General features: G+C 51.6%; 7 protein-coding genes and 1 long non-coding RNA gene across 16 annotated transcripts; 3 read left to right on the forward strand and 5 right to left on the reverse strand.

The window, feature by feature from the left end:
- Positions 1 to 39,165: 39,165 nt before the first annotated feature.
- TRABD2B (TraB domain containing 2B) lies at positions 39,166 to 111,218 on the reverse strand. The gene is given in 8 exon segments (XM_038760149.1): positions 39,166 to 39,689; positions 42,311 to 42,583; positions 44,725 to 44,815; positions 62,715 to 62,889; positions 67,683 to 67,829; positions 104,802 to 105,320; positions 105,322 to 105,363; positions 111,099 to 111,218. Coding segments are annotated over 8 exon segments (1,575 nt in total). The 3' UTR covers positions 39,166 to 39,481.
- LOC119940333 lies at positions 60,379 to 61,591 on the forward strand. Its single transcript, XR_005454909.1, has 2 exons — positions 60,379 to 60,417; positions 61,084 to 61,591. It is a non-coding gene; the product is annotated as an uncharacterized LOC119940333 (long non-coding RNA).
- A 40,226-nt stretch (positions 111,219 to 151,444) lies between the features above and the next one.
- SLC5A9 (solute carrier family 5 member 9) lies at positions 151,445 to 166,800 on the forward strand. 2 transcript variants are annotated; one of them, XM_038760635.1, is made up of 14 exons: positions 151,445 to 151,609; positions 152,417 to 152,488; positions 153,849 to 153,953; positions 154,331 to 154,495; positions 154,785 to 154,890; positions 155,595 to 155,675; positions 157,690 to 157,895; positions 159,009 to 159,144; positions 160,451 to 160,558; positions 160,708 to 160,861; positions 163,570 to 163,738; positions 164,442 to 164,657; positions 165,034 to 165,172; positions 165,360 to 166,800. In XM_038760635.1, the coding sequence occupies exons 1-14, from the start codon at positions 151,478 to 151,480 to the stop codon at positions 165,566 to 165,568; spliced, it is 1,998 nt and encodes a 665-aa protein (XP_038616563.1). In that variant the 5' UTR covers positions 151,445 to 151,477; the 3' UTR covers positions 165,569 to 166,800. The 2 variants fall into 2 exon arrangements, with proteins under 2 accessions (XP_038616563.1, XP_038616564.1); XM_038760636.1 differs by lacking the exon at positions 160,451 to 160,558.
- A 1,696-nt stretch (positions 166,801 to 168,496) lies between these two features.
- Positions 168,497 to 188,908, reverse strand: SPATA6 (spermatogenesis associated 6). The gene is made up of 13 exons (XM_038760438.1): positions 188,818 to 188,908; positions 186,825 to 186,962; positions 184,845 to 184,893; positions 183,323 to 183,364; positions 182,845 to 182,957; positions 180,883 to 180,963; positions 179,992 to 180,261; positions 178,632 to 178,728; positions 175,341 to 175,381; positions 173,726 to 173,904; positions 171,858 to 171,960; positions 169,967 to 170,055; positions 168,497 to 168,711 (listed from the first exon to the last, which is right to left on the reverse strand). The coding sequence occupies exons 1-13, from the start codon at positions 188,866 to 188,868 to the stop codon at positions 168,528 to 168,530; spliced, it is 1,437 nt and encodes a 478-aa protein (XP_038616366.1). The 5' UTR covers positions 188,869 to 188,908; the 3' UTR covers positions 168,497 to 168,527.
- A 5,731-nt stretch (positions 188,909 to 194,639) lies between these two features.
- LOC119940102 (cytosolic carboxypeptidase-like protein 5) lies at positions 194,640 to 223,651 on the reverse strand. Its single transcript, XM_038760150.1, has 9 exons — positions 223,639 to 223,651; positions 221,337 to 221,426; positions 221,186 to 221,246; positions 220,436 to 220,723; positions 218,447 to 218,545; positions 216,621 to 216,732; positions 208,032 to 208,184; positions 197,933 to 198,352; positions 194,640 to 194,813 (listed from the first exon to the last, which is right to left on the reverse strand). The coding sequence occupies exons 1-9, from the start codon at positions 223,649 to 223,651 to the stop codon at positions 194,640 to 194,642; spliced, it is 1,410 nt and encodes a 469-aa protein (XP_038616078.1).
- A 6,603-nt stretch (positions 223,652 to 230,254) lies between these two features.
- On the reverse strand, positions 230,255 to 389,026 carry BEND5 (BEN domain containing 5). 3 transcript variants are annotated; one of them, XM_038760624.1, is made up of 11 exons: positions 388,953 to 389,026; positions 374,253 to 374,375; positions 353,959 to 354,083; positions 318,637 to 318,731; positions 297,822 to 298,038; positions 272,766 to 272,805; positions 240,747 to 240,880; positions 238,699 to 239,092; positions 233,866 to 234,008; positions 231,062 to 231,275; positions 230,255 to 230,425 (listed from the first exon to the last, which is right to left on the reverse strand). In XM_038760624.1, the coding sequence occupies exons 1-11, from the start codon at positions 388,963 to 388,965 to the stop codon at positions 230,268 to 230,270; spliced, it is 1,656 nt and encodes a 551-aa protein (XP_038616552.1). In that variant the 5' UTR covers positions 388,966 to 389,026; the 3' UTR covers positions 230,255 to 230,267. The 3 variants fall into 3 exon arrangements, with proteins under 3 accessions (XP_038616552.1, XP_038616549.1, XP_038616551.1); XM_038760621.1 differs by lacking the exons at positions 272,766 to 272,805; positions 297,822 to 298,038; positions 318,637 to 318,731; ... (1 more) ...; positions 374,253 to 374,375; positions 388,953 to 389,026 and adding an exon at positions 254,898 to 255,234; XM_038760623.1 differs by lacking the exons at positions 272,766 to 272,805; positions 297,822 to 298,038; positions 318,637 to 318,731; ... (1 more) ...; positions 374,253 to 374,375; positions 388,953 to 389,026 and adding an exon at positions 241,007 to 241,600.
- Positions 389,027 to 408,459: 19,433 nt separating this feature from the next.
- Positions 408,460 to 486,808, forward strand: ELAVL4 (ELAV like RNA binding protein 4). Of its 6 annotated transcripts, XM_038760411.1 has the most exons (8): positions 423,739 to 423,875; positions 424,094 to 424,148; positions 457,471 to 457,711; positions 477,908 to 478,011; positions 480,769 to 480,922; positions 481,281 to 481,506; positions 482,053 to 482,091; positions 484,624 to 486,808. In XM_038760411.1, the coding sequence occupies exons 1-8, from the start codon at positions 423,754 to 423,756 to the stop codon at positions 484,949 to 484,951; spliced, it is 1,269 nt and encodes a 422-aa protein (XP_038616339.1). In that variant the 5' UTR covers positions 423,739 to 423,753; the 3' UTR covers positions 484,952 to 486,808. The 6 variants fall into 6 exon arrangements, with proteins under 6 accessions (XP_038616337.1, XP_038616339.1, XP_038616338.1 ...); XM_038760409.1 differs by lacking the exons at positions 423,739 to 423,875; positions 424,094 to 424,148 and adding an exon at positions 408,460 to 408,530; XM_038760410.1 differs by having other exon boundaries at positions 423,854 to 424,148.
- Positions 486,809 to 553,723: 66,915 nt separating this feature from the next.
- Positions 553,724 to 556,285, reverse strand: DMRTA2 (DMRT like family A2). The gene is made up of 4 exons (XM_038760696.1): positions 555,763 to 556,285; positions 555,411 to 555,439; positions 554,508 to 554,812; positions 553,724 to 554,444 (listed from the first exon to the last, which is right to left on the reverse strand). Exons 1-4 carry the CDS (start codon positions 556,283 to 556,285, stop codon positions 553,724 to 553,726), a joined length of 1,578 nt encoding a protein of 525 aa, XP_038616624.1.
- Positions 556,286 to 569,401: the final 13,116 nt, after the last annotated feature.

Raw genomic sequence — 569,401 nt, forward strand, 5'->3', positions numbered from 1 at the left:
GAAAAGACCAACCACACCCACTAAGTATGAACTCCGGAGTCTCCTCTCTCCTTCTTCCTGAGTTTCCCGCACCACCACGTGCCAAGAGCGCCCTCTTCTGCTTAGGCTCATTACTGAACAACAGCAAGGGGGTAGGGTGATGATGATGATGATGGGATTTGTTAATAATAATAATAATAATAATAATGGTATTTGTTAAGTTCCTACTATGTGCAAAGCACTGTTCTAAGCACTGGGGGGATACAAGGTGATCAAGCTGTCCCTCGTGGAGCTCACAATCTTAGTCCCCATTTTACAGATGAGGTAACTGAGGCACAGAGAAGTTAAGTGACTTGCCCAAATTCACACAGCCGATAAGTGGCAGAGCCGGGATTAGAACCCATGGCCTCTGACTCACAAGCCCGTGCTCTTTCCACTGAGCCATGCTGTTTACTATGTGCCGAGCACTCCGCCACTTGTCAGCTGTGTGACTTTGGGTATGTCACTTCCCTTCTCTGTGCCTCAGTTACCTCATCTTTAAAATGGGGATTAAGACTGTGAGCTCCAAGTGGGACAACCTGTTAACCTTCTATCTACCCCAGCGCTTAGAACAGTGTTTGGCACATTCCTCTCTCCCGGTCAAGGGCCAGCCAGAGATCCAGGTGGGAGCTGTCCTTCAACTGGTGCTTCTTTGATGGTACCATGGGATAATAATAATGATGATGATGACATTTATTAAGAGTCTACTATGTGCAAAGCACTGTTCTAAGCGCTGGGGAGGGTACAAGGAGATCAGGGCGCCTCACGTGGGGCTCACAGCCTTAATCCCCATTTTACAGATGAGGTAAATGAGGCGCAGAGAAGTTAAGTGACTTGCCCAAAGCCACACAGCTAAGTGGCTCAACTGCTACTACCTGTCCCACCAAGGATAGAGGTAGACGGAGGGAAAAAAACCGTCGCAAATCCAAATCTGGGGGCTAGCAATCCATCCGGTTGGAAATCGGGGTCTCCTCTTCGCCCCTCGCCTCCTCCCAGGCCGGTGGGGACCTCGAAGATGTGTGCAGAGGGAAGCGGGGAGGAGGGAAATTGGGTTTCGAGCCCGAGGGCTGAGTGACCACGGGGAACGTCACCTCCTCCCGCTGGACACGGCCGCGGCCCTCGTTCGTCCCCGGGGAAATCAACTGGGCGCTAAAATAGCCACCACTGGTTTTCTGTCGGCCTGGAAATCCAACGAAGTGTCTGAAAAGTCTTTCTGAAATTGGACTCGGAGGGGTTTGACTCTCCCCTGTCTCCCTCCCCTCTCTTCCTCTCCCGCTTCCTCCCCACGCCCCGGTTGGCTTTCCCGTCGCCGAGGCGGCCGGGGTCGGGCTACTGGGTGGACCACCCACTGACAATCGAAAAGAGCCTAAGAAGCGCCAGTTGACGAACAGCTCACACCAGGATCTCTGGCGGGCCCTTGACCGGGAGGGAGGAATCTAGGAGCCGCTGGAGATAGTTGTGGTATTTGTTAAGCGCTTACTACTTGCCAAGCACTGTACTAAGCGCTGGGGTAGATACGAGATAATCAAGTCCCACATAGGGCTCACAGACTAATTAGAAAGGAGTACAGGTATTGAATCCCCATTTTGCAGATGAGGGAACTGTGGCCCAGAGAAGCGAATTGACTTGCCCAAGATCACATAGCAGACAAGTGGTGGAGGCTGGATTAGAACCCAGGACCTCCGACTCCCAGGTTCGTGCGCTATCCACTAGGCCACGCCTCTTCGGGACAATTAGGGGTGTGATAAGCACTTAAAGAATACCATAATAATAATAATAATAATAATAATAATAAGCCCTCATTGAGTGGCAGGGGGAAACACGATCCAAGGCAGTGCACCATGAAAGGATGCATATGGCCTAGTTTGGAAGCCTGATGGCCTAGTGAATAGGGCACAGACCTGGGGGTCAGATGTACCTGGGTTCTAATCCTGGCTTCACCACATGTCTGCTGTATGACCTTGGGCAAGTCACTTCACTTCTCTGAGCCTCAATTACTTCATCTATAAAATGGGGATTGAGACTGTGAGCCCGCTACGGGACGTGGACTGTTTCCAACCTGGTTAGCTTGTATCTGCCCCAGTTTTTCGGGCAGTGCCTGGAACATAGTAAGCCTTTAACAAATACCATTACATATTATGGTATAATATATTTATATTTTAAATATATATATTTTAAAAACGCGTGCCACACGTTGTAGCAGAACCCGGCGACGCCCCCTGCCGGACCCAGACTTTCTAGACTGTGAGCCCGCTGTTGGGTAGGGACCGTCTCTATATGTTGCCAACTTGGACTTCCCAAGCGCTTAGTACAGTGCTCTGCACACAGTAAGCGCTCAATAAATACGATTGAATGAATGAATGGGGAGTGACCTTGGACAGTTCGATTTGGGGAACTGGGATCACAAACGAAAAGCTTCTCGCCTCTTTGCTTCGGGCTTTGGTGGGTCCCTCCGGGCGGGGCCTTGGAGCCTGACTTTTCTGGGGAGGAGGTGGGCGAGTTTGGGGGAGGGGTCACCACTGCCTGGAAGTGGGGTCTTCGAGGGTGGGGCCGAATCGACAGTAGTAACAATAATAATTGTATTATTGTGGTACAATCAGATCGGACACGGTCCCTGACCCACACGGAGAGAAGAGTAATGGTACTAATAGTAAGTAGTAGTACTAGTAAGTAGGAGGAGGAGCACTTAGTACAGTACTCTGCACACAGTATGCGCTCAATAAATATTGAATGAATGAATGAATGAGGAGGAGGAGGAGTAATATTAATCAATTTTATTTGTTGGGAGCTTACTGTGTGCAGAGCACTGAATTAAGCCCTTGGGAGAGTATAATATAACAGATTTAGCAGTCATGCTCCCTGCCCACAAGGAGTTGACAGTCTAGAGGGGGAATTTGCTAAGCGCGTTCCGCGTGCAGAGCCCTATTCTAAACGCTGGGGCAGAATACGCGATAGTGGAGGTGGGGTGGGGGGAGTAAACACCGTCCCTGTTCAGGGGGCGTGGGTTCTAATCCCGACTCACTGTTGGGCCTTGGACAAGTCACTTAACTTCTCTGTTCCTGTTACCTCATCTGTAAAATGGGGATTAAAAAGTGTGAGCCCCACGTGGGACAACCTGATTGCTCTATATCTACCCCAGTGCTTAGAACAGTGCTTAGCACATAGTAAGCGCTTAGCAAATACCATAGTTATTATTATTATTATTCCCCTCCCGCGCTGTTCCTCCTGAGAGCTAGTGGGCTTTCTGACGAACATCCCCTGCGTTGACTGTGTCACCTTGGGCAATTCACTTCACTTCTCTGGGCTTCAGTCACCTCATCTGTAAAATGGGGTTTGAGACTCTGACCCTCACGTGGGACAAGGATCTGTATCCAACTCGATTTGCTTGCATCCACCCCAGCGCTTAGAACAGTGCCTGGCACATAGTAAGGGCTTAATAAACACCATAATTATTATTATTGACTACGGGTGCCCCCGCAAGCAAGGTAGGAGTGGGCAGGTAAGGTGTTTTCAACTCGGGCTCCTCTGCAAACATCCAGCACTCTGGAAATCCTGGAATATTTCCTTTCCTCGGGCCCGAATCACTTGCCGAGCGAATTTAGGCGCACGAGCACATAAAACTTAGATGTTCGAATATATAACACTTTGGAAGTACGAAAGCAGACGCCCTCGTATTGACTCAGCTCTCGGCCCCCTGTATTTCAAAACATTTTTTTCCTCCGAAAATGTTGTCCGTCGCCAAAGATGATGAACTAGAATGTCGACCGACTTCCTGTTTTCCATATCCCAACACCTATTCAAAGGTGATATTCCCCTTTCTCCTCTTTCGCTTTCCCTAGCCCCGAACCGTTATTCCAGATGAAATGTTATTTCTAAATCGCGGTCCGGCTTCGTGGCCTACTTTCCAAGTCCCCTTTCAAAACAAAATGTTATTTTAAAGGACTTTTCCAGAGGCCCCTGTAAGTGTGAAAGCCTTGGACTTCAGACTGCTGCTGCTGCTTAAACCCCGAGAGTCATAAATAAATAAAATAATTTTTTTAAAAATCCCTCGATGGCCACCGTTCTGTCTAAACAAACACCAGGCCCTGAAGCAGGCGTCAGCCCCTCCCTCGTGGGGAAAGTTATTAACACGTTTTTGTTTAAGGTGCCGATAGGTCCGAGGCTAGGAAAGAACCGAAAAGAGAGTGGGGGGAGGGGGGGAATAAGGGTCTGCTCTTTCCAATTACAAACAGGAAAATTTGGGCTGGTGGAAACCAAGCGCTCTTTAGCAGCTGGTCTACTAGTTTCTGTAGCCGCCGTTTAACTGGATATTGCGAAAGCAAAGACACCGCGAAGGTTTTAGTCGGCTTTGGGCCAGAGGAGGGGGGGCTGAGGGGTGGGAGGGAGGCCCAGAGACAAAGACTGATTATGTGATTACATTAGAGTCAACATTCAGACACTCCCAGATACCATTTTGCCACTTTATTAATAGCAAATATCACCATATGAACCAAGCCGAAAAAGAAAACATTTATCCTGACTTGTCAAGAGCCTTCATTTCTCTTTTAGTGACGTGAGCCGTCCCGGCTCCCCAGAACTCGGGAAGACTTCAAGGGTCACTTTTCACCTAGCGGAATCAAGACCGAATATAATAGGGCTTGGGATGAATTGTAAGAAAAGGAGGGACAAAGAGGAATTTCCTACCGTGTGGGGCGGCGGAAGAGAGAGGAAGGAGAAAGAAGAGGGATTGTAGAAAGAAGTGGAAAACACAAGAAACACGTATCCACCGGTCATTTAGGCGCATTTTTTTAATTTTAAAGACTTATGCCCTGCCTCGACGTCCATTCAGGAAGGACGCATTAAATTGTCCTCGTTGACTCGGCCATCACATGAATCCGCTTCTGCCACCCTAGCAGAAGAGTTTTCCCTCCTACTTAAAATTGTGAGCCCCACGTGGGAGAGGGACTGGGAACCGCAGGACCCCAGAAGGTTTTTTATTTTAAAAAAAATCTGACTCCAGGCATGCGTGTTATTTATGTACACGGCGGTGCATGTCATCTGTGCGAAATTACGGTAATTAAGTTACACGGCTCTCCCCGGGAAGATCCTCGATGGCCACTGGGAGTGAAAGGGGTTTTAAGAGGAGTGGGGAGAGGGTACTCGTCGAAAGGGGGTCCAGGAGAGAGGGATGAAGGTGGTGCCCCCCCCCAAAACCACCTCTAAGGACTTCTGTATCTATAAATGAACGAGAGGAATCAATCAATCAATCAATGGTATTTATTGAGCGCTTACTACGTGCAGAGCACTGTTCCGAGCACTTGGGAGAATTCAAGAGAAATTAGCAGAGAAGGCTACCTTCCTCTTTCCTAAGTGGAACGTGCCTCGTCTTCCCAGTTCACTCCTGTCCAATACCAGATGTAGATTTGCCCTAAATCCCCCCTGAAAAACCGAAAAAAAAATCCTCAAACAATTGCCAAACGCTTTCCTGCCTCTCTCCGTCAGTCGCGCCAAAAAGCCCAGGTATTTGCTAGGGCGAGAGTCGAAATGATTCGTCTAGCGGCCAGGGATGCGGGGCTCAGACTTCGGCGGAGCGTCTATTTGGGGGGGTTCACCGAGAGGAGAGGCGGGGGGCTCCGGAGGAAGCGGCGGCCCCTTTTCGGGCTTCTCTTCCTATACGCACCCATAAAGCGCTTCTTAACGTCCTTCTCCCCCCGCTCAGAACGAAAACCATGCAGACGTCAGAGCGTTCAGTCCTAAAACCCCGGTTTTAGCGCCCCAGAAGAGCAGGGAAAGGGGGAGGGGAGATGCGGGGGCGCTACAGCATCAACGGTTGCGTGTACTAGCGGTGCCGGGCTGCGTGAACCGGGGGACACGGAAGGCCAGAGCCGTCGGTCAAAGGCCCCGCGCCTTTTACCGGGGGGACGCGATTTCTCTCCGGGTTGGCAAACGTGGTAAAACCGAGCTTCGTTCTCTGCTAGACTGTGAGCTCCAGGCGGGACAGAGAGTCGGGAGATTATCTTGTCCAGCACCAGTGCTAAGCACATTGTTTGGCATCTAATAAGCGCTTAGCAAATAGCACTATTAATAATAATGATGACAGTATTTGTTTAGCGCTTACTATGCGCCAAGCACTGTTGTTACTATTATTATTCACAGAGCTCCTCTCCCCTACCTCCATCCGCACTCCGGACCTGGGCCTCGAGGAGCAGAGCCCAAGGACGTTTCGATCCAGGGAACACCAATTTTCAACATCCCCCAAGGGGAATCTCCGTTTGAAACTCGCCCTCCCGGGCTCAGCAAGGCCCAGAGACATCCAAGCGCTTAGTACGGTGCTCTGCACACAGTAAGAGCTCAATAAATGCGATTGAATGAATGAATCCCCTCCACGCCGACCCCCTCCCCTCCTTCTCACTCCACTGAAGACCCCAGCGCACCTCCACGGCCTTAGAGAGCGCCGCAGAGCGTGTTGCAGAGGAATAAGACGCGCAGTGCTGAGAAGCAGCGTGGCTCAATGGAAAGAGCCCGGGCTTGGGAGTCAGAGGTCATAGGTTCAAATCCCGGCTTCGCCAATTGTCCGCTGTGTGACTTTGGGCAAATCACTTCATTCATTCAATCGTATTTATTGAGCGCTTATGTGTGCAGAGCACTGTACTAAACGCTTAACTTCTCTCTGCCTCAGTTACCTCATCTGTAAAATGGGAATTAAGACTGTGAGCCTCACGTGGGACAACCTGATCACCTTGTATCCTCCCCTAGCATAGTAAGTGCTTAACAAATGTCATTATTATTATTATTATTATTGTTATTATCCCCCCCAAGGATCCCAGCCTACAAGAGTCAGGCTCCTGGCTTCAAATATCTTCGGGCCCGTCCCTTGGGGAAGACAGGGGGGAATCTGTGTATTTGTGCGATGGAGGTGTGCGCGAAAATGTGTGCGTGTGGAGCTCGTTATAAGAGAGCTTGGAGTCGCTCAAAGAGGCTCAACTTTGATCTCTTTTCATTGGGCGCGTTCGGAGAGACCAGGTATACCCAGCTCGGCTCGGGTTTAAAGCATAAATATCCCTTTTATGCTCGTCTCTACTCCGGGTGGGTCCTCTTCGTCGCTCACAAAACCTTTTTCTCTTCCTCCCCCTCGGCTTCTCCTCCGCTTGCTTGTGTGTGGTCTCAAGGGACCGGAGCAGACGAGGCGGGCGGGGGTAGGGGGAGTGGTAGGGGGAGGGGGCCTCCTTAGAAGCGAGATGATTTGGGGCTGCTATAGGCTGGCGGAGGGTGAGCAGAGGAAGGGAGGGCGTTGTGAACCGCGTAATTATATTGTCCTCTCCCAAGCGCTTAGTACAGTGCTCCTCACACAGTAAGCGCTCAATAAATATGATGGATGGATGGGTGGATGGATGGGTGGATGGATGGATGGATGGATGGATGGATGGATGGATGGATGGATTAGCCGAGGCCGAGCGCGGACTTCATACAGGGGGACGAGAGCTGTTTTGGACGGAAACGCCCCCACATAAACTCAAAAGCCACCCCCCCCCCCCGAATAACCCAACCAGAAGCAGTGTGATCTAGTGGAAAGAGCACGGGCCTGGGACTCAGAGGACCTGAGTTCTAATCCCGGCTCCGCCACTTGTGTGTTGTGTGACCTTGGGCAAGTCACTTTACTTCTCTGGCTCTCAGTTACCTCATCTGTAAAATGGGGATTTAGAGTGTGAGCCCCATGTGAGACATGGATTGTGCCCAATTGATTAGCTTGTATCTTCCCCAGCGCTTAGTGCAATGTCTGGCACACAGTAAGCGTTTAGCGAACACCACACGCACACACACACAAAAAACCAACCCTAGAGTAGGGGAGCCTACCGTTGCCAGAAGGGATCCGGCTAGACCCCAGGTATACCTAAACTCAAGTGGGGGAGTTTTCTCCGAGAAGAACGATGGATCTGGAGAAGCCCCTCGCCCCAATTCCACAACATGTGTTGGGATAGCTGGGTCGACGGGGGTGGGGCATTTGGAAACTATTTTGAGACACATGGATCGTTTTTAAATTAATCTTTTCAAATTCACTGTGTTTCCTGGTTGTCGTTTTTTATTGAAGGGGCTGATTTCGGGTGTGTTTCCCCCCTGGGTGGGGCGAGGGAAGGGTAGAAATGAGGCGTGGTCGGAAGGACAGGAGATTCATATTTTGGGGAGGGGGAACCCGGGAAAAACAGGGTTGCGTTTCCCAGTTTGGGGGGTGGGTGTGGGGAAACCTCTCTCCGCCCTCCAGGCTTTACTCCCCCTCCCCCAAAATGGCTCAGTTTGGGTGTGGGTTTGGAGGCGGGGGTCTGGATCCGACCGAATCCCCAGTCCCTCTCGGAACGCTCCCTCCCCACAAATGCAAACGCTTAGTACAGTGCTCTGCACACAGTAAGCGCTCAATCAATCCGATTGAATGAAATACAAGTCTCCTCTCCCAAACCGGAGCCTCTAATTCTTGACCTTGACGCTTCCTGATAAAGTTTTTGTAACGCCTCGGGGCGGGGTGGGGAGAGAGAAAAAATAATAATTCGGGTTTTTGGGCACCTGAGATCCCCCCACCCCTAGACTCGGCAACCCTTCCGAGAATCCGGGTCACGGCACTCGGGGTTTGGCGGGGAAATTTCCCCACCCCCAACCCACCCACGACGCGGCTGAGATGAAACGAATCCAGGCTGACACCCCCTCCCCTGGGCGGACCAGGTGACGTCATTTCGGAGGGGTGGGGGGCCGTGGGCTGGGACCGCGGAAGACATTAAATCATCAGAAGTTTAAACCGTCCCTCAAACCGAGCACGACTGTGTAAATACAAATAAAAGGAGATTTTCTGCAACATTTCACGCCTCTCTTTCTCTCCCCACACCCCAAATCCCCGGGGGCGCGTTTCTGTAAGCCCCCCGTCCACCCCCCGCCGTAAGAAAACGTTAATGTTTTATTTATGAGCGGTGGGAAAGTCGGGGTTAGTTTTCGCTCTCTCTCTCTTTTTTATAATCTCTTACTTTTCCACTTCCTTTCCAGCTGAAAACCATTTCGACTCCGCGCTATTAGACATTCTCCTTCGTGGTTTTACTTTCCGTCTCTCTTCCCCTCCTCACTGCCCCCATCGCCTCTCCATCTGCACCTTGTTTGAACAAACGTTCCCGGATCTTTAGAAACCGTCATCTTCAAAAAAACAAAACAAAAGCAAAAAAAGAAAAAAAGCTTGCCAACACATATTGTGCTTTAACATTTGTGGTGATTTCACCGCCCCCCCCCCCCCCCACACACACACCCTTTCTCAATATGCAAGGGACAGAGCGGGGAGGGGAAGGAGGGGTTACTTTCTAAAAAAACCAAACCAGGATTGATTTAAAAAAAAAAACAGCCCGCAGGGGTGGGGGCGGGGGGAGGCTTCTTAAGAAAAGTGTTATTCACCCCTCTGTGCTCCTCTTTAAGATTCCTTTTCAGAGCTCTAAAGTTGGACAAACTGAAAAGAAAAACAATAATTAGAGATAATTGCTTGTGTCCAAACAGGCATCAAAGCTTTGGGCTTCCATTGGTGATAGGTCTTGGGGAGTGTGATCTTCCGCCCCCGCTCCCTCCTTCTCCTCCCCCCTCCAAAAAAGAAGAAAAAAAAATGACCCTTATTTTTTTTCTTCTTATTGCGAGGAAAGTGGCAGATGGAAGAAGCGAGGCTGGACGAGTGAATGCGGACAGACACAGAACCGGGCATAAAGGCAGGGTCAGGAGAGGTTGGTAATTACTGCGTGTTGGAGGGGAAGGGGGCTGGCGAGGCGGGGGGGGGGCACTGGAGGTTCCAATCTTGGGGAGAAGAAGCTGAATTTAACCTTTGGGGATGGTAGGGGGTGGAAATAGACAGGGGCGGGTTCTTGAGGCTCCCAGTCACCCCAAGATGGAGCGTTGGAGAAAGAGATTTGAGGAGTGGGGAAACCCCTGCCTCATCTCCTTCCCCATCCCCCCGCCCCCTGAGGGTCCAGCCCACCCGGATTTTTAATATCAACTCGGCTCACCCGAGCGCTGTCGTGTTCACTCTCGCAACGCGGCCAATCCGGGTTCCCGGACATTTTTGTTCAAAACATACCACTTCAGCCCGGATCAAAAGCACCGAGCCGCGGAGACAGAGACAGAGACAGGGATGGGGACAGAGACAGAGACAGAGAAGCAGCCGTCAGAGAGAGCAGTAAGAGAAACAGACTGGCAGAGACTGGAAAAGGCCGAATAAGGGAAACAAGCTCCTTCCATCTGCCACTTTCCTCAGAAGAAAAAATAAGCGTCTTTTTCTTCTTCTTCTTTTTTTTTTTTTTTGAGAGAGGGGAGTTGAAGGAGGGGTCGGGAGATATACTCCCCAAGACCCAAGAAGACTAAGAGACAGAAGGAGAGATTGAGGGAGATTGAGGGAAAGAGGCAGGGAGTGAGGATGGGGGCGGGAGCCAGGAAGATGGACAGACAGAAGGAGAGATTGCAGGAAAGAGGAGCCGGAGGGTCCGTCTGGCCCAAGATTAGTTAAAGGGGGTGGGGTCCAATTCGGGAGTTGTGGGGTAGGCTATTGGGTCGTCTCCCCCACGCGCCGTTAGTCCGGGACAAGGTGTCGGCTGGCTGACTGTGGACCCCTGGCTCCCCGCGACGGCGGCCAAAAGCCAACTTGGGTCTCCTGCCCCGACCCTCTCACGGGGGAGACAAAAGCGGGCATTCCGACCAGCCAATCAATTGATCGATCAATCGATCATTCTCTGATTTTGCCCTGTTTGCCAAGGGCAGGGAAGTGGGAGGCGGGGGCTCCTTCGGGAGAGGGATCGCTTTTCCGGAGTTGTCAGAGAGGGAACGGTCGGGGGTCGAGGTGGGGAGGCCGCGGAAGGACCCTAGGTCCCTGAAATGGAAGAGGAGAAGGGGCGCGGGGGATAATCATCTTTGTTCAACTTCGGGGAGGAGGGGAGGGTCAAAGCCGCAAAGGTCACAGAAGACACTGTGTCTGCCCCTTCACACACACACACATACACACGCCCCTCATCTGTAAAATGGGGATGAAGACTGTGAGCCCCACGTGGGACAACCTGATCACCACCAGCGCTTAGAACAGTGCTTTGCACATAGTAAGCGCTTAACCAACGCCATTATTATTATACTCACGTGGGCACACACAGCCCACCCAGACATTCACACCTCGGGCACGGTCGCGTGAACTGCGACTCGCATGAGAAGCAGCGTGGCTTAGTGGAAAGAGCCCGGGCTTGGGAGTCAGAAGGTCGTGGGTTCTAATCCCGACTCCGCCACTCGTCTGCTGTGTGACCTTGGGCGAGTCGCTTCAGTTCTCTGGGCCTCAGCTCCCTCCTCTGTAAAATGGGGATGAAGGCTGTGAGCCCCATGTGGCAAGTCACTTAACTTCTCTGGGCCTCAGTTACCTCATCTGTAAAATGGGGATTAAGACTGTGCGCCCCCCGTGGGACAACCTGATCACCTTGTGCCTACCCCAGCGCTTAGAACAGTGCTTGGCACAGAGTAAGCGTTTAACAAATACCAACATTATTATTATTATTAACCCTCACGGACACACACAGACAGACAGACACACCCTAAAAGGAGAGGAGAGGCCGGACTGCGTCTTACCCCTGTTCCTCCAGAGAAGCGATTTCGACCCGAGGCTCGCAGTGGCAGGGGAGGGGTGGCGCCCCCTATGGACGGTCCTGGAAACCCGCACCAGGCCCTGCCCAGCCAGCGGTGCCCATCCCGCTGTGCCCGACCCCGCGGGGCTGTAACCGACGCCTCTTTGGCGGCTGAGGTTGGCAGACTCACCCCACCTCCGCTCCTCGGATCCGCGTCCCGCCCGCTGCCTGGGGAAACCCGCAACTGCCGGGAAATGAGCCGAAACGGGGGGAAGAATCGCTTCCAGCCGCTGCCAGCCGGCTTTGTTCTGGAACTGGCTGCGCCCCTCACAAGTGCCTTCTCCCTGCCTTGAGCCCCTGCCATCCCTCTCCCCTCCCCACCCCGGCTCCCACCCGCGAAGCTCGCAGGCCTCAATCAATCAATTAATTAATCGATCAATCGTATTGAGCGCTTACTGTGTGCAGAGCACTGTACTAAGCGCTTGGGAAGTACAAGTTGGCAACATATAGAGACAGTCCCTACCCAACAGTGAGCTCACAGTCTAAAAGGGGGAGACGGGGGGGAGCCTTTGTTCTGTCTCCCCCTTTTAGACTGTGAGCCCACTGCTGGGTTGGGACTGTCTCTATATGTTACCAAATTGTACTTCCCAAGCGCTTAGTACAGTGCTCTGCACACAGTAAGCGCTCAATAAATACGATTGATGATGATGATGATGATGCATCCCTCCCCGCAAAACCCCGCAACTCCCCCGCAACCTGAGACGCCCGGGCTCAGCGTTCCTGGAGGTTTGGGAGTTTCCAAACCGGATTCGTTTGTTCTTTTTCTGCCGGCCCGGGCTGAACCGAGGTTTATTCACACCCCGCACACACCCACGCACCACACACACACACACACATCTGGGATCTATAATACAGGATATAATAATAATAATAATGGCATTTATTAAGCGCTTACCATGTGCAAAGCACTGTTCTAAGCGCTGGGGAGGTTACAAGGTGATCAGGTTGTCCCACGGGGGGCTCACAGTCTTCATCCCCATTTTACAGATGAGGTAACTGAGGCCCAGAGAAGTTAAGTGACTTGCCCAAAGTCACACAGCTGACAATTGGCGGAGCCGGGGTTTAAACCCATGACCTCTGACTCCAAAGACCGGGATCCTTCCACTGAGCCAAGCTGCTTCTCTATATACCCCGATTAAAACAACGGAGCATTTATATACATGTATATGTGCATGTATTTATGTAGCTAATAATAATAATAATAATGGTATTTGTTAAGCGCTTACTATGCACCATGAACTATTCTAAGCGCTGGGGTAGATCCCAGGTAATCAGGTTGTCCCACCTGGGGCTCACAGTCTTAATCCCCATTTTACAGATGAGGTAACTGAGGCCCAGAGAAGCGAAGTGACTTGCCCAAGGTCACACGGCAGCAAGTGGCAGAGCCGGGATTAGAATCCATGACCTTCTGACTCCCAGTTTCGTGCTCTATCCACTACACCATGCTTGGTTTTCTATAGCGCTTTTATTCCCAAAGCGCTGCCACAATCATTAGTTCATTTCGGACCTCACAACAACCCCGTGAGGTACGTAGAGAAGGCAGGTATTATAATCACCATTTTTCAGATGAAGAAACTGAAATACAGAGAAGTTAAGTGACTTGTCCATGGTCACACGGCAGGTGAGCGGCACTGCTGGAACTTGAACTCAGGTCCTCCGGCTCTTAGACCGGCGCGCTAACTTCACCAAGCCCCTTCCCTAACCTCCGCTGCACCTGCTATTTAAATAATAATGGAAATAATAAAACCCTCGAAACAATCCTATTTATTGAGCGCTTACTATGTGCAGAGCGCTGTACTGAGCGCTTAAAAGAGAACGGATTGACAAAAATAATGACGGGAGAAATATTTTCGATTCCACTCCACCTGGGTCCTTCGCTACTGGGGGAGTGTATTTGGGAGTTGGGGGCGGCGGGGAAACGACGAAGACGACCGCTTTTCACCCATCCTGGCCAGAAAAGACTCCGATCAATTTGCAAAGCGTTTTAGAGAAGAAAACCCCTAATCCTTTCATAACGCACCCGCTCCGGCTGAAAACCGGACATTCTCTCTGTGGTTTGTTACACAGAGGAGAATCAGTGGGGAAACTGAGGCTGATCCCCTAAACCTCCCCCCTCCCACACACAATCCCTTTACCCACGTCGCGATGTATCGACAGGTTTACCTCTGTCACGTCTTCCAAGTGGACTCGAACGTGGGGATGGGGAAAGACGGAGGGGAGCGTTTTTAATTGGGGGTGGGCGTGGACGAAGCAGCGTGCCTCAGTGGAAAGAGCACAGGCTTTGGAGTCAGAGGTCATGGGTTCAAATCTCGGCTCCGCCACGTGTCAGCTGTGTCACTTCACTACTCTGTGCCTCAGTTACCTTATCTCCCCATCCCCTCCTCCCCCTTCCCATCCCCCTCCTCCCCTTCCCCATCCCCCTGCCCTACCTCCTTCCCCTCCCCGCAGCACCTGTGTATATGTCTGTACAGATTTATTACTCTATTTTACTTGTACACATTTACTATTCTATTTATTTTATTTTGTTAATATGTGTTGTTTTGTTGTCTTGTCTCCCCCTTCTAGACTGTGAGCCCGCTATTGGGTAGGGACCGTCTCTATATGTTACCAACTTGTACTTCCCAAGGTCTTAGTACAGTGCTCTACACACAGTAAGCGCTCAATAAATGCGATTGAATGAATGAATGAAGACTGTGAGCCCCCCGTGGGACAACCTGATCACCTTGTAACCTCCCCAGTGCTTAGAACAGTGCTTTGCACACAGTAAGCGCTTGATAAATACCATTATTATTATTATTATTCATTCAATCGTATTTATTGAGCACTTATTGTGTACAGAGCACTGTACTAAGCGCTTGGAAAGTACAATTCAGCAAGAAATAGAGACAATCCTTACCCCAAAACGGGCTCACAATCTAGAAGGGGTGAGACAGACATCAGACAGACAGACAGTTCTTTTCCAGCCCTCAGAGCCCAGAGAATAATCGCCGTTGGCCGTGTGGGGAGGGGGCGAGAGGAGAGCCGGGGGGGCCCAAGCAGCCCCCCTCAGGGGGTCCCAGGGGTGCTTTCCCTCGCTCCCCCTAAACGCAAGCCCATTTTCGTTGTAAATGCCATTTCGGAGAGAGTCACCCTTATTCCCCTCACAGACGCCCCCCAACCAAGAATTCCAAGAGCTTAGTACAGTGCTCTGCACACAGTAAGCGCTCAATAAATACGATTGAACGACTCCATGAAGCGGACCCCAGCCTCCCACCCCGCCCCCTCCCCCCGTCCAAGCGGAGCCTACGCCTGGACAGGTCAACTCCACCTGACCTTTTCTAGAACCCTGGCGACCTATTCTGTTTGCAAACTTTCTTCCCTGCCTACCCCCGAGGAGAGCAGGAGTGTGATCAACTTGAAACCTCACCCTGTTCTCAACTTCTCCATTTTCCCCCGGTTCAGGAGAGTCAGAAAGACACTAAAGACTGCACCTTTCTGCGCTTGGCGATCCCTTTCTAAATCATTCTCGATCGGACCAGCGGTCTTTGGATACTGTTGGGGTTTTTTGAGGGGGAACCGGGGGTCGTTAATAGTAATGATGGTATTTGTTAGGCGCTTACTATGTGCCAAGCACTGTTCTAAGAGCTGAAGCACTGTGTCTAGGCCGCCGCCTCCCTTTCGGTCTCCCCTCTTTTTCCCCGCCCCCCGACCCCTACTCCCAGCTCCATCAATTTCAAACCAACTTCCTAGTAGTCAGGAATCTCCAAAGGGATGGATCTTTCACTCGTGCCACTAACCGGGCTTGGGGCAGTACTTTTGGCCCCATTTTAATACCCCGTTGAGGTGGGAAGAAGTGGGGACGGGGTGGGAATGGGATGGGGAGGCGAGTGGAGCCCGGCAGCCGGACCTGGGGCCAATAATAATAATAACTAATACCAATAACGGTATTCGTTAAGCGCTTACTATGTGCCAGGCACTGTACTAAGCCCAGGGGTTGATACAAGCAAGTCAGGTTGGACACAGTCCCTGTCCCACGTGGGGCTCACAGTTTCAAACCTCATTTTACAGATGAGGTAACAGGCCCAGAGAAGTGAAGTGGCTTACCCTAGTTCACACAGCAGACAAGCAGCAAAATGGGATTAGAACCCATGACCTGCTGACTCCCAGGAGTGGGCTCTATCCAGTAAATCATGCAGTGCAGTCTAATCCCGACTCCGCCACTTCTCTGCTGTGTGGCCTTGGGCAAGACACTTAACTTCCCTGTGCCTCAGTTACCTCATCTGCAAAATAAGAATTAAGACTGTAAACCCCATGTGGTATATGGATTGTGTCCAACTGACTTGCTTGTAACCACTCCAGCGTTTAGTGCTGGCATATAGGACAGTGGCTGGCATATAGTAAGTGCTGAACAAATACCATTATTATTAATTTTAATATATAACATAATATATAGCATATAATAATAATTATAAGCGCTTAGTACAGTGCTCTGCACACAGTAAGCAGCGTGGCTCAGTGGTAAGAGCCCGGGCTTTGGGGTCAGAGGTCATGGGTTCAAATCCCGGCTCTGCCAATTGTCAGCTGTGTGACTTTGGGCAAGTCACTTCACTCCTCTGGGCCTCAGTTCCCTCATCTGTAAAATGGGGATTAAGACTGTGAGCCCCCCGTGGGACAACCTGATCACCTTGTAACCTCCCCAGCGCTTAGAACAGTGCTTTGCACATAGTAAGCGCTGAATAAATGCCATTATTATTATTAATAAATACGATTGAATGAATGAATGATTATGTTTATTATTATTATAATTACTATTAATATAATAATGAAGTCTCGGTCTGAGCCGTGAGGGTCTTTCCAGCACTTAGAATAGTGCTTGGCACTTAGTAAGCGCTTAACAATTATTATTATTGTTATTTTTTCTATCCCCCGGGAGTCCGCAGAGGCGACAGCAGCGTCCTCCTATGGTGGCGGGCTGAATCAATCAATCGTATTTATTGAGCGCTTACTGTGTGCAGAGCACTGTACTAAGCGCCTGGGAAGTGCAAGATGGCAACATATAGAGACAGTCCCTACCCAACAGTGGGCTAGGAACATCGCCCCCGGGAAGGAGGGGGCTGCGGGGGGATGGAAGGGGGAGACAGAGGGGGTGTGCGCATGGGGCTACTGCTTCAAGCCCAGTCCGGGCCCCCTGGGCCTCAGGTGTGCTCGTCCTCCCAGCAGGACTGCGGCCACCCCAAGTTCTGTACCCTCCAATTTCGGGGGGGAAGGATGGGTTATGGTATTTGTTAAATGCTTACTATATAATAATACTAATTGTGGTATTTATTAAGCGCTTACTATGTACCAGGCACTACTGAACTAAGCGCTGGAGTGGATATTCATTCATTTCATTCATTCAATCGTATTTATTGAGCGCTTACTGTGTGCAGAGCACTGTACTAAGCACTTGGGAAGTCCAAGTTGGCAACATATAGAGACGGCCCCTACCCAACAGTGGGTTCACAGTCTAGAAGGGGGAGACAGAGAACAACACATATTAACAAAATAAAATAAATAGAATAAATATGTACAAATTAAATAAATAAAGAGTAATAAATACATGCAAACATATATACATATACACAGGTGCTGTAGGGAGGGGAGGGGAAGGATACAAGCAACTCCTGTTGGACACAGTCCCTGTCCCATGTGGGGCTCACCCTCTCAATCCCATTTTGCAGATGAGGTAACTGAGGTCCAGAGAAGTGAAGTGACTTGCCCAAGGTCCCACAGAAAACATGTGGCAGAGGTAGGATTAGAACCCATGACCTTCTGACTCCCAGGCCCCCCCTCTCTCCATAATAATAATAATAATAATAATGGCATTTGTTAAGTGCTTACTATGTGCAAAGCACTGTTCTAAGCACTGGGGGGAATACAAGGTGATCAGGTTGTCCCACGTGGGGTTCACAGTCGTAATCCCCATTTTACAGATGAGGTAACTGAGGCTCAGAGAAGTTAAGTGACTTGCCCAAGTTCGCACAGCAGACGTTTGGCGGACCCGGGATTCAAACCCATGACCTCTGACTCCAAAGCCCGTGCTCTTTCCACTGAGCCACACTGCTTACTATGTGCAAAGCACTGTTCCAAGCACTGGCACTGTTCTTCAGGTTGGACATAGCCCACATCGCACACAGGGCTCGCAGTCTTAATCTCCATCTTGCGTATGCGGGAAATGAGGCCCAGAGAAGTCAAGTGACTTGCCCAGTGTCAAACAGCAGTCAAGTGGTGGAGCTGGGATTAGAACCCGTGACCTTCTGACTCTCAGGCCCAAGCTCTATCTACTATGCCATGCTGCTTCTCATCATCATGAGGCCCTGCTTATTTATGGGGTCGATAAAGTTCTGACTTCGGGCTAAATTCTGGGGTGGACACACAACAATTCATTCATTCATTCAGTCATATTTATTGAGCACTTACTTTGGGCAGAGCACTGTATTAAGCTCTTGGAGGAGTACAATACAACAATAAACAGACACATTCTCTGCCCACAGGGAGTTCAGATTGGACCCAGGCCCTGCCCAAACAGGGCTCACAGTCTAAGAGGCAAAGAGAGAGAGGATCTTACCTCCATTTTACAGGCAAGAAAAAGAAGGCTTAGAAAGGTTTAGGCGACACTCCCGATGTCACACAGCAGGCTGGGGGCAGGACTGGGTCTCGAACTCGGGTCTCCTTAGTCCCAGCCTGTGTGCTTTCCTTTAGGCCATCCTGCCTGCCGAGGGGAGAGGCCCAGGCAGAGCGCTGGTGAAGCCAGGGGGTGGGTTGGGGTCTCTGCTCGATTATCGATGCCACCCAGAGGGGCTCAGTGGGGGGTCCCCACAGGTCAGCAGGGCCGTCACCTGTCAAGACCTCCAACAGACCCCACACAGGCCTGCGCAGACCCGTCTCTGGCTTTGGGGTCTCCAGCTGCTCATGTCCGGTCCCTTGACCTCTCTGGCTTATGGGGCATTTTGGACACATAATATATGCAAATTGCCTTGACCCCTCCAGAGACCCGAGGGTTTCCATAAACAGAGCATTCAGGAGAATGGCCGTGATCCAACCGCCAATTCCGTCCCCATGGACCCCCCTCCCCCAATTCCCGCTTCCTGTGTTGGGGGTGGAGGGTGAGGGGGAGACTGGCAGGGCTGGACACAGAGGGACGAATTTGGACTGTCGTATCCTGATTGGCCGTTCCCGTCCTCTCTCCTTGCCCTTAAAAGACATCCTTACCCACGGTGAGTTGGTCAGTCTCAGTCACTGACAGGTTCAGAGAAGTATGGATAGGTCCATGGATGAGCATCCATGCTGGGTCACTGGGAGATAGGGATGGAGAGGGGAGAGTCAGGGGTGTGGGATGGTCCATTGTTGTCTGTCTCCCCCTTCTAGACTGTGAGCCCATTGTTGGGTAGGGATCATCTCTATATGTTGCCGATTTGTACTTCCCAAGCGCTTAGTCCAGTGCTCTGCAACAGCAAGCGCTCAATAAATGACTGACTGAATGAATGAACTAGGGGGAGACAGATGGAGAGGGGAGAGTTGCGGGGTTGGGTGGTTCATGCTGGGTGACTATAGGAGAGTCAGGGATGGAGAGGGGAGAGTCAGGGGTGTGGGATGGTCCATGCTGGGTCACTAGGGGAGAGTCAGGGATGGAGAGGGGAGAGTTGGGGTTGTGTTTGTCACCAAGCCTGCTGCAGCCTAGCAGAGCACCTACTAGTGCAAGGTGACAGAAACCAGGAGTGGAGTATTTACATGCTAGGGAGACGTTTGCAGCACGCAGGATGGGGGATCTACACAAACCCCAGAAAATAACCCACGGGCCCAGCCGGCACTGAACCAGCACTCAGTAAATACGACTGAATGATCCACAGACACCTACAAGTGTCCAAACCAAGCAGAGCCCCGGACTAAATGGAGGAAATTAGAAATCTCTCCTTTCCTCACCGGCTTTAGAAACAGAGGCTCTAATTCCAGCTCTGCCCTGTGCCTCCTGTGTGACCCCAGGCAAGTTGCTTAACTTCTCTGGGCCTTGGTTTCCTCACCTCTAAAATGGGGGATTTAATCCTTGTTCTCCCCCACAGTTTATACTGTGAGCCCCTGGTGGGCTCACAGGTGCGGTCAGACTACATCTGTTTTGATGGTTCTGGATTTACCCCAGTGCTTAATACAGTGCTTGGCACAGACTAAACCCTTAACAAATACCATTATTATTACTGTTGTTATTACAGGGCTCCATCAGTCAACAACTGTGACTCATTCTAGACTGTGAGCCTGCTGTGGGCAGGGACTGTCTCTATTTGCTGCCAAATTGTACCTCCCAAGTGCTTAGTACAGTGCTCTGCACACAGTAAGTGCTCAATATATACAATTGAATGAATGAATGAACCCTCTCCCACTCCCTCACAGCACCCCTCTCTCTCGTCGCAGTTGGGTTTAGTTTGTCACTGGCCTTCGTGTGGTGTCTGGTAGCTCAGGGAGCCTTTCTGACAGTTCAAAGATGATTTTGGAAATACAAGGTTAAAGATCAGCAGAGAAGTCGGTTTTGCTCAGCGTCCCGCAGACCAAGAGAAATCTGATGCTCCAGAAAAGCTCTGTCTTTCTTCTCTTTCTCAATTGGCCCCATTTCCTTTAGACCAAGAGCTTCGTCTATTCTGCTGAGGTTTTCTCTTATTGTGATCAGAGTGCGGTATTAAGTACCTCCTTTTTAAAAAATAGTATTCGTTAAGCACTTACTATATGACAGGCACTGTACTAAACGCTGAGGTACATACAAACTAATCCGTTGGGACACAGTCCGGTCAGTTGGCCCCATTTCCTTTAGACCAAGAGCTTTGTCTATTCTGCTGAGGTTTTCTCTTATTGTGATCAGAGTGTGGTATTAAGTACCTCCTTTTTTAAAAATAGTATTCGTTAAGCACTTACTATATGACAGGCACTGTACTAAACGCTGAGGTGCATACAAACTTATCCGTTGGGACACAGTCCAAGGTCCCGCATGGGGCTTACAGTTTTAATCCCATTTTAATATCCCGTTTTTAATCCCACAGTTTTTATCCCCATTTAACAGATTATAGGTAACTCTGCCTCGGTGGATGAAGTTTTAACTTTTCCAGGGCAGCAGAGCCCCATGCCTCATTCCCTCTAGACTTAAACAAGTTGTGGGCAGGGAATGTGTCTGTTTATTGTTATGTTGTACTCTCCCAAGCGCCTAATACAGTGCTGTGCACACAGTTAAGTGCTCAATAAATATGTTTGAATGAAATCCGTTCTCCCAGCGACATAACTGCCTGCATTCCCAGTCTCATAACCCAACCTGCGGGGGTCCAGCCAATGCCCTCTTCTTTTATCTTATCTGGGAGCAGCCCCCCGCCTGCCCAACTAAGGGGGTCCCCAGGAGGAGAAGGAGGAGGAGGAGGAGATACAGGGCATGGTTCATATGCCACTCCAAGCCCATCAGCCTTCTGCCCAGGCAGCTCAACTGGCTGAATCCCGTGGGTGCCTGGAATTCAGCAGTACAATTTTCTGGGTGTCTACGGTGCTGTATTGGGTGCCTGATGTGTGCAGGGCTCTGTACTGGGCAACTACTGTGTGCAGATCTCTGTACTGGGTGCCTACTGTGTGCAGAGCTCTGTAATGTTGATGATGTCGATGATATTTGTTACTGGGCACTTATTGTACGCAGAGTGCAGTATTGGGCACCTACTCTGTGCAGAGACCTGAACAAGGTGCCTACTGTGTGTAAAGCCCTGCCCTTGGTGTGAGTATGGGTCAGAGGTGGGAGAGAGGAGAGTACATTGCCACTGCGAGGGGCACGTAACCAGGGGGAAGTATGAGACGGATGGGCATTTTCTGTCTCCTGTCAATCAAGGTCCCACAACAAACTTTGGGGGTCCCGGGCCTGGGACCTTGAGCCCAATTATCCAGGATCTCTGCCCCTGGCATGAGGGATTCCAGGCGTCTTAGCTCCCCTTCCCCACCAGGACTCCCTCATGTCCCCTCGCCATGAACCCCTCAGGTGGCTTTCTCAGAGACGCAGATCACTGCCCAGGAGGACCTGTATTCTAATCCCGGCTCTATCACTTTTCTATGGTATTTGTTGAGTGCTTACTATGTGTCAGGCACTGTATTAAGCACTGGGGGTAGATACAAGCTAAACAGGTTGGACACAGTTCCACTCGCGGCTTATAGTATTAATCCCCATTTTACAGATCAGGTAACAGAGGTAACTGACAAGTTAAGTGACTCACAAACAGAGGAGTGGCAGATCGGGGATTTGAACGCAAGTCCTCGAACTCCCAGGCCCGGGCTCTTTCCACTAGACTTCACTACTTCTTTGAACACAAAGACTGTCATGTAACTCTAGGGGTGTGCGTGTGTGTGTACACTGTGCCTGAAGCATCCCACGCCAACACTAACAACGTACAAACAACGTATGCATCTCTGACCACCCCCAGTCTCTCTCCAGCAGATATGTGCGTGCATGTGTGTTTGTGTGGGTACACTGTACCTGCAGCATCCCACCCCCACACAAACAACATAGGGTGGAGTTCACATGTCCCTGCCCACTGCTCGTCTCTTTCCAACAGATATTGTCCCCCAGGCTCCCTTTATGAACGTAGAGACTAAAACCCGGATGGACCCTAGCTTCTCTCCAAACAAGGTACCCTGTTCCCTTCCCGAATCTCGAGCCCTCCGCCCGCCCTCACCCCATTCCTTCCTCCACCCCCCAACCCCAGACCTTCCCCCACCCCACAAATGGAGCCACCTGCTTCCCTAACCTGGACTCAGACCCCCCACCCCCCACCCCTCATTTAACCTTGAAGCCGCTGAATCAACAGTGCTGTGTCCGGGGAGAGGCCTGTTCTGGACCACCATCTTATGCTCTGCCATGATTGGCAAATCCCAAGCAGTTGAGTAAACTTAACCTTCATTTATGAAACTTGTGAGGCAAAGGGCAGGAGAGAAGCTTGTTAAATCACGGCGGAGGCCGGGGAGGGTTTGGGGGGCGCCGGGCGGGGGCTGCCGGGAGCCTTAAAGACGCAGAGCATGGCTAATGAGTTGACAGAGAATTGATCCCGTTTGTAATGTTCCCATTTCTATGCGGGGCCTGTCTTCAGGGCTCAGGATCGGTCAGCGCCCCCTCTTCCCCTCCTCGCCCTGTGCTGAATCATCCTGGGACCCCCAAGTGCGGCTGTTGCGGGGGGAGAGGGAGGTCCCCAAGCCCTGGCCTGATGATAGCCTGGCAAGGTAAATATTGTCCTGAGGGCTGGGGGAAGGGGGTGGGGGGCCGGGTGTAGGGTCCTGAGCCTGCTTCCTTGGAAGGGACACCCCTGCCCCATCTCCATGTGAACGATGGGAATTCCAAGGCCGGGGATAGGTGCACTGTTGGCAGTCTGATCGCTGGCTCCCGGGAGAGCCGGGAGAGGATAGATGGAAGGATGGACCTACTGTAGCTGGAGAGATCTCAGGCCGCTCACCCTCGGAGGCTACGGGGGCCACGACTTTGATGATGGCGATGATGAGAATAATGATAATGGTGGCATTTTGTTAGGTACTGTGCTAGACACTGTTCTAAGCGCTGGGGTGGATACAAGCAAGTTGGGTTGGACACGGTTCCTGTCCCATATGGGGCTCGCAGGCTTAATCCCCATTTTACAGGTGAGGTAACTGAGGCACAGAGAAGTGAAGTGACCTGCCCAAGGCCACACAGCAGACAAGTGGCTGAGGCAGGATTGGAATCTAGGTCCTTCTGACTCCCAGGCTGGTGCTCTAGCCACTCCGCCATGCTCCTTCCCAGCACAGACAGGCCTTGGAGTCAAAAGACCTGAGTTCTAATCCCAGGTCTGCCACTTGTCTGCTGTGTGACTATGGGCAAGTCATTCACTTCCCTGTGCCTCAGTTTTCTCATCTGTAAAATGAGGATTAAATCCCACTCCCTCCTACTTAGACTGCGAGCCCCATGCGGGACAGGAACTGCGTCCAACCGATAACCTTGTATCTACCCCAGGGTTTAGAACAGTGCTGGGCATAGTAAGCGCTCTACAAGTACTATTATTACTGCTTTTATTATTGTTATTATCATTGTCTTAAAAAAGCAAAAGAGGCAGGCAAAGGAGAGATGAGATGGAGAACTCCCCACCCTGCAGCAAGACTAGATCTCATTTCACGCATTAACTGGGCCTTTTAAATTGTCGGATCTTGGATTATGGAAGGCTCTGATCCATTCGAACAGAAACCTTTCCTTTGGGGTCGAACTACACCCACGCACCTTGGATGGGTTAGGGCAAATGAGAAGCAGCGTGGCTCAGGCTTGGGAGTCAGAGGTCATGGGTTCTAATCCCTGTTCCGTCACCTGTCAGCTGTGTGACTTTGAGCAAGTCACTTAACTTCTCTGGGCCTCAGTTACCTCATCTGTAAAATGGGGATTAAGACTGTGAGCCCCCCATGGGACAACCTGATCACCTTGTACCCCCCCCCCCCCCAGCACTTAGAACAGTGCTTGGTACATAGTAAGCACTTAATAAATGCCAGCATCATTATTATTATAAGTGTTGACATGGCATGAGATTGAAGCCAGCTTCGAAACAGTCCTGCAGAATCTCCTGCCCCAGATTCCCTTTAATTCAATCAATCAATCAATCGTATTTATTGAGCGCTTACTGTGTGCAGAGCACTGTACTAAGCGCTTGGGAAGTACAAGTTGTCAACATATAGAGACAGTCCCTACCCAACCATTTTCAGTTGATTTGATAGTCCCCTTCTAGGCTGTGAGCCCCCTTCTAGACTGTGAGCCCGTTGTTGGGTAGAGACCGTCACCATATGTTGCCAACTTGTAATAATAATAATAATAATGACATTTATTAAGCGCTTACTGTGTGCAAAGCACCGTTATAAGCGCTGGGGAGGTTACAAGGTGATCAGGTTGTCCCATGGGGGCTCACAGTTTTCATTCCCATTTTACTGATGAGGTAACTGAGGCCCAGAGAATAATAATAATAATAATAATAATAATAATAATAATAATGGCATTTGTTAAGCGCTTACTATGTGCACAGCACTGTTCTAAGCACTGGGGGGAATACAAGGTGATCAAGTTGTCCCACGGGGGGGCTCAACCCATTTTACAGATGAGGTAACAGGCTCAGAGAAGTTAAGTGACTTGCCCAAGGTCACACAGCAGACGTGGCGGAGTCGGGATGTGAAGTGACTTGCCCAAAGTCACACAGCTGACAATGGGCAGAGCCGGGATTTGAACCCATGCCCTCTGACTCCAAGGTTCGTGCTCTTTCCACTGAGCCATGCTGCTTCTCTTGTACCTGTATTTCCCAAGCGCTTAGTACAGTGCTCTGCACACAGTAAGCGCTCAATAAATAAATACGATTGAATGAATGAATGAATGCAGCGGGAAACGCCGTTCCTGCCTCCCGGCCCGGCGCACGTAATTCCTAGAAGGATCTGGGATGTGAATTCTGATCTGGGAGAAGCGGGAAATGGGACGAAGCTGGTGGTCGGCTGGAGCGAGCTCGCCACCTCGTGGCCCAAGACGGGACGGCAAGTGAGGCTGATCGAGGCCTGGTCACATGGGGTGGGGGTTAAGGGTAATAATAGTAATAATGCTAATAATAATAATAATAAGGGCTTACTATATGCCAGGCACTGTTCTAAGAGCTGGGCTGGACACGACCTAATCAGGTTGGACACAGTCCCTGTCCCCCATGGGGCTTCCAGCCTTAATCCCCATTTAGCCAGTGAGGAAACTGAGGCACGGAGAAGGTGATCAGGTTGTCCCACGTGGGGCTCACAGCCTCAATCCCCATTTTACAGATGAGGCAACGGAGGTTCAGAGAAGTTAAGTGACTTGCCCAAGGTCGCACAGCAGACATTCATTCATTCATTCAGTCGTATTTATTGAGCGCTTACTGTGTTCAGAGCACTGTACTAAGCTCTTGGGAAGTACAAGTTGACAAGCAGCAGTTCGGTGGCCCCTTCTGCTGCTCCCTAGACAGGGCCTGGACTTATCGCTTCTGCACTTTAGATTGCTTGATTTAGAGCAGCAGCATAGCTCAGTTGAAAAAGCACGGGATTGGGAGTCAAGAGGTCCACCACATGTCTGCTGTGTGACCTTAGGGAAGTCACTTAACTTCTCTGAGCCTCCGTAACCTCATCTGTAAAATGGGGATTGAGACTGTGAGCCCCACGTGAGACAACCTGATCACCTTGTATCCCCCCCAGCACTTAAAACAGTGCTTCGCACATAGTAAGCTCTTAACAAATGCCATCATTATCATTATTGTTATTATTATTATTGTCAGCTAGGTCTACTGTCCTCTCCCAAGCGTTCAGAACAGTGCAGAGCACTGTGACTGGATGCTCTTTGAGGGCAGGTGTCGTGTCCACTAACATCATTCGTTCCATCGTATTTATTGAACGCTTAGTACAGAGGACTGTAGTAAGCACTTGGGAGGCGACAATATAACAATAAACAAACACATTCCCTGCCCACAACTAGCTCTATTGTCCTCTCCCAAGCTCTCAGTACAGTGCTCTGCAGTACAGTGTTGGCTGTAAGATCCTGGAGGGCAGGGGTCGTGACAATAACTCTATTGGCCTATCTCAAGCTCTCAGTACAGTGCTCTGCACACAGTAGACTGGAAGCTCCTTGAGGACAGAGGTCTGGTCTTCTAGCTCTATTATCTTCTTCCGAGTGATCTGTACAGTGTTGACTGTAGGGTCCTTGAGAACAAAGACTGGGTCCCTCAAGTCTAGTATATTCTCCCAAGTGCTGACACAGAGCTCTGTTTCCAGAAAGTGCTCAATAAATACCATTAATTGTTTGGGTCATAATCGTCGGGAAGCCTCTGTCCTAAGACAAAGTACGTGATGTAGATAAGTGCCTATGTGCTCATTATGTGTATTTCCTAGATGAATGTTAACAACTACAGTTGAGGAGAAGCAGCATGGTGTAGTGGATAAAGCGTGGCCCTGGGAGTCGGAAGGTCATGGGTTCTAATCCTGACTCCACCACATGTCCGCTGTATGATTTTGGGCAAGTCACTTAACTTCTGTGTGCCTCAGTTACCTTATCTGTAAAATGGGGATTAAGGCTGTGAGCCCCACTTGGGACAACCTGATTACTTTGGGGACTGTATCATTTATTCATTCATTCATTCAATCGTATTTATTGAGCGCTTACTGTGTGCAGAACACTGTACTAAGCGCTTGGTAACAGGATAGTATATAGTATATTACACTATAGTATAGTACAGTATAGCAGAGCAGTGTGGTTCAGTGGCAAGAGCCTGGGCTTTCGAGTCAGACATCAGGGGTTCGAATCCCGCTCCACCGCTTGTCACCTGTGTGACCTTGGGCAAGTCACTTCACTTCTCTGGGCCTCAGTTACCTCCTCTGTAAAATGGGGATTAAGACCGTGAGCCCCACGTGGGACAATCTGATCACCTTGTAAATTCCCCAGCACTTAGTACAGTGCTTTGCACGTAGTAAGTGCTTAATAAATGCCATTATTATTATTATTATTATCTTGTATCCCTCCAGTGCTTAGAACAGTGCTTGGCACATGGTAAGCGCTTAACAAATACCATTATTATTATTATTATTATTATTATTACCCCAACACTTAGAACAGTGCTTGGCACATAGTAAAATGCTTAGCAAGTACCATAATTATTACTATATGCATGAGAAGCAGCGTGGCTTAGTGGATAGAACCCGGGGCTAGAAGTCAGAAAGATATAGGTTCTAGTCTCTTTTCCACCACATGCCTCCTGTGTGACCTTGGGCAAGTCACTTAACTTCTCTGGGCCTCAGTTATCTCATCTGTAAAATGGGGACTTAGACTGTGAGCCCCACATGGGACATGGACTGTGTCCAACCGATTACTTTGTATCTTCCTTGGTGCTTAGAACAGTGCCGGGAACATAGTAAGTGCTTCACAAATACCATAATAATAATAATGATAGTATTTGCTAAGTGCTTACTATGTGCCAAGCACTGTTCTAAGCACTGGGAGAGATGCAAGGTAATCAGGTTGTCCCACGTGGGGCTCACAGTCTTAATCCCCATTTTACAGATAACTGAGGCACAGAGAAGTGAAGTGACCTGCCCAAAGCCACACAGCAGAAAAGTGGCAGAGCTGGGATTAGAACCCACAACCCCTGGCTCCCAAGCCCGTGCTCTTTCCACTGAGCCATGCTGCTTCTCACAGAAGGCACTCATAACAGTGCTCTAATTTCAAGAGACTCAATCGTATTTATTGAGTGCTTACTGTGTGCAAAGCACTGTATTAAGCATTTGGGAAAGTACACTATAACAACAGACACATTTCCAGTACAGCACTCTGTACACAATAGGTGATCAGTACAGTTCTCTGTATATAGTAAGCGTCTAGGACAGCACTCTGTACACAATAGGTGATTGTGAAGTAGCGTGGCTCAGTGGAAAAGAGCCCGGGCTTTGGAGTCAGAGGTCGTGGGTTCAAATCCCGGCTCCACCACTTGTCAGCTGTGTGACTCTGGGCAAGTCACTTCACTTCTCTGGGCCTCAGTTCCCTCATCTGTAAAATGGGGATTAAGACTGTGAGCCCCCCTTGGGACAACCTGATCAACTTGTAACCTCCCCAGCGCTTAGAACAGTGCTTTGCACGTAGTAAGCGCTTAATAATAAATGCTATCAATAATAGGTGATCAGTACGGTTCTCTGTACATAGTAAGCATCCTGTACAGGGCTCTGCACCCAATAGCGCTGGTTCCCCCTTCTAGACTGTGAGCCCACTGTTGGGTAGGGACCGTCTCTATAGGTTGCCAACTTGTACTTCCCAAGCGCTTAGTACAGTGCTCTGCACACAGTAAGCGCTCAATAAATACGATTGATTGATTAGAGTTGGTGTTTAGTACGCTGCTCCGTGTTCAGTAGGCGTTCAATAAATACCATTAAGTCCTTCCACTTCTTCCGGAGTCCCGTGGCTCTTCCTTATAATAATCACCCAGGGAGGTGGGAAAACCTGGGGTTTCGGGGGGAGGTTTGAACCCAGAACTGAGGCCAGGAGGTGTGTGTTGGGCGGGGGGGGGGGGGACGGGGGCGTCTCTTTGATTCCTCTAAGGCGTCTCGTTCTTTTCCTCTAGATGGCAGGCCAGCAGCAAAAATCTGCAGATTAAGGCCGACTGACCCACTGGCAGGTCAGGGGCCACTGTGGCCCTCAAATCCGACAGACAGTGGACTCCCCCTCCCCGGCTTCAAAGCCTTATTGAAGGCCCAACTCCTCCAAGAGGCCTTCCCAGCCTTTTCCTCATCTCCCACTCCCTTCACCCTGACTTGCTCCCTTTGCTCTTAATTAATGATGGCATTTATTCAGCGCTTACTAGGTGCAAAGCACTGTTCTAAGCACTGGGGAGGTTACAAGGTGATCAGGTTGCCCCACGGGGAGGCTCACCGTCTTTATCCCCGTTTTACAGAAGAGGTCACTGAGGCACAGAGAAGTGAAGTGACTTGCCCGAAGTCACACAGCTGACAATTGGCAGAGCTGGGATTTGAACCCATGACCTCTGACTCCAAAGCCAGAGGTCATGGGTTGCTCTTCCCCCCAACCCATCAGCCCCATAGCTCTTGCACGTGTGTCTGTAATTTTATTTATTTGTATTGATGTCTGTCTCCCCCTTCCTCTAGACTGTGAGCTCCTTGTGGGCAGGGAACATCACTGTTTATTGTATTGTAGTTTCTGAACGCTTAGTACAGTGCTCTGTACGCAGTAAGTGCTTAATTGTCAGCTGTGTGACTTTGGGCAAGTCACTTAACTTCTCTGGGCCTCAGTTACCTCATCTGTAAAATGGGGATTAAGACTGTGAGCCCCCCGTGGGACAACCTGATCACCTTGTAACCTCCCTAGCACTTAGAATAGTGCTTTGCACATAGTAAGCACTTAATAAATGCCATAATAATAATAATAATAATAAATACGACTGAATGAATGAAGCTGGTAGACACGACTCCTGCACCCCTCTTCAGGGACATGGGGGGAACCAGGCACTGCAATTCCTTTTCTCCACAGGTAAACAAACCCTGTCCCTCATCAACCACCAAAACCAAGGTGACAACAACCCTGGCTAATAAGAGATCGATCAGTAAATCAATCAATCAATCGTACCTATTGATACGTACCTCGTACCTCACCATACCTCGTTCTCGCCTGTCCTGCCATCGACCCCCGGCCCACGTCATTCCCCGGGCCTGGAATGCCCTTCCTCTGCCCATCCGCCAAGCTAGCTCTCTTCCTCCCTTCAAGGCCCTACTGAGAGCTCACCTCCTCCAGGAGGCCTTCCCAGACTGAGCCCCTTCCTTCCTCTCCCCCTCGTCCCCCTCTCCACCCCCACCATCTTACCTCCTTCCCTTCCCCAGACCACCTGTATATATGTATATATGTTTGTACATATTTATTACTCTATCTATTTATTTTACTTGTACATATCTATTCTATTTATTTTATTTTGTTTGTATGTTTGGTTTTGTTCTCTGTCTCCCCCTTTTAGACTGTGAGCCCACTGTTGGGTAGGGACTGTCTCTATATGTTGACAAATTGTACTTCCTAAGCGCTTGGTACAGTGCTCTGCACACAGTAAGCGCTCAATAAATACGATTGATGATGATGATGATGATCTATTGAGCCCTGACTGTGCGCAGAACACTGTACTAAGCGCTTGAGAGAGTACAACACAGAGAGCTGCACCATGCAATCATTCACGAACCAGACTGTACTCTCCCGAGATCTTAGTATAGTGCTCTGCACACGGTAATTACTCAATAAATATGATAGAATGCATGGAGGAAGAAAGTTAACAGGAACCCCAGTGAATGGCAATAATAATAATAATAATAATAATAATAATAATAATAATAATAATGGTATTTGTTAAGCATTTACTATGTGCCAGACACTTTACTTAGAGCTGGGGTGGGTACAAGCAAATTGAGTTGGACACAGTCCCTGTCCCATGTGGGGCTCACAGTCTCAATCCCCATTGTTACAGGTGAGGGAACTGAGGTCCAGAGAAGTGCAGTGACTTTCCCAAGGTCACACCGCAAACAAGTGGTGGAGTCAGGATTAGAACTCATGATCTTCTGACTCCCAGGCCCATAGTATGTGGACTAGTTATGAACAGATCTTTACATTATAAATTATAAATCATTTATATAAATATATTTATTATAGACTGTAGCTCGTTGTGGGCAGGGATTGTGTCTATTAATTCTGTTGTATTATACTCTCCCAAGCGCTTAGTATGGTGCTCTGCACACAGTGAGCGCTCAATAAATGCCACTGATTTATTGATTAATGTCTGTCTCCCCCTGCTAGCTGTGGGCAGTGACTTTATCTGCTAATTCTGATGCGTTGTGCTCTCCCAAGCCACACAGTACAGAACTCAGCACAAAGTAAGGGCTCAATAAATACCACTGATTAATTGATTGATTAATATCTGTCTCCCCCTCTGGAAGGTAAGCTTGTTGTGGGCAGGGAACATGCCTCTCAACTCTGTTGGACTGTACTCTTCTAAGCATTCAGTACAATGTTCTGCACCTAGTAAGCACTCAATAAATACTGTTGATTGATTGATTGACCGGTTAGCCATGAGGCCAAGTAACTAACGAAGGTGTTGAAAGACAAAAATGTCAAAAAAATGAATTATTCATAGAACGCTGAATAATTTATAATAAAGCAGAATAATTCATCCCCAGTAATGCTGAATGATTCATGATGAAAAAGAGCCGCTGATGTTCTGGCTAAAATCACAGTGTTTCTCTTACCTCTGGCAAATATTGTATTCAGTTTTAATGTCTGTCTCCCTCTGTAGACTGTCAGCTCCTGTGGACTGGGTTAATGTCTTCAAATTGTATCATATTATAGTATAGTGCTTAGTACAATGCTCTCCACACAGTAAGCACTCAGTGAATACCAATGACTGATTGATTTCCTGAGACGGATTGGAACTCTATTGTGTTTGGAAATTGAAAAGAGAAGCAGCATGACTTAGAGGATAGAGCACGGGTCCAGGAGCCAGAAAGACCTGAGTTCTAATGCTGACTCCACCACTTGTCTGCTGTGTGACCTTGGGCAAGTCACTTCACTTTTCTGGGCCTCAGTTACCTCACCTGTAAAACAGGGATTAAATTGTGCCTTCCATGTGGGACATGGACTGTTTCCAACCTGATTATCTTACATCTTGCCCAGCGCTAAATACAGTACCTGGCACAGAGCAAGCACTTCACAAATATCATTTTAAAAAAAGATTCTGACAGAGCTGGCATTACTGTTTATTGCTACATGTACTCCCTCAAATGTTTAGCACAATGCTTTGCACACAGTTAAGTGCTCAGTAAATACGATTGAATGAATGTGAATTTCTCCCATGCTCTTACTCTTCCCCAAAGCACTTTCACCTTGGTGATTCCATTTTACCCTGGGGGGTCAGGGAGAAGTTGGGGTGAGGGGGAGCCTGATTCCCATTTTACGGGTGAGGAAACGGGCCCAGGCAGGGTAAGTGACTCGTCCAAGGTCACCCAGCAGGGCCACGTGCAAACGATTTCTTGGGTACTTTCACCGTTTGCTGTGGGCCTGCGGGCCTCCACGAGCTCTCGTGGAGCTCCTGCCCTGGAGGAACGCAGCAAGAGGGAGGGGGAGGTGGCCTTTCATCCAGGGGTGTCAGGCCTGAGGCTGGTCCGACAGTCCAGATGGGAAACTGTATCCAGACTGACAACTGTAGCATTTTTAAGTGCTTACTGTGCGTCAGGCGTTCTGGCGGTAAGGCTTGACACATGACTTCAGCTGTTGCAAAAGAGGGTGTTTATTGTATCAAGATTCTTAGTATAATGCGTGGCACATAGTAAGCGCTTCCATAAAAAAAATGATTCCCACCCAGTTGAGATAGAAATGCCACCATGATGCTTTTCTCCAGGCCAGATTAGCCCTCCCTTGGCTCCCTCTGGGATGACCCTCCCCATTCCCCCAAGACCCCCCGCCGCCAGAGTAAAGACCCGCCTAAAGAGCTCGCCCCACCTTGGACACTCCACTTCACGCCTCCAACATTTTTCAAAACATTTGCATTGGGCCCCCCAAGCTTGCACTTCTCCAGACCCACCTCGTTTCTAATTATAAAAAGCCACATCCATTTTCAGGGAGATTTCAGCCAGATGTTTCTCATTCGTTATCATGCAGTTCCTCCTCCCCGCCAACTCCCCCATCCCCATCACGGCGGGAAGAGCGGTGGGAAGCTCTGGGAAGAGAAGCAGAGTGGCATAGTGAAAGAGCACGGGCCTGGGAAGCAGAGGACTTAGGTTCTAATCCTGACTCTGCCGCTTGTCTGCTGGGTGTCCTTGGCAAGTCACGTACCTTCTCTGTGACTCAGTTACCACATCTGTAAATGGAGATTGAAATTGTGAGCCCCATGTGGGACAAGGACTGTGTCCAACCCGATTTGCTTGTATCTACCCCAGCACTTAGTACAGTGCCTGGCATTCATTCATTCATTCAATCGTATTTATTGAGCACTTGGCACATAGTAAGTTCTTAACAAATACCATTATTATTATTACTATACTACTACTATTACTACTAATAATAATGATTGTGGTATTAAGCACTTACTACGTGCCAGGCACTATACTAAGCACTAGGATAGGTACAAGATATCAGGTTGGACACAGTCCCTGTCCCGCATGGGGCTCACTATCTTAATTTGTACTTTACAGATGGGGTAACAGGCACAGAGAAGTGAAGCGACTTGCCCAAGATCACACAGCAGACAAGTGGCGGAGTGGGGATTTGAACAAAGTTCCTTCTGATTCCCAGGCCTGGGCTCTTTCCACTAGGCCACACTGCTACCATTATAGCAGCGTGGTTCAGTGAGAAGCAGTGTGGCTCAGTGGAAAACAGCATGGGCTTTGGAGTCAGAGGTCATGGGTTCAAATCCTGGCTCCGCCACTTGTCAGCTGTGTGACTCTGGGCAAGTCACTTACCTTCTCTGGACCTCAGTTACCTCATCTGTAAAATGGGGATTAAGACTGTGAGCCCCCCGTGGGACAACCTGATCACCTTGTAACCTCCCCAGCGCTTAGAACAGTGCTTTGCACATAGTAAGCGCTTAATAAATGCCATCATTATCATTATTATTATTATTACTATTGATTGGATGGTAAGAGAGGCCTGAGGTCAAAGCTGGCGATGTGCTCAGTGCTTTGGAATTCGCTGGATCAATGACTGCGTCAGTCAGGGGGTCTCCATCCTTATCTCCCCCATCCCTGCCCCCCCCCCCAACTCTCTCCGCTCCTGCCGCAAGGCACCGAGGGAGAATCCTGAGGCCATCGTGGTAGCCCCCACCAGCCAACCCCTCCCTCCCAGCATGGCCCGGTTCAGATGGAAATATTATCGCATCTCGATGGGGCGGTTTCCACGGCTGTTGTCTTTGGCCCGTCTTAACAGCCTAAACGGTTGTTTCCAAAAATAAATGGTGGCCCCAGGAAACAGTTCCGGAATGGAAGCATTCTGTCCGCTCTATTCATTGTGCCTCAACCGCGATTTTGTTTCTGCAGTCTCAGTGTGAACCGGGCTGGGTTTCCAACTCATTCATGCCTGCTGGAAAATTCTTCCCGGCAGAAGCATTTCCACGAAACATTTGGGAGGTTGGTGGTGGGGACGCGAATGTTTTTAAAACATTTTCCCGACCGAAATATTCCTGCAGGGACATGGCCACTGTTTTGCTGCTGCCAATATGCCTTTCGCTTCACGCTGACTTTCTGCCAAACTCTCTTCCAAGAGCAGTGTTGACAGAACGCTTTCGTAATCTGAACAGGCTGGAGACAGCTTTCACGAGTCGCTTCTCCCGCTATCCCTATTTCAATTTCTCAGATGAGGAAACAGGCCCAGAGAAGTCCGGTGACTCGGCCAATGTCACGCAGCAAGTTGGTAGGAAATGAATCTGTCAGCAGGGCTCAGGACCCTGGCATAGGAGACTCATCTGTCTTCCCCCTAAAACCCTCTCCTGCTCCCAACCTTTTTTTTTTTATGGTACTTGTTAAGCACTTACTATGTCAGGCACCATACTAAGCACTGGGATAGATAGAAACTAAACCAGTTCCAGATGGGACTCAAGGTCTTAATCTCCATTTTACCGATGAGGTAACTGAGGAACAGAGAAGTAACAAGGCTTGCCCAAGATCACCCAGCAGACAAGTGGCAGAGCCAGGATTAGGACCCAGGTCGTCCGGCTCCTGGGCCCGTGTTCTTTTCACTAGGCCACGCTGCTTCTTTGACTTCACTAAACTTCTCTGGGCCTTCAACAGTGTTTGACACATAATAAGTGCTTAACAAACACCATAATTATTATTATATCCTCATATAAAAATGGGAATAAGATCTTCCTCTTGGACCATGAATCCCGCGTCAGATGGGGACTGAGTTCCATCTTATCAGAGAAGCAGCATGGCTTAGTAGAAGGAGCCCGGACTTTGGAGTCAGAGGTCATGGGTTCAAATCCCGGCTCCGCCACTTGTCAGCTGTGTGACTCTGGGCAAGTCACTTAACTTCTCTGGGCCTCAGTTACCTCATCTGTAAAATGGGCCCCCCGTGGGACAACCTGATCACCTTGTAACCTCCCCAGCGCTTAGAACACTGCTTTGCACATAGTAAGTGCTTAATAAATGCTATTATTATTATTATTATTATCCTCTTGAACATACCCCCAAGTACAGGACTCTGCACACACAGGCTCCCCATCTCCCCCGCCAAATTCCCCAAACTCACCTCGGCCGGGGAGACGGATGAGGTGTTTCTGAGCCTCTTCCTGGGGCAGATGTTCTGTGCGTAGGAGAGAGAGACGGAGGGACAGAGAGGGAAGAGAGAGAGACAGATCAAGAGACACTATTCAGGTAAACCAGCTGTACAGTTTCAGCAAACACTAAATTCCTCTCCCTGGTCTCCTTTGCTTCCAAGTCCCCTCTCCTCCCTTTCCCATTCCCTCTTCTCCTCTCCCCTCTCAGAGCCCTCTGGTCCTCATCAAAGCCGATTCGGTCCTCTGGTTTCCTGGTCAAGAGGCCGGCCAGGACAGAGATGGGTGGCAGGAAATTGGGTCCAGCAGGAAAAGCCCGGGATGGAGGGTCGGGTGACCTGGGTCCTCCTCCCGACTCCTCGGATTGAGGCCCAGTGGAAAAAGCAGGGGCCTGGGAGTAGGAGGACGTGGGTTCTAAACCCAGCTCTGCCACGAGAGCTTGGGCAAATCACTTCACTTCTCTGGGCCTCAGTTCCCTCATCTGTAAAATGGGGATTAAGACTGTGAACCCAAGGGAAACAGGGACTGTGTCCAACCTGATTAGGTTGTATCTACCCCAGTGCTTAGAATAGTGCTTGGCACATAATAAGCACTTAATGAGTACCACAGTTATTATAATTATTGTACCTGTTCTCCCTCTCTCCTAGAACACGAATTCTGTTTGAGGCAGGGACTATATCAGGTCTGGTTATCTTTTATCTCCCCTGGTGCTTAGCACAGGCTTGGTGCACAGGAAGCATTTAAACAAATGTCAATTTTTTGAGCCCACTTCCATTTAACATGCTGCTTCTGTGGAACAAATAGAGAGTGCTTATTTGTCAGGATAGAAAAATAGAAAATGTAAGTCTGATTTCTTCATTTCCAGATGCCTCCCATCCATCCCAACAAAAGTCCATTTTTCAAAGGCTGCAAAGAATTGCTTTGGTCCAGTCAATGAGATGGCAGGTCAGTGGGACTTTCTAGAGCGCAGGCTTTGGAGTCAGTGGTCATGGGTTCAAATCCCGGCTCTGCCAATCGTCAGCTGTGTGACTTTGGGCAAGACACTTAACTTATCTGTGCCTCAGTTACCTCATCTGTAAAATGGGGATTGACTGTGAGCCCCCCGTGGGACAACCTGAACCTGATAACCTTGTAACCTCCCCAGCGCTTAGAACAGTGCTTTGCACATAGCGCTTAATAAATGCTATTATTATTATTAGTATTATTATTATTATTAGAGGCAGGAAGATGACGCCAGTAACTGCAGTATTGGTTAAGCACTTACTATATGCCAGGCACTGTATTAAGAGCTGGGGAGATGCAAAGTGATTGGGTTGAACACAGTTCCTGTCCCACAGTCTTAGTCTTAGTCCTCCTTTTACAGATGAGGTAACAGGCCCAGAGAAGTGAAATGACTTTCCAAGGTCACACAGCACACAAGTGGGATTAGAACCAGGTACTTCTAACTCCCAGGCCAATGCTCTACCCACGAGGCCGTGGTGCTTCCCCCTCAGTTATTGTGCCTCAGTTCCTCAACTGTAAAATGGGGATTAAATCCTATTCCCTCCTACTTAAGACTGCAAGGCTCATGTGAGAGATTGTGTCCAACCTGATCGGCTTGTATCTACCCCAGAACTTAGTACAGTGCTGGACACACAGTAAGAGCTTGAATATAATACATTTCTAATAACATTTTTAATTTCTAATAACCCCTCAAACCTCTGAGATTCAGACAAATCAAAATGCATCTCTTTTATGGTATTTGTTAAGTGCTTAATATATGCCAGGAACTGTCCTAAGCAGTGGGGTAGATACAACCTAATCAGGTTGGACACAGTCCATGTCCCACATGGGGTTCACAGTCTTAATCCCCATTTTACAGATGAGGGAAGTGAGGCCCAGACATGTTAAATGACTTGCCTGAAGTCACATAGCTGGCCCAAACATTCCCCCAAGACAATGTGCTTTCTCAAGGAACAGTTAGCCTGCGTGTTTTTGATTCCTTTACACTTATCTCATCAAAGTATTGTTTTGTGAGAAGTGATTGATCTATTCAGCCAGCATTCTAAAATAATTATGGCACTTGTTAAGTGCTTACTATGTGCCAAGCACTGTACTAACTGATAGGGAATTGCGAGGTGATCAGGTTGGACACAGTCCCTGTCCCACATGAGGCTCACATTCTTAATCTCCATTTTACAGATTAGGTAACTGAGACCCAGAGAAGTGAATTGATTTGCCCAAGGTCACACAGCAGACACATAGCGGAGTCAGGATTAGAACTAAGGTCATTCTGACTTTGAGGCCCGAGCTCTATCAACTAGGCCACACTGCTTTCCTTAAGCCCCTTGAAAGCCCCATTCTCCTAGAAATAGGAAGTACTGTTCTGTCAAGGGCCAATTACAGATTGGGGGTTGGAGCCCGGTTGAGGGTGTGGAGTTGGGGCAGGATCAGCCCTCTCCCCTTGGGTCCCTCAGGCTCGAGGTGGCATGATGTAGTTGGCCTCTCCTGGACCTTGGGAGCTCAGCCAATCAATCAATCAATCAATCATATTTATTGAGCGCTTACTGTGTGCACAGCACTATACTAAGCGCTTGGGAAGTACAAGTTGGCAACATATAGAGACGGTCCCTACCCAACAGTGGGCTCACAGTCTAGAAGAGTGGGCGGTTGCCCGATGCTCAGTTGATGGGCAAGATGGCCCAGGACAGCCTTGAGGCCACCTTGGCATTTGACTGGTGGTCTTGGAGCCCCCTCAACCGCCTCCAGCTTCCTAGAGTTTCCCCCCACCCCGAATCCAAACCAGCTAGGTTTGCCCTGCGACGGGTCTCCAAGGGCAACTGGTCTCCGAGGGCAACTGTCTCCCTGGGTGATTGGTCTCCATGGGTGTCTGGTTTCTAAGGGCAACTGGTCTCCATGGGCAACTGGTTTTTAAGGGGGACTGGCCTCCGTGGGCAACCGGTCTCATGGAGAGCTGGTCTCCAAGAGCAACGGGTCTCCATGGATGACTGATCTCCATGGGCAATTGGTCTTCACGGGTGGCTGGTCTCTCTCGGCATCAGGTCCCCAGGGGCAAGTTTTCCCCCTTAAGCTCTGTGCTAAGGATCACTGTGCCCCTGGTCTGTTCTGCCACCCTCGGGTGGGCAGAAGCAAAAAAGGTGCTGGGCCCGAATGGCCTGAGGTGTCAGCATCCCGGAGCCAGGATCGTCCTCGTCCTCTTCCTACTAGCAGAGCAGGTTCGCACCACCTTGCCCCCCTCCCTATCAGCCTCCAACCCCCAGGACCCCAAGGACCCACAGCCACTTCACTGACCTCTCCCTCCCCAGTCAGCCGAGCCACCGGTCAGGGCAATGGCCTATAGTCAGAGCAGGCCTGAGGCCACATGATTTCCCCGGGGGTCCCCAAGGAGCCAATCGCAATCTGGTGGACACTGTATGCTGACAACACTCATCATCCTGCATTCCCTACCCCAGCGGGGCTGCAAGGAATGGTCAGGGATTGGGATGTGGGGCGACTGGGTTCCGTGGGCTCCCCGCCCTGCCCCTCTGGCTGAGACCCAACAGGCAAGTGCCCAGAGGGACAAGAAGGACAGTCCACCCCTCTCTCTGGGGCACAGCCCCCTCCGAGCCTCCTCTCGGCCAGAGGGGGCTTGAGGGCAAAGGTCAGCACAAAAACTGAACGCAGAACTGACACAATCGGTCGTCGCTCCTGTTTAATACGGGGGCTATGAACATATACATCGTAAAAATAAGTTCATCGGCGGAATAAATACACTTTCTGAATATGAACACATATCTTACAGAGCCCCATAGCACTATGGGAAATAAAGACCCTTCTACAAAAAGAAGATGAAGTCAGTGTTACGATAAAGCTTTAGAGATTCGGAAACGGGGCCGGGTGGAGAGGCCGACGGTGGCGGCCTCTCCCCGTTCCGCGGAGAGGAGTCCTGGAAAACCAGGATTCTTAAGGTGTCTCGGTCCAGTGGGGGGAATTGGGAGGGGGAGGGGGCGGTCAGGACGGTCGGAGGAGGTGCAGGAGGCAGGCGGCCACGGCAGCGGTGGCCAAGAGGGGCCATGGGGAGCCCCGGGGAGCCGAGCTCGTCAAGGGGCCAGGCGGGGCGGGATGGGGCCGCTGTTCCAGTTCATTGGTGAACCTCACGGGGGGCCTGACCGTCTCGTAGCCGGGGGTGTTTCTGGCCGGGGGCGCTGACGTCGTGGTGCTGGAAGGAAAAGGTGTACAACGTGAAATCGAACCGGCATAACAATAACTGTGGTATTTGTTAAGCACTTACTATGTGCCAGGCACTGTACTCAGTGCTAGGCTGGATACAAGCAAATTGGGTTGGACACAGTCCCTGTCCCACTTGGGACTCCCAGTCTTAATCCCTGTTTTAAAGATAACTGAGGCCCATAGAATAAAGTGACTTGCCCAAAGCCACACAGCAGACAAGTCGCAGAGGCAGGATTAGAACCCAGGTCCTTTTGACCCCCAGGCCCGTGCTCTGTAATGATGGTATTTGTTAAGCGCTTACTATGGGCGAAGCACTGTTCTAAGCACTGAATAATAATGGGATTTGTTAAGCACTTACTATGGACCAAGCACTGTTCTAAGCACTGAATAATAATGGGATTTGTTAAGCGCTTACTATGTACCAAGCACTGTTCTAAGCGCTGGGGTAGATACAAGGTTATCATGTTGTCCCACTAGGGGCTCGCAGTCTTAATCCCCATTTCACAGATGAGGTAACTGAGGCCCAGAGATGTTAAGTGACTTGCCCAAAGTCACACAGCTGACAAGTGGCAGTGCCGGGATTATAACCCACAACCTCTGACTCCCAAACCCAGGCTTTTTCCAGGCTGCGCGCCAGTCTGTATCTCCTGGGGTGCTGGGAGGGGAGCAGGCCCCCCACCTCCACCGCAGGCCCCGGTCAGTGGGCAAGTAGAGCAGGGAGAGAAATCTGGGCAAGAGGGGAACGGGGCATCCATTCAATCAATGTAATGTTCTGGGTACCCACTGAATTCAAGGCTCTGAACTGAGTGCCTGGGACAGTGACACTCATTCCCTGCCCCCAAGGGCCGTCTAATCTAATGGGGTTGATTGATCGACAGGCAGTCACTCTCAATTAAGAGCCTTCCCTCCCCCTCCCCCAATTCATCAATGGTATGTACTGACAGTTTAGGAGAGTACACGAAAAGCAAGACTTCTGCACCCTGCCCTCCATGAGTTTACAGTCTGATGAGGGATGGTCTGTGCTCGGTCACTGGGGGAAAGTCGGGGGGGGAGAGAGCAGAGTCAAGGGGCATCAGATGATCTGTGTCAGGTCACTGGAGAGTCAAGGATGGAGAGAGGAGAGTCAGGATGTTGGATGGTCTGTACTGGGTCACTAGGGAGAGTCAGGAATGGAGAGGGAAGAGACAGGGGTGTGGGATGGTCTGTGCTGGGTCACTGGAGAAGAGTCAGGGATGGAGAAGCATCCATCGTGAGAAGCAGCGTGGTTCAGTGGAAAGAGCCCGGCCTTGGGAGTCAGAGGTCATGGGTTCAAATCCCGGCTCCGCCAATTGTCAGCTGTGTGACTTTGGGCAAGTCACTTCACTTCTCTGGGCCTCAGTGACCTCATCTGTAAAATGGGGATGAAGACTGTGAGCCCCCTGTGGGACAACCTGGTCACCCTGTAACCACCCCCCAGAGCTTAGAACAGTGCTTTGCACATAGTAAGCGCTTAATAAATGCCATTATTATTATTATGGAGAGGGGAGAGTCAGGGGTGTGGGATGGCCCATGCTGGGTCACGGGAGGAGAGTCAGGGATGGAGAGAGGGGAGTCAGGAGTGTTGGACTGTCCATCCCTGACCACGAGGGTGAGTGTCAAGGAGGGCAACAAGTTCTTGGTTCTTCCCAGGATCGTGGGACCCCTGTCGGAGAGGGCCCCTGGATCGGAATGAGCCGTGGCTGACCCAGCAAAGGCATTTTTACAGTCTCAGCTAACACAAATTTGAAGTGACTTTTCCACACTGAATTTCATCATCCAATTGGGAGGTCCTGGGTGAAGCCCCTTTGATGACTTCACGCTGCAAAAATCTTTCCCCATTCGTTTTCTGCCTTCGCCTCTGGCACAGTTTCCAAAAGGAAACAAAGTCGGGCCCTCGCCCTGCTCCCGGCTCTCGGGCCAAATGCTCGTTTGATCCCACTCAGATTCTGGGGAGGAGGTTCCCCATCGGACCCTTTATTTCTTCGTCGACAGATATTTTCCGTGTGAATGTGCTTTTTTCCGACATCACAGGGACTGCGGCCCCGCCCGCATGGTGGGAGCTCAACTGGGGCTGGGCAAGTCACGGATGGGCAAGAGAGAAAGAGAGAGACAGATCGAGACAGAGAGAGGGAGAGTGAGACAGAGACAGAGAGAAGATCCCAGCCAACCCAACCTCCTCTCCAGTCCCCAACACCCCAGTCCCCCTCCATCCAATCGATCAATTGATAGTATTTACTGAACGCTTACAGTGTGCAGAGCACTGTACTGAGCAGCTTAAGAGAGTACAATATACTCTCACGTTCCCTGTCCCTGTCCCTGTCGTCTCTAGACTGTAAGTTCACTGTGGGCAAGGAACGCATCTGTTTATTGTTGAACAGTACTCTCCCAAGCGCTTAGTACTCTGCACACAGTAAAGCACTCAGTAAATACGACTGAATGAATGGACGAATGAACGAATGAGTGTGCGGTCTAGAGTAAGCTCCAGCCCCTCACCTCCCCATCTCCATCTTCTCCAGCCCCCTCCTCCCTCACCCCTCCTTTCCAACCCCCCGCCTGCAGTAGACGCCCAGTCTGGGCTGTGCGGGTACAGACCTGTCATCGATGCGCACCCACAGGTCATTGAAGTGGCGCGGGCGGGGGTGGTTGGGTGGCTTTGGGGGCCACTTCTTCTGCCGGCCGAACTCCTGCAGCTGGCTGATGCTGTCGGGGAGCAGGAGGGGCGGCGGCAAGGTGGGGTCCCTGTCGGTCGTGAGGGGTGTGGGCGAGGGGGGCGGGGCGGGGCCTGCGGCCTGGAGCGCGGGGGTCACCGTCATGGAGGCTTCGGCGGGTGGCAGAGGCGGGGGGTCCGTGTCCGGGGCTGCTGAGCTGGAAGACCAGATGGGAACCATCAGCTGTTGGGGTGTGTGTGGGGGGGACGGGAGAGAGATTTTGAAGTGGGGGGACCCAGCCTCACTTCCTCCGCTACCTCTCGCGGAAACCATCATAGCTGGAGGGGGCAGCCCGTCCCTCTCTATGGCTCAGAGATCCCTGTGAAACCCCTGCACTTGCTGGGTGCAGTGCACAGTACTAGATGCCTACTGTGTGTACAGCATTATACTAGGCACTTCCTCTGTGCAGACTGCTGTACTGGGCGCCTACTATGTCCAGAATGCTATGTGCAAAGCACTCTAGTAGGCACTTCCTACGTGTAGAGTTCTGGTTCATGTCACCTACTCAGTGCAGAGCGCTATACTGGGTACCTCCTGGGTGTAGAGCCCTTTACTAAGCACCTCCTGGATGCCGAGCACTGTACTGGGAGCCTACCATGCGCTGACTGCAACATAACTAGGCCGAAGAGCTTGGCTCGATTTCCTACCCTCGATTTCCTGTGTTTGGAAATGGGAGATCAATGGATGTGGGAGCCAAGCAGGGGGCTCCGGTGGTGGGGGAGGGTGGAGTGCTGGGGAGGGAGGGTCTAGAGGGTCGCTCCGGCAGCCCCCCCCCACCCCCCTAAGGCTGGACGTCCGGGCTGTAAAGGTCCGGATGACTTAACAAGAGAGACCGGCACTCCTTGTGAGTGATCCCGGGCCCCTGCCGCCACTGGAGACTCGGCTACCGAGGCCACAGACACTCCAATCTGCTTCCCATTTCCTGAGGATTGGGTTTCCAACTCCGACAGAGGTTTGATTCCCTCCGACAGAGGGAAGACGTTCCAGCTCCAGATCCTTTCCTCGTCCGCTCTGCCAGGGCCGTGGATGGACCCACCCATCTTTGCCCTGCCCTGAAAGCCGATGTCCGGTTCCTCCCAACTCGAGAGGGGCACGTGCCAAGGTGGGGCAGTGAGGGAAAGCCACTGGGATGAGAAATTAGCTGTTAAATGAGTTCTACTTGTGGGCAGGAGGAACAGCTGCAGGGGAAAAGGCTGGGGACACTACCATGCTGGCACATAGTTGGGACCCAGGACAGTACTCTGCACACAGTAGGTGCGTGGTCTACCCTCTGCACATGGTAGGCTGCCAGTACAGTGTTCTGCACCAAGTTGGTGCCCAACACGGCACTCTGCAAATAGCAGACATCCAGTACAGTGTTACACATACAGTAGGTGCCCAGTACAGCACTCTACACACAGCAAGTTCCCAGTACATCTCACTTTGGGTCTGCGTGTCTCTTTCTCTGTCTCCGTGTGCTCTGTCTGTCTCTCTGTGTCCTCTGTCTCTCCCTCTCTCTCTCTCTCTCTCTCTCTCTCTCTCTCTCTCTCTCTCTCTCTCTCTCCCTCTCCATGCTTCGTCTCTCCCTGCCTCCGATTCTTTCCTCCACCTGGACCCCGCAGACCCTACCCCCATGGTTTCCTCAGGCCAGGTGAGGTCTGCTCCAGCAGCTGCCGGGAGCATAATTCAAACCAGACGGAGGAAAGGGATGGCCCAGGAAGCACCTGTGTCCAGCCAGGCCTTCCTATTGTTCGGGAATTCTCAGAATCTCCTCTGCCTGCGCCCGCCCCACCGCCTCCCTGTGGTCCTCGCCATTGGTCAATGGGTCAGTAACCGGGGCCACCACTCCACACCAGCCTCCTGGGACTCTCTATCAAGAGCCCTGGACGGCAAAAGCATTGAGGGGGAGGGGGGCAAGTGCAGTCCAGAGCCCGACCCATGCCCATTCTTGGAAGGGCACACTTCCCCTCCCCCCATCTCCTGCCAGCCGGGCACAGGTGCGGCTGACGAGAACTGTGTTTGATCTTCAAGGTCCACGATGCTCGAGCCTCGGGAGATGTTGGGGGGGTTGGGGGCCACGGGGTTGAATGCCTCTCCAGGGATCATCCGCCCCTGCCATTCGGCACGAGACTCATTTCAACAGCACCAACGAGAAGGGCTGGGAGGGGGCAGTCAAAGGGATGGGAAATAGACTGGGGAAAATGGGCCGGGGGGTCTAGGTCAGAGGATGGAGAAGGAGCCTCTCACGGGAGAAGGGAAAACTCGGCCCCCCGCCCATCCTCGCCCAGCCAGGGTCCCCACCCGTGGGCACCAACTTACTGGGGAACCGGGCTCCCCGCGGGGGTGTGTTCCACCTCGAACCCCGCCTGCCGGAGCACGTCAATAACCGTGTGATTGCCCAGGAAGTGCCCTGTGAGGCAGAGAGAACAATAATGATGATGGTATTTGTTAAGTGCTAACTCTGTGACAAGCACTGTTCTAAGCGCTGGGGTAGATTCAAGGTAATCAGGTTGACACAGTCCCTGGCCCAAGTTGGGCTCACAGTCTTAATCCCCATTTTACAGAAGAGAAACTGTGCATCAATCACCCCGGCCCTTGCCCCATCTCACCTCCGACCTCCCACGACCCGCCCTCACCAGACCACTGGCCCCTTTATGCCCACCGCCTCCTAGGACCTGCCACCCCATGCACCCTCCCCCCCCAACACCGAGACCCTCCCATCTTTTGGGTGGCCACCGGGATGGACGACCAAGCCCCAGCCCCTGGACTCATCTCCTGCTTCAGACCAGGGCCAGGGCAGAAAAGGAGCAGGGAGAGAGAGGGGGAGAGGGCAATCGTCTCTCCATGATCCTAATTGATTGTGACAGTTGCTGAAAGTAGAGGCTGGGGGGTCACGGGCTCTCTCGCCGAGGAGCTGTCTGAGAAACGCAGAGAGGGGAGCGGCTGCAGGGGTGGGGGTGGGGGGTGGGCCCGTCAGATCTACCAGGAGCCTCCGACTGGAATTCTATCCACAGCCCGGCCTCTCGGACGCTCCTCGCTGTCATCTGCCCCTCAGAAAGAAAAATCAGCCTCCAGCAGGCCAGGGGAAGAGCAGGAGCAGCTGGATAATTGTCCAGTGCATCCTCGGGGCCCAGCACCATGCTAAGCACTTTGGTTACCAGATCGGACACTGTCCCTGCCCTGCATGGGGTTCATGGCTGGAGGAGGCAGGAGAGCATGGATCATTCCCCAATTTCACAGGTAATTGGAGGCCCAGAAATGTTCAGTGACTGGCTCACAATCGCATGGCAGATGGGATCAGAATTCAGGTCTCTGGACTCCCTGGGCCTTGCCCTCTCCCTGGCCAATGCCACTTCTCCAACTCCATCCGAAGAGCTGAGGGAGTGGTGCTCAGACCGGGGGGCCTGGAAGTGGAAGCTCCCCGATTCTCACTCTCTTAAGTAGGTAGTGGCCCAGGGATCCACTGTACTGTGTGAGGCCGGAGAGGGTGGGGGCGAGGATGGGTGAGACCGGAGGGGGCTGTGGGGCGGGGCCAGAGGCCGGGCAATGTAGCATCATCACACCTTGACTACTGCCTCTCTTCAACTTGGCCCATTTCCTCTGGTGCTGCGGGCATGGGGAGGCTCTGTCTGAATCCCCCCGACCCCAGTGACCCTCTTCAAACGGGCCCAGGTGGGTCTCCATGGGCAGGCACAGGGGTATCTGGGTCTGGTGGTGGGCTTTTCTTCCCTGCTCCCCCCAGCCCTAGGACAATCCCCAGAAGGTCCGGGGTCAGCTCGTTGGACTGGGAAAGCCAGAGTGGCTACCCCGGGGACCCCTTGGGCCTACTGAAGGCAGCCCGCCCCCCCACCCCCCGCTGGCCACTAGGTGTCACTCTTGGAGCATCATCAATCATCAATACTATTTATTGAGCGCTTACTATGTGCAGAGCACTGTACTAAGCGCTTGGAAAGTACAAATTGGCTACATATACATATACATATACACGGGCTGGGAGTCCACCTGGGCCAAGGACCTGGACTCTTTGCGACACTCTCAGGCCTGCCGAGCCTCCGGGCTACCTGGGAACCCGTTATGGCTCTGACTCGGGGTGGGAGAGGGCCCGGTGGTGGGGGCGAGAAATGCCCATGGCCCTCCAAGGGGCTGCAAAGCTCACAGAACAGGGTGGCCTAGTGGATAAAGCCTGGGCCTGGGAAGCGGAACGACTTGGGTTCTAATCCTTTTAGACTGTGAGCCCACTGTTGGGCAGGGACTGTCTCTATATGTTGCCAATTTGTACTTCCCAAGCGCTTAGTACAGTGCTCTGCACACAGTAAGCGCTCAATAAATATGATTGATGATGATGATGATGATCCCAGCTCCACCATTTGTCTGCTGTGTGACCTTGGGCAAGGCACTTCACTTCTCTGGGCCTCAGTTACCTCACCTGTAAAATGGGGATTAAGACTCTGAACCCCAAGTGGGGCAAGGACTGTGTCCAACCTGATTACTTTGTATCTACCCCACTGCTTAGAGTAAGTAAGAGCTTAACAAATACCATAAAAAAAAATATGGCAGCCTGCAGCCTTGTAACAAAAGCTCTAGCCTGTAAATTCTTTGTGGGCAGGGATTACATCTGTCAACCTCTGTCGTACTGGACTCTCCCAAGAGCTTAGCACAGTGCTCTTCCCACAGGAAGTGCTCCATAAACACCACAGTTTGCTCAACTGAAAGGCCAAAGGCAGCATCACTGGCAGCAGTCGGAGTCACACCCACACAGTGTGGCCTTTTCATAAGACTTCTTCCAACTTCCTTTTTGGCGGTGAAATGTAGTGGGAGTGGTGGGAGGGTGGGGTGAATAGCACCCCCGGTAGTCCAAAGGCACCACAACATCCTCCCCTGGAGAGTCTCACTCCATGCAGAACAGACACTTGGCTCTACTGGATCCTGCTCTGGAATTCTAGGCGGGGCAGGTCGATGGCACTTTGATTTGAGAGGCCGAAGGGTGACCGGTGGACTGAGAGTGAGTGGGCCCAGAGGAACGGGCTTCTAGTCCCGACTCTGCCCGGGCCCGCTGCGTGTCCGCAGGCAAGGTGCTGGACTTCTCTGGGCCTCAGTTTCCCCTTCTGTAAAATGGAGAGTGTGATCCTTGTCGTCCGGGGATGTCATGAAGAAGAGGTGGGAGCAGGAAAGGGGGTTTTATCTCTGATCGGAGGGGACTTGCCTACTCTGGCTACAGGAAGACACCCAGAGCCTCTGGGCTTGGTCAGAGCTATTGTGGGCTGCTCCATCAACCGATTAACTAATTAATCAATCAGTTGCATCATTTATTAAGCTCATATTGCTTGCAGAGCACTGTACTGAGATCTTGGAAGGGTTTGGCAGAGTTAATGGATACAAATCCAGCCTTCAAGAATCTTGCAATCTAATGGGAATTCAATGGTATTTACTGACTGCCTCTGGTAACAGTAGCAGCGAGAAGCAGCATAATGTTGGTATTTGTTAAGCGCTTACTATGTGCCAAGCACTGTTCTAAGCACTGGGAGGGGGGATACAAGGTTATCAAAGTTGTCCCACGTGGGGCTCACAGTCTTAATCCCCATTTTACAGATGAGGGAACTGAGGCACAGAGAAGTGGAGTGACTTTCCCAAAGTCACACAGCTGACAATTGGCAGAGCCGGAATTCGAACCCACGACCTCTGACTCCAGAGCCCGGGCTCTTTCCACTGAGCCATGCTGCTTTTAGGCCAGCATGGCCTAGTGGATGGAGCACGGACCTGGGAGTCGGATGGACCTGGGTTCTAATCCTGACTCTGCCACTTGTCTAACATGTGATCTTGGGCAAGTCACTTCACTTCTCTGTGCCTCAGTTACCTCATCTGTAAAATGGGGATTAAGACTGTGAGCCCTATGTGGGACAGGGACTGTGTCCAATCTGATTTGCTTGTATCCAACCCGATTTGCTTGTATCCAACCCAGCGCTTAGAACAGTGCCTGGCACATAGTAAGCACTTAACAAATACCACAGTTATTATTATTTAGTGCACTTATTGAGCACCTACTGGGGTCAAGGCCGCTGTACTTGGTATTTGGAAAGCCCAGAATAATGAAGGTGACACATTTACTACCCACACTGGAGTGTAACTTTAGACTCAAATTCTAAGTGCACAGAATACTGTACTGAGGACTTGGGAGACTATGATAGAATTAGTAGACATGGTCCCTACCCTCATGGAGCTGATAGTCTGCTGTGTGCAGAGCATTGTACTGAACCCTTGGCAGAGTACAATAGTTTTAATAGGTACAATCCCTGTTCTCAAGAAGCTTACAGTCTAATGGGGAGATGGACAGTCTAATAGAAGGGAATGTGGGCAGGGAATGTGTCTGTAAGCGCTTAGTACAGTGCCTAGCACCCAGTAAGCATTCAATAAATATGACTAAATGAATGAACCAGGGAGACGCCAGCCCAGATTGGGCCTGGGCAGCGATGTTCAACAAGCCAGGACCCAGGCCCAACATCACAACGGGCAAATAGTGCCTGAAACTAACTTCTTGTCAGGCATAGTTGACTTTAGGGATTGAATTTCCTTCACTTATAAGATTCTACTTTCTGCTAAATATGAACTATTCATTAAGGCCATAAATAACTCACCATTTAAGCATGTACCATAAAACCGTCACGGAACGGTCCGTCCCCTGCCCCCGCTCCCCCTGCCCGTTACCCCCCGCCGAACAATGGACACCGGCTACGGCGACTCAACAGTGCCGTCAAAAGTGAGGTTCTCTGTCCCTTCTCCCCTGGTCTCAGCAGGGGTGACAGCTCTAGCCAAGCGAGGGTCTTGGTCTGGAAAGGGGGCGCTGGGTTGGGGCTTCCCTTCATTCATTCAATCGTATTTACTGCTTACTTTGTGCAGATCACGTACTAAGCGCTTGGGAGAGTACAATACAACAATAAACAGACACATTCCCTGTCCATAACAAACTTACAGTTTAGAGGGGGAGACAGAACTCTGAGGTTCCCCAAAGCCCAAGAAGCAACGGCGGAGGTCGGGAGAGGGGGAAAGGAGCAGCCTTGGGGGTGGGGGGGGGGGGCGTTTTAGGATGCTGTGGATTCAGGGCTTGGTCTGTGTCGAGCACTGGAGCAAGGACAAGATAATCAGAACAGACACAGCCCCTTTCACCTGCAGGGCTACCAGTTGGAGAGGGAGAGACGCAGGGATCTCCTTATTTTGCAGAAGGGGAAACTGAGACCCAGAGAGGGTAAGTGACTGGGCTGAGTTTCATCAGCAGGCCAGGGGAATAGCTGGGATTAGAACTCGGGTCTTCTGATTCCAAGCCCATGCATGTTCCCTAGGCCTCCCTGCCCCTGCTTCAGTGTCTGATGTGCCTGGTGTTTCCTACATGGGGGGACAACTGGGTTTGCTCCAACCCCCCACCGCCTCGCTGGCCGGACCTCTAACCTGGCGGGTGGGCGATTCCCCTGCCTTGGGCCGCATGCAGGCCCTTCCTCTTCCCATGGTTATTTTCACTTGCAGTCCCTTCATCCTCGGCTCACCCCATTCCATCCCCAACTCGCCCACAGTGATGCAGCACAGACCATCCAAAACCTCTGACTCTCCCCTCTTCGGCCCTGACTCTCCCCCAGTGACCCAGCACTGACCGTCCAACACTCCCAACTCTCTCCTCTTCATCTTTGATTCTCCCAGTAACCCAGCACCGACCATCCAACCCCCCTGACTCTCCCCAGTGACTGAGCACGGACCACAGACATCCCTGACAGGCCCCTCATGCCTGCTTCCTCCTCAGTGACACAGCACGGACCATCCAATGCCCCTTACTTTTCCCTCTCCAACCCTGACTCTCCCTGCGTGACCCAGAACGGTTCATAATGTGATTTTCCTATAAAAAAAGACCTTCCTTTAGACTATAATCTCGTTATGGGCAGGGAACGTTTCTGCTAATTCTGTTGTATTGTACTTTCCCAAGTACGTAGTATAGTGCTCTGCACATAGCGCACAAAGAGAATAATTATAACAACGATGGTATTTGTTAAGTGCTTACTATGTGCAAAGCACTGTTCAAAGCGCTGGGGAGGTTACAAGGTGATCAGGTTGTCCCACGGGGGGGCTCACAGTTTTAATCCCCATTTTACAGATGAGGTAACTGAGGCACAGAGAAGTGAAGTGACTTGCCCAAAGTCACACAGCTGACAGTTGGCAGAGCCGGGATTTGAACCCATAACCTCTGACTCCAAAGCCTGTGCTCTTTCCACTGAGCCACACTGCTTCTCAGTGCTACGCTTCTAAGCAGCGTAGCCTAGTGGATAGAACACTGGCCTGGGAATCAGAAGGACCTGAGTTCTAATCCCAGCTCTGCCACTTGTCTGCTGTGTGACCTTGGGCAATTCACTATCTTCTCTATGCCTCAAATACCTCATCTGTAAAGTGGGGATTAAGCCTATGAGCCCCATGTCTAACCCGATTTGCTTGTATCCACCCCAGCACTTAGAACAGTGCCTGGCACATTATAAACACGTAACAAATACTACAATTATTATTATTACAAAGTAAGCACTCAATAAATACCAGCAATTGATTGACTGGTTTGAGAAATCAGCCCATGTGTTAAAGAAGGAGTCCTTGAACCTCCCTCTGGACTGTTAGCTCATTGTGGGCAGGAAATATGCCTGTTTATTGTTTTCTCCCAAGTGTTTAGTACAGTGCTTTGCACACAGTAAGCGTTCAATAAATACGATTGAAAGAATGAATGAACAGGTAAACAGACTCCACGATCAATCGGTAAACACCCAGAATGATAGATGAAAAAACAGGCACCCCACCGCAAACACACAGACAGACATACAGAGGCTGGAAGAACCATGCCCTCAGAGACAGGAACAGAGACCTGTCCAAGCACAGAGATGGGGGTGGGTGGGAAGAGAGACACCGAGAGACAGGACCCCCACCAAGAAAAGGAGAAGCCGGCTGCATGACTCCCGCCGTGCGGGGGGACAGGAAAGCCAGAAATTCCCGGCGTCTGCCCAAGCGAGACGGCTTTGAAGGCAGCGGTGTGCGCTCGGGGCCCCCTCCCAACCCCCCTGCCCCGACCGCCCGCCACCATCCGCTTCCTTCCGAGTGCAGAGGGGCTGTGGTTCCCTGCTCGGCCGCCCCCTCCAAACCAGAGCTGAAGGCCCAGAGAGGACCGGCTCAGCCCGTCCAGACCTCCCCTTCCGGATGGGAATGACGACGAGCGTGCCCGGGCCCCCGCGGCCCCCAGAACGCCCTGCGTCTGCTTCTAATTACTGCGGAATCCAGAGACCCCCGTTGGGGGCCCCCCACCCCCGCCCAACTCCCCGGCCGAGCCTTCGGCGGCTGCCCGGGGCCGGTCATCTCCACCTGCCAGCCGTGACCCTGCACCCGGTGCAGAGGGACGGCCGGACATCAGTCACACTCAGACCAGCCACGTCCTCCAGGCCTGACGCGTTGTGGCCGTCCACTGCTCCATCTCCAGATCCTCCGTTCCCATCCTAGAAACTTTTATTCATTCATTCAACTGTATTTACTGAGTGCTTACTGTAAGCGCTTGGGAGGGTCCACTATAACAATAAACAGACACATTCCCTGCCCACAACGACCTTACAGTCTAGAGACGAGCCTACAGTCTGAAGGTGTGAAAGGAGGGTGAGGAGCGGGGCCAGACCCCCGGTCCCCACCGTCGGACTCCCGTCAGCCCCTTCTTCTGCAGTTGGCCCGAGTGAGGAAATGGCTGTGGCTATTGAACCCTGGGACGGCCCGACCTGGGCAGCGAGAAGCCTGAAACTCTGCTGCTCTAGCCACAGTGCTCCTACTGCTCTAATTCCATTTATCTTTGCCTATGCTTTGATGTCGTTTCCCTGTTTCATCTTTTTGTTAATGGCATTTGTTAAGCACTCACTAAGCATCAAGCACTGTTCTAAGCACTAGGGTAGATACAAGTTGAACAGGTTGGACAGAGTCCATGTCCCGCATGGGGCTCACAGTCCAAGTAAGAGGGAGACTATGTATTGAATCCCCAGGTTACAGTTGAGGAAACTGAGGTGCAGAGAAATCGAGTGACCAGCCCAAGGACAAGAGCAATCAAGTGGTGAAGTCAGTATTAGAAATCAGGTCCTCTGACTTCTAGGCCTGTGTTTTTTCCACTAAGACACATGGTTTTTCTCTGGATCTGTCAATAATCAGTTGGGCAATTGCATTTACTGAGTGCTTACCATGTGCAGGGCACTGTACTGAGCACTTGGGAGAGTACGATAAAACAACAGACATAGTCCCTGCCCACAACAAGCTTATAGTCTAGAGGGGGCTTACAGTCTAGAGATTGGACCGTAGTCCAAGGTCTATAGATCAATAGTTCCCCAACCTGGCCTAGTGGATAGTCACTTCAATTCTCTGGGCCTCTGCTACCTCATCTGTAAAATGGGAATTAGGGTGTGAGCCTCATGGGAACATGGACTGTGTCCAACCCAATTACCTTGTATCTATGCTAAAGCTTAGTACTATCCCTGGCACACAATAAGTGCTAAACAAATACTACTGGGAAAAAAAATGGGAGATGCTGTAGGATTTTAGGATTTTGCCAGAGTATAAAAGTTCCAACAGGGAAATCCCTTGCTCCAGGTGTGAGCCTTCCAAAAATGGCAGAGAAGGGAGAGGGAATGGGTTTTGCAGAGGGCAGGATTGACGGCCTGAGTTCCAATCAGGAACCAGTCTGATATGGGACTCTCCCTTCCCTTCTCTGGCCTTCTACACAGCCCTCTAAAAGCCACCTCCTTCTGGAGGCCTTCCCTGACTGATCCCACTGCTCTGGCCCTGCAGGGGAAAGTCAGGGATAGAGATGGGAGTCGGGGTGTTGGCTAGTCTCTGCTGGGTCACAAGGGGAGAGTCAGGAGTGGAGGGGGGAGAGTCAGGTGTGTTGAAGGGGAGAGTCATAGGTGATGGATGATCTGTGCTGAATCACTGGGAGAGGGTTGGGTCGTTGGACGGTTCATCCTAAACGACTAGGGTGGGTGTCTAGAGGGCTGACTAGCATATGCCCTCTCCCACTCCTGCCCAGGGTCCTGGAAACCTGTGGGCGAAGACCCCCACGCCGGGCTGGTCGGGCAGTGGGCCACTCCAGCAAAGGCGGAGTGCACGCCTCGAGCTCCCTCCGTCTTGCTGAGATGGGAGAGGGCTCTGGTCCCATATTTACGTTCAGTCTGGAATTAATGCAGGGCCGGACGGCTTTCAAATGCTAATGGTCTCGGCCAGGGGGAGCTTGGCCGGTGGGGGGGCGTGGGGTGGGGGGTGGGAGGGAGTTCAGGACTTTGGGCTTGCTTCCTCTGGTCTGGGCAGGCGAAGCAGGTTGGGAGGGACCTTGTTTGAAGCAGGGAGACAAGGACGATGAGAAGCAGCACGGCGTAGTGGATAGAGCCTGGGCCTGGGAGTTAGATGGTCATGGGTTCTAATCCCAGCTCTGCCACTTGTCTGCCGTGCGACCTTGAAGTCACGTCACTTCTCTGGGCCTCAGCGACCTCATCTGTAAAATGGGGATTAAGGCTTGTGAGCCCCATGAGGGACATGGGCTGTATCCAACCAGACTAGTTTGTATAACAATTATGGTATTTGTGGGAGAGCAGTCAAAGTTCAGCCCCGAAAGAGATTCCATCTGGATCGTCGGTAAGAAAACACAACAAATCTTGTTTTCCTGGGTTGGAAGGAGCTCTGCTTTGCAAAGCACATCGCTCCCCTCCTCCTCTCTGATTGGACGCCTTGTCCTGCTCTGGCCCCGGGGACCCGTGAGTGGGATCGGATAAACTCCAGGGTGATGCAAGATGGGAATTGTCCCTCCTGGGGCATCAAACAGCTGTGTGACTTCAAGAGATATGGGACAGGACCACTTTCCGACGCACCCTGGGAGGGCAGCAAAACTATGGTACCTTTTCTGGTCACCGGGGGAGGTTTGGGGCATTAAAGCGGTCATTTAATCATATAATAATAATAATGGCATTTATTAAGCGCTTACTATGTGCAAAGCACTGTTCCAAGCGCTGGGAAGGTTACAAGGTGATCAGATTGTCCCACGGGGGGCTCACAGTCTTAATCCCCATTTTACAGATGAGGTAATTAAGGCCCAGAGAAGTGAAGTGACTTGCCCAGGGTCACACAGTGGACAAGTGGTGCATCCGGGATTCACCACACCCCCTTTTTAAGAAAAAAAATCATCATCATCAATGGTGTTTATTGAGTGCTTACTATGTGCAGAGCATTATACTATGTGCTTGGACGAGAAAAGCACAACAGAGATGGCAGACATATTCCCTACCCACAACGAGCTAACAGCTTAGAGAGTATCTGTTCAGTGCTTAGTATGTGCCAGGCACTGTACTAAGCGCTGGGATAGATTCAAAATAAATCAGGGTGGACACAGTGCCTGTCCCACATGGGGCGCACAGTCTAAGAGGAAGTAGGATTTTTTTTCCCCACTTTACAGATGAAGTAACCAAGGCATAGCGGAGTTAAGTGACTTGTCCAAGGTCACAAAGCAGACAAGTGGTGGATCTGGGATTAGAACTCTGGCTCCTAGGTCAGGCTGCTTCCCAACAGCATTGTTTGAATGCCTACTTGCGAGTACAGTGCAGAGTTTCTGTGTGCTGAGCTCCATACTGCATGCCTATTGCATGCAGAGCATCATACTGGGTGTCAATGTGGGCAGAGCACTGTACCGAGTGCCTACTGTGTGCAGAGCACTTCACTGGGATCCTACTTTGTGCAGAACACTGTACTAGACCCCTACTGGGTACAGAGTGCTGAGCTGGGCACTTACTGTGTGCAGAGTGCCATACTGAGTGCCTAATATGTTCAGAGCACTGTACTGGGCACCTACTGTGTGCCACTCTTTGTCCTGAGAGCCAACCGGGTTCTGATTGGCATTTGAACAATAGGATCCATTTGGGTGTTAGACAGAGCAGAGAGGGGAGAGGCTGGCGGGGGGTGGGGGTGGGGGGAATCTAGGAAGGCCAGGAGCCCAGTCACACCCCACAGACGCGATGTTTCCGAAAACAGCAGGACGGAACATTTGCGCCGGCGGGGCTTGTTTATGTTCTGCGTAAACAATTTATATTGCTCGGTTCAGCAGGATGCTGAGGACGCTGATAATCAAGCGGGCTGGGAGACCGACCGGGACAATGGACAAATCCATCCATCTCACTCCCGTAGCACCCAAATCCCCCACAACGGCAGGGGCGTCCAGAACGGGCGGCTAGCAAGCAGACTGGACGCCTGGCCTCTGCCTTTTGGAAATGGGGTTGGGGGAGAGAGGACGGACATCTTCCCACCAAGCACCCCCTACCCTCCTTCCTCCACGGTTGTCTGATTGCTCGCTCTCCACCTCGGCCAGTACCGGTCCGTACTATGCTCTGACTGGGGTGGGACCCTCACACGATGCCCCTCCCCTAAACTCCGGGGGCTTCGTGTGTCCCTTGGGGGGCGAGGGGCATCTGACACAACATCTCCGACAGTTGTAAGGCAGGCTGGCCCATCCGCTGCCGGTGTCACACAGCCGCCCGCCGCTGAACATCTGAACAGCACTGGGCCGGATGGATCTTCCCTGAGTCTGCCTGGCATCTGTTCTGCCCTCCTGGCTGGCAGGTGGACCTCTCAGTTTCCTCAAGGCAGATGCCAGGGTCTTGGCTGCCAGCCATTCTCCACACACATCTCCTCTGGAGGCTGCTCAGGTCTCATCTGCCAGGCATTCTCCTCACACATCTCCCCGGTAGCTGATCAGGTCTCGACTGCCAGCCGACCTCTACACATGCTCCCCGAGCGGCTGCTCAGGTCTCAGCTGTTGGGCACTCTCCGCACACGCTCCAGGGAAGGCCGCTCAGGTCTCAGCTGCCAGCCATTCTCCACACATGTCTCCCCTGGTGGCTGCTCAGGTCTAGGACTGTCGGGCATTCTCCACACGCTTCTCCCCGGTGCACGCTTGGTCTCGGCTGCCGTCTGTTCTCTGTTCACATCTCTTTGAAGTTGAGATGTAGGCCATCCTTTTTTCCAGCGAAGGGGCCTTAGGGTTGTCCTCCTTGTGCTCTTCCTTAGGCTCCTTAAATCCACCTCCCTCTGATTTAGACTTTGAGCTCCATTTGGGATGGGGACTGTGTCCAACTTGATTATCTAGTATCTACACCAGCACTTAGTAGAGTAAGCACTTAAGAAGTGCTTAGAGAAGCAGCGTGGCTCAGTGGAAAGAGCACGGGCTTTGGAGTCAGAGGTCATGGGTTTGAATCCCTGCTCCACCACAAGTCTGCTGTGTGACCTTGGGCAAGTCACCTAACTTCTCTGAGCCTGTTACCTCATCTGTAAAAGTGGGGATTAAGACTGTGAGCCCCACATGGGACAACTTGATCACGCTGTATCCCCCCCAGCGCTTAGAACAGTGCTTTGCACATAGTAAGCGCTTAACAAATGCCATTATTATTATTATTATTATCTCTTCTGGAAGCTTCCCGGGCCTCAGTTGCCATTCATTCTCCTCACGCAGCCTCACCAGGGGAGCTGTGCAGAGGGAACAGCCTCTGCGGTCCAAGGAGCCCACGGTGGCCTGGGATCTCTCGGCAGTGACCCATCCTGACGTTCGATGGTGAGCGGGATCCAGAGCCAGCACCGGTGACCTCATCCAGGGAGGTGGCGGGGACTTCTGGACAGAGCCCGGATCTCTCCACCAGACAGGGTGGATCCCACAGACTCAGAGACCTAACCCTCTCTGAAGTTGGAAGGACAGAACTCTCCATCTTAGTTGGTTTTCCCCCCCCAGTGGTATTTGTTAAACACTTACTATGTATCAAGCACTGTTCTAAGTGCTGGGGAAGATACAAATTAACTAGGTTGGACAGTCCCTGTCTTGCGGCTCACACTCTAAGTAGGAGGGAGAACTAAAGAACTGAGGCCCAGAGAAGTGAAGGGATTTGCCCAAGGTCACACCGTGGCTCAGTGGAAAGAGCACGGGCTTTGGAGTCAGAGGTCACGGGTTCAAATCCCAGCTCCACCAATTGTCAGCTGTGTGACTTTGGACAAGTCACTTCACTTCTCTGCGTCTCAGTTCCCTCATCTGTAAATTGGGGATTAAGACTGTGAGCTCCCAATGGGACAATCTGATCACCTTGTAACCTCCCCAGCGCTTAGAACAGTGCTTTGCACATAGTAAGCTCTTAATAAATGCCATAAAAAAATTGGCAGAGCCGGGATTAGAACCCAGGTCCTCTGATTCCCAGGCCTATGCTCTTTCCACTAGCCCACGCTCCCTCTAATTTGGTCACTGATGCTGGCTGCACCTTTGTGTTCTTACCGCCTCCCCTGCCTTGTGATTGTATCTGTGAAATGGGTACAGCCTCACTTTCTCAGCTCAGGGGTTTGGTTGGTTTTGCAGCTTTAGTGAATTTGCGAGTCAGAAACACTGTAATGGAACAAAATGGGGCTGGGTCTCTGCAGCTTGACTTCCCACTGAACGAGACAAAACAGCTCTAAACAGCCCGGCCTGAACCACCAACTGCTACTGAAATGAAACTGAAATACACATCAGCCTGCTTCGGGCTCACCCCGAGAGGCAGTGATGTCTAGTGGGAAGAGCACGGGCCTGGGTGTTGGAGGGCCTGGGTTCGAAACCCGGCTCTGCTGCATGACTTTGGACAAGTCACTTCACTTTTCTGGGCCTCAATTAACCCATCTGTAAAATGGGGATTAAGACTATGAGCCCCACACGGGACAGGGACTGTGTTCAACCTGCTTAACTTGTATCTCCTCCCAGCACTTAGAACAGTGCTTGGCAAATAGTAAGCACTTAACAAGTACCATAATTAAGGAGGGTTTGAACTGATTCGAATGAATTAAACCCTTGCCGGCCCTGGCCTTGGCCCCGGCCCCAGCAGGCCCCCTAGGAAGTGATCGGCTGAGTGAAAGACGCTATTTTTAGACTGGGCTTGGGCATCTCCTGTTCTCTGCATGTTTCTGATTACTCTCCGGCCAACGTATTTGCCATGATAGAGAGCAGATAGTCACGGTGGAGGCTGATGGGGGTGGGGCCCGATGTGTGTGATGTGTGTGTGTGTGTGCACATACACATGCACTTAGGGAAGCAACGGGGCCCGTGGAAACGAGGAATGACTGTGGTCTGGGTTGGTCCATACCAGAATCTTGAGGTTCTCACCCAAAGCGCTGTGGTGGTGGTGACCTCATTTCATCCTCAGGGCACACCGAGGCCGCAGCGATAGGCCGGGTTGAGACCTCCAGTCCACAGAGAGAAAAACAGAGACTAGAGAGGGTACGTACACGTCTGCTGTGTGACCCAGAACAAGTCACTTCGCTTCTCTGGGCCTCAATTCCCTCCGGTAAAATGGGGATTAAGAATGTGAGCCCCATGTGGGGCAAGGACTTTGTCCAATCTAATTAGCTTGTACCTACCCCAGGGCTTGGCACATAGTAAGCACTTAACAAATACCACCATTATTATTACTTACTGTTATTATTATTACTATTATGTAACTGGCCCGAAGTCAAAGAGCAGGTCAGGGGCAAAGCTGGGTCTAGAACTCAGGACTCCTGATTCCCAGGCCCATCTAGTACCGTGCTCTATCACGCGACACGGGGGAATGGAACCCTGCGGACTGAAACACCTTTGGCTCCCAACTCCACTCCCTGCCCTCTCCCCACATCAGGAACAGAGAACAGGAACAGGATGGACTGTGCTGGGTCACTGGAGGAGACACAAGGATGGAGAAGGGAAGGTCAGGGGTGTTGGAAGCTCTGTGCTGGGTCACTGGGGAGAGTCAGGGATAGAGAGGGGAGAGTCAGGGCTGTGGGATGGTCTGTGCCAGCTCACTGGAAAAGAGTTGAGGAAGGAGATGGGGGAGAACCTCCCACAAATATCCTGGCTCTCAGTCCCCAAATGTTCACCCCAGCCTGCTCAGCCAAAAGCCTGACGGACAGGTGAGTCTGCTGAAGGCCCTGGACAGGAGCTCAGTCCAGAAGAAAGCCCGCCAAGTCTTACACAGTCTGGTAGTGTTGCTCTCACAAATCGCTCTCCCAAGCATCTCAGGGCATTAAGTGATCCAATTTAGGGAATCAAACTGAGATGTGAGTGAATGAAAAGGAAGAAAGAGCTGTCAAGAGACAGTGGAGAGACAAAAGTGGACAGTTGGTGAGTCTGCAGTTTGGGAGAGCAGCGGGCAGGGTGCCGGAAGGGGCGGGGAAGCCATGATCCCTTGTCCCCAAAATCCCAATTTTGAGTCAGGGGACCGTGATGAGCAAGGAGAACTGGAGAGTGAAGAGCCACCTCGGGGGGAGCTGACCCAGAGGCGAGCTTAGCTGGGGGAGGAAAACGGGGTGGGCAGGTTACTTGGAGAGTTCAAAGGTCAAAGACAGAGAGCCGGAAGGGAACCTGGGTCCAACGCCCTGCCTCCGGAGGGCCCAACAATGACCAGGATCTCCGGCCGAGACCGAGTCATGTTTCCTTAACGGCCACAAGGGATGATGTCTTGGCAGCCAATCCACAGGCTGATCAAAACTGTCAATCGGGGGCCTGCACGGTCCCAGGCCCTTTCATTCATTCATTCATTCATTCAATCGTATTTATTGAGCGCTTACTGTGTGCAGAGCACTGTACTAAGCGCTTGGGAAGTACAAGTTGGCAACATATAGAGATGGTCCCTACCCAACAACGGGCTCACAGTCTAGAACGGGGAGAAGGCCCTTGGAAGAGCACAGTGTATCTTGCAGGGAAGACAGGGAGACACACGCTCTCTACAAATGGGAAGGAAAAGGCAGAGCCACAGCCAATTATGACAAGAGTGCAGAGTCCTAGATAGGTTAGGAGAGTTCCAGAAACAACAATAATTATGGTATTTTTTACTTAGCTTACTCCGTAAGTGCTTACTGTGTGCTAAGCGCTGGGGTAGACTCAAGGTTCTCCAGCTGGACGTGGGGCTCACCATCTCTCTTCTCCCCATTTTACAGATGAGGAAGCAGAAGGTAAGTGATTTTCGGGTTTGCTTTTGGTCTTTTGGGATGGAATGTCGGCTCCCACTGCCCCCTAGCTCGTGCTGTCCATTCTCCCCGCTCCCAAAAACCCTACCACGTGCTCTCCCCTCTTTCTACTCCCGCCACCACCCTCAGCCCACATTCTCCATTCTCCTCACTCCCACCTCCTTCCAGCAGCTCCCTGTCTGCTCCTCCCAAACCTACCTTCATACTGAGGCTAGGCGGGCTCAGAAATCCCAGCCTGGAGTTATTACCTGAGGGGACTCCTGGTCTCCAACTTTCCCAGTCGGCCCTGTCTCCAACTTTCCCAGTCGGCCCAGCCTGACAGCCCCCTTTATCATGGATTAGAGATTCCACTGTTTTCTTGAGAAGCAGCATGGCCTAGTGGATAGACCATAGGTCTGGGAGTCAGAAGGTCCTGGGTTCTAATCCTAACTCTGCCATGTGTCTGCTGTGTGACCGTGGGCAAGTCACTTCACTTCTCTGTGCCTCAGTTTCCTCATCTGTAAAATGGGGATTAAGACTGTAAGTCCCACGTACGACAGGGATTTGTGTCCAACCCAATCATCTTGTATCTACCACAGTGCTTAGTACAGTATCTGGCACATAGTAATTGTTTAACAAATACCACAATTATTATTATTATTGTTTCCACAGGGATGAAGAGCAGGAGGCCAGGGCACACCTCCTCCACACCCTGCTTCCTAACCAGTAGAGACACGGCCTTCCAGACCCACCGGACCCCAGTCACAGCATCCACACTCCACCCCGATACCTCCATGACCGACCGATCGGCAGCAGGTTGGGGGACGGACGGACGGAGTCCCAGGCCGCCGTTCTCCCCAGGCCACGAATGCGAGACCCACATGACCAAACCTAGCTACTCTAGGGGGGACAAAATGAGCACGGCAGAGCGAGACACCCCGAAGGAAAACATCCCCCGTGAACGGTACCCATAAATTCATCCACGTTATCATAAATGAGACTCCAAAATGATGCGATCGTAAAAATGAAATAAGCCAGGAGTGGATTTTTCCTACCATTGGTTTTATGTGTAGATTTTCAATGCCAACATGTTAACTCTCTTTAACAGCCTCTGCACTCTTGGCGAGGGGTGTGGGGGGGGGTCCCTCCTCTGGAACTATAAAAGCCTTTTGAATAACTCTCCCTGTGTATTTTACCTCGTGGAAACCCCGGGGTTGTAATAGAACTCCCATCCATCATCTCGGCGGCCTGCACGAAAGCCCCAGACAAAAGCCGGCCCTGCCTCGCCTGGTGACCCATGGCCCATGGCCCCGGGGGAGGGGATCTTGGAGGGCGGGGGTTGGGGGGACTCTCTTTTCTTTTATGGTATTTGTTAAACGCTTACTTTGTGCCAGGCACTGTTCTAAGCGCTGGGGTGGATACAAGCAAATCAGGTTGGACACAGTCCCCATCCCGCTCAGGGCTCACAGTTTTCATCCCCATTTTACAGACGAGGGAACTGAGGATGAGGGAGCTGGGCCCGGGTCAGGCTCTGAGGTCCCAGCCCTGGCTCGCATCCTCTGAGGCAGCAGGGATGAAAGCGGGGGAAGCAGCATGGGCTAATGGGTACAGCACGGGCCCAGGAGTCAGAAGGACCTGGGTTCTCCTCCTGGCTCTGCCACTTGTCTGCTGTTGTAAGCTTGGGCAAGTCGCTTCGCTTCTCTAGGCCTCAGTTAATTCATCTGTAAAATGGGGATTAAGGCTGGGAGCCCCATGTTGGGCAGGGACTGTGTCCAACCTGATTAATGTGTATCTCCCTAGTGCTTAAGACAGTGCTGGGCACATAGTAAGTGTTTAACAATTACAACAATTATTATTAATTATTATCGCCCCAGAGACTCTATTGTATGCTCCCAAGTTCTCAGTACAATGCACCATACAGAGAAAACTGTAAACTGCTGGAGGACAGGGCCAGTATCTACTAACTCTATTGCCCTCTCCCAATTGCTCAGTACGGTAATCTCAATCAATCGTATTTATTGAGCGCTTACTGTGTGCAGAGCACTGTACTAAGCATTTGGGAAGTACAAGTTGGCAACATATAGAGACGGTCCCTACCCAACAGTGGGCTCACAGTCTAGAAGGCGCTCAGTCCGTACCATTGGCTGCTTGATTCATTAATTCGTTAATTCATTCAATCGTATTTCTCGAGCGCTTACAATGTGACCTAAAAGGACGAAACCCTTCAATTTTATGTAGGTCCCCGAAGTAACTAAAGCCCGCCTGTTGCCTCCGATGCCCGGTGCCCCCCGCGCCCGGCGCACCTGCTCCGAAGGCGAAGAAGAAGCTCTTGTCCCCGTTCTCTCGCAGCAGAGCCATGACCCGGCGGCCCATCCGCTCGTTGCGCTTGTAGATCAGTTCCCGACGGAAGTAGCTGTCAATCTCCTGGGCCGTCACCTGCTCGTGAGGGGGCAGGGTGGTGTTGATGAAACTGGGGAGCTGCGGGGGTGAGATACAGCGACTAGTGAGGCGGAGCTGGGCGGGGGTCGTATCCCCACCCTACAGCTGAGGAGCGGAGGCCCAGAGAGGGCAAACGGACTGCCCCAGGTCACACAGCAGGCCGGAGGCGGAGACGGGACTTAAACCAAGTCTCCTGATTCCCCCTCCCCATCCACTGTGCAGAGCACTGTACTAAGCGCTTGGGAAGTCCAAGTTGGCAACATATAGAGACAGTCCCTACCCAACAGTGGGCTCACAGTCTAGAAGGACCGACACACTCGCCAGAGGTGAGCAACGTAGAATAATTATGGTATGTGTTAAGGTGCCAGGAACAATACTAAACAATGGGATATATACAAGCAAATCAGGTGGGTGGCCTGTCCACCAATGGAAGCCAGTTGACCAGGGGGACCCAGATGACCAGTAAGAGCCGGTTAAATGGAGGGAACAAGTTGACCAGTAAAAACCAGTTAACCAATAGGATCCCGTTGAGTGGGGGGAACCAGATAACAAGTAAGAACCAGTTGACCAGAAGGATCCAATGGACCGGAGGGAAGCAGCTGACCAATGGGAACTGCCCCAAAAGGATGTTGGGATCCTATGCTGCTGAGAAACCAGGGCTGTTCTACATTGGACATTCTAGATTGACTGATTAATAATAATAATGACATCTATTGAGCACTTACTATGTGCAAAGCACTGTTCTAAGCGCTGGGGAGGTTACAAGGTGAACACGTTATTCCGCAGGGGGCTCACAATCTTAATCCCCATTTTACAGATGAGGGAACTAAGGCACAGAGAAGTTAAGTGACTTATCCAAAGTCACACAGCTGACAATTGGCAGAGCCGGAATTTGAACCCATGACCTCTGACTCCAAAGCCTGTGCTCTTTCCACTGAGCCATGCTGCTTCTGATTGCTGAATTGCTGAACTCTCTGATTACTGATTGCTTTTGTTTTGGGGACTTTCCTGTAGGGCGTCCTCAGAGCCGGAGAGGAGATCCCACGGCAGGGAGCTGAGGTGGGCTGGTCGCTCTGCGGGGAGCTGGGTTCCCTCTCTGTTCCTTCAGCTCCAGCCTGTGGTTGGTTGGAAGCTGGATCTAGGCCTCCCCTACTTCTTCCTGCAGAACCACCAGCTCAGTGCGTGCAATGTGGGTGAGGTGGGGGCTTCATGCGTCAGCCCCAGGCGAGGGGGGACCCCGGGCACTGGCATTGGGAGAGGGGAGACCTCATTTGTCCATCCCAAGTGAAGGAGGGACTGGGTGCATAGGCCCTGGGTGAGGGGGGAACCCCATGCATTAGCCCCGGGCTTGAGGGGGAATCCCGCCGTTGACCCCAGATCGGGGGGAACCCCAGCCATTGGTCCTGGGTGAATGGGGAACCTCGTATATCAGTCCCAAGTTTGGGGGGGAACCCTGTGCATTGGCCCAGGGTTAGGAGAGACCCCATGCATCAGTACCACGCAAGGGAGGGATCCCAGCTCTGCCAATTGTCAGCTGTGTTACTTTGGGCAAGTCTCTTAACTTCTCTGTGCCTCAGTTACCTCATCTGTAAAATGGGGATTGGGATTGTGAGCCCTCCACAGGACAAATTGATCACCTTGTAACCTCCCCAGGGCTTAGAGCAGTGCTTTGCACATAGTAAGTGCCTAATGAATGCCATCATTATTATTATTATCATTATTGTCTGCCATGTGACCTTGAGCGAGTCACTTCACTTCTCCGTGCCTCAGTTACTTCATCTGTAAAATGGGGATTAAGACTGTGAGCCCCATGTGAGATAACCTGATTACCTTGTATCTACCCCAGTGCTTAGAACAGTGCTTGGCACATAGTAAGCGCTTAACAAATACCGTGATCATCATCACCCCATGCGTTGGTCTTGGGCAAGGGGAAATGCCGGGTGAGATCTTGGGTGAGGCAGGAGGGCCCCTGGAAGCCCCCACAGGGATTCTCCCACACTGCTCCTCTAAGTCTCAGGTGGAGCACAGGGCTCAGCAGGGATCCATCCGAGGAAGGCGAGACTCCGGCTCTCAGGCGACGCAGGAGGATGGCCTGTTGGCTGGCTGGCTGGCTCCGGGAATATTTATTTTTCCACAGCAGCTCGGCAGGCCCATCCCAGGACCTTGGCTAGTGAAAGCTGCAGCGTCAGACTCCCCGGTGACCCTGCCAAAGCCTGCCGCCGCCGCCACCGCTGCCGCCAAAGGACCACGCCAGCCCGCAAGGCGCTGCCTTCAGTGGGGCTTGGGCGAACACTTGAGCACTCCGAGCCCGGAGATGGGGCCGTGAGGCTGCCAAAGGAGCAGGAGGAGGAAGGGGATGAAGAGAACAAGGGGGCAGGGACGGAGGAAGGGGGAGAGGGAGGAGAAGGAGGAGGAGGAGGAAGGGGGGGAAGAGGAGTTATGAAAGGAGGTAGAGGAACAGGGGGAGGAGGAAGAGGCAGAGGAAGAAAAGAAAGGAGGAGGGGGAAGAGGGGGAAGAGGGGAGAAGCAGCGTGGCTCAGTGGAAAGAGCCCAGGCTTTGGAGTCAGAGGTCATAGGTTCAAATCCCAGCTCCGCCACTTGTCAGCTGTGTGACTTTGGGCAAGTCACTTCACTTCTCTGGGCCTCAGTTACCTCACCTGTAAAGTGGGGATGAAGACCGTGAGCCCCCTGTGGGACAACCTGATCACCTTGTAACCTCCCCAGCGCTTAGAACAGTGCTTTGCACATAGTAAGCATTTAAGAAATGCCATCATTGTTATTATTATTATTAAGAGGGGTTAAGGATGGAGGAGGTGGAGGAAGAGGAGGTTGAGAAGGAAGAGGAGCAGTGGGAAGAGGGGTTATGGGAGGAGAAAGGAGGAGGAGGAGGGGAAAGAAGGGGAGCAGGGGGAAGAGGGGTTATGGAAGGAGGAGGACGAGCTGCTTCAGTAACTGAAATGGGGCCAAGTGGCCTGCTCCCCAGGCTGACCAGGACTGAGGCTGAAGCCTGAGAGGAGGCTGGACACTCCAGAGGGACTCCATTGGCCAGCGTCATCAGCAATCTCAGCTTCCGGCACTCAGGAGGTGCCGGGTTCAGTGCTCCGCGCACAGTAGGTGCTCCATATAGCACTCTGACTGGATGCGTGGAAGGCCAGCAGGCTCTCCAGAAAAGGTCGCCCTTCCTTTCCCAGTGTCCACTCTCAGTGGCTAAGTGGGGCCACCCTAAGGTCCAGGACAGGCCAAGGGACAAAGAGATCTCAGGGGTGAGACCTCAGCAGGGAGGTCTTAGCCCGGCAAGCCCCAGGGGTCGTTCGGCAAGGTCCAGTCCCCCCCGCTCTGCCCTGGCTGGCTCCGTCCGACCTCTCTCCGCCAGCGGCCAATCCACCGCCTCCCTCCTCTGCCGTCCGCCGCAAACCGGACCTCCCCACCTCAAGCAGCGTCACTGACCCCTTCTGACCTGGCTAGGGGTTGCCGGGGCAACGGACCGTCCACTGAGCCCGGCCACAACCCACGAAGCTGAGCGGAGCGGCCCTTCCCCCCACCTCTCTCAGGCGGAGGGTCCAGCTCCCTGAAGCCAACCACAATGCTGTGGTAGTGTGGTCCAGTGGAAAGAGCAGGGCCCGGAGACAAGAGACCTGGGTCCGAATCCCGGCTCTGCCACTTACCTGCTCTGGGACCTGGGGCACTTCCCTGTGCCTCAGTTTCTTCATCTGTAAAATGGGGATTAAGCTCCTGTCCTCCTTCTCCCTTAGACTGTGAGCCTCGTATGGGACAGGGACAGGGACTGATTATCGGGTCTCTACTCCAGCACTCAGCACAGTGCTTGGCACACAGTACCTGCTAAAGAGCTGCCACAGTGATCATCATTACTGAGGTCAGGTGGACTGCAGTGGATCGTTCAGCCAGTGATCCCTCACTATGCGTCCCCCCGCCTAAGCGCTGCGGGGACACCTTGGCTCCGAGACCCATCTTGATTGCTTGTGGCTGGGGGCCACGCCTTCGAGAAACTCCAATGGTCCAAGGGAGGAGAGGGGACACAGTGTGGCCTAGTGGAAATAGCTCGGGCCGGGAGTCGGAGGACCAGGGTTCTAAATTCCAGCTCTGCCACATGTCTGCTGTGCAACCTTCGGCAAGTCACTTCACTTCTCTGGCCTCAATTCCCTCACCTGTAAAATGGGGGTGAAGCCCCATGTGGGAAAGGGACTGTGTCCAATCTGATTACCTTGTACCTAACCCAGTGCTTAGAACAGTATTTGGCACATAATAAGCACTTAACCAATACCATAATTATTATTATTATCATTATTGTTATGTGAAGGGGAGAAAGGGATGGGGAAGGGTCTGATGCCAGGTGGAGAGGGGTGGGATTGATGGGCAGAGGGCGGGGAGGCACTTGGCTCCTTAATGATAATATGATGGTATTTGTTAAGCACTTACTATGCACGAGGCATTTTACTAAGCGCAGCGGTGGATACAAGCCAATTGAGTTGGACACACTACCTGTCCCATGTGGGGCTCACAGTCTCAATCCTCATTTTACAGATGAGATCACTGAGGCAGAGAGAAGTGAAGCAACTTACCAAGGTTCTTCCAGAGTCCCAAAGGATCTGGCAGAGGCCGAGCCCCAGGTCGGATAGGCCTGGGCTGGCCCGGTAGCCCCTCTGCATCCTCTCCATCCCCGGCCCAAGTTCCACGGACACCACCTGGCTCCCGAGCGCTTGGGAGCACAGGATGGGCAGATGATGGGCAGGACTGGAAGCCTGTCCGTTGCCCCCTACCCCCTTCCTCCCAGCCCTCCGGTCCCCCGGGGAGGACCCCCGGGGAGGGCCCACCTGCGAGGTGTCGCGGTTGAAGATGACGGCGTTGAGGTCGCCACAGTTGTAGTGTTTGATGAGGTCCTCGGTGGTGTAGGGGATTTGCAGGCTGCCGGCCCGCAGGCTCTCATGCTGCAGCAAGGTCTGATTCAGAGCAAACAGCACCTGCAACAGCCCGGTGGGAAGCCCTCAGCCCGGACCCCCCGGAACCCCCAGATCCCATTCCAAACCGCCTCCTTTCCCTCCCTCGGGTCCTGCGGGAAGCCCGTCTCCTCCCAGCCAACCTCTGCCCACTCCCCAGATTTTATCTATGGCCTCCCTCCAGCTGGAAGCTTCCCCAGGCCCATATCTGTAATTTACTGTTTTCTATTAATGTCTGTTTCCTACTCTAGACCATAAACTGGTTGTGGGCAGGGAATGTGTCTGTTTATTGTTCTATTGTACTCAATACAACACAGTAAATGCTCAGTAAATACCACTGACTGACAGGCTGGGAACCCTTCTTTTCCTTCCCTGGCATGTCCTCTAAGCGCAGAGTACAATGCTCCACACGCAGTCGGCACGGGCTGAATGCTGCCATTTCCTCGTGATGATGAGGGATTATTAGGGTTCGAATCTTCCTCCCTCCCTTCCCACCAAGGGTTCCCCACATGTGACAGAAACAGCCCCTCCACTCCGCTGTGCTGGCTAGGGAAGGGACTGGGTGCCTGCTGTTTGCAAAGTGCTGTGCTATGGCAATGTAAGTAGAAGCCACAGTTCCCTGCCCTGGAGGAACTTACAATCAAAGAGCCCGTACACTTCACTCCCCTAATGCTAACTTTCTCACTGTACCTCGATCTGTCTCTCTCGCCACTGACCCCCTCACCCGCATCCTTCCTCTGGCCTAGAACGCCCTCCCTCCTCACATTCAACAACTACTCTCCCCTCCATCCCCACTTCAAAGTCACATCTCCTCCAAGAGGCCTTCCCTGACTACGCCCCTCTTTCCTCTTCTCCCACTCCCTTCTGCAATGCCCTGACTTGCTCCCTTTATTCATCCCCTCTCCCAGCCCCACAGCACTTATGTTCATATCAGTCATTAATTTATATACATTAAGGTCTGTCTATTTCTCTAGACTGTAAGTTCATTGAGGGCAGAGAATGTGTCTGTTCATTGGCATATTTTACTCTCCCAAGCACTTAGTATAGTGCCTCGCACACAGTAAGCGTTCAGTAAATACGATTTATTTGAATTGACTTGGGAGGTAGGTGTCCTGCACGCACTGTGACGATGGAATGAGAGGTGGCCCGGCCAGGCTCCGAGCACCCCCATCTCCATCTCCCTGCTGCGAGGCTCTGCAGGGGCCCAGCTCCTTCTCTCCATCTCCGGAATCTGGAGTCACCGGCCATTTGGAAAAACTTCTGTCTGTGCAGGCCCCCCAACGGAGCCTGCAACACAATGTTTATGTTCAGCGGTTGACAGGAATCACAGAGGAAACACAGCAAGAGCTCTGCCTTTGGGCACGGGCAAACTCCCTTCCCTCTCCCCACACCTCACTGCCCCATCCGCTCTCTCTCCTCCCCATCCACCGACCCCCGGCCCACCCTCTTAGCCCCTCCAGAGCCTCGCTCTCTCAACTCTCCTGCCTCCACTCCATTGCCACTCTCCCGGCCTGTAACTCCCTCCTTCTCCAAATCCACAAGCCTCTGGCTTTCCCCATCTTTCTCAGAGCTTCCTGGAATCCCACCACTTCCTCCAGCAAGACTTCCCGTATTAACACTAAACACCAGGACCATGAAGTGTCCTCTACAGGATGGGTCGGCCCAACCGTGCCCACCCACGAGCAGAGGGGTATCCAGAGCAGGGGCTGTTGAGACAGAGGGGACCTGAATTCTAGTCCTGACTCTGCCCCTGCCCTGCTGTGTGCCCTGGGGCCAGTCACCTACCTTCTCTGGGTCAGTTTCCTCAAGGTAACTGGAGATACTACTGCCTGTCCCTCTTAGGGATGTTGTGAGGACAAAATTGAGGCAATTAATGACAATAACGATGATGGTATTAATGGCTCCTATTCTACGCTATGAATCACGCTCAGCGCTGGGGTAGAAACAGATAGTCCCGCCAGGAGCTCACACTCTAAGAGGAAAAGTGGGGATCTTCTCCCCATTGTACAGATGGAAAATGGAGGCTCAGAGAGGTTCAGTGGCTTGCCCAAAGTCACACAGCAGGCCAGTGGCAGGGCCAGCACTAGAACCCAGGGCTTCAGATTCCCACACTCGGTCTGCTAGGTTCTGCGGCTAAGAAACCCCATTTCATGGGTGGAGAAATTGGGGCCCAGCTCTTACATCCCTCGCAGATGTGAAGGCGCCAGGGATGCCACATTCATTCATTCATTCATTCATTCATTCAGTCGTATTTATTGAGCGCTTACTGTGTGCAGAGCACTGTACTAAGCACTTGGGAAGTACAAGTTGGCAACATATAGAGACGGTCCCTACCCAACAGCGGGCTCACAGTCTAGAAGGGGGAGACAGACAACAAAACAAAACATATTAACAAAATAAAATAAATAGAATAAATATGTACAAATAAAATAAATAAATAGAGTAATAAATACGTACAAACATAGGGGAAGGAGGTAAGGCGGGGGGAGGGGGAGGAAGGGGAGAGGAAGGAGGGGGCTCGGTCTGGGAAGGCCTCCTGGAGGAGGTGAGCTCTCAGTAGGGCTTTGAAGGGAGGAAGAGAGCTAGCTTGGCGGATATGCAGAGGGAGGGCATTCCAGGCCAGGGAGAGGACTCAGGGGAGGACACAGGGCTCCCAGGGCAAATGGAGAGAGGAGCCAGCCATAGGAGCTGGCCACGGTGGCTTCCATAAGGGCCGGTGCAGCTGGATGGGCTCATGGTGGGAGACTGTGGAAGCCCAGTGTCCAGCCTGGTAGGCCCCAGCTCTGGTTGGGGGTGGGGGGGGGGGGAGGAGGAAGAGGCAGAGGAGGAGGAAGAGAGAAAAGGGAGGAAGAAGAGAGGCAGAGGGTAAAGAGGAGAAGGAAGAGGAGGAGGAGGAGGAAAAGGAGAAGAAGGAGAAGGAGGAGGAGGAGGAGGAGGAGGAGGAGACTTCAATAAGGCTGGGCTCTCTGGGGGAGTTACCTCAGCCTTCCTTTGGCTGGGAAAGGATTCTCCAGCCAGCTGGAATTCCACCTGTTCTGAGAACTCTCCATAAATCACCCTTTATGGCACCCCAAGTTCCCAGCACTGGGGCGGGGGCGCCCAGACTTCCGCAAGGGAGCGGTCTGCCTGCTCCCCCGGACGCCGGGGTTCCAGGTCCCCCCGCGTCCGCCCGTCCCCCTCCATCCGGGAGCAGCGGAAGCCGGGGGAGGGGTCACCCGTGGCCTACGGCCAAACAGGGCCCGCTGCCCCCGCCTCTTGGTCCATTTCAGCTCTTAATAAATGCCACGCTATCATCACCATTATTATTATGGTTGTTATCATTCTGGGGGGGAAGAGAGGGAGGAAGGGAGGAGTGGGGATCTTATCTCCACTTTAAGAAGGAGGACGCTGAGGCCCAGAGAGATTCACTCAATCACCTTGCCCCTTCCTACCTCACCTTGCTGCTCTCCTTCTCCAACCCAGCCCACATACCTCGCTCCTCCAATGCCAACCTTCTCACTATACCTCAATCTCGTCTATCTCGCCCACGTCCTGCCTCTGGCCTGGAATGCCCTCCCTCTTCATACCAGACAGACAATTGCTCTTCCCCCACTTCAGAGCCTTACCTAAGGCACATCTCCAAGAGGCCATACATTCATTCATTCACTGTATTTACCGAGCACTTACCGTATGCAGAGCAGTACAATATAACAATAAACAGACACATTCCCTGCCGACAATGAGCTTCCAGTCTAGAGGCCTCATTTTCTTGTCTCCCACTCCCTTCTGCGCCACCCTGATCTGCTCAGTTTATTCACCTCTCCCTCAGCCCCACAGCTCATGTCCACATCCATAATTTATTTCTTTATATCGATGTCTGTCTCCCCAGCTAGACTGGAAGCTCATTGTGGGCAGGAAATGTGTCCCTTACATTGTTATATTGTGCTCTCCCAACTGTCCTGCAGGCAGTAAGCGCTCAATAAATACAACTGATTGATTGGTTGAGGAACTTGGCTGAAGTCACACAAAAGGCTGCAGGCAGGGCTGGCACTAGGACCCCTCAGTCCAGGGACTCGCTTTCTCTCCAGCAGAAGGGCTCTCTGGGGGGAGCCCAATGGGCAGCCTTTGTTCAGAGAAGGGCTTGGGTCCGGCTGGCAGACCGGGCAACTTAAAACCCACCACCAGCCCTGACACGACACAAAGCCTCAGTCTGCACCTGGGTTACCTCGGTCCCTTTCTGGACAAGATGTAAATAAATAAGGCAGGCATTTTTCCAGGACAGGGGGAGAAGGAAAGGCCCCGGGGGGTGTACAGGGTTGGGGGGGGTGGGGGGTTGGAATCTGAGCCTCAGGCCGGGGGCACAGATCACAAAGGGATCAATCATGCCTTGGATATTATCAAAAGCCCCTATCAAAAGCTGAAAGGGCTCGAGGCGCCATCAATAAGCCTTGTTCAGGGGTGACTGGTCCAAGCTGTATGGATTTTCAGGGGCCCAGGAAACCCAGGAACTGAGGGCGGAGGGTTTGGAGGGGGCGGGAGGTAAGGCTGGGGCAGGGGCCTGGGACAGCACCAACGTTTAAAAGCAATCTCGTAATTGAAACGGTTTAAACTGGATCCTTTGAGTGAGCAGTGTCGTCTAGTGCCCAACGCATTGGCATGGGAGACAGAAGGACCTGGGTTCTAATCCCAGCTCTTCCTCAAGTCCACTGTGTGATCTTGAGCAAGTCGCTTCACTTCCCTGGGACTCGGTTCCCTCATCTGTAAAATGGGGATTTAAGAGGGCGAGGCCCATGTGGAACAGGGACTGTGCCCAAACTGATTAACTCGTATCTACTTCAGTGTTTAGAACAGTGCTTGGCACATATTAAGTGCTTAACAAGTACCATAAAAATTATTATTATTATTATGAACTCCCTCTTTCTGGTCCAGGAGTTCCGGACCGGTCGAGAAGGTTAGTGGGAGAAGGCTCCAGGCCCCTCTCCCCCACCCTGCCCCCACTGGTCCTGGGGCTGACTGGGGGTGAGGGGGGTGGGGGGTGTTGGGAGAGGTTCTCGGGGCATATTAGGGGACAGAGGGCGTAGACTATGACCCTCTCCCCCTCCAGCCAGTAATCATTAATCAGGGTGTTTGCCGATTCCTTGCTAATTGTTGATGGATTAATGGCCCTGACCATTAAAAGAATCAGATCCATTTATCCCAGGGTGCAAAGGTGCCCACACCATCAGGGAGCAGGGAAGGACAGTGGGCATGGGGGGGGTGTGAAGCCTTGGTTTTCCCACAAGGAGACAAGTGTGGCCTAGGGGAGAGAGCACCTCATTAGATGGTGGGCTACTGGAGTCCTGAAAACTTATTTTATTTCCATTATATGCTACCACGCCAACCACATGCAGAGCGCTGGACTGGGCACCTACTATGTGCAGAGTGCTGGAAGGAGCACCGACTTTGTGCAGAGCACTGGGTTGGGCATTGTAGAGCACCGTACTGAGCACCTAGTGACAGCAGAGCTTGTCCTCCGCCCTCGGGCAGGTGCGGTTGAAGCCCAGAGCTCTCAGTGTCATGTGGAGCTCTCAGTGTCACATGGAGGCACTATGGGCTGGGAGGAATTTCGTTCTTGCTGCCTTGGTTGAGCCCAAGTGCCAAAGCTCAGAGTCGCCAACACCGTGGGCAGGGGGATGAACAGACTGGGAAGGTGGTGGGGGGGGGAGTCAAAGCTGATATAGGTCGTAACAAATACCATGACTACTATCATTATCATCAAGATGGCCAAACAATGAGCTTTTAACCAAATCTCAGAATTAGGGAAGTATCATGGGCTAGTGGGTTCCAATCCTAGCTCCTTTTTTTTTTTTTAATGGTAGTTGTTATGCTCTTCCTATGTGCCAGGCACGGTATTAAGCACTGGGGTAGATACAAGCTAATCAGGTTGGACACAGTCCATGTCCCATGTGGGGCTCACAGTCTCGATCCCCATTTTACAGGTGAGGCAACTGAGGCACAGAGAAGTGAAGTGACTTCACCACGTCCTTGCTGTGTGACCTTGGACAAGTCACTCAACTCCTCCGTTTCTCCGATTCCTCATCTGGAAAATGGAGATTTGATACCTGTTCTCCCTCCCCCTTAGACTGTGAATCCTGTGTCGGGCGGGGACTGTGTCTGTTTATTGTTGTGTTGTACTCCCAAAAATACACACTGTAAGTGCTCAATAAATATGATCGAACAAATTAATGAATGCATGAATGATTCTCTTTACTGCAGCTCTCCGTACAGAAACCTAACAAATACCACAATTATTACTAGGGAATGACAGGGGATGGAGGGACAGGGGAAAGGCGGGTGGGGGGAAAGGAGGAATCTTTCCAGGGGACTCTCGGCAGGACTGTGATATTTTTAAAAGTTGGTGGGTGATGAAACCAAACTGTGTTCCCAGTGTTATAAAGCCTGGTCCGGCCCAGCTGCTTTGAGGCAACCCAAGCCCCAGGACTGCCTGGAGGAGGATAGATTTATTCATGAAAGGGAGGTTTACGTCCAGAAGGAGTGAGAGAGAAAGTGAGAGAGAGAGAGAGAGAGAATGTGTGTGTGTGTGTGGGGGGAAATGACAACATGGGGGAGAGGGTGCGAAGAGAAGAGGGAGGGGAGATCCATCAACACGAACTCATTTTTGTGTTTATGAAACAACCCTTCAGTGACCATGTGTGTGAATGTGTGTGTGTCTGTGTGAGTGCATGTGAGGGTGAGGGTGTGCGAGCATGTGTGTGTCAAGATAGAGTCGGGATTAGAACCCATGATCTTCTGAATCTCAGGCCCATGCTCTATCCACTATGCAATGCCTTGCCCCACATCATCATCATCGTCATCATCAATCGTATTTATTGAGCGCTTACTATGTGCAGAGCATGTACTAAGCGCTTGGGAAGTACAAATTGGCAACACATAGAGACAGTCCCTACCCAACAGTGGGCTCACACATCTCGGAACTTCCCCGCTTGAGCGCCCGGTTGCCCAGGCCAAATGTCCATGGACACCCCTGGACCGCTCCGTGGCCGGGTTCAGGAGGAGGCTCAGGCCTGGTGCTTGGCATAGTCTTCATGAGGCTCTTACTAGGTGCTCAGTAACAATACAATCAGATCAGACTCGTTACCTGTCCTACCAGGACCTTCAGTCTAAAAGTCCTCCTTTCAGACTGTGAGCCCACTATTGGGTAGGGACTGTCTCTATATGTTGCCAACTTGTACTTCCCAAGCGCTTAGCACAGTGCTCTGCACACAGTAAGCGCTCAATAAATACGATTGATGATGATGATGAGGGAGAACAGGTATTGAATCCCCGTTTTGCAGATGAGGAAACTGAGGTCATGAGAAGTAGACTTGCCCAAAGTCATCCAGCATGCAAGTGGTGGAGCCAGGATTAGAGCCCAGTTCCTGCAACTCCCAGGTCCGGGTTCTTTCCACTAGGCCGCATTGCTTGATACAATAAAGTAGAACAGTGCTTTGCAAATAGTAAGCACTCAACAAATACCAGAATTATTATTATTATTACTTTGTCCTCAGTAGGGACTCGGGACAGTGTTCTGCACACAGAAGATGCTCAAGACAGATGCTCTGCAAATGACAGAGTGCCCGGCTGCCTGTTCTGAGGAAATCCAGCCTGTGGCAGTCCGGCATCTACAGAATCCCGCTCCAGGCAGTGGCTGCCTCTTGTGGGCAAGGATGTACGCCTGCGCACAAACACACACACACACACACACACACACACACACACACACTCACACACATACAAAAACACGTGCTCCCACCGAACGACTCCTCCTCCCCACCTCCAGCCACAATCGTGGGGTGCTCAGTGTCTCTGGGAGGAACCGGGGGCACGGGACCTGCAGCCTCTCTGCCTCCCTCCAGCCGGGCAGGGAGACCCCGATTGAGGGACCATTCTGGAGCCCTTCCGGAGAAGGCGGAAGCCCTCCCAGTGTGGCTGTGTTGTTGGGGGAAACTGCATTGGACAGGAGGGTTTAGGGGCGCCACCCACGGGGTCCCCAGAGATTCTGCCCCAGCTAGACCTGGGGGCTCTGAGGGTTCTGATCCCACCCGCCTGGCCAACCGTACCCGTGATAGATTCATCCTGATTGTGGGGAAATCCCAGAAACAGCTGTACCAGCCGACCCTGGCCTGAGGGAGGAAGAGAGAGAGGAAGGGAGAGTGGGCTGAGGAGTGTGAAGGCAGGGGGGTGGGCCGGCTGCCTCTTCCCTCTCTCCCAGTCTCCGGCCTATCCCCACCTCTCTCTTCCCATCTCTCCCTCTTTCCCCATCTTGTCCTGTCTCCCCTGTTCTAGCTGCACCTCATCGCTCTTCCCGTCTCTCCCCATCTCTCCCTCTCCCCATGTCTTCCCACCTGTCTCCACCTCTCCCCTCTTCCCATCTCTCCCTGTCTCCCCCACATTTCTCCCCTCCTGTCTCCACCTCTACCCTCTTCCCATCTCTCCCTGCCTCCCCATTTCTCCACATCTCCCCCCACTTCCCCCATCTCTCCACATCTCTTCCCATCTCTCCCTGTCTCCCTGGCATCTCTCCCCACCTGTCTCCTTGTCCCCCCTTTTCCCATCTCCCCCTAACTTTTCGTCTCTCCCCATCTCTCCCCACCTGTCTCCACCTCTTGCTTCTTGCCATCTCTCCGTATCTCCTCATGTCCCCCACCTCTCCCCACCTCTCCCCTCTCTCCATCTCTCCCAACCTGTCCCCATCTCTCCTCCACCTCTCCCTGCCTCCACCCAACTCTTTCTACTTCTCCCCTCTTCCCATCTCTCCCTGTCTCCTCCCATCTCTCCCCCGCCTCCCCACGGCCCTGAGGGGTCGCCCTGCGCTTCCTCCAACCCTGGCTCAGAGGGGAGCTGAGTCCCGGCCCTGAAATCCCCTGCTCCCGGCACACCCGTCTTGGCACAGCCGGGACCACCTAGGCAGAAGTGAGAGCGAAGGGTCTGGAACCCAGCCACCATTCCCACCATGCCAGAAAGGGGTCGGGAGAGCACCACGGTGCAGGGGGATGAGCGTGGCTGGGTCTCTGAGGGCATGGGGTGAGTGCACACATGTACATACGTACCCTCCATGAACACACTTGTGTTTGTGTGTGTTTGTTTGCATTTGTGAAAGTATATGCCCATGTGTTAGCATCTGCGGCAGGCTCAGGGGTAGTCCCGGCTCCGCCCCTGGCCTGCTGTGTATAATGGGAATAATACCCCTGCTCTCCCTCCCTCTTATACTGGGAGCCTCGTGGAGGGCAGGGCTGATCTGATTCTCCTCTGTCTACCCCAGCACTCAGCACAGTGCTTGGCATGTAGAAAGCCCTGAATCTGTTCTGTTGGACTCTCCCAAGCACTCAGTCAGGAGCTCTGCACATAGGAGATATATAAGTAAAATAAAATAAATATAGCATTTGTTAAGAGCTTACTATGTAACAGGCACTGTACTACGTGCTGGGGTGGATACAAGCAAATCTGGTTGGACACAGTCTCTGTCCCACGTGGAGGTCACAGTCTCAATCTCCATTGTACAGATGAAGGAAATGAGGCCCAGAGAAATCAAGTGACTTGCCCAAGGTCATACAGCAGACAAGTGGTGGAGCCAAAATTAGAACCCATGACCTTCTGACTCTCAGGCCCAGGCTCTATCCACTACACCACGCTGCTTCTCATAAATGAGAGATCAGGTGCTTTTATGGTATTTTTAAAGTGCTTACTATGTCAAGCACTGTACTAAGTGCTAGAGTGGATACAAGCTAATCAGTTTGGACACAGTCCCTGCCCACATCAGGCTCACAATTTTTATCCCCATTTTACAGATGAGGTAACTGAGGTTGTGACCTCGGTTAAGTGACGTGTCCAAGGTCATCCAGCAGACAATTCTTATTATGGTGGCCTGGAGGCGAGTTAGTAAAAGGCAAAGAGGCGCACTTGCTGAAGAAATGGGGGAAATATGGAAGACTACCTTCAGGGCCCCTTCTCCAGGAAGGATTCCTTGCATAGCACCCTCTCCCCAACCAAATCCTGGGCAGATCAGGTCCTCAGCACCCCGACCCTCAGTGGACTTCTTGGGGTTTGGCTCTCCACTGACTTGGGGGTGTGGATTCCCTAACTCTCTTAACTAAAGAAATGGCTTCTGTAATTTATTTAATTGACATTAATGTCTGTCTCCCCCTCTAGGCTGTAAGCTTGTTGTGGGCAAGGAATGTGTCTGTTTACTGTTCTACTGTACTCTCTGAAATGCTTTGTACAGTGCTCTGCAAACAGTAAGCGCTCAATAAATACAACTGACTGACTGACCACCTGCTCATTTCCCAACTCAAATGTAAGAGCCTCGAGGGCAGGATTTGCTTTTTTTTAATGGTATCTGTTAAGCATTTATTCATTAATTCAATTGTATTTATTGGGTGCATACTGTGTGCAGAGCACTGTACTATGCGCTTGGGAAGTACAATAATAATAATAACAATAATGGCATTTATTTGGAACTAGTTTACTAGTGCCAGGCACTTGTACTAAGTGCTGAAGTAAATACAAGCTCATCAGGTTGGACACAGTCCATGTCCCACGTGCGATTCACAGCCTCTTTTCCAGATGAGATAACTGAGGCATGGAGAAATGAAATGACTTGTACGGGGACACGCTGCAGACCAGTGGCAGAGCCGGAATTAAAACCCAGGACCTCTGACTCTCAGGCCCTTGCTTTTTCTGCTAGATCACGCCACTTTGCCTCTCCTCCTCCTCCTCCTGGGGATTGTTCTCCCAGTGGAGGTGCTCCCAAAAGTGCTCAATGGCCTCCAAAGTGCTCACTTCCCAGTGGAGTGCTCTGACGGGAAGGGCCGCCATAAACCTTTGCACCCAGCAAAGGGTAACTATGGAAAAAACGCCTTTGACTTTCACCTGGAATTTCTTTGAAGCCAAGAAAAAACACCTTCTGGGAAGCAGTTAATTTCAGTGGGGCAAAGCGTGTTTGCTGCACAGTCAAATTACACACCAATAAATCATGTCATCGTCCTTTATAGATCTAGTGAAAGAATACTGTGCTGACCACATTTAAGTGTGACATAAGTTTCTGAGTAGAAGCTCGGGTTTTATAGACCGCATTTACAATAGAGCTATTTTACACCATGTCCACAAAAGTCATGTGGGGCTCACCCTGCCGGGGTGTGTGGGGGAAAAAGGGTCCACGCGGTCTCCCTCTAACGGGACGATCCTTGAAAACTGAGAAGCAGCATAACCTAATGGGTAGAGCATAGGCCTGGTAGTCCAAAGGCCCTGGGTTCTAATCCAGACTCCACCACCTGTCTGCCAGGTCACTTCGGGCAAGTCACTTCACGTCTCCGGGCCTCTGTGACCTCATCCGTAAAATGAGACTGTGAGCTTCGCATGGGGCAGGGATTGTGTCCAATCTGATTAGCTTGTATCCACCCCGGCACTTAGTATAGTGCTTGATACAGAGTAAGCGCTTAACTAGTATCATCATTATTATTACTATTATTATTATTATTCTCCGGGCCTCGGTTACCTCATCTATAAAATAGGGATTAAGACTGTGAGCCTCCCGTAGACAGGGACTACATCCAACCTGATTAGCTTGTATCTACCCCTTGCTTAGTGCAATGCTTGTCACATAGTGAGTGCTTTACAAATACCATTATTATTATTCTCCAAGCCTCAGTTACCTCATCTGTACAATGGGGATCAAAACTGGGAGCCTCACATTGAACAGGGACTGTATCCAACTTGATTAGCTTGTATCTACCCCAACGCTTAGAACAGGGCCTGGCACACAGTAAGCACTTCGCAAATATTTTTTTTTTAAAAAAAACAAGAAGCCCCTTTCTTTCTAGGGGGACGAGAGCCTTCAGCCATCTGACTCGGCTACCCACGCTGCCTGAAAGGCCTAGAGACAGGCTTCGCGTCCTCTCGGACGCAGCCTTCGGTCGCCAAGGTGATAGGCCGGCTCGGATGCTCGCCGGGCACCCCGACAACGCCGAGCTGAGCAAATATCTGGGGGGTTGGAGGGCTGTCCTTGGGAAGGCCCACTGCCGGGTACGGCTCTGGGGGGCCCCGGAGCTGTGCACACACAGCTGCCACCTGGGGCACGGCCTCGGAGTGGGTGGCCAGGTGGGTGGACCAGCCCTGGGGGAAACCTTGGCATTGTTCACCCCGGGTGAGATGGGCCCGAGTTTTGGGCCCTTGCCTGGTGCCGGGGATACGTGTTTTCAGAGAGAGCTGGGTTCACCCGGAGACTCTGGCCATCCCCACGCAGACCTCGTGCGGTCGTTATGATTCCGAGACGCCCGCCACCCTGCCCAGGGATGAAGCCCTGACTTACCCAGATGGCTGCAGGGAATTTCGGGCCGGCATCCTGCCACGGGCGGGCCTCCCAGGAAGGTTGTGAGCGAAGGGGTTCGGTTCAAAGAGTCCCACTCGTTGATGGAACCAGGGGTGGGCTTTTTTATAATGGTATTTGTTAAGCACTTATTATGTGCCAGACACTGCAGTAAGCCCTGGGGTAGATGCAAGATAATCAGGTTGGACATAGTCCATAACCCACATGGGGCTCACAGTTTTAATCCCCATTTTGCATATGAGGTAACTGGGGAAAAGAGAAGTGAAGTGACTTGCCCAAGATCGCAGAGCAGGCAAGAGGCAGAGCCAGGATTTGAACCCAGGTTCTCTGACTCTCCGGCCCGTGCTCTTTCCACTAAGCCAAGCTACTTCCACCGCGACTAGCGTTACCCCCAGAGAGCGATGGCCCAAGGGGTGGAGGTGGGGGAGGGGACTGCGCTAGGTCGGGGAAGCTGGGGCCCAGAGAGGTCAAGAGCCTCTCCCAAGGTCACACAGCAAGTGGGTTTTGAAGTACTCCGGGCGAAAGTCAGGGGCAAAGCACTTTTCTTCATCTCAAAGCCTCTCCGGGGAAGCAGATTCCACAGCCCGGCAACCAGGGTAACCATGGCAACCCCACAAACTCCCCCTCCCAGACCCGTATGAGCCGCCAGGCGGGACGGGTTTCTCTGGACTCTCCAGGTTCCTTCCCAGAAGTCCAGTTTGCCTCCGGTCGGCAACAGAGCGGCGTGAGAAGAAAGTGGGTTCTACTCCCGGCTCCACCACTTGTCTGCTCTGTGACCTTGGGCAATTCACTTAACCTCTCTGTGCCTCAGTTACCTCACCTGTAAAAATTAAGACTAGGAGCCCCATGTGAGACATGGACTGGGTTCAACCTGACTAGCCTGTACCTACCTTAGCGCTTAGTCAAGTGTCTGTCGCATAGCAAACGCTTAACAAATACCATTAAAAAATCAGATAAAAACATTCTCCCTGCAACAGGAACATCAGTCAGTGGTACTTATTGAGTGCTTACTGTGTGCAGAGCACTGTATTAAGCACTTGGGAATACAAGAGTCATCCCCCTTAAGGATTTTGGGGAGTTATGCAGGGAAAAGGAGCTCTTCCCTGGGATATTTTGTGTGGAACACTGTCCTGAGTGCTTGGGAGAATACAATCCCTGCCCTCAAGGAGCTCAGAGTATAACAATAATAATAATAATGGTATTCCTTAAGTGCTTACCATGCACTAAGCACTGTACTTTTCGACTGTGAGCCCACTGTTGGGTAGGGACTGTCTCTATATGTTGCCAACTTGTACTTCCCAAGCGCTTAGTACAGTGCTCTGCACACAGTGAGTGCTCAATAAATACGATTTATGATGATGATGATACTAAGTGCTGGGGTAGATCCAAGATAATCAGGCTCCACATAGGGCCTACATCCTAAGTAGGCGGGAGAATATTTATCGACTCCCCATTTTGCAGGTGAGGAAACTGAAGCCTAGGGAAGTGAAGTGACTTGCCCATGTCACACAACAGGCAAATGGTGGAGCCGCGATTAGAACCCAGGTCCTTCTGGCTCTCAGGACCGTGCTCTATTTACTAGGCCACACCACTGACAGAAGTGGCCAAGGTCTCCATTCTACTTTGCCAGGGTTTAGTAGGGGGCCTAGCACTCAGTATGTAGGAGTTCAAGCTGCTCTATACAAACCACTGATTGGTCAATTGTAATGATACTACTACTACTAATAATGCATTTGTTAAGTGCTTACTATGTGCCAGGCACTGTTCTAAGTGTAATATTATTACATAGCCTAGTGGAAAGACAGCAGGTCTGGGCTCTAATCCCAGCTCTGCCACTTGTCTGCTGTGTGACCCTGCCAAGTCACTAGAAGCAGCATGGCTCAGTGGAAAGAGCCCGGGCTTTGGAGTCAGATATCATGGGTTCAAATCCCAGCTCAGCCAATTGTCAGTTGTGTGACTTTGGGCCAGTCACTTAACTTCTCTGTGCCTCAGTTCCCTCATCTGTAAAATGGGGATTAAGACTGTGAGCCCCATGTGGGACAACCTGATCACCTTGCATCCCCCCAGCTCTTAGAACAGTGCTTTGCACATAGTAAGCACTTAACAAATATCATTATTAGTATTATTCCCCAGGCTTCAGTTTCCTCATTTGTGACCCTGTGAGCCCCCTGTGGGACAGGGATTGTGTCCAATCAGAGTATTTTGTACATGCCCCTGTGCTCAAGTGCTTAACAAATGCCATCAAATAATAATAATAAATAATAATGACCATCCCCACTGATTTGAGAGCCCACCTCCCTGTCCAAGGCCGCAGGATGGGATTTTCCTGTCCGGTCTGCTCTGGGGTGGCAGGGGGTGGCTGGCCGGGTTGGGCTTGGAAAACGAGGCTGTAGGCCCTTGGGGTGACTCCCTTGAGTTTATCTCCCATCGCCTCGGTTGCCTACCCTATGGGCAGTAGCCAGGGAGGAGGGGGTGTGGGCGCAGGCGGCCGGTGGGAGGATCTGCGAGGACCTGCTTAGGGGGTGGGTAGGAGGGAGCTGTGGTTTCCTGCATAGTTTTTCCCTAAATGTGGCTAATTCTCAGAGATTCTCCCTGCGAGGCAGAGAGGTTCCTTGGGGAAAACCCTTGAGAATTAGCTTTCAATTTAGAAGCAAACCACAGAAACTCATGATCTGTTTCTCCCTCCCGCCCTCCTCCAGGTTCCTCCCTGCCCCACTTCTGCACACCCCCAGCCCGGAGAGAAGGAGCGGGCAGCTCCCCTCCTCCGGGTGACAATTTGTCGGGGATCTTTCCGGATCCGGGGCCAGGTCTGGGCCTGCCCTGCTGCAACCTCTGGTCTCGGAGCCCAAGAGCCGTTGCAAGGTACCTTCATCCTCCTCCTCCTCCTCCTCCTCCTCCTCACCCCCCACCGACTGCGTCTCCCCAGAGCCCAATCACCGGAGCCCCCGGTTACGGCTGGATGGGTGATTATGTCCATGTTTTTTGCTGATAAATGACACTTTCATGCCCCATTAACAGACCCTGGTGGTAATATTTAATCAGATCCTCGTTTCACGCGTCGGTTGGCCCGAGAAATAATATTTATGGGTCAGAGGGGCCTGAAACCACTGGGCCTATCGCTGGAAAACTCCTGACTTTACAGCTTTCTGCTGCCCCAACACACACTCACACACACATTCACCCACACGAGATCTAGGACAGGAAGAGAGTATTGTACATATTTATTACTCTATTTATTTTTTATTTATTTATTTATTTTACTTGTACAAATCTATTCTATTTATTTTATTTTGTTAATATGTTTGGTTTTGTTCTCTGTCTCCCCCTTCTAGACTGTGAGCCCACTTCTGGGTAGGGACTGTCTCTATATGTTGCCAACTTGTACTTCCCAAGTGCTTAGTACAGTGCTCTGCACACAGTAAGTGCTCAATAAATATGATTGATTGATTGATTGATTGGTCCTCGGGCTAAAAGGACAGGGTAGCCCCACCACCTCCATTCATTCAGTCATATTTATTGAGTACTTACTGTGTGCAGAGCACTGGACTAAGCACTTGGGAGAGTACAATAGAACAAGAAACAGATATAAACAGAAAAGCAGCGTGGCTCAGTGGAAAGAGCACGGGCTTGGGAGTCAGAGGTCGTGGGTTCTAATCCCAGCTCCACCATATGTCTGCTGTGTGACTTTGGGCAAGTCACTTCACTTCTCTGAGCTTCAGTTATCTCATCTGTAAAATGGGAATTAAGACTTGTGAGTCCCACGTGGGACAACCTGATCACCTTGTATCCCCCCAGCACTTAGAACAGTGCTTTGCACATAGTAAGTGCTTAACAAATGCCATCATTATTATTATTATATATTTCCTGCCCAAAAGGAGCTTACAGCCTAGAGATAATTAGCTTAGAATCTAGCTGTACACTCTTGATCTACTGCGGAGAGTTCTCCCTGAGATGGTCAATGAAATCTGTCAGGGAAGGGCGGGGGGGGGCAGGGAGGGAGGGACCTGAGGCACCTCCCCCATGTTAAGAGGGAAATAATAATAATAATGACATTTATTAAGCGCTTACTATGTGCAAAGCACTGTTCTAAGCACTGGGGAGGTTGCAAGGTGATCAGGTTGTCCCACGAAGGGCTCACAGTCTTAATCCCCATTTTACAGATGAGGTAACTGAGGAACAGAGAAGTTAAGTGACTTGCCCAAAGTCACACAGCTGACAATTGGCAGAGCCGGAATTTGAACTCATGACCTCTGACTCCAAAGTCCATGCTCTTTTCCACTAAGCCACCCTGCTTCTCCAGTATCCACATGCTGGGGTGGATACAATCCAACTAGGCTGGACACAGTCCCTCTCCCGGCCCTGAATCCCCATTTTACAGGTGAAGAAATGGAGGTCCAGAGAAGTGACTCATCCAAGGTCATACATAGGGCAAATGGCGGCCCCAGGATTAGAACCTAGTCTCTTGGCTCTCAGACCCTGACTCTTTCCACTGGGTCTTGCCGTGCCATTGATATGGCTGCTTTTGGGGCCTTTGCAGTCCTTGCAGGATTGAGGAGGGGTGGCAGGAATCTTTGGACTCCTAAGGCCACTCATGAAATCTGTGAGGATGTGGTTGTGTCAGTGGGAATCGGGGGAAAACTGGGATGTTCTTAGACTAGACGAATCCAAAATGGTGGCCAATCCCACTCCAAGCATTCAGGAAGATGGAACTGGGAGATTCATGGTTTGCCACTAGACAGAGAGCAGGGAGAGTTGGGGGTGTTTAGGTAACCTCACCTTGACCCTGAGGGACATACATTTAGAACTTAAATAGGTAAATAAATGAATAAGAACTAATATCCTTACTCCAACACCGATTGAAATACCCCAAGGCTAAGGAAAGTAGTTTGGTTGATGTGGCTGGCTCTTGCATCCATCTGGGAAGGCTTCCAGGAGGAGGTGGGTCTTTCAGAGGGGCTTCTTGAAGGTAGGGATCAGGTCTACTAACTCTACTGTATCTTCCCACGGGTTTGACACAGTGCTCTACACACAGTAGAGTGTGAGCTCCTTGAAGGCAGGGATCATATCTCCTAACTCGGTTGAACTCTACCACCGGGCTCTCGCAGCTAGTAGACGATCAACCAATACGAATGATTGATAGGTGGATGGATTGAATGAGGGGGGCCTCCCCTCCAGGGTCTCTGGGAGTTCAAATCCAACAGGTTTGTCAAAGGAGTCGGGAGTCCTTTTTTCCTCTTTTTTATGGTATCTGTGAAGCGCTTACTATGCGCCAGGCACTGTACTAAGCACTAGGATAGATAAAGGTAATCGAGAAGCAGCGTGGCCTAGTGGATAGACCACAGGCCTGGGAGTCAGAAGAACCTGGATTCTAATCCCGGCTCTGCCATGTGTCTGCTGTGTGATCTTGGGCAAGTCACTTCACTGCTCCATGACTCAGTTCCCTCATCTGTAAAACGGAGATTAAGATTGTGAACCCCATGTGGGACAGGGACAGTGTCCAACCTGATTACTTCGTATGCATCCCCACAGTGCTTGGCACATAGTAAGCGCTTAACGAATACCATTAGATTGGATACGGTCCCTGATTAGGATGGCCACAGTCCTAAACCCCACTTTACAGACGAGGCCCAGAGAAGTGACTTCCCCGAGGTCACACGGCGGACAAGCTGGATTAGAACCCGGGTCCTCTGATTTCCCTGCCCAGGGTCTTCCCACTAGGCCGCGCCGCTTCTCCGCGTCCCCGGGAAGAAGCATTGGGGACCGCAGAGGTTATTGTGTGAGTGCCCCGGCTACCAGAAGAAGTCTAACGGTAGCCCCTGGGAGGGGCTGTCCTGCCCGCGATAATCTATTGCGGACAGATGTGGAGCCCTGGGGGAGGCCGGCTGGGCTGCGGACGGGCCAGAGGAGAGCGCTGATGAATGAGGTGGATGGAGGAGGGAGAGACACCGCTGGCCGGACCTTTTTTCAACTCTCCCCCTCAGCCCCCCCAAGCCTCCAGCCCCTTCCTGAGGTGATATATCTACTTATCTCTCCACCCCCAGCCCCCTGACCATCCAGGCCCTCCTCTCCTTGATAAAAACAGGCTTTGACAACGCTGGGGGATTTACAACGTGAACGTTTCGACTGCCGCCCCCCTTTACATCAGGGCTCGGCTTCAAAGCTCCCGGGCCAGCCCGCTCCATGCGGGATAACAGGGATGGAAGGGGGGAGGACGGACTTCCGACAGGGAGGGAGAGAATCCAGGCCCCGACGTCCATCTCCTCTAATACATCTGTTTATTATTGAGTGGCTCCGAGCGCACCGCGATGGGCCGGGGACCAACGTCTCCACCGGTAACCGCGGCCCCGGACGGCTCGGCCCCCCACCCCCACCCCTGACCCCTGGGGACCTACCGGGAGCATCTGTTTCTGATCTAGGGGAGTCTCGGCCCAGGACGGGAAGAGCCGGACGGGAATCGATCTATCGGCCGTGCTCACTGAGTGTCTACTTGGTGGAGAGCACCGGTCTAGCCCCTTTAGACTAGAAGCTCGTTGTGGGCGGGGAACACGTCAACAATCTCTGTTGGTTTGTTATATCGTATTCTCCCAAGCACATAGTACAGTCCTCTGCATGCCATAAGAGCTCAGTAAATACCACTTATTAACTGCTTGATTGATGGAGAGCACAAGAGAGCTGGTGGACATGACCCATGCCCTCCAGGAGCTTACACTCTACTCTGTACAAAGCGCTGTAATAATTCAAGCCATCGATCAATGATTTTCACTGAGCACTTACTGTGTGCAAAGCGCTGTACTAAGCACTTGGGAGAGTACAACATAACAACATAGACACATTCCCTGCTCACAATGCTCCTTGCTTACAGTCTAGAGGGTCCATCAGTCAGTCAGCATTTATAGAGCACTTACTGTGCGCTGATCACTTTACTAAGCGCTTGGGAGAGTACAATATAACAATTTAACAGACACAACATTCCCTGCCCATAATGAGCTTACAATCTAGAGGGTCCAACCAAGAAGTCACCTGATGCCCCTGTGGGGTGCTCCTGATCATGGGGTCTGTCCAGACCAGTGGATGCTTGACCCCCAGTTCCCCCGCCGGCCCCCGTAAGTCTGCCAGTGCCCCCGCCAGCCCCCCCGGTTCCCCCCAGCGGTCCCCCCGGCGGCCCCAGGCTGGGACAAACTGCATCTTTATGGACTGCAGCGATCCGGCTCCCTCGTGTGTGAACATAACACCTCCTCGGCTCGGCTGGGGCAGCTCGGCTGGGCCGGGCCGGCTCGGCGTGGGGCTGGCAGCCCGCTGGACGCCATAAAGGGGCCTTTGACGAGGAGGCCGTGGGGAGGGGACGGCGCCGGAGCAGTGGCGGGGGAGGAAGGGGGAGCAGAGCATGGGGGGGGGGGGCCTGGACTGCGGGCGGGGCGCCAATCCCCCCCCACACTCCTCCGGCTGCCCTCCCGACTCCGCCTCAGAGGCTGGGCCGCTGGGACTGGGGGCACATGCAGGAGGCAAGCGGCTGGAGTATTGGGGGACAGAAGGACCTATGGGTACTGGTTGGCCGGGGGTCTGGAAAGGCTAGGGATGCTGGACAGCTGGGGACCAGAGGGGCTAGGGGTGCCGGGCGGCTGAAGGATTGGAGGGGCACCCCATTCTAATGGATTAGAGAGTGGGGAAGCAATTAGGGAAGGCTTCCTAGAGGAGGGGACTGTGAGCCCACTGTTGGGTAGGGACTGTCTCTATATGTTGCCAATTTGTACTTCCCAAGCGCTTAGTACAGTGCTCTGCACATAGTAAGTGCTCAATAAATACGATTGATGATGATGAGGGGCCTCAGAAGAAGGCTTTGCAGGAGGGAGGGGATAATAATAATAATGATGGCATTTATTAAGTGCTTACTATGTGCAAAGCCCTGTTCTAAGTGCTGGGGAGGTTACAAGGTGATCAGGTTGTCCCACGAGAGGCTCTCAGTCTTAATCCCCGTTTTACAGATGAGGTAACTGAGGCACAGAGAAGTTAAGTGATTTGCCCAAAGTCACACAGCTGACAATTGGCCGAGTCAGGATTTGAACCCATGACCTCTGACTCCTAAACCTGTGCTCTTTCCACTGAGCCACGCTGCTTCTCTAAAGGGAAGCAGGGATGGTGGAAGATAAACTGTGGGGGAAGGGCCAGGAGCCCAGAGAAAGCCGAAAGCAAGAGGTGGGTAGAAGAGGGCCAAGGGGTAAGCTGACCGCTGAAGGGGGAAAGGGCCTGGGATGGGGAGTCCGGAGTCCCGGGTTGGAATCCCGGCTCCACCCCTGGCCTGCTGGGTGACCTTAGGAGAGCCACAGAACCTCTCTCTGGGCCTCCATTTCACCATCTGTAAAATGGGGATGAGACCACCCTCCATCGTTGCTTTCCAGCCAACCATTAAACCAGGAGCTCCATGGGGAGAGTGGAGGACGGACTGGATTGTCCCATCTTGACTTTGGTGTGCAGCACAGCGTTGGGCACAGAGTGAGCACAATACACCTAAAAAAAAGCAGTATGCCCTAGAGAGGTGGGGGGCAGGGGCAAGTTCCAAGTTCTGCCCAGTTAGGGTCAAAGGTCACAGCTCCGGCCAGCAGAGCAGAGCCCAACTACGGGACCAGACAGGGGCTGGGAAGGATGTGTGGAGGGGGGCATTCCTGGGTCCCACCTCCGCTCCTCCAATTTCCTGCACAAGAACCCCGCTTGGCTCAATCTCCAGCTCCACGCTGAACACTTTACACCTGATAAATATTTACTGATAGAATATAATTCTGATTAAAGCCCCCTCCAAACCCTGACACCCCTCACCCCACCCCAGCTACTAGATTCAAACCCCCAACTTCTGAATGGAGGGGTCCCAGGCAGGCTGAGTCAGATCAGCCCCCTGGGCCCCCGCCTTCCCAACCCGTGTTTGAAGACTTCAGGAAACCCACCCAGAGGGCCTTCCTGGATTGAATCCATCCACCTCCTGGTCCCAGGTGGCATCACCCGCCCGGGGCATGTATCCGTGTGGCTTGATTCTTCCACCGTTTATCATTTATGGGTTCGAGTTTCCATATCTTTGCTACTGCCGGTTGAATCTGCTGGATTTCTTCCTACCCCCTCCCCTCCACCGACCCCCATCTCCTTCCCTCTCCCTCCCCCTTTCCTTCCCCACCCCCTCCAGAGGCCAAGGCCGTGAACGGGAAGACGGAAACCTAACCCGATGCGGCCTGTCATTTCGGGGTTTTTTCTGAATCCCACTTTCACCCCAATCCTGATCCCTATCAGGCAGACGACTGTCCTCGGGCTGACATGGACTGGTGGGGCCCCAGCCGCTGCACGCAGCTATCATCCAGTCATTCTCACTCCTGAGCCTCCCATAGACGGCCTCTTGCTGCGGAGACACCAGCCAAGCGGGACATCCCAGCGGAGAACCCCATGGGGAAGGAAGGGTCTCCCCAGAGGTGTCCTCTAGGCTCCAAGGTTACCAGCCTCCTGGACATGTGGAACTTCCCCGGGGAGGTTCACTGGGGAAGTTCTTGGGGGCCCGGCAGCCCCCACAGCCTGCGGGCTGTGAGACAGCGTGGCTCAGTGGAAAGAGCCCGGGCTAAGGAGTCAGAGGTCATGGGTTCAAATCCCGGCTCTGCCACGTCAGCTGTGTGACTTTGGGCAAGTCACTTCACTTCTCTGGGCCTCAGTTCCCTCATCTGTAAAATGGGGATGAAGACTGTGAGCCCCCTGTGGGACAACCTGATCACCTTGTAACCTCCCCAGCGCTTAGAACAGTGCTTTGCACACAGTAAGCACTTAATAAATGCCATCATCATTATTATTATTACGGGGCTCACACCCCCAGCAAGGGCGATTTAACACAGCGAAGATGAAAAAGCAGCAGCAGAAACGGCGGTGACTATCATGCCCGGAGCATCCCCTGCGCTAAGTGCCCCTGAAGGAGGGGTTTGGGGGGTGCCGTACTGAATAACCACCTCGGGGGAGGGTAGTCCGGTGTACTGAGCGACCGGGAGACCACAGCAGAAGCCCAAGATTCATTCCTTCCCCACAAGGAGACAGACACTGGGGGAGACAGACATTGAGAAAACAGAGATATAACTGGTGGTTGCCAAAGTCAGCAAAAAGGGGAATAGAGAAGGGCAATAAACTTCCCAGGACACACCGAGGGCTGAGGCAGCCGATGGGATGAAGCTGGCCCGGGAGGTGGGATGTGGGCCGGGAAAACCTCCTGGAAGGGGCGGCAATGAGAAGGGAGGAGGTGGCAGGAAGCCGGGGAGACCCAAGAACACAATCCGGTCGCTCCCCCTGCCTCCCGGAAACCGGCTGAGGCCGGGCCTCCTCACTCACCATGGGAGCATGTGCACGTGTGTGCATGTGTGCGCTTGAGTGTGCATGTGTCTCTCTGATCGCCCGAGGGGGTGAGCGACCCTTGCTCCTCGTGGAGTGTCTCCGGCCAGAGTGGGTCGTGAACTTTGGAGTACGGCAGTTGAAGCGGGATTTGGAGCGCAGACTTCCGAGGGTTTCGCTTGGCTCGGGAAAGCCGTGCGTCAGCACAGGCTTAATCCGTTTCGGCGGCGGCGGGGTGGGGGCTGCCGGTCGGCCATCGGGGTTGGATGCTGACTCTGTGTGGAGCGCTGCGCCGAGTGCCGTCTCTGTCAAGCGCTTGGTACAGTGCTCTGCACACAGTAAGCACTCAATAAATACGATTGAATGAATGTACAGAACACTGCGCCGGGCACCGACTCTGTGCAAAGCACTTCGCCGGGCGCCGACTGTGTATAGACTGTGCTGGGCACCGACCCTGTAGAGAGCGCTGCACCTGGAGCCAGTTATATATAGGGCATTGTATAGGGCACTGACTGTGTACTGAGCGCCATCTGTGAGTAGTGTTGCATCAGGTGCTAAGTGCAGAATGCTGTGCTGGGCGCCGTCTATGTGCAGAATGCCACACCGGGCACCAACTCTGTGCAGAGCACTGCTCTGAGTGACGACTGTGTGTACAGCTCTGCGCTGCTCTCGGGCCCAAGTGTGGGGCTACTGAGAGGTCACCTCCTCCAGGAGGCCTTCCCAGACTGAGCCCCTTTTTCCTCTCCTCCTCCCCATCCCCCCCGCCCTACCTCCTTCCCCTCCCCACAGCACCTGTATATATGTTTGTACAGATTTATCACTCTATTTATTTTACTTGTACATACTTACTATTCTATTTATTTTGTTAATGATGTGCATTTAGCTTTAATTCTATTTGTTCTGACGACTTGACACCTGTCTACATGTTTTGTTTTGTTGTCTGTCTCCCCCTTCTAGACTGTGAGCCCGTTACTGGGTAGGGACAGCCTCTATATGTTGCCAACTTGTACCTCCCAAGCGCTTAGTACAGTGCTCTGCACACAGTAAGCGCTCAATAAATACAATTGAATGAATGAATGAATGAATGAATGGGGCTGCATGTCTGAGCGCATGTCACTCAATGTGCATGGGAGTGTGTGTACGTAAATTCCTTCATTCAAATGTATTTGAGTGCTTACTGTGTGCAGAGCACTGCACTTGAGAAGCAGCATAGCTCAGTGGAAAGAGCACGGGGTCATGGGGTCAGGGGTCATGGATTCGAATTCCATCTCTGCCAATTGACAGCTGTGTGATTTTGGGCAAGTCACTTAACTTCTCTGGGCCTCAGTTCCCTCATCTGTAAAATGGGGATTAAGACTATGAGCCCCCCGTGGGACAACCTGATCTCCTTGTAACCTCCCCAATGCTTAGAACAGTGCTTTTTGCACATAGTAAGCACTGAATAAATGCCATAAATAAATAAATACTAAGCATTTGGGAGAGTACAACAAAGTTGGTAGACACATCCCTGCCCACAAAATCTTACGGCCTAGAGATTATGGTCTAAAATGGGGATTAAGACTATCTGACCCATGCAGAACACGGACTGTGATTATTCTGATTATGTTAGATCTATCCCGGTGCTTAGTATAGTGCCTGACGCATAGTAAGCGCTTAACAAACACCATTTTAAAAAGGGGGGCGGGGAGGGGCTTTTGTGCTGCCTCTGGGGCAAGAGCATTCTGTCATTCCCATTTTACAGATGGTGAAACTGAGGCCCAGAGGAACTGGGGGTAGAACAGGCGGGAGCCAGTGGTAAAGTGGGGACCTTTTAGACTGTGAGCCCACTGTTGGGTAGGGACTGTCTCTATATGTTGCCAACTTGTACTTCCCAAGCGCTTAGTACAGTGCTCTGCACACAGTAAGCGCTCAATAAATACGATTGATGATGATGATGACCAAAGCCGCCCAGCCTCAACTTCCGATGCCAGGGCCCTCTCCGGCCAACAGCCCCGCCTCGCCGTGGGCCGACAGGACCGGGATCCGACCCGGAAAGACGCTCCGTTTCCCCCCGGCCCCACACGCCCGGCCCCAGCCCCGGCCAGCCCGAGGAAACGCTGCCAGTCTCTGCCTGCTTTCTTTCCTCCCTGCCACAAGATATAAACTAATCTATTTAGCTAGAAAAACATGGCTTATTGCAATCTAAGTAATTTGTATTGCTCTTTCTACCGCAAGACGTAAACCGAGCTGGGTCGCGGGGGCAGTCTGGTTTCGCCGGTTTCTGACATATTTCGCCCGGAAGGCCATCGGGCGGGCGGGGGAGGGACGGGACCGGGCACTGGACTTGACGTCTGAGTGCTTCTATGTCTCCCTGGCTTTCTCACTTTATTCATCCCCTCCGCTCCCAGCCCCACAGCACTCATGTCCATATCTGTAATTCATTTATTTCTATTAACGTCTGTCTCCCCCTTTAGCCTGTCAGCTCGTTGTGGGCAGGGAATGTGTCTGTTCTATTGTTGTATTATACTCTCCCAAGGGCTTAATACTGTGTTCTGCACACAATAAGGGCTCAATAAATACTGCTGACTGACCTACTCTTCTCCCACTCCCTTCTGCGTTGCCCTTTCTCCCTTTATTCATCCCCCCAACCCAGCCCCACACCACTTATGTCCATATCTGTAATTCATTTATTTCTATTAATGTCTGTCTCCCCCTGCAGACTGTCAGCTCCTTGTGGGCAGGGAATGCGTCTGTTGTATTGTTATATCATCCTCTCCCAAGCGCTTAGTACAGTGCTCTGCACTGTGAACGACTGACTGAATGACTGACAGCCTGGGGCTCTGCAGAAGCAATAGAAGGAGCAGGCCTACCTGCTGTCTACTTGTGAAGACCGGACAGACCAGACGGACAACGGCTGACGTGTGAAAGTTGACCGGGGACCGGTGGTGGGGGACACCCGATGGTAATCACGTGACCAGGAGGGTGGACCTCCTCGTCTGTGGTTTTGGAAGAAGTTGGGGGCGAGGGTTTTTTCTGTGTTGGACTGTGTCCAACCTGATTAGCTTGTATCGTACCCCAGTGCTTAGTACAGTGCCTGGAACATAGTAAGTGCTAATGAACACGATTACTAAAAAAAAGAAAACCAAACCAGTCTGTGCGAGAGTGGGTTAAGGCCCAGAGAGGGAGGGCGACTCAGTCACCACCACCCAGCAAGCCTGGGGCTGCATGTGAACGACCGAAGCACAGTGCTTTGCACATAGTAAGTACTGAAACAGAACAGGACTCATTATTATTTATGAGGGGGCTAGGACAATCAAACCACAGCGACTATGTGACATCAAAGGGAAAAAAATCTCCCAGTCTGTCTCTACCCTGCCTCCAGTCTGCCTCTTTCCTCCCCTGCCTCCAGTCTGTACTAAGCACTTAATACAATGCTCTGCACACTAAGTGCTCGATAAATATGATTGACTGACTGCCTGCCTCTCTCCGCCCCTGCCTGCGGTCTGCCTCTCTCTACCCCCTTTCCTCAGGTGTGTGCTAAGCACTTAATACAGTGCTCTGCACATAGTAAGCGCTCAATAAATACAGCCTTCTGACTGTCTCTCTCCACCCCTGCCTCCAGTCTGCCTCTCTCCACCCCTGCCTGTCTCAGAATAAACGCCATGTGGGTTATTGATCTAAAACTCCTCAGGGAACAGGGGAGGAAGGGAAGGGGGTGTCTAATCAGGCTTGTTTAGAAAGTTTCTACAAGCAGAACGCCCTGATTGCCGACTGTGTCTGCAGGCCCAGCCGGGCCCGGGCCGGAGCACGAAGCTTATGCCTTATCTGGAGCGCGGGGCCGCGGGATCTGGGATTCCACTGCATGGAGACACGTCCGGCTCTTAAAATTAATGGGGTGCCACGGCCCCGGGACGCGGAGGAGGGCTGGTTCCACCCTCGGCCTGTCTGAACCGGAGGGTCTGAAGCATCCGGAGGGTGGGGGTCCAATGTCGCCGGAATTATAGCCCAGAAGGGCCACGGAGGGCAGGAGGGTTGGGGGGGTAGGGAGGTGGCACATGCCTTTACCACTAACCTTGCTAGACACCCGGACAGGCCGGAGAGGCCCAGGTGGGCCCGGTCCCGTCGGTGATCGGAAAAGCAGCATGGCCTAGTAGATAGAGCACGGACATGAGAGTAAGGAGGTCATGGGTTCTAATCCTGGCTCTGCCGCTTGTCTGTTGTGTGACCGTGAGCAAGTCGTTTCACTTCTCTGGGCCTCAGTTCCCTCATTTATAAAATGGGGATTGAGACTGGGGGCCCCATGTGGGTCAGGGATTGTGTCCAACCTGATAAGCTTGTATCTACCCCTGCGTTTAGTACAGGGCATGGCATATAATGAGTGCTTAACAGAAGACCACTATTATTACCCCAGAATGCAGCCCTTTGTACAATGCCTGGCCCAGAGACCTCAAACCCCAGGCCTCTCCGGGACCCCAGACCCGAGAGCTCCTCCAATTCATTTAACGCTTACTGTATGCAGAGCACTGTACAAAGTGCTTGGGGGAGAACAATATAACAGTAGACACATTCCCTGCCCACAATGAGCTTACAGTCTAGAGGGGAGACAGACATTAATATAAATAAATTATAGAGCCCGAAAGAGGTCAATCCTCTACCGGCTGGGGACTTTCATGGGGGCAGTGGTTGTTAGTGGCCACCACTCTGCCTCAGAGAGCCCTAACCTGGACCTTTTTTATTTTTATAGTACTTTCTGAGCACTTACTATGTGCCAGGCCCTGAACCAAATGCTGAGGTAGATACAAGCTAATCAGTCAGTCAATAGTATTTGGTGAGCACTTACTGTGTGCAGGGCACTGTACCAAATGCTTGGAAGGGTACACTACAACAAAAAACAAACACATTCCCTGCCCACAACAAGCTTCCAAACTAGAGAGGGAGAGAGACACTAATAGCAATAGATAAATGACAGATATGGACATAAGTGCTGTGGGGCTGGAGAGCGGGGATGAATAAAGGGAGCAAGTCGGGGAGATGCAGAAGGGAGTGGGAGAAGAGGAAAGGAGGGTTTAGATAGGGAAGGCCTCTTGGAGGAGATGTACCTTCAATACAGAGTCCACATCAGGCTCACAGTCTCCCAATCCTACGCTTCCCCTGAGGGCTCTGTAGCAATCCCAGTGCTTAGCACAGCCCTGAAAAAGACCTTATTATGTGTCAAGCACTGTTCTAAGATCTGGGGTAAATACAAACTAATCATGTTGGACACAGTCCCTGTCCCACGTGGGGCTCACAGTTTAAGTAGGGGGGAGTAGGATTTAATCCCCATTTTACATCTGAGGAAACTGAGGCATAGAGAAGTGAAGTGCCTTGCCCAAGGTCACACAGCATGAAATCGGCAGAGCTGAGATTAGAACCCAGATCCCATGACTCCCAGTCCGTGCTCTTTCCACTAGGCCACACTGCTTCAGTGGTAAGTGTGGGTGAAGATGGCCTCTCGAAAGGGAGATGCCCCAAGACAAAGACAGGGACCAGAACGGAGAAGCAACAGGGCCTAGTGAAAAAAGCTTGGGCTTGGGAGTCAGAGGACCTGGGTTCGAATCCCAGCTCCTCCACTGGTCTGCTGTTTGACCTTGGACGACTCACTTCACTTCTCTGGGCCTCAGTTACTTCATCTGTAAAACGGGGATTAAGGCTGTGAGCCCAGTGTGGGACAGGGACTGTGTCCAACCCAATTATCTTGTAACTACCCCAGAGCTTAGTATGGTGTCTGACATACAGTAAAAAAATACCACAATTATTATTATTACCTTGTATGTACTCCAGGGTTTAAAATAGTGTTTGACACATAGTAAGTGCTTAACAAATACCATGAGAAAGCAGCCTATTGAGTACTTGTTCTTGCCTCTTAGCATTTGCAAAGCTTTTCAGGAAACCCCAGAAGGGCTGTGGGGAGGGGATGGAGAGGTGGGGACCCCCACCCCTGGCCTCTTGTAGCTTTGGGATTCTAGCCTGGGCCCATGAGGCCTCGGGCCAGGGAGAGAGGAAGGCCTGAGGAAGGGAATAATTGGAGTGTAGGGGGGAAGTCGGGAGGGGGGTGTTCCCTTTGAGGCTCTATTGGGAGCTCTGTAATGGCTTTTTCCTTCTTCCCTAGTAATAACAATTGCGCTTTTTGTTTGGTGCTCATTCTGTCCCAAGCACTGGGGTAGTTGCTAGTCCGGGCACAGAAAGGGAGAGAGAGGTATTGAATTCCCATTTTACAGATAAACGGGAGGCCCAGAGAAGTTCACTGACTTGCCCAAGGTCACAGAGCAGGGTTGCGGTGGAGTCACGATTAGAACCCAGATCGCCTGACTCCCAGTTCTGGATGTTTCCCGCTAGGCGGCGCTGCTGTCCTTCCTCAATCGTATTTATTGAGCACTTATTGGGTACAGAGCAGTGTACTAAACGCTTGGGAGAGAACAATATAACAGACACATTCCCTGACCACAACGAGATTACAGTCTAAACGGGGAGCCAGACAATCAATCAATCAATCAATCAATCAATCGTATTTATTGAGCGCTTACTGTGTGCAGAGCACTGTACTAAGCGCTTGGGAAGTACAAGTTGGCAACATATAGAGACAGTTCCTACCCAACAGTGGGCTCGCAGTCTAAAAGGGGGAGACAGAGAACAAAACAATCCTCTACCCTTCTTCTCTCAAGGGGATGACAATCACTTGACTTAGTAGGCTACTCCTTTGTGTCCGTCTCCTCATTAAAAAATGAAACCTCCTCAAGGGCCGGGTCATATCACTTTCTGTTTTAGCGCTTCCTGAGTGAGCATTCAGTACAGTGCCCCACACCGGATTTGAGGTCAGTGAATACTACTGCTCCCACTCCGGCTATGGTGGCATGAACAATAATAATAGTTGTGGCATTTATTAAGTGCTTACTCTGTGCCAGGCACTGTTCTAAGCACTGGGGTGGATACAAGCAAATCAGATGGGACACAGTCCCTATCCCACATGGGGGCTCACAGTCTTAATCCCCGTTTTATGGATGAAGTCCTGAGGCCCAGAGAATAATAATAATGGCATTTGTTAAGTGCTTACTATGTGCAAGGCACTGTTCTAAGCGCTGGAGAGGATACAAGGTGATCAGGTTGTCCCACGTGGGACTCACAGTCTTCAGCCCCATTTTACAGATGAGAGAACTGAGGCCCAGAGAAGTGAAGTGACTTGCCTAAGGTCACACAGCAGACACCGGGTGCAGCTGGGATTAGAACCTGGGGGCTGGTTTGTGGGAGATGTGCAAATTCAGAATTCAGCCCCAAATCAAAGCCATTTTCCTTTTAAACAGCCACAGGCACCAAACTGCTGCTATTTTTATGAGGAAAAATAAAGCAAAGTAGGCTTTACACCTAGGGCTTTCTTATTAAGAAATAAGAAAGACCAACAGTGTGGCCTACTGGAAAGAGGCTGGGCTTTGGAGTCAAGAGGACCTGGGTTCTAATCCTGAGGGGTCGGTGTCCGCGGGCAGGGAGGGCAAATGTGGCCCGGTTTGGGGGACCTCGCCAGCTGATGGGTCAGTGCCAGGAAGCGGAAAGGGCAAATGTGGTCTGATTCGGGGGACCCTGCCAGCTGAGAGGTCGGTGCCAGCAGGCACAGAGGGCAAACAAGGCTTTGACAAGCGGACCCTGCCAGCCGAGAAGTCGCGTGCCACGCGGGCAGGGAGGGCAAACGAGGACCGGCCTGGGAGACGCCACCGACTGCAGCTCCGGGCAGCCGGAGTGGGGCTGGGGTGAGACGGGGAAGGATGAACGGGATGCTCAAGGGGATGGAGAGTGTTTAGTACAGAACTCTGCACACAGTAAGTGCTCAATAAATATGACTGACTGAGTCCTCTGCTGGCGGAGATGCCGCCGGCCTGGCGGGAGGCAGGCTGGAGTCTAGAAGACCAGGAAGGGCCCAGCCCCAAGGGGACTCCTTGTTGGCGCTCCCCAAGCTGGTACTCCTGGTTGGAGGACAGAAATCCCTCGCTGGGCTCGGGAGTTCTGGGGGAAGGGGGACGTCTACCACCCTGGCCTGGGACACAGCAGGGAGAGTGTCGGAGAGACTGTCTCTGCAGAGACTCCGCTCTGAGAAGGCCTCCAGAGCCAAGGGAGCGGGGCAGGCGGGCGGAGGGGGAAGGCTCCTGGAATGTGTGGATTTCAGCGGCCAATTCCGTAATTAATGGAGATGAAAAGGGTTTTTTATTATTGTTCCATTACACTCTATAACAACCAGGGATGGGGGCGGAGGAGGGGGCGGGCTTTTTTGAAAAGTCAAGGAGCCTTCCTTAACCCTTTCCAGGCCTCCCGTCTAGGAAGGAGTCCACGTGGCTGCGAGCGGACCCCCCAACCCCCCTTTTTTTCTTCTGCTGTTCGTTAAGCGCTTACTATGTGCCAGGCACTGTACTAAGTGTGGAGTGGATATAAGCCAATCACGTTGGACGCAGTCCACATCCCACACGGGGCTCACAATCTTAACCCCCATTTTACAGATGAGGGAACTGAGGCCCAGAGAAGTGAAGTGACTTGTCCACGGTTGCACAGCGGACAAGTGGCGGAGCCAGGATCAGAACCCAGGTCCTTCTGACTCCCAAGCCTCTGCTCTATTCATTAGGCCACACTGTTCTTGTCCACCCTATACTCTGACACTTCCCCTGTCTGTAATTTATATTCAGGTCTGCCTCCCCTTCTCAACTGTAAGCTCCTTCAAGGCAGGGATCACGTCTAACAACTCTGTTGAATCAGACTCTCCCAAGTGCTCAGCGCAGTGCTCTGTGCCCAGTAAGTGTTGAATAAATACCATTGATGGATCGATTGATCAGATCTTGGCTCACCGGGCTTTCGGGTGGGGGCTATTGGTGATTGATCACTGAGTGACATTTGACCTCTGTGTGGTGTTGGATTAGATTAGACTGCGAGCCCGTTGCTGGGTAGGGATTGTCTTTATCAGGTGCCGAACTGTACTTTCCAAGCGCTTAGTACAGTGTTCTACACACAGTAAGTGCTCAATAAATACGATTGAATGAATGAATTAGGCAGGTCATTAAGACTGTGAGCCCCATGAGGGCCAGGGACCGTGTCCAAACTGATTATCTTGTATCCAGCCCAGCACTTAGAACAATGCTTGGCACATAGGAACCACTTAGCAAATACCATAATTATTATTATCTGCAGTGTCCAGCCCCGGGGCCCAAAGCCTGACTGATCATTGCCTCCCTCTTCCAGCCCAGCGCCTTTCTCTCTTCACCCCATTGCCGGGAACTCCCACCCCACTTGCCAGGGACCACCCCACCCCCAAAACTGGGAATCCCACCCCGTGGGGGACAAATCCCTGGCCAATAGGCCAGCAGTTTCGATGCCAATGCCGATCCCCACCGACAGAAGGACAGATGGACCTCTCACCCCCACCAGGTCCAGGGCCTGAGCCAGACAGACCCTGGCACAGTGCTAACAATGAGAAAAACAACTGTGGTACTTGCTAAGCTCTTACTGTGTGCCAAGCACTGCACATAGCACTCAATAACTCTGCCCACAGTAAGCTCTGAGAAGCAGTGTGGCCTAGTGGAAAAAGCCCGGGCCTGGCAGTCGAAGGATCTGGATTCCAATTTCAGCTCTGCCACTTGTCTGCTGGGTGGCCTTGGGCAAGTCGCTTCACTTCTCTGGGCCTCAGTTCCCTCGTCTGCAAAGTGGGGATTCAACACCTGTTCTTCCTCCTGCTTAGAATGTGAGCTCCGTGTGGGCTCTGAGGATCTTCCATCTTCCCCAGGGCTTAGTAGAGTGCTTGGCACATATGAGGGCTTAACAAAATAGCACAATCATTGTTAGCAGTAGTGATGTTATGCTTTTAATAATGATGATTATAATAATAAATACCATAGATTGATAGCCCATCTGATAGCATTTGTAACTGGAGCAATTTTCCCAGGGTTGCCAACTCGGGGCAAGCTGAGCCCCTCCATTTTTGTATCTCCCCACACACACTACCTCAGGTCTCCACTCCCAAGCCTTGCTGGTAAGTCATGAGAGCACCAAAGCCTAGCTCAGCATCACCACTCTCCAGCCCTTTTGTGGTGATCGTCACAATTGTGTGTTTCATTAAAATGACAAGGCCCTTCCAGGATTCGGGGCAGGTCCTGAGGGAGGGGATGGGGGAAGAGTCCCAGTTCTGGCTACAGCCCCCCATTCCCCCAAACCCAATCCCCAATCCACCCCACCAGCCACTACATCTGTTGGTGCTGGTTCTGGGTCTCTGTCCAAAGGGCAGCAACCCTGAGAAACAGCTGGCCAGCACGGGACAGTGCGGACCGCAGCCGCTACCCAGCTGTCCGCCCGCTGCGGCCTGGCCTTACAGCCTCTGGGCTGAGTCCCACCCGACCGCCTTTGCAATCTGCCCTCCCCTCTTCCCCTCCCCACAGCACTTGTACATATTTGTACATATTTATTACTCTATTTATTTTATTTGTACATATTTACTATAATTATTTTATTAATGATGTGTATGTAGCTATAACTCTATTTATTCTGACAGTATTGACACCTGTCTACTTGTTTTGTTGCCTGTCTCCCCCTTCAAGACTGTGAGCCTGTTGTTGGGTAGGGACCGTCTCTATAGGTTGCCGATTTGTACTTCCCAAGCACTTAGTACAGTGCTCTGCACACAGTAAGCACTCAATAAATACGATTGAATGAATGAATGAATTTGCGGCACCCCTGTCCACTCGCTCTTAGCGCTCAAGCCCAAGGGAGACACAGTTTGGCCTAGTGGAGAGAAGAGCAGAGTGGCCTAGTGGAGAAAGCGTAGGCTTGTGAGTCAGAATGATCAGGATTAGATTGTAATAATAATAATAACTGTGGTATTTGTTAAGCACTTACTATGTGCTTAACATAGAGAAGCAGAGAAGCAGCGTGGCTCAGTGGAAAGAGCCCGTGCTTTGGAGTCAGGGGTCATGGTTCAAATCCTGGCTCTTCCAATTGTCAGCTGTGTGACTTTGGGCAAGTCACTTAACTTCTCTGTGCCTCAGTTCCCTCATCTCTAAAATGAGGATTAAGACTGTGAGCCCCCCGTGGGACAACCTGATCTCCTTGTAAACTCCCCAGCGCTTAGAACAGTGCTTTGCACATAGTAAGTGCTTAATAAATGCCATCATTACTGTTATTATGATGTGTCAAGCACCGTACCAAACGCTGGAGTAGATACAAGCAAATTAGGTTGGACACAGTCCCTGTCCCACGTGGGGCTCACAGTTTCAATCCCCATTTTACAGATGAGGTAACTGAGGCCCAGAGAAGTGAAGTGACTTGCTCAAGGTCACACAGCGGACAAGTGGAGGAGCCGGAATTTGAACCCATGACCTTCTGACTCCCACGCCTGGGTTCCATCCACTACACCATGCTGCTTCTCTACTCCAGCGCTTAAGCACCTGGCAAACAGTAAACACTTAATAAATGCCATTAAAAAACGAGAGTAAGCGAGAACACAAGGGGTAGGGATGAGAGAACGTGAATGGTACTGAGCAATCCATGGACCATGCAGAACGGTGGCTCGCGGTGGGCAGGCCAGGTGGCCCTGGGGGACCAGCGGCTGGACAGGCCAGGGGTTGGGGTCCCACTGCCCATCCCCCTGCCTCTCCCCCGGCCCCTCCCTGTTGGCCCCGACTCCTCCGACCCCCCAACAGGAGCTGCGGGGTTTAGACGGGAGTGAAGTCGAAGTAAAGTGGGAAGGGCGCAGTTTTCCACACCGGGGCCCAAGGTCCCACGGCCTCCCCAGCCTCTACGTTGGCCGGCCTCCACAGACGAGCCGGGACCTTGGCCCTCGGAAGTGGCAGGACTGAAACCCAAGGGAATGTGGTCTCTGTGGTCTCCTGGAGTCTGGCCCATGGAGTCCGTCCCTCCCCAACCCTGGCCCCGGCCCCGGCCTCTGGCCCAAAGCCCCAGCCCCAGAATGCCCAGGCCTTCCCAAGAAAAAAGGCTCTATTTTAGGATCCCCTCCTCCCGTCCCCCCTCCAAAAATATTTTGCAACAACAGAAACGCTAAAACCAAGTAAAAGTCAAAAGATCTAATGCCCTTAGCAGATATTTTGGGACAATAATGTATCACAGATGTGCACATCAAACTGCACACACACACCCTCTCTCTCTCTCTCTCACACACACACACACACACTCACACCCTTTCACAGACCAGGCTGCCGAACCTGTGACTTTCATTTCTGGTCGGTTTCCTCCCCACACACACCATTAGCACAACAACAGCGGGGGAGGAGGGACTGCTTGTCCCTCATCATGGGGTGGGGCGGGGGGTGTCCCTCAGCGAGAGCTTGGTTGGGTGGGATCCCAGCCCCTCTGGGAGCCCCGGGAGAGGGTCTCCAAGCGGGATGGGAGGAAGGCGGCAGGAACCATCCACTGTAAGGAAATAGGCCCCTCCCTCTACCAGCCATGACCCTGCAATGTTAAAGCCTTGGGGGCTCGGTCCCAGAGGTCCTGGCTACAGCCCAGAGCTCAGGGGGCAACAGATTGGCAAACTGGGAAGGTCCACTAGCCCAGGGAGACCCACTCGTCTGCCCGGATGCACAAGCTTGGGGAGGTGGCAGAACGACAGCCCCGAGGGTCTGAATCTGCTTCGATGGCACCCGGGGTTGAGGGGGAGGCAAGGCCTGGCCTCAGAGCAGCAAACCCCCCCTCCCCACCCCCACCAACTAGGGACCAGAGGTCAAGCGAGGAAAAGGGGGTCACCCAGCCCTTGGCCGCAGCTCCCAGAGCCTTGGAAGGGAGTGGACACAGGTCCTGCCCACTGCCCTCTAGACCGACAGGATGAGGTGACCAGAGGACGACACATGTCATTTCCCGCCTCAGATGCCGCATCGGCCTCCTCACTGACCTCCCTGCCTTCAGCCTCTCCCCTCTCCAGTCCATATTTCACTCTGCCACTGGGATCATTTTCTATAAAAGGCGCTCAGTCCACATCTCCCCACTCCTCAAAAGCCTCGGTGGCTGCCCATCCACTTCCACGTCAAACAGAAACTCCTCACCGTCGGTTGTCTCCTCCTACCTTACCTTGACACTCTCCTGTACAGCCCAACCTACACACTTCACTCCTACACCAACCTACTCACTGTCCCTCCATCTCGTCTACCTCGCCGCCAACCCCTCTCCCACAGATTCCCTCTGGCCTGGAATTCCCTCCCCCTTCACCTGGCAGACCACTGCTCTCCCCACCTTCAAAGCCCACCTAAAAATCACATCTCCTCCGAGGCCTTCTCTGTTTCCTCTTCATCTCTTGCGTGCTTGGACTGTCCCCCCTGAGCACTTTGGGGCTCACCCACCCCCGGCACCACGGCATTTCTGTCCACCTCCTTACACTCTGCTCTTTCCCCTCTCTGAGACTGATTTTAATATCTGTCTTCCCCTCTAGCCTGTAAGCTCCTTGTGGGCAGGGATCGTGTCCACCGACTCTGTTGCACTGAACTCTCCCAAGTGCTCAGTACAGTGCTCTAAACACAGTAAGCATTCAATAAATAGCCCCGATGGATTAATTATCTCTTTGCTGTGGCTGGCATTTTGCTGTCTGCTCCAACAGGCCTTCGCTCCGTTGAGGGCCAAGGCAGCAGCAGGTCCGGGGGAGAACGGCAGCCCGGCCCTGACAGAAACCCCCTCCTCATTTCGCTTCTAGGTCTAGGGGGAGTGGTATCACTTCACTTCTCTGAGCCTCAGTTTCCTTATCTGTCACACGGGGATTGAATAACGGTCCTCCCTCTCCCTTAGTCAGTCAATCGTATTTACTGAGCGCTTACTGTAAATACGATCGACTGATGGCAGATGAGCCCTTACTGTGTGTGCAGAGCACTGTACTAAGCGCTTGGGGGAGTACAATATAATAGACACATTCCCTACCCACAACGAGTTTACAGTCTAGAGAGGACTGTCAATCCCGTGTGGGGCAGGGACTGTGTCCGACTTCATTATCTTGCCTCTATGCCAACGCTTCACGTAGTGCTCGGTATGTGGTATGTACTTAAATAGGACAGTGATGAGGATTATTATTGCATACCCCGAGCCCAGTTCGTTATCAGCAGATGCTCAGGGGAAACTCTCTGCCGTTCTTACCGCCCGCCCCAGCCCGGGCGAGGCCTAGGGACAATATCCCCCTGCTTAGGGGGTGTCTAATGCTGCCCTGAGGATGGCCATTAGCGGATCTAGGGGTAGCTTTCCCCAGCCTGGGGGGATTCTGCCCCTGTGAGCAGACTCAGTGGGCCTAGAGGCCCCGTCCCCCCCCCCCCCGGTCACCCCTCCGCGGCCGGCCCCACCTGGGAGATGTTGAGGCCGTTGAGCGGGAGGCACTGCTCTTCCACCCTCTCCACCGCCCCGGTCCGCTTCTTCAGGCGTTCGGCCTCCTGGGCCAGGAACAGGTCCAGTACGGGCACCCCCCGGGACCGCACGTCCGCCTCCGTCAGCGAGTTGACCATGAGCATGACCCACACGGGCCTCTTGCGCTCCCAGTTGCCGGCAATGGCGTTGAAGAGGTAGTCGGGGTAGAGGCCGCGGCCCCGCTGGTCCGGGGTGACCCAGGCGGGCATCATGAACCGGACGTAGTCCAGGTGGCGTTTGAGGCGGTGGTAGAGCTCGCGGGGCAGCAGGCCCTGCAGGTTCTCCCCGGGCGGCAGCAGCTGGCAGCTGGCCAGGGCCGAGATGGTGAACGGGTCCGTGAGGTCCAGCTCGAAGTAGACGCGGGCGCTGGCCGCGAAGGCCGCCTTGGAGTTGTCCGGGATGAAGTCCCAGACGCGGGTGTAGGGCACGTGGATGGTCCCAAACAGGTAAGCGGGGGGGGTCCCGGCGGACGGTCCAGAGGAAAGAGTTCAGGTCGTCCTGCTGTGGGGACAGGGAGGGGTGAAGGAGGGAGGGGAGCGGTGAGAGGCGAGAAATAGCGGAGGCGGAAGGGGGACTCGGGGGGAGAACCTGACCCAAGTTGTCTAACGTCTCTGGGCCTCCATTTCCCCATCTGGAGAGCGGGGTTCACATCCCCCAGACTCTTCTCCCCTACTGGGAATCCCGAGGGGAACGAGGTCTGTATCCCATCAGATCATCCCACATCCGCCCCGGCCCCAAGCACAGTGCTCAGCCCAGAGTGAGCGCTGAGCCGACACTGTCATTTTTACTGGCTCCTGGGAAATGGCTAGTCCCGGTGGAAAGAGCCCGGGGCTGGGAGCCAAGAGACCAGCAGCGTGAGAAGCATCGTGGCGTATTGGAAAGGAGCACAGGCTTAGGAGTCAGAGGACGTGGGTTCTAATCCCAGCTCTGCCACTTGTCTGCTGCGTGACCTTGGGCAAGCCATTTAACTCCTCTGTGCCTCAGTTACCACATCTGTAAAATAGGGGTGAAGCCCGTGAGCCCCACGTGGGACAACCCAATTACCTTATATCCATTCATTCATTCAATCACATTTACAGAGCCCTTACTGTGTGCAGAGCATTCATACGATCATTCAGTTGCATTTATTGAGCACTTACTGTGTGCAGAGCACTGTCCTAAGTGCTCAGAAAGTACACTAGAGCAACAAAAGTCAATACAGCATCTACCAGTGCTTAAAACAGTGCTTGGCACCTAGTAAGTGCTTAACAAATGCTATAATAATGATAATTATTATGATTCCCCCTCCCTGGGCATCACAGAATCCTCACCTACGCACATCTGGATGAGGACACGGATTGTCTCTCCTTATTGCTGTATTGTACCTTCCAAGCGTTTAATCCAGTGCTGTGCACACAGTGTAAGCGCTCTCTCTATATTGCTGAATGGTACTTTCCAAGCGCTTAGACCAGTGCTGCGCACACAGTAAGCGCTATTGCTGAATTGTACTTTCCAAGCGCTTAGTCTAGTGCTGTGCACACAGTAAGTGCTCTCTTGCTGAATGGTACTTTCCAAGCGTTTAGTCCAGTCCTGTGCACACAGTATAAGCACTCTCTCTTTATTGCTGAATGGTACTTTCCAAGCGCTTAGTCTGGTGCTGTGCACACAGCATAAGTGCTCTCTATTGCTGAACTGTACTTTCCAAGCGCTTAATCCAGTGCTGTGCACACAGTATAAGCACTCTCTATTGCTGTACTCTACCTTCCAAGCATTAAATCTAGTGCTCTGCAAACAGTATAAGCACTCTATTGCTGAATTGTACTTTCCAAGCGCTTAGTCCAGTGCTGCGCACACAGCAAGCGCTCTCTCTTTATTGCTGAATTGTACTTTCCAAGTGTTTAGTCCAGTGCTGCGCACACAGTAAGCACTGTATTGCTGAAAGGTACTTTCCAAGCATTTAGTACAGTGCTGAGCAGACAGTATAAGCACTCTCTATTACTGAATGGTACTTTCCAAGTATTTAGCCCAGTGCTGTGCACACCGTATAAGCGCTCTTACTGAATGGTACTTTCCAAGTATTTACCCAGTGCTGTGCACACAGTATAAGTGCTATTGCTGAATTGTACTTTCCAAGCGTTTAGTCCAGTGCTGCACACACAACATAAGCGCTCCCTATTACTGAGCGGTACTTTCCCAGCGTTTAGTCCAGTGCTGTGCACACAGCAGAAGCGCTCCCTATTGCTGAATGGTACTTTCCAAGCGTTTAGTCCAGTGCTGTGCACACAGCAGAAGCGCTCCCTATTGCTGAATGGTACTTTCCAAGCGTTTAGTCCAGTGCTGTGCACACAGTAGAAGCTCTCTATTGCTGAACTGTACTTTCCAAGTGTTTAGTCCAGTGCTGCACGCACAGTTTAAGAGCTCTCTATTACTGAACGGTACTTTCCAAGCGTTTAGTCCAGTGCTGCGTGCACAGCAGAAGCGCTCCCTATTGCCGAATGGTACTTTCCAAGCGTTTAGTCCAGTGCTGCGCACACAGTAGAAGCGCTCTCTATTACTGAACGGTACTTTCCAAGTGTTTAGTCCAGTGCTGCGCACACAGTAGAAGCTCTCTATTGCTGAATTGTACTTTCCAAGCGTTTAGTCCAGTGCTGTGCACACAGTAGAAGCTCTCTATTGCTGAACTGTACTTTCCAAGTGTTTAGTCCAGTGCTGCACGCACAGTTTAAGAGCTCTCTATTACTGAACGGTACTTTCCAAGCGTTTAGTCCAGTGCTGCGTGCACAGCAGAAGCGCTCCCTATTGCCGAATGGTACTTTCCAAGCGTTTAGTCCAGTGCTGCGCACACAGTAGAAGCGCTCTCTATTACTGAACGGTACTTTCCAAGTGTTTAGTCCAGTGCTGCGCACACAGTAGAAGCTCTCTATTGCTGAATTGTACTTTCCAAGCGTTTAGTCCAGTGCTGCGGGCACAGCAGAAGCGCTCCCTATTGCTGAACAGTACTTTCCAAGTGTTTAGTCCAGTGCTGCGCACACAGTAGAAGCGCTCTCTATTACTGAACGGTACTTTCCAAGTGTTTAGTCCAGTGCTGCGCACACAGTAGAAGCTCTCTATTGCTGAATTGCATTTTCCAAATGTTTAGTCCAGTGCTGCGTACACAGCATAAGCGCTCCCTATTGCTTAACGGTACTTTCCAAGCGTTTAGTCCAGTGCCGCGCACACAGTAGAAGCGCTCTCTATTACTGAATGGTACTTTCCAAGTGTTTAGTTCAGTGCTGCGCACACAGTAGAAGCTCTCTCTCTGTTGCTGAATTGTACTTTCCAAGTGCTTAGTCCAGTGCTGCGCACACAGTAGAAGCACTCTCTATTACTGAATGGTACTTTCCAAGTGTTTAGTCCAGTGCTGTGCACACAGTAGAAGCGCCATCACTGAACGGTACTTTCCAAGCGTTTAGTCCAGTGCCGCGCACACAGCAGAAGCGCTCTGTATCACTGAACGGTACTTTCCAAGCGCTTAGTCCAGTGCTGCGCACACAGTAGAAGCTCTCTCTCTGTTGCTGAACTGTATTTTCCAAGCGCTCTCTATCACCGAACGGTACTTTCCAAGCGTTTAGTCCAGTGCTGCGCACACATTAGAAGCGCTATTACTGAACGGTACTTTCCAAATGTTTAGTCCAGTGCCGCGCACACAGTAGAAGCGCTATCACTGAACGGTACTTTCCAAGCGTCTAGTCCAGTGCCGCGCACACAGTAGAAGCCCTCTCTCTGTTGCTGAACTGTACTTTCCAAGCGCTCTCTATCACCGAACAGCACTTTCCAAGCGTTTAGTCCAGTGTTGCGCGCACAGTAGAAGCGCTCCCTATCACTGAACGGTACTCTCCAAGCGTTTAGTCCAGTGCCGCGCACACAGTAGAAGCCCTCTCTCTGTTGCTGAACTGTACTTTCCAAGCGCTCTCTATCACCGAACTGCACTTTCCAAGCGTTTAGTCCAGTGTTGCGCGCACAGTAGAAGCGCTCCCTATCACTGAACGGTACTCTCCAAGCGTTTAGTCCAGTGCCGCGCACCCAGCTGAAGCTCTCTCTCTCTGTTGCTGAACTGCACTTTCCAAGCGTTTAGTCCAGTGCTGCGCACACAGTAAAAGCGCTATTACTGAACGGTACTTTCCAAATGTTTAGTCCAGTGCCGCGCACACAGTAGAAGCGCCATCACTGAACGGTACTTTCCAAGCGTTTAGTCCAGTGCCGCGCACACAGCATAAGCGCTCTCTATCACTGAACGGTACTTTCCAAGCGCTTAGTCCAGTGCCGCGCACACAGTAGAAGCCCTCTCTCTGTTGCTGAACTGTACTTTCCAAGCGCTCTCTATCACCGAACGGTACTTTCCAAGCGTTTAGTCCAGTGTTGCGCGCACAGTAGAAGCACTCCCTATCACTGAACGGTACTCTCCAAGCGTTTAGTCCAGTGCCGCGCACACAGTAGAAGCGCTATCACTGAACGGTACTTTCCAAGCGTCTAGTCCAGTGCCGCGCACACAGTAGAAGCCCTCTCTCTGTTGCTGAACTGTACTTTCCAAGGGCTCTCTATCACTGAACGGTACTTTCCAAGCGCTTAGTCCAGTGCTGCGCACACATTAGAAGCGCTATTACTGAACGGTACTTTCCAAATGTTTAGTCCAGTGCCGCGCACACAGTAGAAGCGCTATTACTGAACGGTACTTTCCAAGCGTCTAGTCCAGTGCCGCGCACACAGTAGAAGCGCTATTACTGAACGGTACTTTCCAAGCGTCTAGTCCAGTGCCGCGCACACAGCATAAGCGCTCTCTATCACTGAACGGTACTTTCCAAGCGCTTAGTCCAGTGCTGCGCACACAGTAGAAGCCCTCTCTCTGTTGCTGAACTGTACTTTCCAAGCGCTCTCTATCACGGAACGGTACTTTCCAAGCGTTTAGTCCAGTGTTGCGCGCATAGTAGAAGCGCTCCCTATTACTGAACGGTACTCTCCAAGTGTTTAGTCCAGTGCCGCGCACACCGTAGAAGCGCTATTACTGAACGGTACTTTCCAAGCGTTTAGTCCAGTGCTGCGCACACAGTAGAAGCGCTATTACTGAACGGTACTCTCCAAGCGTTTAGTCCAGTGCCGCGCACACAGTAGAAGCTCTCTCTCTGTTGCTGAACTGTACTTTCCAAGCGTTTAGTCCAGTGCCGCGCACACAGCATAAGCGCTCTCTATCACTGAACGGCACTTTCCAAGCATTTAGCCCAGTGCCGCGCACCCAGCAGAAGCCCTCTCTCTGTTGCTGAACTGTACTTTCCAAGCACTCTCTATCACTGAACGGTACTTTCCAAGCGTTTAGTCCAGTGCCGCGCACACAGCAGAAGCTCTCTCTCTGTTGCTGAACTGTACTTTCCGAGCGTTTAGTCCAGTGCCGCGCACACGGCAGAAGCGCTCTCTCTGTTGCTGAACTGTATTTCAATCAATCATATTTACTGAGCGCTTGCTGTGTGCAGGGCACTGGACTAAGCGCTTGGGAAGTCCAAGTGGGCAACATCTAGAGACGGTCCCTACCCAACAGTGGGCGTTTAGTCCAGCGCTGCGCACACAGTAGAAGCTCTCTCTCTGTTGCTGAACTGCACTTTCCAAGCGTTTAGTCCAGTGTTGCACGCACAGTAGAAGCGCTCCCTATTACTGAACGGTACTTTCCAAGTGTTTAGTCCAGTGCTGCGCACACAGTAGAAGCTCTCTCTCTGTTGCTGAACTGTACTTTCCAAGCGCTCTCTATCACTGAACGGTACTTTCCGAGCGTTTAGTCCAGTGTTGCGCGCACAGTAGAAGCGCTCCCTATTACTGAACGGTACTCTCCAAGCGTTTAGTCCAGTGCCGCGCACACAGTAGAAGCGCTATCACTGAACGGTACTTTCCAAGCGTTTTGTCCAGTGCCGCGCACACAGCAGAAGCTCTCTCTCTGTTGCTGAATTGTACTTTCTAAGCGTTTAGTCCAGTGCCGCGCACGCAGTAGAAGCCCTCTCTCTGTTGCTGAACTGTACTTTCCAAGCGCTCTCTATCACCGAACTGCACTTTCCAAGCGTTTAGTCCAGTGTTGCGCGCACAGTAGAAGCGCTCCCTATCACTGAACGGTACTCTCCAAGCGTTTAGTCCAGTGCCGCGCACACGGTATAACGCCCCGTGCATCCGAAGGAAGGGATGATGACTGGGATACCCCCCCCCCCCCCGGGGTCCCCCGGGGTCCCCCGAGGTCTCACCGATCCCGGCATCCGGCAGGGAGCCCCCGGCACGGGGGTGTCGGGGGTCCGGGCCAGGGCGCAGTGCAGGGCGACGGCTCCGAGCAGGGCGGCCCCCACCAGCCCCGACAAGGGCGGCATCCTCACCCTCCCGGGGGTCCCCCCCCCCCCGTTTAAAGGGGCGGGCGGGGAGGGCCGGCGCGGTCCAGCCGCCGCCCGGGATCCGCCATCTCCCGCCCAACGGGGCCGGGACGAGGAGGGAAGCGGGAGCAGGAGGAGGAGGACGGGAAGCCGGGATCCCCGCGGGGTTCAGCGGGAGAGAGGAGCCGGGAGGCGGTGCCCGATGAGATGCATGTCAGCGTGTCAGCGCGGCGCCGCGCCCCTTCCCTCCCTCCCTCCCTCCCTCCCACCCACGTGCGCGCGCACGGGGCGGGACGCGCTCCCCTCTCCAACTTGGAAAACTTTTCCCAACTTCCATCCCCGGGAGGAGCTGCTGCTTTTTTGGGGGGGGGGGGGGTCCCGCCGTCCCCGCTTCGACCGACAGGGGGCGCGGCGAGAGCCCGGGGCGCGGAGCCCGGAGTCCGGATCCCCGGGACGGGAGTCGGGAGGAGGGAGGAGGGAGGAGGAATCCGGGATCGGGGGACGGGAGGAGGGAGGGATCCGGGATCGGGAGCCAGGAGGGACGGAGCCCGGAATCCGGGATCGGGAGCCCCGAGCGCGGAGTCCGGATCCAGGGGACGGGAGTCAGGAGGGAGGGATCCGGAGCCCGGAATCCGGGATCGGGAGTCTCCAGCGCGGAGTCCGCATTCATTCATTCATTCATTCATTCATTCATTCATTCATTCATTCAATCGCATTGATTGAGCGCTTACTGTGTGCAAGCACTGGACTAAGCGCTTGGGAAGTCCAAGCTGGCAACATCTAGAGACGGTCCCTACCCAACAGTGGGCTCACAGTCGAAAAGGGGGAGACAGAGAACCAAACCAAACATACTAACAAAATAAAAGAAATAGAATAGATATGTACAAGTAAAATAAACAAATTGAGTAACGAATACGTTCAAACATATATATATATATGTGTGCGTATATATATATATATATATATATATATATATATATATATATATATATATATATATATACAGGTGCTGTGGGGAGGGGAAGGGGGGATGGGGGGCTCATTCTTTCATTCATTCAATCATATTCATTGAGCGCTTACTGTGTGCAAGCACTGGACTAAGCGCTTGGGAAGTCCAAGTTGGCAACATCTAGAGACGGTCCCTACCCAACAGTGGGCTCACAGTCGAAAAGGGGGAGACAGAGAACCAAACCAAACATACCAACAAAATAAAAGAAATAGAATAGATGTGTACAAGTAAAATAAACAAATTGAGTAACAAATACGTTCAAACATATGTATATATATATGTGTGTGTGTGTGTGTGTATATATATATATATATACATATATATATATATATACAGGTGCTGTGGGGAGGGGAAGGGGGGGATGGGGGCTCATTCTTTCATTCATTCAATCATATTTATTGAGCGCTTACTGTGTGCAGAGCACCGGACTAAGCGCTTGGGAAGTCCAAGTTGGCAACACATATAGAGACGGTCCCTACCCAACAGTGGGCTCACAGTCTAGAAGGGGGGGACAGAGAACCAAACCAAACATACTAACAAAATAAAAGAAATAGGATAGATATGTACAAGTAAAATAAATAAATTGAGTAACAAATACGTTCAAACATATATATATGTGTATATATATATATATATATATATATATACAGGTGCTGTGGGGAGGGGAAGGAGGTGAGGCGGGGGGGATGGGGGGCTCATTCATTCATTCATTCATTCAATCATATTTATTGAGCGCTTACTGTGTGCAGAGCACTGTACTAAGCGCTTGGGAAGTCGTTGGCAACACATATAGAGACGGTCCCTACCCAACAGCGGGCTCACAGTCTAGAAGGGGGAGACAGACGACAAAACCAAACCTATTAACAAAATAAAATAAATAGGACACGTAGAAATGAAATAAATAGTGTAACAAATACGTCCAAACATGTATCCAAGTGGTGTGGGGAGGGGGCTCAGTGTGGGAAGGCCTCCCGGAGGAGGGGAGCTCCCAGCAGGATGGAGGGAGGGAGGGAGGGGATCCAGGGGACGGGAGTCAGGAGGGAGGAGTCCGGAGTCTGGAATCCGGGATCGGGAGTCTGGAGCGCGGAGTCCGGATCCAGGGGACGGGAATCAGGAGGGAAGAGTCCGGAACCCGGAATCCGGGATCGGGAGTCCCGACCGCGGAGTCCGGATCCAGGGGACGGGAGTCAGGAGGGAGGATCCGGAGCCGGGAATCCGGGATCGGGAGCGCGGAGTCCGGATCAGGGGACGGGAGTCAGGAATCCGGGATCGGGACCGCGGAGCCCGGAGCGCGGAGTCCGGATCCTTTCATTCATTCAGTCGTATTTATTGAGCGCTTACTGGGTGCAGGGCACTGTACTAAGCGCTTGGGAAGTACAAGGATCCTGGAGCCAGGAATCCGGAGCGCGGAGTCAGGAATAGCGGAGTGCGGAACCCGGAGCGCGGATCCTTTCATTCATTCAATCGTATTTATTGAGCGCTTATTGGGTGCACAGCACTGTACTAAGCGCTTGGGAAGTACAAGGATCCTGGAGCCAGGAACCCGGAGCGCGGAGTCAGGAATAGCGGAGTCCGGATCCTGGAGCCAGGAACCCGGAGCGCGGAGTCAGGAATAGCGGAGTCCGGATCCCGGAGCGCGGAGTCAGGAATAGCGGAGCCCCGATCCCGGAGCTGGGAGCCCGGAGTCAGGATAGCGGAGCCCAGGACGAGGACCCGAGCAGATCCGGGCCCGGCCCTGAGGATATTCCAAAGAAAACCCAGCCGATGGAACGGCCGGTGGCGAAAAGGCCTGTCACAATCCCAAATCCCTGTGCGGAGCGCTGTGCTCAGCCCGGAGGCAATACGCTATAATCCGTTCCCTCCCAGTCCTACCTCCACCCTTATAGACTGTGAGCCCGATGTGGGCAGGGATTGTCTCTGTTGCTGAATTGTACTTTCCAAGCGCTTAGTACAGTGCTCTGCACACAGTAAGCGCTCAATAAATACTTTTGAATGAATGGATGAATGTCCCTCCAGGGGCTCACTGCCTAAGAGCGATGGATCGATTCTGATGCTCTCCCCATTTTACAGAAGAGAAAGATGGCAGGAGAAGGCCGGCAAGTCACTTCTCTGTGCCTCAGTTACCTCGCCTATAAAATGGGATAGAAGCAGCATGGCCTAATGGATAGAGCACGGGCTTGGGAGTCAGAGGACGTGGGTTCTAATCCCGCTCTGCCACTTGTCTGCTGTGTGACCTCAGGCAAGTCACTTCACTTCTCTGAGCCTCGCATCTGTAAAATGGGCATGAAAACTGTGAGACCCACATGGAGCGGGGACTGTGTCCAACCGGATTACCTTGTATCTGGCATGTGGAAAGTGTTTAATAAATACCACAGAGTTAAGTGACTTACCCAAGGTCGAGCCAGGGGCAGAGCCTGGAGGGGAAGCCTGGTCTCCTGGCTTCCAGCCCTGGGTTCTTTCCTCTAGGCCACACTGCCCCTATTTTGGCCACCCTGAGCTAAACTCTGTCACAGAATTTGTTACCAAGGCAGCACACAGTGATAAACAAGGAAGCAGAAAAACGAATCCAGAAGGCCGGCACATCCTTTAGGCGGGAGACAGTCGGACGGGGCCTGGTGGATGGGAGCCACGGCCCCTCCATCCTTCCTCTTCTACAGCTGAAACAACCAGACCCGCCCCTGGCTCCTCCAGCGGCTCCGCTGGCATCACGGCCCGGACGGAATTCCACGTGAGACGGCCGGGTGGGAACCCCAACAATATCACACTGGTCCAAAATCCCTGTCAATCAGCCAGTCGTATTTATTGAGCCCTTACTGTTTGCAGAGCACTGTACTAAACACTTGGGAGAGTACAATATAATAATAATTGTGGTATGTACCAATCAATAGTATTTATTGAGTGCTTACTATGTGCAGAGCACTGTACTAAACACTTGGGAGAGTACAATATAATAATAATTGTGGTATGTACCAATCAGTAGTATTTATTGAGTGCTTACTATGTGCAGAGCACTGAACTAAGCACTTGGGTGAGTGCAATACAACAGAATTAGCCCATAACAAGCTTAAAAGCCACTTACTATGTGCCAGGCACTGTACCCTCATTGTAAAATGGGGATTAAGACTGTGAGACTATTACTCTATTTTACTTGTACATATTTATTCTACTTATTTTATTTTGTTAATATGCTTTGTTCTGTTCTCTGTCTCCCCCCTCTAGACTGTGAGCCCACTGTTTGGTAGGGACCGTCTTTATATGTTGCCAACTTATACTTCCCAAGCGCTTAGTACAGTGCTCTGCACACAGTAAGCACTCAATACGATTGAATGAATGAATGAGCCCCATACAGGGACTGTGTCCAACCTGATTAGCTTGTATCTACTCCAGTGCTTAGTACAGTGCCCGGCTTATAGTAAGCACTTAAAAAATACCATTAAAAAACCCCCAAAACAGTAAATATCATTGACTGATTGTTTGATGGGCTTTTTAAAATTTCCCTCTTTACCTGTCACCAGCCCCTTCTTGCTCCCTTTCTTTCTAGATTAGGAACTCCCTTTGCGGGGGGGAGGATCGGGGTGACTTACCCAACGTCGCACAGCAGACGTGTGGCGGAGCCGGAATTAGAACCCAGGTCCTTCTGACTCCCAAGCCCGTGCTCTATCCATTAGACAATGCTGCTTCCCCTAGTACAGTGCTCTGCACATAGTAAGGACTCAATTAATATCATTGATGATGATGTAAACCCCGTGGGAGGGTCATTGCACCCTCCCAAGTGCTCAGTACACAGCAGACTAGAATCTCCTTGAGGGCAGGGACTGTGCCTGCTATTGTATTCTCCTAAAGTGCTCAGTACAGTGCTCTGCACACAGTAGGCACTCAGTACATACCATCGAAGGATTGGGTGCGTTTCCCTGTCAGAAGTATCAGCTTTGCACCAAAGCATCGTTCCACTAGTAGCACAAGTGAGGAAGCGGCTTCAAGAGGCTTCTTCTACTGGGGTGTGGGAGGAAGAAATCAACAGTATTTACTGGGGGTCAACTAGATACAGAGTACTGTACTGAGTGCTTGGGAAGAGCACAATAGGCCCTGCCCTGGAGGAGCCTTCCAATCTATTGTGCGCAGAGCGTCGCACCCAGCTCTGTTATATTGTACTTTCCTAAGCGCTTAGTACAGTGCTCTGCACACAGTAAATGCTCAGTTAAATACCACTGATTGATCGGTGTGGAAATGTTGAAGGAGCAGTGGGGGGACCGAGGTGGGGAAGTGAGACCCCAATCCGGGAAGGCCTCCTAGAGGGGCAGTTTCCAAGGAAATCACCACTCTTTCCTCTCTCCTTCTTTTTTTTTTTTAATGGTACTTTGTTAGTGGCTTACCATGTGCCAGGCACTGTTCTAAGCACTGGGGTAGATACAAACTAGTAAGATTGGACGGAGCCCACGTGGGGCTCACGGTCTTAATCCCCGTTTCCCAGAAGAGGGGACTGGGGCCCAGAGAAGTGAAGTGACTTGCCCCAATTCACACAGCAGACAAGTGGCAGATTCAGGATTAGAACCCAGGTCCTTCTGACACCCAGGCCCCCGCCCCTCCGTGCTGTAGCCGCTAAGCCACGATGCTTTCCCATGCTCTCCGCGACCCTGCCCCTTTAAGGTGGCTTGCCTCCCTTCCTCAAGGCGGGGGGCTGCGATCAATTACATTTATAATGGAAATTAAAGCCCCATTTCTTTTCCCCCTGGAAGCTGTTCGCAGCCGCACACTCACCGGAAACAGGCCTCTGCTTTAATTGGCAGCAGCAGGCTACAAAGGCCCGTCTATTTGCCCCGGTGGTTTCTAAGCCGGGGTCTTCCTCAAGTCTTTGGTAATAATGAGGTATTAACGAGGCAATTAGGGGCTTGTAAACAAGGTGTTGGCGAGGGGGTGAGGTCAGTAGCCCCTCTCCCGGCCGGCCCGGTGGCACTTCGGGTCCCCAACCGGGTTTGGAGTTCCTAAAGCCACCCACAAAAATGTTACAGGGACATTTAAAGACTCCTTCTCCCTTTCCTTTCCCTGCGGCCTGGGGAATAAACTTCGTGTGGGCAGGGCGGGTGGCGCTTGGTACTTTTACACTCACTAATCAGTCCAATTTATTGAGCGCTTACCTTGTGCTGAGCACCGTAATAAGCGCTTGGGATCCAGTCATTCACTCAACCGTTTTTATCGAGCGCTTACTGTGTGCAGAGCACTGTACTAAGTACTTGTCTCCACCTTTTGGACTGTGAGCCCACTGTTGGGTAGGGACTGTCTCTATATGTTGCCAACTTGTACTTCCCAAGCGCTTAGTACAGTGCTCTGCACACAGTAAGCGCTCAATAAATACGATTGATTGATTGGGAGAGTACGAGATAATATGAGACATTCCCTGTCCACAACGAGCTTACAGGCTAGAGGGTGAGGCAGACATTAATAAAAATAAATAGATAAGGACATTAGTGGTGTGGGGCTGGGAGGGGGCATGAATGAAAGGAGCAAGTCAGGGTGATGCAGAAGGGAGCGGGAGAAGAGGAAAGGAGGCTCAGTTAGGGAAATCCTCTTAACCAAGGCCGAGTGGGTACTCAATAAATGTGACTACTGATAATCAATTGCATTTATTGAGCACTTATGGTGTGCAGAGCACCGTAATAAGCGCTTGGGTTCCAGTCATTCACTCAATCGTTTTTATCGAGCGCTTACTGTGTGCAGAGCACTGTACTAAGCACTTGGGAGAGTACAGGATAATATGAGACACATTCCCTGTCCACAACGAGCTTACGGGCTAGAGGGTGAGACAGACATTAATAGAAATAAATAGATACGGACATAAGTGCCGTGGGGCTGGGAGGGGGCATGAATGAAAGGAGCAAGTCAGGGTGATGCAGAAGGGAGTGGGAGAAGAGGAAAGGAGGCTCAGTTAGGGAAATCCTCTTAACCAAGACCGAGTGGGTACTCAATAAATGTGACTACTGAGAATCAATTGCATTTATTGAGCACTGATGGTGTGCAGAGCACTGTACTGGGCACTTGGGAGAGCAATAATAAGAATAATGTTAGCTCATCCTGGGCAGAGAGCGTTTCTAATTCTTTTGTATCGTGCTCTCCCAAGTACTTAGTACAGTGTTTTGCACATAGTAAGTGCCCAGTAAGTACGACTGATTGATAATGATGGTATTTGTTAAGCACTGACCAAGGGTTCAGTTCACTGTTCTAAGAGCAGGAGTAGATACAGGCTAATTAGGTTGGATACAGTCCCAGTTCCACGTGGGTTCACAGTCTTAATCCCCACTTTACAAGATGAGGTAATTGAGGTACAGGAAAATGATTTGCCCAAGGTCACACAGCAGACAAGTGGCGGATCCAGGATTAGAACTCAAGTCCTCCTCACTCCTAGGCCTGTGCTCTATCCACTAGACCATGCTACTTCTCAATACAGTACAATATAATATAGTACAGCAAAATAGAGTTGATAGGCAGCTTGCTGTGGGCAGGGAATATTTCTGTTTATTGTTATATTAGACCCTCCCAAGCATTTAGTACAGTGCTTTGTACACAATAAGTTCTCAAATACAATTGAATTCATTTTCATTCAGTCGTATTTGAGCGCTATGTGCAGAGTGAATGAACATCCCCTGCCCACAATGATTTACAGCAAGGAAGCACTTTAAAAAAAAATTGTATTTGTCAAGCACTATGTACCTGGCACTGTACTAAGTCCTGGGGTACATACAAATCAGGTTGGACCCAATCCATGTCCCATGTGAGGCTCACAGTCTTTAATCCCCATTTTACAGATGAGGTAACTGAAGCACAGAGAAGTGAAGTGACTTTCCGATATCACACCAGCAGACAAGTGGGTAGGGACTGTCTCTACATGTTGCTGATTTATAATAATAATAATGGCATTTATTAAGCGCTTACTATGTGTAAAGCACTGTTCTAAACCCTGGGGAGATTACAAGGTGATCAGGTTGTCCCACAGCGGGGCTCACAGTCTTAATCCCCATTTTACAGATGAGGTAACTGAGGCCCAGAGGAGTTAAGTGACTTGCCCAAAGTCACACAGCTGGGATTTGAACCCATGACCTCTGACTCCAAAACCTGGGCTCTTTCCACTAAGCCACACTGCTTATCTGCTTTGTAATAATAATAATAATAATAGTAATGGTATTTATTAAGCGCTTACTATGTGCAAAGCACTGTTCTAAGCGCTGGGGGGATACAAGGTAATCAGGTTGTCCCACAGGGGACTCACAGTCTTAATCCCCATTTTACAGATGAGGTAACAGGCACAGAGAAGTTAAGTGACTTGCCCAAAGTCACACAGCTGACAATTGGCGGAGCTGGGATTTGAACCCCTGACCTCTGACTCCAAAGCCCGTGCTCTTTCCACTGAGCCATGCTGCTTCCCTTCCCAAACTCTTAGTACAGTGCTCTGCACATAGTAAGCACTCAATAAATACAATTGAATGAATGAAGTGGCAGAGCTGGATTAAGCACTCAATAAATAAAATTGAATGAATGAAGTGGCAGAGCTCAAATTAAAACCAGGGCCTTCTTACTCCTAAAGCCAAGCTCTTTCCACCAGGCCACACTGTTTCCCCTCAGAGAGAAACCAGGAGAGAGAAGCGGAAGGAAAGAGTCAGAAAGGAGGGGAGAGTGGTTCAGTGCAGGACACAATATATTAAATAGGGCCTATACCTGGGTCATGGGACACAGGGTGAGAGGCTTAAGGCTTTTCAAGGCCCCACGCCTTGATGTTGCGCAGTCCAGTGTCCAGCGAAAGCTTCTGACCGCAGCCAGGGGTAGGCTGGTGGTGGCTTGGCCCCTGCCAAAGGTGGCCAGTAAGTTCAGGCAAGTGGGCGAGGAAGCCTCAGGAATTAGCCAAACTTGCACCCTCAGTCAACTATCTGGGGCCATTCTCCAGCCTCTCTGGAATTTAAAAGCCCTGCCTGACTTTGATTGGCTGAATTCTGCCCAGATTCCTGTTGGTCAGTCCCACTTCTCTCAAAGGTTTGGATTTCTGGAGAATGGGAATGCCGCGGGATTCTGGGAAATGTAGTTCTCAGCTAGGAAAGGGTCAGAGGAAGAAGCCTCCTCTTCTTGCTCATAATAATGTTGGTATTTGTTAAGCGCTTACTATGTGCAAAGCACTGTTCTAAGCGCTGGGGAAGATACAAGGTAATCAGGTTGTCCCATGTAGCACTCACAGTCTTCATCCCCATTTTACAGATGAGGGAACTGAGGCCCAGAGAAGTGAAGTGACTCGCCCAGAGTCGCACAGCTGACAAATGGCAGAGCTGGGATTTGAACTCACGACCTCTGACTCCAAAGCCCGGGCTCTTTCCACTGAGCCACGCTGCTTCCCCAAGCTGCTTGCTTATATTACTCATTCATTCATTCAATCGTATTTATTGAGCGCTTACTGTGTGCAGAGCACTGTACTAAGCGCTTGGGAAGTCCAAGTTGGCAACATATAGCGACGGTCCCTACCCAACAGCGGGCTCACAGTCTAGAAGGGGGAGACGGGCAACAAAACAAAACATATTAACAAAATAAAATAAATAGAATAAACATGTACAAATAAAACGAATAAATAAATAATAAATAAGTAAATAGAGTAATAAATCCGTACAAACATATATACATATATCCAGGTGCTGTGGGGAGGGGAAGAAGGTAAGGCAGGGGGATGGGGAGGGGGAGGAGGGGAAGAGGAAGGAGGGGGCTCAGTCTGGGAAGGCCTCCTGGAGGAGGTGAGCTCTCAGTAGGGCTTTGCTATATTATGTAGGTTTGGTGTTTTATTAATAATAATAATGGCATTTATTAAGCGCTTCCTATGTGCAAAGCACTGTTCTAAGCGCAGGGGAGGTTACCAGGGATCAGGTTGTCCCAGTGGGGGCTCACAGTCTTATTCCCCATTTTACAGATTAGGTAGTTGTAACAAGTATTGTTTTACTTGTTCCTCAGAGTCCCCTCTCCAGCCCCCTCCCCACTTTATTCCTAGGTGGTCAACCCCTTGAGGGCCAGAGACTCTGTCTAATTCCCACTCGTGTATTCTCTCCCAGTGATTTGCACACAGTAAGTGCTTCAAATTTAATAATAATAACAATGTTGGTATTTGTTAAGCACTTACTATGTACCAAGCACTGTTCTAAGCACTGAGTAGGGATACAAGGTAATCAAGGTTGTCCCATGTGGTGCTCACAGTCTTAATCCCCTTTTTACAGATGAGGGAATTGAGGCACAGAGAAGTTAAATGACTTGCCCAAAGTCACACAGCTGACAAGAGGTGGAGTCAGGATTCGAACCCATGACCTCTGACTCCCAAGCCTGGGCTCTTTCCACTGAGCCAGGCTGCTTCTCTATTACTATTGCTATTGCTATTTAGGTCCTCTTTAGACAAAGTTCTTCCTCCCACGGGGTCTTGGATCTTTACAGGTCCTGACTCACTGTTCAGCCAACAGCACATGATTTATATTTACCAGCAACCTGACCTTGGGCAAATAATAATAACTGTCACATTTGTTAAGTGCTTTCTACATGCCAAGCACTTTACTAAGCGACAGAGTAGATAGATAATCAGGTCCCACATGGGACTCACAGTCTAAGGAGGAGCAATGCAGGTAATGAATCCCCATTTTGCAGATGAGGGAACTGAGGCACGGAGAAGTGAAGCGACTTGCCCAAGGTCACAGATGCAGGGAAGTGGCAGAGTGAGGATTAGAACCCAAGTCCTCTAGTTCCTGGGACTGTGGTTTTTCCAGTGGGCTACAGTATTGCCCTCCTTGAGGGCCGCAAACGTCTACCAACTCTGTGGTTTTGTACTCTCCCAAGCACCTAATACAGTGCTCTGCACGTGGTGAAGGCTCAAGAAATACCATTGATTAATTGCTTGCTGTACATCCAAGTTATTATTTCTGTAGCCCAGGGAAAGACGGTGGTGTACAGGTTATAGACAAGTCCTATGTGGTGCTCCACAAAGGAGGAGGCAGAAAAATGGTGTTCACGGTGGAGGACTGTGCAGTGGTCAGCCCCCAGAGGTGTCTGTTCATTCATTTATTCATTCAATCATATTTATTGAGCCCTTGCCATGTCCAGGGAGAGTACTTAGTGCTTGGGAGAGTACAATATTGCAATAAACAAACACATTCCCTGTCTACAGTGAGCTTACAATTTAGAGGGGGGAGTTCTGCGGCAGCAACAGGCTTCAAGGAGCCATTTTCCTGTGGGCCTCTGCCACGTTGCCGATGCCCGCAGACGCTGCCCAACCCCAGACCAGCCCCACGTCTGCTGCCGATGCCCACCCACCCTGGGCTGCCCCTGGGGTCTGACTCATGGGGGCAGAGGATGCTTCCTACAATGGCTGTGCTCCCCAGAGAAGCAGCGTGGCTCAGTGGAAAAGAGTCTGGGCTTTGGAGTCAGAGGTCATGGGTTCAAATCCCGGCTCCGCCAATTGTCGGCTGTGTGACTTTGGGCAAGTCAGTTCACTTCTCTGGGCCTCAGTTACCTCATCTGTAAAATGGGGATTAAGACTGTGAGCCCCCCGTGGGACAACCTAAGCACCTTGTAACCTCCCCAGAGCTTAGAACAGTGCTTTGCACATAGTAAGCACTTAATAAATGCCATTATTATCATTATCAGGCCAGTATCCTTGTTCCTCCAGGGCTCCGGGGGGTGGGGGAACCGGGACATGGGGGGCCGGTGATCCCCCTCACTGTTCCCCAGCAAACCTCGGCTGCCCAGACCGGCCCCCCAGAATCTCTGAGTTTTTGCCAGCTTATCTTCCCTCTCCCACAATCCATCACTGTCAGCCGGAGGCACAGCCTTATCTGGGACGTCCTGGGATAAAAATTTATTTCCCGGCTGATTGCCGTCGCTGGTCGTGGATCCCAGGGCCGAGCTGGGGGTGCCGGTGGACGGAAAGTGGAGGGGAGGCCCTGGGCTGGTGGACGAGGGTGGGGGTGGGAGTCCTTGAGGAGATGGGGGGGACTGGGATGGACTCCCAGAGGGAGGGGTGGTACTTACAGCTGGACCCATCCCAAGTAAGCAAATCTTGTCATACCAATGGTCTGATATTTCGTGTCAATGGTCTGCTCATTTCTGGAGGTTTGTGAATGTGCGTGCGTGTGTGTGTGTGTGAGTGCAGGTGTGTGTTCCTGTTTCCTCAGGAGTCCCTGGGATGTGACTTGACGGCGAGGAGTTGGCAGACTGGCAGAGTTGGTGTCCGCTGGAGTTTCTCCTCACAGACGGAAGGGGCAGTGAGCTGGCCGGCCCTGGAGTTTCTCTGCTCAGATTTGGTCTCTCCCAAGTGCTTAGCATAGTGCTCTGTCCAGAGTAAGTGCTCAATAAATGCAATAGATTGATTGATCCATCCGGCCGTAATCCTCCTATACCACAATGGGGAAGTAAGATTCATCATGTGCACGGCCATCTGTGCTGGGCCCCTACTGTGTGCCGAGTTCTGTACTGGATGCCAACTGGACACCTACTGGATGCACTCTATGTGCCGAGCTCTGTACTGCGTGCCTATTGTGTGCAGAATGCTGTATTGGATGTCTTCTGTGTGCAGAGCACTGTCCTGGGCGCTTCATTCATTCATTCAATTGTATTTGTTGAACTCTTACTGTGTGCAGAGCACTGTACTAAGCACTTGGGAGAGTACAATTCAGCGATAGAGACAGTCCCTGTCCACACCGGGTTTACAGTCTAGAAGGGGGAAGACAGGCATCCAAACAAGTAAACAGGCATCAATATAAATAAATAGGATTATAGATATACTGTGTGCAGAGCACATACACACACAGACACACACACATACTCTGCTAAAACGAGCAACGTTTCCCATTTTTGGCAGTCAATGATGGGAGGAGGGCTGCCCTTCACCCCCACACTCCCCCACCCCCACATTCTTCCCCCCACCACCCCGCCAGCCTTCTGACTCTCACATCCACAGCCTCTTCCTGCCTGTCCCCAAGGGGAACCTATTCTGGCCCTGGACACAGCTAATGGAACATTTCATTTTCTTCCTCCCCCTTTGCCCCCTGCCCCTTGGCCCTCCCCTATTCTAGCTCCATCCTTCCCCCTCCCAACTCCAGCCTTCCCCCAGTGGGGAGCTGGATGGGAGGGGTCTTCAGGGGGCTGGGGGTAGGCGAGGAGACAGCTTGGCATCCACGACTCCGGTCCCCTTCGCCACCATTTCGTCTCAGATGAAAGAGAGAAAGATCAAACAGCAAAACACCCTCTAAATCCCCACTTTCCAAACAGCTTCAAGAGGAGGGGGCCGCCCGGCCTGAGCGGTGACCGCTGCGGGCCTTCGGTTTGAACGCGATGAAAACAAGGTTAGGTCACACATTCTCCGAGAGAGATGAAAGATCGCTTCCTTCAAACTTTCCCCAGACTCTCCTCCCTAGGGGATCTTTGGTCTTCAGCCTCCTGGGGTGGGAGAGAGCAAGAAAATAATAGGGTTGATTCAATTAACACCACTCAAGCGTTGGTTTCTGAGGCGGAGAGTTGGGGGAAGAGGAATTATCCTTATTCGTTTCCTGCTCTGAGTTGGACTAAAACGGGGACCGGCAGTTTCTGGAGGAAGAATCACAGCCCTTTGGTGATGATCCGGGAACGGGTTATCCGCAGTGCGCGTTATCCGCTTTATCCGTGGGGTGATCTGTGAAAACTCTCTCCGACTGTGATCCTTCCGTCCCCCAAACGTGTCCCCACTGTCCTCCCCTGTGGGCCCCCAGATTACTCCCAGATACCACTTCCCGAGCCCCACTACCACTTGAGGGCTAGGGTATAACCCCTTTCGTTTTATCCGTTGTTTTGTATTGTCCGAGCTCCTACACACCATCTTTTTTTAATATTTGTTAAGCGCTTACTATGTGCGCTGTTCCAAATGCTGGGGTAGATACAAAGTAAGCAGATTGGACACAGTCCATGTCCCACGAGGGGCTCACAGTCTTCAGCCCCATTAGAAGGTCATGGATTTTAATCCCGGCTTGGCCACTTGTCTGCTGTGCAAGTCACTTCACTTCTCTGGTCATCAGTTCCCTCCTCTGTAAAATGGGGATTGAGACTGTGAGCCCTACGTGGGACAGGACCTGTGTCCAACCCGATTTGCTCGTATGTGCCCAGCGCTTAGTATAGTGCCTGACACATAGTAAGCATTTAACAAATACCACAATTATTATTATTATTTTACAGATGAGGTAACTGAGGCCCAGTCTTCTCTCAGTGAGGAAAATGATTGGTGTGCTTCCCCCTTGGAGACTGTGAGCTCCTTTCGACAGGGGCTGCATCTACCAACTCTGCTGTTTTGCATTCTCCCAAGTGCTTAGTACAGTGCTCTACACACAATAAGTGCTCTATAAATACAATTGATTGATTGATTGATTCTGTCTTTGGGCCTGGTTCTCCATTACGTGTCAGCCACCTGGTCTCCTGGACTCAGAGGATAGATGGAGCCTCTCTCCCTCTCTCTCCCTCCATCTCTATCTCTGTTTCTTGCTCTCTCTCTCTCTCTCTCTCTCTCTCTCTCTCTCTCGTTCTCTCCCCATCCCTCTCTCCTCCTGAGTTTCCCCCAGTCCGAAATGATGAGCCCCCAGCAGCTAGAATCCCCTAAAAGAGACAGACAGAAGCACAAATACAAAAAGAGAGAGATGAAGGCAGAGATACAGAAAGATACACCAACAAAGAGACACAGAGACCGAGAGACACAGGCAGAGGCAGATGGAGAGACATCCAAACAGAGCTAGAGTGACACAGTCAGAGGCTGAAAGACCCAGACAGAGACAGACACAGAGAAAGACCCAGAGTTGTAGAGACACGGTCAGACACCGAGAGACCCAAACAGAGAGAGAGACCCAAACAGAGCTAAAGAGCCACAGCTAGAGGCCAAGAGACCCAGACAGAGATAGAGAGAGAGACCCAGAGCTCAAGAGACACAGAGACCAAGTGATCCAGGCAGAGACAGACAGAGAGAGAGACCCAAACAGAGCTAAAGAGACACACACAGGCAGGGAGACCCAGAGAGAGACAGCCAAAGACCCAAAGAGAGTATCTCTGGGCCACCAGAGGCAGAGCATAAGGAAGATTGGTGCAGTTCCTGGCTACCAAAAGCCCCCAGGGTGTTTCCTCCTGGGGCCACCATTGGGCCAGCTCTAAACAGGACCCCACTGAGGCCAGCACCCAGAACCCTCACAGTCTCACGTCAGGATCCCTCAGCTTCCCCTCTCCATGGGGGAGAGAAATGAAACAGAGATCCCCTGCCTCAGTTCCCCTCCCCAACCTGACCCCCACCCCCCAACGCTATTTGTCCCGCTCCAATTTACGCGAGGCAGTGTTGGCTGATTTGGGGAGGGGGGGGTCTCACCTAAATCCCTCTTGCTGCTGCCAAGTAAGGGCATTTTCTCCCACTGTCCGGCAAGCTCCAGTGCCGAGGAGGTGTCCAGTCTGGCCTGGCCTGGGGCAATCACCACTTGGAAGTGGTGGGGGCTGGGGGGGGGGAGTGGGGGTAATTACCAGGCTAATTAGAGGGGGGAGGGAGGTGTGAGCTAATTCCTGGGGAGGGAGGGCAGGCAGTCACTGATGCCAGAAGAGCCCCAAGAATTTGACTTTAATTGTTTTTTTAATAACCCCAAACAGCAAAGAGTGCCCCCGTCTTCCGTGGTCTATAAAACGAATGCCAAGAGCCAAAAAAGCTCTTGGTTACCCCCCCCCCCCACCCCCCAAGGAAGCCAAGCCCCCAGCCTTGTAGGAGGGGTGGAGATGACTACAGGCCTCTGTGGGTGGCCCAGAGTCAGCAGGGCTGGGGCTAGGAGAGCACCCTCCCCCCGTCCCCCACCCTTCTCCACCCTCCGAGGCCTGTCTCTAGCTGTCTCTAGCTCTCTTCCTCCTTGCTTCTGTGCCTCACCACTTCTGTGTCTCCTTTTGCCTCTATGTCTCTCTCTGCCTCTATGTCTCCCTGCCTCCCTGTCTCTGATCTCTGTCTCCCCCCTAGACTGTTAGATGATTCTCTGACTTAATAATGCCTGTTTCCCCTTTAGATTGTAAGCTCGTTGTGAGCAGGGAACATGTCTACCAACTCTGTTGTACTGTTTCATGCACTTAGTATTCATTCAGTAGTATTTATTGAGCGCTTACTGTGTACAGAACACTGTCCGAAGCGCTTGGGAGAGTTCAATATAACAACAAACAGACACATTCCCTGCCCACAGTGAACTCTTATAGTCTAGAGGAGGACACAGACATTAATATAAATTGATAAATTCCCCATCCACTGCATACACCACCCAGAGTGGAGGAGAGAGTTGGTCTTACTCCCCTTCTTCCTGCTCCCCCTCCCCGCCAAATCCACTCTTCCCAGTGGAACATCCCCCCGCCTTCCCCCCAGAAGGCTTTCCCTGCCCAGGAAGCCATTAACCTGACAGGCATCTTGCGGTCTGAGAATTCGAAACAAAATTGCTCCGTTTCTCAAAGCTGTTGTCATTTCCATAATGACTTTTTCCTACTCTTAAATAAACCTGGTCGACTCCCAAGGAGTGCGGTTGCTAGCCTGAGGAAAGACGAGACGGAGGCTTGGGCAGGGAAGATTTGCATCCGTCATAGCAACTGGAGTTAACTGAAGAGCCAAGGCTGGGAGCTGAAATTAAGGGGATCTTGGATTTGCTGGGAAGAACTCGGAGCGGGAGTGGAATTTACCTGCTATGTGTCCTTGGGTGAGTCATTTGCTCAAGGTCAAACAGTGTGGCCTAAGGGATACAGTACGGGCCTGAGAGACAGAAGGACCTGGGCTCTAATTGTGACTCTGCCATTTGTCTGTTGTGTGACCTTGGGCCCGTCATTTTGCTTCTCTGGGCCTCAGTTAACTCATCTATAAAATGGGGATTGAGACTGGGAGCCCTCTGTGGGAGAGGGACTGTGTCCAACCCAATTATCATGTATCTACCCCAGAGATATTGGACCCCAGCCTCGCACATAGTAAGTACTAACAAATACCAAAGTTATTGTTATTACTGTTACTTAAATTCTCTGTGACTCAGTTTCTTCATCTGTAAAATGGGGATTAGGTCTCTGTTCTCCCTCCCGCTTAGACTGTGAGTCCCACATGGGACGGAGCCTAGTACAATGCTTGGCACATAGTAAGTGCTTAACGGCAAGCTCCTTTTCTTATGGTATTTGTTAAGTGCTTACTATGTGTCTAGCAGTATTCTAAGTAAGGGGGTAGATGAAAAGTTTTATTAGGCTGGACACAGTCCCTGTCCCACATTTCCCATAGTCTAAATAGAAGGGAGTAGGATTTAAACCCCACTTTACAGTTGAGGAAACTGAGGCACAGAGAAGTTAAGTGTCTTGCCCAGGGTCACACAGCAAGAAATTGGTAGAGCTGGGATTAGAACCCAGGTCCTCGTATTCATTCATTCATTCACTTGTAGTTATTAATAATAATAATAATAATAATAATAATAATAATAATGGTGATATTTGTTAAGCACTCACTATATGTAAAGCACTGTTCTAAGCGCTGGCGGGGGAGATACAAGGTGATCAGGTTGTCCCACTTGGGGCTCACAGTCTTAATCCCCATTTTACAGATCAGGGAACTGGGGCACAGAGAAGTTAAGTGGCTTGCTCAAGGTCACACAGCTGACAAGTGAGCACTTATTTTTTTTAATAGCATTTATTAAGCGCTTACTATGTGCAAAGCACTGTTCTAAGCACTGGGGAGGTTACAAGGTGATCAGGTTGTCCCACGGGGGGCTCACAGTCTTAATCCCCATTTTACAGATGAGGTAACTGAGGCACAGAGAAGTTAAGTGACTTGCCCAAAGTCACACAGCTGACAAATGGCAGGGCCGGGATTTGAACCCCTGACCTCTGACTCCAAAGCCCGGGCTCTTTCCACTGAGCCACGCTGCTTCTCTACTGTGCAGAGTACTGTTCTATGCACTTGGGAGAGTACAATACAATATTAAACGGACACATTCCCTGCCCGCCACCAGCTTAATCAATCAATCAATCGTATTTATTGAGCGCTTACTATGTGCAGAGCACTGTACTAAGCGCTTGGGAAGTACAAGTTGGCAACATATAGAGACGGTCCCTACCCAACAGTGGGCTCACAGTCTAGAAGGGGGAGACAGGAGCAGACAGATAGTCATGGATTTCCCCACTGCAACAGAAAATTTGTGACTTCAATCGATCCATTGCTCAATGATATTTATTGAGCTCTTACTGTGTGCAGAGCACTGAACTAAGCGCTTGGGAGAAGACAATACAACAGAGTTGGTAGACACATTCCCTGCTTAAGTGCTTCTAGCTTAAAGTCCCAGATTGAGTCCCTTCCTTCCTCTCCCCCTCGTCCCCCTCTCCATCCCCGCCATCTTACCTCCCTTCCCTTCCCCACAGCAACTGTATATACGTATATATGTTTGTACATATTTATTACTCTATTTATTTATTTTACTTGTACATATCTATTCTATTTATTTTATTTTGTTAGTATGTTTGGTTTTGTTCTCTGTCTCCCCCTTTTTAGACTGTGAGCCCACTGTTGGGTAGGGACTGTCTCTATATGTTGCCAATTTGTACTTCCCAAGAGCTTAGTACAGTGCTCTGCACATAGTAAGCGCTCAATAAATATGATTGATGATGATGATGATGATGATGATGAAAGTCTAGAGGGTCAGAGCAAACAGCAGGAAACATTTCTTCCCCCAGCAGCGCTGAACATGGGAAAGACTGAGGTGCCATCTCAAACCAGCTCAGCTCTCCTGGACCAGTGCCCAGCCAGGTCCTCGAGAGCCACAGCTGCGCCTGGCACCATGCCACCACCCCCCTCAACCGTCCAGCCTCATCCTCTCGGAGCCCCCGGGGCCCAGTGAAAATAATTCACCTCGGCTCCTCGTTCCTCCAACGTGTGTACCTTGGCCAGAGCACGGGCGGGGGGCTTCTCCCTCTACCGCCTCGTGTCACGGAGGCTTGTTTGATTTATTGATCTTGCGACCTTATCTTGGTGCCTTTGTTTGATTGCAAAATTGGGTACCGGGTCCCAGAATCACCCCTGGCCCCCGACAAGGGAACAAGATCAAATGCAAAGATTTCGAAGCCAACAACGATGGAGAGATGCCACGTTCGGCCGCCCGGCCTCGTGGAAAGCGGGGGGTTACGGGGGATGAAAGAGGAATTTTTCCGTCTACAAGGTCCCGGCGCTCCTGAGATCAGGGTCATAGTCCACCCTATCCACCTTACTATGTACTAGGCACTGTACTGAGTGCTGGGATGGATATAATGTGCATCTCTGATGTGCATTTAGCTTTAATTCTATTTGTTCTGACGACTTGACTCCTGTCCACATGTTTTGTTTTGTTATCTGTCTCCCCCTTCTAGACTGTGAGCCCATTGTTGGGTAGGGGTCGTCTCTACATGTTGCCAACTTGTACTTCCCAAGCGCTTAGTAGAGTGCTCTGCACATAGTAAGTGCTCAATAAATACGATTGAATGAATGAATATAAGCAAACCGGGTTGGACACAGTCCCTGTCCCAAATGGAGCTCGCAGTCTCCATCCCCATTTTTCAGATGAGGTGACGGAGGCCCGGAGAAGTCAAGTGATTTGCCCAAGGTCACACACATCAGACAAGTGACGGAGCTGGGATTAGAACCCAGGCTCATGCTCAATCCACTAGTCCATGATGGTGTTGATCGACTGATCGGCCCCGCCAGCCCACCTGCGGTATCCCCTTGGGACCCCATCCAAGCCCTCGCCCCAGGCCTGTGGCCTGCACTGGTCACCCACGGCCCCAGCGAGTCACCAACCCTCTCATCAGCGACAAACCCTAATCAGCGGTTTCCAGAGGCAACGTGTAATTTTGGACAATAAAGTCACCAGTCTTTCCGAGGACCCGCAGCTTCCGCACGCTAATGGATGGAAAATCGTCTGGATCCCAGGAGGAGGAGAACGAATCTTCCAGGATGGGTGGCGGGCTTCCCGGAGGAGAGGAAGGGGGTGCTGCAGACCCCTACTCCCGTCGGTCTTCCTGGGAGAGGGTGCAGAAGAGGAGGATGTTCATGTTAAGAGCAGGGGGCTGGTCTTTTATCCCTCCCCACATCAGTTATCCCTAACCAGAAGCGCATAGTCTAGCGGATTGAGCTCTGGTCTAGGAGTCAGAAGACCTGAGTTCTAATTCCGGCTTTGCCACTTGTCTGCTGTGTGAGCTTGGGAAAGTCACTTCACTTCTCTGAGCCTCAGTTACTTCACCTGTAAAATGGGATTAAGACTGTGAGGCCCGTGAGGAAAGGGGCTGTGTTCAATAAGATTAGCTTGGATCTACCACAGTGCTTAGTACAGTGCCTGGCGCCTAGTAAGCACTATATCAAATACCATAAAGGAAAAAAAATCCTAATAGCCTAATGATAATATGGAGCAGCCTGGTGCATTCCCAGGGGATTTGGTGGTGGCAGACGGGAAGCAGAAGACCAGGAGGGGAGCGGAGGAGGAGAAGGAGGAGGTGGTAGAAGAACAAGAAGGGTGGGAAGACGCAGTGTGGGGAGAAGATAAATTACAAGTTGTGGGTGCTGGGAATGATAAAAAAAAAACCCTGTTTTCCCCCAGTACAACCTGGAAAACCAAACTTGGAAAAATCCAACAGCCAGGCCTCTATTGGGGTTCAACTGGAGGCTGAACTGGAGGATGAGATGGAGGCTGGAGGCTGGGCTGGAGGCTGGACTGGAGACTGAGTGGAGGATGAGGTGGAGGCTGGACTGGAGGATAAGGTGGAGGCTGGGCTGGAGACTGATGTGGAGGCTGTTTGGAGACTGGTCTGGAGGCTGGGCTGGAAGCTGTACTACTGGAGGTGAAACTGGAGGCTGGACTGAAGCCCCTCCCCACCAGGATGTGGCTTTCAGGCTTTTTGGAAATGTATAGTGTGCAGGGCACTGTATTGGGTGTCTACAGAACAGTGCTTTGCACATAGCAAGTGCTTAATAAATGCCATTATTATTATTATTATTATTATTATTATTACTGTTTGCAGAGTACTGAACTGGACACCTACTGTGTGCAGAGTGCAGGGCATTTACTGCATATAGAGTGCTGTACTGAGCACCTCTGCTGTTCTGACAGTTGCTGTGTCTGCCGGCCCGCCTCCTGGCCCCGGTGCTGCAGGAAGCAGTTTCCACGGTGATTATCCATCTTGTCAGTCGGTGGCGAGCCGACAACAGCCAAGGTGCTTAATGACTCGCTGACAGTTCGCATGTGGGAGAAGCTGGAGGGATTTTTCTTCTCTTCCATCATGAAATTAAAATTCTTCCCAAATCTCAAAATGCCCTCTCCGGGCCCCCCAGCTGCTGGGGGCAGACCCCTCCCCAACAAGTTCAGCCTGGGGAAGCCCACCCAGGGGCAGCTTTCCCTGACTAAACCCTTCTTTCCTTTCCTAACACTCCACTCTACAGCTCCCTGACTTGCTCCTTTTACTCATTCCCCTCCCTGCCCCACAGCATTTATGTCCATATCCGTAATTCATTTATTTATATTAATGCCTGTCTCCCCCTCTAGACTGTAAGTTCATTGTGGGCAGGGAATGTGTCTGTTATACTGTCATAGTGTACTCTCCCCAGTGCTTAGTACAGTGTTCTGCACACAGTAAGCCCTCAATAAATATGATTGAATGACTGACTCTCCTGTCTCTGTGCCAGGATAGGGAAGCCAGGGCATCCGAGAACCGTGTAAACTCAATGTGGGCAGGGAATGTGTCTGTTTATTGTTGTATTATACTCTCCCAAGTGCATAGTACAGTGCTCTGCACACAGTAAGCGCTCAGTAAATACAACTGAATGAATGAACTGGCCCATCTCTCTGGAGCCAATCCCTCTCCCCTGACCCACCAGTGAGATGGGGAGAGGAGGGGGAGAGCGGGATTGGCAGCATGGAAGCAACGTGGCCCAGTGGATAGAACAGGGGACTGGGAGTAAGAAGAATCTGGGTTCTAATCCCGGCTCCATCGCTTGCCTGGTTTGTGACTTTGGGCAAGTCACTTCACTTTTCTGTGCCTCAGTTACCTCATCTGTAAAATGGGGATTAAGACTGGGAAGCCCCATGTGGGACAGGGACTATGTCCAATCTGATTAGCTCGTCCTACCGCAGTGCTCAGTAAGGTAGTAAGCAGATAACAAATACCATGAAAAAACAAATGTTTCTTGTCTGAAAGGAACTTAAAGCCTGGGTGAGGGGAAGGCCCCCAATACAGCACTAAGGACACACAAGGTACCCAGTACAGCACTCTGCATACAGATGGTGCTCAGTATAGCACCCTGCATATAGTAGGTACCCAATGTAGCACTCTGCACTCAGTAGTTCCCCACTACAGTACTCCGCACACAGTAGATGCCTAGTATAGCACTCTGGTTGATGCATCTGGTTAATGGATTGTGTTTCCCATGCTATGAAACAAAACATAATCACGTCACCTGCAGAGCACTTTCCAGGGTGTTTTCTGTGTGTAGAGTGTTGTGCTGGGAGCCTAGAGTGTGCAAAACACTGTACTAGTCACAGAGCACTGTCAGCCTCCTCAACCTTCAAATCCCTGCCCAAATCCTCCCCTCCAGCTATGGGGGCAGGTTCCTTGGTGGGATTCAAGCCCCAGAGTCCTTCCATTAGGGAAATGTCTGAGTACCCTCCAATCCCAGTCTAAAGGCTTCTTGGATTCCTGCTCCCTTCTGGCCTTCCATTTTCTCCCCGTTGTCCAAGCCAGGGGATTTGGCAAATTCCACCTCCTCAGCACGGGCTGGGATGCCTTTCTGTTCTCTGTCCTTCTGCCCTGGCCTCTGGGCTCAGGAATAGCCACCTCCAAGCCCCGGAGCAGGGTTGGCAGGGCACTGAGATCAGCGAGGGGCCGGCGGGGAGGTTGGAATTCCTCTTTCAAAAGTGCCGTAGGTGTGACTTTCCCCAGGCCGGCCCAGTGCCAGGGCTCGTGTTTGCACACCTGGCCAGAGCCCCCCAAGAAAGAGGGCTGTGGGCATAAATCTCCACCCATTCCCATTAGGGCAGTTCTGGAAATCGAAAGGACCTGGGTTCTAATCCCAGCTCTGCTACTTGGGCAAGTCTTCACGTCTCTGGACCTCAGTTACCTCATCAGTAAAATGGGGATTAAGGCTGTGAGCCCCATGTGGGGCAGGGACTGTGTCTGACCCGATTAAATTGTACCTACTCTAGTGTTTAGTACAGTGACTGGCACGTTAGGGGGCAAAGTTGGGGAGAATCTGGGTCCCAGACTTGCCTGGGGGCCACCTGCCTAATGATTTGGAAACAGCTCAGGCCTGGGAATCGGATGATCTGGATTCTAATCCCAGCTCTATCACTGCCTGCTGCTGTGACCTTGGCCAAGTCACTGAATTTCTCTTTGCTTCAGTTTCCACACCTGTAAAATGGGGATTTAATTCCTGTTCTCCCTCCTCCTGTGACTGTGGGCCCCAGGGACCATATCCAACCTGACTGTCTTGCATTGACAATAGAAGGTATCAACAAAAATCCTAAAGTCCTATCAAGACCATAGCCCCAGTTAGCAATCGATCCATCTATCAATCAGTAATATTTACTGAGCACCTTCTATACACAGAGAATTGCACTGAGCCCTTGGGAGAGTACAAACACAGTGAGCAGACATGATCTCTGCCCTCAAGGAGCTGACAATATAGTGGATGAAGAGGCAGACAACCTATTTTATTATTAATAATAATATTATTAATAACATTGATAATAACAATAATTATTTTGGTATTTGTTAAGCACTTGCTATGTGTGAAGCTCTATACCAACCTCTGGGATAGATTCATGATAATTAGGTTGGACACAGTCTCTTTCCCACATGAGGCCCATAGTCTAACTGGAAGGGACAACAGGTATTAAATCTCCTTTTTACAGATGAAGAAACTGTGGCACAGAGACACAGGTCACACAGCAGACATAGTGGTAGAGCCAGGATTGGAACCCAGGTGTCCCGACTCTTGGGCCTGGGAGTAATCAGAAAAAAACAACAAAATGGACGATTGAATATGCCCTGAATCTGTGCCCTGTGGAGGTTTTCTAAGTAGCAGAAACCCAATTCTCCCAGTTCTCCTAATTCTCCCAACGAGCATGGGCCTGGAACTCACAAAGATGTGGGTTCTAATCCCGGCTCTGCCACTTGTCTGCTGTGGGTCCTTGGACAAGTCACTTCACTTCTCTGTGCCTCTTTTACCTCATCTGTAAAATGGCGATTAAAATTCTGAGCACCACGCGGGACAGGGACTGTGTCCAATCTGATTAGCTTGTATCTACCTCAGAGTTTACAACAGTGCTTGACACATAGTAAGCATCTAACAAATACCATTATTCTCATATACTATGATTAATAATAACACTGTTATATTAATTAACAATAACAATGCATTATTAATATATCATTATTTATTATAATGTATAATAATACATTCAGTAGAATTTACTGAGCACACACTGTGCAAAGCACCATACTAAGTGCTTGAGAAAGTACAATTGTCAGTTGTGTGACTTTGGGCAAGTCACTTAACTTCTCTGTGCCTCAGTTACATCTTCTGTAAAAATGGAGATTAAGACTGTGAACCCCCCGTGGGACAACCTGATCACCTTGTAACCTGCCCAGCGCTTAGAACAGTGCTTTGCACATAGTAAGAGCTTAATAAATGTCATCATTACTATTATTATTATTAAAAGGACACGTTTCCTGCCCAGAAAGAGCTTATGGTCTAGAGGGGTGAGACAGACATTAATACAAATAAATAAATTCAGATATGTGTGTGCTTCGAGAAGCAGTGTGGCTCAGTGGAAACAGCCCGGGCTTTGGAATCAGAGGTCGTGGGTTCAAATTCAGGCTCTGCCAACTGTCAGCTGTGTGACTTTGGGCAAGTCACTTAACTTCCCTGTGCCTCAGTTACCTCATCTGTAGACTGAGCCCGTTGTTGGGTAGGGACTGTCTCTATATGTTGCCAACTTGTACTTCCCAAGCGCTTAGTATAGTGCGCTGCACAGTGAGTGCTCAATAAATACGATTGAATGAATGAATGAATGAATGAATGAATAAATAAATAAATAAATATAAATGAATGAATGAATGAATGAATGAATGAATAAATAAATAAATAAATAAAAAGGGGATTAAGACTGGGAGCCCCATGTGGGACAACCTGATCACCTTGTAAATTCCCCAGCACTTAGAACAGTGCTTTGCACATAGTAAGAGCTTAACAAATACCAAAATAATAATAATAATAATATAATAATAATAATAATTATTATTATTATTATTATGTCACTTAACTTCTCTGGGCCTCAGTTCCCTCAATTGGAAAACGGGGATGAAGACTGTGAGCCCCCAGTGGGACAACCTGATCACCTTGTAACCTCCCCAGCGCTTAGAACAGTGCTTTGCACATAGTAAGCGCTTAATAAATGCCATGATTATTATGATTATTATTATGATTATTATCTCCCAGGTCCTCAGTTCTCCCAATTCTCCCAGTTCACCCAGTGGTGGCAGAATTCCTGGTGAGGTCCTGCGGATGCGGGAGCAGGCCGGCTCTGGCCTCGGAGCCGCATTCCCCGTCTGATCTTCCCGAGCCCGGGCCTGAGAGCATCGGGGCGGGTTATTTATACATCCTGTCGCGCCATTAGGGTGTGCATTATCAACTCTTGATTTGTGTATCATAAACACGGCCCAAGATATCTGCTGGTAACATACACAGAGAAGGAGGCCCACGCTCTCTCTCCGGGACCCCAGGGCTCACTGCAATTAGCTAGTGATTAACTCCCCACTGGCCCAGGGCCCAGGGGTTGGGGTGGGGACACATTCCTTCTGTCTGCCTCAAAGATGGGGAGGGGGCCCAGGGGGTGCAGGAGTCTCCCATTCCTCCCCTGCAGAAGGTTCGGCCCCGGGAGGGGCCCCTGCAGAGGGGAGCAGCTTGGAGGCAGGGGGATGGCCTTGGTGACCCCCATCCTTCAGGGTAGAGTCAGGTAATCATAATAATAATGGTATGTGTTAAGTGCTTACCATGTGCCAACCACTCTTCTAAGCGCTGGACACTTGTCTCCCTTCGGTGTGTTGGCACCTGTGGTCAACAGTGATTCCCAAGCGCTTAGTACAGTGCTCTGCGCACAGTAAGTGCTCAATAAACATATTTATTGAATGAATAATAAACATTGAATAATAAACAATGAATAATAAAAAATTGAACAATAAACATATTTATTGAATGAATGAATGAATGAGGGAGGGAGCCTGGGCGGAACCAGGGAAGGGGCTGGCGGGTACTGGAGTCTCCAAGGGAAACTGGGGGGATGACCCAGAAAACGGGGGGCATAGCTGAACTCCGGTGTCCCACCCTGGAGACGCAGAGGAGGAGGTGTTAGATGGCTGTGACAATGGGAAATTCCCCAGCCTGAGGAGACCAGAATTCACTTGGGAACGGTTGCCGTCCACCGCGTTATCGATGGCATTTAGTAAACACTCACTATGTGCCCAACACTGTGCTGAGCACTGGGGTTCGAATGAGAGAATCAGATCGGACACAGTCCCTGCCCCACATGAGGTTCACAGTCAAAAGGTGAGGGGGAGCAGTTATTTCTTCCCCATTTTAAAGATGAGGAAACTGAGGCAGGGAAAAGCAAAGTGACTTGCCCAAGGCCACATAGCAGGAAAATAGTGGAGCTGGGATTAGAACACAGAATCAGCCACACGGCTTCAAAGCTGGTGATTTCTCCTCCAAAGGAGGGGACTGGGGCAGGACAGAGGAAGGCCCCAGTGTTTGCCCCGGGCTAGGAGTCAGAAGCCGGGGCCTCTTGCCCCCTTCTCCTCCCCTTGGTTCCCCCCTAGGCTCCCCGGGCAGTACAGAGATGGAGCTGGGGGGGATCAGGAGGGGCAGACCTGCTCTGAATGGCCCATCCAACCACCTCTCTCCCTCCCCTCCAGGCCAAGCCTAAAGCTCCCCCGGAAAGAAATGGGCTGGGCCTTGAAACAGAACAGACAGCCTGATTCTTCCGGTTCCCCCATTGGTACCCCGAGCTGAGCTGCCCCAGCAGCCTCTCACCCAGGTCCTACCTCTGACCTGGAGCATCCTCCCTCTTCAAATCTGACAGATGAACACCCTTCCCACCTTCAAAGCTTTACTGAAGGCACATCTCCTCTGAGAGGCCTTCCCTTACTAAGCCAGGGACTATTTAAATCAGTCATCTTTATTGAGGGCTTACTGTGTGCAGAGCACCTTACCAAGCACTTGGGACAGTAAAATATAACAATATAAGACACATTCCCTGCCTGCAATGAGCTAAAAGTCTAAAGGACTGTAGAGTCACGACTGTAGGGTGTAGGGTCAAACACGAAGACTGCTCTGGCCCTATCCCACCACACCCTCCCTTCTCCTGCCATCCTGGTGGAAACCAGGGATGTTGTTTTTGGCTTCCTGCTTTCCCCTGGTCACAGCTGGCCTGGCCTGTTGGGGAAAAAATGGCCCTCTCACATCCAAAAGGAGAAAAAAATTGCCCCCATAAAAATAATAATGCTGATCAGCACCTCTTGGCACAGTCTTGGTGGGGGTGTTTTAATATCTCTTTCCTACCCCTCACCTCCTACCCACCCCTCAGTCTCATCACCCCCACAACCCTCTGTCTCCCTCTGGCTCTTTCCCCATTTCTGTCTCTTTTTTTCCTGACCTTTTCTCTCTGCTTCTCTTCCTCTATCTCTTCCTGTCCCTCTGTCTGTATCTTTTTCCCTGACTTGTTCTCTCTGCCCCCTCATTCTTTCTCTCTCCCTTCCTGTTTGTCACTTTCTGTCCCTTTGCTAGTCTCTGCCTCTTTTCCCCTGACTTTTTCTCTCTGCCTCTCTCACACTCTCTCTCTGTTTGCCTCTCTTTCTTTTCTCCTGACTTTTTCTCTCTGCTTCTCTCTGTCTGACTCTTCTCATCGCTCTGCCTGTCACTCTCTGGCTTTTCCTCTCTCTTCCTCTCTCTCAGTCTCTCTCTCCTCATCACCGTCTCCATCTCTGCCCTCTGAGCTGGAATGATGCCTGGTGGAGAGGAGAGCAGGGGGCTGGAGGGGGTTAAGGACATCAAGCCCTAAATGATTCAGTCAATTGTATTTATTGAGCCCTTACTAGATCCTTCACTAAAATGGTCAAACCGTCAGAATTGCAGCCCCCCCAGCCTCCCACCCTCTCCACCTCCCCAGAAAATGTGCCAGTTTCTTAGAGAGGGAATGATGGAAACCACTTGCTCCCCCTGCCCAGGGGGGAATTCCGGTTCCTGTGTCCTGGGAGGGTCCCCGGGGGAGCTTGGGGTGGGCAGTGGGAGAGGCTTCAAAGAACCAGCATGGCCTAATCAACAGAGGTTGGGCCTGGGAGTCAGAAGGACCTGGATTCTAATCCTGACACCCGCCACTTGTCTGCTGTGTGACCTTGAGCAAGTCACTTCATCAATCAGTCAGTAGTATTTATTGAGCACTTACTGTGTGCAGAGCATTGTTCTAAGGTCTTGGGAGAGTACAATATGACAGAGAAGCAGAGTGCCCTAGTGGATAGAGCCTGGGCCTGATAGAAGGACCTGGGGTCTAATCCCAGCTCTGCCACTTGTGTGACCTTGGACAAGTCACTTAACTTCTCTTTGCCTCAGTTCCCTCATCTGTAAAATGGGGATTAAGACTGTGAGCCCCATGTGGAGCAGGGACTGTGCCCAACCTGATTGGTTTGTATCTATCCCAGAGCGTAGTACAGTGTCTGGCACATAGCACTTAATAAATGCCATTAAAATAATAATAATAATGATAGCATTTATTAAGCACTTACTATGTGCAAAGCACTGTTCTAAGCGCTGGGGAGGTCACAAGGTAATGAGGTTGCTCCACAGGGGGCTCACAGTCTTAACCCCGATTTTACAGATGAGGGAACTGAGGCCCAGAGAAGTTAAGTGACTTGCCCAAATTTGCACAGCTGACAAGTGGCAGAGCAGGGATTTGAACCCATGGCCTCTGACTCCAAAGCCCGTGCTCTTTCCACTGAGCCACGCTGTTGGGGATAGAGGGAGGCACAGAGTGTGGGAGCCATAGTGCTCTCCCAGGTGAACATAAACTGAAGCTGGAAGCTGTTGGGAGGGGTGTAGGGCATCTGCTTCGGGAAGCGGATATGGCGGCTCTGGTGGGAGGGTCTGGGTGGGAGCAGGGGCAGCCCTGCAGAGCCGCAGGAGGGAAAAAAAGGCCAGAAAAGAGGCCTGAGACAGGCAGGGCTTGAAATCTTCATCAATCAATCAATCAGAGAGCGGTGTGGTCTAGCAGATAGAGCCCAGGCCTATCCCAGAGACCCTGGGTTCTGCTCCCGGCTCTGCCACTTGCTTGCTGTGCGACCTTGGGCGAGTCGCTTAACTTTTCGGTGCCTCAGTTACCTCATCTGTAACATGGGGAGTAAGAGTGAGTCCCGTGTGAGGTAGGGACTATGTCCAACCCGATTAGCTTGTATCTAACCCAGCGCTTAATACAGTGCCTGGCACAATGCAAGCGCTTAACTACCATTACAAAAAATCAATGGTATTTATTGAGCACTTACTGTGGACAGAGCTTGGGAGAGTACAATACAACAGGGTCAGTAGACACGTTCCTGTCATCTCACAGGGAAACTGGGTATGAATCTGGAAAAAGCCCGGAGCTGGTGGCTTCCCAGGAAGGGATTTCTCTCCGGCTTTTAAACAAACAGTCTCCTCCAAGAAAACGATTTGTGTCTGAGACAGTAAATCCATGTTCTGCAAAGCAAACAGGGTTGTAATTAGCTCTATCCGGGAAGAAAATTAACTCTGTTTATCTTGGGCTAATTAATCATTGACCGGTAGAGTTTACAGCCCAGGGTTATAGGATATGCAATGATGAGACATTATGACACCCATAGATCTCTCCTCTCTGCTTAAGAGAGGGCCCAGGGTGAGTTATGGGAGATAATATCCCAGGCCAAAGAGTTAGGGGGCTGGGTCGGGCCTTCAACTTGGGGAAGCAATAAATAAAGCCTGAGAGCTTGTCCTAAATTTGCTTTGCGGAAGAGGCAGTGTGCCTCAGAGAGAGGCAAGAGACCCTGGTTCGAGTCTCAGCTATGCCCTCCAGGCTGCTGTGTGACCTTGGGTGAGTCACTTCACCTCTCTGGACCCCCATCTCCTCCTCTGTAGAATGGGGATGAAATACCTGTCCTCACGCTCCCTCGGACTGTGAGCCCATGGGGGACAGGGACTGGGTCCGTCCTGATTTATCTTGCGCCCACCCCTCAGACGAGCCCAGTGCTAGGCTCAGAGTGGGTGTTTCCTCAGTCCCCTTCCAAGTTCAGATTCACTGTACCCCCAAAGTCCAGATCCTTGTGGGCAGTCGGTGTCTAGCCCAGTTTCTAACTCAGCTCTCCGGGGGCAGTTAGAGTTTAACCGAGTGTCCAGCCCAGCACCCAGTCCAATTCCCCGTGAGCATTCGGTGTCTAGATCACTGTCAATCAATCAATCAATCGTATTTATTGAGCATCTACTGTGTGCAGAGCACTGTACTAAGAGCTTGGGAAGTACAAGTTGGCAACATATAGAGACTGTCCCTACCCAACAGTGGGCTCACAGTCTAGGACACTCTCCCATTCGGTTCCCATAGGCAGTCAGCATCTAGCACAGTGTCCAGCTGAGTGACCAGTCCATCTCCCCAGAGGCAGCAGGTTCCCAGCCTCAATGACCGCCCTCCAGACCTGAGAGTCAGCTCAACCCATAGAACCCACTGCCAGCAGGCCCTGAGGGGTCGGAGCGCCCAGGTCACCGAAGCCCAATCCGGGAGGCCTCCCCAGAGGAGGCTGCACCTCAGCAGAGCCGCGGAGGGCTGTGGGGTGGGAATTCTGCGGGCCCGGGGACGGGGGTGCAGACAGCCACCTGGAACGCCCCCGATGAGTTCTCAGAATGGGGGGCAGACCGCCCAGGAGGTCCAGTGGTGGTGGCGGAGCTCGGGCTGGTTTGTTGGGGACGTTGTGAAATCTTCCCTGGGGCCAGAAGAAAACTCGGCTGAAAAGAAATGCCAGAAATGGGAAAACTTCACACCAACCGACGGACATTGCCTGGACATGAGCCAACGAGAAGCAAACGCGTACAGGGAGGGAAACGGCCAGGCACGCACACAGGCGAGCCACACCACCTGGCAGGAGTCGGGGCGGTGGGTGGCCAGGAGGTCCGGAGACCAGGGCGACGGGCCAGAGCCTCGTGTGGGACTGGACAGACGAGCGGATGGATGGGAGCGTGTGGGTGGGGTGTGGATGTGGACTGTACACGTCCGTAATTTCTTTCTTTCTATTAATGTCTGTCTCCCCCTCTAGACTGTCAGCTCGTTGTGGGACGGGAATGTGTCTGCTATTATTGTACTCTCCCAAGCGTTTAGTACAGTGCTTTGCACACAGCAAGCGCTCAATAAATATGATTGAATGAATGAATGAATGAATGAACGACTGTCTCCATATCTAAACCCAAAGTCTGTGACGGAGACTGCAAAATGGTGGCCCAGAAGAAAGCACCTCCCTTCCCCACAGCACCTGTATATATGTATATATGTCTGTACATATTTATTACTCTATTTATTTATTTATTTTACTTGTACATATCTATTCTATTTATTTTATTTTGTTAGTATGTTTGGTTTTGTTCTCTGTCTCCCCCTTTTAGACTGTGAGCCCACTGTTGGGTAGGGATGGTCTCTATATGTTGCCAACTTGTACTTCCCAAGCGCTTAGTACAGTGCTCTGCACACAGTAAGTGCTCAATAATTACAATTGATTGATTGATTGAAAGAGCACACAGCTGAGAGTCAGGACATCAGGGTTCTAATCCTGGCTCCACCCCCTCACCCCGTCCTGTTCTGTGAACTTGGGCAAGTCAAGTACACTCTCTGACCCTCACTGTCGATCAGTCAATCAATGATATTTACTGAGTGCTTACTGTGTGCAGAGTACTGTGATCAGCACTTGGGAGAGTACAATTCAGCAGTCAGGAGATCATGGGTTCTAATCCCGACTCTGCCACTTGTCTGCTGTGTGACCTTGGGAAAATCACTTCACTTCTCTGTGCCTCAGTTACCTCTTCTGTAAAATGGGAATTGAGACTGTGAGCCCCATGTGGGACAGAGACTGTGTCTAACCTGATTTGCTGGTATCCACCCCAGCACTAAGTACAGTGCCTGGCACATAATAAGAGCTTAACAAATACCACAATTATTATTATTATTATTACTATTAGAGGGGGGCCTAGAGACCTATATAAAGGTCCCATACCTGCCCTCTAGTCCGTAAACTCCTTGAGGGCAGGAATCTTGTCTATTAACTCTATTGTACTCTCCCACCTGTTCAGTACAGTGCTCTGCACACAGACGGCAGAGACCACATCTACTAACTGTATTATACTCTCTCACAGTGCTCTGCAAAGGAAAAGCATTCGACGAATACCATTGACGATTGTGTGATTGATTCTCCCCAGAGAGAGGGCGAAGGGGGCCATGGAGGAAGGGGGCTGGGGGAGGAGTGAATCCCGTCGTCATCTTCTCCAACAGAACACGCCAACTCTTGAAGCCCAGCCTTGTTTTTCTGTTTTGAAGCCAGGTGACTCGGTTGGGTTTTCCTCTTACACTGGCTCCTTTATGAAGAGCCTGAATTAACGGCTGCTGCAAGGTCCCCACTGAGGAGAAGACGGGCTCGTTTTTCTGCCTCAGCTCCTTCCTTTTTTCCTTCCTTAGACTCCCCATCTTTTATGGTCTGGAAAAGGGGTTTTCCCTATCATTGGCTGCATTGTGAGCCTGGAGTCATCCCCCCACCCCGGCAACCCCTCTTCCCTCCCCCAGCCCTGCTGAGGTCACTCACAGAGACACTCATTCATTCATTTAATCGTATTTATTGAGCGCTTACTGTGTGCAGAGCACTGGACTAAGCACTTGGGAAGTACAAATCGGCAACAGATAGAGACAGTCCCTACCCAACAACGGGCTCACAGACTAGAAGGGGGAGACAGACAACAAAACAAAACAAGTAGACAGGTGTCAATACCATCAGAATAAATAGAACTATAGCTATATACACATCATTAATAAAATAGACTAAAAATATGTACAAGTATACACAAATGCTGTGGGGAGGGGAAGGGGGTAGGGCAGAGGAAGGGAGTGGGGGCAATGGGGAGGGCTCCCCTCTTGTCCAAATTTGCTGAAGGAACTCACCACCTCTGCCTGCGCCTTCCTGTTTTTGATTTAGGGGTCTCTCTGTTTGGCTGGTGCTTTTTCAATTAGTTCAGGGCTATTATTTACATCTGTTCTCTCACTCTGTGGTAGATCTGTCCATCTACGGCTCCTACCGATCTTATTAGGCCGTAAGTAGTTATAATAACAATAGCTGTGTTTCTTATGATAGTTGTTAAGTGCTTACTATATGCCAGGCACTGTACTAAGAGCAGGGGTAGATACAAGCTGAAGTTGGACGCAGCTCATGTCCCACATGGGGCTCATGGTATTAATCCCCATTTTACAGATGCGGTAACTGAGGCCCTGACTGTAAGCTTTCGTGGGCAGGGAATATGTCTGTTATATTGTACTCTCCCAAACACTTCCTACATTGCTCTGCACACAGTAAGCGCTCAGTAAATGTGATTCACTGATTGACTCTCCCCACCTCCCTCCTCATCACCCCCACATCCTTCCCAGAGCATCTCCTAGACCACCCCTCTCCCGACTCAGCTCCCCTCCAACCCTCCCCCGACCCCCGTCCCGGGCTTCCAGAAGCCACTGGGGGTGGCCCAGTAACAGCTGCACAAACACAACTTATTGCGGTGAATCTCCCCCGTTGGAATCAGGCGGCCAGTGGCCAAGGGAAAGCAAACACGGGCCCGGCTTGTGCGTGGCCTTTCACAAGGAACCAGCCAGACATGGGGGGGACAGCCAGAGAGGGGCCCCACCCTCTTGCTGCCCGCCAGACCCTCTGGGCCGCCTGCTAGTCTGCTCCTGCAAGGGAGGCAGGGCATCCCAGTGGGTGGGGTGAGCAGCTGGAAGTTGGGAGACGTGGGCTCCAGTCCCGGCTCTGCCCCCAGCCTGCTGGGAGACTTCAGAGAGGGAAACAGATCCCTACACCATGGGGGAAGTACACACACAGACACACATACACACACGAGCACACAAATACACACTGTGGATATGTCAATCACACCACAGGGTAGGCACATACACACAGGCGTGCACAGAGGCATGCACAGAGATACACACTGTGGATGTGTCAATTACACCACAGGGGTGACACACAAACACATGCAGACACACTGTTGGTGTGTCAATCACATCACAGGGAAGAACCACAAACACCTACTCCCACTCAGGCCAGCAAACACACAAGCGCACCCCCATGTACGCATGCACAGTGTCACTGTATCACCCATACCGTGGGACAGTATCACACACATTCATTCAATCGTATTTATTGAGTGTTTACTGTGTGCAGAGCACTGTACTAAGCGCTTGGGAAGTACAAGTATAGAGACAGAGACACACACTGACAATGAGTCACCCAGCACAAGGAAGGATCTCACATGTGCACATGAAGATTCACACATACAGACTCATGCGTGTGCACACATACACACACACAAGCAGACACACTCGGTGCTGAGCTGAGCAGGCCTGGCAGTCCCAAGATGGAGGAAGGGAAGGAGGGAGGGGGCATCATCATCATCATCAATCGTATTTATTGAGCGCTTACTATGTGCAGAGCACTGTACTAAATGCTTCGGAAGTACAAATTGGCAACATATAGAGACAGTCCCTACCCAACAGTGGGGGGCAGCTGGGCCCTCCCTCAGTCATCCCTGCTACTGACCCTCCGCCCCATCCTGTGCCCACTTCCACTCCATAATCACTAGTATCCATCCACCGCTGCCAATCTGCCCCATCCTGTGCTCACTTCCACCGCATCCTCACTGGCATCCCCCAGCTGCTGCCAGCTCATAATGGAAGCTCCCAAGGGACAGGCACCTGCCTGGCTCTTGGGCCAGCTCCCAATCCAATCCCTGGTTTATTTCCCAGTCTGGATTCCGGTCCACATCCACGTTCCACTCTGGCCTTCAGAACCATAGGGGAGATATTGCTTCCCCAACCCATACTCTGACTTGACCCCAATAACCCATCACAGACCATCCCACAACCCTAATGCTCACCTCTCCCTCCCTGACTCTCCCCTCATAACTCAATACAGACCATTCCACACCCCTGATTTTCCCCTTCCCATCTCTGTCTCTCCCCCAGTGACCCAACATGGACCATCCCTGATCTCCCCTCTCCATCCCTCTCCATCCCCTCTCCATCCTCTCCGATCTCCCATCCTCTTGTCTCTCCCCACTTCAATCCATACTTCACACCACTGCCCGGATTGTCTTTGTCAAGAAATGCTCTGGGCATGTTACTCCCCTCCTCAAAAATCTCCAGTGGCTACCAATCAACCTACGCATCAGGCAGAAACTCCTCACCCTCGCCTTCAAGGCTGTCCATCCCCTCGCCCCCTCCAACCTCACCTCCCTTCTCTCCTTCTACAGCCCAGCCCACACCCTCCGCTCCTCTGCCGCTAATCTCACCGTGCCTCGTTCTCGCCTGTCCCACCGTCGACCCCCGGCCCACATCATCCCCCTGGCCTGGAATGCCCTCCCTCCGCACATCTGCCAAGCTAGCTCTCTTCTCCCCTTCAAGGCCCTACTGAGAGCTCACCTCCTCCAGGAGGCCTTCCCAGACTGAGCTCCCTCCTTCCTCTCCCCCTCCTCCCCCTCTGCCTTACCTCCTTCCCTTCCCCACAGCACCTGTATATATGTATATATGTTTGTTCGCATTTATTACTCTATTTACTTATTCTACTTGTACATATCTATTCTATTTATTTTATTTTGTTAATATGCTTTGTTTGGTTCTCTGTCTCCCCCTTCTAGACTGTGAGCCCACTGTTGGGTAGGGATCGTCTCTATATGTTGCCAATTTGTACTTCCCAAGTGCTTAGTACAGTGCTCTGCACACAGTAAGCGCTCAATAAATACGATTGATTGATTGATTGATTGATCCCTGACTCTCTCCAGTGACCCAGCATGAACCATCCAGCACCCTGACTCTCCCCGAGAGACCCAGCACGGTTGCTCGCCCACAGATCTGTCCAAAGCCCCTTGACCTGCCGGTGTTTCTGGTTGCCTGGCTTTCTGTGTGAACAGTTTCCCTGTGCTCACCCTCACTGGAGAAAGACAGGTTTCCTCTTGTTGGTTCTGACCCTCCCCGGCTCTAGCTCTAGTGGTGACCCCCTAGCCTGGACAGGGAAGGATTTGGGAAACAGAAACTCTTCACTCACTCTGTCTGCCCCCTTCCTGGTTCTGTCCCCCTCAGCCTGTGTCTGTGCAGGCCTGAGTCCAGAGTCTTTCATCAGTCCGGAAGCTGTTCCAGCTCCTTGTAATAATAATAATAATAATTACGGCCCTTATTCAGCACTTACTATGTGCCAGGCACTCTTCTAAGCATTGGGGTAGATACAAGTTAATCAGGTTGGACTCACGTAGGATTCAGTCTTAATCCCCATTTTACAGATGATGTAACTGAGCCCCAGAGAAGTGAAGTGACTTGCCCAAGGTCACAGAAGAGTGGCAGAGCTGGGATTAGGGCACCCGTCCTTCTGACTCTCAGGCTCGTGCTCTATCCACTGGACCACACTGCTTCTCTGTGCCCTCTGCTAGTCCTGCTGGCCCCCCACTCGGCTCTGGCCCGTTCATCTCGAGCTGCGGTGGCCCTGCCTGGAGAGGCCGTGGTGACCCCAGCTAGGCAGACCTGCAGGTTCATTCATTCGTTCAATCGTGTGTCAGCGCTTGGGAAGTCCAAGTTGGCAACATATAGACACGGTCCCTACCCAACAGCGGGCTCACAGTCTAGAAGGGGGAGACAGACAACAAAACATAGAAACCAAATAAAATGAATAAATATCATCATCATCATCATCAATCGTATTTATTGAGCGCTTACTGTGTGCAGAGCACTGTACTAAGCGCTTGGGAAGTCCAAATTGGCAACATCTAGAGACAGTCCCTACCCAACAGTGGGCTCACAGTCTAAAAGGGGGAGACAGAGAACCAAATCAAACATACTAAATATGTACAAGTAAAATAAATAAATAGAGTAATAAATATGTACTAACATATATACATATATGCAGGTGGGCAAGGGACTTTGGGGTTGCAAGGAGACTCAACTGGGCCTGAGATATTGCGCTTTCCATCGGGTTGGATGGTCATTTCCTGCCCCCTGCTGTCCATTCCCCCCATCACTCCGGGCCGCCAGTCCTCCATCTAGGCCCTCCCCAGAGCCCCACTTCTTCTTGTGGTATTTGTTAAGAGCTTACTAACGGGCACTGTACTAAGCACTGGGCTGGATATCAGCAAGTCGGGCTGGACTCAGTCCCTGTCCCACGTGGGGCTCACAGTTTCAATTCTCATTTCCTTCTCCCACCTCCAATCTCCCATCCTCTTGTCTCTCCCCACTTCAATCCATACTTCACACCGCTGCCCGGATTGTCTTTGTCCAGAAGTGCTCTGGGCATGTTACTCCCCTCCTCAAAAATCTCCAGTGGCTACCAATCAACCTATGCATCAGGCAGAAACTCCTCACCCTCGGCTTCAAGGCTGTCCATCACCTCGCCCCCTCCTACCTCACCTCCCTTCTCTCCTTCTCCAGCCCACCCCACACCCTCCGCTCCTCTGCCGCTAATCCCCTCACCGTACCTTATTCTCGCCTGTCCCACCATCAACCCCCGGCCCACATCATCCCCCTGGCCTGGAATGCCCTCCCTCCGCACAACCGCCAAGCTAGCTCTCTTCCTCCCTTCAAGGCCCTACTGAGAGCTCACCTCCTCCAGGAGGCCTTCCCACACTGAGCCCCTTCCTTCCTCTCCCCCTCATCCCTCTCCCCATCCCCCCCACCTTACCTCCTTCCCCTCCCCACAGCACCTGTATATATATTTGTATGTATTTATTACTCTATTTTCTTTGTACATATTTATCCTATTTATTTTATTTTGTTAATATGTTTTGTTTTGTTCTCTGTCTCCCCTTCTAGACTGTGAGCCCACTGTTGGGTAGGGACCGTCTCTATATGTCGCCAACTTGTACTTCCCAAGCGCTTAGTACAGTGCTCTGCACACCGTAAGTGCTCAATAAATACGACTGAATGAATGAATTTTACAGATGAGGTAACTGGGGCACAGAGGAGTCAAGCAATTTACCCAAGGTCACACAGCACACAAGTGGCAGAGCTAGGATTAGAACCCAGGCCCGGGATTGCTGCACAATCACCTCCTTTTTGCAAGGAGGTGTGGGGAGGGTACTTAGGGAGGGCAGGTTTGAAGGGGGCGGCGGGGAGGTGGTCAGAGGGAGAGGTCACAGTGACTGCAGCACAGAAGGATCTAGTGGATGTTGGTAGCCACTGTGGTCTTCACTAGATGCATTGACCAGCCATTTCCCAGGATTTCCTCTGGGCCCGTCCACCGGCAGACCACCCCGGTAGCTTCTGGGCAAGGACCCAGGCCTCTCCCGGGTCCTCCACCATGGCACTGCCCCTGGGGGCACGTGGCAGGGAGAAGGGAGACCCGTGTTCCCTTCCTTGTTCAGATTTGGGTGGTGCCATCACATTAGCCCCACAACACTCAGCCCCCCAAAATCACCGTTCCTTTTTTTCCCCATCAAGCTCCTGCCTGCTTCTGACCCCAGCCTTCCCGCCAAGCTCTGCCAGGGAATATCCCAATCCCACCAGGCTCCCGGAAGGAGTTTCACTCCAGGCTGTTGCCCCTCCTCTTTTTGCTGGAGGGGAGGGGATGCTGATTCAATCATTCATTCAGTCGTATTTATTGAGCGCTTACTGTGTGCAGAGCACTGGACTAAGCGCTTGGGAAGTACAAGTTGGCTGATGGCAGAGTCGGGATCCCAGAGCCCAGGCGGAAGCCTGGGGTCACACAGTGTGTCAGCAGGACGTTGCCAGGCCCTGGGATAAGAGCTGGAAATGGCAAAGGCATTCCTGGGATCGTGCTTTCCCCAGCCCTGTCCTTGTCCTCCTCTTCCTCCTCTCACCCAGATACCGCCCCATGATTTCTAATCCCGGCTCTGTGACATGTCTGCTGTGTGACCTTGGGCAAGTCACTTCACCTCTCTGGGCCTCAGTTACCTCATCTGTAAAATGAGAATTGAGATTGTGAGCCCTGCATGTGTCCAACTCGATTTGCTTTTATCCACCCCAGCACTTAGTACAGTGGCTGGCACATAGTAAGCACTTAACAAATGCCACAATTATTATTATTATTACCCTTATTATTACTACTGGAGACTGTCAGACCGGTCACAAGCCAAACCCTCTGCTCGGTTCCTTCCAGTGGGTCTCTGAAGCCCCGGCTGCCTCTCCTCCAGGCTGGCCTCTTGGATTCCGGCCATCCTGTGCTGCCGTTCCAGGAAGTGTGGGCTGTTACCAAGTGCCCCGGGCTCATTCCTCGGCCTCTTTTATCTAATCTTTGCCATTTTAACACTCCTATCTCCCTGAGCAAAACCCCCACTCCTCCGGACACCATCTCCAGGGTGGGGAGGGTGGCAGAGGGACTTGGAGCCACAACCAGGTGGAAAGCCAATACGATTCCCAATCAGTCAGTCAGTTGTATTTATTGAGTGCTTGCTGTGTGCAGAGCACTGTACTAAGAGTTTGGGAGAGTAGAATATAACAATAGACACATTCCTTACCCACAGTGCCCAGTCTGATGGCCCATTCTGTCCTCATAGTAGCCCCATGGGGAAGCAAACATCTGCTCCTCGATGTACAGAGGAGGAAACAGAGGCCCAGAGAGGGTAAGTGGCCGGGCTGAGATTGCACCACAGGGCGGGGGCAGAGCAGAGACTCGAACCCGGTTCTCCGACTCTCAGCAGAGGACATTCGGGCGGCATGGATGAAGCCCACGTCCGCCTCCGCCCCACCGGCCTCCCAGCCCCTCCCTGCCCACCCGGACCTGTTCCAATTACCCAGCAGCGGTGGACCGGACTGGCAGGTTTAATAATTAAAGGAGCAGCAGGAAAAGGCGGAGAGCACCTCAAAGTCCAGTTTGACAGGCCGCCCACTGGAACCGCAAGCACCCAGCCCACCCAGCTCCTGCACCCCGGAGCCCAGAGCCCTGCACGATGAGCTGGGGACCAGCAGGCAGGGTGGTGGAGCCCCTGGGTGCTCAAGAGGGGCCCAAGGCCACCCTGGGCATCTACGACATCGTAGTGGTTGTCGTCTATTTCATCTTCGTCCTTGGCGTTGGCATCTGGGTGAGCCTGGGGCCTGGCGGGGTGGTGAGGAGGCAAGGGAGGGGAAGAGTGGGGACTGACACAGAGAGAATGGTAGGGGAGGGGAAGACAGGACACCAGCCTGGTTCACCACGTGTGCAGGCTTCCCCCTGCAATGGGAGGGATTTCAGGGAGACAGCCAACAGGGAGCCTGGGGCAAACAGGCTGGTGGAGGGGAAGGAGAGGAAGCGGGGAGGGCCATCGGGCCTTTGGGTTGGCTCAGCTGAGCACTGATATGTTTCTGCTTGGGATGGGATGTGGGGAAGGGTGAGAGGGGGAGGGACGGCCTGCCAAATCGGAGGAAGGGGGATGGACAGATCAGCTCTCCTGTCAATTCCCAAGGACTTCACAGCAGAATGAAGCACCAGAGAGAACAAGGCGGAGTGTGGGATCTCTGAGCCTACTGGGGTGGGGTGTGGGGGTCTCTGTGCCCACTGGGATGGGGGTCTGCTATCCTCATGGCAGGAACAGGGCCCTTGGGCTCCCTGTAGGGTGGACAGACAGGGGTCGTTCATCCCCTCAGGCCAGAGGAGGATTCAGCAGGAGCCCCCGGCCGCCCCTAACCCCATGTTCTGTGGCTCTGTGGCTCACAGTACCACTGGGATGGAGTTGGAGGCTGTGGGAGGAGGTGGGGGAGCCTCAGAAGGGTCTCAGAAGCCCCACACTGCTTCCCTGGGGCATCCACAAAAGCTCAGAGGGCTGGGGTCGGACCACGGATTTGGGGTCGGGGGTCAGAGGGTCAGGGGCCGGGGAGGAGCAAATGTCTCCTTGTGGTCACTTCCTTCCTAGTCGTCTATGCGGGCCAGCCGGGGGACCGTCGGGGGCTACTTTCTGGCTGGCAGATCCATGACCTGGTGGCCCGTAAGTTGTGGGGGGAGTTAAAATGGATTGGGGGGGGTTCCTCACTCTTGCTCCCCATTGGACAGAGCACATCCAGGGGTAGGCAGCCATCACCCTGGGTCCCCCAAACTCCTCCCCAGTGGGCCCTCAGTAAAACACTCTGCACATAATAGACATTCAGTACAGTGCTCTGCACATGGCAAGCACCCAGTTCAGTCAGTCTTATTTATTCAGCGCTTACTGTGTGTAAAGCACTGTACTAAGTGCTTGGGAGAATACAGAGAAGCAGCATAGCTCAGTGGAAAGAGCACGGGCTTGGGAGCCAGAGGTCATGGGTTCTAATTCTGAATACCACTTGTCAGTTGTGTGACTTTGGGTAAGTCACTTAACTTCTCTGGGCCTCAGTTACCTCATCTGGAAAATGAGGATTAAGACTGTGAGCCCCATGTGGGACAACCTGATCACCTTGTATCCCCCCCAGTGCTTAGAACAGTGCTTGGCACATAGTAAGCGCTTAACAAATGCCATTATTATTATTATTATTATTACAATAGCACTGTACACGTAGTAGGTGTCCAGCACAGTTCTTTAGACTGAAAACTCGTAGTGGGCAGGGAATGTGTCTACCAACTCTGTAATATTGTACTCTCTCAAATGCTGAGTACAGTGCACAAAGCAAAGTAGCATGGTATAGTGGTTAGAGCACAGCCCTGGAAGTCAGAAGGACTTTTTAATTCCGGCTCTGCCACTTGTCTGTTGTGTGACCTCGGGCAAGTCACTTCTCTGTGCCTTAGTTACTTCATCTATAATATGGGGATTAAGACTGTGAGCCCCACGTGGGACATGGACTGTGTCCAACCTAACTTGTAACTAACCCAGTACAATGCCTGGCACATAGTAAGCACTTAACAAATACCACTTTTTAAAAAAGGTAGCTCTCAATAAGTACAAGTGATTGATTGATTAAAGAGCTCTGCACACATTAGGTGCCCAATAAATACTACTTAGTAATTGAAGGGCTGTGCCTCTAGGATTTACCTATACCCAGGGCAGTAGGTCAGACACTTTGCACTTAGCACTAGAGAACCATTTAGCAGGTCTTCCAAATGTAGTAACCGTTTCCCTCTTCCCCTACTGGGGTCCAAGTCTGAGTCCCTACTGTAGGTACGCACAGAATTGGGATGTCCGAGAAAAACTATCCCAACTCTCAGCCCGAGCAGAGTTCAATGAGGAGGCAAGATCTCCTGATTCTTCCCCCACCCCAACACCTCCAGAGCCCAGCCCCTGTCTCCCACCCGCATCCTACCCCTATGCCCTGCCACTGTCCCTCCCTCGCAGTTTGACCGGTGCTGACCTGGTCCCTCCCTCCCCGGCCCTGCAGATCGGAGCATCTCTGATGTCCAGTAATGTGGGAAGCGGCTTGTTCATCGGCCTGGCGGGCACTGGGGCTGCGGGGGGCATCGCCGTCGGTGGCTTCGAGTGGAACGTGAGGACCCTCCCCCGACAGGCCACTCTTGTGGGCAGCGGGAAGGCGGGGTGGCCGCTGTTCCCCTGCTAGTGGGAGATTTGAACCCAGGACCCCGGCTCCCAGCTTCAGATCTCTTAGTTCCCTGGCCCCAGGCCTCACCCCAGCCCCAACTCCAAGCACCCAGATCCAGACCCCAGACCCCCAGGAGCCCAAGTTGAAGGGTGTGGGGTTAGGGGGCACTAGCCCATCCCGCTGCCAACCTGGAAATCGATGGTCCTGAGCTTTGGCTATTTCAGGCCTCCAGGTCCACTCCCAGGGCAGCTTTCTGTGGAGGTCTGGGCTGGGCCCGGTCTCCTGGGTCCACCCCTTCCACATTGCCTGGCTCCCGCCTCCAGGCCACGTGGTTGTTGTTGGCACTCGGCTGGATCTTCGTGCCAGTCTACATTGCCGCAGGCGTGGTCACAATGCCTGAGTACCTGAGAAAGCGGTTTGGGGGCCATAGGATCCAGATCTACATGTCCGTCCTGTCCCTGGCGCTCTACATCTTCACCAAAATCTCTGTGAGTAGCCGCCCCCTCCGGGGGGCACTTGAGGGTGGTCAAAGCAGTCTTATTTTGTTAACGATGTGCATTTAGCTTTAATTCTATTCGTTCTGATGACTTGACGCCTGTCCACGTTTTGTTTTGTTGTCTGTCTCCCCATTCTAGATTGTGAGCCCGTTGTTGGGTAGGGACCGTTTCTATATGTTGCCAACTTGTACTTCCCAAGCGCTTAGTACAGTGCTCTGCACACAGTAAGTGCTCAATAAATACGATTGAATGAATGAATAACAGGTGCATCTGTCTCCAGACGGACATTTTCTCTGGAGCCCTATTCATCCAGGTGTCTCTGGGCTGGGACCTGTACCTGTCCACAGCCATCCTACTGGTAGTGACCGCTGTCTACACTGTGGCCGGTGAGTGAGGGTCAGGCCAGGCTCTGGCCTCGGGGGAGCCGTCCTGGTCCATCTGTCCGTCTGTCCACTCGCTCCCCTCCCTTCTCAGAGCCTTAGTAGAAGATCTAGATGCTCAAGATCACTAGACACTCCAATAGACTGCAAACTCCTCAAGGACAGGAATTGCACTTAAACGTTTGTGTGTGTCACATATGGGTCCACCCCAACTTGGTGCCTAGCACGGTGTTCTGCACACAGTGGGCACCCAGCACAGAGCTCCGCACATAATAGGAACCCAGTATAGAGCTCTCCACACATTAGGGGCCAGATATAATGTTGAGCACATATTAGACACTCAGCAGAGCACTGCACACAGTAGGAGGTCAGCACAGTGCTGACTACACAGTAGGCGCTCAGTACAGTGTTCTGCACATAGCGGGCGCCCAGTGCAGTACTCTACCCCAGGAGGCACCCAGCACAGTACTCTGCCAAGGCAGTGCCAGGAACAATGATTTTTCCAGAGCCCACGCCATTTCCCCCAGGGAGCAGAGCACAACCCCTCACAGACCCTGCGGACACAGGCGGGAATGATCCGGGACTCGGTGGGGGACCAAAATTGGCTGCTTCCTCTGAAATCCGGAGAGGGTGGGGGAGCCCATGCCACATAAAGGGGGGTCCCCCCAGTAGCCCCGGCCTATTGTCCCAGCTGGTCATTGCTGTTGCAGGAGGCCTGACCGCAGTCATCTACACGGACGCCCTGCAGACGGTCATTATGGTGGGAGGAGCCCTCGTCCTCACCTTTTTGGGTAAGGAAGAACGCCTCCCACTCCCCACCCCTTTTCCTTGAATCAATCAATTGCATTCATTGAGCACCTACTATGTGCAGAGCACTATATTAAGCGCTTGGGAGAGGACAAGACAACGGAGTTGGTAGACACAGTCCCTGCCCACAATGAGCTCATGGTGTAGAGGAGGAGAGAAGTTGGGGCTGGAGAGGGAGATTGAGAAATCATCAATCATATTTATTAAGCGCTTACTGTGTGCAGAGCACTGTACTAAGCGCTTAGGAAGTACAAGTTGGCAACATATAGAGACAGTCCCTACCCAAAAGTGGGCTACCTGCATAGCTGGCGGTTGAAGCCGTGGGAGCGAATGAATTCTCCTGGGGAGGGACTGTAGACGGAGAATAGAAGGAGACCCAGAACTGAGCCTCTAGGGACACCCACAGTTATGGGGTGGGAGGCAGAGGAGAAGCTTTTAAAAGGAATGAGCAAAGAGATAGGAGGAGAACCAGGAGAGGACATTGTCAGGGAACCCAAGGTTGGATAATGTTTCCGGGAGAAGGGAGTGGTCCACAGAGTCAGAGGCAGCTGAGAGGTCGAGGAGGATTAGGATGCAGAAGAGGCCGTTGCATTTTTTTTCATGGTATTTGTTAAGTGCTTACTATGTATCAGCCCCTGTTCTAGGCACTGGGGTAGATACAAGCTAATCAGGTTGGACACAGTCCCTGTCCCACATAGGGTTCACAGTCTTAATCTCCATGTTACAGATGAGGTAACTGAGGCACAGGGAAGTGAAGTGACTTGCCCAAGGTCACTTAGCAGACAAGTGGCAGAGCCAGTATTGGAACCCAGGTCCTTCTGACTCTCAAATCCATGTTCTATGCACTAGCCCGTGCTGCTTTGGTAAGAAGGAGACCATTGGTGACCTTAGAGACGGTGTTTTCCGTGGAGTTAAAGATGAAGAAGCCAGATTGGAGAGGGTCAAGGAGAGAGTTGGAGAAGAGGAAGTGGAGGCATCATCAATCGTATTTATTGAGCGCTTACTATGTGCAGAGCACTGGGTGTAGATCAGACACTCAAGGAGTTTGGAGAGGAAACTCCAAAGTTTGGAGTTTGGAGTTTGGCGGGAGATAGGGTGATGACTGGAGGGAGCCTAGGGATCAAGGGAGGATTTTTTTTAGGAGAGCAGAGACATGAGAAGCAGTGCGGCCTAGTGAGCAGAGATCGAGCCTGGGAGTCAGAAGGACCTGGGTCCTAAACCCGGTTCTGCCACTTGTCTGCTCTGTGACCTTGGGCGAGTCACTTCACTTCTCTGGGCCTCAGTTACCTCATCTGTAAAATGGGGATTAAGACCGTGAGCCCCATGTGGGACTGGGACTCTGTCCAATTTGATTAACTCGTGTTTATCCTACCACTTAGTACGGTGCCTGGAACATAACAAGTGCTTAACAAACACACTAAAAAATCCCAAAACACTTAAGCATGCTTGAAAGTAGTGGGGAAGGAGTCATTGGAGAGTGAACAGTTGAACATGGGGGAAGCAGCTAATTTAGAGGGGGTTGGCACGGCATAGAGAAGCAGCGTGGCTCAGTGGAAAGAGCCCGGGCTTTGGAGTCAGAGGTCAGGGGTTCAAATCCCGGCTCCACCGACTGTCAGCTGTGTGACTTTGGGCAAGTCACTTAACTTCTCTGGGCCTCACTTACCTCATCTGTAAAATGGGGATTAAGACTGTGAGCCCCCCGTGGGACAACCTGATCACCTTGTAACCTCCCCAGCGCTTAGAACCGTGCTTTGCACATAGTAAGAACTTAATAAATGCCATCATCATCATCATCATCATGGGGTGGGGCAAGGAGGAATGGGGCTCTGTCAATCCCAGCCCAGCATTCCCAGAATTCCCTCTGCTGTTGGCCGGCCCTGGTGGGCTCTCACTTCTTTCATTCAATCATATTTATTGAGCGGTTATTGCGTGCAAAGCACTGTACTGAGCATTCTCTCTGTCTCTCCGTCTGCCTTTCGGTCTTCCCACCCGGGGCAGGATTCCGTGAGGTGGGCGGGTATCCTGGGCTCCAGGACAGGTACAGGATGGCGGTCCCCAACGTGACGGTCCCCAACACCTCCTGCCACGTGCCCCGCCCAGACGCCTTCCACATGCTGCGTGACCCTCTGCACGCTGACATCCCCTGGCCGGGCCTCATCTTCGGGCTCAGCGTACTGGCCACCTGGTGCTGGTGCACTGACCAGGTAACCGCCCGCGCCCTCGCCCCTCCGCTCCGCACACCACGGAGAGTAGACACCATCCCGGCCCTCATTCATTCCTTCATTCAATCGTATTTATTGAGCGCTTACTGTGTGCAGAGCACTGTACTAAGCGCTTGGGAAGTCCAAGTTGGCAACATATAGAGACGCTCCCTACCCAACAACGGGCTCACAGTCTAGAAGGGGGAGACAGATAACATATGTATATATGTTTGTACATATTTTTTACTCTATTTATTTATTTATTTATTTTATTTGTACATATCTATTCTATTTATTTTATTTTGTTAGTATGTTTGGTTTTGTTCTCTGTCTCCCCCTTTTAGACTGTGAGCCCACTGTTGGGTAGGGACTGCCTCTATATGTTGCCAATTTGTACTTCCCAAGCGCTTAGTACAGTGCTCTGCACATAGTAAGCACTCAATAAATACGATTGATGACGATGATAAAATAAAACGTGGTCAGGTGTCAAGTCATTAGAATAAACAGAAGTAAAGCTAGATGCACATCATTGACAAAATAAATAGAATAATAAATATGTACAAGTAAGATAAATAGAGTAATAAATCTGTACAAACATATATACGGGTGCTGTGGGGAGGGGAAGGAGGTAGCTCTGCCTCGCCCCCTCTAGACTCTAAGGTCGCCGTGGGCAGGGATTGTGTCTGTTTATTGTTGTACTCTCCCCAACGCTTAGTACAGTGCTCTGCACACGGTAAGCACTCAACAGCATGGCGCAGTTGATAGAGCACGGTCATGGGTTCTAATCCCGGCTCCACCTCTTGTCTGCTGTGTGATCTTGGGCAAATCACTTCAATTCTCTGTGCCTGTTAGCTCACCTGTAAAATGGGGATTGAGACGGGACACGGGACTGTGTGCAACCTGATTGGCTTGCATCCATCCCAGCGCTTAGTACAGTGCCTGACACATAGTAAGTACTTATCAAATACTATTATTAAATATGATTAACTAACAGAAGCTGCCAGTCTACTGTGTGCAGAGCACTGGACTGAGCCCCAGGGGGGTGAACAATGAAGCAAGCAGACACACCCGCCCGCTAAGCCTGCCTCGTGCGGCCCTTCCCTGCCCCTCTGCCAGGTCATCGTCCAGAGGTCACTGTCTGCCAAGAACCTCTCTCACGCCAAGGGCGGCTCGGTGCTGGGAGGCTATTTGAAGATCCTGCCCATGTTCTTTATCGTCATGCCAGGCATGATCAGCCGGGCCCTCTACCCAGGTCTGGACCGCCCTGGACACGCGGGACTGGGGCTTGGGGGTGGAGGTGGGGTTGGCGGGGGTGGACAGGGATGACCAGAAGCAGCAGGATCTACTGGACAAGGCAGAGGCCTTGGGAGTCAGAAGGACCTGGGTTCTAGTCCTTTCTCCGCCACTCGCCTGCTGTGTGGCCTTGGGCAAGTCACTTCACTGTGACCAGCTTGATCAGGTTGTATCTACCCCAGTGTTTAGAATAGTGCTTGACACATAACAACTACCATCATTAGCTCCCTCATCACTTCCCTCATCTGTAAAATGGGGATTAAGACTGGGAGCCCCACATGGGACAGAGACTGGATCCAACTGGATTAGTTTCTATATGTTGCCAACTTGTACTTCCCAAGCGCTTAGTACAGTGCTCTGCACACAGTAAGCGCTCAATAAATATGATTGATTGACTGATTGATATAGGGAAGCAGCATGGGTCAGTGGAGAGGGCACGGGCTTTGAAGTCAGAGGTCATGGGTTCAAATCCCCGCTCCGCCAATTGTCAGCTGGGTGACTTTGGGCAAGTCACTTAACTTCTCTGGGCCTCAGTTCCCTCTTCTGGAAAACGGGGATGAAGACTGTGAGCCGCCTGTGGGACAAACTGATCACCCTGTAACCTCCCCAGTGCTTAAAACACTGCTTTGCACATAGTAAGCGCTTAATAAATGCCATCATTATTATTATTATAACCCAGTGCTTATTAAAGTGCCTGACAGAGTAAAAGCTTAACAAATACCACCATATTGTTACTATTATTATTTTTGCCTCACTTGCAGAGCCCTTGGCCAGGCTGACGGAAATCAGCCAGCAATCCTCTGGGCTTGAGGGAAACTGGGGGCCGGGGAGGGGAGGGGAGTGAGGATGATTTAGTGCAGCCCATTCCCACCGTACCAGAAGTGCAAGATCCGTGGGCAGTGGCAGGAGCCGGGATTAGAATCCAGGTCCTTCTGACTCTCATGCTCTATCCACTAGGCCACGCTGCTTTTCTCAAGTCATTCCCCACCTCTGTCCTCACAAATCAATGAGAGACAGAGACCCGCCTGCCCATTGAGCAGATGAGGACTGGAGGCCCAGAGAGGCCAGGCAATTTGCCCGAAGCCACCCAGTGGGCCAGGGGCAGAGGAGGGACTCTAACCCCCATCTCCGAACTGGTGTCCCTGGGCCCTGCCCCTGGGACCCGCTACCCATGGAGGGAGGGGAAGATGGGGGACAGGGAGCCTCTGGGGAATGGGTGGGGAGGGGCCGCCCCTGACCTCCTCCATGCCCATATGTCCCCGCAGACGAGGTGGGCTGTGTGGACCCCGAGATCTGTGCCAAGGTCTGCGGCACCCGGGTCGGCTGCTCCAACGTGGCCTATCCAAAGTTGGTCATGGGACTCATGCCCACTGGTGAGACGCTTTCCCCGCTGCGTGGGCAGGGGCTGGAGGTCCTGGGGTAGGGACCCTTGTGAGGCCGTTTCCCAAGCCGGGGATGCCCGGGCGAGAGGGAGTGGGGGCCGGCCAACCCAGACGCCCCATCCTCCGGTCTTGGCCCACAGGTCTCCGCGGGCTGCTGGTGGCAGTGATCATGGCGGCGCTGATGAGCTCCCTCACCTCCATCTTCAACAGCAGCGCGACGCTCTTCGCCATCGACATCTGGCAGCACTGCCGCCGTCGCCGGGCCTCCGAGCAGGAGCTTATGATCGTGGGCAGGTGGGCCTGGCCTCGGGGGGTCGACTGTCCACCGGTCCCTACAGTCTGCTCGAACCCTCTTAGTGCAGAGTCGGCAGCAGGGGGGCTCAGGGAGGCTGGAGGCTAGCCTGGGTGGCAGGGGCAGACCACGTGGTCCAAGCCCTTTATTCGGCAGCAGGCACTGTGCCAAGCGCTGGGAGAGTAATAATAATAATAATAATAATAATAATGGCATTTATTAAGCACTTACTATGTGCAAAGCACCGTACTAAGTGCTGGGGAGATTACAAGGTCAGGTTGTCCCACGGGGGGCTCACAGTCTTAATCCCCATTTTCCAGATGAGGGAACTGAGGCCCAGAGAAGTTAAGTGACTTGCCCAAAGTCACACAGCTGACAATTGGCAGAGCCGGGATTCAAACCCATGACCCCTGACTCCAAAGCCCGGGCTCTTTCCACTGTGCCACGCTGCTTCTCTGAGTACAACCGAATCCAAGACACCCAAAGTCCCACTCTGGGAACCCCGATCCCAGCCTTCACACCGTAAACTGGCCCGTTCCCGCTGTTTAGACCAATCAATCAATCAATCATATTTATTGAGCACTTACTGTGTATAGATCACTGTACATTAGTGCTTCGGCGAATAATAATAATAACTGTGGCATTTGTTAAGCACTTAGTCTGTGCCAAGCACTGTTTTAAACGCTGGAGTAGATATAAGATAATCAGGAGGGACACAGTCCCTGTCCCACCTGGGGCTCACCGTCTTAATCCCCATTTTACAGATGAGGTAACTGAGGCCCAGATAAGTGAAGTGGCTTGTGCGAGGTCACACAGAAGACATGTGGCAGAGCCGGGATTAGAACCCACGTCCTGTGACTCTCAGGCCTGTGTTCTTTCCACAGGGCCAAGCTGCTAGGAGATAAAATATAACGAAGTTGGTAAACACATTCCCTGCCCACAAGAAGTTTACGGCTTAGAGGACTCCTACGGTCTACACTGGGCATCCCCCACGCGATTTCGACTGGTCAGTACCTTGGTGTAGACCAGAAGCCCCTGTGGTGAATACTGGACAGCCCCACGGTGTAGACCGAAAAGCCCACGTGGTGTAGACGGGGCAGTCCCCACGGTGTAGATCAAGAGGTGCCTGCGGTGTAGACCGGACAGTCCCCACGGTGTAGACAGTGATCAGAAATGGGTTCTCCTCTCGTTATTTTCTTCCTTGAACCCAGTGCCATCTATTTGTACTTGGCTAACTGGCCCTTGCTCCGTCCCCCAAAAATGCCGACAGACAGATGGATGGATGGATGGGTGGGTGGTGGGGGGAGGCAGGCAGACAGACCGACAGCAGTGGTTCGACCATATCCGGGCAGGATGAGGAAGCTCACTGCCCCCCAAACACTTTTCTTCCACCACATGAAGTCCCAGACCTGCAGATCCACTGGGCTTCAAGGCTGTTCATCACCTCGCCCCCTCCTACCTCACCTCCCTTCTCTCCTTCTCCAGCCCAGCCCGCACTCTCCGCTCCTCCGCCGCTAATCTCCTCACCGTACCTCGTTCTGGCCTGTCCCACCAACGACCCCCGGCCCACATCATCCCCCGGGCCTGGAATGCCCCCAATCCCTCTGCCCATCCGCCAAGCTAGCTCTCCTCCTCCCTTCAAGGCCCTACTGAGAGCTCACCTCCTCCAGGAGGCCTTCCCAGACTGAGCCCCTTCCTTCCTCTCTCCCTCGTCCCCCTCTCCATCCCCCATCTTACCTCCTTCCCTTCCCCACAGCACCTGTATATATGTATATATGTTTGTACATATTTATTACTCTATTTATTTATTTTACTTGTACATATCTATTCTATTTATTTTATTTTGTTAGTATGTTTGGTTTTGTTCTCTGTCTCCCCCTTTTAGACTGTGAGCCCACTGTTGGGTAGGGACTGTCTCTATATGTTGCCAATTTGTACTTCCCAAGCGCTTAGTACAGTGCTCTGCACATAGTAAGTGCTCAATAAATACGATTGATGATGATGAGGGACACTGGGAAATTCCACTGGACTCCGTGTCGGGCAGTGCCTCCAGGTCACTTTGAGGAGCTGTGTGCTGGCCGCCCTTCTGTCCACCCACCCTCAGGGTTAAGGGTGGACCATCCCATCCCCCTGGCCGTCCCCCTCCATCCCTGACTCCTCCAGTGATCCAGGACGGACTGACACCCACGACTCTCTGCTCTCCATCCCTCTCTCCCCGGGATCCAGCACAGCCTGAGTCAGTTGTACTTATTGAGCTCTCACTGTGTGCAGAGCACTGTACTAAGCACTTGGGCGAGTACAATTTAAGACACACTCCCCACCCACAATAAGCTTACAGTCTAGAAGGGGAGACAGACATTAATCAATCAATCAATCAATCAATCGTATTTATTGAGTGCTTACTGTGTGCAGAGCACTGTACTAAGCGCTTGGGAAGTACAAGTTGGCAACATATAGAGACAGTCCCTACCCAACAGTGGGCTTACAGTCTAGAAGACCAATCAACACCCCCTGAGTCTTCCTTCTCCATCCCTGACTCCCCCACTGATGCAGAACGGACCATCCCATGCCCCAACTCTCCTCTCTCCATCCCCATCACCTCCAGTGACCCAGCACGGCCCACCCCTCCGACTCGTCCCACCCCCCAAAGCGATCCAGCCTGGACCGCTCCTCGTCCCCCCGCAGCTGAGACCTGAATTTGCTCTCTCAGGGTGTTCATCCTGGTCCTGGTGGTGGTCAGTATCCTCTGGATTCCCATCATTCAAAGCGCCAACAGCGGACAGCTCTTCGACTACATCCAGTCCATCACCAGCTATCTGGCACCGCCCATCACGGCCCTCTTCCTCCTGGCCATCTTCTCCACCAGGGTCACTGAGCCGGTCAGTAAGGGGTTGGGAGGGTCACCGAGCCAATGAGAGGTGGATGGCGACCCCGGGGTGCTGTCAGTCCAACTCCCCCAGGCCGCTGACAGGACCCAAGTTTCCAACTGGGGCCGGAAAGAACCAAAATGGCAGCCCTCTGGCCCATTCCCTCACTTAAGCCTGCCCTCTCCCACTTCTGTGTGCTTCATTCCCCAGGACTTTCTTTTTCACCGCTACATTGATTTCACCCAGTCGCGTGGCTTAGTGGATAGAAGACAGGCCTGGGAGTCGGCAGGACCTGGGTTCTAATCCCAGCTCTGCCACATCCGCTCTGTGACCTCGAGCAAGCCACTCCACTTCTCTGGGCCTCAGTTACCTCATCTGTAAAATAGGGATTGAATGTGAGCCCCTTGCGGGACAGGGATTGTGTCCAACCTGATTATCCTATATTTATCCCAGCACTTAGAATAGTGCTTGGCACATAGGAAGCACTTAACGAGTGCCATAATTACTATTACTATTATTATTCCTCCTCACAACATCCAAGAGAGGCAGGGGGAATTCTCCCCATTTTGCAGACGCAGAAACTGAGGCCAGGGGAGATTCTGTGACTTACCCCAGATGCTAGGGATGGTCGGGGCGGGCAGGGGAGGTAGAGTAGACCCCACCAGAGGGGCAGCCGAAGAGAGGGTGGAGGGAGATGCCTTGATTTGCCCTGCAGGGAGCATTCTGGGGCCTCATGTCCGGGCTGGCGGCTGGCCTGATCCGCATGGTTCTGGAGTTCTCGTACCCGGTGCCCGCCTGCGGGGAGGAGGACGGCCGGCCGGCCGTGGTCAGGGACGTCCACTACCTGTACTTCGCCCTGCTTCTCTGCGGCCTCACGGCCATCGTGATCGTCGCCGTTAGCCTCTGCACCCCGCCCATCCCGGAGGAAAAGGTCAGGAGTCGCACGGTCCGGGCAGTGGGGGTCATTCATTCAATCGTATTTTTGGAGTGGTTCCTGCATGCAGAGCACTGTACTAAGTGCTTGGGAGAGTACGATATAACAATACACAGACATTCCCTGTTCGCAACAAGTTTACAGTCCTAGCCCACCCCAGCTCTGGAGGCAGCAGTTGAGGGAGGGGTCCCGGGGGTCGGGGGTTCCTGGGGCCCTTGGCAGGCCTCCCCTCAGGCCCGGCCTCTCATTCAATCCTATTTATTGAGCGCTTACTTTGTGCAAAGTACTGTAATAAGCGCTTGGGAGAGTACAACAACAGACACATTCCCTGCCCACAATGAGCTCACAGTCACCCCCCGGCCTTGGCATCCAGCTGGCCCGCCTGACGTGGTGGACGCGGCATGGCCCAGTTCCTGCCGCCGAGCCGGAGAGCTACGGATCCAGCAGACCCTCTACAGGTGACCCTAACACTGGGGCCGAGGGAGACGTCAGGGAAAAACCGGCACCGGCAGGTGAGGCCCTGGGGCAGGAAAAGGGACAGGAGCGGGCAAGGGAAGGGGCCGGACCGGGCAGAAGTGGGATCCGCTGTGTGGGCGTTCACGATTCTCTCCTTTCTCCCCTCCTCCACCCACTCTCCTTGGTGCTGCCCCGTCTCCCGCGTCTCTGGTCACGCCATGCCCACGGGCTGGTTCCCGGCAGCCGGCTCTCAGCGTTGCTGCAGGGCTCTCTGCTCGTGGCTCTGTGGGCTCCCAGGGCCGGCGGGCTCGCAGCCGGACCCGGCGGAGAAGGCGGAGCTGGCCAAGAGACTCACCAGCATCGAGGAGCGGCCGTTGTGGAGGGCGGTGTGCGACATCCAGGCGGTGATCCTGCTGGCCATCAACGTCTTCCTCTGGGGATACTTCGCCTGAAAGTGGGCTCCGGGCCACCCATCGGCTGGGGTCCCTCGGAACCGAGCTGGATCCGTGCCGGGAGAGAGGGAACCTCACCCGTAGCCTCCAGGACAAGACCAACCAATCAATCAACCATACTTATTGAGCGCCTACTGTATGCAGAACACCACACTGGGCACCTTCTGCATGAAGAACACTGTAATGGGTACCTACTGAGTGCAGAGTGGTGTACTGAGCTCCTGCCATGGAGAGCTGGACTGAGAGCTTGAAACCATGGCCTTGAGGAGTTCTCCATCCAGCAGGGGAGATGATCACACATCACTCAAAGAACATTGGAGGTTTTGGACCACTCGGCAGTCCTGAACAGTGGCCCGGGTCCCGGGGAATGGGCAGAGGGCCCCCAGAGCCAGGGGGGTCAAGTCACGGTCAGACCCCACCCCCTCGGTTGGGCTGCCAGCCGGAGACACCCTACACCCCCCAGCTCCTGGAGTCCCCATGGCCAGGATGGAGGGCAGTTCCCTGATGGGCATGGACAGGATCCTGCCTGGGGGCAGAGAGCATGGTGGAATCTTTTGGAAAAGAGACCGTCCTAGGCTGCCCGGCGAGGCCCCACACCTTTGGCCTGAGGCTAAGTGGCCAGTGGGGCAACGAGAGATCTGTGGAGGAAGCCCCCAGCCGATGTCTCTTCAAGCTCTCCACCGAGAGATTACCGCTAGCGTCTCTTCTCTTCCCGGGGCAGGCACTTGCAGGACATATCTATGTACACACATCTGACCCGGTGGAGCAGGGGGTCAGGGACAGACTGGCCAGAAAGCAAGCAATAGGCCAGAGGGTCCCTGGAGGGTGACCAAGCCCACTCACTCCACCGACAACCCCCACATTGGCATCAATTTTCCCATCACCTCTGACCCATCCTGTCCTGCTGCCCAGGCTCCATTCCCACCTCCCAGAGTCCAGTCGGTTATGACCACGGCAGGAGCCGCTCAGAAATCCAGTGGCGGCCAGTCAGGGATGTCCGGACCAGGCCGAGATGCCTGAGCTTCAGGAGGTATTTGCAGCGCAGGCAGAACACCCAGTTCCCAGAGACGACTGTCATTAAAACCCACGTCCACCTGCACATCCACTATGTGTCTCCCAGACGGGCTCCCCAGCGGGGCAATCCAAGCCAGGGAAAGAGGGGTGAGCCTCATGAGAATAGCCCAGACACCAGAGGCTGTGTCCATGGCAGAGGATTGTGGGTCAACACAGGGAGGGAGGGAGGGATGGAGGAAAGCCGGCCTTTTGTCAACCACTCCCTGCTCTGGCACCGAGTAAGACAGTTGGTTCAGTCATCACTGAGGGGTAATGCCCAGCCCCTGGTCTGGTCCAAATCCGATTCCCAAGCTGCCCAAGGGAATTGGTGCAGATCTGTAGGTGCCATCACTGGGGCTTGCCTGTGCCCAAGCCTCTCCAGACCCCACGCCATAAACCCCCTCCTCCCCCCAACTCAGCTCACCCCCTCCTACCTCACCTCATTACTCTCCTACTCCAACTCAGCCCATTTGCTTCACTCCCTTAAGGCCAGCCTTCTCAATACACCCATCTCCCTGCTGACCTCTTCCCACGAACTACCTCTGGTCTGGAACATCCTCCCTCTTCATATCCAGCAGACAATTACTTTCCCAACTTCAAAGCCTTACTGAAGGCACATCTTCTCTAAAAGCTCTTCCCCACATAAGCACTCCTTTCCTCTTCTCCCACTCCATCCTGCGTCGCCCTGCATTGCTCCCTTTATTCATCCCCTCTCCCAGCCCCACAGTATTTAGGTTCATATCTGTACTTTTATTTATTTCTATTAATGTCCATCTCCCCCTTTAGAATGTGAGCTCGTTGTGGGCAGGGAATGTGTCTGTTATATTGTTATATTGTATTCTCCCAAGCGCTTAGCACAGTGCTGTGCAGACAGTAAGCGCTCAATAAATACGATTGACTGACTTCCGCCCGTCACCCCATGGCTACAAAATCTCTTGCTCATTTTCCCGCCGGGCTCCTCACTTAACATTCCCATCCACCAATCAGAAGAACACCCTGAGTGCCTCTCTCATGTGCTCAAGACAGCGCTCTGAGCACAGTAGACAGTAAATTTCTTGAGGGCAGGGGGCATATCCGCTAAATTTATTGTACTCTCCCCAGGGTTGTGCACACAGCAGATGCTCAGTGAAGTGCTCTGCACTCAGGACATGTTACCGACTGATTGGCGGGCCAAGTCTGGCCCTGCAAGAAAGTGTCCGGGCAGAGGGGCAGAGGAGAGGGCCCCCAGGACACATATTGAGCTGGTCATCTGGGAGCTACCACCTCTGGTTGGATGGAGGAGGCAGGAACCTGTCTCCCCAAAAATGCAGGACCTCGGAAACTGGAAGGCAGTGAGAGTGGGATGACCAACTCTAGAGGGGCTGGACTGTCCAGCCCTCCCACTGACCGCTTAGTACAAGCGCTTAGTACAGTGCTCTGCACACAGTAAGCGCTCAATAAATACGATTGATGAATGATGATGATGATTGATGACCGCCCTGGGGCTGGGACCTCAGCTGCCGGCCAGAACCGGCGAACAAAGTATTATTTTTCCTCCATGAAGCAACAACGGAGCAGAAGAGGAAACGGATTCCAGGTGAGATGACAGCTTAGCGACCTGGCTGCAGGAGCTGGGGGCTGGGGGACGGGAGGGGAGCCAAGGGGGCTCCTGCCCTCTTTGGATAGGAAACCTGAGGCTTCCTGTCCTTTGTCTGCCCCAGTGCTTATTTCACAGTGAGTGCTAACATCCCTTCCGGCAGGGCAATTAGCGACAGACCTGTTATCTGCAGAGTCCCAGAGACCCCCTCGGCGTTCCTCTTCCTCTACATCCCCCCTGGCAGGGCTGGGAAGGCCCAAGGCAGGCCGCCGGCGGAAAGAAAGGAGAGCACACGGGTGGTCGACCACCGGATTCTTCATTGAGGGGCTCTTAGCAGGTGGCCTGCCTCATGGGACGCATAGCGGAGGCGTTTCTGAACATATGGTGGTAGATCTTCCCCATGTTGTCTGCAAACACGGCTCGGTGGGACTTCTTTTGGTGGGTGGCCTCCCGGCTGGTCTGCCACTCACTGCTGCTGTCCTGGGAGACGGCCGCCCACGGCCGCAGGGGAGAGCTGGGCGGGGAGACAAGAGAGAGACAGAGACGGAGCAGAGAGAGACAGACAGAGGGAAAGAGAGAGATGAGGGTGGGATTGAGGACGTTTGAAAGCCAAGACCCCAGCTGTGGGGTCTCCAGGCGAGAAAGGGTGGGCCGTGTTAGTAATAATGATAATTGTGTGATATTTGTTAGGCACTTTGTGCCAAGCGCTGTGCTAAGCATTGGGGTAGATAGTCTCTAAGACTGTAAGCCCCGTCTGGGAAAGGGACTGTGTCTGAGCTGATAACCTTGTATCTACCCCAGCATTTAATACGGTGCTTGGCTTAGAGGCATAGAGGCACAATTGTTGTTATTATTTTTATGATACAAGATAATCAGTTTGGATACAGTCCCCATGGGAGACTCAGCGTAGTGTTCCAGGGGAACCTGGAATCCATGTGAAACAGGCCAGAAGGTGGCTTGGTGGTGGGAAGAACATTGTTGCTGGCTTCCGGCTGCTTCCAGCCCGGCCCGGCTCACCCTGCCTGGGAGGACAGTGCAGAGTGGGCGGGGAATGTGTCTGGTATATTGTTATACTGTACTCTCTCAAGTCTCTTGAACGCACATGGGAAGCGTTCAATAAATACAACTGAATGAATGGAAGGTGACAAGGACCACCTCGGGGTAAACACGACAGACTCCGGGGAAAAGACCAAGTAATACTAATAATAATAATAATTTTGGTATTTGTTAAGCGCTTACTATGTGCCAAGCACTATTCTAAGCGCTGGGGGAGATGCAAGGTAATCAGGTTGTCCCACACGGGGCTCACAGTCTTAATCCCCATTTTCCAGATGAGGTAACTGAGGCCCAGAGTAGTTAAGTGACTTGCCCAAAGTCACACAGCTGATAAGTGGCGGAGCCGGGGTTAGAATCCGTGACCTCTGACTCCCAAGCCCGTGCTCTTTCCACTGAGCCACGCTGCTTCTCTTGTAGCCTGACTTTTGTCCGAGGAAGACCTGGCCCAGGTGTCCAGCGAGAGGCCTGCAAGCCGGCTAGTGGTTGAAAATGGGGGCAAGCCCCCACCACAGTGGCCGGGACTCGTTCGAGATGGGAGAGTTCAGCAGAGCCCCAGCAGAGAGGAAACGGTCCTGTCTTGAAAGCCGGAAAATGAATCATTTGGGCAGCCATCTGCTCCCACCCACCTCATCCCGACCCGCTGGTTGTCTCTGAACCGTTTGGGGGTGGGGGAGCACGGGGACCCCTCCCAGGGAGGGAGACGAGATCCGTACCTGGATTCCAAGTGCCCTGACCAGGAGGTAGCCTTCCGCCGAACACCACTTCTCAGGCCCAATTCCTCCTTCCCGGAGAGACTCTCATCCTGAAAGAATAATAATAATGATGGCATTTATTAAGCGCTTACTACGGGCAAAGCACTGTTCTAAGCGCTGGGGAGGTTACAAGGTGATCAGGTTGTCCCACCGGGGGTTCGCAGTCTTAATCCCCATTTTACAGATGAGGTCACTGAGGCCCAGAGAAGTGAAGTGACTTACCCAAAGTCACACAGCTGACAATTGATGGAGCTGGGATTTGAACCCATGACCTCTGACTCCAAAGCCCGTGCTCTTTCCACTGAGCCACGCTGCTTCTCTAAGAATATCAGACTCCACTAAACTACTTTCTCATCTTAAAAAAACCCCAAAATCCCAAACACAATAATCACACATTCATCTCTGCCCACCCCTCTCCGCATCGAACAGAAACTCATCATCATCATCATCAATCGTATTTATTGAGCGCTTACTATGTGCAGAGCACTGTACTAAGCGCTTGGGAAGTACAAATGGCCATCAGCTTTGAGGCCCTCAATCAGCTCGCCCCTCTTATCTCACCTCACTGCTCTCCTACTACAAACCGGCCTGCACACTTTAATCTTCTAATGCCAACTGACTCACTGTACCTCGATCTCATCTATCTTGCTGCCGACCTCTTGCCCACAGCCTGCCTCTAACCTAGAACGTCCTACCCAGAGAAGCAGCGTGGCTCTGTGGAAAGAGCCCGGGCTTTGGAGTCAGAGGTCACGAGTTCAAATCCCAGCTCAGCCACTTGTCAGCCGTGTGACTTTGGGCAAGTCACTTAACTTCTCTGGGCCTCAGTTACCTCATCTGGAAAATGGGGATTAAGACTGTGAGCCCCACGTGGGACAACCTGATCACCTTAGAACAGTGCTTTGCACATAGTAAGTGTTTAACAAATACCATCAAGATTATTATTATTACCCCTTCATATATGACAGACCACAGCTCTCCCCACCTTCAAAGCCTTATTAAGGCCCATTTCCTCCAAGAGGCTTTCCCTGACTAAATCCTCCTTTCCTCTTCTCCCACTCCCTTCTGCGTCACCATGACTTGCCCCCTTTATTCATCCCTCCTCCCAGCCCCATAGCACTTATCTACTTTATCTGTAATTTATTTATATTAATGTCTGTCTCCCCCTCCAGACTATAAGCTCGTTGCAGGCAGGGAATGTGTCTGTTTATTGTTTTACTGTACTCTCCCAAGTGCGTAGTATGGTACTCTCCACACAGTAAGCACTCAATAAATAATGAATGAATGAATGAAAATCCCATCTCCACTTAAGGGTTAGCTTGACTACTGGATTTTTCTGTAGTGAGACATTTTAGGATAAAACTTTCACTACAGTGCTCAGGGCTGTGCATTCAATAAGCACTCAATAAATCCTATTATTAGAAAAGCCTAGAGAAGAGTGAGATTGTCAATAGCTCTTCCTTGGAAAGACAGTCCAACCTTCATCCCATCCCCTGCTAGACTGTGAGCCCACTGTTGGGTAGGGACTATCTCTATATGTTACCAATTTGTACTTCCCAAGCGCTTAGTACAGTGCTCTGCACACAGTAAGCGCTCAATAAATACGATTGATTGATTGATTGATCTCCTCCAAGACGGCTTCCCCAACTAAGCCCTCATTTCCCCACCCCACTTCCATGTGGTCTAGGTGCTCAGACCTGCATCCCTTAATAATGATGGCATTTATTAAGCGCTTATTATGTGCACAGCACTGTTTAAGCACTGGAGCCCTTAGATACCCCATCCCCAGCCCCACAGTGCTTGTGTCCACCACCTAACACCCTGCCCCTGCCCCCAACTGACCGCGGACACTCACAAATGCCGCCGGCCTCTGCCATGCCCGGTGACGCCTCAGAACACATTTGATTCGCTGGTGGATCTCATCCGAGTTGGCAGGACCAGCTGAATGGGACAGGAACCTGCAGCCGGGAGACACGGGGTGGCTGGCGTTGGGGAGGAGAAGGCGAGCCCCCCGAATGGGCCCAAACCAGCCCAAACCCGCCGGGCACCACCACCTCTCCCCTGCCAGGGGTTCACCGGCTCTGATGCTGGACCAAGTCACTCGGTTTCCTCCTCTGAAAAATGGGAAGAGGATCCCTGCTGACTCCGCCTCAGACTGGGAGCCCCGGGTGAGCCGGGGGGCCGTTTCCGATCCGACTGGTTGGTCTCTGTCCTGGCATCTCACACAGTTCTTGGCACAGAGTGAGAGCTGACCGACCACCGCCGTTACTGTCATTTCCATTCCGGAGAGACAAGAGGGGAACCATGATACGGAGGCCCGTTCCCTCACCGTGAGCACCTGGCATGGTGGACTCAGACACCGCAATCCAACTTTTTTCTTTTTAAATGGCATTTGTTAAGCACTTACTATGTGCCAGGCACTGTTCTAAGCACTGGGGTAGACCCAGGATAATCAGGTTGGACCCAATCCCTGTCCCATTTGGGGCTCACAATCTTCATCCCCATTTTACAGATGAGGTAACTGAGGCACAGAGAAGTGAAGTTCAATCGTATTTAGTGAGCGCTTACTGTGTGCAGAGCACTGTACTAAGTGCTTGGGAAGTACAAGTTGGTGCAACATATAGAGATGGTCCCTACCCAACAGTGGGCTCACAGTCTAGAAGTGAAGTGACTTGCCCAAAGTCACACAGCTGACAAATGGCGGAGCCGGAATTTGAACCCATGACCTCTGACTCCAAAGTCTGGGCTCTTTTCCACTGAGCCACTCTGCTTTTCATAATAATAACGACGGCATTTATTAAGCGCTTATTATGTGCACAGCACCGTTCTAAGCGCTGGGAAGGTTACAAGGTGATCAGGTTGTCCCACAGCGGCTCACAGTCTTAATCCCCATTTAACAGATGAGGTAACTCAGGCCCAGAGAAGTTAAGTGACTTGCCCGAAGTCACCCAGCTGACAATTGGCAGAGCCGGGATGTGAACACACGACCTCTGACTCTAAAGCCCATGCTCTTTCCACTGGGCCACGCTGCTATCTACTAATTTTATTTCACTCCCCCAAACGCTCAATATGGTGCTCTGAACATCTAGACTGTAAGCTTCCTAAGAGCAGGGATCGTATCTACTAACGTGATTGTACTCCTTCAAGTGAGCAATATAGTGCTGTGCAGAAAACAGCCTGGAAGCTCCTTGAGGACAGATATCATGTCTGTTAACTCTGTTGTTCTCTTCCAAGCTCTCAGTACAGTGCCCTGCTCCATTAGACTACCGATGGAGTTTCTGATTGCCTCAGCGCAGGTGACTCATCGCCTGGTATGGTTGCCCTGCTTTTGGCTTCGAGGCGTTTCCCAAATTTCAAACGTTAAAACTGCAGTCATTGCTTGCCATGGGTGAAAAGCTGAACAGATCTCCCTCCGGTAACTGCCCTTCTCAGGGTTGACCCCCTCCTGCTGCCCCAAGTCCCATCTGCAGGGCCCCCTGCCCCTCTGCCAGCCTTCAGCTTGGACCCCTGGGTCACGGAGCCGAGAAGCGGGGAGACCCCAGTTACATGGCTTAGAACAGCACTTGGCACGTAGTAAGCGCTTAACAAATACCAGAATTATTATTAAATGGACCCTCATCCTGGCTCTGCCCGCCCCCCGCTGAGCCTACCCCGTGCCCTGTCATCCCCATTCCCGACTCCCACCCCTCCACCAGCCCCCGGAGCACGCAGACGGAGCGCTACCTTTCCCTGAGAGAAGACCGATGGAGCACAGGACTCTGAGAGGGCTCCTGGGCGGCTGACCGATGGCCCGCCCCGGCACGAGGAGAATGCCGGTCAGCTGGGCTCGAGGTCCACGGCTCTTCCCACCGGCTGTCGCAGGGGGCTGGACAAGACTCGCCACCCCACGATGACCGGCGTGTCTGCGAGGGAGACGGACACGTCAGAGATCAAGGCCAAAGGCAGCGCGGCCTAGTGTAAAGAGCCCAGGCATGGGAATCGGAGGACCAGGATTCCAATCCCAGCTCCACCACTTGTTTACCTCGTGCCCTCTCTAGACCGTATGCTCACTGTGGGCAGTGAAAGTTTCTGTTACATTGTTATATTGTACTTTCCCAAGCATTTAGTAAAAGTAAGAGCTCATAAGAGCTCGGTTCACTTTTCTGGGCCTCGGTTCCCTCATCTGTCCAATGGGGAGGAAGACTGTGAGCCCCATGGGGGACAACCTGATCGCCCTGTATCCCCCCTCAGCGCTTGGAACGGTGCTTGGAACATAGTAAGCGCTTAGCAAATACCATTATAATTACTAATAACAAATAACACAACTCCAGTAGAGTAAGCAGAGACGATTCAGAGTAGTAATATTTATTGACACCTCCTTCCTTGGGATCTAGACACTTAATTGAACCATGGGCAAAGTAGACTGTGAGCCCACTGTTGGGTAGGGACCGTCTCTATATGTTGCCAACTTGTACTTCCCAAGCGCTTAGTACAGTGCTCTGCACACAGTAAGCGCTCAATAAATACGATTGAATGAATGAATGAATGAATGAATGAATAAATACGACTGACTGACCGACTGACTTCACTTCTCTGTGCCTCCGTTTACTCTTCCGTAAAATGAGGACTCAATTCTTGTTCTCCCTCCCACTCAGACCGTGAGCCCTGCATGGGAAAGGGGCTGTGCCCAACCTGATTAACTCATATCTACCCCAGCGTTTAATGCAGTGCTGGGCACACAGTACACACGAGTAGCAGTAACAGAGTTCCCTGGCAGCTCTTGCCCCTGGCCCAGGTTGCTGATCCTCACTGGGAGGAGGGAGGAAGGGGAAGGGAATACAGGTGGGAAGAAACTTGGCATGGTCACGATCCTACTTGGAGAGGGCACTGCCAGCACTGCCCACAGAGATCGGCCAACCCTCCAAACATCCCCTGGTTGCCCCCCCAGATGCTGCTGGCTAGCCCCTAGTCACCCCCCGGCTTGGCCCACAGTCTATGATGGTACTATTTTTTATGATGGCACTTGTTAATCGCTTACTATGTGCCAAGCACTGTTCTGAGCACTGGGGGAGATACAAGTTAATCAGGCTGGACACAGTCCCTGTCCCACACGGGGCTCACACTCTAAATCCCAATTTTACAGGTGAGGAACTGAGGCCCAGACAATTAAGTGACTTGCCTAAGGTCACACAGCAGACACGTGGCTGAGCTGGGATTACAATCCCAGGTCCAGTCACCCTCCAGCCGGCCCCCAGTTGCTCCCCAGCTGGGCCCAGAGTCGCCCTCCAGCTGGGCATCCAGTCGCCCTCCAGCCCGGGCCTCCGGTCACCCTCAGGCCGAAACAGCTTCACTCACTCACCCTGGCCTGCTTCGGTCTATAGCTTCCCAGGAGGAAAGTGTCTGAAAAAGCAGATTAAAATGACTGTAATTAGGATGACTACTGATCGATCAATCCATGACATTTATTGAGTGCGTAATAATAATAATTATAATGATAATAATAATAATTATGGTATCTATTAAGCACTTACTATGTGCCAAGCACTGTTCTAAGCACTGGGACAGATACAAGATAATCAGGTTGTCCCTCCCTCACAGTCTTAATCCCCATTTTACAGATGAGGTAACTAAGGACTCCCAGACTGAGCCCCTTCCTTCCTCTCCCCCTCGTCCCCCTCTCCATCCCCCATCTTACCTCCTTCCCTTCCCCACAGCACCTGTATATATGGATATATGTTTGTACATATTTATTACTCTATTTATTTATTTATTTATTTTACTCTTACATATCTATTCTATTTATTTTATTTTGTTAGTATGTTTGGTTTTGTTCTCTGTCTCCCCCTTTTAGACTGTGAGTCCACTGTTGGGTAGGGACTGTCTCTATACGATGCCAATTTGTACTTCCCAAGCGCTTAGTACAGTGCTCTGCACATAGTAAGCGCTCAATAAATACGATTGATGATGATGATGATAAGGACTAGAGAAGTTACGTGCCTTGCCCAAGGTCACACAGCTGACACAGCCTTGAATGAGTTGTCTACACGCGCTGCCTAGAATTCCTCAACAACAACTCTCTCCTCGACCCCCTCCAGTCTGGCTTCCGTCCCCTTCATTCCACGGAAACTGCGCTCTCAAAGGTCACCAATGACCTCCTGCTTGCCAAATCCAATGGCTCATACTCTGTCCTAATCCTCCTCGACCTCTCAGCTGCCTTTGACACTGTGGACCACCCCCTTCTCCTCAACACGTTATCTGACCTTGGCTTCACAGACTCCGTCCTCTCCTGGTTCTCCTCTTATCTCTCCGGTCGTTCTTTCTCAGTCTCTTTTGCAGGCTCCTCCTCCCCCTCCCATCCTCTTACTGTGGGGGTTCCCCAAGGTTCAGTGCTTGGTCCCCTTCTGTTCTCAATCTACACTCACTCCCTTGGTGACCTCATTCGCTCCCACGGCTTCAACTATCATCTCTACGCTGATGACACCCAGATCTACATCTCTGCCCCTGCTCTCTCCCCCTCCCTCCAGGCTCGCATCTCCTCCTGCCTTCAGGACATCTCCATCTGGATGTCTGCCCGCCACCTAAAGCTCAACATGTCGAAGACTGAGCTCCTTGTCTTCCCTCCCAAACCTTGTCCTCTCCCTGACTTTCCCATCTCTGTTGACGGCACTACCATCCTTCCCGTCTCACAAGCCCGCAACCTTGGTGTCATCCTCGACTCCGCTCTCTCATTCACCCCTCACATCCAAGCCGTCACCAAAACCTGCCGGTCTCAGCTCCGCAACATCGCCAAGATCCGCCCTTTCCTCTCCATCCAAACCGCTACCCTGCTGGTTCAATCTTATCCTATCCCGTCTGGACTACTGCACTAGCCTTCTCTCTGATCTCCCATCCTCGTGTCTCTCTCCACTTCAATCCATACTTCATGCTGCTGCCCGGATTATCTTTGTCCAGAAACGCTCTGGACATATTACTCCCCTCCTCAAAAACCTCCAATGGCTACCGATCAATCTGCGCATCAGGCAGAAACTCCTCACCCTGGGCTTCAAGGCTGTCCATCACCTCGCCCCCCTCCTACCTCACCTCCCTTCTCTCCTTCTACTGCCCAGCCCGCACCCTCCGCTCCTCCACCACTAATCTCCTCACTGTACCTCGCTCTCGCCTGTCCCGCCATCGACCCCCGGCCCACGTCATCCCCTGGGCCTGGAATGCCCTCCCTCTGCTCATCCGCCAAGCTAGCTCTCTTCCTCCCTTCAAGGCCCTGCTGAGAGCTCACCTCCTCCAGGAGGCCTTCCCAGACTGAGCCCCTTCTTTCCTCTCCCCCTCGTCCCCCTCTCCATCCCCCCGTCTTACCTCCTTCCCTTCCCCACAGCACCTGTATATATGTATATATGGTTGTACATATTTATTACTCTATTTATTTATTTATTTATTTATTTTACTTGTACATTTCTATCCTACTTATTTTATTTTGTTGGTATGTTTGGTTCTGTTCTCTGTCTCCCCCTTTTAGACTGTGAGCCCACTGTTGGGTAGGGACTGTCTCTATGTGATGCCAATTTGTACTTCCCAAGCGCTTAGTACAGTGCTCTGCACATAGTAAGCGCTCAATAAATACGATTGATTGATTGATTGATTGACAAGTGGTGGAGCCGGGATTAGAACTCACGTCCTCTGACTCCCAAGCCTGTGCTCTTTCCAGACATGGAGAGGGAGGGAGTTCCAGGTTGTGAATCTCACGTGGAAAAAGGATTGTGCCGAATCTATCTTGTATCTACTCCAGTGCTTAGAACAGTGCTTGACAAAGCTAATAATAGTAATAATGATGGTAGCAGGAGAAGCAGCATGGACTAGTAAAAGAGCATTGGTCTGATAGTAAGGCAACCTGAATAATCCCCGCTCTGCCACCTGCTTGATGTGTAACCGTGGGCAAGTCGCTTCACTTCTCTGGGCCTCAGTTACCTCATCTGAAAACTGGGGATTAAGACTGTGAGCCCCACGTGGAAGAGGGACAGCCCCAAATCCAACCTGATCTGCTTGTATCCGCCCCAGCGTTGAGCACAGTGCTTGGCACATACTAAGCGTTTAACAAAGACCACAACTATTATTATTATCATCATTCTCTGTGCTTCAGTTACCTCGACTGTAAAATAGGAATTTTAATTCCTATTCTCCTTCCTCCTCAGATTGTGAGCACCTTGTGGGACAGGGATTGTCTGGCCTGATTAACTTGTATCTACTCTAGTGCTTAGAACAGTGTTTGGCACGTAGTAAATAACATGGAAAAAAAAGTATACTGTCCCAAAAGCCTCCTTAAAAGTCTATCTCTGCTACACAGAAAGGTCATCCCCAAGCCCCGGTCCTGCCCAGAAAGCCTTGTTGGTTTCAGGTAAACAGCATCAACTCTCCAAGAGGAAATGGTTCAGAACCCTGACTCTGCCATGTGTCATTTCATTTCTCTGTGCCTCAGCTACCTCATCTGTAAAATGGGAATTCAATACCTGTTCTCCCTCCTACTTAGAACGTGAGCCCTTTTGGGACAGAGACTGTGTCTGACCCGATTATCCTGCTTCTTCCCCGGTGCTTAGAACAGAGCTTCCTTGCCCCCTGGAAACCCGGGCTCCCCCAAAGGAGAAGAAAACTTCCCACTTACCACCGGAGAGTCCAGACGTGCCGTCTCTCATGCTGTCTCTGGCACAGTCTCTGGCGGGGGAGCCGAGGAAGTCGGCCGCAGGGCTGGGCGGCTGCACCTAAAATCAATCAATTCACGGTATTTCTTGAGTGCTTACTATGTGTGGAGCACTGGGCTAAGCGCTTGGTAGAGGACAAAACGACAGAATTAGCAGACACATTCCCTGCCCAAAACGAGCTTGCAGTCTAGGGATGAGCTTACAGTCTAGAGGCGAGCTTACAGTCTAGAAAGAAGGCATTTTTCTTTGGAGGGAAGTACGGGATGGCATAGTGGAAAGAGCAAGGGCTTTGGAGTCAGAGGTCACAGGTTCAAATCCCGGCTCTGCCAATTGTCAGCTGTGTGACTTTGGGCAAGTCACTTCACTTCTCTGTGCCTCAGTTCCCTCATCTGTAAAATGGGGGTTAAGACTGCGAGCCCCCTTGGGACAACCTGATCACTTTGTATCCTCCCCAGTGCTTAAAACAGTGCTTTGCACATAGTAAGAGCTTAATAAATGCCATCATTATTATTATTACCCCAGCGCTTAGTATAGTGCCTGACACGCAGGAAGCACTTAATACCATTATTATAATAATAATAATCCTGACTCTGCCATGTGTCTGCTGTGTGACCTCATGAGAGTCATTTCATTTCTCTGTGCCTCAGCTACCTCATCTGTAAAATGGGAATTCAATACCTGTCCTCGCTCCTACTTACAACGTGAGCCCTTTAGGGGCAGAGACTGTGTCTGACCCTATTATTCTGCTTCTTCCCCAGTGCTTAGAACAGAGCTTGGCACTTTTTACAGGCGAGGTAACCGAGGTCCGGAGAAGTGAATTACTAGACTGTGAGCCCACTGTTGGGTAGGGACTGTCTCTATATGTTGCCAACTTGTACTTCCCAAGCGCTTAGTACAGTGCTCTGCACACAGTAAGTGCTCAATAAATACGATTGATTGATTGATTGATAGCCCAGTTATTACAGTAGACAAGTTGGCGGAGCAGGGAGTAGAACCCAAGCCTCTGAATTCCAGGCCCGGGCTCTTTCCATATTTGTAATTTGATTTATTTATATTAATGTCTGTCTGCCCCTCTAGAATGTAAGCTAGTTGCAGGCAGGGGATGGGTCTGTTATCTTGTACTCTCCCAAGTACTCAACACAGTGCTGTGCACACAGTAAGCGCTCAATAAATACGATTGATTGACTGACTTTCCACTAGGCAGTGTTGTTCCTCCTTTCAGCTGACCAGGGGCCAGCGGGTCTGGGCTGGGAACCAGGGGGCTTGGGTCCGGTGGGGAGGAGACAGTGGGAGGGTGAGGTGCGGAGGGGGCGGCCCACTTACATGTCTGACGATAAAGGGTGGCCGGGCACTGTCCCGCTTGAACTCGAAGGGCCCCAGGTGGAGGTGTGCTAACCGCCGGCCCGTCTCCTCTGCCAGCGCACACATGCGGCGCCTCGTGTAGGGCGAGGGCGACCGTGACACCGAGGCCAGGGTGGGCCGCTCGTAGCCCCTCAGAGGCGACGGGGGCTGTGCGGGGGCGCTGGCCGCGGGCCCGGAGGGCGATCTCGCTCGCGAGGCTCTGAGAGGCGTCCGAGGGTGTGACCACCGGTCCTGGAAGAGGGAGCGAGAATGACCGGGCTGCGGTGGCCCAGAGACCCCGGGGGGTGGGCCCTGGGAGAAGCAGAAACCCCTCACCATCAGCTTCACGACCCTCAGCCAGCTTTCCCGATTCCACCTACCCTCGCTCCTCTCCCACTTTACCCAGTTAACACACTTTGCTCTTTCCAAGTCAACCTCCTCATTGGGTCTAGTTCTTATCTCTCACCATCAACACCTCGCCTTCATCCTCCCTGTGGCCTGGCCCTCCCTGCTCCTTCACAACCAACTTGCTGCCAACTTGTACTTCCCAAGCGCTTAGCACAGTGCTCTGCCCACAGTAAGCGCTCAATAAATACGACTGAATGAATGAACGAATGAATCCAACAGAACACCCACTCTCCCCACCTTCAAAGCCCTCCTAAAATCCCATCCTCTCCAAGAAGCCCTGTATTGTATCATTCAGGCACCCAGTACAGTGCTCTGCACGTGGTAGTGCTTGATAAATACCGTGGATCGATGATTGATTGGGTCCTCCGAGATCTGCCTGTTCTCTGGGGAGAGGAGGGCTCGGTGGGAGGGTAGGGGGCAAGGGAAGGGGCCGGGGTCCCAGTTCCCGGAACAGGCCCTTCTCACCTGGGCCGGAACCCTCCACGGCTCCATCAGGCATTCGCTGATGCTGGAGGTGGTGCGGAATTCCAGCTTCGGCTCCGCACCCTGGGGGGAGAACAGAGAGCTGAGCGTCACGCTACAGGTGAGGGCCGGGTCTCCCCGGGCCGTGGACCAAACTCCTCCACGGTGATAACAGCAATAGTGATAATAAAAATGAAGACGGTCTTTGCTAAGCGCTTCTTAGGTGCCAAGCATTGTCAGTCAGTACTATTTATTGAGTGCTTACTGTGTGCAGGGCACTGTATTAAGCACTTGGGAGAGTGCAGTATAACAACATAACAGACATATAACCTGTCCACGACGAGCTTACAATCTAGAAGGCCTTCCCAGACTGAGCCCCTTCCTTCCTCTCCCCCTCGTCCCCCTCTCCATCCCCCCCATCTTACCTCCTTCCCTTCCCCACAGCACCTGTATATATGTATATATGTCTGTACATATTTATTACTCTATTTATTTTACTTGTACATATCATATCTATTCTATTTTATTTTGTTAGCATGTTTGGTTTTGTTCTCCGTCTCCCCCTTTTAGACTGTGAGCCCACTGTTGGGTAGGGACTGTCTCTATATGTTGCCATCTTGTACTTCCCAAGCGCTTAGTACAGTGCTCTGCACACAGTAAGCGCTCAATAAATACGATTGATTGATTGATAGAAGGGGAGACAAATATTAACATAAGCGTAAACTATAAATAGAAGTATTGAACTAAGTGCTGGGGTAGATTCGAGTTAATCAGCTTGGCTCCAATCCCTGCCAGGCACGGGCTTCACAGCCTGAGAGGGCGGACAGGCTTTGAAGCCCTATTTTAAAGAGAAGGAAACGGAGGCTGAGAGAAGTTAAGTGACTTGTCCAAGGTCACACGGCAGGGAAGGGGCAGAGCTGGAATTAGAAGGCAGGTCCTCTGACTCCTAGGCCATGTGGCTTCTCTCAGGTGGCTCCCACCAGACAGGAACAGAGAAGGTGGGAGACTGGGTTTCTTGTATCTACCCCAGCGCTTAGTACTTCCTTAGTAAGCGCTTAAGAAATACCATTACAAAATAACAAAAAAACCCAAAAGTGCTTTTGACAATTCAATAACATTCGGTGATACTGCTTTAGTGAACGCTAGGAGATCTACGCTTCCCTTCTAGACTGAGCCCGCTGTTGGGTAGGAACCGTCTCTATATGTTGCAAACTTGTACTTCCCAAGCGCTTAGTACAGTGCTCTGCACACAGTAAACGCTCAATAAATATGATTGAATGAATGAATGAATTTGTTGTCAAACCTCTGGAAGATTTTTACATCACTCCCCGGTAAAAATGAGCATCATTTCTGAGACATCTTTGGTCTGATTGATTTCTACAACTTCAGATTTATTCATGACAGCCAAGAAATTAGTATTTGCGAAAAATTCATTTTTAATTGTTTATGATGAATGTTTTCAGAGATCACTGCCAGGCCTTTGCAATTCCACCATTTTCTTTATGAATTGAGATGATCCGTTTAAGGAGGTAAACAGGGAGAAGTAGCGTGGCTAGCGGAAAGAGCAAGGGCCTGGAGGAAAGTGGACCTGGGCTCTAATCCCGGCTCTGTCGGCTGCTTGCTGAGTGACCTTGGGGAAGTCACTTCCCTTCTCTGGATGTCAGTTTCCTCAAATGTAAAATGGTACACCTATTCTCCCTCTAATAAGACCTTCCTTAAGCCCTCCTTTCCTCTTCTCTCACTCCCTTCTGGGTCGCCCGATTTGCTCCTTTTTTGTCATCCCCTCTCCCAGCCCTCTAATTTACTGATTTATCTGTAGCCCCTTCTAGACTAAAAGCTCACTGTGGGCAGGGAATTTATCTGTTATATCGCACTCTCCCAGCTGCTTAGTAGAGTGCTCTACACACAGTAAGCGCTCAATAAATACGATTGACTGGCTGGTCCTGGGGACCCCCAGGCCCTTACCCGTATGCCGGGCATCCTGGTCATGTGAACCTCACGCGGGCCAGATGTGGACCTCGGCCCCGGAAACAGGAAGTCCTTCGTGTTTTCCGTGTACGTGGACAGGATTTCTCCATCTGCAAGAAACAGTGGGTGGCGGGTTCCGCGGGGGAGGCCAATCCAAGCCGTGCTCTTTCCACTAGGCCACACTGCTTCCTGGTGCTGGGCCCCCTCCTAGCCTCCATCTGTGCCCACCGAGCCCGTGGTCTTCCCGGAGGAGAGCTTGTCCTTGGACTACTGTTTGGAGGGGGGTGTTCACGCTCTCCATGTAGCCCCGTGGGACTCTGCGGATTCTCCTGAGCGCTTAGTACAGTGCTCTGCACACTGTAAGCGCTAAATAAATATGACTGATTGGATGGGGGAGGGCGACGTGGGCCCTCGGAGCTGGCCACGAGGCTCTCCTTGGGGGGCATGGAGCGGCCCACGGAGGAGGGGAAAGTACCTGGCGGAACCAGCTGGACCAACTCGAACACAGCAGAATCATCTGGAAAAGGAAGAGACTGTTCGGTTCTCATGTGGACACGTCCCCCAGAGTCTTCTCTGTCCATTGGGGGCTCCTCGGCGACGTATATGCACACCTCTCACCGGCCTCCCTGCCAACCTTGCTCCCGCCCAGCCCCGAGGCTTTCTGGGCAGTAGGCTAGACACGTCCAGTCGCTCGCCCAAGCACTCGGCCCGCGGTCTGCCCGCGGCAGGGGGCCACGCTGAACTGGACGTTGCAGCTGCCCATCTGAGGGGCCGGGTCGAGATGGTTGGGATCCAGGGATCACCTGCCATGGGCAGAGTGCCAGACTGGGCATCTGCTCTGTGCCACGTGCTGTCCTGGACATTTGGAAACTTTGGCTAGAAGGAAGAGAACGGCCCCTGCATTCTCAAGGGGCTCAGTGAAAACAGCCCGGGCTTTGGAGTCGGAGGTCATGCGTTCAAATCCTGACTCCGCCGTCAGCTGTGTGAGTTTGGGCAAGCCACTTAACTTCTCCGTGCCTCAGTTACCTCATCTGTTAACTGGGGATTAAGACTGTGAGCCCCCTGTAGGACAACCTCATCACCTTGGAACCTCCCCAGCGCTTAGAACAATGCTTTGCACATAGTAAGCGCTCAATAAATGCTATCACTATTATTATTGTGTATATACGTATACATGTCTGTACATATTTATTACTCTATTTATTTATTTATTCATTTATTTTACTTGTACATATCTATTCTATTTAGTTTATTTTGTTAGTATGTTTGGTTTTGTTCTCTGTCTCCCCCTTTTAGACTGTGAGCCCACTATTGGGTAGGGACTGTCTCTATATGTTGCCAACTTGTACTTCCCAAGCGCTTAGTACAGTGCTCTGCACACAGTAAGCGCTCAATAAATACGATTGATGATGATGATTATTATTATTACTATTATTATTACTGCCGACAGCAAACCCCTGACTTTCTGCAGTGACATCTCATTCGCAAGGTTAATAATAATAATAATAACTGTGGTATTTTTTATGTGCCAGGCACCGTACTTAGTACTGGGGTAGACACAAGATTGTTGGGTTAGACACAGTCCCTGTTCCATAAGGAGCTCACAGTCAATCCCCATTTTGCAGATGGGAGAACTGAGGCTTGGAAAAGTCAAGTTAGTTGCCCAAGGTCACACAGCAGAGTCAGGATTAGAACCCAGGTCCTCTAACTCCCAGGCCTGTGCTCTTTCCACTAGACCACACTGCTTCTCAAAGTTCCCTCCGCTCGCATGTTCATTAATTCATTCAATCATATTTACTGAGTGTTTACTGTGTGCAGAGCATTCATTCACTCATTCAATCGTATTTATTGAGCGCTTACTGTGTGCAGAGCAGTGTACTAAGCGCTTGGGAGAGGACAATAGAAGAATAAACAGACACATTCCCTGCCCACAATAGGGTCCCCAGCCTGGGCCTATCACTGTCAGGCTGAAACGACTCCGGATTTCGAGCTCTCACCTTCGAGTTGTGCGACCACGTCTCCGGGATCCACGGCTTCTGGGAAGACCTGGAAAGGGGAAATAAGTCAACGGGAGGATCGTGAGCGGGGCTGCCAGATCCAGGCTGGGAATGCGGGGCCGGGGGGCAGGATTCCAAGAGCTGCAGGCCGGAGAGCTGCCGCTTTGGTTCTCCTCAACCCCACCTGGAAAGGGTTGGGTCTGGTCTCTCCCTCCTACCTTGCCGATTTTCTACTACAACTCAATCAGCAAACTTTGCTCCTCTAATGCCAGCCTGCTCTCTGTCCCTTTCATTCATTCAATCGTACTTATTGAGCGCTTACTGTGTGCAGAGCACTGTACTAAGCGCTTGGGAAGTACAAGTTGGCAACACATAGAGACAGTCCCTACCCAGCAACGGGCTCACAGTCTAGAAGGGGGAGACAGACAACAAAACAAAACATGTGGATGGGTGTCAAGTCCCTCTGACCGCCAACTTCTTGCCCATGTCCTTCCTCAGACCAGGAACTCCCTCCCCTTTCGCATCTGACAGTGCACCCCTCTCCCCACCTTCAATCAATCAATGGTATTTATTGATTGCTTTCTACGTGCAGAGAACCGCACTAAGTGCTTGGGAGAGTACAATACAGCAGAATTAACACACGTTCCCTGTCCCTAAGGAACTTAGAAAATCTTCTTTGAATTACATCTCCTCCAAGAGGCCTTCCCTGACTAAACCCTCATTTCCCTTCCCTGCCCTCCCCTCTGTTGACTGTGACTGTTTATAAACAGAATATGTCCGCTTATTGTTGAACTGTACTCTCCCAATGCTTAGTACACAGTAAGCGCTCAAAAAATACGATTGAATAAATGCCTATACACTTGACTGTGAACCCTTTGGGCATTCTGATCCTCCATCCTGCCCCACAGTACAGCATGGCTCAATGGAAGGAGCACGGGCTTTGGAGTCAGAGGTCGTGGGTTCGAATCCCGGCTCCACCACACACCTGCTGTGTGACCTTGGGCAAGTCACTTAACTTCTCTGAGCCTCAGTTACCTCATCTGTAAAACGAGGATTAAGACTGTGAGCCCCATGTGGGACAACATGATCCCGCTCTATCCCCCCAGCGCTTAGAACAGTGCTTTGCACATAGTAGGCGCTTAACAAATGCCATCATTATTATTATTATTACTTACGTACATCTCCTTATACTCTACTATTTTAGTGTCTGGTTCCTCTCAGTATACAGTAAACTCTCTGTGGGCAGGGATAATGTCTACTATTTCTATTGCATTCTCCCAAGCGCATAGTACAGTGCTCTGCACACAGCAAGCGCTCATTAAATTCCACTGTTTGGTCAGAGATCTGGAGTCTGGCTCAGACTGCTGTGGGGGCCGCATCCGTCGCCCCCCAGATGGAAGGGTGCCAGGGACCCAGGAGGGCAGGGTGACCCATTCGCCCACTCCCACAGGGACTGTCGGACATTTCTGCCGGACATTTCAGGCCCTGCTGAGAGCTCACCTCCTCCAGGAGGCCTTCCCAGACTGAGCCCCTTCCTTCCTCTCCCCCTCATCCCCCTCTCCATCCCCCCATCTTACCTCCTTCCCTTCCCCACAGCACCTGTATATATGTATATATGGTTGTACATATTTATTACTCTATTTATTTTACTTGTACATATCATATCTATTCTATTTTATTTTGTTAGTATGTTTGGTTTTGTTCTCCGTCTCCCCCTTTTAGACTGTGAGCCCACTGCTGGGTAGGGACTGTCTCTATGTGTTGCCAATTTGTACTTCCCAAGCGCTTAGTACAGTGCTCTGCACATAGTAAGCGCTCAATAAATACGATGGATTGATTGATTGATTGACTCTGCCCATTCCAGTTCCCGCGGATCATCCTGTCCGACCCGAGAGATGGGTCCCGCTAGGGTTTGGAAACCCGGCGCCCCCCACCCCTAGCCCTGGGGCGGGGGGGGGGGGGGAGTGTCCCAGCTCTGACCTTTTCAAACACCATCTCTGCGTTGAAGACCAGGGGGAAGACGGCGGGGACGCATCTGGTCTTCTGACACTGGCCTAGCACTCGCACAAGAAGACACAGCTCCTCCGGGCCCTTCAGCCTTGCTCCTGGGCAGGACACCTGCAGGGGAAAGGCCAGCTGAGAGGCAACCCTGGTTGGGGAGGGCAGGGGGAGGCGAAAGGGTGGAGCACAGTACTGGGGGGGCCTTGGGCGATCACTCTCTTCCCCTTCGAAGCCTTACTGAAGTCACATCTCTTCCAAGAGGCCTTCCCTAAGCCCTCCCTTCTGCATCACCCTTTTTCCCTTCATAACATCCCCCCACCCGCCAGCCCCACAGCACTTATGTCCATATCTGTAATTTTTTAATTTCTCTTTATTTCCCGTGGCTCAGTGTAAAGAGCCCGGGCTTTGGAGTCGGAGGTCGTGGGTTCAAACCCCAGCTCTGCCAACTGTCAGCTGTGTGACCTTGGGCAAGTCACTTAACTTCTCTGTGCCTCAGTTACCTCACCTGTAAAATGGGGATTGTCTGTGAGCCCCCCCGTGGGACAACCTGACCACCCTGTAACCTCCCCAGCGCTTAGAACAGTGCTTTGCACATAGTCAGCGCTTAATAAATGCCATCATTATTATTATTATTACAGTGGGGGGAAGCCTGGTGGGAGGGGAGCACATTGGGGGAGAGGCAGGAAGTGGGGGGTGGGCCTGGGGGGGCTCGGGAAGAGCACAGTGAGATGGGGGGGGACAGTATGGGGGGGGGGCCTGGACGGGGGAGCACAATAGGGGAGAGGAGCACAATGGGTGGGGAGCTTGGAGGGTCCTGGGGACAGCACAGTGTGGGGAGGCCCGGGGGAGGGGGACACAGTGGGGGGTGGGCTTGGGGGGCTCGGGGAGAGCATAGTGGGGGGAAGCCCGGGGGAGGGGGACAGAGTGGGGGTGGGCTTGGGGGGCTCAGGGAGAGCACAGTGGGGGGAAGCCCGGGGGAGGGGGACACGGTGGTGGTGGGCTTGGGGGGCTCGGGGAGAGCACAGTGGGGGGAAGCCCAGGGGAGGGGGACACAGTGGGGGTTGGGCCTGGGGGGCTCGGGGGAGGGGGACACAGTGGGGGCGGGCTTGGGGAGAGCACAGTGGGGGGAAGCCCGGGGGAGGGGGACAGAGTGGGGGTTGGGTCTGGGGGGCTCGGGGAGAGCACAGTGGGGGGAAGCCCGGGGGAGGGGGACACAGTGGGGGGTTGGGCCTGGGGGGCTCGGGGAGAGCAAAGTGGGGGGAAGCTCGGGGGAGGGGGACAGAGTGGGGGTTGGGCCTGGGGGGCTCGGGGAGAGCACAGTGGGGGGAAGCTCGGGGGAGGGGGACACAGTGGGGGCGGGCTTGGGGGGCTCGGGGAGAGCACAGTGGGGGGAAGCCCGGGGAAGGGGGACACAGTGGGGGTTGGGCCTGGGGGGCTCGGGGAGAGCACAGTGGGGGGAAGCTCGGGGGAGGGGGACAGAGTGGGGGTTGGGCCTGGGGGGCCCGAGGAGAGCACAGTGGGGGGTGGGCCTGGGTAGGGACTATCTCTATATGTTGCCAATTTGTACTTCCCAAGCGCTTAGTACAGTGCTCTGCACATAGTAAACGCTCAATAAATACGATTGATGATGACGATGATGACCACAGTGGGGGGGAAGCCCGGGGGAGGGGGACACAGTGGGGGGGAGCCTGGGGGGCCCGGGGAGAGCACAGTGTGTGGGGGGGGGGAGGCCGGGGTGGGGGGACAGTGGGGAGGGGGCTGGGGGGCGGGGGGGAGTGGGGAGGAAGGAGTCCTGGGGTCTTGGGGACAGCACAGTGGGGGGCGGGGGAGAGGGAGGCCGGGGGTCCGGGGGCGATCCCCCGCCCCCCCATGGCCGTCCTGCCGGCGGGCGGGGGGCGGAAGCGATGACGACAAGGCTCACGGCAGCGATGACGTCAGGGGTCCCGCCCGGAGGACACCGGGGGCTACTCACGCAGCGGACGTGGAGCAGGAGGGCCAGCCGCAGCGCCTTCAACGGCCGCATCGGGCCGGGACCCACCCCGGACGGGGCCCGCTACCGACGAAGCGCCGCCGCCACCGCCCCGTTGCCATGACCACCGAGGGCGGGCGGGAGGCACGTGACACGTTCGGGAGGGGGGCGGGGCTTCCCGCCTCCGAGGGCGGGGCTGCCCGAGGTGCCACTAATAAAGTAATAATCATGCCATCGATTTATTTTATTTTCTTTTTTTATTTTATTTTCTATTTACTTATGTATTTATTTCATTTTCTATTTATTTATTTACTTTATTTTCCATCTGGTTACTTTATTTTCTATTTGGTTATTTATTTTATTTTCTATCTATTTTATTTTATATTCTATTTATTTCTTTATTTTCTATTTATTTATTTTCTATTTATGTCACATTTACTTATGTATTTATTTTATTTTCTATTTACTTTATTTTCTATTTCATTATTTATTTGCTTTCTATTTAGTTATTTATTTTATTTTCTATTTAGTTATTTATTTATTTTCTATCTATTTTATTTTATTCTCTATTTATTTATTTTCCATATATTTATTTTCTATTTATTTATTTATTTATTTATTTCATATTTACTTATGTATTTATTTTATTTTCTGTTTATTTATTTACTTTATTTTCTATTTAATTATTTATTTGCTTTCTATTTAGTTATTTATTTCATTTTCTATTTAGTTATTTATTTATTTTCTATTTATTTATTCATTTTCTATTTCTTCGTTTATCTTCTATTTATTCGTTTATTTTTTTCTATTTAGTTATTTATTTTCTTTTCTATTTATTTATTTATTTTCTTATCTATTTAAGTATGTATTTATTTTCTATTTATTCATTTTCTATTTATATCTTAATTTCTATTTATTAGTTTTTTCTATTTATTTATTTATTTTATTTTCTATTTATTTATTTATTTTCTATTTATTTATTTATTTTCTATTTATTTATTTACTATTTATTCGTTTTTTCTATTTATTTATCGATTTTATTTTATATTTAATTATTTATTTATTTTCTATTTATTTATGTTTCTATTTAGTTATTTATTTTATTTTCTATTTAGTTATTCATTTTATTTTCTATTTAGTTATTTATTTTCTATTTAGTTATTTATTTTCTATTTATGTATTCATTTTCTATTTATGTATTCATTTTCTATTCGTTTATTTTTTTCTATTTAGTTATTGATATTATTTTCTATTTATTTGTTTATTTTATTTTCTATGTAGTTATTTATTTATTTATTTTCTATTTATTGATTTATTTTCTATTTGGTTATTTTCCAGTTATTCGTTTATTTTTTCTATTTATTCATTTATTTTATTCTCTATTTGTGCATCTATTTTATTTTCTATTTATTTATTTTCCATCTATTTATTTATTTTCTATTTATTCGTTTATTTTATTTTCTATTTATTTATTTATTTTCTATTTATGTATCTGTTTTATTTTCTATTTATTTCTTTCATTTGTACATATTTATTCTATTAATTTTATTTTGTTACTATGTTTTGTTTTGTTCTCTGCCTCCCCCCTTCTAGACTGTGAGCCCGCTGTTGGGTAGGGGCCGTCTCTCTATGTTGCCAACTTGGACTCCCCAAGCGCTTAGTCCAGTGCTCTGCACACAGTAAGCGCTCAATAAATACGATTGAATGAATGAATGAATTCAATCGTGCTTATTGAAGCAGCGTATTTAGAGAAGCAACGTGGCTCAGTGGAGAGAGCACGGGCTTTGGAGTCAGAGGTCATGGGTTCAAATTCCGACCCCACCAATTGTCAGCTGCGTGACTCTGGGCAAGTCACTTCACTTCTGGGCCTCAGTGACCTCATCTGGAAAATGGGGATGAAGACTGTGAGCCCCCTGTGGGACAACCTGATTGCCTTGTAAACTCCCCAGCGCTTAGAACAGTGCTTTGCACATAGTAAGCGCTTAATAAATGCCATCATCATTATTATTATTATTGTAACCTCCCCAGCGCTTAGAACAGTGCTTTGTACATAGTAAGCGCTTAATAAATGCCATTATTATTATTATTATTATTTATTGAGCGCTTACTGTGCGCAGAGCACTGTACTAAGCGCTTGGGAAGTACAAGTCGGCACCATAGAGAGACGGTCCCTACCCAACAACGGACTCACAGGCTAGAAGCGCTTGTTAAGCGCTATTGTACGAAGCACTGTTCTAAGCGCTGGTGGTTGGGGGGGAGACAAGGTGATCAGGTTGTCCCACGGGGGGTTCACAGTCTTCATCCCCGTTTTATAGATGAGGTCACTGAGGTTCAGAGAAGTGAACTGACTTGCCCAAGGTCACACAGCAGACAAGTGGCAAAATCGGGATTAGCACCCATGACCTATGACTCCCGAGCCCGTGCTTTTTCTGCTGAGCCATGCTGCTTCTCTAGCCATGCTGCTTTTCTATAATAATAATAATAATAATGGCATTTGTTAATAATAATAATAATAATAATGGCATTTGTTAAGTGCTTACTATGTGCCAAGCACTGTTCTAAGCGCTGGGGGAGATACAAGAGAAGCAGCGTGGCTCAGTGCAAAGAGCCCGGGCTTGGGAGCCAGAGGTCGTGGGTTCTAATTCTGACTTCGAGATTGGGTAAAACACAACCTCTCTGGGCCTCAGTTTCCTCAACTGTAAAATGGGGAGTCAATACTGCTTCTCCTTCCCACTTAAACTGTGAGCCCCAAGCGGCCCAGGAACCGTTTCTGACCTAATTAACTTGCACCTAACAATAACATAATAATAATGATGGCTTTAAGCGCTTACTACGTACAAAGCACTGTTCTAAGTGCTGGGGAGGTTACAAGGTGATCAGGTTGTCCCACGGGGGGCTCACAGTCTTCATTCCCATTTTACAGATGAGGGAACTGAGGCACAGAGAAGTGAAGTGACTTGCCCCAAGTCACACAGCTGACAAGTGGCGGGGCCGGGATTTGAGCCCATAACCTCTGTCTCCCAATCCCGGGCTCTTTACGCTGCTTCTGTAAACCTAATCCAGGGCTTAAAATAGTGTTTGAAACAGGGTTTAACAAATACCATTAAAAAAAAGGATGTGGCTCAGATCTGTCTCTCCTTGAAATTCCCTGCCCACCTCCCCTTCCCGAGAGTTCTGGGATCATCCCATCGACGAACGATCCGTGAGAGGAAGAGTCCATGAGGAAAGCAGTGGGATCCATTCATGATGCCCCTTCCAATGGATACTAAAAGCCCCCAGTGCCCCCGACTCCCCTCCCTGGCCACACTCCAACTCCAAACCGAAATTCCTGTAGCCTCGTTATCCCGCTCCGGAAATAGGGCTTTTTAATGGAAAGTCTGGCGGCCCCTTTCCAGATGCATGGTGAATGGCACCACTATAATTAATGATATTGCAGAAAGATTTATGGTCCTTAGGCATAGATAAAACAGAAATATCATTGCTTCTTTGCCTCCCCTCATTTTATCCTCTATGAAATTTTATGTGAAATAAGTCAAATGAAAAATGTAAGCTCTTAATCTTTTCCAGGAACTCTCGCTCTCGCTCGCCGAACTCGTTCGGGAGGAATGAATGGGCCTGTTTTATGTTTCACTTTGGTTGGGCCGGAGGGGCAGGGGGATTAAAGGGGGCTGGCGGAGTGGTCAAGGAGCCTCTGTGGTCTAAGGGATGGACGGACACCCCGTCCTGCCTGATCCCATGGGGACAACTTCCCCTTCTAGACTGTGAGCCCACTGTTGGGTAGGGACTGCCTCTATATGTTGCCAACTTGTACTTCCCAAGCGCTTAGTACAGTGCTCTGCACACAGTAAGCGCTCAATAAATGATTGATTGACAACTGATTGAGATTGAGCAGTCCGTCTCTTCGCAAGCGGTGGGACTTCTGCTAGAAAAGGGCAGCTAGGACCACGGCACGGGAAAACCACATCGGCGGGAGGCATGTGCCCCCGGGTAATCAAAAGGATTTAATAGTAATAATAATAATAATAATGATGGCATTTATTAAGTGCTTACTATGTGCAAAGCACCGTTCTAAGCGCTGGGGAGGATACAAGGTGATCAGGTTGTCCCACAGGGGCTCACAGTTTTACAGATGAGGGAACTGAGGCACAGAGAAGTGAAGTGACTTGCCCAGAGTCACACAGCTGACAATTGGCGGAGCCGGGATTTGAACCTATGACCTCTGACTCCAAATCCTGTGCTCTTTCCACTGAGCCACGCTGCTTCTCTCCAATTATAATTATTATTATGGTATTTGTTAAGGGCTTAACTATGTGCCAGACACTGTACTAAGCGCTGGGGTGGATACAGGCAGATTGGGTTGGACACAGTCCCCGTCCCACGTGGGGCTCACAGTCTCAATGCCCATTTTACAGGTGAGGGAACTGAGGCCCAGAGAAGTGAAGTGACTTGCTCAAGGTCACACAGCAGACACAAGGCAGAGCCGGGATTAGAACCTATGACCTTCTGTGGCATTTAAGTGCTAACTATGTGCACTGTACTAAGTGCTGGGGTAGATACAAGTTTGAGCCCCACGTGGGACAATCTGATTACCTTGTATCTACCCCAGCACTTAGAACAGTGCTTTGCACATAGTAGGTGCTTAACAAATACAATTATTATTATTATTACTACTACTAATGACAATAATCAGAGAAGCAGTGTGGCTCAGTGGAAAGAGCCCGGGCTTTGGAGTCAGATGTCATGGGTTCAAATCCCAGCTCTGCCAGTTGTCAGCTGTGTGACTTTGGGCAAGTCACTTAACTTCTCTGTGCCTCAGTTCCCTCATCTGTAAAATGGGGATTAAAAACTGTGAGCCCACTGTGAGACAGCCTGATCACCTTGTAATCTCCCCAGCGCTTAGAACAGTGCTTTGCACATAGTAAGCGCTTAAGAAATACCATTATTATTATTATTATTATTAATCAGGTTGGACACAGTCCCTGTCCCACATCGGGCTCACAGTCTCAATCCCCATTGTACAGATGAGGTCACTGAGGCTCAGAGCAGTGAAGTGACTTGCCAAGCAGATAAGTGCAGCGTGGTTCAGTGGAAAGAGCACGGGCTTTGGGGTCAGAGGTCATTGATTCAAATCCCGGCCACTTGTCAGCTGTGTGACTTTGGGCAAGTCACTTCACTTCTCTGTGCCTCAGTTACCTCATCTGTAGAATGGGGATTAAGACTGTGAGCCCCACGTGGGACAACCTGATCACCTTGTAAACTTCCCAGTGCTTAGGACAGTGCTTTGCACCTAGTAAGCGCTTAATAAATGCCATCGTTATAAGTGGCGAGCCGAGATTAGAACCCAGGTCCTCTGACTCTCAGGCAGGGGGTCTTTCCACTAGGCCATGCTGCTTCTCTTAAAGCCCCCCGACTCAACTCTGGGTTCTGGGCCCTGGCACCGGGTGGGTAAGGGTGACCCCCAGTTCTTAAACCCCTTGTCTTCTGGTGTTAAGCGGTTCAAGCGGGCAGCCCCCATGTTCAACATCTGCCAGAGAAGACGCCCACTTGCCCATTTCCCCCTCCTCTCGCCCCTGAAACTGAGTCACGATTCCAGCCGTGTTTCTCTGTGACTTCAAAACCATTCGGCTTAATGAGGTTCTAAGTCTTTATAATTAGGCCCGGAGGGCTACAGGGCCATGCCCTGAAGAGCAATAATTATTTCGGTTATTTATGGTCATAAAAAATTGAAAATAGGAAATTCTTCCCCAGAACGTGACTATTTATTCTTTTACATATTGCCCACCAGGCAATTACCCTATTAAGGCAGCGTTTTGTCGCTAAAGACATTAATTGAAATGTAAATTAAATGTAAATCGGCTAATTAAATTGATACGGAATGAACTCGTCAGGCAGGCCTCTGGGATCAGACGCATTTCGCTAATAAACAGTATTCCGGAGTCTTCCCGGATCGCTTCCGGCATAAAGGTTTTCTGAAGGGCGACGTCCCAGATCCAGGCATTCTGGGGTCCGTGAGGTGTCCCGGAAATTCAGGAAACAGCCACCCACGTGGCCCCAAACCAGACTGTCCATGGAATCCTAGTCTGAAGCATCCTCTTTTGTTCTTGGTGTTTCTAAATCCCTGCTCTTGACCAATCTTAGAATAGCGCCTGCCGGGCCTATTAGAAATTGCTCACCTTGGGCACCGAATGCGTCTGTTTCTTTTTATATTTTACTCTCCCAAGCGTTTAGAACAGTGCTCTGCACACCATAAGCCCTCAATAAATACGATTAACTGACCGACCGTTAGAAATTACTCGTTTATTCGTCTTCACGTCGGTCTCCCCCGCTTGACTGTAGGCTCATTATTGGGCAGGGAACCTGCCTGTTAATTCTGTTGTATTATACTCTCCCAAGCACTTAGTACAGTGCTCTGCACATAGTAATCACTCATTAAATACCATTGACTGACTGGCCTAGCACTCCCCACCCCCAAAAATCCGGTGTGGACCCTCTCAAGTTTAGAGAAGCAGCATCGTGGCCTAGTGGATGGAGCCTGGGCCAGGAGTCGGAAGGACTGGGTTCTAATCCTGGCTCTGCACCTGCCCCCGCCACCTGCCCTGCTGTGTGACTTTGGGCAAGTCACTTCATTACTCTGGGCCTCAGTTACCTCATCTGCAAAATGGGGGTTAAGATTGTGAGCCCCATATGGGACAGAGACCTTCCAACAAGAATAGCCCGTATCTACCCCAGCACTTAGTACAGTGTCTGACATACTAAGCACTGAACAAATACCACAATTATTATTATTTATTATTAACACTTCCCTTGCCTAAAATCTTTCAAGGTCAACACTTCCCCAGTCTAGAACAACCCCCTGGGTTAAAACAGCCCCTGTCGAGACCCTTCCCTCCCCTCCTCAAAAATCTCCAGTGGCTACCAATCAATCTGCGCATCAGGCAGAAACTCCTCACCCTGGGCTTCAAGGCTGTCCATCACCTCGCCCCCTCCTACCTCACCTCCCTTCTCTCCTTCTCCAGCCCAGCCCGCACCCTCCGCTCCTCTGCCACCGCTAATCTCCTCACCGTACCTCGTTCTTGCCTGTCCCGCCATCGACCCCCGGCCCACGGCCTCCCCTGGGCCTGGAATACCCTCCCTCTGCCCATCCGCCAAGCTAGCTCTCTTCCTCCCTTCAAGGCCCTACTGAGAGCTCACCTCTTCCAGGAGGCCTTTCCAGACTGAGCCCCTTCCTTCCTCTCCCCCTCATCCCCCTCTCCATCCCCCCATCTTACCTCCTTCCCTTCCCCACAGTACCTGTATATAAGTTTGTACATATTTATTACTCTATTTATTTATTTATTTATTTATTTATTTATTTATTTATTTATCTTACTTGTACATATCTATTCTATTTATTTTATTTTGTTAGTATGTTTGGTTTTGTTCTCTGTCTCCCCCTTCAAGACTGTGAGCTCGCTGTTGGGTAGGGACTGTCTCTAAGTGTTGCCGACTTGTACTTCCCAAGCGCTTAGTACAGTGCTCTGCACACAGTAAGCGCTCAATAAATACGATTGATTGATTGATTGATGTTAGAGTGTAAGCTGCTCGAGGGAAGGGGCTATGTCTATTTCCTTTGTACAAGGCTCTGGTACAGAGCTCTACACATAGTAAGTGCCTATTATATATCTCTGCACATAGGTGCCCAGGACACTGCTCTGCCCATTGTCAGTGGCCAGCACAGCACTCTGCGCTCAGTCGGTGCCCAGCACAGTGCCCAAGACCTGTGCTGACCTCCACACTGTATCTTCCTGGGCTCTCGATGCCAATGGCCTCCCTCCTGCCCACGAGAAGGAGGAAAGTAGGAGGAAGGAGGGCAGCAGGAGCGCAACACATGGACCGTGTTCTGTTGTATTGTCTTCTCCCAAGTGCTTAGTACAGTGCTCAATACACTATATGCACTGGTGGGCAGGGAATGTGTCTATTACTATATTGTACTCTCCCAAGCACTTAGTAAAGTGCTCTGCACACAGTTATGCTCAATAAATATGATTGAATGAATGAATAAATGTGATTGACAGACTGATGCTTTGTTTTCTGTCTCCCCCTTCTAGACTGTGAGCCCACTGTTGGGTAGGGACCGTCTCTATATGTTGCCGACTTGTACTTCCCAAGCGCTTAGTACAGTGCTCTGCACACAGTAAGTGCTCAATAAATACGATTGAATAAATACGATTGAATGAATGATGCAGGGAAGGTCTTGACAGTGATAGTCCAGGGTAGTCGGTCTTTGAGCCTCCGGTCACAGTACCCCCTGCTGTGCCTCCCCAATGTTTTCCCCTCCTTAATTACAATAACTATGGTATTTCTTAAGCACTTTCTATGTGCCAAGCACTGTACTAAGTGCTGGGGTAGATAAAAAGGTAATCAGGTTGGACACAGTTCCCATCCCTCATGGGGCTCAAAGTCTTAATCCCCATTTCACAGATGAGGTAACAGGCACAGAGAAGTTAAGTGACTTGCACAAGGTCACACAGCAGATGTGTGGCAGAGCCAGGATTAGAACCCACATCCTCTGACTTCCAGGCCTGTGGTTTTATCACTAGGCTGCGCTGCTTCTTCTTCCCCGCCCCTCCCTCTCCACCCTTTCTCCTTCCACCCCGTCCCTCAGCCCCGCAGTGACGTGGAGCAGGGCTTGTAATCCAGGAGGACGGGTGGCATCCATTCAGGGGAAGCAGCGTGGCTCAGTGGAAAGAGCATAGGCTTTGGAGTCAGAGGTCATGGGTTCAAATTCCGGCTCCGCCACTTGTCAGCTGTGTGACGTTGGGCAAGTCACTTCACTTCTCTGGGCCTCAGTTCCCTCATCTGTAAAATGGGGATGAAGACTGTGAGCCCCTCATGGGACAACCTGATTACCTTGTACCTACCCCAGCGCTTAGAACAGTGCTTTGCACATAGTAAGCGCTTAACAAATACCAACATTATTATTATATTATCCAGGAGGACCCAGCTGCCTCCCGCATCGTTTCATCCCCACATCCTGGAGGTCAGGCCAGCAGACCCGGGGTCCCGACTGCGAGGCCAGCGGATCTTTAAGGACAACACGTGAAGGAAATATGAGTTTTTATTTTTGGGAGGAATGAACCTCAGAATGTGTGAAGTGTGCACAAGAGCAGGCGAAGCAGGGACTGAAGCCTCCATGGGTCCCATGAGGCTCCTGGGAGGGACCCCCTCCGGCCTCGGGTCTCAGAGATGGCCCCCGGCCCCACTGCTGGCACCAGTCTCCACTGGGCAAAGTGGGAAGGGAGACCCCCACCCCGGTGGACAGGCAGGGGGCTGGCGGGGTGGGGGCTGCAGACCCGGGTAGAGGACTGATAAGGAGACGGGGGACTGGCAGGGGATGACGGGGAGGCAGGGGGTTGACGGAGAAGGGGCCGCAGAGCTGGCCAGGCCTCTGGTCCGGCTCTACGACGGAGCAGATGGGTCTTTGCGGCTGACCGAGCTCCTGCAGTCGCTCCAGCTTCCAGAGGCCCTGGGGTGCGAGGGGGCAGGTGCCCGGTCCTGCCTGTCGATGGGAACAGGAGATGGGGGGGACACGTCACCGGACTGGCGGGAAGGATTGACCCACCTTCCGTCGACACCCTCCAATCCACCCCCGGAAAGGGGAGGGCTCAATCCTGGAGAGGTTGTGTGGCTTGGCAGATAGAGCACCGGGCGGGGAGTCAGGGGACCCCGTTTCTGGTCCCAGCTCTGCACTCAGTAAGCACTCAATAAATACGATTGAATGAATATCCGACAATCACTCTCCCCCATTTCAAAGCCTTATTGAAGGCACATCACCTCCAAGAGGCCTTCCCAAGAGGCCTACACCCTCTTTTCCTTTTCTTCAATTCCCTTCTGCCTCGCCCTGACTTTGTCCCTTCATTCATCTTCCCGCCCAGCCCCACAGCACTTATGTACATATCTGTAATTTATTTCTATTAGTGTCTGTCTCTCCCTCTAGACTGTAGGCTTTTTGGGGGGGAGGGAATGTATCTGTTTACTGCTATATTGTGCTATCCCAAGTGCTTAGTACAGTGCTCCGCACACAGTAAGCGCTCAATGAATACGACTGACTCACCAGTTGTTTCTCTTTCCCATCTACGAGCTCGTCTCTTCCTCTTCCCTACGTCTCCAGGGTCGGTGCAGGGGGTCCTTCCTCTCTTCCCTCACCCCTCCCATCCCGCCCCCTGCCTCCAACCCCGGTGGTTCCTTAGGCCAGTGTTCCTCATGTCATTGTATGGGGACCGGCGGTGGCCATGGAGTGGAATTCCCAGTCTGGAAATGCCATGGAGATTTGACAGAGCCACAGAATTCTGGCCGTGTAGGCCAAGCATTCCCAGTTGTCCAGAGAGGATCCCCATACCCCACTTCACCCCACAGGGTGTGCCTGCCTTCAGCTAGACTGAGAAGCAGCATGGCATAATGGATAGAGCATGGCCCTGGGACTCAGAAGTTCATGGATTCTAATCCCGGCCCTTCCACTTGTCAGCTGTGTGACCTTGGACAAGTCACTTCACTTCTCTGGACCTCAGTTACCTCATCTGTAAAATGGGGATTGAGACTGTGAACCCTACATGAGACGCCTTACCGGCAGGAATCAATTATATCTGCTAACTCCTTTGTACTCTCCCAAGTGCTCAGTACAGTGTTCTGCACAAAATAATGCTCCCTGTAGTGCTTTGCACCCAGTAGGCTCCTCGTAAAACTACTGATTAAGTCCTGAAGCGAGACATGCTCCCACAAGGCCCGCTGGTAAGGAAGAACGGAAGAGACAGAAACTGGACCAACTCCAGGGAGAAAGTGTTCTGGCCCCCACTCCTGTCGGAATCTAGTCTGAATTCTCCGGTCCAACACCCAGACAGCGATGTTTTAGTTTAATAACTTCATTAAAAAGTTTCCGGTCGGTGGATATAACAGTTAATTAACCTGAATTTATTAAACGGTTTAGAAGCTCTATCGTCCAGCTAATTGAACGATTTCTCCGGCAGGCCGCGGATTTTCACAGCCCCTTGGTGGTTCAGGGTGCAGTGTGATGGCTGAAAGAACCGTCAGTCTCGTCGCCCTTCCTTCTGGGGGCACGGTGGGGAGAACGGAACTCCGTCTGGAGAAATTTCCTGCCCCTTCTTCCTCCCGGGAGCCAGGTACAGAGCTCCCTCTGCTGCCTTCATGTCTTTATCCCTCTCTGGATCTGTCCCTTCTTTCCGATCTGCCTCCGGGTCTCCCGGCCTTCCCACAACCTGTGTTCCAGGCAGTCAATGGGTACAATTTACAGAGCATCTACTGTGTATACAGTGCTGTACTGGGCACTGTTATGTGCAGAACGCTGTACTGGGAACCTTCTGGGTGCTGAGCGTATCTCTTCCAAGAGGTCTTCCCCGACTAAGCCCTCCTTTCCTCTTTTCCCACTCCCTTCTGCGTCGTCCTGACTTGCTCCCTTTATTCATTCCCCCTGCCCAAATATCCATAGCTGTTATTTATTTATTTCTATTAATGCCTGTCTCCCCCTCTAGACTGTAAGCTCACAGTGGGTGGGGAATTCATTCATTCAATCATATTTATTGAGCACTTATTGTGTGCAGAGCACTGTACTAAGCACTTGGGAAGTACAAGTTGGCAACATATAGAGACGGTCCCTACCCAACCGCGGGCTCACAGTCTAGAAGGGGGAGACAGACAACAAAACAAAACGTGTAGACAGGTGTCAAAACCGTGGGAATGTGTTTGTTTACTGTTATATTGTATATTTATATTTACTGTTATATTGTACTCTCCCAAGCGCTTCGTTCAGTTCTCTGCACACAGTAAGTGCTCAGTAAATATAGTTGATGGGCTGCCTGACAGAGCACTTCACCGGGTGCCTTATTAAGCGCTTAATGTGTGCACAGCACCGTATTAAGTGCTTGGGAAAGTACAATACAACAATAAACAGTGACATTCCCTGCCCACAGTGAGCTCACATTGTGTGCAGAGCACTGTACTGAGTGCCAACTGAGTCCTATGGCAGCCTCTGACCGTGGACCTGGCGGGAAGACCTGGGACCTGGCTCAGAAAGCCCGGCCGGCTTTCCAGACACGATCACCGTCTCTGGATTCCCCTCACCATCCAATGGCCCTCGTCCCCCTCTCCATCCCCCCCATCTTACCTCCTTCCCTTCCCTACAGCACCTGTATATTTGTTTATATGTTTGTACATATTTACTACTCTATTTATTTATTTATTTTACTTGTACATATCTATTCTATTTATTTTATTTCGTTACTATGTTTGGTCTTGTTCTCTGTCTCCCCCTTTTAGACTGTGAGCCCACTGTTGGGTAGGGACTGTCTCTATATGTTGCCAACTTGGACTTCCCAAGCGCTTAGTACAGTGCTCTGCACACAGTAAGCGCTCAATAAATACGATTGATGATGATGATGATGATGATGATGATGATGATGATGGCCGGACTGGCTGCTCCCACTCACACAGGTCTGCCAGGGGAGATGTGTGCGGAGGATGGAGGGCCGCTGAGCCCAGGGAAGCTGTGTGTGTGGAGTATAGACAGCAGAAAAGAGCCGGGCAGCTGCTGGGGGCCCTGTGCGGAGAATGACGGCAGCCAAGACCCATGTGGCCACCTGATAGGGAGCTGAGAGGACCACCTGCTTGCTGGAGGGCAGAACGGATGCCAGACAGACCCCGGGAAGCCCTGCCCGGCCCAGCCTCGCTGGGAAGAGCAGAAGATGGGGCGGTGAGGGGCGGGCGAAGTGGGTGGCACTCAAACCTACCTGAAGCAGGGCGTCTGGGCAGCGGGCTTCTCTGCCCTCGGTTGGGCAAGGCGGTAGTAATCAAAGAAGGTCTTGGCCACGTTCCTCCCCAGACTCATATCTGCCCAGCGCAGCTAAGGAGCCACTCAGGACGGTGTTATGGGGGCTGTCCGTGTGTCCGACTGCCCACTTCCCTGACCCACATCTGTGGGACCCTCTAGACTGTAAGCTCATTGTGGGCGGGGAATGAGTCTGTTTATTGCTATATTGTACTCTCCCAAGTGCTTAATACAGTGCTGTGCACACAGTAGGCGCTCAATAAATACAACTGACTACAAGTGGGATCTCCCGGTGACCTGCTGGAAACAGCCTGGGCCTGGGAATCAAAGGCCCTGGGTTTTAATCCCGGCTCCAATCAATCAATCAATCAATCGTATTTATTGAGCGCTTACTTTCATTCATTCATTCATTCAATCGTATTTATTGAGCGCTTACTGTGTGCAGAGCACTGTACTAAGCGCTTGGGAAGTACAAGCTGGCAACATATAGAGATGGTCCCTACCCAATAGCGGGCTCACAGTCTAGAAGGGGGAGACAGACAACCAAACAAAACATATTAACCAAATAAAATAAATAGAATAAATATGCACAAGTAAAATAGAGTAATAAATATGTACATTCATTCATTCATTCAATCGTATTTATTGAGTGCTTACTGTGTGCAGAGCACTGTACTAAGCGCTTGGGAAGTACAAGTTGGCAAAATATAGAGACAGTCCCTACCCAACAGTGGGCTCACAGTCTAGAAGGGGGAGACAGAGAACAAAACCAAACATATTAACAAAATAAAATAAATAGAATAGATATGTACAAGTAAAATAAATAAATAGAGTAATAAATATGTACAAACATATATACATATATACAGGTGCTGTGGGGAAGGGAAGGAGGTAAGACTGGGGGGGATGGAGAGGGGATCTATGGAGATGGAGATGGAGATCTATGTCAGGCCAACCTTCAGCGCTCCACCGCCTGCCTTTCTGTGTGACCTTGGGCATGTCACTTCTCTGGGTCTCCATTTCCTCATCTGTAAAATGGGGATTCAATCCCTGTTCTCCCTCTCTCTTAGACTGTGAGCCCCGACTGGATTATCTTGTACCTCCCCTAGCGTTTAACACAGTCCTTGGTGTGTGCTAAATGCTTAACCAATACCACCAGTATTATAAAATCTGGGCACATGACCCAGCTGCGAACTGGGCACACACCTGGGGCAGGTGATTGTCACAGGAAATGATCCTGCTGGGGGAAGTGGACTGGTTGGGGGTGGAAGTGGGAAGGAGGGAGGGACAGAGGAAGGATGGGGGTGGCCCTTATGTTCTACCAAGAGTGGCTGGGGTATTGAGCCCTCGTTAGGTGAAGTCCGCTGTACTGGGCACTGGGGAGAAGCAGCATGCTGTAGTGGATACAGCATGGTCCCGGGAGTCAAAAGGACCTGGGTGTTAATCCCGACTCCACTATTTGTCTACCGTGTGACCCTGGGCAAGTCACTTTGCTTCTCTATGTCTCAGTTCCCTCACTCTAAAAAGGGGATTAAGACTGTGAGCCCCACATGGGACAGGGACTGTGTCCAACCCGATTTGCTTGTACCCAGCCCAGCGCTTAGTACAGTGCCTGGCACATAGTAAGGGCTTAACAAACACCACAATTTATTATTATTATGTGCAGACCAACAAAGCGACCGAACAGCCCCCAGCGCCACCGTTTCTTGCAGCGCCATGAGAATGGGGACTGTGTCTGCTCGTATTACTGCCTGTCCTTCCTTCCTTCCCCTCTTTCTCCCCTCCCTCTCTTCCTTCTTTCCCCTTCCTCCCCCTCTTTCTTGTCCTCAAGGTAGCCCCTCTTTCATTCAATTGAATTTATCAAGTGCTTACTGTGTGCAGAGCACTGTACTAAGCACTTGGGAGAGTACAATAGAACAATACACAGACACTTTCCTGGCCCATAATGAGTTTTGAACCCCGGGTGTGTGGGTGTGGGGGGGCATTTTAAACCGTGAGGTGGTGTGGGTGAGGGGGTCCCTTAACCCTGTGTGTGGGGGTCCCCTGTCGCCCCCCCAACCCCAGATCCTGGCTGCTCAGTTCTGTGGATCCGGTCCATAACAGTGAGATTTATGGCGCAGTGAGCAGCGGGGCTCAGCAAATTCCCATTATTTATCTCTCCTCTGGCAGCGGCGGAGAATGTCTCAGCCTCCAGATTATTTACTGCAAATGGTCCAGGCGGGGAGCAGGGAGAGGGGAGGGGAGCCAAAGAGAAGGAAAATAGATTGATTGAAAATTTCCAATTAAAACGAGCTGTCTTTTAAAGAGATTTAGGGTCTATGGAAGTAGAGCAAGCTAACTCTGGTGGCCCAGACCCTTTTAAACAGGGGGCAGGGACGAGATGCCAAAGAAGGAAAAGGAAAGAACATTTTACTCTGCTAAAATAAACTCCATAGCCTCTATTCACAATAGGCACCCATTACAGCACTTGGTACATAGTGGGTACCCTGCACAGCGCTCTGCACACCGTAGGCGCTCAGTATAACACACTGAGCATAGTAGGAGCACATTACAGCACTCTGCACACAGGAGTCACCTAGTATACTAGTACTGTGCACACAGTAGGTGTCCAGTACAGTTGCCTCAACTGTAAAATGGGAATTAAGACTGTAAATCCTATGTAGGACATGGACTATGTCCAACCTGATTAGCTGCAGCAAGGCTTAGTGGAAAGAGCACAGGCTTGCAAGTCAGAGGACATGGGTTCTAATCCCGGCTCCGCCACTTGTCTGCTGTGTGACCTTCGGCAAGCCACTTAACTTCTCTACTCCTCAGTTACCTCATCTGTAAAATGGGGATTAAGACTGTGAGCGAGGTACAACCTGATTATCTTGTATCTATCCCAGTGCTTAGAACAGTGCATGGCACATAGCAAGCACTTAACAAATACCATAATTATTAATTATTATTACAATGCCTGGCACTCAATAAGTGCTTAACAAATACCTAAAAAAAAAAAAGGCCTCCTACTTGGGCTCCTGGCCCAGGTGGGATAGGGTGGGCTAGTCTGGAGCTGAGCTGGGAGTAGGGAGGGATCCCGGGACTGGCAGGAAGTGGTCCTATAATAATAATGGCATTTATTAAGTCCTTACTATGTGCAAAGCACTGTTCTAAACGCTGTGGGGGGGTACAAGGTGATCAGGTTATACCCACATGGGGTTCACTGTCTTTATTCTGATGACTTGACACCTGTCCACATGCTTTGTCTTGTTGTCTGTCTCCCCCTTCTAGACTGTGAGCCCATTATTGGGTAGGGATCGTCTCTATATGTTGCCAACTTGTATTTCCCAAGCGCTTAGTACAGTGCTCTGCACACAGTAAGTGCTCAATAAATACGATTGAATGAATGAATCCCCATTTTCCAGATGAGGTAATTGAGGCACAGAGAAGTTAAGTGACTTGCCCCAAGTCACACAGCTGACAAGTGGCGGAGCCGGGATTTGAACCAACGACCTCTGACTCCAAAGCCCGTGCTCTTTCCACTGAGCCATGCTGCTTCCTGAGTGGTCAGCACTTGACCGGATTAGGGGGTGAGGGAGGGACGGTCTCCCCTTTCCTGGGTCTGCAGACCAAGCGTGATGAAGGGGCCATCGAGGAAGGGAAAACGAGTCTCCATGCCTGCCACGGGCACCACATGGCAGAGAAATTTGCCCAAGCCTTGGGCCGGAGCTGGACTGGATTCCCCGCGCTCGCCCCTCTGCCCCTCTCGCTGAGGGAAGAGGGGTTTCCTGCTATTTGTTTTGACCCGGCCCCTCTCTGACTCCTGCAGGGACCCCTTGCCTTGGTGAAGAGGGGGAAATTTGAAGATTGAATCTCATAGCTCCATGGTACTCTCCCAAGTGCTTAGCAAAGCGCTCTGCACAGATGCTCAGTCAATATAATTGATGGATGGATTGAACCAGGCTGAAGGATGCCTCCCATTTTGCCTTCTTGCCCCTTCCTGGTGCCCCCAGGGTGATTGCTGAGGTCCTGCCTGGTGTGGTGCCCCACCCCTCGGGACCCTCAAGGGTCCCGGCCCTCCCCTTTCTCCCCTTTCCCACCAAGAGTACTGCCTAGACCCCTCCCTTCTGGATACCATGGCAATGAACCAAATCCAAGGCTGCCGGAGGTGATTTTAGGGTTCCGATTTTGTTTCTCTGCCAGTTGACCAGGGCAGTATTTATGACTGCAAGGAACTGTAAAATGTAAATCTGGACGTAGTTTACGGGAACTCTCAGCTGTCAATCACAGCGTGGGCTGTCAAACCCCCAGGGAAGGGGGAGAGCGAGGGGCTCAGTGGAGCCTGGGAGATTAGAGGGCAGCGGTTGAAGGGGTGCGGGCCTTTCATCTCACCATTCCCTAAAAGCTGCCTACATGAGTTTGGGACTGAGAACAGGTCAGACCCTCCACCGCAGTTGTCAGCCCTTGTTCAAGTCAGATTCCCGAGGGCAGGGATCTAAAACCGTAGCATCCCCTCCCAAGTGCTCAGTATAGTGTCCTGGACTTAGTAGACTACAAGCTCCTGGAGGACAGGGATCTAACTAGTGTCCTCTCCCAAGCACTAGGTACAGTGTCCTGTATGTGATACACTGTCAGCTCCTTGAGGTCAGGGATTGTGTCTATTAACTCTATTGTCTTCCCCAAGCGCTCAGTAGAGTGCTCTGCACACAGCGCTTAGAACAGTGCTTTGCAATCAATCAATCAATCGTATTTATTGAGCGCTTACTGTGTGCAGAGCACTGTGCTAAGCGCTTGGGAAGTACAAGTTGACAACACATAGAGACATAGTACATAGTAAGCGCTTAATAAATGCCATCATCATCATCATCATCAGTAGCAGTGTGGCATAGCGGAAAGACCACGGGCTTGGGAGTCAGAGGATGTGGGTTCTAATCCCAGCTCCACCACTTGTTTGCTGTGTGACCTTGGGTGAGCCACTTAACTTTTCTGTGCCTCAATTACCTCATCTGTAAAATGGGGATGAAGACTGTGAGCCCCACGTGGGACAGACTGATTACCTAGTATCTACCCCAGCACTTAGAACAGCGCTTGGCACATAGTAAGAGCTTAACAAACAGTATAATCATCATAAATGCTACTGATTACTACCATTTGGGAATCAGGGCTGCTGAAACATTTCCCATATCTCTCAGGTCTGCCCCTTGGGAGAGATGAGGGATGGGGGAGTCCATGGCCGGGGCGGGGAGGGGCTCTGTGTCCTCAGCAGCGTGGCTCAGTGGAAAGAGCCCGGGCTTTGGAGTCAGAGATCATAGGTTCGAATCCTGGCTCCACCACGTGTCTGCTGTGTGACCTTGGGCTAGTCACTTAACTTCTCTGAGCCTCATTTACCTCATCTGTAAAATGTGAGCCCCACAAGGGACAACCTCATTACCTTGTTTCCCCTCCCCAGCGCATAGAACAGTGCTTTGCACATAGTAAGCGCTTAATAAATGCCATCATTATTAGTATTATTATTATTCTTCTCAGGGGACTCTTTCCACCACCTGAGACTCAAACCTCTCACAAATCCAGTTGGCCCCTCCAACGGTGGCACTGGCAACACCTCAGTGCCGCCAAGGTGGCCGCAAGGTGTACACCCTCCTGCGGTGGGTTCCCTGCTCTCCCATGAATCTGCTGTGGGAATCAGCACTGTGGCCTCATGGATAGAGCCCGGGCCTGGGAATCAGACATCCTGAGTTCTAATCCCAGCTCTTCCACTTGTCTGCTGGATGACTTTAGGCAAGTCACTTAACTTCCCTGAGCCTCAGTTACCTCATCTGTAAAATGGAGATTATTAATACTATGATAAGCCTCGTGTCCAACATGATTATCTTGTCTCCACCCCAGTGCTTAGTACAGTGCCTGGCACGTGTTAAGCGCTTAACAGATACCATAAAAAATGAAAAATCAGTGGGTGTGTCTGGGCTGGAAACACTGGCACTGTGGGCCTGGACTCCGATTACCCCTGTGGGGCTGTTCCCCAAGCCCACATCCCCAAGGGGCAAAGAAGGATACAGGTGTCCTCGGTGTAGGGCACGGTCTCTGCACTGCCGTCGGCCACGTAGCCACAGAAGGACACCTCCAGTGTGTAGCAGATGGACGTCTCGTCCAAGAGCCCGGCCAGGGACCGGCGGCCAGTGCCCGCCTTGGTCGCATCGCGGTTGAAGGACGTGCTGGACTGGGAGAGGCGAGGCCGGGGGAGGGCGGATGGTGGACACCACGCAGCCGCCACGGCCAGGGCCCTCCTTCCCCTCCGTGTCCCCGACAGAGACGGAGGGAGATGGGGAGAGAGAGAGAGGCGGAGGGCGAGGGTGTCGGGGACACAGCAGTTTGCGGTAGGGGTCTGCGGGAGGTGGGAGTGTGAGGGGCTGCAGGTACTCACATAGGAGAAATCGGGGGCGTTCTGGCAGAGGAGTCTGGGAAACAGGAGCTGCCTCTGACACCGTTCCTCATCCTCGAAGATGTTCCCATACATGAAGCTGTTTATCTTGGTGGAGTGGGCGTGGATGTCGATATAAAACTCCAGGCTTGTGTTCTGGGGGCGACAGGGACCCAAGGAGGGCGGCGGTCAGCGGGGGTCTGGCTGGGGTCAGCATGGGGGGCACCGCCTCTCCCCTACCCCCTAGATTTTGTACTGGGTATTCATTCATTCATTCAGTCAGTCAGTCGGTCGTATTTATTGAGCGCTTACTGTGCGCAGAGCACTGTACTAAGCGCTTGGGAAGTACAGGTCGGCAACATATAGAGACGGTCCCTACCCAATAACGGGCTCACAGTCTAGAAGGGGGAGACAGACAACAGAACAAAACATGGAGACAGGTGTCAAGATCGTCAGACAAATAGAATTGAAGCTATATGCACATCATTAACAAAATAAATAGTAAATCTGTACAAGTAAAATAGAGTAATAAATCTGTCCAAATATATATACTGGTGCTGTGGGGAGGGGAAGGAGGTAGGGCCGGGGGGATGGGGAGGAGGAGAGGAAAAAGGGGGCTCAGTCGGGGAATGGGGGAGATGGCAGGACCAGAACCAGGAGCGAGCGCTGTCTTTGTTGAGATTTCTGCTTTGCTTTGGTCACCCCCAGCCTGGGGTACACCACCCCACACACAGGTGGGTTGCACTGGACCAACGGTGCTCCCCCAGTCACGATTCAGCCTCTCCCCAGTGCTCACTCCAGAACCCATTTGTCTGCTGTGTGACCTTGGGCAAGTCACTCAACTTCTCTGTGTCTCAGTTTCCTCATCTGTACAGTGGGGATTAAGACTGTGAGCCTCATGTGGGACAGTGACTTTGTCTAACCTGATTAGCTTGTATCTACCTTAGCACTTAGTATAGACTGTAAGCTTATTGTGGGCAGGGAATATACCTGTTTATTGCTATAATGTGCTCTCCCAAGTGCTTAATACAATGCTCTGCACACAGTAAGCACTTAAAAAATACCAATGATAGTTGACTGAAGCTCAGTGAAACCCACCCTCTGCCTGCTCCTGGTTCCCCACTAATCAGTCAATCAGTCAATCAGTCAATCGCAATTATTGAGCACTTCCTGGGTGCAGGACACTGTACTAAGTTCATTCAATTATATTTGTTGAGCACTTACTGTGTGCAAAGCACTGTACAAAGTGCTTGGTAGAGTAAAATATAATAATTTAACAGACTCACTGGCCCCACTTCTTCCTCCCATCCCAGTCCTGGTACCCACATCTCCACACAACGCTTCTCACTTGAATTGAGAGCCGGTCTCCGGATCAGGAAGCACAGCTAACTATATGGAGATACCTCCATTTCAGCAGACAGAGAGACAGACCGAGGGAGAGAGAGAGAGAGAGAGAGAGAAAGAGAGAGAAAGAAGCAGAGAGAGAGGAGAAAGTGACAGATGAGAGCAAAAAAGAAAGGGGAAAGGGATAAAGAGAGAGAGGCAGAGAGGAAAAGGAATCCGAGTTACCTAATTTGCCATTTTTAACGGCATTCTACTTGGTCAGACGTGAAAAGTCAAAATTTACATTTAAATGGAGGTAGTTAGACATTCCCTCTCCAAACCTGCGGCCCTCAGAAAGACCCAAATCCCATTTCCTCCTGGCGAAGGTCAGTTCTTGGACACTGACTTCTGCAGCAGTGAGGAGAACCTGGCGTGGGGGGTTGGGGAAGTGGAGGTAATAATCTGACATCTACTTTGCCTCCCCTCTTAAACTGTGAGCTCCTCAAGGGCAGGGACAGTGTCTATTAATTACTCTATGCTCCCAAGAACCTTTTTTCAGGGCTCTTACCCAACACGCTGTCAACTCTTGGAGGGGGGGATAGTGTTTTCTAACTCTATAGTGCTCTTCCAACTACTCAGTACAGTGCTCTGCATACTGTAGGCCCTCCATAAATACCACTCATTGATCAACTGAAAGCTACCCTGATTCTACTGTAAGCTCGTTGTGGGGAGGGAGTGTTCATTCATTTATTTAGTCAATCATATTTATTAAGCACTTACTGTGGGCAGAGCACTGTACTAAGTGCTTGGGAAAGTACAATACAACAATAAACAGTGACATTCCCTGCCCACAACGAGCTCACAGTTTAGGAGGGGGGAGACAGACATCAATACAAATAAATAAAATTACAGATATATACATAAGTGCTGTGGGCCTGGGAGGGGGAGAAGAGCAAAATCAGGACAACACGGGTCTGTTTATTCATTCATTCAATCGTATTTATTGAGCTTTTCCTGTGTGCAGAGCACTGTACTAAGTGCTTATTGTTGTACCGTACTCTCCCAAGCTCTTAGTTCTGTGCTCGCACACAGTAAGCGCTCAATTAATACGGCTGACAAAATACGGCTGAGAGACTTCTGGAAAACCACCCAGATCCTAGTAGGGCCCTTCCCCACCTCTCTCTCCAGCCACACTGGCACAGGAACACAAATATTCCTTTTCCAGATGGGGATTCCAGGGGGGCACGCCGGCTGGCAAGGGTGGCCTGGCTGGGAAAAACTGGACCCAAATTGTCTGGTAAGCCAGAGGTGAGGTCTGTCCATCATCACTTCAGCGAGGGCAGAAAGGAACCAGTCAACTCCTTTGAACATGGCCCCTCCTCAGGAGGCCCCCTTCAGCGTGGAAGGCAGCATGGGCTAGTGGCTAGTGCATGGGCCTGGGAATCAGAAGGACCTGGGTTCTAATCCTGGCTCTGCCATTTGCCTGCTGTGTGACTTTGGGCAAATCACTTCATTTCTCTGGGACTCATTTGGAAAATGGAGATTAAGACTGTGAAGCCCATGTGGGACAGATCCATTCTGATGTACTTGTATCCACCCCAGCACTTAAGTACAATGCCTGGCACAGAATAAGTGCTTAACAAATGCCACAGTTTTTATTATTATTATTATCATTATTATTATTATTATTATTACAGCAGGACCCAAAATGGATCCATGGGGATGTAGTCTTGTTTAATCTTCAAGTTAGGTTCATTGAAACCCAAGTGAGATGCATTTTTTATGGTCTTTGTTAAGCTCTTACTACATGCCAGACACTGTACTAAACACTGGGGTAGATACAAGCTAATCAGTTTGGACACAGTCCCTATCCCATGTGGGCACATCTCCAAGCCTTCCCTGACTAAGCCTTCTTTTTCTTCCACTCCCTTCTGCCCTTCTGCATCATCCTGACTTGCTCCCTTTATTCATTCCCCACTCCCAGCCTCACAACACGTATGTACATATCTGTAATTTACTTATTTATATTAATGCCTGCCTCCCCCTTTAGACTGGGAGATTGTTGTGGGCAGGAAATGCGTCTGTTATATTTTTATATTGCAATAATAATAATTGTGGAACTAATAATAATAATAATTGGAGTATTTGTTAAACGCTTTCTATGTGCTGGGTCAGATACAAGCAAATCGGGTTGGACACAGTCCCTGTCCTGTATGGGGCTCAGAATCCTAATCCCCATTTTACAGGTAAGGGAATTGAGGCACAGAGAAGTTAAGTGACATGCCCGAGGTCACATAGCAGGTAGGTGGCGGGGCAGGATTAGAACCCAGGTCTTTCTGACTCCCGGGCCCATGTTTTTTCCACTAGGCCACACAGTTATTCAGGTTGGTCACAGTTCCTGTCCCCCATGGGGTTCACATTCTTAATCCCCATTTTACAGATGACGTAAGTGAGATCCATAGAAGCTAAGTGACTTGCCCAAGGTCACACAGCAGATATGAGGAAGAGCTGGGATTAAAACCTAGGTCCTTCTGACTCCTATTCCCGTGCTCTATCCGCTCTCCATTGTACTCTTCCAAGGGCTTTGTCATTCATTCATTCATTCATTCATTCAATCGTATTTATTGAGCGCTTACTGTGTGCAGAGCACTGTACTAAGCACTTGGGAAGTACAAATCGGCAACATCTAGAGACGGTCCCTACCCAACAACGGCCTCACAATCTAGTCACTGTGTTCAGTGCCCTGCACGCAGTAAGCGCTCAATACATACGTTTTATGGATAGATTGATTTAGGTAACTGAGGTACGGAGAAAGTAAGTGACTTGTCCAAGGTCACACAATATTACCAGCTCTCTGTCCCCTTGTGATAAATAAAGAAGCAGGTAGGGAGGCTCCCAGCCCCCTGGGCTTCCTGACGTTGGTGTGCAGACACTTGGAGCCCCCCACCCTGGGGAAGGTCTGTCCCCTTGAGAAGACAAAGGAAGGGAGGAGAAACGCTTGGCCAAAGCTTGGTCATGTCCTCCCTCCTGCCCGTCGCCTACTCCTCCATCCTCCCCTCCGGATTGCTCTGGCTCAGGGCTCTGGGGCCGGGCCGGGCTGGAGAGATTCTGATCTCCGGGATGAAAGCGCTGCACTTTATTGAGTTCTGTACAGTTGGCTAACATCTGCAATGCAGGATTTTACATAACACCTCCTCAGCCGCTCGCCCCCGTGTCATAATTAACTGGCCGTTGGGCTCCCCCCCAGCCCCCCAAAACTCCCCTTGGGAGGGATTGTAAACTCCTTGTAGGAAGGGAACATATCTACCAACTCGGTTATATCGTACTTTCCCAAGGATTTAATACTGTGCTCTGCACATAGTAAGCTCTCAACGAATACGACGGATTGACTGACTGGAATCCAGTGGACACACTCTTGCTTATCTCCCACTCGATCTGCCTATCCAAAAGTCACTGGCCTAACTTTCTCAGAGCCTCTGGACCTACAAACGCGGACTCTGGGGAGAGAATTAGTCAGGTGTGGGTGTGGAAGTGACAAAGCCATTGGACCCCAGAAATTGATTATCCCTATATTGCAATCAAGAAGTGTGGCATAGCCTGCTGTGCAGCCTTGTGCAAGTCACTTACCTTCTCTGTGTCTAGTTTTCTCATCTGTAAAATGGGGATTCAATACCCATTCTCTCTCAGACTGTGAGCCTTGTGTGGCACAGGGACTCCGTCAGGTCCGATTATCCTCTATCTACCCCAGCATTAAGTACAATGCTTGGTACAAATACCACAGTTATTATTCTTATCATTTATTATATTTATATACATGTATGTATTTTATGTAGTTTTTATTATTGTATTTATTATAATTCATTATTTTATCATTTTGATGATGATGATGATGGTATTTGTTAAGCGCTTACTTCATACAAGCTAATAAGATTGGACACAGTCTAAGTCCCACATGGGGCTCACAGTCTGAATTCCCATTTTACAGATGAGGTAACTGAGGCCCAGAGAAGTGAAGTGACTTGCCCCAAGGCCACACAGCAGACAAGTGGCGGAGCCAGGATTAATAATAATAATAATAATAACAACAATGGTATTTGTTAAGCTCTTACAACATGCAAAGCACTTTTCTAAGAGCTGGGGAAGTTACAAGGTGATCAGGTTGTCCCACGGGGGGCTCACAGTTTTAATCCCCATTTTACAGATGAGGTAACTGAGGCACAGAGAAGTTAAGTGACTAGCCCAAAGTCACACAGCTGACAGTTGGCGGAGCAGGGATTTGAACCCATGACCTCTGACTCCAAAGCCCATGCTCTTTCCACTGAGCCACGCTGCTTAATACAGGGCTGGGCATGGAAGTCAGGAGACCTGGGTTTTGGCCCTGGCTCTATTCCTGGCCTGCTGAGAGACCTTGAGAAAGCCACTTGTCCTTCCTGGGACTTGGTTCCCTCATCTGTGAAATGGGGATTTAATCCCTGCTCTCCCTCCCGCTTTGACTGTGAGCTCCATGTGGAAAAGGGATTGTGTCTGATTTTATTATCCTGTATATGCCCCTGTGCATAGCACAGTGTGGGTGCTGGCACAGGAATAATGCTAATTAGGACAATCCAGGCTGGATTGGATCCCGGTTGAAGAGCGAAGCCAACACCCAGCGTGGACCATCCCAAACCCCTGATGCTCTCCTCTCCATCCTTGACTCTACCCTCTCCATCCCCGGAGAAGCAGCGTGGCGAAGTGGATAGAGCACAGGCCTGAGAGTCAGAAGGTCATGGGTTCTAATCCCATCTCTGCCACATGCCTGCTGTGTGACTTCGGGCAAGTCACTTCACTTCTCCGTGCCTCAATTACCTCATCTGTAAAATGGGGATTGAGACTGTGAACCCCCTGTGGGACAGGGAATGTGGCAACCCGATCCACCCCAGCACTCAGTACAGTGCCTGGCACATAGTAAGCGCTTAACAGATACCGTAATTATTATTATCATTATCCCCAACTCCCCCCTCCCACCCAGTGACCCATCCTGGACCATCCCACACCTGACTCTCCCCTCTTGGCCCCAGACCCCCAGGTAAGGGGAGGGAGATGGACAGGTGGGGAAGGGTGGAAACATCTGTTTCCCATTCTTCTCAGCACTGTTATGGCGGCTAATTTTCCTTAAATGATTTAAGGAAACTGATTCAGCTAACAGAACCGCAGTCCAGTTGTTATAGCAACCCCAGGCGGCTCTGTTGGCCGTGGTCCTTCCCTTAAAGGGGAAACGGCTCTGGCAGGCTGGGCCCGCTCCCACCTCCCACTCCAGGAGGCATCTCCCCCATCCCCGGGGTCTCTGTCCGTGCCACGAGAGGGAGGGAGGGACAGTAACGGCAGACAAAGACAGGCAAGTAGAGAAGCAGCATGGCTTGGAAGTCAGAAGGACCTGGGTTCTAATCCCGGCTCCGCCACTTGTTTGCCTCGTGACCTTGTGTAGGTCGCTTTGCTTCTCTGGGCCTCAGTTACCTCATCTGTAAAATGGGGATTAAGACTGCGAGCTCTATGTGGGACAGGGACTGTGTCCAACCTGGTTAACTTGTATCTACTCCCGTGCTTTGGAGCGTGCCTAGCTCATAGTATGTGCTTGATAGAAGCCATAAAAAAAGAAACAGCTGACAGGCTCATGCCAAGATTCTGCCCCTCTTCTTGGCGCTGTCTGAGAGCAGAGGACAATGCCTATCCAGCCGGTGGCAAAGACAGTCTTCATTTGGAGCAGAAGTGCGGGGCTGACTGGTGAACCCCGCCCCGCGTGGGGCTCACAATCTTAAGTAAGAGGGAGAACGGATACTGAATCTCCATTTTGCAGATGGGGAATTGGAGACCCGGAGAGGTTAAGTGACTTGGTCAAGGTCACACAGCAGGAAAATGGTGGAGCAGGGAGTAGAAACCAGGTCTGCTTCCTTCTGCAGCTAGCACTTGCCCACCTGTCCTTCCACCGCCGTTCCCCCTCTGACCTTTCAGATAGCACACTTCCTTCTGTTGCAGTGGCATGGCCCTGGGCCTCTTACCCCCTCCTGCCACTTTCCTGGCCCGTCTCCTTGCCCAATTCCTCCCCTGCGATTGGCTGCTCTCCTGCCGATGTCACCAGGTGAGTGACGGCCCATGCAAAGCAGGTGTACTCTCCCAAACGCTCAGTCCACTGCTCTGTACACAGTAGTCTGTAAGCTCCTTGAAGACAGGGATAATGCACACTAACTCTAGTGTCCTCTCCCATGCTCAGTAGGGTGCTCTGATCACAGTAAGTGCTCAATAAATACCAGCAACTGATGGATGGATTGACTGATTGACTGATTAGAAGGGTCCCCAGGTAAGCACTTAATCACCTCGCCCGCTCCTCTCTCACCTCACTTCTCTCCTACTCCAACCCAGCTCGCACGCTTCGTTCCTCTAATGCCAACCTTCTCACTGTACCTCGATCTCAGCTTTCTCACTGCTGACCTCTCGCCCACATCCTGCCTCTGGCCTGAAACACCCTCCCTCTTCATATCCAACAGACGATCACTCTTTCCACCTTCAAAGTCTTACTGAAGGCCCATCTCCTCCAAGAGGCCTTCCCTGACTAAGCCCTCCTTTCCTCTTCTCTCACTCCCTTCTGCGTCACCCTGACTCGCTCCCTTTATTCATCCCTCCTCCCAGCCCCACAGCACTTATGTCCATATCTGTTATTGATTTATTTCTATTAATGGCAGTCTCCCCTTCTAGACTGTAAGCTCGCTGTGAGTAGGGAACGTCTGTTTACTGTTGTACTGTACTCTCCCAAATGCTTAGTATAGTACTCCACACACAGTAAGTGCTCGGCAAATAATAATAATGATGGTATTTGTTAAGTGCTTACTGTGTACCAAGCACTGTTCTAAGCTCTGTGGTTGCCCCATATGGGGCTCACAGTTCTTAATTCCCATTTTACAGATGAGGTAACTGAGGCACAGAGAATCAATCAATTGTATTTATTGAGCGCTTACAGTGTGCAGAGCACTGTACTAAGCGCTTGGGAAGTACAAGTTGGCAACCTATAGAGACAGTCCCTACCCAACAGTGGGCTCACAGTCTAGAAGTGAAGAGAAGTGAAGTGAGTCGTCCAAGATCACACAGTAGACAAGTGGCGGAGCTGGGATTAGAACCCAGGTCCTCCGTCTCCTTGAATGAATGAATGAGTAAATATCAGTGACTGATGGATGAATTGATTCACAGGAACAAGCCGACCCCCCCAACATGGATCCCCCTCCCCCTACCAACGCTCACCGGGTCTTTGGTCATGTGAACGACCAGTTGCTTGATGTAGTGCAGCGTGGGGTGGGCCCAGGGGGATGGATCCAGCCAATGGCGGTTCAGGTCAAATCCCATCAGGGAGGACCTGAAGAGACAGCGAGAGGCAGCGAGGGTCAGCCCACGCCAGAGGACCACCCGAGGACCCCCCACACTCCACCCCCAGGAGTCGCGAGGGACCACCACTGAGAGGGTCTCTCTCCTCCTAGGCTCTGCCTTACCGAGGAGAGGATCCCTCCCAGCCCCCCACAAATGGGAATGTGCCTCTTGTATTGTTGCATTATCCTCTCCCAAGCGCTTAGTACAGCGCACTGCACACAGTAAGTGCTCAATAAGTACGATCGATCGATCTACTGATCGATCCTGGCCACTCCGTGTGAGGCTGTGGGGTTGCGGCCCCGCCACCGTGACCCCATGGGGCAGAGCACAGCATGGGGAGGAGGGGCTCATTATCATCATCATCAATAGTATTTATTGAGCGCTTACTATGTGCAGAGCACTGTACTAAGCGCTTGGGAAGTACAAATTGGCAACATATAGAGACAGTCCCTACCCAACAGTGGGCTCACAGTCTAAAAGGGGGAGACAGAGAACAAAACCAAACATACCAACAAAATAAAATAAATAGAATAGATATGTACAAATAAAATAAATAAATAAATAAATAGAGTAATAGGCTCAGACAGAAGAGAAGTGGTGTGGTACAGTGGCTAGCACACGGGCCTGGGAGTACGAAGGTCATGGGTTCTAATCCCGGCTCCACCACTTGTCTGCTATGTGACCTTGAGCAAGCCACTTCACTGTAAAATGGGGATTAAGATTGTGAGCCCCACGTGGGACAACCTGATTACCTCGTATCTATCCCAGTGCTTAGAACAGTGCTTGGTACATAGTTAGCACTTAAATACCATTATTATTATAATTTTTAAGAGCGCGGGACTCAAAGTCAGGAGAACCGGGTTCAAGTCTTGCTTCTGCTCCTGGCCTGCTGTGGGACCTTGGGCCAGTTGCTTAACCTCCTTGAGCCTCCATTTGCTCATCTGTAAAATGGGGACAAGACAGATGGCAAAAATGCTGGATTTATGATGGTTATTGGGGTAGGGGTCTGGGGATTTTTTTCCTGGGGTCTTTGGCTTCTCCCCATCTCTTTTTTGGCTCTCCTGTTGCAGGACCCCTCCAGTGTTCTGAACTTCGGAATGGGAGGAGGGGGCTGGGGCTGGGAGGAGGGGCTTGACTAGGTCTGAGGGTGGGGGGCTGAGAAAATAGGACTCCCGGGGTCGGGGGAGGAGGTAAGCAGGGATCTTCTCCCCCTTTTTCAGAAGAGGAAATGGAGGCCCAGAGAGGTCAAGTGACTTGCCTGAGGTGCCATTGCAGTTAGCCTAGAACGCTGGTCTACTGGGGCTCAGCCCCACTCTCTGCCCCCAGGGCTCCACTGCCTCCAGAAGGTGTCCAGTACATTGCTCTACACCCAGTAAGCACCCAATAGATAACATTACTTTCTCCACCAATGATGCCCCTCACGCCCCTGCCCTCCCCAAGAGCCCTGCCGGCCGTGGTTGGGGAGGGGGTGAGGGGGACCTCAAAGCCCCCTGCCAACCTCCCACACCGGCCACACTGCACTTTCTAAGCGCTTATTACAGTGCCCTGCACACAGTAAGTGCTCGATAAATAGGATTGAATGAATGACTCCAGGGGCCCCCGTGGCTTGAGGAGTGGGGAGGATGATAGGGAGCGACTCGAGACTCATTTCTATGGCAACGAAAAGTAATTGTCATTAAATACCGGTTCCGAGGAGGCTGTACCTGGTAATTATAGATTTTTGTATGCCCAGAAACATAAATAAGAAAACAATAAATGTATTCTGAGGTCCCTGTTTGTTTACATCTGGGCGGTTCCGCAGACTGCATAGTGACAAACACCTGATTAGGGAAGTGTAAAAACCTTCAGCAAAGCTGGCTTGTGACCCCCACCCCTGCCATTCCCCCGGTTACCAGGGAAATTCTGGAATCTCCACCGTTGGGAGGCTCCGGGTGGGGGCTGGGAGGGGCTGAGGGGACCCCCCCCCTACCTCCCACTGAGGCCCAGAGAAGTTGAGTGGCTTGCCTGAAGTCACCCAGCAGGCAAATGACGGAGCTGGGATTAGGATTTCCTTGTTTTGAAAGAGCCCAGGCCCGGGAGTCCGAGGATGTAGGTTCTAATCCCGCTCTGCCACGTGTGTTGGGTGACCTTAGTCAAGTCCCTTCACTTCTCTGTGCCTCAGTTCCCTCATCTGTAAAATGGGGATCAAGACTGGGAATCCCCTGTGGGACACCGGTCACGACCACTCTCTTGTATCTATCCAGGCGCTTAGAACAGCGCTTGGCACATAGTAAGCGCTTAACAAAGATCACAATTATTATTATCATTTCCACTAGGCGGCGCCACTCCCCAGGGCTCAGCACAACATTGGCCTGGGGAAGGCTCTGATAATAATAATAATAATAATAATAATGGCATTTATTAAGCGCTTACTATGTGCAAAGCACTGTTCTAAGCCCTGGGGAGGGTACAAGTGATCAGGTTGTCCCCCGGGCAGTCTTAATCCCCATTTTACAGATGAGGTAACTGAGGCCCAGAGAAGTGAAGTGACTTGCCCAAAGTCACACAGCTGACAGTTGGTGGAGCCGCGATTTGAACCCATGACCTCTGACTCCAAAGCCCGGGCTCTTACCACTGAGCCTCGCTGCTTCTCTGATCTTGGGTTAACAAGGAGAGCCATAATAAGGGAGAGTAGACTAGGCTCTGGGACCGTCCGGGCCCTCCTAAAGGGAAATAAGCCAAGCTCCAGAAAGTCCTTGGTCTTCCAGCCGCTTCATTGATCCTCCCCTCCAGCCACAGAAAGCGGAAAATGCTTTTGTCCCATCCCCTCCCTCCTTCCCCCTCTTCCCATCATCCTCACAGCCCTTTCCACCCGCCACCCGTAGGCCGCATTTCATGAAAGACCAGAATGATAATGAACCATCAGCTTGGCAATTAAAACCAGAAGTGACAGGTTCTTTAATTAAACCGTCCACTCTCCCAGTGGGCCTGAAACAATTCCAAACAAACCCACCGGCCCCAGCAGGGCAGCTAGTTCTGGGGTGGGCTCCCAGCGCAATCCTACAACAATAATAATAATAATAATGATGGCATTTGTTAAGCGCTTACTATGTGCAAAGCACTGTTCTAAGCGCTGGAGCACTGTTCTAAGCACTGGAGCACTGTTCTAAGCGCTGGGGCACTGAACAGGAGTGAGGCTGGTGGGGAAGGGGTAGGGGGGCGATTGCTCCCAGAACCGGGAAACGGGCAAGAAAAACTTGCTCCTTGGGCCAGAAGCAGCACGGCACCAGTGCAAAGACCACAGGCCCGGCAGTCAGAAGGACCTGGGTTCTAATTTAGGCTCCACCACATGTTTGCTGTGTGACCTTGGGCAAATCACTTTGCTTCTCTGCGCTTCAGTTACCTCATCTGTAAAATGGGGATAAGAGTGTGAGCCCCATGTAGGACAGGAACTGTGTCAAAGCTGATTAACTTGTATCCACCCCAGCTCTTGGAACAGTGCTTCTCACATAGTAAGTGCTTAATGAGTACCATAATGAATTAGAGTCAGCCCAACGTGGGGCAGGTTCTGTGACCAACCCGATTTGCTTGTATCCACCCAAGCGCTTAGTACAGTTCCTGGCACATAATAAGGCTTAATGAATACCATAGTTGTTATGATTATTATTACAGTTAAGTGTTCAATAAATACGATCAAATGAATGAATGAATACCGGTAGTTGCCAAGACAGACGCCATCCGGGTTGAGCATAGGGGCGATCTTGAAGACCAGCCGGTCTCTGAGGGCCTTGGCCACTGGGTGCGGGCTGACCAGGAAATCGATGACCCCTGGGGAGGCGGGAAACTTTTCAGCTTCAGTCCGGGTGGATCCCAACAACTCGATGTGGGGAAGGTGGTCAGACGCCGGGTGTACTGACTGGGGAGTCCCGGGGCCCGGGGGGAGAAGGGAGAAGGTCTGGATTTGGAGAACCAAATCATCGGGCGGACCATTGCCCACACTCCTGGGATGGGGAAGCGAGAGGAGACCCCCACCCTGGCCACCCCCTAAAGTGACTCTGTGGCTCACAGGGGCTGGGAGGGTCATGGTAACCAGGCCCCACCACCTCCCATCTCCCACCTCCCAACCACACCACTTCCCACTTCCCTGTCAGTCAGCCCACCAGTGGGATTTATGGAATGCCTGCTCTGCGCAGAGCACTCCACCTCCCTCCCCTGACTGCCCCACGCTCCCCTCTTTCAGCCTCCCCACCCCTCACCCTTCACTCCTTTCCCCGGCCCCGGTCCCCTCACACAGACAATTCATTGTCTCCCTCTAGACTGTAAGTCCATTGAGGGCTGGGGATGCGTCTGTTCTATTGTTTTGTTGTGCTCTCCCAAGCACTTAGTACAGTGCTCCGCACCCAGTAAGCACTCAATAAATAGGATTGATTGATTTCAAGCGTCTAATGGGTCCTGATGCCCACCGCGGGGCCGGTCTGACGGGTGGAGTTGGGGCCTGAGATGGTACCCGGGAGGGCGCGGACCCTAGGAGGCCGGAGGTGAGATCAGACGGTTCCGGCCTCCGCCACTGCATTCGGCCCCCTCCAGCTGGGCCCGGGCAGCGGCGATACCCACCTTGGCAGACAAAGGAGGACGGGGTCTCCCCAGGATGTACCCGCGCCGTGATCAGGACCACCTTCTGCTCCTTGCCGGGTTGTAGGTTTTCTGCCGGGAACAGGAGGGAACCGGTCAGACGGGGCCAGACTCCGCGGAGACGTCCTCCCAACCCCATCCATTTATTTAGCGCTTTCTGTGCGCAGAGCACTGTACTAAGCACTTGGGTGAGTACCATACAACAGAGTGGTCGACACATTCCCTGCCCACAATGAGCTTACAGTCTAGAGGCATCCCCTGTGGGATGGGGACTGTGTCCGTTCTGACTCTCCCATCTCCCCCACACTGCTCGGTTCAGGGCTGAGCCTAAGCACAGAATCCGTGATGCTTTATCATTCTTATTTTTCATTTCTCCCCAAGGAGGAGACTTTTTAGGTAGCATTCCCAAAGTTTTCTCCTCTCTTTTCAGAGCAGACTATTTCTCTGCCACCCCATCTTCACTGAGCCCCCAAACTCAGGCTTTATTGTTTATTTTAATGGTATTTGTTAACTGCTTACTATGTGCCAGGCACCATACTAAGCGATGCAGGCGATACAAGCTAATCAGGTTAGACACAGTCCGTGTCCCACATGGGGCTCACAGATCACGTTCAACCCAATTTGCTTGTATCGATCCCAGCGCTTAAGATGGTCCCTGGCACATAGTAAGCGCTTAACAAATACCACCATTATTATTATTATTAAGTCTGTCTCCCCCTTCTAGATAGACTGTGAGCCCATTGTTGGGTAGGGACTGTCTCTATAAGTTGTCGATTTGTACTTCCCAAGCGCTTAGTACAGTGCTCTGCACACAGTAAGCGCTCAGTAAATACGATTGAATTAATTAATTATTATTATTATTATTATTACAGTCTTAATCCCCATTTTACAGATGAGGGAATTGAGGCCCACAGAAGTGAACTGACTTGCCCAAGGTCACACAACAGAAAAGTGGCGGAGCCGGAATTAGAACCCAGGTCCTCTGAGTCCCAGGCCTGCGTTCTTTTCACTTCATTTTTAGTCCAAATTGCTTCTCTTAGGCCACACAGTTTCTCTAATCAACTTTTCTGCTGACCGTAGTGGAACACAAATTGGGCATTATATTTGCACACTAATTTTATGGGGCCCTGTGTCTTCATAAACGTTAAAGTCCGGGCTACTAAAAATAAAACGTTTCTGTGGCTTCCCTTCGGAGCAGATGTTTCTGTAGGTGGGTAGAAAAATTGCTGTGTCACCTAGAAAGTGGGAAGGAGCGCTCAATAAATACGATTGATTGATTAGTTGATTGACTGATCTCTGGACACAGTAGATTGGTAGCCGGGCCATGGCTTGCGGCTTTCATTTGCAAAATCAATTTACTTCAGCAGATAGTTTCCCGGCTGGAGTGACATGAAATTAGCCCAGAGGCCAAGTGCCCCCCAGCCCCGGACCCCTCCCCTTATTTTTTAGGGTATTTATTAAGCCCTTACTGTGTGCTAGGCACTGTTCTAAGCATTGGGGTAGATACAAACTAATCAGGTTGAAAACAGTTCACATCCCATACGTGATCCCCATTTTGCAGATGAGGTAATGGAGGCCCAGAGACGTGAAGTGACTTGCCCAACATCACACAGCAGACAATAATAATAATGATGGCATTTGTTAAGCACTTACTGTGTGCAGAGCACTGTTCTAAGCGCCGGGGGGGATACAAGGTGATCAAGTTGTCCCACGTGGAGCTCACAGTCTTCATCCCCATTTTACAAGATGAGGTGACTGAGGCTCAGAGAAGTAAAGTGACTTGCCCAAGGTCACACAGCAGACATGTGGTGGAGTCGGGATCCGAACCCATGACCTCTGACTCCAAAGCCCGTGCTCTTTCCACTGAGTGGGGACAAGAACCCAAGTCCTTCTTATTTCCGGGCCCATGCTCTATCTGCTGAGCACTCCATCGACTGGCCTAAGAATAGGGCTTTTAATTCCAAATCCCTACTGGCATTTTCACATAAGCACTGGAAATGCTACTGGGCTTTAGAGATTTAATTTAATGAAGGAAAAGTATTTCTATTAAAGTAGGTAATTTTTTAAAAAATAATACAGCGTCTTTTGGGGAGCGGGGGAAACTGGATTGTTTCGAGGGAAAGAAGCCAGGGGTCTGGTGAGCTAGTGGGATTCTGCCCCCTCGATCCCCCCAAGAGTCTAACCCCCCCAGTACTCCAGGCCCTCAGCCCCCAGAGCCCAGCTGGGTCAGAGACAGGAGGGAGAACAAAAACTTGCGGTGAAACTAAGAAGCAGCATGGCCTACTCGGAAGAACCATGGGTCGAAGAGTCAGAAGACCTGGGTTCTAATTCCTCTCCACTGCTTGTCTGCTGTGTGACTTTGGGCGAGTCACTTAACTTCTCTGGGCTTCAGTTCCCTCATCTGTAAAATGGGGATTTAATCCTACTACTTCCTACTCCGTCCTTCCTAATTCACTCATTAATTTATTCATTCATGCATTCAGTCGTATCTACTGAGTGCTTACTGTACTAAGAATTTGGGAGACTACAATATAACAAGAAACAGAAACATTCGCTGCCCACAAGAAGCTTACAGCCTAGAGTCCAATGTGGGACAGGGACCATGTGCAAACTGATAGCAAGCTAGCTCTCTTCCTCCCTTCAAGGCCCTACTGAGAGCTCACCTCCTCCAGGAGGCCTTCCCAGACTGAGCCCCTTCCTTCCTCTTCCCCTTGTCCCCCTCTCCATCCCCCCCATCTTACCTCCTTCCCTTCCCCACAGCACCTGCATATATGTACATATGTTTGTACATATTTATTACTCTATTTATTTATTTATTTATTTTACTTGTACATATCATATCTATTCTATTTTATTTTGTTAGTATGTTTGGTTTTGTTCTCTGTCTCCCCCTTTTAGACTGTGAGCCCACTGTTGGGTAGGGACTGTCTCTATATGTTGCCAACTTGTACTTCCCAAGCGCTTAGTACAGTGCTGTGCACACAGTAAGTGCTCAATAAATACAATTGATTGATTGATTGATTGATTGATTGATAGCCTCAAATCTACCCCAGAGCTTAGATCAGTGCTTGGCATATAGTAAGCACTTAACAAGTACCATAATAAAATACAATAATAACTTACTCGCTGTTCCTCAAACTCATCTGATTTGCCACCGATCCGATCCCCTGTCATGTCCTCCTTCCTGCCTGAAACTCCCCACTCGCCCCTTCACATCCCCCAGGCTGCTGCTCTTCCCATCTTCGCTAAAAATCCCATCTCCTCCAGGCCTCCCTGATTAATCATTTATCTACATATCTTTATACCCTATTGCTTCCTCTTACCCGAAATTTCTTTTCATGCCTGTCTTCCCCCCGAGATTGTAATCTCTTTGAAGGCAGGGATCACGTTTTTCTCATTCTAGTATACTCCCACGAGTGTTCAGTATACGGTACTCAGAGTGGGTATTCAAAAAATACCATTGATTTCCTGGGGGACAAGGGGGTTGGGGGCAGAGTCCTTGCAAGGGCTACGGTGGCCCAGGGTTGCACCCCATCCCCCAGAAGTTACCCTGGAAGGGAGGGATTTTTGACTGAAAGGCAATTTGCCTGTGTTTTTATAATTGCTATTTTTGCACCTTGTAAATGAAATAAATGATCGTTCAACCACATTAAAGAATTTTCTAGCCGTGCAGCCTTAATGTGTTCATTACTCATGTTTAATCTGCTATTCGGTACCAAGAGAGATTGTAAAATATAATTTAATTTGGAGGTCACGTGTTCTGAGCCCGGGCCATCGTATTTCACACGTTTATGGGGAAGCAGGGTGCGGTCTTGAAAAGTAGGCCCATTTGAGGAGCTAAAGACTTTTCTCTGGAGAGGCTGGGGGTTGGGGGGAGGCAGGGACTCAGGGTGGGACTCCGGGAGAGCACACCTGCCCGGCTCCTGTTCCTGCTGTGTAATCTTGGACAGCTAATGAACTCCTCTGGGCCTCCATTTCCTCATTTGTCAAACGGGATAAAATCCCTGCTCTCCCTCTTAGACTGCAAGCCCCCCGTGGGACCGGGACTGTGTCTGATCTAGATAGTCATCGTCCTCCTCCTAATAAAAATAATGATAATAGTAATAATAATAATGATAATAGTAATAATAATAATGATGGTATTTGTTAAGTGCTTATGATATGCCAAGCACTGTTCTAAGCGCTGGAGTAGATACAAAGTTATCAGGTTGTCCCGCGTCAGACTCACAGTCTTAATCCCCATTTTACAGTTGAGGAAACTGAGGCATAGGGAAGTGAAGTGACTTGCCCCAGGTCACACAGCGGACAAATGGCAGAGCCAGGATTAGAACCCAGGTCCTTCTGACTCCCAAGCCACTCTGCTTCTCAGCCCTTTAGTATGGCCTGAAGCCTGGCACCATGCTGCCAATGCACTCTGTTTGACAGCCTCCCAGGGAATGGGTCGGCCTTCTTGATCCCCTTTTCTATTTTCTTGTCCGTCGACGGCTATTTGGTCTGTGTGTTGCCTACTTAGAAGACTTTGGCGATAACCTTTAGCTGTATGCTGCTGACATGGACACAGTTATGTGTTTGGCTTCCCTGGGAAAGGCTGATTTATCATGTCGGGACATATCATCGGGCCGTGGTGCCCGGCTAACTCGGCAAAGAGGTTTGTAGTTAATTGCGTGTCTTCCCAGGTACGTGCACATTCACAAGTGCAGTAATTCTTGAGGGACAAGAGCCTCCAGGACTTTGGCTGAGGCTCAAGGTCTGTTCAGTGAGAAGACTTCCCCAGAGGTGCAAAGTGAACAAATTCTAACTCCCGTGTCACGGCCTGTTATTGCATCCTCCAGCGTGGCCGTGTCGAACGGGTTGACTGAAGTGCTTAGAACAGTGCCTTGCACATAGTAAGCACTTAACAAATACCATAAAAAAGTTCTGGGTCACTGGGGGAAAGTCAGGGATGGGGAGAGGAGAGTCACGGGTGTGGAATGGTCTGTGCTGGGTCACTGGGGGAGAGTTGGGGATGGAGAGGGGAGAGTTAGGGGGTGGGCTGGTTTATGCTGGGCCACTGTGGAGAGTTAGGGGGTTGGATTGTCCGGGCCGGGGCTCTGCTTCTCAGCCTGCCTTGTGGTGAATGAAAGGCAAAGTTGGAGGGGTCAGGGGTCACTGTGTGGTCAGACACCGGGCATCTGGCGGTCGACGAGGTGGCAGGCACCCACCGGTGGGGCCTTTGGGCCATGGGGAGAGGCTGGTTTGGGGACAGGCCCCGGGCAGTGCCCATCCCAGCCGCTTTGGCCCTGCCACCTCCGGGCCCGGTGTCCAGCACAGTGGACCCTCCGGGCTGGCCCCGCCTTGGTCAGCCAGGAGTAATCGAGGGAGGTCCGGGGAGGGCCTCGTAGCACAGTGTGCATGCTAATCATTAGCTGTTAGTGCTATCGCACGGGTTGCCCATGGAAACTCAGCCATGGGAAGCTTTGTTCTCACGCACCATGATGGAGGCACGAAGGAGAGGAGGGACTGGGGGAGAAGAGAGAGATGGGAGGGGGAGAAGAAGAGAGAGGGGAAGGAGGAGAAGAAGAGAGAGATGGGGGAACAGGAGGAGAGAGGGTGGGAAGGGGGAGAAGACAGGAGGAGGGGGAGAAGATTGAGGAGAGGGAGGAGGGGAGAGATGGAGAAGGGGAGGAGGAGGAAGGGAGAAGGGGAGGAGGAGGAAGGGAGAAGGGGAGGAGGAGGAAGGGAGAAGGGGAGGAGGAGGAAGGGAGAAGGGGAGGAGGAGGAAGGGAGAAGGAGAGGAGCAGGAAGGGAGAAGGAGAGGAGAAAGAAGGGAGGAGAGGAGGAGGAAGGATAGGAGGGAGATGGGGTGATAACTGGAGGGAGCTTTGGGTCAAGGGAGAGGTTTTTTTTTTAGGATAGAGGAGACATGAGCATGTCTGAGCACCTCTACTGATCTCCTGGGAGAGAACTATAGAGTTAGTAGACATGATACCTGCCCTCCAGGAGCTTACAAACTATTGTGTGCAGAGCACTGTTCCACGGCTTCGGGCACCTCTCCCGCTTCAGTCCTCACCCCCTTCCTGAGCAGCCCCCAGAGGCCCAGGGTCGGGGGGACAACGCGCCTCCGGACACGGACTCGCCCGACGGCTCCAGGTGGTGCCTTGACAGGCTCCCTCAGCTGTCCTATTGCCATTGCTACTGAGAAGCGGCGCAGTCAGTCAGTCGTATTTATTGAATGCTTACGGTCTACAGAGTACTGTACTAAGCTCTCGGGAGAGTACACTATAACACACATTCCCCGCCTACAACGAGCTTACAGTCTACAACAGGAGACAGACCTCAATATAAATAAGTAAATTACAGATATGGACATAAGTGGTGTGGGGCTCAGTCCAGGGGATAGTAGAGTGAGGCCTGGGAGCCGGATGACGGGGGTTCTCACCCTGCCTCTTCCCCCGGCCTGCTGGGTGGCCTTGGCCAAGTCACTTGACATCTCTGACCCTTGTTTTGTCATCTGTAAAATGGGGACTCAATTTCTGTCCTCTCTCCTCCTTAGACTGTGTCCCATCTGATTATCCTGTCTGTACCCCAACACTTAGCACCCGGTATCAGTCATTTGGTGGTATTTATTGAGCGCTTACTGTGTGCAGAGCACTGTACTAAGCACTCGGGAAAGTACAATACAATAGAGTTGATAGACACAATCCCTGTCCACAAGGAGCTTACAGTCTAGAAGGGGAGGCAGACCTTAAAAATACAGAGAGGGGAATGAGCAGAGTGCCAGGATTTCGGCGCTTAGAACAGTGCACATAGTAAGCGCTTAACAAATGTCATCATTATTATTATTATTATCATTTGAACATAAATGCTGTGCGGCTTGGGTGTGTGGCCAAGGGCATAGGCGATGCAGAGGGGAGAGCGGAGTGCAGAAATGAGGGCTTAATCAGGGAAGGTCTCTTGGGGGAGATGGTGTTTGAGGAGATTTTGAAGGAGGTAAACTGTTGGATGCAAAGGGGGAGTTCCAGGCCAGAGGCAGGACATGTGTGAGGGGTCAGCGGCGAGCGACGAGATCGAGGTACTGAGACTAGGTTGGTGTGACAGGATCCAAGTGTGCAGACTTGGGTTGTAGAACGTGACTGGGGAGGTGAGGTAGGAGGGAGCGAGTTCATTGAGTGCCTCAAATCAATCAATCGTATTTATTGAGCGCTTCAGCCAGGAATCTCTGTTTGATGTGGAGGTGGATGGGCAAACACTGGAGGTTCTTGAGAAGTGGGGCAATGTGGCCTGGATGGCATTTTAGGAAAACGATCTAGGCGGCAGAGTGAAGTAGGGACTGGACGGGGGGAGAGACAAGAGGCAGGGAGGTCAGTGAGGAGGCCGATGCCGTCATCAAGGTGGGCTATGGTAAGTACTGAGGGCAGTGCAGTAGCAGCTTGGATGGAGAGGAAAGCCTGGATTTTCTAATAGTAATAATAATAATGATAAACAATAATAGTTGTGGTATTAAGTGCTTACTGTGTGCCAGGCACTATACTAAGCGCTGGGGTGGATACACCCCAGAGATGTTCTAGCAATATTGTGAAGGAAGAACCAACAAGATGTGGGGACAGACTGAACGTGTGATTCGAATGAGAGAATCGCTTGGGCTTGGGAGACAAGGAGGATGGTGGTGGTGGTGTCTATGGTGATAGGAAAGTCAGAGGGAAGACAGGATCGAGATGGGGAGATGAGTTCTGTAAGTGCACTCAACGAACACTGTAGTCATTTTATGGCAGCACTCGGGCCCCTGGCCCAGAGACACTGAAAGGGAAAACTGACCGTTTGGGAGGAAATCCCCCAGGTGGGTGCAGTTGTTTCCGCTGACAGTCAATACTGGCCGGCCTGATGATGATGGCATTTATTAAGTGCTTACTATGTGCAAAGCACTGTTCTAAGCTCTGGGGAGGTTACAAGGTGATCAGGTTGTCCCACGGGGGGCTCACAGTCTTCAACCCTGTTTTATAGATGAGGTCCTGAGGCACAGAGAAGTTGTGACTTGCCCAAAGTCACACAGCTGACAATTCGCGGAGCTGGGGTTTGAACCCATGACCTCTGACTCCAAAGGTTGGGGCACTCACAGACCCCAACCCCTGGATCTCGCTCAGCACAACATCATGGCGAACGCCCAAACCGCAAGTCCAGTATACGTTTCTGCAAGGATCACCCCCCGGCTCCCACTCACTCCAAAGCCGGCGAGATCTCCCAGTCCCACAGAAGGCGCATCCTGTCTGCTACCCAAAGCTCTCTGGCCGCCGCCGCCCCTCCAGCCCTCTCTGGGCATCAACTGGATGGCCTCTGTGATTGCCACCCGGGTGACCTGGGCTCCCCTGTCCTTGCCACGGCGGGATGCCCCCCAGCACAGACAATAATAAAAATCATTGTGGTATTTGTCGCCAGGCACTATACTAATCACTCGGGTCGATACAAGCAAATCGGATTGGACACAGTCCCTGTCCCATGTGGGGCTCACAGTCTTAAGTCCCCATTTTACAGATGAGGTAACTGAGGCAAAGAGAACTGACTTGTCCACGGTCACCGACAGACAAGTGGCGGAGTTGGGACTGGAACCCAGGTCCTTCTAACTTCCAGGTTCCATCCCCCAAGCCACACTCCTTCTCAGGGTTCAGGGAGGATGTCGACTCGGGGATGCTCCCTTCGCGAAGCCACAGACCTCCCGAGCCCTACTCAGGACGGACGGACGGAGGAACAGGACCCCAGGCCTGGGGTGAGGACGGCTCACAGTCCCACTTCTCCAGCCAGCAGCGTGCGGGCCCCACTGGGTTTGGGGTCCCCAAGATAGACACAGCGTGCGAGACACAGAGCCCCACCGGCCGACCCTCCCTGCAGCCCGAGCGGCACTCAAGGAAGACGCCCCAGCCTTTATGAAAAATCCAGAGTTTATTGCAAATTGTACTTTGCTTCCCTCCTTTCTTCATTTTTGCAGGATTTATTGATATCCATGATTTTTTCACAGATGTACTTGTTGACTTTGGAGAGTCTCTGTGCAATTTCTGTCTCGTCCACAGTTTCTTGTGCTATTCTGTCATACAAACATTCTGGGAGGGGAGAGAAAAGGAGGAGGGCTTAGGGACAAAAGGCCAAATGGTGCAGCTTCTACAACGGCCCCCGGCAGCCGGGCTCTGTGGGATAGGCATCTGTTATGCTTTCCCCAAAGCTCCGCCCCACCTTCTCCTCCCTACTGGAGATGGGGGAGAGGGTCCCATGTAGCAGGTAACAGATCACATGGCTCCTAAGGTCACGCAGCAGGCTGGCGCCAGAACACAGGTCCCGTGACTCTAAGGTCTGGGCTCTTTCCGCTAGGCCACACTTTCCCAGACATTCAGTACAGTGCTCCACACACAGCGGACATTCAGATTATCCTACGGGTTGGTCGGCCCATCGCCAAAGCGCTCAGCCACCGGTGCTCATCGCGGGTCCACTGAGCTGTGGCCGAATCGTCAGGGGTGAAAGCCGACGCCGTGGACCAGTGGGGTGGACTGAACTGAGCACCTGCGGTGTGATTCGCCCCTGCCCAAAACCTCAGTTTCTTCCCATAAAGTGGGGGCAGGACAGGAGAGCGGCATTCTCCCGACTTTGTCTTCCAACCTGCCGCCCCTGAAACCCGAGCGCCGGCTGCTGGGGACCACGAGGGAGGGGGAGGGAAGGGGACCACCCCCAGGCCCGTGACCCACCTCTGACGATGCTCAGCTTGTGAGGGGACAGGGGGGGTTTGGGGACGGCGTCTTTCTTCTTCTTGGTGGCCACCCCGGTGACGCTCCTGTTTTTGAGCACGTCCGTCCCCCAGATCATGACGGCCAGGTTCTTTGTGTACTTGGAGTCGCCTTGGGTCACCTGAAGCTGGTGCCACTTCTCCTCGTCGACCCAGATCCCGCTCCCAAGGTGCACCTGGAACACAGGAGGGGCGGCGTGTCACAGGCACAGCTGCCCACAGACCACGCACAGCCTTCCCCGAGGCGGAGACTTAAAAGTCAGTATAATGACAAGATCTAGACTGTAAGCTCATTGTGGGCAGGGAATGTGTCTTCTATATTGTTACACTCTAGTCTCCCAAGTGCTTAGTACAGTGCTCTGCACACAGTAAGCGCTCAATAAATACAATTGATTGATTTCACCATTAGGGGTTATTTTCAAGGGACACCACCAGACAGGTGACTGGATTCCAAACTAGATGACTTTTGCCACCACCCAGGTATTCTTCTTGTCTGCCAGTGAGAGAGAGAGAGAGAGAGAGAGAGAGAGAGAGAGAGAGAGAGAGAGAGAGTGAGTGAGTGAGTGTATGGTGGGCGGTGAGGGAGCCTGTTCCCCCCCCACCACCAAGTGCCTCTGTTTCTGTCAGTCTTGTCTCTTTCTCTCTCCTTCTGTATCTGACTCCATTTCTTGCTTCAGTGTGTCCATTTCTCTCATTCCCTCAATCCATCTCCTTGTTTCTGTTTCTGTCTACATCTCTCACATTGTGTCACTCTCTGGCTGTCATCTCTGCCTGTCTCTCTAGATCATTTTATCATTTCTCTACTGGCCCCTCCATCTTTCTGTTTCTCTATCTCCCTCCTGGTCTAACCCATCTCCCTCCTCTCTTCAGCTCTACAAACGTCTCTGCCTGCAACTCTGTTTTTCCTCCTCCACGTCCTTGCTACTTCTACTTTTCCCCAGCTCTGGCTGTGCCCGACTCACATCTCTCTCCCTGCCTCTCCTGGTGTCTACTATCACTCCTTGCTTGTCTTTCCCTCTGTGTTTCTCTTTCTCTGCTTGCCTTTCCTCACTCCACCTCTCTTTTTTGTCTGTCACCTCTGCCATTTCCGTCCGTCTCTCCCCTTCCTTCCTCTGTCTCCCTTTCCTATTCTGCCTATCGTTGTCTCTGTCCATCTCTATCCTCAGTCCTCTCCCAACTCTCTAAGCCTCTCTGATCCACGTCTCCCTCCATCTGTTTCTCTCCCTCCTTCTGTATTTTTCTCTGCCTGTCTCCGTTTTCCCATACCCCCCCTCACCGTCTCTCTCATTTCATCTGTCTAGCCCTATCTCTGTCATCTCCCTAATCCTCTGTGCCCCTTGCCCTCCCTCTCTCTCCATCTGCCCCACTCTGTCCTTTATCTCTCCACCTCTCTCATCTCCTTTTGTCTCTCTGTGTCTGACTCATTTCTCTTCCCATCTCTCCCTTTCTCTGTCTCCCGCTGCCTAGGTTGCTTTGTCATTTTTGTGCCAATCTCCCCCTTTCTGTCACCTCTCTCCTCTCTCACAGGGTCTGTCTTCTGGGTCTCTGCGTGTCTCTCTTTTTCCATCACTCCCTGTCTTGCCTTCGCCATCTCTTCTCCCTCCTCTCATTCTGTCCCCATTGTTCTATCACCCTCTCTGTCGTCCTTTATCACTTTCTATAGAGCGCTATCTCTTCCCTTCTCTGCCCATTTATCTTCAGATTCTGTGGCCCCTCTCTCCCCATCTTTAACTCTGCCTATCTCTCTTTTCTTTCTTCATCTCCATCTCTCCCCTCAGTCTGTCCTGCTGTCTCTGCGTGGCCCACCCCTCACCCCACCACCTGACCCACTGGGGCCTTTCTGTGCTCACCAGCCTTTGGCCACTGTCCAGGAAGAAGACTGTCCCTATTGCGGGTGCTGGGGCCGGAGGATGTGCCTATGGGAATAAGGCTAAACTCTCCCTTTCGCAGGCCGCAAAGGGGCCCAAGATCACAAGGGGCAAGGTGCCCCCTTTTTCCCCTACTAAAACCACCTCCAATGTTGTCTCGGCTAAAAGGAAGCCCTCCCCAAGACCAATTTCTAACTTGATCATACTTTCCAAGGTGCTCAGTATAGTGTTTGGCACCCAGTAGACTACGAGTTCCTTGGGGGCAGGGAGCGGGTCCACTGGCTCTCCCCAGGACTCTGCACATACAGTCGACATGACCCCTGCCCTCAGGAAGCTTAGTCTACTAGTTCTAGTGTATTCTCTAGTGTACTGCTCACATTAGAATGAAGAGCCTTGAAAGTGGGGATCACGTATACATCCTCTGCACATGGTTGGCATTCCCTCAACACAACCGCCCAGCCAAAAGTCCAGATGCCCCCACAAGATGGCCTGTCTCCCACAGTGGCCTCAATAAAACCTGGCGATCAAGTGTTCCTGTCTGTCTGCTGTGTGACCTTGGGAAAGTCGCTTCACTTCTCTGGGTCTAAGTAAAATGGGGATTGAGACCGTGAGCCCCATGTGGGACAGAGACCGAGTCCAACTTGATTTGCTTGAATCCACTCCAGCATTTGGTACAGGGCCTGATACACAGTAAGCACCTAATAACCATAATTAGTATTTTTATACCGCCCCTGATGTCAACTTAAGCTTGTCATCGTGGCCGCTTCAAAGAAATGTGGGCAGGGAGACTTGCTCCGCGGCCCAGCCGGGCCCGGTTTCCTCGGGGGCTTCGTCCTCCCCCGGGACGCGTGGGGGGATAGCGGACGCTTCCGTGCACACGAGATCCGGGCCCCGGTACCTTGCCGTTCTCTAGAATATACTTGTCCATGACGGGGACGGGAGCGGGGTAATAGGATGAGGTGTTGGCCTCGTCGCTGAACGTCTTCCGGAGGTCAGGCTCCAGGGATTCCGACTTGACTTTTTCCAGCTCGAGAGCGGGACCTAGGTAGTGGACAGAAGAGAGCCACTGGGCTGCTGTTCTACCCCAACTAAACAGCAACCGTTTGTCCCCGTCGGCCCGCGACAGAGGGTCACGGCTTCCTCCAGCCCCGAATCGGACGGGTGAGGGCCCCCGCCCAAGGCAGACACACCCGTCAACCGAGGTGAGTGTAGACTTTGATGGGGAAGAGGGTAGCTCCGTTTCCCCATCGGAGCACTGGGATTCCTCGTAGCTCCAACTCTGACCACCTGACTGAGAAAAGGCCGGGAACCCAAGGAATGTGGGGAAAGAACGGTACGGAACAATGACTGCTTGGATTTAGCGATAGCGGGCCACCACCCTGACTGGCAGTCGGGGAGGAAAAGGGAGGGGAAGACTGGAAACGGGAGGAATAATAACTGTAGTACTTGTTTAGCGCTTACCCTGTGCCGAGCACTGTGCTAACCGCAAGGGTAGATCCGAGATCATCAGGTCAGACGCAGTCCCTGTCCCACTTAGAGCTCATAGTCTTAGGAGGAGGGAGAACGGGTACTGAACCCCCATTTTACAGATGAGGAATGTGAGGTCCAGAACGTGAGTACAGTGCCTGGCATGGAGTAAGCGCTTAAATACCATTTAAAAACCAAATCGCAACAAAAAATAAAAGTGAAATGACTTGGCCAAGGTCACAGCGCAGCAGGCCTGTGCTCTGTCCTGTAGCCTGGGTCACTTTGAGAATTTCAAACATCCACCTCCGTGGACACTGGGCGGGCTCCCCAAGGTCCGAGGACAGTCCCGCTACTTGGGGACTTGATTCTTGTCCTTCGTAACAATAAGAATGCTAAATGCTGAGCATTTACTATATGCCAAGCACTGTACTGTTCATTGGGGTAGACACAAGATAATCAAGTTCCACGTGGGGCTCACAGTCCAAGTTGTTGGAGGGAGAACAGGTATTGAATCCCCACTTTGCAGATGAGGGAACTGAGGCCCAGACAAAGCCACACAGCGGGTAAGTGGCAGAGCCGGGGATCAGGATCTTCTAGACTGTGAGCCTGTTGTTGGGTAGGGACCGTCTCTATGTGTTGCCAACTTGTACTTCCCAAGCGCTTAGTACAGTGCTCTGCACACAGTAAGCGCTCACTAAATACGATTAAATGAATGAATGAACGAATGAATGAATCAGGACCCAGGGTTTCTGATTCCCAGGCCCGGACTCCTTCCACTAGGCCATACTGCTTCCCTTCGACTGGGAGCCCTGTAGGGGACAGGGATTGGGGCCCATCTGGTTATCTTGTATCTGTCTCAACGCTAAGTACAGTGCCAGGCACACTGTAAATGTTTAAATACCCCAGTTATAATCATCACTGTTAGTCAGGGGAGAGAGAAACACCATAGTTATTATTTTTAGTAATAAAATAATAAGGGTAGTAGCATGGCCTAGTGGAAGGAACATGGGCCTGGAAGTTGGAGGACCTGGATTCGAATCCTGTATCCACCACTCATCTGGGGTGCGACCTCTTCTCTGGGCCTCAGTCCCCTCACCTGCCAAATGGGGATTCAATAACTGTGCTCCCTCCTACTTAGAATGTGAGCCCCATATGGGACTTGGCTATCTATCCAGCGCTAAGTACAGTGCTGGGTACATGGTAAGCACTTACCAAATATCACTATTATTATTATAATAGCATAGGTAGGAGCTGAACAGAAATCATTTGTTCGGTAATTTCAGTGATTGTTATTATTACTCCTGAGAAGAGAGCAGGTAGACCCTTGGACAAAGCATTTGGGACCTACGTGGTAGAGCCGGGGGGGCTGGCTAAAGCAGTGCGGTTTCCCCCGCCCAGTTGGCCCCCGTCCCACAACCTCAGGTCTAGCTCACGCTTTCCCGATTGCAAACTCCCATGGACGCTGCTGAAATATCGGGAGGCGTGTCCGAGCCTCACCGGGGCTGGGCTCCAAGCACATCTAACGTTGCCCTGGGGTGGCCAGCGAAAACCCGGGAAGTCTCAGGGACCCCGAGGGGGGTGCCCCCACCCCCACCCCACTGGCATCCATCACTTCCAAGCGGCTGCCATCGCACGCAGAGCCAGCATCGGTCCCTAAATGAAGCAGAAATCCAATTAGCTGCCGTTTCCCGGAGGCCACTACAAGACCAACTGGGCATAAATCATCGGGCAAATGGGCTAGGTGGAGTCTAGGCGGCCGGAAAGCTAGGGCTAGGGGCCCGCTCTGATCCCCGGGGATCCCACGCACCCCTCTCCCAGGGAGCAACGGTGACCACGGCCAGCTAATTCAGCATTTTGCAGCCACTGGGCATGGCTCCGCACAGGGCCGGCCCGGGGTGGGAGGTCAGAGGAGGCAGCCCTCTAGACTGTAAGCTTCTTATGGGCAGGGAACGTGTCTGCTAATTCTACTCTCTCAAGTATTTAGTACAGCGCTCTGCACGTTGTAATTGCTCAATAGATATAATTGCTCAATAGATACCACTGACTGATGCACCATTTTTCACTTCGCACGATGCCCCAGCCCTGTCCCGGCATCAGAGGCCCAGTGTGATGACTTGGCATCGCATGACCCCAGTGCAGGGACTGGGGTGCAGGGGGCTTCCCTGTGGCTAGAGGACGGAGCGGACTAAACTCGGCCCTGAGGTGTTGTGAGGTTACTGCGGCCCCTTGGCCTTGGAGAGACGCCAGGGAAGGAAGAGGAGTTGGGAAGGGTACTTCCTGGGCCCCTTATCCCCCCTCTCTCGGTGGCCGTGGGGGCGTCTCCTCACCAACCACGAGCTTCCTTTCCCCTCTTTCTTCCTGGGCCCTTGTCACGGCCCCCTGATGGGCCCCTTGGCTACGAAACGGTGATAAACTCTTTCAGGAATGCCACGCTACGGCTCCCTTCCCGGGTTCCAGGACCGGCCCCGATCCCTGCACAAGACACACACTCACACCCACCCACACGCTTATTATTTACGAGCCGGGGCGGTGGCCACAATAAACAATGGAGTCCACCTCTAGAGCCCAAGGGCCAGGGGCACCAGGAACAGGCACGATCCCCAGTCCCCCGTGTTCCCCGCTTCATTCAGTCCTATTTATTGAGTGCTTACTGTGTGCAGGGCACTGTACTAAGCGCTTGGAAAGTACAATTCGGCAACAAATAGAGACAATCCCTACCCAACGACCGGCTCACGTTCCCTCTCCTGGGGACTGTGGGACGGGGGGTTCCGAGCCTGCCTCTCAAGAGGACACGGAGCCGTGAAGTGAAAAGCAGCCTGTCCTGAATCACTGTGGCGCTTACTATGTGCCCGGTACTATACTAAGCACCGGGTGGATACAAGCAAATCGGGTTGGATAGAGTCCCGGTCCCACGTGGGGCTCACAGTCTCGACCCCCATTTTCCAGATGAGGTAACTGAGGCACAGAGAAGTGACTTGTCCGAGGTCACACAGCAGACAAGTGGCAGAGCCGGAATTAGAACCCATGACCTTCTGACCCATGCTCTATCCACCAGCCCATGCTGCTTCTCCAGATAATAATAATAATAATGGAATTTATTAAGAACTTACTATGTGCCAAGCACTGTTCTAAATGCGGGGGTAACCAATCAATCGTATTTATTGAGCGCTTACTGTGTGCAGAGCACACCTCTAACCTCTAACCTCCCCGCCTGGCAGCCCCTGTGGCATTCACGCAGGGCCGGGGGTCTTCCCACTCTAATACTTCCCCCAACCTGCCAGAGAACGGTCCGTCTTCCCTGCTGGTCTGGCGGCTCCTCGAGTACTAAGCGCCAAGCACTGTACTAAGCCCTGGCACCGGGGTAGACAGAAGGCCTTCGTATCAGACCAGGTCCCTGACAAGGCGACAAGGCTCACAGCCCAGGAGGAAGGAAGAACAGGTGTCGTACCTCTACTTCACAGGCCCAGGGAGCTTCTGGTCCTTGCTCAAAGTCACCAAGCAGGCTAGACCAGCCCCTCTGGACTGTAAGTTCACGGTGGGAAGGGAAAGTGCCTACCGACTCTTCTTTTTAGGGTATTTGTTAAGCGCTTACTATGTGCCAAGCACTGTTCTAAGCACTGGGGCTGATACCAGCTTATCAGGTCGGACACGGTCCCTGTTCCACGTTTGCAGTCTTATTCCCCAGAAGAGGGAACTGAGTCCCAGAGAAATGAAGCAACTTACCCAAGGTCGCACAGCAGAAAAGTGGCCGAGCCACGATTATAACCCGGGTCCTTCTGACGCCCAGGCCCATACTCTATCTACTAGGCCTTGCCGCTTCCATTATATTGTATTCACCCGTGTGCTTAGTACAGCACTCTGCACGCGGTAAGTGCTCAATAAATACCATCAATTAATAATGATGGTATTTGTTACCATCTGTTCAACTGACAGTGGCAGAGCTGGGACTAGTGTGACTCAGGCCCGGGCTCCTTCCGCTAGGCCTCACTGCCTTCCCAGGCTAACGTCTTTGAGCGCGCCGTCCCAAGCCCCTAGCGCGACGCTCCGCACAGCCCGACCGCCCAATCGAGGGACCGACCGGCCGACGAAACACCAGGGAGACGGCCGGCGGCGGGTTCGGCTCTCGGTCCGGAGGAGCGATCTGTGGCTCGGCCAGGTCAAAGGTCGGGCCGGCTCCCAGCCCCGCTCACCGCGCTCCTCCGCCGGGGCCCGCGGGGGCAGCTCGCCGGCCCTCCCCGCCCCCCGCCGTGGCCCCGACGCTTACCGCTGCCCAGGCGCAGGAGGAGCACATCCTGCAGGCGGCGGTTGAGGTCCCTCAGCTCCTTCATCTCGGCCACGAGCGCCCCGTACTCCTTCAGCTTCTTGGCCTGCTGAACCAGCTGCCTCCGCGTCCGCTCCAGTTCCTGCTGGATGTGCCGCATCTCCTCCTGCTGCTGCTGGTAGCTCCTCACCAGCTCCTCGTAGAGGCCCCGCGGCACCGACGGGCCCCCGGCGCCCCCCTCCTCGGGTCCGGCCGGGTCCCCGCCCGCCGCCTCCATCGAGGCGACCTCCTCCGAGCCCGACCCGCCGAGGCTCAGCCCGTTCTGCTTCTCCAGGCGGGCCACCACCGCTTCGATGCTCTTCTGGGGCCCGTCGCCCTGCTTCCTCCCGTCCTGCCTCTGTGGGACGCAAACGGGGACCCCGTCAGCAGACTCTCCCGGACGCGCCCTCTCCCCCGGCCACACCGAAAGCAAGCTTCTGTCCCAGACCGGGGGATTAGCAGTTCAGCCTTCCCGCCTCCCCAGTGGGCTGTAGGGCGAGCCCGATCATCCCATGGGGGCCTTTTCTCCTAAGGGAGCCACAGGGTAGGGTCTAGCCATCCATCCCCTAACCCCCTAAAATGGATGCATGTGTGTATTCAGAAGTGCGGGCGGCGGGGAGGGGAGAAGCAACAGGGAGTGCAGCCAAACCCGCCCAGCGGTCACCACCGCAGTGCTGTGGCTGGGGCAAGTCTGGCCACCAAAACTGTCCGCCAGGCCTTGCTGCGGGACCGGGGACCCACCACCCTGGGTCCGAGGCGCCTGGCACCCGCTGCCGGACCCAAGCCTCAGGTGTCTACGTTTGTGCCCGGCTGGACTGAGGGTTTGGGTCCCTCAGACTTATTCTGGAAACCCCGTTTGGAGCAAGGACTGGGTCCAACACGACCATCCCCTAGCCCTCCCAAACGCTTAGTACAGTGCTTGGCGTAGAGTGAGCACCTCAACCAATTCCGCCATTATTTTTAGGTCAGGGATCCGAGTTCTGCCCCTCCTTGCCCCTGCCCTTGGCACATGGTTACTCGGTTCCTGCTTGCGGCCACTCTAGCGATCACTAGTCTGTTTCCATCTCTGCTTCCTCGACTGGAGGGGAAGCTCCCTGTGGGCTGGGAAAGGCTCGCTGCGCTACCCTGGGCTTCTCACGTGCCCACTCCAGTGCCCCACACCACCGGCTGTGCAGAGGATCCCCCCCTCAGCCAGGCTGGTGGGGGAAAGGGGGCGCGAGGGCCCAAGGCGGGGCCTCCCCCGATGCCAGCAGTGATGACGTCCCAAAAGAAGAGGCCGGGACTACTTTGAGCAGGGACTTTCCACAACACCCTCAAACGCGCGCCGCCCCACTTCGGGGTTGGGGTGGGCAGGACGGTGGTGGGAGGCCGACGGCCCGGGCCGGTGTGGACCGCAGCGTCCACTCCCCCTGGCGATGTGGAGGCTGGGCCCACACCTGCCACCCCCGGTATGCCCGCTCTGCAGGTGCCCTGGGGGGTGTCAGGTCCTCTCGCCTGTGGCCGGGGGCGTCCACCTCCACCGGGCCTTCCCATCCCCGATCCACCCTTTTCCAGAGTCCAGCTGGCACGGGTCCAAGCGGGAGAAACGAGCGGTCGGGGAGACTTTTGGGCAAGGGCCCCAGGCCAGAGGGAGCCACCCCACAGTGACATAAATTTAATTCTATTATTGTCTTTCTCCCCCACTAGACTGCAGGCTCGTTGTGGGAAGGGAACTGTATTCTCCCAAGCATTTAGTACAGTGCTCTGCACACAGTAAGCGCTCAATAAACACGATTGAACTTATGAGCTCAGCAGGGCTCCGGCCCAAAGGGAAACCCCGTCCTTCCCGAGGCTGCCGACCGCCGCCCCATTGTGCAGGTGGCACCCGCGTTCGAGAAGGCGCCACTACCCATCTCCGGTCTGTGAGAAAGCCAGCGTGGGTGCTGCCACCCGTTTCCCTGTCCCCCTTCCTCCCCAGCCCCCGCTCCCAGCCCCAGGCGGGCTGTTTCCCCCAGAAGGAGAGACTCCGATACCTTGCTGTGCCTAAGTTCCATATCGTCTTCCCCGTAATCTCTCGCCTCCCCTTCATCGTCTATGTGATCGAGGGAGAGTTTGGGGATTTTAATTTTCTTCTGCATCACACTGTTCTCGAGGTCAGTTTTGTCTTCTACAAGGAACGGAGAGAACAAAGCCGTGTTACGGGGTTCCCCTCCGGGCCTGCCGCCACCGCCACCCACTCCCCGGCCCCCGCCCCGCCCCCAGCTCCGGCAAAGACCAGTTAAAAAATAACCACCTGCTCTCTCTCCCCCGGAGGGCGCGTGGCACGTCCGGGCAGGGCCCTGACACTCGACGTGGCGGTCTCCCCGCTCCCAGGGCTCCGCCGCCGGGAGACACTCGGGGCCGGCTCCTTTTTAACCGGGCTCTCTCTCCGTCCTAAAAACCACAGCTGCCAACCGCTGCCTGTCCCTCCAATCGGGCCGAAACCACAAAGCGGCTGGTGGTCTCCTCCTCCTCCTCCTCTTTGCCGGGAGATCCTGGTCGAGGGCATCAGTGAACTAACCCAGTGTGGAAGAGAATAAGTCCCAAGGGGTGCCAAGCAAGGGACTGAAGACCAGGGGCGGGGGGCAAAGGGGCAGTGGGCATCCCCAGAGCTGTGGGAAGGCTGAAGTAAAACAAACAAGCACTTGACATCAGTGAACGCATCCTCTTTGTGATTACCCGAAGGCCAGTTCGAGGAACTCGGGCAAACTCGGTCGGACGGGGGGGCGTGTTCTGTTTCCTTCCGCGCCCGGCGTTGCAACCCAAAATGGTTCGGTGACGCAAAAGACTCTGGATTTGTCTCCTGGGCTTTGAAAAGGTATCGGGGCATTCCCAGGAGAACCCAGAAGAAATGTGGGAGGGAGGAGGAGGAAGGAAGGCAGGAAGCCGGGGGCCCGGCAGTCAAGGCTGAACCCCTCAGATAGATATTTCTCTCTCCGCCCTGTCCACGCTCTCCTCCTCCTCCGTCCCCTTCACAACTTCCGACAACAGGCTCCGGCTCGTTGTGGGCAAGGAATGTGTGTTATATTTGCACTCTCCCAAGCTTTTACTACAGTGCTCTGCACACGGAAAATGCTCAGTAAATACAAATGACTGACCAGGTGCATGTGGCCACTCACCTGGATGAGGCTCAAGCTGCCCCAGGGAGGGGGTTCCTGGCCCACCCACAACCCATCGCATCCGGGTGCTTGGGGTGCCCGGCGGGCCTCGGCTAGGGGGGTTTTCAAGGACCTAACGGACCCATTTCCCAGTACCCTGAAATCGGGAACACGAGCAGGAGGACAGACTTGGAAGAGCAACTTGAAGGTGCTGGGAAAATCCAGCCAAATGTCTCTGAGAGGGGGGAATTCTTTCTGAATCAACGACCACGGGCGCGGGTCCGTGGGTCTGAAATGTGGTCAACCTGGGGCCGGTCACGGAGCTGGCTGTGAGGGCCGGTGACCGTAACCTGGCCGCAGGAACCGGCCCCCGGCCTGACCCATGCCAAGCATACAGAAGACGGCTGCAGTGTGGAGACAGGGTTGTGCCGTCGCCCATCTGCCCGTGCCCATGCTGCCCTGGTTCTCCCCGTCGCCCACTGGGGCGGGGCAGGAGGAGGACCCCGGAAAACCATCAGACCACCGAGGGTCTCAGCGGGATGAGACGCGAGAGGGGCCGCTGCCCCGGCCCGGGGAAGCAGGGGTCGCGTGGGCCGTGAACGAGAGCCACCGCACGGAGTGCGATCCCATCCCATCCCGGAGCCAGTCCCAAATGCGGCCGGCGGGAGGGAAGGAGGGACAGCGGTTGGACGTGGAGACCGGAGCAGGGGTAAAGGTGCAAGGCACGGCCTCTCCGGCTCTGGGGATGGGCCGGGCTGGCCGGCCGGTCGGTCGGTCCGGCCCATCTCTCCGGGCCTGGGAGAGGTGTGGAGAGAGAGGGAGGAGGCACCGATGAGGAAAAGAATCGGGCGTGTTCTCGGGCGGTCCGGTCCAGGAACCCACGGGCTTTCTCACGAGCCCTGTGCGGGACACGGTCCACCCCTCGGCTGCTGGGTGGATTTAGAGGGATGCGGGGGGATCGTGATGGGGCCGGGGACTGGGAATCCAGTTTGGAAGAGGAGACCCAAACATCAGGCAGTGCCATCCAAACTTGGCTCACGTTCCAGTCGGGGCCCCGAGTGTAGTCTTTAACCCTTCCTAAACCACAGAGGCTGCCATCTGAGGAGGCTCCAGCGCCCTCCGTCCCGCCGGGTGACCGCGGCCAGCCCGCTGAGCCTCCCCTGGCCTCAGTTTCCCCTTCTGTAAGATGGGTGTATAAGGCCCTGCCTTCTCCGACCCCTCAACCCGTTGCGAGAGCAGGAGGAGCTGAGTGACGGCAAAGGGCTCAGGGATGACAGGCGGGGCCCGGAGGGGCATGTTCGCTGGCAGAAGGGAGCGTGGCGGGGGCTGAGAGTCAGCCCCGCCAGGCAGCCCGGGGTGTCAGTCTAAGGAGCCGTAGGCCAGGGACAGCTGGGAGACTCAGAGCCTCCGTAACAACGCAATGCTCGGAGCCGCATACTGGCCTGGCCTCGCCCTGCCCTGTCAGCTTCCCCAAATAAACCACCGTCACCCCCTCCCCCTGCCCCCCATGAAACGGACAGCCTCCCCGCAACTGATCAGGGCATGAAGAACTGGAAACTGGAGGGCTGAAACGGGCTGGATTAGCAAGCAAAGATTGTAGTCGTGTCCAGAATGAAAGTCCTATCACAAAAGCAAATAGGAGAGCGAGCAGCAGTGGCACTCTTCAACCACCCCCCAGGGCACCGGGACGCTGGGAGGAACTGGTCCCCGGTGGTCCTCCTGGGCAGCCCACATCGCCGACAAACATTTGAAGCTTTCCCCCGGTTTTCTTTGGGAGAGCCCAGCCCGTGAGCTGGCCGGAGGGGCCAGGACCGGAGCCTTCGGCTGTTTGAGACCAAGGCTTGGACGCTACCTGCAGAAGGACCCGGGAGGACAGCGGCGTCCAGACTGGGTTGGCCCTCCCTTCCGGGCCTCCTGGCAGGTGCCGAGATTGCAGCAGGCAGCCGCCGAGGGAAAACTGGTGGAAACTCCCTAACAATTCTGGACATCTTTAATACTCCCAGAGCCAGCACGGCCAATCCACTCCAAGTACAGAATAACGGCCAATCCACTGCCAATAACCCACCTACTCAACGAGCCCAGAAATCCCTTGGAGCACCCTCCAGGTTGTGGAGGAGGGTGAGGTGGGGCGACGGCTCAAGGAGCCTTTATCAACCAAAACTATCCCAACTGGGATGTGCTGACTAACTTTGGCCTCTTCTCAGGATTAGGGCCTGACCCCGCTTCCGCGGCTCAGCCGCAGGTGTCCGGTCTCTCCCAGTCACCCACCGGCCCGTGCCCGGTAACTCCAAGGGACCAAAAGGAGCCCATCCCCCTGCGGGTTCTGTCCCAGAACCAAAGGCCGACGCAAGGCCTCTCCCCGCAGCCCAGAAGGAAGAGGGAAGAAGGATATTTTATTATAGGGGGAAGAAGCCCAGTGAGGCACACGACTAATGCAGTTTGGGGGTTACCTTTGGAGATGCCAATTGAGGCCACAGAGGTGCCCCCACCTCCTGCCTGGGGAAGGAAGGCACGACCCTCTTTGGGGGAACTTGAGGAGAAGGTGGGCAAGACTCTGTGACCCAACAGGTTCTGTCCCCCACCAAGAGGTCGGGGACAAACGGTGCTAATTTGGGGCCTCTGGCTCCCAAGAAGACGAGGTCGGGACGGGCGGATGGCGGAAGCTTTCCAAGCTCTGCCCGGAGAATCTCGGGGTGGGAGCCGGGGTCCCCCAACGTCAAACGGGGGAGGAACCGGGGCCCGGCCATCGGGATCGCCACCGGACTGGAAAGGAGAGCTGAGGTGAAATCTGCCAAACGTCATTCTGGCCCCGCTCAGCTTCATGCCCCATTTCTGTTCTGAGCAATTCTAAACAGAGTGAGATCGCTTGTAATGAAAGACAGATGGACCCTGTGGAACTGGGGAACATGGACTCGTTTTTCCACAGAGTTGTTTTTTTCAGGAAGATTGCAGACGAGGAGGTGAGAGCCAGCTGTTTCTAAGTTAAAGGGGCGGAACAGAGACGAAAAGGCAGGGTGGGGGTCTCTGCGCACCTGAAGGACATCAGATAAAGGGACATCTCCCCTTTTCCAAACTTGCCTTGAGGTTTCGGGGGAAATGCCCGTCTGACTTCACCCTAAGGGATTGTGCCCCGTCCCTTGCCAATTGTCTTGGTTCTCACAAAACTCTGCCGAGACATGGCACGCTGGCTAAATGCGAGAGAGCTCAACTCGGAATCCGCGGGCCAAAGGAAGGGGGTGCGTTTTCCAACCCGGCGCGAGGGTGGTTTAAAAAGGAACGCCAGCCCAAGACGCAGAGGGGGGCCTCGGAAACTGCCTTGAAACTATACGCGCTTGGGCCAGGAAGGGATTAACTGCTCCTGACGGGTTCTGCAACAACAAACCCCGGCTCTGCCTCCCTGGAGGTCATCTCCTCGGGGCCCGAGAAAGAGGCACATCCTAATAGGTGAGATGGACAGACAGTGACATCTTTGCTGGATGCCCACCACGATGTCCCCCCGGCTCTCCTCCCCGCCCCCGCCAAACCTGACTGTTGAAAACGCATCCGTGCCCGACACCATTTCTACCTCCCCCAAGTCCTCAAGACCAGGCCCGCTGGCTTCCAAGAAATAAACCCCGGGGCTCATCAAAGCCGAATCCATTTCCTCCTTTATCTCGGGATTGCCAGGGGAAACCAGAGTTAGCCATTCGACTCCAAGGTAATAGAGATATTGTTCGTCTGCCTAAGTGAGGGTAATGAGGATATAAAGTTGTTAGGGTTTCTTCCAAGAACACTCAAAAAAGGGCCTATGTCTTCCATGTACCCCGACGCTCAGTACAGTGCTTGGCACCTCTTAAGCCCCTAACCAATACTGTTTAACTCTTCTTACTTCTCTTCTCCCAGGGGGACACCGAACCCCTCCGTCAGCCCCCCGAGGTCCACATGGCTGGAAACGACTCGAGCTGAGCTGGCTCCGGCCCGAGGGTCGGCCGGAGGAGGACCAATTAATCAATCAATCAATCGTATCTATTGAGCACTTACTGTGTGCAGAGCACTGTACTAAGCGCTTGGGAAGTCCAAGTTGGCAACATATAGAGACAGTCCCTACCCAACAGTGGGCTCACAGTCTAGAAGGGGGGAGACAGAGAACAAAACCAAACATATTAACAAAATAAAATAAATAGAATAGATATGTACAAGTAAAATAAATAAATAGAGTAATAAATATGTACAAATTTAGGGTGACTCCTAAACATTTTCTCAGCTCAAATCCCCGGGAACGTTCCCAACCCCAGTGCCCACCAGCAGCTGGGGGTTTGGGTCACCCAGGCTCCCGCTTGCTCCCAGAGAAGAGAAATCAGGACTCCACATCCGGTTTCCAGTCACCGTGAGGAAACTTTCCAATCTCTTCCCTCGAGAAGAGAAGGGTGGCACAGGTCTCGTTTCTTTCTAGACTTTGAACCCACTGTTGGGTAGGGACCGTCTCTACATGTTGCCAACTTGTACTTCCCAAGCACTTAGTACAGTGCTCTGCACACAGTAAGCGCTCAATAAATATGACTGAATGAATGAATAATCCCGGCTCTGTCACGTGTCTGCTGTGTGACCTTGGGCAAGTCACTTAACTTCTCGGAGCCTCAGTTACCTCATCTGTAAAATGGGGATGATGACTGTGAGCCCCACGCGGGACAGCCTGATCACTTTGTATCCCCCCAGCGCTTAGAACAGTGCTTTGCACATAGTAAGCGCTTAACAAATACCATTATTATTATTATTATTCTTATTATGAATGCCCGCTGTCTGTCCCGGCGGAGGCTCCTTGGGCCTCCGAGCGGCTCTGGATGCTGCCCACCGGGTCGGCCGGGCCCAGCCCTAGACCATGACCTTCATGCCCCACCTTGGCAGCGACTCTGGAGGGGGGAAGGGGTCGCGCTGACCCCTGACCCCCGTTGATCCTCCTCCGCCCCCAGGCAGGGAGCATCCAAATCTCCTTCCCAGGAGACGGGTCCGCTTCCTAACGGGAGATGGGAACGCAGCAGGCTTCGGAGGGGTGGGAAAGGCAAGGAGGAGCTCTGCCTTATCAATTCCCCCACCCAAACTGGTGCTGGTGGGTGACACTGGGTGACACTGCCCTGCAGGAGTTTGTGGGTCTGGGGGCAGGGAGGAGGATGGAGCCTACGACACTTCCTTTTATCCCTCCTCCTGCCCCTCTAAATCAATCAATCAATCAATCGTATTTATTGAGCGCTTACTGTGTGCAGAGCACTGTACTAAGCGCTTAAGTACTAAGCTACTGTACTAAGCTCTAAAGCAGTCCAGGTGGCCGTGGGGAGGGGGTGTCAGAACCCTGGGCCCCTCCCCTCCAAAGCGAAGGTGCACATACACACAGACACACGTCCCTACACACCCACCTACACCTGGGCAGTGGCGACTCCCAGTTTGTCAGAATAAACCAACAACGATGGTATTTGCTAAGCGCTTACTGTGTGCCAAGCCCTGAGCTCAGCGCTGGGCACTGTTAAATAATGATGGACATTGCTAAGCGCTTACAGTGTGCCATGCACTGATCTAAGCGCTAAGTACTGTTAAGTAACGATGGACTTTGCTAAGTGCTTACTATGTGCCAAGAACTGATCTAAGCGCTGAGTACTGTTAAGTAATGATGGACTTTGTTAAGTGCTTACTATGTGTCAAGCCCTGATCTAAGCGCTGGGCACTGTTAAATCATGATGGCACTTAAGCGCTTACTATGTGCCAAGTACTGATCTAAGCGCTGAGTACCGTTCTAAGCTCTGAGCACTGTTAAATAATGACGGTATTTGTTAAGTGCTTACTGTGTGCCAAGCACTGATCTAAGCGCTGGGCACTGTTAAATCATGATGGCACTTAAGCGCTTACTATATGCCAAGTACTGATCGAAGCGCTGAGTACTGTTCTAAGCTCTGAACACTGTTAAATAATGACGGTACTTGTTAAGTGCTTACTGTGTGCCAAGCACTGTTCTAAGCGCTGGGCACTGTTAATGATGGCCTTTGCTAAGCGCTTACTATGTGCCAAGCCCCGATCTAAGCGCTGGGCACTGTTAAATCATGATGGCACTTAAGCGCTTACTATGTGCCAAGCACTGATCGAAGCGCTGAGTACCGTTCTAAGCGCTGAGCACTGTTAAATAATGACGGTATTTGTTAAGTGCTTACTGTGTGCCAAGCACTGTTCTAAGCGCTGGGCACTGTTAATGATGGACTTTGCTAAGCGCTTACTATGTGCCCAGCCCCGATCTCAGCGCTGGGCACTGTTAAATCATGATGGCACTTAAGCGCTTACTATGTGCCAAGTACTGTTCTAAGCTCTGAGCACTGTTAAATAATGACGGTATTTGTTAAGTGCTTACTGTGTGCCAAGCACTGTTCTAAGTGCTGAGCGCCATTAAATAATGACTGTATTTGTTAAATGCTTACGATGTGCCAAGCCCTGTTCTAAGCACTAGGCACCGTTCTAAGCGCTGAGCATTGTTAAATAATGATGGTATTTAAGCGCTTATTATCTGCCAAGCACTGTTCTAAGCACTGATCACTGTTCATCATCATCATCATCGTCAATCGTATTTATTGAGCGCTTACTATGTGCAGAGCACTGTACTAAGCTAAATCATCATCATCATCATCAATCGTATTTATTGAGCGCTTACGGTGTGCAGAGCACTGTACTAAGCGCTTGGGAAGTACAAATTGGCAACATATAGAGACAGTCCCTACCCAACAGTGGGCTCACAGTCTAAAAAGGGGAGACAAAACCAAACATACTAACAAAATAAAATAAATAGAATAGATATGTACAAGTAAAATAGAGTAATAGATAAATACAAACATATATACATATATACAATATGTTAATATGTTAAATAATGATGGTATTTAAGGGCTTACTATATGCCAAGCACTAACCTAAGCGCTGAGCTCTGTCAAATCACGAGAGACTTTATTAAGCGCTCCCAATGTGCCAAGCCCCGATCTGGGCGCTGTTAAATCATGACAGATTTATTAAGCGCTTACAACGTGCCAAGCACTGACCTGAGCGCTGTTCAATCACGATAGCACTTGCTAAGCGCTTACAACGTGCCAGCAGAGCGCTGTTGAATCATGACAAACTTTGTTACGTGCTCACAATGTGCCAAGCACTGCGCTGAGCGCTGTTCAATCACGACGGACTTTAAGTGCTCACAATGTGCCAAGCACTGCGCTGAGCGCTACTAACTCACGACGGCCTTTGTTACGCGCTTCCAATGTGTCAAGCACTGCGCTGGGCGCTGCAGAATCACGACGGACTTTGCTATGCGCTTACAATGTGCCAAGCACTGCGCTGAGCGCTGTTAAACCACGACGGACTTTGTTATGCCCTTACACTATGCCAAGCACTGCGCTGAGCTCTGTTAAATTCTAATCCCGGCTCCCCCACATAGCTGTGTGACCCTGGGCAAGTCACTTAACTTCTCTGAGCCTCAGTTCCCTCATCTGTCAAATGGGGATGAAGACTGTGGGCCCCCCGTGGGACCACCTGGTCACCTTTTATCGCCCTCCCAGCGCTTAGAACAGTGCTTCACACCTAGTAAGCGCTCAACAAATGCCATCATTATTATTATTATTATTAAGTCATCTGTTAGGAGGTGCCTGTTGTTACTAGTTACGCGCCCCCCCCAGCCCAAGAGACCTTCCCAGACTGAGCCCCCTTATTCCTCTTCTCCCCGCCCCACCTCCTTCCCCTCCCCACAGCACCGGTATATACGTTTGTACAGATTTATTACTCTATTTTACTTGTACATATTTACTAGAACAGTGCTTTGCACATAGTAAGCGCTTAACAAACACCATGATTATTATTATTATTATTATTATTCTTAAGGACGTGCATTTAGCTTTACTTCTATTTATTCTGACGACTCGACACCTGCCCACCTGTTCATTCATTCATTCAATCGTATTTATTCATTCATTCATTCAATCGTATTTATTGAGCGCTTACTGTGTGCAGAGCACTGTACTAAGCGCTTGGGAAGTACAAGCTGGCAACATATAGAGACAGTCCCTACCCAATAGCGGGCTCACAGTCTAGAAGGGGGAGACAGACAAACATATTAACCAAATAAAATAAATAGAATAAAAATGCACAAGTAAAATAGAGTAATAAATATGTACATTCATTCATTCATTCAATCGTATTTATTGAGTGCTTACTGTGTGCGGAGCACTGTACTAAGTGCTTGGGAAGTACAAGCTGGCAACATATAATAGTAATAATGATGGTATTTGTTAAGCGCTTATTACGTGCAAAGCACTGTTCTATAGAGACGGTCCCTACCCAACAGCGGGCTCACAGTCTATAAGGGGGAGACAGACAACAAAACTTATTAACCAAATAAAATAGAATAAGTATTTATTGAGCGCCTACTGTGTGCAGAGCACTGTACTAAGCGCTTGGGAAGTCCAAGTTGGCTACATATAGAGACAGTCCCTACCCAACAGTGGGCTCACAGTCTAGAAGAACAGAACACCTGTTCTGTTCTGTCGTTTGCCTCCCCGTTGTAATAATAATAACAATAATAATTGTGGCATTTATTAAGCGCTATGTGCAAAGCACTGTTCTAGACTGTGAGCCCGCTGTGGGGTCGGGACCCCTATTACTATTACTATTCTATTTATTTTATTTTGTTAACATGTTTTGTTGTCTGTCTCCCCCTTCTAGACTGTGAGCCCGCTGTTGGGTAGGGACCGTCTCTCTATGTTGCCAACTTGGACTTCCCAAGCGCTTAGTACAGTGCTCTGCACACAGTAGGTGCTCACTAAATACGACTGAATGAATGAATGACCGTCTCTATGTCGCCAACTTGTACTTCCCAAGCGCTTAGTCCAGTGCTCTGCACCCAGTAAGCGCTCAATAAATATGAATGAATGAATGAATGAATGACCGTCTCTAAATGTCGCCAACTTGTACTTCCCAAGCGCTCAGTCCAGTGCTCTGCACCCAGTAAGCGCTCAATAAATATGAATGAATGAATGACCATCTCTCTATGTCACCAACTTGTACTTCCCAAGCGCTTAGTCCAGTGCTCTGCACCCAGTAAGTGCTCAATAAATATGAATGAATGAATGACTGTCTCTATACGTCGCCAACTTGTACTTCCCAAGAGCTTAGTCCAGTGCTCTGCACACAGTAAGCGCTCAATAAATATGAATGACCATCTCTGTCGCCAACTTGTATTTCCCGAGTGCTTAATAATAATAATAACGATGGCATTTATTAAGCGCTTACTATGTGCTAAGCGCTGGATCCAGTGCTCTGCACCCAGTAGGCGCTCAATGAGTATGACTAGGTAGTCATATTCTCTCCCCTTGTACTTCCCAGGCGCTTAGTCCAGTGCTCTGCACCCAGTCAGCGACTGTGAGCCCGCTGTTGGGTAGGGACCATCTCTCTATGTTGCCAATTTGTACTTCCCAAGCGCTTAGTCCAGTGCTCTGCACACAGTAAGCGCTCAATAAATACGATTGATTGATTGATAGGGACTGCCTCTCTATGTTGCCAACTTGTACTTCCCAAGCGCTTAGTCCAGTGCTCTGCACACAGTAAGCGCTCAATAAAGACGACTGATTGATTGATTGCTGGGTAGGGACCGTCTCTCTCTGTTGCCAACTCGGACTTCCCAAGCGCTTAGTCCAGTGCTCTGCACACAGTAAGCGCTTGATAAATACGATTTATTGATTGATAGGGACCGCCTCTCTATGTTGCCAACTTGTACTTCCCAAGTGCTTAGTCCAGTGCTCTGCACACAGTAAGCGCTCAATAAATATGAACGAATGAATAAATGACCGTCTCTCTGTCGCCAACTTGTGCTACCAAGCGCTTAGTCCAGCGCTCTGCACACAGTAAGCGTTCAACAAATACGACTGATTGATTCCCAAGCACCTAGTCCAGTACTCTGCACACAGTAAGCGCTCAATAAATACGACTGATTGATTGACTGATAAGGACCGTCTCTCTATGTTGTGAACTTGTACTTCCCAAGCGCTTAGTCCAGTGCTCTGCACACAGTAAAAGTGCTCACTAAATATGAATTAATGAATAAAAGACCTTCTTTATGTCGCCAACTTGTGCTTCCCAATCGCTTAGTCCAGTGCTCTGCACACAGTAAGCGCTCAATACGATTGATATTGATTGATTCCCAAGCACTTAGTCCAGTGCTCTGCACACAGTAAGTGTTCAATAAATACGATTGATTGATTGTTGGGTAGGGACCGTCTCTCTCTGTTGCCAACTTGAACTTCCCAAGCGCTTAGTCCAGTGCTCTGCACACAGTAAGCGCTCAATAAATATGAATGAATGAATGACCGCCTCTCTATCACCAACGTGTGCTTCCCAAGCGCTTAATCCGGTGCTCTGCGCACAGTAACGCTCAATAAATACGACTGATTGATAGGGACCGCCTCTCTATGTTGCCAACTTGGACTTCCCAAGCGCTTAGTCCGGCGCTCAGCACACAGTAAGCGCTCAATACATACGACTGACTGATTGATTCCCAAGCGCTTAGTCCAGCGCTCTGCACACAGTAAGCGCTCAATAAATATGAATGAATGAATAAATGACCGTCTATGTCACCAACTTGTGCTTCCCAAGCGCCTAGTCCAGTGTTCTGCACACAGTAAGCGCTCAATAAATACGACTGATTGATAGGGGCCGCCGCTCTATGTTGCCAACTTGTACTTCCCAAGCGCTCAGTCCACACAGTAAGCGCTCAATAAATATGAATGAATGAATAAATGACCGTCTCTGTCGCCAACTTGTGCTTCCCAAGCGCTTAGTCCGGTGCTCTGCACACAGTAAGCGCTCAATAAATACAATTGATTGATTGATTGATAGGGACCGCCTCTCTATGTTGCCAACTTGTACTTCCCAAGCGCTTAGTCCGGTGCTCTGCACACAGTAAGCGCTCAATAAATACGACTGATTGATAGGGACCATCTCTCTATGTTGCCAACTTGTACTTTCCAAGCGCTTAAGTCCAGTGCTCTGCACACAGTAAGCGCTCAATAAATACGATTGATGGATAGGGACCGCCTCTCTATGTTGCCAACTTGTGCTTCCCAAGCGCTCAGACCGGCGCTCCGCACACAATAAGCGCTCAGCAAATACGCTCGCTATTGATGGACTCCCAAGCGCCCAGTCCAGTGCTCTGCGCTCAATAAATCCGACTGAATCAGTCGTATTGATCAGTCGTCTCCACCCTTTAGACTGTGGGCCCACTGTTGGGTAGGGACCGTCTCTATATGTTGCCAATTTGTACTTCCCAAGCGCTTAGTCCAGTGCTCTGCACACAGTAAGCGCTCAATAAATACAATTGATGATTATGATTGACTGAGCGCTTCCCGTGTGCAGAGCGCTGGCCCACTGTTGGGTAGGGCCCGCCTCTCTATGTTGCCAACTTGGACTTCCCAAGCGCTCAGTCCAGTGCTCTGCACACGGTAAGTGCTCAATAAATACGATTGATTGATTGATTGATTGATTGATTGATTGACTGAGCGCTTGGGAAGCCCAAGTCGGCAACACAGAGGGCCGGCCCCTACCCAATGGTGGGCTCCCGGTCTAAAATCATCATCAATCGTATTGATTGAGCGCTTACTGCGTGCAGAGCGCTGGACTGAGCGCTTGGGAAGTCCAAGCTGGCAACATAGAGAGACAGTCAGTCAATCAATCAATCGTATTGATTGAGCGCTTACTGCGTGCAGAGCGCTGTCCTGAGCGCTTGGGAAGTCCAAGCTGGCAACATCTAGAGACAGTCAGTCAATCAATCGTATTTATTGAGCGCTTACTGCGTGCAGAGCGCTGGACTGAGCGCTTGGGAAGTCCAAGCTGGCAACATAGAGAGACAGTCAGTCAATCAATCAATCGTATTGATTGAGCGCTTACTGCGTGCAGGGCGCTGGACTGAGCGCTTGGGAAGTCCAAGCTGGCAACATATAGAGACAGTCAGTCAATCAATCAATCGTATTGATTGACCGCTTACTGCGTGCAGAGCGCTGGACTGAGCGCTTGGGAAGTCCAAGCTGGCAACATATAGCGACAGTCAATCAACCAATCGTATTTATTGAGTGCTTACTGCGTGCAGAGCGCTGGACTGAGCGCTTGGGAAGTCCAAGCTGGCAACATAGACAGTCAGTCAATCAATCGTATTTATTGAGCGCTTACTGCGTGCAGAGCGCTGTCCTGAGCGCTTGGGAAGTCCAAGCTGGCAACATCTAGAGACAGTCAGTCAATCAATCGTATTTATTGAGCGGTTACTGCGTGCAGAGCGCTGGACTGAGCGCTTGGGAAGTCCAAGCTGGCAACATAGAGAGACAGTCAGTCAATCAATCAATCGTATTGATTGAGCGCTTACTGCGTGCAGGGCGCTGGACTGAGCGCTTGGGAAGTCCAAGCTGGCAACATAGAGAGACAGTCAGTCAATCAATCAATCGTACTGATTGAGCACGTACTGCGTGCAGAGCACTGGACTGAGCGCTTGGGAAGTCCAAGCTGGCAACATAGAGAGACAGTCAGTCAATCAATCAATCGTACTGATTGAGCACGTACTGCGTGCAGAGCGCTGTCCTGAGCGCTTGGGAAGTCCAAGCTGGCAACATAGAGAGACAGTCAGTCAATCAATCGTATTGATTGAGCGCTTACTGCGTGCAGAGCGCTGTCCTGAGCGCTTGGGAAGTCCAAGCTGGCAACATAGAGAGACAGTCAGTCAATCAATCAATCGTACTGATTGAGCACGTACTGCGTGCAGAGCACTGGACTGAGCGCTTGGGAAGTCCAAGCTGGCAACATAGAGAGACAGTCAGTCAATCAATCGTACTGACTGAGCGCTTACTGCGTGCAGAGCACTGTACTAAGTCCCTACCCAACGGTGGGCTCGCGGTTTAAAATGAGTGGGTGGACGGTGGGAGGGGGGAGAAGGGTTTTTAACTGGTCTGGCCTTGGTGCGGCCCGTCGAGGATGCCCCCCACCCCCCAGCCCACCCCACCCCACGAGGCTGACCTGCGAGGGCCAAAATCTGGGCCTTGTGCAGCAGCAGGGCTCCCCAGCCGGGTCCCTCCTCCTCCTCCTGCTCCTGCTGCTGCAGCTGGGCGTGCTCCCGCTGCCGGTGGTGTTCCTCCTCCTGCTGCTGCTCGTCCTCGTGCAGCAGGAGCAGCCCCCGCCCCCGCCCCCGGGGCGCCGGGCCGTCGGGCCGCCGGTACACCGCGTACACCTTCTGGTTGTCGAAGTCCAGGCGGGAGCGGGGGCGGAAGCCCGGCACGCACGACACGGGCAGGGCGTAGCACACGTTGTCGTCCAAAAAACGCACGAAGGCGTACATGGCGGAGGGCGCCCCGGAGGAGGCGGCGGCCACCGGTCCTTTCTTCCCCCCTCCACCCCCGCCTGCTGGTATTGTTCCACCCCCCCCCCCCGGCTCGGCCGATCGGCTGCTCTGGCCTAAGTCGGACGGCGGCCGGGCAAGCGGCGGGCAGCCCCGACCAATCCCCCGCCGAGCCCCCGAGCGGGCGCCGTCTCCGCCCGCGGCCCCCGCTCGGCCCATCGGCTGCTCTGGCCTAAGTCGGACGGCCGCCCGGCCCGGGAGGGGGGGACAGAACGGGCAGGCGCGATTAATCGCACGCCGAGCCGGGGCGGCGGCCCGAGGGCTCGCCTCTGCTATCAATCGTAGTTATTGAGCACTGGAGCACTGGACTAAGCGCTTGGGAAGTACAAGTTGGCAACATAGAGAGACGGTCGCTACCCAACAGTGGGCTCACAGTCTGAAAGATGGTCAGTCAGCATCATCATCAATCGTATTTATTGAGCGCTTACTATGTGCAGAGCACTGGACTTAAACGCTTGCGAAGTACAAATTGGCAACACAGAGAGACAGGCCCTACCCAACAGTGGGCTCACAGTCTGAAAGATGGTCAGTCATCATCATCATCAATCGTATTTATTGAGCGCTTACTATGTGCAGAGCACTGGACTTAAACGCTTGGGAAGGACAAATTGGCAACATAGAGAGACAGGCCCTACCCAACAGTGGGCTCACAGTCTAAAAGATGGTCAGTCATCATCATCATCAACCGTATTTATTGAGCGCTTACTGTGCGCAGAACACTGGACTAAGCGCTTGGGAAGGACAAGTTGGCAACATAGAGAGACAGTCCCTACCCAACAGTGGGCTCACAGTCTGAAAGATGGTCAGTCATCATCATCATCAATCGTATTTATTGAGCGCTTACTATGTGCAGAGCACTGGACTTAAACGCTTGGGAAGTACAAATTGGCAACATACAGAGACAGTCCCTACCCAACAGTGGGCTCACAGTCTAAAAGCAGTGGGCTCACAGTCTGAAAGATGGTCAGTCATCATCATCATCAATCGTATTTATTGAGCGCTTACTGTGTGCAGAGCACTGGACTTAAACGCTTGGGAAGTACAAATTGGCAACATACAGAGACAGTCCCTACCCAACAGTGGGCTCACAGTCTAAAAGCAGTGGGCTCACAGTCTGAAAGATGGTCAGTCATCATCATAATCAATCGTATTTATTGAGCGCTTACTATGTGCAGAGCACTGGACTTAAACGCTTGGGAAGTACAAATTGGCAACATAGAGAGACAGTCCCTACCCAACAGTGGGCTCACAGTCTAAAAGCAGTGGGCTCACAGTCTAAAAGGTGGTCAGTCATCATCATCATCAATCGTATTTATTGAGCGCTTACTGTGTGCAGAGCACTGGACTTAAACGCTTGGGAAGTACAAATTGGCAACATACAGAGACAGTCCCTACCCAACAGTGGGCTCACAGTCTGAAAGATGGTCAGTCATCATCATCATCAATCGTATTTATTGAGCGCTTACTGTGCGCAGAGCACTGGACTTAAACGCTTGGGAAGGACAAATTGGCAACATAGAGAGACAGTCCCTACCCAACAGTGGGCTCACAGTCTAAAAGCAGTGGGCTCACAGTCTAAAAGATGGTCAGTCATCATCATCATCAATCGTATTTATTGAGCGCTTACTGTGCGCAGAGCACTGGACTTAAACGCTTGGGAAGTACAAATTGGCAACATAGAGAGACAGTCCCTACCCAACAGTGGGCTCACAGTCTAAAAGATGGTCAGTCATCATCATCATCAATCGTATTTATTGAGCGCTTACTATGTGCAGAGCACTGGACTTAAACGCTTGGGAAGTACAAATTGGCAACATAGAGAGACAGTCCCTACCCAACAGTGGGCTCACAGTCTGAAAGATGGTCAGTCATCATCATCATCAATCGTATTTATTGAGCGCTTACTGTGTGCAGAGCACTGGACTTAAACGCTTGGGAAGTACAAATTGGCAACATAGAGAGACAGTCCCTACCCAACGGTGGGCTCACAGTCTGAAAGATGGTCAGTCATCATCATCATCAATCGTATTTATTGAGCGCTTACTGTGCGCAGAGCACTGGACTAAGCGCTTGGGAAGTACAAATTGGCAACATATAGAGACAGGCCCTACCCAACAGTGGGCTCACAGTCTAAAAGCAGTGGGCTCACAGTCTAAAAGATGGTCAGTCATCATCATTAATCGTATTTATTGAGCGCTTACTATGTGCAGAGCACTGGACTAAGCGCTTGGGAAGGACAAATTGGCAACATATAGAGACAGTCCCTACCCAGCAGTGGGCTCACAGTCTGAAAGATGGTCAGTCATCATCATCAATCGTATTTATTGAGCGCTTACTGTGTGCAGAGCACTGGACTAAGCGCTTGAGAAGGACAAATTGGCAACATATAGAGACAGTCCCTACCCAACAGTGGGCTCACAGTCTAAAAGCAGTGGGCTCACAGTCTAAAAGATGGTCAGTCATCATCATCAATCGTATTTATTGAGCGCTTACTGTGTGCAGAGCACTGGACTAAGCGCTTGGGAAGTACAAATTGGCAACATATAGAGACAGTCCCTACCCAACGGTGGGCTCACAGTCTAAAAGCAGTGGGCTCACAGTCTAAAAGAGGGTCAGTCATCATCATCATCAATCGTATTTATTGAGCACTTACTGTGCGCAGAGCAGTGGACTAAGCGCTTGGGAAGTACAAGTTGGCAACATATAGAGACAGTCCCTACCCAACAGTGGGCTCACAGTCTAGAAGGGGGGAGACAGAGAACAAAACCAAACATACTAACAAAATAAAATAGAATAGAAATGTACAGGTAAAATAAATAAATAAATAAATGAGTAATAAATATGTACAAACACATATACGTATATACAGGTGCTGTGGGGAAGGGAAGGAGGTAAGATGGGGGGATGGAGAGGGGGACGAGGGGGAGAGGAAGGAAGGGGCTCAGTCTGGGAAGGCCTCCTGGAGGAGGTGAGCTCTCAGTAGAGCCTTGAAGGGAGGAAGAGAGCTAGTCGCTCAGTCGGATTTAGGGAGCGCGCTTAGAGACGTGCTGGACAGTCATTTTTAGTGAGCGCCTACTGGGTGCACGGCGCTGGACTAAGCGCTGGGGAAGCGCAAGTCGGCAACATAGAGAGACAGTCCCTATTCATTCATTCTTTTAGACTGTGAGCCCACTGTTGGGTAGGGACTGTCTCTATGTGTTGCCAATTTGTACTTCCCAAGCACTTAGTACAGTGCTCTGCACATAGTAAGCACTCAATAAATACGATTGATTGATTGATTGATTGGAATACCCTCCATCTGCCCATCCGCCAAGCTAGCTCTCTTCCTCCCTTCAAGGTCCTACTGAGAGCTCACCTCCTCCAGGAGGTCTTCCCAGACTGAGCCCCCCTTCCTCTCCCCCTCCCCCTCCTCCCCCTCCCCATCCCCCCGCCCTACCTCCGTCCCCTCCCCACAGCACCTGTATATATGTTTGTACAGATTTATTACTCTATTTTACTTGTACATATTTACTATTCTATTTATTTTATTTTGTTAATATGTGTTGTTTTGTTGTCTGTCTCCCCCTTCTAGACTGTGAGCCTGCTATTGGGTAGGGACAGTCTCGATATGTTACCAACTTGTACTTCCCAAGCGCTTAGTACAGTGCTCTGCACACAGTAAGCGCTCAATAAATATGATTGAATGAATGAATGAATTCATTCATTCAGTCGTATTTAGGGAGCGCTTACTGGGTGCACGGCGCTGTACTAAGCGCTTGGGATGCGCAAGTCGGCAACATAGAGAGACGGTCATCATCATCATCAATCGTATTTACTGAGCGCTTACTGTGCGCAGAGCACTGTACTAAGCGCTTGGGAAGTACAAATTGGCAACATATAGAGACAGTCCCTACCCAACAGTGGGCTCACAGTCTAAAAGGGGAAGACGGTCCCTATTCATTCATTCAGTCGTATTTATTGAGCGCTTACTGGGTGCAGAGCACTGGACTAAGCGCTTGGGAAGAACAAATCGGCAACATAGACGGTCCCTATTCATTCATTCAATCGTATCTGTGCCTCAGTTCCCTCATCTGTAAAATGGGGATTAAGGTTGTGAGCCCCACGTGGGACAACCTAATCACTTTGTATCCTCTCCAGCGCTTAGAACAGTGCTTCGCACATAGTAAGTGCTTAATAAATGCCATTATTATTATTATTATTTATTGAGGGCTTACTGGGTGCAGAGCACTGGACTAAGCGCTTGGGAAGCGCAAGTCGGCTACATAGAGAGACGGTCCCTATTCATTCCTTCAATCGTATTTATTGAGCGCTTACTGTGTGCAGAGCACTGTACTAAGCGCTTGGGAAGCACAAGTCGGCAACAGATAGAGACGGTCCCTTCCCAACAACGGGCTCCCAGTCTAGAAGGGGGAGACAGACAACAAAATAAAACCTGGAGACAGGTGTCAAAACCTGTCACTCTTTCGCCCTTGCTTTACTTCTATTTATTCTGATAATAATAATAATAATAATGGTATTTGTTAAGCACTTACTATGTGCAAAGCACTGTTCTAAGCGCCAGGGAGGTAACAAGGTGATCAGGTTGACATTGATATAAATAAATAGAAAAATAGATATGTACATATATATACACACAAGTGCAGGGAGGCGGGGTAGAGCAGAGGGAGCATGTGGGGCCGATGGGGAGGGGGAGCTGAGAAAAAGGGGGGCTTAGTTTGGGAAGGCCTCCTGGAGGAGGTGAGCCTTCGGTAATAATAATAATAATGGCATTTATTAAGCACTTACAATGTGCAAAATAGAATTAAAGCTATAATGTCACCCCACCCCTGTCCACAAAAATCTCCAGTGCTTGCTTCATTCATTCATTCATTCCTGAGAAGCAGCGTGGCTCAGTGGAAAGAGCCCGGGCTTGAGAGTCAGAGGTCCTGGGTTCTAATCCCGGCTCCGCCACTTGTCAGTCGGGTGACTCTGGGCAAGTCACTTCACTTCTCTGGGCCTCAGTTCCCTCACCTGTCAAATGGGGATGAAGACTGTGAGCCCCACGTGGGACAAAACTGATCACCTTGTATCCCCCCAGCGCTTAGTGCAGTGCTTGGCACATAGTAAGCGCTTAACAAATACCAAAATCACATAGCTATAATTCTATTTGCTGATGATTTTGACACCTGTCTATATATTTTGTTTTTGTTGTCTGTCTCCCCCCTTCTAGACTGTGAGCACGCTGTTGGGTAGGGACCGGCTCTATCTGTTGCCAACTTACACATCCCAAGCGCTTAGTCCAGTGCTCTGCACCCAGTAAGCACTCAATAAATACGATTGAATGATGAATTTATTTTATTTGTACATATTTATTCTTTTTATTTTATTTTGTTAATATGTTTTGTTTTGTTGCCTGTCCGTCTCCCCCCTTCTAGACTGTGAGCCCGCTGTTGGGTAGGGACCGTCTCTAGATGTTGCCACCTTGTCGCCTAGTCCAGTGCTCTGCACACAGAGCGCTCAATAAATACGTAAGCGCTCAATAAATACGATTGAATGAATGAATGAATATATCTATATATGTTTGTACATATTCACTACTCTATTTTATTTGTACATATTCTATTTATTTTATTTTGTTAATATGTTTGGTTTTGTTGTCTGTCTCCCCCTTCTAGACTGTGAGCCCACTGTTGGGTAGGGACCGTCTCTAGGTGTTGCCAACTTGGACTTCCCAAGCGCTTAGTACAGTGCTCTGCACCCAGTAAGTGCTCAATAAATACGATTGAATGAATGAATGAATGAATGAATTCATATTTATTGATCGCTTACTGCATTCAGAGCACTGGACTAAGCACTTGGAAAGTACAATTCAGCAACGGAGACAATCCCTGCCCGCAACGGGCTCGCAGTCTAGAAGGGGGGGAGGCGGACATCAAAACAAGGCAACACGCATCAGCAGCATCAGTATAAATGAGTAGAATTAGAGATATAAACAAAATAATCGATATAATATATATAAATCAGCAGCGTGGCTCAGCGTAAAGAGCACAGGCTTTGGAGTCCGAGGTCATGGGTTCAAATCCCGGCTCCGCCGATTGTCAGCTGGGTGACTTTGGGCAAGTCACTTCACTTCTCTGGGCCTCAGTTCCCTCATCTGTAAAATGGGGATTAAGACTGTGAGCCCCCCGTGGGACAACCTGATCACCATGTAACCTCCCCAGCGCTTAGAACAGTGCTTTGCACATAGTAAGCGCTTAATAAATTCCATTATTATCATTATTATTATTAGAACAGTGCTTTGCACATAGTAAGCGCTTAATAAATGCCATTATTATTATTATTATTATTATTAGAAAAGTGCTTTGCACATAGTAAACGCTTAATAAATTCCATCATCATCATTATTATTATTAGAACAGTGCTTTGCACATAGTAAGCACTTAATAAATGCCATTATTATTATTATTATTATTAGAACAGTACTTTGCACGTAGTAAGCACTCAATAAATGCCATTACTGAGAAGCAGCATGGCTCAGTGGAAAGAGCACAGACTCTGGAGTCAGAGATCAAGGGTTCAAATCCCGCCTCTGCCACTTGTCCGCTGTGTGAGTCTGGGCAAGTCACTTCACTTCTCTGTGCCTCAGTGACCTCATCTGTAAAATGGGGGTGAAGACTGTGAGCCCCCCGGGGGACAACCTGATCACCTTGGAACCTCCCCAGTGCTTTGCACATCATAGTAAGCGCTTAATAAATGCCATTATTGAGAAGCAGCATGGCTCAGTGGAAAGAGCACAGACTCTGGAGTCAGAGATCAAGGGTTCAAATCCCGGCTCTGCCACTTGTCCGCTGTGTGACTTTGGGCAAGTCACTTCACTTCTCTGTGCCTCAGTGACCTCATCTGTAAAATGGGGGTGAAGACTGTGAGTTCCCCGGGGGACAACCTGATCACCTTGGAACCTCCCCAGTGCTTTGCACATAGTAAGCGCTTTAATAAATGCTGTCATCATTATTACTATTATAAGGGAGCAAGTCAGGATGACGCAGAAGGGAGAAGAGGAAAGGAGGGCTTAGTCAGGGAAGGCCTCTTGGAGGAGATGCGTGTTCAATGAAGCTTTGAAGTTGGGGGGGGGGGAGTCATTGTCTTTCTGATTCTCTCTCTCATTCTCTCTCATTCTCTCTCTCTCATTCTCTCTGATCTCCCATCCTCGTGTCTCTCCCCACTTCAATCCATACTTCATGCTGCTGCCCGGATTGTCTTTGTCCAGAAACGCTCTGGACATGTTACTCCCCTCCTCAAAAATCTCCAGTGGCTACCAATCAATCTGCGCATCAGGCAGAGACTCCTCACCCTGGGCTTCCAGGCTGTCCATCCCCTCGCCCCCTCCTACCTCACCTCCCTTCTCTCCTTCTCCAGCCCAGCCCGCACCCTCCGCTCCTCCGCCGCTACTCTCCTCACCGTACCTCGCTCTCGCCTATCCCGCCATCGACCCCCGGCCCACGTCATCCCCCGGGCCTGGAATGGCCTCCCTCTGCCCATCCGCCAAGCTAGCTCTCTTCCTCCCTTCAAGGCCCTGCTGAGAGCTCACCTCCTCCAGGAGGCCTCCCCAGACTGAGCCCCTTCCTTCCTCTCCCCCTCGCCCCCCTCTCCATCCCCCCATCTTACCTCCTTCCCTTCCCCACAGCACCTGTATATATGTTTGTACATATTTATTACTCTATTTATTTTATTTGTACATATCTATTCTATTTATTTTATTTTGTTAGTATGTTTGGTTTTGTTCTCTGTCTCCCCCTTTTAGACTGTGAGCCCACTGTTGGGTAGGGACTGTCTCTATATGTTGCCAATTTGTACTTCCCAAGCGCTTAGTACAGTGCTCTGCACATAGTAAGCGCTCAATAAATACGATTGATGATGACGATGATGATGACTGTCAGATATGAGGAGGGAGGGTATTGCAGGCCAGAGGCGGGACGTGAGCGAGGTAGTCGAGGGGGAAGCACAGCGAGAAGGTTGGCATTAGAGGAGCGAAGCTTGGGGGCTCGGTTGGAGCAGGGTGTGAGAGGGGGCCGCTGGCGTGGCCCTCCCCCAAGGGGCATCCCAAGCCCCCACCCGATCCCCCTTCAGAGCGAGGCTGGCCGTCCGGCACCGGTCCGGTTTCTTCCGCGGGGGCCCCAAGGCAGCCTGGCCAGCTTCTGCTTTCCATTAGCCTGTGGAATTCGCACTTCAGTTTGCAGGACGATTTTCAGGCATCCTGGAGGCTGCACGTCTTTGCTGGCAGAGGAGCATGGACTATCATCACCATCAATCGTATTTATTGAGCGCTTACTATGTGCAGAGCACTGTACTAAGCGCTTGGGAAGTACAAACTGGCAACATATAGAGACAGCCCCTACCCAACAGTGGGCTCACAGTCTAAAAGGGGGAGACAGAGAACAAAACCAAACATACTAACAAAATAAAATAAATAGAATAGATGTGTACAAATAAAATAAATAAATAAATAGAGTAATAAATATGTACAAACATATATACATATATACAGGTGCTGTGGGGAAGGGAAGGAGGTAAGATGGGGGGATGGAGAGGGGGACGAGGGCGAGAGGAAGGAAGGGGCTCAGTCTAGGAAGGCTTCCTGGAGGAGGTGAGCTCTCAGCAGGGCCTTGAAGGGAGGAAGAGAGCTAGCTTGGCGGATGGGCAGAGGGAGGGCATTCCAGGCCCGGGGGATGACGTGGGCCGGGGGTCGATGGCGGGACAGGCGAGAGCGAGGTACGGGGAGGACTATGTGCCACGCACTGTACTAGGCACTGGGGAAGGTACCCGCTAATCAGGTTGGACGCAGCCCCCGTCCCGTGGGGGGCTCACCGTCTTAACCCCCATTTTACGTTGGAGGGAACCGAGCCCCGGAGAAGCCCCGGCTGATGAGAAAAGCAGCGCGGCCTAGTGAATAGGGCACGGGAAGGACCTGGATTCTAATCCTGGCTCCACTACTTATCTGCTGGGTGACCTTGGGCAAGTCACTTCGGATATGAGCTCGTTGTGGGCAGGGACTGTCTTTCTTTATTGCTCTATTGTACTTTCCCAAGCACTTAGTACAGTGCTCTGCACACAGTAAGTGCCCGACTTGTGCTTCCCAAGCGCTTAGTCCAGTGCTCTGCACCCAGTAAGGGCTCACTAAATACGATTGAGTGAATGAATGAATGAATAGGGACCGTCTCTCTATGGTGCCGACTTGCGCTTCCCAAACGCTTAGTCCAGCGTTGTGCACCAAGTAAGCGCTCACTAAATACGACTGAATGAATGAATTAATGAATGAATGAATAGGGACCGTCTCTCAATGTTGCCGACTTGGGCTTCCCAAGCGCTTAGTCCAGTGTTCTGCACCCAGTAAGCGCTCACTAAATACGATTGAAGGAATGAATGAATAGGGACCGTCTCTCTATGTAGCCGATTTGCGCTTCCCAAGCGCTTAGTCCAGCGCTCTGCACACAGTAAGCACTCAATAAAAATGATCGAATGAATGGAGAACTCATTTGCCCTCATGGATAGTACTCAAATCTACATCTCCAACCCTGATCTCTCTCTCTGTGCATTTCCTTTTTCCTTCAAGACATCTCTACTTAGATGTCCCACCAACACCTCAAGTTTAACATGTCCAAAACAGAATTCCTTATCTTTCCACCCAAACCCAGTCCTCCCCCTGATTTTCCCGTCACTCAGACAGCACCACCATCCTTCCTGCTTCATGAGCACATAACCTTGGTGTTATCCTTGATTCCGCTCATTCAACCCACATATTCAATCTGTCACCAAATCCTGTTCGTTCAAACCTTCACAGCATCGCTAAAAGCCACCCTTTCTTCTCCAGCCAAATCACTGCCGTGTTAATTCAAGGGCTTCAGTCAATCGTTCAGTCGTATTTATTGAACACTTCCTGTGTGCAAAACACTTGTCCTATCCCTCGTTGTGGGCAGGAATGTGTCTGATGTTATATTGCACTCTCCCAGTAGGCGCTCAATAAATACGATTGAATGAATGAATGAATGAAAATTCTCTGTGCCTCAATTCCCTCAACTTGTAAAATGGGGATAAAATACCGTGACTGTGTCCAATCTGATTAGTTTGTACCTATCGCAGCGCTTAGAGCCCGTTGTTGGGTAGGGACCGTCTCTATATAATAATAATTATTATTATTATGGCATTTATTCAAGCTCTTACTATGTGCAAAGCACTGTTCTAAGCACTGGGGAGGTTACAAGGTGATCAGGTTGTCCCACAGGGAGCTCGCAGTCTTAATCCCCATTTTACAGATGAGGGAACTGAGGCACGGAGAAGTTAAGTGACTTGCCCAAAGTCACACAGCTGACAATTGGCGGAGCGGGGATTTGAACCCATGACCTCTGACTCCAAAGCCCGTGCTCTTTCCACTGAGCCATGCTGCCAACTTGTACTTCCCAAGCGCTTAGTATAGTGCTCTGCACACAGTAAGTGCTCAATAAATACGACTGAATGAATGAATGGCGGTTAACAAATACCATTAAACCTGATCACCTTGTAACCCCCCCCACCCCCAGCGTTTGGAACAGTGTTTTACACATAGTAAGCGCTTAATAAATGCCATCATTATTATTATTTTTTTTTTTTTAAAGTGGTGGAGCCCTGATTAGAACCCAGGTTCTTCTAGACCGTGAGCCCACTGTTGGGTAGGGACCGTCTCTATATGTCGCCAACTTGTACTTCCCAAGCGCTTAGTACAGTGCTCTGCACACAGTAAGCGCTCAATAAATACAGTTGATTGATTGATTGATTCTGACTTCCTAGCCACTGGGCCACGCTGCTTCTCAGCCCCCACCGTTCCGGCGAGTTACGTCGACTGCACGGGGACTCTCTCCTCCAGCCCGTTCTCTGTCTGCGGAATCAGTCAATCAATCAATCGTATTTATTGAGCGCTTACTGTGTGCAGAGCACTGTACTAAGCGCTTGGGAAGTACAGGTTGGCAACATACAGAGACAGTCCCTACCCAACAGTGGGCTCACAGTCTAAACCGGTCTTGGAATAGGTCTTGAAGCATCTGCTGCCTGAGGTCCGCTTCCCACCCCCCTCCCCGTCCTCTCCACGTGCGGCTACGCTTGGGATCCCGAGGAATGCCGGGTTTTAAGAAGAAACATCTTCGCCGCTGCTCAGTGGAAAAGAAGGGAAGGCCCAGAGACATCCGTTCCAGTTCCAGCTCTCCGTGGCACGGCAGGGCTAGGAGGCCGGGCCCGGCCGACGGACTCTTGGGACGTTTCCGCCCACCCGGCCCCTCGAACGGGGGTCTGAGTGGGGGCCAAGTTGGGGACTTGGGATCGGGGCACCCTAGCTTTCCTGGAGTGCCTTCGCCTCGCTGAACTCTGACCTCTGACCTCGGACCCAGTCCTCCCTGGGCGCACCAGGGCCGCAACTGGCTCCTCTCCTCCCCACGGGGATTTACAACTGGGTTCCCCATCTCCGCTCTGCCACTTGTGTGACCCTTTGGGGGCTGCTTGACTTTTCTAGACTGTGAGCCCACTGTTGGGTAGGGACTGACTCTATATATTCCCAGCTTGTACTTTCCAAGCGCTTAGTACAGTGCTCTGCACACAGTAAGTGCTCAATAAATATGATTGATTGATTCTTGGTGCCTCGGTTTCTTCACCTGTAAAATAATAATAATAATAATGGCATTTATGAAGCGCTTACTATGTGCAAAGCACTGTTCTAAGTGCTGGGGAGGTTACAAGGTGATCAGGTTGTCCCACGTGAGGCTCACGGTCTTAATCCCCATTTTACAGATGAGGCAACTTAGGCTCAGAGAAGTTAAGTGACTTGCCCAAGGTCACACAGCAGACATGTGGTGGAGTCGGGATTCGAACCCATGACCTCTGACTCCAAAGCCCGTGCTCTCTTCACTGAGCCATGCTGCTTCTCTAGCCATGCTGCTTCTCTGGGATTCAAAGCTCCCAGAGCCCAAAGCTCTGGGATTCAAATGGGGATTCAAAGCTTTTTCCTTCTCCTCCTTAGACGGTCGGCCCTTTGTGGGACAGGAACTGCCTTTGATCCGATGATCTTGTCTCTCTACCCCAGCACTCAGCCCAGTGCTTGGCACAGAGTGAGAGCTTGATAAATACCACGATCGTTACTATTATCACCACTGGTTCTGAGGAGGTTGGGATTTAAGCAACTACTGTGCCGAAGGGAATTAAATCAATCAATCAATTAATCAATCATATTTATTGAGCGCTTACTATGTGCAGAGCACTGTACTAAGCGCTTGGGAAGTACAAATTGGCAACATATACAGACAGTCCCTACCCAACATTGGGCTCACAGTCTAAAAGGGGGAGACAGAGAACAAAACCAAACATACTAACAAAATAAAATAAATAAATTAAAGGTGGGGGCTTTCGGGAAGTGGGGCCCCATCTCCAAGGTGCGTGAGGCCCGGGGGCCCAGGTCCACCTGGCAGAGCTGGCCAAGTCAGCTTCAGAGCCGATTTGCCTTTTTTTTTAAGGTATTTAATAATAATGACATTTGTTAAGCGCTTACTATGTGCAAAGCACTGTTCTAAGCGCTGGGGAGGATACAAGGTGATCAGATTGTCCCACGTGGGGCTCACAGTCTTCATCCCCATTTTCCAGATGAGGTAACTGAGGCCCAGAGAAGTGAAGTGACTTACCCAACGTCACACAGCTGACAGTTGGCAGAGCCAGGATTTGAACCCATGACCTCTGACTCCCAAGCCCGTGCTTTTTCCATTGAGCCACGCTGCTTCTCTTCAAGCGCTTACTATGCACCAGGCACTGTATTAAGCGCTGGGGTAGATACAAGCTACTCAGGTTGGACACGGTCCACGTCCCACATGGCGCTCACAGTCGTAATCCCCATTTTATAGAGGAGGGAACTGAGGCCTGGAGAAGCAAAGTGACTTGCCCAAGGTCATACAGCAGACAACTGGCGGCGCGGGGATTAGAACCCAGGTCTTTATGACTCCCGGGCCCATGCTGTATCCACTAGGCCGTGCCGCTTCGCGGGAACTCAAGTGACTTTAGCGTTAAAAAAGCCAGAGACTTCCTGTTTTTTCAGGAGAAATTATGGAAATTGTTTCTGACAGCAAATTGCCCCTAATTAATTTACGGGCCCTGCTGGGAGAATGCACTGTATTGTTGATTTCTACAGTCTCCCGGCTTAATTAGAAAAACTAAATTTTCATAAACTCTCCACTCCAGGGCTTCCCAAATCGGAGCGCCGGAGAGAGCTGGGTCGAAAGGGGCTGGAGGCGGGGAAGGGTGGCCCGTCTCCCGAGGGGAGCAGCCTGGCCCCGGAGTGGCCACCCTCATCCCCGCCGGGACCCTTGGGAGAATGCAATACAATAAACAGGCGTATTCCCTGCCCAAAACGAGCTTACAGTCTAGACGGTGGGAGGGGCATTAATCAAAATAAAAGTGACACTGGCGTTCCGGAGCAAGTGTATTCTAAATGCCAACTATCCGACACCTGCCCGCGGCTGGTCCCTGCGGGGATCCCAAAAGGCAGGATGGGCCGGGTGCCCTCTACTCATCAGTGGGTGGAGATGAGCTGGGCCCCGTCCACAACGGTATCGTTGTTTCCACCGGTGGACCCAGGTGGATTTTCTCGCTCACGAGGAGGCAGGGGAGTCTAATGGGCAGAAAGTCGGATTTTCTTCCTTGTTAATATCGAAAGATAAACGGCTCATCTTCCAAACAGCCCGGAAGCAAGTCTGAGCCAGCGGGCTAGGAATGTGTCTCCCAAGACCGCTGTCTCGTAGCCTTCCGAGCCCTTAGAACAGTGCCCTGTATACAAGAAGTGAGATAATACAATAATAGAGAAGCAGCGTGGCTCAGTGGAAAGAGCCCGGGCTTTGGAGTCAGAGGTCATGGGTTTGAATCCTGGCTCCGCCACATGTCTGCTGTGTGACCTTGGGCAAGTCACTTAACTTCTCTGAGCCTCAGTTACCTCATCTGCAGAATGGGGATGAAGACTGTGAGCCCCACGTGGGACAACTTGATCACCTTGTACCCCCCCCAAGCGCTTAGAACAGTGCTCTGCACATAGTAAGCGCTTAACAAATGCCATCATCATCAATAAGTGCTCAATAAATACCATTGATTGATTGAGACCAGGGTTCTTGCTCATTGCGGGTAGGGAATGGGTCTGCCAACTGTGTTGCTTGAGCCCCTCTACGCAACGGGGTCGTCTACGGACTTCTCAGGCCTCATGGAGAATTTCACGTTTTATCTGGCGGCTGGTCTCCCCCGGCTGGACCCTCCCAACTGGCTCAGCCCATCCCTCCGGCTGTTTGGAAGATGAGCCATCTATCTTTCGATATTAACAAGGAAAAAAAACAAACCCTCTCTCCCCACCCTGCCCCGGTTCTGCCCAGAACCGAGAGTTTCCCAGGCCCGGGTAATCGAGTTTGGGCCGCGGCCAATCCCACGCAGATTCTCCATTCTAAATGGTTTTGTTTATCGTTCCTGAATTCTAATCCCGCAGCTTTATTTTTCAAATTCGGTTTGTGGGCTGACGTGGATGCAAATGAGTTTGACTCTGGAAAGTAACTTAATCAACGGCGGGTTCGCCGAGCGATTAGGAGGAGGAAGATCTGGGAGCTCGGAGACCGAGAAAGGAAGTGGCTGCCATCTTCCCTCGCATCTTTTAGACTGTGAGCCCACTGTTGGGTAGGGACTATCTCTATATGTTGCCAATTTGTACTTCCCAAGCGCTTAGTACAGTGCTCTGCACATAGTAAGCGCTCAATAAATACGATTGATGATTGATGATGATGATCCAAGGTTCCGGTGTCCCCGCCCGGCCCCCCACCCCACTGGGAGACCCTCCGTCTCAGTCAGTCGGTCAATCACATTTATTGAGCGCTACTGTGTGTGGAGCACTGTACTAAGCACTGGGGAAAGTACGAGAGAACGATAAACAGACACATTCCCTGCCCACAAGGAGCTTGTGGTCTAGAGGGAGGAGACAGACGTTAATTAATAAACCGCTCCATCTCAAATCCCGTAAGCTAGTTATGTGTAAGGAATGTGTGTGTTTATTGTTCTGTTGTCCTCTCCCAAGCGCTTAGTACCGTGCTCAGTACATGATAAGCGCTCAATAAATACGATTGAATGAAACCTGGCTCCGTGGGATGACCAAGCAGACAGGATCAGGGGAGCATCCCTGAGTGTCCCTGGGCCACACCCCTGCTCTCCTCCGGTCCGCACCCCCAATTCCTCACCCTCTCCTCTCTGCCCTCCAGGTGAGGCCGGTGAGGGCTTCCCGGACCTAACGAGACCATCAATTATGGTGCGGGAAGCGATGCTGTCTCTTTAAAGGTTACCGGAAGGTTGATTGCTCTCTTATTGTTACATCCCGCACGTCTCCCTCAGCCTCGGAAATGCGTTTGACCTTTTTACCGATCCGGCGAGAAACACGGACAAAAATGGATTGAGCTTGGCGGTGTGTGGCCTCCCCCAACACCCCCTACACCAGCACCCCCGGGGCATCCAGAACCCACTGCCCTCCCACCAGCCAGGGCTGGACTCCAGACGGGTTCAGAGAGGGCCGGGTGGTCTTCCCCATACCCCAGGACTCGGCCCATTGGGGTCCCCACCCCTGCTGCGGACCTCCGGCCGCCCGTGACCCAGTGAAAGCACAAAGCCAAGAAGTCGACCGTCGATTCTAGACTGTAAGCTCGTTGTGGGCAGCAAACACATCTGTTACGTTGTTATACCGTGCTCTCCCGAACGCTTAGTACAATGCTCCGTGTATAGTAAGAGTTTGATAAATACGATTGACCGATCGGCTGGAAGATGACTCCGGGGTCGACAAGGCCGTGTGAACCATTCCCAGCCAATGGGACATAATAATAAAAATAATAGTAACCGCGGCAACGGTGCAGCTCTTACTCTGTGCCAAGCCCTGGACTGAGCCCTGGGAGAGATACAGATTAATCGAGATGGACAAAGTCCCTATTCCACAAGAAGCTCACAGAATAAGAGGGAGGGAGAGCAGGGACTGAGGGCAGAACGTCCAACACCCCTGTCTCTCCCCTCTCCCTCCGTGACTCTCCCCAGTGAGCCAGAACCGACCTCCCTGCACCCCTGACTCTCCCCAGTGACACCACACAGACCACCGCACACCCCTGACTCTCCCCTCTCCATCCCTGCCTCTCCCCCAGTGACCCAGCAGGGACCACTCATCCATGGGTCCAGCAAACCAGTTTGCCCATTTTCCAAAACCACCAGGCCACACACCCGGTACCTCCACCTCCCCCCAGCTCAGCCCCAGTGGGGGCATCGGGAGGCTTGGAGGAATCCGACGCCGCTTGCCCACCCGGCCATCCAGAGCCTGGTTCTGTTAAGAAGATGAAGAGACCCCTCCCCTCTGCAAGGCAGAAATGGCCTTGGGAGTTTTCCTCCCCAAATCCCCAGCAAAGGAACGGTAATTATGCCCGGGACTGTGCCGGGACCACTGAGCCTTGCCTCGATCCCAATGAATGAAGGATTAATTAGGACAGACCGTCCGGCCTGGCCAGAGCCGAGTTTTAACACTGAGGCCGCCCCTCCGGGGCTCTCTACTACCTCCCCTCTTCCACGGGAGATCTCCCCCTGGTCTCTGCCCCCGCCTCTCTCCAGGCAACCAGCCCACCCTGGGAGGGTGGAAATTGCTACGAGGGTGGAGTCAATCCACCCATCTATATCAATCAATCAATCAATCAATCGTATTTATTGAGCGCTTACTGTGTGCAGAGCTCTGTACTAAGCACTTGGGAAGTACAAGTTGGTAACATGTAGAGACAGTCCCTACCCAACAGTGGGCTCACTGTAGTCTTTATTGAGCGCCGGCTCTGCGCTGCGCTCACTTGGGCAGTCCACGGGTCTCGCGGGCAATGAGCCTTCACGGGCCCACCGCCATGTGCAGCACCCCTGCCCACCTCCTTGCTTGTGGCGCTCCCAGACAAGGGCCTCGGGCCACATGGCTTCCACTGAGCCTCCTCCATTGTTCTCAACAGAAGGGTCCACCCGTGCGGGCAAAGGGCACAGGGCATTCACCTGGACACCCATTCCACGCACGGCAGCGTGACGGGAGCCGACCGCATGTACACAGCTGGACCGGGCACCACTTTGCACAGAGCGCTGGACTGGGTGCCTTCTCTAACCCTCCACTCCCGCCCTTCAGCTAACTGAACCTGTGGGCCCCCGAGGTCCTGTGTGGGCATCGCCAGCTTCGCTTTTCGCTGTGCCCAGGCTGCCACCCCTCAGAACCTCAGTGGCCACCTCTGCCACCAGGCCAAACGGTCACCAGGCCACGCGGCCACCGGATCTCACGCCCATCACGTCATACGGTCACCGGGTCACAGTGAAGGGGCCTCACGGCCACTTGCTTCCAGCCCCGCCTGCCCCCGGCCACTGGCCACCGCCCATCCCTCCCGTCTCCCACCGCAGAAGAAGAAAGGCCGCGGGCTCGGCTCACTCACCGGGGCTGGTGATGGTCAGAAGGTCAAACGGCCGCTGTTGCTGGAAAACAAAACCACAGAGGTCGGAGGTCAAGGGATTTGGACAGGCATGCCGACATTCAGACAGACAGACGGAGAGATGGTGCGGAAATTGGCGGTGGTGCCCAGGCACACGGAAAACAGTAAAACAGTCCGGGGGGCAGATGGGGGGCATAGCTGGAGAGGTGGGAGGGGCATGTCTGGAAGGAGGAGGAGGGACTCCGCTGGGCAGGGTGGGGAGCAGTCATCTCCCATCCAGGCAACCCACAACAATACCAGTAATAATGGTATTTGTTAGACGCTCACTATGTGCTATCCGTGGGGTGGCTACAACACAATCAGCTCAGACGCGGTCCCTGTCCCACACGGGGCCCGCAGTCTGAGAAAGAACAGGCATATTAGTCCAGTGCTCCGCACACAGTAAGTGCTCAATAAATACGATTGAATGAATGAACGAATGCATTTATGCCCCATTTTACAGACGAGGGAACTGAGGCCCAGGAAAGCGACTTGCCTAAAGTCAAGCTGAAGGCAAGCGGCAGAGCCGGGGTTAGAACCCCGGTGCCCCAACTCCCAGTCTCGCCCTCCTTCCACTGGGCCGTGATGCTTCTCTGCACCGGAGCCCCTTCCACGAGGACTGCGGGAGGGGCCGGCGCAGGGAGAAGGCAGGGCGGGCTAGTGGTTCCAACACCCGCTCCACATCCCCGAGGATGGGGGCTGGGGGAGGCAGACCCTAGGATGGGGGGCCCCCGGGGGGCCGAGGCGGGAGGAGGCGAGGGCGAGCGGAGGGTGGAACCAGGCCGTGCTTCGACTCAACATATGGAACATGAAAGGATGGGGCGAGGCAGGCGCTCGGGCACGTTCCGCTCAATCTGCAGTGGAACGGGCGGTTGCTATGGCGACGTCAGGCGATGGCACGGGAATGGGGGTCTGTGGCGTCCGGGCCGCCCACTCCTCGGGAGTCGGCAGGGTGGCCAGGGCCCGGGAGGAGGGCCGGCGGGAGACCGGGCCCACCTCCCAGCCACGAGCGGCTCCGACTTGGGTCGGCCGGCTGGCCGCAGGGGCCCGGCGCTGGCCGGGAATGGGGTGGAAGGAGCCTGCGTGGAATTGTCACTCCCTAAGCCCCCCACTGCAGCTGGAGCAGGGCGGGGTCAGAACCAACAGCCAGAAATCCCTCAGTGGGGGAGCGAGTGCAGGGAATACATTCCCACAGGGAGCGGGAAACTGGAAACTCTGGCAGGTCCTGGGGGGTTTGGACAGATTCGTGGGCAGACGTCCATGCTGGGTCACTGGGGAGAGTCATGGGTGTGGGATGGTCCATACTGGGTCACCGGGGGAGAGTCAGGGACGGACAGAGGAGTCAGGGTTGTTGGATGGTCCATGCGGGATCTTTGGGGGAGCGTCAGGGACGGGGAGGGGAGGGTCAGGGGTGTAGGATGGTCTGTGATGGGCCTCTGGGAGACAGTCAGGGACAGAGAGGAGAGAGTCGGGTTGCCTGATGGTCTGTGCTGGGTCACTGGGGAGAGATGGGGATGGAGAAGGGAGAGTCGGGAGTGTTGGATAGACTGGGTTGGGTCCCTGGGGGAAGAGTCAGGGGTGGAGAGGGGAGAGTCAGGGGTGTTAGATGGTCCGTGCGGGGTCACTGGGGGAGAGTCAGGGTGGCGAGGGGAGTCATCATCATCATCAATCGTATTTATTGAGCGCTTACTATGTGCAGAGCACCGCACTAAGTGCTTGGGAAGTACAAATTGGCAACATACAGAGACAGTCCCTACCCAACAGTGGGCTCACAATCTAAAAGTCAGGTGTGGGATGGTCTATGCGGTCACTGGAAGAGAATCAGGACAGAGAGGAGTCAGGGGTGATCTTCATCTTCCTCCTGACCTCCAGATCTCATTTTCTGAGATGGAGTGAAGAGGACAGCAGGGGGATGAGAGGTGGGACCGGGAGGCCCTTCCACCATCATCAACCATGAAAACTCAAAGCTCATCCCCGCTCGGACCAACTGGATCTGGCTCAGCCTGGGGTGGGGGACGGAGGGGAGGGCTGGCTCCTAGCCTGCTATCCACGTTCCTCTTTTCCCACCACTCCCAGCTCACACTCCTGCTTCGCTGCCCTGACATTCAGACCGGCTGGCACCCAGCCGGGGATTGGAGCTGAATCCTAGCCTAGTAATAGTAATAATTATTAGTAGTAATAGTAATAATAATAGTTATGGTTTTTGTTAAGCGCTTACTTGGTGCCGGGCACCGTACTAAGCACTGGGTTGGGTACAAGCAAATCAGGTTGGACACAGTCTCCGTCCCACTTGGGGCTCAGTCTTAATCCCTATTTTCCAGATGAGGTAACTGAGGTACAGAAGAGAAGTGACTCGCCCCCGGTCACAGGGCAAACAAGTGGCAGAGCCTGGATGAGAACCCAGGTCCTACCGATTCCCAGGCCCGTGCTCTATCCACTAGGCCATACGTGCCAAGCACTGTACTAAGTGCTGGGGCAGATACAAGATGATCAGGTCCCACATGGGGCTCTGGCTAGGCTAGAATGTAAGCTTCGTGAAAGCAGGGAACATTTGGCTTGTGTTCTCCTCTCCAAGCACTGAGTACGGTCCAGAACGGCAAACCCCACTGGTGACTGGCCACCTTGGGAATGCCTCGGTTCCCTTCTGTGAGCCCTGTGTCTCACCTGATTATCGTGTATCCACCCCACCGCTCAGTACAAGGCTCGGCAGTAACAAATACCGCTAGTCTACCTGTTAGGAGCATTGCATAGTGGATAGAGCACGTGCCTGGGAATCAGAAGGTTGTGGGTTCTAATCCGGGCTCTGCCACTGAGAAGCAGCGTGGCTCAGTGGAAAGAGTACAGCCTTCAGAGTCAGAGGTCGTGGGTTTGAATCGCGGCTCCGCCACTTAATAATAATAATAATAATGATGGCATTTGTTAAGCCCTTACTATGTGCAAAGCACTGTTCTAAGCGCTGGGGGGATACAAGGTGATCAGGTTGTCCCACGTGGGGCTCACAGTCTTAATCCCCATTTTACAGTTGTGGGAACTGAGGCACAGAGAAGTTAAGTGACTTGCCCAAGGTCACACAGCAGGCATGTGGTAGAGCTGGGACTCGAACCCATGACCTCTGACTCCCAAGCCCGTGCTCTTTCCACTGAGCCACACTTGTCAGCTGTGTGACTTTGGGCCAGTCACTGAACTTCTCCGTGCCTCAGTTACCTCATCTGGAAAATGGGGATTGAGACTGTGAGCCCCACACGGGACAACCTGATAACCCTGTATCTCCCCCAGTGCTTAGAACAGTACTTGGCACATAGTAAGCGCTTAACAAATACCATTATTATTATCATTATTATTTGTACTCTTCTCCCGCCCCACCTAGCAGGACTTGGCTCTTGACTTTCCCCCCTCTGCTCCCTAGTTCCTGCTGTTCTCTCAGACTGGAACCCCCTCCCCAAATCCACCAGTCCTAAAAGTGCCACTTCAATATATAATTTAATGGTATATATTGAGCACTTGCTGTATTTACATTCTTCTATTTATTTTATTCTGTTAATATGTTTTGTTTGGTTCTCTGTCTCCCCCTTCTAGACTGTGAGCCCACTGTTGGGTAGGGACCGTCTCTATATGTTGCCAACTTGGACTTCCCAGGCGCTTAGTACAGTGCTCTGCACACAGTAAGCGCTCAATAAATACGATTGATTGATTGACATATTTATTACTCTATTTATTTATTTATTTATTTTGCTTGTACATATCTATCCTATTTATTTTATTTTGTTAGTATGTTTGGTTTTGTTCTCTGTCTCCCCCTTTTAGACTGCGAGCCCACTGTTGGGTAGGGACTGTCTCTATATGTTGCCAATTTGTACTTCCCAAGCGCTTAGTCCAGTGCTCTGCACATAGTAAGCGCTCAATAAATACGATTGATTGATTGATTGATTATTTGAGAACCACCCAGATGCAACCCCAGACACGGCCACTAGGGGGTGCTCCTTGCTGTGAACGCGGAAGCATAGCTGCCATTCGTCCATGCGGCCAGCAGGGGGCGTGAGGTGGCGCTGAGCGCCGACCTCTCATTCATTCATTCAAATCATCAATCGTATTTATTGAGCGCTTACTATGTGCAGAGCACTGTACTAAGCGCTTGGAAAGTACAATACGGCAATAAAGGGAGACAAGCCCAACCCACAACGGGCTTACAGTCTAGAACAGCATTGTGGTTTAGTGGAAAGTGGTTAGTGGTTTAGTGGTTTATGTATACATGTTTGTACATATTTATTACTCTATTTATTTATTTATTTTACCTGTACATATCTATTCTATTTATTTTATTTGGTTAGTATGTTTGGTTTTGTTCTCTGTCTCCCCCTTTTTAGACTGTGAGCCCACTGCTGGGTAGGGACTGTCTCTATATGTTGCCAACTTGGACTTCCCAAGCGCTTAGTACAGTGCTCTGCACACAGTAAGCGCTCAATAAATACGATTGATGATGATGATGATGATGAACTTGTACTTCCCAAGCGCTTAGTCCAGTGCTCTGCACACAGTAAGCGCTCAATAAATACGATTGATGATGATGATGATGATGATGAACTTGTACTTCCCAAGCGCTTAGTCCAGTGCTCTGCACACAGTAAGAGCTCAATAAATACGATTGATTGACTGATTGATTGAAAGAGCACGAGCTTGGGAGTCAGAGATCGTGGGTTCAAATCTCGGCTCTGCCACCTTTTTTTTTTTAATTGTATTAAGCGCTTACTATGTGCAAAGCACTGTTCTAAGTGCTGGGAGGGGATACAAGGTGAGGAGGTTGTCCCATGTTGGGCTCACAGTCTTAATCCCCATTTTCCAGATGAGGTCACTGAGGCTCAGAGAAGTTAAGTGACTTGCCCATGGTCACACGGCAGACACATGGCACTTGCCAGCTGTGTGACTTTGGGCAAGTCACTTCACTTCTCTGGGCCTCAGGGACCTCATCTGGAAAATGGGGACTGACTGGGAGCCCTAAGTGGGACAACCTGCTAACCTTGTATCTACCCCAGTGCTTAGAACAGCGCTTGGCACGTAGTGAGTGCTTAACAAATACCATTTTTATTATTAGAGGGGGTGGGGGGGAAACAGACATCAAAACAAGTAAACAGGCATCGATATAAATAAATCGAATTATAGATACGTACACAGTGCTCCACACACGGTAAGCGCTCAATAAATACGATTGAGTGAATATATTCACTTGTGGCCTGAGACCAGGGCCGGGGGGCCGGGGAAAGGGGCTCAAGGGGGCTGGGGGCATCTGATGGGGGAGGGATTCCGGGGCAGGACCAGGGCTTAGAGGCTGGGGAATGGAGCAGGAGGCCCAGTGGAATATGGGAATAACTGGGAATAATAATAATAATAATAATAATAATGACATTTATTAAGTGCTTACTATGTGCATAGCACTGTTCTAAGCGCTGGGGAGGTTACAAAGTGATCAGGTTGTCCCACGGGGGGCTCACAGTTTTAATCCCCATTTCACAGATGGGGGAACTGAGGCCCAGAGAAGTCAAGTGACTTGCCTAACGTCACACAGCCGACAAGTGGTGGAGCTGGGATTTGAACCCACGACCTCTGACTCCAAAGCCCGGGCTCTTTCCACTGAGCCAGAAGTGGGAGAGGAGAGGGAAGTGGGAGTCGGGGACCAGCCTTCAATCCAGGGTCCAGGAGGTCTCACTGGGTGTCAAGATGCGGATGGCCATTGTGGGGTTTGAGGATGATGATAATAATAATAATAATAATAATGGCAGTTGTTAAGCGCTTACTATGTGCAAAGCACTGTTCTAAGCGCTGGGGAGGTTACAAAGTGATCAGGTTGTCCGACATGGGGTTCAGTCTTCATCCCCATTTTCCAGATGAGGTAACTGAGGCACAGAGAAGTGAAGTGACTTGCCCAAAGTCACACTGAGGCACAGAGAAGTGAAGTGACTTGCCCAAAGTCACACGGCTGACAAGTGGCAGAGCCAGGATTTGAACCCATAACCTCTGACTTCAAAGCCCCTGCTCTTTCCGCTGAGCCACGCTGCTTCGATGATGCCACGCTGATGAAAATAATAGTAATAATAATAGTAAATAATAATCAATCAATCAATCATTAGTATTTATTGAGCGCTTACTGTGTGCAGAGCACTGTACTAAGCGCTTGGGAAGTACAAGTTGGCAACACATTGAGACAGTCCCTACCCAACAGCGGGCTCACAGTCTAGAAGAGGGAGACAGAGAACAAAACCAAACATATTAACAAAATAAAATAAATAGAATAGATAGGTACAAGTAAAATAAATAAATAAATAGAGTAATAAATATGTACAAACATATATACAGGTGCTGTGGGGAAGGGAAGGAGGTAAGATAGGGGGATGGAGAGGGGGACGAGGGGGAGAGGAAGGAGGGGGCTCAGTCTGGGAAGGCCTCCTGGAGGAGGTGAGCTCTCAGTTGGGCCTTGAAGGGAAATAATAGTAACAATAATGCATTTGTTAATAATAATAATAATAATAATAATAATAATAACGGCATTTGTTAAGCACTGGGGGAGATACAGCGTGATCAAGTTGTCCCACGTGGGGCTCACAGTCAATCCCCATTTTACAGATGAGGTAACTGAGGCTCAGAGAAGTTAAGTGACTTACCCAAGGTCACACAGCAGACACGTTTGTTAAGCACTTACTATGTTCCAGACACTGTGTTTTGCACTGCAATAGATAAAAAATACCCAGGATGGACATCAGCACAGCCGGCACGGTCTGCGTCTGTGTATGGGCGTGTATGGGTGGACCGGACCATGGACCCCGGTTGGCCCAAACAGCCACCCAGCCCCAAACCTGCACCCATGGGGAAATTTCCCCATCAGAAGCCTCTCCTTCGAGGCAGAAGACAACTACACACAACACAACACAACACAACACACACACACACAAAAAAAAAACAGTCAGGGATCGCTAAACTTGGAAAGAGCCTGGGCTTTGGAGTCAGAGGTCATGGGTTCAAATCCCGGCTCCGCCACTTGTCAGCCGTGTGACTTCGGGCAAGACGCTTCACTTCTCTGGGCCTCAGTGACCTCATCTGTTAAAATGGGGATTAAGACTGTGAGCCCCCCCGTGGGACAACCCGATCGCCTTGTGACCTCCCCAACGCTTAGAACAGTGCTTTGCATATAGTAAGCGCTTAATAAATGCCATTATTAATATTATTAACTGCTAATAAGGTCGTTTTGACAGGCAGAAATAGAGGGTGCAAATATAGGAGGGGCGTCCCCGAAGGGCAGAGGTGCGTTTGGCGGGGGGTGGGGGGAAGCAGAGAAATAGGCCTGCTTTTTAGGTGGGGGAACTGAGGCACAGGGAGGTCAAGTGACTTGCCTAACGTCACACAGCAGACAAGTGGTGGAGCTGGGATTTGAACCCATGACCCGAACCGAAGGTGGATTCTCAGCTGCTGCTGTGGCTCCAATGGCCTCGGCTTCCTCTGCTGGGGTGGAAGGAGAGGGCCGACTTGACCTTCTGCCCCATTTTCATTGTTGTACACTCAGCGTTGTACTGGGTGTGTACTGTGAGCGCTGTACTGGGAGCCAGCTGTGTGTACAGCACTGTACTGGGCGCTTGGTAGAATTAGAGAAAGAGCGTGGCCCAGGGGATAGAGCATGGGTCTCGGAGTCAGAAAGCCCTGGGATCTAATCCCAGCTCCGCCGCAGGTCTGCTGTGTGACTCCGAGCAAGGCATTTAACATCTCTGTGCCTTAGTTCCCTCATCTGTAAAATAGGGATTAAGATTGTCATCATCATCATCATCAATCGTATTTATTGAGCGCTTACTATGTGCAGAGCACTGTACTAAGCGCTTGGGAAGTACAAATTGGCAACACGTAGAGACAGTCCCTACCCAACAGTGGGCTCACAGCCTAAAAGGGGGATTGTGAGCTCCATGAGGGACAGAAAGCACCTGTATGTACGTTTGTAGATTTATTACTTTATTTATTTTACTTGTACATATTTACTATTCTATTTATGTTGTTAACAATGTGCATTTAGCTTTAATTCTATTAGTTCTGACACCCGTCCACATGTTTTGTTTTGTTGTCTGTCTCCCCCTTCTAGACTGTGAGCCCACTGTTGGGTAGGGACCGTCTCTATATGTTGCCGACTTGCACTTCCCAAGCGCTTAGTACAGTGCTCTGCACACAGTAAGTGCTCACTAAATACGACTGAATGAATGAACGACAGGGACTTTGTCCAACCTGATTAGCCTGTATCCAACCCAGCACATAGTACGGTGCCTGACCCATAGTAAGTGCGGAACAAATGCCACAACTATTATTATTATTATCATTATTATTAGAAGGGATGTGGAAGACATCTCAGGGCTATGTGGTAGGCGGCTGATCATGTTGCCGACTTGGACTTCCCAAGCGCTTAGTACAGTGCTCTGCACACAGTAAGTGCTCACTAAATACGACTGAATGAATGAACGACAGGGACTTTGTCCAACCTGATTAGCTTGTATCCAACCCAGCACATAGTACGGTGCCTGACCCATAGTAAGTGCGGAACAAATGCCACAACTATTATTATTATTATCATTATTATTAGAAGGGATGTGGAAGACATCTCAGGGCTATGTGGTAGGCGGCTGATCCGGTCCCACCATGCTCCCTTCTCTAGAGGTCCAGCCGAGAGAGGGTCTCCCTCCCTCCGCCCTGTGAGCCCACTGTTGGGTAGGGACTGTCTCTATATGTTGCCAATTTGTACCTCCCAAGCGCTTAGTACAGTGCTCTGCACATAGTAAGCGCTCAATAAACACGATTGATGATGATGATTTCGTGAACGATTCGTCCAGGCCATGGTGAGCCTGGTGAGGCTGCTAGCCCCCGCCTCGATTGCTGGGACCCAGAACGGGGGGACGCGCCCACCCGCCCGTGGCCTCGGAAGGCTGGGCAGACACCGCTCCCTCTCTACGAGGATTGGCTCCCGGCTTCTTTCACGGGGCGCCGAGGAAATCTCTCCCTTGATGAGCGGCGACGCTGATTCCGTCGCAGGGAAAGACTGTTGGAAACGCGCAGTCCGTCGGAGGAGCCTGACGCAACCCGAGTGAGCAAGAGAGGAGCGAGCGAGTGAGAGAGTGAGTGTGCGAGAGAGGAGGTTCCTACAAAAATGTTCAGGCCATGTTTCCCCACTCCTCAGGAACTTCCAATGCCCATCCACCCTCACATCAAACAGAAACTCCTCACCATTGCCTTAAACCACTCAATCCCCTCGCCCCCTCCTACTTCACCTCCCTATTCTCCTACTACATCCCAGTTCACACACTTTGCCTCCTCTAATGCCAACCTTCTCGCTGTACCTTGATCTCATCTACTTCACTGCCAACCTTTAGCCCACATCATCATCATCTTCATCATCAATCGTATTTATTGAGCGCTTACTATGTGCAGAGCACTGTACTAAGTGCTTGGGAAGTACAAATTGGCAACATATAGAGACAGTCCCTACCCAACAGTGGGCTCCCAGTCTAAAAGGGGGAGACAGAGAAAAAAACCAAACATACTAACGAAATAAAATAAATAGAATAGATATGTACAAGTAAAATAAATAAATAGAGTAATAAATATGTACAAACACATATACATATATACAGGTGCTGTGGGGAAGGGAAGGAGGTAAGAAGGGGGGGATGGAGGGGGGACGAGGGGGAGAGGAAGGAAGGGGCTCAGTCTGGGAAGGCCTCCTGGAGGAGGTGAGCTCTCAATAGGGCCTTGAAGGGAGGAAGAGAGCTAGCTTGGCAGATGGGCAGAGGGATTGGGGGCATTCCAGGCCCGGGGGATGAGGTGGGCCAGGGGTCGATGGCGGGACAGGCGAGAATGAGGTACGGTGAGGAGATTAGCGGCGGAGGAGCGGAGGGTGCGGGCTGGGCTGGAGAAGGAGAGAAGGGAGGTGTGGTAGGAGGGGGCGAGGTGACTGTCTGCCCCTGGGCTGGATGACTGACACCCGTCCACACGTTTTGTTTTGTCGTCTGTCTCCCCCTTCTAGACTGTGAGCCCGTTGTTGGGTAGGGACCATCTCTGTATGTTGCCAACTCGGACTTCCCAAGCGCTTAGTACAGTGCTCTGCACCCAGGAAGCACTCAATAAATACGACTGAATGAATGAAAGAATGAATGAATGGAACTCCCTCCCTCCTCATATCCAGGAGGCAATGACTCTCCCCACTTTCAAAGCCTGATCGAAGGCTCATCTCCTCCAAGAGGCCCTCCCTGACTAAGCCCTTCTTTCCTCTTCTCCCACTCCCTTCTGCCTCACCCTGATTTGCTCCTTTTATTCATCCCCCCATTCAGCCACACAACACTTATAATAATAATATATTATTGTTAACCACTTACTATGTGCGAAGCACTGTTCTAAGCGCTGGGGGGATACAAGGTGAGCAGGCTGTCCCTCGTGGGGCTCACAGTCTTAATCCCCATTTTACAGATGAGGTAACTGAGGCCCAGAGAAGTGAAGTGACTTGCCCCAAGTCACACAGCTGACAAGTGGCAGAGCCAGGATTAGAACCCACGATCTCGTACTCCCAAGCCCGGGCTCTTTCCACTGAGCCACGCTGCTTCTCTTATGTACAAATTTGCAAATTATTTATTCATCTATTCATATGAATGCCTTCCCCTCTAGATTGTGAGCTCGTCGTGAGCAGAGAATGTGTCTGTTTATTGTTATATTGTACTCTCCCAAGCGCTTAGTACACTGTTTTGCACACAGTAAGTGCTCAATAAATACAATCAAATGAATCAATGAATGATGCTGATGCAGTGGTTAAGGTGGAATAGGATAAGTGCCTGGATTAGTGTGGTCGTGGTTTGGTTGGAGAGGAAAGGATGGATTTTAGCAATGTTGTGAAGGTTGGGGACAGATTGAATATGTGGGTTGAATAAGAGAGATGAGTCAAGGATGCCATCAAGGTTATGGGCTTGTGAGACAGGGAGGGTGGTGGGTCTGTCTACAGTGATGGGAAAGTCACGGGGAGGACAGGGATTGGGTGGGAAGATGAGAAGTTTTGTTTTGGACATGTTCAGTTGGAGGTGTTGGCCGGAAATCCAAGTAGAGATGTCCTGAAGGCAAGAATGAATGTGAGACTGCAGAGAATGAGAACAGGGCTGAAGATAATAATAATAATAATAATGGCATTTGTTAAGCACTTACTATGTGCAAAGCACTGTTCTAAGCGCTGGGGGAGATACAAGGTGATCAGATTGTCCCACGGGAGGCTCACAGTCTTCATCCCCATTTTACAGATGAGGTAACTGAGGCCCAGAGAAGTGAAGCGACTTGCCCAAAGTCACACAGCTGACAATCGCCGGAGCTTGAACCCACGACCTCTGACTCCAAAGCCCGGGCTCTTTCCATTGAGCCACACTGCTTCTCTAGATGTAGATTTGGGAATCATCTCCAAGTCGAGATGGTAGCTGAAGCCGGGGGAGCAAAGGAGTTCTCCAAGGGAGGGGGTGTACACAGAGACTAGAAGGGGACCCTGAACTGAGCCTTGAGGGGATGCCACATTTGGAGGGTGGGAGGCAGAGGAGGAGCCCACATGCAGAATGCTGTACTGGGCGGGTACCGTGGGCAGACGCTGCCAAAGAACGTGTAACAGAGGGGCTAAAGGCGGGCACAGGCAGACACCAAATTCCTGCCAAGTGGGAGCAGGAGGAAGCTTGTGGGCCGAACAGGGGCAGAGCAACAGCGTCAGGGTGACGGATCCGAAGAAACGGTTGAAAGGATGACTGGGAGTTTGCCGGCCGAGAAGAGAGAAGTGGGCAGATGGGCCGATCCCCCCACCGGTACTCTCCCCCATCCAGGGGCACACTGGCGGGAAACACGACACAGAAGTGAGGGGTTGAGGGGAAACTGAGGCACAAGGTGCCGAGGCAGCCGTGGTTCCCTAGCAACCGGCCTGACGGGTGTCCCTGCAACTGTGCCTTTTGCTCGGTGTTGTGTGAGCAGTCAATCAATCGTTCCTGTCCAACACTCACTTAGACCGGGCAGAGGCTGAGTCCAACCTGATCGCCTTTTATCTGCCCCAATGTTCAGTACAGTGCTTGGTACGGAGGGGCCGCTTAACCAGTAATCAATCAATCAATCAATTGTATTTATTGAACGCTTACTGTGTGCAGAGCACTGTACTAAGCGCTTGGGAAGTACAAGTTGGCAACATATAGAGACAGTCCCTACCCAACAGTGGGCTCACAGTCTAAAAGATTGTAGTACCAGAATTTTGACTCATCAATCAAGGAATGGTATTTATTGAGCGCTTACTATGTGAAGAGCACTGTACTAAGCGCTTTGGAGAGTACAAAAGAATTAGTAGACATGCTCCCTGCCCATAATGAGCTTACAGTCTAGGGATGAGCTTATTAATCGTTCAGTGTATCAATCAATCGTATTTACTGGGTGCTTCTTGGGTGCGGAGCGCTGTACTAAGTGCTTGGCAGAGCATAAGAGACAAGTTCCCTGCCCGCAATGAGCTTACAGTCTAGAGGGGAGACAGACATCAATATAAATACATTAAATTCCAGATACCCCTTCCATCAGAGAAGTAGCGTGGCTCAGTGGAAAGAGCCTGGGCTTTGGAGTCAGAGGTCATGGGTCCAAATCCCGGCTCTGCCACTTGTCAGCTGTGTGACTTTGGGCAAGTCACTTAACTTCTCTGTGCCCCAGTTCCCTCATCTGTAAAATGGGGATTAAGACTGTGAGCCCCCCTCATGGGACAACCTGATCACCTTGTAACCTCCCCAGTGCTTAGAACAGTGCTTTGCACGTAGTAAGCGCTTAATAAATGCCATCATTATCATTATTATTATTATTATTATTATTATTATCAGACAGACACAGAGAGGTGTGGTGATCGAGGTGGGACCTGCCAGGGGAAGGAGCTGGGGTGGGGTCGGGGATGGGGGTCCGGGAAGGCCTGGCCTGCTGGGGAGCCCCCCTCCCCACCCAGAGGACAGCTCCCATCCTGCCACAGGTCCCCCCGAAAGGTGTAGGGAAGCCGACACTCACACACCACCTGCTTTTCAACCCACTCCCTTCTCGTCGCCCTTGCACTTGGACTTCCTCCCTTTCTTCAATCTTCCCTCAAGTCCATATCCATCATTGATTGATTTCTATTAATTTCTATCTCCCCTGCTAGAGGGCAAGCTCTTTGTCTACCAACTCTGTTGTACTGTATTTTCCTGAGTGCTCTGCACGCGGTGAGCACTCAATAAGCACGACTGACTGAGAAAGCTCCAGGCTTATGATACGGTATCCAGGCCCGTGCTGAGGGGTTGCCGGACCCGTGGCGGGGTTACCGGGCCCACGTTGGGGGATGCCGGGCCCGGGCTGGGGGTCGCTGGACTCATAGCGGGGTCACCAGACCCGTGTTGGGGGTCACCACCCTCTCCCCGGCCCCCCAAACACACGCCCGAGCCGTAGCCCAGGCAATGGCATAGCAACATCGCGGGGCTGGAAACAATGTATGTGTGCGCTGGGCCCGAGGCCTCTGAGCGTTTTAGGAGTCCAGGCAACGTCCGGGTCGACATCCTTAATTGGACCAGGTGCGGAAAGGGCCGAGTTCCTTGTCGCGGGTTGCTAAGAACCCCCAGGCCCTCGGCCACGTCTCCCTTTATCTGGTCCACATGGCGGTCATCACACGGTCCCGGGTCCCCGCCCCGTCCCTTCCATTAGCCCTCGGTGTCGCGGGTCTCCCCGGCAACGTCTAAACCTGCCTCGTGACACGGCAGGAAGCTGGTCCGCCCACGTTAGCTCCATTTCTTCCCGCCGTGGGCCGGAATCCCTCTACATGGGACGATTAACTACTATATTGTACTGGGCACCTACTGTGTACAGAGAGCTGTACCGGGCATCTACTGTGTGCATAGCACTTTACTGTGCACCGACTGTGCTCAGAGGGCTGGACTGGGCACCCATTGTGTAGTCCCCATCCAGGGCCACTTACTGAGTGCCAATCAGTCCAGGCTCCTCATGCTTTCCGCCCAGAAGTCCCCGGTCCAGCGCCCGGTCCAGCCCCCGGGCACCGGGCAGCTCTCCGACAACGGCGGGGCTGGACCGGGAGCCGGAAGTGACCCCAGCACTGGACCTTGGCTCGTCGGCGGGCGGTTCATTAAACCGAGCGTTAATCAAGATGGACGCTGCCCCCTGCTCGACCCAGACCCCCAACTTTATCATCTCTAAATATGTTTCTCATCCTTTCCCTGCAAATTAGTTTTTGAAAGTGAATTTCAAGGTCTGGTGACTCAAAGGTTCACTAACTCAGTTTTCATTAAGTTTTCACAAATGATCTACTGTAGCATTATTCTTTTATAGTCCAGATTTAAGGCCCACTATGAAAAGCAATTATGCTGTCAGAAAAGTGTATTTTGACTTATTAAAAATCTGAAAGGTTTCAGAAAACTATTTATTTAGGACCTCGTTGGGAGCGGCGGGAGAAAACGCTCTGCTGTCGGGGTTCCCCGTTCTCCAGCCGTTCTGCCAAAACCTTCCAGTTACCCTTGCCCCCTCCTCAAAACCTTCCAGGGGTTGCCCATCCACCTCTGCTACAAACAACAACTCCCCACTGTCGGCTTTAAGGCCCTCGGTCGGCTCACCTCCTCTCTCCTCACACCTCACTGGTCTCCCACGGCCCGGCCTGCACGCTTCGCTGCTCTAACGCCAACCTACTTCGCCGCACCTCAATCTTGTCTTCTTCTCCTCCTGCCTCTCGCCCACATCCTGCCTCTGGCCTGAAACTCCCTCCCTCCTCATATCTGACAGACGGTTACTCTCCCCCGCTTCAAAGCCTTATTGAAGGCCCATCTCCTCCGAGAGGCCTTCCCTGACTCAGCCCTCCTTTTCTCCCACTCCCTTCTGCGCTGCCCGACTTGCCCCCCTTCCCAGTCCCACAGAACTTACGTCCATATCCATCATTTATTTATATTAACATCTCTCTCTCTCCCCCTAGACTAGAAGTTTGTTGTGAGCCAGAAACGTGCCTGTTATATTGTTATATTGTGCTCTCCCAAGCATTCAGTACGGTGCTCGACACACAGTAAGCACTCAATAAATACAACTGCTATATTGTTATATTGAACTCTCCCAAGTCCATAGTACAGTGCTCTGCACACTGTAAGCGCTCAATAAACACGATTGTTATATGGTACTCTCTTAAGTGCTTAGTACAGTGCTCTGCACACCGTAAGTGCTCAAGAAATACAATTGACTGACTGATTTTTCAAGCTGCCCCACCCAAAGAGGCCTTCCCAGACTGAGCCCCTTCCTTCCTCTCCCCCTCGTCCCCCTCTCCATCCCCCCATCTTACCTCCTTACCTTCCCCACAGCACCTGTATATATGTATATATGGTTGTATATATTTATTACTCTATTTATTTATTTATTTATTTATTTTACTTGTACATTTCTATCCTATTTAATTTATTTTGTTGGTATGTTTGGTTCTGTTCTCTGTCTCCCCCTTTTAGACTGTGAGCCCACTGTTGGGTAGGGACTGTCTCTATGTGTTGCCAATTTGTACTTCCCAAGCGCTTAGTACAGTGCTCTGCACATAGTAAGCGCTCAATAAATACGATTGATTGATTGATCGATTGAAAGAGCCTCTGACACGTTTTGCAGAAGAAAAGACGAGGTCACGGTGGATGGGTAGACCACCCAAGTGCCCCCCAACCCTCACTCCCTCCTCCTGGGGTTCAGGCACAGGTGGACGGATAATCCGGATGGCCCCGGCTTCCAGAGAGCCCAGTGGTGGCATCCTCAGTCCGCTTCCTCAGATGGGCAACCCCCAGGCCCCCGCCCCCATCTCGCGGATGCACGAGAAATGTTTGCTTTGCAGCCCGAGTCTGCAGGCATTAGATCGTCAATAAATCAAAATCATCTCAAAATAGGTTTGCATGATCCATATTATTACAACAGGGAGATAATTAAGCCGAAAAGTAATTATCGCATCATCGCTGTTTTCCACCCCAGCACCCAGGGCTGACAGAAGCCAGGCAGATCTGGGGTGGAGTCGGAAATAAATTCCGGGAAGAGGGGGGCTGGATGGAGGGTGGGCTGGTGGGTGAGGGAGTGGGCTTCCCTCCAGCCCCAATTATGGCAGAAAGTGCTGAGAGGCTGCTTTCTGCTTCTGCTATTGTTTTTTTCCCTAATTATGTTCACCTTAAACGGTTACACAAGCTAAAAATACGCCCAGCGGGGAGGTGATCCGAAAGTGTTTAAAGAAGGAATTCAGTACCTCCTCCATAAATGCACAGAACCCTGGCTTTGCGTGAGACATTTCTGACATTGCAGCCGCTACGGCACGGTGGGCTGGGGTCCAGCCTGCCCCCGCCCGACCCCTGGCCCAGTCCGGCGCCCACGGGCCTCGGGAGGAGAGGCGGCCTGGCCTAATGGTTACAGCACAGGCCCGGGAGCCAGAAGGACCCGGCTCCTCCACTTTGTCTGCTGTGTGACCTTGGGTAAGTCGCTTTGCAAAGGAGTCAACTCTTTGTGCCTCAGTTTCCTCATCTGGAAAATGAGGATGAAGACTGTGAGCCCCCTGTGGGACATGGACTGTGTCCAACCTGATTACTTTATATCTACCTAATCGCTTAGTACAGCGCCTGACACATAGTAAGTGTTCAACAAATACCATAAAACACAAAATTTCCCCCTGGACGCCTGGAGTCGCTCCCAGATCCTGTCCACCCGACAAGAGACCCCTGGGAGGACACCAAGTCCTAGGTCAAAAAGAGCAGAAAAGTCTTTGGGCTTGGGGGAGAGTTTCAAAAGCAGTATGAACCCCCAAACCCCCCGCCCCACCCCAGGGGCAGGGCCCGAAGCTGGGAGTTCCCAGGCCGGCCTCACCCCCCCGGCCTGCTGTGTGACCTCAGGCAGGCCACTTGACCTCTCTGGGCCTTCCGACTGTTCATCTGTGAAAAGGGGATAATTTTCTCTCTCTCCCTCAGACTCTAAAGCCTCTCCTTCACAGGAAGGTCAAACAGAGCCTGGTCTGTCTGTCCTGTGTCTACAGCACTTAGCACAGTTTTGGGCACCTAATAAATGCTTAATAAAATAATAATAATAATTGTGGTATCTGTTTCTATGTGCCAGGGACTGTAGTAAGTGCAGGGGGCGGGGAATACAAGATAATTGGAGAAGCAGCGTGGGTCAGTGGAAAGAGCACGGGCTTTGGAGTCAGAGGTCATGGGTTCGAATCCCAGCTCCGCCACTTGTCAGCTGTGGGACCTTGAGCAAGCCATTTAACTTCTCTGTACCTCAGTTACCTCATCTGTAAAATGGGATTAAAACTGCAAGCCCCACGTGGGACAACCTGATCACCTTGTATCGCCCCAGTGCTTAGAACAGTGCTTTGCACATAGTAAGCGCTTAATAAATGCCATTATTATTATTATTATTATTGAGCTGGGCGCAGTCTCTGTCCCACACAGGGCTCCCGGTCTCAATCCCCATTTTACAGATGAGGTAACTGAGGCACAGAGAAGTGAAGTGACTTCCCCAAGGTCACACAGCAGACCAGTGGCAGAGCCGGGATTAGAACTTCTGACTCTCAGGCCTGGGCTGTATCCACTAGGCCATGCCGCTCTCTAATAAAATCTATTATCGTTATTATATGCTGCCTTGTTTGCAAACCGTGAGCTGCACTTTCCGTGTCTTCTACTGACAATGGAAACAGAAAAGCGAAATGTCCAGTTGCTGAAATGTTGCTGAAATGAGATAAAAGAGAAAAGCGAGCCTCGTTTTGCTGCGCCCAGTGCGGTCAGCAAATGGTCTCTGGAAGAAGCCTGCCTGGCTTCCTGGAAAATAGCCAAAGAAACGCTGACCAGAAGGCTCAGTTAAAGAAGAATAATTGCGCTATCTGTTCATCCCTTACTCTCAATCCATCCATCCTTGGTATTTACAGTGTACAGAGCACTGGACTAAGCGCTCGGGAAAGTACAACACAAGAGAGTCGGTAGACACAATCCCCACTGTGTGCCAAGCACTGTACTAGGTGCTGGGACAGGTATGAGATAATCAGGTCAATCAATCAATCAATCAATCATATTTATTGAGCGCTTACTGTCTGCAGGGCACTGTACTAAGCGCTTGGGAAGTACAAGTTGGCAACATATAGAGACAGTCCTTACCCAACAGTGGGCTCACAGTCTAGAAGGGGGAGACAGAACAAAACCAAACATATTAACAAAATAAAACAAATAGAATAGATATGGTAAGTCGGTCAATCGTATTTATCGAGTGCTTAGTGTGTGCTGAGCACTGTACTAAGCACTTGGGCGGGTACAATATAACAATATAACAGTCACATTCCCTGCCCACAGCAAGCTTACAGTCTAGAGGGGGAGACAGACATTAATATAAATCAATAAATGACAGATACGGACCCAAGTGGTGTGAGGCTGGGAGGGGGATGAAGAGAACAACTCAGGCGATGCGGAAGGGAGAGGGAGAAGAGGAAAGGCCCTGCTGAGAGCTCACCTCCTCCAGGAGGCCTTCCCAGACTGAGCCCCTTCCTTCCTCTCCCCCTCGTCCCCCTCTCCATCCCCACCATCTTACCTCCTTCCCTTCCCCACAGCACCTGTATATATGTATATATGTCTGTACATATTTTTTACTCTATTTATTTAATTTGTACATATCTATTCTATTTATTTTATTTTGTTAGTATGTTTGGTTTTGTTCTCTGTCTCCCCCTTTTAGACTGTGAGCCCACTGTTGGGTAGGGACTGTCTCTATATGTTGCCAATTTGTACTTCCCAAGTGCTTAGTACAGTGCTCTGCACATAGTAAGCGCTCAATAAATACGATTGATGATGATGATGAAAGAGGGAAGAGGAAAGAGGGAAGTGGGAGAAGAGGTGGGGAAAGTCACTGTCAGATATGAGGAGGGAGGATGTTCCAGACCAGAGGCAGGACTTGGGCAAGAGATCGGTGGTGAGATAGACAAAATCGAGGTAGTGGGAAGGTTTGCATTAGAGGAGCAAAGTGTGCAGGCTGGGTTAGCTGGCCTCCTTCTAGTTTTTTCTTCTGGATTACATCCTGCCTCCAGCCTGGAATGCCCTCCCTCTCCAATCAATCAATCGTATTTATTGAGCGCTTACTGTTTTCAGAGCACTGTACTAAGCACTTGGGAAGTCCAAGTTGGCAACATCTAGAGACAGTCCCTACCCAACAGTGGGCTCACAGTCTAAAAGGGGGAGACAGAGAACAAAACCAAACATACTAACAAAGTAAAATAAATAGAATAGATATGTACAAGTAAAATAGAGTAATCAATCAATCAATCAATCAATCATATTTATTGAGCGCTTACTATGTGCAGAGCACTGTACTAAGCACTTGGGAAGTCCAAGTTGGCAACATCTAGAGACAGTCCCTACCCAACAGTGGGCTCACAGTCTAAAAGGGGGAGACAGAGAACAAAACCAAACATACTAACAAAATAAAATAAATAGAATAGATATGTACAAGTAAAATAAATAGAGTAATAAATATGTACAAACATATATACATACATACATATATGTATAATAAATTATACATATATATATCCATATCCGACAGGCGATCACTTCCCCGACCATCGAAGTCTTACTGAAAGCACATCTCCTCCAAGAGGCCTTCACCACCGTGTGACCCTGGGGGAGTCATTTAACTTCCCCGAGCTTGTTTCCGCATCTGTAAAATTGGGGTTCACAACCGGTTCTCTCTGCTATTTAGAGTGTGAGTCCCGCGTGGGACAGGGATCGGGTCCGATCTGATGATCTTGAACGCTTATGTACAATCAACCCCACCACAGCCCTGTGCAGACCCCAGAAGCCCTCCCGCTGCCGACGCCCCCGCTCCGGCCGGAATTTGGGTCTGGACCGTGGCCGGCAATGCCTCGGACAGGCTGCCCCGGGGGACTCGGGCCCATGCGGGATCAGCGGGGCAGTTGGCGGGACACGGTGTGGTGGGGACTCTGTCGGGCACTGTTGACCACAGTCCAGAGTTGAGAATGGTCCCTTCTGGGGTTCTGGTTGCCCGGACCCAGGGGCATGGCCCAGAACTGTGCCCCAGACCCACTCACAGAGCCGATTCATTCATTCAATCATATTTATTAAGCGCTGACTATGTGCAGAGCACTGTACTAAGCCGATCTTGTCCGGGAGCCCCTGTAGAACCAACCAACCTCCTCCCACTCCCTCCAGGGTTTTCCCACCAGCCTCCTAGAGCCGGGCAGCGTTGCAAGCGGAGGACACTAAAGTCCGCCAGGTTTCGGCTCCCGCGCCGAAAGGTACAATTTTTCTCTTTGGATTTCCATCGGCGCCTCTTATTTAATCTGTTATTTATTCTGCTAAAGTCCCGGATTCTTTAAGAGCAAAAGGATTAATGGTTTCCAATTCCAGTTTTGGTGACCTTTATTCTACATTATAATGCTTATTTGAGCACTGTGCCGAGCAGCCAGTAAGGGGTTTTCTGAGGAATAGCGAAGGGAATACAAAGTTTAACCCCCACTTCACTCTGAAAGCCAGGAATGTTCAAAATAGGTCTGGGTGGAGTACTGTACTGAGCACTTAGGAGAGTACGACAGAGTCAGCAGACACGACCACTGCCCTCAAAGGGCTTCCGATCTTGTGTGTGCAGAGCACTGTAGTGAGTGCTTGGGAGAGTCTAATAGAGTCAGTAGAAATGGCCTCTGCCCTCAAGGAGGATACAGTTGACTTTATGCACAGCACCGTACTGCACGCTCAGGAGAAGACAACAGAGTCAGTACACCTGAACCTTGCCCTCAAAGAGCATCCAATCTTCTGTGTACAGGGCACTGTACTGAGTGCTTGGGAGAGTACAACAGAGTCAGTAGATACGACCCCTCCCCTAGAGTGCTGACCGTGTAAGGGTGACCTATTTCTCCCCAAGGGATAATTTTCCTTTGGAAGTTTCCCCATTGCCTTCTCCCCACAGCTCAAGGCTGGTAGTTATTAAACAGTTGACTGTTCAGCCGTGGTCATTTTAGGGAGAGTCACTGTGCCAGCTATTTTGCTTTTTTTAAAAAAAGAAAAAACCTCCTTCTGAGAAAATGTGCCATTTGTTTAAATTTGAAGAAGAGCGATTTCCCTTCCTTTCCACTTCATGACAAACACTCGAGGTAATTAAGGTTGGGAATTTTTATTTTTGCTTTGTTTTTAATTAACGTTTGTCATTCAGGATAGGATTATGTGCCGTTTAACGGCAAACAGAAAATGATTTCTGGGCAATTAACAAAGTTACTCCAGGAGAAATCAACCTTTCTCTAAAAGGATGGAATTTCACGGCGAGCGGCCCGGAGTTTGCTCACCCAGGACATTTGCGGCTGAGGAAACCTGCACAACCTGGGTGGGATTGGATGAATTTCTGGATGAGCAGTTCGTAATGTAAAATGGCCGTAAGATCCTTGCCCTCCTTCCCTTTTAAACTGCCCTGTGGAGCAGAGACTATAGTATGGTGCCTGGTACATAGTATGTGCTTAACAAATACCACAATTATTATTATTATTATTATATGTTTCTCCTGTGCCCCAGATCAAAGGCTCTTTTAATGTGACCTCCACACATTAACTATTTCGTCCTCACATAGGGCGCCCGGGAATCCCCACACAATGAAGGGGAGAAGGAGGGGTGGGAAATGGACTGTACCCAACCCGATTTGTTTTGTACCCACCCTAGCGCTTAGTACAATGCCTGGCACACAGTAAGTGCTTAACGAACACCAGAATTATTATTATTAAGTGGGGACCAGCCGGCCACATGCTCTCAACCCAGAGGCTCCCCGTTCCCGCCAAAAGAGTTATTTCTACTCCCACAGCGGGCAGCCAGGCGCAGCCCAGAGGGACTGGCACTGCCGCCGCTGCCACTTCCTCCTCGAGCCAAAATCCAATTCCAAAACCATCATCATCATCATCAATCGTATTTATTGAGCGCTTACTGTGTGCAGAGCACTGTACTAAGTGCTTGGGAAGTACAAGTTGGCAACATATAGAGACAGTCCCTACCCAACAGTGGGCTCACAGTCTAAAAGATAATAATGATGGCATTTATTAAGTGCTTAATATGTGCAAAGCACTGTTTTAAGTTCCAGGGAGGTTACAAGGTGATCAGTTTGTCCCACGGAGGGCTCACAGTCTTAATCCCCATTTTACAGATGAGGTAACTGAGGCACAGAGAAGTGAAGCGACCTGCCCAAAGTCACACAGCTGATAAGTGGTGGAGCCGGGATTTGAACCCATGACCTCTGACTCCAAAGCCTGTGCTCTTTCCACTGAGCCACGCTGCTTCAAACCATGTCCACCCCCCACTAGCCCGTGGTCCCTCTAGGCCTCTGTCTTCCCAAGGCTAGGGGATTCTGCCTGTTCTCCCTGCTGTCTGCCTGGGGGAATTGAGTTAGTCAGTTAATTGTATTTATTGAGTGCTTACTGTGTACAGAGTACTCTACAAAGAGAAGCAGCGTGGCTCAGTGGAAAGAGCACGAGCTTGGGAGTCAGAGTTCGTGGGTTCTCATCCCAGCTCGGCCACTTGTCAGTTGTGTGACCTTGGGCAAGTCACTTCACTTCTCTGGGCCTCAGTTCCCTCATCTGTAAAATGGGAATTTTGTGAGCCCCACTTGGGACAACCTTGATTACCTTGTATCCCTCCCAGCGCTTAGAACAATGCTTGGCACGTAGTAAGTGCCTAAAAAATACCATTATTATTATTATTATTATTATTATTATTACCAAGCACTTGGGAGAGTACAATATAACAGACATATCCCCTGCCCACAATAAGCTTAAAGGCTAGGGAGGGAGATGGGCCTGTTTGGAGTGTGAGCCCACCTTCTATCATCAATCGTATTTACTGAGCGCTTACTGTGTGCAGAGCACTGTACTAAGCGCTTGGGAAGTCCAAATTGGCAACATACAGAGACAGTCCCTACCCAACAGTGGGCTCACAGTCTAAAAGGGGGAGACAGAGAACAAAACCAAACATACTAACAAAATAAAATAAATAGAATAGATATGTACAAATAAAATAAATAAATAAATAAGCAGAGTAAAAAAATATGTACAAACATATATACATATATACAGGTGCTGTGGGGAAGGGAAGGAGGTAAGATGGGGGGGATGGAGAGGGGGACGAGGGGACTGTGAGCCCACTTCTGGGTAGGGACTGTCTCTATCTGTTGCCAACTTGTACTTCCCAAGCGCTTAGTACAGTGCTCTGCACACAGTAAGCGCTCAATAAATACGATTGAATGAATGAATGAATGAGTGGAGCCCTGGGGGACTCTTGGAAAACGGGTCATGTCATTGGCCGAAAAAGAGGCTTCCGCCCCCGGGCCAGGGCAGCAGGATGGTGAATGAAAAATGTAACGTTCCCAAATGCTTTTCTTGCATCCTGTGCCCTCTTCCAAGTGCTCAGCACAGTGCTCCCCCTCAGGAGGACAGACTGGCACGTGCCAATCTGGATGGCCAGCTGGCCGGGTGACGATTTGCTCTTCCAAATGCCCCGTTGGGTCACCTTGGAACCTCCCCCGTGCTTAGAACAGTGCTTTGCACATAGTAAGCGCTTTGCAAATGCCGTCATGATTATTATTTATTATCAGGTATATTATTATTATTAATCGGCATTATAAGTCAGCTGTGTGACTTTGGGCAAGTCACCTCTCTGGGCCTCAGTTCTCTCATCTGGAAAATGGGGGTGAAGACTGCGAGCCCCGCGTGGGACAACCTGATCACCTTGGAACCTCCCCAGCGCTTAGAACAGTGCTTCGCACATAGTCAGTGCTTCGCAAATACCATCATGATTATTATTATATTATATATAATAAATATTATCACATATAATATAATATAGTGTATTATATAATATATTATATATAATCTATATATAACATGATATATATTATTATATATAACTATATATGTACATATGTTTGTACATATTTATTATTCTATTTATTTATTTTACTTGTACATATCTAGTCTATTTATTTTATTTTGTTAGTATGTTTGGTTCTGTTCTCTGTCTCCCCCTTTTAGACTGTGAGCCCACTGTTGGGTAGGGACTGTCTCTATATGCTGCCAACTTGTACTTCCCAAGCGCTTAGTACAGTGCTCTGCACACAGTAAGCGCTCAATAAATACGACTGATTGATTGATTGATTGATTCTACACTCATTCTGCACCAGCCGGCCCATGGGAGCCACTCTGGCTAATGGCTCTGGCTCCCCAGTCCAACCCATCTGACTCTCTTCAGCTCCAGCAAGGGTGCCCGCATGGCCCCGGGACGTGGCTCGGAGGGGCAGCCTGGCCTGTGGAGTTGGGGCTGGATCCCGTCCCCGGTAATAATAATAATGATGGCATTTATTAAGCGCTTACAATATGCAAAGCACTGTTCTAAGCACTGGATAGGCAGCAAGGTGATCAGGTTGTCCCACGGGGGGGCTCACAGTCTTAATCCCCATTTTACAGATGAGGGAACTGAGGCCCAGAGCAGTTTGCCCAAACTCACATAGCCGATAAGTGGCGGAGCCGGGATTAGAACCCATGAGCTCTGACTTCCAAGCCCGGGCTCTTTCCACTGAGTCACGCTGCTTCTCTTAGGGGCGTCTGGTCCCCAAGCCCCTCCCTGCCGGCCCGCACCAACGGCCTCTGCGGGCCCACGGTCCCACCGGCTCCCCTGGTTTCAAACCCCAGCTGGACCCTCCAGCTGAGCCCACAGATCTGACCCATGGACTGTATCGGAGACCACCCCCAGAGAAAAAAGAGGAACCATTCTCCCCCCAAAATCCCTACAACTGTCCACCCCTGCTCTCCCGTCCCCCGAAAAAAGTTCCCGGGAGGCCCTCGTGTCAACAGCCGGGAAGGAGGTGCGGTGTGCCCAAGTGGGACCAGGCCGAGGACGCCCCGCCATGCCCCTCTCGATTCTGCTCTGCCTCGCCCGTGCACGCCCCGCTCGGCCCGGCGCCGCTCACCACACTGAGGCCGAGCTGCTCGCATACGACGTGGGGCAGACCCTTCCCCTGCAGCCCTTCCAGGCAGCGCCGAAGGTGCGTGTGCGTATAGGGGTAGCAGTACGCAAACTGGTACACGTCGTCATCCCGGTCGAAGCAGAAGGCGAAGGACAGGACGTAGTTCCCCCGGTGGGTCGGGCAGCGGTAGTAGTAGACGGTTTTGAGCGGCAGCCTTTGCCTGGAAGAAATCAAACCGGACACGTGGACATCAACGGCTCCGTCAATCAGTCCTTTGATAGAATTTCTTGAGCATCTATTGCATGCTTCTAGACTGTGAGCCCACTGTTGGGTAGGGACCATCTCTATATGTTGCCAACTCGTACTTCCCAAGCGCTTAGTACGGTGCTCTGCACACGGTAAGCGCTCAATAAATACGATTAATTGAATGAATGAATGCAGAACACTTGGGAGAGTACAATATAACGTTACAGACACACTTCCTGCCCACAATGAGCTTCCAGTCTAGAGGAGCCGAAGGTGAGAGACTCCTTGGCAATTCCCAAAGGAATTAACCGGAAGTTGAGCCGGGGAGGGAAGCCACGTGGGCCTGGCGGAAAGAGCCCAGGATTGGGAGTCGAGGGACCTGGGTTCTAATCCCAGCTCCATCACTTGCCTGCTATGTAACCTTGGGCAAGTCACTTCACTTCTCTGGGCCTCGGTTTCCTCATCTGTAAAATGGGGGTTTGACACCCCTTCTTCCTTCCGCTTAAACTGAGAGCCTCGTATGGGGCAGGGATTGTGTCTGATCTGATTGCATTGCATCTACCTCAGTGCTCAGCACAGCGCTTGGCACATCGTAAGCACGTCACAAATACCAGAATTATTAGAATTATTATTATTCCAGACTTATTGGAAGCAGGGATTCATGAAACAAATTTCACGATCCATTTTAAAGTGATTTTGTGAATTTTATTTGTGTAAGGATTTAAGTACCCTTGAATCCTGCTTCAGACTTCTTTTCATCTGAAGCAGCACACATCTTAAACCTGAGGGAGATATCCAAATGAAGAGATTCTTCCCAAAGGCTCTAGGCTGTAAGCTCATTGTGGGCAAGGAATATGTCTACCAACTCTGTAATATTGTACTCTCCCAAGAGGGTTTTTGTTTGTTTGTTTGTTTACTTTTTTAAATGGCATTTGTTAAGCCCTTACTATGTGCCGGGCACTGTACTAAGTGCTGGGGCAGATACAAGGTTGTCAGGTTGGACACAGTCCCTGTTCCGCATGGGGCTCCCAGTCTTAATCCCCATTTTGCAGATGAGGGAACTGAGGTCCAGAGAAGTGAAGTGAATTGTCCAAGGTCACCAAGCAGGCAAGTGGCAGAGCTGGGATTAGAACCTAGGTCCTTCTGATTCCCAGGCCCATACTCTCATCCACTAGGCCAAGCTGCTTCGCTACAGTGCTCTGCACACAGTAAGCGCTCAATAAATACTACAATTGTTTGATTGATTAAATGCTTGTTGGGACTTTATAATTGCACACCCAATCCTTAAAAACCCCAGTCTCCTTCCTGCCCCCTAAGATCTCACTGCCGGCATTCCGGGAGCTTGGCGGCATTCTCCCGAGTTATTGTATGTGGAAACTTCTTTTCATGGTTTCTCTGAAACAATTAGAATTTCATTATGATACTGGAAATTTTAATACAGTGACTGTAATGTCAAAGGGAGCTGTATTAATATTAATATTCTCATGATAAGGCCGGAGCTTTTATAATGGCCCCAGAAAAATTGGTTTTAATCAATTATTGAGTTCACTCGTGAACTACCTACTTGCCCCCAAACACAGGGGAAATTAAAAACAAACAACTCATTTGAAACCCAAAGGTTCCCGACTCGTGCGGCTTTGCGGCCGACTGGATAGCTCGGGATCGTCGGGGGCCCCGGTGGGGATGAGAGCACGGTCGCTGATGACCACACTAACCACTGTCCCTCTCAGCTGCCCACGTTTCTCCCCGCTGAGCCCCACAACCGGGGCTCCTCTTCCTCTCTTGGGAGGAGGCAGTGCAGCCTAACGGGTGGAGCCCCAGGCCGGGAGGCAGGAGTCCCGGCTCTGCCACTGGTCCTCTGGGTGACCTCTCTGGGGCCTAGCTGTAAAAAGGGTTGCTTTCCAGAGTTGTTGTGAGACTAGAAACACGTGGAGGTGGCTGAGAAAGACCCCTGGAAGACTACAACAAGAGCTTAGTACAGTGCTCTGCAAAGAGTAAGCGCTCAATAAACATCACTGATGGATCGACCGGCTCTCTCTCCACCCAACTGGGGCGACCAACTCTCCCCGTGTTCTCGGGGCCCAGTCCAATGTGCAGTTTCTCCATGGTCCTGCCTGTCCCATCCCATGGAACGGAGGCGGCCCCCACCCCTGGGGCCCCCTCGCTCCCTGCGTTTCCAGCTCGGGGTTGTGGGGGTGAATTAAATCAGCTCGTAAACAGTGGCAGAAATTCCAACCGAACGGTATTTTTAATATAAATCATTATCCCCCCCCGGGCCGTCCGGATAGACGCGGCAGCGCTGCTGTATTTATATTTTTTCATTAAAAATAAAATGATTAATCTCACGAGTTAATTTGCTTTACCCGTCACTACGGCAAAATTGAAATTAAATATTCGAGCGCTTGGAGATATTAAAGACTCGTTTATTGAGGGAAGCTTGTCATTTTGGGGCTGCTCTCTGGGTAACACGGGTGGCCGGCTGCCGCTGCTGGTCTCCCTCCAGAAAGCGCCGAGAGTTGATCGGACCAATCAATGGGCAGGGCCGTTAGGGTCCCGGTCGCTGGGCAGTCACCAGCCGATGCCCCTGGAACTCCCACCCTCATGCTTAACGGTGGGCCATCTGACACCCCTGACCCTCCCCTCTTCAGCCCTGACTCTCTCCAGTGAACAAGCACGGACTCTCGGATACCCCCTGATTCTCCCCTCCACAACTCTGACTCTCCTCAGGGAGCCAGATAGACCCTCCAATATCCCCGACTCTCCCCTCTCCATCTCTGACTCTCCCTCAGTAACACAGGATGGACCCATCTCTGACTCTCCCCCAGTAACACAGGATGGACCGTCCAACAGCCCTGATTCTCCCCATTCCACTTCTGACTCTCCAAAGTGACCCAGCGCAGACCATCAGAAACCCTTGACTCTCCCCTCTCCATCCCTGCCTCTCCCCCAGTGACCCAGCACGGATCATCCAACACCTCTAACTCTCCCCTCTCCCTCTCTGACTCTCCTCAGTGACCCAGGATGGACCATCAGGCCCACATGACTCTCTCCCTCTCTTTCTCGGACCTCGCAGTAACCTCTCCGGGCTCTGACCGTGACCTGACACAGCGCTGACCCCGGGCTGGAACCGATCTGGACACCGAGAAGGTGATTATCCTCCACCCTGGCCTCCAGGAGCTCACGGTATACAGGGTGGAGAGCGCTGTACTGAGCACTGGGGAGAAGACAGTCGAGGGGGGAAGTGAATAACGACCTAATTTGCAGGAGGGAGGAAAAGATGGACAGGAAGGGCTACCATCGTCTCTGGCAAGGAGCAGGAATGACCCAAAAGCCCTGATCCTTACATACTCACCCATGCACACGTGCCCAGGCACACACATCCATACAAACAGAGGCTTGGACGCTCATTTATATTTTTGACCCATCCAGGTTTGCGGCGACCCTAATGGGAAATGACCACTCACTACCCTTTGGGGGAAGGGCATGGCGCTTCTTTGCTCGATAAAGAATTCAGCCGTGGTGATGACGGCAAGCCCAGAGGGTGGGGGAGAAGGGATGGGTGGAGAGAAGGGGAAAGGGGACCGAGTACAAGGAATGGGCAGGACTTGGAGGGGTGGGCATGGTGGAGAGAGGATGGGTGCAGCTGAGGGAGGGGGCGGGGCTCAGGGGATGGGCGGGATTCAGGAGGATGGACAAGGGCTTGGGAAAAAGGGGTGTGATAAGGGGGATGGATCCAGTTAATCGTATTTATGGAGAGTTTACTGTGTGCACAACATGGAACTGAGCCCTCGGGAGAGTAACAACATAATGGACAAATTCCCTGCCTGCAAGGAGCTTAGAAACTAGAGATAAGCTTACAGTCTACAAGCAATAACGGAGAATCTGAGGAGTGACGAGGAGCTTGTGGGGAGGGTGGATTTGGGGGCAGGGCAAGGCATTCCAGAGCAACGTGAACAAGGAATCTGAGGTTGCTCAGACCAAGGCACTGCTAAAAGGAATAACTGCGGCAGAAGTTGCGCAGCAAGATGCAGCGTAGCCCGGCGGAAAGGGTGCGGCCCTGGGAGTCAAAGCTACCCATCAATCGAAGCTATCTATCGAATGCTTACAGTGTGCAGAGCACTGTACTAAGTGCTTGACAGAAAACAACACGACACAGTCGGTACACATTTCTCGGTGCTTCAGTTTCCGCATCTGTTAAATGGGGATTTGGTGTCTGTTCTCCCTCCTCTTGGACTGGGACAGGGACAGTGTCCGACCCGATGACCTTGTATCTACTCCAGGACTTGGCCTGAATTACGCACTTAACAAACACCAAAACCACTGGTTTGATTTAGCAGTCCTGGGCGTGAGTCGCTGTACTGAGCGCCAGAAGACCGAGACGCATTCTCGGCCCACGAAGAGCTTGGAAACATCCAAATTGCCCGCCCAGGTCCCGTTTGGGTTCCAATCCCTCAAATACAGCACCCCCGGTAACAAGCTATCCTAATCGACTGCATCTCGCGGACTTTAAAAGTGTCAGAGCAATTTACCCTTTAAAGAACTCCATAAAATATTTTATCACATCTCTGTCTCGGTAACTTTAATAAACTATGGGGCCTTCAGGGACCGGCCTCCTTCTAAATGAACTGCCTTCAACTCGCAGCGCCGGGTCTTTATCTCTCGTCAGCTTAATTACGTCTTTAATTTTATTTTTACCGTTTCTCAAAATGACCCACGCCAAGAATAGCGGTGATTGTTGAATTAGACCAATGAGCCGGGGCCTCTCTGGTACGACCAAAGCCTCATCCTGCCGGTTTCTGAAGGGGAGTCGGCTGCTCTGGGGTTCTCCGGGTTGACTCCTGGGGGTTCCCGGGGCAGATGTCAGGGGATCCTTGGGCTGATCCCTGGGCCGGCCCAGGGTTTCCTGAGGAAGATGCCGAGGGCTCTCGGGGTTGACCCCCTGGCTGACCTCTCCCCCTCGTCCCCCTCTCCATCCCCCCCATCTTACTTCCTTCCCTTCCCCACAGCACCTGTATATATGTATATATGTTTGTACATATTTTTTACTCTATTTATTTATTTTATTTGTACATATCTATTCTATTTATTTTATTTTGTTAGTATGTTTGGTTTTGTTCTCTGTCTCCCCCTTTTAGACTGTGAGACCACTGTTGGGTAGGGACTGTCTCTATATGTTGCCAATTTGTACTTCCCAAGCGCTTAGTACAGTGCTCTGCACATAGTAAGCGCTCAATAAATACGATTGATGATGATGATGACCCAGGTTTTCCAGGGCAGAGTCCAGGGGCTCTTGGGGCTGACCTTCGGACTGACCCGGGGGTTCGCAGAGCAGACACCATAGGGCAGGGCTGACCGAACAGGTGAGAATCAATCAATCAATCAATCAATCGTATTTATTGAGCGCTTACTATGTGCAGAGCACTGTACTAAGCGCTTGGGAAGTACGAATTGGGGAAGTACAAATTGAGAAGGCGCTACTGGGCCATGGCCGGAGTCCCAAAACTCCCAGTCTGGAGAAGTCACCAGGTGACCCTCTCCTCAGGGCGGGGAGGTGAGGGGGATTTGGGAGCCTCCACCCTAGCCTCACAGCACGTATATACACAGACAATAAAGTACATTACAGACGGGGAAGAGTGGAGTGAAAGGATACATCTATCTAGCTAGATACATGTATTTAGCTAGCTAGCTAGATATAAATATGTATAGCTGTATACCAATGGCCATACGCATACACACATATACATATATGGCTATACACATATAGCTATACATTTGCATATCTATCTAGTAGCTACACAGATATATCCTTACACTCGGCTGCCTTCCCACCTGTAATTTATTTTATTGTCTGCCTCCCCGTCTAGACAGTAAGCTCCCTGAGGGCAGGGATTCCTACCAGCTATATCACATCGTACTTTCCCAAGCGCTTAGTACAGTGCTCTGCACACAGTAAGTGACTACCACCGACTGACTGACTGATCTCCGCGTGAGAGCCCAGCTCTGGGTGTGGGCCATGTCCGGAAGCTGAGCCGGAGGTGTGGGGGTGGGATGCCAGCGTGCTGAGTCCCCAAAGGCCCCCTTAGCCCCCCACCCAGTCTGCCCCACCGCCACCCTCACTCCCCGCGTCTGCCTCCAGGTCTATTTTCGAAGACTCGTCACTGCACCAATCAACACTTTGCCACAAGAAAGGCGCAGGCAGACATATGCTCCCCGAGGCCCGCCACCCGCCCCCCCAACAAGTCCCTCCAATGGCTGCTACAGGCCATACACGGGGATGGGATGTGCTCCGCCCCCCGGGACCCCCAGACCCCTGGGACCCCCACTACTCCCTGCCCCTCCCCAGGCCCAGGTTGATGTTACAGCAGGATAGGCCTCTCGCCTTGTGCCCCGAAAAACCACAGCAGCCCAGGCTTTGCGCACAGTAAGCACCCAGCACAGAGCTCCACATGCAGTGGGCACCCAGGAAGCAGTGTGGCCTAATGGCTGGAGCACAGGCCCGGGAGTCGGAGGACCTGGGTTCTAATCCCGGCCCCACCACTTATCTGCTCTGTGATCCCCCTTTTAGACCGTGAGCCCACTGTTGGGTAGGGACTGTCTCTATATGTTGCCAATTTGTACTTCCCAAGTGCTTAGTACAGTGCTGTGCACACAGTAAGCGCTCAATAAATACGATTGATGATGATGATGATGATCTTAAGTCATTTAACTTCTCTGTGCCCCAGTTACCGCAAGTGTCAAATGGGGATTAAGCCCGTGAGCCCCATGTGAGACCTGATTACTCTGATTACTCTGTATCTCTGTATCTACCCAACGTGCAGCAGAGGGGCTGCGCCAGTGACACTGTGGGTGCCCCTCCCTTTGCCAGACTGTGTGGGGCAGGGGGAAGTGAGAGAGAGAGAAGGGGACCTCTGCGGTGCCTCATCTCTCCAACATTTAACCTCAGTTCTCATGCTGAGAAGGAAAATCGACTAGCAGAGCACGGAGAAAGGCAGAGAAAAGGAGCTGGGAGAAGATGATGAGGGGCTGGGGGGTCCTGGGGGAAAGGTTTGGGGGTGGTCCCTGGCTGGAGGGGTCAGGAGTGCCAAAAAGGAGGGACTGGGATGGTCCCGGAGTAGGGGGGCCTGGGAGGGAGGGATTGCAGGGTCCCAGAAGAGAAGGGTTTTTTTGGGGGAGGGGGGGTGTCCCAGGAGGGAGTGCTGAGCATGAGGGAATGTGGGGTCCCAGTGGGGAGGCGGTCCCAGGCAGAAAGCTTGTTTTGGGCAGGGAATGCGTCTATTATACTCTCCCAAGCACTTAGCACAGTGTTTTGCATACAGTAAGTGCTCAATCAATACAATTAAATGAATGAATGAGGGGGTCAGGGAGTTCCAGGGAATAATAATAATAATAATAATTGGCATTTATTAAGCGCTTACTATGTGCAAAGCACTGTTCTAAGCGCTGGGGAGGCTACAGGGTGATCAGGTTGTCCCACGTGGGGCTCACAGTCTTAATCCCCATTTTACAGATGAGGTAACTGAGGCCCAGAGAAGTGAAGTGACTTGCCCAAGATCACACAGCAGACATGTGGCGGAGTTGGGATCCGAACCCATAACTGGGTTGATTGGTGCAGTGACGAGTCTTCGCAGGGAAGAGGTTGGTGGGGGGTGGGTTCCTGGGCAGGATGGGGTGGGGGTCTCAGATGGGAGGGGAGAAGCATACAGATCACCCTCTTCTATCCAAATGTTGACCCCGCTTCCCACAGCCACCCTGACAACACCCAGTGGGGAGAGGAAACGCACTTCTGCTGCAAGGACCCCAGCAGGCAGGGAGGACGACGGACGGGTGGACAGAAGCCTCCCTGTTCTGCCGTTCGCTGGCCCGACAATTCGAGGTTTGGGTGAGCGACTGAGATATGCATCTTTCAGGGAGGATTCATAAAAGGTGAGAATCAGACGCCCAACTTTCCGGTCCGAAGCGAGCCCGCACAAAAGGAATTCTCAAATTAAAGCGCTTTCCTTTTTTCAAGATGCTGCAGCCTTTTCTAAGCTTTATTAGAAAATTATCATGCCAGCTGTCTCTTTTTCCTGACTGTTATTCACACAATATGCCTCTCTCTGGTTTCTTTGCAGCTTTTTGTACATGTATACTAATGAGTTTTCTAGAACGGAAAACCCAGCGGAATATTAAAATTGCAAAGAGTGGCTCTTCAAGTTAATTTCGCCAAAGTGCATCACAACACAATATACTGTTGTAAGAATGAATATTCTGACAGGAGCTCATTCATGGAAAAATTAATTAAAGAAACTATATGGCTAATAGAGGGCTTTTCTATCGACGCATGGTAATTTAATCAGAATAATGATGACGGTATTCATTAAGCGCTTACTATGTGTTGAGCTTGTGCTCAGCTCTGAGAGGAATTCCCGACACCCAAAAGGGACACGGTCCATGTCCCTTATGGAGCCTGCAGACTAATAATAAATGTTAATAATCATGGTATTTGTTTAAGTGCTTACTATGTGCCAAGCACTGTTCTGAGTGCTTGGGTACATACAAGTTAATCAGGTTAGACACAGTCCCTATCCCACATGGGGCTCACACTCAATCCCCATTTTACAAATGAGGTCAATGAGGTCCAGAGAAGTGAAATGACTGCCCAAGGTCACACAGCAGACATGTGGTGGAGCCGGGATTAGAACCCAGTATCCACTGAGCCACACTGCTTCTAAGAAAGAAGGGCACAGCAGGGATCTTATCCCCATTCTACACATGAGGAAACTGAGGCTCAGTGATTTGCCCGAGGGCACACAGCAGACTGGGGCAGAGCTGGACCTCCCAACTGCTGAGCCTGTATTCTTTCCGCTGGGCCTGGTCGCTTTTGTTGGCGATGGTCAGAGATGGACGAGGGCAGAGGTGAAAGGTCAAAAGGCATCTCCTCAGATCGGGACCCCGAAGCCACCTGGGAAGCACAGTGCTTAGAACAGTGCCTGGCACATAGTAAGCGCTTAACAAATACCATAAAAAAAAGAGAGTGATTCTGCCTGATCCCAATCAGGCTGGGGCATTTATGTGTGAACTGTCATTCTCTCCACCTCTCCCTCTCAGCCTTCCTCCCCCTCTCCCTCTCATTTGAGCATAGTGAGAAAGGAAGAAAGCATCCTTTAGTCATCCTAATCAATCGATCAGTCAATCGTATTTATTGCGCGCTTACTGTGTGCAGAGCACTGGACTAAGCGCTTGGGAAGTACAAGTTGGCAACATATAGAGACGGTCCCTACCCAACAGTGGGCTCACAGTCTAGAAGGGGGAGACAGAGAACAAAACCAAACATACTAACAAAATAAAATAAATAGACTAGATATGTACAAGTAAAATAAATAAATAAATAAATAAATAAATAAATAAATAAATAGATAGATAGATAGATAGATAGATAAATAAATAAATAAATAAATAAATAAATAAGTAGAGTAATAAATATGTACAAACATATATACATCCATCGTAGGAGCTTGGGACAGTTGGTGGGGGGGTGTAGGAGGGTACAGTGCAGTGCAGTGCATCTAGTGGGGTCTTGGTAAAGACCCCTGAAGACACTGCTGTTGACTGCTTGTTCCTTGAGGGCAGCGAGCACGGGCCCAGCTTCTGGCGGGCTCTAGCAATTGCTTAGGCGGTACGGCCCTCCGCACTGGGGAGGCGTCCAGTCCATAGCTGACCCTCCCACATGCGGCTACCAACAACTCCTCTCTTTTTCTGCTTCCTTGAAGGAATGAGAGCCGAGCAAGGCCCGGCCTAGGGGCCTAATGGATAGAGCACGGGCTTGTGAGTCAGGAGGACCTGGGTTCTCAACCTTGCTCCTCCACTTGGTGACTTGGGCAAGTCACTTTACTTTCTCTAGGCCTCGGTTAACTCATCAGCAAAATGGGGATTAAGATGTGAGCCCTATGTGGGACACGGACTGTGTCCAACCCGTTTAGCTTGTACTTACCCCAGCGCTTAGTATAGTGCCTGGCACACAGTAAGCCCTTAACAAATACCAAGATAAAGGGCACCTCTCAGACAAACACAATTTGCCCCCAGAGAGACAAGCTCTTCTCCTCCCACGACGCCTGTGAAGCTGATGTTCTGGATGGTCAAGAAATAGGGACCCGGGGAGAAGGGGGGGATGATCCATCGGACCACCCTGCCCCCTGAGGAGATCCAGCCCGGCCTCTACTCGGGGGTGAGTTTGTATCAATCCCGCTGATTTGGAAATAAGTCATTGGTTTGACTCTTGATTCATCAGAGTCAAGGAGGATTGTGTTAGCCTTGTCTCATTTGCCCTTAATTAACAGCCGTCGAATCCCCATATTAATTAGCAGAGCTTCTGGAGAGTTCATGCCGATCCCAGTGGTGGCGGGTAATTAAAAGCCCCATTAATGATGGCGGTCTGCATAGTTTGCCTAAGCCCATCCGGAGACCACGACTCCTGGTTTCCTGGCATCTACAGTCGGTGGTCCTGTGTGGGGTGGGTGGGATGGGCCCTTAAGGGGGTGGGGAGGGAGCGTGAGAGGATGGAAACCGAGGCTGGCAGTTTCCAGGCAGGGTTGGTGGGGATTCCAGCCCACTGTGATGGGGACGGGGCAACTCCGGGAGAGAGGAATAATAATAATAACAATAACTGTGGCACTGTTAATGCTTAATATGTGCCAGGCACTGTACTAGGCGCTGGAGTAGATACAAAGTAATTGGGTTGGACACAGTCCCTGTGCCCCATGGGGTTCACAGTCTTAAGCACCTGTATATATGTATATATGTTTGTACATATTTATTACTCTATTTATTTATTTATTTTACTTGTACATATCTATACTATTTATTTTATTTTGTTAGTATGTTTGGTTTTGTTCTCTGTCTCCCCCTTTTAGACTGTGAGCCCACTGTTGGGCAGGGACCGTCTCTATGTGTTGCCAATTTGTACTTCCCAAGCACTTAATACAGTGCTCTGCACACAGTAAGTGCTCAAAAAATACGATTGATGATGATGATGATGATGATTTTAAAGGGGAGGAAACTGAGGCACAGAAGTTAAGTGACTTGCCCAAGATCACAGAGCAGCCAGTCAATTGAATGTATTGAGCCCTTACTGTATGTGGAACACCGTACTAAGCGCTTGGGAGAGTATACTACAACAGTAAAGAGATCCATTTCCTGCCTACAACAAGCTTACAGTCTAGAGCAGACAAGTGACGGAGCCAAGATTAGAAACCAGGTCCTCTGACTGCCAGGCTTGGGCTCTTTCCACTAGGCCACACTGCTTCCCAAGCAGCTGGAAGCCAGACTGACATGGCACAGCTGGGATTGTAGCGGTGCGGATGCGATTCTTCCGGGCAGAGGGGTCCCAGCCTAGAGAGGCAGGATGCACCAAAGGACAAAGATCACCGGCAGGAATGTCTGTCAGGGCCAGGGTGGAAGAACCCGGTCTCTCTAGGGGAGATTTTGGGGCCAGACTTCACATCACCGAGGTAAGAAACGTGGCCTTGAGCAGGGCGGAAGGAAGAGAGGCGTCTTCGCAGCCCAGCTCTGGAGCGGCCAGACGGGCTAAGTGAAAATCAATGAGCTAAACATAGGTGGACATGGCTGGTGGAAGTCCCCGGGGAAAGGCGGAGGGTCAAAGCTGCGTTCTCCGTGAAGGAAGGACAGGCTGGCCCGTCCCGACCGGGAAACGGAAGAGGTCGCTTCCCGACAGCTGCTCTCCCTGTACATTTTCTGAAAGAACGGAAGCGGAGGCCAAGGTCAGTTGGTAGAGGACAGTTCTATCCCAAGGGCAGGGTCAAACCCAAGAGACAGTGTGGCCTAGTGGACAGAGCTTGAGCCTGGGAGTCGGAGGACCTGGGTTCTAATCCCAGCTCTGCCAATTGCTTGTTGTGTGACCTTGGGCAAGTCACTTGGCTTCTCTGTGACTCAGTTACCTCAACTTTAAATTAGGGATTCAAAACCTGTTCACCCTCCTAATTAGACTATGTGCCCCATGCGGGACGGGGATTGTGTCCAACCTGATTAACTGTATCTACCCCAGGGTTTAGAACAGTGCTTGACACGTAGTAAGCACTTAATGAATACCACAAAAAAAAAAAAGATCACAGAGCTTGCCGCTTGTCTTCTGTCCTTTGGACTCCACTACAGTTCTCTAGACTGTAAGCTTGTTACGGACAGAGAACGTGCTTGCTAATTCTGTTGTACTGTACTCTCCCAAGTGCTTAATACAGTGCTCTGCACATAGTAAGCACTCAATGAATACCATTGATTGTTCTGTGTGACTGCTGTCTGCCTCAGTTTCCTCATTTGCAAGTGGGAATTCAATCCCTGCTCTGGAAGCCAGACTGACATGGCGCGGCTGGGATTGGAGCGGTGCATCTTTCCGGTGATGTCACAATTTAGCAGAACCTCATCCGGGCAGAAGGGTCCCAGCCTAGAGAGGCAGGATGCACCAAAGGACAAAAATCACCGGAAGCCCACTTTAGACCGGGAGCCCACTGTGGGACGGGAACTGTCTGACCTGATTATCTGATATCTACCTCAGCGCTTGGCATAAATAAATGAATACATGAAATATATCGTCATCATCATCATCATTGTTATCATCATCATCAGAGCTGCTCCCTTTTGTTTCTGAGAGCTAAGGAACAAACGCTGAGGGGATAGGAAATGAGCAATCAAGGTGCTCCTCAAAACCAGGGAAGAAGTTGAAACCTAGGATATACAGATTCATCACCGGCACGTGAATTGGCCGAGACTGGCCGTGACCTCAGAGAGCCCTGAACTGGCCGAGCACCATGAGCACAGAGCCGTGCACTAAGCGCTCGAGTGGCTACGAGGGAAGCAGCACCCACATCCCCAGTCCAGCCATAATCCAAGAGGAGGCAAGGCGATTTTGCCAGGTGATTTTGCTAGGGAGGCCAGTAGCGTGACGGCCAGCAGCCCGTGCCAACCACCACCCACGCCCCAGGGAGCCGACAGGCCGGGGGGGCCAGGCGGGCACCCTGCAGGACTCGGCCAGCCTCAAGTCGGGCAGTGCGGCAGTGAGGTTGGGCAACCAAGTGTCTGCCCATTTGCTGTGACTGCATCACGATTGTTGCCTTTGGCCGTGTGAGTTCAGCATGCCCTTCCTGAGCCCCCAAGCCAGGGAGTGGCGAGTTTCTGTGCCCGGTGTCCCCTCAGACCACCCCTCGGCTCCGGGCCACGGCAGTCTGGTTGGGAAGGAGACCTCTGACCCCTCGGCCACCGCTTACCCACACACCCAGCCCCGGCTCTGAACACTCACCTGTAGTCCCCGCTCTGTGGCTTCGCCAGCCCCTAACCCCTCCCGGATCCCCACAGCCTTCCTGGAGGGCAGAGAGGTGAGGGGCATGTGGGCTTCGGCTCTGCCCCTTCTCGCTGTCCCTCGACCTCGTCTATCTCACCGCCGACCTCTCGTCCACGTCCTCCCTCTGGCCTGGAATGCCCTCCCTCTTCATATCCAACAGACAATTACACTTCCTCACCTTCAAAGCCTTATTGAAGGCCCATCTCCTCCAAGAGGCCTTCCCTGACCAAGCCTCTTCTCCCACTCTCTTCTGCGTTGACCTGTCTTGCTCCCTTTATTCATCTCCCCTCCCATTTATATTTATATTAATATCAGTCTCCCCCTCTAGACTGTGAGCTGGTTGTGAGCAAAGAATATGTCTGCAATATTGTTGTACTGCCCTCTTCCAAGAGCTTAGTCCAGTGCTCTGCACACAGTAGGCGCTCAGAAAATACGATTGACTGACTGACCGACTGACCCGGCCCACGACACCTTCAGCACGTGTGCACGTGCGCTTGTCGATCATTGAGTCACCAGATTTATTCCGTTCCCACCGCTTCTGACTATTTCACTCTCTGGGTCCTTGCCCCCATGAGAGTGAAAGCTCCTTGTGGGCAAGGAACTTGTCTCATCTTTCTACTGCACTTTCCCAAGCTTTCAGCACAGAGCATCACCCCCAGCGGTTGCTCAACACAGCGTGCCACCCTCCCCCTCAGGGGTCACTCAGTACAGCACACCACCCTCCTTCCAGGGGTTGCTCAATAGAGTGTGCTGACCCACAGGGGGTGCCCAGTACAGTGCACTTCCCTCCCCCTGCCAAAGGTTGTTCAGTACAGCTCACTGTCTCCCATTGGTTACACAGTATAGTGCATTCCCCAGCGGTCGCTCATACAGTGTATCAACCCTGCCGTGGTCACTCAGTACACTGCACGGCTCCCCAGTGGTCACTCAGCTCAGTGCACCATCTCCTCAGTGGTCGCTCAGTACAGCCTCCCAGGGATTACTGGGTAAAGCCCAGAACCCTCCAGGGGTGACTCAGTACAGCACTCCATCCCTTTTGCGGTCACTCAGGACGGTGACCAATCACCCCAGTGGATGCTCATGGAGAAGCAGCGTGACCTAGGGGATAGAAGCGCTTAGTACAGTGCTCTGCACATAGTAAGCGCTCAATAAATAAGATTGATGATAGAACACGGGCGTGGGAGCCAGGAAGACCTGGGTTCTAATCCTGGCTCTGTCACTTTGCTGCAGGACCTTGGGCAAGACGCTGGCCTCAGTTCCCTCATCTGTAAAATGGGGATAAACACTGCAGTCCTTTCAGGGACTTGGACTGTGTCCAATCTGATTACCTTGTATCTACCCCAGCACTTCATACAGTGCCTGGCACATAGTAAACGCTTAACAAGTACCACAATCATCATTGTCATGGGGGCTTCCGTATCCCCATCTGGAAAATGCGGGTGAGACTTCTGTGCCCCATCCCTGCTGGACCTGGAGTCCCATGGAAACGGGGGCCATCCACTCTGCATCTCCTCTGGTTTTACCAGCTCACAGCCCCCCGGCAGGCCACTGACACCGCCCCCCACCCCTCTCCCCAGTTCCCAGATGGGAACTCTCAGCCCAGCCCAGATCAGGGCCCCAGAGCAAACCAGCCACAACCCTGTGGGCACGGCGGGGCACAGACCAACCCAACGGCCAGAGTCACTCTGTGCTCTGAGGCAAGGACCCATACTCGGGCAGCCCATCTGCCTGTCCTTCTTCCCTTCTTCAGCCAGGCTGGGGTCTGGGGACATTAGTGCCAGGCGTGGGGGGCATTGGCTCCACACGCAGGCCACACTGGCCTGAGGCGCTCAGCGCTTCATCTCCTGAAACTTGCAGCCCCTTGGACCCTCTGTTTCTCCCCTCCAACTGGTGCACCTCATCTCCCCATGCCCCTTCACCCTGGGGCTTCCAGCAGGCACCTGCCCAGCCCACCGCTCGGTCCTCACTAGGCATCCGCCTGATCCGCTGGTGCTTGCCCAGTCCATTGCTCCTCACGATGGGCACCCGTGTGGCCCATTGCTCCGCACCCAGAAGGAGCCTGCCTCGCCCACTGCTCTGCACATAATGGGCACTCTTCTGGCCCACCAGTCTCCATGCAGTGGGCACCACCTGGCCCATGCTCTGCAAATCCATCCGGCCCAGTGTTCCATATCCAACGGGCGACTGCCCTGCCCACCGCTTTGCACACAAGTGTCTAATACAGTAGGCTTGGGGCTGGTGATTCCCTTTCCCTGCCAGGGATCCCATCCCCATTTTACAGCTTAGAAAGCCATTCCCGGAGGGGCCCAAGGTCACACGGAGGGCCGGGCCGAGCCAGGACTCCTTTCCATGAGGGTCCTTTCCATTAGTTCTCCAGCTGGCCTCCATTTTTGAAGCTTTGTCGCCAATGGGGAGAACCTCTCCGTGGGGGGCTGGGGGAGTGAGGCCAGATAGGACCCTTCCTCTAGCACCGTGTGCCCGGCACAGGAGATCCTCACTGACCAGCCATCTCCGGCCTGCTCCGGGCCTGTCTCTGCTCTCCAGTAGCTTCTTTGTGTCCCGGTCTTCGTGACGACTGCTCACCGGTCACCTTCCAGCCGCGGTCTCTCCGCAGTTCACTGCTCGGCTGCCATGTCCTAGACGGGGTGTCGCTGAGTCCTCCTAGTCCCCCTTCTGCTTCCTCCGCCTCCCCCGCTCACGGGTGCCTGACGCATGTCTCTCTCTTTCTCTCTCATTAGGCTTTAAATAATACCCACTTTAAATTTTAATTACCACCGGGAGCCCTTCGGGCCCAGCGATGAGATTTTTATTGACTGTGTTTGCTTGTCTCGGTCCGGTCTCCGGTCCTGAATCAAATGACGGGGGCTAGGGCCTTGACATGGGGAAAGGCCCAGAGGGGTCACCCCGTCCTGCCCACCCTCTCCCCCAGATCCTGGCCTCCCTTGGAGGGAAAGAAGGACAGCAACCTCTGCCGTCCTCCCTCCCAAGCATAGGCTGAAACCCGGGCCCTGGCGCCAGAGAGCTCACCTTCCCTTTAGGAATCTGGGGGTCGGAGGGCACGAGGCCCGGGGCTTTTCCAGCATGGCCTAATGGAAAACACACAGGACTGGGAGCCAGGAGTCCTGGGTCCTAATCCCAGCTCCACCACTGGTCTGCTGTATGACCTTGGGGAAGTCACTTCTCCATGCTGCACTTTCTCCACTGACAAAATGGGGATGCTATACCTGTCCTCCTGCCTAATAATAATAATAATGATGGCATTTATTAAGCACTTACTATGTGCAAAGCACTGTTCTAAGCACTGGGGAGGTTACAAGGTGATCAGGCTGTCCCACGGGGGGCTTGCAGTCTTAATCCCGATTTTACAGATGAGGTAACTGAGGCCCAGAGAAGTTAAGTGACTTGCCCAAAGTCACACAGCTGACAATTGGTGGAGCCGGGATTTGAACCCACGACCTCTGACTCCAAAGCCCGGGCTCTTTCCACTGAGCCACACTGCATGGTCAGGGTCACATCTACCCCAGTGTTTAACACAGTGCTTGACACACCACGATCACTTAAATCCCACCATTACCCTTCCAGATTATCTAGGCTGTCTTCCTCCCACCCCCGATATCCCCTTGGTTGCTAAGCTGGCCTGTGGGAGGAGAAACAGAGGCCAGTGGTGGTGGAAACCTGTGTGTGCCTCAGAGTTGAGATCCTGAGCAGGGCATCGTCTGCCCAACTGGCCCCTTCCCTTCCCCGCTCTTCGCTGTCAGCCCCAGTGGCCACCGGGCTGGTCCAGGGGACAGGGACCTGCTGATGCTATCTGCTAGGTAGCCACGGTAGTGACCAGCTGACTTTAGCCACTGCCACCTGTGCCCCACAACTCTGAGTGAACAGAGGGAAACTTCCCCGGGGCCTCGTCCCTGGGCCTCCCTGGGTTTGGGGTCCTCATCCCATTGCCCCCACTCCGCCTCTGACTGTCAGTCTGTCAGTGGTATTTATTGAGCACTAACTGTGTGCACAGCACTGTACTAAGTGCTTGGGAGACTACAATGTAACAATATAACCAACACATTCCTTTCCCTAAGTGAGCGCTCCTTTCCCAAAATGAGCGTTCCTTTCCCAAAACAAGTGTTCCTTTCCCAAAACGAGCTTACAGTCTAGAGGGGCTTGGCCTGAGAGGGAGGGAAGGAGAAAGGAAGGGAGGAGGGGAAGGAAGGGAGGAAGGGAGGAAGGAAGGAAGGAAGGAAGGAAGGAAGGAAGGAAGGAAGGAAGGAAGGAAGGGAGGGAGGGAGGGAGGAAGGGAGGGAGGGAGGGAGGGAGGGAGGCAGGGAGGAGGGGAAGGAAGGAAGGAAGGAAGGAAGGAAGGAAGGAAGGAAGGAAGGAAGGGAGGGAGGGAGGGAGGGAGGGAGGCAGGGAGGAGGGGAAGGAAGGAAGGAAGGAAGGAAGGAAGGAAGGAAGGAAGGATGGAAGGAAGGAAGGAATGGGAAAAGGGGGGAAGGAGGGAAGGGAAGGGAAAGGGGAGGGGAAAGGAGGGGAGGGGAAGGGAAGGGAAGAAATAAGTTTGCTGAATTACAAACTCTGAGCTGAATCCACAACTCAACCCGTGTCCCACCCGCCTTACCTCCTTCACCTCCCCACAGCACCTGTATATATGTTTGTATGTATTTATTACTCTATTTATTTATTTATTTTATTTGTACATATTTATTCTATTTATTTTATTTTGTTAATATGTTTTGTTTAGTTCTCTGTCTACCCCTTCTAGACTGTGAGCCCACTGTTGGGTAGGGACCGTCTCTAGATGTTGCCAACTTGGACTTCCCAAGCGCCTAGTCCAGTGCTCTGCACACAGTAAGCGCTCAATAAATAGGATTGAATTAATGAATGAATGAATAACCCTGGCTTAAGAGAAGCAGCACTGCCTAGTGGATACAGCACGAACCTGGGAGTCAGAAGGAAGATCTTGGACAAGTGCCTTCACTTCTCTGTCCCTCAGTGAACTCATCTATAAAATGGGGATTAAGACTGTGAGCCCCATGTGGGACAGGGACTATGTCCAACCCGGTCAACTTGTATCTACCCCAGTGCTTAGCAGAGTGTCTGGTACACAACAAGTGCCAAACAAATATCATTAAAAAACCACCATTCCCACACTCCCTCTGATCTGCCAATCCCCGCCCGCGGCTGCCCTGTAGCATGTGGGCCAATTCATTCATTCACTCAATCGTATTTATTGAGCGCTTACTGTGTGCACAGCACTGTACTAAGCGCTTGGGAAGTCCAAGTTGGCAACATATAGAGACGGTCCCTACCCAACAGTGGGCTCACGGTCTAGAAGGGGGAGAAAGAGAACAAAACCAAACATATTAACAAAATAAAATAATTAGAATAAACATGTACAAATAAAATAGAGTAATAAATCCGTACAAACATATATACATATATACAGGTGCTGTGGGGAGGGGAAGGAGGTAAGGCGGGGGGGATGGGGGCGAGGAAGGAGGCGAGGTCACCAGTCCCTCCGGCCTGAGCCCAGAAGCCTCAGCCATCGAAGACACGTGCTTCCAACGTTTCCGACTTCCACAGGGCCGGAAAACCGGGATCAAGCCTGTTGGCCGCTCGGACCGGTGGGGCATGATTTCTCCCAGGACTGATCCGACCTTTCGATCTGAGCTGACCAGCAGACGCTTCGGCACCCGCTTACCCAGCCTGTGCTTCCAGTGAGCACCCCGAGCTGGTGTATACGTATACACAAATACACACACACAACCCATGCTACACACCAGTGTGTGTATATGTTCCGGCAAGAAAAAGAGCTGCACCTAGAAATAAAAAGCTCTCCATTTAACAGGCACCTCGTGCCTAATAAAAAGAGCCCGGCAGCAAGCTATCATTTACTACTTCATATAATAAATGCATTGAATATGTTAATAGGGATAGCCGGGTATTTTCTGCAGGACCACCCCTGACTCCTTTGTTGTGAGGGCCTGTCAATCAGAATCAAGTCAAAAGGGGAAGCAGGTAGGTTCCCCCTCCGCCGCCCCTCCCAGGCCCAGGCTAGCCAAGGAATGGGGCAGAGAAGGGGTGTGCAGTAGTAATAAGGAAAAAGGATAATGATAACGATGAAAGTGAAGAAGCAGTGTGGCCTAGGGCTCTGGCCTGGGAGTTGGAGGGCTTGGGTTCTAATCCCAGCTCTGCCGTTTGTCAGCGGTGTGACTTCGGGCAAGTCACTTCACTTCTCCGGGCCTCAGCTGCCTCATTTATAAAATGGAGATAAAGACTGTGAGCCCTATGTGGCCAGGGGCTGTGTCCAACCTGATTACCTTGTATCTACCCTAGCACTTCCTACAGTTTCTGGCACATAGTGAGCACTAAAATATCATAAAAAAGGACATCCACCACCACCTCCCCATCAATCAATCAATCATATTTATTGAGCGCTTACTGTGTGCAGAGCACTGTACTAAGCGCTTGGGAAGTACAAGTTGGCAACATATAGAGACGGTCCCTACCCAATAGTGGGCTCACAGTCTAGAACCTCTGGCGGGTTTCTGATCCCAGGCTAAAAAATCAAGCAAGGCAGCTGAGGTCTCCCCCCAGGCAGTGGCGAAACCCAGAGGAGCATGTAGCCACGAGGGCCAGGACGCCCCAATCCTGGTCTCCAGGTCGATTTCTCCCTCCCCCTTCCCAGATGTCACCCCTTCCCGGGAGCAGACGCAAGGGTCTGGAGAGGCAGTGAGGCCTGGCGGATAGAGCACGGGCCTGGGAATCACAGGACCTGGGTTCTAATCCCGGCTCTCTTCCACTAGTCTGCTGTGTGACCTTGTGCAAGTCACTTCACCTCTCCGTGCCTCAGTTCTCCCGTTCTCCCTCCTGCCTCAGTTACCTCATCTGTAAAATAAGGATTGAGACTGTGAGCCCCAGATGGGACAGGGACTGTAGCCAACTCGATTTGCTTGTATCCAGCCAAGCGCTTAGTACAGTGCCTGGCACATAGTAGGGGCTTAACAAATACCACATGAAACGTCACGTGAAGTTATTCAGACTGTGAGCCCCATGCAGGACAGGGACCGTGTCCGACCGAATTTGCTTGCATCTACCCCAGAGCTTAGAACGGTGACACACAGCCCGTAAGAACATCATTAAAAGAAAACAACAGAAAAGAATAAAGCCTTCCCGTCTTGATCTCCGGGTGGATTCCCACCCCACCCTCGATGTCCCTGGCTTCCGGGAGTGGGCCTGAGGGCCGGGACTCACCACTTTGGTCTGCTGGTAGATTTCACCACCGGCGTCATCCCCTCCCGATAGAGGCTCTTCGTCTTGCTGAAGTTGACGATGTTGAAAATGACCCTCTGGAAAACAAGACGAGGCGCGCCTTTGCTACGACCCCCTGCGGCCCACCCCCACCCCGGCTCCCCCTGCTCTTCCAGGGAAGAACTAGTGCCAGCTGGGCACAGAGTTCCAGACTATCCCAACACGCTTGAGCCACACCTGACGTTTCAAAGACACCCCTACCTCCCTGGAACGGCCCTTCCCTCAGTCTTGACTGACCCACCGACAGAACTGACTGAGCGGCTACAGTGGGCAGGGTGCTGTACTGAACAGCTCGGGCGAGGCCCAGCCAGTTAAAGATGCAGCGCCTTTTCCCGAAGCCGGCACATCGCTCGGCCAATCGGAGCCATTTCCTGAGCGCTGGCAGGCGGTGGGCTGGATGGGCGGGATGGAGAGGGCCAACTGGGGGTTTCGGAAAGTGGCAGGTCTCGGAGGTGACTGTGGAAGGGAAGGATGGAGTAGAGAAACAACGTGGCCTAATGGATAGGGCCCAGGCCTGGGACAAAGAAGGACCTGGGTTCTAATCCCGGCCATGTGACTGCTGTGTGACCTTGGTCAAGTCACTTCACTTCTCTGAGCCTCATTTACCTCATCTATAAAACGGGGATTAAGACTGTGAGCCCCATGTGGGGCAGGGGCTCAACCCAAACTGCTTGCATCCACCCCAGCACTTAGTACAGTGTCCGGCGCACAGTAAGCGCTTAATGAATACCACAGTTATTATTAAGACAGTAAGGGCAGACCCAATCCTGGTACCACGGCGGGGCTCCCACCCCCATTTTATAGAGGGGGATACAAAGCCCCAGGAAGGCGGAGGAGTTTCCCTTCTGAGGGAGTGGACACCATGGTCCGGGTGCCAGTAACCCCCGCCCCAACTCCGGGCCAGCTTGCCAGGTGGGCAGGGAGGCTGTCCACTCCCACACCCTTCTGCTTCACCCTGACTTGCCCCTTCATTCATCCCCACTCCCAGTCCCTCAGCACATGTCCATATTCGTCTCTGCACGCAGTAAGCGCTCAATAAATACGATTGAATGAATATTCATCATTTGTTTATTTCTATTAATTGTCTGTCTCCCCCTCTAGACTGGCAGTTGATTGTGGTCACGGAACGTGTCTGTCTATTGCTGTATTGCACTCTCCCAAGCACTTAGTACATGCTCCGCACTCAGTAAGTGCTCAATAAATACAATCAACTGACTGACCATCCGCGGTGATGGATGGAGGGCGGCTTCCCACCGCCTTCCCCGCGGAGACGCTCGGCTGCTGACTGTAAGGCGAATCGCTCATCCCTTTTTGCACAACACGCCAAAGGAGCAGCGGTGGCTCCGCCAAAGCAGACACTGCAATTATTTCAGCACTTAACTTTGTATTGACATCTGTAAGGGAGAGAGCTCCGCAGATTGATTAACAATGATATTGCTTCCTACTTTCGTTCTGCTGTTGCCACAGTCATCGCCGTACGTGCCATTTTGACAAAAACACGCCGCTTTCCTACCCCGCCTCGGGTTTTGCTGAGAGAAAATGTTCAATTCTCCTCCTTGGGACGATCGCTCAGCACTTAGCAGCGAGCGATACCCTGTCATTATCCCGCTTGGTGTCTCTGCTGACGGGAGTGGGAAACGGAGGAGGAAGAGGCAAGAAGAAGTGATCGGGGTCTCCCCGGGGGACGAGCCTCCCGGATCTCACGCGTCCGAAAGCTCCAGCGATGAGCTCCGGGGCCTGAGGATGTGGAGCAGGACCCCATGCCCCACTGTTCCTGAATTAGGCCCAGATCCTGGAGCACTGGAGATGGCTTCTGGGCAGACAAGCAGACGTCTCCCCATTCCAGGCTGGCCCGTGGAGCCACGGCACCATCCGGCCTTCCCTACAGCTGTGAGATCCGGGCCCACCCAGGCTTCCAAGCAGTTCCCCTGGAGCCCCTTATGGACTGGATTCCACCTCAGACAATCGGATGGGAGCACCTTCCACCCATGACGACGGTGCCTTGCATTGGAGCTCCGCTCGCCACACCAGGCTGCCCCAGGTGGAGGCAGGAAGAGGAGACTGAAGAGGAAGAGGAGAGTCAGGGGAAAAGAGTGCGAGAGACAGGGAAAGAGTGCGAGAGACAGGGAAAGAGAGTGTGAGACGGAGAAAGAGTGCGAGAGATGGGGAAAAAGAGTATGAGAGACAGGGAAAGAGAGTGGGAGAGGCAGGGAGTAGGAGAGGCAGGGAAATGATGTGACAGATTGAAGTTCACAGAGACAGTCAGCCAGAGAGGCAGAGAAACACATGTACAATGAGAAACAGAGATAAAAAATCTCAGGGACCCCAAGGAGACTCAGAGGGAGGGGGGAGACCCAGAGACCCAGAAACAGATAGAGTGTCACATCCCCAGAAGCTCCCTCAGTCTTAATAATAATGATGAAGGCATGTGCCGGGCTCTGCACTAAAGCGCTGGGGTGGATACTAGCAAATTGAGTTGGACACAGATCATGTCCCATGCAGGGCTCAAAGTCTCAATCCCCATTTTACAGATGAGGTAACTGAGGCCCAGACAAGAGAAGCAACTTGCCCAAGGTCACACAGCAGACAAGTGGCAGAGCCGGGATGAGAACCCACGACAGGAGTGCGACAGAATGGCTCATGGCCAGAGCAGAGGAGAGCTCTGCAGAGCCCATATATCCACCTAGAATGGCAAGTCTGTGTTTGGTCTGGGCAGGGATTCCAGGTAGGGACCACGAGATAAGCCCTCCAACAGCTGGAGGTGGGGAACTCTGCTCAGGCCCAAGTCCCTAGACTGATCATCGGATCACCGGATCCCAGTGGCGGTCCCGGCTGAGCTCCCCAGCTCCCTCAGAAATCCTGGAAATGCAATTTGCTCAGCCGACGGCGGGACGTTACGTCTCTACACTAGGTAAATTTCGAGGAAGAAGGCGCGCTGCAAAATTAAAAAGGATTTCGCTCCACTTAACGATTTAGTCCTCTGGGAAAGTTCCCAAAGCGGCCCGGGCCCGGGGGGAGGTCACGGTTTATGGACCTGCTGGGGCTGGGGGAGAATTCTTCCATCTCAGCAGATGCTGTTCATTTGCGGAAGATGTCCGTTTTCCGGGGGGGTGGGGCGGCGAGCCACTGGAACGCGGCCCTGTCTGCGGCCGTCGTGATGGATGGAAAATGGAGATAAAAGTCACTCCGCTGCCCTGTCTGGAGATTGCAATCAAAGGCGCATCGATCACTGGCTTCCTTTTAAAAGGAAGCTATGCGGAGGCTCAGATGTGGGAGAGGCTGCATTATTTTTAGCCGGTCAATTGCTCCTGTTTGGTTATGGCCAAGGCGCCTGAATTATTTATGGGGACGCTGGAGAAGCGGGAGAGAGGGTGAGCCTAACTGTTGAGCGGGGAAAGTTCTTGGGAAACCAGAGGAGGAGAGCTTTGGCTCAGAGGGTGGGGTGGATGGGGGCAGGTGACGAGAAACTCCACCTCTAGACTATAAGCTCGTTGTGGGCAGAGAATGTGTCTGTTTACTGTTATTTTGTAATAATAATAATAATGATGACATTTGTTAAGCGCTTACTATGTGCAAACTTAGTACTATGCGCCAACTTGTACTTCCCAAGCGCTTAGTACAGTGCTCTGCACACAGTAAGCATTCAATAAATACGATTGATTGATTGATTGCAAAGCAATCAATTGTTCTAAGCGCTAGGGGGGATACAAGGTGATCAGGTTGTCCCACGTGGGGCTCACAGTCTTAACCCCCATTTTACAGATGAGGTAACAGAGGCTCAGAGAAGTTAAGTGACTTGCCCAAGGACAATCAATCCATCAATCAATCGTATTTATTGAGTGCTTACTGTGTGCAGAGCACTATACTAAGTGCTTGGGAAGTACAAGTTGGCAACATATAGAGACAGTCCTACCCACCAGTGGGCTCACAGTCTAAAACGGGGAGACAGAGAACAAAACCAAACATATTAACAAAATAAAATAAATAGAATAGATATGTACAAGCAAAATAAATAAATAAATAGAGTAATAAATATGTACAAACATATATACATATATACAGTTGCTGTGGGGAAGGGAAGGAGGTAAGACGGGGGGATGGAGAGGAGGACGAGGGGGAGAGGAAGGAAGGGGCTCAGTTTGGGAAGGCCTCCTGGAGGAGGCCACACTGCAGACATGTGGCAGAATCAGGATTAGAATCCATGGCCTCTTACTCCCAAGCCCGTGCTCTTTCCACTGAGCCACGCTGCTTCTCTTTGTACTCTCCCAAGAGGTTAGTACAGTACTTTACACGCCGTAAGTGCTCAATAAATACGACTGAATGCATGAATGAATGAATGAGCGCCTTGGAGCTGAGCCGGAAAGAAGTTCGGCCCGTGGCTGGGTCAGGATGGCTTGCTGCCATCACCGGCGGTTCTCGTGACAGGCCGACACCAGACAGCTCTGGCTCCTGGTGACCTGGTGATTAACCTCAAGCGCTTAGTACAGTGCTCTGCACATAGTAAGCGCTCAATAAATACGATTGATGATGATGACCTTGGTGCCTGACGTGTTTCCATCTCTAGGCCTCGGTTTCCCCAGCAGGTAAACGGATCTAATCCTGGCTCTCTGGGCACCCCCTCCCTGCTTCTCCAGGCCAATGAAGGGAATGGACAGGGGCCGGGACAGCGGAAGCTGCTTGGAGAGGAGGGAGCTTCGGGTTTTTTGGACTGTGACCCCTCTAGATCTCTCAGGGGGCTTGCGGGAGCCCTCCAGAAGCCCAGCCTAGGCCACCCCACCCCCTGACTGTCCCCTCTCTGTCCCTGCCCCGGTAGCCCCCATCGACGGTCCCCATCATCTTGATCGAAGGGCAGCGGTGCGGCCTAATGGAAAGAGGAACTGGGTTCCGATCCCAGCTCTGCCACATAGCTGCTGTGTGAACCTGGGCAAGTCGCTTCACTTCTCTGGGCCCCAGTTCCCTCATCCGCAAAATGGGGATTCAATTAGCGCTCCCCCTCCTACTTACCCTGGGAGCCCCATATGGGAACTGATGATCTTGTATAATAATGACGGTATTTGTTAAGTGCTTACTACGTGCCAAGCACTGTTCTAAGCGCTAGCACGGTTCTAAGGGCTAATCTACGCTAGCGTTTAGTAAACGCTTAACAAAACGCTTAACAAATACCAATACCACAGATATGACCCTTTGCATCTGACTGGTTTTCCCAAAGTATTGGGAAGCAGCTTGGCTCATTGGAAAGAGCCCGGGCTTTGGAGTCAGAGGTCACGGGTTCAAATCCCGGCTCCGCCACTTGTCAGCTGTGTCACTTCACTTCTCTGGGCCTCAGTGACCTCATCTGTAAAAATGGGGATGAAGACTATGAGCCCCCCGTGGGACAACCTGATCACCTTGTAACCTCCCCAGCGCTTAGAACGGTGCTTTGCACATAGTAAGCGCTTAATAAATGCCATCATTATTATTATTATTAGAGGAGCAGCGTGGCTCAGTGGAAAGAGCCCGGGCTTTGGAGTCAGAGGTCATGGGTTCGAATCCCCACTCCCCCACATGTCTGCTGTGTGACCTTGGGCAAGTCACTTAATTTCTCTGAGCCTCAGTTACCTCGTCTATAAAATGGGGATTAAGACTGTGAGCCCCACATGGGACAACTTGATCACCTTGTAACCCCCCAGCGCTTAGAACAGTGCCCTGCACATAGTAAGTGCTTAACAAATGCCATTAAAAAAAAAAAAGTATTCTTATCCCCCAGGGGCACGCCGGGCCCCACGGACGGACTTCTGCCACCAGCTGACCCCTGGATGGGGTTTGGGGGCACGCTGCTGCGGTCTGACTCAGACCTCGGGGCAGGAGGGAGAACGGTCTTAGCTGGAGCCCCCCACCCCGCAAAACAGCCTGGGACAACCACCAGCAGAGAAGTGGGGGTAGGATGGAAGCAAAGAAGCAGCGTGGCCTAGTGGATACAGCACGAGCCTAGCAGTCAGAAGAACCTGGATTGCTATCTTGGCTCCGCCACTTGTCTCTTCTATCATCAATCATCATCAACCGTATTTATTGAGCGCTTACTATGTGCAGATCACTGTACTAAGCGCTTGGGAAGTACAAATTGGCAACATATAGAGACAGTCCCTACCCAACAGTGGGCTCACAGTCTAAAAGGGGGAGACAGAGAACAAAACCAAACATACTAACAAAATAAAATAGAATAGATATGTACAAGTAAAATAAATAAACAGAGTAATAAATATGTACAAACATATATACATATATACAGGTGCTGTGGGGAAGGGAAGGAGGTAAGATGGGGGGATGGAGAGGGGGACGAGGGGGAGAGGAAGGAAGGGGCTCAGTGTGGACTGTGAACCCGCTGTTGGGTAGGGACCGTCTCTATATGTTGCCAACTTGTACTTCCCAAGCGCTTAGTGCAGTGCTCTGCACACAGTAAGCGCTCAATAAATACGATTGAATGACTGAATGAATGAATGCTGTGTGAACTTGGACAAGTCACTTCACTTCTCTGGGCCTCCGTTCCCTCATCTCTATAGTGGGGACTAGGACTGTGAACCCTTTGTGGGACAGGGACTGTGTCCAACCCGATTATCTTGTATCTACTCCAGAATTAAGAACAGCGCTTGGCACACCATTATTATGATTACTATCCCTATTAATAATATTGACTTTTGAATGCCAAATACCTGCTCCAGAGCAGAGACACAAGAGAAAGAGCCCCATGTGGGACAGGGACTGTGTCCGAACTGATTTGCTTGTATCCACCCCACCCACTAGTACAGTGCCTGTCACACAGTAATACCACAATTATTCTTCTTATTATTATTAAAACACCCATTGAAACAGTTGCTATCCTTGGATAAGTTGTCGGCATTCCCCCCGCAATACACACACACACACACACACCCAAAATTGCCTCGCCGTTCTTATCTAGTAATTGTATGTACCCTGAGAGTCTAAAACCACATGAGCACAGAACTCTCAGTGGGCGTGGGAGCCAGAACCATCCCAACCGTCACGAATGACACACTGTATTCTCTCTGAAAACCCTCCTGATTTATTACATTTACTTAGGGGCTGTCACAGCTGATTTTTACTAGACAATTTTTTTTTTTAACTTTCCATCAAGTCTGGGCTCTGCGGAGCAAACTGATAGGACGCAGTGACACGCTCCCCCAACCTGTCATTATTCCAAACGATTTCTTCTGCTCAGGTTGTTTTCATTTAGTCAAATAATTTGATTTTTCTATGTCTGCCCACATTCTATTCACAGGAGGCAGAGGGAACTCAAAACAATGTCTCCTCCATTTAATATGCAAGGAGAATGCCTAATAGAATCGTTTGCGGGATAATTAAAAGCCTGCTGATACATCTTATGGAAGTGTGAAACCCAGAACGAACTGCGTACGCCAAACGGCAATTGCTTATTTCTGTAGAATGAGTGCGGGGTAGAAAGGGTCATAATAGCTGCTTTGCATAGGGAAAACAGTTAACAGGGTTTTTTAAGATGAATAGCCTTCAGTGAGGCTGAAGTAAACTGGTTCTAAGCCAGAAATTAGTGCAGTAATAGTGAAAATCATAGTATTTGTTAATAAGCACTTACTAGGTGCCGGGAACTGTACTAAGCGCTGGGGTTGATACAAGACAACGAGGTCAGACAAAGTCCCCGTCCCATATTCATTCATTCATTCATTCAATCGTATTTATTGAGCGCTTACTGTGTGCAGAGCACTGTACTAAGCGCTTGGGAAGTCCAAGTTGGCAACATCTAGAGACGGTCCCTACCCAACAGCGGGCTCACAGTCTAGAAGGGGGAGACAGACAACAAAACACAACAATATTAACAAAATAAAATAAATATAATCAATATGTACAGATAAAATAAATAAATAAATAGAATAATAATAAATCCGTACAAACATATATACATATATACAGGTGCTGTGGGGAGGGGAAGGAGGTAAGGCGGGGGGGGATGGGGAGGGGGAGGAGGGGGAGAGGAAGGAGGGGGCTCAATTTAATCTACCACAGCACATTAATAATAATAATAATAATAATAGTAACAATGGCATTTGTTAAGTGCTTACTATGGGGCTTCCAGTCTAAATAGGAGTGAGAACAAGGACTGAATCCCCATTTTACAGATGACGAAACCAAGGCCCAGGGAATATTTTTTTTAATGGTATCTGTTAAGCGCTTACTATGTGCCAGGCACTGTTCTAAGCGCTGGGGTAGATACAAGGTAGTCTGGTTGGACACAGTCCCTGTCCCACAAGGGGCTCACAGTCTTAATAACAGTCGTATTTGTTGAGCACTTATTATTTGCCAGGCACTGTTCTAAGAGCTGGGATAGATACACGATAATCAGACCACTCACAATCCCTGTCCCATATGAGGTTCGCAGCCTTAATCCTCATTTTACAAATGAGAGAACTGAGGCACAGAGGAGTTAAGACACTTGCCCAAGGTCATTCAGCAGACATGACCCCTCCCCATCCCCATCCCCCCCCGGCCTTACCTCCTTCCCCTCCCCACAGCACCTGTATATATGTATCTATGTTTGTACGCATTTATTACTCTATTTATTTATTTTATTTGTCCATACTTATTCTATTTATTTTATTTTGTTAATATGTTTTGTTTTGCTCTCTGTCTCCCCCTTCTAGACTGTGAGCCCACTGTTGGGTAGGGACCGTCTCTATATGCTGCCAACTTGGACTTCCCAAGCGCTTAGTACAGTGCTTTGCACACAGTAAGTGCTCAATAAATACGACTGAACGAATGAATGAATGAACATGCAAGCTGGTTACGGGCAGGGCACACGCCTCCTAATTCTGTTGTATTGTATTCTCCCAAGCGCTTAGTACAGTGCTCTGCCTATAGTAAGCTCTCAATTAACAGAATTGATTGATGTGGCGGAGCCGGTATTAGAACCCACATCCTCTACCCCGGGTCACTCAGGAGGCAAGTGGTGGAGACAGGAATAGGATCCAGGTCCCCTGATCCTGGATGGGCTCTCTGTCCCCTGGACCACGCTGCTTTGCTCAGACCTCCCTCCGTCCAGAGATCCAGCTGGGGCGGGAGTTGGGGGGCAGGTTGTCCCAGCCTTCCGAGGACCCCGTCAGGGAGACAAAGGAATCGAGTATCAATAAATACGATTGATGATGATGATGATGAGGGGCTCCGTCCCATCTCCGCACCTCAGGCCACGTGTCAGCAGCCTCGCCGTTCGGGCTCAGACGCCCCGTCCCGGCCGTAGCCTCCTCAGGTAGCACTCGGTGCCAGGCCCGTGGCAATCTGGGACCTGCGGGTGCTGAGGGGTGTTGCTCCCAGACTCCCGTCACGTCCTCTACCCCATCCCCAGAACCTCCTGAGCCATCTGAGAGGAGGGGTCCTGTGGGGGGTGTACCACTAAACACCACCTTGGCCTTCCTGCTCCACACTGTCCAAGAGAAATTAGGTCCTGGACTGCAGCCCCGGGGAAGGCCAACCCTCTGCCCACACACTGGCTCGTCGGGAAGCGGGGGTTTCTACAAAGACCTTCAGGCCATGCTTCCCCTCTCCTCGGGAACTTCCAGTGGTTGCCCATCCATCTCCGCATCCAACAGAAACTCCTCGCCATTGGCGGTCAATCACCTTGCCCCCTCCTCATCTCATCTCGCTGCTCTCCGACTACAACCCGGCCCACGCACTTGGCTCCTCTAATGCCAAAACCTTCTCACTGTACCTTGATAAATAATAATAATAATAATAATAATGATGATGGCATTTGTTAAGCGCTTACTATGTGCAAAGCGCTGTTCTAAGCGCTGAGGGGGGATACAAGGTGATCAGTTTGTCCCACGTGGGGCTCACAGTCTTAATCCCCATTTTACAGATGAGGGAACTGAGGCTCAGAGAAGTTAAGTGACTTGCCCAAGGTCACCCAGCAGACGTGTGGGGGAGCTGGGATTCGAACCCATGACCTCTGACTCCAAAGCCCGGGCTCTTTCCACTGAGCCACACTGCTTCTCTATCTATCTCGCCACCGACCTCACGCCCACATCCTGCCTCCGGCCTGGAAGGCCCTTCCTCCTCAAATCCGACGGACAATTACTCTCCCCTCTTTCAAAGCCTTAATGAAGGCACATCTCCTCCAAGAGGTCTTCCCGATTAAGCCCTCCTTTCCCCTTCTCCCTCTCCCTTCGGCATCACTCTGCCTTGCTCCCTTCTTTCATTCCCCCTCCCAGTCTCACAGCACTTACGTCCATATCTGTCATTTCATCATCATCATCAATCGTATTTATTGAGCGCTTACTATGTGCAGAGCACTGTACTGAGTGCTTGGGAAGTACAAATTGGCAACATATAGAGACAGTCCCTACCCAACAGTGGGCTCACAGTCTAAAAATATTCATTTATTCATTTATGTTCCTGTCTGTGTCCCCCTCTAAACTGTGAGCTCGCTGTGGGCAGGGAATGTGTCTGTTATATTGCTATACTGTACTCTCACAAGTGCTTAGTACACAGTAAGCTCTGCCCACAGTAAGTGCTCAATAAATATGACTGACTGACCAAAAGGCGACTGACCAAACTAGAGTGGATAAGCTTGTTGAGGGCAGAGATCCTGACTGCTAACTCTACTGTTCTCTCCCAAGAGCCCAGTAGAAGCCGTGTGGCCTAATGGGAAGAGCCCAGGCCTGGGAATCGAGGATCTGGGTTCTAATCCCAGCTCTGCCACTTGCCGACTGGGTGACTTAGCAAAAATCGCTTCACTTCTCTGGGCCTTAGTTTCCTCACCTGGAAAATAGGGATCAAATAATTGTTCTTCCTCTTTCTTAGGCTGCGAGCCCTATACATGACAAGAATCAATCAATCAATCATATTTATTGAGCGCTTACTGTGTGCAGAGCACTGAACTACGCGCTTGGGAAGTACAAGTTGGCAACATATAGAGACAGTCCCTACCCAACAGTGGGCTTACAGTCTAAAAGAAGAACAAGAAGTGTGTTGGCTCTGATTATCTTATATCTACAGTGCTTGGCACATAATAAATGTTGCTTATTGAGCACTTACTATGTGCAGAGGCACTGCATTAAGTGCTTGGGACAGCACAATACAACAAAATTAGCAGACATATTCCTTGCCCATAATGAGCTTACAGTTTGAGGAGGAGACAGACATTAATATAAATAAATCAGTAATCACTTAATGATTACCACAGTCATTATAATAATAATAGTGGTATTTGTTAAGTGCTTACTATGTGCCAGGCATTGTTCTAAGCGCCAGAGTAGATACAAGGTATTCAGGTTGTCCCACGTGGCGCTCACAGTCTTAATCCCCATTTTACAGATGAGGTAACTGAGGCATCTCAGGGAAATGACTTGCTCAAAGTCACACAGCTGACAAGTAGCGGAGCCGGGATTAGAACCCATGACTTCTGGCTCCCAAGCTCTTGCTCTTTCCACTAAGCCACGCTGCTTATTATTAGAGTGCTCTGCATACAGTAGACTGGATGCTCCTTGAGGGATCATGTCTACTAACTCTCCCAAGTGCTCACTACAGGGCTCAATACCCACTAGATTGGAAGCTCCTTGAGGGTAAGGTCTGAGTTAATAATAATAATAATGGCATTTATTAAGCACTTACTACATGCAAAGCACTGTTCTAAGTGCTGGGGAGGATACAAGGTGATCAGGTTGTCCCATGGGGGGCTCACAGTCTTCATCCCTATTTTACAGATGAGGGAACTGAGGCACAGAGAAGTTAAGTGACTTGCCCAAAGTCACACAGCTGATAACTGGCGGAGCCGGGATTTGAACCCATGACCTCTGACTCCAAAGCCCATGATCTTTCCATTGAGCCACGCTGCTTCTCTAACTCGTACTCTCCAGAGCGCTCAGCACAGTGCTCTGCACACACTGCAATCGCTCAATAAATACCACCTCTTGATGTATTGACTAATGGGCTCCTGCTACCAGGGTATGGGGCTGCTCTCGGCCCAGCCGGGGCTGAGCTCAGCTGATCCTGGAAGTTTTCCAATATGCTTTTACCGCTTCAATAATTGGGTTAAATCTTACTTAACTTGACTCTCCTCTTTTTTGATGATATCATAGCTCCAAATGGAATGCTGCCAGGGCAGTAAATTGATCATTTAAAATAAGAATGATGTGTTTATACGAGATAGATCTTTTAGGTTTCAAACAGCCTTGCAAGTAAATTCCAAAATTTACTGTTAGCTCACCCTCCCTCAAAGGATATACGTGTGTATGTGTATATATCAGTCAATCAATCAATCGTATTTATTGAGCGCTTACTGTGTGCAGAGCACTGGACTAAGCACTTGGGAAGTACAAGTTGGCAACATATAGAGACAGTCCCTACCCAACAGTGGGCTCACAGTCTAGAAGGGGGAGACAGAGAACAAAACCAAACATATTAACAAAATAAAATAAAGAGAGTAGATATGTACAAGTAAAATCAATAAATAAATAGAATAAAAAATAAATATGTACAAACATATATACATATATACAGGTGCTGTGGGGAAGGGAAGGAGGTAAGACGGTGGGGACGAGGGGGAGAGGAAGGAGGGGATATAGATATCTATATCTACATAGATATAGATAGATGTATATCTATATGGATAGATATCTATCTATATACACCTAGATATCTATACCTATATATTAATATATGCCTCTGGACTTGGGAGTCAGAGGGCCTGGATCCTAATCCCAGCTCCGCCACCTGCCTCCTATGCAACCTTGGGCAAGTCACTTCACTTCTCTGTGCCTCAGTTACCTCATCTGTCAAATGGGGATTAAGACTGCAAGCCCCATGGGGGACACGGACTGTGCCCACCCAGGAAACTTCAGGGCTGAGAACAGTGCCGGTCACATAGTAAGCGTTTAACAAATACTGTTTAAAAAAAAAAACAAAAAACTCCGCTCCCATGGATCGTAAGCTCCAGGCTGAAAAGAAAAGCCTTAAGAGCCTGGACCGGATACTCTTAACAAATTATCCTTAGGAGACAGTTAATGGGTTTTTTTTTTTCCACTTTGTTGGATCGCTAAAAATATCTATTAAAGGTACCGTACCTTAACAGTGGTTCAAGGTTCTACAGAATAATCAATTTTCGAATTTTCTGTTCCCAATTTGGTATTAGAAAAAAATCCAAATTTTTTCACCCAGGCTCGGCTGGGCTGGAGAGTGAGGCCCTAGGTGGGATGGGGGAGAGCGGCTGGGGGGCACGGATAATTAATAAATGACAGATATGGACGTAAGTGCTGTGAGGCTGGGAGGGGGAATGAAAGAAGGGAGCAAGGCAGAGTGATGCCGAAGGGAGAGGGAGAAGAGGAAAGGAGGGCTTAATCGGGAAGACCGCTTGGAGGAGGTGTACCTTCATTAAGGCTTTGAAAGAGGGGAGAGTAATTGTCTGTCGGATTTGAGGAGGGAGGGCCTTCCAGGCCGGAGGCAGGATGTGGGCGAGAGGTCGGCGGTGAGATAGATAGAGAAGCAGCGTGGCTCAGTGGAAAGAGCCCGGGCTTTGGAGTCAGAGGTCATGGGTTCGAATCCCGGCTCCCCCACATGTCTGCTGGGTGACACGGAGGAAGGTGCCCAGGGGAAGGAAGGTGAGAAGCAGAGCGGCATAGCGGAAAGAGCCCGGGCCTGGGAGTTGTCAGCCCTGAGTTCTAATCCCCGCACTACCACCGGCCTGCTTTGAGACTTAGGGTGAATCACTTCACCTCATTTCCCTTGCCTCAATCATTCAATCAATGGCATTTTCTGAGTGTTTGCTGAATGCAAAGCACTGCACTAAGTGCTCGGGAGAGTACAATATAAGAGGTGGTGGACCCGTTCCCTGCCCACATCCAGCTTAGTCTAGAGGGGAGAGATAGACATTAATGTACATAAATAAATTACAGATACGGACGCTGTGGCTTTGAGGGTGAGGCGATAAAAGGTACAAAATAGGGATTCATCATCAATCGTATTTATAGAGCACTTACTGTGTGCAGAGCACTGTACTAAGCGCTTGGGAAGTACAAGTTGGCAACATATAGAGACAGTCCCTACCCATGTTCTCCCTCCAACCTAGACTGTGAGCCCCATTTGGGATGGGGGGGTGTCTGTCCTGTTTATCAAGTATCTACTCCAGGGCTTAGAAAAGTGCTTGGCACACAGTGTGCACTTAACAAATAGTATTCTAATATATTATTATTACTATTATTAATTTGGTTTCCAAGGTCTGCCCAAAAAGTCACCTCCTTTGGGGAGTCAACAAATACACATATGCATTCCTCCCTTCTCCTCCCACCCCCACCACTCTGATTATCCTATCCCCTCAGATTTTTTCCGCTTGCTTGCCTGTTGGTGCTGCGTTGAGAGGTCATGGGTTCAAATCCAGGCTCTGCAAATTCTCAGCTGTGTGACTATGGGCAAGTCACTTAACTTCTCTGGGCCTCAGTTACCTCATCTGTAAAATGGGGATTAAAACTGTGATCCCCCTATGGGACAACCTGATCACCTTGTAATCTCCCCAGTGCTTAGAACAGTGCTTTGCACATAGTAAGCGCTTAACAAATACCATCATCATCATCATCATCTGTAAAATGGGGATTGAGACCGTGAGCCCCCCGTGGGACAACCTGATCACCTTGTAACCTCCCCAGCGCTTAGAACAGTGCTTTGCACATAGTAAGTGCTTAATAAATGCTATTATTACTATTATTATTGTTTTTCACCCATTCTGGTTAATTTTTGTCTGCCCGTCTCCCTCGCTACACTGTAAGCTTCTGGGGGTTCGGGATCACATTGGTTATGGAATTTACTAAGTGCTTGCTCCCTTTAAAGCCCTACTGAGAGCTCACCTCCTCCAGGAGGCTTTCCCAGACTGAGCCCCCTTTTTCCTCTCCTCCTCCCCATCCCCCCTGACCTACCTCCTTCCCCTCCAACAGCACCTGTATATATGTTTGTACAGATTTATTACTCTATTTATTTTACTTGTACATATTTACTATTCTATTTATTTTGTTAATGCTGTGCATCTAGCTTTACTTCTATTTATTCTGATGACACCTGTTCACATGTTTTGTTTTGTTGTCTGTCTCCCCCTTCTAGACTGTGAGTCCGTTGTTGGGTAGGGACCGTCTCTATATGTTGCCAACTTGTACTTCCCAAGCGCTTAGTACAGTGCTCTGCACACAGTAAGTGCTCAATAAATACGATTGAATGAATGAATGTCCAATACTATGCACACTGGGGTAAGTCAAGATCACATCAGACAGCGTGGCACAGTGGAAAGAGCACAGGCTTTGGAGTCAGAGGTTATGGGTTCAAATCCCGGCTTCACCAGTTGTCAGCTGTGTGACTTTGGGCAAGTCACTTAACTTCTCTGTGCCTCAGTTACCTCATCTGTCAAATGGGGATTAAGACTGTGAGCCCCTGAGGGACAACCTGATCACCTTGTAACCTCCCCAGCGCTTAGAACTGTGCTTTGCAAATAGTAAGCGCTTAATAAATGCCATCATTATTATTATCAGACACAATCTCTGTCCCACCTGGGGATCATAGTCTCAGTAAGTGGGAGAAAAGGTATTGAATTCCCATTTTACAGATGAGGAAACGGAGGCCCAGAGTAGTTAAGTGGCTTGATCACAGTCACACAGCAGGCAAGTGGCAGAGCCAGTTATAGGATCTAGGTCCCCTGATTCCCAGGACTCTTTCCACAAAGCTGTCCTGCCGCTTCAGTTATTTTTTTATTTTGTTGTTCATTTGTTTTTTAATAATAATAATTGTGGTACTTTTAAAGTGCTTACTTTGCATCAAGCACTTTACTAGGTGCTAGAGCGGATACAAAGTAATCGGGTCTCACATGGGGCTCACAGTCTTACTAGGAGGGAAAGCAGGTATTGACTCCCCGTTCTGCAGAGGAAGGAACTGAGGCCTGGAGAAGTGAAGTGACTTGCCCAGGGTCACTCAGAAGGCAAGTGGCAGAGCCACATTAGAACCCAGGTCCTCTGAGTCTCAGGCTCAGGCTCTTTCCACTACGCTGTGCTACTTCTCAGTGTGAGCCACCCCAGCCCTTCCCCATCCACCCCCAACAAACCGTCTAATCAGTAACCTGCAAACCACAGGCCCTTGGCTGATGATATTCTTCGAAATCTCTGCATCTGGGTCTTCCTTATCCATTTACACCCATGTGCACAAACATGCATGCACACACAAACACACACACAAACACACCATTTGGAAGGAGAAAAGCGTGCTGACAACACAGCCTACTTAGCATTCTTCCAAACGCTCCTTTAGCGACTGCCCTTTCCCAACCGGGGAAGTTTACCATGCTGGAAAATTTACTTTGAGAATTACGGCAAATAGAGGCCTGGGATTGTTCAAACCCGCAGTTCTGTGGTTTGATTTACGACTGATCTGCCTGAGTTTGCTTGATAAAACATCTCTCCGTTAGCCTCCCGCCTCGGAGGACATTTGGTTTCAGATTTAATAAATTCGAGTCCCCCGGCTAAGGTCCCCTTGGGGTGCGAATACAAACCCCCTGGGTCCCCGCTGCAGCATGTCGGAGGGGGTGTCAAAGGGAAGACCTGAAGCAGAGCAGCTGAGTGAACAGAGCCTGGGCCTGGGATACGGGGGTCTTGGGTTCTAATCCTGACTTCACCGTTAACCTGCTGCGTGAGTCGCTTAGGTTCTCTGAGCCTCAGTTCCCTCATTTGTAGACTGTGAGCCCACTGTTGGGTAGGGACTGTCTCTATATGTTGCCAACTTGTACTTCCCAAGCGCTTAGTACAGTGCTCTGCACACAGTAAGTGCCCAATAAATACGATTGAATGAATGAATGACTGTGATCCCTAGGTGGGACAGGGACTTCATCCAACCCAATTAGCTTGTATCTACCCCAGTGCTTAGAACAGTGCCTGGCACATAGGAAACTCCTAACAAATACCATAATTATTATTATTATTCTCTGGGCCTTGGTTTCCTCCTGGGTAAAATGAGGATTGACTATCTGTTCTCCTTGTGTCCGATCTGATTATCTTCAATCAAACCCGGTGCTTGGTCCTTAGCAAACCCATAATGAATACCACAACTATCACCTCCCTGCCCCAGCCGAGCTTCCGGCTGTCTCCACTGCTGGTGAACACAACCTGCGCTTGTGGGGCAGACCAGAGGTGCCCACCTCCAATCCCCGGCCTCCTGCAGGCTCCCCCGGGGCCCGGGGGAGTCATCCCGGAGCCGGTGGGCGCCCAGCACGCTCATTAACACAACAGATCGGATGGCTCCCTGGGAACTAAAAATAACCGGCGTGATTAGGTGAGCTCAGTTCTCCCCAGGGCTCGCCCATGTCTGGACTAATTGTGTCACCCGTGCGGGCCCCGTCCCTTGGGGTGGGAAGAGGCGGGCCACTTCCACCCGCCAGCAGGCTCGGAAATCTCCCCCAACTGCAAATCAGAGCTTCCTCGGAACAGCCCCCGCTCCCTCTCAGAAGACCACTCCACCCTCCCAACCCCCCTCCAGGGAATTGTTGTTTCGTACTTGCATCGCATTGTTCTTTCCCAAGCACTTCAGTACAGTGCTCTGCACATAGTAAGCGCTCAATAAACACGATTGAATTGTCCGACAATGACTCTCCCCCCTCTTCAAAGCCTTACTGAAGGAACCTCTCCTTCAAGTGGCCTTCCCTGGCTGTGCCTTCCTTTCCTCTTCTCCCACTCCCTTCTGCGTCACCCTGACTTGCTCCCTTTATTCATCCCCCCTCCCAGCCCACAGCGCTTATGTCCATATCCGTCATTTATTTATTTCTATTAATGTCTCCCTCCCCCTCTAGACTGTAAGCTCAATGTAGGCAAGGAATGTGTCTGTTTATTGTTATACTGTACTCCCCCGAGCACTTAGTACAGTAATCTGCACACAGTAAGCGCTCAATAAATACGACTGAATAGGTGAATGAATGAATCGGGATCCGAAGTGCGTCGACGCTACGATCTCGTGGGCATTTTCCATTTTCCATCGAGCAATGGGAGCAAGCCCTCGAGGAATACGCCATCAAAGGACCGATTGGTCGACTCTGTAAGACGGGTGGATTCATCCCTGCCTCCCCTCGTCCCCGGGGCACGCCATGAAGATACAGTGCGGTTGTGGCCGGGGAAAGATAATTGCGCTCCAGAAATAGTAGGGATGGCTATTACTGCTAATGCCCACCATCCTAATCAAGGCACCGCACTCATTTAAGAATCAAGAAGCGTTCCATCTCATGTTTAAGCAAATTTCTACCCCGCAATTAAAGCTTCAGGCAGTGTGCTGATGTGCCGATGTGCCGACGGGAGATAAGGAGGAAAAACCCTGTTCGGTTCGGCTGAAATGCGACAACGCACGCCAACATCGCGTCGCTGTAGAGGTGGGGGGATTCAATTTTGGGGCACCTTAGTGCTCTGGTTGCTAAACGCCTCTGTAACGAAGGCAGTGGTGTCTGTCTGCCCAAGTGTTGCTGGATACGAAACGTACTAAGGGGAGCTGATCCACACAGACGTGTGTGTGTGTGTGCGTGTATAAACATGTGACTGGAAAAGCTAATGCGGAGCCTTCAGTGTCAACTGTACTGTTTACACACACACACACCCGTGTTGTCTCCTGTTGTGTCTGCAGTCCGCACTGTCTGGCGCTGCTTTCGCTTTGGCCTCACAATCTTCTTGAATTTCCTGCCCACGAAGAGCTTCTCCTTTCAGGTTCCTTGGCTCCCCCTCGGGTCTACCACCCCCTGCCAAGGAGGAGGTGTCCTCTGCGAGGAGCGCAGGCGATGGCTAGGCTCTCTGGCCAGGAGCGTGGGGACATTTCCCCGGAGAGATCGGGAGCACGGAGACCCATTTTTAGACCGTGAGCCCACTGTTGGGTAGGGACTGTCTCTATATGTTGCCAATTTGTACTTCCCAAGCGCTTAGTACAGTCCTCTGCACACAGTAAGCGCTCAATAAATACGATTGATGATGATGATGATGATCAGCGGGAGAGATTGGAGGCACAAAGCCCTGTTGTTGGCAGGGGGTAGAGGGCAGAGGGCCAGCCACCTCCCGGCCATCCAAACAAATCTCTATCATTCATTCATTCATTCAATCGTATTTCTTGAGCGCTTACTGTGTGCAGAGCACTGTACTAAGCGCTTGGGAAGTCCAAGTTGGCAACATATAGAGACGGTCCCTACCCAACGGTGGGCTCACAGTCTAGAAGTCTATCAGCCTCCTTGTTGACCTCCTTGCCTCCTGTCCCTCCCCACTCCAGGCCACACTTCTCTTTTCGAGCCTTGTTGATGGTACATCTCCTCCAAAAGGCCTTCCCTGACTTAACCCTCCTGTGCTCTTCTCCCACTCCCTTCTGCGTCACCCTGACTTGCTCTCTTTATTCACCTCCCTGTCCCAGCCCTGCAGCACTTATGTCCATATCTGTCATTTATTAATTTCCATTAACGCCTGTCTCCCCCCCAGACTGTAAATTTGCTGTGGGCAGGGAATGCGTCTGTTACGTTGTTATGTCGTACACAGTAAATATGTGTATATTCTTATATCGCACACAGCTCAGTACGACTGACTGTCTGAGGAGGATCCGATCCCTGGGCTCCGGACCACGGCTTTGGTCTCGCGTCATTTCCAGCCAGCTGGCATCCAGGGCGAACGAGTCAGAGGGCGGTTATGGTGGCCCGGCCGGGCAAGAGCTCACCGTCTGGCCGGAAGCAAAAGCGCCACAGCCCTGTAATCACGAGGCGATTACCGCCTCCCTGCCGTCGTCCCTGGCCTTCCAGCCGTCTGGCTGGTATACCATGGGAGGAAACGACGTTGTTCGCCCTTGTCTGGTTACGTCAAAGTTTATTCTTGGCCTAGCAGTGAATCCAGCTGTGCTCTGAGGCAGGCCTGCCAGGCTCACCTGGTGCCTGGTTGTGGACAGGGAACGTGTCTGTTATAATGAACCGTACTCTCCCAAGCTCACAGGACAATGCTCTGTACACAGTAAGCTCTCCACTCAGTCATTCATTCATCCATTCGAATCCAGTGAATTTTACCCCACTGTCTGAATGACTTCTGACTGAACTGGTAATTAGAGCAACTCGGCCTGGATGGAGATGGCCATAGGACACACGCCAGTGTCACACCTGCTCATCGCACGGATACTCACACATTTGCTCACCAGTACTCAGCCACACATTGATCACACACACCGCCCGCTGAAACCCCGCTGGGCAGTGGCCGAGACTGACCGGCCATTCGATCCCAGACCAAGGCTGCCCCCTTCTCCTGTCCTCGCCCTTTAGGCCTCTCCAGAACCGCCCCGCAAGGCAGTCCGTGAACCCTTGCCCTGGGACCATTGGTCCCGCAGGGCACTATAGGAGCAGTGCCACTCCGCCACTCCGCCTCCGAGGTTTTCCCCTCTACAGTCACGGTTTCATCGCTATCTTCGGAGCATGAGTCAGCTGACTAAAAATAATGCTCCGCCGCGTTAACGTATTTCCTTCCCCATAGGCCGCCCTCCCCGGCGTTTCCCGACCGGCACGTGTCCCTGGGGGCGGCCCTCCAGTGCTCTGCAAACTTCCAGATGAGGGCCATCCCAATGGTCACATGGGGTCTGACCAGCTGGCTGCCCCCACCTCTCCCTCCCTCCCAGAGCGGCGGTAGAATGTCCAAGTAGCCTGCCTCCCGCCCATGGGCTGCCTCCCAGATTTCCCTGGATTTCTCCTGGCTGGTGGTTGGCGTAGAGTGGGAGGCTGCTTAGACGCCCACAAGCAGGCAATGTAATCACTTGCAAACGGGCCATGTAGATGCCTACGAGCAGGCTGTGCAGATACCCCCGAGCAGGCCACGTAGATGCCCACGAATAGGCCATGTAGATGTCCGCAAGTCAGTCAATTGTATTTATTGAGCGCTTTCTGTGTGCAGAGCAGAGATGCAGAAGGAAGTGGGAGAAGAGGAAAGGAGCGTTCAGTCAGGGAAGGCCTCTTGGAGGAGATGTGCCTTCAGTAAGGCTCCGAAGTGGGAAAGAGTCATGGTCTGTTGGCTAGTCATTCGTTCAATCGTATTTATTAAGCACTTACTGTGTTCAGAGCACAGCACTAAGCACTCGGGAGAGTGCAGTACAACAGTAAACGGACACCGTCCCTGCCCACAACGAGCTTACAGCTAGAAGGGGGCAGACAGACATCAATACAAATATCATTTGCATTGTATATAGATATGAGGAGGGAGGGCATTTCAGGCCAGAGACAGGACTTAGACAAGAGGTTGACAGCAAGCAGGCCTTGTAGACACCTGCCGCAGGGCCATGCAGACTCTGATTCAGCGGAATTGGGATAGGAAGATGTGAAGAAGTCCTTGCCTCTCCCTCCTTAGGCCCCACCCCCCCCCGCCTCTCCGCCTCCCCACCTCCAGAGGAGCTAGATCGATGGAAGGGGAAATTATCCTTTAATTGAATCCCTTCAATAGTGATAGATCGGTTTCCTTCATTTCCCTCCACTCCCGCGTGCCTGCAGTGGACAGGAGAGTTTACTATGTGGCGATAATCAAAAACGGCTTTCATCATTCAGCTAAATCCATTTTAATTAATAAATAGACCCTAAGCGCCTTTCCTCCGGTAACGCTGAACTACAATCTAATCCTCACAAATCCACAAGCCCCGCGGCCGAGGGAGAAAATCAACGCTGTTTTCCCTTGGTCCGTGACAATACTACTTAACCGCTCACCCCATACCAAGCGCTGGGGTAGGCGCTACACTGTAAACTCACTGTGGGCAGGGAATGTGTCTGTTATATTCTTATATTGCACTCTCCCAATAGCTCAGTACAGTGCTCTGCACACAGTAAGAACTCAACAAATACAACTGATTGACAGATCAGTAGTAGCAGTAGCAGCGCTGGCCTACGCGTTGGGCAAAGTGCCACAGAATTAAGACTGCAAGGAACTTACAATCTACTGAGGAAGGGCAGACAAGTCAGGTGTAAAGGAAATAACCCATCGGATTCCTCTGTCCTCACCTCCTGCTTGAAGAGCCTCGAGAAGCGCACCGGTGAATGAACCAGCATTTTCATTTTTTAATTCGAAAACTGCCACCTGATTGCAGAAAGATTGATTGGGTAACTGTTTGCTGGACGAGGCTTCGCTCATTGAGACGGCTGTCACATAATGTTTATAGTTAAAAATTCCATTTTCTTCACACCCATAGGAAAGAAAAGCTAAATGTTTAATGTCTGGGAAAAGATGTCATGTGAAGTTCAAGAACCGAAACTCGGGCCTATTTCATGCCATCTCCCCCCCTCCACCCCATATTGGCAGATCTTTGGAGTCGGCAGGAGTTCCCAGATCTTTGGAGTCGGCAGGAGTTCCCACTGCCGCATTGTTTGCTGAATATTTTTCAAAAATCTAGCAAGGAAAACTAATTGAAACTGTGAGGAAGCCGAATTTGCTAATGTTTCACTTGCATCACCCTGATGCTTCTTTTTCGCGACAACGCGTTTTCCCTTCTGTCCTGAAAGAGACCGGAAAGTTTCCCTCAGCCGCAACGGCGTCGAAGCCCCGTGTGGGAATGAGATCCGTGAGACGGCACTGCGGCTCTGCTCACCTCCACCATCCGTGCGGGGAGCACGGATGCCAGCCGGAGACCCAGGCCATGCTCTCCGGAAAACTGGGATGGGGCCACCGAAAGCCCGGGAGAGGACAAGCCGGCCGGGAGAGCCTGCGGCATCGCGGTGGATTGCCGGTAGCCCCCAGTGGCAGATGGACCAGCCTGGTTCACTACGGTCCTCCGGGAGATCTGGGAGACCCTGTTGGCAGATGGACCAGCCAGGAGCATGAAAGTAATATTTTCAATCAATCAATCGTATTTGTTGAGTGCTCACTCTGTCCAGAATACTGCACTAAATGCTTCGGAGAGGACGATATGACAGAGTTGGTAGATGTGTTTGCTGCCCACGAGGAGCTTACTGTCTGTAGCTGTGGTCTATAGCCTATTTTGTAGACAAGAAAATCAGGTCCTACAGTAGAAGTAGGAGGGAGTACAGGTACACATTTACTAGTCTATTTATTTTATTAATGATGTGCATCTAGCTTTATTTCTATTTATTCTGATGACTTGACACCTGTCCACATGTTCTGTTTTGTTGTCTGTCTCCCCCTTCTAGACTGGGAGCCTGCTGTTGGGTAGGGACCGTCTCTATATGTTGCCAACTTGTACTTCCCAAGCGCTTAGTACAGTGCTCTTCACACAGTAAGCGCTCAATAGATACGATTGATTGAATGAATGAATGAAAAGGTATCTAACCCCCACTTTGCAGATGAGGGAACTGAGGCACAGAGAAGCAGCATGGCCTAGTGGTCGGAGGATCTGGGATCTAATCCGGGCTTCGCCATTTGTCTGCTGTGTGACCGCGTCACTTTACTTCTCTGTGCCTCCGTTACCTCATCTGTAAAATGGGGATTAAGACTGTGAGCCTTCTGTGGGACAGGGACTGTGTCCAACCTGATTATCCCGTGTCAACCCCAGTGCTTAGTACAGTGCCTGGCACATAGTAAGTGCTTAACAAATGCCATTTTAAAAAAGAGAAAGAGAAGTTAAGTGACTTGCCCAAGGTCACACAGCAGGTGAGTGGTAGAGTCGGAAGTAGAACCCAGGTCCTCTAACTCCCAAGCCTGTGCTCCTTCCACTAGGCCAAGCTGCATCTTGTGTCAAGCAGTGGACTAGGCTCTGGGATAGGCACAAGATGATCATCATCATCATCATCATCAATCGTATTTATTGAGCGCTTACTATGTGCAGAGCACTGTACTAAGCGCTTGGGAAGTACAAATTGGCAACATATAGAGACAGTCCTTACCCAACAGTGGGCTCACAGTCTAAAAGGGGGAGACAGAGAACAAAACCAAACATACTAACAAAATAAAATAAATAGAATAGATATGTACAAATAAAATAAATAAATAAATTTATTGATCGGGTGGGACACAATCCCTGTCCCACACGGGGCTCTGGTCTAAATCAGGGGGAGAGCACATATTGGATCCCCATCTAAGATATCTCATTCTATTCTCTCGGTTTGGAACTCCCTCCCTCACCGACATCACCTGGACCGAACAGACCGCTCCCCAAATTGCTGGGATCCTGGGCCAGCCAGACAGCCCCCCCCCAACCCCGACCTCCCGAGGAAGTTCCGCTGTGTGGCCTCTACTGAAATTTAAACCGGGATCGTGCCCCAGGACAGGGGAGGGAAGGTGAAAACTGCAAAACTGAATTAAGCAAAACATTAGATCAATTAAGACTAAACGGTGGTATAAAACATTAAGGTAAAACATGCATTAGTGTGACATTTGCATTTTTATGAAGTATGAATCACCAAGACATAATATATGCGGCTAAGTTTCAGCCAACTCCCTTTTAGAAGTCCCGTTGCCATGACGATGCTGAGACTACGAGGATGGAAGATATGGATTTTTTTTTTCATTTCTTTAAAAGCAGTTTACGTAAAAATGACCCCTTTTCATTTCCCTAATGGGACCCGGACCCCCAAAACCAAACTAGGCCACCCACTATCGATCAATCACATTTACTGAGCGCTTCCTATAAGCAGAGCACTGTATTATGCGCTTGGGAGAGTATGCTATAACAGAATTGGTAGACATGTCCCCTGCCCACCATGAGCTTATAGCTTGGAGGGGGAGACAAACATTAATATAAATAAATACATTATGGATATGCACATAAGATCTGTGGGGCTGAGGAAGGGGTGAATAAAAAGGGGCAAATCTAAAATCTAATCGCAAGGGACGCAGCAGGGAGTGGAAGAAGAGGAAATGGGGGCTTAGTCAGGGAAGGCCTCTTGGAGGTCATGTGTTTTTAATAAGGGTTTGAAGGTGGAGAGGGCATTCCAGGCCAGAGGCAGGACATTGGGAAGTGGTCAGCAGCGAGACAGGCAAGATCGAGGTAAAATGAGTAGGTTGGCATTAGAAGAATGAAGTGGGCAAGCTGGGTTGTAATAGGAGAGCAGCAAGGTGAGGAAGGAGGGGGCAAGGTGATTCAGGACTTTAAAGCCGATGCTGAAAAGTTTCTGTTTGATGCAGAGGTGGATGGGCAACTAGTGGAGGTTCTTGAGGAGTGGGGGAAACACAGACTGAATGCTTTCGTAGAAAAATGATCCGGGCAGCAGAGTGAAGTATGGACTGGAGTGGGGAGAGACAGGAGGCTGGGAGGTCAGCAAGGAGGCTGATGCAGTAATCAGGGCAGGAGAGGATAAGAGCTTGGATTAAGGCGGTAGCAGTTTGGATGGTGAGGAAAGGGCGGATTTTAGCGATGTTGTGAAGGTTAAACCGACAGGATTTGGTAACAGATTGAATATGTGGGTTGAATGAGAGAGATGAGTCGAGGATCATGCCAAGGTTACGGGCTTGTGAAACAGAGAGGAGGGCGGTGCCGTCTTAAGTGATGGGAAAGTCACGGGAAGGACAGGGTTTGGGTGGGGAGATGAGAAGCCCTGTTTCCATTGCTCGTGTCCCAGGGAAGGCCTCCTGGAGGAGGTGGCTCTTCAGAAGCCGTAGAGGGGTGGGCAAAGTTGAGGGTGGTGGTGCTTGTTTTATTGTACTTTCTGAAATGCTTAGCACAGTGCTCTGCACACAGTAAGTGCTCAATAAATACAACTAACACAAAGGCTTAGGCCTTGTCTGGGGGGCAGTTAACCACTTTCCACCACCAACCCGGCCTGCAGCCTGGACCCCAGAGCAAGAAGCACCATTTTGGTTCCCATAAAATAATAATGATGACATTTATTAAGCACTTAACTATGTGCAAAGCACTGTTCTAAGCGCTGGGGAGGTTACAAGGTGATCAGGCTGTCCCTCGAGGGGGCTCACAGTCTTAATCCCCATTTTACAGATGAGGTCACTGAGGCACAGAGAAGTTAAATGACTTGCCCAAAGTCACACAGCTGATAACTGTCAGAGCTGGGATTCGAACCCATGACCTCTGACTCCAAAGCCCGTGCTCTTTCCATTGAGCCACGCTGCTTCTCAAGCGTAAAAGCTCCCTGATATAAAGACTGAATGAGTGAGCGGAACAGGCATGGGAAACGCTGTCTCTGAGGACACGGCTGGGGTCGCTCAACCTTCCTCCGGGAACGTGACTTGGAATGGACGGGATGTGGGAGAGGGGCGGTGGCCAGCCTGCCCTTCTACGGTGGCTTCCAAGCTGACTGTTGGGTAGGGACTGTCTCTATATGTTGCCAACTTGTACTTCCCAAGCGCTTAGTACAGTGCTCTGCACACAGTAAGCGCTCAATAGATACGATTGATTGATTGATTGATTGATTCCAGCAGAGCAGGTGGCTGGGAGGGATGGGGAGTTGGGGAGGTGGAGTGGAGGTGACCTGCAGGAGCAGGACCAGAAGCTGGGATGGGGTCCCAGGTGGGCAGGGGGCAGGCCGACGACCGCCCACAAAGTGTGAAGCACGTGAGGAGCGATAGTGAGAAGCCTGAGCCGCATTGGCCTGCTGGTGCCCGGCCAGGTGCTTCCCTGTCCCAAATGACCTTCCCAGCCTGCCTTCATCCAAACCAAGCCCCAGGGGCACGTGGGGGTGGGAGCAGGGCCTGGCGATCCGAGGATCCAAGACTGTCCCAGGGGCGGCCGGGACTGGGAATCATCATTCGACAGACCGGAGGCTCCGCCCTTCCCATCCCCCTTGCCCTCTGCCCTGCCCGGCCCGGCCCAGCCCTGGCCGCCTTCGCGGAGACCGTGTGCTCCATCCAGGTTTGTTTTATGTTTTAAATGCTTATCGCCTTGGCAACTGGGTGCTTTTGCTTTTACAAGAACAGCACCTGAAGCTCTCAGGAAACTGGCCCCAGACACGTCCTCCTAAATGGAGCTCACTTCGACCGGGCTGCTACAAACTGCCCTGCTGCAGGACTAAGCTTGAATCCAAGGGGACCGTCAAGGACCATCAGCCAAGCCATTTCGCTTCTCTGTGCCTCAGTTCCCTCCTCTGTAAAATGGGGAATAAGGCTATGAGCCCCATGTGGGACGGGGATTGTGTCCAACTCGATTGGCTTGGATCCACCCCAGTGCTTAGTACAGTGCCTGTCACATAGTAAGTGCTTAACAAATACCGTTAAAAAAAACTGGAAGGGGAAAGGACAGAGGCAGCCTGCCCGCTGCCTGGGTGTGTCCATGCAGGATGGACACTCAATCCAGGGACCTTCTCCTTATCCAGAATTCCTTGGCAACCTCAGCTCTGAACAACCCATTCCCCCCACCGCCTGGAGTTCCTGACTGCCTCCCTCCCCACCATCCCATGACGCGGGGACCAGGGCAGGGTCGCAGTGACAGGGAAGGTTCGAGGTCCCTCACAGCTAGGGCCCGGACCTCTCAGGGGTTTTCCGAGGAGAGGCGCAATCCTCAATTCCTCTCCCGGCGGGTCGGCGGGATCCGATCCCTGGAAAGGGCTGAGGGGGAGGGGACGCTCAGAGAGGCTCAGGGGCCGCTAGGATATTCCTTCTCAATCCATAAATTAGTCATTTGCCATTGAAGAAGCAGCTCCACCGTAATCTTTAACCACGAGAGCCTCGCTGGGGCAAGAGGCTAATGGAGTCTAATGTCCCTGTTTTTATCACATGAAGAAAAAGGAATAAAAACCGTGGCTCTTCATAATGCCGGGGGCGATACCACTGGCCACAGACACGGGGGGTCAATACTGAAGTGAGCGATTTCTTTGGGCCTCAGACGCCGGGGGTCAATAAAGCGGCAGGTGATACCACTGGCCATGGCCACAGGGGTCATTCATTCATTCAATCGTATTTATTGAGCGCTTGCTGTGTGCAGAGCACTGTACTAAGCGCTTGGGAAGTGCAAGTTGGCAACATATAGAGACGGTCCCTACCCAACAGTGGGCTCACAGTCTAGAAAGTGGGGGTCATTGATGCTATAGATACCACTGGCCACAGCCTCCGGGGGTCAATGATGACGTAGATGACACCATTGGCCATGACCTCGAAGGGTCAATAAGGTATATAGAAAGCGCTTAACAAATAGCATGATAAAAAAGGGCCTGGGAATGAACCTTGGCAATGGGTCCCCGCCCTCACCCTCTGTCTGAAGAAGAAGAATTACCAGCGTCGTGGTCTTTGTTGAGTGTCAGGTGCTACGCTTATTGCTGGAGTAAACACAGGACAATCAGGTCAGATGCAGTCCCTGTCCCACACGGGGCTCTGGAGTCTACAGGGAAGACAGAATGGCTATCATCCCCATTTTACACATGAGGAAACTGAGGCCCACAGAAGAGAAGGAAATCACTCCAGGTCACATACACCAGGCAATAAAAAAAAAATTGTAGTGTTTGTGAGACGCAGCGTGGCTCAGTGGAAAGAGCCCGGGCTTTGGAGTCAGAGGCCATGGGTTCAAATCCCGGCTCTGCCAATTGCCAGCTGTGTGACTTTGGGCAAGTCACTTAACGTTTCTGTGCCTCTGTTACCTCACCTGTAAAATGGGCATTAAGATTGTGAGCCACACGTGGGACAACCTGATTACCTTGTATCTACCCCAGCACTTAAAACAGTGCTCAGCACATAGTAAGCGCTTAACAAATATCATCATTATTATTACTATTATTATTATTAAGCGCTTACTATGTGTCAAGCACTGTACTAAGCGCTGGGGTAGATACAAGATAATCAGGTCCCACATGGAGCTCGCCGTCTAGATAGCGGGGAGAACAGATACAGAATTCTCATTTTACAGATGAAGGAACCGAGAGCTCAGAGAAGCAAAGCGACCCGCTCACGGTAACGCAGAGGACAGGTGGCGGAGCTGGAATTAGAACCCAGGTCCCGATTCCCAGATCTGGACTCTTTCCACTGGGCCATACTGCTTCTCAGAACAACCGGGGGCTTCCCATATAGAAGGAATCTCTGGGGGTCTCGAGCCTCTCTCTGAACCCCAAGTTAGGCCAGGGGTCCGGTCCTTTCCAAAGGTCACACCAGGTCCCGTGGCAAGGAGAGACTTCTCCTCCATGCATCCGCCTCGGTTTCCCAATTGCCCTCCATCTCTTGTAAGTCAAACACGAGTATTGATCCGCGGAAACTTTATACGCTTTCGGAGCGGCCCGCGGCTTGGAGAGGTCATCGCTTTTATAAATCCAATTTTATACCTGGCCGAAAACAGCCATCACTTCCCCAAATTGCAAAATGACTTTCGGGTTTGGGGGGAGTTTTCTTCTTTTTTCCCTCCCCTCTGCGATGGCGGAACGCTGACTTGATTTTCCTTCCTCAAACGCTGGCGGTGGAAGCAAGCTGCGTGAGGTCGGCCAGGCCGAACTCAGGTCCTTCTGACTCTCAAGCCCGTGCTCTAGCCACTAGGCCATACTGCTTCTACTCAATAAATGCTATTACTACTACCACCGCCACGACTATTACTACTACTGACCCATATCAGCGGCTACAAGAAGGCTGGGGGACCAGAGGCAGGTTGAAAAATAGTTGCTGGCATGGCAGGGGGCCTAAAAGAACGGTCCAGCGCAGGGTGCCCTCCGTGGGCCCCTGGGGTGGGATGGGTTGCCCCTCCTGTCCCGGCTGCATCGGGGGAGCAGGATTTCAATCCCATCTCGGACCATGGGACTGCGAGGGGACCACCCCCTGCCCCCCGGCCTGTCTTGGCAACGCCGTTAGGGGAGCCGCCCGCGATCTATTATCATTCCGAGATGCTTCTCCCCGTCTTTGCGACGTGTCCTCTGCCGTGAGCCTGGGTTGGGGGGGGGTGGGGGCCGGCCTGATGCCGCCCGGGAAACGCGGGATTGATGAATTGTGAGAAATTGTCAAGGTAATGAATGGCTCTGTCTTGGAGTTCCTTGATACCGCCGAAATGCAATTAACTAAGGGAGGGAAGGAGATCCACCAGCCGGCACGGGGAGAGCTGGGCCTCGTGGGGGTTGGAGAACAAAAGAGGGGCGAATAAAGCAAACAGAGACTTTATTCCAAACTGACTTGGAAATCTACATCTGGGAGAGAGCGAGGCCAACAAGGAAGGGCGCCATGGAGGAGAGTAAGCCACTGGAGGGGGCTCCGTGGGCACTCCATGCCACCTACCCCTCCAAGCCCCACGGCACTTAATAATAATAATAATAATAATAATAATAATAATAATGGCATTTATTAAGCACTTACTATGTGCAAAGCACTGTTCTAAGCGCTGGGGAGGTTACAAGGTGATCAGGTTGTCCCCCTGGGGGGCTCACAGTCTTAATCCCCATTTTACAGATGAGGAAACTGAGGCCCAGAGAAGTTAAGTGACTTGCCCAAAGTCACACAGCTGACAATTGTCGGAGCTGTGATTTGAACCCGTGACCTCAGACTCCAAAGCCCGTGCTGTTTCCACTGAGCCACGCTGCTTCACTTGTGTCCATATCTGCCATTTACTTATTTCCATTAACTCCTGTCTCCCCCACACATTCCGTTTCATTCAGTCATTCATTCAATCATATTTATTGAGTGCTTACTGTGTGCAGTACACTGTACTAAGTGCTTGGAAAGCACAATTCAGCAACAAATGGAGGCAATCCCTGCCCAACAACGGGCTCACAGTCTAGAAGTGGGGAGACAGACATCAAAGCTAGTAAACAGGCATCAAAAATAATGGTGGTAAGCGCTTACTATGCGCCTGGCACTGTGCTAAGCGCTAGTGTGGACACAAGCAAATCAGGTTTCCAGGGTGGGGAGACAGCCCCCTCCCCTCAAGTGTCCCAGGCGCGAGGTCTTCATTCCGGGGTCATTGAATCAATCAATTAATCAATCAATCAATCAATCGTATTTATTGAGCGCTTACTGTGTGCAGAGCACTGTACTAAGCGCTTGGGAAGTACAAGTTGGCAACATATAGAGACAGTCCCTACCCAACAGTGGGGTCAGAGTCTAAAAGGGGGGAGACAGAGAACAAAACCCAACATACTAACAAAATAAAATAAATAGAATAGATATGTACAAGTAAACTAAATAAATAAATAGAGTAATAAATATGTACAAACATATATCCATATATCCAGGTGCTGTGGGGGAGGTAAGATGGGGGGGATGGAGAGGAGGATGAGGGGGAGAGGAGGGAAGGGGCTCAGTCTGGGAAGGCCTCCTGGAGGAGGTGAGCTCTCAGTAGGGCCTTGAAGGGAGGAAGGTCATGGGTTCAAATCCCAGCTCTGCCAATTGTCAGCTGTGTGACTTTGGGCAAGTCACTTAACTTCTCTGGGCCTCAGTTACCTCACCTGTAAAATGGGGATGAAGACTGTGAGCCCCCTGTGGGACAACCTGATCAACCCTGTAACCGCCCCAGCGTTTAGCACAGTCCTTTGTACATAGAGTAAGAGCTTAGTAAATGCCATCGTTATTATTCCCTCTAATTGAACCTCCTGTGTGAAACCGACTGAAGCCAGGGGCTGGGGAGAGAGGGTTGACCAGCCCCTGCCTCTCCCCACCGCCGCTACTGGAAGCGGCAACGGGAATCCGGAGGATCGGCGGCCGATCCCGTGCCTCTGACCTCCTCCGTCTGATGGAGCGGCCCACCGGGGCGACCACCCACTCCTGTCTGCTGCGGGCGAGAACTCAGTGGGGGCCCGGACGAGAAGACGGGCACGGAAGGGAGGAAATTGGAGAGATGAGAAAAGATGATGGGAAGGGAATGAATGTTTTCAATCCACGCCTCACCCTTACGGCTCCGTCGGGCCACCAGCCTCTTGGAAGCCAATATCCGGGAAGCTCTCGCTCCACCTTGTATCTCGTCCACAGATCTCCCAGCTTCCCGGAGACGTGCTCCGGTCCCTTTCTTGGCCTGGTGATGGGAATAGGGTGGGATCCAGGGATGGGGCCGGCCAGAGGACCCAGTGAGGTCACTAGGCGGGAGATGGCGGAGCAAATGCTTCCACCTCCGATTTCCCACTCTGATTGGTCACTGGATCCCTTTGACGGAGCACCTACTGTGGGCCCAGCACCGGTCTGAGCTTAGTAGACATGCTCCCCACCCTCAAGGAGGCTACTGTGTACAGAACACTGGACTGAGCGCCTAAGAGAAAACAGTAGAATCAGTAGACAGGATCCCTACCCTCAAGGAGCTTCTAGTAGCGCGTGCAGAGCAGTGGACTGAGCGCTTCGGTGAGAACAACAGAATTAGTAGACACGATCCCTTCCCTCGACAGGTTTACAATCTAGTGGGGGAGGCAGAGGCTAAAATCAATACAGGCAGGAAGAAGCAACAGAATTTAAACATACACATACATACGTGCAACAATAGTGGGGTGTGCCCAAGTGCTCAGGTAGTGAGGAAGAGCTGGCAAGGACTCTCGGGGGGGGGGCAGGGTGGGGAGGGAAGATTGAGCCCCTTCCTTCCTCTCCTCCTCGTCCCCCTCTCCGTCCCCCCCATCTTACCTCCTTCCCTTCCCCACGGCACCTGTATATATGTATATATGTTTGTACATATTTATTACTCTATTTATTTATTTATTTATTTTACTTGTACATATCTATTCTATTTATTTTATTTTGTTAGTATGTTTGGTTTTGTTCTCTGTCTCCCCCTTTTAGACTGTGAGCCCACTGTTGGGTAGGGACTGTCTCTATATGTTGCCAATTTGTACTTCCCAAGCGCTTAGTACAGTGCTCTGCACATAGTAAGCGCTCAATAAATACGATTGATGATGATGATGATGATGAGTGATCAGAGAAGGCTTCCTGGAGGGGGCCAGGTTCTCCGGTGAGGAGCTGGCGCATCCTCCCTACACCTGTCCGTGCGCGGCCAGTGACTGCCGAATGGTCTAGGTTGGGGGGTACTGCCCGGCAACTCCCCGGGACAGACATGGGACCCGGGGCCTCGGCTGTCCTGCTAGCCAGAGGGCCGAGCTCTGGCAGGGTCATCATCATCATCATCAATCGTATTTATTGAGTGCTTACTGTGTGCAGAGCACTGTATTAAGCACTTGAGAAGTACAAGTTGGTAACATATAGAGACAGTCCCTACCCAGCAGTGGGCTCACAGTCTAAAAGGGGGAGACAGAACAAAACCAAACATACTAACAAAATAAAATAAATAGAATAGATATGTACAAGTAAAATAAATAAATAGAGTAATAAATATGTACAAACATATATACATATATACAGGTGCTGTGGGGAAGGGAAGGAGGTAAGATGGGGGGGGATGGAGAGGGGGACGAGGGGGAGAGGAAGGAAGGGGCTCAGTCTGGGAAGGCCTCCTGGAGGAGGTGAGCTCTCAGTAGGGCCTTGAAGGGAGGAAGAGAGCGAGCTTGGCGGATGGGCAGAGGGAGGGCACTCTGGGCCCGGGGGATGATGTGGGCCGGGGGTTGATGGCGGGACAGGCGAGAACGAGGTACGGTGAGGAGATTAGCGGTGGAGGAGCGGAGGGTGCGGCCTGGGCTGGAGAAGGAGAGAAGGGAGGTGAGGTAGGAGGGGACGAAGGGATGGACAGCCTTGAGGCCGAGGGTGAGGAGTTTCTGCCTGATGCGCAGATTGATTGGTAGCCACTGGAGATTTTTGAGGAGGGGAGCAATATGCCCAGAGCGTTTCTGGACAAAGATAATCTGGGCAGCAGCATGAAGTATGGAGCAGCATGAAGTATGGTCCATGTATGGACCCGGCCAGGGTCCACACATGGACTACGTGGGTCTGGCCGGGTGGCGAGAACGACCTTGGGTCGTTCGGGTCCTGGGGCCGCCCACCAGACCCCTTGGCTTATGGAAGGTTCTACTCCAACCCAGCCCGCAAACTTTGCTCCTCTTATGCCAACCTTCTCACTGTACCTCCATCTCAACTATCTCACTGGCAGGCCCTCGCCCATGTCCTGCCTCTGGCCGGGAACCCCCTCCCTCCTCATATCCTAAAGACAATGGCTCTCCTCCACCTTCAAAGCCTTTTTGAAGGCACATCTCCTCCAAGAGAAGCAGTGTGGCTCAGTGGAAAGAGCACGGGCTTTGAAGTCAGCGGTCTTGGGTTCAAATCCCGGCTCTGCTGATTGTCACTGTGTGACTTTAGGCAAGTCACTTCACTTCTCTGTGCCGCAGTTACCTCATCTGTAAAATGGGGATTAAGACTGTGAGCCCCCCGTGGGCCAACCTGATCACCTTGTAACCTGACCAGTGCTTTGCACATAGTAAGTGCTTAATAAATACCATTATTATTATTATTATTATTGAGGCCTTCCCTGACTAAGCCCTCCTTTCTTCTTCTCCCACTCCCTTCTGAGTGGCCCTGACTTGCTCCCTTTATTTATGCCCCCTCCCCGCCCCACAGCACTTACGTCCATATCTGTAATTTATTTATTTCCATTAACGTCTGTAGCCCCCTTTAGACCGTGAGCTCGCTGAGGGCAGAGAATGTGTCTGTTTGCCGTTACATTGTATTCTCTCAAGTGTTTAGTTCATTGCTCTACAAATGGTAAGTGCTCAATAAATACGATCTATTGACCAACCGAGTGGATGCCCGAACTTGCGCGGCTGGGGCCTCGGATGCCCAGAGACCTGTGACTAGGTGAATAACGATCACCAGAGAGGCAGCGTGGCTCAGTGGAAAGAGCCCGGGCTTTGGAGTCAGAGGGCATGGGTTCAAATCCCAGCTCCTCCACTAGGCAGCTGTGTGACTTTGGGCAAATCACTTCACTTCTCCGTGCCTCAGTTCCCTCATCTGTAAAATGGGGATGAAGACTGTGAGCCCCCCGTGGGACAACCTGATCACTTTGTAACCTCCCCAGCGCTTAGAATAGTGCTTTGCACATAGCTCTTAATAAATGCCATTATTATTATTATTATTATTATTATTGTTATTTGAGAACTGGGCCAGCCTCTGACCCCCCAACTCGGCCGACAGCTCATCTCAGGGCCAGGTCCCGCGCCTGGTGATGCTCAGCAAGCCCATCGGCACCCAGGGCCAACTCCCAACACAATCTCTTTCCCCCCGGGCAGTCACTTAGCAAGCCCATAGATGCCTGGACCCGGATCCGTGCATACTTTTCCTCCAGCCATCGGTTCGTATCTTGCTGCTGCTATTCCAGTTAACAGCCCCCGAGCAGCAGAGCCTTCAATGTGCCCCTGGGCACGACCGCTTTGACATCACATAAAGGCAACCTGGCCCTTCTGGCAGAGATGCCTGCCCCCGAGGCCCGGTCGCACGGCCAGGAGGGCGACAGTCCTCTGGACCAGAGAGTTCTTCCTCTTCCTCCCCCTCCGCCTCCTCCTCTCCTTCCACCCGGACAGTCCCGCTTCACCTGGGCCACCTTCACGTTCTCCACGGTGAAGTTGAACCAGACGCGGAAGCGTGGGTTGCACGTGTCGGGACGGATGAACAGGTCGTACTCGAACTCGGAGACGTGGTCCACCCGGCCCAAGTTACCTAGGGGAGAAAGACCGGTGGGGGGTCAGAGGCGCTAGGTGGGATGGAGCCTGTGGCCTGTGGTGAAGTCAACGCAGAGACTCAAAGACCGCGGGGAATCCGGCTTGATCGCCTGCAGCGGGCAGACGGGCTGTTCCGGCCTTCAGCATCACCCTTGGGCCCAGCCCTCTTCCCGCTCCGTCCATCCCAGGATGCTGCGTGGGCAGGTGGCATCCCTCCTGACTTGACAACGTCATCGTGTCCTCTGCAAGTCGGGTAAAAAACGGAGGCGATGGGGGATGCCTGGCTGTGTTAGAGCACTAGAGTGCTCAAACCAGGGCATCGGGAACTCAATCAAAAGAGCACCGGCATGAAGGCAATGAGCACTTGATCACTAGAGTGCTCACAACAGGGCACTGTGCACGCGATCACTAGAGCACTAGCACAGTGGCTTTGAGCACTTAGCCCACTGTTAGGTAGGGACTGTCTCTATGTGTTGCCGACTTGTACTTCCTAAGCACTTAGTATAGTGCTCTGCACATAGTAAGCACTCAATAAATACGATTGATTGATTGATTGATTGTTCGCTAATAATAATTGTGGCATTTGTTTAGCGTTTACAATGTGCCAGGCACCGTATTGAGCCCTGGGGAAGATACAAAGTAATCAGGTTGGACACGGCCCATGTCCCACATGGGCCTCATAGTTTTAAGCCCCATATTACCGGAGAGGGCACTGAGGCACAGAGAGGTGAAGTGACTTGCCCAAGGTCACACAGCAAAAAAGTGGCTATAAAAATAAACAGACACATTCCCTGTCCACAACGGCCGGGGGGCAGGGTTGGGGGGGTGGGGAGGGGTGGCCAGGAGGGCGAAGGCCATCGACTTGGGCACTACCAGGGGGCTGGGGGGGGTGCGCGTGAAAATGGCAGGGAGGGCAGGACCCAACAGCCCAACCCCAAAGGCCTGGGACTCCTCCAATGCTGAATGGACCTGCTGTGGGCTCCGAGAGGCGGGGGGAGGCAACTGAACCAGGCAACGACTCTCCCCTGGACCCAGCCACCGTCTTTCAAGAAGCCCCATGAAGATGACGAAGATGACGGGATTTGTTTAGTGCGTACTATGCGCCAAGCACTGTTCTAAGGGCTGGAGTACTCCCCCCAAATCCTGCCCCGGCTCCCGTCACTTGTCAGCTGTTTGACCTTTGGCAAGTCACTTAACTTCTCTGGGCCCCAGTTCCCTCATCTGGAAAATGGGGATTGAGACTGTGAGCCCCACGTGGGACAGGGACTGCGTTGGACCCAATTTGCTTGGATCCACCCCACAGCTTAGTACAGTGTCTGGCTCATAGTAAGCGCTTAACAAATACCACGATTATTATTACTGTTTAAGAGCCTCGCCATCCGCCCTCTCTTCACCCCAACCCAGTCCCCCGGCCTCGCCGGTCTGCTACGGAGAGGTGGAGACAGGGCTGGGGAACCAGGGCAGTGATAGTAGGGGAGCAACTGAGTCTCCCCCAAAAATGCTTCGGTTCCCTGATGGATTTAAACACACACACACACCCTCCTCCATCCCTCCCGGGGTATCCAGTAACCTCTTTCTGGCCCAGCACGGCCCTCCTGTGAAGGCTTTGCCAGAATAGTTTCCAATGGAATGTCAATCAATCAATCAATCAATCAATCGTATTTATTGAGCGCTTACTGTGTGCAGAGCACTGTACTAAGCGCTTGGGAAGTACAAGTTGGCAACATAACATGTCAGGGCCTTGAACGGAGAAATCTTCTTGTTAGGAAAGACGGGTCCGTTACGGGTCAGGACGGTTACCGAGCGATATTTAAGAGGGGCATATTTTTATCTCGATGTACAGGAATCCATGCCCCAAGAAACCAAGCGCCATCATTTTTCCTTGAAATGGATCAGGGCCTATTAAGCAACAACCAACCATTGATTGGGTGATGAATATTTGATGACCTCTAGCCCATCCTTCCGTCGAGCACACAGAGAGCGAGAACCTGTAACGCTGAAAGCCACTTCTTTGTGTGCGGTGAGGGGCTGCTTTCTGACCTCTTTTACGTCCTCTGATTTACTTTTCTGTTCAAAAGAGAGAGGTGAAGAAGTAGTGGTCTTTTTAAAAGGACATGTTTTGCCTTCAATTTTTCTCCTTCGGAACCTCAGTGGTTTTGTTTTTTTTCTGGTATTTGTTAAGTGCTTACTATGTGTCAGGCGCCGTACTAAGCACTGGGGTAAATACAAGGTACTCGGATTGGACACAGTCCCGGTCTCACAGAGGGCTCACAGTCTTAATTCCCGTTTTACGGATGAGGTAACTGAGGCCCAGAGGAGTGAATTGACTTGCCCAAAGTCATAAAACAGACAAACGGCAGAGCCTGGATTAGAACCCCGGGTCCTCTGACTCCCAAGTGCACGCTATAACCACTCGGCCATGCTGCTTTTCTCAGGTTCTTAGAGATTGTCCCTCTAGTTTGTTATGGGCAGGGAGCATGTCCTCCAACTTTGGTATAATGTACTCTCCCAAGCGTTTAGTACAGTGTTCTACACATAGTAAGGGCTCAGTAAATAAGATTGACTGACTGTCTGTTATAGGGTAGTCTCCCAAGCGCTTAGGATAGTGCTCTGCACTCGGGAAGTGCTCAATAAATACCACTGATTGACTGATTGATTGGAAATTACCTCTGCCTTTCCCACCTGCTTCTCTGAAATGGGTTTGGACAAATTTGTGGTTGGACCTATATGAAGGAAGCTTCGCAGACGTTAGGAGACTTAATGAGGGTTTAGTTGGACTCACGGAAAAGGGGTCCATGCTGGACCCCTGGAGGGAGAATCTGGGATGGAGAGGTGTGTTAGGTGGTCCCCTGGGGAGAATCTGGTACAGAGCAATGGATGGGATCCCTGCCCTTAAGGATCTTAAAGTCTACTATGTGCAGAGCACTGGATTGAGCGTTTGGAAGAGGACAACAAAGTCAGGAGACGTGCTTTGTGGACTCAAGATCTTCCAGTCAACTGTGTGCAGGGCACTGTTCTGAGCACCTGGGGGAATATAATAGTTTGTAGATCCGATCCCTGCCCTCAGAGAGCTTTCAGTAATAATAATAATAATGGTACTTTTAAGCACTTACTATGTGCCATGCACTGTTCTAAGCGCTGGGGTAGGTGCACGGTAATCAGGTAGTCCCATGTGAGCCCGCTGTGAGACTGTGAGCCTGCTGTTGGGTAGGGACCGTCTCTATGTGTTGCCGACTTGTACTTCCAAGTGCTTAGTACAGTGCTCTGCACACAGTAAGCGCTCAATAAAAACGATTGAATGAATGAATGAATGTGGGGCTCACAGTCTTAATCCCCATTTCACAGATGAGGTAACTGAGGCACAGAAAAGTTAAGTTACTGAGGCACAGAGAAGTTAAGTGGCTTGCCCAAGGTCACACATCAGACAAGCGGTGAAGCCGGGATTAGAACCCACGTCCTCTGACTCTCAAGCCCATGTTCTTTCCACTAAGCCGTGCTGCTTCTCCAGCAGGTTCACTGCATTTATGATGGGCTTGGAAGGGGGGAGGGAAAAGAAGCAATCTTCCTTTTTGACCTTGTGCGTCTATTCCTCCTGGAATATTCAAAGACGAGGTTTTCCCCACTGAAGGGAGGGAAGAGAACATGGAAAGACAGAGAGTGGGGGCGGGGGAGTGGAAGGGGGAACAGAGGGGAAGCAGATGGAGAGCAAAAGGGGAATAGAGGGGGAGCGGAAGGGGTGCAGAGGGGAAGCAGAGAAGGAGGAGGACCCGTTTCAAGGCAGCACTCAGTAAATAACAATAATAATAACAATAATAACGACGGCAGTAACTGCAGTATTTGTTTTTGCACTTACTATATGCCAGGCACTCTTCTAAGCACTAGGGTAGATCCAAGTTGATCAGGTTGGACACAGTCCCTGTCCCACATGGGGCTCATAGTCTTAATCCCCATTTTACAGATGAGGTCACTGAGGCCCAAAGGAGTGGAGTACTGGGCCAAGGTCACACAGCAGATAAGTGGCGGAACTAGGTTCTTCTGGCCCCCAGGCCTTCGCTCTATGCTCTAGGCCAAACTGCTTCTCTGGACCAGCTGGGGGGCATGTGAGAGCTACGGGAGACAGGCATGTGAGAGCGCCGGGGGGTGCGGAGAAGGGGCGCAGGAAGGAGATCCATCTGGAGGCACCCAAGCTGCCCTGACAGCACCCTGGCTTCCCTGTAGGCACCTCCAGGATAACAGCAGGCCCGGAAGGTGGCCAGAGGCGACGTGAAGAGCGAGGTTTAATCACCTATTGTTCCCTCCGACTCGGGTGCCCGGGGCGGGCGGTGCCCCCGGAGCTGCCCCCAGCCACTGGGCCAGAGTGAGGGCACGGGCCTGGACCTGGAGTAATGGTGGAAAAACCCCAGCCCAGTGTTAGCCACCAACACCCGGCCCCCAGGGCCTGGCAGTGGCAAGAAGCCGCGTTATCCTGGAAGGTCATTTGCGGGGTCAGTCACTGTGGGCCACACTGAGGTGACCGCGGACTCAAGCGGTGGGCGATGACATGGCCCAAGGCTACGGGAGACAGGCATGTGAGAGCGCCGGGGGGTGCGGAGAAGGGGCGCAGGAAGGAGATCCATCTGGAGGCACCCAAGCTGCCCTGACAGCACCCTGGCTTCCCTGTAGGCACCTCCAGGATAACAGCAGGCCCGGAAGGTGGCCAGAGGCGACGTGAAGAGCGAGATCGAACGCTCCGCCGGCCTCGAGATCCGGTATCATCATCATCAATCGTATTTATTGAGCGCTTACTGTGTGCAGAGCACTGTACTAATCGCTTGGGAAGTACAAATTGGCAACAGATACAGTCCCTACCCAACAGTGGGCTCACAGTCTAAAAGGGGGAGACAAAACCAAACATACTACAAAATAGAATAGATATGTACAAGTAAAATAAATAGAGTAATAAATATGTACGAACATATATACATATATACAGGTGCTGTGGGGAAGGGAAGGAGGTAAGATGGGGGGGATGGAGAGGGGGACGAGGGGGAGAGGAAGGAAGGGGCTCAGTCTGGGAAGGCCTCCTGGAGGAGGTGAGCTCTCAGTAGGGCCTTGAAGGGAGGAAGAGAGCTAGCTTGGTGGATGGGCAGAGGGAGGGCATTCCGGGCCCGGGGGATGACGTGGGCCGGGGGTCGATGGCGGGACAGGCGAGAACAAGGTACGGTGAGGAGATTAGCAGGATTAGCAGGTATCCCCGCCACAGCCACTCTGGACTCGGAATTGTCCCCTGCAGAAGACAGTGGTCCCAGGCACCAACTACGGTCGGCTGAGGGGGTGCGTTTGCTGTGGGCGCTCCTTAACCCAGGCCACGGGGAAGGCAGCGGACGGGCAGCATGGGCTGGTGGCACAGCTCGGGGCTGAGAGTCGAAAGACCCAGGTTCTGGGCACGGGTTGGCCGCTCACCTGAAGCCGTGTGGCCCGGGACAAGTCCCCAAGCCTCTCCCGGGCCTGGGCCTCGGCCTCCTCCTCTGTGACCCGCGAGAAGATCCAGGCTCTCTCTCTTTCCCCCATGGGGGCCGGAGGCGGTGTCCTGACCTACCGCAGGGCTTGGCACCGTGCCTGGTTGGAGCGAGGGCTGAATCAGCACTGCGTTTAATCACCTATTGTTCCCGCCGACTCGGGTGCCCGGGGCGGGCGGTGCCCCCGGAGCTGCCCCAGCCACTGGAGCAGGGTGAGGGCACGAGCCTGGACCTGGAGTCATGGTGGGAAAACCCCAGCCCAGTGTTAACCACCAACACCCGGCCCCCAGGGCCTGGCAGTGGCAAGAAGCCGCAGCATCCTGGAAGGTCATTCGCGGGGTCGGTCACTGTGGGCCGCACTGAGGTGACCGCGGACTCGAGCGGTGGGCGATGACATGGCCCAGGGCTACGGGAGACAGCATCATCATCCTCATCAATCGTATTTATTGAGCGCTTACTATGTGCAGAGCACTGTACTAAGCGCTTGGGAAGTCCAAATTGGCAACATATAGAGACAGTCCCAACCCAACAGTGGGCTCACAGTCTAAAAGGGGGAGACAGAGAACAAAACCAAACATACTAACAAAATAAAATAAATAGAATAGATATGTACAAGTAAAATAAATAAATAGATAAATAGAGTAATAAATATGTACTGAGCAGCGTGGCTCAGTGGAAAGAGCACGGGCTTTGGAGTCAGAGGTCACGGGTTCAAATCCAGGCTCTGCCAACTGTCAGCTGTGTGACTTTGGGCAAGTCACTTCACTTCTCTGTGCCTCAGTTACCTCATCTGTAAAATGAGGATTAAGACTGGGAGCCCCCCGTGAGACAACCGGATCACCTTGTAACCTCCCCAGCTCTTAGAACAGTGCTTTGCACATAGTAAGCGCTTAACACGTGCCATTATTATTATTATTATTATTATTATTATTATTACGGGAGCTAGGACCAGCGCTTAGAACAGTGCTTTGCACATAGTAAGCGCTTAACAAATGCCATCATTATTATTATTATTAGGACCAGGGCAGCCTTCAATCTGCCCTCAGCTAGGGCCCCGGGCAGGTGTGGATGCGTGGATATGTCGGTCAGTCGATAATATTTATTGACCGCCTACTGTGTGCAGAGCACTGTACTCAGTGCTTGGAAAAGTATAACAGCAGACACATTCCCTGTCCACAGCGAGCTTACAGTCTGGGGCTGGGGGGAAACAGACATCAATGCAAATAAATGAATTACAGATAAGTACATAAGTGCAGTGGGGCTGGGAGGGGAGAAAAACAAAGGGAGCGAGTCAGGGTGACATAGAAGGGAGCGGGAGAAGAGGAAAAGGGGGGCTTAGTCTGGGAAGGCCTCATGGAAGAGGTGTGCCTTCAAGAAGCAGCGTGGCTCAGTGGAAAGAGCCCGGGCTTTGGAGTCAGAGGTCATGGGTTCAGATTCCGGCTCTGCCAATTGTCAGCTGTGTGACTTTGGGCAAGTCTCTGTGCCTCAGTTACCTCATCTGGAAAATGGGGATTAAGACTGTGAGCCTCCCATGGGACAACCTTATCATCTTGAAACCTCCCCAGTGTTTAGAACAGTGCTTTGCACATAGTAAGCGCTTAATAAATGCCATCCCCTTTTAGACTGTGAGCCCACTGTAGGGTAGGGACTGTCTCTATATGTTGCCAATTTGTACTTCCCAAGCGCTTAGTACATTGCTCTGCACATAGTAAGCGCTCAATAAATACCATTGATGATGATGATGATCATAATAAGGCTTTGAAGTGGAGGGAGAGTAAGTGTCCTCTCATCTGTAAAATGGAGTTGAAGACTGTGAGACCCATCTGGGACAGGGACTCTGTATGGCCTGATTTGCTTTTATCTTCCCCAGCACTTAGTGCGTTGCCCGACACATAGTAAGCGCTTAAAAACATTATTATTATCACCAAGGGAGCGAGCAGGGGCTGGGCAGCAGGTTCAACCGGTCCAGCCCCTTGCTTCTGTTGTCTGCCACCTCTCCAGGGGCCACGGCCCAGAATACGGACAAGATTCCGCCGCTCCAGGAAACGCTTTTAACTCAACAGGCCGAGAGCACCATCGAAAGTCCTTGAATCACTCCGCAGAGGCGCCTACGCTTAATGTCTGCCCAACAGAGGCACCCGCTCAAGAACTCATTCAAATGACTCGAACCGCTCGGAGAACCAGCCAAACGCCGTGGACCTTCAGCTGGCCCTAAGGAAGGCGAGTCCACCGGTCCTCGGAGGCAGCTCCGGCCGGGTGAAAGGTTCTCCGTCGGAGACACGGAGGGTAACGAGGCTGCCAAGGTCCGCTAACTAAGTACCCTACCACCCATCGCCTCCCAGATGGACGATGAAGAGGAAGGAGACGCGGTGTGGCCTAGTGGATAGAGCACAGGCGGACCTGGGTTCTAATTCCGGCTCCGCCACTTGTCTGCTGAGTGACCTTGGGTAAGTGCCTCAGTTCCCCCATCTGTAAAATGGTGATTAAGACTGTTAGACCCATGTGGGGCAGGGACTGTGATCAATTTAGTCAATCTAGTACGGGGCTAATGGTTGCGGGGGGCTCTTCCGGGACGCCAAGCGGGGTCGTAAGAGGAGCCATTACTCTATCTATCTATCTATCATCTATTTATTTATATGTACATATTCTATTTATTTTATTTTGTTAATATGTTTTGTTTTGTTGTCTGTCTCCCCCTTCTAGACTGTGAGCCCGCTGTTGGGTAGGGACCGTCTCTAGACGTTGCCAACTTGGACTTCCCAAGCGCTTAGTACAGTGCTCTGCACACAGTAAGCGCTCAATAAATATGATTGATTGAATGAATGAATGAATCTAATTACCTTGCATCTACCCCAGAGCTTAGAACAGTGCCTGGCACATAGAAAGCGCTTAACAAATACCAGAAAAAAAAAGTGGGTGAATTAAGAAGGCAGGAGTGCCCTTGGAGCTGCTGACACTGCAGTCGCCCCAAGGTCCAGACCATAATGAAGGTCTGGAAATCATTTTAGTCTCCAACCTTCCAAAGAGCTGGTGGCTTCTGCACCATTTCCACCAACATCTGCTACTTTCTGGTGGGAGAACAGTGCTTTGCACATAGTAAGCTCTTAACAAATACCATCATCATCACCAGAGATGCCTGAGCCTTCCCTGACTGAGCCCTCCTTTCCCCTTCTCCCATTCCCTTCTGCATCACCCTGACTTGCTCCCTTTATTCACCACCCCACCTCCCAGCCCCACAGCACTTAATAATAATAATAATTAAGGCATTTATTCAGCGCTTACTATGTGCAAAGCACTGTTCTAAGCGCTGGGGAGGTTACAAGGTGATCAGGTTGTCCCTCGTGGGGCTCACAGATTTAATCCCCATTTTCCAGATTAGGTAACTGAGGCCCAGAGAAGTGAAGTGACTTGCCCAAAGTCACACAGCTGACAATTGGCGGAGCCAGGATGTGAACCCATGACCTCTGACTCCAAAGCCCGGGCTCTTTCCTCCTGAGCTACGCTGCTTCACTTATGTACGTATCTGTAATTTATTGATTTATATTAAAGTCAGGCTCCCCCTCTAGACTGTAAGCTTGTTGTGGGCAGGGAATGTGATGGCTCATTTTTATATCGTACTCTCCCAAGTGCTTAGTACAGGGCTTTGCACCCAGTAAGCACTCAACAAATGCGATTGAATTTCACCGTTGGGAGCACCGTTGCCAACCTGTACTTCCCAAGTGCTTAGTACAGTGCTCTGCACACAGTAAGCGCTCAATAAATACGATTGATGATGATGATCTTTGAGGATGGAGGGTTACCAGAGGCACCCACCCAACCAGCCAACCGGCCAATCCGGCACCGGCATTGGGGGGGGCCTGGGCTTCCGTCCGGCTCCGGCGCCGCCTGGTACCTCAATATTGACATTCCGAGCGGAAGCGGGATGCTTTCTGTTTAATATGACAATTAGGGCATTACCATCGAGAGCCCGGGTCCCCTTTGCTTATTTAATTTTGCCAAATCGGAAAGCGGGGCTTCATTGATCTCGAAGCAAGTCGGTGCTTTTCTCCCTAAATTAAACATGAATCTTTTCTCTGCAAATGTCAAGTGATATTGGAATGGCCTGTGGCAGATAAATGATAATTCATAGTGCCCTCTAAAGTCCCACCCCTTTGCCCCATCTCTGATATTTGAGGGGCAAAGTGATGTCCCTGTGGTGAGGAGGGGCCGCGAGAAGCCGGAATCGCAGGCCTGGTCCACCCATGGGCGTATAGCGGGGGTTCCCCGGGGTTCCCCGTCGATGAATGACTGGCTTGAGGATGCTCATTTTCACTGAAATCTGCCTGTCTTTTTTTTTTAATGGCATTTGTTAAGCATCTACTATGTGCCAGGCACTGTTCTAAGCACCGGGATAGACGCAAGCTAATCGGGTTGGACAGAGTTCATGTCCCACTTGGGGCTCACAGTCTTAATCCCCGTTTTCCAGATGAGGTGACTGAGGAGCGGAAAAGTGAAGTGACTTGCCCAAGGTCACACACATAGGGGATCAAGACTTTGAGCCCCATGTGGGACAGGGACTGTGTCCAACCTGATCAGCTTGAATCTTCCCCAGAGCTTAGTATAGAACCTGGCACATAGTAAACACTTAACAAATGCCATTTAAAAAAAGCAACACAACTGCAATCTCACAGCAAATTTGTGTTGAATAATTCATAAAATCTGATATTCCAGTGTCCTTGGGTTTACTTCGGCGGAAGTATAGATCTCTGCCTTCATGGGAACGATGCATAATTACCCTTTTGATTGCTTAATTCTACGATTTGAGGATAATGAATTCTTTAAATGTGAAAAAGATAAATATTGCGTGTTCTCTTGACTTAGCGGTTGCAATCCAAGCTCACGTGATCCCGGGATTTGCAACGTATCAGTGTGCCACTCATTAGGAAATAGCGTGACCTAATGGAAACTTCAGTGGCCTGGGAGTTAAGGGACATGGATTCTAATCCTGGCTTTCCTGTTTCCTGCTTTATGACCACGGATAAGTCACTTTGAACTTCTCTGGGCCTCGATTCCTCAACTGTAAAATGGTTATTCAATACCTGTTCTCCCTCCCACTTAGTCTGCGAGCTCCGTGTGGGTCAGGGACCGTGTCCACCCTCATTAACTCGTACCTTCCCAGTACTTAGTACAGTGCTTTGCCTATAGTAAGCGCTTAACGAATGCCATTGCTACCATTAGAAAGACTAGCATTTTCTAACTGATGCTTGTAAATTAGAGTGAGTTTTCCACCTTGTTTATCCTCCAGGTGAAAATGTTGGCTCTTAATTCTCATGACAGTTGGGCTCTGGGAATTTAAGCAGCTCTCCATACCTCTCTTCATTAGGGATGGCCAGCGGAGAGTCAGGGGTGGAGAGGAGAAAGTTCGGAGCGTTGGATGGTTTGGATTGGGCTCCTGGAGAGAATCAGGGTTGGAATGGGGAGAGTCAGGGATGTGGGATGGCCGCAGGGATGGTCACTGCGGGGAGGGTCAGGGGTGTGGGATGGTCTGTGCTTGGTCACTTGGGGGGAGGCAGTGATGGAGAAGACAAGCAGGAGGTGTTGGAAAGTCCGTGCTGCGTCACGTTATATAGTTATATAATATATTGTTATATATATAATATATAATATATAATATAATATATATCTCCCAAGTGCTTTGTACACAGCTCTGCATATGGTAAGAGCTCAATTAATCAATCAATCAATCATATTTATTGAGCGCTTACTGTGTGCAGAGCACTTTACTAAGCACTTGGGAAGTACAAGTTGGCAGCATAGAGAGACAGTCCCTACCCAACAGTGGGCTCACAGTCTAAAAGGGGGAGACAGAGAACAAAACCAAACATACTAACAAAATAAAATAAATAGAATAGATATGTACAAGTAAAATAAATAAATAAATAAACAGAGTAATAAATATGTACAAACATATATACATATATACAGGTGCTGTGGGGAAGGGAAGGAGGTAAGATACTAAGCACTTGGGAAGTACAAGTTGGCAGCATAGAGAGACAGTCCCTATCCAACAGTGGGCTCACAGTCTAAAAGGGGGAGACAGAGAACAAAACCCAACATACTAACAAAATAAAATAAATAGAATAGATATGTGCAAGTAAAATAAATAAATAAATAAATAAATAGAGTAATAAATATGTACAAACATATATACATATATACAGGTGCTGTGGGGAAGGGAAGGAGGTAAGATGAGGGGGATGGAGAGGGGGACGAGGGGGAGAGGGGGAGAGCGCTGATAAATGACTGATGAGCACTAGATAGCCTTTAATAAAGACATCTCCACTGCAGCCAGCACTGTGCTGAGCGCCACAGGGAGGGGCGGCCAGCTCGCAGGAGGGGCTGGTGGGGTGGGTGTCTGGGACAAGCCCACATGGCATCCACAATAGGCGCCCAGTACAGTAGTCTGCACACATAAGGCATCCACTGCACTATAAGCACCCAATGCTCTCTACCCAGAGAGAAGCAGCGTGGCTCAGTGGAAAGAGCCCGGGCTTTGGAGTCAGAGGTCATGGGTTCAAATCCCAGCTCCGCCAACAGTCAGCTGTGTGGCTTTGGGCAAGTCACTTAACTTCTCTGGGCCTCAGTGACCTCATCTGTAAAATGTCCCCCCGTGGGACAACCTGATCACCTTGTAACCTCCCCAGTGGTTTGCTCATAGTAAGCGCTTAATAAATGCTATCATTATTATTATTATTATTACCCAAAAGGTGGGCAGTCTGGTGCTCTGCACCCCACAGGGGTTCGGTCCAGTGCTCAGGACCCCTCCGGATCCCAGGTTGGTGTTCTGCACCCCGAAAGGGCCCAGGACAGGGCTCTGCACCCCAAGAGAGCCCCGGACAGTACTCTGCATCCCACAGGGGCCCAGACCAGCGCTCTGCAGGCATCAGCGTGGCTCAGTGGAAAGAGCCCGGGCTTTGGAGTCAGAGGTCATGGGTTCAAATCCCGGCTCCACCACTTGTCAGCTGTGTGACTTTGGGCAAGTCACTTAACTTCTCTGGGCCTCAGTTCCCTCATCTGTAAAATGGGGATTAAGACTGTGAGCCCCACATGGGATAACCTGATTACCTTGTATTTACCCCAGCGCTTAGAACAGTGCTTGGCACATAGCAAGCACTTAACAAATACCGACATTTTCAGCGCTTAGAACAGTGCTTTGCACATAGTAAGCGCTTAATAAATGCCATTATTATATCAGCTTCTAGACTGTGAGCCCACTGTTGGGTAGGGACCGTCTCTCTATGTTGCCGACTTGGACTTCCCAAGCGCTTAGTACAGTGCTCTGCACGCAGTAAGCGCTCAAGAAATACGATTGACTGATCAGCTGCCTGGGACAGTGCTCTGAACACAGTTGGCACTGAGTCGCCACTGGTTTTTGAGACCCCCACCCCCACCTTTTAGACTGTGACCCCACTGTTGGGTAGGGACTGTCTCTATGTGATGCCAATTTGTACTTCCCAAGCGCTTAGTACAGTGCTCTGCACATAGTAAGCGCTCAATAAATACGATTGATTGATTGATTGATTGATTTTGACAGTTTAGCCTCAATCCCGCTTGGTGCTAAAGACATCTCCGGCAGGGCCACAAGAGCATGGGAGTTAACACAACTACTACTGCACGACACAACCCCCAGCCCCCCACCGCTCCCCCCCGCACCCCGTCTTTGAGGCCAGGCTACGGCTACAGCAATCAGGCTCCATTTTCCAGCCTCCCCCTCCAGCCACCCCCGGCCCAGGCGGACAATATATACCATCCAGGCTTCCGTGCAGCCATGATGAATGGGATGCCTAGTTCCGTCCTTGCTCTCAGCAAATTTCTTTCTCGTTGTGAAGAAAGTACGTAATTGTGTCCAGGAGCAGATTAATTCCTGAGCGAGAAAGAGGCCTCGAGTAGCCAAACCCGGTTAGAAAGCTCTGCAGCCCATTAAAGTCCTCCCGGCTACTGGGGTGACGCGGTCACGTGAGCCTCTCCCACAGCCATCAATCCCGGGGGGACCACGAGAAGCAGCGTGGCTCGGTGGAAAGAGCTCGGGCTTTGGAGTCGGTGGTCACGGGTTCAAATCCCAGCTTCCCGGCTGTCAGCTGTGTGACTGTGGGCAAGTCACTTCACTTCTCTGGGCCTCAGTTACCTCATCTGGAAAATGGGGATTGACTGTGAGCCCCCTGTGGGACAACCTGATCAAACTTGTAGCCTTCCCAGCTCTTAGAACAGTGCTTTGCACATAGTAAGCACTTAATAAATGCCATTATTATTATTATTATTATTATTATTATTATTATTATTTCTTCTCAAGTTCCCTTTCTAGACACGCACCCTCAGTCCATCAACCAATCGACAGATCTTACTGAGCGTCTACACTGGGAAAAGCACTTTTCAAAGCACCTGAGAGAGTACAGGAGGTGGTCAACAGGATCTCTGCCCATGGGGTGGTTTATGGTCATTCATTCATTCATTCATTCCCTTCCCCACAGCACCTGTATATATGTATATATGTTTGTAGATATTTATTACTCTATTTATTTATTTATCTATTTTACTTGTACATATCTATTCTATTTATTTTATTTTGTTAGTATGTTTGGTTTTGTTCTCTGTCTCCCCCTTTTAGACTGTGAGCCCACTGTTGGGTAGGGACTGTCTCTATATGTTGCCAATTTGTACTTCCCAAGCGCTTAGTACAGTGCTCTGCACATAGTAAGTGCTCAATAAATACGATCGATGATGATGATGATTCAATCGTATTTATTGAGCGCTCACTGTGTGCAGAGCACTGTACTAAGCGCTTGGGAAGTACAAGTTGGCAACATATAGAGACGGCCCCTACCCAACAACGGGCTCAGAGTCGAGAAGGGGGTGACAGACAACAAAACAAAACATGTGGACAGGTGTCAAGTCGTCAGAACAAATAGAATTAAAGCTCAATGCACATCAATAACAAAAAAAATAGAATAGTAAATATGTACAAGTAAAATAAATAGAGTAATAAATAATAATAATGGCATTTATTAAGCACTTACTATGTGCAAAGCATTGTTCTAAGTGCTGGGGAGGTTACAAGGTAATCAGGTTGTCCCACTGGGGGCTCACAATCTTAATCCCCATTTTACAGATGAGGGAACTGAGGCACAGAGAAGTGAAGTGACTTGCCCATAGTCACACAGCTGACAATTGGCGGAGCCGGGATTTGAACCCATGACCTCTGACCTCAAAGCCCCGGCTCTTTCCACTGAGTCACGCTGCTTCTCTAAAAAATCCGTACAAACATATATACAGGTGCTGTGGGGAGGGGACGGAGGTAGGGCGGACTGCATGCAGAGAGCTTGGGAGAGTACAGCAGAGTTAATAATAATGATGGCATTTGTTAAGCGCTTACTATGTGCAAAGCACTGTTCTAAGCGCCGGGGAGGTTACAAAGTGATCAGGTTGTCCCACGGGGGGCTCACAGTCTTAATCCCCATTTTACAGATGAGGTCACTGAGGCACAGAGAAGTGCCACGCCGCTTCTCTAGAGTTAATAGAACTCAAAAGTTCTATTAATACGATTGATTGATTAATAGTTAATAGAAGCAGCATGGCTTAGTGGCAAGAGCCCGGGCTTGGGAATCAGAGGTCGTGGGTTCTAATCCCGGCACCGCCACTTATCAGCTGTGTGACTTTGGGCCAGTCACTTGACTTCTCTGTGCCTCAGTTACCTCATCTGTAAAATGGGCGTTAAGACTGCGAACCCCCCGTGGGACCACCTGCTTTCCTTATATCTACCCCAGCGCTTAGAACAGTGCTTGGCACACAGTAAGCGCTTAACAAATACCATCATTATTATTATTCTCTGCACCTTAGTTCCTCCCTCTACAAAATGGGGATTAAATCCTCCTCCCTCCAATTTAGACTTTGAGCCCTATGCAGAGATGATGAGCTTATATTTACCCCAGTGTTGAGAACAGTGCTTTACACATAGTAAGCTCTTAATGAGGACTATAAAAAAAAGTGGATTAAAAAGGGACTGAAGTCCTATTTAACGACTAAGGGAAACCCTCCCAGGCCCAGACCGAGGGTGGGAAAAGCCCCTCAAATCACCAAGCCCCTCAAATCACCAAGCCCTCGCCCTACGGCTCATCAGCATCCAAACATTATTTGCCAAATCACTCCCTTTTCTGCTTCCTGTTTAGCCACACGAAAGGTTAACTTTCACAATGCTGACCCGGCAAGAGAGAAATTCATTTACATTAGCGCGGTAACATCAATTTCCCATGTAACTTTAGTAATGCATTTACCGGAAGGAGATTAATATCAATTGTATAAATCATTCACGGGCATTTTCCAGGGTGGGAGGCATCTGGGTAATGTCATATATGTTAGCTGATATCACTCCGGGCCTCCTGCATCCATTAATCTGGGCCCAAGGTTGTCAGGAGGAAAGAAAAAAAAAACTTTCAAAAAAATCAATCTCCCCGCTCTTCGTTTCTCGGGACGCCTGAGCGAGGTCAGGAGCTGCTGTTCCGGTCACCCCCCCACCCCACCCACACCTGAAGGTGACATTTTCGGAGACGGAAGCGGGTGGGAGAGGTCAGTCTGAATAACAGTAATGATTGTGGAATTTGCTAATCAATCAATCAGTCGTATTTATTGAGCGCTTACTGTGTGCAGAGCACTGGACTAAGCGCTTGGGAAGTACAAGTTGGGAACATATAGAGCCGGTCCCTACCCAACAGTGGGCTCACAGCAGTCTGGAAGGGGGAGACAAAGAACAAAACCAAACATATTAACAAAATATAATAAATAGAATAGATATGTACAAGTAAAATAAATAGAGTAATAAATACGTACATAGGTAAGCACTTACTATGCGCCAGGTACTGCACTAAGCACTGGGGTGGACCCGAGCAAATCGGGTTGGATGCAGTCCCTGTCCCACATGGAGCTCACAGTCTTCGTCCCCATTTTTAAGTGGAGGGAACTGAGGCTCAGAGAGGTGAAGTGTCTTGCCTAAGGTCTCCCAGCAGACAGGCGGCGGAGTCGGGATTGGAACCCAGGTCCTTCTGACTCCACTAGGCCCCGCTACTTCTAAAGTTCCCCGCGGGCCCCACGGTCTCAGGGTGCTAGAGTTGAGCCCACTGTTGGGTAGGGACTGTCTCTATATGTTGCCAACTTGGACTTCCCAAGAGCTTAGTACAGTGCTCTGCACACAGTAAGCGCTCAATAAATACGATTGATTGATTGATTGATTGATTGATTGATTGATTGGAGCCAGGAACTGATTGAGACCCAGGATCCCGGGCGTCCGGGCCTCCGGCCTCTGTGAATTAAGGTGGAAGCCCCCACTCGCCCACCCTGTCGGACAGTGATCTGCGTCCGGAGCAGAGACCGCGTCTCCCCTGACTGTCTCATCTCTCCACAACGCTGAGCCCAGCGCAGAACTTCACCAACACCATAAGAAGGACCATCAGTATGGCCTAGTGGGTAGAGCTTAACAAATACCACAATTATATTACTAATATTAATAATAATAATAACCCAATGATTTTGTATTTACCCCAGCGCTTAGAGCAGTGCCTGGCACATAGTAAGTGCTTAATGAATACCACAATTTTTATCATCATAATTATTATCAGCTTATTATTATTGTTAACAAGCTGATCAATCAATCAATCATATTTATTGAGCACTTACTATGTGCAGAGCACTGTACTAAGCGCTTGGGAAGTACAAGTTGGCAAAATATAGAGACAGTCCCTACCCAACAGTGGGCTCACAGTCTAAAAGGGGGAAACAGAGAACAAAACCAAACAGACTATACTAAGCTGATGATCTTGTATCAATCCCAGCGCTTAGAACGGTGTCTGCAAATAGTGCTTAACCGATACCACCATTTTAAAATCATTATCATTAATAATTAGTATATTATTCATTCATTCAGTCGTATTTATTGAGCGCTTACTGTGTGCAGAGCACTGTACTAAGCGCTTGGGAAGTACAAGGTAGAGACGGCCCCTACCCAACAGTGGGCTCACAGTCTATTATCACTGATATAAAAATTTTAATTACTAATAATAATAATTTAAAATGGTGGTATTTGTTAAGCACTATTATTATACTAATTATTATTATTATTATTTAAAATACACTATAATTTGATGTTGTTACAAAATATTAATGAAAACCTGATGACCTGTATCGACCCTAGTGCCTGGCACAGAGTATGCACTTAACAAGTACCACAATTATTATTATTATTATCATTATTATTAACCTGATTACCTTGTCTCTACCCCAGCACTTAGAACAGTGCCTGGCGCATAGTAAGTGCATATCATCGTGGGCAGGGAATGTGTCTGTTTACCGTTGCATTGTAATAATAATGAGGGTATTTGTCAAATGCTTACTTTGTTCCAAAGCACTCCAAGAGCTTAGTACAATGCTCTGCACACAGTAAGTGCTCAATAAATAATAGTAATAATGGCATTTATTAAGCGCTTACTATGTGCAAAAGCACTGTTCTAAGCACTGGGGAGGTTACAAGGTGATCAGGTTGTCCACGGGAGGCCCCATATTCTGGATGAGGTAACTGAGGCCCAGGGAAGTGAAGTGACTTGCCCAAAGTCACCCAGCTGACAACTGGCGGAGCTGGGATTTGAACCGATGACCTCTGACTCCAAAGCCCGGGCTCTTTCCACTGAGCCACGGAAGACCGGAAAGAAAAAGAAAAACAGAGGGCCGGGGGCAGCCCCTTCCCCGCCGGGCTTGGTTTCCACCTGGAGGGTCTCCCCTGTGGGGATGTCGCTTGGCGGACCACTTTCCGAAAAGGTGACGCACCCAATCCTGCTGATCTCAAATGGAATTATACCCTGGGTTTAACGATCCCCGTCACTGCCTCTCGGCCTGCTCGGTCCAGCGCCGCTGACCCCTTTCCAATAGCAAAAACAATTGAACGCGATGGGATGAATTTCTCGGCTTCGCCAATCGATCAGTTCCACAAATTATACCGCTGCCCCGTCTCCGAGCCGAGATACACAGAATCACAACAATCATTAAACGACAGTCAGAAATACTGATCAAACCCAATCACAGAGAAATATCGCATGCTGTGGGGCTTCAGAGTCTTCTTTAAAACCTGGAAAGTACACTTTCCCTTCTCTCTCCGTGGCACGGCGTTGCTACCTATTTTTTTGTGTGTCTGGTATTTTTAAGCGCTTACAATGCTAATAAGAATGACAGTAGCAATAATTTTGGTATTTGTTAAGCATTTACCATGTGCCAAGCACTGTACCTGGCACGGGGGTAGATAGGCGCTAATCGGGTTGGACATAGTCTATGTCCCACATGGGGCTCACGGTCACAGTTTTAATCCCCATTTTCCAGATGAGGGAACTGAGGCCCAGAGAAGTGAAGTGACTTGCCTAAGGTCACACGGCAGGCAATAATAATAATAATAATAATAATGGCATTTATTAAGTGCTTACTATGTGCAAAGCACTGTTATAAGCACTGGGGAGAATACAAGGTGAGCAGGTTGTCCCACGGGGGGCTCACAGTCTCAATCCCCATTTTCCAGATGAGGGAACTGAGGCCCAGAGAAGTGAAGTGACTTGCCTAAGGTCACACGGCAGGCAAGTGGCGGAGCCGGGATGAGAATCCAGGTCCTCTAACTCCCAGGACCGGGCTCTTTCCATCAGGCCACGCTGCTATTTGATAAGCTAATCAAAGATGTCCGGCATTGTGACTGTCAGTTTTTCTATTTGCAATATTACAGCCGGGGAATGAGCTCCCTCCTCTGCAAAATTTCCCTTTGTCCAGGGCTGACGTGGGTGTTTGTTTCCCGGTCAGAAATCTGCCACCCTCGGCTGTACTCATCTCTCAGGTGAAGCAGCAGGTGAGAGGTAGTGTGGCCTAATGGGTGGAGCACAGGCCTGGGACTCAGAAGGTCATGGGTTCTAATTCCGGCTCCGCCACTTGTCCGCTGGGTGACCTTGGGCAAATCACTTCACTTCTCTGGGCCTCATCTGTAAAATGGGGACTGAGACTGTGAGTCGCACAGGGGACATGGACTGGATTAGCGCCTAGTACGGTGCCTGGCACCTAGTAAGTGCTTAACAAATACCATTATTACTTTTACTATTATTACCTATTCATTCATTCATTCATATTTATTGAGCGCTTACTGTGTGCAGAGCACTGTACTAAGCGCTTGGGAAGTCCAAGTTGGCAACATCTAGAGACAGTCCCTACCCAACAGTGGGCTCACAGTCTAGAAGGGGGAGACGGAGAACAAAACCAAACATATTAACAAAATAAAATAAATAGAATAAATACGTACAAATCAAATAAATAGAGTAATAGCGCCACTCATTCATTCGATTGCTCATTCATTCATTCAGTCGTATTTATTGATCCGTGTTCCACGCTTCATTATTCATTTTCCAATTCACCTGCTATTACTGGGTTTACCTCCCTTTTTCCCCGGAGAAGCAGCGTGGCTCGGATAAAGCACTAGGATAGAGCTTACCCTCTCAGCTCCTCGTGGGAAGGAAACGTGGCCACCAACTCCGTTTTGTTGCCCTCTCCCGAGCGCTTAGTACAGCTGCTCCGCCCCCACAGCAGGCGCTCCATAGATAGCACCGATTGATCGCGGGACTCACCGCTCTCGAAGGAGGCGTCGAAGATGAGCTGTCCTTTCCTGGGGGGCCCAGACCAGCCGGAGGGAAGGGCGGCGAATCTGCTCACGTTCCCGGTGATTATTCCTTCGTATCCCGTGCTCCTGCCTGGGAAAGGAGAGGTGATTTCTCCAGTGTCCTCGTTCAGCGGAAGCCCAAGGTCACCATGAAGCCCTCCTCCTTTCCCCATATCCCTCTCCCCTAGATCTGTCCCCTTTCAGCCCTGGCTATTCCACCTCACCTTCAGCCCCGCAGCCTTCACGTCATTTCTTTATCTACATTAACGCCGGCTCCCATCGCTATAACAGAAGCCCCCTTGGCTTCCTGTGTCTGCTACCTCGGCTGGACCGAACACTCAGCAGAAGAGACTGGAAGCTCCTTGAGGGCGCAAATGCAGGCAAATTTGCTCAGCAAGGCCGTTCCTGCCGCCTTCGAACGCACAACAGGAAAACCAACTTGCGATTCCCAGCCCAGGGATGGCACCACCCCCTGTTGTCTGGGCACAAGGCCGTTGGATTGGTGGTGGCAGCCATAATAATAATAATAATAATAATAATGACATTTGTTAAGCGCTTACTATGTGCAAAGCATTGTTCTAAGCCTGGGAGGATACAAGGTGATCAGGTTGTCCCACGTGGGGCTCACAGTCTTCATCCCCAATTTACAGATGAGGTAACTGAGGCTCAGAGAAGTTAAGACTTTTAGACTGTGAGCCTACTGTTGGGTAGGGACTGTCTCTATATGTTGCCAACTTGTACTTCGCAAGCGCTTAGTACAGTGCTGTGCACACAGTAAGCGCTCAATAAATATGATTGATTGATTGATTGATTAAATGACTTGCCCAAGTTCACACAGCAGACATGTTGTGGAGCCGGGATTAGAACCCATGACCTCTGATTCCTAATCCCGTGCTCTTTCCACTGAGCCACGCTGCTTCTTCATAATGATGGCACTTATGAAGTGCTTACTCTGTTCTAAGCGCTGGGCAGGTTACAAAGTGATCAGGGTGTCCCACGGGGGGTTCACCGTCTTAACCCCCATTTTACCGATGAGGTAACTGAGGCTCAGAGAAGGTAAGCGACTTGCTGAAAGTCACACAGCAGAAATGCGGCGGAGCTGGGATTAGGACCCATGACCTCTGACTCCAAAGCCTGTGCTCTTTCCACTGAGCCACGCTACTTCAACATGATGATGAGGATGGTATTTGTTAAGTGCTTACTATGTGGCAAGCACTGTTCAAAGCACTGGGGTTGATACAAATTAATCAGGTTGGACAAAATCCAGACGGCAAACAATAAAAATGAGCGTTACACAGGGGCGATCAGAGGCAGCTCTGGACGTCTCCGGCTGCAGCAGGCCCCCGATCAAATAACGTGATAATGAGACCTTATTTCCCTCTGATCAATCGTCCTACCGAGACAGCCGGGAGCGGGCTACGGGACTGTGAGAGACGTCGACGCCGAAACCGGCTCTGCCAATGACAGATGGGGCACGAGGCCCTGTTTGTGAGCTTTCTCTCCTGAAGACGCTTCCTCCATCATCAATCGTATTTATTGAGCGCTTACTATGTGCAGAGCACTGTACTCCTCCAGGAGGCCTTCCCAGACTGAGCCCCTTCCTTCCTCTCCCCCTCGTTCCCCTCTCCATCCCCCCCATCTTACCTCCTTCCCTTCCCCACAGCACCTGTATATATGTATATATGTTTGTACATATTTTTTACTCTATTTATTTATTTATTTATTTTATTTGTACATATCTATTCTATTTTATTTTGTTGGTATGTTTGGTTCTGTTCTCTGTCTCCACCTTTTAGACTGTGAGCCCACTGTCGGGTAGGGACTGTCTCTATTTGTTACCAATTTGTACTTCCCAAGCGCTTAGTACAGTGCTCTGCACATAGTAAGCGCTCAATAAATACGATTGATGATGATGATGATGTACTAAGCGCTTCCTCCAAGAGGGCTAGCAGATTGCCCCGGCCCCCGGGTGTGGCTCTGGGATAGAAACCGACCCACCTGACGAGCTTGGGGCCTAGGGGGTGTCAATAAGTCAGTCAACTGCATTCACTGAGCACTTACGGTGAGCAGAGCACTGTACTAAGCACTCGGGAGAGTACAGCACTTAGAACAGTGCTTTGCACATAGTAAGCGCTTAATAAATGCCATCATTATTACACTGGACCAACGGGACACACCGGACGCCTCTCCCTAAGAGCCTCCTGTCAGGGGGCTGGATTCCGTCCCTCTGACCTCCATCATTCATTCGTTCATTCAATCGTATTTATTGAGCGCTTACTGTGTGCAGAGCACTGTACTAAGCGCTTGGGAAGTACAAGTTGGCAACATATAGAGACGGTCCCTACCCAACAGCGGGCTCACAGTCTTTTTCCATAATACAAGGTCGTTCAAGAACACAACTCCTACTTCACAGAAGCAGCAGCAGCAACTATGTATTGATCGCCTACCTGGGCATCATCACAGGTAGGCCGCCTCACACCTTCTCCTGGGCCTCTGGGGGAGAAGGAGCCAGCTAATCTCCACCCTACTTTCCCAAGCACTTAGCGCAGTGCTCTGCACCTGGTGAGTGCTCAATTAATACCATGGACCGACGAATAATAATGACAATAATAATGGCATTTATTAAGCGCTTACTATGTGCAAAGCACTGTTTTAAGTGCTGGGGAGGTTATAAGGTGATCAGGTTGTCCCACAGGGGGCTCACAGTCTTCAGCCCCATTTTACAGATGAGGGAACTGAGGCCCAGAGAAGTGAAGTGACTTGTCCAAGGTCACACAGCTGAGCTGGCGTAGCCACCCCCAGCCCCATCTAATAATAATAATAATAATAATAATAATACTGATGGTGGTCTTGGTTAAGCTGTGACTACGTGCCAGGCACTGGGGTGGATCGAGGGCAACCAGGGCGGTTCCCGTCCCACGTGGGGCTGCCAGCCTGCATTCCCATTTTCCGGCTGAGGGAACCGAGGCGCGGGGGAGGGAAGGGACTCGGCCAAGGTCACCTGGCAGACCAGCTTCGTCCGTCTATCCCCGAGGGGAGGGGGATGGTGATGATGATGATGATGGGCAGGGGGCAGGGATCCATACCTGCCCTTTAGGGGCTGCTGGGGGGGGACACAGGGCCTATGTGTGGTCTCTGTCTCTGTCTCTGTCCTCTTCTTATCTCTGTCCCTCTGCCCCCCTCTCGGGGGACCCGGAGCGGCCGGGGTTGGGAGAAGGGGAGGTGAATCCTGGAAGGCTTCCCGGAGGCAGGGCGTAAGAGCGAGGGTGATGATGATGGCATCTATTAAGCGCTTACTATGTGCAAAGCACTGTTCTAAACACTTGGGAGTTTACAAGGTGATCGGGTTGTCCCACGGGGGGCTCACAGTCTTCATCCCCATTTTACAGATGAGGTCCCTGAGGCACAGAGCAGTGAAGTGACTTGCCCAAAGTCACACAGCTAACAATTGGCGGAGTCGGCGTTTGAACCCATGACCTCTGACTCCAAAGCCCAGGCTCTTTTCCACTGAGCCACGCCGCTTCTCATAATCATACTGATGGCATTTAGTAAGCACTTACTATGTGCACAGCACTGTTCTAAGCGCTGTCCCACAGGAGCTCACAGTCTTCATCCCCGTTTTACAGATGAGGTAACTGAGGCCCAGAGAAGTGAAGTGACTCGCCCAAAGTCACCCAGCTGATAATTGGCGGAGCCGGGATTTGAACCCATGACCTCTGACTCCAAAGCCCGGGCTCTTTCCACTGAGCCACGCTGCTTCTCGAGGGTGACCCCGGCCGGCTGTCCTTCAGTCCGTCTGTTCCCCCCGAGGCTGGCAGAGCGAGGTGCCCGGGAAGAACGGGTGCCCGGAGGCGGCCCAGGCGTGCCACCGGGGCGACGGGTGCCAGCGGCTGTGGGTCTGCTATGTGCGGGGGCTCCCGGGGGCAGGGGCCTGTGCCCAGGCCCTGCGACACTTCTTCAACCTTCTGCCCTCACCCACCGCCTGCTCTTCTGCCCCTGTGGCGGGCACCACTCACCATGGGCCGCCAGACCACGGTGCCCGCCTGCTCCTACCACCCGGCCCGGCAGCTCCCTGCCCACGCCGCCACCCCCGAGAAGCCCAACTGCCTGCACCCGCGGGATGCCTGCCAACAAACCTGGAGCCCTGGACCCGACCTAGGCTGCAGGCCCTGGCGCGGCCCGGCTTGCCGAGGACGACCTCTCGCCCGCGTCCTTCATTCATTCAGTCGTATTTATAATATTGGCATTTATTAAGCGCTTACTATGTGCAAAGCACTGTTCTAAGCGCTGGGGAGGTTACAAGGTGATCAGGTTGTCCCAGGGGGGGTTCACAGTCTTAATCCCCATTTGACAGATGAGGTAACTGAGGCCCAGAGAAGTGAAGTGGCTTGCCCAAAGTCACACAGCTGACAAGTGGCGGAGCCGAAATTTGAACCCCTGTCCTCTGACTCCAAAGCCTGTGCTCTTTCCACTGAGCCACGCTGCTTCTCGTATTTATTGACTGTGTGCAGAGCACTGTACTAAGCGCTTGGAAAGTACAATTCAGCAACAGAGACAATTCTGCCTCTGGCCTGGAACGCCCTCCCTCCTCATATCCTACAGACAATGACTCTCCCCTTTTCAAAGCTGAGCGCTCACCTCCTCCAGGAGGCCTTCCCAGACTGAGTCCCCTCCTTCCTCTCCCCCTCCCCCCCGCCTTACCTCCTTCCCCTCCCCACAGCACCTGCATATATGTTTGTATGTATTTATTGCTCTATTTTATTTGTACATATTTATTCTATTTATTTTATTTTATTAATATGTTACAGATTTAGTACTCTATTTTCCTTGTACATATTTACTACGCTATTTATTTGGTTAATATATTTTGTCTTGTTGTCTGTCTCCCCCTTCTAGACTGCGAGCCCGCTGTTGGGTAGGGACCGCCTCTATATGTTGCCAACTTGGACTTCCCAAGTGCTTAGTACCGTGCGCTGTCAGTGCTCAGTGCTCTGCAGGTAACTGAGGCTCAGATCAATCAATCAATCAATCGTATTTATTGAGCGCTTACTATGTGCAGAGCACTGTACTAAGTGCTTGGGAAGTACAAATTGGCAACACATAGAGACAGTCCCTACCCAACAGTGGGCTCACAGTCTAAAAGGGGGAGACAGAGAACAGAACCAAACATACCAACAAAATAAAATAAATAGGATAGAAATGTACAAGTAAAATAAATAAATAAATAAGTAAATAGAGTAATAAATATGTACAACCATATATACATATATACAGGTGCTGTGGGGAAGGGAAGGAGGTAAGATGGGGGGATGGAGAGGGGGACGAGGGGGAGAGGAAGGAAGGGGCTCAGTCTGGGAAGAACTCAGAGAAGTTAAGTGACTTGCCCAAGGTCACACAGCGGACATGTGGCGGAGCTGGGATCGCTTGATGAATACCATCAAAAAGTGGGGTGCCGTGGCTCCAGAGGGGGGTCCCCGGCCCTTTGGCCAGAGAAACAGGGGATGCCGAAGGGCTCACAGGGCGAGATGGGGGCAGAGACATTGGCACTGTTAACTACTCCTCCGTGGGAAAGGAGGGGGTCTCGAGCCCGAAATCCCCCGGCAGAGGCTTGATGATGGGAGACCCCACAGATCCCCCCTGCCAAGTGAGCACACTCATGCGAAAACACACACCTACACAAATGCACACCCCCTGCCATCGCCAGGAAGGAGGGTCGCTTCCCAACCGGCCTGCAGCTCACTCAGCCTGCTCATCATCAGTCGCATTTATTGAGCACTTACTGTGTGCAGAGCACTGTACTAAGCGCTTGGGAAGTACAAATTGGCAACATATAGAGCCCGCTGTTGGGTAGGGACTGTCTCTATATGTTGCCAATTTGTACTTCCCAAGCGCTTAGTACAGTGCTCTGCACATAGTAAGCTCTCAGTAAATACTGTTGATGATGATGATGATATAGAGACAGTCCCTACCCAACAGCGGGCTCACAGTCTAAAAGGGGGAGACAGAGAACAAAACCAAACATACTAACAAAATAAAATAAATAGAATAGATATGTACAAGTAAAATAAATAGAGTAATAAATAGGTACAAACATATCTACATATATACAGGTGCTGTGGGGAAGGGAAGGAGGTAAGATGGGGGGATGGAGAGGGGGACGAGGGGGAGAGGAAGGAAGGGGCTCAGTCTGGGAAGGCCTCCTGGAGGAGGTGAGCTCTCAGTAGGGCCTTGAAGGGAGGAAGAGAGCTAGCTTGGTGGATGGGCAGAGGGAGGGCATTCCAGGCCCGGGGGATGACGTGGGCCAGTACGGTGAGGTACGGTGCTCCCTTCCTCCTTCCATCCGCTCTAACCGCCCCCTCCGCGGCGACGATGGCTTCCCGCTTTTATTTTTAGAGCCCTGGACACGGAGAATTTTAAAGGCCGAGAAACCCACCGGAGTCAGAATTCAACCGGGCTCAGACCCACAAGGGCCTTGCGGAAGGATCCGCACCCGGCAGGTGTGGGCGGTTTTTTCATTTGTTCATTTCTTCATTTTTTCATTTGTTTTATAGTATCTGTTAAGCTCTGACTCTGTGTCAAACACTGTCCTCGGAGCTTGGGTAGGCCGAAGTTAATTAGGTCGGACAGAGTCCCCGTCCCACGTGGGGGCTCGCGGTCTTAAGTAGGAAGGAGAACGGTTGCCCTGTTAACTAGTCTCTCGGATGGGAGATCACGCTCCAGGCCAGCACGAAATACGTACAAACTGCAAGCGCGGTGACTCAGGCCAAATGATTGGAATTAGCAAAAATCTAGTTTCCATCACGTTAAAGCACACCAGGAAAGGGCACGCAACAGAGAGTCGGAGAACCTGGGTTCTAATCCCGGCTCCGCAGCTTTATTAATTATTGTTATTCTTATTATGATATTCATTAAGCGCTTACTACGTGCCAGGCACTGTTTGAAGCGCTGGGTGGGTACAGGTTATTCGGGTTGGAAACAGTGCCCGTCTCATATAGGACTCCCCGTTTTAATGCCCATTTTATGGATGAGGTAACTGAGGCACAGAGAAGTGACTTGCCCAAGGTCACACAGTAGACAAGTGGCCGAGCCATGATTAATGAGAGGCCTCCCAGACTAGTGCTGTTTCTACTAGCCACACTATTTCTCCAATCTGCTTGCCTGCCAAGTGTCAGGCAATCGTATTTTGCCAGTCGATCATATTTAATGAGCGCTTACTGTTTGTAGACCACTGCACTAAACGCTTAAGTGAGTAATAATAATAATTGTGGCATTTGTTAAGCGCTTACTATGTGCAAAGCACTGTTCTAAGCGCTGGGGAGGATACAAGGTGATCAGGTTGTCCCGTGTGGGGCTCACAATCTTCATCCCCATTTTCCAGATGAGGTAACTGAGGCCCAGAGAAGTGAAGCGACTCGCCCAAAGTCACACAGCTGACCAGCGGCGGAGCCGGGATTTGAACCCCTGACCTCTGACTCCAAAGCCCGGACTCTTTCCACTGAGCCACGCTGCTTCTCAGTACAATATAACGATGTAACAGACACATTCCCTGCCTTGTCTAGTCACTCTGCTTCTCTGTGCCTCAGTTTTCACCTCCGTAAAATGGGGATTCGACACCCATTCTCCCTCCATCTCGGCCTGGGAGCCTCATGTGGGACAGGAACTGTATCCGACCAGGTTATCTTGGGTGTACCTCAATGCTAAGTGCAGTACTCAGCACGGAGCAAGCCGTTAACAAACACTCCAATTATGATTGTATTATTATTATTATTACTCTATTTTACTTGTACATATTTATTCTATTTATTTTATTCTGTTAATATGTTTTGTTTTGTTTCGTTCTCTGTCTCTGTCTCCCCCTTCTAGACTGTGAGCCCACTGCTGGGTAGGGACCGTCTCTAGATGTTGCCAACTTGGACTTCCCAAGCGCTTAGTACAGTGCTCCGCACACAGTTAAGCGCTCAATAAATACGATTGAATGAATGATTATTTTTCCAGTGTGTCAGCTTTACTCTCCTGAGGGCTTAGGCCAGTGCCCTGCCCTGCAGATTCATTCATTCATTCAATCGTATTTATTGAGCGCTTACTGTGTGCAGAGCACTGTCCTAAGCGCTTGGGAGGTACCTTCCTCTCCCCCTCCTCTCCCTCTCCATCCCCCCCGCCTTACCTCCTTCCCCTCCCCACAGCACCTGTACATATGTTTGGACGTATTTATTACTCTATTTAGTTATTTATTTTATTTGTACATATTTATTCTATTTATTTTATTTTGTTAATATGTTTTGTTTCATTCTCTGTCTCCCCCTTCTAGACTGTGAGCCCACTGTTGGGTAGGGACCGTCTCTAGAAGTTGCCAACTTGGACTTCCCAAATGCCTAGTACAGTGCTCTGCACACAGTAAGCGCTCAATAAATACAATTGAATGAATGAATGAATGAATATATAGAGACGGTCCCTACCCAACAACAGGCTCACAGTCTAGCAGATGCCCCGCACATACTCCTGGCGATGGTGGGGATGATCAATCAATCAATCGTATTTATTGAGCGCTTACTGTGTGCAGAGCACTGTACTAAGCGCTTGGGAAGTACAAGTTGGCAACATATAGAGACAGTCCCTACCCATCATAAACGGCAGCACAGCCTAATGGAAAGAGCCCAGGCCTGGGGGGTCAGAAAGACCTGGGTTCTAATCCCAGTTCTTCTACTTGTCTGCTCTGGGACTTTGGGCAGGTCTCTTCACTCCTCTGGGCCTCAGTTTCCTCTTCGGTAAAATGGGGATTAAGACTGCGAGCCCCATTTGGGACCTGTACTGTATCCAACCTGATTACCTCGTCTAACCCAGTGCTTAGAACTATGTGCCTGGCACATAGTAAGCACTTAAATATGATTTTTAAATCATATGAAATATGATTTTTGATTTTTAGACCGTGAGCCCACTGATGGGTAGGGACTGTTTCTATATGTCGCCAACTTGTACTTCCCAAGCGCTTAGTACAGTGCTCTGCACACAGTAAGGGCTCAATAAATATGATTGATTGATTGATTTTTAAAATGTAAATGATGTCCCTGGGGGCCAGTAGCCATCTTAGCTGGCCATTTAGGGCTCCTATCTTGATCTTAAGGAGTATTTGACAATCGAGCTCTCGAATTAGACTTCCAAGGAAGACTCTTCCATGTTAAATAGAAACCCCTGACCATTGGCTTTAAAGCACTCAGTCAGCTTGCCCCCTCCTACCTCAACCCGCTGCTCTCCGACTACAACCCAGTGCGCACACTTGAGTCCTCTAATACCAACCTACTCACTGGACCCCCATCTCGCCCACCTCACCGCCAACCTCTCGCCCACGTCCTGCCTCTGACCTACAATGCCCACCCTCTTCATAGCTGATGGCATATGATGGCATTTATTAAGTGCTTACTATGTGCCGTTCTAAGCGCTGGGGAGGTTACCAGGTGATCAGCTTGTCCCACGGGGGGGGGGCTCCCGGTCTTCATCCCCATTTTCCAGATGAGGGAACTGAGGTCCAGATAAGTGAAGCGACTTCATTCAGTTGTATTTATTGAGCGCTTACTGTGTGCAGAGCACTGTACTAAGCGCTTGGGACTTGCCCAAAGTCCCACAGCTGACAAGTGGCGGAGCCGGGATTAGAACCCACGACCCCTGGCTCCCAAGACCGTCCCCGGCGGTTGCCAACTTGGACTTCCCAAGCGCTTAGTACAGCGCTCTGCACACAGTAGGCGCTCAATACATGCGATTGAATGAAGGAAGGAATGAATGAAGGGTAAGCTACAAAACCCCGAAAGTCCATTTTTAAAGAACGTTTACGTCTGCGTGTCCTCTTGCGTTCAAGAGAGATCAGGTCAGACATATGGGGTCTTCAATCAATCAATAAATCGTATTTATTGAGTACTTACTATGTGCAGGGCACTGTACTAAGCGCTTGGGCTCTGGAGTCAAGCTTGGGTCTTGTCGGTGGATTCAAGATTAATTTCTGCTCATGCAGAGGCCCCCTTCTCGACTGTAAGCCCACTGTTGGGTAGGGATCGTCGCTATATGTTGCCAACTTGGACTTCCCAAGCACTTAGTACAGTGCTCTGCACACAGTAAGTGCTCAATAAATACGATTGAATGAATGAATGGATATAAAAGCACATTTCCTCCAAAAGTCCTTCCCCAACTAAGCCCTCATTTCCTCTTCTCTCACTCCCATCTGTGTCGCCCTTGCTCTTGGGTGTGCACCTTTAATTCACCCCTCCCTCAGCACTTCCGTGCACATCCATCATTTATTTATTTATATCGATGTCCGTTGCCGCTCCACGCCCAGACTCTGATCCTAGGCTTGCCGGTTTGTGCTCAGACTCCGATCTTAGGATCACCTGTCCGTACCCAAACTCCGTTCCTAGAATCGCTGGTCGGTGCCCAAACTCTGGTTTTAGGATCCTCGGTCCGTAGTTGAAGCTCCAATCTTAGGATGGCCGAGCCATACCTAAAGATCTGGCCCAGACTGAGCCCCTTCCTTCCTCTCCCCCTCGTCCCCCTCTCCATCCCCCCCATCTTACCTCCTTCCCTTCCCCACAGCACCTGTATATATGTTTGTACATATTTATTACTCTATTTATTTATTTTATTTGTACATATCCATTCTATTTATTTTATTTTGTTAGTATGTTTGGTTTTGTTCTCTGTCTCCCCCTTTTAGACTGTGAGCCCACTGTTGGGTAGGGACTGTCTCTATATGTTGCCAATTTGTACTTCCCAAGCGCTTAGTACAGTGCTCTGCACATAGTAAGTGCTCAATAAATACGATTGATGATGATGATGATGATGATGGCCCTTTGATCTCCGGTCCGTACCCTAAACTCCAGTCCTACTATTACTGGTCTAAAACTGAAACTCCGGTCCCTGACCTTCCTGCCGCCATCATTTCCCCCTGCTACCTCCTTTACCCACACTGTGAAGATAATAACGATAATAACTGTGGTATGTGTTAAGCTTATTATGTGCCAAGCGCTGTTCTAAGCGCTGGGGAAGATGCAAGATAATCAGGTCCCACACGGAGCTCACGGTCTAAGTAGGAGGGAGAACAGGGGTTGAATCCCCATTCTGCAGGTGAGGGAACTGAGGCATGGAGGAGTGATTTGCCCAGGGTCACACAACAGGTAAATGGCCGAGCGGGGATGAAAACCCAGGTCATCTGATTCCCAGGACTGTGCTCTTTCCACTAGCCCACTCTGTTTCTCTTTCGGGAACATTTCATCCGGATCTCCACTGGACCCTTTGCTGCTCTGATGGTTTTTTTGAACAAATTAGGAGAGAAAAAATGTAGGAATATTATATAAATTTAATAATATTAAATAATATTATTGATATTATTAATATTATCAATATTATTATATTAATATTATTAATATTGTAGTAATAATATAATTGATATAAATTTAAGAATATTTAGGGTTTGAGTGAGACTATGCCCTATTTCCAGTTACTTTAGAGGAGAGTTTAAAAATACAAACCTTGGATGGAGTAAAAATAGCTTTACCTGCTTCCCTAATTATTCTTTAATCAAGGACACCTCTGTAATCAAGCTTTAATTTCCCCATTTATCTAGTGTTTCCAAATCCCATTTTCTAACAGACCGAGGTTACGTTTTACCGTATTAGGCCAAAGCAAGATGAAGAGCCCTCGGAGGGAACGTGATCAATCGTCTGTCTATTTCCATTTTCCCTCCCCTTTAGTGGGGGCAGGGTAGTGCCCTGGGACTACCCGCTTTCAAGGCCGCCTGCCATCCGGACGGCGACATCAATTTCCAAGCGAGCCCGTGACTCGCTGTATTGGACGGACCTGGGCAAGGATTGGGAAGCTCAAGGGGGACTTTGGCGGCTTCCAAATCACCCTGACCCCCGGGGCCTGGGCCCCAAGACCCCCAACACACCCAGCTCATCAAAGCAAATCAGGAGAATGTATTATTATTATTACCTTGGCACTCAATAAGTGCTCACTAAGTGCCAAGCGCTGGGGTAGACACAAGATAAGCGGGTTGAACATAATCCCTGCCCACAAGGGGCTCTCATTTTAATAGAAGGGAGTAGGAGTTAATCCCCATTTTACAGAAGAAGCAACAGAGGCACAGAGAAGTTTTTGTTATTGTTATTATTATATATCTGCTAAATGCTTACTAGGGGCTGAGCACTATACGAAGTGCTGGGGTTGTTACAAGATCATCAGGTCTTACCTCCTTCCCTTCCCCACAGTACCTGTATATATGTATATCTGTTTGTACATATTTATTACTCTATTTATTGATTGATTGATTGATTCATTTATTTTATTTGTACATCTCTATTCTATTTATTCTATTTTGTTAGTATGTTTGGCTTTGTTCTCTGTCTCCCCCTTTTAGACTGTGAGCCCACTGTTGGGTAGGGACTGTCTCTATGTGTTGCCAATTTGTACTTCCCAAGCACTTAGTACAGTGCTCTGCACATAGTAAGCACTCAATAAATACGATTGATGATGATGATGATGATCAGGTCGGATAGTGCCCGTCCCACATGGGGCTCACAGTCTATAAAGGACGGAGAACAGGTATGGAGTCCCCCATTTTAAGGATGAGGAAACTGAGGCACAGAGAAGTAAAGTGACTTGCTCAGGGCCACACTGCAGGCAAGTTGTGGAGGTCCTTTGGCTCCAAGGACTGGGAGGAAGGCAAGAGAGGCTGTGAGCAGGGATCGGTCATGTCTTCTAACTCAGTCCAGTGCTCTGCACACAGCAGACTGGAAGCTCCTGAGGACAGGGATCATGTCTACTCACTCTTCTGTCAATCAATCAATCGTATTTATTGAGCGCTTACTGTGTGCAGAGCACTGTGCTAAGCGCTTGGGAAGTACAAGTTATAATGATGATGGCATTTGTTAAGTGCTTACTACGTGCAAAGTACAAGGATACAAGGTGATCAGATTGTCCCACATGGGGCTGACAGTCTTCATCCCCATTTTACAGATGAGGTGACTGAGGCACAGAGAAGTTAAGTGACTTGCCCAAAGTCACACAGCTGACAATTGGCAGGTGAGGGATTTGAACCCATGACCTCTGACTCCAAAGCCCAGGCTCTTGCCACTGAGCCGCGCTGCTTCTCTGCAGCTCTCAGTACAGAGCTCGGCACACAATTAGCCTTCAGTAAAGTTGACGGATGGACTGTTATTTTTAAAAGCCAGCTGCCCACATCCCAAGCCCCTCCAGTCCAGAGTGCCAAAACGGTCCGGAAACTGATTGTACCGAGGAATATGACCGTCCTTGGGAGAGCTAAGGGTCCTGGGGTCTCACTGGGAAAAGACCCCCGAATCCAACGGCTGCAAAACGTTCCTCTCTGAAAGCTCTGTGCCCAGGGATACACAGTACGCTAGGCTGTAAGCTCGTTTGGGCAGGGAATGTGTCTCTTATACTGTTATATTGAACTCTCCTGAGTGCTGGATAAAACACTCTGCACGCAGTCAGCGCTCAATAAATACAACTGACTGGCCGACTGACTGCCAGAGACGTGATGCTGATTACGCACCTACTTTGTGCCAAGAACAGGACTGGGGCAGGTAGTGCTTGGCAACCTGATCACCGTGTAACCTCCCCCGTGCTTAGAACAGTGCTTTGCACACAGTAAGCACTTAATAAATGCTATCATTATTATTATTATTATTATTATTATTGTAACGTCCCCAGCGCTTAGAACAGTGCTTTGTGCATAGTAAGCGCTTAATAAATGCCATCATTAAATTAATTATTAACCAGCCCAGATTCCTCTCCCCTGGCCGGGCCCTGATCCCTTTCCTTGACCCCAACCCTGGGAAGCCCCCACTAACCAGGCTCTGCGCATCAGGCAGAAACTCCTCACCCTGGGCTTCAAGGCTGTTCATCACCTCGCCCCCTCCTACCTCACCTCCCTTCTCTCCTTCTCCAGCCCAGTCCGCACCCTCCGCTCCTCTGCCGCTAATCTCCTCACCGTTAGGCCTCATTCTCGCCTGTCCCACCATCGACCCCCGGCCCACGGCATCCCCTGGGCCTGGAATGCCCTCCCTCTGCCCATCCGCCAAGCTAGCTCTCTTCCTCCCTTCAAGGCCCTACTGAGAGCTCACCTCCTCCAGGAGGCCTTCCCAGACTGAGCCCCTTCCTTCCTCTCCCACTCGTCCCCCTCTCCACCCCCCATCTTACCTCCTTCCCTTCCCCACATCACCTGTATAGATGTATATATGTTTGTACATATTTGTTACTCTATTTATTTTACTTGTACATATCTATTCTATTTATTTTATTTTGTTAGTATGTTTGGCTTTGCTCTCTGTCTCCCCCTTTTAGACTGTGAGCCCACTGTTGGGTAGGGACCGTCTCTATATGTTGCCAACTTGTACTTCCCAAGCGCTTACAGTAAGCGCTCGATAAATACGACTGATGATGATGATGCCCTTCCCTCTCCGCTTCCTGGACCTGACGCTGCCTTTCGCCCCCCACCCCGGGATGGCAGGATGCCTTTCTCTCCCCCGGGGCCTGGTCCTGACTTTGGCCAGACGCTTTTCCTCGCCCGACTGTCCCAGGCCCCGACCCCTTCGGTCCCCCTGGACGCCCCTGTGCCTCTGTGCCCGTCGCCAGCCCCTCTCCCCGCCTCCCCCGGAGGACGGACCTGGCTGGGCCATGCTCCCCGAGGCCCGCTGCCCGCTCAGATGCTCTCCGGTCCGGTCCTGTCCGGGAGACGCCGCCGGCGTTGCTAGGCAACGGGATACATCACAGAGGGGCGGGGCTTCCCTCTCCTCCCCTGGCCCTCACTCAGTCCTCTCTGTTCGTTCATTCATTCATCCAGTTGTATTTATTGAGCGCTTACTGTGTGCACAGCACTGGACTAAGCGCTTGGGAAGTAGAAGTTGGCAACATATAGAGCCGGTCCGGTCCTGTCCGGGAGACGCCGCCGGCGTTGCTAGGCAACGGGAGGCATCACAGGGTGGTGGGCTTCCCTCTCCTCCCCTGGCCCTCACCCAGTCCTCTCTGTTCGTTCATTCATTCATCCAGTTGTATTTATTGAGCGCTTACTGTGTGCACAGCACTGAACTAAGCGCTTGGGAAGTCCAAGTTGGCAACATATAGAGCCGGTCCGGTCCTGTCCGGGAGACGCCGCCGGCGTTGCTAGGCAACGGGAGGCATCACAGGGTGGTGGGCTTCCCTCTCCTCCCCTGGCCCTCACCCAGTCCTCTCTGTTCGTTCATTCATTCATCCAGTTGTATTTATTGAGCGCGTACTGTGTGCAGAGCACTGGACTAAGCGCTTGGGAAGTAGAAGTTGGCAACATATAGAGCCGGTCCGGTCCTGTCCAGGAGACGCCGCCGGCGTTGCTAAGCAACGGGAGGCATCACAGGGTGGCGGGCTTCCCTCTCCTCCCCTGGCCCTCACTCAGTCCTCTCTGTTCATTCATTCAATTGTATTTATTGAGCGCTTACTGTGTGCACAGCACTGGACTAAGCGCTTGGGAAGTAGAAGTTGGCAACATATAGAGCCGGTCCGGTCCTGTCCGGGAGACGCCGCCGGCGTTGCTAGGGAACGGGAGGCATCACAGGGGGCTGGGCTTCCCTCTCCATCCCTGGCCCTGCCCCCTCCCCCTCAATCTATCAATCAATCAATCAATCGTATTTATTGAGCGCTTACTGTGTGCAGAGCACTGGACTAAGCGCTTGGGAAGTCCAAGTTGGCAACATATAGAGCCGGTCCGGTCCTGTCCAGGAGACGCCGCCTGCGTTGCTAGGAAACGGGAGGCATCATAGGGGGGACCCCCCTCAATCCCCCTCAATCAATCTATCAATCAATCGTATTTATAGAGCGCTTACTGTGTGCAGAGCACTGGACTAAGAGCTTGGGAAGTCCAAGTTGGCAACATCTAGAGCCGGTCCCTACCCAACAGCGGGCTCACAGTCTAGAAGGGGGAGACGGCCAACAAAACATATTAACAAGATACAATAGATAGAATAAATATGGACAAGTAAAATAAATGAAGAGTAATAAATGTGTACAAACATCTATACATATATACAGGTGCTGTGGGGAGGGGAAGGAGGTAAGGCGGGGGGGATGGGCAGGGCTCTGTACTAAGCCCTTGGGAGAGTACAATATAACCAAGTTGGTAGACACATTCCCTGCCCACAATAAGCTTACGGTCTAAAGGGGATCAGAAGTCAGAGCTCAGAGTTTTGGCGCTCCATATATGATCAGCTTGAAAATGCAGACTTTATTTATGACTGCTCCATCTTTCAGCCACCGTAAGCCCTTACTGTGTGCTGAGCATCCTACTAAGCACTTGGGAGACTACAATACGACAATATATGTTGCCAACTTGTACTTCCCAAGCGCTTAGTACAGTGCTCTGCACACAGTAAGCGCTCAATAAATACGATTGATTGATTGATTGACAATAAAAAGACACATTCCCGGCCCATAACAAGCTGACAGTCTAGAGGGGGAGACAGACACCAATCCAGAGAAATAAAATGAGAGCCTTGGACATAAGTGCCGTGGGAAGAGCAAAGGGAAGAAGTCAGGGCGATGCATTCATTCAGTCAATCAATCAATCAATCAATCGTATTTATTGAGCGCTTACTGTGTGCAGAGCACTGTACTAAGCGCTTGGGAAGTACAAGTTGGCAACACATAGAGACGGTCCCTACCCAACAGTGGGCTCACAGTCACATTTAGTGTGCAGAGCACTGCCCTAAGGGCTTGGGAAGTACAAGTCGGCACCTGTATATACGTTTGTACAGATTTATTACTCTATTTATTTTACTTGTACATATGTACTAGTCTAGTTTGTCAATGATGTGCATCTAGTTTTATTTCTATTTATTTTGATGACGACACCCATCCATATGTTTTGTTTTCTTGTTCTTCTTTACTGAGTGCTTACTGCATGCTCAGCACTGGACTGAGCGCTTGGGAGAGTATAATACAACAATAAACAGACACATTCCCTGCCCACAGTGAGCTTAGAGTTTAGAGAGGGAGACGGACATTAATAGAAATAAATAAATGACAGGTGTGGACATAAGTGTTCTGGGGCTGGGAGAGGGAATTTCATTCAATTCATTCATTCAATCATATTTACTGAGCGCTTACTGTGTGCAGAGCACTGTACTAAGCGCTTAGCACTGTACGAAATTAATTGATTATTCATTCATTCATTCAATCGTATTTATTGAGCGCTTCCTGTGTGCAGAGCACTGGACTAAGCGCTTGGGAAGTCCAAGTTGGCAACATCTAGAGACGGTCCCTACCCAACAGCGGGCTCACAGTCTAGAAGGGGGGAGACAGACAACAAAACAAAACGTATGAAACAGAAGAGAGAAGAGAATGAATGGGAACGAATAAAGGGAGCAAGTCGGGGCGATGCAGAAGGGAGTGGGAGAAGAGGAAACGGTGGGGTTGGAAAGGGAAGGCTCCTTGGAGGAGGGAGGGGAACAGAACAGTATGCGGCTGGACCACTTCTCTGTTGCATTACCTTGGGCAAATCACTTCACTTCTCTATGCCTCAGCTTCCTCAACTGTAAAATGGGGATTAAATGCCTGCTCTCCCTCCTACTTAGACTATGAATCCCACGTGGGACAGACAGGGACCGTGTCCGAACTGATCAACCCGTAACTATTTGTTATATGTATATATGTTGGTACGTATTTACTACTCTATTTATTTATACTTGTACATATCTATTCTATTTATTTTATTTTGTTAATATGTTTTGTTTTGTTCTCCATCTCCCCCTTCTAGACCGTGAGCCCACTGTTGGGTAGGGGCCGTCTCTAGATGTTGCCAACTTGGACTTCCCAAGCGTTTAGTAAAGTGCTCTGCACACAGTAAGCACTCAATAAATATGATTGATTGATTGATTGATTGATTACTCTATTTTATTTGTACATGTTTATTCTATTTATTTTATTTTGTTCCTATGTTTTGTTTTGTTCTCTGTCTCCCCCTTCTAGACTGTGAGCCCACTGTTGGGTAGGGACCGTCTCTATATGTTGCCAACTTGGACTTCCCAAGCGTTTAGTACAGTGCTCTGCACACAGTAAGCGCTCAATAAATACAACTGATTGATTGATTTTACTTGTACATATTTATTCTATTTATTTTATTCTGTTAATATGTTTTGTTTTGTTCTCTGTCTCCCCCTTCTAGACTGTAAGCCCGCTGTTGGGTAGGGACCATCTCTATATGTTGCCAACTTGGACTTCCCAAGCACTTAGTACAGTGCTCTGCACACAGTAAGCGCTCAATAAATACGATTGAATGAATGAATGAACTACCCTAGTACGTAGAGAGTTGGCAGATGACTTTCAAAGCCCTACTGAAGGCTCACCTCCTCCAGGAGGTCTTCCCAGACTAAGCCCCCTTTTCCTCTGCTCCTCATTCCCTCCTTGTTGCCCCGACTCCGTCTCTTTGCTCTACCTGCTCCCCTCCCCCTGTAGTACTTGTGTATATATGTACATATTCCAAATTCTATTTATTTATATTAATGATGTGCATATATCTATAATTCTATTTATTTATATTGATGCTATTGATGCCTGTTTACTTGTTTTAATGCCTGTCTCCCCCCTTCTAGACTGTGAGCCCGCTGTGGGCAGGGATCGTCTTTACTTGTTGCTGAATTGTACTTTCCAAGCGCTTAGTACAGTGCTCTGCACACAGTAAGCGCTCAATAAATACGATTGATTGATTGATTGATTGCTTTGACACACAGTAAGCGCTTACATACCAAAGAAACCCAAACAAACAAAAACATCCCTGGTGTGGTTGGGGGTTCAAAAGGGTAGAGAAGCAGCGTGGTCCAGCGGAAAGAGCTGGGTCCTGGGTGTCAGAAGGTCATGGGTTCTAACCCCAGTTCCACCACATGTCTGCTGTGTGACCTTGGACAAGTCACTTGACTTCTCTGGGCCTCAGTTACCTCATCTGTAAATTGGGGACTGAGACTGTGAGCCCCACGCAGGATAGGACTGTGTCCAACCCGATTTGCTTGTATCCACCCCAGGGCTTAGAACAGTGCCTGCCACATAGTAAGCACTTAACAAATACCACTATTATTATTATTATTGTTAATAATCCCACCTCCACTACTGGCTTGCCGCACGACCTGGGACAAGTCACTTCTCTGCACTTTAGTTTCCTCATCTGTAAAATGGGGCTTGGATACTTTTACTCCCTCCTACTTCTCTGGGCCTCAGTTACCTCATCTGTAAACTGGGGACTGAGACTGTGAGCCCCATGCGGGATAGGACAATGTCCAACCCGATTTGCTTGTATCCACCCCAGGGCTTAGAACAGTGCCTGCCACATAGTAAGCACTTAACAAATACCATTATTATTATTGTTAATAATCCCACCTCCACTACTGGCTTGCCGCACGACCTAGGACAAGTCACTTCTCTGCACTTTAGTTTCCTCATCTGTAAAATGGGGCTTGGATACTTTCACTCCCTCCTACTTCTCTGGGCCTCAGTTACCTCATCTGTAAACTGGGGACTGAGACTGTGAGCCCCACGCGGGATAGGACTGTGTCCAGCCCGATTTGCTTGTATCCACCCCAGGACTTAGAACAGTGCCTGCCACATAGTAAGCACTTAACAAATACCATTATTATTATTATTATTGTTAATAATCCCACCTCCACTACTGGCTTGCTGCACGGACCTGAGCCCCATGCGGGATAGGACTGTGTCCAACCCGATTTGCTTGTATCCACCCCAGGGCTTAGAACAGTGCCTGGCACATAGTAAGCACTTAACAAATACCATTATTATTATTATTATTGCTAATAATCCCACCTCCACTACTGGCTTGCCGCACGACCTGGGACAAGTCACTTCTCTGCACTTTAGTTTCCTCATCTGTAAAATGGGGCTTGGATACTTTCACTCCCTCCTACTTCTCTGGGCCTCAGTTACCTCATCTGTAAACTGGGGACTGAGACTGTGAGCCCCACGCGGGATAGGACTGTGTCCAGCCCGATTTGCTTGTATCCACCCCAGGACTTAGAACAGTGCCTGCCACATAGTAAGCACTTAACAAATACCATTATTATTATTATTATTATTGTTAATAATCCCACCTCCACTACTGGCTTGCTGCACGGACCTGAGCCCCATGCGGGATAGGACTGTGTCCAACCCGATTTGCTTGTATCCACCCCAGGGCTTAGAACAGTGCCTGGCACATAGTAAGCACTTAACAAATACCATTATTATTATTATTATTGCTAATAATCCCACCTCCACTACTGGCTTGCCGCACGACCTGGGACAAGTCACTTCTTTGCACCTTAGTTTCCTCATCTGTAAAATGGGGCTTGGATACTTTCACTCCCTCCCACTTAGGCCGTGAGCCCGTGGTGGGGTGGGGATTGAGTCCGATCTGAATCTTAGTCCATCTATCCCGGCGCTCAGTACAGCGCTGGGCCCAGATTAAGCGCTTCACGGATGAACAAACACAATGATGAGCTGTAATATTAGATCGTTCGATTCGCATCCCTGCCTAAATGCCCAAGTGCCACCCTGGGGAGTGCCAACCCTGGGACAAAGGGAGGTGGGAAGGAGCGGGAGAGACTGGGGGAGGGGAGCAGGAGGCTGCAGCCGGGAATTGGAGGTTGTGTATGTAACCCTGCCTCAGTGAGCCTGGGGGCCCCTGGGTGTTTCTGCACCTGTTCCTCGCCACGGCCCTGCCCCCACCTCACACCCCCGCTACGCACTCCAGCCACCTGCCCTCGCCACCTCGGGTTCACTCAGTCAGTCGGTCAGCCGCTCATTCATTCATTCAATCGTATTGATTGAGCGCTTACTGTGTGCAGAGCGCCGGACTAGGCGCTTGGGAAGTCCAAGTTGGCAACATCTGGAGACGGTCCCTACCCAACCAGCGGGCTCACAGTCTAGAAGGGGGAGACAGAGAACAAAACAAAACATAGGAACAAAATAAAATAAATAGAATAAACATGGACAAATAAAATAGAGTAATCAATTAATCAATCGTATTTATTGAGTGCTTACTGTGTGCAGAGCACTGGACTAAGCGCTTGGGAATTCCAAGTTGGCAACATCTGGAGATGGTCCCTACCCAACTAGTGGGCTCGCAGTCTAGAAGGGGGAGATAGAGAACAAAACAAATGAACAAATAAAATAAATAGAATAAACATGGACAAATAAAATAAATAGAGTAATCAATCAATCAATAGTATTTATTGAGTGCTTACTGTGTGCAGAGCACTGGACTAAGCGCTTGGGAAGTCCAAGTTGGCAACATCTGGAGATGGTCCCTACCCAACTAGTGGGCTCACAGTCTAGAAGGGGGAGACAGAGAACAAAACCAAACATAGGAACAAAATAAAATAAATAGAATAAACATGGACAAACAAAATAGAGTAATCAATCAATCAATCATATTTATTGAGTGCTTACTGTGTGCAGAGCACTGTACTAGGCACTTGGGAAGTCCAAGTTGACAACATCTGGAGACGGTCCCTACCCAACTAGTGGGCTCACAGTCTAGAAGGGGGAGACAGAGAACAAAGCATATGAACAAATAAAGTAAATAGAATAAACATGGACAAATAAAATAAATAAATGGAGTAATCAATCAATCAATCATATTTATTGAGCACTTACTGTGTGCAGAGCACTGTACTAAGCGTTTGGGAAGTCCAAGTTGGCAACATCTGGAGACGGCCCCTACCCAACAGTGGGCTCACAGTCTAGAAGGGGGAGACAGAGAACGAAACAAAACACAGGAACGAAATAAAATAAATAGAATGAACATGGACAAATAAAATAGAGTAATCAATCAATCTATCAATCGTATTTATTGAGTACTTACTGTGTGCAGAACACTGGACTAAGCGCTTGGGAAGTCCAAGTTGGCAACATCTGGAGACGGTCCCTACCCAACCAGTGGGCTCACAGTCTAGAAGGGGGAGACAGTGAACAAAACAAAACATAGGAACAAAATAAAATAAATAGAATAAACATGGACAAATAAAATAGAGTAATCAATCAATCAGTCGTATTTATTGAGTGCTTACTGTGTGCAGAGCACTGGACTAAGCGCTTGGGAAGTCCAAGTCGGCAACATCTGGAGACGGTCCCTACCCAACCAGCGGGCTCACAGTCTAGAAGGGGGAGACAGTGAACAAAACAAAACATAGGAACAAAATAAAATAAATAGAATAAACATGGACAAATAAAATAGAGTAATCAATCAATCAGTTGTATTTATTGAGTGCTTACTGTGTGCAGAGCACTGGACTAAGCGCTTGGGAAGTCCAAGTCAGCAACATATAGAGACGGTCCCTACCCAACAGTGGGCTCACAGTGTAGAAGGAGGAGACAGAGAACAAAACAAAACATATTAACAAAATAAAATAAATAGAATAGACATGTACAAGTATAAATAGAGTAATAAATACATACAAACATCTATACATATACACAGGTGCTGTGGGGAGGGGAAGGAGGTAAGGCGGGGGGGATGGGAAGGGGGAAGGGGGGAAAGGAAGGAGGGGGCTCAGTCTGGGAAGGCCTCCTGGAGGAGGTGAGCTCTCAGTCCGGCCCTGAAGGGAGGAAGAGTTCAGATCATTAGATCATTAGATCTAATTAGATCATTAGATCAGAGATCAGATCAGGCAGCATAAACAGCATGAGAAGCAGCATGGCACAATGGCTAGAGCCTGGGGCTGGGAGTCTGAAAGGCCTGGGTTCTAATCCCTACTCCACCACTTGCCCGCTGTGTGACCCTGGCAGTCATATTTATTGAGCGCTTTCTGTAGCCGAGCACTGTACTATCCGCTTGGGAGAGGACAATAAATGTCTCCCCCTTCTAGACTGTGAGCCCGTTGTCGGGCAGGGACCATCTCTATAGGTTGCCAACTTGGACTTCCCAAGTGCTTAGTAGCGGGAGAAGCAGCGTGGCTCAGCGGAAAGAGCCCGGGCTTTGGAGTCAAAGGTCATGGGTTCAAATTCCGGCTCCGCCAATTGTCAGCGCTTAGTACAGTGCTCTGCACATAGTAAGCGCTCAATAAATACGATTGATTGATTGATTGATTGTCAGCTGTGTGACTTTGGGCAAGTAACTTCTCTGTGCCTCAGTTACCTCAACTGTAAAATGGGGATTAAGATTGTGAGCCCCACGTGGGACAACCTGATCACCTTGCATCCCTCCAGCGCTTAGAACAGTTCTTTGCACATGGTAAATGCTTAACAAATACCATCATTATTATTAGTAGTAGTACAGTGCTCTGCACACAGTAAGCACTCAATAAATACGATTGAATGAATGAATGAATAACCCAACCCACATATTCGCTCCTCTAGAGCTAACCTTCTCACTGTACCTCGATGTCGTCTATCTCACTGCCGAAAGCCTCGCCCACGTCCTGCCTCTGGCCTGGAACGCCTTCCCTCCTCAAATCTGACGGACAATGACTCTACCCTGCTTCAAATTCAGCCCATCTCCTCCAAGAGGGCTTCCCAGACTAAGCCCCACTTTTCCTCAGCTCCCACTCCCTTCTCCATTCATTCATTCATTCAATCGCATTCATTGAGCGCTTACTGTGTGCAGAGCACTGTACTAAGCGCTTGGGAAGTACAAGTCGGCAACATATAGGGACAGTCCCTACCCAACAACAGGCTCACAGGCTAGAAGAGGGAGACAGACAACAAAACCCTTACGAGAGCGCTCAGTAAATAGGACGATTTGACGGATTTATGAAAGCGTTCAGTAAATAGGCTGATTTTAGGGATTTACGAGACGGCTCAGTAAATGGGCTGATTTTAAAAAGTTACGAAAGTGCTCAGTCATTACGGTTTTAGGGATTTACGAGCCCTCAGTAAATAGGACGATTTGACAGATTTCCGAAAGCGGTCAGTCAACAGGAGGATCTTACGGATTTAGGCGCGCTCAGTAAATAGCTGACTTTACAGATTTACGAAAGCGCTCAGGAAATAGGCTGATTTTAAGGAGTTCGGTCATGACGATTTCTCAGCGCTTACAACAATGCTCAGCACCTAGTAAGCGTTTAACAAATACCACCGTTGACAAATTGCCGAAAGTGCTCAGTAAATAGGAGGATCTGTCGGGTTTAGGGACACTCAGTAAATAGGCTGATTTCATTCAATCGTCAAATCCGTGATTTGACGGATTTCTGAGCACGCTCAGTAAATGGACTGATTCTCCATCTCCCTGACTTACCCGCTTTGCTCTTTCCCCCTCCTCCCAGCCCCACAGCACTTATGTATATATCTGTAATCTTATTAATCTGTATTAATATCCAATTTCTCCCCTCTAGACTGCAAGATCGCCGTGGGCAGGGAATGTCACTGTTTATTGTTATATTGTACTTTCCCAGCGCTTACTACAGTGCTCTGCATGGGGTGAGCATTCAGTAAATGCAACTGAATGAGTGAATGAACCCAGAGAAGCAGCGTGGCTCAGTGGAAAGAGCCCGGGCTTGGGAGTCAGAGGTCATGGGTTCGAATCCCAGCTCTGCCACTCATCAGCTGGGTGACTTTGAGCAAGTCACTTCATCATCATCATCATCATCAATCGTATTTATTGAGCACTTACTATGTGCAGAGCACTGTACTAAGCGCTTGGGAAGTACAAATTGGCAACATATAGAGACAGTCCCTACCCAACAGTGGGCTCACAGTCTAAAAGACTGTGAGACTTCACTGCTCTGGGCCTCAGTGGCCTCGTCTGTAAAATGGGAATGAAGACTGTGAGCCCCACGTGGGACAACCCTGATTACCTTGTATCCCCCCAGCACTTAGAACAGTGCTTGGCGCATAGTAAGAGCTTAACAAATACCATCATTATTATTATTATTATTATTAGGTCTTTCTGACTCTCAGGTCGACGGTCTATCCATTAGGCCACACTGCTTCTCTTGGTGCTCCTCTCGCTCCGCCCCCCTGCCCTCACTTTTGGGGCAGTCCCCAGGCCCTCCTGCCTCACCACCAGCCCCCCGAGATCCCACCCTGGGCCCCCCACTCCTCCAAACCCCGCAGCAGCAGGGACCTCCGCTCCCCAAGATCCCAGCGAGGGGAGGGAGAGCCCGGCCCCAGACATTGCGGGCTTCTGACCTACTGTCTGAACGCTCCCAGCGCACATCACTCGGCTGGGTAGCCAGGTTCGGTGAACAGCTGCATCACCCGCGAGCCCCCTACCTCCGGATGAGAAGCAGCGTGGGAAGCAGATGGGAAGCAGCGCGGCTCAGTGGAAAGAGCCCGGGCTTCGGAGTCAGAGGTCATGGGTTCGAATCCCGGCTCCGCCAATTGTCAGCTGGGTGACTTTGGGCAAGTCACTTCACTTCTCTGGGCCTCAGTGACCTCATCTGTAAATCAATCAATCAATCGATCGTATTTATTGAGCGCTTACTGTGTGCAGAGCACTGGACTAAGCGCTTGGGAAGTAGAAGTTGGCAACATATCATCATCATCATCAATCGTATTTATGGAGCGCTTACTATGTGCAGAGCACTGTACTAAGCGCTTGGGAAGTACAAATTGGCAACATATAGAGACAGTCCCTACCCAACAGTGGGCTCACAGTCTAAAAGGGGGAGACAGAGAACAAAACCAAACATACTAACAAAGTAAAATAAATAGAATAGATATGTACAAGTAAAATAAATAAATAAATAAATAGAGTAATAAATATGTACAAACATATATACATATATACAGGTGCTGTGGGGAAGGGAAGGAGGTAAGATGGGGGATGGAGAGGGGGACGAGGAGGAGAGGAAGGAAGGGGCTCAGTCTGAGAAGGCCTCCTGGAGGAGGTGAGCTCTCAATAGGGCCTTGAAGGGAGGAAGAGAGCGAGCTTGGCAGATGGGCAGAGGGAGGGCATTCCAGGCCCGAGGGATGACGTGGGCCGGGGGTCGATGGCGGGACAGGCGAGAACGAGGTACGGTGAGGAGATTAGCGGCGGAGGAGCTGAGGGTGCGGGCTGGGCTGGAGAAGGAAAGAAGGGAGGTGAGGTAGGAGGGGGCGAGGGGATGGACAGCCTTGAAGCCCAGGGTGAGGAGTTTCTGCCTGATGCGCAGATTGATTGGTAGCCACTGGAGATTTTTGAGGAGGGGATTAATATGCTGAGTACAGTTTCTGGCACATAGTAAGCGCTTCACAAACACCACAGTTATCAATTATCGTTCTCCCAACTCACCCCCAAAGTGACTGCCGGATGCTCCATCCACCCGTCCAACGCGTGGCCTTGCCCCAGCCCCCAATGGGGGTCTTGGGACCAGGTGGCTCCTCCCAGGGAAGACCCCCGGGGGCCAAACCCAGCTTGCGGCTGTGAACAGAAGACCTTCCCCAGGAGTCCTCGTTTCGTCGGCAGGTGCGCCAGGCTCCCCAGTCTCAGCCCACCCCCCTCCCATCCCTCCCCGACAGACCCCAGAGGGTCGCCTGGCATCACGGGTAGCTTGTTCTTCAGTTCGAGCCCTGTTGGTCCTTCCATCGGGTCCTCTCAAAGAGGGCACCTTCCTCTACTTTTGATGTGATAGAAGGGCGTGGAGGGGCACGGAGGCTGTTGTCGGGTGTTCCCAGGCTGGGCACAAATCAGGGGGTGCAGGGGACAAAGGGTGGCAAATCGGATCTGCCCTGTGGACAAAAAAAGCCAGGTGCCCCCCTCGCCAGGGCGCACACCGAGGACGCCCTCAGCCCGGGCCTACAAATCCGGACACTGACACGCCAGGCCTTGCTGCCCCGACTTTGGTGAGTTGCCTCCTTCTCCCTAATTCTCTTCTGTGGGAGGGAGTGAACAAAGGGAAGGGCACCCGCTGCCCAGTCCCACCCCAAAATCTCCGATTACGACAAGCGCCGGGATTGCTGTCCGACGCCGCCAAATCCAAGTAAATGATGGAGAGGGAATCGGGACCCCGGAGCGGGGGGGATAGAGCGGGCACTGGGGCAGAAGAGGAATCGGGGTGAACTTGAATAGGGTTCCCTGTAGAATGCTTCTTAATCGTAGGGGAATTTGATCTTCGCGTGGCGATGTTTCTTCAGTAATAGTCCGCCACCTCTGAGCTTCTGACCCTCTCTGGACCGAATACTGCACGGTAGATCCAAGAGGAATCACAAAATGTGTCTGTGTGTGTTCGTGCGTGTCACAGAGGGAGACAGAGAAAGAGGAAGCTCCTTGTGAGCAGGGAACAGGTCTACCAACTCTGTTGAATTGTACTCTCTCAAACGCTTCGTGCAGTGCTCTTCATACAGTAAGCTCTCAATAAACAGCATTGATTGTGTGTGTGTGTGTGTGTGTGTGTGTGTGTGTGTGTGTGTGCAAGCTCCTTGTGAGCAGGGAACAGGTCTACCGACTCTGTTATATTGTACTCTCCCAAGTGCTTAGTACAGTGCCCTGCATACAGTAAGCGCTCAGTAAAGACCATTGATTGTGTGTGTGTGTGTGTAAGCTCCTTGTGAGCAGGGAACAGGTCTACCAACTTTGTTAGATTGTACTCTCCCAAGTGCTTAGTACAGTGCCCTACATACAGTAAGCGCTCAGTAAAGACCATTGATTGTGTGTGTGTGTGTGTTTGTGCGTGTGTGCGTGTGTGTAAGCTCCTTGTGAGCAGGGAACAGGTCTACCAACTCCGTTATATTGTACTCTCCCAAGTGCTTAGTACAGTGCCCTGCATACAGTAAGTGCTCAGTAAAGACCATTGATTGTGTGTGTGTGTGTGTGTTTGTGTGTGTGTGTGTGTGTGTGTGTGTGTGTGTGTGTGTAAGCTCCTTGTGAGCAGGTAACAGGTCTACCAACTCTGTTATATTGTACTCTCCCAAGTGCTTAGTACAGTGCCCTGCATACAGTAAGCGCTCAGTAAAGACCATTGATTGTGTGTGTGTGTGTGTGTGTGTGTGTGTGTGTGTATGTGTGTATGTGTGTGCAGACGTGTGAGAGCTCTGGGTGGGCTATCCAAACGGTATTCACAAGAGCTTATAAATCCAAAAAACACACAAACGCAGAATAGCCTCCACTCAATGCAATGCCCGCAAAAATCCTCGATGGGCCAGATTTCGCTCCGAAGGATGCAAGGCCGGAAGGCTTGCAGGGACAGGCTTGCGGAAAGCAGCTTTCCGAAGAAACGATACCTTTTTCTGCATGCAAACTCTCGGCTAAGGCGGCGGATTAGTGCTTCTCACAAATAAATGGTTGAGGGGCTCAGGACGCCGCCCTCCCTTCTCCAATTCGCACCCGAGGAAACATCTCACCCGCTTCTGCGGATGGGCGAAGCCGCGTGGCTGGAGCACTCGGCTTAGACACGGGCTGCTGAAATGACAGAAGAAGGGAAGCCTGTCAAAAACCAAGTTGATTCAAATGAAAGTAAGCGCTTAGTACAGTGCTCTGCACATAGTAAGCGCTCAATAAATACGACTGATGATGATGAAGTAAATGTCTGTTTTGGCAGACCCGCGGTTCCAAAATATTGACTAGTTTGGAGCACTGCAAGATTCCCTAGACTGTAAGCTCGTCGTGGGGAGGGAACACGTCTACCAATTCTGTTGTACTCTCCCAAGTGCTTAGGAGGGTGCTCTGCACAAAGTAAGCGCTCAAAAAGTAATAATCCTTGTGGTATTTGTTAAACGCTTACTCTGTGCCAGGCACTGTACAAAGCGTTGGGGTGGATCATCATCATCAATCGCATTTATTGAGCGCTCACTGTGTGCAGAGCACTGGACTAAGTGCTTGGGAAGTACAAATTGGCAACATATAGAGACAGTCCCTACCCAACAGTGGGCTCACAGTCTAAAAGTCAAATCGGGATGGACTTAGTCCCCGTCCCACACAGGGCTCGCAGTCTTCATCCCCATTTTACAGATGAGGTAATTTTACGAGCCGCGGAGAAGCAAAGTGACTTGCCCAAGGTCACACAGCAGGCGAGTGGCAGAGGCAGGATTAGAACTCGGGTCCTCTGGCGCCCAGGCCCGGGCTCTTTCCACTAGGACACGCTGCCTGCTCGTGGAAGAAAACTGTTCACAGCCTCAGTCACTCCCAAGGACCACAGTTCACAACAGGAGTGTTAACAACAGTACTGCGGTATGTGCGAAGTGTCTACTATGTGCCAAGCACTGTACTAGGTGTTGGGGTTTGGGGAGAATATAATACCACAGAGTTGGTAGGCATATCCCCTGCCCAAAATGAGTTTACAATCTAGTGTTCAGCGCTTAGAACAGTGCTTTGCACATAGTAAGCGCTTAACAAATGCCATTATTATTATTATTATTATTAGAGGGAGAGGCAGGCATGTTAATTCTAAACTGAGGTTGGGGGGGGAAGGAAATAAAGTGAAAGGGTTCGAGATTAGCAAATCAAGTCTAACATCAAAGTTAAATTAACATTTTTTCCCTTTTGTTCAATCAATCAATCGTATTTATTGAGCGCAGAGCACTGTACTAAGCGCTTGGGAAGTCCAAGTTGGCAACGTATAGAGACGGTCCCTGCCCAACCGTGGGCTCGAAAAACCCAAGAAAAACAGAACGTGAAAGTCTTCAGCTAATGTTACCAAATTCAGAGAGCGTGGGAGCAAATCCAAAGTGCCACCCAATCTTTGTAAGGGTTTTTCTCCTTAATTCGACCCCTCTAAAATGTTATTTCCAGGTGTAGTGTGAGAAAGGGCATTACCTCATAAGGATATAGCCACGTTCCTCCTGGGAACGCCCCAAGGTCCATCCAATCCAGGACTCTGACAGAGGTACCAGGAGATTTGAAGGAACTTTACTTGTCCGTATTTACTATTCTATTTATTTTGTTAATGATGTGCATCTAGCTTTATTTCTATTTATTCCGATGACTTGACACCCATCCACGTGTTTTGTTTTGTTGTCCGTCTCCCCCTTCTAGACTGTGAGCCCGTTGTTAGGTAGGGGCCGTCTCTATATGTTGCCAACTTGTATTTCCCAAGCATTTAGTACGGTGCTCTGCACACAGTAAGCGCTCAATAAATACGATTGATTGAATGAATGAATGAATATAAATATAAATAAATTACAGAGATGGGCTTAAGTACTGTGACGAGGCGGGGAGGGAGGGGGTGTGAGTACCAAGTACCCAAAGGGTACAGAACCAAGTGAAAAAAATCCTCCATATTTAGACCAGAAACTCTGAAAAGGAAGGAATGGAGTTTTCTTTTTTATTGTACTCCCAAGTGCCTAGGACAGTGACCAGCCACATTAGGTGCTTATCATTCATTCAATCGTATTTATTGAGTGCTTACTGTGTGCAGAGCACTGGACTAAGCGCTTGGGAAGTCCAAGTTGGCAACATATAGAGACGGTCCCTACCCAACAACGGGCTCACAGTCTAGAAACGGGAGACAGAGAACAAAACAAAACATATTAACAAAATAAAATCAATAGAATAAATATGCACAAATAAAATCACAGCACTCTGCCGCTTATGGTAGTAGTAACCACAGCCTTTATTGAACTCCCACGGAACTAAACACTAAGGAAAGACAAGACAAAGAAGTGACCTGATCCCTGCTTCTAATGGAGAAGGCAGCCCAAAAAATATTTACATGAAAGAATAATCAAAATAAATCATTCATTCATTCAATTCTATTGATTGAGCGCTTACGGTGTGCAGAGCACTGTACTAAGCACTTGGGAAGTACAAGTTGGCAACATATAGAGACGGTCCCTACCCAACAACGGGCTCACAGTCTAGAAAGGGGAGACAGAGAACAAAACCAAACATATTAACAAAATAAAATCAATAGAATAAATATGCACAAATAAAATCACAGCACTCTGCCACTCATGGTAGTAGTAACCACAGCCTTTATTGAACTCCCACGGAACTAAACACTAAGGAAAGACAAGACAAAGAAGTGACCCGCTCCCTGCTTCTAATGGAGAAGGCAGCCCAAAAAATATTTACATGAAAGAATAATCAAAATAAATCATTCATTCATTCATTCAATTGTATTTATTGAGCGCTTACTGTGTGCAGAGCACTGGACTAAGCGCTTGGGAAGTACAAGTTCTGAACGTTTTTGTAGAAAAAGGATCTGTTGGGATGGGGAGGAAAGGGCGGGCTTGGGGGATGTTGCGAGGCCCTAGTTGCAGACTGGGAGCCCACTGTTGGGTAGGGACTGTCTCTGTATGTTGCCAACTTGTACTTCCCAAGCGCTTAGTACAGTGCTCTGCACACAGTAAGCGCTCAATAAATATGATTGATTGATTGATTGAGGTGGGGAGGTGGGCGGGGCTTCTCCAAGACACGCCCCCAGGCCACTGCGCATGCATTCTACGTTGCCCCCACAGGGTGGATTCCTGGGGGCGGGGCCTGGATGGAGGGGCGGGGCATCCATACGCCCCGCCCACATCCCACTGCGCATGCGCTCTACGTTGTCCCCTGCTCCACCATAGGGCAGCTACCTGATGGTGGAGCCTGGAGGGAGGGGCGGGGCAGTAACAGACCCCGCCCACTTTCCATTGCGCGTGCGTCGTACGTTGTCCCCGCCCCCCGATAGGGCGGTGACTCGAAGGTGGGGCCGGGAGGGAGGGGCGGTGTGCCCCTCCCTTCTAATAATAATAATCATCATCATCATCAATCGTATTTATTGAGCACTTACTATGTGCAGAGCACTGTACTAAGCGCTTGGGAAGTACAAGTTGGCAACATATAGAGACAGTCCCTACCCAACAGTGGGCTCACAGTCTAAAAGGGGGAGACAGAGAACAAAACCAAACATACTAACAAAATAAATAGAATAGCTTTGTACAAGTAAAATAAATAGAGTAACAAATATGTGCAAACATATATAGAGGTGTTGTGGGGAAAGGAAGGAGGTAAGATGGGGGGATGGAGAGGGGGACGAGGGGGAGAGGAAGGAAGGGGTTCAGTGTGGGAAGGCCTCCTGGAGGAGGGGAGCTCTCAGTAGGGCCTTGAAGGGAGGAAGAGAGCGAGCTTGGCGGATGGGCAGAGGGAGGGCATTCCAGGCCGGGGGATGATGTGGGCCGGGGGTCGATGGTGGGACAGGCGAGAACGAGGTACGGTGAGGAGATTAGCGGCGGAGGAGCGGAGGGTGTGGGCTGGGCTGGAGAAGGAGAGAAGGGAGGTGAGGTAGGAGGGGGCGAGGGGACGGACAGCCTTGAAGCCCAGGGTGAGGAGTCTCTGCCTGATGCGCAGATTGATTGGTAGCCACCGGAGATTTTTGAGGAGGGGAGTAACATGCCCAGAGCGTTTCTGGACAAAGGCAATCCGGGCAGCAGCATGAAGTATGGATTGAAGTGGGGAGAGACATGAGGATGGGAGATCAGAGAGAAGGCTGATGCAGTAGTCCAGAGGGGATAGGATGAGAGCTTGAACGAGCAGAGTAGCGGTTTGGATGGAGAGGAAAGGGCGGATCTTGGCAATGTTGCGGAGCTGAGACCGGCAGGTTTTGGTGACGGCTTGGATGTGAGGCGTGAACGAGAGAGCGGAGTCGAGGATGACACCAAGGTTGCGGGCTTGTGAGACGGGAAGGGTGGTAGTGCCGTCAACAGAGATGGGAAAGTCAGGGGGAGGGCAGGGTTTGGGAGGGAAGACAAGGAGTTCAGTCTTGGACATGTTGAGCTTTAGGTGGCGGGCGGACATCCAGATGGAGATGTCCTGAAGGCAGGAGGAGATGCGAGCCTGGAGGGAGGGGGAGAGAGCAGGGACAGAGATGTAGATCTGGGTGTCATCAGCGTAGAGGTGATAGTTGAAGCCGTGGGAGCGAATGAGGGCACCAAGGGAGTGTGTGTAGATCGAGAACAGAAGGGGACCAAGCACTGAACCCCCCACATTAAGGGGATGGGAGGGGGAGGAGGAGGCTGCAAAAGAGACTGAGAATGAACGACCGGAGAGATAAGAGGAGAACCAGGAGAGAACGGAGTCTGTGAAGCCAAGGTCAGATAGCGTGTTGAGGAGAAGGGGGTGGTCCACAGTGTCGAAGGCAGCTGAGAGGTCGAGGAGGATTAGGACAGAGTAGGAGCTGCTGGATTTGGCAAGCAGGAGGTCATCGGTGACCTTCGAGAGGGCAGTTTCCGTGGAATGTAGGGGACGGAAGCCAGACTGGAGGGGGTCGAGGAGAGAGTTGGTGTTGAGGAATTCGAGGAAGCGCGTGTAGACAACTCAAGGAGTTTGGAAAGGAATGGTAGGAGGGATATGGGGTGATGACTAGAAGGTGAGGTGGGGTCAAGAGAGGGTTTTTTTAGGATGGGAGAGACATGGGCATGTTTGAAGGCAGAGGGGAAGGAACCAGTGGAGAGTGAACGGTTGAAGATGGAAGTTAAGGAGGGGAGAAGGGATGGAGTGAGAGATTTCATGAGATGAGAGGGAATGAATGCCCCGCCCACGTCCCACTGCGCATGCGTTTCACGTGGCCCCCGCCCCCCCATGGGGCGGCTCCCTGAGGGCGGGGCCTGGAAGGAGGGGCGGGGCCGGGAGGGAGGGGTCCCAGTGCGCATGCGTTGTACGTTGTCCCCGCCCCCCCGATAGGGCGGCTACCTGAGGGCGGGGCCTAGAGGGAGGGAGGGGTCCCACTGCGCTTGCGTTGCACGTGGTCCCCGCCCCCGATAGGGCGGTGCCCTGAGGGCGGGGCTTAGAGCGAGGGGCGGGGCCGGGCGGGAGGGGTCCCAGTGCGCATGCGTTGCACGTGGTCCCCGCCCCCCGATAGGGCGGCACCCTGTGGGCGGGGCCTAGATGGAGGGGCGGGGGCGGGAGGGAGGGGTCCCACTGCGCATGCGCTGCACTTGGCCCCCGCCCCCGATAGGGCGGCTCCTTGAGGGCGGGGCCTAGAAGGAGGGGCGGGGCGGGGGGGAGGGAGGGGTCCCACTGCGCATGCGTTGTACGTTCTCCCCGCCCCCATAGGGCGGCTCCCTGAGGGCGGGGCCTAGAGGGAGGGGTCCCACTGCGCATGCGTTGCACGTGGTCCCCGCCCCCCGAGGGGGCGGCTCCCTGAGGGCGGGGCGTCGTCGGGCTGGTGAACTCGTGCGGCGCGCTACTCCGGGGGCGGGGCGGGGGCGGGGCTTGGTCGGGCCCCGCCCCCTTCCACGTGCGCCGCCCTCCGCTCGTTAGCGCCGGCGGTGAGGCGGGAGGGGGCTTCGCCGACGGGAGCCCGGGGTCACCCCGACGGCGGCGGCGGCGACGACGACGACGACGACGACGCCCCGACACGCCCCGACCCGACCGAGGAAAATGCGCCTTCAACCGCAGGTGAGGAACGGCCGCCCCCGTTGTGCGACACCCCCCCCCCCCCCCGCCTCAGGGGCCTCGTGCCCCGCACGTGCCCCGTGCCTCGTGCCCCGCCCGGGAAACGGCGCCATTGCAGCGCGAGCCCCCTCAGTCAGGCCGTCAGTCAGTCAGTCAGTCAGTCGGTCAGTCCTTCAGGCCCCACGCGCAGCCCCCTCCTTCATTCATTCATTCCTTCATTCATTCATTCGTATTTAGTGAGCGCCTCCCGGGTGCAGAGCACCGGACTAAGCGCTTGGGAAGCCAATCAATCAATCAGTCGTATTGATCGAGCGCTTACTGTGTGCACAGCACCGTACTAAGCGCTTGGGAAGTCCAAGTTGGTAACGTAGAGAGACGGTCCCGACCCAACAGCGGGCTCACAGGCTAGAAGGGGGAGACGGAGAACAAAACCAAACGTATTAAAATAAAATAAGTAGATATCAAACAATCGTATTTAGTGAGTGCTTACTGTGCGCGGGGCACCGTACTAAGCGCTTGGGAAGTCCACGTTGGCAACAGATAGAGACAGTCCCGACCCAACCGTGGGCTCACAGTCTAGAAGGGGGAGACAGAGAACAAAACCAAACGTATTAAAATAAAATAGGTAGATATCAATCAATCGTATTGATTGAGCGTTTACTGTGTGCACAGCACCGTACTAAGCGCTTGGGAAGGCCAAGTTGGTAACATAGAGAGACGGTCCCATATCAATCAATCGTATTGATTGAGCGCTTACTGCGTGCAGAGCACCGGACTAAGCGCTTGGGAAGTCCAAGGTGGCAACATCTAGAGACGGTCCCGACCCAACAGTGGGCTCACAGTCTAGAAGGGGGAGACAGAGAACAAAACCAAACGTATTAAAATAAAATAGGTAGATATCAATCAATCGTATTGATTGAGCGCTTACTGGGTGCAGAGCACCGTACTAAGCACTTGGGAAGTCCAAGTTGGTAACATAGAGAGACGGTCCCATATCAATCAATCGTATTGATTGAGCGCTTACTGGGTGCAGAGCACCGTACTAACCGCTTGGGACGTCCAAGTTGGCAACATCTAGAGACGGTCCCGACCCAACCGTGGGCTCACAGTCTAGAAGGGGGAGACAGAGAACAAAACCAAACGTATTAAAATAAAATAGGTAGATATCAATCAATCGTATTGATTGAGCGCTTACTGGGTGCAGAGCACCGGACTAAGCGCCTGGGAAGTCCACGTTGGCAACAGACAGAGACAGTCCCGACCCAACCGTGGGCTCACAGTCTAGAAGGGGGAGACAGAGAACAAAACCAAACGTATTAAAATAAAATAGGTAGATATCAATCAATCGTATTGATTGAGCGCTTACTGGGTGCAGAGCACCGTACTAAGCACTTGGGAAGTCCAAGTTGGTAACATAGAGAGACGGTCCCATATCAAGCAATCGTATTGATTGAGCGCTTACTGTGTGCAGAGCACCGTACTAAGCGCTTGGGAAGTCCAAGTTGGCAACATCTAGAGACGGTCCCGACCCAACCGTGGGCTCACAGGCTAGACGGGGGAGACGGAGAACAAAACCAAACATATTAAAATAAAATAGATAGATATCAATCAATCGTATTTAGTGAGCGCTTACTGGGTGCAGAGCACCGGACTAAGCGCTTGGGAAGTCCAGGGTGGCAACATCTAGAGACGGTCCCGACCCAACAGTGGGCTCACAGTCTAGACGGGGGAGACAGACAACAAAACCAAACATATTAAAATAAAATAGGTAGATATCAATCAATCGTGTTGATTGAGCGCTTACTGGGTGCAGAGCACCGTACTAAGCGCTTGGGAAGTCCAAGTTGGTAACATAGAGAGACGGTCCCATATCAATCAATCGTATTGATTGAGCGCTTACTGGGTGCAGAGCACCGGACTAAGCGCTTGGGAAGTCCAAGTTGGCAACATCTAGAGACGGTCCTGACCCAACAGTGGGCTCACAGTCTAGAAGGGGGAGACAGAGAACAAAACCAAACGTATTAAAATAAAATAGATAGATATCAATCAATCGTATTTAGTGAGCGCTTACTGGGTGCAGAGCACCGGACTAAGCGCTTGGGAAGTCCACGTTGGCAACAGATAGAGACAGTCCCGACCCAACCGTGGGCTCACAGTCTAGAAGGGGGAGACAGAGAACAAAACCAAACGTATTAAAATAAAATAGGTAGATATCAATCAATCGTATTGATTGAGCGTTTACTGGGTGCAGGGCACCGGACTAAGCGCGTGGGAAGTCCAAGTTGGTAACATAGAGAGACGGTCCCATATCAATCAATCGTATTGATTGAGCGCTTACTGTGTGCAGAGCACCGGACCAAGCGCTTGGGAAGTCCAAGTTGGCAACATCTAGAGACGGTCCCGACCCAACAGTGGGCTCACAGTCTAGAAGGGGGAGACAGAGAACAAAACCAAACATATTAAAATAAAATAGATAGATATCAATCAATCGTATTGATTGAGCACTTACTGTGTGCAGAGCACCGGACTAAGCACTTGGGAAGGCCAAGGTGGCAACATCTAGAGACGGTCCCGACCCAACAGCGGGCTCACGGTCTAGAAGGGGGAGACAGAGAACGAAACCAAACATATTAAAATAAAATAAATAGATATCAATCATATTTAGTGAGCGCTTACTGGGTGCAGAGCACTTGACTAATCACTTGGGAAGTCAATCAATCGTATTTATTGAGCACTTACTGTGTGGAGGGCACCGTACTAAGCGCTTGGGAAGTGCAAGTTGGTAACATAGAGAGACGGTCCCTACCCAACAGTGGGCTCACAGTCTAGAAGGGGGAGACAGAGAACAAAACCAAACATATTAAAATAAAATAGATAGATATCAATCAATCAATCAATCAATCGTATTTATTGAGCGCTTACTATGTGCAGAGCACTGTACTAAGCGCTTGGGAAGTACAAATTGGCATCACATAGAGACAGTCCCTACCCAACAGTGGGCTCACAGTCTAAAAGACTGTGAAACCAAACATATTAAAATAAAATAATTAGATATCAATCAATCATATTTAGTGAACGCTTACTGGGTGTAGAGTACTGGACTAAGCGCTTGGGAAGTCAATCAATCGTATTGATTGAGTGCTTACTGTGTGCGGGGCACCGTACTAAGCGCTTGGGAAGTCCAAGTTGGCAACATCTAGAGACGGTCCCGACCCAATGGTGAGCTCACAGTCTAGAAGGGGGAGACAGAGAACAAAACCAAACATATTAACAAAATAAAATAAATAGAATAGATATGTACAAGTAAAATAAATAAATAAATAGAGTAATAAATATGTACAAGAGCCCGGGCTTCAGCTTTGGAGTCAGAGCTCATGGGTTCAAATCCAGGCACCGCCAGTTGTCAGCTGGGCTTTGGAGTCAGAGGTCATGGGTTCAAATCCCGGCTCCGCCACTTGTCAGCTGGGTGACTTTGGGTAAGTCACTTCACTTCTCTGGGCCTCAGTTACTTCATCTGGAAAAAATGGGGATGAAGACGGTGAGCCCCCCGTGGGACCGCCTGATCACTTTGTAACCTCCCCAGCGCTTAGAACGGTGCTTTGCACACAGTAAGCGCTTAATAAATACCATCATCATCATTCATTCAATTGTATTTATTGAGCGCTTACTGTGTGCAGAGCACTGGACTAAGCGCTTGGGAAGTACAAGTTGGCAACATATAGAGACGGTCCCTACCCAACAGTGGGCTCACAGTCTAGAAGATCATCATCCCCCCTGCCTTACCTCCTTCCGTTCCCCACAGCACCTGTTTATATGTATATATGTTTGTACTTATTTATTACTCTATTTTTTTATTTTACTTGTACATGTTTATTCTATTTTGTTAATATGTTTTGTTTTGTTGTCTGTCTCCCCCTACTAGACTGTGAGCCCACTGTTGGTTAGGGACCGTCTCTATCTGTTGCCGACTTGGACTTCCCAAGCGCCTAGTACAGTGCTCTGCACACAGTAAGCGCTCAATAAATACGATTGAACGAATGAATGCAAGCAAAACAAATAGGTGTCAATGGAAAGAGCCCGGGCTTGGGAGTCAGAGGTCATGGGGACTGTCTCTATCTGTTGCCGACTTGGACTTCCCAAGCGCTTAGTACAGTGCTCTGCACACAGTAAGCGCTCAATAAATACGATTGAACGAATGAATGCAAGCAAAACAAATAGGTGTCAATGGAAAGAGCCCGGGCTTGGGAGTCAGAGGTCATGGGGACTGTCTCTATCTGTTGCCAACTTGGACTTCCCAAGCGCCTAGTACAGTGCTGTGCACACAGTAAGCGCTCAATAAATACGATTGAACAAATGAATGCAAGCAAAACAAATAGGTGTCAATGGAAAGATCCCGGGCTTGGGAGTCAGAGGTCATGGGGACTGTCTCTATCTGTTGCCAGCTTGGACTTCCCAAGCACCTAGTACAGTGCTCTGCACACAGTAAGCGCTCAATAAATACGATCGAACGAATGAATGAAAACAAAACAAATAGACAGGCGTCAATGGAAAGAGCCCGGGCTTGGGAGTCAGAGGTCGTGGGTTCTAATCCCGGCTCCCCCACTTACCAGCCGTGTGACTGTGGGCCTCAGTTTCCTCCTCTGTAAAATGGGGGTTTAGTCTGTGAGCCCCAGGTGGGACAACCTGATTACCCCAGTGCTTAGAAAAGTGCTCGGCACCTAGTAAGCGTTTAACAGATACCAACATTATTATAATATTATTATGTCTCCCCCTTTTAGACTGTGAGCCCACTGTTGGGTAGGGACTGTCTCTATATGTTGCCAATTTGTACTTCCCAAGCGCTTAGTACAGTGCTCTGCACATAGTAAGCGCTCAATAAATACGATTGATGATGATGAGGATGATGATAATCAATCAATCGTATTTATTGAGCGCTTATACTAAGCACTTGGGAAGTCCAAGTTGGCAACATATAGAGACGGTCCCTACCCAACAGTGGGCTCACAGTGTAGACACACGCTCAATAAATACGATTGAATGAATGAATGAAGAGCCCCCCAGAGAGGGGAGGGGTGGACCGGGCCCTTGCTGCAAGCGGGCTGGGGGGCGTCTGCTTCATAAACTTGCGGCAGAGGGGCAGAGAGGGGCGCGGAGGACACCTGCTTCGTGTCTTTGCCGCGGCCTGGGAGGTGGGGGGGACGCACACCTGCTTCGTGTCCTTGCTGCATCCAGGCGGGGGGTAGCGGGGGAGACAACACAACACCTGCTTGGCGTCCTCGCTGCATCTGGGGGGGGTCGGCAACACCTGCTTCGTGACCTTCCTGCAGCCCCAGGGGGTCGGGGGGCGACCCCGATCTGCTCAGAAGCAGCGGAAAGAGCCCGGGCTTTGGAGCCAGAGGTCATGGGTTCAAATCCCGCCTCCGCCACTTGTCAGCTGGGTGACTGGGGGCAAGTCACGTCCCTTCTCTGGGCCTCATCTGTGAAATGGGGATTAAGACGGTGAGCCCCCCCGTGGGACAACCTGCTCACCTTGTAACCTCCCCAGTGCTTTGCACATAGTAAGCGCTTAATAAATGCTTTTAGACTGTGAGCCCACTGTTGGGTAGGGACTGTCTCTATATGTTGCCAACTTGTACTTCCCAAGCGCTGAGCACAGTAAGCGCTCAATAAATACGATTGATCGATTGATTATTATTATGATTATGATTATTCATGCCCTTGCTACATCCTGGAGGGGTGGGCAGTAACGTAACACCTGCTTCCTGGCCTTGCTGCAGTGGGGAGGTGACTCCTGCTTCATGTTTTTTGCTGCATCTGGGGGTGGGGAGGTTGGGGTGACACCTGCTTCATGCATTCAGTCGTATTTATTGAGCGCTCACTGTGTGCGGAGCACTGTACTAAGCGCTCGGGAAGTCCAAGTTGGCGACCTATAGAGACGGTCCCTACCCAACAGTGGGCTCACAGTCTAGAAGGGGGAGACAGAGAACAAAATAAAACATATTAACAAAATAAAATAAATAGAATAAATATGTACAAATAAGAGTACAAATAAAATAAATAAATTAAATAAATAAATAAATAAATAGAGTGTGAAGATGGGGACAGGGGGAAAGCTGGTCTGCTCTCTAGACAGGCAGGATGAAATATTGAGAATGCTAATGGTATTTGTGACGTGCTTACTATGTTCCAAGCACTGAGTAGATACACGGTAATCAGATTGGACATAGAAGATTGAGCCCCCTCCTTCCTCTCCCCCTCCTCCCCCTCCTTACCTCCTTCCCCTCCCCACAGCACCTGTATATATGTATAGATGTTTGTACGTATTTATTACTCTATTTATTTTACTTGTATGTATTTATTCTATTGATTTTATTTTGTTAATTTGTTTTGTTCTGTCTCCCCCTTCTAGACTGTGAGCCCGCTGTTGGGTAGGGACCGTCTCTAGATGTTGCCAACTTGGACTTCCCAAGCGCTTAGGACAGTGCTCTGCACACAGTAAGCGCTCAATAAATACAATTGAATGAATGAATGAATGAATACTTGGAAACTGGTGGGGACTTCTCCCTCCCTCCTCCCTCCCTCCCCCCTCCCGTCCTCTCCCCCTCTTTCTCTCTCTCCTTCCTCCTCTCTCTCCCTCCTTCCACTCCTCCGTCCATAATAATAATAATAATAATACTGGCATTTGTTAAGCACTTACTCTGTGCAAAGCACTGTTCTAAGCCCTGGGGAGGTTACAAGGTGATCAGGTTGCCCCACGGAGGGCTCACAACCTGAGGCCGTCTGTCCCTCCCACCCCAGAAATAGGGTGATCTTATTCCCATTTTACAGAGAAAGGAAATGAGGCACAGAGAGGTTAAGTACCGGCTCGAGGTCACCCAGGAGGCCCTAGCTTACTTAGTTCTCCTCCCCCCACCAGAAGGCCAAACAGTTGGAGAACAGCTTGTACCTGCCGGGATCTCATCCTAATCCTCCGTGACTTCTAGACTGTGAGCCTGCTGTTGGGTAGGGACTGTCTCTATGTGTTGCCGACTTGTACTTCCCAAGCACTTAGTACAGTGCTCTGCACACAGTAAGCGTTCAATAAATACGATTGATTGATTGATTGATTCTCAGCTGCCTTGGACACTGCGGACCATCCCCTTCTCCTGGAAGCGTTTTCCAACCTAGGCTTCACTGACTTTGTCCTCTCTTGGTTCTCCTCTCAGCTCTCTGGCCATTCATTCTCAGTCTCCTTGCCGGGCTTCTCCTCTGCCTCCCACCCCCTAACTGTGGGGGTCCTTCAAGGTTCAGTTCTGGGTCCCCTTCTATTCTCCATCTCCACCCACTCCCTTGGAGAACTCATTTACTCCCCTGGCCTCAACTACCACCTCTATGCAGGTGAGACCCAAATCTGTATCTCCAGCCCTCATCTCTAGTCTCGCATCTCCTCCCGCCTTCAAGATGTCTCTACTTGGATGGCCTCCTGTCACCTCACACTTATCATTTCCGAAACAGAGCTCCTCATCATCCCACCCGAACCCTGTCCTCCCCGACTTGCCCAACACTGTAGACGGCACCACCTTCCTTCCCGTCTTCCAAGCCCATAACCTTGGCGTTATCCATGACTCCTCTCTGCCATTCGACCCACGTATTCAATCCATCACAAAATCCCGTCGGTCCCACCTTCAGAAAATCGCTAAAATCTGCCGTTTCCTCTCCATCCAAATTGCTACCACATTAATACAATCACGCATCCTAGCCCTCCTGGATTATTGCATCAGCCTACTTCCATTCCAGTCCATACCTCACTCTGCTGCCCGCGTCATTTTTCTACAAAAAGGTTCAGGGCATGTCACCTCCAGTGGTTGCCCATCCACCTCCAAATCAAACACAAACTCCTAAGCCCTCCATCACCTTGCCTTCTCCTACCTCACCTTGCTTCTCTCGTTCTTCAACCCAGCCCGCACACTTGGCTCCTCTGGTGCTGCTAAACTTCTCACTGGGCCTCCATCTCACCTGTCCCGCTGCCGACCCCTGGCCCACATCCTACCTCTGGCCCAGAACGCCCTCCCTCCTCAAATCCTCCAGACAATTAATTACTCCCACCCTCCTCAAATCCTCCAGACAATTAATTACTCCCACCCTCACAAAGCCTTATTGAAGGCACATCTCCTCCAAGAGGTCTTCCCAGGCTAAGCCCCACTTTTCCTCATCTCCCACTCCCTTCTATGTTGCCCTGCCCTTTGCCTTCCCCCTGCCCGCCCCACAGCACTTACGTACATATCTGTAATTTATTTATTTATATTGATATCCGTCTGCCCCCCTCTAGACTGTAAGCTTGCTGTGGGCGGGGAACGTCACTGTTAATTGTTGTGACGTACTTTCCCAAGCAAGTACAAAGTAAGCACTCGGTAAATACGATCGAATGAGTGAATCCCTCGTTAGACTGGAAGCTCCTTGAGGGCAGTCACTCCTTATCTTCCTGTTCCAAGTGCTTAACACGCAGCAGGCGACAGGCACCGATTTCTACTGATGCAGTGAAACCATGAATGGTCCATGCGGGCTCTCCACGGGAGAGTCAGGGATGGAGAGGGGAGAGTCGGGGGGCATTCAGCTCAGGGATCCCTGGGGGTGGGGAGGTGGGGAGGCCTCCTCCACCGGCTGAAGAAGAGTCAAAGAACACTCTCCTCAGGATTTTAGCTGTTTCCCTAAAAACAAAATCGGCGGTGAGATGTTGGAAATCAGCAGGCTGTGTCGCGCTACGAGATGCTACCTTGTCTTTCTTCCTGGGCCCGGCATCTACGCTTTTCCTTTTACGTTTCCCGCGTTTCTTCCCATCTTAACTTTTTTCCATACATTCATTCATTCATTCAGTCGTATTTATGGAGCGCTTACCATGTGCAGAGCACTGTACTGAGCGCTTGGGAAGTACAAATTGGCAACATACATCTACGAAGGAGGTGATTTTCTTCTCAGGAAAGACAGGGACTGGAATCCACGCGTCCATTCGTTTTTTACCTTCCACTGCCAGAGACAATCAGTTGTATATGTTGAGTACTTACAGTGTGCGGAGCACTGTACTAAGCGCTTGGGAGAGTGCACTGTAGCAATAAAAAGAGAGTTGGAAGACACGTTTCCTGTCCACAACGAGCTTACAGTCTAGAAAGGGGGCTGTAAGAGACACCGGTTGTGCGGTCACAGGGTGGGTGGGTGTGCACGTGTAGTATGCGGGGCCCGCCCCCACCCCCCCTCGGGTTGATGCACAGCGTCAGCCCCCTGCTGTGGTGCATCTCGTCCCATGTGGCTTAGTGGAAAGAGCCCGGGCCTGGGAGTTAGAGGTCGTGGGTTCTAATCCCAGGTCTGCCCCTTGTCAGCTGTGTGGCCTTGGGCAAGTCACTTCACTTCTCTGGGCCTCAGTTCTCTCATCTGTAAAATGGAGATTGACTGTAAGCCCCACGTGGGACAACCTGATTACCTTGGATCTACCCCAGCGCTTAGAACTAGTGCTCGACACATATTAAGCGCTTGACAAATACCATCATCATTATTATTATTATTACGTGAGGGGCGCGGAACCAGTAGCTGCCACGGCCGGCCTGGACAGGAGATGGACATTATTTATTTTATTTATAATGGCATTCATTAAGCACTTACTATGTGCAAAGCACAGTTCTAAGCGCTGGGGAGGTTCCAAGGTGATCAGATTGTCCCATGGGGGCTCACAGTCTTAATTCCCATTTTACAGATGAGGTAACTGAGACCCAGAGAAGTTAAGTGACTTGCCCAAAGGCACACAGCTGACAATTGGCAGAGCCGGGATTTGAACCCATGACCTCTGACTCCAAAGCCCGGGATCTTTTCCACTGAGCCACGCTGCTTCTCATTAACCACATTAATGAGGTTCAGGGCCACTCATTCAGGGGACAGGGAGAGCAGTTCCCAGGGCCGGGGCCGGGAGGGGTGCGGGGAAGGGGGAGCGAGCAGCCAGACCCCAGGATTCATTCATTCATTCATTCAATCGTATTTATGGAGCGCTTACTGTGCAGAGCACTGTACTAAGCACTTGGGAAGTCCAAGTTGGCAACATATAGAGACAGTCCCTACCCAACAACGGGCTCACAGTCTAGAAGAGGGAGACAGACAACAAAACAAAACATGTGGACAGGTGTCAAGGCGTTGGAACAAATAGAATTATAGCTAAATGCACATCATTAAGAAAATAAATAGAATAGTATTTAATATTGTAATATGTACAAGTAAAATAGAGTAATAAATCTGTACAAGCATATATACAGGTGCTGTGGGGAGGGGAAGGAGATAAGGCGGGGGGGATGGGGAGAAGGAGAGGAAAAGGGGGGCTCAGTCTGGGAAGGCCTCTTGGAGGAGGTGAGCTCTCAATAGGGTATTGAAGGGAGGAAGAGGAGGGAGGGGGTGGACGTGTCCCGTCTGGGCTGAGGGACCGGCCTGCCTGGGGCACCGCCAGACCCCAAGGGGCCGTCGGGAGGAATCGGTCAATCGATCAATGGTACTGAGTGCTTACTGCGGGCCGAGCATTGTACTAAGCGCTTGGGAGAGGATGATATAGCGGTATAACGGGAGATGGTCCCTGAACGCGGTTGGCCAACGGGGTCTGGGTCCTGCTTTCGTCGCTGTCGGGTCGGGACCAGGAGCAGGCAGAGAGGCAGAGGAGCGTCAACCGAAAAATGGCCGCGGTGCTGTTTTCTCAGTTCTTTTAGAAAACCCTTCAAAGCCTTACTGAAGGCATATCTCCTCCCAGAGGTCTTCCCTGACTAAGCCTTCTTTTCCTTTTCTTCAACTCCCTTAATAATAATAATAATGATGGCATTTGTTAAGCACTTACTATGTGCAAAGCACCGTTCTAAGCGCTGGGGAGGATACAAGGTGGTCAGGTTGTCCCACACGTGGGGCTCTCAGTCGTAATCCCCCTTTTACAGATGAGGGAACCGAGGCCCAGAGATGTTAAGTACTTGCCCAAAGTCACACAGCTGACAAGCGGCGGAGCCAGGATTAGAACCCATGACCTCTGACACCCAAGCCCGGGCTCTTCCCACTGAGCCACGCTGCTTCCCTGCTTCCCTTCTGCTCCCGACTCCTCCACTTGTCAGCTGTGTGACTTTGGGCAAGTCACTTAACTTCTCTGGGCCTCAGTTACCTCATCTGTGAAGTGGGGATTAAGACTGTGAGCCCCCCATGGGACAACCTGATCACCTTGTAACCTCCCCAGTGCTTAGAAGAGTGCTTTGCCCATAGTAAGCGCTTAATAAATGCCATCATTATTATTATTACTCTGCGTCACCCTGATTTGCTGCCTTTATTCATCTCCCCCTACCAGCCCCACAGCATTCATGTGCACAGATTTATTGATTTATATTGTCTGTCTCACCCTCTAGACGGTAAGCTCATTGTGGGCAGGGAACAGGTTAGTTATATTGTCATATTGTACTCTCCCAAATGCTTAGTAAAGTGCCCTGCACACAATAAGCGCTCAATAAATACTATTGATGTATCGGACGATATTCTGCCTGGACCACACAGTCGTCATCATCACCATCAATCGTATTTATTGAGCGCTTACTATGTGCAGAGCACTGTACTAAGCGCTTGGGAAGTACAAACTGGCAACACATAGAGACAGTCCCTACCCAACAGTGGGCTCACAGTCTAAAAGGGGGAGACAGAGAACAAAACCCAACATACCAACAAAATAAAATAAATAGGATAGATATGTACAAGTAAAATAAATAAATAGGGTAATAAATACGTACAACCATATATACATATATACAGGTGCTGTGGGGAAGGGAAGGAGGTAAGATGGGGGGATGGAGAGGGGGACGAGGGGGAGAGGAAGGAAGGGGCTCAGTCTGGGGAGAGTCCTCAGGGAGAGAGGCACCCGAGGCGTGCCCGGTGGCTGGAGCCTCGTTGGGGCTGGAAGAAGCTGAGCAAAGACGGGATTTTCCAGGGTTGGGCCGCCTTCTCTGGGAGCGGGAGATGCGAGACACGGGTGGGAGTCGGCGGGAGCCACAGCGGGCACCCCGAGAGTGCCAGGGCAAGCCCGTAGGAGCAGTCTGGACAGCACCTAGCTTATTAAGAGTGGTGGATCCACGGGAGCTCTCCCCCTGCGTGGCCGCATCAGTGGAGTCAACCCCTCACTGGGTGGAGAGCAGCCGAAGCTGCCGTATCCCCTGAAGGGGAGCGGGGGTCCGGGCGAACCCCTCAGGCGGGCTCCCACACGCGGAGCTCAGGCGGAGGGGCGTACCGGCCACCCCGCGATTCCCGAGCCTCCAGAAGAGGAAGCCGGGTCCTGGCGGTCCACTGTAATAATAATAATGATGGTATTTGTTAAGTGCTTACTATGTACGAAGCACTGGGTGGGGGATACAAAGTGATCAGGTTGTCCCACGTGGGGCTCACGGTCTTAATCTCCATTTTACAGATGAGGTAACTGAGGCTCAGAGAATCAATCACTCGTGTTTATTGAGCGCTTACTGTGTGCAGAGCACTGGACTAAGCGCTTGGGAAGTACGAGCTTCCCTATATATAGATTCCCCCACCCAGTTCTAAGCACTGGGTGGGGGATACAGAGTGATCAGGTTGTCCCACGTGGGGCTCACAGTCTTAATCTCCATTTTACAGATGGGTAACTGGGGCTCAGAGAATCAATCAATCAATCAATCGTGTTTATTGAGCGCTTACTGTGTGCAGAGCACTGTACTAAATGCTTGGGAAGTACAAGCTTCCCTATATATAGATTCCCCCACCCAGTTCTAAGCACTGGGTGGGGGATACATAGTGATCAGGTTGTCCCACGTGGGGCTCACGGTCTTAATCTCCATTTTACAGATGGGTAACTGAGGCTCAGAGAATCAATCAATCAATCAATCGTCTTTATTGAGCGCTTACCGTGTGCAGAGCACTGGACTAAGCACTTGGGAAGTACAAGCTTCCCTATATATAGAGACAGTCCCTACCCAACTGTGGGCTCACAGTCTAGAAGGGGGAGGCAGAGAACAAAACCAAGCATACTAACAAAATAAAATAAATAGAATAGATAGGTACAAGTAAAATAAATAAATAAATAGAGTAATAAATATGTTGTCCCACGGGGGCTCACAGGCTTTTACAGATGAGGTAACTGAGGCACAGAGAAGCGAAGTGACTTGCCCAAAGTCACACAGCTGACCGGTGGTGGAGCCGGGATTAGAACCTATGACCTCTGTCTCCCAAGCCCAGGCTCTTTCCATTGAGCCACGCTGCTTCTCTAGGTGCAAACCCATGCAAGTGGATGAGTTCCCCAGCGAGTGAGTGTAGAGTGAGAAGAGGGGGAGACCTAGAAATAGAAGAGAATAGAAAGAGAAATAGATGCCGGACATCCACAGTTTCAGGATGATGATGGCATTTAATAAGCACTTACTACGTGCAAAGCACTGTTCTAAGCGCTGGGGAGGTTACAAGGCGATCAGGTTGTCCCACGGGGGGCTCACAGTCTCAATCCCCATTTTACAGATGAGGTCACTGAGGCCCAGAGAAGTGAAGTGACTTGCCCAAAGTCACACAGCTGACAATTGCCGGAGCCGGGGTTTGAACCCATGACCCCTGACTCCAAAGCCCGGGCTCTTCTCCACCGAGCCACGCGGCATCTCTACGGGATGAGAGGTAAAAGAGAAGCCAGCGAACAAACCTGAAGAAATGTCAGAGACGTAGGAGTGGAAAGTGACAGTTCTCAGTGGAAAGAGCATGGGCTTTGGAGTCAGAGGTCATGGGTTCAAACCCCGACTCCGCCAATTGTCAGCTGTGTGACTCTGGGCAAGTCACTTAACTTCTCTGGGCCTCAGTTACCTCATCTGTAAAAGACTGTGAACCCCCTGTGGGACAACCTGATCACCTTGTAACCTACCCAGCACTTAGAACAGTGCTTTGCACGTAATAAGCGCTTAATAAATGCCGTTATCATCAGCGCTTCGAACAGTGCTTTGCACATAGTGAGCGCTTAAAAAATGCCGTCATTAGTATTGTTATGAGCCCAGGAATACTTGGTTTCTACGGTCCAGTCTCCAAAGCATCTGTTTTACAAGCTCTTTTAACGCCAGACAGTATAGTCCACAGATCATCATCATCATCATCAATCGTATTTATTGAGCGCTTACTATGTGCAGAGCACTGTACTAAGCGCTTGGGAAGTACAAATTGGCAACATATAGAGACAGTCCCTACCCAACAGTGGGCTCACAGTCTGAAAGGGGGAGATGAAGAGAGCCGAGGCCTTTCGGTCCACGGCGAGAGAAAGATGGGGCCTAGTTGTCGGCAGAGAGAGAGCCAGAGCCCGGCGGTCCCTGGCGAGAGAGAACCGGGGCCGGGCAGTGTGCAGAGAAGGAGAACCGGGGCCTGGCAGTCCGCGGTGAGAAAAAGATGGGGCCTAGTGGTCCTCGGAGAGAGATTCAGGGCCTGACAATCTAAAGTGAGAGAGAACCGGGACCTGGAGGCCCGAAGCGAGAGAGAGCCGGGGCCCGGTGGTCTGTGACAAGAGAGAGCCGGGGCCCGGTGGTCTGTGACAAGAGAAAGCCGGGGACCCCGTGGCCCACGCCGCGAGGGAGCTGTGGTCCAGGCTGTTGCATCCCTCTCCCGGCCAACTCCGCCGATACAGCGGAGGCGGGACCCACGGGCCGGACTCCGCCGGCCAGACTCCGCCGCCGGGGTCCGTCAGCCATCACCACCCGTCAAAACGGCGCGGCCGGCACGGCTGGCGCTCGGAGGCGGCCGGCCTAGCCCATGGACCACTTTCGTGTCCGTCCGGCCGGCCAACGGGCGTGGTTTTCTCTCGAAAGCAACGGGCGAGGATGTTAAGGCGGCCAAACACTTCTAGGCCTCGAACGCCGTACCCGGGAGAGGTGAGATGGTGGCGGCATCGAAGTGGGGTGGCTCCCTCACCCCGCATCTCCATCCGCGGGACCGCCCCTCCATAGGTCTCTACATCCTGACCTGCGGTTGCTCCGTGACTTTTGATCTGGGTCTATAAAAGGGCGGGGGGGGGGGGGAATAACAGTGATAATAACAGTAATACGTGTGTGTGAGTGTGAGCGCGTGTGTGTGCGTGTGTGTCATTTCTTCAGCTGCGCCTTAATTACTAGACACAAGAAGCAGTTCAGAAATCTGGTCTCTGTTGTTGTAGAGGTCACCGAATCATTAACATCGTCAATCTGGCGGGAGCTAATTTCAATAGCACCTGATGTTGCAACGCCTCCCTCGACTTCCCCGGCCAATGGGATCCCGGCTCCGGCTGACAGATGGTCCCCATAAATGGATGCAAAACGGAGAAGCTGCAAGCCAATTTCAGCAGAGCCCTGTTCAGTTGTTCTTCTCTTCTCCATCCTAGAACCGGGGGGCTTTGACACTGAGCCTTGGGTTTTTTTTTTTTCCTTCCTCCCCCCCCCCCTTTTTTTTTTTAATTGGTTCGCTGCCCAAACGCCCACACTGTGCTCTGTGGATCATTTTAAAAAATAGTAATAATAATCCAAACAAAAGATTTTTTTTTTTAAACCCCGAAACCACCTTTGCTGGGCTTAAAGAGGAGAAGAGTCAAAAGCCTGTGACAGCCACTATTTGCCGATAAGAATGGTGATGGTAGGTATCTGGAGATTTGCGATCTTGTCGTCAGGGTGGACGCCCTTCGGACCAGAGGGGAGTTGGGCGTGTGTGTGTGTGTGTGTTTGTGTTGGGTGTATGGGAGTGTGCGACAGGGATGAATGGACCCTCCATGCTCAGCCGCACCGGAGTGGAACTGGGGGAGTCGGGAGGTCGCGGCCTGCGGGGCCGGAGCTTTGGTTTTCGGGGGTCGCGGCTGGTGTCGTCGTAGCTTCGGTTTTCGGGGGGCCGCGGGGGGCTGGGTCCTCCCGTCGACCGTGTCTTTGTGTAGCCGGCGGCTTGCGGTTCCTTTAACGACAGGCAGAGGGGCCGGCCACACTTTGTCATTTTAAGGTCATTGTCATTTTTCCTCAAACGAAAGGCTCCGCAATGGGGGCGTCGGGGAGACGGGGGGGGGTCGCACCAAGGTGGGGGGAGGGGGACGCAGGCTGGCTGTTTTGGGGCCCCACCGGCGGTGCCCACGCAGCGGCAGACAGAGGCGCGGGGGAGCGGGCCCAGGGTGGGCCAAGGACTGCGCAGTTGGCCTGGCCCTCTCCCCGGCCCGGTCGCCCCAACGCACCGCGCTCCCGAGTGTCCCCCATCGTGACCTCACAGAAAGAGGCGGTGGCTTGTGTGAGTGTGTGAGCGTGTGTCTGGGGTGTGTGTGTGTGTGAGCCGTGCGTGTGTCAGCTTGTGGCTGGTCCCCAGCGGCGGGGCTGGAAGAAGGAATGTCGGCTTTTACATAACGCTTCTTTTGCATCCGCCACGGCGCGTGGGGGCGGGGTGGGGGGGGGACGGACGACCGCCAGGGTCCGTCCCGAGGCCCCCAGATGGAGTGGAGAGGCTTGAAAATGGTAAGCGGGCGCGGGCAGGTGGGGAGGAGCGGGCTCCGTCCGCAGGCCCCGGCGGGGGCGAAGGGATGCCCGGTGGGAGGATGGGTGGGTGGGTGTGGCGGGGGCCGGGGCCGGGGGGAGGGGGATGTAAAATCATAAATATCATCGCCGGCCATTAATCTTGTCGCACGCCAATTCCTCCTCCTCCTCCTCCTCCTCCTCCTCCAGCCATCTCCGCGCGTGATGTCGGATGTTCCCACTCCCGTTCTCCATTAATCGCCCGCCCCAGCCAGGTCGGTCCCTTCTGGCGGATCCCGGGGTGGCTGTCGGTACGGTGTCGTGTCAGGTCCCCCGGGCCCGGCCACCCACCCACCCACCCACCACCGCAAGCCCCACGACCTCGAGCCACATCCCTTCCTCCTTCCCCGCCGCTGGTGCCCGTGGTGGTGACAATGGGGACCCCACCGCCCGGCGGAGAAACCAGACCGCCCTTTCTGCGAAAGCCGTGCTCCTATTTTTAGGTGGTTTCTTTCATCTCACGTCCCCCCCCAAACCCAAACCCCAGCTCCGGAACGGGGACGGAGATGTTGACCCCCATCCTCTCCCGTTCACCTTGAGATTGGCGCAGAGCAGGCCCAGGAGGCGGAAGGAAGAGGCGCCGGCTCAGAAAAGATGCTGAGCGCGAGGGATACGGGGAGGGGTCTTGCGGTGGTGATGGTGGGGTGGTGGGGAGCAGAACGTGGGGAATTCAGAGAACCCCCCCCATCCCCATCCCCTCCCTCCACAACGCGGCCAACCTCCGACCCCGGATCCGGGGACCGGCCGGGGACAAAGCCGGGCCCCGGCCCCCCGTCCTAGCGGGGCCCGTCTTTGTCTGAACGCTTGTCCCGCTGGCTGTAAAACAAATAAGATTACACCGAGGGGCTGGACGGAAAGGGAGCGCTCGCGGGAACAGCCAGTGAAAGGTTGTCAGGGAAACGGGCCGCGAGGAAGCGGAGAGGAGCAGGTGGCAGGGAGGTGGGGGCACCGCAAACAGTGTAAAATAAAATTAAAAAAAAAATAGCAAAAGGGGAGGGGGCCCGATTATCTCCGCCGCTCTTTGTGGCAGTCACAACTTTAATTATTTTTTATAAATAGGTGTTAATTACATCGCTGACTCCGGCTCACCGCGATTCCTCGGGAGCTATCTTTAAACATCTGTTCGGTCTCTCCTCCTCTGGAAAAGGGGGGCGGGGTGGGGACGGGGGGGCCGGGGAGGTGATCCTTTTTCTCTTCCCTTTTTCCTTTCTTCTCCTCCCGCCGGGAGATTGTGCCAGTCAGGCAGGGCCCGCAAGCCGGCGAGGCGATCTGGGGTGGGGAGGGGGCGCGGCGGGGGCCGGGGCGGGCGGAGGGAGGACGTAAATCATCTTGAACGAAGTTGACAGACCGGCGAAGCGTCCGCCAGCTCCTTCCTCAGAATTTTCCAGCGAGGGTCCGGGGGCTGACCCAGAGCGGGGATGGCCTCCGCTCGCCGTTCCCCGCGCGGATGCGATTTGGATGGGGTGATGACTGGTTCTCCTTTTTCAATCGGGTCATCCCCCTGGTAGACGGGCCGGGGGAAAGGGGAGCCCGGGCAGCCGCCGGACTAGGCCTCAGCCAGATAGGAAGGGAGTGGGGACCTTCCCCTCCGTCCCCGCCGCTTCTCCCTCATCCCTCAGCGGCTGACAGGCCTCTGCGGGGTGATCGGGGATGGTTGTGTCGGTCGATTGGTTTTCCAGATGAGCCTTCACCGAGATGTCCACCCCCAGCGCCCGCACCCGGACGCCCGCACCCGTTCACGTGTGGGCACCAGGAGTGACTCCGGTCCCGGGCCGCGTCAGCCGGGCAGAGGGAAGGCCGGAGCCGAGGGCCGACCCTCCGGGGCGGGGAGACCGAGCCTCGTTGTCCCCCTCCTCGAGGAGGGGGGCCGGGATGGATGTCGGTCAACCCCGGCGGAAGGTCAAGGTTAGGGCGTGGCGAGGACCACCTCGGGTCCACCGCCCCCATCCTTGCCCCGTGCTGACCCCCTCCCCTTTGGCGTCGGATGCCGTGCTTCCCCTCGGCGGTAGGAGGGTGGGGTGTGGCCGTTGCCGGGCTTGGGGTGGACGACGTGACCTCCTGAATCTGAGCGGTCACCTTGCCCTCCCTTTCAGAAAGGAAGCAGCGGAACCCCTTCATCTCCTGCCCTTTCCTTGGAGTAAGGGTGGGCACACCTGGATTCTTTTCTGATATCCTTTTATTTGGGAGTCCGGGGGTGCATCTTCCAGGGAAAAATCACTGTGCGTCCATTTGTAACAAAGACACGTGTTTCTGCGGCCGGTCTCTCTCTCTTTCTCTCTCTCGCTCTCTCTCTCTCTGTGTCTGTCTCTCTCTTTGTCTTAAAGATCTTATTGCGTCGCTTGTGCTGGCGGAGGGGGGTGGGGGGGCTCTGAGATCCCAGCCTCTCCTCGGTTTTCCGGGGCGAAAGCCCGGTCGGCAGCGTCGCCACGGCGATGGCTTTCGGAAACGCCCGAGATTGTCGGCATTAGCGCGATCCGGATTCCCGGCACCGCGAGCCGGAGGAGAGCACTCGGTGGAAATGCCCAGATGGGAAAATCTAGCCAGAGGTGAGCGTGGCCGGCAGCTGGGAGAGGGGAGAAGGTTTTTTTTTTCTTAATTTGAAAGGACATTTAACAGGAAAGGGCAGGGTCCCTGCCTGCCCCTCCCTTCTCTGTCCTTCTGTCTCCATCCCTCCTCCTCCCCCCCCACACCCCCGCCTCCCAGCCTCCTGGGCTCAATGCTTGAGCAGTGACCTTTGGGTGCCGAGGGTGTATCTGCCATCCTCCCCGCCCGCCGGCCCCGGTGGCTTTCAGCGGAAGCCGACCAGCTTGGGTTTGGGCTCGTCTGGGCGTGGGAGACGGAGAGTCCGTCTCCCTTGGTTTTGACGGGGCCCACTGGAGGATCGTCCACGTCCTCCTGGGGATGGCTCCCCTCCTGCAGCTTGGGGCGGGGGGGTGGTCCTTGAAGCGTGATCTTTAGGTTGTTGGGGTCATGGGGAGACTTCCTGTCCTTCCCTGGTGCTCCTGCCCCTCTCTGCGCCATCGTACGGGGCAGTCCATTCCCTCCCACCACCGGGTGCCGTGGTCCGTCGTCCTCACCCCCCTTCCCCCCCGAGCCACTCAGTGGAGCAGGCCATCCTCCCTCACCAAGCACCGGGTGGGGCGGGGCGGCGCGTCCTCACCAGCCACCCTGTGGGAGGCCCACCCTCCCCCACCAACCTCCAGTTGGGGCGGCCCATCCTTCCCCACCAAGAAGCCAACGGGTGGAGCGGCCCATCCTCCCTCACCAAGCACCGGGTGGGGCGGGTGGGCGGTCCGTCCTCCCTCACCAGCCTCCACGAGGAGCGGCCCCTCCTCCCCCACCAGCCACCCGGGCGGAGAGGCCCGTCCTCGCCCACCGACCAACGGGCGGAGCGGCCCGCCAGTCCACCCTCCCCGACCACCGGGTGCGGCGGTCCATCCTCGCTCTCAGACCACCGGACGGGGAGGTCCACCCTCATCCCCTCCTCCACCCTCACAGGGTGGGGTGGTCCACTCCATCCCCATCGTAGGGGCCGGTCCATCCTCCTCCCAAACCGGGCCAGCGGGTGCTGGCCCCTTCCCTTCATCAGCGCTTTCAGCCGCTAACAGGGGAGCGTCCAGATGGCCCCAGCAACCCAGCGGGGTAGGGGCTCGGGCTGGCTGTGGCCGGCGCGGAGGGGAGCCCGGGTGGCCAGCCCGGCCACGTCCACGTGGCAGTGTGCGGGGCAGCTAGCACCGCTGAGCCCCCGGGGCCCCAGTGAATGGTGCATTGCAGCATTTTGTTCAATGTCACATTCAGGGGTTGGGGGGGAAGGTGGGGGCAGGGGGGAGGGGCCCGGCCAGCCCCGGACCACTGGATGGGCCGAGGGACGCCGCAGCGGGCCATTCGTGGGCCCTCTCCGGCCCTGGGCCGACCGATGCGTCTCCACCTCCCACCCCCAGCCAGTCCCCCGCAGCAAGTGGCCCTGGTGTCACCCAGGGACTCTGGGCCCACCCCCCAGAATTATTCCCAGAAAGGATGGTCTCAGTCTGGAGATGGTGGGCTCCTCTCAGCCAGAAGGCCTCCCCCACTCCACAAAGCGGCCAGGGCATTGTGGCCGTCAAATCTTGAGGGGCATAGAGGGTGATTTAGCATCCTCTGACCCCCAGAAATGTCCCCTTCAGCAGGACGAAGTTGGCCGGTCCCCTTTCCCCCGTGCCGTGCGGCCGCCCGAGGAGCGCGTAGATGGTCGGGCGGGGCGGGGACGGGGGCTTCTTCCGCGGCCATTCCTCGGTCCCCAGAGCACCCGTGTGGCGGACGATGGCAGCCGGGGGGAGGGGGGAAGGGACGCGCCTGCGAGGTCACAGCTGCTCTGCGGGGGAGAGAAGGCCGAGCGGCGGGTTGGGGGTCGGAGGCGTCGAAGGGTCTCGTGAGCGGGCGGTGGTCTAGAATTAGCCCTTGACGTGCAGAGCGGGCCTGCGCGGTGCAGAGAGCCAAAGGGGCCCGGGGTGGAGCTGAAGACAGGGCGGCCAAGGCCGCGGTCCGATAGGCCGGTGGCCGGCCCCGGGGCGGCGGCCGAGGCCCCTTGTGGGTCATCGGCTTGGCCAAGGCACGGCCGGTCCGCTGCCACTCTAGCCGCCAAGTCTCGGGAATGGGGAGGAAGCGGAGCCCGGATTTCTGCTACCCCCAAGACGCCTCTGGCAGGGTCGTGTCCTGGGATGCGAGGAGGCCGGTCTGCCGTTGCCTCCCCTTTTCCTCGGGGGACCAGGGAGTGGGGACCCAAGCCGCTGTTGGCCCGGTCAGCCCAAGCGCAGGGAGGAAGATCGCAGCAAGGGCCAGGAAAAGCCAGGGAGCTGTTAGGAGGTCGAAATAAGGAACGGCCGCGGGAACCCGATTTGAGGGGTGGGCTTGGACCCGTTCCCCAAGGCACCCCCGAAAACCGCCCCCCTGGGTCTCCGGGGCGCTGCGGGCTGGCTCGGGGCCCGACCTTGGGAAAAAATCTTGGCTCGGTCTAGAAGTGTAGCGGGCCTACGATGCGAGGCCCGAAGGCCTGGGGGAACAAGAGGAGGTGCCCTGCGTGTGGTGAGGGGCAGTGTGGGGACCGGGCATCGATGGGCTCTGGGCCATCCCGCTTCGGAAGCACACACCATCTTTGCCTACTCAGATCACTTGCAGACGTGGGGGGAACCCCACACCCACGCACCGGGCTGGGAGGCGCCCAGAGGAGCGAGTCAGGGGAGATAATTGCTCCGAGGAAAGAGGGAGAGAGAGAGACAGAGAGAGGGAGAGAGAGAATCCTTCCCAAGGAAACCTTATACCCCACTGGCTCCAGAGGAGTTGGGGGTTGGAAGCAGTGGAGCCTCACGGAAGGAGCCCAGGCCTAGAGTCAAAGGATCTGCATTCTCATCCTGACCACTTGTCTGTTGTGTGACCTTGGGCAAGTCACTTCACTTCTCTGGGCCTCAGTTCCCCAATCTAAAAAATGGGGGTGAAGTACCCATTCTCCCTCCCCTTCAAACTGGGCCTCATGTGGGACAGGGACTGTGTACAAGCTGATTTTCTTGTTTCCACCAGGTGCTTAACACATAAGGGGCGCTCAACGAATTCCACACTCACCAGTCCTTGGTCGAGGGGGAAAGTTAGAGGTGTTAGATGGTCCGTTCTGGATCACGGGAGGAGAGTCAGAGTTGGAGAGGGGAGAGTCAGTGTTGTGGAATGGGCCATTCCGAGTCTCTAGGGGCGAGTCAGGAGTGTTGGGTGGTCCGCATTGGGTCACTGGAAGAGAGATAGAGATGGAGAGGGAAGAGTCAGGGGTGTCAGATGGTCAGTGCTGGGTCACCGGGTAAGAGTTGGGGGTGAGATGGTCCGTGCTGGGTCACTGGGGGAGAGTCAAGGGTGTCAGATGGGTCACTGAGGCAAGAGTCAGGGATGTTAAATGGTCCGAGCTGGGTCCCTGGGGTAGAGTAAGGGGCAGAAAGGGGAGAATTATTCCTAGTCCCGACTGGGCCTCAGTCGGTGGGATCTGGGCGTGGTCACTCCCAGGGTGGGCTGTGCCCATTGGGCTGACCCCAGCGAGGGCAGCCTGGGGCCCTCAAGGGCAGAGCCGTTCAACCCTCCCTCCCTCCATCGCTGAACTCTGTGGGGAAAGAAGTGTCGGGTGGCCAGGCCCGGGCCCCAGTCGGAAGCCGTCCGCTGCGACCTGGCAGGGCTGGAGCACTCCGGATGGTCGGCTTGGCCTCAGGACCGGTGAAATGACTCTTCTGGTGCCTCGTAGTAGTCGTTTTATGATCCTCCTTCCTCTCCATCCCCTAAATAGATCACCCAAGCTGGGGCTCCTTCTCGGACTGCGGGAAAAGTGGTGACTCAGGGAAAAAAAACCACGGTTATCATCGTCAGTGATGTTTACCGAGCACCATCTGGGTTCCTGGTATGGGCAGGACGCCGGCCTGGCCACCCGCCGTGGGCGGGATGCTGACTTGGGCGTCGACTATGGGCGGAGCGCTGGCCTGGGCATCTACTGTGTGCAGAGCGCTGGCCTGGTGTCCGCAGGGTGCGAAGCGCGGGCCTGAGTATTCACGAGATGCAGAACGCCGGCCTGGGTGTCCACCGGGTGCCGGCTTGGGCGTCCGTTGGGTGTAGAGGGTGATTGATCGATCGGATCGTGAATTTGTGCCCTGTAGTGTTGTTTGTAGTTCTCGGGGGGCAGAGAGGGGTGCGCAAGCGTGGGTTAAGGGAGATTTGTGCCCAGGCTGCAGCCTCCTAGTCCATACTGTAGATCTGAGGGGGGAAGAGCAACCAGTCCAGTGTGGCCAAGTCCCCCCAAGTAGATAGCCAGGGTGGCCAACGGGTGCTCATACCCGATCTCAGAGCCGCGTCCCGGACAGTTCCTCCGGCAGGGTGGGGTTATGGAAGGGACCCAGGGTGAGTGTAACGTGAGTTCCAGCAGTGAAGCAGCGATTGACCGCCTCCTTGTTCTCCTCTTCGGTTGTGAAGGCTCCGTGTTCCCGGCGCCGTGGTTGCCAAAAGTGGGAGGGAGAGTGGCCTGGACCGTCTGCAAGATGGGTAAAAAGTGGAGGTGATGGGGGGTGCCAGGCTGCCTTAGAGCACTAGAGCGCTCACCCCAGGGCATTGTACACTCAGTCACAAGAGCACTGCCGTGAGGGCATTGAGCACTTGATCACTAGAGCGTGCCCACAAGGGCATCGAGCACTTGCTCACTAGAGCATGCCCACAAGGGCATCGAGCACTGGATCCCTAGAGCGTGCCCACCCGGGCATCGTGCGATAGATCATTAGAGCGCTGGCACGAGGGCATTGAGCTCTTGATCACTGCTACCTGTATATATGTATATATGTTTGTACATATTTATTACTCTATCTATTTATTTTACTTGTACATATCTATTCTGTTTATTTTATTTTGCTAGGATGACACGCAAATTCGTGAAGCGTTCCATATTTTTCTGTTCTATTTATTTTATTTTGTTAGTATGTTTGGTTTCGTTCTCTGTCTCCCCCTTTTAGACTGTGAGCCCACTGTTGGGTAGGGACTGTCTCTATATGTTGCCAAGTTGGACTTCCCAAGCGCTTAGTACAGTGCTCTGCACACAGTAAGCGCACAATAAATATGATTGATTGATTGATGTTTGGTTTTGTTGTCTGTCTCCCCCTTCTAGACTGGGAGCCCACTGTTGGGTAGGGACCGTCTCTATACGTTGCCAACTTGTACTTCCCAAGCGCTTAGTACAGTGTTCTGCACACAGAAAGCGCTCAATAAATGCAATTGATTGATTGATTGATTGATTAATAATAATAATGGTATTTGTTAAGTGCTTACTATGTGTCAGGCACTAAGCACTGGGGTGAATACAAGCAAACTGGGTTGGGCACAGTCCCTGTCCCACGGAGGGCTCACAGTTTTAATCAGTTTGGAGAAGCAATTTTGAGAAGCAGCGTGGCTCAGTGGAAAGAGGCCGGGCTTTGGAGTCAGAGGTCATGGGTTCAAATCCCGACTCCACCAGCTGTCAGCTGTGTGACTCTGGGCAAGTCACTTCACTTCTCTGGGCCTCAGTTCCTTCATCTGTAAAATGGGGATTGAGACTGTGAGCCCCCCGTGGGACAACCGGATCACCTTGTAACCTCCCTGGCGCTTTACACATAGTAAGCGCTTAACAAATACCATCATCATCATCATCATCCCCATTTTACAGATGAGGTAACTGAGGTGCAGAGAAGTGAAGTGACTTTCCCAAGGTCACACGGCAGACACGTGGCTGATCCAGGATTAGAACCCACGATCTTCTGACCCCCAGGCCTGGGCTCTGTCCACTACACCGTGGCACTGTACTGAGCGCTGGGGTAGATTCAAGATAAGCAGATTGAACACAGTCCACGCCCCACTTGGCACTTAGAATATTAATCCCCATTTTACAGGTGAGGTACCCGGGACACAGAGAAGTGACGTGACTTGCCAGAGGTCACACAGCAGAAAAGTGGTGGGGCGGGGATTAGAACTCAGGTCCTTTTAACTCCCAGGCCCGTGGGCTACCCACTAGGCAATGCTGTGGTACAAGGACATTCATTTATCCATTCAATCGTATTTATTGAGCGCTTGCTGTGTGCAGAGCACTGTACTAAGCGCTTGGGAAGTCCAAGTTGGCAACATATAGACTGTGAGCCCACTGTTGGGTAGGGACTGTCTCTATATGTTGCCAACTTGGGCTTCCCAAGCGCTTTGTACAGTGCTCTGCACACAGAAGTGCTCAATAAATACGATTGATTGATTGATTGATATAGAGCCGGTCCCTACCCAACAGCGGGCTCACAGTCTAGAAGGGGGGAGACAGAGAACAAAACAATAAAATAAATAGACTAAACATGTACAAATTAGAGTAATATTTAATATATATACTACTATATATAATAGTATATATTACTATATATAATAAAAATATAATATAAATAGAGGGCTTTGAGCACTTCAACTACAGCACTGGCAGAAGGGCACTGAAAATGAGAGCACTAGCGCACCGGCTTGAGGGGATTAAAGCCGTTTCTCCTCCAAAAGGCCTTCCTCAATTAAACCCTCTTTTCCCCAGCTCGCTCTCCCTTCCGTGTCATCGCCGCCCGGCGTAGTTTCAAGAGCACAGATTTGGGAGTCAGAGGTCGTGGGTTCTAATCCTGGCTCCGCCACCCGTCAGCTGTGTGCCCTTGGGCGAGCCACTTAACTTCTCTGGGCCTCAGTTCCCTCATCTGTAAAATGAGGATTAAGACTGTGAGCCCCCCGTGGGACAACCTCATTACCTTGTATCTATCCCAGCGCTTAGAACAGTGCTTGGCTCATCGTAAGCATCATCATCATCATCATCAATCGTATTTATTGAGCGCTTACTATGTGCAGAGCACTGTACTAAGTGCTTGGGAAGTCCAAATTGGCAACATATAGAGACAGTCCCTACCCAACAGTGGGCTCACAGTCTAAAAGGGGGAGACAGAGAACAAAACCAAACATACTAACAAAATAAAATAAATAGAATAGATACGTACAAATAAAATAGAGTAATAAATATGTACAAACATATAGGGGGAGAGGAAGGAAAGGGCTCAGTCTATGCAAAGAGACAGGAATCCGGCCCCTTTCCCCAACTTTCCCGAGCCCGACTCACTTAACAAATAACATTATTATTGTTATTATTATTATCATGCCCTTCGGCTATGACCTTTGGATATTAGCTACTTGCCCCACCCTCAACCCCACAGCACTTATGTACATATCTTTTATTCTACTTATTTTATTTTGTTAATATGTTTTGTTTTGTTCCCTGTCTCCCCCTCCTAGACTGTGAGCCCACTGTTGGGTAGGGACCGTCTTTATATGTTGCCAACTTGCACTTCCCGAGCGCTTAGTACAGTGCCCTGCACACAGTCAGCGCTCAATAAATATGATTGAATGAATGAATATATGATAATTTATATTAGTGTCCGCCTCTCCCTTCTAGACTGTGGGCTTGGCTTAATGGAGTTGGGAGTCAGAGGTCATGGGTTCTAATCCCGGCTCCGCCACTTGTCGGCCGCGTGACCTTGGGCGAGCCACTTAGCTTCTCTGTGCCTCAGTTACCTCCTCTGTAAAAGGAGGATTAAGCCTGTGAGCCCCACGTGAGACAACCCGATTAGCTTGTATCTACCCCAGCGCTTAGAGCAGTTATCAAATGCCACTATCATCATCATCATTTTTTGTTATATCGTACTCTTCCAAATGCTTAGTACAGTGCTCTGCACGTAGTAAGTGCTCAAGACATACCATCGATCGACTGAGGACTCGATCACGATAGTGCCGGCACGAGGACACTGAACACCAGGAGCTCCTGAACCAGGGCATCAACCCCCTGATCACTGGAGTTGTTCAACAAGAACAGCAACCATTTGCCAAAAAGATGCTTCCAGTCAGAGCCTCAGGACTGGGGCTACCAGCCAGGTGGTTCCATCGCTGCCAACCCGTTGGCACATGAGTTTGGGCGGGCGAGGAGACCGGGCTGGGCCCGTGGTGGCCGAGAGGGGAGGACTCAGGGATGACTTGGCGCTGAGGGAGTCGCCGTGAGATGGCCGGTGAAATTCCTCGTCTCCTATCCTAGGCCCCCCTGGGAAAAGAAGGTGGGATCAGAGTCTGGCCAACTCTTGGGATCTTCCACGGAGGCCAGTCAGTCTCTCTGGGGACCCGCCTCCGAGGGTGCTTTTTGGCTCCGGGTGGATCCCCAGGCCCTGTCTGGCTGGAGGGGGGCCCAAATTGGAAGCTCTGGAGTCAGATCTGGGAGTCCAGTACAGCAACCCAGCCCGCACACTTGGTTCCTCTAATTCTAATCTCACTGTACCTCGATCTCACCTGTTTCGCCACCGACTCGCCCACATCCTGCCTCTGGCCTGGAACGCCCTCCCTCTTCATGTCAGATGATTGCTCTCCCCCACTTCAAAGTCTAATTGAAGGCCCATCCCCTCCGAGAAGCCTTCCCTAAGCCCTCCTCTCAACTTCTCTGTGCTTACTATGTGTCAGGCACTAAGCACTGGGGTGAATACAAGCAAACTGGGTTGGGCACAGTCCCTGTCCCACGGAGGGCTCACAGTTTTAATCAGTTTTGAGAAGCAGTTTTGAGAAGCAGTGTGGCTCAGTGGAAAGAGCCCGGGCTTTGGAGTCAGAGGTCATGGGTTCAAATCTCGGCTCCGCCAACTGTCAGCTGTGTGACTTTGGGCAAGTCACTTAACTTCTCTGGGCCTCATCTGTAAAAAAACGGGGATTAAAACTGTGAGCCCACTTTTAGACTGTGAGCCCACTGTTGGGTGGGGACTGTCTCTGTATGTTGCCAATTTGTACTTCCCAAGCGCTTAGTACAGTGCTGTGCACACAGTAAGCGCTCAATTAATACGATTGATGATGATGATGATGAACCCCACGTGGGACAACCTGATCACCTTGTAACCTCCCCAGCGCTTAGAACCGTGCTTTGCACATAGTAAGCGCTTAACAAATACCATTATTATTATTATTATTATCACTACGTCGCCCTGACTTGCTCCGTTCATTCATCCTTCCTCCCGTCCCCACAGCACATATGTGAATATCTGTAATTTATTTATTTATGTATATTAATGTCTGTCTCCCTGTAGACTGTGAGCTCACTGTGGGGCGGGGAATGTGTCTGCTGTTGTATTGTACTCCCCCAAGCACTTAGTACAGTGCTTCGCACACAGTAAGCGCTCAATAAATATGATTGAATGGATGTGTGGCCAGAGGGGAGGTTTAAGAGGAGAGTGAGCGACGAGACGGGGGCCGGGAGTGGATTTCAGGGCCCGAGCACTGGAGAGGTCATCAGGTCAGCTGAGGGCCAGAAAAGCAATGGCGCTGGTCGCAGGGGAGGCGTCCAGCTGCAGGACACAGCAGGGACACCCAGTACCATACCGAACCAGGTTCCTCAAGTCAGCACACAATTGTTAGTTTTTGAAAATCCCGATTAAGTTTTATTTCATAGGCCCACCCACCACCCACTTTGCTTTAGCTCCCAGTTTGATGTAGGCTCCCGGCGAAAGGTCATTTTAGTGGCTGGAGGCGCCCATCATCACCAGGGGAGACGTCCCAGCCTGGAAAGTCACAGACTGAGGGGGTCGGGGGGCCCGCTGGAGCCTGAGCGGGATGGGGTCAGAACAAACAGCAGGAAATGAGCGCAAGGAATCCGTTCCCACAGGGAGTCGGGCAACTGGGAACATGAGCAGGTCCAACAGAGCTTGGACAGATCCGTGGAAGAGCGTTCATGTTGGGTCAGTGGTGTAGAATCGGGGGGCGGGGGGGTTGGATGGCCCGTTGCTCGTTTATGGAGGGGAGAGTCAAGGGTGTTGGATGGTTTATGCTGGGGCACCGGGGGAGAGTTGGGGTGATGGAGGGTCTGTGCTGGGTCACTGGGCGAGAGTCGGGGATGGAGAAAGGAGAGTCGGGTGTTGGAGGGTCCATGCTGGATCACTGAAGAGAATCAGGGATGGAAAGGGGAGAGTCGGGAATGTTGGCTGGTTTGTGCTGGGTCACTGGGGGAGAGTCAGGGATGGAGAGAGGAGAGTCAAGTGGGTGGGAGTGTCAGGGATGGAGAAGGGAGAGTCAGGAGTGTGGAGTGAACCATGCCGGATCGCTGGGGGAGAGTCAGGGATGTGGAGTGGTCCATCCCTAATTGTCCAGACGGGCAGCCAGGACCCAGTTTGGCTCAGCGTCCCAGTTCCACTGTTGGGGCCGGAGTCCCGCCAGCAGCGTTGGACCTCGTGTTCCCCCAGCCTGGCCCGGCCACCCCTCCCTCTGTGAGTGCCGGCTTCTGCCCGGCTGCCGCTCCTTTCTGGTTTCAGTTGCAGTCTGCAGTCGGAGGGCTTCTCTCCCACCCCGTGAGGAAGAGCTGGCCCCGTCCGGTCAGATGAGGCTCGGGCAGCGGCTAGTGGGCTGGCGGGAGGTGGAAGTCTCTCTAGCCGGACAGGGCTTGGGCTGCGGCCACCGTGCTGGCAAGAAGTTGGGTTTGCCCGGCCTTCAGTGTCGCTGTCTGGACAGACAAGTCTCGGGCTACTGCTGGCAGGAGGTGGGGTCTGTCCGGCCCTCGCTGCCCTTGTCTGGACAGTCGAGGCTCGGGCTGCGGTTGACCTGCTGGCAGGCGTTGGAGTCCGTCCAGCCCTCACTGTTCCCGGGAGCTTCAAGTTGGACCCATTTGCCCTTCAGGCTGCCTGCTCTTCATGCTGATTTTGCTGGGATAGCTGCTTCTAGATTAATAATAATAACTGTAGTATTTGTAAGTCCTTCCTATGTGCTCATCACATAGTGCTGGTGTAGATACAAGATACTCTGGTCGGACACAATCCCTGTCCTGTACAGGGCTCACAGTCTAAGGGGGAGGGAGACCAGGTATAGCCCCATTTTACAGGTGAGAAAACTGAAGCAGAGAGAAGGTAAAAGACTTGCCCACAGCCACCCAGCAGGCCATTTCACACAGTAGATAGAACCCTGGATAAGTCCCAGGCCTGTGCTCTTCCCTGTAGGCTGAAGCGAAATGAAGAAGAATTTATGCTTAGATAGTCCATTGTGGCATCTGAGTTGGCCAGGTGCTTTGTCTGGGGGGTGGGGGGAGTGTGTGTGTGTGTCTGTCCATCTTTCTGCCCCACAGAGAGCAAGGTGCCATCCCCATTAGCGGGCTCTCCCCCAGGCACAGGGGGCCAGATGGGCCGATGCAGACCCACAGTCCGGCCACCCTGTTCACCGTACAGATCCTCTCCACTGCTCCCTGCCCGCCCAAGGTTACAGCACCCAGGGTGCGTTTAGCCTGAGTGCAGCCCAGAGGGCCAGCCTCCCGGCCAGGGTTTCTGTGGCATGAGCCGCTGGCGTCCAGTGGGCGAGGGCTGGGGGGCTGCGGTCTTGGCACGGCAGTCTGGCAGCGGGGCCCATCCTGGGCTGCGGAAGAGCGGTCACCGGGTCCCCGTTTGCCCTGCCGGGGACCAACCGACTCCTTCCCCCACCTCTGTGCCCGCTGCGGCCTGGCCCCAGCCACGTCCGGTCCCACTCGGTGGATGACTGCGGCCGCAGGTTGCCCGGAAAGGTCCACCAGATGTTCCCCCTGTGTGAAGATGTGGTCATCTTCCCCTGACCTGTGGCCTTGGAGGGGCACTGGGCAGACAAGACCGAGCCCCTCTCCTCCCTGGGCTTCCACTCCAGCCGGACAAACGGAGCGGCAAAGAGGGTGCCTGGGCCCTGCCCCTGTGGGAGTCACAGATCAATCAATCATATTTATTGAGCGCTGACTGTGTGCAGAGCACTGTACTAAGCGCTTGGGAAGTACAAGTTGGCAACATATAGAGACAGTCCCTACCCAACAGTGGGCTCACAGTGTAGAAGGGGGAGACAATTCATCACGAACTCAGAGACTGGGATGAGGCTGAGCAGGTGGCAATGAACCGGGGGGAGGGCTTCCTGGAGGAGGTGGCTTCTCCCTGGCTATAGGGACGGGGTGGGACTCAGAAGGCAGAGTGGCCTGCTGAGCCTGGGAATCAGAAGGACCTCTGTTGTAATCCCACTTTGCCTCTTGTCTGCTGGGTGACCTGGGACAAGTCACTTCACTTCTCTGTGCATCTGTAAAATGGGGATTCAGCACCTCTTCTTCCTCCTGTTTAGACTGTGAGCCTCATGTGAGACCTGAGTATCTTGTATCTACCATAGTACTTAGTACAGTGTTTGGGGCATAGGGCTTTGAAATATCACATTATTATTATTATTATTATTATTATTATTAATATTATTATTATTACTACTACTACTACAGAAAATGGATGTCAGGATGGGATGGCTTGGCTGGCAAACTTGTGTTTTTTCTCTCTCTCCCTTTCGCTCTGTCACACACACAAACACAAACTCTTTTTCCGTGAAAATTTAGAAAATTCATTCTAGTCATCCGGTACCCTTCCCTGGAGGGAAGATTAATTAGTGAGTGATAGTGAGGCTTCTGACAATGCACGCAAGTGAGTCTGCTGCTAGTGATAAGTGGTGGGGCTTTTATTTTAAGTGCTCTTTCCTTCTGGAAATTGCATTGCAACAAGAAATCTCGTTCACTGTTGCCTGTTGGAATGGAAAATTAGTGTCAGCACGTTCAAAATCCAGTGCCTTTTTACTCCACTGAACGCTTACTGTGTGCCGAGCACTGTATTAAGCTCTTGGGAGAATCCAATACAAAAGAATTAGCAGAAGCGTTCCCTATCCATAACGAACTTACAGTCTAGAGGTTCACTGTTTTGCACACTGGGTGTTTTGCATGTGGTTTACAATCAATCGCATTTATTGAGCGCTTACTGTGTGCAGAGCACTGTACTAAGCGCTTGGGAAGTACAAGTTGGCAACATATAGAGACGGTCCCTACCCAACAGTGGGCTCACAGTCTAGAAGGTTTACAAACACCTCACTAGCACACCAGAGTTTTGCACATGGTTTGCACATGCCTCACTAGCACGCTGGGCGTTTTGCACATGGCTTGCATACTTCTCGCTTGCCCACCCGGAGTTTCGCTCGTGTTTCGCTCGCTACGTGTCCCCCCCGTCCCCCAAATCGACCAGGTGAAGAAGCGTTTGGGGGCCCAGAGCCCCGTGACTGCAGGTAGAGGTTGGATGGTGCTGGGAGTGTTTTCAGAGACACAGTGTGGCCTATTGGAAGTGCAACACCCAGAGTAAGAAGATTGGACTGAATCAATCGTTTGGATTTGGAAAGAAGTGAGTGCAGTACTATGTTCTGTACAAACATATATACAGGTGCTGTGGGGGGCGGAAGGAGGTGGGATGGGGGGGATGGTCAGGGGGTTCGTGGCAGACATGTGGCGAAGGTGGGATTTGAACCCATGACCTCTGACTCCAAATCCCGGGCTCTTTCCATTGAGCCACGAACCCCCTCCCCGTCCCCCAGGTCTTGCCTCCTTCCTCTCCCCACAGCGCCTGTATATATGTATATGTTTGCACATATTTATTACTCTGTTCATTTATTTATTTTGCTTGTACACATTTATTCTATTTATTTTATTTTGTTGATACGTTTTCTTTTGTTCTCTGTCTCCCCCTTCTAGACTGTGAGCCCGCTGTTGGGTAGGGACCATGTCTGTATGTTGCCGACTTGTACTTTCCAAGCGCTTAGTACAGTGCTCTGCACACAGTAAGCTCTCAATAAATATGATTGAATGAATGAATGAATGAATTGGATAGGGCACAGGCCTGGGAGTTGGAAGGACCTGGGTTCTAATCCCGGCCCCACCACTTGTCTGCTGGGTGACCTTGGGCAAGTCACTTCACTTCTCTGGGCCTCACTTCCCTCATCTGTAAAGCGGGGATTTAAGACTGTGAGCCCCATGTGGGACAGGGACTGTGTCCCACCCAATTTGCTTGCATCCACCTCAGTGCTTAGTACAGCACCTGGCACATAGTAAACGCTTTAACAAATACCACTATTATTATTATTATCGGGGTGAGAATTTCGACCCCATGCGCCCGAGGGACAGCAGGCCCCGGGGCTTGGCTCTGTGCGGGATCATGCCTGGAAGCAGGCATCTTGGAGGAGCAGCATGGCTTTAGCGGAAAGAGCCCGGGCTTTTGAGTCAGAAGTCATGGGTTCAAATCCCAGCTCTGCCAATTGTCAACAGCTGTGTGACTTTGGGCAAGTCACTTAGCTTCTCTGTGCCTCAGTTCCGTCATCTGGAAAATGGGGATTAAGACCGTGAGCCCCCCGTGGGACAGCTTGATCACCTTGTAACCTCCCCAGCGCTTAGGACAGTACCCTGTACATAGTAAGCGCTTAATAAATGCCATCATCATCATCATCCTGGAGCCCCGAGCAGCCGCCCGGTTTCTGCCAGTTTCTGCTTGAGGAGGGCATGTCTGTGGGGCAGAAAGATGGACACACACACACACACTCACACTCTCTCTCTCCCCCCCACCTCCTCTATCGCCCCGTTAGAAGAAAGGGTTGGCTTGGCTTCCCACTCCTCCCAAACTTCTCCTCCCTCGGGAACAGGAATCTGGCCGGGGGAGGGACACCGATGCCTGGGGGCTAAGTCGGCGCTGCACTGCCCATTTAGAGGGCAAAACTGTGCTAAAACCTAGTTCCCTCCAGCACGCATTGCCTGGCACTCCCCACCGCTTTAGCACTCACCCCCCCAGCCGCGTTTCATTTCTGGTCTCCAATCAGACCGTTATTTCAGCGTCTCTCTCTCTCCCCACTAGACTTTAAACTTCTTGAAGGCAGGGACTTCTGTCCGTTGCCTCCCCCAAGCACTTTGCACTCTTCCAGAGAAGCAACATATAACCTAATTCATTCAATCGTATTGATTGAGCGCTTACTGTGTGCGGCGCACTGGACCAAGCGCTTGGGAAGTCCAAGTTGGCAACATAGAGAGACGGTCCCTACCCAACAGTGGGCTCACAGTCTAGAAGGGGGAGACAGAGAACAAAACAAAACATCTCAATAAAATAAATCGAGTAATAAATGCGTACGAAGCGCTTGGGAAGTACAAGTTGACAACATAGAGAGACAGTCCCTACCCATCAGTGGGCTCACAGTCTAGAAGGGGGAGACAGAGAACAAAACAAACATCTTAATAAAGTAGAGTAATAAATGCGTACATACATATATACAGGTGCTGTGGGGAGGGGAAGGAAGGCAAGGGGGATGGAGGAGGGGGAGAGGAAAGAGGGGGCTCAGTCTGGGAAGGCCTCCTGGAGGAGGTGAGCTCTCAGTAGGGCCTTGAAGGGAGGAAGAGAGCGAGCTTGGCGGCCGTGCGGAGGGAGGGCATTCCAGGCCGGGGGTCGATGGCAGGACAGGCAAGAAGGAGGCACGGTGAGGAGATTAGCGGCAGAGGAGAGATAACCTAATGGATAGCACATGGGCCTGGGAGCGAGAAGGACCTGGATTCTAATTCCGGCTCTGCCACTTGCCTGCTGGGTGACCTTGGACAAGTCACTTCGCTTCTCTGGACCTCAGTTACCTCATCTATATAACGGGGATTAAGACCCTGAGCCGCACGTGGGACCGAGACTGCGTCCAACCTGATTGCCTTGTATCTACCCTAGTGCTTAGAAAAGTGCTCGGCAGGTAGCAAACGCTTAACAAATACCACGATTATTATGATTATTGTTATTATTATTTGTTCAGTGCTCAACGAATCCTGCAGATTTTTGACATATCTTCTTTATGTTCACCTGATACTTTAATAACAGCGGCAACCCCTTCAACCTACCCGGCACTTTCATTTCTCCAGAAGTGCTTTCACCTTCCTGATGTTGCTTTTTTTTGCACAGCTCCCCAGTGAGGTGAGGAGGGGCTGGTATCGTTATGCCCATTCTACAGATGAGGAAACCGAGAGGTTAAAGTGACTGGTTTAACCGTAAAGTTAAGCTCCCAGAGCAGGCCGGGGGCACAGCTGGGACTTGAATGCGGGTCTTCTGACTCCTCATCTTCCCAACCAAGCTCTTCCCTCCCAACCGACTTCCCCATCGCTGTAGACAGCACCACTATCCTCCCTGTCTCACAAGCCCCAAACCTTGGCATTGTCTTCAACTCATCTCTCTCATTCAACCCATGTATTCAGCGTGTCACCAAATCCTGGCCATCCTACCGTCCCAACATCTCTGGAATCCGCCCTTTCTTCGCCATCCAAACTGCTACCATGCCGATCCAAGCTCTTATCCTCTCCCACCGTGATTACTGCCTCGGCCTCCTTGCTGACCTCCCTGCCTCCTGTCTCTCCCCGTTTCAGTGCAGATTTCACTCCAGTGCCCAGATCATTTTTCTGAAATAACCCTCCGGTCTGTATTTTCCCACTCTTCCAAAATCCCCAGTGGCTGCCCATCCATCTCCACATCAATCAAAAATTCCCCACCATTGGCTGTAAAGCGCTCAATCATCCTGCCCCCTCCTTCCTCACCTGGCTGCTCTCCTACTACAACCCAGCATGCTCACTTCGCTCCTCTAACGCCAACCCACCCGCTGAATCTCAAGCTTATCCGTCTTGCCGCCGACCCCTTTCCCACAGGCTCCTTCGGGTCTGAACTCCCTTTCCTTTCATATCTGACAGACCTCCACTCTCCCCACCTTCAAAGCCCTTCGAAAAATCACATTTCCAGAAGGTCTTCCCCGACTAAGCCCTCATTCCCCCTCCGACTAAGCCCTCATTTCCCCTCCCCTCTGCGTCGACGCTGCACCCGGCTGTGAACCCCTTCCACACTTTGATACTTACCCCAGCCCCACAGCACATACATCCATCACCTTAGACTGCCATTTCTCCTCCCTGTAATTTATTTTAACGTCTGTCTCCTCCTGTAGATTCTAAGCTCCTTGTGGGCAAGGATCATGTCTTCCAACTTTTTTGTATTGTTCATCCCCAGTCGGTCAATTAGTGGTATTTATTGAGCGATTACTATTTGCAGAACACTGCACTAAGCACTTGGGAGAGTACAACAGAATTAGCGGGCGTGTTCCTGGACCCGAACTCTAGACCTTGCCCCTCCCTAGCGCTTAGTACAGTGAGCCAGTAGTGGTGGTGACACCTTGGTCAGAGAATCCAAAGACCCCGCGGCCGGCGGTGGCTGTCTGGTGGTATTTATTTTATTTATTTATTTTACTTGATCATATCTATTCCATTTATTTTATTTTGTTAGTATGTTTGGTTTTGTTCTCTGTCTCCCCCTTTTAGACTGTGAGCCCACTGTTGGGTAGGGACTGCCTCTGTATGTTGCCAACTTGGACTTCCCAAGCGCTTAGTACAGTGCTCTGCACACAGTAAGCGCTCAATAAATACGAATGATTGATTGATTGATTGGTGGAAGGGGTAGAGTTGGGGGGATAGAGGAGCCCCAGGAGTTTGTTTGCCCTGTTGGTTCCAGATGAACCTGGAACGCACCTTTTCCTCCACTTGTTGATGGATCAGTCAGGGGTATTTACTGAGTGCCACTGTGTTTGGGGCGTTGGGTTGAGCAGCAGGGAGGGCACTGTACCGAGCATCAAGGAGGGCACTACAGAGTCCTTCCCTCCCTCAGAGTCCTCCCTCCCTCTCATTATCTCATTACAAGCGCCTAGTACAGTGCTCTGCACACAGTAAGCGCTCAATAAATACGACTGATTGATCTATTTTGATGGTACTGACACCTGCCTACTTGTCTTGTTGCCTGTCTCCCCCTTCTAGACTGTGAGCCCGTTGTTGGGTAGGGACCGTCTCTATCTGTTGCCGAACTGTACTGTCCAAGCGCTTAGTACATGCCCTGCACACAGTAAGCGCTCAATAAATACGACCGAATGAATGAATTCAAAAAGCGTTCTTCCACTCTGGCAATTAGGGACAGGTTAGGGGGTGTTCTCAGTGGCTGCAGCGCTGTTTCTGGGGAGGAGAGGGGCGGTGGTAATTTCAGATTTCCCCCGTTTTGGTTTCCCGGTGACTGGGCTAGATAACCAGGACCCCCTCCCCGCAAGAGACCCTCCCTTTCCCTATAATAATAATAATAATAATGATGGCATTTGTTAAGTGCTTACTATGTGCAAAGCACTGTTCTAAGCGCTGGGGAGGATACAAGGTGATCAGGTCCACAGTGGTGTCTGCTAATTGCTAGATTGTAAGCTCCTTGAAAGCAGGGATCAAGTGTACCATCTCTGTCATAACCGCCCAAGCACTCGGTCCAGTGCTCGGCACGCAGTAGACTGGAAATTCCTCGAGGACAGGGACCACGTGTACTTCCTCCGTCGTATCCTCCCAAGCACCCGGTACAGCGCTCATCCCACAGTAAGCACTCAGTAAATCCTGGTGACGATCAGCTGTGTGACTTGGGGCAAGTCCCTTCATCATCATCAGTCGTATTTATTGAGCGCTTACTATGTGCAGAGCACTGTACTAAGCGCTTGGGATGTACAGATTGGCAACATATAGGGACAGTCCCTACCCAACAGTGGGCTCCCAGTCGAAAAAGTCCCTTGACTTCTGCGCCTCATCTGTAAAATGGGGATTGAGACTGGGAGCCCCACATGGAACGACCCGATTACCTGGTATCTCCTCCAGCGCTTAGAACAGTGATTGGCACATAGTAAGCGCTTAACAAATATCATCATCATCATCCTTCACGAGCCATATTCACCCGGCTAACTTGCCCTAGTCTGCAGGGGCTCGAAACACTGTGGGGTGGGGTTGAGCTTCGCGGGCCCTGGAGAGCCGGGCCGGTCTGACCCCGGGACTTGGCCCCTCGGGCAGAGATCAAGGGGCTTTTTCGGACACCGGGAAATCTCGAGTTTCGGGTATTTATTTCTCAAGAGGGGGGCTTTGCTCCTAAGGAGATTGTGCTGGAAAATCCGACTAATAAAAAAAAAGAACAAGGACATGAGCCCGTGGCCTGTAAAACACTAAGCAGTGCCCCGAGCGCCTGGCGGGGGCCGTGGGCACCACTGCCGGGCACCAAGGGGGCCGCGCACGGATGCTGAAGACCCCATTCCTGACATCTAAGAGGAACGAGCCCAGTCCTACTGGGTGACCTTGGGCAAGTCATTCCACTTCCCAGAGCGTCAGTGTCCTCATCGGTCAAATGGGAATGAATCACCTGTTCTCCCTCCCCCTTTAGACCGTGAGCACCATGTGAAACGGACTGTGTCCGACCCGATTATCCTGTATTTACTCCAATGCCTAGCACAGTGGTTGGCCCCTGAGAGGCGCTTACCAAATGGCATAGTTATTACTATTATTGCGGATATTATTATGATGGTCCAATTAGGACAAATGGTGACACCCTTTCAGTAGCACCGCATCACCCCCCCCCCCCACCACCACCAACTCCTCGCTGGGCAGCATGGCTTAGTGGATAGAGCGCGGTCATGGGTTCAAATCCCAGCTCCGCCACTTGTCTGCTGTGTGACCTTGGGCAAGTCACTTCACTTCTCTGGGCCTCAGTTCCCTCCTCTGTAAAATGGGGATTAAGACTGTGAGCCCCGCGTGGGACAACCTGATTACCTTGTATCCCCCCAGCGCTTAGAACAGTGAGTGCTTGGCACATAGTAAGCACCTAACAAATGCCATCATTATTATTATTATTCCCTGGGCCTCAGTTACCTCATCTGGAAAATGGGGTTTAACTGTGGCTCTATTTATTTACTCTATTTTATTTGTACACGTTCAATTTATTTTATTTTGTTAATACGTTTTGTTTTGTTCTCTGTCTCCCCCTTCTAGACTGTGAGCCCGCTGTTGGGTAGGGCCCATCTCTATACGTTGCCAACTTGGACTTCCCAAGCTCTTAGCACAGTGCTCTGCACACAGTAAGCGCTCAATAAATACGATTGAACGAATGTGGGACAAGGGACTGTGTCCAACCCGATTACCTGATATCTAACCCAGCGCTTTGAACAGTGCTTGACATATAGTAAGCGCTTAACAAATAGCATCATTATTATTATTATTATTACAGTACAACAGAGTGGGCAGATGCAGTCCCTGCCCACAAGGAGTTTACAGTCTAGAGCCCTGCCCGGGGCTGCTAGGCCCTGCCAGGTGAGTGAGGCATTCGGGTTGGGGTAGAGGGGGCGGCGGGGGGGTGACCTTTGGGGACCAGGAAGCTTCTGATCATTCCCTGATCCAAGCATTCAGTCCAGTGTTCTGCACACAGTAAGTCCTCAGCCAGGGAATTAGGACCTACATAACAATAATAATAATAATGATGGCATTTATTAAGCACTTACTATGTTCAAAGCACTGTTCTAAGCGCTGGGGTAGGTACAAGATGATCAGGTTGTCCCATGGGGCGCTCACAGTCTTAATCCCCATTTTACAGATGAGGTAACTGAGGCACAGAGAAGTTAAGTGACTTGCCCAGGGTCACACAGCTGACAAGTGTGCTAGCTCTCTTCTTCCCTTCAAGGCCCTGCTGAGAGCTCACCTCCTCCAGGAGGCCTTCCCAGACTGAGCCCCTTCCTTCCTCTCCCCCTCGTCCCCCTCTCCATCCCCCCCATCTTACCTCCTTCCCTTCCCCACAGCACCCGTATATATGTATATATGTTTGTACATATTTATTACTCTATTTTATTTGTACATATCTATTCTATTTATTTTATTTTGTTAGCACGTTTGGTTTTGTTCTGTCTCCCCCTTTTAGACTGTGAGCCCACTGTTGGGTAGGGACTGTCTCTATTTGTTGCCAATCTGTGCTTCCCAAGTGCTTAGTACAGTGCTCTGCACACAGTAAGCGCTCAATAAATACGATTGATGATGATGATGATTAAGTGGCAGAGCCAGGATTTGAACCCGTGACCTCTGACTCCAAAGCCCACGCCCTTACCACCGAGCCACGCCGCTTCTCTTCTTCCCACTGGGCCACACTGCTTCTCGGGCTTTGTGGGATGTTTCAGCGTGAATGGAGCAGCGGAGCATTAAGTCTTGGGGTCTTGGGAATTTTTTTTCCTCTTTGGTGGGTTTTTCAGGGGGAGACAAAGGATTTGAGTTTAACTCGAAATTTCTTTCAATGCCCGGCTGACCCTGCTAGACCGTAAGCTCACCGCGGGCAGGGACCGTGTCTCCCCGTCTGTCGTTTTGTCCTCTCCCAAGTGTGGAGTACAACTGCTGTGCACCCAGTAAGCGCTCAATCAATCAATCGTATTTATTGAGCGCTTACTATGTGCAGAGCACTGTACTAAGCGCTTGGGAAGTACAAATTGGCAACATATACAGTCCCTACCCAACAGTGGGCTCATAGTCTAAAAGGGGGAGACAGAGAACAAAACCAAACATACTAACAAAATAAAATAAATAGAATAGATATGTACAAATAAAATAAATAGAGTAATAAATATGTACAACCATATATACATATATACAGGTGCTGTGGGGAAGGGAAGGAGGTAAGATGGGGGGGGATGGAGAGGGGGACGAGGGGGAGAGGAAGGAGGGGGCTCAGTCTGGGAAGGCCTCCTGGAGGAGGTGAACTCTCACTTATCATGTCACTTATGTCACTTACCAGCTCGATAAGTACCATCGAGTGAGTGGGGAGATGTGGACTGCACGTCTTCTTAGGAAAATGATTCGGGCAGCAGAGAGAAGCAGCGTAGCTCAGAGCGCGGGCTTTGGAGTCAGAGGTCATGGGTTCGAATCCCAGCTCCGCCACTTGTCAGCTGGGTGACTTGGGGCAAGTCACCTCACTTCTCTGGGCCTCAGTGCCCTCATCTGGAAAATGGGGATTAAGACGACTGTGAGCCCCCTGTGGGACAACCGGATTGCCTTGTAACCTCCCCAGCGCTTAGAACAGTGCTTTGCACATAGTAAGCGCTTAATAAATGCCCTCATTAAAGTATGGACTGCTTCCCTCCTCCAGGAGGCAGGGAGATGAGCGAGGAGGCCGATGCAACAGTCTAGGCCGGGAAGGAGTTGAGCTTGGATCAGCGTGGTGGCCGTTGGGATGAAGAGGGATGGGCAGATTCTAGAAACGTTGCGAAGGTAGAACTGACAGGATTTGGTGACCGAGTACCTCCTTCCCCACCCCACAGCACTTGTATTTATTTATTTATTTATTTATTGCTCTATTTATTTTATTTGTATTTATTCTATTTATTTTATTTTGTTGATATGTTCGGTTTTGTTCTCTGTCTCCCCCTTCTAGACTGTGAGCCCGCTGTTGGGTAGGGACCGTCTCTAGACGTTGCCAAGTTGGACTTCCCAAGCGCTTAGTACAGTGCTCTGCACATAGTAAGCGCTCAATAAATACGATTGATGATGATGATGATTGAATGAGTGAACTGAACGAATGAGAGAGATGAGGAAAACGTCAAGGTGGTGGGCTCGTGACAGAGGCCGGTAGTCATCTACAGTGGTGGGAAGGGTTTAGGTGGGAAGACGAGGAGTTCCGTTTTGGACGTCTTCAGTTTGCGGTGCCAGCGGGACATCCAGGTGGAAAGAGCACGGGCTTTGGAGTCAGAGGTCATGGGTTCGAATCCCGGCCCCCCGCCACATGTCTGCTGTGTGACCTCGGGCAAGTCACTTAACTTCTCTGAGCCTCGGTTACCTCATCTGTAAAATGGGGATTCAGACTGTGAGCCCCACATGGGACAACCTGATCACCTTGTATCCCCACAGCGCTTAGAACAGTGCTTCGCACATAGTAAGCGCTTAACAAATGTCATCATTATTATCCAGGTGATAACGTCCTAACGTTAAGAGGAGGTGTGATCCTCTTCTAGGTCCCTGCTCTGGAAAATGGGGTCCCCGCCCTCGGAGTCCGCCGTCCCCCATGGGACAACCTGATCACCTTGTAACCTCCCCAGCGCTTAGAACAGTGCTTTGCACATAGTAAGCGTTTAATAAATGCCATCATTATTATTATTATTATTATTAAATCCATGACTTCCTGCAGTAGGGGGAGAGCTGCCAATGGTCCGGTCAGTCAGTCACTCGATGGTCTTTATTGAGCACTGGACCGAGCGCTTGGGAGAGTACAGTAGAATTAGCAGACCTGATCCCTGCCCTCAAGGAGCACTGTGCACAGAGCACTGTATTGAGCACTTGGGAGAATAAAAAAAAAAAAAGACAGAATTCCTGCCCTCAAAGAGTTTAGAGTTTATTGTGTGTGCAGAGACTGTACCAGAGTAGAGTAGACATGGCCAAGAGAAAGAGCACTGGAAGTTGGAGGACCTGGGTTCTCATCCAAGCTCTCCTTTTGCCTGCTTGGGTGACCTTGGGCATATCACTTATTCACTCCTGGCCTCAGTTTCCTCCTCTGGAAAATGGGGGTGAAATGCCTGTTCCCCTTACCCCTTAGACTTAGAACAGCGCTTAGAACAGTGCTTTGCACATAGTAAGCGCTTAATAAATGCCATCATTATTATTATTATTATTATTATTATTATTATTATTATTATTATTATTAGACCGTGAGCCCCAGGGTAATACTGGTTATTCTGTATGGACCCCAGTGCGTAGTACAGTGCTTGGCCCAAAGTGAGCACCTGACATATACCACGGTGATTGTTTTTACTGTTACTATATGGCCTTCGCTTCCCGCTGTAGAGTCGTGGGCACGTGGACACCGCCAGCAGTGGGTCACCCTCCCCCGTTGCTGGCCCATCCAGCCCAGGACTCTGCCTCTATAGGGGCGGCAGGACACCGAGAGGGCCCGTGTCCTGGTCACCCTCCTGGACACCTGCCCACCCGGTCCGGGATCTTTCCAAGCCAGACCCAGACCTGCCGGAATTTCCACCTGCCCAGCTCCCTGTGGGAACGGATTCCCCACGCCCACCCCGCTGTGGGGAAGACGGGTTCTTTGTTCTGACCGTGCCCCGCTCCGACTCTGGAGACCGAGGAGATTTTTGCATTCACCCTCTCCACTCCCTTCCTCGGGGATGGCTGACTTTCGGCTTTCGTTAGGTTGTGTGCGTCTAACTCTATTGCAGTTTCCTCGGCGCTTGAGTACAGTGCCCTGCCCTCGGGAGGCACTCAGTAAATATCCTCGATGGACTGATTTTTCTGAAGGAGGAGGAGGAGGAAGGGGCTTGGGGGTTGGACCTTGCCTGAACATTCCCGGAGTCGCAGCCCCTCCTGGGGCCACTGGCTGGCCTGGCCGAGTCGGGGCTGGTGACCTGTGGGGAAGAATAATAATAATAATAATAATAATAATAATAATAATAATAAGGAACACAGGATGAGCCTGCCTGGAGCTCCCTGATTGGGTTGGAATGTATAATAATAATAATAATAAGAATAATGGTATAATAATAATAATGGGGAACACAGGATGAGCCTGCCTGGAGCTCCCTGATTGGGTTGGAATGTATTATAATAATAATAATAATAATAATGGTATAATAATAATAATAGGGAACCCAGGATGAGCCTGCCTGGAGCTCCCTGATTGGGTTGGAATGTGTCTGGTCACCTAGGAAACTGCGGGGGGTGGGGGGGTCCGGCTTCCCTGCTGTTCCGGCCATGGGCCAGTTTGGACCATCCCCCCCGACCCCCTCTTCATGGAGCCAGGCACACTCCCCTGCAAGGAAGGTCGCAAGCGGGCTGGATCCGTGACCTGGACTTGTCGGGAATCCCCAAGCCAACGGGGGCAGCCCCATTACATGGTCTGCGAGCATGGGGGAGCCCCCAGGGTGAGAGAAGCACCCATCAGAGGTCGTTCTGCCATGGGAGTGTCTCCCGATTGGGTGGGGTTGGCCCGTTTGAATTTGGGAGGGGGAGAGGACCCCCGCTGCTCAAAAGGTGGGGCTCTCCGGCCTCAGTTGGAGCAAGAAGGGACTTGAGCTGCGGACCGTGGGAGCTGATAAGCGCTCGCTACGTGCTAAGTGCTGAGATAGCTACGATCCAGCCCACTGTTGGGTAGGGACTGTCTCTATATGTTGCCAACTTGTACTTCCCAAGCGCTTAGTACAGTGCTCTGCACACAGTAAGCGCTCAATAAATACGATTGACTGATTGATTGATCCAGTCGGATCAGACACAGTCCCCACCCTCTGCCCACAGATCCAAGAGGCGACTAGGCGTCCCGAGAGCAAAAGCCGGGTCTGTGCTCCTTCTCCCGTCCGCTCTCTTCTCTCACTTCACCCCAGCTCTCCCTCCTTGCTCTCTCACGGCTCTGTGGACATGACAGACGCCCGTTGTGGTGCTCTACCTACTGCTGCATATGCCCCTTATGTAATAACAATTGTAATAATAATGATAGTTGTAATTATTATTGTAGTATTTGTTAGACGTTTACTTTGTAACAAGCACTGTATGAAGTGCTGAGGTTGATACAGTCAGACACTGTCCCTGTCCCACACGGGGCGTACAGTGGGAAAAAGCGAAGCCCAGAAAAGTTAAGCCGCTTCCCCAAGGTCAGGCAGCAGGCAGCGTGGCTCAGTAGAAAGAGCCCGGGCTTTGGAGTCAGAGGTCATAGGTTCAAATCCCAGCTCCGCCAACTGTCAGCTGTGTGACTTTGGGCAAGTCACAACTTCTCTGTGCCTCAGTTACCTCATCTGTAAAATGTGGATTAAAACTTTGAGCCCCCCCAGGGACAACCTGATCACCTTATAACCTTCCCAGCGCTTAGAACAGTGCTTTGCACATAGTAAGCGCTTAACAAATACCGTCATCATTATTAAGTGGCAATGCTAGGATCCATCAGTCAATCCATGGAATTTATTGAGCGCTGACTGTGAGGAGAGCACTGTACTAAGCCCTGGGGAGACAACAATACAATGGAGCTGGTAGACAGGATCCCCGCCCATGGCGCATTTACAGATTAGAGGATGAGATTCACCCACCCTCATGGTCTGGAATCCGTCCAAACGTTCCCCGGACCTGCCCGTGTTAAAATAAAGCACATTAAAGTAAATTACTAATGGAGATGCGTTGTAAGTGCTGTGGGGCCGAGAGAGGGCTGATTATCAAAGGGCTTTAGGAGTACAGACCCAAGTGACCAGGTGATGCAGAAGGGAGGGCCAAGGGAGGGAAGGCTTCTTGGAGGAGATGTGACTTCAGTAGGGCTTTGACAATGGGAAGAGGAGCGCTCTGAGTTCCAGGCCCGAGAGAGGCCCTGAGACAGGCGAGATCAAGGAACAGAGAGTAGGTTGGCATTTGGAGGAGTGTAGTACGCAGGCTGGGTTGTAGTAGATCAGCGAGATAAGGAAGGACGGGGAGAGCTGGTTGAGGGCCTTAAAGTGGATGGAGAGGAGTTTCCGTTCGATGCGGTGATGGTTAGCCAACCACTGGAGGTTCTTGAGGAGAAGGGGAGATCATCATCGTCATCATCAATCGTATTTATTGAGCGCTTACTATGTGCAGAGCACTGTGAGAGGGGAGAGACAGGAGCCAGGGTTGGGATGAGTGCTCGGATCAACGCGGTAGCAGTTTGGATGGAGAGGAAGGGGGCAGGGTTTAGAGATGTCGCAAAGATAGAACCGACAAGATTTGGCAGACTGAATATGTGGGTCCAATTAGAGAGAAGCAGCATGGCTCAGTGGAAAGAGCATGGGCTTTGGAGTTAGAGGTCATGGATTCAAATCCTGGCTCCGCCAATTGTCAGCTGTGTGACTTTGGGCAAGTCACTTCTCTGGGCCTCAGAGCCCTCATCTGGAAAATGGGGATTAAGATTGTGAGCCCCACGTGGGACAACCTGATCACCTCGTATCCCCCCCCCAGCGCTTAGAACAGTGCTTTGCACATAGCAAGCGCTTAGCAAATACCGTCATTATTATGAGTGAAGGATAATGCCAAGGCTTAGAGCTTTTGAGACCGGAAGGATAGTGGTGTTGTCTACAGTTGTGGGAACGTCTTGGGGAGGATAGAGCTTCCCTGAGAAGATGAGGAGTTCTGTTTTGGACTTGTTCAGTGTAAGGAGTTGGTGGGCAATCCAAGTAGCGATGTCTTAAAGGCAGGAGGAAATGCGAAAGAAGGAGAGAGGGAGGTCAGAAGAGGGGTGAACTGCCACCATGTTAGTCCAGGCAGTTATCCTCTCCCACCCTGATTACCGTACCAGCCTCATGGCTGACCTCCCTGCCTCCTGCCTCTCCACACTCCAGTTCATACTTCACTCTGCTGCTCGGATCATTTTTCTTCAAAAATCCCAATCTGTTCACTGTACCTTGATTTCGTGCATCTCGCCGCCAACCTCTCGCCCACATCCTGCCTCTGGCCTGGAATGCCCTCCCTCTTTATATCCAACAATTATCCTCCCCGCCTTCAGAGCCTTAATTGAAGGCCTATCTCCTCCAAGAGGCTTTCCCTGACTGAGCCCTAATTTCCTCTTCTCCCACACCCTTCTCTGCCACCCCAATTCGCTCCCTTCATTCACTCCTCAGCTCCGCAGCATTAATGTCCATATCTGTAATTTATTTATATTAGTGTCTCTCTCCCTGAGCTGTAAGCTCGTTGGGCGGCAGATAACGTGTTTTACCAATTGTGTTATTTTGTACTCTCCCAAGCGCTTAGCACAGTGATGTGCACACCGTAAGCTCTCAATAAATATGATTGATTGATTAAGTCAGGGCTGGAGAGGTAGATTTCAGAATCAACCCCTTAGAGGTGATAGTTGAAGCCGGGGAATCGAATGAGTTCTCCAAGGGAGTGGGTGTAGATGGAGAATTAGAAGGGGACCCAGACCTGAGCCTTGAGAGGCTCCCACTATTAGGGGGTGGGAGGCAGAGGTGGAGATTGAGAATGAGCGGCCAGAGAGATAGGAGGAGAACCAGAAAAGCACGGTATCATAGAAGCCAAAATTGGATAGTGTTTCCAGGAGAAGGGGGTGGTCGACAGTGTCACAGTAAGCGCTCAATAAATACAGCTGAATGAATGAATAGGCAGCAGAGAAGTCAAGGAGCAGTAGAACGGAGTAGAGGCCATTGGCTTTGGCAAGAAGGAGATGGTTGGTGACCTTAGAGAGGGCAGTTTCCGTGGAGTGAAGGAGGCGGGAGCTAATTTGCAGGGGTTCAAGGAGAGAATTGGAGAAGAGGAAGTGGAGGCAGCGGATGTAAGGGACTCGCTTGAGGTGAGACGGAGAGATAACTTGAGGGTGCCGAGGGGTCAAGGGAGGGGTTTTTTGTTTTTTTTTTAGGATGGGAAGAAACAGGCGTGCTTGAAAACCCTAGGATTAGAGCCCATGTCTCCTTACTCCCAGTCCTTTGCTCCGCTCAGCAGGCCACAATGCCTCTTGTCTGTATTATGATATTCGTTAAGCACTTAGTATGTGCCAAGCACCGTTCTAAACTCGGGGGTAGATACAAATTAATCAGATTGGACACAGTCCCTGCCCCACAAGGGGCCCACAGTCTTAGTAGGGGGAAGCAGCGTGGCTCAGTGGAAAAGAGCCCGGGCTTTGGAGTCTGAGGTCATGGGTTCAAATCCCGGCTCCACCAGTTGTCAGCTGGGTGACTTTGGGCGAGTCGCTTCACTTCTCCGGGCCTCAGTTCCCTCATCTGGAAAATGGGGATGAAGACTGTGAGCCCCCAGTGGGACAACCTGATCACCGTGTAACCTCCCCAGCGCTTAGAACAGTGCTTTGCACATAGTAAGCGCTTAATAAATGCCGTCATTATTATTAGTAGTAGTAGTAGAAGGGGGGACAGGTATTGAATCCCTATGTTACAGTTGAGGAAACTGAGGCACAGAGAAGTTAAATGACACACAGCAAACAAGCGGCAGAGCCGGGATTAGAACCCAGGTCCCCCGGGTCCCAGGCCCAGGCTTTTCCCACTAGGCCGTGGGCTATACTGGGTGCCTGCTTGGGGCAGGGGTTGGTGCTCTGCCTCGACCCGGAGCCTCGGACCATTCCGCGTGTGCCTGCCCGCCTCTCCTAACTGGTCCCGGGACGTGGAAAATCCACCCCCAGGCCGTTCCTCCCCCGGCCACACAGCACTCGGCTCTGTCGTCTTCCTGAAAGCATGATTTTCCCCCCAACTATTCGGACTTTCTGTTTTAATTATCATTTGGGCAGTGGGAATTGAGCGTACAGCTCTGAGAGGGACCGTGTCCCGAAAACAGGAATTAGCTCTTCGTTAACCAGTTTACGGGAACGAACCCCGCCAGTCAGTCAGTCAATCAGGCAGTCGTACTTATTGAGCGCTTACTTAATAATGGCATTTATTAAACGCTTACTGTGTGCAAAGCACTGTTCTGAGCACTGGGAGGTTACAAGGTGATCAGGTTGTCCCGTGGGGGGCTCACAGTTTTCATCCCCATTTTACAGATGAGGTAACTGAGACACAGAGAAGCTAAGTGGCTTGCCCAACGTCACCCAGCTGACAGTGTGCAGAGCCGGCATTTGAACCCATGACCTCTGACTCCAAAGCCCGGCCCTTTCCAACGTGGCTCAGTGGAAAAGAGCATGGGCTCTGGAGTCAGAGGTAATGGGTTCGAATGCCGCCTCCGCCACATGTCTGCTGTGTGATCTTGGGCAAGTCCCTTAACTTCTCTGGGCCCTCATCTGTAAAATGGGGATGAAGACTGTGAGCCCCACGTGGGACAACCTGATCAGCCTGTATCCTCCCCAGCGCTTAGAACAGTGCTTTGCACATAGTAAGCGCTTTAACAAATGCCAATTATTATTATTATTATTATTATTATTTCCACTGAGCCACGCTGCTTCTCTTACTTCTTCTTACTGTGTGCAGAGGCCTGTACTAAGCACTTGGAAGAGTACCGTATTACAAAAAACCAGACACATTCCCTGCCCACAGTGAGCTTAGGGCCTAGAGGGGGGAGACGGGCATTAGTATAAATAAATCAACTACAGACGTGGACACGTCTGCCGAATCCTCAGGCTCGATCGCGAGTTGGGGGCGTTTGATGACCGTGTTTCCGGGCATGGGGGTCCCCGGGATGGGGGAGCTCAGGGGGTGAGGGGTTGACCGCCGCGGCGCTCTGTGGACGTGGTATCTCAGCCTCTCTGTCGCTCTCCGTTCAGATAATTAGCACCATGGAGCCTCAAGTGTCCAATGGCCCCACGTCCAACACGGCCAACGGCCCATCCAGCAACAGCCGGAACTGCCCCTCCCCGATGCAGACCGGGGCGGCCACCGACGACAGCAAAACCAACCTCATCGTCAACTACCTGCCCCAGAACATGACGCAGGAGGAGTTCCGCAGCCTGTTCGGCAGCATCGGCGAGATCGAGTCCTGCAAGCTGGTCCGGGACAAGATCACAGGTAGGCCCGCCCGCCCGCCCGTCTGCCCGCGGGCGTCGGGGAAGCTCAGGCACGTGACACCGTCTGGGATCAATCAATCAATCGATCGATCGTATTTATTGAGCGCTTACTATGTGCAGAGCACTGTACTAAGCGCTTGGGAAGTACAAATTGGCAACATATCGAGACAGTCCCTACCCAACAGTGGGATGTCAGGAGAGCCCCTCCTTGCTACTGGACAAAGACCCCAGGATCCTTCCGAGCCTCCCAAGCTAGGACTTGCTCTGTCACATCTCTCTTCCTCTTCTTCTAGTCAGGATAATAATAATAATGATGGCATTTATTAGGTGCTCCCTATGTGCAAAGCACTGTTCTAAGCGCTGGGGAGGTTCCAAGGTGATCAGGTTGTCCCACGGGGGGGCTCACAGTCTTCATCCCCATTTTCCAGGTGAGGGAACTGAGGCCCAGAGAAGTGAAGTGACTTGCCCAGAGTCACACAGCTGACAATTGGCAGAGCCGGGGTTTGAACTCATGACCTCGGACTCCAAAGCCCGGGCTCTTTCCACTGGGCCACGCTGCTTCTGGGTAAACACTTTACGTGCGGAGCGCCAGGGTAGAGACGGGGTAATCTGGTCACACACAGGACCCCCACGGGGCTCACGCTCTATGAGGCGATGAGGAGAAGAGGCGTGGCTCAGCGGAAAGAGCACGGGCTTTGGAGTCATAGGTCATGGGTTCAAATCCCGGCTCCGCCACTTGTCAGGTGTGTGGCTTTGGGCCACTTCTCTGCCTCAGTTACCTCATCTGTAAAATGGAGATGAAGACTGTGAGCCCCCCGTGGGATAACCTGATCACCTTGTAACCTCCCCAGCGCTTAGAACAGTGCTTTGCACATAGTAAGCGCTTAATAAATGCCATTATTATTATCATTATGAGGAGAAAGAGCAGGGATCTTCTCCCCATTTCCCAGATGAGGAAAGGAAGGCCCAGAAAGGGTTTGGTTTTGGGGGAGGTGCTTTTTAATGGTATTTGCTAAGTGCTTATACTATGTGCCAAGAACTGTACTAAATAAGCTAATCAGGTTCGGGGTCGGGGGGACTCAGTCCATGTCCCACGTGGGGCTCAAAATCTTCATCCGTGTTGTACAGATGAGGTCACTGAGGTGCAGAGAAGCCAAGTGACTTGCCCAAGGTCACATAGCTGACAAGCGGTGCTCTCTTCCTCCCTTCAAGGCCCTACTGAGAGCTCACCTCCTCCAGGAGGCCTTCCCAGACTGAGCCCCTTCCTTCCTCTCCCGCTCCTCCCCCACCTCCTTCCCTTCCCCACAGCACCTGTATATATGGATATATGTTTGTACATATTTATTACTCTATTTATTTATTTATTTTACTTGTACATATCTATTCCATTTTGTTAGTATGTTTGGTTTTGTCTCCCCCTTTTAGACTGTGAGCCCACTGTTGGGTAGGGACTGTCTCTATATGTTGCCAATTCGTACTTCCCAAGCGCTTAGTACAGTGCTGTGCACACAGTAAGCGCTCAATAAATACGATTGATGAAGTGGTGGAGCCAGGATTAGAACCCAGGTCCTCTGACTGCAGGCCCAGGCTCTCTCCACCAGGCCATGCTGCTTCTCCCTGAGGGACTTGCCCATTGACACCCAGCAAACCAGGAGCCACACAACAGCTCCTGCTAGTAGCAATCAATCAATAAATGAATCCTATTTACTGAGTGCTCCCACTGTGCAGAGCACTTTACTGAGCAATATAACGGAGTAACAGCGGCACCGCCTGTGGTCCCAACCTTCCTCAGGGCGCCCCACCCAGCGATGTCCTCGGGCAATAAGGGCACCATAAGGGCATAAGGGGACATGGGGACCATCCCCCCCCCCACCCCCCGTTCCTTTTGAGTATCTGTGAGGGTCACAGAACCATCACGGGGAAGCAGGGCCTTCTGCTTATTCATTCATTCAGTCGTATTTATTGAGCGCTTACTGTGTGCAGAGCACTGTAGTAAGCGCTTGGGAAGTACAAGTTGGCAACGTATAGAGACGGTCCCTACCCATCAGCGGGCTCACAGTCTAGAAGGGGGAGACAGAGAACAAAGCAAAACATATTAACAAAATAAAATAAATATGTACAAATAAAATAGAGTAGTAAATACGTAAAAACATATATACAGGTGCTGTGGGGAGGGGAAGGAGGTAAGGAGGGGGAGAGGAAGGAGGGGGCTCAGTCTGGGAAGGCCTCCTGGAGGAGGTGAGCTCTCAGTAGGGCTTTGAAGGGAGGAAGAGAGCTAGCTTGGCGGATGGGCAGAAGGTTATGTCGGGAGGTTAATCCTCATTTTGCCAGAAGCCCGTGTAAGCATGGCCAGATTCCCTTTCGGCGAGTGTACCCATTGGGGAGTTCTCCGCACGTCTCCCACTCGAGACTGTAAGAACTTGAGCTCAAGGAATGGGCCTGTTTATTGTCGTATCGTGCTCTCCCAAGTGCCTGGTACAGTGCTCTGCACACAGTAAGCGCTCGATAAATACAGTTGATCGACTGGCCCGACAAGGACACCGCCTGCTCCGGGGACGGCCTGTCTTCCTCCCCCCCGAGCTCGTGACATCCAGCCGGGGATGGGAGACCCGTTCCCAGTCCGAGTCCCAGCCGCGACGTCTGATTGGGCCCCAGTTGCCGGGGGTGGGGGGGGTCCAGGCGGGAAGCGAGGCGCGGGCTGTGGCTGGGCACAGGGCCAGCCTGTTCCTTCTTCCCGGAATGGGAGCTCCGGGCCCAGACTTCCGGGAAGCCGGCCGGAGAGACGGCGAGGGGCGGTGGATGCCCGCCTGTCTGCCCGTCTGCCTCCTTGCCCGCCCGCCCGCCCGCCGGCTGTGTTTAAGAAAGGCAGAGCTGCTGGTTGTAAAGCGTGCTTATTAAATTCTTCATTTACCCTGCCTAATTAATTCTAGCTCTTTAAATTAACAATGAAACTGGTCCCTCCTGTCCCATTCCACGGATAGAGAGAATTCCGTCTGCCGGGCCCGGCGTTTAGCTGCGCACCGGGGCCGGGGAGGTGGTTAGGGGAGTCTCTGGGTGTGGAGGTCAAAAGGGGCGGCAGTAGGGGAGTTGGGGGGGTGGGGGGGGGACCGAGGGGGCTTAGGGTGTAAGTTAGTCTCACCTGCTAAACACCCCCTTGGGGGGCAAGAGAGGTGGCTTCTAAAGGCACGAATTATCCCCGGGCAACATGGAAAAGCCTCAGGCTGAGAAGTCAGGACCGGTGACATCTTATTTTTGGAAGTCTGATTCCTGCCCTTTTTCCCTTTCCCCTCTCACATCCCTTGGCCAGCGAGCCCACACCCCGGGGATGGGGGTGAAATGGGGTTCTGAGAACCTGGGGTGGAGGAGGGGAGAGGGAAAGGAAAACTGGAGAGGATCAATCAATCAATCGTATTTATTGAGCGCTTGCTGTGGGCAGAGCACTGGACTAAGCGCTTGGGAAGTCCAAGTTGGCAACACATAGAGACGGTCCCTACCCAACAGGGGGCTCTCAGTATAGAAGGGGGAGACAGAGAACAAAACAAAACATATTAGCAAAATAAAATCCATAGAATAGATATGTACAAGTAAAATAAATAAATAGAGTAATAAATACGTACAAACATATATACAGGAGCTGTAGGGAAGGGAAGGAGGTAAGGTGGGCGGGGGTGGAGAGGGGGAGGAGGGCAGAGGAAGGAGGGGGCTCAGTCTGGGAAGGCCTGGTAGTAGTAGAGGAGTAGTAGTAGAGGAGTGGGGGGAGAACAGAAAGTGAGACATGGGGAAGAGAGGTGATGATAATAGATCAATCAGTCAATCAATTGTATTTATTGAGCGCTTACTGTGTGCAGAGCACTGCACTAAGCACTTGGGAAGTACAAGTTGGCAACACATAGAGACGGTCCCTACCCAACAGGGGGCTCTCAGTCTAGAAGGGGGAGACAGAGAACAAAACAAAACATATTAACGAACTAAAATCAATAGAATAGATATGTACAAGTAAAATAAATAAATAGAGTAGTAAATACATACAAACATATACAGGAGCTGTAGGGAGGGGAAGGAGGTAAGGTGGGGGGGGGGGATGGAGAGGGGGAGGAGGGGCAGAGGAAGGAGGGGGCTCAGTCTGGGAAGGCCTGGTAGTAGTAGAGGAGTAGTAGTAGAGGAGTGGGGGGAGAACAGAAAGTGAGACATGGGGAAGAGAGGTGATGATAATAAATCAGTCAATCAATCAATTGTATTTATTGAGCGCTTACCGTGTGCAGAGCACTGCACTAAGCACTAGGGAAGTACAAGTCGGCAACACATAGAGACAGTCCCTACCAACAGCGGGCTCACAGTCTAAAAGGGGGAGACAATCGAATAAATAATAATGATGATGCTATTTCCCTCTCCCGCCATGTCCGACAGACCACCACTCTCCCCGCCTTCAAAGCCTTATTAAAATCACTTCTCCTCCAAGAGGCCTTCCTCGACTAAGCCCACTTTTCCCCTACTCCCTCTTCCTCCTGCATCGCCTGTGCACTTGGATCTGTTCCCTTTAAGCACTTGATATTCACCCTGTGGCACTGATGTACATATCCATAATTCATCTATTCACATTAATGTCTTGTGCCTTCCTCTAATAATAATAATAATTGTGGTATTTGTTGAGCGCTTACTGTGTGCCAGGCACTGTACCAAGCACTGGGGTGGATACAAGCAAATTGTTATATGTTGCCAACTTGTACTTCCCAAGCGCTTAGTACAGTGCTCTGCACACAGTAAGCGCTCAATAAATACGATTGAATGAATGAATGAATGGGTTGGACACAGTCCCCGTCCCTCATGGGGCTCACAGTCTCAATCCCCATCTACACAGATGAGGTAACTGAGGCACAGAGAAGTGAAGGAACTTGCCCAAGTTCCCACAGCAGACAAGTGGCAGATCTGGGATGAGAACCCATGACCTTCTGACACGTCAAACGCTTAGTACAGTGCTCTGCACACAGTAAGCGGTCAATAAATGCGATTGAATGAATGACACCAAGGCCCGTGCTCTATCCATTATGCCGTGCTGCTGCTTCCCTAGACCATCAACTTGTGAGAGTTAAATTGTACTCTCGCAAGTGCTTGGTATAACGCTGTCCATACAGTGGGCACTCAGTATAGGCCACTGATTGATTGGTATCTGTTAAGCATTAGAATAGGTCAAACACTGTTTTAAGATACACAATAATCAGACCAGACACAGTCCCTATACCCCAAGGGGCCCATGGGCTTAAGGGGGAACAGAAACAACTGTTGAATCCCCATTTTCCAGATGAGGAAACCTAAGGGGGAACAGAAACAACTGCTGAATCCCCATTTTACAGATGAGGAAACCTAGGTCCAGAGAAGTTCGGTTAGTATCCCAAGATCACCCAGCAGCCCAGTGATGGAGCCAGAATTCAAACCCCAGTCTCCCGACTCCCATTCATTCAGTCGTATTTATGGAGCGCTTACTGGGTGCAGAGCGCTGTACTGAGCGCTTGGAAGAGTACAGTACAACAATAGACACATCCCCTGCCCAAAACAAGTTCACAGTCTAAAGGGGGAGACAGACGTTAATAGACATAAACAATTAACAGATATATATGGAACATATAGAGAAAACGTTATCCATCAATGGTATTTATTCCTTCATTCAATTATATTTATCGAGTGCAAAGCACCGCACTAAGTGCTTGGGAAAGTACATTATAATAACAGACACATTCCGGCCCACGATGAGGTCACAGTTCAGAGCTCACAAATTATGTATTGAGTGCTTAGTATAGGCAGAACACTGTACTAAGCAGTAGTCCCCCTCTCCATCCCCCCCATCTTACCTCCTTCCCTTCCCCACAGCACCTGTATATATGTTTGTACATCTTTATTACTCTATTTATTTATTTATTTATTTTGCTAGTACATATCTATTCTATTTATTTTATTTTGTTAGTCTGTTTGGTTTTGTTCTCTGTCTCCCCCTTTTAGACTGTGAGCCCAATGTTGGGTAGGGACTGTCTCTGTATGTTGCCAATTTGTACTTCCCAAGCGCTTAGTACAGTGCTCTGCACATAGTAAGCGCTCAATAAATACGATTGATGATGATGATTGAGAGAGTGCAGTATGGCAGAATTGGCCACGTTTTTGTTTTGTTGTCTGTCTCCCCCTTCTAGACTGTGAGCCCGTTGTTGGGTAGGGACCGTCTCTATATGTCGCCAACTTGGACTTCCCAAGCGCTTAGTACAGTGCTCTGCATGCAGTAAGTGCTCCCAGGCCCGGGCTGTTTCTGGTGGCAAGAGTGAGAGGTGAAGCCACGGAAACTAGTCATCCACTACGAATCCGTGGGTGCCGGGGGCATTCATTCATTCATTCAATCGTATTTATTGAGCGCTTACTGTGTGCGGAGCACTGTACTAAGCGCTTGGGGCAGGTGGGCGGGGGAGTGAGAAACAGGATGGCGTAGTGGAAGGAGCCCAGGCCTGGGACCATGGGTTCTGGGTTCTAACCCCAGCTGTCTGCCACTTTCTTGCCAGGTGATCGTGGGCAAATCTCTTCACTTCAATCAATCAATCAATCAATCAATTGTATTTATTGAGTGCTTACTATGTGCAGAGCACTGTCCTAAGCGCTTGGGAAGTACAAATTGGCAACACATAGAGACAGTCCCTACCCAACAGCGGGCTCACAGTCTAAAAGGGGGAGACAGAGAACAAAACCAAACATACCAACAAAATAAAATCAATAGGATAGAAATGTACAAGTAAAATAAATAAATAAATGGGCCTCAGTTTCTTCATTTGCAAAATGGGGATTCAAATGCCTGTCCTCCCTTCCATTTGGGACGGGGATTGGGTCTGCCTTGAATCTACCCCTGGAGCTCAGCACAGCGCTTGGCGCTTAGTAAGAGCGGCCCTTTTCCTGCCCGAAGCCGGCGTCCCCCACCCACCTGCTCCCGTCCGGCATTAGGTCCGCCCGGGCTTGAGCTTGTGCCCGGGTCATCGGCCCTGCCCGTGCCCATCCCAGCTCGGCGCAACCTGCTATAATCCATTCTCCACACACGGGCCCCCCCGCCACCAGCTGACCCGTGGGACCGGGAAGCCGCGCGCATCCCAGAACGGCGGGCTCGCTGACCCCTATCCTGCCAACTGATGGCGAGTGGGCAGAGGCGGCCGCGGTGGCCGGATGGATGTGTCTCCCGGGTTCGGGCCAGATCTTGCAGCTAAACAGAAAGGTGGGCGCCGGACTGCTCTAGACCGTCATCATCATCATCAATCGTATTTATTGAGCGCTTACCGTGCCGTCTAAAGCCGGGTCGCCCATCCTCACCACGCTCTGCGGGCCTCACGGGTTCTCCATCTGCCTGTGCCCGGGAGGAATTTTTGGGTGGCGCATAGGGCTCCGATGCCAGCCGGCCAATCTGGCCGTGGGCCCCGGGACCCCGCAGTCCACCAGGCCTCTCGGTTGGGCCCGGGCCCAGGCAGCGTAGGGCGGGGCATTCATTCATTCAGTCGTATTTATTGAGCACTTACTGTACTGAGCGCTTGGGAAGTACAAGTTGGCAACATACAGACAGTCCCTACCCAACAGCAGGCTCACGGTCTAGAAGGGGGGAGACAGACAACAAAACCAAACATGTTAACACAATTGAAATGTGCGGAGGGAGGGCATGAGACTTCCTGACTCCCAGTTCTGTGTCATCTGCTCTTCATTTTTCATCTTTAGGAGGGAGCCGCCTCGGTGGCCCTCCATACTGAGTAAGCCGCGAAAGCCGGATGACTTTCCGGCAAGTGGGAGTCATATCTATCCTATTTATTTTATTTTGTTAGTATGTTTGGTTTGGTGCTCTGTCTCCCCCTTTTAGACTGTGAGCCCACTGTTGGGTAGGGACTGTCTCTAGATGTTGCCAATTTGGACTTCCCAAGCGCTTAGTCCAGTGCTCTGCACACAGTAAGCGCTCAATAAATACGATTGATGATGATGATGATTCAGTCAGGAAATTGTATTTACTGAGCATTTCCCGTGTGCGGAACACTAGACTAAGCGCTTGGGAGAGTACAGTTAAAGAATAGTACAGATACATTCCCTGACCACAATTGAATGTACGGCCTAGATGCTGCCTGTGGACCCAGAATGGGGTGGACAGAGCTGGTGTCATTTCCCACCCCCACCCCGTTGGACCAGTGTGGGAGAGGAGTGGGCCACGGACCACGCCTGATCTGAATGTCTAATACGTACTGTAGTGCTCAGTGGATACTAAGTGCTTAATAAATGCCTTGGTTATTAACAAGAATGATGAATCAGCGACTATAAAATTCAAAATAGAGTCACGTGAGTTAACTCTAATTGGAGTCGCCTCCCCCCCAACAAGTGTCGTGGTAGCCATTCGGGCTAGGGCATGGTGACTTTCCAGCTCTGCCCACACCCCGTGATGGACTTTGCCCCCCCACCCCAGCTTCACCCTGACTGATGGCAGCGGGGCGGGCGGGCACCTTCGGCTCCGACCAGCCTGCCCGGGTGGATCGGCCGGGGCAGCCCCACTTGGTTGGCACCCGCTAGTTACGCGTTGCCCAGCGCTCCCGGGATGTGTGGGAAACGATAGAGTGGCATTCCCTCTGCAGGGCCGGACTACGGAGGGTCTCTGGCCTCTCGGAGGGCGCTTGAGTGACCGTTGTTAAATAGTCGCGTGCGCCGCCCCCCCCCCCCAACCCCTTTCTCTCTCTCTCGGTGGGAGCAGGAGTTGGTTTTGAACCATGTAATCAGGTCCTGGCTGGCCTCCTTCAGAGCACAGGTCTCTGCCTTAATTAATGCGGCACTAAATGGGAAAACTTCATTACTGTGGACATCAGAGCGATGGCTTGCGTCCGGAAGCCAGCCCTGAATTAAGGGAATTAACTCTGCCCGGAGAAGGCAGCGGGGGGGGGGGGGGGGGGGGGGGGGGGAGACAGCCGCTCCCCTCCCCCTGGGACTGCAGGCACCGGACAGGAGGCGAAGAAGCCCCTGGACACAGCGGTGGCCCCCGATAGTGGGGAGGGGAGAAATTGGGAACCAGGGAAATTGGAATCACCTGGTTTGGGATGGTTTTGTGGGGAGGTGGGGAGGCAGTGAGGCCTGGAAGAAAGAGAACAAGGCAGGGAGCCAGAGGACCTGGCCTTCCAGTTGCAGCTCCTCCCCCGGCCCTCCCCGTGGCTTTGGACCGGACACTTCACCTCTCTGGACCTCAGTTTCCCCCTTTATAAAATGGGGAGCAGTTCCCCACTCTCCCTCCCTCCCTGCGTGGGCCAGGGACCATGCCTGATCTCAATGTCTAATACGTACTCTAGTGCTCAGTGCCTACCAAGTGCTTAATAAATGCCTTGGTTATTAACAAGAGTGATGAATCGGCGACTACAAAATTCAAAATAGAGCCACGTGAGTTAACTCCAATTGGAGTCGCCTCCCCCCCAACAAGTGTCGTGGTAGCCATTCGGGCTAGGGCATGGTTGGGGTTGCCGGGGGACTTTTGACCGAGGCCCTGTGCCGTCCCGGTCCAACTGCTGGGCGTCCGCGGCCCAGGGACACTGCCTCTCTGGGCCTCTGTCTCCTTATCTGTGAAATGGGAATAATCATACCACCCTCCCTCAGCACGGCCTAGTGGAAAGAGCGCGGGCTTGGGAGTCGGAGGGCCACAGTGCTAATTCTGGCTCTGCTCCCTCTCAGCTGTCTGACCCGATGCAAGGCATTTCACTTCTCTGGGCCTCAGTTTTCTCTTCTGTAAAATGGGGATACAATCCCTGTTCTCCCTCCCCCTTAGACTATGAACCCCTGGTGGGGCGGGGACTGTGTCCCACCCGATTATCTTGCATCTACCCCAGTGCCTGATACAGTGCTTGGCATACAGTGCAGGGAATGTCACTGTTTATCGTTGTATTGTAATAATAATGATGGCATTTGTTAAGCGCTTACTATGTGCAGAGCACTGTTCTAAGCGCTGGGGAGGATACAAGGTGATCAAGTTGTCCCACGTGGGGCTCACAGTCTTAATCCCCGTTTCACAGGGGAGGGAACTGAGGCCCAGAGAAGTGAAGTGACTTGCCCAAAGTCACCCAGCTGACGAGTGGCGGGGCCGGGATTTGAACCCCCGACCTCTGACTCCAAAGCCCGGGCTCTTTTCCAGTAAGCCACGTTGCTTCTCAATATGTACATGGTAATAGTAATAATGTTGGTATTTGTTATTGTACTTTCCCAAGCACTTAGTACAGTGCTCTGCACACAAGCACTTAAGTGCTTAATAAATATGACTGACTGAATGAATGAATGAGTGCTTAACAAATACCACAGTTATTAAGTCAGTGAAGCACTTTGGAAAAGCTGGAGGGCCGGACAGTCAATCAGTCAATCAGTGGTATTGATTGAGCACAAAGTATGTGTAGAACACTGTACTTAGCACCTGAAAGAGTCCAGTACAGCATGCTCCCTGCCCTTAACGAGCTTACAATCTAGAGGGGGAGACAGACATTAACAGACAGGCCAGTCTATCAATGGATAATGTGTTCTGAGCACCTACTGTGAGCTGAGCACTGGACCGCGCCTTCGGGAGAGTGCTTTGCACATCGTAAGCGCTTTATAAATGCCGTTATTCTCCTAGACTGTGAGCCCACTGTTGGGTAGGGGCCGTCTCTCTATGTTGCCAACTCGTACTTCCCAAGCGCTTAGTACAGTGCTCTGCACACAGTAAGCGCTCAATAAATACGACTGAATGAATAAATGAATGAATGGACACGATCCCTGCTGTCAAGGAGCTGACAGTCTTCTGTGGGCCGTCAGCTGGTTGACTGTCACCTTACTGAAAGCCCACTGTTGGGTAGGGACTGTCTCTATATGTTGCCAACTTGTACTTCCCAAGCGCTTAGTACAGTGCTCTGCACACAGTAAGCGCTCAATAAATATGATTGATTGATTGATTGAAAGCACATCTCCTCCAAGAGGCCTGCCCTAAGCCCTCATTTCCTCTTCTCCCATGCCCTTTTGTGTCACCCTTGGACTTGGTTTTGCTCCCTTCATCCCAACTTGTACTTCCCAAGCGCTTAGTACAGTGCTCTGCACACAGTAAGCGCTCAATAAATATGATTGATTCATTCATTCAGCCCTCCCTCAGCCCCACAGCACTTATGTCCACATCGGTAATTTATTTCTTAATAATAATAATAATAATGATGATGGCATTTATTAAGCGCTTACCATGTGCAAAGCACTGTGCTAAGCGCTGGGGAGGTTACAGGGTGATCAGCTTGTCCCACGGGGGGCTCACAGTCTTAATCCCCATTTTACAGATGTGGTAACTGAGGCCCAGAGAGGTTAAGTGACTTGCCCAAAGTCACACAGCTGACAAGTGGCGGAGTCGGGGTTTGAACCCATGACCTCTGACGCCAAAGCCCGTGCTCTTTCCACTGAGCCACGCTGCTTCCCAATTTAATAATGACACTTATTAAGCGCTTACTATGTGCAAAGCACTGTTCTAAGCGCTGGGGAGGTTACAAGGTGATCAGGTCGTCCCACGGGGGACTCACAGTTTCAATCCCCATTTTACAGATGAGGGAACTGAGGCCCAGAGAAGTTAAGTGACTTGGCCAAAGTCACACAGCTAAGTGGCAGAGCGGAATTTGAACCCATGACCTCTAACTCCAAAGCCCGGGCTCTTTCCACTGAGCCACGCTGCTTCCCAATTTATCTCATCATCTGTCTCCCGCTCTAGACTGTAAGCTCGTTGAGGGCAGGGAGCGTATCTACCAGCTCTGTTATATTGTACTCTCCCAAGAGCTGAGTAAAGTGCCCTGCACTCTGTAAGCGCTCAATAAATACGATCGACTGAGGACCTGGGAGAGGACAGCATTCATTCATTCAGTCAGTCGTATTTATTGAGCGCTTACTGTGTGCAGAGCACTGGACTAAGCGCTTGGGAAGTACAAATCGGCAACATCTAGAGACGGTCCCTACCCAACAACGGGCTCACAGTCTAGAAGGGGGAGACAGACAACAAAACAAAACATGTGGATGGGTGTCATCAGATCCCCCTTCCCCTCCCCACAGCACCTGTATATATGTATAGATGTTTGTACGTATTTACTACTCTATTTATTTTATTTGTACATATTCTATTTATTTTATTTTGTTAATATGTTTTGTTTTGTTGTCTGTCTCCCCCCTCTAGACTGTGAGCCCGCTGTTGGGTAGGGACCGTCTCTAGATGTTGCCAACTTGGACTTCCCAAGCGCTTAGTACAGTGCCCTGCACACAGTAATCGCTCAATAAATACGATTGAATGAATGAATGAATGAACAAACAGAATTAAAGCTAAATGCACATCATTAACAAAATGAATAGAATAGTAAATATGTACAGGTAAAATAGAGTAATAAATCTGTACAAACATCTATACAGGTGCTGTGGGGAGGGGAAGGAGGTTATGGCGGGGGGAGGGGGAGGAGAAGAAGAAAAGGGGGGCTCAGTCTAATCAATCAATCAATCGTATTTATTGAGCGCTTACTGTGTGCAGAGCACTGTACTAAGCGCTTGGGAAGTACAAATCGGCAACATATAGAGACGGTCCCTACCCAACAACGGGCTCACAGTCTAGAAGGGGGAGACAGACAACAAAACAAAAACATGTGGACGGGTGTCATCAGATCCCCCTTCCCCTCCCCACAGCACCTGTATATGTGTATAGATGTTTGTACGTATTTACTACTCTATTTATTTTATTTGTACATATCCTATTTATTTTATTTTGCTAATATGTTTTGTTTAGTTGTCTGTCTCCCCCTTCTAGAATGTGAGCCTGCTGTTGGGTAGGGACCATCTCTAGATGTTGCCAACTTGGACTTCCCAAGCGCTTAGTACAGTGCCCTGCACACAGGAAGCGCTCAATAAATACGACTGAATGAATGAATGAATGAACAAATAGAATTAAAGCTAAATCATCATCAATCGTATTTATTGAGCGCTTACTATGTGCAGAGCACTGTAATGCACATCATTAACAAAATAAATAGAATAGTAAATACGTACAGGTAAAATAGAGTAATAAATCTGTACAAACATATATACAGGTGCTGTGGGGAGGGGAAGGAGGTAGAGCGGGGGGATGGAGAGGAGGAGAGGAAAAGGGGGATTCAGTCTAATCAATCAATCAATCATATTTATTGAGCGTTTACTGTGCGCTGAGCACTGGACTAAGCGCTTGGGAAGTCCAAGTTGGCATAGTAAGCGCTTAATAAATGCCATTATTATGATTATTATTATTATATAGAGACAGTCCCTACCCAAAAGTGGGCTCACAGTCTAAAAGACAGCAGGCTTAGCAGACACAGCCCCGGCCTTTAAGGAGCTCACAGGGTACTGTGTGCGGCGCACTGTACTGAGCGCTCGGAAGAGGAGGAACGGACTCGGTGGACAACATTCCTGCTGCCACCGACGCGCTCACGGCGTAGCCGGAGGAGAAAGTAGCCTGGCTTATCCGTTTATCTTCCAGATGCTCCAAGAGAGTTATCTCCATAAATCCAACTAACAGCGGATTAGGTTCTGCGGCCTGGGGGCCCCGGCCCAAGCCCAGCAGGGTGGGGGGGCCTGGAGGAGGCTGATCAGATTAAAGCCCCCCACATGGGCCCCGAGCCAGCGGCTAAAAGCGGATTTCCTATTCCGTGGAGGTGGTGAGCTGTGGAAGTGGGATTAGCGCCCGTGAGCGAAAAGAGGTGTGGACGGTGGCATCGGGGCCCTGCCTTTTTTTGGCAGGGCAGGGAGCGGGAGGTTGGTTTTCCCTGGTGCTTTAGTTTGGAAGGGGGGCTGGATCTGATGGGGTCAGAGGTCATTGGTTCAAACCCCGGCTCCGCCACTTGTCAGCTGTGTGACTTCGGGCAAGTCACTTAACTTCTCTGGGCCCCAGTTACCTCATCTGTAAAACGGGGAGTAAGACTGTGAGCCCCCCCGTGGGACGACCTGATCACCTTGTAAATGCCCCAGCGCTCAGAACAGTGCTTTGCACATAGTAAGCGCTTAATAAATGCCCTTATTATCATAAGCGCTTGGTCCAGTGCTCTGCACACAGTAAGCACTCAATAAATACGATTGATGATGATGATGATTCTTTTTCTGGGGGCTGGGCCTGTCCCCTTGTATACAGTGGAGTGGGTCTAGCCTCTTATTCATTCATTCAGTCGTATTTATTGAGCGCTTACTATGTGCAGAGCACTGGACCAAGCGCTTGGGAAGTCCAAGTTGGCAACCTATAGAGATGGTCCCTACGCAACAGCAGGTAGGGACCCGCTCTTATGTGGGGAGGCAGGGTGGGGCTGGGCCCCTTGTCTCAGGGGGGCTGGGCCTGGCCCTTTGGGTGGAAGGGGGGCACAGGGTAGAACCTGTCCCCTTGTCCCCTTGGGTGGAAGGGCGAAGGGCTGGGCCTGGTGCCTTGTCTGGTTCTCCCCCTTTTAGACTGTGAGCCCACTGTTGGGTAGGGACTGTCTCTATATGTTGCCAACTTGGACTTCCCAAGCGCTTAGTCCAGTGCTCTGCACACAGTAAGCGCTCAATAAATACGACTGATGATGATGATGATGATGGTGGCGGCTTTTTCTGGGGGCATGGCACTCTGTCACAGGGGCTGGGCCTGGGCTCTTGTCTGTGGGGGCTGGATGTAGCTCCTTGTCTGGGGGCGGGCTGGTCATGGTGCTCTGTCTGGGGGACTGGACGTGGTACTTCGCAGGGGCTGGATATGAGAGATTGGGCCCGGCCTCTTGTCTAGGGGGGCTGGATGCTTTGTCTGGGGAGCGGCTGGGCCTGACCTATTGTCCGAGGAGACTCACCCCGTCGCTCTGTCTGGGGGATTGGGCCTGGCGCCTTGCAGGACCTGGCTGCCCCTGGAGTGGGGGACGGTTAAAAGCCAGCAGCCCCGGGATCCACAGCGTTTGCGTCCGGGGCCCAGTTGTGCTGGTATCTGACCATGTGGGTTGTTTGGGGGAGGTGGCGGGTGCTGACGGGGGTGGGTCAGGTCGAGTTGGACTTCTGAACGTCTGACTGGGCACAGGCTCCAGGCTGCTTTTTATATATATATATGTGTACACACACACACACACACAGTCTCTCTCACCCCCCTCCTCTCTCCCCCTTCCACCCAACCCGCCCCGCACCCTTGGTGTGGGTGGCTGCAAAAGCTTTAGTCAATCCCCTCCCTCTCCCAGAGGCCTCCTGCAGACACTTTGCTTGGTTCCGCTCCTATTCAACCGTTCATTCAATCGTATTTATTGAGCGCTTACTGTGTGCAGAGCACTGTACTAAGCGCTTGGGAAGTACACGTTGGCAGCATAAAGAGACGGTCCCTACCCAACAACGGGCTCACAGTCTAGAACCGTTCAGTCAGTGGTATTTGTTGCCAATTTGTACTTCCCAAGCGCTTAGTACAGTGCTCTGCACATAGTAAGCGCTCAATAAATACGATTGATGATGGTATTTATTGAACACTCAGTGCAGGGCCCTCTAGTAAGTGCCTTTTTATTTTTTTGCTTATTATCTTTTAAACTTATTTGGCTCATTTTTGCTGTTGTGGCTTGGGTTTTCTCTTAAGAAAGGGAGTGGGGAGTGCGTTTTTAAGCACATTCACGTATACCCACGTATGGGGGGGATTGTTTTTATTTCCTTTGATTTAATGGTACCTTCCCAGACTGAGCCCCTTCCTTCCTCTCCCCCTCGTCCCCCTCTCCATCCCCCTCATCTTACCTCTTCTCCTTCCCCACAGCACCCGTATATATGTTTGTACATATTTATTACTCGATTTATTTTACTTGTACATATCTATTCTATTTATTTGATTTTGTTAGTATGTTTGGTTTTGTTCTCTGTCTCCCCCTTTTAGACTGTGAGCCCACTGTTGGGTAGGGACCGTCTCTATATGTTGCCAACTTGGACTTCCCAAGCACTTAGTACAGTGCTCTGCACACAGTAAGCGCTCAATAAATATGATTGATTGATTACTTATGTGCTTACTATGTGCCTAGCATTGTACTAAACGTTGGGGTAGATACGAGATAATCAGGTTGGACACGTCCCTGTCCGACACAGGGCTCGCGGTCCAAGTGGATCGTGTGGGAGGGTGAGAGGTTGAGGGGATTTTAGAGGATTCTTGGGGGCAAGGAGAAGAACATTTAACTGGGCTGGGGCTGGGGGAGGATGGGGGGCTCCGGGCCATGCGGGGTTGGGGCAGATTGCGGGTTTGAGTGGCTGTTTCCAGGGGTTTGGCTCTATCTGGGTCTGCAGTGCAGAGAGATTTAGCATCCTCCATTCCTGAGACTGGAGGCGTCTTCCCTGGCAGAAGTCCCGACAATTTTCCGTGTATCTCACTTCCCCGTTCCCCTGATCTGGGAGGGGCAGGCGGGGGAGGGCATCGCCACAGGAGCAACACCGCACTGGCCTCAGGCCCGGAAAAAAAGTTTGCTTGGGGAAGGAGCCCTTCGCCCTTTCTTGGTACACCCTCCCCCTTCACATCCGACAGACCACCATTCTCCCCATCTTCAAAGCCCTGCTGGTCAGGTCTCCTCCAGAAAGCCTTCCCTGATTAACGTCTCATAACCTCTAGTCTCTCTTCAGCGTCACCGGTGCTTGTAGGTGTGTACCCTGTAAGCATTTTGAGACCCACCCCACCCGCCAGCAGCCCCACAGCAATCACTCAATCAATAGTTTTTGTCAAGCATACACTGCGTGCTCAATAAATAGTATGCATTTTGTGCTCTGCAAAAAACACATGGGAGGATACGGTGCAGAAGAGTCGGTAGACGAAATCCCTGCCCACAAGGAGCTTACAGTCTAGCGGAGGAAACAGGCAATAAAATAAGGAACTGATGGGGAAAATGGGAGAGGACAGGAGGTGTATGTAAGTGTCGTGGGGGGGAATTTCAAGTGCTTAGGGCATAGGCAAAGCAGAAGGGAGGTGCTATCAGGGGAAATGGCGCCTTAGTCGGGGAAGTCCTCTTGGAGGCGATGGGATTTCAGGAGGGCTTTGAAGGTGGGGAGAGCGGTGGTCTGTCAGATATGAAGTGGGTGGGAGCCCAGGAAAGGAAGAGGACGCGGGCCGGAGGTCGGCGGCGTAACAGACGAGACCCGGATAACAGAGAGTACATCGGTGTCAGGGGAGTGAAATGAGCAGACTGGATTGTAGTTGGAAGTCAGTTAAGTAAGAAAGGCGGGGAGAGCTGATAGAGGGCCTTAAAACCAAAGGTAAGGAGTTTCTGTTTTGACGCGGAGATGGATGGACAGCCACTGGAGGTTATTATAGTATGGGGAGATGTGGACTTTTTTTAAAGCGATATGGGCAACAGAGTGAAGTAAGGACTGGAGCCAGGAGACACAGAAGACAGGAAGGTCAGCGAGGAGACGGATGCGGTAGTCGAGGCGGGAGACGATAAGCGCTTGGATCCGCAAGGTAGCGGTTTGAACGGACAGAAAGGGGCAGACTCCAGAGGTATTGCAGAGGTAAACTGACAGGATTTGGCGCCAGACTGAAAGTATGTGGGTTGAATGAGAGTCATGAGGCAAGGACGATGCCAAGGTTATGGGCTCGTGAGACGGGATGTCGGTTGTTGTCTGTAGTGGTGGGAAATTCAGGAAGAGGACGAGGTTTGGGTGGGAAGGTGATTTCTGTGGGGAAGGACCTCATACATCTCCTTAGACTTTACCATGCCCCCTGTCTCTAATTAATTTTAATGTCTATCCTCTCACTGGACTGGAGGCTCCTCGAGAGCAAAGATCGTTTCTACCAAGCTCATTATTGTATTGTACTCTCCCAAGCGCTTAGTGCAGTACTCTGCACACACTAAGCACTCAGTCTTTTAGACTGTGAGCCCACTGTTGGGTAGGGACTGTCTCTATATGTTGCCAACTTGTACTTCCCAAGCGCTTAGCACAGTGCTCTGCACACAGGAAGCGCTCAATAAATACGACTGATTGATTGGTTGATTAAATTCCAGCGATACCTATCCTATCCTATTCTTCTCTCCCGAGCGCTTGGCATAACAATAATAATGGTGGCATTTATTAAGCGCTTACTATGTGCAAAGCACTGTTCTAAGCGCTGGGGAGTCTACAAGGTCATCAGGTTGTCCCACGGGGGGCTCACAGTCTTAATCCCCATTTTACAGATGAGGTAACTGAGGCACAGAGAAGTGAAGTGACTTGCCCAAAGCCACACAGCTGACAATCGGCGGGGCCGGGATTCGAACCCACGACCTCTGACTCCAAAGCCCGTGCTCTTTCCACTGAGCCACGCTGCTTCTCTGTGTCCTGCACACAGTAAGCACCAGCGCTTAGAACAGTGCTTTGCACATAGTAAGCGCTTAATAAATGCCGTTATTATTATAAATACCATTGGTCAGTTTCAGAACCGAATCTCTCCCTTGTGACCGTGGAGTCGTGGCGGGGCCAGGTGGCCATGGCCTCATGGACAGAGCTCGGGCCTGTCCAATAAATACGACTGAATGAATGAATGAATGAATGAGTCGGAAGGACCTGAGTTCTAATCCCGGCCCTGTCACTTGTCTGCTTTGGGACCTTGGGCCAGTCACTTCACTTCTGGGCCTCAGTTGCCTCATCTGTAAAACAGGGATTAAGTCTGTCAGCCCCACATGGGACAAGGACTGCGTCCAACCTGATTGCCTCAGCCCTTAGAACAGTGCCCGGCACATAGTAAGCGCTTAACAAATACCGTTATTATTAGGCGATCAGCCATCATGCAGCAGGTTTTAGGGTGAAAGGACCAGCCCTGAGGCCCAGGCGTTGGACTGCACTTCAGCAAGGCGATGACACCCTCCCGTAACGAACCCTTGGAGATCACCAAACGTCCAGAGCGCCACGATCTCTCGGGCGGATTCATTCGTTCATTCAGTCGTATTTATTGAGCGCTTACTGTACTACGCGCTTGGGAAGTACAAGTCGGCAACAAATAGAGACGGTCCCTACCCGACAACGGGCTCACGGTCTAGAAGGGGGAGACGGGCCACAAAACAAAACATATTAACAAAATAAAATAAATAGAATAGTAAATATGTACAAGTGAAATGAGAGGCCGACCAGCCGCCGGGGAGTCTGGGGGTGTCCCGGCCCTCACCCCTAACCCAGCCTTTTCTCTGCCCTGGCCCCCTCTGGAGAGCTTCGCCCATTGCCCGAATCAGATCATCATCATCATCAATCGTATTTATTGAGCGCTTACTGTGTGCAGAGCATCATCATCATCAATCGTATTTATTGAGCGCTTACTGTGTGCAGAGCACTGTACTAAGCGCTTGGGAAGTCCAAGTTGGCAACATATAGAGACAGTCCCTACCCAACAGTGGGCTCACAGTCTAAAAGGGGGAGACAGAGAACAAAACCAAACATACTAACAAAATAAAATAGAATAGATATGTACAAGTAAAATAAATAAATAGAGTAATAAATATGTACAAACATATATCCATATATACAGGTGCTGTGGGGAAGGGAAGGAGGTAAGATGGGGGGATGGAGAGGGGGACGAGGGGGAGAGGAAGGAAGGGGCTCAGTCTGGGAAGGCCTCCTGGAGGAGGTGAGCTCTTAAAGGGTGCAGAGCACTGCACTAAGTGCTTGGGAGAGCTCCCTGCCCTCCAGGAGCTGACAGGCTTCTGGGTGCGGACCTCTGTACTGAGCCCTGGGAAAAGTACAATTAAAGTTAGTAGGCAGAATCCCTGCCCTCCAAGCGCTGACGGTCTACTGTACCGAGCACCTGGGAGAGTACAGTAGAGTTAGTAAACACAGTCCCTGCCCTCTGTCTTTAATAAGAAGAATAAGTGTGGTATTTGTTAAGTGCTTACTAGTTGTCAGGCACTGTACTAAGCGCCGAGGTGGATACAAGTTTATCAGGTTGGACGGAGTCCCTGTTCCACGTGGGGCTCACGGTCTCCATCCCCATTTTACAGATGAGGCCCAGAGAAGTAAAGTGACTTGCCCAAGGTCACGTGGCAGAGCCAGGATTAGATCCCATGACCTTCTGACACCCAGGGCCCGGGCTCTGCCCACTCCGCCACCTGTTTCTCATGCTGTCCTTCCGCGACGTGGGACCACCAACCACGTGCGGTGTGGACGCCCTCTCCAGCCCCGGGGAACCGCCCGCACGCGCGGCCACAGGCCTGAGCCCTCGCCTTCCTTTGTGTCTCCGCAGGGCAGAGCTTAGGCTACGGCTTCGTTAATTACATCGATCCAAAGGATGCCGAGAAAGCCATTAACACTTTAAACGGACTCAGACTCCAGACCAAAACCATAAAGGTAAGACTTCCCCTGCCGGGGTCCCGGCCAGAAGGGGCCACCAGACAGGGGTCTCCGCATTTCCTCTGGGCTCGGCCCGCTCCCCCGGTATTCTGGGAATCCTGCCCAGAGGAGGAGGGCGTCCCCCAGAAATCAGCGAGAGGGAGGGCGATGGGACCTGGGGGTTGGAAACGAGTCACCAGGGGTTGCCGTCCTCAGGAGACGGGGGTCTGTGGCTTGCGGGGGCCTGGTTTAGCGGGATCGAGGACCTCTAGGCGGGGGTCCTCAACTGGGTCACAGGCAGTCCCTAATGCTCTAGTCATCCCTCGGGGTCAGCGCCGGGGTCTCCAGAGACCCTCCTGTGCCGTGGGCAGCAGCAGCCGGGACCGGGGTATTCTCCCCCGTAAATACATTTCACATCAGGGTTTCCATTTTGTCTTCAAAACCTCCCCAGGAGCCAAGAAGGATAATCCTGCCAGTATCACCGTAATATAGTGTTTGCTAAGTACTTACTAATAATAATTATGGTCATCGTGAAGCGCTATGTGCCATAAGCGCTGGGCTAGATACACGGTAATCAGGTTGTCCCACATGGGGCTCACGATCTTTTAATCCCCACTTTACAGATGAGGTAACTGAGGCACAGAGAGGTGAAGTGGCTTGCCAAAGGCCACACAGCAGACAGGTGGCAGAGGCGGGATTGGAAGCCATGTCCTTTCCACCAGATCAGTCACGCTGCTCCTCGTGAACGTGGCACACTTACTGCGCGCCCAGCACTGGGGTGGATGCAAGATAATCAGATCAGGCAGAGTCCCTCTTTGTCACTGGGCTCACAGTCCAAGGCGTCTGCGCTGGGTCGCTGGGGGAGTCAGGGATGTTGGGTGGTCTGCGCTGGGTCACTGGGTTGGGGCAGGGATGGAGAGAGGAGGCAGGGGTATCGGATGGGCCACGCTGAGTCCCTGCAGGAAGAGTCAGGGGCGCCGGATGGGGCACGCTGGGTCACTGGGGAGAGTCCGGGATGGAGAGGGGAGAGTCGGGGCGTCGGACGGTCCGTGCCGGGTCACTCGGGGAGAGTCGGGGGTGTTGGATGGTCTGTGCCGGATCACTAGGGAAGAGTCAGGGGCGTGGGATGGTCCTGGCTGGGTCACCGGAGAGCGTCAGGGATGGAGAGTGGAGAGCCGGGGACGTTGGATGGTCCGGGCTGGGTCAGAGGGGAGAGTGGGGGCATTGGGTGGTCCGGGCCAAGTCCCTGCCGGGAGAGTCACAAGGATTGGATGCTGGGTCACTGGAGAGTCAGGGATGGAGCGGGGAGAATCAGGGGTGTGGGATGGGCCATCCGTGACCTCGGGCATAGGTGTCCGGAAGGGTGAGGGCCGCACGGTCCCTCAGGGTCCTAGGTCCCTTGTCGGTCTGAACTAGTCGTCTCTTGTGCTGAGCAACGTCTGGCTGGCCCCCGGTGAGCAGTGGTGATGAGCTCAGGGTAGACTTCACACCTGAGCCCACTGCACCCCGCCCCTCCCTGCTCCGTTTGCGGCCTGGGAGAGTTAGGGGATTGGAAGGTCGTCGGGGGAGGGAGGGAGGGAGGCAGGGAAGGAGGGAGGGGGCCGGGGCCCCGTCGCTGATGTCAGAAGCCCAAGGGGCCGTGGAAGCTTGGGCCGCTCCCCCTGCTTTGCCCTCCCCGTTAGTCAGCTCCCATCTTTAGGGGCGGCGAGTGAAGAGACGGCTTCCGATCCGCGGCGGGGGGCTGGGGGGAGAGGGGGTGCGGAGGGGGCAGGGCAGGAGAGCTTTATCTGCCCCCCCAGACTCGGGCCCCGTGGCAGCCAGGCATGGCCGCTTCCCCCCGGAACAGCCTCCAGGCCCGGGCCGGCTGCTGCGGAACGGAGCCGGAGTCCAGCGGCCCACGACCCTGCCGCCCCCCGGTGTGCCCGTCCTCGCACAGAAACACGCCTGCCCACGCACACACCCAGAGAGGTGTGTCTGCACACGTCTGTCTGGCTGAATCTGTCTGCCTGCCTGCCTGCCTGTCTATCTAGCATAAATACCGAAGGGAGGACTGCCGGTCACAACCCTCTGGCCCGGACCGCTTCCGTCACGCGTCACGTAGACTCCACTACTTCCTCCTCCCGTCTGTAGTTGACTTCAGGGTCCCTCTCTCCCACCTGCCCGGAGGCTCCTAGATGACAGGGATCGTGTCCGCTCACTCCGCCGTCCTCCCCCAGGCGCTCAGTACGGTGCTCCGCGCTCAGCCCTCCGCAAGCTCCTCGAGGGCAGGGACCGTTTCTCCCTAATCCTGTCGGTCCTCTCCCGAGCGCTCAGCCCGGTGCTCTGCCCGCAGTGTAGACGACCAGCTCCTCGAGGGCGGGGAGCGGGTCGACCGACTCCATCTTAGCCTACCCTCCCTAGCGCTTAGCACAGTGCCCGGCACCCAGCAGGCGCTCAGGACGTAGTGGGGATTGATTGGTTTGAGAGAATCGTCGCCAGTTAGAGCTTGCTTTGCTGGAGTGCATGCTCCCTGTTAGGCTTCTCAGAGGTGGAGCTTCAAGTCGGTCTCGAGGTCTGGGGGTGCTTTCGGGGGGCCCGGGGGCGAGGGCGATCCGGAGAGAGGATTTCCGGCACCGGGGCTCCGCCCTCCGGGGTGGTGGGCGTCCACGGTGACCCGTCCGCGGGGCCGGAGGTGGCGGCGGCAGGCGTGGGTGCTCCCGACCCTGGAGGACCGGGAGGACGCTCTGCCCGCCGGCCGGCTGACCCCCGCCCTCGCCCTTCCCTTCCCCCCTGCAGGTGTCCTACGCCCGGCCCAGCTCGGCGTCCATCAGGGACGCTAACCTCTACGTCAGCGGCCTCCCCAAAACAATGACCCAGAAAGAGCTGGAGCAGCTGTTCTCGCAGTACGGACGCATCATCACCTCCCGGATTCTGGTGGATCAAGTCACAGGTTCAAAAATCTCTCCTTTCCCTCTCCCCGTCCTGTTCCCCGCCCGCCCCCCGTCCTGTTCCTTCCCCGTCTCCTAACCAACGTCCCACTCCTCCTGCCAGGTATTCCCTCACCCCCCCGCCCCCTCCTCTTCCTGCCCTGTGTCCTTCCGCCCAGTTTCCCATTCCTCCTTCCTGATCCTCCTTCCCCCATGCCCCACTTCCCCCTCCTCCTGTCCCCTCTTCCTTCCCCGTCTCTTCATCCTCCTGCCCCTTCTCCCTCTCTTCCTGCCCCGTCTTCTCTTCCTCCTGCCCCATCTCCCCCTCCTCCTGCCCGTCCCCCCGTCCCCACCACGCACTCTCCTCCTGCCTCACCCCAGGTGTGTCCCGCGGCGTGGGGTTCATCCGTTTCGACAAGAGGATCGAGGCGGAGGAGGCCATCAAGGGTCTGAACGGCCAGAAGCCCAGCGGGGCCACCGAGCCCATCACCGTCAAATTCGCCAACAACCCGAGCCAGAAGACCAGCCAGGCGCTGCTATCCCAACTGTACCAGTCCCCCAACCGGCGCTACCCCGGCCCGCTGCACCACCAGGCCCAGAGATTCAGGTAACCCACCCCGCGGGCGCCCGCCGCCGTGCCCGCCCGACTCGGGGCCGGCATCCCCGGATGGTTCGGGCCGGATGCCTGCCTTCGGGGGAGGTCCCGGGCGACTCGCGCTCCGATTGACTCTCCCCGCACGCCTGCCGTTCTCCGTTCCCAAATCCGGCCGGCGCGGAGCGGGGCAGTCTGGCGGCCGGAGAACATAGTCGAGGTGGACCCGGATGGCCGGTCCCAGGCCCGAGGCAGCAGCCGGCCCTCACGTGGGGGAGGGCTGACCGCAGCACGGGGGAGTGACCGGGACCCCAACTGCAGCCGCAGGGAAAGGGAGAGGTCTGGATGACGCTCTCCCTGGGGGCTGGGCCGGGGGTTCCTTCCAGGAGCCCCCACCCCGCCCAGCCCCTCTCCCCCCACCCAGAGCAGTGACAGGGCGTGGGGCTCGCCGGGCATCTCTCGTGCCCAGGTGGCCCGTCGGGGTGGATGTGTGCGCCGAGAGCGGCCTTCCCCTTCCGTCCGAGGGAGACATTAACATGCAGATCCTCCTTCTCTTTCCAGGCTGGACAATTTGCTTAATATGGCCTATGGCGTGAAGAGGTAATCCATCCACCCCCGGACCCCGCCCGCCGGCTGGGCCTTGGCCTCGCCTGGCCCCGGCCCCGGCCCCCTCTCTCATTTCATTTTGTGTTAGTTTGGGGGAAAAGGGGGGGGAGGGACGCTTCACTAACTTTCATTTCTCCTCCTCTTTTTTTTTTTTTAAATTCCTTTTCCTCCCACCAGCATGCCGAATCCTTTTTTAAGTTTCGGAATTGCGTTGGTTTTTGTTCGTTGCGGGCCCGTGGCGGTTGTGCCGGGGATCTCCAGGGTGTTCTCGGATTGGCAGGCGGGCCGCCACTACGAGCCCCCAGGGCCCCCCGACCCCGGCCCCCCGAACTGCATCTGCAGTGCTCGGGAGCAGTTTGCGCCTCAGCAAAGGGCCTGGATTTGTGTGGGGCAGAAACTTCCATCCAAATGATTTTTTTTTTAGCAGTATTAAGCGCTTACCATGTGCCAGGCACCATACTAAACACTGCGGTAGATATAAACTAATCAGATTGGACACAAGTCCGTGTCCCACACGGGGCTCGCAGTCTTAATCGCCGTGATATAGGTGAGATAGCTGAGGCACAGAGAAGATAAGCGACTTACCCAAGGTCACACAGCAACCAACTGGCAGAGCCAAGATTAACCAGGTCCTTCCGACTCCCAGGCTCTATCCACTCAACCACACTGCCGCTCATCAAAACCCCACTTTTTCAACACCAACCCTTGTTGGATCTGGACGGTGGGAGGGGGGCCCTGCCGGCTGAAGGAAGGGGAATTCGGAGCCTTGGCACCCAAAGCAGTTGAGGCTCTAGCCCAGCCCGCGCCTCCACCTGCCAGGCTGGCATAGCTTGGGCATGGCAGTGGGCCCTGGGCTCTCTATGTTCTTGGTTTGCCAGTCCCCGGGCTTGTCCGGGTTGTGTGGTAGGTGCCCTGGGTGTTTCAAAAGGCAGTGAGGCGGGGAGGGCCGGGCACGGGCCAAGACCACCAGTCTGGGGTCTCAGATTCCCCCACTGACGACCAGGATGGGGGGTGGGTCCGGGGTGTCTCGTAGCCCATGCCGGGGTTGCTAAGCTGCATTCGGCTCAGGGGGCTTGAGGACAGAGCCCAGGGCCAGAGTTAGCCAGCCAACCCCGTGGTATCACACCCCTTCCTTCCCAGCCGCAGTCCCGGGCACATAGAATGGGCACACACCACAAATACACGCTATTTCTGTTCAGTGTGCATCATGCCAACATTCCCAAACCCGTAACGGCGCCGGGTCCTTGCCCGGGAACGCCGCTCCAGCCCGGTCAGACAGTTCCGGCTAGGACCACCGCCCCTGTCCAGGCCTGGGGAGCCTGTGATTGAGCGGGTTTAGAGGCTGCGTTGGAGACGCCCGTACCCCCCTGTGGGAACACCACCGGTGCCAGGCCAAGTCGGTCCGGACACACGACAGCCCTCCAGAGCTCTGCCCCGGCCTACTCCTTGGTCAGAATTAATGTTGCTCAGAGGACCTCGACGTGGGCCGGGCGCCTGCCGGGTGCAGAACTCAGTAATAATAATAATAATGATGGCATTTGTTAAGCGCTTACTATGTGCAAAGCACTGTTCTAAGGCGCCGGGGGGGATACAGCGGGATCAAGTTGTCCCACGTGGGGCTCACAGTCTTAATCCCCATTTTACAGATGAGGGAACTGAGGCCTCAGAGAAGTTAAGTGACTTGCCCAAGGTCACACAGCAGACACGTGGCAGAGCCGGGATTCGAACCCATGACCTCTGACTCCAAAGCCCGTGCTCTTTCCGCTGAGCCACGCTGCTTCTCAGTACTGGGCACCTACTCTTTGCAGAGCCCTGTATTGGGCGCCTACTGTTTGCGGAGCACTCTACTGGGCACCTCCTGTGTGCAGAGTATTATCTTGGGCACCAGGCGGGTGAAGAGCACCGTACTAGATGGTTGCCAACTTGTACTTCCCAAGCGCTTAGTACAGTGCTCTGCACACAGTAAGCGCTCAATAAATACGATCGATTGATTGATTGGGCACCCACAAGTAGGAGACAGAGTCTGCCCTTGAAGGGGCTTACGGCCTAATGGTGGAAACGGGAGAAAAACTGACCGAACTGTATGAATTCAGCGTCTGCCTGGGGCCTCCATTAGATTGTCAACTCCTCAAGGGCAGGAACCAGGCCTTTTACATGGATCGCTTTCTCCCGGGCACCCAGTACAGCGCTCTGCGTACAGTGGACGCCCAGTACCACGCTCTGCACCCAGTAGGTGCTCAGCGAACAACGGTGGCGACGGTGACGGGGAAGTCGCCGCGAGGCCAGCGGCCTCGTCCGACCCGATTCGCTCGCGTCCATCCCCGCGCTCAGTGCGGTGCCCGGTGCTCAGTGAGCACCTGGCCCGCGTTGGTACCGTCAGGGCATCGGGATTTCTTTCTGCCCGCCCGTGTGCCCGCAGGCTCAGGCTCCCGACGCCCGGCACGGTGGCGGGCGGGCACGTGCCCGTGTGCCGGTCCGGTGCCTAGAACGGTCCTCCCCCGCCCTCCCGTGTCCGTGTCCCAACAGGTTCTCGCCGATCACCATCGACGGGATGACCAGCCTGGTGGGCATGAACATCCCCGGGCACACGGGCACCGGCTGGTGCATCTTCGTGTACAACCTGTCGCCCGACTCGGACGAGAGCGTCCTGTGGCAGCTGTTCGGGCCCTTCGGCGCCGTCAACAACGTCAAGGTGATCCGCGACTTCAACACCAACAAGTGCAAGGGCTTCGGCTTCGTGACCATGACCAACTACGACGAGGCGGCCATGGCCATCGCCAGCCTCAACGGCTACCGCCTCGGGGACCGGGTGCTGCAGGTGTCCTTCAAGACCAACAAAACCCACAAATCATGAATCCCGGCCCCCTCCTCGACCACAGACGAACAAAAACACACGCTCACACGCACGCACGCACGCACACACTCACACGAACACACACGCACACATACACGCACCACGAGGGAGAGAGAGAGAGAGAAACTAACTTTCCACGGCTTACCGTTCGACCACAGACTTTATAAGCCTAGTGCCAGTTGGCTGAGTATTCAAACATGGGATATCCTGTGATGTACCAGGAAAGGATTTTATAACGCTTAGAAAACAAAAAAAAAAAACAAACGGAAAAAAAAAACAAAAACAAAAAAAAAACCTTTGATGCATTGAATGTTCTTTCATAGCTGTCGTTGTTGAAGATAATATATACATAGATATAGCAGGGGGCAGGGACTTTGACCCCGCCCAGCTAATTTCCCACCTTCCTTGAAGGTGGACCTTTTTAAGATGACCATTTGCTCATTTGAAGAAGAAAAAAAAAAAACAATTTTTACAAACTTAGTGGGATTCAAAGAAAGAAAAAGATTTTTCTTTTTTTTCAAAATGTTGATTTCCAATCAGATTTGGTAGCTCCCTCCCTCTCCCGCCCCACCCCCCACTCACGTTTAAAGAGGAATAATAAAAAATTGCAGGAGACAAAAACAAAAAAAAAAAACGATTTTTGCAATTCTCTCTATTTTTCCTTTTTTCTTTTCTATCATGTGAAAACGGAACAGTCTTCTGTAGAGGGGACGGGGGGCGAGGGTGACTCTGATGACAGTAACAATTTAAATAACATTAACAGTGTTGCCAAAGAGACGGTCTCTTTGCGGAAAATGGGTTTGAAGAAAAATCTATTTTTATAAAATATAAAGAATTTTTACAAGAGAATCTGGATTTGAGAAAAAAAATATTTTGACTGGCTAATTTAGGGGAAATTGACACCTTTGTCACATTCATACTGCACTGGTAACTTTTTAGGGATCGAGATGTGTGTTTTAAACTGGATTAGATTGTTTTTTGAAGGATGGGCTATAGACAGGATCTTTTCATAGCATGTAATAATCAAAATATGAAATAACCCCCCCCCGACCCCAGGGGAGGGTGCCCCGTGCTGCTCACAGCACCCACGATCCCCACAGTCAAAACCCAAAAAGCAAGGAGATGAGTTGATAGAGGATTTTTCTTTAAGTCATCAGTATGGGATATCAGCAAAGCAAAAGTTAAAAGAGTTCCTTTTTTCTTTTGATCGAAAACTTCCTTAGTTTGGAGCAGTAGGTGCTACGAAATTCTTTACATATCTTAGTATCATAGTTAAATGTAATGTGTTTAGGAAAGAAAAAAAAAAACCATTTGCTTTGAATTTAAGGAATTTTCAAATTCACTTTGTAGCCCATGGCAGATATAATTGGGCTGTGTTGGTACATTTGAAACACTGTTTATGTTGCTTGAAACACTTATTTATTTAACTGCCAATGTGACCGATGCATATGGCCAAAATCAAATATAGCTAGTTTGGCCGGTCTACTTATTTGTTTACTTAAACTATGGGGAGAAGCATATTACTGTGTCATTTTGTTGTGTGTGTATGTGTATATATAATATAAATATATATATATAAAGTTATTTTTTTTTCCTTTGGTTAATTTATTCTAAGTTGTAACACTTTGCTAGTTTTGTTTGTATATGTCTTAAAACTGTTTTCTTATGATACTTAAGTGGCAGGAGGTATCAAGGTAACCTGTGTAGAAATATCGTTTGATATATCGTCACGTTCGTTGTGAATATTTTTTCTTACTGCACAGTAGAAAAACAACAACTGGGCCTTTATTTTCCGGTAATTCCGATGGACAGCGTAGCCAGAGCCAAGAGAACAAAAGCCGGCGGCATCTGGGGGGACCGGGGAGGTGGGGGCAGGGGGGTCGCGGGGGGACGGAGGGTCGCGGGGGGACCCCCGGCCCCCGGGACACCCCCCCCCCCCATCCTAGACATGGTTCCTCGCTATGCGTAACCTAGATGATAGTTGGATTTTGCTATTGCTTTTCTTGTCTTGTTAGAGGAAATCTTTTCAAACCAGTTTAGTCTTCAATGGTAATAAAACGTTCTGGTTCTTTATTCCTTGTGTTGCTTTGTGCGTTTTTTTCCCATGCTAAGCCCACCCGGTGCATGTAGACCACGAGGCGGCGGCGGCGGCGGTAGCGACCGGTGGTAGTGGCGGCGTAGACAGACGTCGACGACACCCGCCCCCGCCAGGACCACGGGGTCGGCGCTTCCTTTTCCGTTTTTCCTTTCCACCGTCGGGTTTCCTTCCCAGCCGGACCGCACCGCCGTGGGGACAGGCTGAACCCTCTTCTCCCCTCCCTCGCACCCCCGCCTCCTCCCCTCCCCGTGGCAGGTCTCCCACGGCGGCGGGGGAAGAGGGGGGCCCAACGCCTGGGGAGCGCGAGGGTCCGGCCGCCACGACCCCAGCGGGCGGCTCCGTGTTAACTTTGCTAGTTTAGACCATTTTGGAGGGAAAGTATTGTAACTTGTTTCTTTCATTACCTTGTTGTGTTTGAATTATTTGTACTTTAACTGTCCGGACAATAAACGAAAGTGTGTAGAATGGCTATGGGCGTTCTAGATTTGTAACTGTGGTGCTGGATATTATTTCTTCACTCCTCTTAGCCCTGCCCCACCCCTTCCTCGGGGGTGGGGGGGTCTTGACCGCGGGAGACCCTCCTCACCCATCCCCTGCCCGCTCCGTGCCACTGGGCCCACACGGGAGGCGAAGGGTGGCAGGAGATGCGGCTCGACTGGGGGGAGGTACTGCCCCCCTGCATTCCCTTCCCTTCAACCCCCATCAGCAGCACGTGGGTCCAAGATTCTGGCTGTGAGACACGCGTGTGCACATACATGCACACACACATACACAGGTGTGAGGTCAGTAGATCCCTCCAGGCCAAGGTGGACACTGTTCCGGGCAGAAATGGGCCCGGGCCCCCTCTGCAGCTGAGCAACCCTCTAGCCTGGCCCCGCCATCGGCAACATGAGCACCGTCCCTCAGTCATCCCCTTCAAACACCCTGATAATAGTAATTATTATTATGGTATTATTATCTTTTAGACTGGGAGCCCACTGTTGGGTAGGGACTGTCTCTGTATGTTGCCAACTTGTACTTCCCAAGCGCTTAGTACAGTGCTCTGCACACAGTAAGCGCTGGATAAATACGATTGATCGATTATGGTTCTTGAGCGCTTACTAGAAGCCAAGCACTGGGGTAGATACAAGTGAATCAGGTCGGACACAGTCCCTGTCCCACATGGGGCTCACACTTTTAATGCCCGTTCTACGGAAGAGGTAACTGAGGCCCAGAGTAAAGTGACTTGCCCAAGATCACACAGCAGGCATGGGGGGAGCCAGGATTAGAACCCAGGACCTTCTGACTCCCAAGCTCGTGCTCGATCCATTACGCCCTGCTGCTTCCCGTCAACATCCTCACTGTCATCACTACTGGCAACACCGCTATCATCCTCATCATTAATCACCACAGAAATGAACCAAGCACTCGTGTGCAGGATGCTTAGCACAGTGCTCTGTTTGCAACAACCACTCAAATACCACTGATCGATTATTTGCGAGCACTACTGAGGCTGCTGAGAGTAGAGCGCCGTACTGGGCGCTGTACTGGGTGCCTGATCTTTTTATTTTACGGTATTCGCTACTATGTGCCAGGCACTGTTCTAAGCACTGGGGTAGAGAACAAGGTAAACAGCCTGGACACAGCCCCTGACCCAAATGGGGCTCACAGTCTTAATCCCCATTTTACAGATGAGGGAACTGCGGCCCAGAGAAGTAAAGTGACTTGCCTGAGGTCACACAGGAGAAAAGTGACGGGGCCGGGACTAGAACCGAGGGCCTTCTGATTCCCAGGCCACACGTGCTGCTTGCTCATCATCATCATCATCATCATCAATCGTATTTATTGAGCGCTTACTATGTGCAGAGCACTGTACTAAGCACTTGGGAGGTACAAACTGGCAACACATAGAGACGGTCCCTACCCAACAGTGGGCTCACAGTCTAAAAGGGGGAGACAGAGAACAAAACCAAACATACCAACAAAATAAAATAAATAGGATAGATATGTACAAGATAAATAAATAAATAGAGTAATAAATATGTTGCTTGCTCCAAGGTTGGCATTCATTCCAGTGAGGTGGCCAGTCCGAGGATCCCGAGCCTCACTTATCTGACCTGGGCAGAGTCACGGACAAACTACAGCACAATTAAAATGGCAGCTGACGGGCAGCCATTTTGTACCACATATTTAAAGTAGGAATCAAAGGATGGTCCAAGTGTCCGGTTGGCCTGCCCCTTCCCTTTCCCTCCCTCCCACCCTCCTTCCAGGTTTGCGGGCACCGTCAGGACCCGTGAGCCCTCTCCGGGAGCGGCAGAGAGGGCCACCGGGACGGTCAGGGCCCTGGATGCCAGGCAGCCCTAGGGTGGTCACCCGCTGCCCACCCCTTCTCCCCAAACATTTATCTAAAAAAAAAGATCACAATAACCATGAAGACTATCGCCAAGCAAACCAGGGAGCACTTTGGGCAAGTGGGAATAGCAGGTTTGTGTCTCCGTCCCTGACAGCGACATTCCTCAATTCTTCCTTGGGAAACAGGTCGGAAGACAAGCCCGCCTCCATGGGACACCCACCAGGGGCTGGTAATAATAATCATAATAATGGCATTTATTAAGCGCTTACTATGTGAAAAGCGCTGTTTGAGGCGCTGGGGAGGTTACAAGGTGATCAGGTTGTCCCCCGTGGGGCTCACAGTCTCATTCCCCATTTTACAGATGAGGGAACTGAGGCCCAGAGAAGTGAAGTGACTTGCCCAAAGTCACACAGCTGACAACTGGCGGAGCTGGTAGTTGACCTCCCGCAAGGAAAGATGTCACAGATGATAATAATAATAATTGTGATATTTGTTTAGCGCTTATCGTACATCGTTTATTTTGTTAGTATGTTTGGTTTTGTTCTCTGTCTCCCCCTTTTAGACTGTGAGCCCACTGTTGGGGAGGGACTGTCTCTATATGTTGCCAATTTGCACTTCCCAAGCGCTTAGTACAGTGCTCTGCACACAGTAAGCGCTCAATAAATACGATTGATGATGATGATGATGATGATGAAGTGCCGGGGTAGCTGCAAGGAAATTGGGTTGGACACAGTCCACGGTTTTCATCCCCATTTTACAGCTGAGGTAGCTGAGGCATAGAGAAGTGAAGTGACTTGCCCAAGGTCACGCCGCAGACAAGTGGCCAAACTGGGATTAGAACTCAGGACCCTCTGGCTCCCAGGCCTGTTCTCTATCCCCTAGACCATACTGATTTCCAACACACACACCCCACACCCCCCAGTTCTTTGTAGGAGGTCACAGAAACCCCACAGTTGCTCTGCACAAATGAAAACATATCAAAGTCATCTGGCATTGGATCAGAACCAGATAGAGGACAGAGTAGCTGAAAACCGGACTGCCCAGAATAAAATACAATCAATCAATCGTATTTATTGAGCGCTTACTGTGTGCAGAGCACTGTACTAAGCACTTGGGAAGTACAAGTTGGCAACATAGACGGTCCCTACCCAACAGTGGGCTCACAGGCTAGAAGGGGGAGACAGAGAACAAAACCAAACATATTAACAAAATAAAATAAATAGAATAGATATGTACAAGTAAAATAGAGTAATAAATATGTACCAACACATATACATATATACAGGTGCTGTGGGGAAGGGACAGGAACGTCAGAGGCGCAAGAGAAGGTCTGAGACGCCAGCTTTCTTCAGCGTGGGGTATCGCGAGACCCGAGCGGGCACCACGTTTTTAATAATAATTATTATTATTATGGCCTTTGCTGAAGGCTTACTATGTGCAAAGCACTGTTCTAAGCGCCGGGAGCACTGTTCTAAGCGCTGTTCTAATACAGCACTTAGTACAGTGCAAGGCCACATAATAAGCATTTACCAGACATCATTAACACACACAAAAAAAAACCCAAACCCCCACCAGACAAGCAGCCACCTTAGTCGCAACTCTGCAGCCTGGAAAGACACAGACTGGGAAGGGACAGGTCGGAGTTCGCAGAACCAAGCGGAGGGTGTTGGACGGTCCCTCCTGCGTCACCGTGGAAGAGTCAGGGATGGAGAGGGGAGAGTTTATTTTTTATTTATTTTATTTTATTTTGTTAGTATGTTTGGTTTTGTTCTCTGTCTCCCCCTTTTAGGCTGTGAGCCCACTGTTGGGTAGGGACTGTCTCTATATGTTGCCAATTTGTACTTCCCAAGCGCTTAGTACGGTGCTCTGCACACAGTAAGCGCTCAATAAATAAGATTGATGATGATGATGAGAGTTGCGGGGGGTTCGGAGGGTCCATTCGGGGTCACTGGGGGAAAATCGGGGTGTTGGCTAGTCGGTCCTGGTTCGCGGGAGGAGAGTCAGAGATGGAGAGGGATGAGTCAGTGGTGTGAGGTGGTCCGTGCTGGCACACTGGGGGACGGACAGGGTCTCCACCCGTCCCTTCTCAGCCTCCAGAGCTTGGGAAACAGCCAGGATTGGGCCGAAGCCGTCTCTCCCCCACGGCAGCAGAGCCGAGAGGAATCCAGGCGATCCCGCCGGTTTCCTGAGGACTGTGGAAGTCGCACTTGCCACCGTGAAAATATTTACCTCAGCAATTAGCAGCTCCCAGCACCGGGCCTGTCATTAGCCCGGAAACGTAGCGAAGATTCCCCGCCTGCGGACTCGGGGAAGGGATGGGCCGGGGACGGGACGGACCCTGAACGGTTCCGCCGGAGCCCCCCAGGCCTGACAGGGTGAGGAAGGCCCAACGCCCACCCAGCCTGGGTCCAGCAAAGGTGGACGAAACAATCAATCGTCTTTATCGAGCAGTTACGGTGTGCAGAGCCCTGTACCGAGCCCTTGGGAGAGGACAATACAGTAATAATCATGATGGTATTTGTCATGTGCTTACTCTGCACTAAGCACTGGGGCAGATAAAAGCAAATCATGTCGGACGCAGTCTCTGTCCCAGGTGGGGCTCACAGTCTCAATCCCCATTTTACAGATGAGGTAACTGAGGCACCGAGAAATGAAGCGACTTGCCTAAGGTCACGGAGCCGACTCGCAGCGGAGCCAGAATTAGAACCCACAACCTTCTGACTCCCAGGACAATGCTCTATCCACTAGGCCATGCTCAGACACACTCAGGTTGGCGGCGCCGGGCCTCAGACGCAGTCTGGATTTGCTCGTGATTGTTGTTGACCCCATTCATTCTCCTGTCTTTGGTTTGGGCGGGGGGGGGGTTGGTATTCAATAATAATAATGGCATTTGTTAAGCGCTTACTATGTGCAAAGCACCGTTCTAAGCGCTGGGGGGATACAATGTGATCAAGTTGTCCCACGTGGGGCTCACAGTCTTAATCCCCATTTTTACAGATGAGGTAACTGAGGCTCAGAGAAGTTAAGTGACTTGCCCAAGGTCACACAGCAGACTTGTGGTGGAGCCGGGATTCGAACCCATGACCTCTGACTCCAAAGCCCGTGCTCTTTCCACTGAGCCACGCTGCTTCTCTATTGTTTGTTAACCATAACAATCTATTTGTTAACCACTTCCTATGCACCAGGCACCATTCTAAGCACTAAAGTAGATACAAGCTAATCAGGTCAGACGCGGTCCCACATGGGGCTCACAATCTTAATCCCCATTTTACAGATGAGGGAACTGAGGTACAGAAGGTCACAGAGAATACAGGTGACAGAGGCGCGACTAGAGCCCAGGTACTTCCAACTCCCAGGCCCATGTTCTAACCAGCAAAACAAGCTGCTCTTCCTGTTATCAATCAATCATTACCCACTGTGCAGCACCCTGTGCTAAGCACTAGGGATAAAGCAATTAAGAGACCCGATCTCTGCCTTTGAGAACCTTCACGGGAGGGAAGAGGGAAATGATGCAAGCCTTTCGCATACACACGCTGCACTGGTGACAGTGGAAGTTTGGAAGGAAAAATAGATAATGATTACAATGGTATTTTGTTCGGAGCTTACTGTTGCAAGCACTGAACTAAACGCTGGGGTAGATTCGAGATAATCAGGTCGGACACAGTTCTTGTCCCACACGGGGATCACAGTTTAAGGAGGGGGGAAAAACAGGTCTTAATCTCCCCACAAACAAGGACACTGAGATACAGATAAAAACGATCATCGATAATTACTCCGAGAAAACGGGTCAGCAGTACCGCCAGCGGACTCGAAGGCTCAGAGCGGCCAGAGGCTGGACACGGCTTGGGGAGGTGACGCTGAATCAGGGAAGGTTTCCTGGAAGAGGCGGGCTTCCCAGAGTTTGGGGCGGGAGGTGCGCCCTCCTGTCATCACATTTCGGGGGAATTGAGAAGTTGGATCACGCTGGAATCAGCACCCGGAGGGCCAGTCCAGAAACCAGCCCACTGTTGGGTAGGGACTATCTCTATATGTTGCCAACTTGGACTTCCCAAGCGCCTAGTACAGTGCTCTGCACACAGTAAGCGCTCAATAAATACGATTGATTGATTGATTGTCTTGAAGGCCTCCCACCTTCGGACAAAGGGACTCACACGAGACCCCCGTGCCCCCGGCCGGCCAGACCGTCCAGCAGAAGCAGCCGGGGTCCTGGCTCGGCTAGCCCATCAGCCAGCTCCGGCTTGGAAACCGGCACACGCGGCCCTTAATTAATTTTGGAGGCGAAGGAATCTGTGGCAAATACACAGCCACACGCCCCCTCGCCACCATCTGCCGCGGAAAATTCGACGTGCCGCTCGCAGACGAGATCCTGCGAAGTTGGTGTAAAAAGATCCCTTGCTTGAATCTAAACAGGGGCAGGAAAACCCCCCCACACCCCGCGCCCCCCAACCTCCTGCAAGGAGCATGACGACAGTGACAAGGCAACAAAGCAGCCCATACGGGAAGCTCCGGGGCTTCAACGGGTTGAGAGGAGTTGGTAGGCTGGGCGAGGGGGAGAGTGGGGGGCGCTCAGATTGTCCACCCTACCGGAGGGGGAGGAGGAATGGGGTGGGTGGGGGCACGCCCCAAGGAAAAGCATACGGGACTGGAAGTCGAGAGACCTGAGTTCTAGTCTGTGAGCCCACTGTTGGGTAGGGACTGTCTCTATATGTTGCCAACTTGGACTTCCCAAGCGCTTAGTCCAGTGCTCTGCACACAGTAAGCGCTCAATAAATACGATGGATTGATTCTAGTCCTGTCTCTGCCCCAGCTCTGCTGTGCAATACCGGGCAAGTCACTCTGCTTGCCTCGGTTCCTCATCCAGACACCAATCAATAGTATTGATTTATAGGAGAAGCAGTGTGGATCAGTGGAAAGATCGGCTTTGGAGTCAGAGGTCATGGGTTCAAATCCCCACTCCGCCAACTCATCATCATCAATCGTATTTACTGAGTGCTTACTATGTGCAGAGCACTGTACTAAGCGCTTGGGAAGTACAGATTGGCAACATATAGAGACAGTCCCTACCCAACACAGTGGGCTCACAGTCTAAAAGAGTGGGCTCACAGTCTAAAAGGGGCAGGAAAACCGCCCACCCCGCTGCCAACTGTCAGCTGTGTGGCTTTGGGCAAGTCACTTCACTTCTCTGGGCCTCAGTCACCTCATCTGTAAAATGGGGATTGAGACTGCGAGCCCCCCGTGGGACAACCTGATCACCTTGTCACCTCCCCAGAGCTTAGAACAGCGCTTTGCACATAGTAAGTGCTCAACAAACACCATCATTATTATTATTATTGTTTTATTATTTATATTACTGTCTGTCTCCCTGTCTAGACTCTTGTAAGCTCCTTGTGGGCAGGGAACGTGTCTATCAATTCTGTTGCAGAGTTCTCTCCCAAGCGCTTAGCACCCAACAACTATCACCGATTGATTTACTGAGCACTTACGGTATGCAGAGCACCGCACCGAGCACTTAGGAGAGTACAATAGGGTTGGCAAACGGAATCCCAGACTTAAGAGAGCTTGCAGTCGGAGGGAAAACGGGAATAAATCCCTTGCTCTTTCTCCTTTGCAGCGATACTTGGTGAGAATAAAATGAGGTCACTGGCATTCAAGTGCTATAAAAAAGTGCAAGCGGAAGGTGTTGTTACTGTTATTGCCAATTCCCTCTTCCCAACAGCTGGTCCGCACGCTGGCATCTGCTTGCCTCTCCCCTTGGGCTGCAAGCTCCCTGAGGGTTGACACCTGTGTCTTCTATTTCCGCTGTGTGTTACCAAGAGGTTAGAGCAGCGCTTCGCACAGGGCAGATGCCCGCGACAACACTCTGCCGACATCAGTTGCCCAGTGCAGCAGTCTGCACACGTCAGATACCCAGTAAAGCACTCTGCACGTACTAGGTGCCCAGTAAAGTGCACTGCACTCATTAGATGCCCAGTACAGCACTCTGTACACAACAGGAAACCACTAAAGTGCTCTGCAAACATGAGGGGCCCAGTACAATCAATCAATCGTATTTATTGAACGCTATGTGCAGAGCACTGTACTAAGCGCTTGGGAAGTACAGATTGGCAACACATAGAGACAGTCCCTACCCAACAGTGGGCTCACAGTCTAAAAGGGGGAGACAGAGAACAGAACCAAACATACCAACAAAATAAAATAAATAGGATAGAAATGTACAAGTAAAATAAATAAATAAATAAATAAATACAGTACAGTGCTCTACAGACATTAGGAACCCACTACAACTCTCTGAACACATTAGGGGCCTAGTAAACGCTCTGCACACATTAGATGCCCACTATAGCGCTCTGCACACATTAGGAACCCACTGCGGCGCTCTGCGTGCAGTGGACGCCTAGTACAGTGCTCTGCACACAACAGGTGTCCAGTGAATGCCGCTGAGCCAGAATGTTTCTGTGGTCCCTCCGTCTCCTCTCCGTTCAGCACATCCCAGCCAGAAGCCGCCCGGGACCTCTGGCCGAGCCCGGGGGGACCACTTAAGCCACCTGGGAATCCGGCGCTTGCCGGAAAGCCGTGGGCCTCCGGTCAGCTCGGGAAGTGTCCATGACTAAGCCCTCTTTTCCTTCTCTTCAACTCCCTCTGTGCTGCCCTGATTTGCTCCCTTTAGTCAATCAATCAATCGTATTTATTGAGCACTTACTGTGTGCAGAGCACTGTACTAAGCGCTTGGGAAGTACAGGCCCACAGTCCTTACGTCCATAGCTGTCATTTATTTCTATTAACGTCTGTCTCCCCCTCTAGACTGTAAGCGCATGTGGGCAGGAAATAAGGCTGTTATATTGTTTATTTATACTCTCCTGAATGCTCAGTACAGTGCTCTGCATCATCATCATCAATCGTATTTATTGAGCGCTTACTGTGTGCAGAGCACTGTACTAAGCCCTTGGGAAGTACAAGTTGGTAACATATAGAGACAGTCCCTACCCAACAGTGGGTTCACAGTCTAAAAGGGGGAGACAGAGAACAAAACCAAACATCATCATCATCAATCGTATTTATTGAGCGCTTACTATGTGCAGAGCACTGTACTAACCGCTTGGGAAGTACAAATTGGCAACATATAGAGACAGTCCCTACCCAGCAGTGGGCTCACAGTCTAAAAGGGGGAGACAGAGAACAAAACCAAACATACTAACAAAATAAAATAAATAGAATAGATATGTACAAGTAAAATAGAGTAATAAATATGTACAAACATATATACATATATACAGGTGCTGTGGGGAAGGGAAGGAGGTAAGGCAGGGGGGGATGAAGAGGGGGAGGAAGGGGAGAGGAAGGAAGGGGCTCAGTCTGGGAAGGCCTCCTGGAGGAGGATTAATTTAATGGGATTTGTTTATTATTGATAATAATAATAATGATAGCATTTATTAAGTGCTTACTATCAGTAAGTGCTCAATAAACACGACTGAGTGATTGATATCAACATGCCCGGCAAGGAGGAGCCTGAACCCACCAAGTTGGCACCGGGAGCCCCAAGGAGGTTGTGTTTTGGGCAAAATGCTGTGCCCCCACAGAGTCGCAGTGGGGAAACTGTAAGCTCAGGGCGGGCAGGGAACGTATCCACTTATTGTTGCACTGTACTCTCCAAAACGCTCAGTACAGTGCTCTGCTCGCGGTAAGCACTCGGCAAATACGATCGACTGAATGACCGACAAGGAAACCGCCGTGGCTGCGGTCAACGTTTCTGTGCTTCAAAGCACCATTTTCTCCGTCATCGGGATGGAGGCAGAAACTCTGTCATCGGGACAGAGGCAGAAACTCCTCACCCTGGGCTTCAAGGCTGTCCATCCATCACCTTGCCCCCTCCTACCTCACCTCCCTTCTCTCCTTCTCCAGCCCAGCCCGCACCCTCCGCTCCTCCGCCGCTACTCTCCTCACCGTACCTCGCTCTCGCCTGTCCCGCCATCGACCCCCGGCCCACATCCTCCCCCGGGCCCGGAATGCCCCCAATCCCTCTGCCCATCCGCCAAGCTCGCTCTCTTCCTCCCTTCAAGGCCCTACTGAGAGCTCACCTCCTCCAGGAGGCCTTCCCAGACTGAGCCCCTTCCTTCCTCTCCCCTCCATCCCCCCCATCTTACCTCCTTCCCTTCCCCACAGCACCTGTATATATGTATATATGTTTGTACGTATTTATTACTCTATTTTACTTGTACATATCTATTCTATTTATTTTATTTTGTTACTATGTTTGGTTTTGTTCTCTGTCTCCCCCTTTTAGACTGTGAGCCCACTGTTGGGTAGGGCCTGTCTCTATATGTTGCCAACCTGTACTTCCCAAGCGCTTAGTACAGTGCTCTGCACACAGTAAGCACTCAATAAATACAACATTGATTGATTGATTGATTGACAGTTTTCGCATGGCTCGGGGAAGGCCTCAGAGTCGTGGTGGAAGGACTCCCAGCGGCCTCATCCCTCTGCCGTTTCCACAAGGAGACTCCCGGGGCAGGTTACCGCGGCTCGGAAGGCTCCCGGATGGATGGGAACGGCCGGCTGGGGGAACGTCAATCTCCCGTCGCCGTTTCCCACTGGTGGATGGAGCCAAGACAGTGGTGCCAGCACAGAGCAGCTGTGGGTGCGAGGACTCCCAGGGCTGGAGGGCCCAGCCTCTGCTTGCCCGGCCTCCGCCCCAGCTGCCCAGCCTCTGTCTTGCTCCTCTAGACTGTAAGCTCATTGTAGGCAGGGAATGTGTCTGTTTATCGTTACATCCTACTCTCCCCAGCGCTTAGTACAGTGCTTTGTACACAGTAAGCGCTCAGTAAATACGGTTGCTCTTCAATGATTTCCGTACGTCCCATGCTCTCTCTGCACAGGCCATCCTTTTTTTTTTTAATTCATTCATTCATTCAATCGTATTTATTGAGTGCTTACTGTGTGCAGTGCACCGTATGTACTAAGCGCTTGGGAAGTACAAGTTGGCAACATATAGAGACGGTCCCTACCCAACAGTGGGCTCACAGTCTAGAAGGGGGAGACAGAGAACAAAACATATTAACAAAATAAAATAAATAGAATAGGTACAAGTAAAATAAATAAAGTAATAAATACGTACAAACATATATACATATATGCAGGTGCTGTGGGGAGGGGAAGGAGGTAAGGCGGCGGGGAGGGGGAGGATGGGGAGAAGAAGGAGGAGGCTCAGTCTGGGAAGGCCTCCTGGAGGAGGATTAATTTAATGGGATTTGTTTATTACTGATAATAATAATAATGATAGCATTTATTAAGCGCTTACTATGTGCAAAGCACTGTTCTAAGCACTGGGGAGGTTACAAGGTGATGAGGTTGTCCCACGGGGGGCTCACAGTCTTTATCCCCATTTGACAGATGAGGGAACTGAGGCCCAGAAGTGAAGTGCCTCGCCCAAGTCACACAGCTGACAAGTGGCGGAGCCAGGATTTGAACCCCTGACCTCTGACTCCAAAGCCCGGGCTCTTTCCACTGAGCCACGCTGCTTCTCTGGCTTCTTCTTCTTCTTCACAGTTTAGCACTTACTATGTACTAAGCACCGGGGTAGATACAAGTTAATCAGGCCAGGCACAGTTCAGGCCCCTCACGGGGCTCACAGTCTTAATCCCCATTGTACGGATGAGGGAACTGAAGCCCAGAGAAGTGAAATGACTCTCCCAAGGTCACACGGCAGACAAGCAGCAGAACCCAAGTCCTTCTGATTCCCCAGCCCGTGTGCTATGCACTACGCCACGCTGATTCTGAGCCCGTGGCCGGGACAGGGGAGCCGGTCCTGAAACCCTCCTGTCTCTTCATCATCAATCGTATTTACTGAGCGCTTACTGTGTGCAGAGCACTGTACTAAGCGCTGTCTCTTCTCTCTGAGGACGCAGGCGGCTCACCAAGCAGACAGAGACAGCCCTCCCACGGGGAAGGCCAGAGTCTGGACCCTCCATGGTCCGTCAGTCCCAGCGGAGCCAGCCAGTGGGGTGGCTACCGCTTCCGCTGCTGCTCCCCACCAAGTGGAACATTCCAGATTTCCCCTGTCAAATAAAAATCATCATCATCAATCGTATTTATTGAGCGCCTACTATGTGCAGAGCACTGTACTAAGCGCTTGGGAAGTACAAATTGGCAACATATAGAGACAGTCCCTACCCAACAGTGGGCTCACAGTCTAAAAGGGGGAGACAGAGAACAAAACCAAACATACTAACAAAATAAAATAAATAGAATAGATATGTACAAGTAAAATAGAGTAATAAATACGTACAAACATATATACATATATACATAAATGTCATTTGTCATGATCCAATGCAGTGCCAACAGAAACACCACATATATAAAAAAAAAACACCTTCCCGGAGAGAAGATGATGGCGCACCTTGCCGGAAATCCATATTTGATTTGTTAATCTGAACTCTGCCAAAAAATCACTTAAATGAGGCTTGGATTTTTTTTTATTTCTTTTTTTTACTGTTAGAGGTGCCTTCCACTTTGACGGTGTTTGTTAACCTTCTGTGGTGTTTCCCCCTTTCAGACTGTGAGCCCACTGTAGGGTAGGGACTGTCTCTATATGTTGCCAACTTGTACTTCCCAAGCGCTTAGTACAGTGCTCTGCACACAGTAAGCGCTCAATAAATACAATTGATGATGATGATGATTTGGAAAAGAAAAAAAGTGCAAGGCTATTTTCATCTGCCCTTTAATGTGGCTGCTCGTCCCCCCTCCATCCCCCACCATCTTACCTCCTTCCCTTCCCCACAGCACCTGTATATATGTATATATGTTTGTACATATTTATTACTCTATTTATTTACCTAACTTGTACATATCTATTCTATTTATTTTATTTTGTTAGTATGTTTGGTTTTGTTCTCCGTCTCCCCCTTCTAGACTGTGAGCCCACTGTTGGGTAGGGATTGTCTCTATGTGTTGCCGACTTGTACTTTCCAAGCGCTTAGTACAGCGCTCTGCACACAGTAAGCGCTCAATAAATACGACTGATTGATTGATTGGTTTGGAGGGTAGAAGAGTGTGTGTGCGTGCGTGTGTGTACGTGAGTCTGTGCTCCTGGGGAGGACAGGCCAACACAGATGGTGAACACGCGGCGGGAACAACGGAAAACATCAACATCACCGGGTCATAACAAAAGCAAGCAAAGATGAATGATAAATGGAATAAATAGACTCTCCGTGCACATTAGGTGGCTGATGGGAAGACTCGATCAGGAAGGCGGGGCTTAATCAGGGAAGGCCTCCCGCCGGAGGTGACTTTGTCGGTAATAGTAATGATAATAATGATGGCATTTATTAAGCGCTTACTATGTGCAAAGCACTGTTCTAAGCGCTGGGGAGGTTACAAGGTGATCAGGTTGTCCCACGGGAGGCAGCGGGACCTCCCTAAAAGTCACCCCGCTCCTACCTCACCTCGCTAATCTCCTGCAACAACCTGGCCCGCACACTTCAGCCCTGTAACACCAACCTACACGCTGTGCGCCCATCTCGGATCATCTCGCCGCCGACCCCTTGCCCACATCCTGCTTCTGACCTGGGACTCCCTCCCCATTCCTATCCAATCAGTCAATCGCACTTTATTGAGTCCTTACTGTGTGCAGAGTCAATCGTATTTATTGAGCGCTTACTGTGTGCAGAGCACTGTACTAGGCACTTGGGAGAGTACAATGTAACAATAAAAGCACATTCCCTGCCCACAATGAGCTTACAGCCTAGAGGGAGTGACACACATTAATAGAAATAAATAAATTGCAGATACAGACACGAGTGCTGTGGGGCTGGGAGGTGGGGATGAATAAAGGGAGCAAGTGCGGAAGATGCAGAAGGGAGTGGGAGGAGAGGAAAGGAGCCCTTAGTCGGGGAAGGCCTCTTGAGGGAGATACGCCTTCAATAAAGCTTTGAAATGGGGGGCAGTAATTGCCTGTCGGATATGAGGAGGGAGAGTGTTTCAGGCCCGAGGCAGGACGGAGCTCTGAACTAAACGCTTGGGAGAGTGTAATAGAAAAGCCGGTATCCGACAGACTAAACACTCTCCCCATCCATCGCGTCTCCTCCGAGAGGGCTTCCCTGACTATGCTCACATTTCCCCTACCCACCTTTCCCTCTGCATCAATTCTGCACTTGGCCGTGAACCCGTTAATAATAATGGTATTTGTTAAGCGCTAACTAGGTTCCAAGCATTGTTCTAAACTCTGGGGTCAATACTTGGTACTCCCTATGAATAAATAGCTCCAAAGGTAGGGAGACGGTGGACCGCCGGATGCCAAGCGGGAGGGAGTTCCTGGCCGAGAAGAGGGGGTGGGAGCAACAGTTTGATGGGGGGAAAGAGGAGAAGAAGGAACAGACAGGAGAGAGGAGTGTGAGCAGGGGGGTCGTGGGAGGGGAGCGAGGAGAGTTGGTGGAAAGAGAGCCGATTGAGGGCCGACGTGAGGAGTTTCGGTTTGATACAGAGACGGATGGGCGAGCACGGAAGGTTTTGGAGGAATGGGGAGACGGGAGCTGAATAATGCCCTTCTCTCACTCCCTTCTGCATCACCCTTGCACTTGGATTTGCTCCCTTTCTTCACCCCTCTACCCCACAGCATTTATGTCTATAACCCACCATTTATTTATTTCTATTAACATCTGTCTCCCCGCCTCTAGGCTGTGAGTTCATTGTGAGCAAGGAATGTGTCTACCAACTCTGTTGTAGCATCCTCTCCCGAACACTTAGTATGGTGCTCCGCACCCCATAAGCTCTCAATACATGCACTTGATTGATTGCTTGATGGACTGACTGAAGCTCACTTTGACTCCTGGCAGCAGTAAGAAGAGGAAATATTTCTCTTCCCATCAGGAGAGTCTGAGGTTGAGGGCTGTCGAGCGAGCCAGGACCCAATCCGGATCTCTTTCCCCGTCACGCTCTCACTGATTTGTACACTGACAGAAGTCCCCGTTTGCCAGCCACATTGGCTCATTGAGGAGTTTCAGATCGTCCAAGTGCCCAAAAGCCACCCCGTCTCAGCTGTGTGATCCCGATTTCTCTGTGAAATACGAAATTCAACTGCTCCCGCTTGCCGCTGCACCAGATTCCCTCCGAAAGCAAAGGACGACGCCGGACTGAAAATGCCATGTTTATTTTGACAACAAAATATTTGCCTTTTCAGCAGGCTGACCTTGTCTCTCGCATTTCACTGAACCTGAAAAACAAGTCACTTTTTCTTAACCTAGAGCTTGTCAAAAACCAGAGAGTGGAGCAGGAAGGGAAAGTGAGAATGGAGGGCCCGGGATTGAAAATATGTGCCAGGGAGGAAAAAAAAAAAAAAAGAGAGAGAGAAGGGAGAGAAATCTTTGGAATTCCTAAGATGAAAAGAACTCTAGAATCAGAATGTTATTACCATAATTGTTCCTCTCTGTGTTTTAAGGACTTTGCCATCTTCTGAACCTCATAAACGAACCAACTGAAGCTTGACGGCTACAACAGTTTTTAATCTGTTTGGAAATTAGTGCAAACAATGAAGAAACGCTTCCCAATCCTCCGTGAGACTGGTGCGGTGCTGGAAGAAACGGCGGGGCTATTTTTAACAAAAACGACGACTGCTGTCGAGAGACCCAAGAGATACTTCATTCGTCATGGAGGGGCCTGGGCTCAGCGGATAGGAGGGACAGGGCGGAGGAGGCGCTCTGGGAGGAGGGTCTCCCAACCTGCCCACTCAAGTGATAATTAATAATAATGATGATGATGATCATAATAATAATAATGGCATTTATTAAGCACTTACTATGTGCAAAGGCACTGTTCTAAGCGCTGGAGAGGTCACAGGGTGATCAGGTTGTCCCATGGGGGGCTCACGGTCTTAATCCCCATTTTACAGATGAGGGAACTGAGGCCCAGAGAAGTGAAGTGATTTGCCCAAAGTCACACAGCTAAGTGGCGGGGCCGGAACTTGAACCCATGACCTCTGACTCCAAAGCCCGTGCTCTTTCCACTGAGCCACGCTGCTTCTCATGCTGATACTTGTTAAGGGCTTACTATGGGTCAAGCACTGTTCCAAGCGCTGGGGTGGATACCAAATAATCATGCTGGACACAGTCCCTGTCTCATCATCATCATCAATAGTATTTATTGAGCGCTTACTGTGTGCAGAGCACTGTACTAAGCGCTTGGGAAGTACAAGTTGGCAACATATAGAGACAGTCCCTACCCAACAGAGGGCTCGCAGTCCTAATCCCCACTTCACAGATGAGGCGCAAAAGAAGTGAAGTGACTTGGCCAAGGTCACAAAGCAGAGAAGTGGAGGAGCCGGAATTAGAACCTAGGTCCTTCTGCTTCCCAGGCCTGAGCCCTGGGAGCAGAGCGTTGTACTGTGTGCCTGCTAGGAGACCAATCAATCAATCAATCAATCAATTGTATTTATTGAGCACTTACTGTGTGCAGAGCACTGTACTAAGCACTTGGGAAGTACAAGTTGGCAACATATAGAGACAGTCCCTACCCAACAGTGGGCTCACAGTCTAAAAGGGGGAGACAGAGAACAAAACCAAACATACTAACAAAATAAAATAAATAGAATAGATATGTACAAGTAAAATAAATAAATGAATAAATAGAGTAATAAATATGTACAAACATATATACATATATTCAGGTGCTGTGGGGAAGGGAAGGAGGTAAGATTGGGGGGATGGAGGGGGGGCAAGGGGGAGAGGAAGGAAGGCCTCATCATCATCATCATCAATCGTATTTATTGAGCGCTTACTATGTGCAGAGCACTGTACTAAGCGCTTGGGAAATACAAATTGGCAACACATAGAGACAGTCCCTACCCAACAGTGGGCTCACAGTCTAAGAGTACTAAAATCACTCTACTGGATGCTTGGAAGCCTAAGCGAGGAGTAAAGGACTTAGCTCCTGCTCTCCTCCCTACTCTCCTCGAGGTCCCAGTCCCCTGGGAACACCAACAGATCCACACGCTGCAAACACTGGGCAAGGAGCCAGAGCCTGCCGCTCGGCTCAAGGCAGCGCCCTCATCAAAGAGCAAAATCCATTTCCCCGCTTTGGCTGTAACCCCGTGGGCTCTGCCAGAGGGAGGGGAGGAGGAGGGAGCTTGCATATTAACCTTTCTTGGATTCAGTCTAGGAAAGAAGGGAGGCTTTTAAGACCGCCTGGTAGAAGGGATAGGGCGAGCAGAGGGAGCGGAAAATGAGCCGTTTCCACCGAAGGCTTTCAAGAGAAGAAACCAAATCGATCGGCGGGCGTTCGGTCAGCTGAGGTCGCCTGCGGAAAACTGTCTCTCCGTCCTGTGTGATGGGAGTGGGGCTGTGGCAGGGGGGAAAAAACCACCAACCTCTCTCCCTCCCCCTGCTTCTGGCCTGGAACACTCTCCCTCCTCATGTCCGACAGACATTGTGACTCTCCCCGACTTCAAATCCCTTTCGAAGGCCCAATTCCTCCATGAGGCCTCCCTTCCTCTTCTCCCACTCCCTTCTGTGTCACCCTGACTTGCTCCCTTTATTTATCCCTCCTCCCACCCCTACAGCACTTATGTCCATATCTGCAATTTTATCTATTTATTCCCATTAATGCCTGTCTCCCCCTCTGGACTGTGTGCTCATTGTGGGCTGGGAATGTGTCTGTTTTTTGTTATATTGTACTCTCCCAAGCATTAGTAATAACAATAATAATAATGATGATGGTATTTGTTAAGCGCTTACTATGTGTCGACAGACTGTTCCAAGTGCTGGGATAGATAAGAGGTAATTAGGTTGTCCCACGTGGGACTCACAATCTCAATCCCCATTTTCCAGATGAGGTAACTGAGGTGCAGAGAAGTCAGGCGACTTGCCCGAAGTCACACAGCTGACAAGTGGCAGAGCCAAGATTAGAACCCACGACCTCTGTAGGGACCGTCTCTATATGTTGCCAACTTGGACTTCCAAAGCGCTTAGTACAGTGCTCTGCACACAGTAAGCGCTCAATAAATACGATTGACTGAATGAATGAATGACAACCAAGCCCAGGCTCTTTCCACTGAGCCACCCTGCTCCCCCGAGAAGTTAAATGACTTGCCCAAGGTTACACAGCAGATAAGTGACAGAGCCAGGCTTAGACTCCAGATCCTCCGATTCTCAAGCCCGTGCTCTTTCTGTTAGGCCATACCGCTTCCCGGTATTCTCCCACTCCCTTCCGTGTCGCCCTGACTTGCTCCCTTTTGTCCTTCCCCTCTCCCAGCCCCACAGCATTCATGTACACATCTGGAATTTATTTATTTGTATTGATGTCTGTCTCCCCCTCTCTAGACTGTAAGTTCAGTGGGGGCAGGAAATGTGTCTGTTTATTGTTATACTGTACTCTTCCAAGTGCTTAGTACGGTGCTTTGCATACAATAAGCATCTAATAATTAATGAATTAATTAATCTAGCGTTCACTCCACACAGTAAGTGCTCAATAAATAGCACTGATTGACAGGGAGTCGTGGGAGTGTTTAAGCTAAATGCAGTAATAACAGCAACAATAATTATGGTACTTGTTAATCAATTGTATTTATTGAGCACTTGCTGTGTGCAGAGCACTGTACTAAGCGCTTGGGAAGTGCAAGTTGGCAACGTATAGAGACAGTCCCTACCCAACAGTGGGCTCACAGTCTAAAAGGGGGAGACCGAGAACAAATTGTGCCAAGCTCTGTACTAAGCGCTGGGGCACATACAAGTTAATCAGGTTGAACACAGTCCCTGTCCCGCGTGGGGGTCATAGTCGTAATCCCCAGTTTACAGACAAGGTAACTGAGGCCCAGAGAAGTAAAGTGACTTGACCAAGGTCCCACAGCAGACACGTGGCAGAAGCGGGATTAGATCCCAGGTCCGTGCTCTTTCCACTAAGCCGTGCCGCTGCATGAGGTAAGTGCCCAAGACGCCCCATGTCCCTCTGCCCTCCTCCCTCCAGCCGGCCAGTCAGCCCCAGGGGCCGCAGGAGTGGCCATGAGGGAGCCCGGCTGGGCCCCAGTTGGGGTTCGCCGGCCCGGCTGCTCCCCGTGTGAGCGCGCCGTGGGCACCCGATGCCCCGCGGCCCGCCTGTCAGCAGGTGCCCGTGGGCCGGCCATCTGTTCTGCCCCAGCCATGGGGGGCTGTTAATGAGCCAGGGCCTCCAGCTAACGAGCCGCGTGTGGCCGGCTCGGGCCGGGACGGGCAAGGAGCCCACCGGACAAAGACAGTGCCCCCGAGCCACGCCTGCCCGGCTCTCCGACGTCCGTCTGTCCACCACCAGTGGAGGCTTGGGGTCGCCCACAGAGTGGGAGCTGAGGGAGGCCGGCGGAGGAGGCCAGCGGGAGCAGAGCACAGCCCTGGGGGCCACGTGACCCCAACTCCAGGCCAGTGCCGTGGGACCTTGGGTCAGTCGTTCAACCTCTCCCTGCCTCAGTCCTTATTTCTGTAAAATGGGGAGACAACCCCTGCTCTCCCGCCCCCTTAGACCGTGAACCTCGTGGTGGGGACAAGGACCAGGGCTGGTACAAGAAGCAGCGTGGCTTAGTGGATACAGCACGGGCCTGGGAGTTGGAAGATCATGGGTTCTAATCCCGGCTCTGCCACATGTTTGCTGTGCCCCCTTGGGCACATCACTTCACTTCTCTGGGCCTCAGTTGCCTCATCTGGAAAATGGGGATTAAGACTGTGAGCCCTATGTGGGACGGGGACAGTGTCCAACCCGATTTGCTTGTATCCACCCCAGTGCTTAACCGGGTGCCACAGTGCCGGGTGGGGTGGTACCCCAGTGCCACAGTGCTTGGCACATAGTAAGTACCACAATTATTAATTATTATTATTATGACTGTACCCTTTCTCTACCCCAGCGCTCAGCACAGTGCTTAGCCTACGGAAATGTCAGTCAATCATATTTATTGAGTGCAGAGCACTGTACTAAGCACTTGGGAGAGTACCATATACCAATATAGCAGACACTTTCCGTTCCCACAATGAGCTTAGAGTCTAGAGGGGGAGACAGACATTAACAAAAATCCTGCGATCGCTCAAGTAAGCCCATAATTACCATTCTTCTCCACTTCCTGGCTAGATGCCCATTTCCCGGGCGGCACAGTGGAAGAGCTGGGGGCAGCAGATCAGCCCGGCCCGGCCGGTCTCGACCAGCTGCACCCGAGGGGTCTCCTCTCCTTTCCTTCAGGGTGCAGCGGGGCAGGAGTGGGCAAGTCACTTCCCTTCTCTGTGTCTCAGTTACCTCGTCTGTCAAATGGGGATTAAGACTGTGAGCCCCTCATGGGGGATGGACTGTGGCTCAACGGATTAGCTTGTGTCTATCCCAGCGCTTAGTACAGTGTCTGGCACATAGTAAGCCATCGGCCAGCTGCACCCGAGGGGTCTCCTCTCCTTTCCTTCAGGGTGCAGCGGGGCAGGAGTGGGCAAGTCACTTCACTACTCTGTGTCTCAGTTACCTCGTCTGTCAAATCACCATCAGTCGTATTTATTGAGCGCTTACTGTGTGCAGAGCACTGTACTAAGCGCTTGGGAAGTACAAATTGGCAACATATAGAGACAGTCCCTACCCAACAGTGGGCTCACAGTCTAAAAATGGGGATTAAGACTGTGAGCCCCACATGGGGGATGGACTGTGGCTCAACGGATTAGCTGGTGTCTATCCCAGTGCTTAGTACAGTGTCTGGCACATAGTAAGCCACCAAAAAGACCCGGGTGGACCCCAGAGAGGAAAAGCAGACCACTGACCATCCCCGAGGGAAGACTGTGCAGTCCTGACTTCGACAGCTCCTTCCTCTCAGCCCTTCAACCTCCACCGAGCCCTGCCGGCCCTCCTGGTGACCCCTTTATGATCCCACCCGACCCTCCTAATTCCCTAGACCCTCCCACGACCCCCCACCCCTCCCCACCTTCTATGTGCAGAGCACTATACTGAGCTCCTATTGTGCACAGAGCACTGGACCGAGTGCTTGAGAACACACCTGCAGCAGAAGCGGAAAACTGGATTCCTGCCCTGGAGGCTCTCCGAGTCTCCCAAGGGGCACTCATCCCATGACCAGCTGGTCCCAGTTCCTTCCCTGGCTCAGTGGTGGACACCCACAATGGAAGGAAAGGCAGGGCGAGCGGGCACCAGGGTGCCATTCGGCGGAGCCCGGGTACGGGGGGACGGTTCGTGGGAAGACCCCAGCCCACACCGCTTGTTTAATTAACACCAAGACAGCGGTTCCACCCGAGCTGAGAATCCCGTTAATTTATGCATCCCTTAATGATGCTCATTTAAATACTGTCAACTTCTCCCCCGTTTAATATTCATGGCTCGGCCTCAGTAGAGCTCAGGCTGGGGTGGCTGGGTTTTTTTATGTGCGTATGTGTGTGTGTGTGGTATCTGTTAAGCGCTCGCTATGTACCAGGCACCGTACTAAGCAGTGGGGTAGACGCAAGCTAATCAGGTGGGACACAGTTCACGCCCCTCATGGGGCTCACGATCTTCAGCCCCATTTTACAGAGAAGGTGACTGAGGAACCAGTGAAGCGATTTGCCCCGGGTCACACAGCAGACAAGCGGCCCAGCCGGGTTCGCCGGGAAGATGGGAGGCTTGAGCCCGTCACGGGTCGATCAATCAATCGATCGGTGGTGTTTATTGAGCTCTTACGATGTGCAGAGTACTGTACTAAATGCTTAGGAGAGCACAGTACAAGAGAATTACCAGACACTTCCTGTCCAAAATGAGCTTACAGTCTAGAGGGAGACAGACATTGATACGAACAAATGATAGTGCAATTATCGCTGCCATAATAATCAGTAAGTCCATCCGTGGAGTGTCCTGAGCTCCCGATGCCCGCAGCCCCGAGGAGCCCTCGGCCGGGGCCCAAACCAGGCTGGAGGGCCTGGTGCGGCAACGTGGACCACTCGTCGATGGGGTCCGGGACCCTTCCGAGCTCTGCCAGGTGGAAGCGGGAAACCTCGGGGTTAAACGACAGAATAAGTAGACAAGTTCCCTGTCCATAACGAGCTTACAGCAGAGGGTTCTGCAAAGAATAATCCACTGATGGCTGGATGGGTTGACTGATGGGTGAGTGAGCGATCCCTGGGGCCAGGGTCCCCGGGCCACGGAACCACGGTTCCACGCTGACCAGAAAGGGCAGTGGCTGCCAACTTGGCCCAACCCAAGGCTGGGTTCTGGCCGGCAGGATACAGGCCAGGGAACAGCGGCTCCTCAGCTGCGAGCAAAATGTAATTTCCCACTCACGCCCTCATCCTCGTTTCGCTGGGGCGAATTTAAACTCCATCTCCTCCGCCCTGATGACAGAAAAGACCGGCTAATGACGGAGGAGGCTCAGCATGGAGCAGAAAATCAATCAATCGTATTTATTGAGCGCTTACTGTGTGCAGAGCACTGTACTAAGCGCTTGGGAAGTACAAGTTGGCAACATATAGAGACAGTCCCTACACAACAGTGAGCGAAAAGACCACGTGAGTGAGTGTTTGTGAACCGAACCGGCCTAGTCACGCAGCAGGCCGCTAAGTCGCTTAACCGCCCTGGACCTCAGTCTCCTCCTCTGTAAAATGGGGTGAAGATAGGTGCCCTCCACCTTTGGCTGTGAGGCCGTGTGGGACGGGGACTGTGTCTGATGGGGTCGTCCCGATTCGACCCGTGCTAGGCACAGAGTAAGCCCTTCAACACCGAGACTCGGTCCACCCCCCACCCCCTGCCCCGCAAGCGGCCACCCAGGCTCAGGACGCCCCAGCACGGCCCGGACGCGCTGACCCCGGATCAATCAATCAATCAATCAATCGCATTTATTGAGCGCTTACTATGTGCAGAGCACTGTACTAAGTGCTTGGGAAGCACAAATTGGCAACACATAGAGACAGTCCCTACCCAACAGTGGGCTCACAGTCTAAAAAGGATGAGAAAGCCTTCCGACCGGTGGCGAGGTGGACGGCCCCCGGTCAGTCTCTTGCCTCGCCCCTCTCTCCCCCCGCCCCCTGCCCCCCACTACCGACACGGTCTTTCCGGAAAGAGCCTGGGCACGGAGTAGCCATGTGTTCGCCGTAATGGATACCCCCCGCCCGAGGAAGCTTTTTAAAAAAAGAAAAATACGATTTTGTCTGAATTAATGATGAGCTTCTGCGGCCAATTACCCCGGCTAAGTGCTCCACCTCAGAGAACAAGTCCCAGAAAGGGCCGGGGAACGTCGGAAAAGCCGGCCCGATCCAGTCAGAGGGTCCCAAAGGCCTCGCGCAGGAGTCTCCCCGGGGCCCCGCCTCTCAGGAAACAGATTTCCAATTAGTTTATCCCAGACAGCCTGGCTTCTCCAGGCTGCAAATTGTGTTACTGACTCGCTCCCATCTGGGCCCTTGTCCTGCCCTGCGAGCCCCAGTCAATATGATCTAATCAACTTTGCAACGGAGCATTGTCTGGTCGCCCCCGGCGAGGGCAGGGGATAGAACAAAAGCACGCTCCACCTGCTCCCGGCCAGGGCCCAGACCGAACCCCCAGGATGGGCCGCTCGCCCCCTTCACTAGCCCCTGGTCCCAAGAGCTTACAGACGGCTCAACCCCGCCGGGGTCCGGCCGGATCGGGGCTCTGTCTCTGACGGGGGCCCCGGGAGGTTGGGCGGAGCTGTGGGCCGGTCGCCCTCCTGGACACCTGCCTTTGTGCTCAGGGATGGACCATCTGACATTCCTGACTCTCTCTCCTGTCCACTTCTGACTCTTCCCCCAGTGAGCCAGCTTGGATCATCCCACATCCCTGTCTCTCCCCTCTCCATCCCTGGCTCTCCCACCCAGCACGGACCATCCAATACCCCTGACTCTCCATTAATGACCCAACAGAGACCACCTCACACCCCTGTCTCCCCCCCAGTGACCCAGCACAGACCATCCCACCCACCCCCGACTCTCCCCTCTCCCCCCCCAACTCTCCCCCAGTGACCCAGCATGGGTCACCCAACACCCATGACGCTCCCCACTGTGATCCAGAGACCTGATGAGGCTGTCTACATGGAGCTCATTAACCAGGAAATAAACATCTCTCTACCATCTCACTTGGCGGGGTGTGAACCTTATTCTAAAACCCAGGGAACCCAAAAATAACCCTGATAAACTTCTCCTCCGCTGTTCTGATATTTTCTAGGATGATGGAAAGAGGTAAACAATCATGTATTCCAGACAGTTGTTTTTTTCACTTCTCTCCCAAGTGTTCACTATAGCCCTTTTTAGACTACTGGTGTCCAATACAGCACTTCGCACACGGTGAGTACCTAACATATGCAATTAAAATAATGAATGAATGAAATGTCAAATGAATCAATCTAACATTAAAGGGGGGAAATTAACCTGGGTGCTAAATTCCTCTCCCCTGTTTCCCCTAGAGAAGTAGTATTCATGGTATTTATTGAGCACCCCTTGGGTGCACCCTTGCACTTGGATTTTGCACCCTTTATCCACTCCCACCCTCGGCCCCAGAGCACTTAGGTACATACGCATAATTCATTTATATATATTCATGTCTTGACTGTAAGCACCTTGTGTGGACACAGAACATGTCCTACCAACTCCATTATATTGTACTCTCTCAAGCTTTTAGTACAGTACTCTGCACACAGTAAGCACTCAATACATACGATTGATTGGGAACAGGGCACTGTACTAGGTACTTGGGAAGTACAAAATAAGGAAGGGCCATATCTTCTGCCTTCAAGGAGCTTCCACTCTAAGAAGAGAGGTAGGTGAAAGGATGTAGAGGTGGCGTCACAGTAAGAGCTCAGGAAATACAATTGATTGGGCGCAGTGCACTGTACTAGGCACTTAGAAAGAATAGAATAAAGAAGGGCCATGTCTCCTGCCTCCAAGGAGCATCCTCTCTAAGGAGGGAGGGAGGCAAAAAGATGTAGAGGTAATAATAATAATAATGGCATTTATTAAGTGCTTACTATGTGCAAAACACTGTTCTAAGCACTGGGGAGGTTACAAGGTGATCAGGTTGTCCCACGGGGGGCTCACAGTCTTCATCCCCATTTTACAGATGAGGTAACTGAGGCCCAGAGAAGATAAGTGACTTGCCCCAAGTCACACAGCTGGCAAGTGGCGGAGCCAGGATTTGAACCCATGACCTCTGACTCCAAAGCCCAGGCTCTTTCCACTGAGCCATGCAGGGGGCTGGTATGAATGAGATCATTGGACCTGGAGGCTGAGAAGGATGGGGGAAGGCTGGTTGGAGGAAGGAGGCTCCCGTGCAGCTTGGAACATGGGGAGTGAGGGAATTCCAAGCCAGGGGCTCTCCAGAAAAGCTGGTTGTGGGGGGGAGAGGGGGAGAAGGTCAACTCGCCCCTCCTGGCGCCCCTCTAGATGCCAAGGTAACGTCTCAATTCTACCATTCCTAACCTTCCTCAGGAGGCAAATCCAGGGGGACGGGAGTCCCCACGGTCCCCACGGCAGGAGATTCCCCCTCCCCTTCCTTCTGGCATGCCCCTGCCTCCGCACGCAACTCCACTGTCCTTCCCTGCACCCGTGTCCGCTCTGGCTCGGGTGGGGTGGGGTAGGGGAGGGGGGCTCGCCAGGCATCACCGTGGGGATGAAGCAGTGCCCCTTCTCCCCATGTCCCGCCCCTCCCGAGGTGGCAGAGGGCAGGCCGGCCGGCCCACGTGGCCAAGAAGCAGCGTGGCTCCGCGGAAAGAGCCCGGGCTTTGGAGTCCGAGGTCATGGGTTCAAATCCCAGCTCTGCCACTTGTCAGTTGGGTGACAAGTCACTTCACTTCTCAGTTCCCTCATCTGTAAAATGGGGATGAAGACTGTGAGCCCCGCCGTGGGACAACCTGATCACCTTGTAACCTCCCCAGTGCTTAGAACAGTGCTTTGCACATAGTAAGCGCTTAATAAATGCCATTATTATGATGATTATGATGATTATTATTATTGTTATGATTATGATTGTTATCATTATTGTTATTATTATTTTTATTATTATTATTATTACCTGATGGTTCAGGCCTAAGTCCAGGCCTGGGTTTAGGGCCAGGCCGGCCCTCGTTGGCTCCCCGGGGCCCTCTAGTGGCGGCAGGGAGAACTGGTCCAGAACCAGGGATTGTGTCCTGCCGAGCTGATGGGGCCCGGGAAACAGGGATGATAATAATAAAATAATAATAATAATAATAATAATAATAATAATAATAATAATAAATAGCATTTGTTAAGCGCTTACTATGTGCAAAGCACTGTTCTAAGCGCTGCGGGGGATACAATAATAATAATAATAATGGTATTTGTTAAGCGCTTACTATGTGCAAAGCACTGTTCTAAGCGCTGGTGGGGGGGATACAAGGTGATCACAGTCGAGAAGGGGGAGACAGACAACAGAACAAAACTTGGAGACAGGTGTCAAAATCGTCAGAACAAATAGAATTAAAGCTATATACACACCATTAACAAAATAAATACTAAATATGTACAAATAAAATAGTACAAATATATATATACCGGTGCTGTGGGGAGGAGAAGGAGTACAACAATAAACAGGCACCTTTGGACATTTGATATTAGTCCCACTGTTGGGTAGGGACCGTCTCTATATGCTGCCGACTTGTACTTCCCCAAGCGCTTAGTACAGTGCTCTGCACACAGTAAGCGCTTAATAAATACGATTGAATGAATGAATCCCCATTTTACAGATGAGGTCACTGAGGCTCAGAGAAGTTAAGTGGTCACACAGCAGAAATGTGGCGGAGCCGGGATTAGAACCCACGACCTCTGACTCCCAAGCCCGTGCTCTTTCCACCGAGGTGATGGTATGCCCTACCCCGGGGCCGAGTCCGCGTTTGTCCCCGTTCGTGGGGGCGGGCAGAGGTCAGTTCACGCGTCCCACCCAAATACGTTCCCGTCCCGTGGCTGAAAACCTAGACCTGAGCTGGTGAAGGGCCCCTCCTCCCGCCACCTCCAAGCCAGACTGCGGGGAGGACACCACCCTCACATGATCGCCCTCATCCCAACTCAGCCGCGGAAGAGAGATCAGGCGATTAGCCCAAGGTCACCAAGTGGCGTGATCCATCCCGGAGTGCTTCCTGCCAGGAGGAAGAGGAGGGGGAGAAAGGGGGCTTCAACTGGGCTTTGAAGGACAGGAGTGCTGCTTGCGCTTGGTTCTGTGACCTCTGGACATTTGGTATTAGTCCCACCCCCAATCAATCAATCAATCAATCGTATTTGAGCGTTTACTGTGTGCAGAGCACTGTACTAAGCGCTTGGGAAGTACAAGTTGGCAACATATAGAGACAGTCCCTACCCAACAGGGGGCTCACAGTCTAAAAGGGGGAGACGTAGAACAAAACCAAACATACTAACAAAATAAAATAAATAGAATAGATACGTACAAGTAAAATAGAGTAATAAATATGTACAAACATATATACATATATACAGGTGCTGTGGGGAAGGGAAGGAGGTAAGATGGGGGGGATGGAGAGGGGGATGAGGGGGAGAGGAAGGAAGGGGCTCAGTCTGGAAGGCCTCCTGGAGGAGGTGAGCTCTCAATAGGGCCTTGAAGGGAGGAAGAGAGTTAGCTTGGCGGATGGGCAGAGGGAGGGCATTCCAGGCCCGGGGAATGACATGGGCTGGGGGTCGATGGCGGGACAGGCGAGAACGAGGTACGGTGAGGAGATTAGCGGCGGAGGAGCGGAGGGTGCGGGCTGGGCTGGAGAAGGACAGAAGGGAGGTGAGGTAGGAGGGGGCGAGGTGATGGACAGCCTTGAAGCCCAGGGTAAGAGTTGAATCCCTGAAGCCCAACCCCACAGCACTTATGTACGTATCTTTAAATTCTATATTATAAATTACTTTAGTCATATTAACGTCTGTCTTCCCCTCTAGACCATAAGCTCATTATGGGAAAGCAATGGGCCTGCTAATTCTGTTGTACTGTACTTTCCCAAGTGCTTAGAACAGTACTCTGCATATAGTAAAGGCTCAATAAATACCACTGATTGAGTGAGTGAGTGAGTGACCCTTTCCACACCCACACCTTCCTGGTCTCCATCAGCCATACTGGTGGTTGGGAGGGGCTGGCTCATCATTTCCTTGAGCTCTATGGCTTATTGTTAAGCCATAACATTATTATTATTGTTATTATTATAATATAAGCACTTATTATTAAGCGCTTAGTACAGTGCTCTGCACACAGTAAGCGCTCAATAAATACGATTGAATGAATGAATGCATTGTTATGTCTTTGCTCACTTCTGGAGCTAATATTCATACTTTTCTTCTATTTTTGCCACCTACTATAACAGCTACTGGTGACAAACAGTCTGGCATTTCCATTAGAGCCCGGGCCTGGGAGTCGAAGGGCCTGGGTTCTAATCCATACATATGATTGTACATATTTATTACTCTATTTTACTTGTACATATCTATTCTATTTAGTTTATTTTGTTAATATGTTTGGTTTTGTTCTCTGTCTCCCCCTTCTAGACTATGAGCCCACTGTTGGGTAGGGACTGTCTCTCTATGTTGCCAACTTGTACTTCCCAAGCGCTTACTACAGTGCTCTGCACACAGTAAGCGCTCAATAAATACGATTGATTGATTGATTGATTCTGGGTGACCTCATATGAGTCACTTAAGTTCCTCTGAGCCTCAGCTTCCACATCTGTAAAACGGCGATCCTATACCTGTTCTCCCTCTTACTTATGAGCCTCACGTGAGAGGAGGACTGTGTCCAACCTGATGATCTTGTATCTACCCCAGTGTTTGGTACAGTCTACATAGTAAGCACTTAAATACCACAATTACTATTATTGGTGCCTTCAGGTCTGCCCATTGACCACAATTTCTCAAGGGCGGGAACCATGTCTTTCTCTTTCTAGTCCACAGCACCATGCTCGACCCACAGTGCCCAGCCGATAATAAACCCCCACCACAGCAAGGGTCCAGCACAATACTTAGCCTGGGTGGACACCCAGTATAGCATCCATCTCACAGTAAGAGCCCGACAGAGCATTCAGTCCACAGTAAGTGCCCAATATAATGCTTAGCCAACAATACGCTTCCGGGAGAGTGCTCAGCCCACACTAAGCATCCAGTACAGTCTTCTGCCTCACAGTTGGTGTCCAGCTCAGTGCTCTGCCCCACATTAGGTGCTCTGCCCTTCAAAAAGCATCCAGGACAGTGCCCTTCCCCTCATACTAAGCATTTGGAGAGTACAATATAACAATAATAGAAACATTCCCTGCCCACAACAAGCTTACAGTCTAAAAGGAGAGACAGGCATTAATAGAAATAAAGAATTCATGGATAAGGACATACGAACTGTAGGGCTGGGAGTGGGGACGAATAAAGGGAGGCAGATAGGGTGATGCAGAGGGGAGTGGAAGAGGAAAAAAGGGCTCAGCCAGGGAAGGCCTCTTGGAAAAAGATGTGCCTTCAATAAGATTTCGAAGTTGGGCAGGGGGGAGTGATCGTCTGTCGGACATGAAGAGGGAGGGCGTTCCAGGCCAGAGGCAGGACGTGGGCGAGAGGTCGGCAGTGAGATAGACGAGATCGCGGCACAGTGAGCACGTTGGCGTTGAAGGAGCAAAGTGTGCGGGCTGGGTTGTAGTGGGTGAGTAGAGAGGTGAGGTGGGAGGAGGCAAGGTGATTGTCTGCTTCAAAGCCGACTGTGAGGTGACGAGTTCCTGTTTGCTACTATTAGGGCCCAAGAGAAGCGGTTGCGTCCCCTCCCCATCCTAACCCAGAGATCGCCCTCCGATCGGACTTCCGCCCGGACCACTGCCAGACCCTGGTCTGGGCCTCGGCGGCTAAGGGACCATTTCGGATCAGGACAAAGGAGAAAACCACACTGGCCCCGGCTAAACCCTAACGAAACCCCTGAGCTAGCTCTCTTTGTGATAAGCATCGGAAAATCAGGATACGCCGTTCTCGGAGAGGGGGAAGTCGTATTTCCTTGCCCTTTCTGCCGAGAGGAAGGTTACCGGCGGCGGCAGAGATCGCTGGCAGAGTCGTTAAGAGAGATCTGCATTTTTTAAGAACGCTTTTGTTGCAGAAACGTCGGGATGCAATTTCTCCAATCTCCTTTTTGAGGCTGTAAAGAAAAAGTACCTATTTGTTCTATAGCGCCAGCTGCATCCAATCAACTAAAAAGCTGCACCCCATAAACCTTCCTCCACAGCTCTGTGAGGGGAGGAGGAGGCAGGGCCATAAAAATTCATCAGCGAGATGAGCGCAGGCGAATCAGCCTCCCAGCAACCAGCCAATCACTCATCCTGTGGCATTTACAGCACGTCTCATTCCCTGTTCCTTAAGGACAATTGATTTTCCTGATTCCATTAGCATAACGGCACGGAAAATGACTGCAGTGCAATATTTCTGGAACGTTCCAGTGAGGGGCCGGGAGCCAGAGTGTGAACCATCCTGAGAGACCCAGTCAGCCGGCCTCTGGGTGTGCGTGCGTGCGTGTTTGGGGGCCGGGAGGAGTTTGCATGCTCCCACCGCGGCAGGTGGCAGGACCGCCCCTAGGCCGGGGGAGCCCAGTCATCCTAACAATAATAATAATAATAATTGTGGTATTTATTAAATGCGTACTACGTGCCAGGCACTGCACTAAGCATTAAGGTAGCTACAAGATACTCTCTCCCACATGGGGCTCACAGTCGTAATCCCCATTTTACAGAGGAGGTCACTGAGGCACAGAGAAGTGAAGTCACTTGCCCAAGGTCACACAGCGGACCAGCGGTGGAGCTGGGATTAGAAGCCAGATGCAACCCCAAAGGAACGGTGTTTCCGGAAAGGTAGGGGGAAGGCAGACGTCGTCCGGATCCATGAGGTGCCACTGCAGCTTCCTGCCGGGGGCTGCCTCCGGCTGCCGCCCCAGGGTGGGAAGGCCCGTGAAGATGAGAAGCCAAATCTTCACGGGTCCTTCCACATCATCAGTCGTATTTATTGAGCGCTTACTGTGTGCAGAGCACTGTACTAAGCGCTTGGGAAGTACAAGTTGGCAACATAATGGCAGAGACCGCGGGGTGGGAGTCAGGGGGCCCGGGTTCTGGCCCTGGCTTTGAGGCTGGCCTCCTGGGTGACCCTGGACAAGTCACTGAACCTCTCTGGGCTCCGGTGTCAGTCAGTTGATTGTATTTCTTGAGCGCTTACTGTGTGCAGAGCACTGTACTAAGCGCTTGGAAGGGTGTAATAGAACAATAAACAAACACATTCCCTGCCCACAACGAGCTTACAGTCTACAGTTGGCGAAAGACATTACTAGAAATAAATAAATTACAGATATGCACCCAAGTCCCCTCTCAGGATCATACCTGGAGAGCTTCCACTACTCTACCGGTCTCGGCTACAGTCCGCTTCTAGTCAAAACTCACCAGTGCTGGGCAGCAGCAGCATAGGACAGAGTCGAGGGTGGCGACACAAATTTATTGCGTGGAAGAAAGCAACGGTAAACCACTTCCAGATTTTTACCAAGAAAACTCTACAGTTCCAGAACGACTGCATATGGAGGTGGGGCGTTCTGGGAGAGATGTGTCCATGGAGCCGCTATGGGTCGGAGACAACTCGACAACGTAAAACAAGATTAAGACCTAAGTATACTGGGACTGGGAGGGGAAATGAATAAAGGGAGCAAGCCGGGGTCAGGCCTTCCCAGACTGAGTCCCTTCCTTCCTCTCCCCCTCGTCCCCCTCTCCATCCCCCCCCATCTTACCTCCTTCCCTTCCCCACAGCACCTGTACATATGGATATATGTTTGTACATATTTATTACTCTATTTATTTTACTTGTACATATCTATTCTATTTATTTTATTTTGTTAGTATGTTTGGTTTTGTTCTCTGTCTCCCCCTTTTAGACTGTGAGCCCACTGTTGGGTAGGGACTGTCTCTATATGTTGCCAATTTGTACTTCCCAAGCGCTTAGTACAGTGCTCTGCACATAGTAAGCGCTCAATAAATACGATTGATGATGATGACGCAGAAGGGAGTGGAAGAAGAAGAAAGGAGGACTTAGGGAAGGCTTCTAGGAGGAAATGTGCCTTCAATACGGCTTTGAAGGGTGGGGAGAGTCATTGTCTGTCAGATTATGAGGAGGGAGGGCGTTCCAGGCCAGGGGGAGGATGTGAGCGTCCTTTCGTGTAAGGTGGGGAGAAGATCTCCCTCTCTCTTAGGCTGTGAGGTCCCGAGTCGGGACAGGGAATTCATTCATTCAATCGTATTTATTGAGCGCTTACTGTGTGCAGAGCACTGTACTAAGCGCTTGGGAAGTCCAAGTTGGCAACATATAGAGACGGTCCCTACCCAACAGCAGGCTCACAGTCTAGAAGGGGGAGATGGGTCTGCTCTGACCATCCTGTGTCCATCCTAGTGCTTAGCATGTGGCACATAGTCAGCGCTGAATCCCTGGCGTTGTCATTATTAAGTATACCGGCACAAAGCCATCAGCGGCAAGGAGAGCTCCCCTTCTTAGTTTAGCTTCCAACTTCAGGTAGGACAGATTGCCCCATCTGGACATATTTCAGTGCCCGTCCTCCCCGCACCCAGCCCCACCATTAGAGCAGAAGCTCCTTGTGGGCAGGGAACATGTTTTTGTGCTTTTGTTGTTCTTTCCCAGGTGGGACGGGTTCCAGTTAAAGCCTCTAAGTTTACAAAAACGATTTTGCGCCGCGGATAAAAATGACTTTTCTGGCCCAGAAGGAAAATCGCGTTGGTGAAACGTTTTTATTAAACTAGACATGATTTAGGGGCTCCCAGACTGAGCCCCTTCCTTCCTCTCCCCCTCAACCCCCTCTCCATCCCCACCATCTTACCTCCTTCCCTTCCCCACAGCACCTGTATATATGTATATATGTTTGTACATATTTATTACTCTATCTTGTACATATCTATTCTATTTATTTTATTTTGTTAGTATGTTTGGTTTTGTTCTCTGTCTCCCCCTTCTAGACTGTGAGCCCACTGTTGGGTAGGGACTGTCTCTATATGTTGCCAACTTGTACTTCCCAAGCGCTTAATACAGTGCTCTGCACACAGTAAGCGCTCAATAAATACGATTGATTGATTGTCAGTGTAGTGGCACTGCCCTCCAAGATACTCAGTACGGCACACAGCCCCCAAGGAGGCACTCGGCACAGCTCCCTGAAACCAATGGACACCCGATACAGTTCACCACAGCTTAGCGGGCACTCAATATAATCTCCCTCAGTCAATGGACACCTAGTACAGTTCACAATAGCCGTTCAGGACAGCTCCCTGCTACCAAAGGACACTGAGCACAGTTCACTACAGCCAGTGGGAGCTCAGAAGACATGACAACCTCCCCTGTATGTGTGACCTGTATATATGTATATATGTTTGTACATATTTATTACTCTATTTATTTATTTATTTTACTTGTACATATCTATTCTATTTATTTTATTAGTATGTTTGGTTTTGTTCTCTGTCTCCCCCTTTTAGACTGTGAGCCCACTGTTGGGTAGGGACTGTCTCTACATGTTGCCCATTTGTACTTCCCAAGTGCTTAGTACAGTGCTCTGCACATAGTAAGCGCTCAGTAAATACGATTGATGATGATGATTGATGATGATCTTGTCCTCCGATCAGGGGATTGAGCCTGTTCTCAGGGCTGTGGTGTGCCCAATCGGGTTACCCACAGCCGGTCTTCAAACAATGCTCTGCCCACTCAGGAAACTGAGTCTCACCTGGGCTCGCCCTTCCTCCCTAAGGCCATCAGCCAGTCGGTGCTCTGTACTGAACACCTACTGGGCTCCGAGCACAAGACACCACAGAAGCAAGACCCCGCCTTTGGCCCTCAGGGATCCCACCACCTCGGAGCTCCCGATCCGCTCAGCGGAGTCGGCTTTGAGTTGGGGGTTCCCTTGGGGCAACATTATGTTTCTAGCAGCAGGGACTCCTTGGGACTCCACAGAAATATCAAGTGATAATAGCAATTATAATAGTGGTTGTTCCCGACCCCTTCCCCTTCACCCAAATTTCCAGGCTGGTGGCCAACTCACAAAGAGCCCTGGCCAATTTTTTTTTTGTTTCCAGATAAGCGGGTGAGACCTAAGGAATTCTCATTGGTGCGCAAAAAGAAAGGATTGACTGGCTGTATTTGTTAAGCACTTACTATAGTCCAAGCACTGTTCTAAGCGCTGGAGTAGATACTAGTTAATCAGGTTGGACAGAGGTCCTGTCCCACCCGCTGTTGGGTAGGGACCGTCTTTATATGTTGCCAACTTGTACTTCCCAAGCGCTTAGTACAGTGCTCTACACACAGTAAGCGCTCAATAAATACGATTGAATGAATGAGGCTCAATTACTCACCCCTGCTTCAAAGCCTTATTGAAATCACATCTCCTCCAAGAGGCCTTCCCTGATTAAGCCCTCCTAGCCTCTTCTCCCACACCCTTCTGCATCCCCCCGACTTGCTCCCTTTATTCATCCCCCGCCAGCCCCACATTACTTATGTCCATAGCCATAATTTATTTATATTAATGTCTGTCTCCCCCCGCTAGACTGTAAGCTCATTGGGGGCCGGGAATGTGTCTGTTATATTGTTACAATGTACTCTCCCAAGTGCTTAGTACAGTGCTCTGCACACAGTATGCGCTCAATAAATACGCTTGACGGACTGCCATTATAACCCACACACCAATGTCCCACGTCCCAGGGCCACAAACCCACACCGATGCCTTCTGTCACGCTGCAGGATGTGAGAACCATGAGAAGCAGCGTGGCATAGTGGATAAAGCACAGGCCTGAGAGTCAGAAGGTCATTCATTCATTCAATCGTATTTATTGAGAGCTTACTGTGTGCAGAGCACTGTACAAAGCGCTTGGGAAGTCCAAGTTGGCAACATATAGAGACGGTCCCTACCCAACAGTGGGCTCACAGTCTAGAAGGGGGAGACAGAGAACAGAACAAAACATATTTAACAAAATAAAATAAATAGAAGGTCATGGGTTCTGATCCAGGCTCCACCATTTGTCTGCTGTGCGACCTAGGGCAGGTCGCTTCACTTCTCTGGGCCTCAGTCAGCTCACCTGCAAAATGAGGATTGAGACTGTGTGCCCCACATGGGACGCAGACTGTGTCCAACCCAATCTGCTTGTAGTACGCAGTACAGTGCCTGGCACCTAGTAAGCGCTTAACAAATTCCATAATTATAATAATACTAATTATTATTATCGTGGTGGGTTGGGGGGAGAGAGTGAACCTCAGTGGACAGTGGGAGAGGCAGAGACGCCTCTCTCCCCCACCCCACCGCCCCCGACCAAGCTCCCCACTTCGGCCGCCCAGCGGGGCCCGGGCTGATTTAGCATTCTCCTAAGATGTTAGCTTTCCAAGGTCGTCTTGAACGGCCAATTGATTTAGCCGGGCCCCGCGTTAGCGGTGAGACAAAGTGATTTACCCAAGGTCACGCGGAGATGGAGCTCGGCTTCAGGCCCAGAGCCGGGAGCCCAGAGCATCCGGGCAGTTGGTCAGCCCTAAAACTGTTCGGTCGGCTCCCCCCCTGCAGCCCCTGCCTCTTCGGAGGTGGAGTGAGATGCGCCAATGACGCGAGAAGCCCCGTGCGTCTTCTGGGGTCGGCTGGCCGGGAACCCATCCGACAGCATCGCCTACTGATTCATTCATTCAAGCGTATTTATTGAGCGCTTACTGTGCGCAGAGCACCGGACTAAGCGCTTGTAAAGTACAAGTTGGTAACACATAGAGACGGTCCCTACTCAACAAAGGGCTCCCAGTCTAGAAGGGGGAGACGGTCCCTACTCAACAAAGGGCTCCCAGTCTAGAAGGGGGAGACGGACGACAAAACATGTAGACCGGTGTCAAAATCGTCAGAATAGAATTAAAGCTAGATGCACATCATTAACAAAATAAATAGTAAATATGTACAAGTAACGAGTAATAAATCTGTACGAATATATATACAGGTGGGGAGGGGAAGGAGGTAGAGGTGAGGGGATGGGGAGGAGGAGAGGAACCTCGCTCCGTACCTCGCTCTCGCCTGTCCCGCCATCGACCCCCGGCCCACGTCCTCCCCCGGGCCCGGAATGCCCCCAATCCCTCTGCCCATCCGCCAAGCTAGCTCTCTTCCTCCCTTCAAGGCCCTGCTGAGAGCTCACCTCCTCCAGGAGGCCTTCCCAGACTGAGCCCCTTCCTTCCTCTCCCCTTCGTCCCCCTCTCCATCCCCCATCTTACCTCCTTCCCTTCCCCACAGCACCTGTATATATGTATAGATGTTTGTACATATTTATTACTCTATTTATTTATTTGTACATATCTATTCTATTTATTTTATTTTGTTAGTATGTTTGGTTTTGTTCTCTGTCTCCCCCTTTTAGACTGTGAGCCCACTGTTGGGTAGGGACTGTCTCTATATGTTGCCAATTTGTACTTCCCAAGCGCTTAGTACAGTGCTCTGCACATAGTAAGCGCTCAATAAATACGATTGATGATGATGATGACGATGAAAAAGATGGCTCAGTCTGGGAAGGCCTCTGGGAGGAGGTGAGCTCTTAGTAGGGCTTTGAAGGGAGGACGAGAGCTAGCTTGGCGGATGTGCGCAAGGAGGGCATTCCGGGCCAGGACGTGGGCCCGGGGGGTCGACGGCGGAACAGGCGAGAACGAGGTACGGTGAGGAGGTTAGTGGAGGCAGAGGAGCGGAGGGTGAGGGCTGGGCTGGAGAAGGACAGAAGGGAGGTGAGGTAGGAGGGGGCGAGGGGACGGACAGCCTTGAAGCCCAGGGTGAGGAGTTTTTGCCTGATTCGTAGGTTGGCAGGCAGCCACTGGAGATTGATCCTCTACCACGGGTAGAGCACCGTGCTCAACTCCTACCAGCTGCGGAGTTTTGGTCTGGGCGCCTATTGTGTGCAGAGCGCTAGACTGGGCGGCTATCATGTTGACGGCGATACATTGGGTGCCTACCATGAGCAGAGCACTGGACTGTCCACCTGTCGGGTGCAGAGCACTGGACTGAGCGCCTACTGGTTGCAAGGCACTCTACTGTCAGTCACTCAATCATAGTTGTTGAGCGCTTACTGTGTGCAGAGCACTGTACTAAGCACTTGGGAGAGTACAATATAACAGACACATTCCCTGCCCGCAGAGAGGTTACAATCTAGAAGGGGAGACGGATATTAATGTAAATAAATAAAAAATGACGGATATGCGCTAAGTGCTGCACAGTAAGCGCTCAATAAATACGATTGAATGAATGAATGCTGTGGGCAGGGAGGGGTGGATAAATCAATCAATCGTATTTATTGAGCGCTTACTGTGTGCAGAGCACTGTACTAAGTGCTTGGGAAGTACAAGTTGGCAACATATAGAGACAGTCCCTACCCAACAGTGGGCTCACAGTCTAAAAGGGGGAGACAGAGAACAAAACCAAACATACTAACAAAATAAAATAAATAGAATAGATATGTAAAAGTAAAATAAATAGAGTAATAAATATGTACAAACATATATACATATATACAGGTGCTGTGGGGAAGGGAAAGAGGTAAGATGGGGGGATGGAGAGGGGGACAAGGGGGAGAGGAAGGAAGGTGGATGAATAAAGGGAGCAAGTCAGGGTAACGCAGAAGGGGGTGGGAGAAGAGGAAAGAAGGGCTTAGTCAGGGAAGGCCTCCTGGAGGAGATGGGCCTTAATAAGGCTTTGAAGGCGGGAAGAGTCAGTGTCGGCTACGAAGAGGGAGGGCATTCCAGACCAGAGGCAGGATATGCGCAAGAAGCAGGCGGCGAGATGGATGAGATCGAAGTACAGTGAGAAATACAGTAATTGGGTGCGCCCACTCTGTGTCAAGCACTGTCCTTTACACCTACTGTGTGCACTGCTCTTGGAAGACTTCCATTGACAAAAAAGTCACAGTCCCTGCCCTTAAGGCACTAATAATCCAGTTACCTAGAACAATACATCATACCAAACAGGTACAAATAGATGTTGTGACTATTTCCAATCTGACTGGGGTTGGGGGGGATGGCAAATCGAAATGATTTTCAAATCATGGGGAAGAACAAGGATACGGTTGGTACTATCACAGCTTTTAAAACCTTCCGTTGGGTCTGGATCTTGATGCTTTGGGTTTGCCAAACTCTCCGCCTCTCAAGGACACACTAGCCTTGTTGATTGGCTTGATGCCACATCTATATCTTAGCATCATTGGTATTTACTGCGGATCTACTGTGTCCAGGGCACTGCATGAGGCACTTACAAGCAGCATAATAACAATGATGATAATCATAATGACGGTGTCTATTAGGTGCTTACTATGGGCCAAGCACTGTGCTGAGTACTCGTGTAATCAATCGTATTTATTGAGTACTTACTGTGTGCAGAGCACTGTACTAAGTGCTTGGGAAGTACAAGTTGGCAACATATAGAGATGGTCCCTACCCAACAGTGGGCTTACAGTCTAGAAGGGGGAGACAGGGAACAAAACCAAACATATTAACAAAATAAAGTAACTAGAATAGATACATACAAGTAAAATAGAGTAATAAATATGTACAAACATATATACAAATATACAGGTAATAATAATGATGGTATTAAGCACTTACTGTGCGCCAGACGCTATTGAAAACAGATGTTGAATCCCCATTTTTCAGGTGAGCAAACTGAGGCATAGAGCAGTTAAGTAATTTTCCCAAGGTCACACAGTGCTTATTGTGCTTAAGCACTTGGGAGTGTACAACAGAATTAGCAGACACGTTCCCTGCTGAAAGTGAGTTCACGACCAGGGGAAAAATTGATTTTGTTAAACGATGCTAATTAGGAAGCCCCAAAACTCCCCCAGAGTGACTCCATCACAATCCAGAAGTATTTGCTTAGCTAGTATGCCTCCAATTGTGACCACTCTTTATTATTATTATTTTAATGGTATTTGATAAGCACTCACTATGTGCCAGGCCCTGTACTAAACTCTGGGGTATATGCAAGCTAAACAGTTTGGACACCATCCCTGCCCGACATGGGGCTCACAGCCTTAATCCCCATTTTACGGATGAGGGAAACTGAGGTGCACAGAAGTGAAGTGATCTGCCCAGGGTCACACAGCAGACAAGTGGAGGAGCCAGGTTTAGAACTCATGACCTTCTGACTCCCAGGCTCTTCCTCTATCCATTAGGCCTCACCGCTTCAAAGTTTCTCCATTTTACAAGGGCTTGAAAGTTGCTCAGGCACTCACAGCTTTCATGCCTCTGTTGGAAAGGAAGCTCCTTGTGGGCAGGAACTGGGCTTCTGTTTGTTCCCGCTGCACTTTCCCAATGCTCACTGCAGCTTGACAAATGCCATTCCCACTCTTCTGCCGGACCCTGAGAATCACCATGTTGATGGAATTACACTTATAATAATAATTACGGCATTTGTTAAGCATTTACTTAACAAATCCCCCTCCCCCTCGTCCCCCTCTCCATCCCCCCATCTTACCTCCTTCCCTTCCCCACAGCACCTGTATATATGTATATATGTCTGTACATATTTATTACTCTATTTATTTATTTATTTTACTTGTACCTATCTATTCTATTTATTTTATTTTGTTAGTATGTTTGGTTTTGTTCTCTGTCTCCCCCTTCTAGACTGTGAGCCCACTGTTGGGTAGGGACCGTCTCTATATGTTCCCAACTTGTACTTCCCAAGCGCTTAGTCCAGTGCTCTGCACACAGTAAGCGCTCAATAAATACGACTGATTGATTGAGTGAATGAGTGCAACTCCCCCTTGTGGACGTGTCTATGCATGCAGCCACCTTTGTGGACATGCATGTGCATGCAGCCCCCATGCAGATGTGTATGTGCATGCATTTCCCCCATGCAGATTTGCATGCACATGCATTTCCCCATGCAGATGTGCATGCATCCCCCATGCAGATGTGCATGTGCACGCATCCCCCATGCAGACATGCACGCTGCCGCACAGATACATGAACACACTCCCTCCGCCCAACTGCGGAAAGGAGAGCATTAGCAGCCTGCAGGTGCTCAGCCATCCATATTCTCCCAAGGACTTGATCCTTACACGGTGAAGGAACTAATCTTATTTCCCTTGGCTCGGGGGCCTGGTGCCAAGACAGAGCTCTGGAGAAATCGGGAGGGGAAGAGTCAGAACTGCTGCCCACCACAAAAGGCCTCCCACGATGTCCCCCGAATCGCCCATGACCACTTCCTGCCCTTCCAGTCCCCACCCCGGAAGATGAGGCCCCTCTCCTGCCATCCCCTGGCTCTGGGAGGCGAGGGGAGGGGGTCATCATTCCCTTTCCCACAAGAACAGATCTGGCTGGGGGACCTCCCCACCCTCCTCACGAAGGGAGCCGTTGAACCTGGGCAGATGAAGGGTGGGGAAAGGGCAGAGGTAGGAGGAAGGGAGGATGCCCAAGCTGGACCAGGAAGGTGGGGGTAGGGTTCCTCTTGCCCCCCAGGGTGTGCCAGCTTGAAATCCTGGAGAGTCGGGCCCACATAGGGCCCTCATGCGACAGATGCCACCTCAGTGCCCTGGCTCTCTTGGCCATTTGCAAAACTCCCCCTGGCATGAGCTGCTGTGGGCCTTAATTAAATCGATCAGTGTTATTTATTGAGCACTTACCGGGTCAGAACACTGTACTCAGTACTTGGGAGAGTGCAATACAATAGGATGGGGAGTCACGATCCTTGTCCTTGAGGATCTTACAGTCTAGCGGGGGCCGCCCCCTGGCACTGCCCTTCCAGGGGTCCCCAAGGCCTGCTGCCCTGCCTCCTCCCCCACACAGAGATCTGCCCTGAGGATGGAGGGGAGGAAGAGAGGGGGGCTAGGCTAGGGGAGAGGGCTCTGAATGCAGAGAGTGGGGCCACTTGGAGGGCAGAAGCCCATGGGCACAGAGAGGGAGGAGCAGGGGCGGCTGTGGAGGGCCCAGACCAGGGTGACAGAGGGTGACAGATAATGGCGGGGGGTGGGTCTCTGCTGACCCACCCTCCCGCTGTCCTGTGAACAGCGGGGAGGAACCAGAGTCTGACAAGATCAGAGGCCAGGAGGAGGAGGAGAACAACAGCGGCATTCTAATAATAATAATAATTGTGGTATTTAAGCACTTACTATGTGCCAGGCACTGTACTAAGTGCTGGGATAGGTAATCAGGTTGGATACAGTCCATGTCCCACATGGGGCTCACAATCTTAATCCCCATTTAAAGATGAGGGAACTGAGGCACAGAGAAGCGAAGTAACTTGCCCAAGGTCTCACATCAGGCTCGTGGTGGAGCCAGAATTAGAACCCAGGTTCTCTGGCTCCGAGGCCCAGGCTCTTTCCACTAGGCCAAGCTGCTTCTAAGAAGCAATATGGTGTCAATCCACATACATAAGTGTCGTGGTTAAAGGTGTGAGAACCCAGGTACTCTGCTGTCACAGATGGAGAAGCAGCGTGGCAAAGTGGCTAGAGCCCATTCATTCATTCATTCAATCGTATTTACTGAGCGCTTACTGTGCAGAGCACTGTACTAAGCGCTTGGGAAGTCCAAGTTGGCAACATATAGAGACTGTCCCTACCCAACAGTGGGCTCACAGTCTAGAAGGGGGAGACAGAGAACAAAACAAAACATATTAACAAAATAAAATAGATAAAAAAGATATGTACAAGTAAAAGAAATAGAGTAATATGTACAAACGTCTCTGCACACAGTAAGCGCTCAATAAATACGACTGATTGATTGATTGATATATACATATATACAGGTGCTGTGGGGAAGGGAAGGAGGTAAAACGGGGGGATGGAGAGGGGACGAGGGGTCTCAGTCATTCATTCATTCATTCCAGCCCAGGTCATTTGTTCTAATCCCGGCTCTCCGGTTGCCAGCTGTGGGACTTCAGACAAGTCACTTCACTTCTCTGTGCCTCAGTTAACTCATCTGTAAAATGGGGATTGAGACTGTGTCCAATCTGATTTAACTGTAACCACCCCAGTGCTTAGTACAGTGCTTTGGCACAGGAGAAGCAGCGTGGCTTAGTGGAAAAAGCACAGGCTTGGGGGTCAGAGGTTGTAGGTTCTAATCCCATCTCTGCACTTGTCAGCTGTGTGACTGGACAAGTCACTTAACTTCTCTGTGTCTCAGTTATCTCATCTGTAAAATGGGGATTAAGACTGTGAAACCCATGCAGGACAAACGTGTATCTACCCCAGTGCTTAGAACAGTGTTGGGCATGTAGTAAGTGCTTAAAAAAATCAATCGTATTTATTGAGCGCTTACTGTGTGCAGAGATAACCCATCATTATCATTATTATATAACAAGCACTTACCAAATACTGCAATTATTATCATTATTATTAGAGGTGGTGAGCCAGGCACTGGTGGAGGCGGCTGTCTCAGATGGCCGGAATCCGGGAGAACAGCCCTGGTTCCGGACCCCACCCCCAATCCTATAATTCTTCCTTGGATAAAGAAAGGCTGCCCTGAGGAGGGCCAATGGCACTGAGCCTACTGCACTCCAATCTGCTGTGGAAAACTTCCACGATTCCAATTCCAGCTAAAAGCCACCACTTCCGTCGTCCGCTGAGTCTCCTTGGATGGGTCCCAAGTCCTGAGCGTGGCTAAAAAGTACACCCAGACCCTGAGATCAGAATCAGAAACATAGTACTCGGTCAATCAATCCAACCCCTCGAGGCTGTGAGCTCGCCTGGCCAGGGAACCTGGGCAACAACTCTGCCATATCATCCTCTCCCAAGCACTTAGTACTGTGCCCTGCCCATGGTACGCACTTGATAAATACTATCAATTGATGATTGATCAGTGGTATTCACTGGGCGTGTACTGTGGGCAGAGCACTATACTAAGCACTTGGGAAAGAACAAGACAATAAGAGTTGGTAATAACAATGATGGCATTTGTTAAGCGCTTATTATGTGCAAAGCACTGTTCTAAGCACTGGGGCAGATATAAGACGATCAAGTTGTACCACATGGGGCTCACAGTCTTAATCCCCATTTTACAGATGAGGGAACTGAGGTGCAGAGATGTTAAATGACTTGCCCAAAGTCACACAGCTGACAATTGGTGGAGCAGGATTCGAACCCATGACCTCTGACTCCCAAGCCCGTGCTCTTTCCACTGAGCCACTTTGTAAACATGATCACTGCCCACAAGGAGTTTACAACCCAGTGAGGGAGACAGGCATTAAAATAAACTACAGATACTGATCTTGAGTGGATAATAAAAATTATGGTAGTTTGTTAGGCGCTTACTATATGCCAAGCACTGTACTAAATGCTGGGGCAGGTACAAGATAATCAGGTCCCAATAATCAGGTCCCACATGGGGCTCACAGTCTAAGTAGGAGGGAGCATGGGTAATGAATCCCCATTTTGCAGATGAGGAACTGAGGCACAAGGAAGTTAAGTGACTTGCCCCAGGTCTGAGCCGACAAGTGGTGGAGCAGGATTAGAACCCAGGCCCTCCAATTCCCAGGTCCATGCTCTTTCCACTAGGCCACACTGCTTCCCCCTGGAGAGGGTCCGGGGGTCTCCCCTCCCTAACACACTGCTTGAAATCAATCAATCGTATTTATTGAGCGCTTACTGTGTGCAGAGCACTGTACTAAGCACTTGGGAAGTACAAGTTGGCAACATATAGAGACAGTCCCTCAACCCTTTCCACTGGTCTAAATTGAAGTAGTGCCCGCACAGTCAACCAATTGGGATCACTCTGGGGAAAGCGCTGTACTGCAACGGTACAACCAAGTAAGCCGATACAATCCCTGTCCTCGAGGAGCTTACATTCTAGCGCGGGTGATGGATGTTAAAATAAATTACGGATAGGGGAAACAAGCAAGTATGAGGCTATGTACTTAAGTGTTGCGGGGGAAAGGACGGTGGGTTGGGCCCCTAAATGTGACTCAAATGGGATGGAGAAAAGAGGAATTAGGGAAGGCTTCCTGGAGATGTGATATTAGGGAGGCTTTGAAGATGGGAAAAGTCGTGGTCTGTAGGATGTGAAGGGGGACGGAATTCTGGGAAGGAGGGAGAGTGCAAGCAAGGGGTTAATGGCAAAAGAAATCCTAATTTTGAATATCTCTCAGCCAGAGGGACTCATCACCTTAGTCAATCAATTGATCATCTTGGGGGAATGATGGGCGAGTCTCAGTCTGAGACCCGGCTCGGAGGGGTTGACGCTCGTCCCCAGTGCCACTCACGCTCTCTCGTCACTGCCCATCAGATTCCCCAGGGCGCCAAGTAGGCAGACAGGGGTGCACCACACAGCGCAAAGAGCGCGACCCATCTTTGCCCATGATAGCCAGTCACCGGAAAACCCAGGTCTCCGGACTCCCAGAGCTGGGGTCAGGCCCCGAAACCAACGGCAGGGTTCAATAAAGGTTAAAGACACTAAACCTGCCTGGAAGGAGTTCGCGAGGAGGCAGACACGGCATAAACCACTGACAGGAATAAAAAGAGACCAGAAAGACAGGCGACAGGTGAGTAAATGAGTGCTTAAATAATAGAGTATAGAAATTGCACATATCAAAGTATCACTGGGGATGCCAAAGTGCCGAAGAGGGAGTTGGAGGCCGAAGGAAAGTGGCAGAGATGGGGTGCCAGCCTCCCGAGCCACTGGACAGGGGCCGAGATCAGGGGAGGGGAGAGGAGGTTGCTGCTAATTGTCCCCCACTGTCCACTCCATGGTCCCCATCCTGGGCTCCGGATTTGGGGGGCGGAGGGAGATTCAGAATGGGATGTGGAGAATGTTGGGGTGGGTGTTTAGCTGTCTGAGGGGGAGGCAATTGGGAGTTATTTAAAAGGGAGTCTCATTTAAGACCAAGTCGTCTAACTGGGAGATCACTTTTAATGGGCTGCCCTAGAGGAGTGAGAGAGCAACAGTGGGGTGGGAGAGAGAAAAAAGGGAGGGAGAGAAGGAGGGAAAGGAAAATGGAGAAGGGGGAAGGATGGGGGAGAGGAAGAGGAAAATAAAGGGGGGAGAGGAAGAGGATAGGCAGGGAAAACGAAAGAGGAGGAGAAGAGGGAGAGAGGGAGAGAGCAAGAGTGAGAGAGCAAGAAAAAGAATGAGAGAGTGAGAAAGAGACAGAGACAGAGAGAGAGAGAAAGAGAGAGAGAGACCCTGAGCTCACAGTGAGCGAAAATCTCACTGTGGAAACAGGAGCCAAGCCTAACCCTGATATTTGATGAGCTTTGGTGACACTGGCATAAAGAACACCAAAGAAAATGCCAGGTTCTATAAAGAGATAACATTTAATTATATTGGCTTTTAAAAACAGGCAGTGTCTGTACTTTGCTGTCCTGGTTCAGCCTCTGCCCTGACTCCTGGAGAATTCAGTTGCTCAAAAATTCTTCATATTCGATGAAAAAACTTGGGGAATGAGAGTGAGAGAGAAAGACCGGAGGACAGGGGGAGAGGTGAAGAGGGGAAGAGACTCTATGAATATTTATAACAAATCACTTCTCCCAGAGACACACTGTCTTGCAGCATAACAAAACTGAGTTACCATGAAATAAACTTTCTGAATTAAACCAATTCAATTCCTTCCCAGTATGTAATTCAGAAACTCCGACAAGCCCTGGTCACAAAAGTTGGTTTTGGCTTTCGGCCGGCCGCAGGACGAGAGAGCGGCGGACGGTCCCGCAAGTCCAGGACTGGACAGGCTGCTGTCCAGGGTGCTCGCCCTGCCGAGGGCCGGAGTGGTCACCTACAGGGTCCTGGGGGTCGTTCGGGCCCCAGGCGCAGAGGAGGGAAACATCTGGACAGGGAAAAACCCGGGCCTGAGGCTCACAAGGACGGGGTTCTAATTCCGGCTCCGTCAACTGCTTGCTGGAAGACCTTGGACAAGTCACCTCATTTCCCTGGGCCTCAGTTTCCTCAACTGTAAAGTCGAGGTTCAATACCTGTTCTCCCTCCAGCTTAGACTGTGAGCCCCGTGCGGGCCAGGGGCTGTGTCTGACCTAATTAACTTGTACCCAATCCAGCGCTTAGCAACAGTGTTTGACACACAGCAAACATTTAAAAATGAATTTTAAAAAAAGAAAGGATCCCTCTGGCTGGCAACCGGGTGCATGGCTGGGGCCTGTCCGCATTCTGATGCTCCATCGGGACACTCCCAACAATGCTAAGTCATATAGCCAGGCTGCCCTATTCTCCGGAATGCTCTGCACAGCACTTCCCACTCCCGGACCAGATTTTAATCCTAGAGTCCTGCAGGTCACGGGGTGGGGGGACCTCCAGATTCAATCCTATTTTACAGGTGGGCCCAACAAGACACCAAGATGACCATCACCTTGCACCCGGTTGCCAGCCGGAGGGATCCTTTCCTTTTTTATTTCATTTTTAAAATGCTTGCTGTGTGTCAAACACTCTTGCTAAGCGCTGGATTGGGTACAAGTTAATTAGGTCGGACACAGTTGGACATAGAGAAGCAGCGTGGCTCAGTGGAAAGAACACGGGCTTTAGAGTCAGAGGACATCGGTTCAAATCCCAGCTCCGCCAATTGTCAGCTGTGTGACTTTGGGCAACTCACTTCACTTCTCTGGGCCTCAGTTCCTTCATCTGTAAAATGGAGATGAAGGCTGTGAGCCCCCCAGTGGGACAACCTGATCACCTTGGAACCTCCCCAGCGCTTAGAACAGTGCTTTGCATATAGTAAGCGCTTAATAAATGCCATTATTATTATTACGGCATTCAAACTGCCAGACTGAACTCCAGGCCCGCTCATCTGTCACCTCTAGACTGTAAGCTCGTTGTGGGCAGGGAATATGTCTGTTTATTGTTGTATTGTCCTCTCTCAAGCGCTTAGTACAGTACCCTGCAAACAGTAAGTGCTCAATAAATACAACTGACTAAGTGTCGGAAGCCAGTTCCGGGTTTCCAACAGTATGGGTGACACTGCCCCTGGACTGCCAGCTAGGTGAACACTGTGACTCCACAGGCTGGAGCCAACTTGTACTTCCCAAGCGCTTAGTACAGTGCTCTGCACATAGTAGGCGCTCAATAAATATGATTGATTGATTGGAAGGAGTGTGGCCTAATGGATAGAGTCCGGGCCTGGGCGTCAGAAGGACCTGGGTTCTAATCCCAGCTCTGCCACTTGTCTGCTGCGGGAACTTGGGCAAGTTACTTTGCTTCTCTGTTCCCTCCTCTGTAAAATGGGGATTAAGAGTGTCAGCCCCATGTGGGTCATGGACTGTGTCCAACCTGATTAGCTTGTATCTACCCCAGCGTTTAGTACAGTGCCTGGCACATAGTAAGCACTTTAAAAATATTTAAAAAGGAGCACTACACCACGGGAAACAGGGTGCTGAAAGGCTATTTCAGGGGGATGATAATAATAATTGTGGTATATGTTAGGTGCTCTGCACACAATGAGGGAACTGAGGCCCAGAGAAGTGAAATGACTTGCCCAAAGTCACACAGCTGGCAATTGGCAGAGCTGGGATGTTTGTATGTATATGTTTGTACAGATTTATTACTCTATTTTACTTGTACATATTTACTATTCTATTTATTTTGTTAATGATGTGTATCTAGCTTTATTTTTATTTATTCTGGTGACTTGACACCTGTCCACATGTTTTGTTTTGTTTTGTTGTCTGTCTCCCCCTTCTAGACTGTGAGCCTGTTGTTGGGTAGGGACCATCTACATATGTTGCCGACTTGTACTTCCCAAGCTCTTAGTACAATGCTCTGCACACAGTAAGCGCTCAATAAATACGATTGAAGAAGACGAAGAAGAAGAAGAAGAAAAAGGTGCTTATTATGTCTCAGGCATGGTACGTAGCGCTGGGGTAGATATAGTTCTGGTTCCAACTTGGGTTTGCAGCCTGAATAGAATAATAATAATAATTGTATTTGGTAAACGTTATGTGCCAAGCACTGTTCTAAGCACTGGGGTAGATACAAGGTAATCAGGTTGTCCCACATAGGGCACACAGTTTCTAGCCCCATTTTACAGATGAGATAACTGAGGAACAGAGAAGAGAAATGGCTTGCCCAGGGTCACACAGCAGACAAGTGGCGGAGCCAGAATAAGAACCCCTGCCCTCTGACTCTCAGGTATTGAATCCGCATTTTACAGGTGAGGAAACAGGGACACAGAAAGTTAAGTGACTTGCCCAAGGTCACATGGCAGGCAAATAGCAGGGTTAGGATGAGAAGCCAGGTGCTCTGACAGCCAGGTCTGTGTTTTGTCCCTTAGGCCTTGCTGCTTCTCTGCTCCCCACACAAACAACACAAACACACACTCACCTTCTCTCTCTCTCCCACCCATTCCCTGAGTCTCCATATCCACAGGAGCCAAGGTCAAAACAGGGGTGTCACCACAATGCAATGAGCTGGGGGTCTTGAGCTGGGTCCTCAGACCTGCCCCCCTGCCCCAACATCCCAAGCAGAGACCCGAGGGAGTGGATAAAAACCTCCCTCTCCCCCTGTTTCTGGCAGCGCCCTGCTGCTGCCCCCACCCCCACGACCATCCTTAACAATCCACAGTCCATGCTTGCCTGCCTCACCCACGAGACAGTCATGGGGGGGGGGTTGGGATGGGCTCTTTCCAGCGCCTGGATCAGTGCCCTGCACCGTGCGGGGTCATCATCATCATCAATCGTATTTATTGAGCGCTTACTATGTGCAGAGCACTGTACTAAGCGCTTGGGAAGTACAAATTGGCAACATATAGAGACAGTCCCTACCCAACAGTGGGCTCACAGTCTAAAAGGGGGAAACAGAGAACAAAACTAAACATACTAACAAAATAAAATAGAATAGATATGTACAAGTAAAATAAATAAATAAATAGAGTAAAAAATATGTACAAACATATATACAGGTGCTGTGGGGAAGGGAAGGAGGTAAGATGGGGGGTGTCCAGTACAGCATCCCCACCGCGCCCCCACGGACCAGACTCACCTGGTGAAGGGGCCTCTGTCCGGGGTCCGGTGTCTGTCCGTCCTGGCCGGGTCCTGGCGTCCCGCAGGGGCCGGCGGGGGTCGTCTGGGGCCAGACCTCAGGCCGCAGCCAACTTATGTTGCCACCTTGTACTTCCCAAGCGCTTAGTACAGTGTTCTGCACACAGTAAGCGCTCAATAAATACGATTGAATGAAGGCGGCCGAAGGGGGCCTGCTTGGGCCTCCCCACCCAGGCCTCAGGCTGCAGCCAACTTATGTTGCCACCTTGTACTTCCCAAGCGCTTAGTACAGTGCTCTGCACACAGTAAGCGCTCAATAAATACGATTGAATGAAGGCGGCCGAAGGGGGCCTGCTTGGGCCTCCCCACCCGGGCCTCAGGCTGCCCAACTTTCGGGGCTGGAGGAGGGAGCTTCCCCCCCAACAGGACCCAGGACGGCTGGAGCCCCCCAGTTCCCGACTGTGAGAGCCCGTTGTTGGGTAGGGACCGCCTCTCCTTTCCAAGCGCTTAGTCCAGTGCTCTGCACCCTCAGTAAGCGCTCAATAAATACGGCTGAATGGATAGACCCGCTGGGGGGGGCGGGGATGCCGGTCCCGGGAAAGCCCCACGTGGACCAGGTGTTCGGGACCCGCCCCCGGCCCAGGGCACGGGGGGAAAAGGGGGAGGGCGTTCCGGGAGAATTGGCAGCTGTGTGACTTTGGGCAAGTCACTTCAAGCAATCAATCAATCAATCAATCAGTCGTATTTATTGAGCGCTTACTATGTACAGAGCACTGGACTAAGCGCTTGGGAAGTCCAAGTTGGCAACAGCTAGAGATGGTCCCTACCCAACAGTGGGCTCACAGTCTAGAAGTCTTCACTTCTCTGGGCCTCAAGTCACTTCAATCAATCAATCATATTTATTGAGCGCTTACTATGTGCAGAGCACTGGACTAAGCGCTTGGGAAGTACAAGTTGGTAACATCTAGAGACGGTCCCTACCCAACAGTGGGCTCACAGTCTAGAAGTCTTCACTTCTCTGGGCCTCAAGTCACTTCAATCAATCAATCAGTCGTATTTATTGAGCGCTTACTATGTGCAGAGCACTGGACTGAGCGCTTGGGAACTCCAAGTTGGCAACATATAGAGACGGTCCCTACCCAACAGTGGGCTCACAGTCTAGAAGTCTTCACTTCTCTGGGCCTCAGTTCCCTCATCTGGAAAATGGGGAGGAAGACTGTGAGCCCCCCGTGGGACAACCTGTTACCTGTTCACCTTGTCACCTCCCCAGCGCTTAGAACAGTGCTTTGCACATAGTAAGCGCTTAATAAATACCATCAAAAAAAAAGGAATGGAGGGGATTATCTGGGGGGAGGAAGAGTGAAGGGGAGAAGAGGCTGCCGCCCCCTCCCCTCTACCCGGACCCCTGGCGGAACGACTGATTGATCGACTGATCAATCAATCGTATTTATTGAGCGCTTACTGTGTGCAGAGCACTGGACTAAGCGCCTGGGAAGTACAAGTTGGCAACAGATAGAGGCAGTCCCTACCCAACAGTGGGCTCACAGTCTAAAAGTCGATCGACTGATCGATTGACCTCAGTTGGGCGTTCACTTTCAACTAGAGAAGCAGCGTGGCTCAGTGGAAAGAGCACGGGCATTGGAGTCAGAGGTCATGGGTTCGAATCCCGGCTCCGCCACATGTCTGCTGTGTGACCTTGGGCAAGTCACTTAACTTCTCTGAGCCTCAGTTACCTCATCTGTAAAATGAGGATTAAGACTGCGAGCCCCACGTGGAACAACCTGATCACTTTGTATCCTCCCAAGCGCTTAGAGCAGTGCTTTGCACATAGTAAGCGCTTAACAAATTAAAAACAAAAACTAGAAAGGCGTGCGGGATTCCTCTGCTGGCCTCGTGGGTAGTCATCATCGCCCAAACCGCCGCCAGCTGTTTGTCACCACCAGCCGCGCCCACCCCCACCCCCGCCCCTCTCAGCCTCGGGGGACGGACAACTCTTTCCCCGCCTCAGAGGCCAGAGGACGATGATAATGGCATTTGTTAAGCGCTCACAATAACAATAATAATAGTAATGATGGCATTTGTTAGGCGCTTACTATGTGCAAAGCACTGTTCTAAAGGTCATCAGGTTGTCCCACGTGGGGCTCACAGTCTTCACCCCCATTTTCCAGATAAGGTAACTGAGGCACAGAGAAATGAAGTGACTTTACCAAGGTCACAAAGCAGACAGGTGATAAAAACAACAACAATAACAATGTTGGCATTTATTCAGCGCTTACTATGTGCAAAGCACTGTTCCAAGCGCTTGGGGGATACGAAGTGATCAGGTTGTCCCACGTGGGGCTCACAGTCTTAATCCCCATTTTCCAGATGAGGTAACTGAGGCTCAGAGAAGTTAAGTGACTTGCCCAAGGTTACACAGCAGACATGTGGCAGAGTCGGGATTCGAACCCATGACCTCTGACTCCAAAGCCCGTGCTCTTTCCACTGAGCCACGCTGCTTCTCTAATGATGATGATGATGGCATTTGTTAAACACTTACTATGTGCAAAGCACAGTTCTAAGCGCTGAGGAGGGTACAAGGTAATCAGGTTGTCCCATGTGGGACTCACAGTCTTCATCCCCATTTTATAGATGAGGGAACTGAGGCACTGAGAAGTTAAGTGATCTGCCCAAACTCACACAGCTGACAACTGGTGGAGTCGGGATTAGAACCCACAGCCTCTGACTCCCAAGCCCGACCTATTTCCACTCAGCCACGCTGCTTGCCCAAGGACAAAAAGCAGACAAATGGCAGAGCTGGGATTAGAACCCCGGTCCTTCATTCATTCATTCAATCGTATTTACTACGAGCTTATTGGGTGCAGCGCACTTACTAAGCGCTTAGGAGAGTACAGTACAACAATAAACATCATCAATCGTATTTATTGAGCGCTTACTGTGTGCAGAGCACTGTACTAAGCGCTTGGGAAGTACAAATTGGCAACATATAGAGACAGTCCCTACCCAACAGTGGGCTCACAGTCTACAATCTGATTACGTTGTACCCTCCCCAGCGCTTAGAACAGTGCTTTGCACATAGTAAGTGCTTAACAAATGCCATCATCATCATCACCTGCCTGCCTTGTGACCTTGGGAAAGTCACTTCGTTTCCCTGTGCCTCAGTTGCCTCATCTGGAAAATGGGGATGAAGACTGTGAGCCCCACGTGGGACACCCTGATGACCTTTAGAACAGTGCTTTGCACATAGTAAGCGCCACATTCCCTGCCCACAACGAGCTTGCAGTCACCCCCCCGCTTTCGCCCCTCCCCTTTCTTTCTCTTTCCGTCTTTCCCTCCGGTCCTCTCTGTCTCTCCCCTTCTTCTGTCCCTTTCCCGCTCCCCCTCCTCCCTGGAATTTCTGCCTGGAATTTCTGCTGTTTCCCGAGGAGCCGCTGCCCCCTTCTGGCCATACCTTGGAAGTGCGACCTCTAGCTGGCCACGGGCGGCTGGTCTGTCAATCAATAGTATTTATTGAGCGCTTATACTGTATAGGGCACTGTACCACACACTGGGGAGACGACAATATAAAAAAGAGCACATTTCCTGCCCACAACGAGCTTAGAGTCTAGAGGAGGGTGGGGAGAGAAGGCCTTATCCGTGTCCCATGGCTTCTGGGTGATGATGATGTTATTTATAATAATAATAATAATAATGCTGGTATTTGTTAAGCGCTTACTATGTGCCAAGCACTGTTCTAAGCGCTGTGGTGGATACAAGGTAATCAGGTTGTCCCACGTGGGGCTCACAGTCTTCATCCCCATTTTACAGATGAGGGAACTGAGGCCCAGAGAAGTTAAGTGACTCGCCCAAAGTCGCAAAGCTGACAAGTGGCGGAGTCGGGATTTGAACCCACGACCTCTGACTCCAAAGCCCGGGCTCTTTCCACTGAGCCACGCTGCTTCCCTGTATAGGGCAAATACAGGGTATCCCTGTATTTGTTAAGCGCTTACTATGTGCCAAGCACTGTTCTAATCACTAGGGGAGATACAGGGTAATCAGGTTGTCCCACGTGGTGCCGACACTTTTAATCCCCATTTTACAGACGAGGTCACTGAGGCACAGAGAAGTTAAGTGACTTGCCCAAGGTCAACCAGCAGACAAGTGGCAGAGCTGGGATTAGAACCCATGTCCTCTGATTCCCAAACCCAGGCTCTTGCCGCTAAACCACGCTGTAGGAGATTGACTTGATTTCCCTCCTTCTGGTCCCCCTCAGCCCACCCAGATGCCACCAGGGGAACGACGAGCCACACCAGAGAAGCCGTGGATCTGTTTGATTTTGGTATTGCTTCGACACTTCCTCTATGCTGCCGAGCATTGTGCTGAGCGCTGGGGTGGAAGCAGGCTCATCAGCTTGGTCACAGTCCCTGTCCCACACGGGCTCATAATCCAGGCACAGACACGAGTACATGTATAAAACTCTCAGAGTGCAGAGGTGCTTGATGGAAGGGTAGGGCCTGAGAGAGGAAAACTCAATCAGGGAAGGCCTCCTTGAAGAGGTGTGATTTCAGAAGGGTTTTGAAGATAGGGGGAGAAGCAGCCTGTCGGGTGAGAAGTGAGGAGGGAGTTCCAGGTAGGGTGGAGGGCATGAATAAGAGGCCACCAGATGGGGCTTAGAACAGTGCTTGGTGCATAGTAAGCACTTAACAAATACCATTATTATTGTTATTATTATTATCATGTCCTTTGGCTATGACCTTTGGATATTAGCTATCTGCCCCACCCTCAACTCCACAGCACTTATGTACATATCTTTTATTCTACTTATTTTATTTTGTTAATGTTTTGTTTTGTTCTCTGTCTCCCCCTTCTAGACTGTGAGCCCACTGTTGGGTAGGGACCGTCTCTAGATGTTGCCAACTTGTACTTCCCAAGCGCTTAGTACAGTGCCCTGCACACAGTGAGCGCTCAATAAATATGATTGAATGAATGAATGGGACAAATGAGAACGGGGCCCAGCAAGTAAGTTGACTTGAGAGGAATAAAGAGTGTGAGCTGGGACATAGTGGGAGAAGAGAGTGGATAAGTAGAGAGGAGCAAGTTAGGGGTCCAAAGTTTCTGCTTGAGGCAGAGGGGAATGGGCAACCACTGGAGGTTTTGGAGGAGTGAGGAGATGTGGCAGAACGACAATTTAGAAAAATGACCTGGCAGCAGAGAGAAGTACCGACTGGAGAGGGGAGAGTCTGGAGGTAGGGACAGTGCTTTGGCTCCTCTACTGACACTGACATAAACCATCTGGCGCCCCTGTCCCTCTCTTCTCCATCCCTGACTCCCTCCCTGTGACCCAGCACAAACCCTCCAAAACCCTCTCTCTCTCCATCCCTGACCCTTCCCCAGGGACCCACGCAAACCATCCGGCCCCCCTGACTCTCCCCTCTCCATCCCTGACTTCCCCCGGTGACCCAATTCAGACCATCCAGCACTCTTGACTCTCTCCATCTCTGATTCTCCCTCCTCACTCTATTTTAGGAAGGAAAGACCCAAAGTCACTAGAGAATCTTCCGTAAGGACCTGGGGGAGCAGGATGGGAGGAGTTCCTGGGCCCCACCCCATCCAGAACCAAAATCCCAACGAACTCAGTCTGGTCCTGGCTCCCTAGACAGGGTAGGAACCTCCAAAATAGAGACAACACAGTGTTGGGGAGGAGACTTGGCTTGGCTGGGCGATTTTCAGCGGCCAGCAGGATGGCAATTTAGAGCCTCCATCCAACCCAGTTCATGGCACAAGTTTCCTCTGGTCTCCTCAGCCATCGACTCCTTAGTCCCTCAGTTGCATAAAGAGGCCATAACTCAGCCATGAATCATCTTCCACCTATCTTGAAATGTTCCAGTGGCTACAGGAAAGGGTCTTAAATTAGTTCCAGGTTAAATGTCATTTAAGCTGCCTGTGATATACATGAATTAGAACCAATTATCATAAACCCACTGGCGAGGGACAAAGATAAATGCACAAAGAGGGAAACCATGTAAACAAGGTAAGTAAAACTGTCTTATGCATATTTAAAGGGCACTAGAAACAGAGGAGTATCATAAACTTGATAAAAAATAACAGCATATATAGGCTAAACTTCATTGCTGTAAAACTCAGGTTAAAAAAGGGCCATAAATATTTTAGTCTCTTATCTCCGACTCTCTCATTAAAGATTTAGCTCTCTGTCCGTCGTCTCCCACTTCCTGCATCTTGTGCAGTCCGGAGGCACCTGGCCGCCAGCCACGACTTCCCATGGAACAGCCTTCACGGATTTCCATGCAGCTGCCAGAGAGATTTGGGGGAAAATAGGACATAAAGCAGGTGTCCCCCTCCCATCTCCCTCTCTCCATCCCTGGGGCTGGGGCTGGGACACCCCTGGGCCCAGACTGCAGAATGACGTTCTGGAAAAATGATCCAGGCAGCAGAGTATGCAGTGGGAGGGGAGAAGCTGGAGTCAGGGAGGCCGGGGAGACCAGGAAGGAGGATGGAGCTGAGTTGGGACATGACAAGTGCCTGGACCAGCCTCAGGGCAGTTTGGATGGCAAGAAAGGATTGGGTTCTGGAGGTGCTGCAGATGATAAAATGGACGGAATTTAATGACTGATTAAACGTGATAAATGTTCCTTGAAACATAGTGCTTGGCACATAACGCATAACACATATGATAATAATAATTATCTTATTTTATCCTCAAAATGGGGATTAAGTCCACCTCCCTCTGACTTAGACTGTGAGCCTGATGTGGGACAGGGACTGTGTCCAACTTGATCACCTGTATCCATCCCAGTGCTTAGAAAAGTGCTTGACACATAGTAAGCTCTTAATACCGTAATTGTTACCATAATTATTGACAAATACCATGATTGTTATGCAGAGGCTGGAAGAGAGGGAGGAGTCAAAGTAAACCAAAGTTGTGGGATTGAGAAGCGAGGGAAGACCCTTGGGGTCACTCTGAACTTTGGATCCACACAAGAGAGTCAGAGCAGCCTCGGGAGTCAGAGCCATGAAAGCCAAGCCCCAGGTCGGCGAGCGGCTCGTGACAATCCTGAGCCTGCCGTGTGACCTTGGGCAAGTCACTTCACTTCTCTGGGCCTCAGTTTCCCATGTGTTAAATGGGGATTCAAAACCCGCTCTTCCTCCTACTTAGACTGCGAGCCTTTCCCCAAGCTCTTAGTTCAATCTTTCACAGGTAGTAAGCGCTTAATAAATACCGCCGTTATTAATGATAATTATTATCATTAATTCTTATTATTCTTGTTGCTCATTGGAGCCGCCTTCTTTCCACTCTGAACAGGGAAAGGGGTCGGCGTTGCTGGTCCCTAGCCACACGGGGGCAGCTCGAACAAGAGCCTGCAGAGCAGATTTATCTTTATTTTATATCTTAAACTAGAAAATATTCAAATACCTTAGGTAGTTTTTCCAAGACAGTAAAAGAAACGATGCTGTGAAAGCTGACTTTTAGTTCCCCTTGCATGTTAAGCCCCCCCACACACACACACATCTACACATACACACATCTACACGTACATACACAAACAGGAACAGACACACACAGACCTGGAAGTAAGACTTTTGAGGCCCCGGTGTGGGAGCTAAACCCTTCCCTAATCTCTCCTTACTCTTGGATTTGTATCCTTTAGTCATCCCACGCTAAGTCCCACAGCAATTATGTACGCATCAGTAATTCATTTCTTTATATTAATGCCTTTCTCCCCCTCTAAACTGTAATCTTCTTGTGGGCAGGGAACGTCTACCATGCTGTTATATTGTACTCTCCCAAGCGTCTACCACGCTGTTATATTGTACTCTCCCAAGTGCTCAGTACAGTGCTCTGTAATAATAATAATACTTATGGTATTTATTAAGGGCCAGGTACAAGGTAGTCAGGTGGTCCACATGGGGCTCACAGTCTTAATCCCCATTTTACAGATGAGGTCACTTAGGCACAGAGAAGTTAAGTGGCTTGCCCAAGGTCACACAGCAGACAAGTGGTGGAGCCGGGATTAGAACCCATGCCTTCTGACTCCCAAGCCCATGCTTTTTTCACTAAGCCACACTGTTTCTCAGTACTCAGTAAGTGCTCAATAAGTACAATTGATTGATTGATTGAGTGGGCAGTCTAAGGATGTTGGGGGGCGGGGGGGGGGGCCTCCCCAGCCGACTCCATGGATAGATTGGGGATCCAGGCTTCCCACAGCCGTCGGACCCCAAGAAGGCTGCTTCAGCGGGAGTCTAGTGGGGGAGGAGATGCCCTGGGGTGGCTTTAATAATAATTATGGTATCTGTCAGGTGCTTACTATGTGCCAGGCACTGTTCTAAGCTCTGGGGTGGATACAAGGGAATTGGGTTGGACACAGTCCCTGTTCCACACAGGGCTCACAGTCTTAATCCCCATGTTACAGATGAGGGAACTGAGGCCCAGAGAAGTGAAGCGACTTGCCCAAGGCCACACAGCAGACAAGTGGCAGAGCCGGGATTAGAACCCATGACCATCCGACTCCCAGGCCTGTGCTCTATCCACTAGGCCGTACTGCTTTAAAGATCTCCGTACCCCGTGCCCCCACCCCCGGAGACCCAGAACCTTCAAGCTGCTCCTCTTTCAGAAATCAGAGCCCCCTTGCAACACCTCAACTTGGAGAGGATGGAAACGGGGCCCTGCCGCAACTAGCCAAGAGGGACAATGGGCGCCTCCAGGCCCCTGGGGCCGGGTTGGGGGGTCACCCACTCCCCACGCGGCTGCTACGCCCCTGTCCGAGCCCCACCAGGATCCGAGAGGACAGAGTGGGCTGGTGCAGCCCAAAGGACCGTCTCTACTCCCCGCGCAAAGAGGGGACTCTCACTCCCTCTTCCCTTCCCTGCCCCCTCCCTCGGAGTGTTCGGGATGCCAGCACAGGAGAGAATGGGAATGGGAATGAGAATGAGAAGCAGCATGGCCAATGGAAAGAGCACAAGCTTGGGAGTCAGAGGACATGGGTTCTAATCTCAGCTCTGCCACTTGTCTGCTGTGTGACCTTGGGCAAGCCACTTAGCTTCTCTGTGCCTTGGTGATCTCACCCGTAAACTGAGAATTGAGACTGTGAGCCCCATGTGGGACAGGGACTGTGTCCAACCTGAGTAGCTTGTATCTATCTCAGTGCTTATAACAGTGCTTGGCACATAGTAAGCGCTTAACAAATACCAGAATTATTAATATTATCATTATTATTGGGAAAACTGACCCCCAGGCGCATACAAACACACACTCACTCTCAGAATGCCCTCTCTGACACGCTCACCACACCCAAGGAATTCCAGGCCCAGGCGCCCACAAAGGTGACAGCAGCTTCCCAAGGGGGTCGGGGTTGGGGGGTGGGCTACACACCACGCCAGGGCCTCAAAAGTCTCTTTTCCAGGACTCTGTCTGGGTGTCTGTGCATGTTTGTGTGAGTACATGTAGACGTGTGTACATGAAGATGTATGTGTGGGCTTAACATACAAGGGGCATTAAAAGTCAGCTTTCACAGGATCATTTCTTTTACCGTCTTGGAAAAATGATCTAAGGTATTTGGATATTTTCTAGTCCAAGATATAAAGAGAAATCTGCTCTGCAGGCTCTTGTTCGAGCTGGCCCCATGTGGTGCCAGCCCCAACAATAGCTACATGAGACCTACGGTCGGGATGAGCGGGGTCCAAAGGGTTTAGACAGATTCATGGTGTTTGAAAAGGGCTTCCCGGAAGCCATGGATCCTGAAGATGTGATCTCATAACTCGAAGGTGAAAGTTCAACACCGGGAGTTGTTTCACTCTGACAGGGATAGGCCCAGGCTGGGGCTCCTAGACTGTAAACTCGTTGTGGGCAGCAAATGTGTCTGTTTATTGTTCTATTGTACTCTCTCAAGTGCTTAGTACTGCACATGGTAAGAGCTCAATAAATACAACTGAATCAATTGAATAAATTTGTGGAAGAATCCCTGCCCGCATTTGGGGAGAGTCGGGGATGGAGAAGGGAGAATTGAAGGTGTGCGATGGTCTGTGCTGGGTCACTGGGGAGAGTCAAGGTCAGAGAGGGGAGAGTCGGGGTGTCAGAGGGTCCCTCTGGGTTTCTGGGGGAAAGGCAGGGTGTGGGATGGGCCGTCCCTGCCCATGGTGGTGGGTGACCTAGAGGCAACTAGCACATGGTTCTTCTGAGCGTCTTGGGGCCCTTGTTGAAGACAGAGTCCTGGCCTGGATGGTCCTTGGGGCTGACCGGGGGAAGAAGTGCGGGTCTTGGATCCTTAGGTTCTTGATGTGCAATTAGAGAAGAGGGTGAGGCCTGAGCTCCGCTCCTGCAGACTGCAGGAAGGTGGAGACTCCTCGCTGTCCCCAACCCCCTCACCCCCCCACCTCCTCCTCAGCTCTCCTGCACACACCCCCACCAAGGACGCCATTGGCACAAATCGACCTTCATTCAGCTAGTTCAGTACCGACTCCTCCATAGACCCCTCTTCCCTCCCCCTTCCTCCCCCTGCCTGTACATTATTTCAGTACCCAGCTAGATCGTAAGCTCTTCTGAGGGCAAGGAATGGTGTCTTCTAATGTTTCTCCCTCCGCCAAGAGCTCAGTACAGGAGCCCAATAAATGCGAATTTGACTGATTGATTGATTTTGAGACTCCTGACTCTTTCAGGCCAGTAGTGTCCGGCTGGAGTCATCAGCATAGCTCAGGTGAGGTGGAATATTTCTGTTCAGTGCCCAATGCAGGCTCTGAACCGGGCAGTGTGGATCCTGGGCTGCCTTGGGCACGGGGGGGGGGGGGGGGGGGGGGGGGGGGGGAGGCGGTGCAGTGGGATGACACCATTGGAGAGTCATGACCCCGTGGAGGTCATAGTGTTGTCTTCCCATCGGTGTTCCCGGGGCACCATTACATAGTGGATAGAGCCTGGGCCTGGAGTCAGAAGCTCATGGATTCTAAACCTGGCTCCGCCACTTGTCTGCTCTGTAACCTTGGGCAAATCACCTCACTTCTCTGTGTCTCAGTTACCTCATCTGTAAAATGGGGATTGAGACTGTGAGCCCCACGCAGGACAGGGACTGTGTTCAACCTGATTTGCTTGTATCCACCCCAGCGCTTAGTACAGTGCCTGGCACATAGTAAGCGCTTAACAAAAACCATCAGTATTATTATTAATAATAACTTTGAATGCTGTCATATGCTTCTTTGTGGGAACAAGGCTTGTAGGGCAACATCTAGATGACAGTCCCGTAGTGCATTTCCCCAGCACTGTATTGAATGCCACTGGGTACTGAGGATTTACTGAGTGCCCGTTGCTGTATTGGGCATTTCTGTGGGCAACAGCACTCTACTGGGTGCCAACTGAGTGTACAGTACTGGATGCCTATTGTGTGCAGAGCGCTGTACCGAACACTCCTGGGTACCTACTGAGTGCAGAGCGTTATACTGGGCACCTGTTGTTTGAGCTCACCAAAAGGAAGCAACCACAGTGTCCAAGGTCTCTCTAAATCATGACCACTTCCACCCCGCTCCACTCCTTGGGAGAGGAGAGAGGATCCTGCACCCCCCCGCCCCCCGCCCCCCAGCGATGGAAAAGGGGCTCCAGTGCCCCTGCTCTTGAGTCTGGGGGAGGGAGGAGGTTGGCCTCTCTAAATCAGGCCGGACTGCGGGGAGACTGAGCCCAGCTGATTGGGGGGATGGTGCGGTCCCCCCTACCCTACCCGTGGGGGGGTCTCCGGACTTCCCAGAATCGGCCCACTTCCTGCCCGGATCGGGTCTCCTTGACTCCCACCGCCCTCTGGGGCTAGGCTTTCCTGAACGCCCCCCGCCCCCGAGGTTCAGGTTGGGTTTGCGCCGGTGGGCGCTGGCCTGCCTCTTCCCACGTTCCTCACTGCTGAGGGCAGGGGGCGGGGGAGCTGGGGGCGGGATGGATGGGGTCAGGGGGCGGGGAGCTGGGGGCGGGGGAGCTGGGGGGTAAGGTGGACGGGGGGAAGAGGGCGGGCGGGGGGGCTGGGGTCCTTCCCTCGTTTCCCGGCCCCCGCAGGAGGCTCCCGGACACCGGGATTCGTTTTTCCAGCCCCGAGCGGGGGTCGGGGGTCGGGGGTCGGGGTCCCCTGCCCGCGGCCCCCCAGGGAACCTGGGGCGGGCAGGCTGGGCAGGGGTGGGCAGAGGGGAGAAAGCTAGGCGGACGGGCAGGCGGGTAGGCCAGCCGACGGGTGGACAGACCGGCCAGCAGGGAGGCAGGTGGAGGGACAGAGAAGCAGGTGGACAGTCAGGCGGACGGACAGGCGGGAGAGGCGGACAGGAGGAAGGACAGGCAGATGGACGGACAGACAGGCAGGAGAGACGGACAGGCGGACGGACGGACGGACAGACAGACAGAGAGCCAGGAGGACAGGCCGGCGGTCGGGACTGTGAGCCCACTGTTGGGTAGGGACTGTCTCTATATGTTGCCAACTTGGACTTCCCAAGCGCTTAGTACAGTGCTCTGCACACAGTAAGCGCTCAATAAATACGATTGATTGATTGACAGACCGGCAGCTCGACCGGCCGGACCCGGCCGGACCCAGGCCTGGAGTGACCCCGGCTCCCAGCCCTGACCCCCCGACGGAGGGCTGGGGCCCGGACGGTCTCCCCCGGTGCCCCGGCCGGAGACTCGCCTCAGGCGAACCCAGACCCCGCCGCCCACCGGTGCTTTCCCACGGCTCGGCGGGAAGGGGGAGACGGGCCTTGCCAGGGGTTTGGTTGGTAGCCTCGAACATCCACCCCCCACCCCCCACCCCTCGGCCCTTCCGCCCTGCCCAAATCTACCTCCCCACGAGGGCCTCCTCATCCCCCGCGGCTCCATCCTTTAATAATAATAATAATGATGGTATTTGTTAAGCGCTTACTATGTGCAAAGCACTATTCTAAGCGCTGGGGAGGTTACCAGGTTGTAACAGGTTGTCCCATGCGGGGCTCACAGTCTTAATCCCCATTTTACAGATGAGGTAACTGAGGCACAGAGAAGTTAAGTGACTTGCCCAAAGTCACACAGCTGACAGCTGGCAGACCCGGGATTTGAACCCATGACCTCTGACTCCAAAGCCTGTGCTCTTTCCACTGAGCCACGCTGCTTACCCCCTTTACCCCCCACGACCCCTGGGCATCCAAGAGGAGGGGGAGGAGGCCGCCTGCGTTCAGACACCACAGGCCGGGGGGCACCGGTGGGAAACAGCGTCCCGAGCAGAGCAGATCCGTGGCCTAGGGGATAGAGCCCGAGGCTGGGCGTCAGAGGACCTGGGTTCTAATCCCGGGTCCATCAGTTGTCTCCTGCATGACCCTGGGCAAGTCGTGACCCAAGTGTTGCCAACTTGTACTTCCCAAGCACTTCCCAAGCGCTTAGTACAGTGCTCTGCACACAGTAAGTGTTCAATAAATGCGATTGATGGACTGATTGGAACTTTTCTGGGCTTCAGTTTCCTCCTCTATAAAGTGGGGATTAGGAGTGTGAGCCCCAAGTGAGACCCGATCTGTGAACAACCTGGTTAGCTTAGTGCAGTGCCCGGCACACAGTAAGCACTTAACAAATCCAAAAACAAGGAAACCAAATAAACCAAATACCTGCCTCGCCTAGGGCACAGGGGAAGGGGACCCGCAGGGAGGGGAGAGAGGGAGGCCGAGGGCCCGCCTAGCATAGCACGGGGGAGATTTCGTACTTTTGCACCCTTTTCCGCGCCCCCGGGACTGCGAGCCTGGGCCTGGGGCTTCCTTTTCTTCCCTTCTCCTTGGGGAGGTCCGGCCCAAGGGCGCGAATCCCCCCACACCCGCGACCTCCCGGCCTCCCGGCCTCCGACCGCAACTCATGGCGAAATTGGACCACGTCGCCCCAGCTGGGGAAGGAAGGCGGTTTAGGCGCCTCTCGGGGGGAATTCCCGCTTTTCTTTGGGATTGCCCTGATTTTCCTGAGCATTCCCGTGCTTTTCCAGGCTCTCCAGCGGATTTCCCATTTTTCCTGCGCCCAGCTCAGTCGCTTTCCCGTCGAGCTCGGCACGTCTCCCGGCTTTCAGGGGCATTTCCCACGGATTTCTAGATTTCCCGGAGAATTTTCCGTTTGTCCCTGTGGTTTCCCGGTTGTCCGTGAATTTCCCGTCGGCTTCCAGAGGCGGCCCGGTTTCCCTCGGTGATTTCCCCGGCTTTCCTCATTTTTTTTTTCCGGGAAGTTGTCCTTCCCGTTTTTCCTCGGTGAATTTCTCTTTCTCCGCCGGCCCGGCTCCGCTTGGGCTCCCCCTCGGCTCGGAACCTGCCGGAGCGGTCGGGGTTCGGGCTTCGCGGGCCCTGGTCCGGCCCGGAGATTTGCGGGGCGTTCGGGCGGTCCGGGGGGCTGGCCCTCGGACCCCCAGAAGGTCTGACCCTCCGGAAAGCGTGGGGGCGGGGGGACAGGCCAGAAAGAACGACTTGGGGAGGACCCCGTCGGGCCAGGGGGAGGGGGGTCCCGGGAGCCAGGGGAGCGAGGCCTTGAGGGGTCAGGGAAGGGGTCTAAGGAAGAGGAGAGGGTCCCCGGGGTGGGGGGGGAGAGAGGCCTTGAGGGAGCAGGACAGGGGTCTGGGGGAGAGGGGAGGGGAGGGTCCCGGGAGCCAGGGGAGAGAGGCCTTGAGGGGCCAGGGAAGGGGTCTGGGGGAGAGGAGAGGGTCCCGGGAGCCAGGGGAGAGAGGCTTTGAGGGACCAGGGAAAGGGTCCGGGGGAGAGGAGAGGGTCCCGGGAGCCAGGGGAGAGAGGCTTTGAGGGACCAGGGAAAGGGTCCGGGGGAGAGGAGAGGGTCCCGGGAGCCAGGGGAGAGAGGCTTTGAGGGACCAGGGAAAGGGTCTGGGGGAGAGGAGAGGGTCCCGGGAGCCAGGGAAGAGAGGCCTTGAGGGGCCAGGGAAGGGGTCTAGGGGAGAGGAGAGGGTCCCGGGAGCCAGGGGAGAGAGGCCTTGAAGGGCCAGGGAAGGGGTCTGGGGGAGAGGGGAGGGTCCTCGGGTGGGTGGGGGGGGCGACTGGGGTCAAGGATCCGGGTACCGCAAGCCCACGTCCAGTGGGTGTCCAGGGGGAGCCGGACAGGCGCCTGGCGGGGGTCTTAAATCTCCGATTCCTGCGGCTACGACCTGCGGGCGTTTCCGGCGTTTGATCCGTCCGTCCACCTCTCTGGGGCTGTCCGTCCGTCCGTCCGTCCGTCCGTCTGCCTGGCCGCTGGGATGGCTTCCCCCGTCCCGGGCCGGGCCGGTCCTTTTCCCCTTCCCCCTTCCCGCGCCCGGGGCCCGTGGGCCCTGGGGGCTGCCCCGACAACAGGACACACGGGGCCGTAGGGAGCGGCCTAGGCCGCGACCGCATTTATGTTTATAGACCGGACAGATACGCACACCGAGCCCGCCCAGGAGCTCCACGCTCCCGGCCGGAATTTACAAAGACGGGGGACAGATTCCACCGGCGCCAAAGTGCTCCGCAGACCCGGCTTCGGGTGACAACCGTAGAGACAGATATACATATAGATCTAGATAGATAGATTATATATATATATATATGTATATACATACTCCATACTATACATAGATAAGGTGTATAGATATATACATACATATATATGCATATCTGGGTCCGCTTTCTGTCCCAAGGACACCGGGCTCCAGGAAGGGGATGTGAATTCTAAATGTATATTTTTGTTAGAACGACTTCCCATTCCAAATTCTCCCAACTCCCTCCCCTCGCGGGCCGGACCGAACCGAACCGAACCGGGGAGAACTGGAGTCCGGGGCCCAGTCGGTCCCGCTGAATTCGCATCCAGATCCAGAGGGCGAGTGGGGGACCCTGGCCTTCCCAGAGAGGAGGTGGAGGCCGGGATCAGGGAGACCTTCCTGCCGGGATTCCCGCTTAGTCGGTACTCCGTACGGGGCCGGGGGCGCGGAAGGACGGGGAGGAAGAGGAGGAGGAAGAGGGGAAGGAAGAGGAGAAAAAACAGGAGGGGGTAGAGGGGAAGACCAAGGGGGAGAGAAGAGAAACGAGATCGGACTAAGAGGGGGACGAAGGGGGGAGAAAGGGTAGAAACAAGAGGAAGAGAGGGAGAAGAAAACGAAGAGGGAAAGGAAGAAGAGAAACACGATGAGAGGGAGAGGAGAAGGGAGAGGAGAAACAAGAGGAGGAGAGGGAAAAGAGAACGAAGGAGGAAAGGAAGAAGAGAAACGAAATGGGAAGAAGGGGAGAAGGAGAGGGGGAGAAAGAGGAGAAACAAGGGGAGGGGGAGACCACGAGGGAGGAAGAAGAGAAACGAGATGGGAGGAAGGGGAGGCCGAATGGTGGGGGGAGGAAGAAGAGAAACAAGATGGGAGGGAGAAGAGAGGAAGGAAGAGGAAAAACAAGAGGAGGAGAGGGAGAAGAACGAAGGGGGAAAGGAAGAAGAGAAATAAGATGGGAGGAAGGGGAGGACGAAGGGGGAAGAGGAGAAACGAGAGGAGGAGAGGACGAAGAGTGGAGGAAGAGGAGAAACAAGAGGAGAGGGAGAAGAGAACAGAGAGGAGGAAGAAGAGAAACAAGAGAAGAGGGAGAAGAGAACGAAGGAGGAAAGGAAAAGAGAAATAAGATGGGAGGAAGGGGAGGACGAAGGGGGAAGAGGAGAAACGAGAGGAGAGGGAGAAGAGAACAGAGAGGAGGAAGAAGAGAAATAAGAGAAGAGGGAGAAGAGAATGAAGGAGGAAAGGAAAAAGAGAAACGAGATGGGAGGAAGGGGAGGACGAAGGGGGGGAGGAAGAAGAGAAACAAGATGAGAGGAGAAGAGACCGAAGGGGGGGAGGGAAGAGGAGAAACAAGCAGAGGAGCGGGAGAAGAGAACGAAGGGGGAAACAAGATGGGAGGAAGGGGAGGACGAAGGGGGGAGGAAGAGGAGAAATGAGAGGAAAGGGAGAAGAGAACGGAGAAGGAAAGGAAGAAGAGAAACAGACGGGCAGAAGGGAAGAAGAGAAACACGATGGGAGAAGAGACCGAAGAGGGGGAGGAAGAGGAGAAACAAGCGGAGGAGTGGGAGAGGAGAACGAAGGGCGAAACAAGATGGGAGGACGAAGGTGGGAGGAAGAGGAGAAACGAGAGGACGAGAGGGAGAAGAGAACAGAGAGGGAAAGGAAGAAGAGAAACAAGGCGAAAGGAGGGAGGGAGGAAGGAAGAAGAGAAAGAAGATGGGAGAAGAGACTGAAGAGGGGGAGGAAGAGGAGAAACAAGAGGAGGAGAAGGGGAAGAGAACGAAGGGAGGAAGGAAGAAGAGAAACAAGATGGGAAGAAGGGGGGAGGAAGAGGAGAAACGAGAGGAGGAGAGGGGGAAGAGAACGAAGGGGGAAAGGGAGAAGTGAAACAAGACGGGAGGAAGGGGAGGACCAAGAGGCGGGGGTGGGGGGCAGAGTCGGGAAGCAACGCCCAGAGCCTCCGAACGGCGACTCGCCCATCGAGTCCAGAGTCCGTCCCGTCGGCGGGCGGGAGGGCGGCCGGGGGGGGGGGGGGTCCCCGGGCCCTCCCCTATTGCTTCTCGGGGTTGTGGTTGATGAGGGGCCCGTAGAGGCCGTTGCTGTAGGCGGGCTCCTTGGGGCCCCCGGAGCGGTCCCGCATGAGGTCGCTGAAGGCGTAGTCCACGTGCGGCCGAAAGCCGAGCGCCGGCACCAGCCCGGCCGTCGAGTAGGGCGCCATGAAGGCCAGTCCCCGGCCGTGGGCCGCCGAGTAGGCCAGGCGCAGCGGGCTGAGCCCCAGGGGGGCGCCCAGCGGGTAGCCGCCCGCCTCGGCCCCGAAGTGGGTGGCGTTGGGCTGCAGCGGCGAGAAGGCCGAGCGGCTGCCCAGCGCCCCGATGGCGGGGGGCACGGCCCCGGCCAGCAGGGGCCGGGCCGGCGGCGGGGCCGGGGCGGGGCCCGGGGCGGGGGCCGGGGCCTGCGGGGGGCCGGGCGGGGCGGCCCCGGCCCCCGGCCAGCCGGCGTCGGCCCCCGGGCCGGGCCCCGGGCCGCGGCGGGGGCTGAGCACCTGCTCGATGGCCTGCACCACGTCCCCGCCGCAGCCCTGCAGGACCAGCTCCAGCACGCCCCGCCGGTGGCCCGGGAAGACGCGGGTCAGCACGTCCAGCGGGGTCCGCTGCCGCGGGGGGACCCCCGCCCCGGGCCCGGACGCCCCCCCCGCCGCCGCCGCCGCCCCCGCCGCCGCCGCCGCCGGCTCGTCCTTGTCGGCCTCGGAGCCCGAGTCGCAGCCCAGCGCGCTGGACGACGACGACGACGACGACGACGACGACGACGACGACGAGGAGGACGGAGAAGAGGACGAGGCCGAGCCCGCCGACGGGGCCGGGCTGTCCGCGCCCCCCGGGACCGGCCCCGCCGCCGGCTCCGGCCCGCAGGCCGGGAGAGCCCCCGCCGCCTCCCCCGGCGCGTCCCCCGCCCCGTCCCCGGCCTCCGAGCCCGAGCCCGAGCCCGAGCCGGGCCGGCCCTCGGGCGACGACGGGCCCCGCGCCGGGTCCTCCCCGGCCGGGCTCGGGGGCTTGGGGCCCAGCGGCGGGGGGCTGCCCGCGCCGCCCGGGACCGGCAGCAGCGTCTTGGGGAACAACTCAAACTTCTGCAGCTTCGACGACTCTGCCGGGAGAGGAACGGAGGGCGGGTTAGGGGCCGGGGGAGGAACGGAGGGCGGGTTAGGGGCCGGGGGAGGCGGACCCCCGCCCGGCTCCACGCCGACCCCTTCCGCCCTGACCCCCGGGCCCGGGGGGAGACGGGTGCGGGGGGATCCCCCGCGCACTCAGCGCCACCCCCTTCCCGGACTCGATCCCCTCCTCCCCTCTCCGCAAGCTCATGCCCCGGCTGCAAATCCCCCTCCCCTAAGGCGGCCCCCTCCCCCGGCTGCAAATCATTCAATCGTATGTATTGAGCGCCTACTGTGCGTCTGGCTGCCACCCCGTCCCCTGGCTGCAAATCCCCTTCTCCTGATTGCCACCCTCTCTCCCCTCGCTGCAACCTCGTCCCCTGGCCACCAATCCCCCTCCCCCGACTGCGAATCCCCCTCCCCTAATGCGACCCCCTCCCCCGGCTGCAAATCATTCAATCGTACGTACTGAGCGCCTACCGCGCGCGGAGCAATCCGTCTCTTCTGGCTGCCACCCTCTCCCCCGGCTGCAAATCCCCTTCTCCTGACTGCCACCCTCTCTCCCCTCGCTGCAACTTCGTCCCCTGGCCGCCGATCCCCCTCCCCCGACTGCGAATCCCCCTCCCCTAATGCGCCCCCCTCCCCCGGCTGCAAATCATTCAATCGTATGTATTGAGCGCCTACTGTGCGTCTGGCTGCCACCCCGTCCCCAAACCCCCCTCTCCCGGCCGCCACCTTCTCTCCCCTCGCTGCCACCTCGTCCCCTGGCCGCCGACCCCCCTCCCCTAATGCGCCCCCCTCCCCCGGCTGCCAATCATTCAATCGCACGTACCGAGCGCCTACCAAGGCTGCCCGCCTCCGTCCCCTCGCCGCCCCCCGGCCCCCCGGCCGCCCAAGCTCCCTCTCCGCCCCCCTCCCCGTTCTCGCGGGCCCCGGCGCGTCACCTGTGCCCGCGGCCGGGGGTGCGGCCGGGGCGTTGGCGTCGGGGCAGACGGAGCCGAAGACCTCGTAGGCGGGACGGGGCGGGAGGATGCCGTTGGCGGCGGCCAGGGCGAGGCCCTCGGCGGTGCCGTAGAGCAGCTGCAGCTCGCGGGCCTCGCTCTCCTCCTGGGCCTGCTGGCGCCGCAGGGCCACCTGGGCGGCCATGACGCGCTGGCGCTCGGCGATGAGGGTGCACTTGGCGCACAGGCAGTCCTTCCAGCGGCAGTAGCGCTTGTGGCCCTTGAGCGCCGACACGACGCCGTGGTTGCGGCAGCGGGCGCACTTGGGGGTCCGCGGGTACTTCTCGGCCGCCCGCAGCAGCAGCGGCGGCCCCCGCAGCAGCCCGCCCGCCACGCTGACCGGCAGCGCCGCCGCCGCCGCCGCCGCCGCCACCGACGCCACCGAGGCCACCGACGCCACCGACGCCACCGGGGCCACGGCGGGGCCGGCCGGGGCCGCGCTGGCCAGCTCCGACCGCAGCTCCATGGCCCGGGCCTACGGGGGGACACACACACCGGACGGGCGGCTCAGGGCCCGGGGCCCCCCGAGCCCCCTCCCCCGAGCCCCCCGGGCGGCCCCGCGCACCGTAAGCGCGCGCTCGCTCGACACGGTGGCCCGAGCGAACGACTGAGGAGGAGGGAGGGGGCGGCGGGCTTCGGCCCCGGGGATGGGGGGGACCCTCCCCGGATCCGGGGCCCGGTGGGAGGGGAGGGGAACCCTCGCCGGCCCCCGTCCGAACCCCAGCAGGGCCTGAGTGGGCGAAAAGGCCCTCACGGAAGGTCCTCACTCAGATCCCCCCCGCCACCAGCCCGGGGGGTGCGACCGGTCCTTCCCCCTAGGAAGTCCTAGGGCGTTTGACCCGCTCTCGTTCTAAGATCTAACGCCTTTTCGGGGGCTGGGGGCTGGGGGCTGAGGGAGCCCCCCACCCCCTCCTGCCCGCCACCCCCACAACCACCCTTTCCCGGAAAATTCCAGGGCTGCCCCCGCCGTCCCCATCCCTCCTGAAATCCAGCTTGAGGGATGGGGGAACCGAGCCGGCGCCCCTCTGCGAGGGCTGAGCGCTCCCCCCCGCCCCAACCTGGGAGACCCCCGAGACCGCCCTCCTTACCTGCGGCTCTGAATTCCTCAGCGGCCGCGCCCGGAGCAGCGGCGACGCCCGACCTGTCCGGAGCCCCGGGCCGGTCCTGCCCTCGGGGAGGCTCCGCTCCTCCAAGTCCGACCGGTCACTCCTCTCCAGGTCCAGCTCCCCCCGGCCACATCTCGCCCCCCTCCGCCCCCAATTATACAAGCAAACAGACCCCTCCCGCCGCCGCCGCCGCCGCCACCGGCGGGGCGGGGAGGGGGGGACGGCCGGGGGCTCCTGGCGGGCCTTCCTCGGAAAAGAGCGGGGGAGGGAGAGGGACCGAGTCCGAAATCCGGCCCCGAGTGACCAGATCGGACCCGCGGCCGCCGCCGCCGCCGCCGCTCCCCTAGGCCCGAGCCCGGTGCGTCCGGTCCTTCGGCCCGGGCCGGAATAGCCACCGATGCCAGAGCCTCAAAGAGCCGCTCGCCCGCTCTATTGTTGCTCCTTACGTTTCCATTAGACGAAATCGGACAACAATGTAGCGCTTCCCATTGGACGAGGAAGACAGGCGGCCCTCTGATTGGCCCGGCCTCGCCCCCCCACCCACCCCCCAGCGCCCCCCGCCCCCGAAACCCGGGAAGGTTGGGGTCCCACCTGAGTCCGCACGAAGATTTGAAACTCTTGGAAGTTTTCTCCCCTCACCGCGCTCTTCCGCAAGGGGGGAGGAGGAACAGAGGCAGGAGAAGGGGTGGGAGCGAGGAGAAGGGAGGAGGAGGAGGAGGAAGAGGAGAGGGAGGAGGGGGGGAAGGAATGAGGAGGAGAAGGGAGGGGGGAGGGAAAAAGAGAGAAAGAGGAAGGGGGTAAAATCAAGGAATAGACTGGCGAGAGTCCTGAAAAGGAATCGCTTTTAAAACTCCATAGGCAGGAGAAGGGGTGGGAGCGAGGAGAAGGGAAGAGGAGGAGGAGGAAGAGGAGAGGGAGGAGGGGGGGAAGGGGAAGGAATGAGGAGGAGAAGGGAGGGGGGAGGGAAAAAGAGAGAAAGAGGAAGGGGGTAAAATCAAGGAATAGACTTGGCGAGAGTCCTGAAAAGGAATCGCTTTTAAAAACTCCATGACAAGTAGATTCCTTGAGGATGAGTGAGTTGGTGTGAAATGGGATTACTTTATTAGGGTTCGTGGGTCCACATATCTGTGTGCGTGTGTGTGTATGAGAGAGAGACAGAGAGAGAGCGAGAGAGAGAGAGCGAGAGAGAGAGAGAGGAATTCCTCAGTTTCTAGAAGTAGGGGTCGCGACTTCAGCCGTCGCCAGCGGTTTGCATTTAGGATTTTTTTTTTCAGTGTCAGTGGTCACTTAGGGGTGCTTGGGGCGGGAAGAAAGTTGGGAAGGATGGGTGGGGGGCGGGGAGGGAATAGGGTCCCGGCGTCTGTGGGGCTTCGTGGCTTTTTCTGGTCGTGACGGGATTTTCCCCCTTTTCGTTTCTGAACGTTTCTAATGGGACCGATTCTAATAGCCCCAGTTCTCATGACCCCCGTTCCTAATGATCCCGTTTCTAATGACCTTTTTTGTCCCTTTTCTGGTTTTCGACCCGCAGGTGTGGGCCAGAGCCCCGCTGCCTGGGGCGGTGGTCGGGGTAAGTTGACTTTTTTTTCGCTTGAAAAGGGGATAGGAAGGATGAGAGAGGAGACAACCCCCCCCCCCCCCAACCCGCCGCCATTCTTATCGTTCTTCCTGTCGTTCTCTCCCCAGTGTTCGCTCCATTTCTCTTTCTCCTCTTTAACTCGTTTTCCGTTTCCTTCCAAATGTGTTCCCTGTCCGGGGATTCAATCCCACGCTTTTTTTCCTTTGCAACCGATTCTTCCCCGGGCCTAGAGGCGGTCTGGGTCTGGGCGTCTGCGAAGGAGACGCGAGGGCTCGAGTTGGATTTTCCCAACTTTAGAAAGGCAACATCTGGAAAGAGCGGGAGTGAAGCCAGGCGCATCTGAAGGCATCCGCCTGCCTGTCCACGCGGGCCGGTCCCGGGGCTGCGGGCCGCCGTCCCGCCCTGTCCTCGTTAAAGCGCGAACGCTGCTGTTACGAAAACTTCTGCCTTCGTAAACCGCGCCGGACCAGGCCGGGGAATCCAACAGAGAGAGAGGCGACAATCGTTACTGGTCGCCGATAATCAATAATCATCGTCGCAGTAGCGCCCTCGCCCCGTTCTCGGCCCGCGTCAGCTAAGTGGAAAGAGGCCGGGCTTGGGAGTCAGAGGATGAGGGTTCAAATCCCGGCTCCGCCACTTGTCTGCTGGGTGGCCTCGGGCAAGTCACTTAACTTCTCTGGGCCTCAGCTACCTCATCTGGAAAATGGGGATTAAGACTGTGAGCCCCAAGTGGGACAACCTGATTACTTTGTATCTGCCCCAGCGCTTAGAACAGTGCTTGGCACATAGTGAGAGCTTAACAAGTTCCATTGTTATTATTATTATTATTTTGGGTGGGGGGCTGCCAGGGGGCAGGGGCTAAGGAGTCAGGGGCTGGCTCCCGGCCACGGGCTCCGCCTCCCCAATAGCTGGTGAATTTCTCGTTAATTCGGGCCCAGGCAGGGTCGCGGAAGAAATTCCCCTCATCGGGTAGACCCGAGCGCGAAACGCGTATGGAAAAGGAACCGACAAATGGACGGGATCCGAGTTCCTTCGGGCAGACGGGAGACGGCAGTTGTTCCCTCCTCCCCGCGGTGCGAGAGCCGCTGGCATCCCGGCCAGAACCGGGCCCGGGGGACCCCCAAATCACACCCCGTCGCCTACACAATCGCTCACCCATAGTCGCACCCGATCACACAACCGCCCCCTCGTGCAACCAGTTGCCTACAATCAAGGGCGCCCTTCCCGGCCTGGTTTTCCCCGGGGATCCAAGTAGGGAAAGCGTCTGCTAAACCAGGGACGAGCCCCCGAGCTCCGTCCCACCGGCTTGGGCCTGAGCCGGATTTCCCCCCTCCCCTCCCTCCCCACCCCTGCGTCCCCCCAAACTCCCCATGGACTCCGAAGCTGGAGCATCCTCGACGGGGGCTCGGTTCGGGTCCAGCAGCCTGTCCGTCCGTCGTTGGCATCTCCCTGCTTTCGTCTCCCTGCCCCCGGAGGATCTCTGTCTAGGTGTCTCTCTGTCTCTGTCTGTTTCACGGGCTGCGTGGGTTTCAAAAATTGCGGGTTTCGCCGTTCGCGGGTTCGGTCTGAGCGCGGGGCCGGGTGCCCGGGGAGGCGGGGGAGCTGGTCCGGGGCTGGGAAAGAGGGCGGCGGGGGGGAGTGGGGGGAGAGACAGGGAGGGGACAGGGGACCACCCGGGTTAAAGTGTCAGCGAGGCCAGTCCCGGCTCGAGCGTCGACCGACCGACACCACTATCCGTCGCTCATCTCTCGGGGCTGGAAAAGCAAACGGGGTCTCCGCCCTTCCTCCCTGTCCCCCCTTTTTTTCCCCACTCGGGACACCGGAGCCCCCGGGACCGGGACGGGAGCGAGTCCTAAAGCCGGCCCCAAGTCAGAGCCGGAGAGACAGGGTGGGGCGGGGAGACAGAGACAGAGAGACGGAGATGGGGAGACAGGCTGAAGGCCCGGGGTTGGGGGGTTGGGGGGAGTCTAGCTGGTGTTTCCTGCAGCCCCCGCCGTTCAGTACTGGGGAAAGGGCGGGCAGGGCCGAGCCAGTCCGGGCCGGGTGGGGAGGGGTTGGGGGTTGGGGGGGGGGGGCATTGACTTTTTCAGTATTTACTTACTGAATCAAAGTCAGCAAATGCCATCTGTTTCCCTGCTGCTCGCGCCTCCACTTTTAATTATCCGCTCAGCAGCCTAATAGAGATGATATTAAACTAAATCTTTTTGACATTAAAAGTAATTATCCCCAAACCAATATTACAAGAATGAAAATTAGCCTCCCGCCTCCCCCCTCTCCCAAACCCCCCCGTTTCCGTCCCTGTCGGAAGACCGCCCTCCCGGTTCGGCCCGGTTCGGCCCGGTTCGGCCCGGTCGGGACGGCCCGCCGCCCCACCCCAGCCCGCGGGGCCGAGGAGAAAACCAAACAACGAAAACAGGGGCGGGGGGAGGCGGAGGAAGGGGAGGGGAGGGGGCAGGCACACCCATTCCCAGAATGACAAATACAAGGAGAATCACACAGACACACTTCCAGACACACACACAACACACACCCATTCCCAGAATGACAAGATCACGGAGAATCACACAGACACACTCCAGACATTCATTCATTCAATGGTATTTATTGAGCGCTTACTGTGTGCAGAGCACTGTACTAAGTGCTTGAACACACACAACACACCCATTCCCAGACTGACAAAATCACGGAGAATCACCAGACATGCTTCAGACACATACACACACCACACATCCATTTCCAGAATGACAAAATCACGGAGCCTCACACAGGCACACTTTAGACACACACACATAGCACACCCATTTCCAGAATGGCAAATTCAGTTCATTCAATCGTATTTATTGAGCACTTACTGTGTGCAGAGCACCGTACTAAGTGCTTGAACACACACAACACACCCCTACCCAGAATGACAAAATCACGGAGAATCACCAGACACACTTCAGACACACACACACCACACACCCATTTCCAGAATGACAAAATCACGGAGAATCACACAGGAACACTTCATACACACACACACACACACACACACAGCACACCCATTTCCAGAATGGTAAATTCAATTCATTCAATCGTATTAATTGAGCGCTTACTGTGTTCAGAGCACTGTACTAAGTACTTGAACACACACAACACACCCATTCCCAGAATGACAAAATCACGAAGAATCACCAGACACACTTCAGACACACACACATAGCACACCCATTTCCAGAATGGCAAATTCAATTCATTGAACCGTATTTATTGAGGGCTGATTGCGTGCAGAGCACCGTACTAAGCACCTGGGAAAGTACAGCACGGCAATAGAGACAATCCCTGCCCACAACGACAAATACACGGAGAATCACACAGACACACTTATTTCAGACACACACACACGCAACACACCCAAACACTGACACACACACAGATACTCACCCCAACTACAGCCCATTCACACACACGCACCCTCGCACTCGAAAACATATACACACATGCACACACTCGTGGACACACATAATCTCTGGCTTATTTCTGTCTGTCTCACACACACACACACGCACGCACCGCGCAGTGTATCGAGCACTCACACATACAGGGAAACATAAAGAACCAAAAGCCAAATTTCGTCGCGATTGTCGGCGAGGATGTCCCCTGGCTCCAGGAAGCCTGAAGAGGGGGGCGCGGGGAGAGGGGGGCGAGGGTGTGTGTTTGTGTGTGTGTGAGTGTGTTTGCGTGTGAGTGTGTGTAGAGGGGGAGAGTCTCCCCCACTCCTCGGTGGCTCGCAAGCTGAGCTCGTGGCGACTGCGGTTCCCACGGCAGAACCGGCAACGCGGGGCCCTTGCGTTTCCACCGAGGCCCCGCTTAGCTTCCCGCACCGCCCACGACTCCCGCAAACACCCGGTCCTTCCACGCCCGGGGTGAGCGTGTGTCGCAGAGAAGAGAGCTTATAATAATAATAATAATAATAGCATTTATTAAGCGCATACTATGTGCAAAGCACTGTTCTAAGCTTATAACACTTCTCCCACCAGGCCTTCCCGGAAAACGCCCCAGGAATGGGAAGGGGCGGAAGGGGGCTTCTTCCCGGAGCAGCCGGTCCTATCCCAAATTTCCGCTTAGCCTGGGATGAAAGGAGTTTCCCGTGGGGGGCGGCGTCCTTTCCAGAAATTGCATTAATAATAATAATAGCATTTGTTAAGCGCTTGCTATGTGCCAAGCACTGTTCTAAGCGCTGGGGTAGATACAAGGTAATCAGGGTTGTCCCACGTGGGGCTCACAGTCTTCATCCTCGTTTTACAGTTGAGGTCACTGAGACACAAAGAATTATACTAGTAATTATGGTATTTGTTAAGCGCTTACTGTGTTCCAAGCACTGGTCTAAGCGCTGGGGTAGATACAAGGTAATCAGGGTCCCCCGTGGGGCTCCCAGTCTCAATCCCCATTTTACAGATAAGGTCACTGAGGCACAGAGAAGTCAACTGACTTGCCCAAAGTCACACAGCTGATAAGGGGCAGGGCCGGGATTAGAATCCACGACCCCGACTCCGAAGTCCTGTGCTCTTTCCACGAAGTGGTTTGCCCAAGGTCACGCAGCGGACAAGGGGCGGAGCCGGGATTAGAACCCACGACCTCTGACTCCCAAACCCGGGATCTTGCCACTAAACGAGGTTATTCTAGGGGTAAAAACTCCTCACTCTCGGCTTCAAGGCTGTCCATCACCTCGCCCCCTCCTATCTCCCCTCCCTTCTGTCCTTCTCCAGCCCAGCCCGCACCCTCCGCTCCTCTGCCGCTCACCTCCTCACTGGGCCTCGTTCTCGCCTGTCCCGCCGTCGACCCCCGGCCCATGTCACCCCCCTGGCCCGGAATGCCCTCCCTCCCCACATCCACCACATCTTCCTCCCTTCAAAGCCCTACTGAGAGCTCACCTCCTCCAGGAGGCCTTCCCACACTGAGCCCCCTCCTTCCTCTCCCCCTCCTCCCCCACCTTACCTCCTTCCCCTCCCCACATCACCTGTATGCATGTATATATGTTTGTACAGATTTATTACTCTATTTTACTTGTACATATTTATTTTATTTGGTTAATATGTTTCGTTCTGTTGTCTGTCTCCCCCTTCTAGACTGTGAGCCCGCTGTTGGGTAGGGACCGTCTCTCTATGTTGCCAACTTGCTCAGTAAGTGCTGTGCACACGGTAAGCGCTCAATAAATACGATTGAATGAATGAATGAAATGAACGAGGGCTGGGCCAAAATGTTTGCTCGGTCGTCGACTATCCCGGTTCGTTGCCCCTTATCAGCTGTGTGACTTTTTGCAAGTCACTTGACTTCTCCGTGCCTGAGTGTAGGTTGCTCCGGGCGGGTATTTTGCAACGGGAGCCTGGGGTTTGGGATGATCAAACCCCAGGAGGCTCGGATCAGCCCCCGCTCTTTTCTACGGGAGAAACCGGGGTTGGGGGGAGGTAGAAACGGGGGTTGTGGGGTCTCTCGCCTCCGTTGCTGGTCCAGAAACGGGCTCAGCCAGACCTCAGGTGATCGCCGGACTACGGCGCTTCGGCCAAGGGAAGGGAGGCTTTGGGGGGACGGAAGGGGCCGGGCGAAGATGAAGAGGAAATAGATTAACCGGGAAAAATCCCACCTCGGCCTTGCCGGTTTAACCGGAGTTTAGTGAACCGCCCCTCGCCGCTTGCTCAGCCCCTCGATCCATCCGGCCGAGGCTCTGAATCCGACAAGAGGCTCGGAGGGGTCACGGTGTACTGGACACCGGCCCCCATGGCTTCGGACAGACCATCCAACACCCCCGACTCTCCCCCAGTCATTCATTTTCAATCATATTTATTGAGCGCTTACTGTGTGCAGAGCACTGGACTAAGCGCTTGGGAAGTCCAAGTTGGCAACATATAGAGACGGTCCCTACCCAACAGTGGGCTCACAGTCTAGAAGGGGGAGACAGACAACAAAACAAAACATATTAACAAAATAAAATAAATAGAATAAATATGTACAAGTAAAATAGAGTAATAAATATGTACAAACATACATATATAGTGACTTGAATATAGATAGCACACCCCTCTAAATGTTTATCACAACCAAAAATTTGGTAACCCAGCCTCAGGATATGCATATGCTAGTTATCTAAGCATGAGGACTGTCCTTTATTCAGAGAAGTAGTTGCCCAAAATCAATCATCATCATCATCATCATCAATCGTATTTATTGAGCGTTTACTGTGTGCAGAGCACTGTACTAAGCGCTTGGGAAGTACAAGTTGGCAACATATAGAGACAGTCCCTACCAAACAGTGGGCTCACAGTCTAAAAGGGGGAGACAGAGAACAAAACCAAACATACTAACAAAATAAAATAAATAGAATAGATATGTACAAGTAAAATAAATAAATAAATAAATAGAGTAACAAGTATGTACAAACATATATACATATATACAGGTGCAGTGGGGAAGGGAATCAATTAATCAATGGTATTTATAATAATAAGAATAAGAATGGCGTGTATTAAGCAGTTACTATGTGCCAAGCACTGTTATAAGCGCTTGGGAGGTTACGTGGTGATCAGGTATTTATCTTCAGAAGTCACTTTTCTGCTCCATAGTTTCCTGATGACATTTTTCATCAGGACATTTCTCCGGGTGTAGATGAGGGGGTTTAGCATAGGGGTTATAACTGTGTAAAATACTGCAGTAGCTTTATCCATGGGGAAGTGACCTAGCATAGAACAGCTAACACCCTAGATTCTCTCTAGTGAGCCAGCACAGACCACCTAAGACCCCCGACTGCCCCCCTCCAACCCTGACCGTCCCCCAAAGAGCCGGCCAGACCCCCCAAGACCCCTGACTCTCCCCTTTCCATCTTGACTCTCCCCGAGGGCTCCGATATGCACCTACCAAACACCCCTGACTCTCCCCTCTCCATCCCAGTGACCCAGCACGAACTGTCCCAACACCCCTGACTTTCCCCCAGTGACCGAGTATAAACCATCCGGGATATCTTATCAATTGTACGTATTAAGCACCCGTGCTTCACACCTTAGTAAGCTCCAAGGGGGAAGGGAATGTGCCTACTGAGTCTGTTGAATTGTACTCAACAATCTCATAACTCAATTGTTACGAGAAGCAGCGTGGATCAGTGAAAAGAGCACGGGCTTTGGAGTCAGAGGTCACGGGTTCAAATCCCAGCTCTGCCAATTGTTAGCTGTGTGACTTTGGGCAAGTCACTTCACTTCTCTGGGCCTCAGTTACCTCATCTGTAAAATGGGGATTAAGACTGTAAGCCCTCTGTGGGACAACCTGATTACCCTGTGACCTCCCCAGCGTTTAGAACAGTGCTTTGCACATAGTAAGCACAACAAATGCCATTATTATTATTATTATTATTATTACGGTACTCTGAACAAAGTAAGGGCTTAAGGTGGAACAGTGCTTGGCACATAGTAAGCACTTAATAAACGCCATCATCATTATTATTATTGATTGATTAATTTGGGAGAGTACAAAAGAATTAGTAGACATAGTCCCTGTCCTGTAGGATCTTTCATTCAAACTCTTCCCCACTCCATCCTTCCAGGGACTTAGCATGGACCATCCAACAGATCGTTCTCCTTCCCTCAGATTGTGAGCCCTCCAATGCAGGGGAGATGATAGAGCTGACCTGACTGTTCTCCCTCGCATTTAATTAATTAATAATTGTGTTTGTTCAGCGCTTACCATGTGCCAGGCACTGTATTAAGCGCTGTGGTGGGTACAAGCAAACTGGGTTGGACACTGTCTCTGTCCCACGTGGGACTCCCTGTCTTAATCTCCATTTTACAGGTGAGAAAATCGAGGCCCAGAGAAGTGAAGTGACTTCCCTAGGCCACACAGCAGACAAGAGTCAGAGTCGGGATTAGAAACCATGACCTTCTGACTTCCAAGCCCATGCTCTATCCATACACCATGCTAAGACTGTGTACCCATGTCAGACTTGGTTATTTTGTACCTACCCCAGCGCTTGATAAAGTGCTTAGCACATAGGAAGCATTTTACAAAAAACACTATTATTATGCCTATCATCAACTCAAGACCATCCAGCCCATTCCTTCTCCCTGCCTCCGCCCCACAACCCATCTAAATGTGGCCTGGGGAACCCCCAGTCCAACGGGGGATAATTGCTTATATTCATGTCTGTCTACCCCTCTAGACTGTAAGCTCATTGTGGGTAGGGAACTTGTCTACCAACTCGGTTGCACTGTACTCTCCTGAACGTTTAATAAAGTGCTTTTCACATAAACATAATAATGTTTATTATAAACATATTATATTCAATAAATATCAATGATGATGATGGAATTTCCCCTTCATCCTCGATCTCTCCCTGACCCAGCCACTGCTCTTCCTCGCCATGACTGAGAACCGGCTCTCCCCTCCCGCTCTCCCGTGGGGGCCTCATCCTCTCCCACTCGCCCCATTATTCTTACTGCAGGCCATCACGACTGCCTGATTCATTCAATCGTACTTATTGAGCACTTACTGTGTGCAGAGCATTCATCCATATTTATTGAGCGCTTACTGTGTGCAGAACACTGTACTAAGCGCTTGGGAAGTACAAGTTGGCAGCATGTAGAGACGGTCCCTACCCAATAACAGGCTCACAGTCTAGAAGGAATTCCTACCCAACCTCCCTGCTCCTGAAGCACAAATCCCCATCCTCAACACCATCCCTCTACCCAACTGAACCTCCTCCTCATCCCTCAAGCCCCCATCCCTCGGTTAATCTCCTAACACTTCCCCACTGGGCCCTGGATCACCTCCCGTCACTCCTCCACCCTAATAAGAATCCATCACAACCTGGGTTCTAATCCGGGCTCTGCCACTTGTCTGCTGAGTGACCTTGGGCAAGCCACTCAACTTTTCTGTGCCTCAGTCATCTCATCTGCAAAATGTGTCCAACCTGATATTCCTGTACCTACTCCGGTGCTTAGGCACATAGTAGGTGCTTACAAGATACCATAAAAAATAATTACCATAATGGTGATGATGATGATGGTATCTATTCAGTGCTCGCTACTCACCAAGCACCATTCTAAATGTGGGGTAGACTCAAGATAAGCAGGTTGTTCCCAGTCCCACCCCATCCCATAGGGGCTCACTGTCTAAGTGGGAGCAAGTCATAGGTGGAAATCCAGGCAGTAGGCCAACTTTGGCCACTTCAAATTCCATCTCAGAATCTGCTAAAAGTCCGCCCTCCCCTCCTCGTAGACACCCATGTCCACTGCCCCCTCCCTCAACTATTTCAGACCTCTACTTGCCCCCTGAAACTCTCTGTGGCCCCATCTCTTCTCTCTCTCTCATCCCTGATGACATGATCAGCTACTTTGCTGACAGAAATGAAACCAACAGGCCTCAGCTTCCCAGCTGCCTCCTACCCCCATGGCTGTCTCGAGAGATCTCAATCAAACCAAGGTATTTTCTGAGCGCTTACTATGTATAGACCACTGTACTAAGCGCTTGGTAGAGTACAATACAACGGAGTTTGGCATGAGTTTACGATCTACAGTAGCCTCTGGCCCGCTTTCACAATCTTCTCCCCTCTGGGGTGGCAGAGCCCGGACAAGAAGGATTACAGAATGTTTCCTGGAACGTTCTTGCCCTGGTCTGGAAAAGGGGTCATGGTTTCAGCGAGTGGGCCGGGGCCTCCTGCAAACGGTCTTCCATGCTTCACCCCGGGATGCTGTACCCCCCTTTCCCATCTCCCCTCTCCCCCACTCCAACCCTCTCCCCCAGAGGGGACAAATTACACTTGGCGGGAGGCATCAGTCAAGTACATTTCAGGAACAAAATTTGTGTAACTGCAAATTTATTTTATGTCTCTAATGTCACTGAAAAGGTACAATTTATGAAAGCCAAAGTCTCATCCTGCTACATTAAAAAAAAAACAGAGTTCCATAAAAAACACCACCCCCTCCGCCTCAAACTCAGGGCGGGGGAGAGGACGATGAAACCCTCCGGTCTGGCACAACCTTGAATTCACCCCATCATGGATCAAGGCAACGCCCAACGAGGCGCCTCATGAAACCCTCCACCATCTGGTGGGGGGTATGGGGGGTGAGGGGGAGACCCATGGGAGCCAGAGCCAAGATGTTGAGGGTGGATTCCGTGCGGTGGCGGCGGCAATGACAAAACCTCCACCTTCACTGGACGCAGCAGCAGAGGCAAGAACCCGAGGCGGTGGATCGAGGGACTCATGGCCCTTTGAGTGGAACATGGTAACAGGCGGGAGGGGTGTGTGGGGGGGAAGAGAGACAGAACCGAGGGGGTGGGTGGCCACATGGCAGGCTCGGGGTACAATGGGCATCGAAGGGCAGTGAACACACCACACATGGCACTAATATTGCTACAATGCAAAGTAACTCACGTCACGTCTTGGCGAATGAAATTGTTCGCTCCACCGCTGGTTCGTAAACAGCTTGTGGTTTTCCTCAATGGTACCAGTGGGGGTGGGGAGGGAGGGGGGCCCAACCCATTCTTACCATCAAACGACTCCTGGGGTTAGAATGTTTTGGAAGCCCCCTCCTCCTCGGGAACCCAGCCATCACCGTGTGGTTATGGCGGGGGCGGGGTGGAACGAAAGGGACAGTAGAACATCCCCAACCTGGAGTCAGAGTCGCGGAGCCCACGGCAAATATCTGAACCCCTCTGACCGACCATAGGAGGCGAGAAGAGTGAAAGATGGGAGAAAAATTCCTAACCGGGAGAGAGTCCCGCTGGGGAAATGGGCCGGTGGTGCTGCCCAGAAACCCAGGGGACAAGCACATTGGAGGATGGGGCCTGCGGTTCGGTCAGCATCTCCGCCTCAAAGGCTTTTGGGAAAAGGGAATCGCTTTCGCTCCTTGGAGCAGCGCCAGTCCCACAGGCC

Source organism: Tachyglossus aculeatus, chromosome 18, assembly GCF_015852505.1.
Source record: "Tachyglossus aculeatus isolate mTacAcu1 chromosome 18, mTacAcu1.pri, whole genome shotgun sequence".
NCBI classification, from domain to species: domain Eukaryota; kingdom Metazoa; phylum Chordata; class Mammalia; order Monotremata; family Tachyglossidae; genus Tachyglossus; species Tachyglossus aculeatus.

Coding starts and splice junctions, on each gene's coding strand:
- SLC5A9 (XM_038760635.1), top strand. CDS start 151,478: ATGAGCTGGGGACCAGCAGGCAGGGTGGTGGAGCCCCTGGGTGCTCAA. Junction 157,896..159,008: donor GGTGCTGGTGCACTGACCAG/GTAACCGCCCGC, acceptor CCCCTCTGCCAG/GTCATCGTCCAGAGGTCACT. Junction 165,173..165,359: donor GGAAAAACCGGCACCGGCAG/GTGAGGCCCTGG, acceptor GGTTCCCGGCAG/CCGGCTCTCAGCGTTGCTGC.
- LOC119940102 (XM_038760150.1), bottom strand. Junction 218,546..220,435: donor GTCTGTCTTGGCAACTACCG/GTATTCATTCAT, acceptor GTCACTATGCAG/TCTGCGGAACCGCCCAGATG. Junction 208,185..216,620: donor TTCACATGACCAAAGACCCG/GTGAGCGTTGGT, acceptor TGTCGCCCCCAG/AACACAAGCCTGGAGTTTTA.
- SPATA6 (XM_038760438.1), bottom strand. CDS start 188,868: ATGCGGCCGTTGAAGGCGCTGCGGCTGGCCCTCCTGCTCCACGTCCGC. Junction 182,958..183,322: donor GGTCCAGCTGGTTCCGCCAG/GTACTTTCCCCT, acceptor TGTTTCTTGCAG/ATGGAGAAATCCTGTCCACG. Junction 180,262..180,882: donor CGTGGAGGGTTCCGGCCCAG/GTGAGAAGGGCC, acceptor TCCCTCTTCCAG/GACCGGTGGTCACACCCTCG.
- BEND5 (XM_038760624.1), bottom strand. Junction 354,084..374,252: donor CGACGCCTCCTTCGAGAGCG/GTGAGTCCCGCG, acceptor TTTCTCCCCTAG/GTAACTTGGGCCGGGTGGAC. Junction 231,276..233,865: donor ATATTCTAGAGAACGGCAAG/GTACCGGGGCCC, acceptor CCTGTGTTCCAG/GTGCACCTTGGGAGCGGGAT.
- DMRTA2 (XM_038760696.1), bottom strand. CDS start 556,285: ATGGAGCTGCGGTCGGAGCTGGCCAGCGCGGCCCCGGCCGGCCCCGCC. Junction 554,813..555,410: donor CAGTCGGGGGAGGGGGATCG/GCGGCCAGGGGA, acceptor CTCCCGGCAGAG/TCGTCGAAGCTGCAGAAGTT. Junction 554,445..554,507: donor CCGTCGGCGGGCTCGGCCTC/GTCCTCTTCTCC, acceptor GTCGTCGTCCAG/CGCGCTGGGCTGCGACTCGG.
- ELAVL4 (XM_038760411.1), top strand. CDS start 423,754: ATGTTGCAACGCCTCCCTCGACTTCCCCGGCCAATGGGATCCCGGCTC. Junction 423,876..424,093: donor TTTCAGCAGAGCCCTGTTCA/GTTGTTCTTCTC, acceptor CTGGGCTTAAAG/AGGAGAAGAGTCAAAAGCCT. Junction 480,923..481,280: donor TCTGGTGGATCAAGTCACAG/GTTCAAAAATCT, acceptor GCCTCACCCCAG/GTGTGTCCCGCGGCGTGGGG.